Source organism: Gopherus flavomarginatus, chromosome 1 (assembly GCF_025201925.1).
Source record: "Gopherus flavomarginatus isolate rGopFla2 chromosome 1, rGopFla2.mat.asm, whole genome shotgun sequence".
NCBI lineage: Eukaryota > Metazoa > Chordata > Testudines > Testudinidae > Gopherus > Gopherus flavomarginatus.
The window spans coordinates 313,238,984-313,815,699 of NC_066617.1; the positions used below are offsets into that span (position 1 = coordinate 313,238,984).

The 576,716-nt window shown below is 43.3% G+C and overlaps 8 protein-coding genes, 1 long non-coding RNA gene, 1 other non-coding gene and 1 pseudogene across 27 annotated transcripts in view; 5 read left to right on the plus strand and 6 right to left on the minus strand.

Annotated features, from left to right (window-relative positions):
• Window positions 1–13,071: 13,071 nt before the first annotated feature.
• On the minus strand, window positions 13,072–59,109 carry SUCLA2 (succinate-CoA ligase ADP-forming subunit beta). 2 transcript variants are annotated; one of them, XM_050949585.1, is made up of 11 exons: window positions 58,922–59,109; window positions 55,610–55,793; window positions 38,355–38,454; window positions 37,969–38,131; window positions 33,651–33,779; window positions 33,010–33,148; window positions 24,145–24,306; window positions 23,915–24,057; window positions 16,428–16,548; window positions 15,880–15,968; window positions 13,072–13,881 (listed from the first exon to the last, which is right to left on the minus strand). In XM_050949585.1, the coding sequence occupies exons 1-11, from the start codon at window positions 59,006–59,008 to the stop codon at window positions 13,807–13,809; spliced, it is 1,392 nt and encodes a 463-aa protein (XP_050805542.1). In that variant the 5' UTR covers window positions 59,009–59,109; the 3' UTR covers window positions 13,072–13,806. The 2 variants fall into 2 exon arrangements, with proteins under 2 accessions (XP_050805542.1, XP_050805552.1); XM_050949595.1 differs by lacking the exon at window positions 58,922–59,109 and adding an exon at window positions 58,653–58,671.
• Window positions 59,110–88,183: 29,074 nt separating this feature from the next.
• LOC127050488 (uncharacterized) lies at window positions 88,184–93,025 on the plus strand. Its single transcript, XR_007774240.1, has 3 exons — window positions 88,184–88,504; window positions 89,897–90,158; window positions 92,256–93,025. It is a non-coding gene; the product is annotated as an uncharacterized LOC127050488 (long non-coding RNA).
• A 4,533-nt stretch (window positions 93,026–97,558) lies between these two features.
• Window positions 97,559–101,346, plus strand: NUDT15 (nudix hydrolase 15). The gene is made up of 3 exons (XM_050937782.1): window positions 97,559–97,863; window positions 98,015–98,211; window positions 98,981–101,346. The coding sequence occupies exons 1-3, from the start codon at window positions 97,559–97,561 to the stop codon at window positions 99,118–99,120; spliced, it is 642 nt and encodes a 213-aa protein (XP_050793739.1). The 3' UTR covers window positions 99,121–101,346.
• An 8,242-nt stretch (window positions 101,347–109,588) lies between these two features.
• MED4 (mediator complex subunit 4) lies at window positions 109,589–137,916 on the minus strand. Its single transcript, XM_050951437.1, has 7 exons — window positions 137,821–137,916; window positions 121,223–121,289; window positions 116,965–117,135; window positions 116,171–116,228; window positions 112,906–112,992; window positions 111,874–112,005; window positions 109,589–110,368 (listed from the first exon to the last, which is right to left on the minus strand). The coding sequence occupies exons 1-7, from the start codon at window positions 137,895–137,897 to the stop codon at window positions 110,196–110,198; spliced, it is 765 nt and encodes a 254-aa protein (XP_050807394.1). The 5' UTR covers window positions 137,898–137,916; the 3' UTR covers window positions 109,589–110,195.
• Window positions 137,917–173,059: 35,143 nt separating this feature from the next.
• On the plus strand, window positions 173,060–198,991 carry ITM2B (integral membrane protein 2B). The gene is made up of 6 exons (XM_050951339.1): window positions 173,060–173,354; window positions 184,491–184,619; window positions 188,746–188,952; window positions 191,433–191,543; window positions 194,949–195,099; window positions 196,455–198,991. The coding sequence occupies exons 1-6, from the start codon at window positions 173,256–173,258 to the stop codon at window positions 196,541–196,543; spliced, it is 786 nt and encodes a 261-aa protein (XP_050807296.1). The 5' UTR covers window positions 173,060–173,255; the 3' UTR covers window positions 196,544–198,991.
• A 4,999-nt stretch (window positions 198,992–203,990) lies between these two features.
• LOC127043422 (U6 spliceosomal RNA) lies at window positions 203,991–204,102 on the minus strand. The gene has a single exon (XR_007772267.1). It is a non-coding gene; the product is annotated as a U6 spliceosomal RNA (small nuclear RNA).
• Window positions 204,103–212,516: 8,414 nt separating this feature from the next.
• RB1 (RB transcriptional corepressor 1) lies at window positions 212,517–404,770 on the plus strand. Of its 3 annotated transcripts, none has more exons than XM_050948066.1 (27): window positions 212,524–212,788; window positions 215,052–215,169; window positions 223,383–223,498; window positions 238,528–238,662; window positions 241,068–241,106; window positions 241,822–241,889; window positions 243,279–243,389; window positions 263,544–263,692; window positions 267,521–267,598; window positions 271,475–271,584; window positions 272,556–272,633; window positions 276,698–276,785; window positions 285,309–285,425; window positions 286,134–286,190; window positions 286,278–286,309; window positions 286,394–286,470; window positions 286,686–286,888; window positions 378,956–379,074; window positions 383,406–383,551; window positions 384,446–384,591; window positions 385,323–385,427; window positions 392,540–392,653; window positions 392,762–392,928; window positions 394,172–394,208; window positions 394,550–394,692; window positions 395,361–395,410; window positions 402,772–404,770. In XM_050948066.1, exons 1-27 carry the CDS (start codon window positions 212,688–212,690, stop codon window positions 402,843–402,845), a joined length of 2,778 nt encoding a protein of 925 aa, XP_050804023.1. In that variant the 5' UTR covers window positions 212,524–212,687; the 3' UTR covers window positions 402,846–404,770. The 3 variants fall into 3 exon arrangements, with proteins under 3 accessions (XP_050804043.1, XP_050804023.1, XP_050804032.1); XM_050948075.1 differs by having other exon boundaries at window positions 212,525–212,788; window positions 394,172–394,202; XM_050948086.1 differs by lacking the exons at window positions 378,956–379,074; window positions 383,406–383,551; window positions 384,446–384,591; ... (5 more) ...; window positions 395,361–395,410; window positions 402,772–404,770 and adding an exon at window positions 329,446–329,733 and having other exon boundaries at window positions 212,517–212,788.
• On the minus strand, window positions 319,031–322,126 carry LPAR6 (lysophosphatidic acid receptor 6). The gene has a single exon (XM_050950737.1). The coding sequence runs from the start codon at window positions 320,894–320,896 to the stop codon at window positions 319,877–319,879; it is 1,020 nt and encodes a 339-aa protein (XP_050806694.1). The 5' UTR covers window positions 320,897–322,126; the 3' UTR covers window positions 319,031–319,876.
• LOC127043404 (uncharacterized) lies at window positions 371,783–371,830 on the minus strand (annotated as a pseudogene).
• LOC127048952 (RCC1 and BTB domain-containing protein 2) lies at window positions 403,551–480,537 on the minus strand. Of its 12 annotated transcripts, none has more exons than XM_050949132.1 (15): window positions 480,263–480,533; window positions 470,433–470,499; window positions 456,946–457,107; window positions 456,563–456,713; window positions 455,590–455,756; window positions 454,726–454,884; window positions 448,063–448,170; window positions 445,909–446,051; window positions 444,087–444,277; window positions 430,683–430,809; window positions 419,340–419,479; window positions 418,549–418,679; window positions 410,654–410,902; window positions 407,279–407,563; window positions 403,551–403,616 (listed from the first exon to the last, which is right to left on the minus strand). In XM_050949132.1, the coding sequence occupies exons 2-13, from the start codon at window positions 470,472–470,474 to the stop codon at window positions 410,762–410,764; spliced, it is 1,662 nt and encodes a 553-aa protein (XP_050805089.1). In that variant the 5' UTR covers window positions 470,475–470,499; window positions 480,263–480,533; the 3' UTR covers window positions 403,551–403,616; window positions 407,279–407,563; window positions 410,654–410,761. The 12 variants fall into 12 exon arrangements, with proteins under 12 accessions (XP_050805089.1, XP_050805069.1, XP_050805098.1 ...); XM_050949112.1 differs by lacking the exon at window positions 403,551–403,616 and adding an exon at window positions 473,488–473,581 and having other exon boundaries at window positions 406,795–407,563; XM_050949141.1 differs by lacking the exon at window positions 403,551–403,616 and having other exon boundaries at window positions 406,795–407,563; window positions 456,946–457,104.
• Window positions 480,538–571,574: 91,037 nt separating this feature from the next.
• The window catches only part of CYSLTR2 (cysteinyl leukotriene receptor 2), an 18,086-nt gene continuing 12,944 nt past the window's right edge, over window positions 571,575–576,716 (plus strand). For 2 of the 4 annotated variants that reach the window (XM_050950375.1, XM_050950414.1), the window contains exons 1-2: window positions 571,575–571,992; window positions 573,404–573,489. Coding sequence is in view for 1 of the 4 variants with exons in the window: in XM_050950404.1 (XP_050806361.1) it covers window positions 571,973–571,992 (20 nt within the window). In the remaining 3 variants the exon portion in view is untranslated. Of the gene's footprint in view, window positions 571,993–573,217; window positions 573,279–573,403; window positions 573,490–576,716 lie in introns of those variants that run through there. The other 2 variants (XM_050950384.1, XM_050950404.1) reach the window with 2 other exon arrangements.

Below are 576,716 nucleotides of genomic sequence, written 5' to 3' on the forward strand. Positions count from 1 at the left end.
CAGGCAAGCCACCGAAGGCAACCTGCCTGCCATGCTTAGGGCGGCAAAATGCCTGGAGCCACCCATGCTACTCAATGTGGGGATGGGGATTACCGTGTGGACCTAATCTTTAAATCACCACTGTGAGGCCAGCAAGATTATCCCCCTCTCACAGATGGGGAAATTGTAACAGTGACATTAAGTGAATTGCCAAAGGTCATACAGTAAAAGTTGGGATCAAAATCTGGGTCTTCTGCCTCCTGCCACTGAGCTCTATTCACCAGACCACACTTCATCCATGGTACATACAGTATACTGCATCTCTCCTAGACAAAAGAATAGGTACCTCAGAGGTGGAAGACGATCCTGAAAGCATTCACTGTATGTAATTTGAAATGTGTGTGAAGATCTCATATGGGGATAAAAGTTTCCCTCTCAGGGAAATTAATGCAATCTAGTGTACACCAAAGGGAAAACATTTGCTCCTCAGAAGTGTTTTGTGATACTCAGAGATTAACCAACCTTAATGGAGATTGTATAGCAGTGCTCACAACAGGTTCTGGCAATTCCCCTCCAGCAGTAACTCACATTAAAAAAAATTCACATTCCAATGACTGCATGTGTGGTTTGTCAGCTATGAGCAGCCAATCTCCAGCTCTCATTAATCCCTCCGCTGCTCTCATTTTTATTAATATTAATGACCCATTACAATGTTCAAGAGGAAACCTCTGACACTATGGGGATAAAAAGAGCTGACATTCAGTCCTAGACAAGGCTACTGGGGAAAAGATCAAAAGAAAGGTGTGATGAGAGCTAGGATTTTCTTCACTGTGCACTAGGCTGTGAGCACAGGAGAGGAACAAATCCCCATGGAACAAGGGCAAATTAAGTAGGGGAAAGAGGCAGATAGAGATTTGAGTCGTGATGATTCATGCTGTTCTAGCTTTCTTCTCCACTAACTTAAGTTATAGAGCATCATCGGTGTGTACACAGTACTATGTAATTAATAAACTGTGCAAAACAGGTAATAGGATCCCTACCCCAGGCATCAGTAGTTAGATCAAGCCCTAGTTTTAGGCACAAGTATGTATAATATGATATATGATGATGCAACACAAAGAGAGTAGTTTCCAGTGCCAACTAACTGAACCTGTGATGACCCTTGTATTAACAACTTCCAGATCCTGGGCTGACTGGACTTGTCGAATATGGATGAGTGTGCACACAGGGGGGCTATACACTTACAAACATTGGATCTGAATTAGCTTCACAAATTTCCATTCCCCCTGCCCTCCTTAGCCCCCAAGCCAATAGTTTTAGTTAGGCTGAAATATATTAATTGTGGTTGATATGACTTATGCTCTCCTAAGATGTTATGTACTTCAACTGACTCCTCTCTGAAGATTTATCCACCATGCTGTGTAGATTTGAAAGGTGGTGGTTGTCTTGTAGCTCAGATTTATCCCCTATAAACTCCCTGCAGTCTTTGAAAAGTATAGTTGAAATACATGAGCAAAGTGTGGAGGCTGAGTTTTACACTGCAACTGCACAATGTCAGCCTGACATTTTGATCCTATTGTTCTGGGGTTCTAGCAACTTGTGGCCTTTTCAAATCTTTTATTTTTTGTACAAATGTTTTTTTTAAACTACAGTTGCAACCAGGTGCTTTTAAAATGTCCTCATGCAGTTCAATTCAATGCCAGGCCTTTTGTAAAAAAGAAGGTGACCAGGTCATATGTTTCATGTTGGTATTTCCCAACAATTCATCTCAAGTGCAATCCTTTAGTCTGTTTTCTAAACACCAGGGCCCTTTCCCAGAAAACGTACATGCTGTTCTTTACTCATTACTACACCTTTTATGCAAGCAGTGGCAGCAGCTTTGAACACATGGCAACAGGACTTTAGATTTTCCAAGAAAAAGCTGACATCAGATGTCACTATGTTCACAGTATACAGTTTAGTTGTAGCTGTGTTAGTCCAGAGATACTAGGGAGAGAAGGTGGGTGAGGTAATATCTTTTATTGGACAATCTTCTGTTGGTTAAAGAAACAAGCTTTCGAGCCACACATAGCTCTTCTCTGGTCTGGGAAGGGTACTCCCAGTGTCCCAGCAAATTGCAGGCTGAAAAGAAGAGGATATACACCTTAACATACTCAAACCCGCCTTTACCAAACAAAGACACTCCACCATAGAAATAGATCACGTCATGGAACCGGTCACCCAAATACCCTAAGAAAACCTGCTCTAATACAGAAATAAAACCCCCTCTGACTGCACACCCTTAGTTATCACCTACCACCCCATACTGAAACACATACGGGGCATCAAACAACTACAACTCATACCCAGTGAGGACCCCATCCTGAAAAAAATTGTTCCTGAACCCCCAGCCTTCAAACACCACCCCAACTCATGGGCAGAAGGTGGAGCCCCACTTCAGGGAGGCTAGCCCCCAGCTCCACCCGTTCCACCCACCCCCTCCGCGGCCAGAGCCCCCCGCCTCCGCCTCCCATGGCCAGAGGAGTGCCAGGCCAGCCAGAGCCTTGAGCCTCCTCCCCCCCCCCCCCACCCACAACCTACTCAGAGGAGCTGTGGGCTGGCTGGAGCTGCCGCAGATGCACCTCCGCTCCACAGATCCCCAAGCCACCCCATGGGAAAATTCAAAAGTTTTGTCTTCCCTGTTCCAGAAGAAGAATCTGAGCTTTTGATATGCCATATGCAGGGTCCAGGGCAGCTGAGGAGGCAATATGTGCTACTCAACTTCCTGGGTTCATTACTAATCTCCCTGGAATTCAGGAAGCAACCTAGGAAGCTGAGTAGCAAATACCATCTCCTCAGCTGCCCTGGATCCTGCATGGGACATAATAAAAAGCAAAAATTCCCCCCACCAAACCCACAACTGGGATCCGGTGGCAGCAGCTGTACTAGGGGAGGCTGCGGACCTATTATACCCAACGCCCATGCCCCAATTTCTCCACACTCATCATCAGACGCAAGCTCCCCACAGACCAGGACACATGAATGCAAAGCAGCACTGATCAGCCAGAACAATAGATGCAAAACCTGCAGACATATCTCCTCTGCTACAATAGTCAGCACTCCCCACAATACACCTTTCAAGATCCATGGGTCTTACACATGCCTCTCACAATGTGTGGTGTACTTCACCCAGTGCACTAAATGCCCCAACAATTATGTAGGTGAAACCAGACGATCACTATGCTCTTGAATGAACTCACCCAGGAAAATGATAGAAGACAAAACAGCCTATCACCTGTGGGTGAACACTTCTCACAAAGCGATCACTCTGTATCTGAGGATGAGGACTGATGGGTCAAAGGAAACCTGCACAATACTTCTAAAAGATGAGCTGGGAGCTTAAATTCATTACTATTAGACACTAAAAATCATGGACTGAACAGATACACTAATTTATGGCTTATTACAAAAATCTGTAACCAACTATCCCCCCCCCCCCCTTTTTTGGTCTTATGATTGCAAAGGTGTTAATGGGCCACTCTACCTTGAATAATCTCTTACAACATGTGCTAACTACTTATGCTAATCAAACTGTTCCACCTTGTATTTGCTCTGACACTGGGAGAACCCTTCCTGGACCTGAAGAGAGTTGTGTGTGGCTTGAAAGCTTGTGTCTCTCACCAACAGAAGTTGGTCCAATAAATGACATTACTGCAATATGCTTCTTAATAAGGAACGAAGCTAAAGTGTGGAGGTTGCCACTGTGAACATAAGGATGTGTGTGAGGTAATGGTCCTAAATGCTGCAGGAATAGCCTTGCAAACTGTACTGTTTGGAATTAATGGAAGTGCTGTACTTTGGAGTTATTTTAATTAGGGTTACCTCTGGGATCACCGAGAAAGTCAATCTTTGACACAGACATGCCGTTTACCTGTGCATTTTAAATGTCATACAGCTACCCAAGGCTAGACACAGAGAGGAGAGGAAAGTAAGCTGGTTCTCTCTAGGAGCAGAGTGCCAGTCACAAACAAGGCTCCCAGAAAGCCTGTTGTGGATTTTTCCCAGGCAACCCAATTCCTGGCATGACTGCAGATGCCACTCCCTGCTCAGTGCTCTCTAGACCTTGTATTACACTGTATGGCCATGTTTTCCTGTGAATTAGAATGAGTTGTCTCCAGGTCACATACACTACGTTGTAGGACGCTGATGAATTTTGTATTGCCTGATCCAAATGCTCTAGATCAGGGTTTTCTGCATATAAAAGCCAGGGCTGGCATTACGGGGTAGCAAGCAGGGCATTGCCTAGGGCCCCACACCACAGGAGTCTCCGCAAAGCTACATTGCTCAGGCTTCGGCTTCAGCCTTGGCTGGCAGGGTTCAGGCCCAGGCTTCAACCCCATGTGGCAGGGCTTCAGCTTTCTGCCCTGGGCCCCAGTGAGTTTAATGCTGGCCCTGCTTGGTGGCCTCCCTGAAACCTGCTCGCAGCCCCACCTCCAGGGGGCCCCAGACCACTAGTTGAGAACCACTGCTCTAGATCAGCAGTTCTCAAACTTCATTGTCCTGCAATCCCCTTCTGACAACAATTGCTACATGAACCCAGTGCCCTGTATTACTCTACAGCCCCACACAGGGGGCTATAGCCTGGGGCCAAAGCCCTCGGGCTTCCGCTTCAGCCCCAGACAGTGGGACTCTGGCTTCAGCTTTCTGCCTGGGGCCCCAGCAAGTCCAACACTGGCCCTAGCAACCCACATTAAAAGGAACTCATGACCCACTTTGTGGTCATGTCCCACAGTTTGAGACCCGCTACTCTAGATCAAAAGAGAGAAGAAAAAAGATACAAGGAAAGGAAGGATTTTCTTGTGGACAACCCACAAGACTGGGAGTTGGGGTTCTTAGTCCTGGCTCTGTTACTGACTTACGTGCCCTGGCACCAGTCACCCAGCTTTCTAATTTTCAGAAGACCTGAACAGAGTCACCTCTAAATGAAGTCAGTGGCAGCTGAGCATACTCAGAACTTCTGGAAATTGAGCCCTAATCATGTACTGATGTGCATAATATTTTAAAGCCAGAAATGACCATTGTGGTCATCTTATCTGCCCTCCTACCCTCACAGCCCATAAGACTTCTCCCAATTAATTCCTGTTTGAACTAGAGCATCTTTTAGAAAAAACATCCAATCTTGATTTAAAAATTTCCAATGACTGAGAATTGACCACAACCCCTTGGTAAACTCTTCCAATGCTAATTATCCTCCCTGTTGAAAATTTGCCCCTTATTTCCAGTCTGAATTTTTCTACCTTCAACTTCCTGCCACTGGCTCTTGCTATATCTTTGTCTGCTAAATTAAAGAGCCCATTATTAAAGTTCTGTTCCCTATATAGATACTGTGAGTAAGTCTCCCCACAACCTTCTCTTTACCAAGCTAAACAGACACAAGGAGCTCAATCACTATAAGGCATGTTTTCCAGTCCTTTTATCACGGGCTTTTCTCTGACCCTTCTCCAATCAGCACCCTTAAATTGTTCACATCAGGGCCAATCAAAGAGGTAACATGAACTCTATACTCTTACTTGATAGTCTCCTGTTTATACATCCTAGGATCATATTAGTCCTTTAGGCCACAGCACTAGACAGAGAGCTCATGTTCAGCTGATTATCCACTATGACCTCCAAGTCTTTCAGAGTCACAGCTTCCCAAGAGAGAAACCCCAGTCCTGCACATATGGCCTATGTTCTTTATTCCAAGGTGCAACACTTCACTTTTAGTTGTATTCCAGGGCATATTGTTTGCTTGCACCCAGCTTACCAAGTGATCCAAGCTGCTCTGTATCAGGGACATCATTATTATTTACCACTTTTACCGTGGTAGGATTTTGTTTGCCATGCGTACATAGAACTAGAAAGATTTACTACTGAAAACATCATACATTATGCTCAATGCAATAAATGATATTCTCTGTATTTAATCATTTGCTTAACCCTAATTTGTTTGTCTATCTAGGTTCATATGCCACATTCACCTTCATAGTATCGGAGTAAGGGATAAAAAGATATCACAGCAACAGTAGTTTTGTGAAGAGTTACCCCCACAAACAGCTGCACTGAGGTAATCAGGGCGTCCCATGTTCAATGTCCATTCAGTCAGCTAACTTCCTCATTTTTCCCCTACCTGCCCATGTGAATTTGCAGAAAATAGCAGCTATTGGAATGGTGGACAGTGGAAGTGGAGCATGAATGGCTGGTGCCTGATAGAGACGTCCTGAAAGAGCAAAGGGAGGACCCACTCTGAGGTGTGCATGGGAGCAATTGACCCAACTGAGAAGGAAGTGGACTTCAACCCACAACCACCCCAAAGGCCCCGCTTTGAGGGGCACAATGAGCGCCTACACAAGATGACCAAGGACCCACAAACCCCAGAAGTGATCCAACAACTGCTAGTGCCATGTAAGTTCTGGCAGGACTTGCTGTGGCTGGCACACTCGGTGCCCTGGTCCAGACACCTGGGATAAGAGAAGACTCTACAGTGGGTGGCCCTTAAATTTTTCTGGGCCAGTATCCATAAGGAAGTAAGTGACTTCTGTGCTTCCTGCCCAAAGTGTCAACGCACTAGTCCCAAAGGAATACCCAAAGCATCCGTGATACCCCTCCCAGTGGTAGGAGTGCCATTTGAAAGGATAGGTATGGACTTAATTGGGCCCTTAGAAAAAAAAAGAGTAGTTCTGGGTTCTGCTACATATTGGTGGTGGTAAACTATGCCACCCAATACCCCGAGGCTGTCCCCTTGCATTCAACAATGGCAGCCGCCATAGCAAAGGAACTCTTAGAAGAAATGTTTGCTCGAGTTAGGATACCAAAAGAGATTCTGACAGACCAGAGCGCCAACTTTTCATCCCAACTAATAGCGGAGCTATGTAAGCTACTAAACACGCAGGTCTTGAAGACTTCAGTCTAACATATCCAGACTGACAGCTTAGTCAAGAGATTTAATAGGACCTTGAAATTGATGTTCCATAAAATCATAGAGGATGATCCACAGCATTGGGATAAACTGTTACCTGCCTTGCTGTTTGCAATATGAGAGATAACCCCATGGATGCTTGAGGTCTCCCTATTTGAACTGTTGTATGGAAGGCAACCCAGGGAGATCCTGGACCTTCTTCATAAGAGCTGCAAGGAATGAGAGTCCTGAGTTACCAGGTCCATCCCAGATATACTACAACTGCAAGAGCGCCTTAAGAGGCTTGGAGGATTTGCCCACAAGAACTGAATGAAAGCATAACAGACCCAGGAGCAGAGGTACAATCAGGGCACCTGTCTGCAAACCTTCAAACCCAGTGATCATGTCTTGTTGCTACTCCTGTCATCTGAGTCCAAACTGTTAGCCAAATGGCAGGGACCATTTGAAGTAGTCCAAAGGGTGGACCGGTAGATTACGAGGTCTGGTTGCCCAGATGGTGGCATGCAGTGAAATTGAAAGTGCTCTCCTTACCACTGCAGCAACATTCCCTAGTAATGCAAACAATCAATCTTCACTGGTCATAAATGAGCAGACAAAAAAATATTCAAACCAATTTGTTAATGAAAAACTTATGACGTATATGCACACAGGTCTATTCTCTCTCACTTTCATAGACGCCTCCAGAGACACTTAACATTGGGGAAAATGCACCATCAGACTGTAGTTTTAAATTATACTGATTTATAAAGTAAAATTAAAGAAACCTATGAAACATTTCTGTTGGACCCCCAAGTTGGGCCCTAGGGCCAGGCAGCTGGTGCTCCGGCCTCCACCCCCAACGGATTTTTCCCCCAGCCCCCATAGCTGCCACTGATCACGTAGCTGCTCGGAAAGCAGAACTTGTAACAGGAAAAGCAGCCTTGTGGTCGGCCGGCCTGAAGGGACGAAGTTCCCCTCACGACGGTTGCTTCCTGGGTAAGGATGTAGGGGCCCGACTGCCTCCCTTGTATGGGCATAAGCCACTCGCGACCCCACAATTGGCTTATCACAAATTATGACGAAAAATTTGCTATATATTCCTGACCCCCTCCCGGGGACGGGGGGAGAGAGAGAACTCGAATTCCCGTCGAACCGTATCCAGGATTGATCAACCTGGCTCTCTCCTGGCTCACGCATTCCCCAGAGCCTGACTGCTTGCCGGCCGTAATGAAACTTTTGTGGTTTGTATGTGTAAGTATAATTAGTTGTTAAGGATATCTGTATATCTGTGTTGCTAGATAAGAGGCAGAGACTGGTTCCAGCCGCCCCAAGGCTCCTGCTAGGGGAAACCCGTTGACCAGGAAACCTTGAACACAAGGGGGACCAGTTGAGCCTAGCAATTTGTGTCTACTAAGATTAGTTGCTGCATTTATGAGTACTAACAGCACCAATATCACTTTTATTAACCCCTGGGACGACCTGAATAATTACTGGGACTTAGAAAAATACCAGGGCCAACTTCTATTTGTAATTGTAGTGTTTGTGTTATTTGTTCTAGTATTATATTGTAAGCCCAAGCTGTAACTAATTGTGTTATCCCTTATCCTTATCTGTGACTCATTTAATAAATCCTTAATTTTTAACACTACGCCTGATTGCTTGCGTTATCCCCGTCACTGCCCTTGGGCACTCGTCACCCCCCCCCGGGGCATCCAGTGATCGAACCTCCGCCCTATTCCAACGCTCATTACCCGGTAGATAACGGGCACCTGGTGGCCATATCGGTGGAGCAAGGGGCGAGAGCAATCTGTAATCAACAATTTCAATTGACAGAAACAAGTTTTTCAGAATTTTGTTTTGTAGAAAACTGTTTTTTCTTATTTGGAATAAAATCTATGTCAAGCTGTCAGGCTACTACACACTATTCATCAGCCTGCAGCACTGATCAAAACTCAGAAACTGACTCAGCCATATTTGCCTGTTAAGATAAATAGTAATATCACCACATTGAGTCTAACATATCTGATTAAGAAGTTTTACCTGGAACTCCTGGATACTAAAAATACCCTCACCTGCTGCCCTCCCCCCAGCTCCTTGCTTTATTGCTGTTTGTACAACCTGCCATCCAACTTGCCTTATTGGGGGAAAAAGTGGGCCATTTGATTTCCTTGCCCCACTCATAGACTCAGACTCCAGGACTGGAAGGGACCTCGATAGGTCATCGAGTCCAGTCCCCTGCCCTCATGGCAGGACCAAATATTGTCTAGACCATCCCTAATAGACATTTATCTAACCTACTCTTAAATATCTCCAGAGATGGAGATTCTACAACTTCCCCCATTTGCCCAATCAATTCAGGTCTCCTCAGCTGGAAGAGGCTCACATCTTACTCTCTTCCCCTCCACCAAGACGGAAGAGAGGTTAGGCACAGATCTTTTGCTCCTTTTTCATCAGGAGGCAAGACCCTGCCACACATCTTCAAATGCTGGCAGATATGTAGGATGTACTATCTTAAGCTCTCATACCCTTTCCTCTTAACATGAAGAGTTGTTGAGGCACATAGTAATGATAGTCAGCCACTCAGGCAGGAGTAGTGGATGAGGTTGGATTTTCCTCTCAGTAGTGGGGCCTGGTTCATATGGTCATGTACCCACTCCATCCCCCTAAAACTTCTTGGAGAAACATGACCAAGTGTCTTTTATTTTGATCCATACTTTGATCAGGCAGCAGAGTAGAATTTTTTCCTCTGCTCTCTCAGTCCTACACATACCTTCCTTTAGAATCATAGAATATCAGGGTTGAGGGGTACCTCAGGAGCTCATCTAGTCCAACCCCCTGCTCAAAGCAGGACCAATCCCCAACTAAAAATAATAATAATAATAATAATAAAAAGAATTGACTGATGGGACTTAAAATTCTCCACTCATTACTTTGAAATGAACTCCCACTACATACACAACTGATCTTTCATCTACTAAACTACACTCAAATGTCTTGCTATTACTCTTCTGAAAGAGGAATTTTAATCATTCTCTAGCTCCAGGGACCATAACATCTGCTCTCCAAACAGTGCTTAAGTGAAAGTCTATATAGTATCTCCCCACATAAAAGTAATAAGCATATTTATAGTCTGACATTTAGCAAATGCTTCTGCTCCAGCTTTTTTCACAGTTTCTTCAGCATCTCATTTCATCCCCCTTTCCATGAGCAGTTCCAGGGATTTCCATAACATGAAAAGTAGTTTTGCCAAAGATTTAGTGATCTGTCTTAATCTGTATTTAAGTAATGCTCTTTGTACAAGTTCCTCTTATATAAAAGCACACTGGTCTGGCTGGTACTATTAAAAAAATTGATATATCCTGTATGAAGACATATTTTTGTACCGTTTGCAGGCAGTCAACAGCAGCCTTCTATCACCATAGATACTCCAGAGTCAGAATGGGAGGGTAAAATGTATTTCACACAATTCCGCAATTGGTATGGTAGATGCCAAATATTTTGGTCTTCATAAAACATCTGACCATTTTACTTAAAATCTACAGTGCACAAAATTCATCCCTTTCAAGTCATTGGCTTCCCAGTAGTACTACTTGCCAATAATAAATTAGCAGTATACTTAAATATGAGTTTTTAGTCAGTGCTAGATGCTTTGTGGGACATAACGCAACTGAGATTTTTCATTTTATTAATATTTGTCTAAGTTCCTAGGGTAGAATGCTTGCACAGCTCTTACAAAAGCCATTTGCTTTTAAGATGCATTTGGACAGCTGCAAAACTCAGCACATTGTGCAGATTTCATGAGAAGACATCCTACGCATGCTAGTATAAGCTTCTTTTACTTCCACGTAAGGAGCTTCTAATATTTAATCATGTTTATATGTTTCATATTCCTCTGTACTACATTTACAGATGGGCCTACACAAACTCCATCTGAACTTTTTTGAAGTCAATCATTTTGGTTATCTTTACATTTAAAGTTACAACTCCTTCTTACCCTCTTCTTTGTTGCAATATTGACCTCTCCTAGCCTCCCAGACTCATGTAGGCTATGTAATCTAGCAAACTGCGTATAAAACTACCAATTCTGTGTTTAGCATGGAGTAAAGAGGAAATACTTCTCTTGCAACAAAATTTAAAATCTCTGCAAAATAAGCTAAAGGATCACAACTCAATACACCAAACTGAAGTGTACAATGCAGTCCTAGTACCTTGTTAAATGAATCAAATACTATGTTCTCCATGTACTTAACATGCCATCGCATGCAGCTGGTGCTATTTGAATAGTAATTAGCATGCAGCCAAAAAAAATCTAAAGTTCACAATTTTTTACAAGACTAAATTACAACATATGATTATAAATCTGCAAGCTTGACAATACTGAAGTGACTTAAAGAACTGTCTGACCTTCTCAGGGCATATCACTATTTAAAATACATACATACATACACACACACACACACACACACACCACTGACATGGCTCTCACCTCTGTTTTTCAAGTGTGTGGTCAAATATTTGTATGCAGCTCTCCTCTAATAGCTTTGTCGCTTCCATGTCTCCACTGAAGTTTTCATGCAGATATTCCTGATTCAAGACTTCCACAGTATTTTAATGTTAAAGGGCCTTTATACTCCACCTGAAGTCAATCTACTTGTGAATCAAGATTACCAGCTAAAAATGTGTAATAAGTCACCTGGGTTTGTTAATATTTTAATGGCTATATAACTATCTTTTGACAAAGTGCCGACTTAAATTACTCTCCTCACTGATTTTAACTATGTTTAAATCTTTATAATTGCCATGAACAACTGAGATTAAGTTCTGGCTATCAGACAACCAGATTCATGCAGTGTTATAGTCATGTTAGTCCTAGAATATTAAAGAGACAAGATGGGTGAGGTAATACCTTATATTGGACCAACTTCTGTTAGTCAGAGAGAGAAGCTTTCAGGATGAAGAGCTGTGTGTAAGCTCAAAAGCGCTCTCTCTCCCACCAACAGAAGCTTGTCCAATAAAAATTAAAGATCATACTTCACCCATCTTGAAACTAATAAGATCCATGAGTTGTATTCCAAAGCATTTGCATGGTTTCCCAATTTTCATACAACATTTGACTACATCGAAGTATTTCTGCCCTCCACTTTCATCTCTTCATTTTAAAGTGAAGTTTTACTCTAAAAAACTCACTATACACAAGTGACATCTTAAACACATGGAACAGTTTTATTGGGTATTTAGTTGTATATGATTTTAGTGGCAGACATTTTGATTGCTTTTTAGTTCTGTTAGCTCTACAAGCTAATAGTGAGCTGGATTCTATGCGTTCTTATGCATCAACAGAAATGTAATAAACTCAAACCAGTTACCTGTGGAAATCCTTTGACAGCAGTGCGGCCGAACAGGTATTACCAAGGATCTAATTTGCCCTTAAAAACTTTGTTATTGCAATTTTGAGAGAAAGCACACAAACTAAACCTGAGTGTGCAAGGCTGGCTGGAAACACACATAGAATCATAGAATATTAGGGCTGGAAGAGACTTCAGGAGGTCATCTAGTCCAACCCCCTGCTCAAAGCAGGACCAATCCCCAGACAGATTTGTATCCCAGTTCCCTAAATGGCCCCCTGAGGGACTGAACTCTCAACCCTGGGTTTGGCAGGCCAATGCTCAACTTGACAAATTAAAACAAAAAAGTGAAAAGTAAATTAGATTTTTTTTTTAATTTAATGTGTGTGTTAGTACCAGAGGCAAGAGAAGTATTATATTATATTCCTTTAGTTTTGTCACTTAAAACTGAAAAATGCTGCAAGGGTAAGCAAAATAGCACACAACGAGATATACCATTGGTCAGTTTGTGTTGAATTTCTCACAACAGATGCTTTCCAGTGCCTTTCAATACAGAGAAGCCAGACTGGGAAGATCCATATGTTCACTTTTAGTATAATACTGTACACTAGATGATATGAAAGCATCATTGTATCACATATATCAAGTTCCCATAAGTTTATGTGCTGCAATGCAATTCATGAAGAAGTGCCAGAACAGACATGCTGTTTTACAGATTTATTTACAATACCTCTTCACCTGTTGGTTTAAACCCTACCATTTCCTTTATGGGCTCACTTACCCGTGCGACTTAGTCATCAAAGTGGACAAAATAAAAATGTAATACTGATATCTTGGGAGAGATTTTATTAACTTACAATTGACATTCTAATTCTCTGTATGTCAAGTCTGCCACACTTTAGGAAATATGCGTTATTGTTCATATACAAAGCTACACGATGCTTTTTAATAAGCACCAGAAACCATGAAGACTTAAGTGCTACAGTATATTTTGTAGTGATTGTTACATTGTCCCGATACTTAGCTGGTCAAATCCGCAAAGCACTTCTAGAAAGCTGCTGGGTTTGTTCAAATGCACTATTTATGCATTATGATTGGTATGCTCAAATCCATTCATTATACTGCAGATTAAAAGTCTCCAATAAAAAATACCATTTCAATACATTCCTCCATATGATGAGTGCTAGAACGTCTAGCTGTCATATTTATCTTTACATGAAGCTAATATGAATATACAATTAAAGTAACTTCAGATTTTATTCAGAAGAATCTATTTTCCAACAAAAACCTTGTTTTTGACAATAATGAATGAATATTGCAAGGGACATTCTGCAGCAGAAGCTAGAGTGTTGGGACAGCAACTAAAAGTCTACATATCAGCAATACAGACACTTTTACATGAACTCTGACCATTTTTAATATTAACATTAAGAATCAGGTGCTTTAAAGTTTGTGCACCTGTCAAGCAATTAAAACCTCCACACAGGAAAAAAAAGAGGAAAAAAAACCACAGAACACAGTATTTCAGAGAATATAACACTTTAGACACTTCCATGACAACTCAGATCAGATTGGCAACTGAAACTTAACATCCACCTGAGCTTGCTTCGCTAAGGTCACTATTTCTGAAAGTTTCACAACCTGTGGGGGGGAAGGAAATAAAGTTAAGGAGATAATTAAAGAAATATTAACAGTTTAACAAATGACACTACTACATTTTAGGAGTTCAACTAGACAGTCTATTTGAGAAAGTGATGTTAGAAAGAGCTTGCCATAAGATTCATAGATTTAAAGGCCAGAAGAGACCATTGTGATCATTTAGTATGCATGACACAGGCTACAGACTTTCCTGAATTTAATTTCTGCTTCAAGTCCAATACCTTTGGTTGAACTAGAGCACCTCTTTTAGAAAATGAGTTTTCCCCTACTGTTACTCACACCTTCTTGTCAACTGTTTGAAATGAGCCATCCTGATTATCACTACAAGTTTTTTTTCTCCTGTTGATAATAGCCCAACTTAATTGATTAGTTTCATTAGAGTTGGTATGGCAACACCCATTTTTTCATGTTCTCTGTGTATATACACATCTTCATATTGTATTTTCCACTGCATGCATCCAATAAAGTGGGTTTTATCCCACGAAAGCTTATGCCCAAATAAATTTGTTAGTCTATAAGGTGCCACAATGTACTCCTCATTCTTTTTGGATTTAAGAAGTTTCCTGTGATGAAGAATTCACCACAACTCTTAAGTTGTTCCAATTGTTAATTACTCTCACTGTTAAAAATATGCACCTTATTTCTAGCCCACATTTGTCTAGTTTAGATGACAAGTGGCCAGCATGGATTACTAACAGATGCTACTGATGTTGTTTGTTCATAACTTTATAAAATCAGCAAATTGTGCAAAAGTAATCTACACAAGCATGTGATCCTATTACTGTCACCCTCATTTTTACCTCTTCCTTTTGTTTGTTACACCTACTTTCTGCATTATCTTAAAACAAAGCTCTTCAGGGAGTTAAGACTTGTCTACAAAGAGTTAACTTGGAAGCTTGTTCCTCTTTAGTTTAAGCCATGTTGAAAGGGGGTTAAACTAAACAGGAACAAGCCACTCCCATTACAGAACAAGAAAATGCCCACACATTGCACTTTAAAATTAATCCATGTTAACTTTCAAGTGTAGTCAAACCCTTATATTTTAATATACATTTATATAGTGCTCAGAACAACAGGCCTCAATCCAACTGGGGCCTCAGGGTGCTTTTTTAACACAAGTAAATATTCTCTGGAGAAATTTGTGTTATTTTTAAACTACTAGTACCTTTTAAAGTGATTTACCTGTTGGCATATAGGATATAAATTTTAGATTAACAAAACAAATTAATTTGGGTCATGATAACCTTGACAAACTTATTTCTTTGTTTATAAAATGGTACCAGTAGCTTTGGATGGTGGGCACCTTATAAAAATGCAATATAGGTCTAAAACCCAAATTCACTGCTGCAGAAGCATTATAATGATCAACCAAGGGCTTGATCAGCTTAAGAAGATTTCCACTGTGCCTTTAAACTCAGTTTTGTGGATCAGGGTAAATAGGGTCTTCCACGCAACGCAGCTAGTTCTGGAGAGTTCAACCCCAGGAGCTAACATTACAAATGATTCAGATTACACACTGGTAGCACCCTTGCCTATTAAGGAGTTCAAATACTTACCTTGGCCTTAAACTACTACAAGTGTTGACCTAAAAGTACACTACCAAGGAGGGGTGCACCACTAGAAGTGCAGCCTTTCAGATGAGATTTTCACTTGAGGTCCCCCTGCCCATCTACAACATTAAAGATCTCTTGGCTCTTTTATAAAAATAGGTAATCTGGTCAATTCCTCTCTAGCAATATAGAGCAGGTTCCTAGTTTGGGGTAAAACAGATTCTGCCTATGAAGTCACCACCCAACCAGTTAGTTACTGCTCTGTAAAATACTTTGGATACATAGTGTCAGTGATCTTCAAGGCTTCAAATATTTTATCCTAGACTACTGTTTTAAGTTGACTGGGGGAAGATGCAACTTTATTAAGACTTCATATTAAAGCATAGCATCTGTTATGAAGAGTTATGCAAAAAAGCTCTTTCTTGCCCACCATTTTAGCAGCTTCATCCAAGTCATCACAAGCAAGGATTTTCAGGCCACTAGCGGTTATTAAAGCCTTGGCATCATCAACTCGTGTACCTGAAGAAAGAGAAGTAGTTTTAAACAAAAGAATTCAGTACTGAATGAAATGATCTACTACCTACCAGCTTCAGTCAGAGACTGTGTGAGCTGGTGAGGATCAAGTTTTCCAGGACAGATCTACCAAGACATCTCAAAATTGAGATAAGTACAGTATACACTAGAAGGCATTTACAGTAGCAAGTTAGATTTGCTGTTCTAAAATGTCAACTAAACAGTTATCAAAAACACAATATGGTAAGAAATATTTAATAGAGTCATCAAGAAACACACTGGATTTTAGATGTTAGTATATATTTCTCTTTACAAAATATTCTTCTGTATACAAGCAATTTTGCTACGCATTAAATGAACTGATAAACACGGTGATCACTATTAGTATTACTCCAGCACCTAAGAGCACTAATGATGAACATAAATCCAAAGACTGAGATTTACACAGTATTGAAGAGTGCTCACCTTGTAACCGTACAACAATAGGTATTTTTAGGTCCAAATCCTTTACTGCCATAATGATACCTTGTGCAATAACATCACATCGCATAATGCCTCCAAAAATATTCACCAGAATAGCCAGTACCTACATACAGAAAGTAGCACGTAGGGTTATACATTTAATGATAGAACACACATCAAGTCCACCATCCTACTAGACTATTATGAAGAATTTTAACAAGCAGCAAATAGCCCATCGAATCAGATAAAAGGGATTCAGCCCACTCAGATGGGCAAAAATCAGTTCTAAAAATTCAAGATCCAGAAATTCAATGCTAAGCACATGGTTTAAGAAATCCTTCACTCATATTCTAGAAGAATTCAGCAGAAAAAAGTTACTCGTCTCTAAAATAATGTACATCAGAATCCTGCTTATCCGATCTAACTGGGACTGGGAGAAAGATAATCAAAGATTCAGATAATCTGGAATATGGGACAGTGTGAGGCTGCAGCATCATCTAGTGACCAACATGAGAGATTGCCCACTTCTGGACCAGTGCGCACTGTTAGGTTTATATGGAGAGTCAGATAATGGATGATCGGATAAACAGGGTTCTACCGTACTGCACGACAATTATTGCAGGACTAAGTATTATCTAGATCATTCCTGACAGGTGTTTGTCTAACCTGTTCTTAAAAATCTCCACTGATGGAGATTCCACAACCTCCCTGGGCAATTTATTCCAGTGCTTAACCACCAGGCAGATTTTCCTAAAGTCCAACCTAAACTGCCCTTGCTGCAATTTAAGCTCATTGCTTCTTGTCCTACCCTCAGAGATTAAGTAGAGCAAATTTTCTCCCTCCCCCTTGTAATAACCTTTTATGTACTTGAAAATGGTTATGATGTCCCCTCAGTCTTTTCTTTTCCAGACTAAACAAAACCAGTTTTTCCAATCTTCCCTCATACGTCATGTTTTCTAGACCTTTAAATCATTTTTGTTACTGTCTTCTGGACTTTCTCCAATTTGTCCACATCTTTTCTTAAGTGTACCACCCAGAACTGTACACAATACTCCAGTAGAGGCCTAATCAGCATAGAGTAGAGTGGAAGAATTACTTCGAGTCTTGTTTACAACACTCCTGCTAATATATCCCAGAATGATGTTTGCCACTTAAACTTCAAAGATGCTCTGTGATTTATTTTTGTTTTTGAAAGGTTCTATATTTTCCCTTTAAGACACCAAGAGTCGCAGGCACTAATAACCATTCCTGATTTGTAACAAGTTAACTGAAATAAGATGCAAACCAAAGACAAACCTTTTGATCTCTAGTAAAAATGGCTGCACCATGACTTTTCCTGATAGTCTTGCTCAACCAATTTTCTGGAGAAAGCAATTACTTGTATTCAAAGAAACAAAAAAGAATTAAACCTCAGATATTAAAATCAATGTCATAACTGTTCCATTTGTCAACAGTTTGGCCTTCCAGTTTAAGATAATCCTGCTAGAAGTATTCCCCAAACTAATACTTAGGCCTGTCACCTGTAACATGAACTCTGTTGAAGGATCTACATTAGAAGAGAGAATGAGCATGCTTTTTTAGACTGAAGGTCATTAACTTTACCACCACGTCTTTGCAGATTACATTTAATGTTAGAAGTTAGATTATGAGTAAGAGGGCTGGGGCACAGGAAAATGACAATAATTCTTCTTGAGCAGTATTATACAGTCCGTATTAAGCTACTACAAATGACCAATTCAACAGGACAAAATACCCACTCAGTATAGTGTGTGTTAAAATAAGTTCTCTAAAATAAGTTCTTTAACATAAGAAATAGTCATTTTCAAATACTTCCGCACATTGCAATGTTCATTCTTTTACATTCCTAGATAAGAGATATAGCAGCTACCATACTGATGTCTTCAGCACCAGAAAAATATGCTTTAACACAATATATAGGTGGTAGGGAAAGCAACTAAACAGGCAAACAAACTCAGCTTAGAACAAAGAAAAACTACATTTTAAAAAGGTAGTTAGTTCTTCAGCATTTTAGTCCCCCTTAAACAAAGTCAAGTTTATTGAAACAGTCTTGAATTATTTTCGTCAAAAGGAAAAAGTTATGATCTTCTCTCCTCAAATAAGCCTAGATGGCAAAGAGCCCAAGGCTACAGGACTGAGGTTAAAAGTACTTTCAGAACTTGCCTGTCTCAGAAGACGACAAGGTGGGTGAGGTAACATCTGTTATTGGACCAACTTCTGTTGGGGAGAGAGAAGAAGCTTTCAAGCCATACAGATCTCTTCAGACGAGATCTGAAGGAAAGCCCTCTGTGGCTTCTCTCTCCAACAGAAGTTGGTACAACAACAGATACTACTTCATCCACCTCGTCTCTCTACTATTGTGGGACCAACACACCTACAACATGTCTGAGGGAGTGATTTGATCATTTCTGTAGCTGCCAGGTAGGCAATGCCTCTGTGTTGGTACACCATGGCATGAAAAAAGGTTTATGGAGGGAGGTGGAGAAAAATCAGAAAGAAAGTAGAAGGTTGAGGCTCTACAGAAGGGTGCAAGGAGCTTGGCTGGAAAGCAAGCAGATAGAAAGCATAGTTTTTTGGTTAGAGCATGTGGGCTGGGATTCAGGATCCTGGGTTCTATTCCTGACTGAGTCTCCACAACATTTCAGTGTGAATAAAAAAGATTTTTAATAAAGATTTACTTAAAACTTAAGTTTCCCACCAGCTGTCAAACACACAAACTGGTGAAAAGTTGTTAGGGGCCCTCACCTAGTTCGATACAACCTTCAGGGCACAGTACAAGGCTCATCTGCAGAAATTTGGTAAGGGTGGACGGGGAAGGGATTAACTAGATCACTGTCCTGCTCTCACCTCAGGCAACCAATACCAAAGAGATGGGAAAGATCATCAACAGTGCTTCAGAAGATTTCAACAATTGTTATGCTAAGATATTCAGTGCATAAGGCATCAGGGAAATCATTGTGAATGCCAGTACCTCATGAACCAAATGAGCCAAGTCAGAACACATGAGAGCATGATGCACAAGGAGGGCTTTGATTGCAATAAGTGCTCTGACATTTCTCAAGGCAAGGTCTGCAGCAAGCGCTAAAAGGAAATACTATGGCCTCCAAGATGAAAAGGAACAATCTGCATATGTCCTCAAACTCCACTTCAGATCAGTCTCCCAGTCCTGAATCTATAGGGAAAGGACACTAGAGGCTTTTATGTAGCTCCACCTCGAGTTCAGGCTTCAGAACGGCAGAATGCCAAGAAAGCAAATTGCTCTCTGCACTTTCTGCTGATACTTCCCCTGGAGAGGTAAAGTGTCATCCAGTGAGCTGGAACTCAGTACCACTGATATCAGGCACACGGCCTGCAGTGAAGCCCAAGGCTTTGTAGAATGACAATGTCTCAACACTGGGCCCAGAGGGAAGCACAGTCTTGCTATTCAGTAGCTGAACCCAACTCAGGCTACTACCAGAAGCTCTTCTTCACAGCATTTTGTGCTAGCTTTGTGCTGATCTTAAGGGGGTTTTCTACCTGCAGAAAAGACTGGAGGCATTCGCCAAATGCTTGAATGAGACAAATACAACAAACCCTTCATAGATGCCTGATCCCAGGCAAATGACACAGCAAGCATGCTTATCTGTGTACATGATTCATCAGGTGACATTTTCTGTACTTTTTCTAAATGCATTCAATCATTTTAAGATCTTAAACGCTGCTTTATACTGGAGAGAGGTGTTCACTGAGCTACCCCAATGACTCAGGGGAGTCATATATTCTGAGGATGCTACAAATTCAGAGCCATTGTTCACCCATCACCTTAAAATGTATCCAAGTCAAGTCATCTATCGTTGTGCTGTCAACCTCCTTTAAGGTGACGAACACAACCCAGTTTAAAACCCATCTGTTGCCAGAACTACCTTGATGGCATATCTGAGGACATCCCCATGCATGCATTTTTAAAATGTATTTACAGCCTGCTGTGAAGAGATTCCACAGAACACCATAATTTTAATCTGCATACATTTAAGTTAAATTTTAAAACCCTTGAAATGCTATGATCATAGAGAACAAAATTAACAAGGAAAAATGGTAACTGTGACCTTATATGCAGTTAAATGGCAATCATTTAACAATTATTTTAACACATGAAAATCTTTCTTCACAAAATTAAATGTACATTAAAGCCACTTTAAGCTATACATGCAAGCATAATTTCTCAGTCAACCAGCCAAATGACTAAAATTGGAATATTCTTTTGTTCTTAAAATTAATACCTGAAAAATATTTTGGTCTTTACATTAAATACTTGAAACTGGATTCCAAATAAATATCCTTCACAGGGACTATTATGTCATGATTTCTTGGTCCTTGACCAGACATTATGTCAACATGTGTAGAACATGCTCCATGGGGAGGTTATGCCAGGGGGTTACCAAATACTGTTGATGACATCACTCCATTGCTACTGGCCAACTTGTATCAAGACTGTAGTCTCAATAGTTTTCATCAGGCAAAGTGTTTTTAGGGTTTAAGAGGAGACGGGCTTCAGCCAAGTTTACTATAGTTCAGTATGGTTCCTATCAATTCCTGTTGTGGGGTGCTTGAACAAACATGAAATCTTGGGATCCCAGCACCCAGTGGTAACAAGCCACTCAGCTTCTTGCAAAAAGCTGTTTTGTCAGCAAGCCATCCAAGCATTCACTCTGTGTATTTACACAGCAGCAGATAAGCCAGCCTGAAAGAAAGTAGATGGTCCTAGCTCACCACACAGTGAACATGCATTCCTACTACTACCTAAGAGAGTTTACAGCTTTAAGCAGGCTCTCAATGCACTTTCATACCTAGAATGCTGACGGAAAACACTGAAGAATCTTTCACCTGAAGAGCTATGCAGAAGTAACATTACCTACTTTATCTTGATTTATAACCTCAAAAAGGAATAGAAGTGTTTTATCCTAATTCTTCATCTTAACATGACAGTGCACCAAGGTCACTATGTGAACTAGGAGTCAGTACTCCTATCATGCTGCAACCCTTTGGTTACACAAAGCTGATCAGCTCTCTCTCTCCACAGCTAACTTAGCATTTCCTCCCCTACTAACTCACAGCCACCTCAGACTTTTTTTGCAGCACGTATCGCTGTATTAGTCATCTGTTTCCTACCATCAGCCTCTGCACCTCTGCTTCCTGTCCACCTCACCTATTGCCCAGGGACACATCTACCTTTTTCCCAGCTCCCACCAACCTCCATCCCTCTGGAATCACTCACTTATCACCTACAACCCACATAACTGTCACTACCCACCTGATTTCTTCTTCACTCAGCATTCCATAAAAAATAATGGTATTGTTCTTAATTGTACTAATCTCTCCCCTCATCCGCTAAATGCCCCACTGTTATACAGAACCACAACTTACATCTATTGTATCTGCCAGCCTGCCCTTTTCACTGTAGCCTTAACTCTCAATGGAGGTGGAATACAAGCAAGCAGGGATGCCATGGATACCAAGTTCTATTTGACAGCGTGACTGATAATACAAAGTCAAAGGGGTACTTCATATGCAAATCCAGAATTGAACTAGTGACTCACTTCAAGCTCTTCTCCATTCTGCAGGAAGAGATGAAATACTCCAAAAAGATACTGATGAGTACTCATGGGCAATATTGCTTTGTGATGTGCTTTGAAATTGAATACACTGAAGGAATGATTTAATTCCAGAGGGAAAAAAACAGGATTGGGGGTTCATGGAAAGAAGTTTGGAAGGAGAGGGATGGGAAGAGGGAACAGTAACCTTTTTAAAACTGTCACTGGATGATGGTGGGTGAAGGCCTCAAACTTAAACTGAAACGTTGTTAGTGCAGAGTACCAAATAAACTCAGCTTTCCATCAGTAAATGTATGTCACTAGGGAAGCCCTAGAGTTCTTCCTTCTGTTGCCCAAAATTATACTCAGTTAATCTTTAATTAACATTCAAATAAAATTTATATATTATTCCAACATAGGTACAAAGATCCTGGAGCTCTTCAAAATAGTACTGGGACATTTGTATCCTTCCAGGCAAGTTATCAAAATAATTTTATCTTGCAATGTCACTATGTTACCAAACAGCACCTTAAAATCTTAAAGTTTATGCACAAATCAGACAATACTCGTTAAAATCTAAGTCTGGAATACTGCAGCTGGATCTGCATAAATATACATGTGCACCAGCATGAATCTAGTTGCAGGTTTGGTACTCAAGTCAGAGATGGACAAGAGAGTCTCTAACATGACACCAACATACATACAGTTTCAAATTCCTTTTCAAACTAGAAAAGGACATGCTTAGGATATTCTAGGAAACCCCATATTAGCCTATAGGGCCACTGATCTAAGGACAAATAATTTTGGTATTGCTAAAGAAATTCTGCTTTATCTAGTGTAAAATAAGACAGCCTGGTTTGAAATCACTGATTTATTCAGCAAGGACAGTTAAACAGATATAAGGATTTTTAAAAGGGTAATAACAGCACCTCTGTACTTGCTTACAGTACTACTGATTCGATTTTTGAAACTGGGGATCAAGTTACTGTGTTGTTCATTTGAGTCTGCTAAGTGTATTTGCGCTTTAAAAAAAAAAGTACACCAGAGCTGAAGCTGCGAAGATAATTAAAAGGTAAGTTGTTTACTATTTATTCTGAATATATGTAACAATGCATCTTCTCTATGTTTATACTGCATCTAAATGATTTTCATCAGCTCTTAGAGAATAACTGTTTCTATTTAATTTGCCGCTATCTTTAACCTCCCTTCAAATTACATAGGAAAGTGTTACTTTATTTATTCCCTTTTCTCATGCTAATTCTATTAGAAAATTCTAGTTTTATTTTTAAAAGGACTATTTTAAATTCCCACTAAAAAAATGACTTGCAAAGACGGGAGTTTGGTAGCCTCCTCCTTTTAATATTAAAAAAAAAAAAACTTTATACAAAAAAATTGAAAGTTTTCTTCAGAACAGCATTTACTACTTCTCCCCTCTTCCCCTCTCACATACATTACAAGTATTAGATACCCGCTACTAATTTTGCAAGTTAACTGCTTTGGAAAAAGTAGAGAACTACTGTGAATTACATCACAACTGTCTGAAATCTGTGCAATTGACAGACATTTTGAGAAAAGGCTCTGTGGGAGATTCAAATACTCATGTTTGTCCCTTCAACTGAGCGCTGAGAGACTTTCTACTTCAGTTCTCCTTTCCTGTTCTTTGCTGAAGGACTGAAGACTGATATTCCTGACAAGTAAGAAACATATAGAAAAAAACCTTAACATGTTTTTCAGGCACATCGTAAAGTAGCAAAGACAGCACAGTTCTCCCTTCTTTGTAGCTCACCTTTAAAATCCATGTCTACTAGTAGAAACATACAATACATACTATGCATCGCCATATGACGTTTTAAAATAATTATTCAACAGCACAGAACTTTGAAATACTAATCCTTGTTTTACCTTTTTATCTGAAGTAATAAGTTTAAAGGCTTCCGTTACTTGATGTACTGTAGCGCCACCGCCAACATCAAGGAAATTTGCTGGAGTGCCTCCGTGAAGTTTAATTATATCCATTGTGGCCATAGCCAAACCAGCACCATTCACTGTAACAAAAAAGTTACAATTAAGAACTCCATTAGCAGCAAGTACATCAAAGGATTCTAAACATCTATTATGTAGAACATACATACCTAGACACCCTATGTTTCCATCTAGTCCTATGTAGTTGAGGTCTGCTTTAGCGGCCTCCTTGTCTCTCTCGTCCTCCTGTGTCCAGTCCTGCAGATCAAAGATTTTCTGCTGACGATAGAACGCATTGCTATCAAAGTTTATCTTTGCGTCCATACACATCACTTGGGAAAAACAAAAAAATTGTTAATGCCTTTATCTTTAAAAAGGTCAAATACTTCTCTGAAATACTTAGTTTATTGTATATTAGGGCACCAAATAATTCTTTTTTGGGCTTACATCCTAACTCATGCAGCCTTCATTCCATAAATTCCAAGGCCAGAAGGGACCATTGCAATCATCTAGTCTGGCCTTCTGAATAATACAGGCCATAGAACTTCCCCAAAATAATTTCTAGAGCACATATTATAGAAAACATCCTATCTGGATTTTAAAATTGCCGGTAGCTAAGAATCCACATGACCCTTGGTAAATTGTTTCAATTATGCCTTACCATTATTACTACATTCTTCATTTCCAGTCTGAATTGTTTAGTTTCAACTTCCAGCCACTGGATCATATTACATCTCTGTCTGCTAGACTACAGAGCAGTTTATCATCAAATTTCTGTTCCTCACTTCGTTATTTATAGACTAATCAAGACACTCCTTAATCTTCTCTTTGTTAAGCTAAACCAGGGATTGGCAACCTTTGGCATGTGGCTCGCCAGGGTAAGCACCTTTGCGGGCCGGGCCTGCAGCGACTTGCAGCTGCAGGCCAATGGGGGCTGCGGGAAGCTGCGGCCAGCACATCCCTCAGCCTGCGCTGCTTCCTGCAGCCCCCATTGGCCTGGGACTGAACTGCAGCCAGTGGGAGCCACAATCGGCTGAACCTGCGGATGCAGCAGGTAAACAAACTGGCCTGGCCTGCCACGGTAAGCACCCTGACAAGCCATGTGCCAAAGGTTGCTGACCTCTGAGCTAAACTGACTGAGCTCCTTCAGTCTACTCACGATTGAGGCACATTTTCTAATCTTTCAATCATTCCCATGGTGCATCTCTGAACCCTCTCCAATTTATCAACACCTTTCCTGAACTGTAGGCACCAGAACTGGACACAGTATTCCAGCAGTGGTCCCACCAGTGCCAAATACAGAGGTAAAATAACCTCTCTACTCAGATTCTCTTATGTATGCAAGCAAGGATCATGATAGCCTGTTAGGAAACAGCATCGCACGGGAAGCTCATGTTCAATTGAATACTCATCACAAGCCCCAAATCTTTTCCAGAGGCCATGATTCCCACCACAGAGTTCCACATCTTGTAAGAATGGCTTATACAGTGGAGTCACATCTTACACGGGGGTTAGGTTCTAAAGTCAGCGCGTCAGGTGAAAATTGCATAGAGTCAAAATTACCCTTGAAAATCCCTCAAATTGCTCATGAAGTACAATATACTTGCATGGTTTTGTGTATACAACCCTGTACAGTACTATGTATAAAAGTATATATGCAAAATATAATTTTACACTACTGTATTTTTAATTACAGGGGTCGTCTGGGCTTGATGTTGATCCAGGAGACGGAGGTTACTGAGAGCTTGGGTGACGGGGGGTGAGTTGTAGATTAAGTGGTTGGCTCTGGTTCAGCTCAAAAAGTTGATTGCGCAAGCTCATCTGCTGCTGGTTGTTTTTCATGGAAAAACAGTGATCGGCAACCATCACTGTTGTCTCTTGAGCTGCTCAAACATTTCTTATACAGTCTCAAATCGTCCATAATACGATGTGTGATTTTGAGGCTTTGTTCCACAGAGGAATCATATTCAGAAATTAAATCATTCAAGTGTTTCACTGCTTAGAACACTTCAGAAAATTTATGAAAATTCCAACTTGCTGGCTCTTCCTGTTCGTAGTCATCTTCATCTTCTGTAGACGATTTTAATCAGTTCCTCTAAATCAGGGGTAGGCAACCTATGGCACACGTGCTGATGGCGGCACGCAAGCTGATTTTCAGTGGCACATTCACTACCTGGGTCCTAGCCACCAATCTGGGGGGCTTTGCATTTTAAATTTAAATTTTAAATGAAGCTTCTTAAACGTTTTAAAAAATTTACTTTACATACAATAGTTTAGTTATATATTATAGAATTATAGAAAGAGACCTTCTAAAAACATTAAAATGTATTACTGGCACGCGAAAGCTTAAATTAGAGTGAATAAATGAAGACTTGGCTCACTACTTCTGAAAGGCTGCCGACCCCTGCTCTAACTCTTCGTTAGTCAATGTTTATCTATGGCTCTCAATCTTCTTCCTCAAGGATGTTGATGAAGAATTATTGAAGCCATCACCACCTACTTGCCTGGCCACCTGAACAATTCATTTCACTTTTTTGGCAATGGTCGGGAAACCTTTAAAATCATTCACACATTCTTTCCATAGGTTTCACCAACATGCATTGACTGTTTCAGGCTTGATTGCATCCATTGCCTGTTTAATATAAGTGATGCAATTGGCAATGTTGAAGGAATTCCAACACTCAATCACATTAAGATTGGGATCAGCATCCACAGCGCTACATATCCGTGAGAACTTGTGTACATGGCCTTGAAACAGCAAATCACGCCTTGGTGAAGAGCATGGAGGTGGCATTGGGGGGGGAAAAGATGACTTCAACATTGTTATGTGCAAACTGGAGTGCCGCAGGGTGGCCAGGAGTGTTGTTTATGATCAGAAACACTTTAAAGTCAAGTCCTTTCTCTTCGAGGTACCGCTTGACCTCTGGAATGAAACACTTGTGGAACCAATCCAGAAATAAATGCTGCCATCACCCAAGCCTTTTTATTTGATTGCCAGAACACAGGCAGGAGATTTTTGTTCTTGCCTTTTAGGGCACAGGAATTTGCAGCCCCATAGAGCAAGCCCGGCTTTATTAAATGCCCAGCCGCATTGCCAAAAAACAATACAGTCACATGGTCTTTAGGTGCTTTGAAGTCAGAGGCTTGTCTTTCTGATTTCAAAATGTAAGTGCAGTTGGGCATTTTTTTCCAGAACCACCCAGCCTTGTCAGTATTAAAAACTCGTTCCCGAAGATAGCCCTTTTCTTCTATGATTTTCTTTAATTGTTCGGGGTAGGCTTTTGCTGCCTCTTCATTGGCAGATGTAGCTTCACCAGTAGTCTGCACATTTGAGGTTGAAGCGGTTCCTAAAACTGTTAAGCCAATCTTGGCTGCCTTTGAATTCCCTCTAATCAGAAGGCTATCCTTCCTCAGCAGGAGGTTTAAACAGTGTGTAGAAGCTAAAAGCCTTTTCTCGCAATGTGTTGCCATCAGTAGGCACACGTTTACGGTTCATGTCTTCCAGCTGTAAGTTTAATGGCTTTTCAGTCTTCATTAAAGTCTTATCACGCACCTGGTTCATCACCTTAGCAGTTACTGGAGCACTTGATGCCACGGCTTGATGAATTTCTCTCTCTCGAATCTTTACGGCACAAATGCTAGATTTGTTGCAACCATATTTACGTGCCATGTTGGAGACTGACATACCATTTCTCAATAAGTCCAACACAGCCAGTTTTTCCTCCAGTGTTGGAACAGATTGCTGTTACTTTGGCTGAGCACCAGATGAAGTAGTTGGCTTGGGTTTAGGGGCCATGTTGTATGAAAAATACGTATCTTTAAACACTAGAATCTTACTCAGCGCGGCGAGATGCTCACACTATGAGAGGCACACAGGAACTAAGACCGACTGAGAGAAGAGCAGATTCATGTCTCCCATCTCATGCTCACTCCAGGGCACATGCTCATTGAGTGGAATGGTGGGTGGAATCGCCCGCACTATTTAAAGGTATCTTGTTTTTCTTTTTTTTGCTGAGCACATATAGTTGAATTCACACAAGTTGAATGCACGTATGATGCGACTCACCCGTACTCTTTTCTCCTAGATGTATACATTTATCCATATTAAAATGCACGCAGTTTGCTTTTGCCCAATTTACCAAGTGATCCAGATTACTAGCAATAACCTGTCCTCTTTACCACTCCTCCAATTTGTGTGTCATCTGTGAACTTTATCAGCGATGATTTCGTGTTTTCATTCAGATCACTGATCGAGGTGTTAAAAAGCATCAGGCCAAAATCAATCAATCCCTGTGGGACCTTACTAGAAACAACTGCTTGCATATGGCTCCCCATATACAATTGTATTTTGAAATCCATCAGATAATCAGTTTTTAAACTATTTGATGTGCCATATTAATTTCGTAATGTTCTAATTTTTCAGTCAAAATGTCTTGTGGTACCAAGTCATATACCTTACAGAAGAGTTTTAAGTATATTACATCAACACTATTACATTTATCAAACTTATAATCTCATCAAAAAAATTACGTTAATTTGACAGGGTCTATTTTCCATAAAAATAAATATGTTGATTGTTAATCAACCCAATTAAGTTCCTTCAATTCTTGATTAATTGAGTCCTCTATCAGTTGCTCCATTATCTTGCCCAGGATCAATGTTATACTGACAAGCCTATAACTACCCAGATCATCCTGTTCACCCTTTTAAATATTAGCACAACACTAGTTTTCTTCCAGTCTTCTGGAATTTCCCAAATCTTACTGCAAATCAACATTAATGGTTGAACAAACTCCTCAGCATGCTCTTTTAAAACCCCAGGATTCAAAGTTCTGCTAAAAATACTTCAGATAAATATCACAGGACTAGCTAATACCAGATTACCACACATTAGAAGCATTACCTGATCTCTTGCCTCCTAACTTGCAAGTACCTTTACATATATAAATGTGTTTTTTGAAGAGTGATTTTTACAATGTTTGTTGCATTTTTAGTAGTAATGTGTCCAGAACAGTTAACACAAAACTCACCTAAATAAGGGCACGTCTACACTTACATCCGGAGCAATCGATCCAGCAAGGGTCGATTTATCACATCTAAAGAAGACACAATAAGTCGACCACCAAGCACTCTCCCGTCAACTCCGGTACTCCATTGGAGTGAGAGGTGCAGGCGGAGTCGACAGGGGAGCAGTCTATTAACCGCAGTTGAAGACACCATGGTAAGTAGATCTAAGTACATCAATTTCAGCTACGTTATTCATATAGCTGAACTGCCTAACTTAGACTGATCCACCACCCAAGGTAGACTAGGCCTAAGAAACTGTGCAGACTAATCCTTCCACCATGCCCTTTGTATATCTTTAAAAGCGCCACCCACTTAGGTTTCTGCTTTTAAATTAAACCTATGTGCTTCATAAAGCGAGCACATAACTAAGTCAAAAGAAATGCAGAAAGTCTCAGCAGAACACCAAGGAAGTTTTTCCCACAGATACTGGAGGGACATTGCTTAGGATTTTAATATCTTCCCCAGACTCCTCGCACTGATGAAATGCCATATTTAAAGGTTAAGATTTTGTCACAGTTATTTTTAGTAAAAGTCACGTACAGGTTACGGGCAAGAAACAAATTCATGAAGCCCACAGAATTATTGGGTGGGGAGCTCGCTGAGGGGGGACAACTGAAGCCCAGGCCCAAAGGGGGAAGAAGAGATCCCAAACCCCAGTCCGTGGGGGACGGTGAGGAGTCGTCCAGTTAGAAGCTCCGCCCTCCTTCTCTCCCCTCATAAAGCAGCTGGGACCTCCAGGCACCCTTTCCTCAACCTCCCGCAGCACGGAGAGAAGCTAAAAATGCCATGGAGGTCTCTGAAAGTTACAGAATCTGTTACTTCCTCGACCTCTGACAATCTTAACCATGTACTAAGGAAGCTGACAAAAAGGAGACCCAATTACACTAGGTCTAAGTTGAGACTATGAAGCATAGTTTCACTACAAAAAAAAAAAAAAAAAGTGTGACATTCTACAGTCTTTATCCTAACACTCTTGTATAAAAAGTGCACTGAACTTCCTGCACAAAGCTAGATGTGCAAATCTGATCAGCAAGGATCAAGCTGAGACTAATACTGAAAACGTTTAAAGAGGAACAGTAGAGATGTGCCGATTCCTACAACATTCCGGCAGATTTAAAAAGAAATACCTACTAACAACAAAATAAACCTGTGGCGGCTGAAAGATACTTCAAGCGCGTAGCTGTACTTTCACCCCACCATCACAGATACAAGGGAAGTTAAGACAAATGAGAAACAAGAGAAGGTGCAAGTACCCAATCTAACCATAGAACTCTACTGAAAGGACTATAGTTGCTTGTTATTTAAACTACATTTCCAAATTAAGATAGTGTTTTCGTTATAACTTAACTACACACCAAGAAACTGCATGAAATGCTGTAAGACACTTTGGGTGAAGGAAGTATAGCTTTAATTTAACCTTTCTTGTATCTGAATACAGGTTGTCTGAACAAGTCTTCCAAGGGTATGTCTATACTACCCACCGGATCAGCGGGTAGTAATCAATCTATCAGGGATCGATTTATCATGTCTCGTCTAGACACGATCAATCGATCTGTGAATTGACACTCGTACTCCGCCTTGGCAGGAGGGGTAAGCAGCATCAACGGGGGAGCCGCAGTAGTCGACTTGCCGCCGTGAGGACGGCCAGGTAAGTCAAACTAAGATATGCAGTAGCTGAAGTCAAAGTATCTTAGTTCGATCACCCCCCAGTGTAGACCAGCCCTAAGACTATCAGTTGCTTTTAAGGCAGCTATTCTTAATTGCTGCAAAGTCAAAACTGAAGAAAAGAAATATCCTCTAAAGAAGCAATACTTTTTATACACAGACTTTTGAGATAGTTTTATTTCAGAGAGGAGAATTTAAAATAATCCACATCTGATTAAAAACTGCATTTCTTGGGTATCCTGTAGTCATAGGCATAGTTTGAGTTCTATATTGGGGGGGGGGGGGGCGCACGCTCCAGTCAGGCCAACGCAGCTGCACATGGGGGAGAGGGGGCACAAATTCTACACCTGCCTGAGGCTTGCAGTTTCAGGGGCCAACACCCAGTGTTCCCCCAAACTACACTCATGTCTGTAGTCTCTTCAGAGTAGGACATCTAAATTAAGGAACAAACCCAACTCAGACAAGAAACAATCTTTTGGATTTAGTTATCTGCGTTTGGGCATCGAGAGAGTATCTACTGCTGGCAATGTAAGAGGTAGGCAACTAACCCTAAAGAGCAAAATGTCTGTCAAGCACTTACAGTACCTTTGGTAAGGAAGTAGGGTTAAGACATTACACTTCCTTCAGTGTCTAAGATGAAGAGTCAGAAGTCACTAATATTTTGGGTTGCTCAGTTTGGGTGCCAGCTTGAAAAAAAAATCAGACGGACCCAATTTTCAGAAAGGGCCTAATGTCTGAAAATTGCACTTTCAAAGTGCTTCAGGCTGGGCACACAAAAGTGCAGTCACTTCTTAAAACCTTATCTAAAGAGTTCAACATCAAAGCCAAAGAGAATAAGATAAATTTGTAGTTAAAAAATTACAAGAGCTTGGATTCTGTCCAAGAGGAAAAGCTATTATTGCACACAACTGAATGCAACTTCATTCTTGTTCTTCTCTCAGGAAAAAATACTTACTCTTATAGGACTACACTATCAAAGCTTGTTATACCACCAGTGTCAATCTCCATCTGAATATTAAACCTTAGCTGCCTTTATGGATTACCATGCATGCAGTATTAGGATGCATTCAGTAGTAGCAGCATGGTCCACTAGTTTTGTATGCTCTGAGCATATATGTTTACAGCACAAATATTTCACATAAACTAGTTTAAGTCCCACCTTAACTACTATTCAAAAACTGATTTGAACATCTAACTATATTCGGCATTAGCATGAATACTGCAGTCCACGTTTACAATGAAAGAAAACTCCAAAAAGCATTAGAGAAATTTGAAGCCAGCCCCCAGTAATTTGCATAGAATTCACACCATGTAGAGGGCTCCCAGATCCAGTGCTGAATATTAGGGCTGTCGATTAATCAGAGTTTTAATCGCATTGTTAAAGAACAAAATATCAATTGAAGTGTATTACATATTTTTTGATTTTTTTCTACATTTTCATATATATTATATTCTGCACTGTAACTCAAATCAGGAGACACTGTAAACAAGGAGCAGGCAGGATCTCCTGCAAACAAACAAATTTGTTTGTCTGAGCAATTGGCTGAACAAGAAGTAGGACTGAGTGGACTTGCAGTCTCTAAAATGTTACGTTGTTTTGTTTTTGAATGCTTTTTTTTGGTACATAGTTCTACATTTGTAAGTTCAACTTCCATGATAAAGAAAGTGCACTACAATACTTATATCAGGTGAACTGAAAAATACTTTTTTTTTTTTTTTTTTTTTTTTTTTTACAGTGTAGCTACTTGTAATAAAAAATAAATATGAAGTGAGCAGTGCACACTTTATATTGTGTTGTAACTGAAATCAATATATTTGAAAATGTAGAAAAAATCCTAAAATAATTAAATAAATGGTATTCTATCATTGTTTAAGCAGCAAAGACTCCTGTGGCACCTTACAGGCCAACAGACGTTTTGGAGCATGAGCTTTCGTGGGTGAATACCCACTTCGTCGGATGCATGCACCCACGAAAGCTCATGCTCCAAAACGTCTGTTAGTCTATAAGGTGCCACAGGATTCTTTGCTGCTTTTACAGATTCAGACTAACACGGCTACCCCTCTGATACTATTGTTTAATCACGATTAATCTTTTTCATCGCTTCACAGTCCTGCTGAATATGCTTGCAGATGTTTAGGTGCCACAGTCAGTTTTTACTACATTTTTCAACATACCATGTTAGTGCTAGATCCTCTTACTGTATACAGTTGGAGAAACTTTAGCAGAACCCCTAAAACAGACAACATGTTCTATGCAGATTCAAACTACCCATCTAAAAAAATCTGTAAAGAAGGTACTTTACCAACTCCTGATGCATCTTCTACCATAGGGTTTATTTCTACCATAGTGGCATCATATTTCATGAAGAGATTATATATCTTGATCATATTATCTGCTGCTTCATCCACCAGGTTAGGGGGAAATCCCATTTTCTGGGCCAACTGAAAGTAAAAAACAAAGTATTCTGGTACTCAGTTTATAACATTAGGCATTGCAATCTTTTATAAATAATTATATATTACTTATATATAATATTTTTATATATAAGTATTATTATATATATATATTACTTGATAGCTGTGTTTAAAATATATAAAAGTCTAGCCTGTAGCTACAGAACTTCACCTACCCTGCAAGGAGTGGCTCCTGACTTTTGTTTTTTTTAAAAAACAGTCAATTGCATTTATCCTACAAGGGACAGTGAAATTAAGGTTCTCAGGCTATACACTAGGCTAATTTAAAGTACCCACACCTGGAGCTAGATTTACATTCTTTATTGTAAACTAAACACTACATTAAAATATCTAGTAATAACTTACTAATAATGTTTGGAAGTATCAGTTTTCTTTAATCAGCCAAAAGGCTGTATAAAATTTACTAAGTATATTTACAAAACCAAAACTCCCTCTAAGTACGATTGTGTGGAAATGTACTCTTTAGTACCCTGACAGCTTGTTCCTTTTTGATGCCTTCCACAATATCAATGGGTTCCTTAATTATCGCATCAGGAGTCTCTGCAGCAACATCTTCAATGTTAACACCACCATGAGAGCTGCCTATAAGTACAGGACCCTAAAGACAGACAAAATTTCAATGTAAGACTTTTGTATCATTCACTATGTTAATTCTTTCTACAAATATTTTAAATAAACCACTTGTTCTCAGTATGAGATTCTTGGCTTTTGGCAATCCATTAAAGTTGTCTTTTATTCTCTTACTTTTGCTACCTTTTCATTCAAGATACTTATACAACACTTGATATACAATCAAAGAAGTTTTCCAACTCTAAACCCTTATATCAAAAGGAAGCTTTTCCTATCTTAATATCACTATTTATACTGTGGGAAGAACATACCATATTGGCTTAAAGTTAGGAGAAAAAGGCAGTTATACAATGGTACATCTTCTGGTTACGCTGTCAGTGAACCTGAGAACAACCTTCATTTTCTTCATAGTTTACCACACTCCAGCCTCTGAAAGTAATCGAGGTCTGCACAGCCATTTGCAATAGTTGTTGCACTCTATTCCTATTCACAGTGGATCATAAGCCTTGATAACTATAACCACCTCTGAAAACCTGTCACACAGTGCTTGACTGTTCAGTGACATGAGTTAAGTGATGTCAATACCATTTCACGATGCATAAAATGTGTCAAAAAAGCAGATTTCACAATTAATCCCAGAGGCACCAAAAACCCAATAGGCATGGAGACTGAACAATCCTATGACTCTGGAAATGATCCATCATCAAGTTCAGGGTTGAGGTATGTTTGCTCATATGAGTAAACCAACATTCGCTGTCTCTACACGTGCAGTACTTGTTGCATGCATAATGAGAGACTTCTACTAGCTAGACTATTAAGTCAGTATTTCCAATGAGCACCTAAGTAGGGTTAAAAAAAAAAAAACAACCAAAAAAAACAACATACTTCACAAGTGTAACTTCAATTACAGTTGTAGAGAGCATGGTTGTTGCTGCATTGGACAGGTTTGTTTCTTTTTTTTTTTTTTAAATAAAAAGAAAATCATGTTGGATGCCCTTCTCCCAAAAGGAAGTTTCTAGAACCATTTCTTAATATTTTCACAACTACATACCAAATGCAGCTGCAAGGAGAGCTACAAGTGCGTTTGAAAACTTTCTGGCATAATTACAACTCAGTATCATTAGAGCGTAGAAGTATTAGTTTTGCTTAAGACATGACAAGTACATTTCACTCCTTCAGCTGTTTCTGCCCGCAAGGGTTTTATTTTTTGAAGCAAGACTTGACACTATCAGAATGCATGATAGACACCACAGATTCTTCATATTAGGGGTGGATTTTTTAAAAAAACTGACAAGTCTAGGAAAATATGTATGGTATTAATTGGGTGCTGATAATCACCCATCACTAGGAGAATTCTTGTCCAAAAAAAACAAGAGGCCCCAAATTTATAAGCAATGAACTAATTACCAATACAACCCTGTGAACATAGTTCTGTTTTACAAAGTCAATCATGAAAAAGGCCATCTACTTTGGTTAAACTTATCATGGCTGAAACTTGCGAGATAAATATCCTTGCTTGAACAATGTGAAATTTTTAGAGCATAAAATATAGGTATGTGTGTTATTTTAATGCCACCTTGTGGCATAAATGAGGTAAACATTTTTAGCCACCCCTTGGTACTCTTATATAGAAGTCAGACAGCTCTGGATATCATGATAAACCAGTTTAGAGATTTTTAGGTGTTTAAGACTGAAATGTTGGACAGTTTCCTATGAAAAGGAAGAGGCCCCTGAACCTAAGAGGAAGAGTAGGGGGAAAAGGAGTAGAGAGAATACAAGTTAGACTTTTACCAGTTCACTGACTATGCCTGATTTGTGTACAAGTTCTAAATCAGAGAACAGGTATCGTTTCCAAAAGAGTTCTTATAACATTGTAAGTGAGAGTGATCTACAGAATTTACTGAACCGTTCGCTCTGCAGCCTTTCTAGCATTATTGCACCAACCAAGGAAGCTGGCAGGGGCCATCTGCTCCAGGTCTGAGCTTTAATGGTGTAGTTGTACTTTGTACTCTCAACAGAAATAAGCCTAGCAGAAAGGAGTAACCTGGTGAGAACGTAGTTCTGGTGTACACATCACCACCACCAACTGGACAGTTCCACAGTTTGTGCAGGACTCAGCTGCAACCCCACCCACACACACACTCACCTACCCCTGACATCTCCAGGAGGCATCAGTATCCGTAAGAAAAAAATAAGAAGCTTTGTTTGACATTAGAGTAAATAACTTCTTATAAATGCTGCAATGGATCACCACCACTGAATTACACATCACCCTCATTGGGCTAGTGTAATTTTAAGTTAAATGCTCATTCTGTATCTATGGTGCTTGTAAATTTGATTCAGCCCTCTATTGACCAGAAGGCATCTTCTTTCCCGGGGTGTTTCCTGGAGTGAAGCCATGATGATTTATTAATTTTGTTCATATATCAGGTAACTTACAAATTTTATTTCATGAAATGTGAGGTACTTAATAGACAAATCAACTAACTCAAAGAAAATCTGCTGCACACATTCCCTCTATAAAATTAAGAATTGGGTACCTATGCAACCAGAATCACACAGATGACTTCAAGGAATGCTTCTAAGTGTTCCTGTTTAATTCAGATCTGAACAGCCTAAACATCTGTTGTATAGTAAAGAAGAGGGAGAAAGGCAAGACAAAACATGCAATAATCTGTGCAAACATATTAAGTAAAAACTTACTGAACTAAGCTTGTGGGCTTGCAGGTGTCCATTGTATTAAAAATGGAAACATTTATACAGTGGTCACCAACCGGTAGATTACGATTGACTGGTTGATCCTGGAGCCTCTGCCAGTCGATCACGATCACCAGCTCCAGCGAGTCTAAGATAGGCTCCCTGACTGCCCTAGCCCCATTCCCCTCCCGGAGGCAGCCGGCATGTCTCTGCAGCCCTGGGTGGAGAGGGAGAGGCGGCTCCATTGCGCTACCACTGCCCGCACCCTCTCCATGAGCTGCCACTGTCCTCGCCCCCCGGCACGGACTCCACAGCTCCTACTGGCTGGGAACTGCAGCCCGGGGAGGAGGACAGCAGGTCTCCGCGCGCTGACCATGCCCACAAGCACCACCTCCACAGCTCCCATTGGCTGCAGTTCCTGGCCAATAGGTGCTGCAGAGTCGGAGGGCAGGGGCAGCGGTGGCTCACGGAGGGGCCGCACAGCCATGCCAGCCACTTCCGGGAGCAGCGTGGGGCCAGGGCAGGCAGGGAGCCTGCCTTAGCCCCACTGAGACGCTGATCAGGAGTCGCCAGTGGTAAAACGCCTCCCCGTCAGAGCCTGCATCTTGCATCCCATCCCACACCCCACCCTCTGCCCTAGTGCAGAGCACCCTCCTGCGTCTAAACTGCCTCCGACCCCACACCCCTGCCCTAGTCCTGGGCCTGCACCCAAACTCCTTCCTAGAGCTTGCACCCTTCACCACCTCCTGCACCCTAGCCCCCCTGCCCCAGGCTCAGCCCAGAGCCCTCTCCCACACTCTGAACCCCTGGGCCCCAGCCCAGAACCTGCTCCCCCCTCCTGCACCCCAACCCCAAGAAAGTGAGCAAGGGTGGGGGAGAGCAAGTGATGGAGGGAGGGGCGAAAATGGAGTGGGCAGATCTTAAATTCAAAAAGTGATCTTGTGCATAGAAAGATTGGAGACCACTGGTTTATATACTATTTTTGGATTGTATGTAACTTCTCTAGAAGGAGGAGACATGCTAATATAATTTCTTCTGTTATCAGCGGCTTAAGAGTCAGGTCACTTACATGTCTAAACAGACAGATACAACTTTGGACACCCATTTTTTAAAATCTTGGTCATCTTTTTGCTCTGCACCTCTTTAGACAGATATGGCTGCATGTTTAAAATTAATCCCCAGCACTTAATTTTAAGTGCGGTCAAGGAGATAAATTGGATCATTTCTCTATCCAACTGCAATCATCAACTCTGCAGTTCAGAAGTGTCAGTACTACAGATATCCAGTTATGTAGCATTCATTTAAATTGCACTGTGCCACAGCAAATTGCTTTGGTAGATGAAGTGTTTAAAAAGCACGCAATCCAAGGTCATGCTACCAAACAGAAGGTTAAGTTCACATACAACTCTATAAGTCAGTTTCAAATACAAATGTGACCCATATGAAGAACAGCAGTAATATTCTTTCAATTCCAGATATACCAAATTCATTTTAAAAGCACTATTTCTATAGTTACTCACTTGAAATGACCTTTCCATAGTTATTGCAAAATAGTATTCTCTCCTGGGATATCTGCGCTCACAGATAAATACTTGATTGCATATCCTGCCCTTTTCTCCTGTCTGCTTGGTAAACAACTTCTTTCCAATCATTTTGGAGGAAATCTCTTTTGCTTCTTCTGGACTAGAATAAGAGAGGCTCAGAATGTGACAAGGAAAATGCTGGAGTAAAGAGAGTAGAATGAATTAATTTAAGTTCTGTATATTAGTCTACAGTAAAAATATGTTCTTACCTAGTTTATATCTTCATAGTTCACAAGGCATTTTAATCAAATCAAAATTCCAAGCCATATAAATGGATTGACGATATTTTCAAATTTATCTGATAATTTAGAAATACAACTTACGAAAAAACTATTTTCACTCCGCCTTTGAGGCCACCTTCAAAGGTTCCTTTTCCTCTACCACCAGCTAAAACCTGAGCTTTTACCACAAGGTCCTTTGAACCTAGAATTAAAAAAAACAAAAACAAAACAAAAAATACATATGCCAGAATTTGTCAATCATGTCTCCTAAATTAGTCAGTAGCATATCCAAGGCTATTTTCAGTTTTTTTTCCCCTCTCACAAGATAGAGCACAGATTATTGAGATTAAGATGGCAGAACTCTCACTTATGTTACTCAGTGTTTTCCCTTGACAAAAAAATAAATCAGGCTGATGTGCAAACAAATCTAGGAGAGCTCCAGCTCAAGAAAGAATGCTGGATTTTGGAATCTAAGTCTGTACTTATAAAATGTATGACTTGACTTTTAGTTTAACTAGTCATTCAATTATTCATATACATAATCTAACTGATTAACATTCTCTCAGATCTCAGTACTATTTACATCCTTAAATGTCAACACAACTTTTCAAGCCATCATTAGCCAGTATTTTCTTCTATGTGCAAGAATCAGTAGCCGCACGCATCCACCCTATGCACTATCTTGCCCGTTCGTATACAACTGAGACACTTTCTCAAGTTAGCTTCTAAATGAGTAGCGTTCATACAATCAACTAAGGCCCCAATCCAGCAGACCACTTAAGCACATGCTGGAATGCTTGGCAGAAGTCAGAGCCTAAATGAATCTACCAGTTTGAGAAAAACTGGAGAACGAGTAGTATAACTCTTAGGCTGTCAGGCTTCTTAATTCAGCCTAAATCAATTACATGTCTACACTACAGACTTCTGTAGGCCAGGAGTGCAAAAAGAGGTGACTCCTGACTGACATACTTCTGCAAAAAGAAGCCATCGGTATAGATTAGGGGTCTCAAACACACAGCCCCAGCCCGTCAAGTTATTTTCTGCAGCCCGCAAGCTGCGCACAACTCCCTACCCTTCGCCCTCCCCCAGCATTTACCTAGAGCACCTAGAGCAGCTCCAGCCAGGTGCGCAGCGGAGGCAGGGCAGGCTCCCCGCGCTGCTCCGGGAAGTGGAAAGAACATGGGGGAAAAGAGGCGCAGGGGCGTGTATTGATGTTGCTTCAGGCACCGCCCCCAGCAGCTCCCATTGGCCAACGGGAGATGCTAAGGGTGGTGCCTGAAGCAACAGCAACACAAGCCCCTGTGCCCTTGCTCCCCCATGTTGCAGCCACTTCCCAGAGCAGCACGGGGGCAGGGTGGGCAGGGAGCCTGCCCTGCCCCCAGTGCGCGCCGGGCCAGAGCCTACCCCCCAAGCCCCTCCTGCAGTCGAACCCCCTGCCCCAAGTCCCTTGCTGCACCCTGCACCCCGACTCTGCCACACATCCCTCCTGTACCCCAACCCACTGCCCTGAGCCCCCTGCTGCACCCCAACCCCTTCCCTGAGCCGCCTGCCACACCCTGCACCCGACCCCCTGCCCTGAACCCCCTGCTGCACCTTGTACCCCTCCTGCACCCCCGTCCCCTGCCCTGAGCCCCCTGCCACATCCTGACCCCCTCCTGCACCCCAACCCCCTTCCCTGACCCCCTGCCGCACCCCTCATCCCTCCTGCACCCTCTGGGGACAGGGAGGGGACGGAGTTGGGGTGAGGATTTCGGGGAAGGGGTTGGAAGGGGGCAGGGAAGGGGTGAGGCAGGGCCTCATGGAAGGGTGGAGTGGGGGCAGGACTGAGGGCAGTGGGGGGGAGGAGGTGGTGTCAGTAATGCGGCCCTCGGGCCAATGTACTAATCCTCATGTGGCCCTCCTGGTCACTTGAGTTTGAGACCCCTGGTATAGATGCAGTTACTTGGGCAAAACTGTACTGGCAAATCCATGTTCTTACAATTCTAACTTGTTTTGTTCAGAGGGTGGACACACTAGAAAAAGCTATACAAGTACAGCTTTGCCAGTATAAGCAGCACCCATACTTGGAGCATTTTGCTAGTATGTTATATAAAGTATAGCATCCCTAGTGTAGACTCAGCCGTAACCTTTAGGAAGATACTTTAAGCAGTTTCCACCCTACCCCCAGAGATAACATAAAAGGCCTTATCTACACTACACATGCTTTGCTGGTATAGCTACACTGCAGACACCCCCAGTATAGATGCAATGTATACAGACAGAGCAACCTTTTCTGCTGGCATAGTAACACCATCTCCCAAATTACAAGCTATGTTGACAAGAGTGCCTCCACTGGGGCTTTTGCTGGCATAGCTATGTTGGCTAGGTTGTGTGTTTTTTCCCCACCCTCACAGCCCTCGCCAGCACAGCTAAGCCAACAGAACTTTGTAATATAAACCTGGCCTTCTGGGGTCCTGTTCCATGGTTCTTTGTGCTGCCATAAGTTAAGCTCATCTATGAATTTCCTCCCCTCTCCCCCCAGTGAATATTGGGAGAACCTGTCTACGCTTTCTGGGAACACAGGGTTGTGATGGGGGAAATTTTGGAAAGGCAGTGGAGGACTAGCAACACTCTAATTGAACTAGTCTACTATCATACATTAGCCATGGCAGCTGTTCAGTTGTGCTCACCTGACCTTTAGCCTATATCCAACAGGGCAGCCAACTCGAATTAAGTCATTATCAAGTTGAGTTTGTGCACGGTATGTGGACAGGACTCAAGTTAGGGGCAATACTCTAGTTATAATCTGAGTTAACTATGCAGTGAAAGAAGTATTAGTAGCCAATCCCCAGTACTTTAATCCCCATATAACGTGGTCCTTGTGAGACAAAAAATTCTCACCGCCTTATAGATGAGACCGTGTTATATTGGGTTTGGTCCAGTACAGCATACCAGCAAGAACCAGTACGCTGTGCCGGACTGGACCAGCTTCCCTGGCAGTGATTTAAAGGGCCTGGTGCTCCAGCCACTACGGGGAGCCTCGGGCCCTTTAAATCACCACCAGAGCTCTGGCAGCGGGGCTTGGGCGGGGATTTAAAGGGCCTAGGGATCCCTACAACGGCTGGAGACTCTAACCCTTTAAATCCATGCCAGGGCTCTGGCAGCCAGGCTTGGGTGGTGATTTAAAGGGCCCGAGGTTCCCTTCAGTGGCTGGAGCAGTGGGCTCTTTAAATCACCGCCAGAGCTCTGGCAGTGGGGCTCGGCTGGTGATTTATAGGGCCCAGGGCTCCACATGAATTCGGACATAACGTGGTAAAGCAGCGGGGCTCAGGCAGTGCTTTAAAGGGCCCAGGGCTCCCCACTGCTTTACCGTGTTATACCCGATTTGTGTAATATCGGGTCACGTTCTATTGGGGTAGAGGTGTATAAGTAGCTCTCTTTAAATTACCTGTCACTACCAATCTCTTTGGTATAAAATATTTGAAGACAGTTTGTGAGTTAAGATGTAAGTACACGTAGACTTACTATGACCTTTACATCCAAGATAATTATCTTCACAATCCTATTCCATTGTTCTACTGAATGTCATGTAGATTAGACCAGGGGTTCTCAAACTTCATTGCCGTGACCCCCTTCTGACAACAAAAATTACTACATGACCTCGGGAGGAGGGGGACCAAAGGCTGTGCCTGTTCGAGTCCCACCACCTGGGGGTGGGGAGCCAAAGCCCAAGGGCTTCAGCCTCGGGTGGGGGGCCGGTAATCTGAGCCTTGCTGTTCAGGGCTGAAGCCAAAGCTTGAGCCCTGCCACCCAGGGTTGAAAGCCTGGCTATGGGGCTCGGGCTTCAGCTTCCGCCCTGTGTAGTGGGGGTCAGGCTTCGGCTGCAGGCCCCAACAAGTCTAACATCAGCCCTGGTGATCCCATTAAAACAGGGTCACAACTCATTTTGGGGTCCCGACCCACAGTTTGAGAATCACTGGATTAGACTCATTTTCACAGAAGTCATGAAAGAAATATTTGGACCCATTATTCATGTTACTCTTCCATGAGACTATTCTGTCTTCATGTAGCTGTACAAGCCTTATGTTTAGCATCAAGCATAAGGACCAGCCACCAGATATAAACAAGATTAGTGTTCATTGGCCAATGATATTGCTGTAAACTCTGATCTGCAAACAAAACAGACCTATCCAGTGGCCGATTAGCTACTGGGCTAATGGGGCCCCAGCCAATTGGGGGGCCCACACAAAAATGGGCACCCTGCCCAGCACTTGTGCCAGGGAGCAGGGTCAGGGGCTTGCCCCGCTCTGCGTGCCTGGTGTTCCTGCCAGGGGACTGCAAACAGATGGCGGAGAAGCTCCCCCACCCCACCTGCTCTGGCCCAGGGCCCCACAAACTCTTAATCCACCTCTGGACTCAAACACTGCAACATATAATCTGTTACAAGGAACACATTAATGGAGAACTGACCAAACAAGTTAATATGCAACATGGGTAAAAGAAAAATAGAAACACATACAAAGGCAGGACAAAAAACAAAACAAAACAAAACACAGACATCCTTCCATGATGGATAGAATCCACTCGGATGGCTTTATGAAGATCAGAAGTTATACTTATTTCACTATGAATTTTTCACAATGATGTATATTTGCTATTTTGATAACAGAGAAATACTGCTATACATCAAAGCTCTTCAGATACTCAGTAACTAGAAGAGAGGATAATTTGTCAAACGTCACAGGGCAACCCAGTGGCAATGTTGGGAAGAGAATCCAGTTTTCTGGACTTCCAGTCCTGGGCTAAATCTGCAAAGCAATAGGTGCCTCCCTATAGATCAGGGATGGACAAATTTACTGACCCTCCAAGCCACATATGACAAATCTTCAGAAGTTCAAGAGCCGGGGGGCACCTGCCAGGGCTGGGGGCTTCAGCGCCAAACCTGCGTGAGGTGTGGCTGAAGCACCATGACACCCCTGCCCCGCAGGGTTGAAGCCCCGAGACACCCCTGCATCCCGCAAGGCAGAAGCCTCTGTCCCATCACCCTGCTGCAAGGCAGAGGTCCTGAGCTCCTCCGGTAGACTGATAGGTTAAGAATGGAGGTTAAGAATGGAGGTGAATGTGGGGGGCTCCATGAGCTGCACTTTAATGGTAAAGCCACACGAGCCACAGTTTTGCCACCCCTGCTATAGATGTTTTCAAGCATTGTTTTTGATTGACACCAATATTTATTAGCTTAATTTCTCTAAGCCACTACGTTTACCCAAAGATTTCTGCATATAAGCAGACAAATCCTGAATATCTAGAATTCTATTGTAACCCCTCTTTTTCTAGTCATCATCATACTTACTAGAACAAAAGCCAATATCCTACCACAGCAGAGCCTGGTGCCAGCCAGAGAAAGTAGGAGGAGCAGGTCCAGATAGAAACATGCAAACAATCTTTTTGTCCTCCCTTAAGAAGTTGAAAGGGACAGGTTTGGAGAACAAGAAATAGACACAGAAGAGTTTGTATGTTCCACTTTACAGGTATAAGCAGAAAAAGAACCGTTCAAACTTAAGCAACAGTGTTGTGGGCAGCTGCGGAGAGCACCAGAAGTATTTTCCCTTCTGAAATGCTGGCTAAAGGGGGATTCTTTATTAAAGCGGGTTTTGTAGTTTTGGATTTTTGTTATTGTTGTTGGGTTTTATTTAAGTCTCTCTCCACTTGAGTAGGATTAGACTCTGGAAAGCTGTCAGCCTTGGATTCAATACATTTCCAACAAATGAGCAGAGAATAAGTAGTGAGGAATCTGAGTTTATTTTTCATTAAAGTTTAAAGAAAACTGTAGACAGTGCAATTATAATACATATATAAATTGAGATGTGTGTTATTGGTACATACAACCGTTCTGTCCACTCCTTAAGTATAACGAGCCATTTCAAAATTCAACACACCACAGAGGAGATTTTCAAAGCAATTCAAAGGATTCAGTAGTGATGTGAAACTCAGGCCATGTCTACATCTAAAATTTTGCAGCGCTGGTTGTTACAGCTGTATTTGTACAGCTGTATAGGGCCAGCGCTGCAGAGTGGCCACACTTACAGCAACCAGCGCTGCAAGTGGTGGTAGATGTGGCCACACTGCAGCGCTGTTGGGCGGCTTCAAGGGGTTTCGGGGAACGCGAGAGCAAACCGGGAAAGGAGACCAGCTTCGCCGCGGTTTGCTCTCGCGTTCCGCGAACCACCGTGCAAACCGCAGGGAAGGAGACCTGCTTGTTCGGGGAACGCGAGAGCAAACCGCGGCGAAGCTGGTCTCCTTCCCCGCTTTGCTCTCGCGTTCCCGGAACCACCCTGCAAACCGCAGGGACGGAGACCTGCTTGCTCGGGGTTCGGGGAACGCGAGAGCAAGCCGGGGAAGGAGACCAGCTTCGCCGCGGTTTGCTCTCGCGTTCCGCGAACCACCCTGCAAACCGGAGGGAAGGAGACCTGCTTGCTCGGGTTCGGGGAACGCGAGAGCAAAACCGGGAAAGGAGACCAGCTTCGCCGCGGTTTGCTCTCGCGTTCCGCGAACCACCGTGCAAACCGCAGGGAAGGAGACCTGCTTGTTCGGGGAACGCGAGAGCAAACCGCGGCGAAGCTGGTCTCCTTCCCCGCTTTGCTCTCGCGTTCCCCGAACCGCCGAGCAAGCAGGTCTCCTTCCCTGCGGTTTGCAGGGTGGTTCGCGGAACGCGAGAGCAAACCGCGGCGAAGCTGGTCTCCTTTCCCGGTTTGCTCTCGCGTTCCCGGAACCACCCTGCAAACCGCAGGGACGGAGACCTGCTTGCTCGGGGTTCGGGGAACGCGAGAGCAAGCCGGGGAAGGAGACCAGCTTGATTACCGGAGGCTTCCTCAGGTATGCTGGGATACCTGCTTATTCCACGGAGGTCAAGAAAAGCGCTGGTAAGTGACTATACTTGATTACCAGCGCTGGATCACCAGCGCTGGATCCTCTACACCCGAGACAAAACGGGAGTACGGCCAGCGCTGCAAACAGGGAGTTGCAGCGCTGGTGGTGCCCTGCAGATGTGTACACCTCCTAAGTTGCAGCGCTGTAACTCCCTCACCAGCGCTGCAACTTTCTGATGTAGACAAGCCCTCAGCTACTACACAAAATGAGAAATATACAGCAGACTTTAGCTCTACCTTCTCTTGCCATGAAACATGAAATATCCTAATTCACTTAAACAACCAATCTGTTAGACTATTTCCAAGAAGCAGCAAGAAATCCAAAGTATGAGAATATAATTATAAGCTTCAACATTTTCTGTTCATCTAAGACGTGCAAACATCACTGCATGTAAAATGATGAGATTTTGCTATGTGATTGTTACTGAAATATGTTGCAGATTGTGTAAAACCCAAAAATTATTTTTTCAGGGCTTGTTTACACTGGCAAGTTTTGTCACCAAAAACTGCCTTTTGGCAACAAAACAGCAATGGAACTTTTGTCATGAAAAACACAGTTCTGGCAACAAAAAACTTCCACCCCAGGAGAAACTTTTGTCTTTTCCCCTCCCTTTACTGTCAACAAAGAGCCAGTGTAGATACTGCTAATTGTTTTGATGGCAGAACTGGCTTCTGCCAGTATCCCACAATGCCTGCCCCGATTGCTTTGCTCAGTATTTTAATCTCTGCTGCCCTGCAGGCATACACCCCTCTCCTTTCAAAGCTGCAGGAAGTATCTGTGTGCTGCTTTGTTTGAAGAACAAACAAAGAGCAAATGATTAGAAGGCTCCTGATCTGCCTTGCACTAGGAACACAGCAGCAAGCAGACTGCTGCTGCAGGAGGAGGGGGACAATCTGCTGTGCTGCTTTGCCATTCCCCAGCACAGAGAGCTCACAGAGCTACTTGTGATGCTGCTCTCGGCAGCTGGGGGGGCTGTGGGAGAACTGGGAGAGAATCCCAAGGTGCACAGCCATCAACTCTTCTTTCCCACAACACTGCACAGTGGGATACATACCCATGATGCATTGCTCACCCTGTCGATGATGGTGTCCCCAATGTGGACATGATCTGACAGAGGGAGCAAGTGTGAACACTCTCTGGGTATGGCTACACTTGAAATTTCAAAGCACTGCCGCAGCAGCGCTTTGAAGTGTGAGCGTAGTCACACCACATCCCTTACGGGTGTAGCTTGCAGCGCTGGGAGCCACGCTCCCAGCGCTGCAGCACTGATTACACTGAGGCTTTACAGCGCTGTATCTTGCAGCGCTCAGGGGGGTGTTTTTTCACTCCCCTGAGCGCGAAAGTGGCAGCGCTATAAAGTGCCAGTGTAGCCATGGCCTCTGGTGATTTTTGTTTTGTCCACTTTTGGGTGTCAACATGAAGACAAGCCCTCAGGCCAGGTCCACACTACAGCGTTAAATCGATTTAAACAGCGTTAAATCGATTTAATGCTGTACCCGTCCACACTACAAGGCACTTAAAATCGATTTTAAGGGGTCTTAAAATCGATTTCTGTACTCCAGCTAAACGAAAGGAGTAACCCTAAAATCGATATTACTAAATCGATTTAGGGTTAGTGTGGACGGAAATCGAAGTTATTGGTCCCATTCTTTTACTGAGCTACCCAGAGTGCACCGCTCCGGAAATCGATGGTAGCCTGGGACCATGGATGCACACCACTGAAGTAATGTGCCCTAGTGTGGACGCGTAAAATCGATTTTATAAAATCTGTTTTATAAAATCAATTTTATTAATTTCGATTTTACTCTGTAGTGTGGACGTGGCCTCAGAGACAAAGGCACATTAGCAAGGTGCTAAAGGGCCATTCCTTGTCCCTTAACTGGCCTACCATACTTCACTGGCCATCCACCAGCAATGGAGATGGTATAAACAAGAAATTTACAGTTCATCCCAGAGACTGAATCTCATGCACACAGATAACTGTTTGTCTACAACCAAAAGGGGGAGGGATAATCCTCAAAGAGAGGAGAAGAGTATAAAAAGAAGAGACAGTGACCTCCACATCACCCCTTTCCTCCTCTCATCCCTCTACTCAGGGCATCAACAAATACTTAAAGCACACTGAAGTGCGGGTCCCTGGTTGAAAGAAAATCCAGCCTGTTAACTGTTACAGCTCATGGTGAGAGAGATATTGGTCTTAAGTTCATTTAGGTAGTAGCTTGTGTTTCTCTTCTCATTTCTTTTGTAACCAGTTCTGACTTTTACACTTTATTACTAGGAATCTGAAAATCTATTTTTCTATACATGAAAAACTTGTTTTATTTAAACCATTGTGTTTAGGAACCTCTACTTAGAATGACAAGGCTGGTGCAGAATCATTACCCAGTGTTGGAATGACAGACTTACTATGAGCTTACACTGTCCAGAAGAATACAGAGCAGAGCAAGATTCAAATTTCTGGGGAACAAGAAGAGTGGGTTTTTGGGGGGCTGAGACCATGTCAGCATGCTGTCTTGTAAGTTCAAGCAGCAGCAGACCTGCCTTCCCCTGCCTCTCTTACACACAGCATTCAACAGTAACGGTTGCTTTGTCTCAGAGCTAACTGTCAGAAATGGAGCTTTCAAAGGCCATATCCGCATTCCTAGGTGAGTTCAAAACAATGACAAGAGTGGCCATTTGATTTAAGGGGATAATGGGACGTTTCCGGAGGCCAATCAGAGTACAGTAACACAACACCTCGTTCACACTGACGCCAGGGTGCTGTAGCCAAGGTGCAGCAAATGTTATTCTTCTCACTGAGGGCTTGTCTACATCAGAAAGTTGCAGCGCTGGTGAGGGAGTTACAGCGCTGCAACTTAGGAGGTGTACACATCTGCAGGGCACCACCAGCGCTGCAACTCCCTGTTTGCAGCGCTGGCCGTACTCCCGTTTTGTCTCGGGTGTAGAGGATCCAGCGCTGGTGATCCAGCGCTGGTAATCAAGTATAGACACTTACCAGCGCTTTTCTTGACCTCCGTGGAATAAGCAGATATCCCAGCATACCTGAGGAAGCCTCTGGTAATCAAGCTGGTCTCCTTCCCCGGCTTGCTCTCGCGTTCCCCAAACCCCGAGCAAGCAGGTCTCCTTCCCTGCGGTTTGCAGGGTGGTTCGGGGAACGCGAGAGCAAACCGCGGCGAAGCTGGTCTCCTTTCCCGGTTTGCTCTCTCGTTCCCCGAACCCCCCTTGAAGCCGCCCAACAGCCCTGCAGTGTGGCCACATCTAACACCACTTGCAGCGCTGGTTGCTGTAAGTGTGGCCACTCTGCAGCGCTGGCCCTATACAGCTGTACTAATACAGCTGTAACAACCAGCGCTGCAAAATTTTAGATGTAGACATGGCCTGAGATGGAGTACCAGCAGCGCTCTAGCCGCGGAGTCAGAGCGCTCTACGCGCCTTGCCAGTGTGGACAGGTAGGCAGCTAGTGCGGCCGGAGCTCCTTTATTGTGCTGTAACTTGCAAGCGTAGCCAAGCCCATAGTTCCATAACATTTTTGGGCTCTAAAGCAGGTAAACTCCATAACACCAAACTTTTGAAGAAATGTCAGAACCACCACTCAAGCCTACTAGTTTCAGCGTTCCAAGTGATTTTCAAGTTCGTGGAAAAATTATTTCAGCCAGAAGGGCCACAAGTGAGCCAGATGCTGGTTGTTAGTTCGGGCACCAGAATGAGGTGAGGTGTTTTAGGGAGCATAGTCCCAGTGATAAGTGCTCTGCAAGGCTTGGATGTATGATAATGTGATCGGTAAAGAGCAACAACAGTTAGCATCTACACAATAAGGAGTGCAACTGTACATATGCTAAAGTATTGCACCTCCACTCAAGGAAATTGTGAACCTGTAGCTCATATTACAGTGAACAGGAAATATCAGTGCAATGCCTCTCTACCCCGATATAACAGGACCCGATATAACATGAATTCGGATATAACGCAGTAAAGAAGTGCTCCGGGGGGGCAGGGCTGCGCACTCCGGCGAATCAAAGAAAGTTTGATATAATGCGGTTTCACCTGTAATGCAGTAAGATAGTTTGGCTCCTGAGGACAGTGTTATATTGGGGTAGAGGTGTATCAAGAAACCATTTGACACAGCCACTGCTTATATTAAGTTCTAATTTTATTATTACTTTGTCCTATTCCATTCCCCACTTATTTGCTGAATCCACCTGTCGTCTCCCATCAGATGCTAAGATTATGAATTTTCTGGGGCAGTTCTCGGCCTATTTACTATGAGTGTATATAACACCTAGAACAAGGCCTTGATAGGGGCCTTCAGGCACTAAATTATAAAATAAAGTGAGCATCTACTTTTACTACTAAAATTTTATGCCTCAAGTAGTAGTTCTCTTAGCGCTTGTCTACATGGGAAATTTTTTTCTAGTTATACAGGTATAGTTAAAGCATTGTAGTTGTAGCAGTGAAACTCCCAATGTGGACACACTTACAAAACAAAAAACACATTTACTCTAGGATCCCTTCCATTCATCTTATGCCATTTCCAAAGTGACATAAGTTAATATATGGAAAACACACTCATACTGGAATAATATCTATAAAACAGTCATATCTATACAACTACAGTGGTTTACATTTACACCCTACCTCATACTGGTATACCTTTCCATTTAAACAAGTACTCAAGCACAGGAAAAGCCACATATGCAACCTACAAATTTCAAAGTGAACAGACACTTTCATTAGTAGTTATAACATTTCTGTCCAAGAATCTCTCTAGAATTTTATCAACATTAAAAAAGATACTTAAATACAATGGACTTAAGATCAGAAATTGTTAAGACAGTTGGTACAATGAACACAGACGAAGAGTGGCTGCCTGAAAGTTAATTATACTTAGATGCAGCATCTGTTCAGGACATCAAAATCTATGAGGTGCCAGTACTGTTATATATGAATACCCACAGTTTATTAATGGGGAAAAGTATCAGAGGGGTAGCCGTGTTAGTCTGGATCTGTAAAAGCAGCAAAGAATCCTGTGGCACCTTATAGACTAACAGACGTTTTGGATCATGAGCTTTCGTGGGTGAATACCCACTTTGTCACATGCACGTAGTGAAAATTTCCAGGGGCAGGTATATATACGCAGGCATATATAACTCTAGCTCAGGAACCAATCCATGCAACAAACCTCGATGCCAACTCTGCCCAAATATCTACACCAGCGACACCATCACAGGACCTAACCAGATCAGCCACACCATCACTGGTTCATTCACCTGCACGTCCACCAATGTAATATATGCCATCATATGCCAGCATGCCTCTGCTATGTACATCGGCCAGACTGGACAGTCGCTATGGAAAAGGATAAACGGACACAAATCAGATACTAGGAATGGCAATATACAAAAACCTGTAGGAGAACACTTCAACCTCCCTGGCCACACTATAGCAGACCTTAAGGTGGCCATCCTGCAGCAAAAAAAACTTCAGGACCAGACTTCAAAGAGAAACTGCTGAGCTTCAGTTCATCTGCAAATTTGACACCATCAGCTCAGAATTAAACAAAGACTGTGAATGGCTTGCCAATTACAAAACCAGTTTCTCCTCCCTTCGTTTTCACACCTCAACTGCCAGAACAGGGCCTCATCCTCCCTGATTGAACTACCTCATTATCTTTAGCTTGCCTGCATATATATACCTGCCCCTGGAAATTTCCACTACATGCATCTGAGGAAGTGGGTATTCACCCACGAAAGTTCATGCTCCAAAACGTCTGTTAGTCTATAAGGTGCTACAGGATTCTTTGCTGCTTTAACGGGGAAAAAACCTCAGACAGGGACCAGCCCTGTCTTTATGTCTTAGAACGTTAATTTATTTGCTTATTTAGGAGGAATGAGGGAATTTCTAGAAAGACAAACATAATAAAATTACTGGAGAAATGTTTTTCAATGGAGATGTTTCACATATTGCCTCAATGATTCTGTATCAGGTTAGGTTAGTTTGAAAGTGAAGAGATTTTTTTTGTCTGAATTCAAGCTGAGTTCTTTTCTGTTCGAAACAATGCTAATAACAGATCCTGCAGGCCAAGTTCTGCCCTAAAATAAGCCTGGGCAACCCCATTGTCTTTACTGGAATTGCACTGGCTTGAGGGGGCGAATGGGTGGGGGGGGGGGAGAGAATTGGTCCTGCAAATCAAACTTAATTTTGTACACATATGAACCAAAGTAGAATTCAGCTTGTACTTCGCACATCAGTTGGTTTTGCATTGTTAGATGAAGTAAAGTCGCACTGCTATCTCTAGTAAATAGTAAGAAAATCTGACTCCCAATACACAGGGAGATCTTAAAAGTTACTTTAAATGAGAACTGATTTTTTAAATTAAAGTTTTCTCTAACACACCGCAAGATTTGGAAAGTGTGTTTATACATTCTTCCTAACCTGCAGTTCAGAAATTTGCTCTGATTGCAACATACCATATGCATAGCCCTGAGCACAATGATGTCCTGATTCCTGACTACGGCTTTTAGGTGCTACAATAATATAAATGACGACTCTTCATCCTTCCTTTGAAAAATTACACTGGATACAAAACGAGAGTATGCAGCATCATGCTCAAGGTACATGAACCTAGAAAAAAAGTTTATATTACATAGCTGTTAATCACATTATTGGATCAGGTTACCTGTCAACTGACAAAAGACAACTATTGCCCAAACAAACGTGGTGTAAGTGGGAAAGAGAAATACTGTATAACCTTAAAAAAAGGTCTCAACATAGTAAAACTGCTGGTAATGGAATAAATAAAATATTTTCCTAACTCTTAACTAAACTAATTCCTCTTCCATAACACTCCATTTTATTATACAGGTGAGCAATTGACTTATTGAATTCTGTGAAGTGCAAAAAAATCTTATTGTAACGATCAAATTTATCAGATGTACTAAACAGTTTCTCAAGTACTGTCAATTTAAAGGGCCTAAATTCCCAAAAATTCTACCACCACCACCCCCCCCCCTCTTGTCATGAGCTGATGTTTGTCGGCTTGATTCCCATAGAGCAGGGGTCAGCAACCTTTCAGAAGTGGTGTGCCAAGTCTTCATTTATTGACTCTAATTTAAGGTTTCACGTGCCAGTAATATATTTGAACGTTTTCAGAAGGTCTCTTTCTATTAGTCTATAATATATAACTAAACTATTGTTGTATGTTAAGTAAATAAGGTTTTTAAAATGTTTAAGAAGCTTCATTTAAAATTAAATTAAAATACAGAGCCCCCCAGACCGATGGCCAGGACCCAGGCAGTGTGAGTGCCACTGAAAAAATCAGCTCGCGTGCCTTTGGTTGCCTACCCCTGCCATAGAGGCTAATTTCGGGTTTAAAGATTATGTCCTATCTTCAGCTCCTTCACAGAATTCAATGAGCCTGTCAGTCAGTTTAAGGGAAGCAAACACATTAACACAATGTCAGCAGGACTGTTTGGAGTCAGATCTTGTGGGAGATCTATGTGCAGCAGCAGACAGGTGAACACAGAAAAACAGTGTTGTGATAAGGGAATGATCAGGTTGATGGAAGAGGAAAAAGTAACCTAGTGAGTGCAGAGATCCATGTTAGGCCCAGTCTTTCTTAAGATTTTCAGTAGTGTTATAAAAGAGGTACAGGCAGCTTGTTAATGAAATATGAACATTATATAACTGAAAGGCAGTGTGAACACCAGCCCAGAGGGAAATACAAAAGGCTTATCTACAATAAACCTCAAGCCATGGGAATGAATCTGGTTATATAACACTTATCCCTTACCCCAGGTAGAAACTGGGCTGTAAACAGGTTCTCCAACAGTTGTATGTGTAGCATAGACTAGGACTTTGAGATTTAAGGTGTGGGCAGAAAACATGTGACTCCGCTGGGGGGGGTGGGGGTGCTAATACATCTGAGGAATTCAGATAACTCAGAGAGAGAAGTGGTAATGATGAAATTCTTGAGTGATAATAGATAGCAAGTTAGACATAAATTTTCAATTTGATATAGCAGTAAGAGAAGCCCAGTCCTGGGCCTTGTAAAAAGTGACACATTCAGTATTAGTTTAATTATACCTCAAGCATCCTAGATTTTGCAGCACGTTTTGCATTTTGGGTAATGATGCCTTCCTGTTCCACAACACTAAGCTGAGCAATAGTCTATAAATGAGAAAACAGACTCCCCCCATTCTGCTTTTTGGCTAAAAAGGAAGGTGTATGAGTTCTAAGCTCCCTTCCCTGCCTCACATCCTTACCTGAGGAGGGATGCAAACATTCTCCTCATCTCTGAGAGGCTGAACAAAGTCACTTCTGGAAGAACTAAACCCAGGTCTACTATTAAAGACTCAAGTCTCATTTACACTGATTTAGACAAAAGGTTTCAGAACTACGTACTTGTAATCACTGCTATAACTAACTACTAGATCTCACACACCTCTCCCAGAGCCAGATATATAACCAAGAAATCCTGACCACCAATATTCTACTGCTATATAGCAAGCAGCTGTATAACCACCGGCAAAGTTTCACATCGCTAGTAGCAACTGGTCCACACAGAGATTAGCCCTTTAGTGCAAAAGTGAGAGATCTATACTTGGAATCTGATCATACAGGTGAGCTCTGACAGCCCTTAAATGGGGGCACTGCATTTTTAAATAAAATTTCTCGTCCAACTGTTTTGTAAGGCTTTGAATTATAATAGGTATTTACGGTGGGGGTTTCTTTTCATAGACTGTAAGGTCAGAAACGACCACCACGATCATCTAGTGTCTGACCTCCTGCACATTACAGTTAAGAGAATCTTACCCACCCACTCCTGTAATAGACCCCTAACCTCTGGCTCAGTGTGAGTTTACTTGACATTTGTCATCTTCCTACTAGTTCTCCAACCAGTCTCAGGAAAACAACAGGATAGAAAAGACCTGAATTTCCAGTATATCAGACCTACGGCGGCAGCGGCCAGAGGGAGAGAAGAGGAAGGGAGAGGCCTTTCAATACCTTCATACATCTTAACAACACACCACTTGCTCTGAAAAAACAAGTTCTTTGTAGATCTTATTGCCTGAAATAAACCTAAGCACCACAGCAGAGATCAGTGTCCAGACACAGGCAGTTATTTTTGTCACAGAAATATAGATTGAGGAACCATCTCTGCCGCAACAAGATATATCTAGGCCTCCTACATACGGTAATGGAATCAGCAAATCCTTTTCTGCATTCAACCCTGACTGATGCAAGTCTACAACATGATCTTTCAAATCAGAGAGCTTATTTCATGCAAATTTATAAAGAGTCATTGCTGAAACAATACAGAAGGGAGATCAAAATCAAATCAGAAATACACACACAAACACACACACACTTAACAAGAGACATGAGTAGATTAAAGTGGCAAGTCAATGTGACACGAACGTCAAATCAACTCAGAAAGAGCAAGCCTACAGAAAGTTACCTTTAGAACAATGTATTGGCATAGTTTTTTGACACCTAGTAGCCTAGAAAGAGCTTAACTTTTGACTACTCTCACATAATGAGTGACCATATTGTACTACGAGAAAGGTTGCAAACAGAAAAGTAACTGAGCTGTGGAGTTCAAATAAATTGGTTCTCTTCAAACCAGGGGAATTCAGCACACCCTCCACTACAACACTACATACAGAGGCCCCTTCTGCAACAAAAGCAGTTGAAGGGGACTTTTGCAAGGAAAACTGAGAAGAACTCAAGGAACCCATTGCCCCATTGGAAGGATAGGTTTTTGCCCTTACTCCCATCACAAAAATGTTGCATGCAAACCTAGTAATGCCTCATGATCAATGAGAGGCTTGGACCATCCATGTAAAGGCCAATTTCACCTTCAGTGGCTTTTGCCCCCAACAGCCACCCCCAGCCATTTCTTTCCCTGGATCTATTGGGGGGGGGAGAGGGGTGAGAGAAGAGTTATGACACATTAGCTCTCTCAAGAGAAATTATGAAGGGCGCAGGGGAAAATGACGGACAAACGTATTCCCTTGTTACCAACCCCACCCTAATCCATTCCAGCCACGGATGTTAAACTGTGTGAAGAGCCTTCCCAGAGAGTCGGGGGCAAGAAACAGGAGTGCCAATGAGCCCCCTTTCCATAAATAAGGACTAAGATCCTCCCCATGTGAGTCTCAGGCACATGATTTGATCCAGCAACGCATCTCTATCTCTAAGCCACCTGGCTGATGTCACCGTTTCCGCAGTTGCATTGTAGAATCTCAGGCTTTAGAAAGCTTCAATGAATAAAACAAGATTTCAGCTACAAAATAATATTCAAGCAAGTTTTTTCCGTGGGGAGGAAGCTCTCCTTAAGAGAAGATATGTAGAATTAAAGTGTCTTACTAGGAAAGTAAGAAACAAAAGTAGTTACACCTTGTATCAGAAATTCCATGTCTAAACTATGTATGTTCTCTTTAATATTATACCTATTTCTTTTGCAATTTTGTAAGCTTCTTCTGGTGTCTTTGCAACTAGTCCATGTGGAACAGAAATACCAGCCTCCTGCAACAGTTCCATGCTCAGGTATTCATGCAGTGACAGGCTCCTTTGTTGCTGCTGTTGCACCTGAAACCCATGGCTATTGAATAGTCCTGGACCTCCAGCAAGCACCTAAGAAAGTTAAAGAAAGTGATTGTTTTTCAAACAGGGTGCCCTCTATTTAACCACAAATTCTATGTTAAACACATAAGAACTATGGAATTTGAAGAATGGATTTATGTGAGATGGTACATTCTAGTACAATAAGATTGACAATGATAATGTCATAGCACTAGGAAATATAACATGAAAGTGGAAGAGTCACTTACAGTTTTCTTAAAACAAAATCCTGTGCACTCAGTTTAACACTTAGCATTTTACATAAAAAGTAAACATTGACAGATTAGATACAGACAACAAAATGTATGGTAAAAGCTAAACTATTTATCTTTAAAACACTTTTCTGTGTAACAGATATATAAATTGAGAGGCATAAGCAGTGGCTAAAAAGGGGCATTGTACACCAGTTCCAGTAATTAAACGAATGGGTTATACTGAGTTTAATCAATCTAGCAAAGTGACTGTTGACAGGATTTAGCATTGCTATCTTGGGCTCCAGACTGTCATAAAAGCAGAAAAATCCAGATTTAACTTTCTCTATCAATACTTGATGTAAAGTGCCAGCAATTAATCAGAGGGTTGCATAGATAGCAAGCCAGTATCAAAAATATTTAAGTAGAGAGAAAATATGCTCCAGACTGAAACCAGGACATTTCACTATCAACAGTCACTTCTTCATGGAAACTGACACACAGTGAGTGCTCCAGGAGTTTCTGGATAGACATTAGCCAGAAGTAAGAGGGTGAATGGAGCAAATGAGGGTAGAATTCTGATCTTACTATACAACCGTGTAATGTGAACAAGACTATGAAAAGCTATTACTGGCCACAATGCAGTAGTTTTCCCAGATTTTAAAGAAAACGCTACTAGGTAGCATAAGCCAAGAATTTGTGTTTATAACACAAAAGAGAATGATTGCCAACAATATTAGAAAAAGGCATTTTTGTTTTCTAAATGAAAGTGTAGAAGAGCACATTGCTTAACTTTTTGCACATAATTTGTTTTATTGAAGTCAATGGGTTTAATTTATATACACATTTGCAAGACTGGAACCAAAGGTATTTCACTGTTCAAGCTGACTGAAGTACAAGAAATGTTTAACTTCTACGATTCTCTTAGTTTAGGCAACGGTGTTATTAGCAAGAGTGACATATAAATACATTGATTTTCAACTGGACACTGATCTTTAAATATCCTGGGATTTGAGGAAATTCTTTTTATATTTCTGTGATGCATGGCGAGAAAGAGTTAAACATCCTTCAAAATAAATAACCTACAGAAGACAGTGTGGAGATAATGTTTGTGGTTTTGTGTATTTACATATGTATGAGTAGGGTGGACAATGTAATCAACAGTCCCTGTCTATGCTGTATTCGGATAATTCAGAGGTCAAAAGAACATCCTGTCATGTAAGTGAATTGTAAACACAGAGTATCTCCCTATTCATCTCTCTTTGAAATGTACTGCAAATGGTGGAGGAACAAGCAAATGGCCTTATGTTAATACATATAGCTAAGCACCAGTGATGGACCTCCTTCAAAGTCATCCTAATTACCTTTTGTTCCCTGAGGAATTTCAACTTGTCAAAAAAGACATGAAATTGTTTAAAAGATTCTTGGGTCCTGATTCTGTTATCTCAGATATGCTTATGTTTCAACAGGGAAAGTTTGAGTCAACAGGGAAAGACTGAGATCCCAGTTATGCTGGTACACCCTGAATATAATATTTGGACACTGGACTATGACCTATGAACTAAATTCTAAAGGAACTCTCTGCAATTACAAAGCTCAGCATCTCTGCTATGAATCTGAACCTCAAAGGACTGAACTCATGTCTGTATGTATAGTGATATTTCAACCATATTCCCTCTCTTTTGTTTTCTAATAAATTTTAGTTTAGTTAATAAGAATTGATTGTAACATGTATTTGGGTAAGATCTGAAACATTCATTAACCTGGGAGGTAATGTGTCCAATCCTTTGGGATTGGTAGAACCTTTTATTCCATATGATGAAATAAGATTTACAAAAATATTCATCATATTTGATGTGGGTACCTGGATGGAGGCTTGAGGCTGGATCACTTTAAGGGGACTGTATTGTTTGGACTTCTGAGTAACCAGTAAGGTAATAAAGAAGCTGTTTTATGCTGGCTTGGTGAATTTAAGTATTGGAATATCCACCAGCTTTTGGGGGTCTGTCTGCCCCATTCTTTGCAGTTCACCCTAATTGAGTGACATAGCCGGCCCCTAACTGGGACCCTGGTCACAATTTCAAATGCCCTAAAATAAGCAAACAAGAGTTTGACTGGGAAATTCAAACTTTACAATGGAGAGCAAAGCCTATTTAAATCTCAGGAGAATCACTACTGCAAAATGTACACTGATCAAACTCTACACTCTTTACTTTGCTTCCTGTTCAAATGAAAGGGGTTTGTTGCAGAAGCTGCTGTTTCTCAAACTGACCAGCAGTGCCCCTCAAAGACTCTGCAGCCTTCCACCATCTGTAGCAGGGAGAAGCGCAGCCACACCGAATCTGTTTGCCTCACTAGCCCGTGTTTTGGTTTATATTAAATTCCCTGTAGTTATGCTAACGGAAGCAAGGAGAACAGGCTGAAAACAAACGTTCATATGAGCCAGCACCCAGGGGAGGGGAGGGGAGGGGGCGGGAGGACGGCACTGGTACCTCTGAAGCAACCAGCCCGCCGGACCTCAGGTGGCCCGTGTTACTACAGGGCTTGGGGTCGGCGGGGGCTTTCCACTGCCACCACGATAGGGGCAGACAGAAGCCAGCAGTCACGGCGCGGTGGGAACGGCCAAAGGCCAGAAGTCAACATCCCCCTCCCCCACCGCCGCCCAGCCCGACACACGCACTTGGGCGCTCCCGGCCCGGGGTAACCGAAGGGCCGTTCTCGGCCGCCCGCCCCAGCCCAGCTGCTCCCGCCGCCTGCTGACCCGAACCAGACACTGAGAAGCCCGTCACGTTAACAGCCCCCCGGCCGGCCCGAGCGCTGCTCCCCCTCCCCAGGGGGCTGGCGGGCCCGGCCACAGGCGGGGCCGGAATGTCACAGCGGGTGACCCCGAGCCGGACCCAGAGCCGAGCCCTCACCCCAGCCAGGCCCCGCCCAAGCCGCGGGGGTCACCTTGGCGGCGGCGGCACCGAACGACGCCCGGCAGCCGTTGTGCCTCAGCCCGGCCGACACTCGGCTGCAAATCATGGACGCCGCCATGACCGAACCTCGTCGGCTTCCCACTCGCCCCTCGCGCACGCACGCGCCGCTGCTACCATAGCGCGCGGGAGGGTAGAAAAGGCCTCGGCTCCGCCTCTCCTGACGCGGCGGTCCCAGCGGGGGTCTCTGGGCTCTCGCGGTGCCTCGGGGCGCAGCGCTGCCCTCTAGCGAGGAGAACCAGCGAGGGCAGGAGCCCGGCCGGCAGCGAGACGCGCGGTCCTGGGAGGAGCCTCGCCCCAGGCCCGAGGCTCATTGAAGCGCGTGGAAAGCGCCCCAGTGACTGCAGGGAGCAGTGGTTCTTGGCACCCTTGAGGGCTGTGGGGCTGGGTCAGGCCCGCAGGTGACTCGGCGCTGCCTCCAGCCGCAGGGGCTGTGAACCAGCTCAGGCGCCAGACTCAGCCCCTGGCCCAGTCAGGCTGCCCTCCCACCGGTAACCCACCAGCCAGGAGTCCCCAGGGCTGAAACTGCTAAAGCCCCCCCGTGCTGAGTGTGCCCCAAACCCCTGTCCTCCCCTGCTGATCCCAGAGCAATCAGCCCAGGAGCTTGTGTTAATCAACCCCAGGGGTACAAGGGTTGGAGCCAGGGTGACCAGATGTCCCAATTTTATAGAGACAGGCCTGATTTTGGGGGCTTTTTCTTATATAGGCTCCTATTACCTCCCACCCCCATCCCAATTTTTTACACTTGCTATCTGGTCACCCTAGTTGGAGCAAGAAACCTGTGGCTTTGTGTAAGGGGCCTGTAGTTCTGGAACTGGACCCCACCATTGGCCTGTTACAGGACAGACTTCTGCTGCCATCACTACATCAATCAAGGGCGAGACAAAGTGTCCTCTTTGCACAACATAGCTCTGCTGGCTAATGTCCCTTGTGTAGATGTAGCTATACCTGAAAAACTGCTTTGACCAGTACAGCTTGTTTCACTCGGGTGGGGTGGAATAACCTACAGTAGTAAAAGCACAGCTTTGCTGGTCCTTTTGGCATCCACATTAGGAGCGCTTCGCCAGTGTAGTATACCAGTATCGCTATACTAATAAAGTGCTCCTTGTGTAGACATGGCCTATTATCATTATTTTATTATGATTCATTATTTATTAGATAACCTAAAGTGTGAGAGGATCTTTATTGAGGACTGTTTATGTACAAAAATTACACTGCTTTAACTATAGTGGAATAGTTAAAGCAGTGCAACACACACACACAGGGCTTGTCTACTCTTAGATTGGCATGGGCAGCTGCAGTGCTTAGTGAAACCACTGCCCATGCCAATGGGAGAGCTTTGCCCATCAGAATAGGTACTCCACCTCCTCAAGAGGCCGTGGCTATGTCAACAGGAAAAGCCTTCCTGTCAGTATCCCACCACTACCCCTAGTTATGCTAGGTCAGCATAACTACGTTGCTCAGGAGTGTGGAAAATAAGTTGCAAGTGTAAAGTAAAGAGTTATTTTATAACAGTATAGCTATTCCTGTAAGTGAAGGAGAAAAAGCAGTAGCAGTACTCTTTTATACCAGTATAACTGCATTCATACTAGGTGATGAACCAGTATAACTAATTTGGTAAAACATCACACCTCTTAACCTAAATATTATTGTTGTTGTTTATTATTTGTATTACCATAGTGCCTAGGAGCTCTAGGAATGGACTAGGCCACCATTATGCTACATGCCCTACAAACAGAGAACAAACAGATGGTGTGTCGTTATACTGGCACAGAAACAATGGGTTGACCAGGCCTAAATGACAAGATGTATTCAGTGTTCCTAGGAAATTACAGTCCCAACTTGTTTTTCTTTTTTTTTTCTCTTTTGTCCTCTGTGCAAGCTGTAAGGCCCATCTGTTTAAGCAGGCTTCAGCTTGAAATATTATTAGAGAAAATAACAGACATCCCTTTGTTTATATATTTTTCTTGTAGGGGAGTTGAAATGCTTTATGAATATTGAGCGAAAACGTAAAATTGGTGGGTTTAATTTTTAAATATTATGCATATGCTAAAAGACTGCTCTGATTAATGCATGTTGCAAATATTTTCATTCATTTGACTGATATCAAATGAAATAGCTGCAGCTATTATTATGTTTAATTACAGAGACAACTGCCTGATGTGGCACTAGGTCTCCACTGGCACTCAGATCAAGTTGTAACATCAATAATTATTTTTAGTCTTAGCATAATTTTTCCATTATTTCTAGATAGTCTTAATTCACTATATCACATATGTCAATAGCTAGATTTATACTGAAAGTCCCTTATTTCTATTTTTTAAAATGATTTGTTTAACACCACCAGATTACTCGACCATGAACTTTGTACGATACACAAAAATAAAGAAAATCTCTGATTCAAGTTTACGATCTAGGCACTTGATCCTGCAAACACTTGTGTGTTTAACTTTATGCCTATGAGTAGTTCCATTGACATAGCTATGCAAAAGACGGAATGCACTAGGAAATTCAGAACTGAAAATAGTGTGCAAGTCACTTGGGAGAAGTATTTTGCTTTTAAAGAAAATGTTAAAGAAAGGGAGGTGCCTTGGCAAATTGTGATGAGAAGGGCATTCTGCACATAGTGAGCACCAAGGAAAAATGCACATGGATCAACTTGTTTCCATAAATTATGTATGTAAACGGTAGATATAAACTGAAGGAAAGCAGTATTGGAGCTGTAACTATCTGATGTGGTTAACGCTTGAAAATGCACAATAGTAAAATAACAGGAGGAATTGCATTTTTTGCCAAAAACTAGTCTAATGTGGATTAAAGCAGCTTTTGCTACAGGAACTAGTTTAGGGGACACTGTGACTGTTGCTTAATTGCTTTGCAGCTGGCCATCTACTGTACCTGATGTGCTGTCATTATCCATTAACATTTTGTTGAAGTCAGTGGATGCTAGGATGCAGCTGGTACTTTCAGAAGCTCAAAGAATGGTCCTATATAGATGTACTTGTTCCTGTGACACTAATGTGTTGCCAAAATTTCAGCAAGGGACCATCAAAAATTTTCCACCTGATGAGGCCATGGCTACACTGGCGCTTTACAGCGCTGCAACTTTCGCGCTCAGGGGTGTGAAAAAAACACTCCCCCGAAGCGCTGCAAGATATAGCGCTGTAAAGCCTCAGTGTAAACAGTGCCGCAGCGCTGGAAGCGTGGCTCCCAGCGCTGCAAGCTACACTCGTAGAGGATGTGGAGTACGTGCAGCGCTGGGAGAGCTCTCTCCCAGCGCTGGCACTGCGACTACACTCGAAACTTCAAAGCACTGCCGTGGCAGCACTTTGAAGTGCAAGTGTAGCCATACCCTCATCAGTAATACATATGATATTTCTTTGGTAAAACACTCTTCATCCCTGCAAAAACCAATCAGTTCCATACTCTTTCCCTACCATAATCCATCAATCCTTCCAAAGCTCCTCCTTCCATATCTATCAACTCTTCCACCATCACCCCTCTCTATGCACCATGCTTCCCCATCACCAATCTCTTGTAAGTCACTCCCCATCTGGCATCTGTTCCTTACAGCTTCAAGAAGTCTTATCTCAGAATCTGTTGGTTATGGTAGCCTCTTATAAGGAGAGGCAAGGAATAAAAGAGGGCTGTCCAGTAATTAATCATGTGATTAATCGCACTGTTAAACAATAATAGAATAAAATTTAAATATTTTGGGATGTTTTCCACATTTTTAAATATATTGATTTCAATTATAACAAAGAATGAAAAGTGTACAGTGCTTACTTTATATCAGGGATTGGCAACCTTTGGAACATGGCTTGCCTGGCTAGCCAGGCCAGTTTGTTAACCTGCCACGTCTGCAGGTTCGGCCGATTGTGGCTCCCACTAGCCGTGGTTTGTTGCTCCAGGCCAATGAGGGTGGCGGGAAGCGGTGGCCAGCACATCCCTCAGCCCGTGCCACTTCCCACAGCCCCCATTAGCATTAGTGACAGTGATTAGTAACAGTGGTCAGCATGGATTTGTCGAGAACAAACTGTGTCAAGCCAACCTAATGGCTTTCTTCAACAGAGTAACAAGCCTTGTGGATGGAGGAAATTGGTAGATATGGTATATCTTGACTTTAGTAAAGTTTTTGATACTGTCTCGCATGACCTCATAACCAAACTAAGGAAGTACAACCTAGATAGAGTTATTATAACTGGTTGGAAAACCACTCACAGAGAGTAATCAGTGGTTCACAGTCAGGCTGGAAGGGCATAACAGGTGGAGACCTGCAGAGATCAGTTCTGGGTCCGATTTTGTTCAATATCTTTATGAATGATTTAGATAATGGTATGGAGAGTACACTTATAAAGTTTGCGGCCATTAAATGGGTATTAAATTAAGTTTTCAAATGATACCTCACAAGGTACACTTTGTACAAAATATAGGCATATAAAAGTGGCTAACATGGGGTACAGGATGTTAGATGGGGTACAGTGTGTCAGTGTCACATGAGGGCAGTACATGGAGAAAAGAAAAGAAGGAGTGAAAGAGCAGCCCTAAAACCAAGGAGGAGGAGGAAAAAACCAAGCCACAAGTCACACAGATGGAAAAAATAAAAGAAAATGGAGATATAGAGAAGACAGAAATACTGCACATTAATAGACAGCCAACTGGATATGAGATGGAATAAACCTCTTAACAGGCTCAGAGGTTCACATTTGCAAGAGAGAATAGCAATAGCTGAAGTGTGCAGCATTATATGACAGTGACATTCTGAAAATCCCAGTGTTCAGGCACCCACTTGAACTCAGATATTCAGGTATCTTGGGAAAGGAATACTAAAAACATATTTTCAAAGTCCAAGCACTGCCCACATTCTGCTTCAAAAATTCCCCTTCAGTGAGCACACAAAAATTCAGCAGTTCTGTCTCCCAGCCCAAGCTCATTCTGACCATACAATTACAGCACAGCATTCCTCTTTAACGCTGTACAGCTGCAGTGCTGCTATCAGTCAGTCTATGGGAGCTCTCCACTGTGTGTGCACATCATTATACTCAAGGAACAATCATCAGGTTTGACCACTTTGGGGGTCAGAGGACATTTTGCTGCAAGGCAGTCCTGAGAGTGTAACCAGAGGCAGAAATTCAAACAAATCCATACAAATGGATTATTCTGGTCCTTGGAAGAGGATTGGCGTTTGTGAGAGTCAATGAAGGTTATAAAAGTCAAACTTTTTGCTTAACTGGGCCCTTTGTAAATTACTGTATTAAAGGAAAGGATTTTCTATAATAAGTATGTGACGTAGGAATTCTCACAGCTTTCTGGTGTGAAAAGGATATGAACAACTATTGCCTGAACTCTTAATATAAAACTAGGATTGTAGAGAATTACATAGAACATAAAATTGTAATAAAGCTAAAGTCAGGGCATAAGGAAAGGTAAAATAACTAGGCTAACTTCTGTAAAGTTTCTTTTGCACTATATGGAGACTCTTCGGCATAAGTGATTCATACATTATTGGGATTCCCTCCAAGACCTTTTTCCATTCAGCTTATCCAGAACACCTTGTCCAGTTCTGGGAGTACACTTCATCAAGTTCTCTAGGATCCAAAACACTCAGTTTGACTCTGGATTTCATCATTCAGGTTCCCTTATTTGGCATACAGCCAAGCTACGGTAAGTTGATCACACTCGAGCATAGGGGGTGGTTATTGGGCATACCACATATCCAAAGTTAAACAGACCTCTTCCTTTAAATACATTTACATATTTCATTGCATTTGTTATGCATTACACCACACATTTTTTGATTGGATTGGTTATTTTGCAGGAACCAATCCCTGTACAGCATGCTCTATCCAGATGCTGTTTACATGGAACCTGATCTTTACATTCCAGGTTTTTCTTGTCCATAGTCTCTAGCATCAAGGTGTTGCTGCTTATCTTAACTAGTACACTGAAATAGGGACAGTTATATAGGCCTGGCTTGACATAAGCAACTTGCCTCATTTCTTAGTGGACATAACTGGGAAGGAGGATGGAAGGTTAAGTTGTAAACAGGGGCTTGACAAACAGTATGCTGGAGTCCAGATGTCTGTACTAGCTAAGTTAAGCAGCAACACCTTGATGCTAAAGATGGACAGTCTTTTCCTTATATTTTCTTGATGCCCTCCATAATCTGAGCATTGGTTTCTCTGTCAACACACCAAACTTCCAAAACATGGACAATTTTCAGACTGAAAGCTGCTTTATTATATACCATGATGTACAGACACTCTTTTCTCAACCTATGAATTGCATAATTTTTTAACATTAGCTTTAATAATTTTTTAAAAATCCATTTACTCTAGGGACCAGCAATTTTACCATGACCTGTCTCCTTGCTTTTCATCCATGAATCCCAAAGCACTTTACAAAGGACAGCACTCTGATTATCCCCATTTTAGAGATGGGGAAACTAAGGCATGGAACAGGAAAATGACTAAAACCTCTATCCGCTACTACCAAGCGACAGACACAGCAATATAATAAAGATTGAAATATTTAATTTTACTTTTGTGGTTTTTGAAAAAGTTGGGGCAAAATGTGTTTTCCCATTGTTTTTTCCTTTATTATTGCAAAAATTTATAAATGGCATAAACTCTAAAAAATGATAGCTGGTAGCCCAAATAGTTAATGTTTCCTTCTTGCCTTTTGTCATCCCATTCCATCCCAGCCCCCACCAGGTTGTGATAATTGATGTGTTCACTGTCTAAATTAGGGCCCACTCCTTTAAGGCCTGGCATAAGCACAAGGAGACCAAACTATAGGGCATAAGCAACCTTAAATATTGGCATTTTGTAAATACCGAGTTATGACTTTGTAAATTTAATGTTCTTTTAACCTATATTTTCAATGTAATTCTGTAGTTTTTTTAAAAAAGCAAACTGAAAAAAACAGAGATTCCTTAATGTGGAATCATATTGACGCGCATTAACAGAATGGGAAATTGCACCTTCCCAGCTTCCCCTTACTTTAAACATTGTCTTACCCTAAGCCAAAGGAGTAGCAGAGGCAACTTTACTGTTACTTTGTCTCCTCAATCTGGAATTCTAGCTCTGTGCCTGGGCACAGGCTGTGACTGGTGTATTATAGAGCTCTGTGCTACGGCGCAGTCTTTGCTGGAAATGGAATGCTCAGACATTTTAGTGAACAGTTTCTCAAAACCTCTAACGAACATGTGCATATAGTGAGTTTCAGAGTTTTATACAGCAAATCTGGGTGGATTTTCATTCAGGACTCCAGCACCACCTCCTTGCCCAATTTAAAGTTCCCACTCCAAACCCTGGAGTCACTAAAGCAAAATGATCTATCTTTCCTGAATTTTATTTTTGAAAACAGCTGAATTGTTTCCAAAACAATTCAGCCTGAGGCAGAGAGTAAACATGGAAAAATATTATACTCATAGAATATCAGGAACTCCACCAGAGAGGTCCTTTGGGGCCATCTGCCTGTCCCAAGTCAGGATAAAGGAGGAGGGTTGGGTGTGGGGCTAGCAACTCCACCTTGTAAAAAACCAACCTGCTACAGAAACGCCAACAATAGAGACAATAGAGAATTTTACCCTGGAAAAATAACGGTCTTCAACTCGAAGATGCATGACGCTGAGTGGTAAAAGCCATGAGGAAGCCACTAAGCCGATTACTCTTCTTGCAACCAGGAGGATTACCATAGGCACATGGAACGTGAGGACCATGTACGAGTCAGGAAAGACGGCGCAGGTTGCAGCAGAGATGAGGAGCAACAACTTGACCCTATTAGGCATTAGCGAGACAAGATGGACGCAAGCGGGACAGAGAAGACTGTTGACAGGAGAGCTTTTGCTGTATTCAGGACATGAAGAGAGCAACGCACCCCACACACAGGGAGTAGGCTTCATGTTGTCCAAGCAGGCACAGAGAGCACTGATTGGTTGGGAGGCACATGGTCCCAGGATCATCACAGCATCCTTCAGAACTAAAATGAAGAGGATTAAGATGAATGTTGTTCAGTGCTACGCTCCAACTAATGACAGCGAAGAAGAGGACAAAGATTATTTTTACAACAGACTCCAGAAAATATTAGAGATTCTCCCAGATAAAGAAATTATCGTCCTTATGGGAGACTTTAATGCCAAAATTGGACCTGACAACACAGGACACGAACAAGTCATGGGGACCCACGCTCTGGGAGAGATGAGTGAGAATGGAGAGAGATTTGTGGATCTGTGTGCACTTAACAACCTGGTCATAGGAGGTAGCATCTTTCCTCACAAGCGGATCCACAAGAGTACCTGGGTATCACCAGCAGGCATGACAGAAAATCAGATCGATCATGTCTGCATTAGCAAGAAGTTCAGAAGATCCTTGCAGGACGTTAGAGTTAGAAGAGGAGCAGACGCGGCGTCCGACCATCACTTAGTGGTGGCCAGATTGAAGCTGAAGCTGAAAAAGAACTGGATAGACGTGTCAGGCAGAAGAGTGAAGTACAACGTCAGCCTTCTGAAGGACCATAAGACCAAGGAAGATTTTGGACTGATGCTGAAGAATAAGTTTTCAGTACTACAGGAGCGGTCTGAGGAAGAAGAAGACAGTGTACTAAACAGATGGCAGAAAGTGAGAGACACACTTAAGTCAGTATGCCAGGAAGTGCTTGGAATTAAGAAACACCAACAGAAAGAGTGGATCACAGCAGAGACCTTGATCAAGATAGAAGACAGAAAGAAGAAGAAGGCAGCAGTCAATAACAGCAGGACTAGAACAGCAAAGGCCAAAGCTCAAAAAGAGTATGCTGAAGCCCATAGAGCAGTGAAGAGGAATATCAGGAAGGACAAGAGAGAGTATGTGGATGAACTGGCAGCAGAAGCGAAGCAGGCAGCATACAGCGGTAATATGAAACCGCTGTATGATACTACCAAGCGACTGTCTGGAAAGTTCAACTAGCCAGAACGTCCCGTTAAAGACAAGCAGGGAAAGTCTATAACAGGAATAGAACAACAGATGAACAGATGGGATGAGCACTTTGAGGAACTCCTGAACAGACCAGCACCACCAAATCCACCAGATATCAACCCAGCCAACGAGGACCTCCCAATTAATTGCGATAAACCAACCAGAGATGAGATCAGAAGAGCCATCACCATGATGAAGAATAGGAAGGCGGCTGGACCTGATGACATCCCAGCAGAGTCCCTGAAAGCAGACCTGGATGCTTCAGTGGAAATGCTGTACACCCTCTTTGAGAAGAAGAAGTGATTCCGGTAGACTGGAAAGAGGGATATCTCATCAAAATCCCCAAGAAAGGAGATCTTAGCAACTGTGCCAATTATAGAGGAATCACACTCCTGTCGGTGCCAGGGAAGGTCTTCAACCGAGTCCTCTTAGAGAGAATGAAGGATGCCGTCGATCCACAGCTACGAGATGAACAGGCAGGTTTCTGGCAGAATAGATCATGCACGGACCAGATAGCAACGCTTCGCATCATAGTCGAGCAGTCTATGGAGTGGAACTCCTCGTTGTACATCAACTTTGTTGATTATGAGAAAGCGTTCGATAGCGTGGATCGAGAGACCCTCTGGAAGCTCCTTCAGCACTATGGCATCCCAGCAAAGTTGGTCAACCTGATCAAGAACTCATATGACGGTATACACTGTAGAGTGATCCATGGAGGGCAGCTTACTAACAGCTTCCAGGTGCAAACTGGAGTCAGGCAAGGATGCTTGTTGTCACCACTTCTCTTTCTCCTCATCATTGATTGGATTATGAAGACATCCACTTACGAGCGTAGGAATGGAATCCAGTGGACGCTGTGGACCCAGCTTGATGACCTGGACTTTGTTGACGACCTTGCACTCCTTTTGCACAGTAAACAGCAGATGCAAGAGAAGACCAACATAGTGGCAGCCACGTCATCACAGGTTGGCCTCAACATTCACAAGGACAAGACCAAGATCTTTAGGATTAACTCCACTAGCAATGACCCAGTCACACTGAATGGAAGCCCCCTGGAAGAAGTGCAGTCCTTCACCTACCTAGGTAGCATCATCGACCAGCAGGGTGGCACAGAAGCAGACATCAAAGTAAGGATTGGTAAGGCAAGAGCAGCCTTCTTACAGATCAAGAACATCTGGAGCTCCAGAGAGCTGTCTTTGGCAATAAAAATTCGACTGTTCAACTCCAATGTGAAATCAGTCCTACTGTATGGAGCTGAAACCTGGAGGACAACCAAAACAACCATCAGGAAGATCCAGACCTTAATTAATAGCTGCCTCAGTAGGATTCTCCAGATCCGCTGGCCAGACACCATCAGTAACATCCACCTCTTGGAGAGGACCTGTCAACTCCCAGCAGAGGAAGAAATCAGAAGGAGAAGGTGGGGTTGGATAGGACATACACTACATAAGCAGCCAACTAACATCACCAGACAGGCACTGCGGTGGAACCCCCAAGGCAAGCAGAAAAGAGGCCGTCCAAGAAACACCTGGCGACGTGACCTTCAGGCTGATAGCAAAAAAATGGGCTATACCTGGAACCAGCTAGAGCGAATGGCCTAGGATAGAGGACTCTGGAGATCTGTGGTTGGCGGCCCATACCCCGATTGGGGTGACGGGCATGAGTGAGTAAGTGAGAATATCAGGGTTAGAAGGGACCTCAGGAGGTCAGCTAGTCCAACCCTCTACTCAAAGCCAGACCAATCCCCAGACAGATTTTTGCCCCAGATCCCTAAATGGCCCCTTCAAGGACTGAACTCTCAACTCTGGGTTTAGTAGGCCAATGCTCAAACCACTGAGCTTTGTGCAAATGGTTATAGTGTGCTAAAGTTATAAGCAACTCAAAACAGGGACTTATAATAGAAAGTAGTAGGCAACCTTAATTATATGGAAGACAGGATACTGGGCTAGATGGACCATTGGTCTGACCCAGTATGGCCAGTCTTATATTTTTATGTTCTTACTTTTCTCAAAGCTCTGTGCAAAACCCATAAAATAACTAGACAAAAAAACAGAAGAGAGCAGATTCAACCAATAAAATATTTTTTATTTTCATATGGTATCCTTCACACACACAATCACAAGACATTTTACAGACAGTAACTCGTAAAGAGAAAAAAAAGGTTTCATAGATAGATTTAATGTCTTGGAGGAGAGAAAGAGTTTTATATACCTATGTGCAATAGGAAACGGAGGTTTTCCTCTTGGTTGACATGCATGACACTCATATGGACATATCTGTTCAATATTAATAAATATTCCTACTGTGCAGAAGAGAAGGTCTGAAGCAATGTCTTTTTTGTGGTTTGCCTGGACTCTATATTTACCCTCTACTAGTTTATCCAGTTCACTTTCACAGTTGTACTGCTTGCAACCATGGAACCAGTAACATTCAAGGCTTCTAAACCATCAAAAGTATAGAGGTTTTAGAATCAGTCCTTAGGGCTTCAAAAATCTCCCAAAAGCTTGAGGTTAGGGAAGAAGAAGTTTTAAATGGAGAGAGCTACACAAGTGAACAGATCACAAAGAGGGGCTGAGGCCTTGGCTACACTGGAGAGTTGCAGCGCTGGTGGTGGCTTTACAGCGCTGCAACTTACTCACCGTCCACACTTGCAAGGCACATTCAGTGCTGTATCTCCCTGGCTACAGCGCTGCATGTACTCCACCTCTGCCTGGGGAATGACGACTGCAGCGCTGGTGATGCAGCGCTGCTCTGCCAGTTTGGCCACCAAAAGCGCTGTTATTGGCCTCCAGAGGTATTCGGAGGTATCCCAGAATGCCTGCTCAGCCACTCTGCTCATCAGTTCAAACTCTACTGCCCTGGCCTCAGGTGACCCGCCCTTTAAATGCCCCAGGAATTTTAAAAATCCCCTTCCTGTTTGCTCAGCCAGGTGTGGAGTGCAATCAGTGAATCTTTCCAGGTGACCATGCCTCCACGCCCCAAACGAGCCCCAGCATGGAGCAATGGCGAGTTGCTGTACCTCATCAGTGTTTGCGGGGAGGAAGCTGTGCAGTCACAGCTGAGCTCCAACCATAGGAATTACGATACCTATGGGCAGATATCAAGGGCCATGCTGGAAAGGGGCCATGACTGGGACGCGGTGCAGTGCAGGATTAAAGTGAAGGAGCTGCGGAGTGCCTATTGCAAAGCCCAGGAGGGAAACCTCCGCTCTGGTGCTGCACCCACGACCTGCCGTTTTTACAAAGAGCTGGACGCGATACTTGGGGGTGACCCCACAGCCAATCTGAGGACCATGATGGACACTTCGGGGGCGGGGACAGGTGGAGGCGGAGGAGGAGGGGGAGGAGAAAACCAAGAGTGAGGGTACTGGGGTGAGGGGCGACACCCCAGAGTCCCAGGAGGCATGCAGCCAGGAGCTCTTCTCAAGCCAGGAGGAAGGTAGCCAGTCGCAGCAGCCGGTACTTGGTGAAGGGCAAGCAGAGGAGTGAGTTCCCAGTAAGCGGCTTTTATTTTCAGGATGGAAATGTTTCGGGAGAGGAGGGAGGGATAGGGCTGCATGCATGCATGCCTGCCTAGATGTGGAATAGCGCATTGATGTGGTCTATCACGTCACGGTAATCGGCCTCGGTAATTTCTTCAAAAGTTTCAGCCAGAGCGTGGGCAATGTGCTTGCGCAAGTTTATAGGGAGAGCCACTGTGGTCCTTGTCCCAGTCAGGCTAAAGCGTCCACGCCACTGTGCTGCGAGGGGTGGGGGGACAATTGCTGCACACAGGCAAGCTACATAGGGGCCAGGTCAGAATCCGCATTGCTGTAGAAGACCCTCCCACTCTTCCCAGATGACCTGCAGCAGCGAGATATCTTCCAGGATTAACTCCTGTGGAAAATGTTGGGAGAGTGTTTAGTGTAGGTGCCCCCTGCAGCTGTTTGCTTTCCCCAATGCACAGAAACCCCAGCACAGCCCTGAAGCAATCATTCCCCCTTCCCAGGTGACCCGCAGCAGCAAGATAGCTTCCAGGATTAACTCCTGTGGAAAATGTTGGGAGAGTGTTCAGTGTAGGTGCCCCCTGCAGCTGTTTGCTTTCCCCAATGCACAGAAACCCCAGCACAGCCCTGAAGCAATCATTCCCCCTTCCCAGGTGACCCGCAGCAGCAAGATAGCTTCCAGGATTAACTCCTGTGGAAAATGTTGGGAGAGTGTTCAGTGTAGGTGCCCCCTGCAGCTGTTTGCTTTCCCCAATGCACAGAAACCCCAGCACAGCCCTGAAGCAATCATTCCCCCTTCCCAGGTGACCCACGGCAGCAAGATAGCTTCCAGGATTAACTCCTGCGGAAAATGTTGGGAAAGTGTTCAGTGTACATGCCCCCTGCAGCTGTTTGCTTTCCCCAGTGCACAGAAACCCCAGTACAGCCCTGAAGCAATCAGTCCCCCTTACTCACCATTTTGGGGCTCCTGTGGGTTATGTGCACTCCCTTTGGTATGGGAAAATTATGCTGAAGTGAAGACTATAAACTCCTTCACTGTGTGGGAATAACTGTCCAAGATATAAACAATGCTGCCTCTGTTAACTGTTGCCTTTTTTTCCTTTCCACAAGCGACCTTGAGTTCTCAGCTGCCCGTGTTAACAGCAGCTCAAAGAATCCAAAACCTGCGGAAGAAGCCACGAAAAAGCAAAGACGACCTGCTGCAAACAGTTATGGATCACTCTGCCAGAGAGAATAAAAAACTGCAGGACTGAAGGGTGTTAGTGTCACAGACCTAAGCAGCTTTTGCCCTGGCCTCCATGTTCAGGAAACGAGCCTGCACGTACTCTCAAGCGAGAAACATTTCCGAAAGTTACCGTTGGGGCTAGGCAAATTTTGTGGTCAGCCATTTCCAGGAAACGCCCCCCTCCCTGAGGGTGGTAACGAGGCACCTGTAAATCTCCTAATTAGGAGAAACCTGGCCAAAAAATTGGACACATCATTACCCTTATAAATTGCCCACCGTCCAAGAGTGGGCAGGGAGAGACGCAGAAAGCTGTACTCAAAACCGAGCCTGATCAACTCAAGGTCTCCCTCAGCTACGTGTTCTAAGAAGCCTACCCGTCTGCCGGTGATGATGAAACTTTTGTGGTTTGTGTGTGTGAGTATGCCTAACTGCTGATTTTGTTACTTCTGCTATTTTTGCTAGCTAACTGAGTCTGTAATCGTGTTGTAAGCTGGAGTCTCACGGCAAGCTTTAGTTGTCTTATTGCATTTTGCTTTTATTTAGATGAGTAATTGCATTTATGCTTAATAATAGCACCAATAGCACCCTTGCTAACCCTTGGAAGGACCTGAATAACTACTGGGACCTAGAGCGGTACCAGGGTCAGCTTCTGTTTGTAATTGCAGTATTTTTATTATTTGTTCTGGTATTATATTGTAAGCCCAAGTTCTAACTAGTATTAAGTTGTTCCTCATCCTCACCTGTGACCCATTCAATAAACCCTCAATTTTAACCCCACGACTGATTGTTTGCGTTATCCCCATTGCTACCTTCGGGGCACTTGTCACCCCTCCCGAGGGCATCCAGTGATCGAACCTCCGCCCTATCCCAACGCTCATTACCCGGTAGATAACGGGCACCTTGTGACCATATCGGTGGAGCGAGGGGCGAGAGTAATCAGTAATCAACAAAAGGAAAGGGAAAGCAGGATCCACCAGAGAAACGCCGCAGCCAGGAAGAAAAGCACAAAGCAGCTGATAAGCATCCTGGCGTGCCAAGCGGACTCTATCCAGGCGCTAGTAGCCATGCAGGCAGAGCACTACCGTGCCGGCCCCCCACCTCGTCCCAAAGCTCTTTCCCTCGTGCCCCAATGTCAGCTCCAAAACCTCTTCCCCAGCATCCAGGTTCTTACCTCCACCAGCTGCCTCCAACACCTGTACGTTCACCAACCATCCCTGAAAACTACGACCCTTACCCTCTGCACTCAGCCCCCATCACCATACAGTATAGGCATCCTGAAGTGCAGCAGTCATTGCACAGCACTCCAGACAGGACATATTCAAACCTGTGACTGTACAGTTCCCCACCGCACCCCCCTGCCCTTTTAGGTTCCCAAAATGTTGTGTGTCTGTCAATAAAGTTATTTTCTTTTCAATAAATGAATTCTTGGCTTTGAAAACAGTCTTTATTATTGCAGAAAGTCAAAGATACCTTAGCCCAGGAAAGAAACAGGCACTGCAAATCAGCTTAGGAAAAACAGATTCCTACTAACATTGTAACCACTGCACTTCACTCCCGTGCAAGGCACCAAACATTACTGTTGGTTTTCAGCCTCAAACTTCTCCCTCAAGGCATCCCTGATCCTTGAAGCCCTGTGCTGGGCCTCTCTAGTAGCCCTGCTCTCTGGCTGTGCAAATTCAGCCTCCAGGCGTTGAACCTCAGAGGTCCATGCCTGACTGAATGTTTCATCCTTCCCTTCACAAATATTATGGAGGGTACAGCACGCGGATATAACCGCAGGGATGCTACTTTCCCTCAAGTCTAGCTTCCCATACAGAGATTGCCAGCACCCTTTTAAACAGCCAAAAGCACACTCCACAGTCATTTGGCACCGGCTCAGCCTGCAGTTGAACCGGTCCTTGCTCCTGTCAAGCTTCCCTGTATACAGTTTCATGAGCCAAGGCATTAACGGGTAAGCGGGGTCTCCAAGGATCACAATGGGCATTTCAACGTCCCCTACTGTGATCTTCCAGTCTGGGAAAAAAGTCCCTGCCTGCAGTTTCCTGACCAGGCCAGTGTTCCGAAAGATGCGTGCATCATGCACCTTTCCAGGCCAGCCTGTGTTAATGTCAATGAAATGCCCACGGTGATCCACAAGCGCCTGGAGAACCATTGAGAAATACCCCTTCCGATTAACGTACTCGGATGCTAGGTGGGGTGGTGCCAGAATAGGAATATGCATCCCATCTATCGCCCCTCCACAGTTAGGGAAACCCATTTGTGCAAAGCCATCCACAATGTCCTGCACGTTCCCCAGAGTCATGGTTCTTCTTAGCAGGATGAAATTAATGGCCTTGCAAACTTGCATCAAAACGACTCCAACGGTCGACTTTCCCACTCCAGACTGGCTCCCGACCGATCGGTAGCTGTCTGGAGTTGCCAGCTTCCAGACTGCAATAGCCATCCACTTCTCCAACGGCAGGGCAGCTCTCAATCTCGTGTCCTTGCGCCGCAGGGTGGGGGCGAGCTCAGCACACAGTCCCATGAAAGTGGCTTTTCTCATCCGAAAGTTCTGCAACCACTGCTCGTCATCCCAGACTTCCATGATGATATGATCCCACTCAGTGCTTGTTTCCCGAGCCCAAAAGCGGCGTTCCACGGTGCTGAGCATTTCCGTGAAAGCCACAAACAATGTCGTGTCATACGCGTCAGGCGACTCGCAATCATCGTCGGACTCCTCATCACTTTGGAGCTTAATGAATAGCTCAACTGCCAAACGTGATGTGCTGGCGAGACTCGTCAGCATACTCCTCAGCAATTCAGGCTCCATTTCCCACAGAAATCGCGCTGCACAGAAACCGTTGGGAGAGTCACAATGGCGCCAAACGTGGACGGAAAAACAGGGACTGCTGAGATGTAAAGCGATGCATCACGGGGCGTTGGGACAGGAAGCAGAATGACCCGCACTCTTTCGTCCCCTTCCTACAACCCACAGCGCCAAAATGGGACAAGGTGCTCTGTGGGATAGCTGCCCAGAATGCACCACTCCCAACAGCGCTGCAAATGCTGCAAATGTAGCCACACTGCAGCGCTGGTAGCTGTCAGTGTGGCTACACTCCAGCGCTTTCCCTACACAGCTGTATGAAGACAACTGTAACTCCCAGCGCTGCAGACCTCCAAGTGTAGCCAAGGCCTAAGAGCAGGTCTAAATTAGTAGTGAAGAGGAGTAGATGGATGTATACATGGCTGAAATGATCCTACATAAAGTTTTGCAAAACAAAGAAAGAAAATGTTAATTGGATTCTGAGCAGCTCAGAAGCCAGTAAAAAAAGAACAGAGGATGGAGATTATATTTCCAAGAGCAAGAAAGCAGTGCTGAGACAGCATTCAGGATCCTTGTAGTGAGAACATAGAGATTTATGAAGTCTATAAAAGGTACTGCAACAGCAAAGATGGGAAATGACTAATGCAGGGATAAAGATTTTAGCAGAGACTGGGTCAAGGTACGGGCAAATTTTGGGAATATTCTCAAGAGGGTTACAGACAGACTTAAAAAACAGAAAGAATATGAAAGATAAAAATAAATTTGAGGCATATTTCCAAGAACTTCAACATGATCTACTTTAAAGGGAACAACTGAATACATTGTTAAACGAAATCTGTGTAAAAGTACATTTCAGAATCATCCTAACAAGATATTTTCTTACTTTCTTATTACTCCTCATTATGATCTATACCTTGGTGTGGGGAAAAATCCGAATCCACTTGCAATCATAGGTTTCCTGAAGAATAAGAAACTATCCTGTTACCATCCCAACTAACGGCCATCCTTTAAACTATAAAGAATAGTGGATTGGGAGTTCGGAATCCTCCTGCCAGGAATTCACTGTATTCCCTTGAACATGTCATTGGATGCCTGATTATTTTCTCGAGTGGCCTTTAACACTGGGTGCATTCACAGCTCCTGTTGACTTCAATTGGGCGTAGTTATATAAGGGTATGGCTACACTTACAGCTGTACAGTGCTGGGAGTTACAGCTGTCTTCATACAGGTGTGTAGGGAAAGCGCTGCAGTGTGGCCACACTGACAGCTACCAGCGCTGCAGTGTGGTCACATTTGCAGCATTTGCAGCGCTGTTGAGAGTGATGCATTATGGGCAGCTATCCCAGCATTCAAGTGGCTGCAACGTGCTTTTCAAAAGAGGGGGATGGGGTGGAGTGTGACAGAGAGCGTGGGGGAAACAGAGAGAGTGGATTTTTGGAGCTGACCCTCTGTCAGCTCCCTGCCGTGCAAGTTCTAAGGACTGGAAGATACACAGCACCAACCTTCAATCATTTTAAAAGTTTCAACCCCTTCCCCCACCCCTCTCTTATTCACTAAATGCAAATAGCCTTCAGACCAGATAAGCAGCTGCTCCAAAACAGACTCCCCCTCCCTCCGCGCCATGTTGCTTCTCTCCTCAAGCAAACTGTGAACATTCCAAGGAATCCCCCTGCCTGCCTCTGCTCGAGCAAATGAGCTGTGTTTGTTTTTTAGATAAGCAGCTCCGGGAGCCTGGAGTTCACAACAAAACAGCAGAGTGACTGAACAGGCATTCTGGGATACCTCTGAATACCTCGGAGGCCAATTACAGCGCTTTTGGTGGCCACACTTGCGGAGCAGTGCTGCATCACCAGCGCTGCAATCCTTATACCCCAGGCAGAGCAGGAGTACAGCCAGCGCTGCAGCCAGGGAGATGCAGCTCTGTGTGTGCCTTGCAAGTGTGGACGGTGAGAAAGTTGCAGCACTGTAAACCCACCACCAGCGCTGCAACTCTCCAGTGTAGCCAAGCCCAGAAGTGACCACCCAAATATCTAAGGCCATGGCTACACTGGCGCTTTACAGCGCTGCAACTTTCGCACTCAGGGGTGTGAAAAAACACCCCCCTGAGCGCTGCAAGATACAGCGCTGTAAAGCCTCAGTGTAATCAATGCCGCAGCACTGGGAGCGCGGCTCCCAGCGCTGCATGCTACACCCATAAGGGATGTGGTTTACGTGCAGCACTGGGAGAGCTCTCTCCCAGCGCTGGCGTTCCGACCACACTCACACTTCAAAGCGCTGCCACAGCCGCGCTTTGAAATGTCAAGTGTAGCCATACCCACAGGGTTTGGCTACACTTGCAGCTGTACAGGGCTGGGAGTTAAAGCTGTCTTCGTACAGCTGTGTACGGAAAGCACTGCAGTGTGGCCACACTGACAGCTACCAGCGCTGCAGTGTGGCCACATTTGCAGCCAGAGGTGTAGCGACCGCCCTCCGTACCCTCCGACCGGAGGGGGCCCCGCAAGGAAGGGGGCCCCTAAAAGTGGCAAAAAAAATGTAAGGTATAAATAGGTAAGTGACATTTATTGACGCTATTGCACAATCCATGTCTGTTTTACTGACAAAACCGTGAAGTCATTATGATACATCATAATGCTATTTGCTAAATCAGTTGTCTGTCGGTCAGTTTCGAATTTTAATTGGACCCATTCAAAGAACGTGTATTTGCGTTCATAATGGCGGTCGGCGGATAAATGTTATTAATTTAGTTGTTTAGTTTTTTATCGTTTCCAACGCAAAAGCTTGCTTTCTGATGTCTAAGAGAATGTATAAGAGCGGAGCTAGTAAACGAAAGGCAGCAAAAGATGCCGAGAAGGAACTTGAGAAAATTCCAAAGTTGTCAACATATTTTGCGCTGCAATCCAACGTACAGGTACAGGCACATGAAACGGACAGCGCTAGCAGCAACGAATCGTATCCAGAAGTGCTTCAAGTGAGGTCGAAGATGAAGCCAGTTGTTCTACCAAACAAACTGTGACAGATATTCCAGCTGCTGCCGGGAAAGAAGTATCTGAATCTGAACCACTGACTGATGATCCAGGAGATTGGCCGTCTATAATATCGGACAGGTAAGTGTGTGACATTGTTGCACGTGGCCCACCGCAGCAGAATGAAAGTTACGAATTTCCATTTAACGAGGAAAGACGGAGGTTCACAAGTACTCATTTCTATCAAACCATGGCAAATGGCGAGAAAATAAGACGTTCATGGTTAATGTACTCAGTTCAGAAAGATGCCATTTTTTGTTTTTGTTGTAAAGTATTTGGCACTGGCGACATACCGCTACGTCATGGAACCTCTACTTGGAAAGCACTGTCAAAAAGACTTCAGCAGCATGAAACAGGCAAAGGTCATCAAGTCTGTATGGTGAAAAGGTTTGACCTTCGGTCAGGCATAGTAAACTGTACATCTATTGACCAACTCGAATTGCAGGCTTTTCTGAAAGAAAGAGATTTCTGGAGAAATGTTGTCAAAATGCATGGCTGATGTCGTTATTTTCTTGTCCGAAAGAAACTTGGCATTTCGAGGAAGTAATGAAAAGCTCGGCGATCCTTTGAATGGCAACTTTTTGGGACTGTTTGAATTGCTTGCAAAGTATGATACTGTCCTCAGCAAACTTTTACAGAGGATTAAGAAGGCAGAGACACATGTTCAGTACCTCAGTCCACAGATCCAAAACGAGCTGATTCAACTTGTTGCCAGTAACATTCAAGAGACCAACATAGCACAGCTTAAAAAAGCAAAATATTATTCAGTTATTTTGGACTGTACTCCCGACGTGTCACATGAAGAACAGATGTCTGTGGTGTTATGCTTTGTTGAATGCAACGGTGAAGATGGTGTCAATATTCGTGAAGCGTTTGTTGGTTTTCTTAATGTTCATGATACAACTGGCAAGGGCTTATTGGAAGCATTTCTTGAAAAGGCAAACAACTTAGGAGTAGACATTGCTGACATGAGAGGCTAAGCTTATGATAACAGCGCAAATATGAGAGGAAAGAATAAAGGAGTTCAAGCCCGCATGCTAGAAATAAATGACCGTGCCTTGTATGTACCATGTGGAGCTCACACTTGGAATCTTGTGATCTCAGACGCGGCAAAGTCATCGAAATATGCCGTTGACTTTTTCGGTTTGATTAACAGAATATACGTTATCTTTTCTTCTTCACCTTCACGTTGGGATATACTTCAAGAACATATGCCAATATCTGTTAAAGGGTTATCGGACACTCGTTGGGAGTCGAGAATTAATGCTGTGAAGCCATTGCGTTATCACCTTGAAGAATTGCGCAATGCTTTGTCATCTTTGCGAGAATATGCGCTTGAAAAGGAAGATGGCAATACAGCAACAGAAGCCGGTGCGCTTTTAGACCATGTTACTACGTGGCCTTTTGTTCTGACTGTGTACACGTGGTACGGTATACTATTTCACGTCAATAAAACCAGCAAATTAATTCAGTCACCAGATGTGTCAATTGACATACTGCAGGCAGAAGTCGGTGCTACAATGAAGTTTTTGGAAGACTATCGAAATACAGGATATAACTCTGTGGTCACAAATGCACGTGAAATAGCAGAGCATATGGGTATTGAGCAGGTGTTTTCAGAAACCAGGGTGCGACGTAAGAAGAGAATGTTTGATTACGAATGTGCTGATGATTCGAGTCATCTTTCTGCCGAAGAAAAATTCAAATCGCAGTTCTTTCTTGTTCTCGCTGATCAGGCCATATCTTCTGTTTCGTCGCGATTTGACCAACTCGTGGAGTGGTATAAGTTGTTTGGATTTCTGTACAACGCTAACAGCCTGAAGCAGTGTCACAGAGAAAATGAACTGGAGAATCACAGCAAAAATTTTGAAAGAAAAATGGGAGACATTGATGCTAACGAACTCATAATGGAATTGAATCGTTTTATTTATGTCATCGAGAAAGAGAGAGGACTTGTCACGGCAAACAATTTTTTAACGTACATATACAAGAATAGCTTTCAGGAGATATATCCGAATCTTTGCATTTGCATCAGAATTCTTCTGACCACACCAGTTACTGTTGCTGGTGCTGAAAGGAGCTTCAGCAGAATGAAACTGATCAAGAATATCCTGCGCTCAACCATGACAGATGACAGGCTTTCTGCGCTTGCAGTTATCTCGATCAAAAACAAGATTGCCAGATCTCTGGACTATGACGCATTGATTAACCGATTTGCGGAGAACAAGGCTCGAAAGAAGCGCTTTGCGTAAATACGGAATACATGTACACTGTAGGCCTATGTATACATAATATGAACCCTGTATATTGTATAAAATAAATACCGCATTCCAGTTTCTGCATTGTAAGGGGCCCCGGACATATGTTCGGAGGGGGCCACGTTCTTTGTTGCTACGGCCCTGTTTGCAGCGGTGTTGGGAGTGGTGCATTATGGGCAGCTATCCCAGCGTTCAAGTGACTGCAACGTGCTTTTCAAAAGAAGGGGGTGGGGTGGAGTGTGACAGAGAGCGTGGGGGAGACAGAGAGAGTGGATTTTTGGAGCTGACACTGTGTCAGCTCCCTGCTTTGCAAGTTCTAAGGACTTGAAGACACACAGCAACAACCTTCAATCATTTTAAAAGTTTCAACCCCTTCCCCCACCCCTCACTCATTCACTAAATGCAAATAGCCTTCAGACCAGATAAGCAGCTGCTCCAAAACGGACCCCCCTGCCCCCAGCTGCTTCTCTCCTCAAGCAAACACTAGCTGTGGACATTCATCCCCCTGCCTGCCTCTACTCGAGCAAACAGTAGCTGTGTTTGTTTTTTAGATAAGCAGCTCTGGGAACCTCGAGTTCACAACTAAACAAAGAGAGGCATCACAACAAAACAAAGAGTGTTATCTTTACTTAAAAAGCATTATGGGAAGGTTCCGGAGGTCAGTTACAGGGTAGTAAGATTAATCGCTGTTTACACTGGCACCCTAGCGCTGCAAGAGCAGCATTGTTCTCTTTATTCCTCTTGTGGAGGTGGAGTACAGCCAGTGCTGTAGCCAGGGAGATACAGCGCTGTATGTGCCTTGCCAGTGTGGACGGGGAATAAGTTACAACTCTGTAAAGCCACCACCAGTGCTGTAACTCTCAAGTGTAGCCAAGCCTTAAGTATCCAAGGCTAGTGCCACAAAGAAATTTAGGCCTTGGCTACACTTGCAAGTTAAGAGTGCATTAAATCTACCCTGGGTGCCTTAACTCCTGAGGTGTCTACACTGGCAAGGCACGTAGAGTGCCTGGACTCTGCAGCTAGAGTGCTCTTGGTAATCCACCTCCATGAGTAGCATAAAGGTTGCTGCACCCCAGCTGAAACACCCAGGTGTTAGTGTGGATGATGTGTTGCATTACTGCACTGTGACTGGCCTTTGGAAACATCCCATAATCCCTTGAAGTCAAGTGGCCACACTCATCATTGTTTTGAACTCAGCTGCAGGCATGAGGATATCCCCTTTCAAAGCTCCATTTCTGACAGCTGGCATGCTTATCTGCTCCAGGATAAAGCAAACCATTTCTTTGGAATGTTCCTGCTGCAGAGGTAGAGACAGGGTCTGTGTGTGTGAGAGAGAGAGTGAGAGAGGTGGTGGTGGGGTGTCTGCTGCTGTCTGAACTTACAAGACAGCATGATGACACTCTCTGCCCCCCAAAACATAGTCTCTCCTCCCACATACACACAACACACTTCCTGTCACACTCCACCCCCAATCTGAAAAGCATACTGCAGCCACTTGCACACTGGGATAGCTACCACAATGCACTGCTCTCTGTGGCGTTGCAAGAGCTGCTAATGTGGCCATGCCACTGTGCTTGCAGCTGATAGTGTGCACATTGCAGCGTTTTCCCTGCTGTGGTCTCCGAGGGCTGGTCTAACTCCCGGCACTCTACATCTGCAAGTGTAGCCATCCCTTAGACTCCTAACAATTGCCACTTAAAAAGCCTAAGTCCAAAATTTAGACTCTCAAAACCCCTGCTCAGCTGCCACTTAAACCTGTAGGTGCCTAAATTTATGCCTGTGGGCAAGTGCAAAGCTACTTAAGTCCTGATGCTGCCAAGCAGCTCAGAACCTAAAGCTCTGTTGGAATTCTCCAAATAGGCATTCCCCTGCCTATCTTGCCTGTGGGCCCTGATCTCATAGGCATTCTCAGATGCCACCTAAGGGCATGCCTATCAAATTAGTCCCCCTACAAAACACAGCTGAGGAGCAGGTGGTGATGGATATTTTATACAAAGTGGAACAACTTCAATAGGAGAGTCTGTGAAAGACTTACCCCAAAATAATTAAAGGGATTGGAGTCAGTGACGCCAGCAGTAGGAGGGGAGCTGCTGCCATCTCCTCTTCCAATAATAAATACATATTCTCAAGGGCACTGGAACAATTTTTATAGTGGGGCTGCTGAAACCCTGTATATAATAGAAGCCATGCATTCAGCTACTATTATTACTTCAAGCCAGAGGGTGCTACTGCACCCCCAGGACTCCTAGTTCCAGTGACCTTACAAGTTCTGCAGTTTACTGAGCTTGTGCCTGTGTCATCATTGCAATTTGCAAGAACTCTCCCTGCCTGTTTGCTAACCAGGAGGAGGAGACCAAGAGGTCACACAATATTAGTAGCAGCTAGTGGGATCAGCAAGTAGCAGGCAAAAGAAGGAAAATGGCAGATGACAGCAGTGAAGTGAGTGATATGCAGCACAGAGCCTCCGGAATGGGAAGACACAGATCAAAATGCTTGTTTTTATGCCTGAACCATTTACAGAGGCTGAGGATAATTAGAACTCTAGATAGGACACTCTGAACAGGTTGGGAGGGTGAATCAGTGATCTGAGGCTGAGTGATCTGAGGCTGAGGTTTTTAAGGTCAGGCTTGACAAAGCCCTGGCTTGGATGATTTAGTTGGGGATTGGTCCTGCTTTGAGCAGGGGGTTGGACTAGATGACCTCCTGAGGTCCCTTCCAACCCTGATATTCTATGATTCTAAGGTAGATATTTTGGTATTGCTGTTGAAAGCACAGCAGCTTTGCATATACATTCTTTAGAAATATTTTTTATTCATATAGCACATTTTATCAGACTCTAATGTAGCGCTTTATCATTCCCTGAACAAAAAGTGACCCAGGAGATGCAATTTTTCAGACTAAAGTTGTTAAATAAGGACTTGTTAAACTGAGATTAGTTTTTATAATTTTCAGCAAAATGACTCTTTTTCTGCAGTCAATTAGATACTCACATCTTTTCAAAATCCAGTGCAAAACAAAAAACAAGTAAAGAATGCTTTGGGTCCATGCTGTATCTCAGGTACTGTGCAATGTAACAAAATTATTATGCAGTTATATTGGGTTCTTCTCTCATACTGCTTATCAAAATACTAGCACAGTAAGTAAAAAATAAATAAATAAAATAAAGCATCAATAAGACTAAACCAATGGATTTTTTGTTAACATAAAGTCTGTTTAAATTCCAAGATCGAAACAGAGGAACACCAGCTTCTTCAGTTTGTGCTCTGAAAGAGAATGCCTCCAACCAGAGAGAATAAGATTATAAAGCAAGTTGCTGCACTCAGCATCAGCTGTGTTTATTACAGCAATTATGTATCTGAAAGCGAATGTTTTCAAATTTGGAAGACAGTGGGCTGTTGATAACCAAAATATGGCAGTGTCAATTTCCCCTGACTGTAGAGTGCTCTGGATCACATTGGGTGCCACCTTCCCGGTATACAAAGCAGACTCCTCTGCTGAAATGTCACTGAAGTCAGGATTTGAAGCATAATCCTCCTTGTGACTGGTGCCTAGAATGGACCACACTGAGCATGCCACACTCAGGGCAGACTGCAAGAAACATGTCAGGCACACACCAAAAACTGGTGGTTTAGTCTATAAATAGATACATCAAACCAGTAACAAAAGAGCTTCTGTAGCACTACACTGGTTAACAAGAAGCCAAACTCATCCCCTTTTAGGCATTCCAGCCTTTGGTTCCCATCCAGACAAACTGATCTTATATGATGAGAGGTTACTGAAAACGCAATTCACCATACATGAGGTTCTACCAATCCCAGAGGATCAAACACTTACTCCTAACTCAATATATATTTCAGATCTTGCCCAAATATCATGCTGTCAGTCAATCCTTAGTAACTAACTAAAGATTTGTTAATAAAAGAAAATAAGATAGTTATTGAGTGGTTAAGAGACCATATACTTTACAAATGATTGCAAAGTCCTTAGATTAGATTCGTAGCATTGTTGGTGAGTTTGCTGGTTTGCACAAAAGTCTCTCTGGAATCATTCCAAAGGGTATAATCCAAATGGCAGCTTAGATGTAGAGTCTTTCCAATTCCATGCATTTTCCAGGCTATTCCAAGTAACTACTTGGAAGATCTCAGTCACAGGGCTTAAACTTTCCCTGTTTAAAGTTCAGCAGACTAGAGATGGCAGGATCAGGCCTGAGGTTTCTCTTTTACAGCTGAAACAAGCTGTCAAATGTTTTGAGCACAGCATATGACTGCATATGTTTCTTTGTTGAGTACACACTGACCCATCCTTTGAAGTTTACATTTCCTCCTATGCATACACAGGTAATCCAGTTGTACTGATTTACATAAGGGAACTGCTGATCATCCAGTATAACAGGGATAGATAAACTAAAGACAATATTGGTAATAGTACCATTTTTCTGCAATGTCTCACATCTTTGATCTTCAGGTTAACTGAAGACAGTCACATACATAATATAAAGGCAATTAAGACATGAATGAGACTTAGCATCTACAAACCAATTTGGATATATTGGTAAACATCTAACAGGATATAGGTACACAGTCAAACACATTTAGCATTTCCCTTGATTCCTATTACTACACATGAACGGGTTAGTGATTGCTGGTCTACATCTCTTTGAAATTCACACACGTGAATTGTCTGATTACAAATGCAGTGCCTTTAGTTAACTTGTTATGGGTCATACATAGTTTAGCTGGTTTGCCAGTGTAACACTCCTTGACATGAGACATTAAGGAACTCTTGTAGGATTGAAAATCCTTGTGCATTTCAGGAAATTAATGGCGGGCTGTGCACCCTCAGTATTACTGATGTGCTTCTTCAGCTTTTCCACTGAATTGTCAACAACCGAACAAAACCGGTGCACCAACTTGCTAATTTGATCTGTTACATTGTTGACATCTTCAGCCCTCAGAAACCTTTGACTGGTTTCCTCTGAAAACTGAGTACGAATCTCAAATAGCAGTCCTTCCATTTTCTTAAAAGCAAAGAGACTGCATGGTTTCTTGCTTTCAAATGTAGCCATTAGGTCAATGACTGGCTAGCACATTTCATTGACAAAATGCAACACCATCTTCAGTATTAAACATTGCATTTCATCTGACAGCTCTTTCAAGTTCCCACAATGAATGTGGTGCCAAGTTGCCACACACACACACACACACACACACACACACACAAACACACACACTTCGTCTTCAGCAAAACTGTGATAATCTTGAAAGTGCTTTTCATGGTACTTGTCATGGTACAATTCCCCACTCTGAACCTTAGCGTCCACAAGATGGGGTACCAGCATGAATTCCTCTAAGCTCAATTACCAGCTTAGAACCTGTAGCGCTGCCACCAACCAGGAATTCCAGTGCCTGGTACACTCTGGTCCCCCCAAAAACTTGCCCGGGGAACCCCAAGACCCAGACCCTCTGGATCTTAACACAAGGAAAGAAAACCCTTTCCCCTACCGTTGCCTCTCCCAGGCTTCCCCTCCCTGGGTTACCCTGGAAGATCACTGTGATTCAAACTCCTTGAATCTTTAAACAAAGAGGAAAATGCACCTTCACCCCTCCTTCTCTCTTCCCCTCCCAGCTTCTCCCAGAGAGACAGTAATCCTAACACAGAGAGAATTTAGCCTCTCTCTCCCCCTTCCCTCCTTTCTCCCCACCAATTCCCTGGTGAATCCGGACCCAGTCCCTTCGGGTCTCACCAGAATAAAAAAACAATCAGGTTCTTAAACAAGAAAAGTTTTTAATTAAAGAGAGAAAAACAGTAAAAATTAGCTTTGTAAATTTAAAATGGAATAGGTACAGGGTCTTTCAGCTATAGACACTGGGAATACCCTCCCAGTCTAAGCATACAAGTACAAATTCGAATCTTTTCAGCAAAATACCAGTTTGAACTCCTTCCAACCAAATACACATTTGCAAATAAAGAAAACAACCATAAGCCTAACTCGCTTTATCTACCTAGTACTCACTATTTTGAATCTATAAGAACCGATATCAGGGAGATTGGAGAGAAACCTGGTTGCACATCTGATCCCTCTGAGCCCCCAGAGTGAACAACCACCAAAACTAACAGCACAGCACACAAACTTCCCTCCCTCAAGATTTGAAAGTATCCTGTCCTCTGATTGGTCCTCTGGTCAGGTGACAGCCAGGCTCACTGTTCTTGTTAACCCTTTCCAGGCAAAGAGATATGAAGCACTTCTGTTCTATTAACTCTTACTTATCTGTTTATGACAGTACTGAACAGCAACCAACCAGCTGTTCCCTAGATGCTACTGGGTGTGGTGCCACTGTTGCACTGGGAACTTCTTGCCTGACATTTAAGTGCCTCATCTTCCTGCCCCTTGCCATACAGAACATTTGTGAGAATGACTTTACCAGTGCATTGACATCCTTGAATGGCTCATGAAAATTTCCCCCCACCAGATTGATTATGTGAGCAAGGCATGTTATGTGAATGCTATTGGGAAACAGTCCAGACAGTTTTGTAAGCTTTTTTCATGTACGCGATATTATTCACATCAAAACCATCCACATTGTTCTAAGCAATTTCATAATTTTGCACAGTCTGAACAACTGCTTGAGACAGATTTGTTTTCTGCATGAAGTGTATATCAGCAAGATAGGAGGACACCTTCCCATTCTCTCTCTTACTAGTGGTGCAAGTGTAATGTTAAGTACATAGTGCGGCCCTTGTCATCAGTCATTTAATCAAATATAACTGACACATAGTTATCCTTCACTTTGTACTTAAGTTTATCTCTCTCAGTGATGTAGACAACTTTAAGATTTAGAATTGCAGCACCATTCTTGACTCAGGTGTTTAGAAACTGACATATGAAATGATGGTTCGTTTCAGATAACCGTATATTTACAGCGGCACAAATTAAGACCAAATCACAGACAATAGCCAAGTGTTCACAATATGCTATTGTTGGTGTCACTAAGCATAACCCTACGTAACTCGGGAGGGTGGAAGGCCACAAGAGTATGGAGCCTTCCTGGTTTTAGGCCTCAGCAGACAAGAGTCCCTCCATGTTTGAACTTTAATCGACCTAAAAGGCCAGGTGTAACAGCCGTTATCAGTTGCAACAGTTCTAACTGGTCTAAAGCAGAAATAATGAGGCCTGTGCACCTTTAGCAGGACAAGATAACTTGCAGAAGGAAAACTTACTAACGAGCTGCCGCGGCCAAGATTACTTAATGCACCTGCGCTTACGTAATTGCTACAGGGGGAGGAAGGAGAAGGAGGGAGGGGGAAGACGAAGTGTGTGTGAGAAAAGAATGCTGCAGCCGGACAGAAGAGGGAGGGGAAACGGGGGATTGCTAGTCAGTGAGAAAAGTTCTCATGGATATAAAGGAACAGACTGCTTGTTTTAGGTGTGCTTGATCTGAGTCAATCTCCCTGCACCGCTTTGAGATCTCAAATAAACTTGGTTTGCTTCTCCACCCTGGTGTGTTTATTGGTGCGGCACACCAGGCGACGGACCCCCCCGCTGTTGCTTGGCCTCAGGCAGTTATCTGCCGGCAACAGTTCTTGGCGCCCAACGTGGGGCATTGAGGCTAAAATTAGCCTTGCCTGGATCCCTTCTGGTGGTCGACGGATTGCGGCGACGACCGACGCCCAGCGCGCACCGGTGACTTCACCGGGGGCCTCGGCGGAGACGCGGTATGAGCCACCCCAGAGGGCACAACGGTGCAACGCGCTCGAGTAGTGGAGAAGCAGTTGAGGGCGACGGTGAGGAACCGGTCCCTTGGATAAGGTAGGAACAGTCCAGTGGTCTGGATTTTTGCCTGTTATGACCTGGGGACGCCCAGTGTCACCCTAGGATATGGGGCAGGGACAGAGTACAGGCAGGGCACAGTGTACACCCTTAGAATGCATTCTAGCGAATTGGGAAGTGCTTGGATCAGATCCACTAACTAAAAGCAAACTAAAAAGTTCTGTATAGTAGACTGGCCTCAATATCAACTAGAGGACCAGAAAGGTGGCCACCGGAAGAATCACTTAATTATAACATGATCCTCCAATTACTCCTGTTTTGTCTGTAAATGGGTAGCTTCTGAAGCTGTTTGTATGGAGAGCTCTTGTAAAAATACCCCACTGTAGCTCCAGTTCTTCCCTCTGTCTGGCAGAGTGCAAGGATCCAAAAAGCAGGTTAGGGATAGTGCAGGGACAAAGGAAGGACCTGTCTAGAAAGGGGAGACCCTATGTCCTAGTGCACTCTCTCCCTGTTGTAGCTAAAAAGCAAGATCAGATGCAGAATGGTACTGGGGGCCAGTGTGAGTGACTGTTACCGGAAGATGCCCAGAGTACCCTGTGAAGCAAAAGCTCGTGACCAGGACTACTCTAACGCAAGCCCGGTAACTAGTGGATCTTTAGGAGGTCCGACCCATGGTGGGCTGACTTGGCCTGGCATCGTCCGGTGAGGAAGCTGCCTGGGTCTAGGAGTGTTTGTACCCATCTTCCCTTCCCCTTTCCTTTCCGTGTGGGCTACTGACAGTCTGATCATCTCACTGGATGCAATCAGAGTAAGCGGCACCGTCTCCCAGAGACTAGCCGACGCTCTTTGCTGAAGGGAGGTGTAGGAGGGTCATGGCTATCCTCGTTAGCCTCTCCTGAGTGAGTACCCTGTAGGGAAAAATCCTTAGTTTATGAGCCGCTAGCGCGGACAGGGCACCCTCCCTGTGTGTGTAAGTGGAAAATGGGGGGGGGGGGCAGTCTAAACATTCCACCTCACCCCCTAGGGTACCCCAGCATATTACATGTACGTACATTATGGTTCAACAACCTGCAGGTATTTAGAGAAATGGAATATTTACATGCATGAAAATCCATCTAAACAATGCCCACTAGAAGGTACTTCAATCTAGATAAGATCATACATCTAAGAGGAGCGTTTAATCACCAAAAAGCCCTGACACAGGGTGAGCAAATTTGTCTATTGAGGAAAGGAATGGGTTAATTTAAAAATCATCTTGGCCCAGGGATGGAAGGGGGGGATTGCTCTGCGTTCAAGGTCCAGAATCAAAGCAGACTATGCTAAGTACAAAGAAAAACTGCTTTCGGCCCCAGCTGGCTGTGAAGGAAAAAATATAGACAGAGGCGAACCAAAGGCAATACAAGTTACAGAACTAAGATTACATTTGAAGAGCTTAACTGTCCAGTAAGATCCAACAGTGTGCCTTTGTGACCCCGGAGCCGGTGTGGCTTGGTGACACTGAAGAAGCCGCAGGCAGCTGACCTGGACTGGAATCTCTGAAAGAGACGCTGCAGAAGATTCCAGGGTGCAAGAGAACAGCCCTCCAAAGAGCGGAAGCATGTTAGAAATTCTGGACAAGCTGTATACAGGATAATCTCCAGTCCACCTCTGCCCCCTTCTCTGAACATTATACACAGAAGTGGCCAGTCTGGACGTACGTGTGTGGGTATGAAAGGGGCTTGGGGCATTAATGTTTTCCTGAGTGATGAGGGAGCGTTCCCAACACTCTCCGTTGTTGTTTTATTATTTTATTAATGGAGCTTTAAAATACAGTTATATGGTGTGTTTTCTTTATCTTCCCCCAACGATCCTGTAGTGTCAGCCTGATCACCTGACACGAGGGATAGATTGGTAACAGAAATTTGTCACAGTTTGGTGAGCAATTAAGAAGGGGGGAGCCCTGCAGAATTTACACCATCTATTTGTTTTACCCTTGTTATTTTGTGTTTGCTTTGCTTGGTACTGTTGGTGTTATATGTTGAGAACTGCATGAGTAAAAGTGAGTCCTAATAGGATAAGAAAACACTATCTGGTTCTGGTTCTATTCTGTTTAACCGGTTACTGTTGTTTTCCTGCTCTGTTCATTTGGGCGTTAGGAGTGTGGGCGGAACTGAACCTCTCGTTCGTAATTCCTCGGAGTGGAAGCCATGCGTGCGAGGAAGCTCTGAGGTCGAATTGAGATCCTTCTGTCCCGTCCCCTGTAGCGGTCAGTGTATAGAAGTGGGAAAGTCTGGCTTAGACTGTAATTCCCTCTGCTCTCTGTGTAATTCTCTTTTCTGTTTAAGTGTCAAACAGATGAATGAGTCTCTGGGTAAACCCTCTAAGAATAGTCCTTTAAATTATATGTTAAGTAAATGGCCTTTGCCCAATAGGCCATGTGTTTTTGTCCAGGTGGCAAGCCTCATGAAGGAGGACTCGGGTAGTCTTGTGAGTAAAAATGTTTAAGGGAAGAGACCAGGAGGGGTGGGGGCTAGATTAGAAGCCCACCCTCCTAGCTAAACTGGTAGTGAAACAAGTTGGTGCCCATGGAAGGGATGGTTCAGCAAGAAAAGCAGGATCGGGCCCAGGCAGGCAGGCAACAGAGAGAGAGAGATTGGAAAGCAGGTTGGAAAACTTTAAGGGTGTAGTGGAAGGAAGGAATCAGTAAGTGTAAGCATGGAGATTTCAAATACCCAGGACTTACTTGGAATGGTGATTTAAGTTGATAAAAGTGGCTGTTGGGAGACAAGCAAGTGATTTAAGGGAGAGTGAGAAGTTAACTCTGTAGTTGCTGAACGAAACAGCAGTTGAACTTTGTAAAAATGCTAAAGAAAAAAAAGTTTTTGGTGTCTGTGAAATGTAAATAAATTCAGGCAAAGAAGTTATTGGATTGCAATCATTTGGTTTGGCTATGAACAATTTAGTTGAATTAGCTGAAGAATGTATACAGTGTTATGTAATTCAAAACCTGGGCTGCCTATGAAACAAATACAAGAAACTATGGGGTAATTCCTCTGTTTTGCCTGAAGCCAACAAGAGTATCTGTATATTTCAAGCAATGATTGTCTGCCCAGAAGGGGTGGGTAGACCTCTCTTTTTTTGTCTTTCAGATAATCAGAGAAAACTGATGCCAGCTGAACAGCATTCAATGTACCATGCATTTACTGGCACAATAGGAATCATGTTTTGTGTTCTATGTTCTGTCCTGTGGTGTTTGTCTTGTGGCCGGAATTTTTGTGTTTAATATTTTTATAAAATAGCCTAGTTTAAAATCAAACAAAAAGGTTAAATTAAAATACAGATATTTGTTTTGTTCAACTTGGAATACAAAGTGTTTGGATAAATCAGGAGAATGTGATATACTAAAGTCTAATGCATTTCCTCAAGAAAAAGAAATTTCATTGGCCAAACTGTTAATTGCAAAAATTGTTGTTAAAATTTGCATACCAACAGTCTTTGAAAGCAAAGACGTGAAAAGTTAACCCACTCCCCATATTGTACATGGGATTTTTCTGGCTACCTCAGATTTCTAGCCAGAGGGCTGGGGATGGTGGAAGGCTATTGGACTAGAGGTTGTATTGAGTGAACTCCTCAAAGTGGGTGTGCTTATCCTGGCTTGTTGCTCCAAAGCTCTGTAATAAGGTTATTTTAGTAAAAGGGTATGTGTGGCATATATTAAATAATAAGACTAATGTACTGTATAATGACAATGTTTATGTCTTCATTGTTGGGAAGAAGGTGTATAAGTAAAAAGTGAAAGTTTCCTTTGCAGGTTAAAAGAAGCCAAGAAGGGAAGAAGGACAAAGAACAGAATGAATTAACTGAAAAAATAAAATAAAATAGCAAGCTCAGGCTATAGATAAGACACTGACTCCATTCAAGGACACTGCTCACAGTTAAGACTTGGCTAACAACCAGGAAAAGGAGGGCTTGAATTTGCCCACGCAGCTATGAGATTTGCAAAACATTGCCAGGCACTAATGAAATGTGTTAAGTTTCTTTTCTCACAGGTAAAGAAGCGCTACCCAAAGACCCTAGCAGCCCTGCCACTCTTTGGAACCAGGAGAAGGGATTGATGTAAAGGTCCACCGACGAAAGTCTGCTCTGGCTCCACCCTGGAAAGGCCCTTAAGTCCCGGTGACTACCAACATCGCTGTAAAATGTCAAAGACTGACTGCATGGACCCAAGATTCTCACTGCAAAAAGACCCCTCCACATCGGGAGAATTCTCCTACTGACGATTAGCCTATTTCACCTTCTAGCTCCACTGTGCCTTCTGGACAGTAGGGAAAAAGTACAAGGATGCTGCACCACGACTGTTTTGGGAAAGAAGAAGGAACACTCGCTCCACTGAAATTGCCAAAGTCCAGGAATTCCTGACTAGAAAGGACATTAAGAACTGACCCTGGTGAAGAAACAAAGAATTATACATTGGTGGGAGGACATTTGTGGGACCCATGTTTGGGAATGTGGTATTAATTGGATTTTGGGGTTTATTCTACAGGCTGCGCCCTGTGTTTTGGATAAATCCTTCAGCATATATATGTCTCTCTAATTGGATTTTAAATAACAAGTACCCAAAGAGTTTGTTCTGCTACTAGAAATTTTACCCGTATTGAAACCATTCCAGTGACTAATAATGTATGCTATTAATGGAAATGCCTTTTGACAGTACCTGAAAATAGTTAAATAACAGGTGTATTATAGTACTACACCAAGAAAAGATGGTATTAAATATAACAGGCTGGGAAGGCATTGCAGTGGGATCTAGTATGTTTAGGAATTCGCGATTTCCTAAATGACCAGCTGATGGCCATTCGGAGTGATCTTGAGTACCAGACTTGGCCCACTGCCCTTACAGACGCATCAGGAATACCATCTGATCTGTGATCATGGAGACATACTTGGACACTTCCTGGGTGGAAGTGTGGCTTCCCAGGGCTGGGTGTGCGCCCTTATAGGGGATGAATGCTGTACTTATGTCCCAGAAAGCGCACAGGATATTAACAAGCACATCCTGTCAGCCAAACAGGCTTTTGAACAGTGGAAGGCCCAGGAAAGGAAACCTACTCTTTCTGATTCCCTCTGGGGCTGGTTACTCAACCTGGGAGAACTAGGGGAAGGTATTGTTCACCTCCTGCTCACTGGTGTGGTGTTGTGTATCGTTACTCTTCTCTTGCTTGCTTGCTGTAAAGCACTCCAGCTCCCTAGAGCTTAATCACATGTTATCCTTTAAATGTGAGAACACTCAACCAAAAGTTTGTTGAGTATTCTCAAAGGAGGGAGTTGTTGGTGTCACTAAGCATAACCCTACGTAACTCGGGAGGGTGGAAGGCCACAAGAGTATGGAGCCTTCCTGGTTTTAGGCCTCAGCAGACAAGAGTCCCTCCATGTTTGAACTTTAATCGACCTAAAAGGCCAGGTGTAACAGCCGTTATCAGTTGCAACAGTTCTAACTGGTCTAAAGCAGAAATAATGAGGCCTGTGCACCTTTAGCAGAAGGACAAGATAACTTGCAGAAGGAAAACTTACTAACGAGCTGCCGTGGCCAAGATTACTTAATGCACCTGCGCTTACGTAATTGCTACAGGGGGAGGAAGGAGAAGGAGGGAGGGGGAAGACGAAGTGTGTGTGAGAAAAGAATGCTGCAGCCGGACAGAAGAGGGAGGGGAAACGGGGGATTGCTAGTCAGTGAGAAAAGTTCTCATGGATATAAAGGAACAGACTGCTTGTTTTAGGTGTGCTTGATCTGAGTCAATCTCCCTGCACCGCTTTGAGATCTCAAATAAACTTGGTTTGCTTCTCCACCCTGGTGTGTTTATTGGCGCGGCACACCAGGCGACGGACCCCCCCGCTGTTGCTTGGCCTCAGGCAGTTATCTGCCGGCAACACTATTGTGGTTGTGTTGAAACACGTTGAAAGTGTACACTGCATTTTTTGTGACTCTCCCTGCAGTGCAGCTTTTCCATTTAAATACTTCTGTGCTTTGGTGAGGTGGTTTGCAATTGTCAATTTCCTCTGATGGTCCAGAACAACATTGCACATTTTGCAAGAGTTTTCCACCATCTTCAAACACCTGTCCAAGAAAATATTTTACTCTCTGTTTTGCTGGTGTATGTGGGACCTTTCTCTTGGCATTTTCTAACAAAATTGATGAATGCTCCCTTGAGCATTGATCCAACATTTTTCATGGTCTTTCTCTGTTAAGCGACATTATGCAATATTATGTGACAATACATTTTATGTGTAAAATTACATGCGTGCACAATTGCACAATTCAACAGGGTGTACCAGATGTTGACAATGCTGCATATGACCAGATGGGAGACACCTTGGAATCGAGCAGCTCACACCTAGGATTGACAGCAACTGTGGAGGCAATGGTGCCCAACCTGCACCGACTGTAGTACCAGAAAACTGATTGACTCCACTCTTGATTATGACAGGTGACATATTCTTTCAAAGCATAGCAATCGGGAAACCAGTTTGGTGTAAGGTTTTCATAGTTTGTTCTTTTGATTATTTTGTTTGATATGTATCCCAAAAGATGTGTCTTTTTCAAAAGGGGGAGAAGTGTAACCAAGTTACTGTGCTGACTGGGTCTATGACTGTTTGTGGCAGACATCCAGACAGACAGCAACCCTTTAAAGACAGTTCTTCCCAGAGGGGAAGAAGGACCCCTGACCCAGGAAGTAACGTGGAGAGGTAGGTCAGGGGACAGCAGAGAGGCACTTGGGTCCTGCTCAGGGTGAGCAAAAGCACTTGGGGTCAGCAGTGTCAAGAGTAGAGCTGCCTTATCCCTTTTTCCAGTAATAAATACATGTTCTGTTGTTACTGAACTCACATCTGTGTCATCAGTCCATGGACTCTGTCTGATTGGACCAACCTACCAAAAGGAGATTGTGAGGTCATGAAACAAGGACACTCAACTGAGAGGTGGGAGATCTGAGTTCAAGAGTCAATTGAGAGGTAGGAGACTTGGGTTCAAGTTAGGGTGGCCACTGACGTGTTCCTGCAGTACCAGACAGTCCAACACTTTCAAGAATGGCGTGGGCCTGCCCCTGCCAACATGACTTCCTATGAATGGTGCACACAAGCTCATGCCACTTGGGGGATGCTATTTTCATAAGTGCACTGTTGCCCCAACCACCAGCCTGACCTTGCATGCACCATGTGAATGAAGTCATGCTGGTGGGGGCAGAGTGGCGTGTTGTTCAAAATGGCTCCCACGCACACACACCCTACCATTTAGTGTGTTAACAATAGCTCATGATTTGAAGCCAACCTCATGACGTGGGGAGCCTGGTTTCCCCCTTGGGGCTGGCAGCCCTGCAGCAGGGGCCGGCAGCCCTGCAGCAGGGGCCGCCCTAGCACTCTCTTCTCCAGTTTGCACCATAAGACATCTAGTCACTGAGCAAGTAGGGCTGCCACCTTTCTAATAGCTGGTAACTGGATCCCAGAGGCCTCACTCCTTTCTCTTCTTCTTTCCCCAGTACCCAGCCTGTTGTCTGTCATTTTCCCTCAAGGCCCCTGCTCCTGCTCTGCCTGTTCCCCCCCCCAAGACCACACCCCTATCGCTGGCTCCTCTCCCTGTCTCTCACTGGATTTCCTCCACCTCCCTCGCCCGTCCCAGCTGGGCTCCCTCTGCTCCAGGGCTGGGACAGGAGCAGCTGACAAGAAGCCTCCTGCAGGTAGGAGGTGGCCCCAGATGAGCAGGGGCTGGTGTGGGTTAATGACCTGGGATCTTCCCTCACCCCGCAGCAACCAGACTTTTGGTGACTGGTCAGTACATCTGACTTTCCGGTTGAAAACCGGGCACCTGGCAATCCTATGAGCACTGGGCCGGCACCTGTACTCGCTCAATGGCAGAGGGGGACTGCATTGGGAGTGGCTGAGTGGAAGATTCTGACCTGGGCGCTAGTTGGGTCCTGCCCCACTGACCTCAGTAACAGTAGGCCTTGCACCACCTCCTACAGTTGCCAACTTTCTAATCGCACGAACTCAAACACACTTGCCCCTCTCCTTCCCCGAGGCCATGCCCCCGTCCTGCTCTTCTGTGAGACCCCACCCCCCACTCACTCCATCCCCCCTCCCTCCATCTCTTGCTCTTCCCCACCCTCACTCACTTTCACTTGGTTGGAGAAGGGGGTTGGGGGTGCAGGAGGGGGCGAGAGCTCCAGCAGGGAGTACAGGCTCCAGGGTGGGGGCCAGAAAAGAGGTTTTCTGGGTGTGGGAGGGGGGTTCTGGGCTGGGGCAGGGCTTGGGGTGCAGGTGTGGCTCCTGGAAGTGGCCAGCGTGTTCAGCTCCCAGACGGAGGCATGACCAGGGGTCTGCACACTGCCCCTACTTTCAGGCACCACCCTCACAGCTATAGGCGCTGACTCCATGGGTGTCCGGGGGTGGAGCACCCATGGGGAGAAATTAGTGGGTCCTCTGCACCCACCGGCAACCAACTCACCTCACCTCCTCCTCCCCGAGCGTACTGTGTCCCAGCTCCTCAGCCTATCTTCCAGTGCTTTCCGCCACGGATCAGCTGTTTGGCAGCACTTAGGACTTTCCAGGATGGAGCGGGGAGGAGCAGGGACATGGCACAGTCAAAGGAGGAGGCAGAGAAGAGGTGGTGCAGGGGTGGGGCCGAACACCCACCAGGAACAGTGGAAGTCGGTGCCTATGCCTGCAGCTCCCACTGACTGCGGTTCCTGGCCAATGGGAGCTGCAGACTTGGTGCTTGGGGCAGGAATGTGCATGCAGAGACCCACCTGGCCATGCCTCCACCTGGGAGCTGGACACGCCAGTCACCTCCTGTAGGCACAGGGAGCCTGCCTTATCCCCCCTGCGCCGCCCACCGGACTTTTACCGGACTATTAAAATCTCCCGGATTGGTTTGATTAGCCACCAGGAGATCGACACCGACACTGGGAGACTCCAGGCCAATCCGGGAGGCTTGGCAACCTTACCCTGTCCCGCACCCACACAGCCCTCGCCAGTGGCTTCACGCTGCCACTACTGCGCATGCACTAGGACACAGCCGCCACGAGCGCTTCAATAATTGACTGCCGAACTCGTTCTCCGCGCATGCGCACCTTCGAAGGTGCCGGCAAATTCCTACGGCGGCATCGGGGCCTTCTGGATTGGATGCGTCTCGCTGTAGGTCACTTCCTGACTGCTCGCCATAGGCTCCGAGTGGGGAACCGCCGGGGGGTGTGTCCCTCCGGTCACGTGGTCGTGACTCGCCGGCGACAGCATGGAGGGTGTCCCGGGGTCGGAGTGGGGGTGGTGATTACCAGCCCCGCCCACCCCGACTGCGTCCTCCTGGGCAAGAGGAAAGGCGCCGTCGGGGCCGGCACCTACCAGCTTCCCGGAGGACACCTGGAATTCGGGTAGGAGCCGCGCGCCGTCCCGCCCTTCGCGCTTCCCGGCGTCCCGCAGCGTCGGCGGTCGCGCGCCAGGCGAGCGGCGAAATGAGCGCGACGCTGCGGGGAGGGAGGGTCTGTTCAGTCCGCGCTCACCGCCCCTCCCCCCCGCCCGCAGGGAGAGCCTGGCGCAGTGCGCGCGGAGGGAGACCCTGGAGGAGGCCGCGCTGCACCTGAAGAACGTGCGCTTCGCCTCGGCGGTGAACGCGGTCAGCGCCCCGGACCGGTACCACTACGTCACCATCCTCATGAAGGGGGAGGTGGACACGGAGCGCGAGCCCGAGCCCAGGAACCGCGAGCCCGAGAAAAACGAGAGTAAGCGGGGCCAGGCCGGGAGCCGGGCAGCGCCACACACACCCCCGCCGCGCTCCCCACAGCAGTAGGGGAAACGCTCCGCGCACCCGCCGTTAGCATCCCCGGGGAGACCCTTACACCGCGTCCTTCCCGCGCAGCCTCCTCTGCTCCGTTTCCACCGCAGACACCAGAGCCAAGGCGCAGTCGCGTACATAAATAGATCCAGAAACGGATACTCCCAGGTGCCTGAGATCCTGAGCAGGAGGGAGCTCATCAGCTGAAAGGAAAATAAAGTCTCCTGCTGTGATCCAGCTCAGCAGCTTCCCTGCCACTGGAGAATGCGATTCTGTCAGCTGAAGTAGGAGCACTGCAGCCTGGCTGGGCAGGCTGCCTGCTGAGAGAGTCCCCATCTTCGTCCCAAGATCTGTGTACAAATCGCAGCTCTAGTTTTAGGAGATCTGCATTTAAGATCATATCCAAAGCAAGGCTTTGTGTTAAAGTATAAGCCCTAACAGAGAACTGTGCCAACATAGGCCCTGCAGGAGGGAGAGTGGGTAAATTATGTCCACCCTGAATCACTTTCTTTGAATAAAGGACTAGGTACACATCTCAGAAAATTTTGTGGATTTCTTGTGCCATTTTTTTCTGATTGTTATAGTGCAGGATGTTACATTTATGTTGCAGATGTAATTTCTGCTCTAGTACTGTCCTTGTAAATGTATTGGGACGGTATTGCCCCTCTCTAGTTGTTTTACAGGCTCTGACACTTTTTCCTCTTTCTTTTGTACAGGTTGGGAATGGGTTAAATGGGAAGAATTTCCTCCACTAGATCAACTATTCTGGTCTTTACGCTGTTTAAAGGAACAAGGTTACAGTCCTTTTACAGAAGACTTTAATCATCTCAGGGGATACACAGGAAATCACCACTAGATGGCATAGTAAATTCATTGTATAGTGTGTAAAAGACAGGGATATCTTGTGCCCTCCCCCAGCATTCTGTCAATGCCAAAGTCAGAAAGCTGTTGCAGTGCTTTACAGTCTTTAACATCTGGAGTCTCTGTCACAGTCACCATCCTTGTATCCCAGGAATAGATGGGACTCCTTTTGGAGCCATTCAATGTTAAACATGTTCTCAAAGTAAAAAGATTAAATGTGCTATCTTATTTTACAGGATCCTATGTATTTGTTAGCACTCTAGTGTCTTACCCCATAAACTTTTATATATGTCCCATTGATGTCTGTGGAACTACTCATATAAAACTATTCCTGAGGGAAGGGTTTGCAGGAGCAAGCCCAGGAGAAACTTAGTTTCCCTTTCATTCAGCTTCTTGTTTTTCGTTTTAAAGTAAAGAAGGCTTGTTTGCTGCCACTCTGCAGTCATAGTTGTGAGAACAACTTCTAGACCTTGACTGTAGCCTCACATCAGCCTGTATTATTTTAGTTGATGCCACTGGCTGCCACATGGAAGGTTTTTTTGTTGGCGGGGGGGAGAGTGTCATACTGAGTGTGTCTTGTACTGGCTGCAGAAGCATGCTAAGTGCTGAAGAGAAAAGCAGAAATAGAGTGGGTGGGGAAAAGATATCCTAGCTTACAGGAATGGGGAAAAGTTCTAGGACCCCACATGGTGGGAAGTCTTTTTGGTATGAAACCTGATTTGTTAGTAAGCATTCACTCTGCTATAAAATGTTAACACACAAACAAATCTTATATCCTGCTAATCTCCCTTTGATGCCCATGCATAATATCTTTCTCACAAAGGAAAGTTGTGTGTATAAAAAGGCAAATAGCATATGTTAATGTTGCGAAACACGTTGACCTCAAAATAGTTATCACGTTTAGCATGAGAATAAAATAAGCAAGGCGTAGTGGCAGCAGACATGACTTTCTTTTGAGTCTTAATTATGGTTCTAACATGGGAACTTTTCAGCACAGCGCGCTTAGTGTTTGTTGTGAATTATGTTGCTGTATATTTTAATTTTTTGAAGTGCTTGAATGCTATAGCCTACTGACACCGTAAAACTTCTAAATCTTGTTCATGATCACTCCTACTGGGCAGACTATTACTAATTCACTCTTCAGATAAGGAGTGCAGCCACCATTAAACTGGACAGAAAGCTGTGGTCCCTGTGATTACACAGTGGTCAGATAACTCCTAATCACCAAACCATTTGAGACTGAAAATTTAAATGAATTGGCAGCATGTAACACTGCAGAAGGCAAAGATTTCATATGCACTGAGTTAAAGATTTCCATTCTATTTTACTCATAAATAAGAATTCAGGCTGGGCCAAATCCTGATCCCACTGAAGTCAGTGGGAGTTTTTCCATTGACTGTGCATTTTTGAGAATTATGATTTTAAATATCTGTTGGATAAAACTTCATAGAACTAGTTCAGTTTTTCCTCTTCAAGCGTCGTCTTTAACAGTATATTTTGTAGCCACAAAATACATTCAGAAAGAGGGGTGGGGAAAGTGCGATAATATTGGTTGTACCACTTGCATAGAGAGGAAGAATGACAAATGCATTGATAATCATTTTCAGGTAAAACTCAATTTTAAAATGAACAGTATTAAAGTATGTGAATCACTTGCATACTTTATATGCAAAGCAAAGTCAGCTCCATTTACTTAGAAGATTCGTACTGCTTCTGCTACTAAGTTGATGGCATGTGATTGGAAGGTGTTAAGGCACAATGGATTATAACTAATCCCACTGGGAAATATTTTTTTTAATGTGCTGCTTAACTATATGTAACCTCTTGTAGAAAAAATGTTCATTTCATAAAGTGGTAAGATTATTTATTGCTAAAAATAGTTTTGCAATTTAAGACTCACTGAAACTTACCTTACTGTAGTGTATTTGTGTATGAGTTATTTTCCTTTGCAAAAAATTATTTAAGGTTATCTTCCTGACAGCAACACTTCATGTACACTGTGTAGGCAGTTTGAAATTATCTCATCTAGATGTTAAAAAACAAGGCTGTCAGAAGAGGTGACGGATCTCCTGTCCATCAATCTAAAGGGTAATAAAGGAAGAGATTAAATTAAATTATTCAGTACTAACTTAGTTTCTGGATGACACTGATCACTAATGTGAAGGGACAGGCCTAATTTAAAAATTATTTTATGTTGCAATAAATGTTTTATACCTCTGAATTAATTCATCATGGATTAATTTTTTGTCTGCATTGCTAATGAGCAGGAGAGCTACATGGTAAAATGTTGGGCACAAAATAACACATGTCCAGTTGAAATGTGTCAAAACTGTCCTATTGCATTCAGACTCACACAATATACAGAGTATGTAGACCAGGGGTCCCCAACGTGGTGCCCACGGAGGCATCTAAATGCACCTGTGTCTTGGCTGGCGGTGGAGCATCTGCCAAAATGCTGCCTATTTTCTGCGGTGTTTCTGCGGCGACATCTCTTGATGACATCACTTGTTAGTGACAAGTGACTTCATCGAGAGGCGTCACAGCCGAAATGCTGCAGAAATTCGTCAGCATTTCAGGGGATGCTCCACCGCCGCCATGGTCCTTTGTCTGAAGAGGTTGCGGACCACTGATGTAGACCATCTAGTTCAGGGACTCTCAGGACAAAATTTTGGTGGCCTAAGAGTGCGGCCCCCAATGCTTTCTGGTGGCTCCTTTCACACTTTTTCCTAAAATATTTCATTAGCTTTAGGAAAAACAAATAAATATGCACATATACATGTCCAAATCATTGTAATTTATTTATTGCTAGCTAGTAAGTCTGTTAAAAGTGATATAAACAAACGTACAACTCTCACTTTTCACAGCATACTTACTCAGTCCAAGGAAAGCTGGGGACAAGTTAAGCCCTGCATGGGTGGGTCAGGGGAGACAGTAGGAGCCAGGGATGATTGGGGTGGGGGGTCCAGGGAAGACAGTGAGGAGCTGGAGCCTGATGTCCAAAGCCTCATGGCCAGGAGATAGAGCCTGAAACTGCATGGCCAGATGCAGGGGCCTGCCGCTATGCAGCCAGACCCCAGGGCTGGAGCCTAAAGCCCAACAGCCAGAGCTTGCCACCTCAGGGGGGAAACCCAAAGCCTGAGACTCATCACCCCTCGAAGGTGAGGAACTCACCAGCTGCCTGCTCTTCCAGCGTTGTACCCCAGCTGTCTCCAGAGAGGTTAGGGTCTGACCCAGATCTTGGCAAACTATGGCCTGCAGGACCATCCTGCCCGGCCCCTGAGCTCCTGGCCAGGGAGGCTAGCCCCTGGCCCCTCCCTCACTGTTCCCTTTCCCCTGCAGAGTCACACTGCCGTGTGGGCAGAAGCACTCTGGGCAGCGGAGTTGTGCGCTCCTGCAAAGCAGAGCGGCAGCGTGTCTGGCTCCGGCCAGCACGGCAGCCAGACATGCTGCTCTGCATGCTCTGCTCGGCGTGGTTGGGGGGTTGTATAAAGGGTAGGGTGCCCTGGGGGGCAGTCAGGAGACAGGGAGCAGGGGACAGTTGGATGGGGTGGAAGTTTGTGGTGGGGGGGCGGTCAGGGGACAGGGAAGGTTTGGATAGGTGTGGGATCCCAGGGGGCTTATGAGGGGGTGGGGACAGTCAGGGGACTGGGAGTGGGGCAGGACAAGGAGCAGGGGGTGTTGGCTGGGTCAAGGGTTCTGAGGGGGGTGGCTGGGGGCCAGGCTGTTTTGGGAAGCACAGCCTTCCCTAGCCAGCCCTCCATCCAGTTCTGCAATGCCAATGTGGCCCTCGGGCCAAAAAGTTTGCCCACCCCTGGCCTGACCCCTGCTTGCAGCCCTAGTAGCCAACACCTCCAGGAGCATCAGGGAAGGGCTGCTGCTTTGCGCCCCCCCCGCCCCCATATCAGAGCCCAGGAGGCTGTGGCTGCAAGAAAAGCCCCTGGTGTATTTGAGGAATGCTGATCTAGTTCCTTCTTTGCCTAGTTTTACTCTACCTTTCGCTGGCTAAACAGGTGTCTATCTCCCACCTTAGTCTTGGAGCACGTGCAAATCTGTGGGTAAGTTAATGATAGAAAGGTAAGGCAATCGTTATTAGTTTAGTAAAAATCTACTGAATCATAACTTCAGTAGTATCACTCTCTGCAGCATGGCAGGGGGGAATCATTGCACCCCCTGGCTCCCAGCTCCATGTCATCTGGTTGGTGGAAATTTTGATAATAAAGTGTCATTGGAAGTGGGTCAAGGTGGATATAATTCAGAAGCCCTTTCTTCCACAAACACAGTGGTACGAACATGACAAACTTAGAACAATTATGTAAATATATATATTTGAGAATGTTTAAAAGTTGTTTTTAATTATATTCAACAAAGGCATGTCAAACATGCTGCCCTTACAAAGTTAAATTTAGCCCTCAACTGACAGTACTTTATCAGTTAGTGATCAGAGCGTGATACTGGATTAATTTTTTTAATGTTATACATTTCTATAAAGGGAAGGGGGTGCTTCAAGTTGATTTGCCATCACTGACAAAAAAAAAAAAGTAGCTGTTGAGTGGTATTATCACCTTTGTTTATTTAGCCAAAAGAGTTTTAATGAGGTGCTGGTTGAGACATTTTTCAGTTAGAAATTACTGGAATCCACCCCCAAATGGTAAGCCTATAGGTACACAATATACCTTACAGAACAATTAATTACATTCCCCAAGTAACTTATTACAACATCCTTATTCTACTCGGGGGACTTCTGCACCACTACGCAGTGCAGAATTTGCACAGAATTCCATGTTTCCCCTACAGAATTGGGGCTGCAGAACTTCATGGCCACTAGTAGGGGCCACTGGACTCTGCAGAGCCCAGCTTGCAGTGAGTGGAATGCTCAGCCCAGCTGAGATAGGGGCTCTGCACATTCTGGGCTGCTGGGCTTCATCATTTTCCCGGGGACAGGAGAGGGCTGGGGAGATCCTGCTCTGGCAAAGGTTGAGAAAGGGCATGGCCAGGCCGCACCACACCATGTTCCCCAACAGGACAGCAAGGAAGCTGGGTGAAGTAAAGGCTCTGGGGTTGCAGGTGTCTGGGCTGGGGGGATGGAGGCGTCCGGCAACTGGGCTCTGGGGGGGCTGCCCTGTAGCTGGGTTCTGGGAGGACAGGTGTGGGTGTCTGGGGTGTTCTGTGGCTGGTCTCTGGACATGCCCTGTGGCTGGGCCAGGGGATGCCTCACAGCTGGGCTGGGGGGGTCGAGGGGAGTGCAGGTGTCTGGGGGCCCCATGAAGCACCCCCCCCCCAACTGGAACTGGTTGCATAGAGGATACCCTAACTCTCTACTCCTGGAGGAATCTTTGTTGTTGTGTGTATTGTTTACATACTTGTTGACAGGTATTTTAAAATAAATTACTCAAAATGATTGAAACTGGTGTGATTATACTGTTATTTTGACAAAATATAAAGGATTTTAAAATATCGTGTGCAGAACTTTTAATTTTTTGGTGCAGAATTCCTCCACGAATATTATTTTTACTTTGGTCTTCATTTTTAAGCATCAACGGGGAATGAAGATACACACTAGCAGCAACTGAATCTTTGGAGAATACCACAGAGGACCGGCACCTTACATGCTCTAAGAAGTGCACCCATAAACTGAATTTGGCAAGGTTGGAGATATCAGTAAAAAACTGATGCTGGGACAAGTGCCAGCTGTGAGCAAGACCCCCACGTATACTACACTGTGTATCACATTGAATGCTACAGCAAGAATGTATGTAATGTGTCAAAATGTAAAAGCAATGGAAACAAATACTGATTTTACTCCTACAAGCTGTGCAAGTCAGCTGGAGTTCGTTCATAAATTGCCTTGCAGAGGCTCTAATGCAGGGGTCAGCAACCTTTCAGAAGTGGTGTGCCGAGTCTTCATTTACTCACTCTAATTTAAGGTTCCACGTGCTAGTAATACATTTTAATGTTTTTAGAAGGTCTCTTTCTATAAGTCTATAATATATAACTAAACTATTGTTGTATGTAAAGTGAATAAGGCTTTTAAAATGTTTAAGAAGCTTAATTTAAAATTAAATTAAAATGCAGAGCCCATTGGACCGATGGCCAGGACCCAGGCAGTGTGAGTGCCACTGAAAATCAACTTGCATGCCGCCTTCAGCACACGTGCCATATGTTGCCTACCCCTGCTCTAATGGATGGGAAAACAGTAGCAATGGCTGATGCAGAGGCTAAGTACAGAGAAATATGTGCTTTGGATTGGACTGAAGAACAACATATGCTTAGCAGAAAGGCTCTCAAAGCACATGATTACTACGGGATATGGATGTAGTTTTTAGCAATCCTAGCTGCAGAAAAATGGCAAAAGATGTGATGCTATCCAATGCTGAAGAAAGTGCTGACATCAACAGCAATATAAAGACCTTGCAGCTGCTACATTTTTAGGGTAAAACATTTTGTCCAGCAGTACATGAGTGTTTCAGGGATCCACAGCTGATGCCTAACCTGAAAAAACGTACCTCATAACTGTACTACTGCTTTAAGTAGTGCATTGGTGGTTGCAGTGACTTTAGCACCAGAAAGTGAGACAGTAAGCAAATGGTGCACAAGGCTGCCATTTTATCAGAAAGCCTCATGTACAAATATGTGAATGAAAGGCAGGTTTCCAACACATACGTGACAACTGTAGGGCATATACTTAATGTACCATTACCAGTAGCTGTTTAACAGTTCATTCCAAAACCTGCAGTAAATGCCTCATGCAGATTATGCATAGCATTGGCTTCTCCACAGATTACAACAAAGTACTCCCGCTGGAGACTGCAGTTGCCACTGTGGTTCTCCACCACATAGAACGGATTTCCCCCAATCCTCCTCAAGGGTAGGTTTATAGTTTGTGCTGCCAATATCTTAAAAGAGTTCTCTGAAGAAACAGCAGGCGGCAAAAGTACCTAAAGTTACAGCCTGCTATTATGACAAGGATTAGTGTGATATGTCTAGTAGTGGTGCCCAAGACAGAGACTACACTAATGGTGACGCTGATGAATAAATATTTTCAGTTCTACATGTCAAGGCTAGCTTTCCTAGGATTACTAAAGCTGTCTTTTATGTAAGCAATGCATTTGTGCAGGGGTGACTAGACATTTTGCCGCCCCAAGCACGGCGTCATGGTGCGGGGCACGCTCTGCCGCTCGCCGGTCCCGCGGCTCCGGTGGACCTCCCACAGGCATGCCTGCAGAGGGTCCTCTGGTCCCGCGGCTCCGGTGGACCTCCCACAGGCATGCCTGAGAAGGGTCCACTGGTCCCATGGCTTTGGTGGTCCTGGCGACCGGCAGAACACCCCCCGCGGCATGCCGCCCCAAGCACGCGCTTGCGTTCTGGGGCCTGGAGCCGCCCTTGCATCTGTGTTAAATTATAAAAAGTTAATTTTTAAACATTTTCTCAAATTTATATGTACGTAACTGTTCTAGGTTTGTCAAATTTGATACCACTGCAGTGATGGGAGAAAGTGGCTTTCAAATGATACATAACTTGACCCATTTCTGATGCCACTGCATTATTAAAAGACTGAGCTGGGAGCCAGTGAGTCCCTGCTTACAAGATAGTTCAGCTGGTCTTAGTTACGCTAGCAGCCCGCATAGAAACCAGCCCCTCAAATAGTCAGCTGTTCTACATTTTCCCTACTCTGTGTTACCCAGACAGTAACACAGTATATGCGGTAATTGTCCCGGGATGACCAAGGGAAGCTTTTGTTAACTGCATAAGTGATTGCCTACTTAAGTTCTTTACCCCATATTCACATTTTCTATTGAAACCTTCAGATTCTGGCCCAGACAGCCTACCATAGGTGAAGTTAGCTCTCTGGGAAGAAGTCTGAAAAGGTCAGCAATATTATTTCCAGAGACCTGTTATAGCCATTGTTTACTAGATGATTTGGAAGTAGTGGGTAGTGTAATTTCTGGGCATGTTCCCATCAATAAATTATTAGGATTTTCTGCTCAAGGAATGTGATACACTATCCAGGTTACATGCAACACTATATGACAAGTTTATGCTTCTATCCTCACTTAGAAGGCCTTTATTTAATAGTCCCCGGCTTATGTCTCTACTCTCATTTCCCCCTCCTATATGCCACCAAAGGGTATGTCTTCACTGCTAAGTTAGCTCAGGTGATCAGCACTCAGGTTAGCCTACCTCTGCTGTGAGCATTCCCCACTGCAAAACTGTACCTGGATAAATGCACTCACTGTTTCTGCATTCACTCGTGTGTCTGGGGACATATTCCCTGGTTCTCTGTGCTGAGATGCTCTAGGATTCTTTCCCAAAGGGTGGGAGAATTTGAGAGACAAGGTGGATCAGGTAATCTCTTTTATTGGACCAACTTGTGTTGGTGGGCGAGACAAGATTTCAAGCTACAGAGCTCTTCTTCAGGTCTGGGAAAAGTACTCACAGGTAAACACAAGATTAAACAGTTTAGTGCAGGGGTTCTCAAACTGGGGGTCATGAAGTTATTACATGGGGGGGTTGCAAGCTGTCAACCTCCACCCCAAACCCCGCTTTGCCTCCAGCATTTATAATGGTGTTAAATATATTTAAAAGTGTGTTTATTAGGGGGGTCGCACTCAAAAGCTTGCTGTGTGAAAGGGGTTGCCAGTAAAAAAGTTTGAGACCCACTGGTTTAGCATAAGGAGTTAGAATATGTGCTAAGGGACCATTCACCTTGCTAACTACTATTCTAAACTATCTGTTTGATCTTGTATTTAGCTGTGAGACTCTGAGGCTATGTCTACACTAGTACTTTTGTCAGTATAACTTGTCACTCAGCGGTGTGAAAAAAAACCACCCTCCCAAGCAACATAAGTTACACTGACAGAAGAACTGGTGTGGACAGCACTATGTTGGTGGGAGATGCTCTCTCACTGACACAGCTACTGCCAGTTATTGGAGGTGGTTTATGTCAACGGGAGAGCTCTCTCCCATCAGCATAGAGCGGCTACATTAGAGATCTTACAGCAGTGCAGCTGAATCGGTACAGTGGTGCCACTGTAAAATCTCTAGTGTAGACGTGGCCTGATTTTCCCAGACCTGAAGATGAGCTCTGTGTTGCCCATAAGCTTCTCTCTCACCAAGAGAAGTTGGTTCAATAAAAGATACTACTTTACCCACCTTGTCTAATATCTTGGGACAGACAGCTACAACAACATTGCAAATGGAGAACTTGTTTGTCCTTCAGGGAGAATTACAGGAAGGGCACTGGAGGACTGTCAGCACTCGAGTGATTTAGCCTGCATCTTCACTGAGAAGTGGGCAGATTCAGCCTGAGTTAAAGCGGAGCTGAGGCTCTAATCTACACTCCCAGCCAAGTCAGCTATCATTGGCTGAAATCACCTTTAAACAGGGGGTGGGGTAGGCTAAAACTCATGTTAAGAGCTCAGCCTAAATGTGCAGTGAAGATATATCCTAAGTATGTTTGTCCTGGTTGCTCCCTGCGTCTTTTTCCCATTCTCAGCTTCACACCTCTTCAAGCAAGCCTTTAAAGTCTTGTCTGTGCTATTTTCCCTGGAGAATGTTTTGGAAAACTAGAAAGGACTGACATAAGTATCAAGAAAATTAAACCTGGGCAGCTGAAGGCAGGGAAATTGTAGTCAGGATGTTGAAATAGAGAAATAGGTACCTCTTTCTGGGCAAGGAGTTGTTTGGGCTTCAAAGTCACTTCTACTTCCCTCCCACAATACATCAGCTGCTGAGAGCATTCTAAAAGCAAGATGTTCAGTCTCTGGAATACAAGCAGCAAATAACTTAATAATCAAGACATTAGAGCACCCTGCAGGCTCAGGTGGGAGGAATAAGTGAAAACCTCTACCAGGGCTGGCTTTCCTCATGAAATTAGTGATTTGAGTCTGAGAATCAGATGATGAAGTTATATTCGTGACAGAGAATGAAGAAGAGGAAACTTTTTTTAAATTGTACCTAAATACTTTAAGAATGACTTTCATTTAATACACTCATGCCAGTAAAAGAAAATTTTGTACTTCTTGGCTTATTTTTTGCACCTCTACCATTGCTTTACTTTACCTTCCTATTTCCCTAGTGCCTATTGTAAAATTGAATGAGGGAAGAGGAAAGTGGATTACAAATATGCTTAAAATGATCATTGTCAAAATTACATCATATTTCATAGTGAGTAGTCTAAGTCACTCAGACTAGGGTCTGGGGAGTATCAGTTTTCAGCCCTGAAATGTTTTGAGATGCCTAAATATTGGGGAGGAGTGACTGAGCAAAGGGGAATTCTAACAGGAATATGCAGAATAGGGCAGATTTAGTCAAAACTTTAGAAAACCATGAGTGAGGGTGAATGGAAACTGCAGAAACTACTTGGTCTGTGGTAACAACTGCACGGGGGTTTCCTACTGTGGAGACATGGTAGGCAGAGAAGTTAGTCAGTCCAAAATTAAATTCTGCAAATTGAAAAGTAAAAGTACATCAAAGTTGAGTTTTTTATTTGTAACAACAAATTCACTATATATTACAATAATTACAAAAATATTTTTATATAACAGCTTATGGTCACATCACATTTTTGTTCTCATAACACATAAGATGATCAAACACTTGAGCTTTGGCAGTAGCTAACAAAGCAGCCAACTTTTAAAATCTACACAGCTGTACACATTTTTTGTGCCTTAATAGAAAGGCTATTATCAAAAGAGTGAAGTTATTAACAAACATCCAAGGGGATTCCCCTTACAGTTTCTTTTCCAGAAACTTATTTTGTCTAATGCATAGTAAAAAAATATACAGTTTACAAAAAACAATCACTGGAAAGCTGGCAACGCTCTCCCCAGCAGAAACTTATCACTAATTTTTGCTTGTTTTAATTGAGCATCTTGTGGATAATAGCTAGAGCAACGAAGAGTTCACCATTTTAAAATCACCATTCTAGATCTAAACAGGCTGTGTCTTTTCACTGCACAGTGAGGCCAATGTATCGGGCTGTTATTGCAGCTTTTGATGAACAGTGTCCAACCTGCCTTCACCAGGGGAAATAAAAGTCTATTTGGTTGGGATGTTGTCCCTTTTCGGTACTTAATCTGAGTCACTACTGCTGCTTGAGGAGTCTGTTGACATAACTTCTACATCATCTTCATTTTCTTTATTGTGCCCTGGAGGCTCCAGCATAAAGTCATTGCTATGATTAGGAGGTAGCATGTTCATTGAGATATCACTTGATTGCCAGGGATATTGAGGAGCAAGCACATCTGAAAAATAAATACAATGCTTTGGTAGCATAATCATTAGCTGAATATCTGCCTTTTAAATGGAGAAGCCCATGCATCTGAAAACAGGCACAGCTGCATGTCCTGTTAAAAACATTTTCAAAAGTTTTGTTTTCAGCGCCAAACTATTCTCCCAATCCTCATTCTTGAATTTTTAAACAAGTTAGCTGAAACAGTTTAGTTGGCAGCTGAAGTCTCTTATAAATGAGCCATTCTAACACTGTAAGGCCTGTTCCATCAGAGGTATTACTTTGATAGAGAGAACAGAATCCACCCTTCTCTTCTGTGATCACACTAATTTAAAAATATCAAAATAATGTTTGTACAGTGCTTTATAGCTTCACAGCCTGTTCGAACATTAACTAACCTTCACAAGACTGCTGAGAAATGAGTGAATGTTATCACCTGCATTTCACCTTTCACAACACAGGCCAAGTGACTTGCCCAAGACTTCACAGCCAGAAGCAGAACTGAATTTCTGGTTTCCAGCCCAGTATTTATACAAACACAGTTTCTTTAGAACAGCTACAATAATACTATTGGTTTTAGATGTGTCCCACGGTAACAATCTTAACTTTTGAAAACAAACTATTCATAACTACAAATGGTTAGACAGACAGGAACCAAAAGATCTTTTTAACTTCAATATAGACATTTTGTTCTTTAGTCAATTCCTGGAAAAGTAAAAACCACCGATCACCTAGCATAACTACTCCACTGTATTCTTGGTTCACTAGTAGTATTTTTAAACCAGAATATAGTTTAGCAATCATGACCGAATCCAAGTAAGATCACTGTTACTGGCCATTTCAATAATCAAATATTAAGGAATTAATCCTTAATTCATACACTCAAAACACCACAGTATTTAAATTGGTTTTGTCAATAAGAATTTATCTTAAGTGGTAAATATTAGTTCACCAGTTCTAGATCTGGAACTTCTAAACACATTCGTTATTCTATTGATACAGACTACAAATTAAAGAAGGGGAAAAAGTCTTCTGACTTCATACATATCTGAACTTCCCTTCCATGACTCAAGACAATATATTTGTTTTATCTGCTAAGAAAGTAGTAATTTGCTCTGAAAGTTTTCCATATTTTAATGTGTGATTTTAAAATAATCAGTTTACTAGAAATGGATCGGAAGCTGAAAGCCTACATATTTTTCCTTTCATGAGTGAAATTTTTTCCACTGGTTTGCCAAAATGATCCAGTTATCTCAATTTGATTTAGCAGTGGGACAAATAGAATACATTTTCTCTTGCTCTTCTATATCACCGTGCCAGCTTTTCAAACTGCTTACTTTGTTAATAATCCCTTACTGCCAGGGAACTAATCCACTGCAGCGTCAGCCAGAATTTGTAGCTGTTTTAGTTCTGTCTTGCCAACACTGAGGGACACTTTGGAGGTGAATTAAATTCATAATTGCTATGATTATGGCATTTCTTTTATTCATTGCATAAACATCTGAGTAGTTCCATTACCTGGCAATCTGCCTGCTGCAAGTGCATCCCCTGGCAAGTGTCCATTAACTCCATTAGTGGATGGGTTGTTCATCTGACCCAAAAGGCCACTCCTCATCTCCAAATCTGTAGGATATGGCCTGCGTGGGTCCCCTTAAAAACAAATAGTTTTTTATATGATTAAAACAAAGCTAACATCTGCAAAATAACTACCAGCTATTTAGCGCTAGTCTTTTTCTTCAATGTTTTTTAACAGAAAACTGTGTTGACTGTTCATATCAGCAATGGGAAGCACACCTGTTCTGTGAGAAATTAAACCCAAATACATTCTCCATTTACAATCTTTGTTTATTCAAGCTTGGCAAAAAGAAGTATACAAAAAACTCACTGTAGCAGAAAATATATCTCTGTTCTCATTGCTACTATTAGCAAGACTTCATTACAGTTCTTCGCCTTGCTCTTTAGCTAAGTACACATTCTGATCTGCTGCAGGAGGGCAGGGAAAGGATCTGCTGCAGGGAGGCTAGGACCCATCACTGAACATTCCTTGTCCCTGGCTCCCAATAATTTCTATTCACATAGTTTCCAAATCCCTGATAAGTGCAGTGGTGTCAGAGGAATGTGAATGAAGAGACAGTCCTTAATATAACCTGGTTCTGACCCATTAATGGCTTTAATTAGGACCAAGACCTTGAATTGGACCCCACAGAAAACAAGGATTCAATGGAGGACATATAGTACCAACTTATTAATGGAGTCCAGGAGCTGTGAGTTGTGTAGCTATTTAAAGCCACGTATAAAATTTCCACAACATTTTACTCCAAGGTATTCAACTAGGAAAAAAATAAGATAAGTATCTTAAGAGGAAAAAAACTTTTTTAATATTGGAAAGCTTTATAAAATCCAAGCAAAATACCATTTGTCATGACACAAATACTAAATGGTGGTGTTTAATTATTGCACCTATATTAAAATGAAAGGACATTTCCATGTCATGCCATCAATGAAAGTACAACAAACTCATATAGTTTATTTGTCAAACATGAAATTTACCTGGTACCCATGTCAGAGGAGCACAAACAGCGTTGCTGGCACTAATCCTGTGGGCATATTTAATTATTTCTTCAGATGAAATAGCACCTGTGAAAGAGGAAAAGAAGTTAACAAAGGAAATGCACCCTGATTGGCATACTCTCAAGAGATTGCCTGATTTGATAGTTTTAGATTATTTAACACTTTGATATTCCAAATAGAGATCAACGATGTAACATTTTAACAGAACCTCAAGGGTATCCCCAATATGCAGGCACTGCAGAGGACAGTGTCACAGTTCAGGACAACTGCACCTGTATTTCCCCTCTATGGCCCAGCAAGGGCAACCAACTCAAGGCTTCATGCTCCTCTGGCCATCACCTCTTGAGTGGATCACCTCTTGAGTGGAGATACTCAACTCTCTCCCTTCTGACCAGGGTATGTCCAGGATGAACAGTTCCCTGCCTTTACTGTATTATTCCCAGCAGAGAGACAGGTTGCCTAAGCTGGCCTGCTGGCTTTCTTTTCAGATACTAACAGAGTAATTGCACACAGTTTTAAGGTATCACAGAGTTCTTCCTATGCAAGCCTATTGTATTCTTGTTAAAAGTACTACAGAGAAAACATTAACAACCATAAAAGAACCTACGCACATGGCTATAAGCTTACCAGATCACCCCAACCCTAACAAGGGCTCTGATAGGAGCAGTCCTTCAGTACCCAACCCAAGGGGTTTCCTTGTGGTTTCAAGTTCATCAGGGCTTCAGCTCAGAACAAGCACACTGTCTTATGGGGCCTCAGCAGCTAAGTCTTTTCAATCCATCCCTAAGGACTGGGACCCTCCATACAGCAGAGGTTATGTCCATCTGCTGGCTCAGGAAGAAGGCTATAAGCCTATTTTAAACGAGGCTCTTTATCCAAAAACCCTTTCTTTGTCTGTTGGTCCCCAGAGAATCCAGTTTGAGCTAGTATATGTGCACCTCTCCAAGGGGTGGCTTCATAGGGCTGATAAGCTGAAGAACTGCATTATCATCCCCCTCCTCCTCCTAGAGGAGCTACATACAATTCCACAATAACACACACAGTTGCGTTTTTAATACAATGGATCCCAAAGGTATTAAACCTAACTCAGTAAGGTTTAACCTAATTCAATAAAGTTTATCTTAATTCCAGGAAGTTTGTCCAGGACATTACAGGATACTGTCAGTCTGTCACAAACAGCTTAACAGAAGGACCTGGTTTGCAATATATTGACTCCAAAACTACAGATTCAAATATCACAAAAGTCAGCTAAGTTTTTCAGCCTTGTGAGGTAGACTGATTTCCATGCAGTCTACTCTGTAAAGTACACTGAGATCTTCTGATTAAAAAAGTCTGTATAAGAGCTAGGTGGATCTTTCATAGGAGACTTTTAGTACCCATACAGAAGCTGGTTGTAAGATGCCATAGCATTTTTTGTTATAGTAGGGACTTGCCCCCTAGTATACTTATTAAACTTCTCTCTCCTTTTCTCCTACTATCATGCAGTGTACACGTTCCAGATGGCAGTCACTCTCCACTCCATAAGTGACTACATTTCAAGCAATGTATAATTTGTGAAATGCCCTGAGATCATTTTAAATGAAAAAGTCACACATAACTATAAAGATATTATAAATAACTATAAAATACCTTCCCACCTATTTTGTAAAAATGACTAGCTTAGCTGTGCAAGTACTACAGTTTTACTGCAAGTACTATGCAAGTACTGAGGCAAGACACAGATTTTAGTAAGTAATATTGTTCACATTTATTTAAAAAAAAACAAAAAACGCCATGCTCTCCCCTCCCCCTCCAAAAAAAGACTGGATACAAACTGTAGACCAGCATATTAGGGGAAGTGCCTTGTGTGACAAACTAAGCTAATCATATGCATTACTACTAAAGCAAAACCAGCACAGAAATTTATACTACGTGGAAATGTATTTGGAGCTATACCTTAAAACTATGATATAATGTTTCCACCACACACACCCACCCCCTTCCAAAATAAAACCCCACTCAACTCCAGCCTTTCAAAGTCCTCTAAGGGCTTGTCTACATCAGAAAGTTGCAGCGCTGGTGAGGGAGTTACAGCGCTGCAACTTAGGAGGTGTACACATCTGCAGGGCACCACCAGCGCTGCAACTCCCTGTTTGCAGCGCTGGCCGTACTCCCGTTTTGTCTCGGGTGTAGAGGATCCAGCGCTGGTGATCCAGCGCTGGTAATCAAGTATAGACACTTACCAGCGCTTTTCTTGACCTCCGTGGAATAAGCAGGTATCCCAGCATACCTGAGGAAGCCTCTGGTAATCAAGCTGGTCTCCTTCCCCGGCTTGCTCTCGCGTTCCCCGAACCCCGAGCAAGCAGGTCTCCTTCCCTGCGGTTTGCAGGGTGGTTCCGGGAACGCGAGAGCAAACCGGGGAAGGAGACCAGCTTCGCCGCGGTTTGCTCTCGCGTTCCGCGAACCACCCTGCAAACCGCAGGGAAGGAGACCTGCTTGCTCGGCGGTTCGGGGAACGCGAGAGCAAACCGGGGAAGGAGACCAGCTTCGCCGCGGTTTGCTCTCGCGTTCCCCGAACAAGCAGGTCTCCTTCCCTGCGGTTTGCACGGTGGTTCGCAGAACGCGAGAGCAAACCGCGGCGAAGCTGGTCTCCTTTCCCGGTTTGCTCTCGCGTTCCCCGAACCCGAGCAAGCAGGTCTCCTTCCCTGCGGTTTGCAGGGTGGTTCGCGGAACGCGAGAGCAAACCGCGGCGAAGCTGGTCTCCTTCCCCGGTTTGCTCTCGCGTTCCCCGAACCCCCGAGCAAGCAGGTCTCCTTTCCTGCGGTTTGCAGGGTGGTTCGCGGAACGCGAGAGCAAACCGCGGCGAAGCTGGTCTCCTTTCCCGGTTTGCTCTCGCGTTCCCCGAAACCCCTTGAAGCCGCCCAACAGCGCTGCAGTGTGGCCACATCTAACACCACTTGCAGCGCTGGTTGCTGTAAGTGTGGCCACTCTGCAGCGCTGGCCCTATACAGCTGTACTAATACAGCTGTAACAACCAGCGCTGCAAAATTTTAGATGTAGACATGGCCTAAGATTTAAAGGTTCCAAACTGAATGGAAAACTCTTACACACATGCAACATTTTACACAGATTTTAAGTCTTAAACTATTATGTGATACAATTAAAAGAAATCAACCTACATGCTTACATAGAACTCTAGATAAATTACTTAAAGCTATATCGTTTTCAAAGCCTCAGAATATTGTAACAAACTATTGATACTCACCCTTTCTTGCTTTTTCTATTGATTTTAGTTTTTCCTTTGCTTGATAAACAGCTGTTGCCTAGTTATTAAAGAAAAAATGCTTCATTAATTTGTAACCTTAGGCTCAAAGGGGCCCTGTGAATTTGTCCACTTATCTTATTAAGAACCACCTCTAAAATAAAGATCAGATCAACATCTTATTATACAGTGAATGTTTTCAAAATATAACAGTGTCTTAAGGTTCTTCTTACTATGCGAGCAAATAGCACAGTAATGCCTCTAGAATGTCAGATAAATTAAATAACTACCCTCCTCTATCAGTTGTTATGCCCACAGATATCCAGGAAGGGCTCCTATTGCTTTCACTAGTCCAAGTTGCTCAAAGGGTTGCCTATTTTCTCAAGGGATTAGGCCAAAATGTGAAGTCCAAAATTCATCTGCTCCTTTTATTCTTTCCTCATTTAACCAGCACCCATCTTCAGTGGTTTGATTTTCCACACTTCACCTATTATTTACAATAGCTGTTATTTTCACTACAAATCTTTCAAATTGTGAAAACAGACTGAGTGGGGTGTAAAATTATTATGAAGGAAGAGCAATATAGGTTGAATGAAAATTACCATTACAGCCTTTCCAAAAAGCAGGTAACTTTAATTAACTCTGGCTACTGAAAGCATAATTTCCAAGCTTTCAAGAAGAATTCATATACTTAATCTTCTTAAACTAAAATTTTTGTTTTTTCCAGAACTGCGTGTTATGCACAACCACTCCCAACCAGCAACTCTCAAAAGAAAACACTTCACCTATAGACTTACCAGTATATGCTCTGCTTCTTTCAGTTGTTTTTGTAGCTGCTGAATATCACTGTCCCTCTTTTCGACTACTTTTTCTAATAGCTGCATTTCATGATGAATTTTCCCCTGATCAAGTGCCAGTTTCATTAATTCCTGAAACTCTCCATCTCTCTGAATGAGCAACTCCAGGATCTGTCCGATAAAAGTATTTATGTAACTTATTTAGCTTGATTAATTACAAAATCCACAACTGCACTATGAGGAGGAATCCAATAGTAGGAGGGACAGCAGAAGTCAGTTTTGGGGTATTCACACTGATTTTGTTGTATTCTCCAAAACAAAACATTTTTAAAATAAAATGAAGTTTCCAACTCTTCTACTTGGGAAGATAACCTACAATTCAGATAGCCCAAGTTGCAACTTGAGGGTAGGTCAAGTATGCCATGTGCTAACAAGTATCTAATAAGATATTTATTTGTACCAAAGCTGGTATGCTGGAGGATTTTATTGAGGAATGCAAACAAGAACTTTCCATTCATCTATCAAGGAAGATACAAGTTTCAATATTAAATCTGAACATGCAGATCTGAAAAGTATGTGTGTTTCTTGGATTCCAGAGAAGCTACCAATTTGGCTCTCAGTTTAGCAAAATTAGGGCACCACAACCCATGCAATTGATGGACTTATCTTGATGCGACTGCTGCCAAAAACATGGAAACAAGAGTACTAAGAAAGATGCCAATTTTCCTCATTCATCTAATAAATCATTAATTCTTAATACTGGTTATGAACATTTCAGCCCCAGCACTGTTAATTATGCCACTGCTGAATATATGAAACGCAGCCCTGGATGTACTAGCTCATCACCTATTAACTAGAACACCCTAAATGTACTACATTCCTTAGAAAAAATATTTTACCTCTAGCAAACTGACATGACAGGTACACTCCAGTCACAGTGAAGCTGATAATTCTAGACATTTAGATTTAAAAAGGTGTATTAAGTAGAAGTGCAGTCTGAAACAGTTTGTGCCAAGTGCATCACTTTTAAAAGTGGAGGAATCTGTGTTTTAAGCAGTAAAATCTCTGCAGATCTGGAACGTGCTCATTTCATCACTACTAGCACAACTGTTAGTAGGTTTCACACATATGTAGATTAGTGATTCCTAAACCAAAGCTAGCAAACTTAATACATTTATTTTTGGCCCAAAACCATAAGGTTTATTTTAGAAGTACAAGGAAATGCCAACTGAAAATAATGGTTCTTTTGGGTGGACTAGGGGAGTCCTTGACTTATGTTACATCAAGCCCACATCTCTTCCAGAGCTTATCAACAGTGTTCCTTCAGTCAGCGTGAGTACTGTGTCTATTCCCACGGAGAGCTTCCTGTGCTCTCTGTGGCACTCCAAATTCTGCTGATTCAGAAGCTGAGATCTAGACCTCTGATTCCTTGTGCCACTCTAGATTGACTAAGTCAGGGGTCTCAAACTCAAATGACCACGAGGGCAACATGAGGACTAGTACAATGGCCTGAGGGCCGCATCACTGACACCTCCCGCACGCATCGCCCTCAGCCTCACCCCCACCCCACCCCTTCCATGAGGCACCACCCCTGCCGCGCCTCTTCCCACCCCTTCCCTGCCCCATTCCAATCCCTTCCCCGAAATCTCCACCCCTTCCCTACCCCAGGTGGTGCAGGAGGGGTGTGGCAGGAGCTCAGGGCAGGGAGTTGGGGTGGGTGGTGCAGGAGGGATGAGGGGTGTGGCAGGGGGTCAGGGCAAGGGGTCGGGGTGGAGCAGGGGTGCAGCAGGGGGCTCAGGGCAGGAAGCTGGTGTGGGGTGCAGGAGGTGTGAGGGGTGTGGCAGGGGAGCAGGGGAACGAGGTGCAGGAAGAGTACGGCGGGGCTCAGGGTAGTGGGTTTGGGTTAAGGAGAGGTGCAGGGTGTGGCAGTGGGTTCAGGGCAGGGGGTCGGGTGCAGGGAAGGGGGTTGGGGTGCAGGAGGGGTGTGGGGTGCAGCGGGGGTTCAGGACGGGACTCAGGTGCAGGGTGCGGCAAGCAGCTAAGGGAAGGGGACTGGGGTGCAGGAGGGGTACGGGGTGCAGCAGAGGGCTCAGGGAAGGGGGTCAGGGTGTGGCATGGGGCTCAGGGCAGTGGGTTAGTGTGCAGGAGGGGTGTGGCAGGGGGCGGGGTGCAGGGTGCGGCGGGGGGTCAGGGCAGGGGGTTTGACTGCAGGAGGGACTCGGGGGGGCGGGCTCTGGCCCGGCGTGCACTGGGAGCAGGGCAGGTTCCCTGCCTGCCTGCCCGCCCTCCCCCTGTGCTGCTCTGGGAAGCAGCTGGAATGTGGAGGAGCAAGGGCACAGGGGCATGTGTTGCTGTTGCTTCAGGCACCGCCCCCAGCATCTCCCATTGGCCAGGAACGGGGAACCACAGCCAATGGGAGCTGCTGGGGGCGGTACCTGAAGCAACATCAACACATGCCCCTGCACCTCTCTTCCCCCAGGTTCTTTCCTCTTCCTGGAGCGGCGCGGGGGCAGGGCAGTCAGGAAGGGAGCCTGCCCTGCCCCTGATGCACGCTGGGCCAGAGCCACTCTAGGTAAATGCTGGAGGATGGGGGGGGGGGGCCTGTGAGGAGATCACGGGCCGCAGAAAATAACTTTGCGGGCTGCGTGTTTGAGACCTCTGGATTAAGTATTTCTGTTGCCAACAAAGAAAGTAGGAAGCTTCTGGTGAACGGTAAGAATGACCCACTGTGTTGTGTGATTATGAGTGGGAACCAAGCTCCCTTATACTATGGGCACTGACTGTCCAAAGCTAAATGCCCACCAATAGGCTGTTAACACAAGCAGCCCAAGCTTGCACCAACTCCAGCAGTGCACAGCCATCAACTCACTACTAAAAAAGATTTACAACCAAACTAGAAGTTACTATGCCCTCAAATGACTAGCCCTCTCACTAAATATGCTGGAACTCAGAGCCACCTTCCTTCGTTTTCAGAAGGGTTACTTTGCAAGACATAGTAGTGAGGGCAGTTCGCAGCAGGGCCATTGGTTCCATCTAAATCTTAGCTGTAATCCACAAACTATACAGAAGTATCCCTTTAGTCAAGGTATGTTCTTTGTGAGTCCTCTAGCTGTGTCTGTTTACTCTTTTGATAAAGTCTTTACTTCTGTTCAGCACCACAGAGCCAATGCAATGGAGTTTATTCTGCTTCATACATCTACACAATTTTCAGTTAAACTCTGCTTACAAAATCTTTATTACAACCAAGGATGTACAATCCTTAGAGAACACAGCTTGATTTTTCAAAGCACAAATTGGATTCATAGCATCTCCCATTACAAATACACCTTTGGATTTGTAAAAGTTTGATCTGGAAGCTATTGTGACAGAATAAATTACAGTAGATAATAAGGGAAAGATTAATTGTATGTAAATTACTGAAACTAGTACTGCATGTATTCACATATTTAATCTTTGCTGTTTTCAATCTCAATGTCCCCTTCGAGAAAAATCTTCTGATACTGTCAGCTACCTTAGGTGGCCTGTTTTAAGTGGCCAGGAAAGGTATAATTAAGTCTCCTTCCTCTATGTACCAGGGGTTTATTTCCATAAAGATATCAAATAATTGGACAGTCCATCACACACAAAAATCCACCCTCAAACTGCAGAGGGACAGAACTGGCTGAGATTTTGACGAAGTGCCAGACCAAGAGTGAATGAAGATCATCAGGACTAAGGATCACAAAAGGAAATAGTCTAGCTACAATTTTCTTCAGAACTCTACAGACCAGCACTTGACAAACCATCTAATAAGCTCCTTATCCAGAATATTTATGCTGCTTGCCGCCAGTGCTCAAGGCACATGCAGTGTTTATGGAGTGTACATGGACTGGGACAGGGGTTAGCAAGAAGCTGCTCTTCAGCCCTTGAAGTACTTACAAGCACAGCAGGAGACTGAATCAAACCCTGGAAACGCAACATACTGAACAGTCTGTTAAACCACTGCTCTCACATTTCATAGGATTTCAGTCCTATTGAACACAACTAGCATTTACAAACTCAGGGCAAAGTCCTTGGCTCACTGGGTGGGAGAGGGAAGGGGCACTGTCACTGACTTCCCTGGAAGCAGGATTGGGCCCTCACCACTAAACTTTTCAAATATTAGTGTTGCTAAAAATTTCATACCACACAGTTAGCCAGAATGCTAGGCCTCGTAGGGAGAAAAAGGCTGAATATGGAGGTTAACTACCTAGAGAAATATTTAAGAAAAGTTGTTTACCTGGCTCTCCTCTCCTGGTTGTGGGAGTTTCTGGTTTCTCGAAATTGCCAAAATTTCAATCAGTTCCCTGAAATGAAATTTGCATTGTAAACAATATTCTAAACTACTGTTTAGAAATTAGGTGAGATTGTCCCCAATGAGTTTCAAAAGTATACTAGTGACATTGTATTTTTATTAGGGCTGCCGATTAATTACAGTTAACTCAGGCAATTAACTAAAAAAAATTAATCTTGATTAAAAAAATTAATCACGATTAATCACACTTTTAATGGCACTGTTAAACAATAGAATACCAATTGTAATTTACTAAATATTTGTGGATGTTTTTCTACATTTTCAAATATATTGATTTGAATTACAACACAGAATAAAAATGTACAGTGCTCACTTTATATTATTTTTAATACAAATATTTGCACTATAAAAATGATAAACAGTATTTTTCAATTCATCTCATACAAGTACTGTAGTGCAATCTCTTTATGGTGAAAGTGCAACTTACAAATGTAGATTTTCCTACTTCTTGTTCAGCTAATTGCTCAGACAAACAAGTTTGTTCACATTTACGGGACATAATGCTGCCTGTTTCTTCACAGACTCAGAGAAGATTAGGGTTGGAAAAGACCTCAGGAGGTCACCTAGTCCAACCGCCTGCTTACAGGAGGACCAACCCCAATTAAATCATCCCAGCCAGGGATTTGTCAAGCCAGGACTTAAAAACCTCTAAGGACGGAGATTCCACCACCTTCCTAGGTAACCCATTCCAGTGCTTCACCACCCTCCCAGTGAAAGTTCTTCCTAATATCCAAGCTAGACTGCCCCCACTGCAACTTGAGACCATTACTCCTTGTTCTGTCATCTGATACCACTGAGAACAGCCTAGCTCCCTCTTCTTTGGAGTCCCCCTTAAGGTTGTTGAAGGCTGCTATCACATCCACCATCACTCTTCTTTTCTGAAGACTAAATAAGCCTAGTTCCCTCAGCCTCTCCTCATAAGTCATGTGCCCCAACCCCCTTATCATTTTCATTGCCCTCTGCTGGACTCTCTCCAATTTGTTCACATCCTTTCTGCAGCAGGAGGCCCAAAACTGGATGCAATACTCCAGATGTGGCCTCACTAGCACCGAATAGAGGGAAATAATCACTTCCGCGATCTGCTGGCAATGCTCACTAATGCAGCCCAATATTAGCCTTCCTGGCAACAAGGGCACACTGTTGACTCATATCCAGCTTCTCGTTCACTGTAATCCCAGGTCCTTTTCTGTAGGACTGTCACTTAGTCAGTCGGTCCCAGCTTGTAGCAGTGCATGGGATTCTTCCATCCTAAGTGCAGGACTCTGCACTTGTCCTTGTTGAACCTCAACAGATTTCTTTTGGCCCAATCTTCTAATTTGTCTAGATCCCTCTGTATCCTATCCCTACCCTCCAGCGTATCTACCACTCCTCCCAGTTTAGTGTCATCTGCAAACTTGCTGAGGGTGCAATCCATCTCATCATCCAGATCATGAGTGAAATTATTTACAATGTCACCTGAAAGTGAGAACAGGCATTCGCATGACACTTTTGAAGCTGGCATTGCAAGGTATTTACGTACAAAATATGCTAAATATTCGTATACCCCTTCATGCTTCGTCCACCATTCCAGAGAACATGCTTCCATGCTGATGATGCTCTTTAAAAAAAAAATGCGTTAATTAAATTTGTGACTGAACTCCTTGGGAGAGAACTGTATGTCTCCTGCTCTATTTAACCTGCATTCTGCCGTATATTTTATAGTATAGCAGTCTCAGATGATGACCGAGTACATCAGGGCCGGCTCCATGGTTTTTGCTGTCTCAAGCAGTGAAAAAAAAAAAAAAAAGCTGCAACTGCGATTGGCGGCACCTCCACCATGCCACTTTTTTCTTCTGCAGCAATTCGGCGGCAGGTCCTTCCCTCCGAGAGGGACCGAGGGACCTGCCGCCGAAGAGCCTGACTTGCCACCCCTTCCCCTTGGCAGCCCCAAGCACCTGCTTGCTGAGCTGGTGCCTGAAGCTGGCCCTGCAGTACATGTTATTTATTTTAAGAACACTTTCACTGCAGATTTGACAAAAAGCAGATGAGGTATCAATGTGAGATTTCCAAAGATAGCTACAGCACTTGACCCAAGGTTTGAGAATCTGAAGTGCCTTCCAAAGTCTGAGAGGGTCAAGGTGTGGAGCATGCTTTCAGAACTTAGTAATTAAGCTTAAAAGTGATCATGCAGGTCCCCACTTTTTGGACGCTAAAGTTCAAAGTGGGGAAAAAACCTTGACAAGCTGACATTGTAATCAAGATGCGGGCAGCATTATCTCCTGCAAATGTAAACAAACTTGTTTGTCTGACCGATTGGCTGAACAAGTAGAAGGAGTGAGGGGACTCCAGTTTTACATTGTTTTATTTTTTAGTGCAGTTATTATTTTGTACATAATTCCACATTTGTAAGTTCAACTTTCATGGTAAAGAGATTGTACTACAGTACTTGTATTAGGTGAACTGAAATATATTATTTCTTTTGTTTTTTACTGTGCAAATATTTGTAATCAAAAATAACAAATATAAAGTGAGCACTGTACACTTTGTATTCTGTGTGGTAACTGAAATCAATATATTTGAAAATGTAGAAAACATCCAAAAATATTTAAATAAATGGATTCCATTATTCTTTAAAAGTGTGATTAATCACGCGACAGCCCTAATTTTTATCTTAAGTATTTAAGACAACCCCTTGAAAAACCTAAAAGTATCAAAGTCTTTATTTTTGAGTAAAAAAACTAATTAGATTTTACAAACACATGAGGAAAGATCGATGTAAATTTGGACTTCAAAACTTTGGCACAGGGCTTTCAATTTAAGAATGTGAATAAGACAATTTCTAAAGTACTTTCTGTTATTTAAGTGACATTTGTATTTATGAAAGGTGCCAGGCTGACATCCTCTCGGCATAAGTATGACACCAGCAGAAAGAGTTCCAAGGGACATCATCAACCTTAAAAATCATAAATTGTAACACAGGTAAAGAAATGTGTTTACAAACACCATGTCAAATCCAAAGCCCAATTAAATCAATGAAAGACTTTTCATTGATTTCCATGGACTCTGGATAAGATTCTCAGTTCTTAGCATCTCCAAGTCTGCCAAGCCACATGCCAATTGTTATGGTGGTTTTCAAGACATGGGTATGAATTCAATAAGAACTGACCTGCCATCAATTAATTTCTCAGATCACTAAATAGCCAAAATGGCAGTTAATTCCAGTCTACCATCATGGGTTCAATTTGAGCCGGATTGAGTAATGGAGTCTCAGCTCTAAGAGTATGTCTACACTGGCAGAGTTACGTCACCACTCAGAGAGCGCAGAAGGGAAACTGCTGTTGTGTGTTCACACTGTCAGCTGCCTGCGAAATAGCATGTTCACACTTGCGTCACTTGCATTGGTATTGGGAGCAGTGCACTCTGGGCAGCTATCCCACAGAGCATCTCTTCCTCTTCTGCCATTAAGAGTTGTGGGAAGGTGGAGGAGGTCCCAATGCCCTGTGATGCAGTGCTTCGCATCCCAGCAATCCCTGTGCTTCTGTCTGCATTTGGCGCCATCTTTCAATGGTTTGTGTACAGTGTACTCTGCCTCTTCGATCTACAGGAATGGATCCCGCATTGCTGACCAATATGCTGCTCGCTCTTACTAACATATCACAAGTGGCAGTGGAGGTGCTCCTTAAACTACAAAGGCAAGAGGAGTGCAACACTGATCTCACCACATATAGTAGCTATGACAAGAGATTGCTTGTGGCATTCACAAACATGCTGACCACAGTGGAATGCTGCTTTTGGGCTCAGGTAACAAGCACTGACTAGTGGGATCACATTATCATGCACACCTAGGATGACAAGCAGCGGCTGCAGAACTTTCGGATGAGGAAAGCCACGTTCATGGGACTGTGTGATGAGCTTGCCCCAGCCCTGCAGCGCAAGAACACAAGAATGAGAGTTGCTGTGTTGTTTGAGAAGTGCATGGCGACTGCATTGTGGAAGCTGGCTACTCCAGACTGCTACCAATCGGTCGCTAACCAGTTCGGAGTGGGTAAGTCGACCATTGGATTCGTGTTGACAGAAGTGTGCAGAGCCATTAATCACATCCTGCTCCGAAAGACCATGATTCTGGGCAACATGTGTGACATTGTGGATGGCTGTGCACAAATGGGTTTCCCTAACTGTGGGCAGCCAGGAGGGGAAAGGGGGAGGATAGATGGCACACATATTCCAATTCTGGCACCAGTTCACCTAGCCACTGAGTACATTAATCGGAAAGGGTATTTCTCTATGGTTCTTCAAGCGCTTGTGGATCAACGTGGACATTTCATGGCCATTAATGGAGGTGGGTCCCGAAAGATGCATGACACATGCATCTTTCAGAACACTGGCCTGTTCAAGGAGCTACAAGCAGGGACTTTCTTCCCGGGCCAGAAGATCACTGTAGGGGAAGTCAAAATGCCCATTCTGATCCTGGGAGACCCTGCCTACCCTTTAATGCCGTAGCTTAAGAAGCCATACACGAGGAACCTCAACAGCAGCAAGGAGTGGTTCAACAACAGGCTGAGCAAGTGCAGAATGGCTGTTGAGTGTGCTTTTGACCATTTAAAGACCCACTGATGCTGCCTATATGGAAGGTTGGACCTGGCCGATGAAAATATTCCTATGCTTATAGCCACGTGCTGTATGCATCATAATATTTGTGAAGGGAAGGGTGAAAGCTTCACTCAGGGGCTGGACCACTGAGGCTCAGCGCCTGGAGGCTGAATTTGACCAGGGCTATTAGAAGGATGCAGCACTGGACCACAGGGATCTGGGATGCCTTCAGGCAGCAATCTGAAGCGGAAAGCCACTAATATTTGTTACTATGCTCGGGAGTGCAGTGCTTGTAATGCTAGGAGGTGACTGTGATTGCACAGTGAAGCTTTAAGAAAATTGCCTGTTGCTTTGCAGGGCTCTGTTTGCTTTCAGTTAATGGAATAAACGTTGCTTTCAAACCAAAGCAATTATTTTATTAAAAAACAACTGGAGGAGAGAGACAAACAAAAATTACACATCGGCACAGGGTGGGAGGGCAGTGTCCCCAGGAGGAGGTTGGATCCCGGGACAGTTAAAGATTTGTGTATGTTCAAGTATCATATGCAACCTTGTCCTTTCAAGTACAGTGCAGCAGGTACTGTACTTCAGCAGGGCTAAACTGCAGAAGGTTGAGTGTTGAGTGCAATAGGTACTGGGAGTCCACAGGGCTGGACTGTGATGAGGCAAGAGTGGAATGCGGCGGGTACAGACTGGAGCCAGGAGATTGATAAGAGTGTGTTGGCCGTGTCTGGCGGGCACATGGGAGAATTTTGCAACAGTGGCTGCAGGAGGGCGGGCGCAGAGCTGCTCAGTTTGAAGAGCTAGTATCGCCTGGATCATGTCTGCTTGGCGCTCCATAACATTTAAGAGCCACTCTGTGGCTTCATTCTGGCGTGCCACGTTCTCCTTTCAGTCCCTCTTCTCACTGTCCCGCCGCTCCTTCAATTCTTGTTTTTCAGCCACAGAGTGCATCATGGTATCACACAGAAAGTCCTCTTTAGTTCTTCATGGCTGCTTTCTAATTCTGCGCAGCTGTTCAGCTGGCAATAACTAAGAGGGAGGCTGGGCTCCCAAGGTCGTATTTGTGAAGCCAAAATGCAACAATTTACAGAAGCAGTACTGTCTGCAACACACAGACCACTGATTCAGTGATTTAAAACGCAGCCACTATTCACATACATGTCACTAACTGGCTGACCCCAGGCAAGTACATGTGAGCCACAAGATCCTCAAAATGGTGAGTAACCACAAGGGCAGGGGAAATCAGTGTTCTGGGACCATACTGTACACTAGACAGGTGGCTCTTGGGGAGAACCAGCACTGTATTGGTGGGGGGGAAGCTTATAATCATTACTGTCCCCACATTTTCCACAGGCTTTGTTCATTATGGAAGATATCTCACTGCTGAAGGTGAACAGGGAATCAAGGGAGGGTCTTCTCCAAGACTATGGTTTCTGTCTTGGGTCTTATGTGGCTCGCCTGTGTGCAGCAATGGTCTCCCCACACCCACCCCCAATGATGGCACCGTGGCATGGGAAAGTTACCCTTAATGGAGAAAGAAACAAAAAGTAGCTCTGCCAAAGAACTTGCAGCAGCGGATTGCCTAGTATCTCCATGAGAGTGTCATGGAGATTTCTGAGGCAGATTCCCGTGAAGTATGGGAGTCAGTCAACACCCTGTTCTGCCACTCAGACTAGGTATGTGGTGGTATGTGGTGGTATGTGCATCATACAGACACAAACCCGCTTTCTGCAACCCTCCTGCCCCCAACAACTCGCTTCAGCAATTCCCAAAATCAAAACCACTTATCTGGGGCCTCCTTTCCTGTTTGTACTTTGCGAAGCTCCAACAACTGAGACTGTCTGGCCTCCTCCGGGGTAGAGAAGAGCTCCTGGCTGTAAGCATCTCTGACCTCCGAGTAGTCCTCTGCCTCTGGATCCCCCTCCCTGTTCACATCCTCATCCAAGAATTCCTCCTCCTGGCTCCGTCCACTCTTGACTAGCACACGAGCCACCAAAGTATCCACAGTGGCCTTTGCAGTGGACGTGTGGTCACCACTGAGTACTGTGTCCAGCTCTTTGTAGAACCGGCAGATCGTGGGTGCAGCCCCAGAGCAGCGGTCTGCCTCCCACGCCTTGCGGTAAACATTCTGCAGATCCTTCACTTTGACCCTGCAATGCAGTGTGTCCTGATCATGGCCGCTTTCTGTCATGCATCATGAAATCTGTCCTTAGGTATCATAATTCCTATGGCTGGAGCGCAGGTGGGACTGGACAGCCTTCTCTCCACAAATGCTGATGAGGTCCAGCAGCCTGACATTGCTCCAACTGGGGGAACACCTGGTGCATGGAGCAGGAATGGTCATCTGGAAAAATGCGCTGAGACCACTGCACGTGTCACCGAGCAAACAGGAAGGAGACTTTCAAAATTCTCAAAGCATTTAAGGGGTGGGACTCACAGTTGGGTCACCTGAAGGCAGGACAGTAGAGTTCAAACCGATGACCAGAGAGGAGAGAACAGGCATTGTGAGACACCTCCCAGAGGCCAATTGCAGCACTGTAATCAACAAGGGATCTACACTGGTACTGGGGCACTGTAGCCCCGGCACAGAAAGCTGTACGCCTCTCATCAGGGTGGGTTTTATTTATTTATTTATTCTTTTAACAGTGCTGCAACTGCACAGTTTATATGCACTAAGTGGCTTGGCAGTGTGCACACCTTGGGAGTTACAGAGGAGAAAGCTGCTTTACTGCACAGAAACTTGCCAGAGTAGACAAGGCCTAAGTCTCCCAATCCAGACAGACCCCTTTCCAACCAAATCAGCTCTTCCATTACTGATCTGTAGCGCTTTCACATGGAGGGATTTTTTTGTTGTTTTCGGTTCATTTTGGCTCTCATCTAATATTCCAATACCAGACTTCACTGCTGCAAAGATGACCATTTAATTTCTCTTCCTTCACTGCTGCTGTTCCAAGTTTCATAGAAACCCAGCACAAATTGTGCAAGTCATAGGAGTTCAGCCCTTTTAACCAGGCAGCCACATGAACAATTTTACCTTGATTTTTTTTAATAAAGAATAGATGTATATGTATGTGTGTGTATCTATATCTATCTATACATAAACAAAATACTATCTGCAAATTCAAAATCTGCACTCATTCCTATGGTACATCTTTTCAAAGAGAAAAATCAGAAAAGACCAACATATTCAGCAACTCTAAAGTTGGATGGTAGCTGGATGTTTCTGGTAAAATAATCAGCAGCATGTTTAACAACGTTTGTATTTAAGGTGAAATCCATGTTTAATAGCTCTCTATTTTCATACCAAAGGTCCTCGGTCCGTGACTGAGACTACCAAGTCTACACAATCAACCTAAATTCAGGGTCAAACTGAGTGTCAGAAGAAAGGAACCCAGGTTCTGTCAGTCAAATCTGTGCAACCCCATTTCCTTCAATGAATTTACACAAGTGTGTTGATGGAACCTTTAAAAGCTTTGAAGTAACCTTGAAAGAAGGCCAAATTCTATACTATTTATACATCCTACCTCCAATGGATTTGCATAGGGTAAGTCAACAAAGAACTTGGCAATAAAGTTTCTCTTAAACAAACCGTACCAAAATCAAAAAGTTTAATAAACTGAACAAAAAATTGACTCCTCATCTCACAGATCTACGTAGAAAGTTTGTCAATCTATTCTGTGAATAAATCCCTTGAATAAATGTTGTCACCTTTACTTAACAAAAAGAAATGTGCAAGATGAAGAACTGGTAACATTACATTTCCAGTAAAAAAACGACTCTGGAGACTAACTCTCTTGATTATTTGAATTGAATTAAAAAATCAGAAATCAGCTTATTTATAAAAATAAAGGATTCTACATTCAAAGAACTAGTAGCTCTGAATGGCTAAAAGAACAAACATATTTTATACTTCAGCCCCCCCCAGACTGCAGCAGATCAACAGCAGTATATAAAAGGTAGGTAGGACGGACTTAAAAGCTGAGTAACTAGTTGGATGGCATATTAGCAGGAGATGTTATAGATCCATGTCTCACTTATTTGTAAGTGTTTTTTAACTCCAAGCCAAACTACATGGACTCCCTCTGTTCCTAGCTGGCAGAGAAGTGTCCTAATCTGATTTACTATGCCACTTGGAGAGATGAAAGACTTTCAGAAAATACATTAAGAGGCACATATGAATTCACTAAAAAAAAAAAAAAAAAGGTTAATTGAAGGAAAAATAAAGAACACCACAGTACCCAAAATCATAGCACAGGACCATCTCAACAGAGAAGAGTCCTATTACCAATTTGTTACCAAGCTCAGTGATGATGACAACATATTAAGGAGAAACAAACATTCTTGGTGTTCCTGGAAAAAGGACAGAGGAGAGTTAGAGCAGTCTAAATGTCACTAACAAATCCTGCTGAACAGAGAAAATGGGAGAGAGATTTTAAAGATTCTGAGCTTCTAAAGGAAAGCTTAAGTGAATTCTCTATTTGCATGGATAAATACTCGTCATCACATATGAAATGTTACCTTTTACATTTAGACTTGAAATTAACACAATACACAACATCTGAAGCTCTTCATGAAGCATATGCAGGCATATCAAGTTTGGGTACTAACAGAAATCCTGCAGGACCACAGACAAAGGCCAGAGACAGTCCAGTGTCCAAACAAACCGGAAGTGGGACCTCAAGAGATATGAGCAATAAAGCTATATTGATAAGTGGTGGCAGGCTCAGGAACAGAGAAGCAAGGGGAGTAATAAGACCAGAAACTATCATATGCAATGATTCTTGCACTAGCACTACCCTTAATTTTACACAAGATAGGGAAGTGCAAGAAAGAATTACATCTGTACAATTCCATAGGAATAGAACAATAAGTTACCCACTGAGGAGGGTAAGCAAGAGAGTAGCTATTCAAAGATTAAGATCCATTCAAAACTATTCACCATTACAGAGCCAGGAGAGTGCTATATCTGAAGGCCATAGTCACAAAGGTCATTACAACAGACCTATGGAAGGACCAGGGGAAAAACAAGGCATGGGCTCATATCTCAGCTTTCTTCAGAGAAAAGATGAACGAACAGCAACCAGGCTCCAAAATTTTCAAATTAGTCATCTTAAAGAACAACGGTGGAAGACAAGAAATCAAATGGACTCCACACTATTGTTCACAGAATATCAGGGTTGGAAGGGACCTCAGGAAGTCATCTAGTCCAACCCCCTGCTCAAAGCAGGACCAATCCCCAGATGGATTTTTGCCCCAAATCCCTAAATGCCCCCCTCAAGGACTGAACTCACAACCCTGGGTTTAGCAGGCCAATGCTCAAACCACTGAGCTATGAACAAGCTTAAACTGAGAAGAAATAATAGACTGGGACAGTATTTCTAGCACAACTAGTTTTAAACTAATAGTGACAGATAATATCAGTCCTTCTGAAAGTTATGGAGGCACTTCAGTTAACTATTTCATGTTCAGATACACATTTATTTCAAAACCATTTGGTAACACTTCTCGGGCTTTCAGAGACTGGGTTATTCTAAGGGTATGTCTACACTGCCCACATTACAGTGCAGCCGCGGGGGCAGTGTAGACACGCTTTATTTCTGGGGGAGAGCTCTCCTGGCAATAAAAAAAAAACACCCACCCCAAATAAGCAGTGCTAGCTTTATTGCCGGGAGCATGGCTCCCAGCAATAAACGCTGTCTATATTGGCACTTTTCAGTGCGAAAACTTTTGTCCCTCGGGGGGGCGTTTTTTCACAGCCCTAAATGACTAAAGTTTTAGTGCTGAAAGTGGCAGTGTAGACACAGCCTAAGTCAGTTCTTCAGCAGATCACTGAGAAGCAAGATTTTCAAGAGACACACAATTCTATTTGGAAATGATCTGGGGTTGCAGCTCACATTTATGAGATGTCAATTCAGATGTAAATAACTTGCACACAGGTAATGTTAGCAGTGAACTAACTGACCCTTCAATTAGAAATACATAGGATGAAAATTTCAGCAATGAAACAAATGAAGAAAGAACCCAGCCTTTCATCTACAGTAATAGAAATCAAGAGAGTAAATGTAACAATCAGTATCTCAAAATAGCACCCTGGAATCCCCGTATTCACCACTGTGATATGATTATAGTATGCTTTGTACAATGCACGGCTTTGTGAGGTATCATTTAAAAAGTCTTGATCTACTGAACATTAATATCCTGTTGAATTGCATGTTCTATCATTGTATGTGAAGTTATGCAGTATTGCTATATGCTTCTTACTGAAGTATGTGATGAGCTGAAAACGCTCACAGCTAGTCTTTCAGTGGCAACAAAAGAGCAATTAACACTGACAAGACAGATTTGCATGAGGCCAGCCTGATGTGTTGATGGCCCATCAAGAATCCACTCTCTCAGACACTCTTCAGAGAGGGTATGTACACAACAGGTGCTACTGAACCCCCACATCACAGTAAGTATCTTTCTAGCAGATGGGTGGGCAAACTTTCTGAGGGCCACATCTGGGTATAGAAATTGTATGGCAAGCCATGAAGGCTTACAAAATTGGGAGTTGGGGTGCGGAAGGGGGTTGAGAGCTCTGGTGTGGAGCCAGAAATGAGGAGTTCAAAGTGTGGGAGGAGGGCTCCAGCTGGTGGTGCAGGCTCTGGGGTGGGGTTGAGGATGAGGTGTTTGGGGTGTAGGAGGGTGCTCCGGGCTGGGATTGAGGGGTTTGGAGGGGGATCAGGGCTAGAGCAGGGGCACGGGGGGGTTGAGGGCTCCAGTTGGCGGTGCAGGCTCTGGGGTGGAGCTGAGGATGAGGTGTTTGGGGTGCAGGAGGGTGCTCTGGGCTGAGACCGAGACGTTCAGAGGGTGGGAGGGGGATCAGAGCTGGGGCAGAGGGTTGGGGTGCTGGCTCCAGGTGGCACTTTCTGGAAGCAGCAGCATGTCCTCCCTCTGGCTCCTACATGGAGGCATAGCCTGGTAGCTCTGTGTGCTGCCCTGTCCGCAGGCACCGTCCCTGGAGCTCCCATGGGCCACGGTTCCCAGCCAATGGGAGTTGTGGGGGGTGGGGTTTGGGGTGGAGGCTGCGTGCAGAGCTCCCTGACCCTGGCTGCCCCTATGCTTAGGAGCCAGAGGGGAAACATGCTGCTACTTCCAGGAGCCACGCAGAAAGCCCCCAACCCCCCGCTGGAGCACAGCAAACCCACGACCCTGCTCCCTGGCGGGAACTCAAGGGACAAATTAGAAGGTCTGATGGGCCGGACGTGGCTTGTGGGCTGTAGTTTGCCCACCCCTGTTCTAGCACCTGGCAAGAAAGTATAAATGAGGGTCAATGACATCACCATTTGGCCTTCCTCCTCCCCCATCTCAACACCTGGAAGAGCATTTAGAGGACAAAGACTTTGAACTGAGGAGATTGGTCCCAGGCTGAAAAGCAAATTCAGGCTGTGTATTAAGAACTGTAAACTGCCTGGAACACCCAATGGGCTGAGAAAAGCTGTTTAATTCAAATCTTGCTTAGTCTGTTACAGTTAGAATTTAGATTGTGATTCTATTTTTATTTCTTATTAACCAACCTTTGTGCCTAACACTTATAATCACTTACAATCTATCTTTCTGTAGTTAATAAACTTATTTTAATGTTTTATCCTTATCAGTGACTTTGTCTAAAGCACTTGGGGGAATCTGCTCGTATTACAAAGGCTGGTGCATGTCCACTATTCTTTGACGAAGAGGCAAATTAATTAAACAGCATGTCTTGAGCAGTGTAAGATGGGACATCACTGGGGTGCAAGGCTGGGGAGATTTACTGGTCTCTCTCTCTGTATAATTCATGAGTGGCTTATAAACCATTCATGCAAATTAGCTGGGTGTGTTCCTGCATGTTGCTGGCTCAGTGATCCCAGCACCTGGAGGGGTTTTGCTGCTTGTCACTAGCATAGCATTTTAAGAGACAGCCCAGGGAGGAGAATTAAGGGGGCACAGCAGTCCCACAGTTCCAAATTGCATCCCAGGGGTATGTCACAGTCAGTTTTAAAGATATACAAATTTTGACTGGAAATGTAATGTTGCCAGTTCTCCATCTTGCATGTTTCTTTATGTTAAGTGAAAGTGACAACATTTATTCAAAGAGTTTAACCACAGAACCGACAATCTTTCTATATGTATCTATGGGAAAACAAAGGTCAAGAATGTGTAGTATTTGCATCAATGCATATGAACCAAGGATCAGACTAAAGCGGTTATCTTGCATGTGAGCATTTCACATTCACTGTATCAATCATTGGCTGATTTAAAACTCCACTTTGACTATTTGCCATCAACCTGAATTTGAATTTCCACACAGTTCCCAACAGATAAATATTAGCTTATTCAGATTCTTTGTATTGGATAGTACTTTTTTTTTAAAAATAGCAACTTAAATTTGGTTTACATTTTAAGAGTGTGAATAATTACGCTGTAATTACATCTTTACAGAACCTACTCATTATCTGATCTTGGTAGGAATCATTTTTAAATGTTTAGTATAACTTTTCCATAAAGGGCATGAGGCAGTAGTTAAAGATAAGCAGGCTGGAAATTTCTGTATAATAGTTTCATGTAGACTCTGATCCTACAATCTGATCCATGTTGGCAGACCCTTATTCCCATAAAGTGTGCAGCTGATGGCATGTGTTTCACATGGTTGCTAGGATGTGTCCAGACAGATCACAGATTGCAGCATGGGGGCCTTGTTACTTCAAATAAATGTTTGCAGGAAGTGAACAAGTTCAGAATGGTCTGTCTTGATATAAAAAAAAGTATCTTTTGCTTGAAATGTTTGCTAAATTATTCTGAAACAATTATCTCAGGTCAAATTTTTGCCCAAAATTTAGGTTTGTAAAAGCAAGCAATTATAGAACCTGAGGCCAAAATAAGTGTTTAAATACAAAATGAAAAGCATAGTTTTATACAAGGACATTCCCTGTAATACTTTCAACCCAGATATTGTGACAGAATATGATAAACTGAAAAAGAAACTGACTAAAAACAAAAGTGAAACTGACCCGTGTATTTTCATACCCCTAGCAACTGAGAAATATGCAAAGATTAAATCATCCACATAAACAGGAAAATACATTAGGTTACCAATTTACTTTGAGGAGGCAATCTAGAGAAAGCCCCGGCTTCTCTGGAAGGAAAGAAACTAAATCAAAGGACACTACTTGCAACCCTTTGGCATCAGCAAACTTTCAATTAATAATTAATCTCTCAAGAAGTGGGAAAAATTTCTGTGGCATGGAAGAGGGATGTGGATAGAAGAAAAATAAAGAACTTCAAGAGTATATGGGTGAGTTAATGGAGGAAAGAGTTGCTGAGGGTTTGTTTCAAATTGTACTTCATTAAGTACATTAGGGAAACTTTAGTGCAGACCAGCAGGGTCTACATAGACCAATTAATGCGCACACTACTCCAAAGAATAGACAAGCCACAGGAAGGCAAAACAGAAAAGGAGACAGTTGTATTTTGAACACTAAAACAAACAAACAAAAAGGCTTTGGACAAGGATCAATAAAATAGACAAGATGTTAAAAAAAAGTTTGTTCTATCCCTTCCTCTCAGTCCTTAGTCTACATCTTGTCTATATATTGTAAGTGCTACAAATCAAAGAAATGTCTTAGGCCATGTCTACATCTAAAATTTTGCAGCGCTGGTTGTTACAGCTGTATTAGTACAGCTGTATAGGGCCAGCGCTGCAGAGTGGCCACACTTACAGCAACCAGCGCTGCAAGTGGTGTTAGATGTGGCCACACTGCAGCGCTGTTGGGCGGCTTCAAGGGGTTTCGGGGAACGCGAGAGCAAACCGGGGAAGGAGACCAGCTTCGCCGCGGTTTGCTCTCGCGTTCCGCGAACCACCCTGCAAACCGGAGGGACTGAGACCTGCTTGCTCGGGGGTTCGGGGAACGCGAGAGCAAACCGGGAAAGGAGACCAGCTTCGCCGCGGTTGCTCTCGCGTTCCGCGAACCACCCTGCAAACCGGAGGGAAGGAGACCTGCTTGCTCGGGGGTTCGGGGAACGCGAGAGCAAACCGGGAAAGGAGACCAGCTTCGCCGCGGTTGCTCTCGCGTTCCGCGAACCACCCTGCAAACCGCAGGGAAGGAGACCTGCTTGTTCGGGGAACGCGAGAGCAAACCGCGGCGAAGCTGGTCTCCTTCCCCGCTTTGCTCTCGCGTTCCCCGAACCGCCGAGCAAGCAGGTCTCCTTCCCTGCGGTTTGCAGGGTGGTTCGCGGAACGCGAGAGCAAACCGCGGCGAAGCTGGTCTCCTTCCCCGGTTTGCTCTCGCGTTCCCGGAACCACCCTGCAAACCGCAGGGAAGGAGACCTGCTTGCTCGGGGTTCGCGGAACGCGAGAGCAAACCGTGGCGAAGCTGGTCTCCTTCCCCGGTTTGCTCTCGCGTTCCCGCAACCACCCTGCAAACCGCAGGGACGGAGACCTTCTTGCTCGGGGTTCGGGGAACGCGAGAGCAAACCGGGGAAGGAGACCAGCTTCGCCGCGGTTTGCTCTCGCGTTCCGCGAACCACCCTTCAAACCGGAGGGAAGGAGACCTGCTTGCTCGGGTTCGGGGAACGCGAGAGCAAACCGGGGAAGGAGACCAGCTTCGCCGCGGTTTGCTCTCGCGTTCCGCGAACCACCCTGCAAACCGGAGGGAAGGAGACCTGCTTGCTCGGGTTCGGGGAACGCGAGAGCAAACCGGGAAAGGAGACCAGCTTCGCCGCGGTTTGCTCTCGCGTTCCGCGAACCACCGTGCAAACCGCAGGGAAGGAGACCTGCTTGTTCGGGGAACGCGAGAGCAAACCGCGGCGAAGCTGGTCTCCTTCCCCGGTTTGCTCTCGCGTTCCCGGAACCACCCTGCAAACCGCAGGGACTGAGACCTGCTTGCTCGGGGTTCGGGGAACGCGAGAGCAAGCCGGGGAAGGAGACCAGCTTGATTACCGGAGGCTTCCTCAGGTATGCTGGGATACCTGCTTATTCCACGGAGGTCAAGAAAAGCGCTGGTAAGTGTCTATACTTGATTACCAGCGCTGGATCACCAGCGCTGGATCCTCTACACCCGAGACAAAACGGGAGTACGGCCAGCGCTGCAAACAGGGAGTTGCAGCGCTGGTGGTGCCCTGCAGATGTGTACACCTCCTAAGTTGCAGCGCTGTAACTCCCTCACCAGCGCTGCAACTTTCTGATGTAGACAAGCCCTTAGATGCCTGTAAAGTGTCTAACATACTTTGGAGTATTATATGAGCAACACGTTTAAAATTTTCATTTTTAACTAGCTACCTTACTAGTAATTTGGGTAATAACATATCTGTATTCCAATCCCCCCCCCCCAAAAAAGTCATAGTTTAACATTTGTTTGCATACAGACGCTCATGTGACACTGACTTCATTCTATGTCAGGGGTTCTCAAACTGGGGATCGGGACCCCCTCAGGGGGGTAACGAAGTTATTACATGGGAGGTCACAAGCTGGCAGCCTCCACCCCAAACCCTGCTTTGCCTCCAGCATTTATAATGATGTTAAAAATATTTAAAAGTGTTTTTCATTGGGGGGGGGGGGTTGCACTCAGAGACTTGGTATGTGAAAGGGGTCACCAGTACAAAAGTTTGAGAACCCCTGTTGGAGGCAGACCTGACAGAGAATTCTGCATGTTAGTTTTAGGCACAGGAAGCAGATAAAGAAACATTTCAAGCCCATGCCCCGGGAAAGGGCTTTCAGTTACCCGCACCCTTCCTCTGGCTGATCTAGTTGGATTGCTGGCTCTGTGGGGCAGTGCCCCCCGCCCTCGGGACAGAGCCCCCATCCCTGGGGCTCCCCCCACCTCTATCTGCACCGGGGCCTATCGGCGCTGCCCTGCCGCACAGGAACCACCGGCCCCTGCACGCGGCGGCGCGAGTCCGACCCTAACGAGTCCGGCCGGCCCGGGGCGCGCGGGTACCTGGCCAGCAGCTCCAGATCCTCCAGCGCCGCCAGCAGCCTGTCCCGCGTGCTGCTCCGCTCCCCGCCCGCCGCCATCGCCGCGCCCGAGCAGCCACCCGCCCCGGCCAGCAGCAGCGAGAGGGCAGCAGGCCCCGCGCCGAACTGCAGAGGCGGGCGACAGCGCCGTCTGGCGGCGGAGGTCTGAACCGCAGCGCCTGCCCCGGGGCTTCCGCACCTCCCGCGGTGTCCCCGCTGTCCGGGCCCCTCGCTCCCCTCCCGGCTCCCAGCCTTGGGGTGGGGGCGCTGGGGCCGCCTGACAGGAGCGCGAGACAGCGAGGATGGGGGCGGGAGACGGCAGAGCAGGCGGGAAGAAGCGTTGAGCTGCCCAGTGTGAGGGGAGGTGGCAGAGCCACGGCCCCTTGGCTTGGGGGCAGGGGCGGCTTTAGGAAGTGGGGGGCCCAATGTGAACATTTTCAGGGGGACCCTGGCAGGGTTGACTTAAAAAAAAAAGTGTGAAAAAGGCCTTTCATTTTTTCCATGTATTATTTACTTTCCATAACTATATAAATAATAAAATTATGTATTATGTACAGTGCATCATATATGCTGTTGATTGCTTATTAATGACTGCCGGTTCATGTGTGGGTCCCCGCCACTCCCGGGGGTGTGCACATGTGTGGGTCCCCGCCACTCCCTGGGGGTGTGCACATGTGGGGTCCCAGCTGCTCCCTGCCCCCTCATTGAAGCAGGTGTGCAGGGTTACAGTGGACATGGGGCTGGTTGGTGGCAGGGCAGGGGCTGACTGAAGGTAGGGTCTGGCTGCAGGCAGGGCAAGGGGTTTGGGCCGGGACAGCGGTGCCGCGGGCTTGCCGTGCTCTGGCAGGAGCTGCAGCTGGGAGAGCGGGGCTGTGGGGCAGCTGCGCTCCCGCCAGCGCTTTGGTCAGGGGAGCAGGCCCACGGAAGACCCCGGAGTAGACCGCAGCAGGGGTAAGTAAAAAAAGTTAAAAAGGCACCTAAGGCGCGGGGCCCGATTCCCAGGAATCGGGCGAATTGGCCTGAAGCCGGCCCTGCTTGTAGGGCTGCTCCCCTGGGCTTTGCCGCTTTCACCCAGCGACTGGAGAGAGAAAAATGATTGTAGATGCGTGCTGTTGGCTTCGTGCCAGCCGCTGGATTTGCAGGACCCAGCCCTTGGGGTCTGCTGAGGAGATGCTCCGCTTCCATCTTTTCAAAAAGTGCCTTTCTAACCCTGGCAGTCGTACAGAAAAGCCTGAGAACATGGCTCAGCTGGCCCATGAAGACTTGTGCCAGGCCTGGGCTACGCCACAGAGTTACGGTGATGGAAGCTGCCTTGCATCAACCTGAGTGGGCAAGTGTCTGTGCCCAAATTTGTCTTCAGCGGTGTAAGCGCCCCGCTATGGCAGTGCAGTAAAAAATCTCCTTGGACAGCATAGAACCATGGTCAATCTATTGAGGTCGCTGCAGAATGAGTATAGACCTCATGAACTGTGTCAACCTAACCGTCATCCAGTAGCTGCAATAGTGTCCGCTCTGCTCACAACTTTAAATTTCACTGCACAGAAGTCACAGAGGTGGCAAGTCACCATCCCCCTACATGTATTTTTTAAATGCCTTTTCCTTATTGCACACCTAGCAGCACTCCCTTGTTATGTGCAGCTGCCCAACCAACCACGCTGATGTCACACATTAATCGCATTCTTACCTGAAGTAGACAGAAGATACTGGATCTCCTAAGCCTATGCAGAGAAGTAGCACAAACACAAATACAGACCATTTACAGACACATGGACAGCTATGAAAAAATTGCACAGGGAATACAGGTGAAGGGGAATTACAGGGATCAACAGCAGTGCCATGTGGAATCATAGTAACTGTGCCAGGAATCCCACAAGACCAGGGAAGCCTACAATTGATCTGGTGCTGAGCTGCAAAGCTATCACTTTGACAACAAGATGCATGCTATAGTTGGTGGCGACTCCTCAGACCACCATGGATACCACAGAGGAGCTAAGATAGAGATCAATGCTGTGAACAACAAAAAGGAAGGAGGGGACACGCAGCAAGGAGCTCCAGCCATTTCCCAAGCCAGGACCTATTGAGACTCCACCACTTTCTAGCCAGTTGCACCATCCAAGCACAGATGGACCTGATGAGGTAAAGGGACCTCAACTAAATGTGTGCACACATTTTTCCTTACAGTGCTCAAATTCAAGAATGGCACCTGGCTCTGTGTCAAGACACTGGTTTAGACTTTTCATTATTTTACTCAAACAAGGAGAAGCAGACCTGACATGTACTTTTCATTTCCCTGTTGGGTTAAGCAGAGGAGGAGGGCATGCAGAAGAGTTTGTTTATGGACATAGGATGCCCCTTTTATCCTCTATAAAACATTTGTGGAGATATGCTGCAATCCTTTCACAGAACGTTCTAGGAATGGCTGCCTTATTTCTTCCTCCGCAGTAGGACAGTTTCTCACGCCACTCTGCAATGAGTTCGGCTGGAACTATTGCAGTAAATAGGTTAGTGGTGTTTGTTCCGAGGCAGCTTCATGACACTAGTAGCAGCTGAGCTCTCTGTGCCTTTATTACCCTCAGGAATGAGATGTCAGCTACAGTCATAACCCCCATAGCATAATAGTGCTAATATTCAGTGCCATGCCCAATACCCATAGAAAATGGACCGAAATTTTATTGTTTCATGCAACTGAAATTCCTTCCCCCCCGCCCAGGCCATACTCACCAGGGCTAGGGCTGGAGATCGGTGCTGTGCTAAAGTATTCCAAAGTTGAAGTGTCAATAAGTATGTCTTGTTACAAGTTTTTAAGGGAATAAGAGAAGGGAGTTTTGAAACGTATCTTTCCCTTTGTGACTGTAAATCAATAATATATGCGTTTTTTAACAGCAGCTGCTGCCGTTGCAGCCTTGAGGGGTGCCCTATCCACACCTGGAGCCTGAGGAGGAGGAGAAAGAAGAGAACTATAGAGGACATGTTCACTGAGATCATGTAAGCCAATGCTGCATCAGACTATGAATAAAGGACCTGGAGGGCCAATATGGCAGATAGCATAGAGAAGAAAAAGGTGAGCAGGAGAAAGGCCCAGGAATCCCAGCAGGAAAACAAGAGGGAGATGCACCAGGACGTAATGGGTCTTCTCAGGCAACAAACCTAAATGTCACAGGCCTCGGTTGACTTTTCTATCCAGAAATCCCAGATTCACCACCTTTTGCAGTTCTTGGAGAACTCCGTGCTACTAGCTCCCTACACTGCTTCCCCATCCCCCAAAATTCCATGTGGTATCACAGGCCATATCCTCAGGGCCGGCGCTACCATTTAGGCAGCCTAGGCAATCGCCTAGGGAACCAGGATTATTTGGGGGGGCGGCATTTTGCCGGGGAGGGGGCGGCAGGCTGCTCCGATTGACCTGCCGCAGGCATTTCTGCGGAGGGTCCATTGGTCCACGGCTCCAGTGGAGCTGCCGCAGTCATGCCTGCAGACGGTCGGCTGCTCCTGCGGCTCCGGTGGACCTCCTGCAGGCATGCCTGCAGCAGCTCCACCAGAGCCACGGACCAACGGACCCTCCACAGGCATGCCTGCGGCAGCTCCACCGGAGCCGCAGGATCAGCGCGGGGGGCGGTGAAATGGCCGTGCGCCTAGGGCACGAGAAACCCTGGCGCTGGTCCTGCATATCCTTACCCCAGCCACTCCATGCCAGGGACAACAAGGACAACCACAGCTTTACGTACATTCACCGACATAAGCACTCGTGTGCTCAGCGCTGTGTTCGTGGGAGAGTTTCTCCCACTGACAGAGCTTATGCCACTTGCAGAGGTGGGTTTTTTTAAGCCGATGGGAGAGCTTTCCCCCATTGGCATAGAGTGTCTTCACCACAGGCAGTAACACAGTTGTATTGGTACAGCTGCCCTGCTGCAGCACTGTACACATGGACATACCCTTATTTTTATATCATCTTCCTCCTCCTCTCTTTGAGAATTACCCTTCGCCATGGTGTAGGCAAACAGGCGCCTGTGTATCTGAGGTTCCAACAGGATCTGGGATGCAGGGCCATCCTTAGGCATACGCGGCTGTGTAGGGCACCTGAAAATTTGGGGCACCCCTGGGTCTTAGTGTCCCCCCTTCCACTTCTTCCTATCCCTGTTCTGACCCTTCCTGCAGGCTCCCATCACAGCTGGCTGCTGCAGCCTGGTGAGTCTTCCTCTGGAGGGGATCTAGTACTTAAAAGTGAAAAAGCTTCCCAGCCTGTCAGACCTATTAGCGTAACATTGAAACTGTTAAAGAGCCATTCAAGTGGTAATGAAGCAATTTGACAGGCATTTGCCAACCCCGAGGTATATACTATCAATTTCTGAATTTACTGACAGAAACAGTTGTGCATTACTGTAATATTTACTCAGAACATGTTAGTCTACTGGACCTTAGTTTAAAATTTGCTTTAAAAATATTTAATTAGTGTGTTGCTGAAGATTATAAAATCACATCTCTAAAAAATCCTTGCACAGATTTTTAGATGCACAATCTGAGTATTAATCTTTAGCCTTAAATGTTTGGATTTTCAGATATATAGTTTTTTTAAATAAATCCTTCAAAAGACTATCCTTATCTAAAATACATATGTGAACCCCAGCTGCAGTAGGACATAGGGGCACTAGTTTAATAATACTGCATAAGGCCTCATAAATCCTAAGAAAGGCCCTGCTGGGATGAAATGTAAATTTCTTGTTTACATCTCCCCATTGCTGAAGAATGGCTGCTTAAGTAAGTGCCCACTTGACTTTGTCACTTGTCTGGGATTACCAGTGTGTCTTTGTCTCAAAAACTGGTTTGTTGGCTTTACCCAGACTTACAAAATATTTCAGTAACAGTTATCTAGAAGAATCTCATAACTTCACATATAATGTTGATACACCCATTTCAACAGGATAGTATTCAGCAGATTATGAGTTTTGCAAATGATACCTCTCAAGGCATACTTTGTACAAACTATATCAAAATCATATAAAAGTGGTGAACAGGGTGTCACACATAGCTACATTGATCGGGGGTGAAAAATTCATACCCCTGAGTGCCATAGCAACATAACCCCTAGGGTAGATGCAGTTATGGTCAATGGAAGAATGCTTCCATCAAACTAGCTACCACTTCTCAGGGAGGAGGATTACCTACAGTGACGGAAAAGATCATTCAGTAACATAGCTGTAGCATCCATAGTGCAGATATGGCCCAAGTTTTAAACCTAAAAGTAACGTATTTATTCAGGGTTCCAAACAAAAGTATCTTTCAAGGTTTATCACAGAAGGAAACTAAAACAACAGGCACTGCAAAGTTCTTTATAGATAAGGTTACCATATTTCAAGTTCCCAAATAGAGGTCCCTGCTGGGGGGAGGGGAAGCAGGAGAGGGAGATAAAGTGGGAGGGCTGCTGGAGGTGGTATTTGGGGAGTGTTGGAGGGATGTGTGTGTACTGGGAAGGCGTATTTGGTAGGGGTGCTGGTGGCGTATGTGCATACAGGGAGGGTTATTTGGGCAGGTGCTAAAGGGGGTATTTGCAGGGTGATGGAGGGGGTACCTGCAGCCTCACTCGAGGTCGGGGGCAATTTCATGTTCCCTGTCATAGTGGCAGGGTGAGTGGTGCAGGTACAGGATGCAGCACCAGCCCATCTGTCAGGGCATCCCTCCTCAGGGTGGGGAGCTGAGGCTTGGCCCTGTCACCTCTCCCAGCAAAGCTCTGAGGCCCCACAGGCAGGGCAGGCAGTCTGGCTAAGAGGTGGTTGGAGGCTCCACTTATCTGATGGGGTGGGCCGGACCAGCTGAGATCCAGTAGCTGTGGATGCAGGAACCAAGCAATGGAGAAGGCTCTTTTTGAGCTGCAATGTCTTCTTCACAAGGAAAATCCAGGACATCTCCTCTTATTTGAAAAATCTGCCCGGATGGAAATCAGGAGACCAAAAAAGAGGTCGTGTCCAGGGAAACCCGGATGTATGGTAACCCTATTTATAGACTGTCTAGAAACTCTGAATTTTCTCCTTCCACATAATAGTTTAGATGAAACTTGTATCTTGGAAAACATTTTTCTTAACAAAGGTATTTTAAAGAGTCTTGTTCCTCTCTCAGTGCAAAGTCCATCCCACTCTCTGCACTCCTGACACATTCCCAGCATCTGACTTCGTCTTCTCCTAGGACATCAGATGCCTGTTGAGAAAGTCCCATGTAGACATCCTCCCATACAAGTTTTTTCTCTCCTCCTTTGGTTCTGTCATCTTCCTGGTCAAGCAGCACTCCTCCTTCTGCCTCACTGACACCCATAATCCTCATTGCCTCGCACCTGTAAACTCTCTCCGCCCAGGATCTTGCCAACTTCTGTAAAGACAAAGTTAACAAGATCTGCTTTGACTTCTCTTCTCCTCCTTCCCCACATTCTTCTGACTTCAACACTGGTGTAAGTGAAGGCATGAAGTGGCCCGGAGTTATGGTGCAAAGGTGCTAAATTAAATGGTAGCATAATTCATCAAAAGAAATATGTTTTCTAAAAATATGAGGGGTAAGAAGGAAACCAGGAAAGGAGTTAAGCCTACTACAAAATAGGCAGAGTAGCTAAGTAATCTAATTGACATATTTAACCACCATTTTGCCTCAATGACTGAAACAAATTGAAGTTCACATACCAAGCTGACAATAGGGTTGCACTTATCAGCTTTAACTGTGCATCTCTAAAATATGAACAGCTATTCTACAATGTGGGCTGTAACACTGAACTGATTATTCTTCCATATTCCCAAACATGAGACTGGGGCAGCATGCAGGTAACCGAAAGCAGACTTTGGGGCTTATTGGCCCTAAATCTTGCTGATTCCCTGTTTTTTCTAAATAGCACTCCCTTTTAGTCTTTAGTACTTAGCGTACCTTTTTATATGGCTATGCTTGTTTCTTATTCCTCTTTGGCCATAGAAGAGCTATCCTTTGTGCATCAATTATGTCCCATAGTATCTGCCTGTGAGGAATTAGGGCTAGATCTGTACAATTTATGAATTCTGACTGATATTGTGAAGTTGATTGTGCAAACCTGCTGTATTATGAATGCCTTTCTATAAGTGACAGGTTTCAGAGTAGCAGCCGTGTTAGTCTGTATCCGCAAAAAGAACAGGATTACTTGTGGCACCTTTGAGACTAACAAATTTATTTTAGCATAAGCTTTCATGGGCTACAGCCCACTTCATCAGATGCATAGAATGGAAAATATAGTAAGAAGATATATATGCATACAGAGAACATGAGAAGGTGGAAGTTGCCATACCAACTCTAAGAGGCTAATTAATTAAGCTGAGCTATTATCAGCAAGAGAAAAAAATACTTTTGTAGTGATAATCAAGATGGCCCATTCCGGACAGTTGACACGAAGGTGTGAGGATACTTAACATGGGGAAATAGATTCTATTTGTGTAATGACCCAGCCAGTTCCAGTCTCTGTTCAAGCCCAAGTTAATGGTATCTAGTTTGTAAATTAATTCTAGTTCAGCAGTTTCTTGTTGCAGTCTGTTTTTGAAGCTTTACTGTTGCAAAATTGCCACCTTTAAGTTTGTTACTGAGTGACCAGAGAGGTTGTAGTGTTCTCTTACAGTTTTTTGAATGTTATGATTCCTGATGTCTATTTATTCTTTTGCATAGAGACTGTCCAGTTTGGCCATGGCAGAGGGCACAGCTATGGGTACCCACATGGCCCCAAAGTATGCCAACATCTTTATGGCTGACTTAGAACAACGCTTCCTTAGCTCTCATCCCTTAACTCCCCTAGTATACTTGCTACATTGATGACATCTTCATAGAATATCAGGGTTGGAAGGGACCTCAGGAGGTCATCTAGTCCAACTCCCTGCTCAAAGCAGGACAAATCCCCTCACAGATTTTTACCCCAGTCCCCTAAATGGCCCCCACAAGGATTGAACTCACAACCCTGGGTTTAGCAGGCCAATGCTCAAACCACTGAGCTATCCCGCCTATCATCATCTGGGCTTATGGAAAAGAAGCTCTTGAGGAATTCCACCATGATTTCAACAATTTCCATCCTACCATCAACCTCAGCCTGGACCAATCCACACAAGCGGTCCATTTCCTGGACACTACTGTGCTAATAAGCGATGGTCACATAAACACCACCCTATACCGGAAACCTACTGACCGCTATACTTACCTACATGCCTCCAGCTTCCATCCAGGACATACCACACGATCATTGTCTACAGACAAGCTCTAAGATACAACCGCATTTGCTCCAATCCCTCAGACAGAGAGAAACACCTACAAGATCTCTATCAAGCATTCTTAAAACTACAATACCCACCTGCTGAAGTGGAAAAAAAAACAAACAGATTGACAGAGCCAGAAGTCACCTACTACAGGACAGGCCCAACACAGAAAATAACAGAATGCCACTAGCCCAGAGAATGCCCTGAAGCACTGAAGAATATGAGTTTAGTATTCATGGTTTTGTATGATTTGCGCTCTCCTGTGCTCTACATGATTAAGAATAAAAGTGTATTAATGTGTTAGACTCCGAGGAAGGTGTCTCGTTCTTCACAACTTTTGCATGCCCCTGAGGGGTTAAATGTTAAAACTGAAGCATCACACCTTTTGGAGTTCTGGGAGAGAGGTGTGTTTAAATATCACAAAGTCAGAGGGGTCAGGGATGCAACCAGAGGGACTAGGTAGCTGTATAGCAGCTTCCAACATGCACCAAGGTCTGTGCCCTACGTGTGGGCCTAGGGATACCGAGACTGGGGCAGTGTCTAGATTCTGTTCAGGTCCCAGAAGCTTAACACATCCCATGGATAAAAAGCTCATAGGCTTGAATGCCCCTCACAGCAATCTTAGTGAGTGGCCAGCAGAGGGCACTTACAAGGATATGACACAGGTCCTTCATCATAGAACTTTGTACTCATGCTTCTCTCTGAGCATCTTGAAGCATTTCAGAAATATTACTGACGTAAGCTTCACAATACCACTGTGAGATGGTATTAATTCTCCCTGCCTGCTAATTCACTTGGCATGTTTCAAAACAGAATATATTTGCACAGCTGTTAATAATAATGTGGTATAACTGCACAGCATTACTGAGCAAGGAGATGGGAGGAAACCCCTGTAATTCTTAGAAAATACGTGTGTAATCATAACAAAGAAGGCTGCAAGCATTTATGTCTAAGTGTCAATTACTTCAATTTCACCAGCACAGGTATTCACATTGGTGGAGGTGCAGACTGTAACAGTCCTTTGTTCATAACTGGCTTAGTCAGATGATTTTATAGTTAAAGTTGCATTCAGAAGCTTTGTTTGACTAGAACCTGGGAAATTACTTTGATGAAATTGGTCATTCATGCAAATATGTGAAATTTCAGACTGGCAGGGACTTGTCCAAACCCTCCTCCAGTTAGGGCTAGTCTACACTGGCAATGTTAAAGCACTGCCACGGTCGCACTTTAACATGGCTTGTGTGGAATGCTCTAAAAATGGCTTGTGTGGAATGCGGTGGAATGCTCTAAAAAAGCACTTCCACTAGGGGCGCAGCTTCCAGCGCTGGTACGCTGTTTACTCAGACGCTTTAAAGTGCTGAAACTTGCTGCACTCGGGGTGTGTGTGTGTCTTTTTTCACACGCCTGAGTGAGAAAGTTGCAGCGCTGTAAAGTGCCAGTGTAGACAAGCCCTTAGTAAATGGGTAAATGTTTTACCCACCCGGGTAAAAGAAGCAATAGGACATAACTAAGGCGTACAGGATGAATAGCAAATATTTGAATTAATAGTTTCAACAAACAATCCATGAGCCAAGCTAGTCCTTAAAGATCTTTTACTTGTGGGGAAAATAAACTAAAAATGGAAGAAAGAACCTTGGCTTTCACTTTTGAAAAGGGAAGTCAGAATTTATCTTTGACTTACACCTTACATTACCCATACAAGTCAGATCAGAATTTCTAGGCCTTTTCCTTTCAAAAATAGCATTGAGAACATAAATCTACACAAACCAATTACTAGGGCTGAACAAAATGTGCTGCTTTACTCTCCCTTTGTTGCCAGCTTTTGCAGTCTTCTCATGAGTCTAGCAATTACTGGTGTTTTTCTTATTCTCTTGGAGCCAAGTGATTGGGTGAGAATCTCAGCTTTAATTTCTAGGAAAATGTTTAGGCATAGCAGCCAGGTACACAGGAAACAACTCCTCCCCTCTTAAAGCCCCAGGAAGTTTAGAATTCTCATTTCCTATTGGATCAGCAAGGGGAGCTCGCTAGCCCAGCTCATGGCAACTCTATGCCCCAAACGTGCTCCAGCCTGGAGTACGTGGGAGGTGGTGGACCTTATTGGTCTGTGGGGAGAAAAGCTGTCCAGGCATAACTCCAATGCAGCAGAAGAAATGTAGACATCTACGAGGAGATTGCACGGGAAATGGTGGAGAAGGGCTACAGCAGCAACTCGCAGCAGGGACACATGAAAATCAAAGAACTTCTACAGATGTACCAGAAGACAAGGGAGACAAACAGTCACTCTGGTTCTGCACCACAGATATGCCACTTCTGCAATGACCTGCATGCAGTTCTTGGTGGACACCCCACCACTACCCCCGAAACACAGTGTGGATATCTCCCAGGAGTCTCCCAGGGCCACCTCAGGCAACAACAAGGAGGACATTCTGGAGGAGGAGGAGGGGCAGGAGAATTGGAGCCAGGTGAACGGTGGATCCATTCTCCCTGAGAGCCAGGAGCTGTTTTTAAGCCCAGAGCCCAGCTGGTTGCAGAACAGCATGATTGCCAAGTGTGATGCCAGGGAAGGTAAGTATGCAATTCCAATCAAAGTGCTCTTATGAATAATTTGAAAAAAAAAAAGTGAGGTGCAGTGGGTGTTTGCTTTCCAGTGGGTGCTCCAGCTACACAGAGGGTGCCCCCTGGAAAAGACTGTTTATGTACACAAGGATATCTGGGAATCCTCCATGGAGATCTCTAGGAAACTTTCATGGAGATACCCTGCAATCTTTTGGGAAGGGCTGCCTTATTTCTTATACAGCATAAGGATCAGGTCTGTACCCAGACACCAGCATCTGCTCTCTTGCCACTTTTGTTGCCCTCAGGAGACTGATATCACATAGCGTCACCTAGGGGAAACGGGGGAAATTTTCATTACGAGCGCTCATATCACAAACAATAGAGCATGTGATCCACACCCCATGGTGACTTCCGGATCCCCCAACCAGGCTTTCCCTAACACGGAGGTGGTTTGGTTGGCAGGGATCACCATTGACTCCAGATTCTGCAAGTCTAAGGTGACTATTGCCAGCAGCATTAAGGGAAGACAGTGGGTGGGCTTCTTGTGTTCTCTCGTGGACCCAACCCCATGCTGGAGCTGCCTGGGACAAACACATCAAGTTGGGAGTCTTGACGCTGGTCCCTAGTCTCAAAGCAATGTCCATGTTGCTAGCGGGAGGGGGCATTGTCCTCCTGCCCGCCTGTGCTCCCAACATGGTTTTGCCATAATTTGTTGCACAGCCATACTCACCATGGCTGGAACAGCATACCAGTTCATTGAATAGCTAGGGATTCTGATTATGTTCTGGCTTGCACTTTAGTGTAATAAGGGGAGTGTTTTTCTAAATAGCAACATTTGCATTAGACTCAGGGTATGCTCTGACAATGGCTGCCTTGTGCTTTCATGCCTTACAGCAGAAAGCTTTTCCTTCTGCATATTCTCCACAACACCACAGAGGCTTTTACAGATTAGAAGACAGAAAAAGAGGACGCGTGATGACATGTTCAGTGAGATAATGAAGCCTCCAGAACAGTTGAAATGGGGCTAAGAGCTGGAGGATTTAATTGTCTGAAAAACTGGACACGGACATGGAGAGCAGGAGAGCATCCCAGGAGCATGAGCATGCCATGCAGGACGAGATGGTGCAGATTTTGAAGGATCAATCAGACATGTTGAGGCATCTGGTTGACCTTCAAGAAAAGCAGCTGGAGGCTAGACTTCCTCTACAGCCCCTCTGGAACTGCCTGCTGCAAGCATCACGTTGTTTCCAATCCTCTTCATCCAGACTTTCCAGAAGGCAAGGCAGAAAGTTCAGTATCCCTTCCACTCAACGCTCAGGAGAGGGTACCAAAAACAAAAGGCAGCCATTCGAAGACCTTTGATTGGCAAGACTACTGTGCTTTCACAGATAAGCTGACTTGGTTTCTCCTCTCCCAATTTTATCATACCGTTTGCCCAAGTTTAAATTATTTTACTGTTCTTCAAGTGTCTTCATAGGTGTGTAATAAAAGTAAAAGTTTTGAGAATGAAATGCTCTCTATTTTTTCCAAACATGAGGGCTTGGGGGGAAGATGGGTGGGGGGGTACAGGAAAACTGATGCAATGGAGGGGATGGAATGGGAAGGCACAAGGTAGATAAGCAACACACATTACTGTGGCTCGTTACTGAAATGGGTTTGAAATGGGTTTTCAAAGCCTCCCGGAGATGTATAGCTCCTCGCTGGATTACTCTTATTGGCCTGGTATCTGGCTGCTCAAAATTAGCTGCCAGTCTCTTTGTCTCCACACCCCACCCCTGCAGAAACTTCTCTCCCTTTGCCTCACAGATATTATGGTCCACACAGCAGGCAGTGATAACAGTGGAGATATTGCTTTCACTGAGGTCTAACTTAGTAGGCAAACTGTGCCAGTGACCCTTCAAACATCCAAAGGCGCATTCCACCACCATGCTGCACTTGCTCAGCCTATTGTTGAACTGCTGTCTAGGTGGCTGGTATACGGCTTCATAAACCATGGGGTCAAGGGGTAGGCTGGGTCTCCCAGGATCATGATTGGCATTTCAACATCACCAACAGTTATTTTGCAGTCTGGAAAGAAAGCCGCTGACTCCAGCTTTCTGAACAAACCTGTGTTCCTAAAGATATGAGCGTCATATTCCTTTCCTGACTATCCCATGTTATGTTGGTGAAATGTTCCCTGTGATCCACCAGCATTTGCAACACCATTAAGAAGTACCCTTTTTAGTTTATGTACTCTTTGGCAAGGTGATTTGGTGCCAAGATAGGGATATGTGTGCTATCTATCGCCCCACCATAGCTAGAGAACCCCATTGTGGCAAAACTATCCACTATGTCCTGCACATTGCTCAGAGTCACTACCCTTCTTAGCAGAAGTAAATTAATGGCCCTGCACACTTGGATCACAACAGCTGCCACAGTAGATCTTCCAATTCTGAATTGATTCCCTGCTGATTGGTAGCAATCTGGCATTGTAAGCTTCCACAGTGATAGCCACCTGCTTCTCTGCTGTCAGAACAGGTCTCATTTTACTGTTGCTGTACTTCAGGGCTGGGGAAAGCTCTGCACAACGTTCCTGGAAAATGGCCTTGTGCATTCAAAAGTTCTGCAGTCACTGCTCGTCATCCCATAGCTGCATAACAATGTTATCCCACCAGTCAGTACTTGTTTCCCAGGACCAGGTGTTCCACCATGTTCAGCTATTGCGCAACTGCCAGCAGCAAACAGGAATTGCTTTGTTCTGCAACTTGTAGCAGGGCTGCTTGCATGACATCTCAGTGTTCTGCTTGGCGACTCCTGTCTTGGCTCTCGAAATGCTGCAGGATAAAGCATGATATGATTGTAATGCTCACAACAAGAATGCACAGCTGAGAGGGATCCATGCTTCTCAGGCTATGGCATATATGTGGCTAAGCCAGGCTTTTGAAAAAAGGCATAAGAAAGTATGGGTTGTTTGCCGTTCATATCAGAGGAGAGAGGGAGGGAAGAAACTGCATCATGGGAGGATAAAGCCATGTTCCTATTCCACCTTGCGACAGTGTTTTGGTCCCACGAGACGTTGTAAACCCTACCCAAAACACCCAGTGGCTAGTTGCATTGTGGGATAGCTACCCACAGTGCACTGTTCTGTGCATTGATGCAAGTGCTGTTAGTGAGTATACACTCCACCAACTCAATAAGCATGCTGTAGAGACATGCATGACCAACTTAATTACTTAAGCAGCTGGATGTCGACTTGACTTAACTTTAGTGAGGACATGGCCCGGTCCTTATGGTTGCAGAAATGAGCTTGAAAGTGGGACTCAAGTGCACCTCAAAAGGCCAGATACCAGAAGGCAAAGAAAATGAACCCTGAATTAATTTTTTTAAATCTCATGATTTTTTGAGACCTGGATTCAGTTTTTGAATGCTTGAGGTTGGCTCTACTGCTCTCCTTCTGCTGCAGGAGGCTGAAGAAGAATCCTATCTCTACGACAAGCTGGAAAGGTGCTCTTTTCGTCTCAGCATGTAATGGGTTACAAGTAGAATCCAGGTTTCCTATCTATCTCATGATGGATCTGGTGATCGGGCTTAAAAACAAAGTAGCAGCTGCTAGGATGCTAATTACGTGGAAAGGTGTTTCTTTTCCCCTACTAAGGGCATGTCTATAGCATAAACGCTACAGAGGCTCAGCTGTAGCTACGCCACTGTAGCATAGACAGTGACAGAAACACCCAAATCCATCCCCTTGAAAGGCAGTAGGTAGGTCGATAGAAATTTTTTTCCATCCATCTAGCTACATCTATAGTGAGAGTTAGGTTGAGCTAACTATCTCTCGCAGGGCATGGCATTTTTCACAGCCCTGAGTAATATAACTAGGTCAACCTAAGTTTTAGGTCTAGATGAGGTCTAACTTTCTGAAAGCTGGAAAGGTCTCCGGTGGTTGTTACCGAGCATTCCTGACTTGTTTTAGATCTTCTTTGTATTTATAAAAACATGCCAGAGGAAAAGGAGTTGAACTGGGATTTTATCTGCCCACTGACTTGCACTCATTCCCACTTTATGTAAAATAAGTCTGTTTAAAGTTGTGGTATGTTCTAAACAATTTTCGCTAAGATCTCATCTACACTAGGGTTTTCATTGGTGTAAAAAACAGTAGTATAAACAGGGCATAACTATCCTAAGGCCATGTCTACAGTATGGGTGCTTCAGCAGCATAGCTATGGCACCATACCGATGCTGCTATAACAGCGGTACTCAAACTTTTTCAGTTGTACCACCCCTTACCAGTAACAGCATCTGTGCATGTCTCCCTCCATTACTGCCCAGCCAAGGCTTCCTCAGCAGGGGATCTTGGGCTGAAGGCAAAACTGGGAGTGGAACTGGGGATGGGGGAGGAGACGGGACTAGAGGGGGAGTTGGTCTGGGAGCAGAGAGGGAATGAGGGCAGAGCCAAGCAGGAGGCAGAGCTGGAGGTGAAGTAGAGCTGCAGTTGCGGTTGGAGCTGGTTTGGGGGCAGAGAAGGAGTGATGGTGGAGCAGGGCCTGGAGGCAGAACAGGGTTAGGAGGAGGAGTGAGGCTGGGGAGTGGAGCAGGGTCTGGAAGCATAGCACTCCCCTGAGCGTCATAGCTATGGCAACCTTGGCTTTTAGTGTAGACCAGGCCTAAGACATAGTTTTGTAAAACTGTCCCATCACAAATTACGTGTGATGTTATTGACAGAATCTGTTATATATTTGCCGCAAATATTGTACAAAGGTTGTCATGTGAGGTGTCTATGGGAAGGTTACAATTTGCTGCTTATGATTATGCTATCTGTAGATGTGTATCATTTTTGTGGTTGAAGTTATGAATATTGCAAGGCCAGCTCTAGCCATTTTCCGCCCCAAGCATGGCGGCACACCGCGGGGGGCACTCTGCTGCTTGCCGGTCCCGCGGCTCTGGTGGATCTCCCACCGACGTGGCTGCGGAGGGTCCTCTGGTCCCATGGCTCTGGTGGACCTCCCGCAGGCGTGCCTGCGGATGCTCCACCTGAGCCGCGGGACCAGCGAACCCTCCGCAGGGATGCCTGCGGGAGGTCCACCGGAGCCGCGGGACCCACGGACCATCCACAGGCACACCTGCGGGAGGTCCACCGGAGCCGCCTGCTGGCCTCCCGGCAACCGGCAGCGCATCCCCCGCAGCGCTTGGCGTGCTGGGGCCTGGAGCCGGCCCTGAATATTATCTCTGTACTGTCTGTATTTCAAACGTATGCTATGCTTCTGGGTGACACCCCGGGACAATTTGGTGTCAGCAATGCCTAGCCTGCTTGATGGCCCCTTAAGGACCATCAGCTATACAATTGGCCCATTGAGAGAAGGCAGACACACCTTGTGATTCAGCAAGATATGCAGGGACCTGCCTATGACAGAACTCTTAAGGCTTTTCTATGCCATGTGTTGGATAGCATGTCCTTGGGGCAAAGAAAGCAGAGACCATATGGCAAGAGACTATACAAGGTTAATGCCTCATCTCCATCTTGTCTTCAATCCTGCTTCTTACCCCTGGAGGGACTTTGCTACAAACTGAAGCTCTGAACAAAGGACTGAATGACCCATCGCAGCTGTGGATGTACTCCAGACACTTGATTTAAGCCTGCAGTTTCATCACTGCTACAAGCCTGAACCAAGAACGTTGCCATTACTGTATGTAATTTATTCCATTTAACCAATTCTAGCTCTCATCTATATCTTTTTCCTTTTCTGAATAAATCTTTAGATTTTAGATTCTAAAGGATTGGCAACAGTGTGATTTGTGAGTAAGATCTGATTTGTATATTGACCTGGTTCTGGGGCTTGGTCCTTTGGGATCGAGAGAACCTTTTTTCTTTTATTGGGATATTGGTTTTCATAAGCATTTGTCCCCATAACAAGTGGCACTAGTGGTGATACTGGGAAACTGGAGTGTCTGAGAGAATTGCTTGTATGACTTATAGTTAGCCAGTGGGGTAAAACCGAAGTCTTCTCTGTTCAGCTGGTTTGGTTTGCCTTGGTGTGCATAGGAACCTCAGCTTGGTGCTGTAACTGCCCTGCTTTAAGCAATTTGTCCTAAATTGGCAATCCCAGTTGGGTCCCACCAGAACCAGCATCGTTACAACATGTAACTCATGTGCTGAAGCCTCTGCTAATCAGTGATTATTGCACCAGCAGATTATGGGCCAAATTAATTCCTAACTTCATTAACCCATCTTCCCACACAAAGCATTAGAGACTACAACATTCTGTGATCTGAATATCTGAGAGATGAAAAGAATGTCATACAGCTGCTTTTAGCTCAGGGCTTGTCTACATCAGAAAGTTGCAGCGCTGGTGAGGGAGTTACAGCGCTGCAACTTAGGAGGTGTACACATCTGCAGGGCACCACCAGCGCTGCAACTCCCTGTTTGCAGCGCTGGCCGTACTCCCGTTTTGTCTCGGGTGTAGAGGATCCAGCGCTGGTGATCCAGCGCTGGTAATCAAGTATAGACACTTACCAGCGCTTTTCTTGACCTCCGTGGAATAAGCAGGTATCCCAGCATACCCGAGGAAGCCTCTGGTAATCAAGCTGGTCTCCTTCCCCGGCTTGCTCTTGCGTTCCCCGAACCCCGAGCAAGCAGGTCTCCTTCCCTGCGGTTTGCAGGGTGGTTCCGGGAACGCGAGAGCAAACCGGGGAAGGAGACCAGCTTCGCCGCGGTTTGCTCTCGCGTTCCGCGAACCACCCTGCAAACCGCAGGGAAGGAGACCTGCTTGCTCGGGTTCGGGGAACGCGAGAACAAACCGGGGAAGGAGACCAGCTTCGCCGCGGTTTGCTCTCGCGTTCCCCGAACAAGCAGGTCTCCTTCCCTGCGGTTTGCACGGTGGTTCGCGGAACGCGAGAGCAAACTGCAGCGAAGCTGGTCTCCTTTCCCGGTTTGCTCTCGCGTTCCCCGAAACCCCTTGAAGCCGCCCAACAGCGCTGCAGTGTGGCCACATCTAACACCACTTGCAGCGCTGGTTGCTGTAAGTGTGGCCACTCTGCAGCGCTGGCCCTATACAGCTGTACTAATACAGCTGTAACAACCAGCGCTGCAAAATTTTAGATGTAGACATGGCCTCAGGCATTTCTGAGAACATTTAAACCAGGGGACTATTAACGTAAGTGCCTCAGAATCTCTCAAATCCTGTGGTATAAAATATCACGGGGCAGTGAGAGCTCTCAGGTAGCCAGGACTCAACTCAATCAGGTCAAAGGCAAAGGCCCTGCAGAAAGAAATACCATTGTTCAAGCTGATGAGAGCCATTCACTGCTGATGACTCCTGGCCCCTGTCACACCTTTCCAGACAGGGTCTGTTCACTGCGTGCCAGGACACTGCTGACAATTGAATGATCTAATTCACAACTGTTACAATGATAAATGATATTTCACAAAACAAAAAGGAATTAATAAATTGCTACAGATAAATTTCTCAGACTGTCATAATTAGCACCCTCAGTTCCCACTGAAGTCAGTAGGGATTTTAAGATGATGAGCGCCTCCCAGGAGGCACTCAGCACTTTGCAAGGGTGGGCCCTGTGGGCCAGATGCTGCATCTATTGAAGCTGATGGCAAAGCTCCCATTGACATCAATGGTGTAGCATCAGGCCCAAAGTCATAAGGGCGGTCCATGGCAAAGATGGGCACAGAAGGCAGATACTCTGACTTCCAGTTCTGTGATTAACTACAAGAGCATTCTTTTTCACATTCCTGTTTATTCCTCATTCTATAGCAGAAAATACAATATATAGTATTAAGTATTCACTGTCTAACCACACTTAAAATTATATTCATAACGCCATTATCCTGAATTGAATTAAAGGAGCAAAGGCATTATAAAGAAGTGAAATTGTAAGAGGTGTCTAAGGAGGTATAATTATACAAATAAAATTACTTTTGAAGCTCTTGTAGCGTAAGTACATGAGAAAGAAATTGGTGTTAATAGGAGATGAGGCAGACAAACATATCAATTAATCTTGTCTTTGCAGATTATTTTGGATGATAATTTATGCTGTTAGATATACAGATGTCCAGCTAATTGCTCTTTTTGGTAAATTCCTCTTATTTTCTGTTAATTAAAGCCCTTTTTTGTAACCACATCTCTCTCTTCCTGTTATTGTTTCTACAGATCTTAGCTTGTTCAGTGTTTTTTCAAATGAAGTATTTGCATGTGGTATAATTTACATGAGTGAATTTATAGAAGCTAAATCAAGCATATTACAACAAAGTTCACAGATTCAGTATGTGCTACATACATGTTTTGTGTAATTGCATTTGCAGCTTGATCACCACCCCCCTTTTGTTTACCTATATCTCTCCTATTTGTGTACCCTTTGCATAAGTGGGAGTGGCCTACCACATATGGGATTTATGTAATGGGGAATTACATCAGGGGATGTAATAAAATGTGCATAGCTTTCCTGACATCCAAAGAAAAGGTAGTTTCCTCCCTGAGTGACTGGCAGTTACTGATGGAGAGAGTAAAACAGTTTCAGAGTTGACAAGCCTGAGCTTTCAGATGGGAAAAGAACTGTGGAACCAAATCGGCTGAGTTTTCCACCCAAAGTATTTAGGAGGGGAACCTCCAGTACCCACTTCCCAAAGTCAAAAACTGTGTTTTAGGTAAAGAACATAAGACCGGCCATACTGGGTCAGACCAAATGTCCATCTAGCCTAGTATCTTGTCTTCCAACAGTGGCCAATGCCAGGTGCCCCAGAGGGAACGAACAGAGCAGGCAATCATCAAATGATCCATCCCGTCGCTCATTCCCAGCTTCTGGTAAACAGAGGCTAGGGACACCATCCCTGTCCATCCTGGACAGGCCGGATTAACTTTTTGTGGGCTCGGCGCCAAACATATTTGTGGGGCCCCCTGGGGAATGATTGTAAAAGGGGCCAAGGGTAAAAGCACAGTGGGGCAGGAGCTGGGGTTGGTCTCTTTAGCAAGGGAGGGATCGGGGTAAACTGCAAGCGCAGCAGGGCTGGGGAAGGGGTAAACAGCCACTCCCTCCCCTACCCCTGCCCACATAGAGGGGGTTCTAGCCCATTCTCTTTGTCTCTCTCTGCACTAAGCTGCCCCTCCTCCCACAGCAGCAGGACAGGTTCTCTTCCAGCCCTCTGGGATGGGCGTTGGGCATGGGAGGAGCGGAGACTAATGTGGTTACTCCTATAACTGGACATTTAGTTTCCAGTCAGCACTGCTAACCAGACACTCAGGTCCCATTTTCTACTGGAGTTTCCAGTCTAAAACTGGATACCTAGCAATAGAGCTGCCGGAAAAGCCTGAGGGCGGGAGAGGGGCAAGCAATCATTTTTAAAAGTAAGAGGTCTAAGCCTTAAGGGGGGCAAGTGGTGTGGGCTAGGGAGTGGAGAGGAGCTAGTGGGCAGGGCCACATCTGCTGTACTGCCCAGGTAGGTTGGAGACTGTGGGGATCAGCTGACACAGTATCCAGGGCCGGTGCAAGGATATTTTACACCCTAGGTGAAACTTCCACCTTGTGCGCGCGCGCACGCACACACACACACACAAATGGAGCATTGCTTATTATAAATTTTCAAAAATGAATACAGGGGGTTAGGTTCTAACGTCAGCATGTAAAAGGAAAATCAAATATAGTGAAAATTACCATAAAGGGCAGTACACACAGTATACACTAGATCAGGGGTCCTCAACCTACGGCATGCTTGCCAAAGGTGGCATGCGAGCTGATTTTTTATTTAATGGCAGGCTGGGGGTCCCAGCCACCGCTGAACCTGCTGCCAGACTGGAGTTCCGTTGACGGAACGGAACCCCAGACCAGCAGGAGGCTGAGCAGGGCCGGGGGCCGGGACCCCAACTGGCAAGGGACCAGCAGCAGGAACCGCAGACCAGCAGTGGGCTGAGCGGGGCTGGCGGCTGGGACTTCAGCCCGCTGCCAGCCACGGTCCTAGCCACTGGCTCCGCTCAGCCTCCTGCCGGCCTGGGTGAACAGAACCCCAGGCCAGTGGACGGAACCCTGGGTGAACGGAACCCCAGACCATTCACCCAGGCCGGCAGGAGGCTGAGCAGAGCTGGCTGGGACCTGAGTGGGCCTGGCAGCTGGGACGCGGCTGGCAGGAACTGGCCCACTGCCAGCCCTGCTCAGCCCGCTGACAGTAAAGTGAACAGAACCCCAGTTTGGCAGCAGGTTCAGCGGTGGCCGGGACCCACAGCCTGCCATTAAAAAAAAATCGGCTTGCGTGCCACCTTTGGCATGCATACTGTAGGTTGAGGATCCCTGTTCTATTGTATACTGTACTTTATGGTAATTTTCACTATACGCGATTTTCCTATTACACAGTGGCTTTAGAACCTAACCCCTGTGTAAGATGTGACTCCACTGTAGCGTAAAAAAAAAATTTGGGGCACTGCTTTTTGGCACCCCTAAATCTTGGTGCCCTAGGCAGCTGCCTAGTTGGCCTAGTGGTTACACCAGCCCTGACAGTATCCCCAGCCCAGATGATGCGACACCCAGTGGTGGATTTAGAGTTAGTGGGGTCCCCCAGCCCTGTGCTCAACTTCAGTTTTGGGGCTTCTCCTTGGGACACAGCCAAGAAAAAGAACATTCTCTCTTATCTCCCCCTACCCCCATTTTTCATTCTTTTTTCCTTCATCCTCCTCCTATAAGTAATAGCAAGTAAATGTAAATAAAGTGAGGTACCTTTATTGTTCTTGTAATCTAACTTATTTTTCCACAGACCACTTGAAAATCACGGAGAGTCTTGACAGGCCACTTAATGATCTTTCCAAATATTGTAAAAAAATGTTCGGGTGTGGGGTCTGGCCAGGAACTAGGGTGAGAGAGGGAGCTCAGGGTTGGGGCAGGAGGTTGGGGTGTGGAGCACTTACCTGGGGCAGCTCCTGTTTGGTTCTCAGGATGGGGGTGGGGATGTGGGGGTGTGTGCAGGAGTCAGGACAGGAGGCTGAGAGTGTGAGGGGGGGTGCAGGTTTCAGGGCAGGAGCTAGGGGGGCGTGAGGGGGGATTCAGGAGTCAGGGCTGGGGAGGTGTGGGGGATGCAGGGGTCAGGGCTGGAGAGGTGTGAGGGAAGTGCAGGGGTCAGGACAGGGGGCTGGATGTGTGTGGGGGGGGTGCAGGAGTTAGGGCAGGGGGATCAGGGTATGTGAGGGGGTGCAGGGGGCTGGGGGTGTGTGATGGGGTGCAGCGGTCAGGGTGGGGAGAGGTCTATGGGTGTGGACTTGAGTCATGGGGTTGCTCATGCAGGGGGCTGGAGGGGGTATGCCCCAATTCCAGCCCCTTCCCCTAGGCCTCACCCCTGCCTCTTCTCCTCCTCCTCCCCGGAGCGGCATGCTGCAGCTCAGACCTCTTCCCACCTCCTGCTGGCAAGCAGCTGATCAGTGGCAGGGATGGAGGGGGAGGGAATGTAGCATGCTGGGGAAAGAGGCGGGGGAGGAGCCAGGCTGCCGGCAGAGGCTTCCATGGAGCCCCAGCAGCCGGCAGCATCAAGCGTCTGACCCCACAAGAGAGAACGTGGGGTGGAGAAGAGCAGGTCTGGGCCCCTTTCGACCATGGGCCCGGCACCAGTAGCACCAGTGGCGCCACTGTAAATCCGGTACTGATCCTGGAAAATAGAAATCTGAGCCATGTATATCTTTGCCTCCACTCCCATCATAGAATCATAGAATATCAGGGTTGGAAGGGACCTCAGGAAGTCATCTTGTCCAACCCCCTGCTCAAAGCAGGGCCAATCCCCAACTAAATCATCCCAGCCAGGGCTTTCTCAAGCCTGACCTTAAAAACCTTTAAGGAAGGAGATTCCACCACCTCCCTAGGTAACCCATTCCAGTGTTTCACCGCCTTCCTAGTGAAAAAGTTTTTCCTAATATCCAACCTAAACCTCCCACACTGCAACTTGAGACCATTACTCCTTGTTCTGTCATCTGCCACCACTGAGAGCAGTCTAGACCCATCCTCTTTGGAACCCCCTTTTAAGTAGTTGAAAGCAGCTATCATATCACCCCTCATTCTTCTCTTCTGCAGACTAAACAATCCCAGTTCCCTCAGCGTCTCCTCATAAGTCATGTGCAACAGCCCCCCATCTGGAATTGCACAGAGGTTCAGCTACCACAGAGCCACTCAATACCATGCTGGTGGGTGCAGTATGACAACTTGAATAGAATAATATGTCCTCAGCAGAGGAAGTTGGTTGTGATATGTAGGGCTGCTTTGGCATGGGGAGTGGAGAACTCATTGACATATGTTTTTCTTCCCAAAATCAGCTCCGCACCTCTGAATTACACAGTACAGCTTCTCTTCTTCCCTCTTTCCGCCATTGTGGGTAACAGATGGACCTCCTCTTGGATTCGAAGGCCCACTGTGGGGCAGTTCAATAAAGCTTTCTGGAGCTTATGCACCTGAGATCAATGTATAGGTTGAGGGGACTGGGACTTGTAATTTACTAGGGACGCCATCCCTGCCCATCCTGGATAATGGAAGTCTGGGCCATGTATGTCTTTGCCTCCACTCCCATCATAGAATCTCAGGGTTGGAAGGGACCTCAGGAGGTCATCTAGTCCAACCCCCTGCTCATTTTCATTGCTTTATGCCTAACTGTTCATTTTTTTAATGGATTATGTCATAGTTTGGAAGCTTTTAAAATTTTTTCTCAACTTTATAATAATTTCAGACAACAGATATTTGGGGAAAAAGACAAAATGAAATGTCATTCATCTGAATGGATGCTGTCAGTGCACCCCTCGTCACTATTTGTATGGGAAAGTCAGGGAAAAGTTATTCATTATGCATGATACCATCCTCCATCACCAACTTGTTACATTTTCAAACAAGCACCTTTGTACTTTCTCCCATGCTGCCTCTCACACTTGGGAGAAGCTCCCTATAAACATCCATAAATCTAACTTATTATTCTCCTTCAAAACACTCCTTAAAGCTCTCCTTTCCCATGATGCCTATAAAAAGCTTCACAACAGTTAGGCTTATGGTGTGTAGAGACCAGTGCCCACCAGGCTGACCAATATTGTCCCACAGTTTTCTTACCTATCTCACAGAAGTAGAAGGGACCCTGACAAGTCATCAAGCCAAGCCCCCTACCTTCACTAGCAGGACCAGCTACTGATTTTTGACCCACATCCCTAAGTGGCCCCCTCAAGGATTGAACTCACAACCCTGGGTTTAGTAGTCCAATGCTCAAACCACTGAGCTATTCCTTCCTTGTACTTCTTGCTTTCTCTGAATCTTTCTGTGTCTCTCACTTTACTTTTAAATGTTATCACTTTGGGACATAGAATGTCTTTTTGTTCTAGGTCTGTAGAGTGTCTAGCACAATGGGGTCCTGGTCCCAGCTTGAGGCCCCAGCATGCCAAGCACGTGCTTGGGGCGGCATGCCTCGGGGGGCACTCTGCCGGTTGCCAGGAGGGCGGCAGATGGCTCCGGTGGACCTCCCGCAGGCATCCCTGCAGAGGGTCCGCTGGTCCCGCGGCTCCTGTGGAGCATCCGCAGGCACACCTGCAGGAGGTCCACCGGAGCTGCGGGACCAGCGGACCCTCCACAGCCACAGTCTGCGGGAGATCCACAGGAGCCGAAGGACCAGAGAGCTTCAGGTGGCGAAATGGCTAGAGCCGGCCCTGCCTGGTTCATGACAGGTTTCTTAGGGTATATCTACACTGCACACTAAGTACAGGTCTCTGGGACTCAGGCTTGTGAAATCGGTGTCTCCAAGCCTGTGCTGGAGCATCCACACTGCATTGTAAACACAGGTTTAAAATTGCTGGACCCGGGTCTCACAGCCTTGCTAACACATCCATACTGCACTACAGAGAACTTCTGATTTGGGTCTGCGGCTTGCGCTGCATCCACACTGCCAGATGACAGGGCTCAGATCCAAGTCAAAGCAGGACTTCGGTTCTGATCCACCTCCCTAGCAGGATCCTAGGATTCAGCATAGGCACCGAGTTACTAATTTACCAGGGGGTGTTCCTTCCCCCTGGCTCTGCCTAGGCCCAGCCCCCACTCCATCCCATCCCCCCAGTGCTCCACCCCGACCTGTTTCTTCCCACTCCTGCTCCGCCCCCACCCCACCTCTTCCCTACCTGGTTCTGCCCCTTCCCCAGAGCACGCTGCACCCTTGCTCTTCCCATCCCTCCCATGTTTCACAGCAGGCGGGCGGGTGGTGCTGGGAGGGAGGTGGTGGTGCTGATCAATAGGGTCCACCGGGGGGGGGGGAGGCAGGTGGTGCTGGAGAGAGGGAGAGCCGTTGATAGGGGGTTGCTGGTGGGTGCTCAGTATCCACCATTTTTTTCCATGGGTGCTCCAGCCCCGGAGCACCCACAGAGTCGACGCCTATGCGATTCAGGTTCTGAGTGTGTACTGATCCAAGTCAGACTGATATGTGTGTGGATGATAGAGGAGCATGGGCTCAAACCTGAATCAGACTTAGGGTGTAGTGTAGCCATAACCTTAGGCACTATGGTAATACAAATAATAATGCAACAACACACAGCAACATTGCAGGGTTTAAGTGGTGTGGAGGACATAGCATAGCCCCTCAACTCCACGGTGAATTACACACTATGTTCTAAGATTCAGAGCCAAGCATAGACACCTCTGTCAGACAAATAGATAGATAAGGCAATGGAGATGTAACCACCATGAAAAAAAAGGATCGACATATTGCTGCATATTTGAAAAATTACTCAGTAGTCCAGTTAGAGCTGTCTGAAACCGTGCAGTTCAAGACATGTTTCAGTAACAAAGCAAATACAGACACAAGTTGGGCGTGTTACCATAGAAAAATCCAGGAAAAGATGTATATAGATAATATGGTAAAAGGAAAAGATGCAGTTGTTAATGTCTTCAGATAGGAACAGATGCAAAAAATAGTGTATTGATTCTGTTGTTCTGGAATTTGGAGGGATAATGCATATGTGAAGGAGTGATGATTTGTAAGGATACTCATAAACAGCAGCCTTTAAACTGTATTTAAATATCTGTTGTTGTAGTGTTAGTGAAAGGTGCTAGATTGAGTGCACTGGAAACTACCTTGACCCCTCCCATTGCCATGCCATGACCTAGAGAGAGCACCTCCAGAAGATGAGTACTTCTGTCTCTTAGCCCAGTTAATCCTTGGCTTCTCTGCAGAGCTTGCCATCAGGGAGGTAAATTAATGTCAATTGTGGTGGTGGTGGTAATAGAGTTTGGGGATGTGGGCATTTCCCTACTAGGGATGAGACTGGAACTAACTCATTTCACACAGGTCACTGAAGAGACATCAGATGGTAATAGCTTTCTGCTGTATCCCATCAATCAAATAATGGAAGCAGGGACTAATTAATGGTAAATCATATTGGAATATGTTGTAATGGGCTGAGCTGGCACTAAAACGGAAGTGTAAAACACTATTACACAGGGCATCACAGGTCAAGGTTCAGATTCAATATCTCGGCTTGCAGGAGCTGGAATGAAGCACCTTGCATGGTCTCCAACCCTTCCAATTACTCAAGAGCAGCACTGAGAGATTCCAAAGAACGTCACAGCCAGCCTTCATCAGCTGGAAAGGAGGATAGTATGGCATGATGTTGAGGGCAGCACTTAAGTGGGGACAATCATGGGGGCTGAGAGGAATCTCTTAATTAAGTTTCATATTTTTCTTTCTCCATAATACAAAATATTGAATTTTATTTTGTAAAACTGTTCCCCCTCAAGAACCAACCAAGTGAATCACAATGCAGACATAATTGAGTCAGTTTGCTTCTCAGACTTTGAGCTTCCATTGCCAAGTATGAAAAACTAGAGGGAGAAACAAACCAGCAGCCTAGCAAGTAAGAATGTGATTTATTCAGAGATGTTTTCACTTCACAGAGGGACTCTTTAGGCCACATTAGAGCAAAACCAGGCAATGTCATCCTGTGGGTGTTGATGAAAGTGCAAGATGACAAAACAGATCTGCCCATTTTACTTCTTATAAAACGGTTATTCATTTTATGCCTAATTTGGCTTTCAGAATAGCAAGGAACTTGACTTGATCTCTATTCTCACCATCTCATTAAGCTGTCTGCCTCCCTTGCTTGTTTTCTTTTAAACTATTTTTGGTGATGGCTCTTTTATTTCTGGTTCCCAATATTTATTTTCACAGTTTTGTTTTTTTAAATATGGGACCTACTTCTACAATTCTGAGTCAAAACTTCCACTGAAAGTAAATGGTTTTGCTTGAGAAAGGACTGCAGGATTGGGACCATCATTGTCATTTTAAAGCCTCAGTCCTGCAACTGGCCCCAGGGTGGTGTAGCAAACTGTCCAAACACAACACGATGCAAGATTTGGGCCTAAAAGACTGATTAAATAACTGTTTCCAGACATTTACAATCTTTATACTGTATTTGCTGTTTATATATACTAAGTTTTGCCTTTTTAGATTTTTTTTTTAAACGGCCTCCAATTTAATACTAGACACAACATTATTTAGATGTTTAAATGCCTTATACTCAGTTATTAGTGAATGTAAAGACTGAAGTAAGACAGAAAGGCTGGTTTTCAGGCCAGGCATGTACAGCAATAGTCTCTTGTCAATCAGCTTAGCGAGGCACACCCATTACCTTGGGATTAGTCATTTTATCTGACAAATTTGCATCATCCTGTACTTCCTCTAAGTAAAGCTGGGTGTTTCTTGGCATGCACGTTTTCCTGTTTTTTTTAGTGCAGACTGGGAACTGCTTTTTCAGCATAGTGGTGGTGAATGGTACAGAGATCACTTTCTGGTACAAAACAAGAGCTTATTGGCTTTGGGCCTAGCATGAGGTGAAGTATGTTTCCAGAGCATTTAAGGTCCATCCTGCACCACTGAAGTCAATGGGAGTTGCATCACTGACTAGAACAAATGCAGAACCAAGCCCACAGGCAGGAGGTGAGACTGCATCCTTTACCTTGCAGTCACCACTAGAGTATCTGGGATGTTGCTGAGACTGGCACTGATCCAGCTGTTTTCTCTCCAAGTCTTTGAGCTTCCTGACAGACATCTTTGTTTTTCCTTTCCTTAAATTTCTTTTTCCTTGGTGCAGTGTCCAAGCCTGTCTTGAAGGTGTTTGGCAGTCACTTTTCTACAGCATTGTTATTTTATCATTTGTTGGTACTGATGCCACAATGAGGTGTTCTGTTGGAGACATTCTCCAATCCTTGACTTTGGGAGCCAGCCATACCCTGCTCTGCTGTGAGAACCCCCACTCCTGAGCTGTTCACACACAGCCTCTGGCATGTAAGCTGCTCCCAACTACTTGCAAGCAAATAACACTAGACAGTATCTCTGATCCTGGACACAACCCTATGAACCTCCATCTTGCAGTGTTCAGTAATGCCTGCTGGACACTGCAAGTTTATTTGTTCATCAATTTAACAAAGAAATTGATATGTACCAGGCTTGTTATCCCAAGGGGAGTCTCTGACACACTTCAAACCAAATGCACTGCTTCAGGTAGAATAAACTAACAGATGTATTAACTGTAAAGATAGAATTTAAGTGATTATAAGTTAAAGCATAACAAGTCAGATTCGGTCAAATGAAATAAAAGCAAAATAAAAGTATTCTAAGCTGATCTAAACACTTTCAAAGTCCTTCAAAACTTAGATGCTTCTCACCACAGGCTGGCTGGTTACTTTTCAGTCAGGCTCTCCCGTTTGATCAGCATTTCAGTTGCTTGGTGGTGGTGGTGTCTGTAGATGTAGGCGGAAGAGAGAGAGCATGGCAAAACGTCTCTCCCCTGTATCGTGTCCTTTTTTTTCCTCTTGGCTTTGTCCCCCCCTCACCTCCCCTTCAGAGTCAGGTGAGCATTACCTCCCTCGAGGGTCTAACAGATTCATTTGTTGCTGCCTAAGCTGGTGTCCATTGTTCCTGTGAGGCTGGGCTGGGTTTGCCCCATCCATGCCCTGACGAGATGTGAACTGCCTCTCTGTTCTTGGAGAGTTTTTGCATGGTCTTGCTTTAAGCCATGAAAATACATTTTCAGCCTCATAACTATATACATGAAATTATAACCTATGACCTGACTATAACATTACTGTAACAATTACTATAACATCACTATAACAACTATGCTCAGTGAATTAGACTTCCGAAGACACCCAACATGACAAACTTTGTATTGGATACTACAGAATCATTTTATAAAGATGAACATGGGGGTGAAGGGTGTTTCCCTGAGGTGCAGAGCATCACAGATACAAAACTACTCAAGATAGTTAAGTCCCAAGCAGACTGCGAAGAGCTACAAAAGAATCTCACAAAACTGGGTGACTGGGCAACAAAATGGCAGATGAAAGTCAATGTTGATAAATGCAAAGTAATGCACATTGGAAAACATAATTCCAACTATATATATAAAACAATTGGTAAATTAGCTGTTACCACCCAAGAAAGAGATCTTGGAGTCATTGTGGATAGTTCTCTGAAAACATTCACTCAATATGCAGCAGCAGTCAAAAAAGCGAACAGAATGTTGGGAATCATTAAGAAAGGGATAGATAATAAGACAAAATATCAGATTGCATCTATATAAATCCATGGTATGCCAACATCTTGAATATTGTGTGCAGATATGGTCACCCCATCTCAAAAAAGTTATATTGGAATTGGAAAAGGTTCAGAAAAGGGCAACAAAAATGATTAGGGGTATGGAATGTTTTCCATATGAGGAAAGATTAGTAAGATTGGGACTTTTCAACTTGGAAAAGAGATGACTAAGGGGGATATGATAGAGGTCTATCAAATCATGACTGGTGTAGAGAAAGTAAATAAGGAAGTGTTATTTACTCATTCTCATAACACAAGAACCAAAGGTCACCAAATGAAATTAATAAGCAGCAAGTTTAAAACAAAAGGAAGTATTTTTTCCACACAACACAGTCAACCTGTGGAACTCCTTGCCAGAGGATGTGGTGAACACCAAGCCTATGACAGGGTTCAAAAAAGAACTAGATAAGTTAATTGAGGATAGGTCCATCAATGGCTATCAGCCAGGGTGGGCAGGGAAGATTTTCCTAGCCTCTGTTTGCAAGAAGCTGGGAATGGCCACTGTCAGAAGACAGAATACTGGGCTAGATGGACCTTTGGTCTGACACAGTCTGGCTGTCTTATGTTCTTACACTATCCAGGATGTGTGGTTTCTGGGGAATTCTGTCTTTGCTCATTTTTACAAAACCAGGCAAAGTCTATCAAACTTAATATTAAAGAAAAAAATCAAATCTGAGATGGCACTTTTTTTTTTGTAACCTGAGTATTAAATAAATGGTAATCAAATATCCAAATATCTTAAAATTTTATTTTATCCTGAAAGTCGGAGGCAAGGGAGCTCTCACTCCTGATTGTTAAGGAGAGCTGGCTGGGACGGTCTCAGACCTGATCATAGGCAATCGTCTCCAATCTCTAGTATTTTTACATGGTTTCTCCTTTACCTTCTCTCCAGATCCCTAATCTCTCCTCTGAGTTACCATTTGGCTTGGGATGAGAGAGGAAAACAGAGCCACCAGCCAAGGAGATTTTATGATTGGGCCACTAAGGCCCAGATCCTGAGATATATAGGTACCTACCTCTCAATAGGAGTTTAGCACCTAAATACATTTGAGGATCTGGGTCCAAGCCCCTTTAAAATTCTTCCCTGTCTGGCTGACAATCTGTTAGTCACTCCCACATGAGGCCCTCAGGTGATGCATAAACCAGGCATAGTGCATCTCCTAATAGCTGGGTGAGTCCCACTATCTGGGAAGGAGGTAGCCTTGGGCAGCCACATAGTGCTAATTTGGGTACTAAGCAGCTGCTAGCAGCGGAATTAACCCTCAAAACAGGGTTCTGTTGCTATGTAAGCAGTGTTGCATGGGCCAGCAGTTAAGGAGCCTATTTAAATAGGATAGAGTTCTTAATGCTTTCTATTGTGTAACGAATGCAGCTTTGCAAAGTTTATCCTGAAAAAACAATAGTTGCTAGGTAGAGTAGGATTTAAGGCTTCAAGCTAGAAAGGTCAGTTCACTGTCTCTCTGCCAAATACTGCTAAGCACAGAAGAACTCAGAGGAGTGTGGAACAAAGGCTTTAAAAAAGAATTGGACATTTAAAATTGAACAAATTTGCTACTTAGGAATTGTATTCCTGACATCATGGTGCCTTCTCAACTGGCCTAGAACTCTGGATTCTCTCACCCTGACTAGAATGCTATGTAAATGATATGCATAAGACGGTGCCTAGAGGCCTCTACTGTTACACATACAACAAAAAAGACAGGCTCTGCCCCAAAGAGCTTACAGTGTAAATATAAGATGAGAGAGAACAGATGGCTACAATGAACAGATGGGGGAGCACAAGGAAACAGTGAGGATATTCTGATTAGTAGCCATGGTCACAACACACCAGCTGCCTAGCCATTACTGAGTGTTGTGTAGGCATTACATCACAAGCATTTGAAGGAGGCTTTGTGGATTTTCACAGGGAGATCCTCCGATGGATAAGGGTCAGCACATCAGAAAGTGGGAAGATGTTTATAAGGAAGTTGGACTAGTGGATGATAAAGGCTGGAAGCACTAGCAGAGTAGAGGTCAAGGCCAACAGCTTTATACCATATAATGCCATGAAGTTACATCATTTGTATTCGATGTGGTGGAAAACGGAGAGCCAGTGGAAGATTGCAAAGAAATAGGCAGTTTCCAGGGTTGGTGCAAGGATCCTAGAAGATGACCTTTGCAGTAATTAAAGACAAGTTAAAAATGACATCCATATGGCAGGGATGATTATGGTGTTTTCCATAGTAACTGAAGAAGAAGAGTTTGAGGGAAAAGAGAAAAATCCCTCCAAGTTATTCCCTCTTCTGAGACTTCTCTTCCCTGAGAGTTCCCTTCCATTTGCCCTTGTTGTACTGAGAGTTGCGCAATCACAACCACGTCTTTCAAGCTGCTGGGCATCACAGCCATCTTCTGTGTGTGTCAGAGAGAAGTAGCAGAACACCAGGGATGGCAGATGGAAGCCAAGACACAGCTAGAGATGCAACTGTCCAGTAACCCTGAGAAAAGTTGAGAGAGAACTTTTGGGTACAGCTCTGGCTAGAAAGAGGCTTGGGACAGGACAAAGAAACTATTTCCTACATTTTGAGTCCTACTGAGTTTAGAGTTTAGAGAAACAGGACTTTGTGTACGTTCTTTGTAAATAAACAGGATTGCATCAAAGAAATACTTGACTCCATCATTAATTTCTTTTCCTAATGGAAACAACCAGCAAGACCCCAAAATTTGGCTAACCACTTGGCTCAAAAAGGGCAACACTATAAAAGTAAGAGTGAAAACATGTCTATGACAAGTCTATATAATTTATTTTTGTATGTGTTTTTTCAAGAGGTTGACAAGGAATACTTGACTTTGAAGGGTGTTAAATGTAGGGGAGCAAGATTTTCTTTGCTTTTGACTGTATTAAAATTGTCAGTGCCTTTTCATGACTACTCCTTAACTGCAAAAATGACCCATCAGTTGAGAAATACCGATCTAGAGCACCCAGTCTAAACGTTGAGACTCATAAAATCACTCACTGAGTCAGGAGAATTTTTGTCTAAAAAGAACTTTGGTCACAGAGGAGAACTGTAACCTTTGAAATGTTTTATTTTTGGACCCTGATTCTGTATTAAGAACTGCCTGGGCAGGCCCCTGCACCTGCGTTGAGCCCCAAAGGAGAAGGAACGTGGTCCACCAATGTGTAGGATTGGGGTTTTAGTTTTCCCTTATCGAAGCATACTCCAGTTATGGCCCTTCACACTGTAGCTTAGAATAGCCTTACTATAGTATTTCATGGTATTAATGTGGAATATTGTAATGATTTTTATGGCTATTGCCACTTGAGTGAAGCAACATTTTCATAATGAAATCAGGTAATATTTATCTGGTTCCATTACAGACTCAACTCAGGTTTTCTGAAACATCTGCAAATCGTTCAGTGAAAATTGGCTGAGTTTCAAATGGACCCAGATCACGTTTTGAGCAAGCCTGGGGCAAGTAATGGTTTTAGGTGTCTTCTTCTTAGCCTATGCACAACGTGCCTCAGGCGGCACATGCCCAAGATTCATCACCAAATTAGTGCGAAGCATGTGAACGGTTATTTTATCCTGAAATTACGAACAACTTGGTGGTTTTGAGCAGAGTTTTGCTTTGAGGTCTTTACTTCATTGGAAAAAAGAAACCATCTAGGCAAACCAAGTAAACTCCACTCACGTGAGTTGCCAAAATGAGATGCTGCTCACAGTAGATTATAGAAGATAAATTAAAAATGTAATGGCGTATGCCACTTAGTTCCACTGGGTTCCTTGAATTTCGCACTTCTTAGTAGGGTGTGAACATGCCCATGGGTTCTGCTAAGTTTCTTGGATTTGGCTACTTCTTGGTTGGGGGAAAAAAAGTGATGGTATCTCGTAAATATCACCTGCTTGTGGCATCAAAATGAGAACTTACTCACAGAAACCTGTGTACATCTATAACCTTTCCTCTCATTTCTTACAGGAGCAATGACACTTGTTAGCACTGTTGAATTTTAAATTATCATTATTTAGCATCTGAGTTATCACCTTAACAGTGATGTAACAAGATCCCAGAGTGCCCTGGTGCAAGAATAGGATAGAGGCCTCCTTCCTGATTCCGAAAACTAAAATTTTGCTTACCTTACAGAGTAAAGAGATTAATTCTGATCAGGGGCTGCCCAACAAAGTGCTCCTGTCCGACACATACCCCATCCCAAACAGACCCCAGAATGCCCCTCTCCTCCTCACATAGACCCCCTAGCAACTCTTGAACAGTCCCCACACACATCCCAGCAGCCCTGACATACATCCTGCTCACCTCAGCCCTACCAGCCACAGCCCCAATATCAACCACTCACTCACAACATCTTGGCTCCTAATCTCCCCACAACTCACTCCATTACTCCCCAACATCCTCCAACCGTCCCCAATCCCTCAGCTTCCAACACTCCCCATTCACTCTATAGCCCACCAATGATTCATCCCCAGCCCCTCAACTGCTGCTCTCAGGACTTTCCTGGCCATTCACTAGCGCCCTCTGGCTCAGCCCTCCACTGTCATCGGACTAGGGAAGCTCCTCCTGATTCCAGCCACTGAGTGACTTCATTTGCTCCCATTGCCCACCCCACACTCACACTGCACAAGCCAAATGTGAGTGATAAGTTACATTGCAACCTGGTTCATGGGTTCACAGTACCACTTTGGTTTTGACCCATGATCCTGCATGCCAAGTTGCAACACCATTCACTCAACTTTGGCCTATCTGCCATAATGGAGGGGTGACTGGGCCACACTTGAGTTATGCTGCAACCCCTCCACACATGGTCACAAGACAACTGAAATTTGGCCAAATGGATGGGCAGCAGGGCTAAATTTGAATGAGTGGTGTTGAGACCCCATATGCCACTTGAAGTGCTAGAGCACTGCTCCATCTGGTTGATCCTCCAGAAGCTCATGGGCCCTACCATGACAGCACCATAGCTCTGTAGCTATATCACCACACCTCAGTGAGATGAATGGGGCAGTTCACATCCCTCAGAGCTATTGTTGCAGGCTTCTGCAGACCCATTTCCACATGGTTTACAGTTTTACACTCACATTTTTGAGGTTTTCTTCCCATCCATGACACCTAGAGGCTTACCTTTACTCTTAAATCTTTTTCATGAGAGCTGAGATTCTGGAAACTAAAATAACAGTTTGAGATTGCTATTAATACAACGCACAGGCTGCTTAGCTCTTTGAAGTTCAGGGGCTCCAGACTGCTGGCCCCGGAGTAGCCAGGGGCAGCTCTGTCTGCCATTAGCGATTTCCCCCCGCCCCCCGAACCCCCTGTGAACGCCCAGGGGTTCACGCATCCCAGTTTGTGAACCACTGACCCATTAGTTATCTGTATCACAGTTGTGCCTAGAGACCTTGACCAACCCAGGCACTACACCTAGTAACTGAACAGTCTCTGCCCTAGAATCTAGGGCTGCAGCTTGTAAACACATCTCCGTCGTAGCCCCCCTGCCCGACTTAAACGGGCTTTGTGCAGACTCGGGCCCCCACCCCGCCCTGCAGGTCCATGGCCTGAAAGACGAGATTTAACAAGCGGATGGGGTGAGGGGGAGAGACAGCAATAAAGGGGCTGCCCGAAGCAGCAAGAAGCCTGGCGGTAGCAGGACTCCCACCCAGGGCCCCTGAAGCGGGATTTGCTCCCCTGAAGCGAGGTTCCCAGCCCCGTGCAGGGCTGCCAGATCTGGGGGAGCAGGACGGCGGCGCCCCGCTGACCGTGCCCGCACTTTGGGGCCGGCAGCAGAGGACGCCGCTGCGCCCCCACACAGGCAGCGCCCCCGCCCACCGCAGCGGCTGGGCCCAGCCTGTCCCGTCCCCCCGCCAGGCCCCGCCTCCTTTCTCCGCCCCCACGGGAGGCTCCGGCAGTGCCCCGCACCTCAGCGCTCGGACCGGACCGCGAGGGGAGCTGGTCCCAGCCTGAGGCGCAGCAGCCCCGAGCCTTGAACCCCTTTAACCCGCCGCCGCCGCCGCCCAGGCTCGCTTTCCCCTCCCCCCCGGTCCTGTCCCTCCAGCAGCTGGGGCCGCCGCCGCCAACATGGTGAAAGTGTCGTTTAACTCCGCCTTGGCGCAGAAGGAGGCAGCCAAGAAGGACGAGGAGAACAACCAGGTGCTCATCCTGGGCCCGGACCCCAAGGTGAGCCGCGGGGCGGGGGAGGCCGCGGCCTGCTCCAGCTGCACGCGGGGGTGTGTGTGTGGACGGGCTGGGGAGCGGGGGATCCCGCTTAGAGGGGGAGGCGAGTGATCAGTAATCACATTGGTCAGATCCGGGGGTGGGGGGCGAGGGGCTTTGTCCCGCGGGGGGTTAGCTAAAGCCCCGCTGAGAGCTGGAAGTGAAAACGGGGGGAGGAGAGGGAGTGTTGAACGGGAGCTTTGCAGCCTGGACACTTTGCAAACACATCCGCCTCTGATTTATTGATGGGAGACGCGAGGCCTCCTGGGGAAAGACAAATAAGGTGCCTGCTAACGATACATGTCCAAATGCAGGGCGAGGGGAACAGCAGGAGCTGCGATGCTGGGGCCAGCAAGCCCCTTGCCAGATCAGGCTTCTAAAATGGCTGACGTGAGAACAAGCTTTACAGCTCTGTTTCCCTGTACTTTGGGGTTTTTTTGTAGCCCGACAGCGCTTGGATTACGGCCAACTTGGCTTTTTTATGTTACGTTCTTCTCCTTTTGTGGTGGCCGGTCCGGATCCGTCGTTGAAGTTCGCTAGGGGGTAGGACAGCAAGGGGCTGCTGGTTTCTTGTTTAGGAACCGCGTAGTTAGTCGTAGGAAAAGATATATTAGATTGAGTCCGTCCCTCTGCAAATACAACATATACTAGCTCAAGGATAGAGAACGAATCCGATATTAAACTGTATTTGATCGTAGCCAAACGTCTCTTCTGCAGTAGGGCAAAAGTGACAAGGTTAGAGCGTCCTGTGTGTGTTTAATCAGTTACAAAATATTAACAAGTTGGATGGAAAAAACGCAAAGTGTCCAGCAAGACACAGGATGAGACATTAATCCACCTGATGACAATCAGATGAACAGTGTTGGAGTGCATTGATACATGTGGGAAATTGCTTTAGATATTTATTCCTTTTTTATGACAGTGGATCTGTTATTGGAAATCTGATTATATTTCTGCTGTATCTTAATTTCAGAGGTGGAGTTTGTGTCTGTCTGGGATGAAACTTTGCACATTAAAAAAACCACAATAACCAAAACTGACAGAGAGACTTTTAAAATTGCATAATGCACTTAATCATAAACATCTTTCAGTTTTCATATGCTTTTATAATCTTTTATGCATTGCACATCTGAATTGTGTAATTGGGTCTGTTGGAAATATACTGTTTGTCAGTTTTCTAAACCTATAGCTGTTTAAGAAAATATTTGTGGTACAAATTAAGGGCCAGTCTTTCTCAGGCAAAACTTCTGAGCTGAAACTCTACCTTATTGAAGTCAAGGGGAGTTTTCATGTTGACATGAATGGGACTAAGAGCTCATTCCTGTAGAGTTTAGTAGTTTCAGCTGAGTAAGGTACAGGATTAGAAATTAATTTTGCTCTGTTTATCACTGTTTTGCTTGTCTGGAAACAGAAATGTCAGACATTTACTAGACAGATTAAAAGGTTGTCTAGTTTCACTGTAGCTACTTATAAGTTCCTCTGCTTGTTACCAGATGTACTGGCCAAAACCTGTCTGACAAGAGCTTAAAAAACAGTTTTAAAAAAAGTGCTTGGAAAGGATGCTGTCCAGGCAATAATTCCAGCAGCAGATGAGCATTCTTCAGGGATGGTGGCACTTCGGCCACGTCCAGACTAGGGGAGGAAAATCGATCTTAGATACGCAACTTCAGCTACGTGAATAACATAGCTGAAGTCGAATTTCTAAGATAGAGTTACTCACCCGTCCAGACGGCGCGGGATCGATATCCGCGGCTCTCCGTGTCGATTCCGGAACTCCGTTCGGGTTGATGGAGTTCCGGAATCGATGTAAGCGCGCTCGGGGATCGATACATCGCGTCCAGACTAGACGCGATATATCGATCCCCGAGCAATCGATTTTAACCCGCCGATACAGCGGGTTAGTCTGGACGTGGGCTTTGAATCTGCCCTGGACCACACTTCTGTTAGTTGTCAGAACTGGTCCCCATTCTCAATGGCATGCCTCAAGGAATTTTCCTGAAATGGCCTCTTCAAGCATGTGTGAAAGCAGGAATAAAAGAAATTCTAAGTAAAGTATGTTTAATCTGAGGTTTTGGGAGAGGAAGTTGCCCAAGACCCACCTGTGGACTTGTCAGAATTGAGATAAATGCTGTTTTGTAATTGAACTCTCACAGGATCTAAGAACCACCAGAAATCTCCCTTCCACTTTCACTTCTTCAACCTTGTCATCTTTACTAGAAACACAGCAACATGCACATTAAAACATTACCAACCCAAACCATACCAAAACAAAAAACTATATTGCACACACAATTCTCTCTAGGGAGAGGATGAGAGAGAGAATAAACCACACATGACAGATGTTAGTCACATTGTTTAATGCAGTGCTGGAAGGTGCTTAGTTACTAAGGAGATGAAGGTGTTATGAGAACATGTATATTAAGCTAGTTTTTTGTAACATATTGAGCTTATATTGCAGGATAACAATAGGTCTAGAACCCAAGTACAGACCTAAAATATACACGGCTGTAATTTTTAAAATTTTATTTATTTATTTATTTGAAAAAGTCCTGGGAGACATTCTGGTCTCAGGTTTAAAAAAAAAAAAAAAAGGAAAGGGAAAGTGGAAGAAGATTGGCAGAGGTAAGCATATGTAATTGCATGGTGAGCATTTACCCCCAGACTCCAAGGAGAGAGGATAACAAACCAGATGGTCTTCAAGTACAAAGGTAGATCCTCTGGTATGACCAAAAGAGACAGAAGCTGAAGCCAGGAGGAGTGGTAGTACACAAAGGTGGCATAAAACTCCTTTTGCATTGCCTTGCTCTGCTGCATGCCATCTTCATTGCATTGTACTGGAGCAGCTCTCTACCTCAGCTGTATTTTATTGCAAGATCACCTGGGGGGTAATCCTCCCTGGGCTGGTTAAACAGGGTTTACAGCCAAAGTGTGCTGGCGATGTGGCACAGAACAGCCAAGGCACACCTGAGGACCTAGCCAATAACCTGTGAAGAAGGGAATGATGAAAAATGTAGTTGCAGGAGGTGGCAGAGGGGAGAGAGATATTTTAAATAGAAATTTATGCTAACGTTTTGTTGAACTTCTCTTACAGAAGAGATCCCACAGTGTAATACTTTTACAATAATGTGTTTGAACCAGTTACATCAATAAATAAATAATTTTTTTAACAAGTTAGAAGTCCTAATCTCTGTGTCTGCATAGTTAGCTATCAAGATATTATTTTGGAATTGCAAAATACTTACAGTTGCTGGAGGCATTCCATTCGGAACCTCTGATTTAAGTTTTATGGAGATGCCTGAAACCTTCTGATATTTGACAGAGCTTGCTCAGTGGAATAAGTCCCCACTAAAGTGTTCTGGATCCTCAGCAAACTTCAAAGTCTGTTGGTCAGTTCTTTCAGTACACCAGCCTGACTTATTCAAGGCTGTAGGTCTTCATAACTTCACCACATCAAGCCATATTTGATGAAGTCACACCTTGGTGGGTTATAGCCAGTCTTTGGTTACCTTAGATTTGGATAAGCGTGTCTTTGATCTTAGGCCACTGTACTTCTAAGATTACAGGTAAAGGTGCAGTGGCATTGTATACTATGTCATGGTGCTTGTTTTGGTGTCAGGAAAACTTAATTTACTCATTTTAAATATATAGGGCAGTTTACGTAGCTACTTTTTATTCCACAGATATTTCCTTCTTTTCCCTGGTAGCATCATTTTTTGGTGGAGGTCTGGCAACTCTATCCCTGTCGGCAGAAGTTTTCTCTGTAGGGACTCTTTTGACCTCTCTCCAAAGGGAGGGAGAAGCCTTTGATAGGCAATTCTGCCAGCCTTCCTCTGACAATGTAGATGGCTAAACTGGACAGTTTGTGCCTGCCTCGGGAGTATGATAGATTTGTCTGCTGTGTATTTTAGGGTGCCAGTACTAAAGAGACATAAGAGAGAGAATTGGAGCAGGCTGACTTCTCTCTTCCTCTCCCACTGTTTTGGTGGGGGTGTTACTGAATTTGTCCCAGACCTCAAAAGAAAATAACTAACCTTCCAGTTCAGGTCCAAAGGATGTGCAAATGTCTTGGTTCCTTGTTTGGCCGTCCGGTTCAGCCGTCCTGGAATGAGTGCAGGAGGGAGAGGGGCAAGGTTGTTGACTTTTACATTAGCAAAGTTTTTCTGCATGAGGAATCTTAGATTTATTTTAACTTTGAGATTCTTGGGAAAGGGAGTAAAGGGAAATGAGTGGCTGGTTTCCACCCTTTGAGGTAAATTCTTGCATGGTCATCTGTACTACTGATTAAATAATATACCTGCTTAAAAACATCATCATGATGGTCTTTGCACAATTGGCTTTAAAGCTCCTTTGAGGATGTTGCCAACAATTGAGTGAACAATATACACAAAGTAATTACAAATTAAAAAAGAACAAAAAAACAAAAAAAAACCTTGTTTCACTGGAACGCTACCAAAAACAATTGCTGTTAATGGTATAGCTTGGAAACTTCGGATTCATTTCTTGAACTTTCTGATCTTGAGCTGGGAACATTGGTTGCAAATCTTTCTTCAAGCAGTAGAAATGAACATATTGGAGCAGAGGAGCTCTTGGAAATGGTCCATATCTGACTTCCTTTTGTGTTTCTCTTGTTTTAAATCTCTTCCTGACTTGAATGATAAATATGAAACTTTGCGATGGTGAAATACAGTTTCCCTCATTTCCAGTACACTTATATTATATTTTAAACAAGATATTTGTACTACACTACCACAATAACTACCTTGGCAGTTGTTTGTCTTACCAGCCACAAAATGATGTTGATGTCCATGAATGCCATTTCAGGATAAATCAATTCAGTGCATGGAAGGGAGGATACATGGGCACACAGAAGATTGTTTTACATAAACTATTTCTAAGTATCTTCTCTGTTGTCAGATTAACAAACCTGATACTTGGGTAAGTTTTTTTTTTTTTCAAATGTATTTGGAGGACTGTCTTTTGCATAAAATTATGTTATATAAATAGTATTCCCATAAGTAGATATGCCCTTACAGTATGCAGTGCTTAGAAAAATAACATGCATTGTACTATAATGTGCCATTACAGGTGATGACATAAAATAATTTTGAAATGCATGTTTCTACAAACATTCACATATGTTCTATCACAGCGGTTTCAGCCTATGGTCCGCAGACCCCTGAGGGTCCGCTGACTGTTTTAAGATTATCAAAGGGGTCTGCACCTCCATTTGAAATTTTGTAGGGATCTGAAAATTAAAAAAAGGTTGAAAACCACCGATCTATCATATCCCTAAGTACACTTTTTGGTGTGTGTGTGTGTGTGTGTGTATATATATTTTCCTAATAAGCTTTAAAGAACTTCGCTTCAATGTAAACATTATACAACTATATAATGTACTCTGTAAATAGTAGAGCTGTTTAGAATCTGCAGTTGCTGTTCTGTGAGAAATTCTAACACTTGAAACTTTGTTTTTGTTTTGAATCAGAGTGAAAAGCTGAAATTTCCTGCAAAACAAAAGTTCCAGAAAACTTCAGTTTGAAACTATCAAATCATATCATTCTGATAAAGTCAAAAGTATAACATTATAAATTATAATTAATATGTATATGTAGAGTATAATAAAATTACTAGTTTAATATATAAAAGTTGAAACAAATAAAAATGAAATTGAAACTTTTACCATGTCATTATGAAACATTTTTTACTGTCTTGAAATTAGAGTGTCAAAATTATTTGTTTTGACTTTTCCTGTTGAAAAAATTCTTCAAAATTGACATGTTCCTGTGAAATGCTTTGATTTCAAAGAAACTTAATTTTCCAGTGGAAAACTGCTCTATAAAATTTTTTTTTCAACCAAATCTTATAAACAGGTAAATATTTCACTATTTTTATGATTTTTTTTTTCCCCCTTTCCAATAGCACATCATTTGTTTGATATATTCTGGTGGTGCTTACTTAGCATTTGGCTTTTCTGAGGAATGCTGTTGATATTTATTTTGGATCCAATAATGTTTTTGATTACTCTTTGGAAATTTAATAAAGTAGCATTAATGGTATACTTGCTGGCTCTGTATATAATTGAAATATAGTAGACAAACACTACAGACACTTAAATGTGTACAAAAACACTTTCTCTCCATATTTCTCCATTACTTGAGTATAAATTATAAAAGCAGTGTTACAGGAGGTTCTCGGGGGAAAAAATTTCCCAATGGTGGACAGAGCTGTCCCTAGGGACTCCAGGCAGCTCAGGGCCAGCAGCCTGGAGCCCCTGGACTTCCAAGAGCTAAGCAGATCAAAGCAAAGCAACCGTGAGGAGATTTAAACTTCAAGACTCCTTATAAGAAATGGAAAGGGAGGTGGATATTTTTTGCTGTTTTAAAAATTAAATAAGCAGCTAGTATTGTTTTTAAAATTATTATGAACAACAAGTTTAGGCTTTGTTATAACATGCGTTGTTTGTCTGGACTGCTCAAGACCTGAATGCCTGTTTAAGGAGGAACTCTTTGAGTTGGCTTTTTAAATACCTTCATGCTGTTTCAAATCTGATACTCCTTGATGAAACATAGGAGCCTTGTCTTATAACAGACTTATTCAAAGTGATACAAGCTTGAAAGTGAGATCTTGGAAGTGTTGCCATTTTCATAACGTAATAAAAATACCGCAGTGATTAATAATAATAAATACTATGTAATAATCATGTCAAAAAATTATATTTCCAAGATGACTGCTTTTATAATTTATACTCAAGTAAAGGAGAAAATCCCTGGAAATATTTATTTTTAGGAGGGGATTCATGAGACTTGACATTTTAGTGAAAGGGGTTCACAGGTTGTTAAAGTTTGGGAACCACTGCTCTAAATGAATGCTTTCCTTTCAAAGCAGGAACCACCCTAACAGAGGGTAGGCATCAACAACACCATTTCGTATTCAAGGTGTATTGATCCTGAGGTGCAGGGGTCTATTCCGGAATAGGGAGATGCAGTTTGCTCTTGGGTCATTCTAGTTTAGCATAAACGGTATTGTGTTCCAGGAAATTCACTTTGTCATAGGGCAGCAAGCAATTAGTAGTAATATAATCTAGCATTGTGGGATTAATGAAATTATACATAACCAAAACTATAAATATTAAGTGCTTCCATTTAATACCTAATTGATGTATGTAATTATTCACTTCAAAAAGGGAAATTAGATCAATATTATTCATTAATTTAACAGAGAGTGTTTTTCAGTGTTGCCTGATACTTGTGGTTTAGCTCTACTGAGATGTGATAATCTCATGTGCTATCCTAAATAATAAGCAAACTGTACTTGAAACTGTGCACTAAAATTGGCAACAGATTGTGAGCAAATTAGTGCTACAAATCAATTCATACATGTGAAATATCTCAGTACAGCATTGCTAGGCATGTATTCACAAATGATAATACTTACCGTATATACTCGTTCACATGCTGAATATTTTTGGTAAAAAAGTGATGCATCAAAGAGCGAGGGTCGGCTTATAAATGGGTCTACACCAAAATTTGATGATTTTAAACTCTATGGAGTCATTGAATTTAATATCTGATACACTGTTGTTTTGTTTACCTGGAGCATCTGCAGGCATGGAGCCCCTCAGCTCCCATTGGCAAACCGCGGCCACAGGGAGCTGAGGGGCACCATGCCTGCAAACGCTCCAAGTAAACAAAACGTTCCTACCCGCCAGCGGCTTACCCTGATGGCCAAGAGCCAAAGTTTGCCAACCCCTGAAATATAGGGTCGGCTTATGAAAAAGTCATACAGTTTCTGCTATTTTTACCTAACCATCTTGGGGGGTCGGCTTATAAACAAACAGGCTAATGAACGAGTGTATATGGTAGCGATTATACATTGAAGGATTATGGGAATGTATTGACTGTTAAGTTCACATCTATCATTCATACATCAAAGCAAAAATATTTAGGTTAGGAATATTAATAACTTCACACTATCTTGGAAGAAGTTTGAAAGTAATTTGAATCTATTTGGAGGTTCTTTTGGTGTATGAGAAATTAGTTTGTGGTGTAAGTCCAATTCCGAGGGGTTTCTTAGGTGTACATAATGGAAAATCCTCCACAGTTTTTTCATTGTTATGTCAATTGAATTGAATAGCTATTTTGGAATATTCTTTGTTTTCTATAAACAAGTGACTTTTCTCTCTCAGTGCTGTTTGGATTTCCCCCCTACTCTCTTTAAAACAAAGTTAAGTATCAGTTTGTTTTGAGATAACTTAAAAATCAGGATATGCTATATTTTTTATGTAATATCCCTCTCTCCTGAGTGTTGAAGCCTCATTTGCTGTCTATTTTCCTCATTAATCTACAGCAATTTCAATGGCAGCATTTAAAAAAAAAGTTGTGTATAGATGTCCTTCATAGTTTGAAAAGTCTTAGAATATGAAATTTACCTGCTAGTACAGGGACAATATAAAAATAATAAAAATCCTTGCTTTACCTGACTTAGAGTTATAATTGAACACACTTGACTGAAGAATCCACAGTGAATCAGAAACTGACCTGAAACTTAATACCCATGGTAATTCACTTGTATTAAACTTCATCCCCGGCCTTTCACTTGAAGGAACAATGTCCGTTTAAAAACCATGTAGCTAATGAAAAAATCCTTAGATAAGTAACAATTAAAACTGAGAGGATTTTTAAAATTGCTACCTACATTTCACTGTTTATGCTGTGGTGAGTCAGTTTCATTTTTAATACTGTTTTCTAGCCATTTTCACTTTCAGAATCTTCTGTATTAGCACAGAGGTTACACCTTGCAAATGCTGCAGGGGAATTTTTATCAGTTAAAAACTCTGCTTCAGTTAGAATTTGTTTATGCTTGCCATAGAAACATTTGTATTGGTCTAGAAGGTTTGATTATAGCTTATGTTTATAACACCTACATTTCAGGTCAAGAGAATGCATCTTCCAGGAGCTCACAGTGTTCTGTCTTTGGAACAGAAACCACTGAGATATCTAGCTGTAATAAATGGAAAACCTGCCAGAAGAAAGATACACTTAATTTGCTTCTTGCAGCACTCTGCAAGTTAATATAAAAAGCTTTTTTATTAATGAAGCATAAGCTGTGAATTTATTTTTGAAAAGTTTTGATCCTGTTAATGCTTCTAACCTGCTGTTGACAGCTGTCACCTTGCAGAAAAGTAGGTATGGAAGCTTGCTATATATTGCGAGTGACTGATTTGTACACTACTATTAAAGCAACATAGAGAATATTTTACAATTAGAATTTTGATATTTAAAAATTCAACATTTTATTTAGTTATTAAATGCTATAACAGCTTGTTATAATAATTGCCTGGGGTCCTCTGAAAACAAACCCAAAAGCCATGAAAAGTATCTGTTGAAATATGAGTATATATCCATCACTCTGAAACAAAACTTTTTCTTCCTCTTAGCAAACGGGGTGTCTAGAGTTTTTCCACTTTTATTTTGCACTACTATTTTTGGTCTTCCTGATTGTCATGATTTCTTGTTATCTCCAGTAGGAATGGTATAATGAATTGCATTCTGCTGGTGCAAACTCTAACATTTATCTGTCAGTGTTATGGATTGGAAGGGGTTAGACTCTGAGTACACCTACACTGCAGAAAACCCCACCTCCCCAGCAGAGTCTCTCGGGTCACACTGTGGTACTACAAATAGCTGTGTAGATGTTCCTGCTTAGCTGGAGCTTGGGCTCTAAAACCTGAGGAGGTGGATGTTTCAGAGCCCAAGCTCCAGACTGAGTGGGAACATCTACACAGCTATTTGTAGTGCCATAGTGCGAGCCCGAACCTGTAAACCCGAGTTCTGAGACTTGCTGCTACAGATGTTTTTTGGCAGTGTAGATGTACCCTAAGAAACCAAGGGCAAAATCCTGCTGTCATTTACTGAATTATGCAGAAATGAGAGAAGTGAAAGGTGTTAAAATAAAATAAGGTATATCTCCAATTTATTTATTTATCTCCTAGAACTGGAAGGGACCTGGAAAGGTCATTGAGTCCATCCCCCTGCCTTCACTAGCAGGACCAAGTACTGATTTTTGCCCTAGATCCTTAAGTGGCTCCCTCAAGGATTGAACTGTCAACCCTGGGTTTAGCAGGCCAACACTCAGACCACTGAGTTATTCCTCCCCCCAAATGCAAATGGCTGAATGTATAGCTTTTTCAGAAATTATTTTCAGTCCTCATCCTTTGATAGGTCATTTGGGAATTCATGACGAGTGATGTCTTTGGCAGTTTCACTTTGGGATAAAGTACTCTCCTCCACATATGACCAGATGTTGATCATGTGATATAGACATAGGCGTCCTCCTGCAAGCACCAGCTCCAGATGGCTTGAGGAGGAAATGCATGATATGGTACTCCTTACTACTGCTCCAAAGAGGAGCATTGTGCATCCCTCACATGTAGCACAGTATGTACAAAGTGGGGCCTAACAATGCTCAGTTGTGCTGGTAGTATAGGGAACTGGCTACTGCCTTAGTTGGCAATCTGTTGCTCAAAAGAGTTCTAGTATGCATTTCCCTCTTCTTCACCTATCACAGTCGTATATCACGGGGCCAGATTTTGCCCTAAGCTTCTTATTCCTCAAATCTCTTAAATTGTACCATACTGAAGTGTGTCCTAATGCTTCATCTGAATCCAGGTCTCTTACATGCTATTGTTTCACAAAAATTAACCTAAAAATGGATACTTTTCTGGACACAACCTGTGAAAAGCTCAGCTGTGAGAGAAATGATGCATCGAATGACTTCACCATTCCTGAACTCTCCCCATGACTCCTCAGCTTGTATGCTTTTGACGTTAGTAACCAGTTGATGGGTCAGCCCAAGAAGATGTCAGTAAGAGATTGCAGCATTTATGGTTGTTTTTATCTCATCATAACCTCACCATAGGTGGTGTTGCTGTAAACCTTAACATGGAATAAGTTTAAAGTATTTTTTTCCGAATATGAAATAAAATTACCCAAGATTTTCTAATGATGTTGGAAATGTTTACACTAAATAGACAGGTACAGCCGCAATCTTTTGTGTCTTTTGGAATATTATGTTGACAATTTCCCTTTGATACGTTTCTAGGACCCTGAAGCTGTGGTGCCTGTTGGACAGAGGAGGGCTTGGTGTTGGTGTATGTGCTTTGGAGTGGCTTTTATGCTTGCTGGTGTGATACTTGGTGGTGCCTATCTGTACAAATATTTTGCATTCCAGGTAAGCTACATACATTTTGTGTAGTAAAGGACTGTATGCACTGCGTTTAGTAGAGAGTGAGCGAGAGAGTGCTACTGGTTCTCTCTCTTCACATTTACTCTTCTCTAGGTTTAAGGGCTGGATGTATAGTTTTTTCAGAAATTATTTTCAATCCTCCTCCTTTGATAGGCCATTTGGGAATTCAAGAAGAGTGGTATCTTTGGCAGTTTCACTCTGGGATAAATTACTCTCCTCCACGTATGACCAGATTCAGAGGGAATGTGTAAGGTGGTATAAGACTCCTTGGGCCACATTATTGCTCCCACAGGAAACACTCAGAGAGACTTCTGGGGCAGGAAATTCCACAAAATTCTCCCCTATTGTTCAGTTGGGAAGAGCGGTTTGCCCGCATCCCCCTGTGAAGTAGGCTGTAGAGCAAGCCCCTGAACCTGGGATCTGCAGGACTCCAGAGCTATCTCTACAGAAGCCTTACACCCTGCATTGGCTCTGACTCCCTGGCAGTGCAGTTCCATTGGAGCTCTGCTACAAGGGACGCCCCTGTGACTTCATGGGGATTCTGTGAGAATTATGATAATACAGACCCTGAATTTCATGGGGCTGGTGGGGTAGCTAATATGTCTGTCTGCCTAACATCCAATCCCTCCCCACCCCCGAAACAGACTCCAGCCATGTGGAACACACTGTGTTTGGCCAAGGGTGGGAAACAGTGCCATGGCGGCAGCTGACACTCTTACTTTCTCTTTGTGGGAGGAGCAAGATCTGTGCATGGAGGGTTCCCAGGAAAATCCCATTCCCTAACAGCCTGATTTCCAGACACTTGATCCTTTTGGACCTATTTACGTCCATTTGCTAATGTCTACAGAAGTCTAAACTGATCAAACAGCACAGAGGAGCTGGAGGAGTCTAATTTAACTTGCATCTTCTTATATCTTTCTGTTCTGTTCTTACTGTTCTGTTCTGGATCCTGGCTTTCTCTGTGAATTGTACCAATTTAGACTTTATCAGATTCAGTAGATGAAATTCAGAGTGATGTAAGCTATATTGTGGTTACCAGGAGCAAGTCTAAGAGCTTGTCTGCACTACAGTGTTAGCCTGAGGCCTGGTCTACACTACACATTTAAACTGAATTTAGCAGCGTTAAACCGATTTAACCCTGCACCCGTCCACACAATGAGGCCCTTAAATCGATATAAAGGGCTCTTTAAACTGATTTCTGTACTCCTCCCCGACGAGAGGAGTAGCGCTGAAATCGGTATTGCCATGTCGGATTAGGGTTAGCATGGCCGCAAATCGACGGTATTGGCCTCTGAGCAGTATCCCACAGTGCACCATTGTGACCGCTCTGGAAAGCAATCTGAACTCGGATGCACTGGCCAGGTAGACAGGAAAAGCCCCGCAAACTTTTGAATTTCATTTCCTGTTTGCCCAGCGCGGAGCTCTGATCAGTACGGGTGGCCATGCAGTCTCAAATGCAAAAAGAGCTCCAGCATGGACCTACAGGAGATACTGGATCTGACCGCTGTATGGGGAGACACATCTGTTCTATTAGACCTTCGTTACAGAAGACGAAATGACAAAGCATTTGAAAAAATCTCCAGGCTATGATACAGAGTCCACAGCACGGTGCTGTGTGACAAGCGTAACGGAAAGCCAAAGAATCAAATGGACGCTCATGGAGGGAGGGAGGGGGTACTGAGGACTCCAGCTATCCCACAGTCCCCACAGTCTCCGAAAAGCATTTGCATTCTTGGCTGAGCTCCCAATGCCTGTAGGGTCAAAAACATTGTCCAGGGTGGTTCAGGGTGTATATCGTCATTTTAGCCCCCACCCCCCCCAATGAAAGAAAAGGGAAAAAAATAATTTCTTGTCATTTTTTAATGTCGCCGTATATCTACTGCATGCTGGTGGTCGCGATGCTGCGGCGCTGAACAGCAGCATCCCCTCCCCTTCCTTTCCTGATGTCAGACAGTACAAAATGGGGGAAAACCATCATCATCCTGTGAGTGCTCCTGGCTGGCCTTGGTGAGGTCGGCCAGGGGCGCCTGGGTAAAAATGGGAATGACTTCTTGGCAGACAGTACAAAATGCTTGGTAACCGTCCTCATCATAGCAGCTGGAGCCTGAGCTCCATCAGCTCCCCCCCCCCCCCCCCCCGCGTTCATGTCTAAAGAAAAGATTCTGTACCCCCTGGACGATCATAGCAGCGTGAGGCTGCGCTCCTCTCCCCCCCACCCTTTAATGTCTTGCCTGGACTATCACAGCAGCTGGAGGCTGCCTCCCCCTCATTTTATCTCGCTAAAAAGTCAATGTTTCTTATTCCTGCATTCTTTATTACTTCATCACACAAATGGGGGGACATTGCAATGGTAGCCCAGGAGGGTTGGGGGAGGAGGGAAGCAATGGGTGGGGTTGTTGCAGGGGCACCCTCTAGAATGGCATGCAGCTCATCATTTCTGTGGGATCTCTGGGACTCTGACCCGAAGCGGCTGTGCTCTCTGGCTCTCTAGTAGACTTGCCCCATATTCTAGGGAGGACTGACTCTATTTTTAGACAAAACATAAAGAAGGGAATGACCCGGGGAGTCATTCCCATTTTTGTCCATGCGCCCCCGGCCGACCTCAGCGAGGCCAGCCAGGAGCACCCATGACAGCAGCAGATGGTACAAAATGATTGATAACCATCATCGCCAATTTCTAATTACAGACGGTACAAAATGATTGATAACCGTCATCACCAATTTCCAGTTGTATATGGTACAGAATGATTGATAACCATCATCTCATCGCCAATTTACAATGGCAGATGGTGCAATAGGGATGGTAACCATCTTTGCTACCTTGCAAAGGCAAATGAATGCTGCTGTGTAGCACTGCAGTACTGCCTCCGTCAGCAGCATTGAGTACACATACAGTGACAAAAGGCAAAACAGGCTCCATGGTTGCCATTCTATGGCATCTGCCAGGGCAATCCAGGGGAAAAAGGGCGCGAAATGATTGTCTGCCACTGCTTTCACGGAGGAAGGATTGAGTGACGACATTTACCCAGAATCACCCGCGACACTGTTTTTGCACCATCATGCACTGGGATCTCAACCCAGAATTTCAGTGGGCAGGGGAGATTGCGGGAACTATGGGATAGCTACGGGATAGCTACCCACAGTGCAATGCTCCAGAAATCGACGCTAGCCTCAGTACATGGACGCACACCACCAAATTAATATGCTTAGTGTGATCACATGCACTCGACTTTATACAATCTGTTTTACAAAACCAGTTTATGTAAAATCGGAATAATCCCGTAGTGTAGACGTATCCTGAGTTATCTACACCCAAGTTAACTCCTCTGGAGTTAGTGTAGCTCAGGTGAGAGTGGTCCTGCTGCAAATAATGTATACAGCTGACAGGCTACAGCTTGTGAGTGAAGACAGCTGTAGTTTAAAACATCAGAAATGAATTCATTTATAAACAAACTTAAAAAGTCTTAAATTTAGGAAACTTTCAAGATTATAAAGGACTTCCTGAACATGTTTTGGATAGTCAGAATAAATGAATTAGAAAGGATTTAGGCTAGAACATAAAACGTAATCAAATATAATATTTAAGGACCTGATTATTTAATACTACAATTTTAGCACAAGTTTAGGCATGAAAACTTTTAAGTACCTTATTCTGCTCACAAATAATGTAATTAGAGGTATGCATGTCTTATTTGCACCTGTAGTAATTTGTTAGTGCAAATGTAAGGCCAGGTTAAAAACCAGGTATGAAATCCTGGCTTCCCTGAAGTCAATGGCAAAATTCTGATTGACTTCAGAGGGGCCAGGATTTCACTTTAGGCCCTTAATCTCTTACTCAAGCTATCTAGAAGACCTGTGCTGTCTAAAATTGATCCAGTGTAGGCTTATGAACTAAATAAATTGGCATAATGATGGCTTGATTGGCTTGATGATGGGCAGTGTCTGCTCAGGAGAAGTTTGAGAATGGAAGAGCCGTGTGAGTGTAGAGTAGTGTTTAAGGTGCAGTGACATCGCTATCTGAGGAAGTTTGCATAGCCGTTGATCACATTTACAATTTTTTATAAACCTGCTGAAATGTTGTTTGTTTTGGATTATTTTATTTATTTTTTAGCAAAGTGGTGTGTATTTCTGTGGAATAAAATATATTGAAGATGACTTAACTCTGACTGAGCCTGATGGACGTGCTCCAGCAGCTCTCTACCAGACAATTGAGCAAAACATTCAGATACTTGAAGAGGAGGATGTTGAATTCATCAGTGTGCCTGTCCCGGAATTTGCTGACAGTGATCCAGCAGACATTGTTCATGATTTCCACCGGGTAAGGAACGTCTGCCGAGAATCCTTGAAAGCATTTAAAAACGAAACAAAAAAAATTTCAAAATGCTTTTTTTTATCAACTTAATCTGTGTGGTTTCTAACTATTTCAGTTATTTTACTGGTGTGAAAGTGTGAGCTCTGCAATATTTTGGTATTCAGAAACTGGAAGTAATTATTAAACCTTGTGTACAGAGTGCACATTTTATGATCTTGCTGTTCTCCTGGTCTGTAAGCCACCATTTATAAAGTGTTCTTGTTCATGAAAAGAGAGGGGGAAAAAAACCAAACACATCCATTTCCTTGTCATAATACAAGAACGTGAAGAAAATTTTAATCTTATTGCTGAAAATAAATGAAGCCATATTGTGATCAGCAACAGTAGTGATGAATGTAGGGTAGAAGAAGCCTTCATTCCATGTGCAGGGGCTGGTCATATTCACAGTCGTATTCACCTAAGCTCAAACACTATCATCCAGTAGTGCTTTCAATGAAGCTAACTATTCCAAAGGGGACCGTGAAAAGCAAGGATACGGCTGATGGGCTGTGAAGGGCAGTACATTCTGTATTGACTTTAAGATGCATGGCAGCAGCCAGACCCCAGCCTGGGCATTTGGGAGCTCTCGGGAAGCACTCTGCTTCCACCACAGGCCACCCACTGCTTTTAAAGGCATGACTGAGCACTACTGAAGTACTTTTAGTCTATCTTTTGTCAATAAGTATCTTTGTTGCACATCGTAGGAGTAAAATTTTTGCAAGACATCTGTGTAATGCTACAGCTTTCTCTCAGTGATCATAGTTAGTTGGAAAAACCCATTTTCTTTCTTTCCGCTTTCTGAAAATTATCCCATTATGCTTAAATAGTCCACGCCTGGTTTCACTGAAATGTGACTCTTGCTGCTGCTGCTCAAGGCTTGAGGAAAAACTGTTGAGCTATTTTTGCGTTGTGCAAGGCTGAAAAAAAGAACACTTTCCTACTGTGTAAAATCATTGCCATGGTTTTTTTGTAGGAACTCAAACATGTCTAAACATGAATTTAATAGTTAGTGCTCATTTTGCCTAACATTTGTAAGTAAGTTTGGGAAAAACATTGGTTAAATAATCATGTGATTAGAAAAATTTATTTCTAAATATGTTCAGTAAATATTTAAGATTTGCAGCAGAGCTTCTTTCACATCACACTTCACACTTTCTCTACTTGGCATGACAGAAATAAAGGCTGGCACCTCATATACCAAAGTGAGATCTGACCTTCAACGCCCATTTCAATTCTGTATAATAGTAATGTTGCATAAGTAAAATAAAAATAGGAAAGACAAAGGTATTTCCCACAGCAATGATAACTTGGCATAATGCAAATCCTACACAGATATGCTACCATGGTGAGAGGAGCCGTAGAAATATATAATAGGTGATAAAATATATTTTGTAGTATGCATTTAAGGCCTAATCAAATGTGCACTGAAGATAATAGAAAGATTCCTATTGATTTCATTAGGCATTGGATCAGGCAATAAGAAATGTGAAGCTGTGTGAGGAAAAATAGCAATAGAAAATAAAATGTAATGTGACTGTAAGAACCTCACATTTTATACTTCATTATTCTTAAGCCTTAATGCTTTGTTAACTTAAAGTCCAATGCTACAAACTTTTGCTATAAGTACTTTGACAGATAGACTAGACATAGTAGTAATCCATTATGCTGAACAGTGTTTGCAGGATTGGGGCCCTTAGTTCTTTGTATTTAATACATGACTCACAAAAAATGTTGGATGTTGCAAGACTGAACTCTTGAACATAATATATTGCCCTTCCTTAGCAAAAACAATTTTAGTTAATGGTGCCTCAAGACCTTCTAGTTCAAGAATCTGTTAGCCTTATAGTTTAATAAACTATTGCAAATATTACCCTTTGGATAATCCAGAGACCATAAATTACTGGTTTAAAATGTAGATTCTGCAAGTTTGACACCTTTTTTTTTTTTTTGTATTTTTGAGGTTGCTAGTATTTCCCAAATATATCAGTAAACTAGCATTTTAACTACACAGTATTTTGGAAGAATAAAATATTTGTATGTATAGCATCTGGTATTTTCTATTGTGTGTTCTCTTCCAGTCATGTTTCACTGAACTCTGAAAGGGAGATTTGTACTTTAAGATTTCTCCCTCATATTTTAAAATACAAGCAACAAGACTAAATAAATACCGCACTTAACCTCGGACAGCTCAGATGCACTGAAAAGTCTGAACTACCTTGTACCTATTGACTTGCAGAAATTTGTATTCTAGCTAACCTGATATTGGGATTGCCTTTTTCTTTCTATCCCACCACCAAACTCAATAAATTAGAACACACTTTATAACTAACAGTACTGCAACTTACAGGAAGAACAAGTATATGACAGTAATTGAGCATATTAACACTGTGTTGCTAACCCTAGAATTATTTAAATGATTTTGATTAGAATATGCATTTCTTCACCAGAGACTGACAGCCTACCTCGACCTTAGCTTGGATAAGTGCTATGTGATTCCTCTGAACACTTCAGTTGTTATGCCACCAAAAAATTTCATGGAGTTGCTGATCAACATAAAGGTATGGTTGAACTGCAGGTGGTTTTGTTATATATAATAAAGAGAAACATGTTTATATTATTTTCACAAGCACTGGAGTTCACATATCAGAAGTGCTTTTGAAAAATTAACTCCCCATTAAAGAACTTAAATCTTCAGAGGAGTTCAGTTTAAAGGATTTACAGATTTGGGAATAGAGTGTCATTCTTTGAGATTACATATTTGGTTGATTAAAGGTAACTGCAGAGATGTAGTGTACTTAGACTTTTATGAGGCATTTGACTTAATACTGCATGACAGTCTGATTAAAAAAATAGCACTATACAGTATTGATAAAGCACATGTTAAATGGAGTAAGAGTAGGCTAACAGACAGATCTCAAAAAGTAGTTGTCAATGGGAAATCTTTGAATGAGGGTATTTCAAGGGGATTTCTGCAAAGATTGGTACTAGGTCTGATGCTAATCAACATTTTCATCCATGATCTGGAAATAAATATAAAGTCATCTCTAATAAAATCTGCGGATGACATAAAGATTGGCAGACTGGTAAATAACGATGAGGGCAAGGCAGTCATACAAAGCGATCTGGTCCGCTTGGTACGCTGGGCCCATTCAAACAAAAAGTGTTTATTTTAATACAGCTAAATGCAGTTATACATTTAGAACAAGGAATGCAATCTAGACCTACAGAATGGGGGACTGCATCCCTGGAAAGCAACTCAATATAAGATCCTAGTGTGAAGATGTGGGGTAAAAGGGCTAATGCAATCCTTGTATGTATAAACGGAGGAGTAGAAGCAGAGAGATGATTTTATTTCTGTACATGGCATTGGTGAGGCTCATACTGGGATACTCTATAGAGTTCTAGTCTTCACAAAAAAATTTCTTCAAGGGCTGGAGAAAAGTGCCCTCCATTGAAAGAAGTAAGGAACTCAATATGTTTAGTTTATCAGAAAGAAGACTGAGAGGTGACTTGATTACAGTTAAACTTGGGAGGATTAGATTTTTATCAGTAAACATCAATTTCAGCACGCACACAAACCAACAAAAATATTTCCATCAATGATAAAATTTTCAGATAGGCAACGTAAAAAAAATACTTCTTGAAAACATATTAGAATCTGATTTTAAGGATATTTACTTTGTATATTTTACATGTGATGTTGACAATTTGTGTTTTAACAGGTAAAAAGCTTTAAATATTTGAATCAACACTTATTGTCATTAAATAATTATTGTTGGACACTCCCATAATTTCCCAGGACTGTGAAAATTTAAATAGATAAAAATAAAAACTTAAAAAAAACCTTAGATACTGTCTGTTCAAATTATAAATAGAATTCTGCTAAGCCTTGGGTCTTTAACTTAATGGAGAAAACCTAATGAGAACCAATGGCTGGAAGTTAAAGCCAGAAAAAGTCAAAATAAGACACACACTTTTAACAGTGAGAGTGACTGACTATTGGAACAAAATACCAAGGGAGGGATTCTTCATCTTTTGATCTCTTCAAGGGAAGACTAGATGCCTTTCTGAAAGATCTACTTTAGCCAACTCCAAATTGGTGGGATCAGTACGGGGATAAAACTGCATGAAACTTAATGGCTTGTGATATACAGGAGGTCTAATTAAATGATCCAGTGGTCCCTTTTGGCATTAAACTCTGTACATCTATGTATATGGACAAATATGCTGCAGGAATAATTTATAGCTATGATATTCCCTGATCTGTAGTATGCAGTTAAAGCACTTAAGTGAGAATGTAGAATTTCCTTCAACTACAGTAGAGAGTAATCTGTTTTTCTTATGTTCTATATTATTTTAGATTGCAGTTTACGATATGGTGTACTTTTAATATGCAGTGTCTCTACTGTAACAATCTTTATTTTCTTTCTGTGGAAAACAAACTTTTTTTTTCACCTGAACTTATAAATTATTTGTTTAAATAACAAGGCTGTTCATTGTTTAATGAACTACAAGGTCAGCTAAAAAAAACAATTCACTTATGTTTGCCTCTTCAGATGGGGTCAGGAATATTTTTACATTTCAAAGTAAATATTATATAATCACTACCCTGGTGCTAAAAAGAACAGCTCTTAATCAGCTTGTTTAAACATGCTGCTTGGACTGAAAAAATATTGTTGTCCTTAATCTCTGGTTTGTAATAGAAACTCGTAAGTGGCTTATCGACAATAAAAATAAAAATCTTTAGCCAGCTACACTATATTCTATGCTAATGTAATTTTCTGGATGCAGTGCAGCTGTTTCTTCGGATTCCAAGGTGCTTTTTTAAAAGTAACTTAAGTGTTTGAACTCACAAGTGAAAAATAGATTAAAAACTCCCTCTTCATTAATGTCAGAAATAGGAATTATACTAAATGGAATCTCTTTCCACTCAGTCACATTTTAGAAAGACCGATTGATTTATTTGTGGATAACGTTTTAATAAAGTCAACTTTTAAAAGAGTTGCCAATTTTTGTTCCTGTGAATATTCTGCTCTGACAGAAACATGCAATAGAGCCTGATTGTACTCTCTCTTTTAAATCAATGGCAAAACTCTTTTGGACTCCAGATGGACGAGGAATGGGGCCCTAGTTCTGTTTTCTGAACCAGCTTTCTGAACTGTTGTCTGCAGAGTTTTTGCTGGTGGTCTCTGGAGAGCTCAATAGTCACATTATTTGGGCTTTCCTTACTTTCTGGTAATAGCTGACCTTAAAGCAAACATACAGGAAAAAATACTTTCGAATATATTTTTATTTAAACAATTGGTAAAGTTGCCACAAGGATGTTATGTGATTGTCTTATGGACCATCTATCCTCCCATTCACAGTCCATTAAGTTGTGGCCTGTGCTATGAAAATGTTTGGGATCCGCCTATTTTAAACTTAACAGAATGCAGAAGGATAGTAGTAAACTACTGATCCCTGGGGCCTCCGTCAGTCAGCAAGATAGTACTAACCTCATGCATGTTTCTGCAGTCTTTACTTGGACAAAGCTTGTATTGGAAACAGTTGACTCCCTAGTAAGTGATTGTGTGTGGTCAGTAAAGACTGCAAGATTTGACCCACAGTAATGAACCTTAATTGGAGATAATTTGCTTCTCTTGTGTGGAAAAAAATGATATAGATTTAATTATTGTAATGGAAGACACTATACGTCAATGTTTCCTGTTGTGAAAATGTTGTGATATTTTATATGATTATTTTATTCTCTCTTAAATATCTGCACTAAAATGCAGTCACATTCCTGATGTTTAAAAGAAAATTCTGTATGTACTACGTATTTTGAAAGTCTGCAAATCCTCGTTTGCATAGAACTGCTGCTGTTTGAGAGTATATAAAATTGATTTGAATTATCTTGTGTGTACTTAGCAGAAGAATGATGATTGCACTTCTAATAATGAACTGTTGCCTTTTTGTTAATGTAGGCTGGAACATACTTGCCTCAGTCCTATCTGATTCATGAACAGATGATTGTTACTGATCGCATTGAAAATGTGGATCAGTTGGGGTTCTTTATTTATCGTCTGTGCCGTGGCAAGGAAACCTATAAACTACAGCGCAAAGAAATCATGAAAGGTAAAGTCTCTTGAGAATGTTATCTTGTGTTGATGGAAAAGTTAATGTTTCTAGTCAATAAATAGCCAGATATGTTGAAGACAATACCTCTCAGATTAAAATTTAGAGTGGTCTTGCTGTCATTGACTCTTTGAAGTTCCTGTTTACACAGAGATTAGCATGATGGGGTATTAATCCTGAATCATAGAATATCAGGGTTGGAAGGGACCTCAGGAGGTCATCCAGTCCAACCCCCTGCTCAAAGCAGGACCAATTCCCAGCTAAATCATCCCAGCCAGGGCTTTGTCAAGCCTGACCTTAAAAAATTTGAAGACTTGAAACATGAATGCAATATAAAATGATCTTTTTCCCCATTAATTTTTCTTTACATTTTCCTTGAATCCTCCGCCCTCAAAGTTGAAAAGGATTTTTAAGAAAATGAAAATTTTCTCAGTTTGTTTAGTTGAAAAAACATTTTGTGTTGGAAAAAGTATTTTGGCAGAAGATTTTCAGTCAGCTGCAATATAAATAACACAAAGCTAATAATAGTGGCTTTTACCATCAGTAATTATAACTGTCAGAATAGTTAAACATGTACACACTTTATGGTTCAATTTTTCATGTATCGAAAGGATGGTCTTATGGTCTGATTAATTTGTCCTAGATGTTTTGTGTAAATTTGGCCATGTCACTTAACTGCTCTGTACCTCCTAATCTGCATCTGTGAAATAGGAATAATACTTGTCTACCTTACAGGGATCTTGTAAAACTTATATTATTTGTCTGTGGAAAGCTCTTTGAAAATCTCAGATTCAAGAGCCTAGAGAAATGAAGTATTATAATTGTTAGGTATCAGAGGGGTAGTCGTGTTAGTCTATAAGGTGCCACAGGACTCTGTCGCTTTTTACAGATCCAGACTAACAGACGTATTGGAGCATAAGCTTTTGTGGGTGAATACCCACTTTGTCAGACGCATAGTTGTTCAGCATTTGTTTAATGTGGAAGGAGAAGTTTACAAGCATACACTGAACTAAATTAATTGAGTAACTTAGTCAGATTGCTGACTGTGTTTGGGAAGGTGGCAGATGGGGAAAAATTAACTATTTTGTAAAAATGATTACAAACAATCCTTTTTAAAAAACATGAACACTTTAATTGATCCCATGATAAATAAGGGACACAAGTAAATAATAGATCCCTAAAGTGTTGATAAATTTGATATTCCTCTGTTTGCTTCTGATTTGAAAGTGAATTGAGAGGAACCTCTGGTACCTTCTTATTACAGTAAATGGACTAATACTTTAATTCTTCCTAATATGCATCACTCTATCTCATTTGTCATCCCTCCCTCCCCCTTTTCTCCAAACTCTAAACAGGAATTCAAAAGCGTGAAGCCACCAATTGCCGAAAGATTCGACACTTTGAGAATAGGTTTGCTATAGAAACACTCATTTGTGAACAGTAATGGAGAATATTACTGTAACAGAAGACTGAAAGATTACAGTATGATCCCACTTTGTATTGTGTGCAGTGATTATTTTTTAAAATCTTTGACGTAAGTAGTGGACAGGGCTTTATTGCTGAACATCTTAAACTTTTCATCTCATAAATTTTAAATATGTTTTAGGGTTTTTTCTTATTTTCAAGTGTGGTGCCCTTTTTATATTTGAATAGCAATTGCGTAATGTCTTAGTTACTAGTGCATTTCATGTGATGAATCTTGAATACTGCGAGGAAGATAAAGTCTCTGAAATATCTGCCAGTTTTAATTAAGTAAAATTGAAAAGAATTATTAATCTGGAGAAAAATATGTACAAACGGACTGAAAGAACTATTTCTAACTGTAATATTCTAAGCTATATAGTTTGTTACAGCATATAGATAAACATATATTTGAATTTCCCCTTACTAAAATGTGCAATTCGTTTTTTTTTTAAATATTGTCATATTTACCTTTTTCAAATTGATTTCTAACTTGATGTTTTAATATGGCAAGTGTCTGCTGTACCTATCTTTAGAAAATGTAAGGAAATTAAGCAGTAACTTGTTACTAACTTTTATATAATCCATGTATGTGCAATGGAAAATAAATCTTACAAACCTGTTTGTCTAAAAGTCTTCTTGGGTTCTCTTTTGCTATAATTAATTTAGGGAAAAATTAATGCTTGTTCCACATGAATGAAGCCATATATTCTCCAGAAATTTGACAGAATTAGATGATTTGTTCCACCAATAGCTTTCTTAAATGAGTGGTGAATTTAAATCAAAATACAGTACATTATTGTAATATGGAAGGTCAATAAGAAGCACACTGTTCATTTTGGCTGTTCATTTAAAATGAGTATTGTGCTACCCATTTAAATTGTGTTTTTTACACTGCACATACCATAATAAGAGAAGACCTAAGGTTGGCTTACTCATCATAGTTGGTTAATTTTTAATAAACTCTTGTTCTATCACCATAATTTACTGTCATTGTATATTTGTAAATCTGCATATTGCATTCAATAGCTGTATAATACAAAGCATTCATACTAACTTTGGAGATAGGATTGTGTCAGCCATGGCAAAGGTATGCAAATATATTAGCAAAGTTGTTGGTCATCAGTGTGAAACTGCTTTATATAATCAGTTTTTAATAAAGCACATTAAGCCTTGATATGTTTGCAGCTTTGATAAAATACAAATACAAAGATTCCCTGCAAAAGAAGCTCTGATGACATTTCCCTCATATAAAAACATCTTAGTATAAGATTACCTAAGATGTTAACATTTTCTAAAGCTGTTTTTTAAAAACTGTTTTTTATGTATGTATATATTATATTTATCACAGACAAACAAAACACTTGAATTCTAAAAACTAAGAATAAAACTTCTAACTTTAGGAGCCCAAAGTTAGACACCTAAGCCCACGTCCTCAACTGGTGTAAATTGGCTTAGCTCCATTAAGGTCATTGGAGATAGACTGATGTATGCCAGCTGAGGACTTGGTCCTTAAATTCATAATTAGTCACCTACAGTAAAAGTGGCCTAATTTTCTCTTCCCTTCTCCATGAGTGTTGCACTCACAATTCCCAGAGAAACTGATAGAAACTGTAGGTTCTCATAATCCTTAAAAATCAGGTCACTTTTATTTAGGTGCTCAAATATGAACTCTAAGCATGTAAGTTTCAAATTTCTGGCCCAAGACTTTTATTTGTTTTCCTTGCTGCTATTTCAAGGCTGGATTAAAGTTAAAAAAGTATGCGACCTCCCGTACAAAAGGTCATTAGGAGAACCTCCAGAGATCCATTTTTGAGGGCAAGGGAACTGGACCCTATTTACTATATTGATTTTTGGACATTGATATATTAGAAAGCAGGAATACTTAGGGAAAATATGCCAATGTTTAGCTGCTTGATGTATGCCTATTTTTAAAAATAATGTAATATTATCGGAGTCTGTATCTTACATTAATATAAAGTTTCTTAACTGAACTGAGTTCTCTCTTACTTTCTATCTCTTAAATGATCTTTTATTAATGCTGTGGGAGGATACATTATGTGGATTCAGAACAGCTTCCTGCTATTGTAAACACTCTGCAAGCAAGGTTCCTGCTATTGTGACTGCTTTGGGTCAGGGAAAAATATTTGCTGCAGAGGAAGGTTATCTTAAGTATACAATGTAATCTGTTCATTCTACAGTTGGTTTAATTGACAGTTTATTTTTAGAATGGATATGTTCATATGTGGTAGGAAATCTAAATAATAATGACATCTGAAAAGAAATTTTGCCTGTTTTTGATGTTATAAGGCAAACATGAAAATTAGTAAAAAACCCAGTAAGGATAATTTAACTTAAAATCTTTCAGGATGTTGTATTTTGTGCATTTACAAAAAAAAATTAAATAAATGCCAGGAAACGGCTAATGGTTCATTCTTGGAACTGTTTTTTTCATGAGTCATGTTGATGTGCTTGGAAGCATGTCTCGTGCTGATTCACGTGCATATTGTTTCCATTTTCCACAAAAGATAATGGTTAACCTTGTAAGAACATAAGAACAGACATACTGCATCAGATCTATGGTCCATCTTACCCAGTATCCTGTCTTCTAGCAGTGGCCAATGTCAGTTGCTTCAGAGCAAATAAACAGAACTGTTAATCATTGAGTGAGCCATCCCATCATTCGGCATCTGGAAGTCCGAGGTTTAGGGACACCGAGAGCATGATGTTGCGTCCCTTGACCACCTTGGCGAATAGTCATTGATGGATCTGTCCTCCATGAATTTATCTAATATTTTTTTTAACCTAGTTATAGTTTTGGCCATCACAACATCCCCTGGCAACAAGTCCCTCAGGTTGACTGTGCGTTGTGTGAAGAAATACTTCCTTTTGTTTGTTTTAAATCTGCTGCCTATTTATTTAATTGGGTGACCACTGGTTCTTGTGTTACGTGAAGGAGTAAATAACTTATTTCCTTATTAATTTTCTCCACCCTATTCATGATTTTATAGATTCATAGACTCTAGGACTGGAAGGGACCTCGAGAGGTCATCGAGTCCAGTCCCCTGCCCTCATGGCAGGACCAAATATTGTCTAGACCATCCCTAATAGACATTTATCTAACCTACTCTTAAATATCTCCAGAGATGGAGATTCCACAACTTCCCTAGGCAATCTATTCCAGTGTTTAACTACCCTGACAGTTAGAAACTTTTTCCTAATGTCCAACCTAAATCTCCCTTGCTGCAGTTTAAGCCCATTGCTTCTTGTTCTATCATTGGAGGCTAAGGTGAACAAGTTTTCTCCCTCCTCCTGATGACACCCGTTTAGATACCTGAAAACTGCTATCATGTCCCCTCTGTCTTCTCTTTTCCAAACTAAACAAACCCAATTCCTTCAGCCTTCCTTCATAGGTCATGTTCTCAAGACCTTTAATCATTCTTGTTGCTCTTCTCTGGACCCTCTCCAATTTCTCCACATCTTTCTTGAAATGCGGTGCCCAGAACTGGACACAATACTCCAGCTGAGGCCTGACCAGCGCAGAGTAAAGTGGAAGAATGACTTCTCGTGTCTTGTTTACAACACACCTGTTAATGCATCCCAGAATCACGTTGGCTTTTTTTGCAACAGTATCACACTGTTGACTCATATTAAGCTTGTGGTCTACTATGACCCCTAGATCTCTTTCTGCCATACTCCTTCCTAGACAGTCTCTTCCCATTCTGTATGTGTGAAACTGATTGTTCCTTCCTAAGCGGAGCACTTTGCATTTATCTTTATTGAACTTCATCCTGTTTACCTCAGACCATTTCTCCAATTTGTCCAGATCATTTTGAATTTTGACCCTGTCCTCCAAAGCAGTTGCAATCCCTCCCAGTTTGGTATCGTCCGCAAACTTAATAAGCGTACTTTCTATGCCAACATCTAAATCGTTGATGAAGATATTGAACAGAACCGGTCCCAAAACAGACCCCTGCGGAACCCCACTTGTTATACCTTTCTGGCAGGATTGGGAGCCATTAACAACTACTCTCTGAGTACGGTTATCCAGCCAGTTATGCACCCACCTTATAGTAGCCCCATCTAAATTGTACTTTCCTAGTTTATCTATAAGAATATCATGCAAGACCGTATCAAATGCCTTACTAAAGTCTAGGTATATCACATCCACCGCTTCTCCCTTATCCACAAGGCTCGTTATCCTATCAAAGAACGCTATCAGATTAGTTTGACACGATTTGTTCTTTACAAATCCATGCTGGCTATTCCCTATCACCTTATCACCTTCCAAGTGTTTGCAGATGATTTCTTTAATTACTTGCTCCATTATCTTCCCTGGCACAGAAGTTAAACTAACTGGTCTGTAGTTTCCTGGGTTGTTTTTATTTCCCTTTTTATAGATGGGCACTGTATTTGCCCCCTTCCAGTCTTCTGGAATATCCCCCGTCTCCCATGATTTCCCAAAAATAATAGCTAGAGGCTCAGATACCTCTTTTATTAACTCCTTGAGTATTCTGGGATGCATTTCATCAGGCCCTGGTGACTTGCAGGCATCTAGCTTTTCTAAGTGATTTTTTACTTGCTCTTTTTTTATTTTATCTTCTAAACCTACCCTCTTCCCGTAAGCATTCACTATATTAGACATTCCTTCAGACTTCTCAGTGAAGACCGAAACAAAGAAGTCATTAAGCATCTCTGCCATTTCCAAGTCTCCCGTTACTGTTTCCCCCTCCTCACTGAGCAGTGGGCCTACCCTGTCCTTGGTCTTCCTCTTGCTTTTAATGTATTGATAAAAAGTCTTCTTGTTTCCCTTTATTCCCATAGCTAGTTTGAGCTCATTTTGTGCCTTTGCCTTTCTAATCTTGCCTCTGCATTCCTATGTTATTTGCCTATATTCATCCTTTGTAACCTGACCTAGTTTCCATTTTTTATATGACGCCTTTTTATTTTGTAGGTCACGCAAGATCTCATGATTAAGCCAAGGTGGTCTTTTGCCACATTTTCTATCTTTCTTAACCATCGGAATAGCTTGCTTTTGGGCCCTTAATAGTGTTCCTTTGAAAAACTGCCAACTCTCCTCAGTTGTTTTTCCCCTTTATAGACTTCTATCATATTTCCCCTTAGTCATCTCTTTTCCAAACTGAAAAGACCCAGCCTTTTTAATCTCTCCTCATATGGAAGCTGTTCCATACCCTTAATCATTTTTGTTGCCCTTCTTGGTAACTTTTCCAATTCTTTTTTTGAAATGGGGTGACTAGAACTGCATGCAGTTTTCTAGGTGTTGGCATATCATGAATTTATATAGTAGAATTATGATATTTATTGTATTATTTATCCCTTTCCTAATGGTTCCTAACATTATTAGTCTGTTTGATTGCCACTGCACAGTGAGTGGATGTTTTCAGAGAACTAGCCACAATGACTTCAAGATCTCTATTGAGCGGTAACAGCTAATTTAGATCCCATCATGTATAGTTATCCCATTATATATAGTTGGAATTATGATTTCAATGTGCATTACTTTGCATTTATCAACATTGAATTTCATCTGCCATTTTGTTGTCCAGTCACCCAGTTTTGTGAAATCCCTTTGTAATGCCTTTCAGTGTGCTTTGGACATAATTTTGTGTCATCTGCAAATTTTGCCACTCCACTCTTTACGCCTTTTCCAGATGATTTATGATTATGTTGAACAGCACATGTCCCAGTACAGCTTCTTGGTTGTTATTCAATGTCTGGAGCTTTCTTTTGACTTCAGATTTTGGGGATGATATGTTATAAATTTTGATTCCTGATGTCACCTTGAATAGACCCATCGGTGCACAATGCCTCTAATCAAATATGTTTTGTTTTTGTTTTAACTAAGCAAAACTATAGCCAGAACAGTAGGAACCACAGTTGCTGTTTTCTAAGGATGAGCATGAATGCTGTGCTATACTGAGCAAAACACATTTATTTCAAAATTATTCCCAGGAAAATGAGAGTAAAACCGACCATTTTTACTGTAACTTCTAATTATATACCTGAAGCATGCAACACTTTCACTTATGTAATGTGTACATGTAATACTCTTAAGCGAATATCAGGTCTAGGTTTACCTGCACCCTGTGCCTCTAAGGGTTGAAGATCTGCTGAGGGGATCGAAAGGGTCAGCTTTGGTTGCAGCAGCAGAGTTTGCTTCACTCTGAAAGGACTGAGAAGCAATGGGGCTTGTGCAAGCTGTGCTTGGTTAGCTGGTTATGTATTTTTTTAATACTAAGTTTATTAAAACTCTAGTTTTTAAAACTGTCCCGAGACTGAACTCACCATTCTTGTCCACCAACCACCCCTCTCTGGCTTAACGTGGGTTTGATTTTCTTACTAAAAGTTGGAAACATACCTGAATATTTTGAAAGCTTCCGTTTTAACCAAAAATAATCCCATTGTCATGACATACTTTGAGATTAATATATTAGGACCACAGAAGTATTACCATGGCTAAGTGCTGTAGTGTTTATTTTGTGGTGAGGCCTGCATTACACTCTAGTATGTTCCATTCAACTTCCTGATGTCCAATAACTATTCACACCAGGTAATTTATTGGCAGCAATTAAATACCGCACTGGATTTGTAAATAGCTTCAAATCTTCCTCCAACCTATAATTCAAATTTTGCAACTTTGAAGAAAGCCATGAGATATCTTAAGTTTTGTCTATAGTTATACTAACATAGTTAAAGGAGTATATAAAGTGGTTCAACTCCCCCTAGTGTGGGTGATGATGTTTGTCCTTCGCATTCAAAGATGACCATGACATGGCTGGTTAGTTTGGTTTCTGTGAGCACGTGAATGGCTGATCAGGCCAATTTCAGCTTTGAACTGTCTGTAGCACACTGAACAAGAGATGCCGCCATGGATTACTTGATTAACAGCGGACATGCTGCTTTTGCGTGATTTACATTGCTGGCGCTTCTGCTCTGCCTCAGTAGTTCTCCTCAGAGACTGTAGCTCCAGCAATGATGAGGCTTTGCCAGGTAGAACAATCATGAGTGAGATCTCTCCAAAACTCTGTGTCAGTGTTGAAATGCCTCAAGGATAACTTGAGAGAATCCTTGAAACATTTCTTCTGGCCTCCTTAAGAGCCCTTTTCCTCACCATAAAAGATCATAGAATATCAAGGTTGGAAGGGACCTCAGGAGGTCAACTAGTCCAACCCCCTGCTCCCAGCAGGACCAATCCCCAGACAGTTTTTTACCCCAGTTCCCTAAATGGCCTCCTTGAGGATTGAGCTCACAACCCTGGGTTTAGCAGGCCAATGCTTAAACCACTGAGCTGTCTCTCCCACCCGCGAAGAGATCACTCTAATGTTTCCATAGTTGGCAGGATTCAAACCTGCGCAGGGAGACCCTAATCAATTGCTAGTCCCATCACCTTAACCACTTGGCCACAACTATTTAATATGGAACGCTTCACGAATTTGCGTGTCATCTTTGCACAAGGGCAATGCTCATCATCTCTGTATCATTTCAATTTTAGTATATGTCTCTGTCAGTTGTTCATTTGACATTCTGGTGTTATGGCCTGCCCATCTCATCTGTGATTTCATCAACAAAGTATGGATGCTTTGAATACCTGCCTATAGGAGAACCTCAGTATCTGGAACCTTGTCTTGCCATCTTATCAGGTTCCTCAGACAGTCCATGTGAAAACTTATACCCAATATAACTGCATCCTACTGAATCAATGGTATAGCTATTCCCATACAGGCAAGGGAGTAGGATACACTGGTATATGGCACCTTTATGCCAATATAACTCTCCATACCAAGGGGGTCTACTAGTATAACTATTTCAGTGTTTAAAAACAAAACAACCCCCACCTCCAATCAAAATAGTAATACTGGTACAAAAACTGTATAGATGAGGTCTGAGAGAAGAGACCTGGCTGTGGCAAAGTAATGGACTGGCTTGTGCATATGTGTACCACTGTTCCAGTGGATGGAGTATACATGTATGTGAGTTGCTTACTTGCAGAGCTAGTTGTGATGTTATTCCAGCTCTCTGGGTTGAATGATGATCAGTGCACATGAGAATGGTGAGTAAATGGCTAAGCTTTACTTCAGATGTGTCAATAATAGAGTTAAAAAAACAAAACCTATATTTCTTATCACCATAGCTGTTAGTCACTTAGAAGCTACAGACGCTATCATTTGCTTTTGTTCTCATACTTTCCCAAGGGGTAAAATGTACAGTACAGTATCTTGTTTTAGAATGTTTATAAATCTATAACAGTTAATATATAATGGCTATTGCTATGTGTTTGTTAGAGAAGACAAGTCTAAGAAATGCACCTTCTACCTGGAACGGAAAGTGGTGAGGTTTGTGATGGTCCTTAGTTCTTAAGGAAGTTCCTTCCACAGTCTTGGCCCAGCCCCCAAGAAATTCTGTCTCCTGCAGATTAGCTTTATTCTTACTCTAGAAAATTCCATTATTAGGACCTGTCCATATCCCACCTATTTTGAATAGCTATGTGGGAGACTTTAGCATAAAGGGCCAAATTTAGCTCTGGTGTAAGCAAGTGTAACTCTCAAAGTCAAGGCATCAGGGCTGAATCTGAACTATCCTGCTCTGCATCTTAGAAATACGTGCTGCTGCTACTTCCTTCTTCCCCCATCCCAAGATCTAGGATATCAGGGTACCATATGCAGCGTCATCACTAGCAATACAGAAATAACAAACAGCTTTATAACACAAATCAAAGTCGTCTCAGTGTATTATTATCAAAGCAATATGCTAGCAATCTTAAAATTAAGAATAGTACACTGGAGAGGTAAAACAGCATTACTTCACTGCTCCGGCATGAAACACACACTATGAGGGGAGCTTTGTCAAGAACTTCAGTGAGATCAGGATCAGGACCTTTATTTGTCAACAGCCAAACAAAACATTCATCTTTAGCTTGTTTCTGCTTCACCTAGATTCACCCCCAGTGAGATTTTATGATTGTCTGCTAATTCACAGCCTAACTACAGTGGGGGCTAGAAACTCCAAATCTGATTGGTCATTGTGCTTGGAGCTATACAGACACATGAAGTCATCATCCCTGGCTTAAGGAGCTGACAATCTAAGACCAAAGGCCAGAAAGCTGGTCTATGCAGATGGAACCTTACCGCTCACTGCACTGCTATAGTGCTTCTACAGAAGTTTTTTTTCAAATTCTCCGGTGTGGAATGTAAGGCACTGGGTTGCAGTGGCTCTGGTCAGCACTGCCGACCGGGCCATTAAAAGTCTCGTTACCTGTGCTGCCCAGCTACGGCAGGCTAGTCCCTACCTGTTCTGACACCATGCTGTGCCCCAGAAGCAGCCAGCAGCAGGTCCAGCTCCTGGGGGGTGGAAGCCCACAGGGCTCCGTGCGCTGCCCCTGCCCCAAACACTGGCCGGGGGGAAGGAGGGAGGGAGGGAAGGACAACAGTGATTGCAGTCAAAAGCCACACAGAGCCACGTGCACATTTCTGCCTAAGAGCTGGGCCTGCTGCTGGCTGCTTCTGAGTGTAGCACTGTCCATGGTGCCAGGACAGGGAGGAAGCTTGCCTTAGTACCCCCACTGCGCCACTGACCAGGAGACACCTGAGTTAAGCTCGTGCCACAATCCCCAGCCCTGAGCACCCCCCCAAACCCAGAGCCACCTCCTGCATCCCAAATCCCTCATCCCCAGAGCCTGCACTGAGCCCTGACCCTCTCCCACACCACAACTCCCTGTCCTAGCCCACAGCCCCCTCCCACACCCTGAACCCCTCATTCCCAACTCCAGTCTTCACCCCTGCACCCCAACCTCTCATTCCCAGCTCCATTGGTTAAAGGGTATCAACAATTTTCTTCAACGGGGTCACCAGAAAAAGTTTGCAAGGCATGTTTTCTAATCCTTTAATTGTTCTTGTGGCTCATCTGAACCTTCTCCAATTTATCAACATTTTTGAACTGTGGGCACCAGAACAGGACACCGTATTCCAGCAGTGGTCACACCAGTGCCAAATACAGAGGTAAAATAAACTCTCTACTCCTACTTGAGATTTCTCTCTTTATACATCTTTGGAGCAGGGACTTGAAATTTAGCACTGGGGCACTCTAGTGTCTAGTGCCTTTGGTGTCCCCATGAAACACTTCCCAAATCTGGCCAGATTTAAATTGTATTCATAGATGCGCAGTAGAGGCTTGTTAAAGTTTCAAGTATCAGAGGGGTAGCTGTGTTAGTCTGGATCTGTAAAAGCAGCGAAGAGTGCCGTGGCAGCTTATAGACTAAGACATATTGGAGCATGAGCTTTCGTGGGTGAATACCCCCTTCGTTGGATGCATGCATCTGACGAAGTGGATATTCACCCACGGAAGCTGATGCTCCAATATGTCTGTTAATCTATAAGGTGCCACAGGACTCTTTGCTGCTTTTGTTAAAGTTTGGCAGCTAAAATTCTGGAGCATGCTTAATACAAATATAATCAAGTCTCTGAGTATGTGAAAACTGCACTTTTTCTCACCGGGAATAGAACACAGGCCTTCTACATCACAATATTCTGCACTATGTAGCAAACAGCTGTGTATCACAGTAGCAAACTCCTCATCCCCCTCTGTGAACCAGTCACTATGGAGGCTAAGAGCCTACTTCTGCTGTCTTTTAGACCTGGTCTATACTACGAGTTTAGGTCGAATTTAGCAGTGCTAAACTGAATTAACCCTGCACTCATCCACACAACAAAGCCATTTACTTCGATAAAATCGATTTCTGTACTCCTATTACACAGTGCACCATTGTGACCTCTCTGGACAGCAATCTGAACTCGGATGCACTGGCCAGGTAGACAGGAAAAGCCCTGGAAACTTTTGAATTTCATTTCCTGTTTTCCCAGCCTGGACAGTTGATCAGCACAGGTAACTATGCAGTCCAATAATTGAAAAAGAGGTTCAGCGTGGACTGTACGGGAGATACTTGATCTGATCGCTGTATGGGGAGAGGATTCTATGCTAGCAGAACTATGTTCCAAAAGACGGAATGTCAAAACATTTGAAAAAGTCTCCAAGGGCATGATGGAGAGAGGACACAATAGAGACTCACTACAGTGCTGCATGAAAGTTAAGGAGCTCAGACAAGCATACCAGAAAACCAAAGAAGCATATGTCCAGTGCAGAGCCGCAGACATGCCGCTTCTACGCTGAGCTGCATGCAATTCTAGGGGGCACCACCACCACTACCCCACCCCTGACCATGGATTCCAAGGTGAGGGTAACCTCAGCCACGCCTGAGGATTTTGTGGACAGGGAAGATGAGGAGGAGGAGGACAAGCTTGCAGAGAGCACACAGCACATCATTCTCCCCAACAGCCAGACTCTTTTTCTCAGCCTGACTGAAGTAGCCTCCCAACCCTCTCAAGGCGGTATCCCGTACCATGGAGCCATAGAAGGGACCTTTGTAAATATAAAACATGGTTTAAAAGCAAATGTTTTTTAATGATTAATTTGCCCTGAGGACTTGGGATGCATTCGCAGCCAATACAGCTACTGGAAAAGTCTGTTAACGTGTCTGGGGATGGAGCGGAAATCCACCAGGGACATCTCCATGAAGCTCTCCTGGAGGTACTCCAAAAGCCTTTGCAGAAGGTTTCTGGGCAGGGCAGCCTTATTCCGTTCTCTGTGGTAGAACACTTTACCAAGTCATGCTAGTAGCAAGTAATCTGGTATCATTGCATGACAAAACCTGGCAGCGTATGGTCCCGTGTTTGCTGGCATTCAAGCAACATCTGTTCTTTATCTCGCTGTGTTATCCTCAGGAGAGTGATATAGTTCACGGTAACCTGGTTGAAATATGGGAATTTAATTAAGAGGACAGAGATAGCCGTTCCTACAGGGCTGTTTGCCTGTGGCTGAAAAGAAATCAGCCCCGCAGTTAGCCAAACAGTGTGTGGGTGTGTGATGTGATTGGCACTGAGCTGTTCGTGTTTGGCTAGCAGGGATCTTCCCTGATACCAGTCACGTGGTTGGGGAGGGGCAAAGTGATCATCTCAGATAATTGGAAGGAGGGGTTAGTTTGGTTTCTGCTGCTGCACGTTAACATGGAAACCGCAGCACTCAACAGGCTTTGCTTGGTCTGGCAAAGGAGGGCGCTGCTTTTATGAAGGTTGCAGAAGCCAAAAAACAATGGCTTACCATGGCCACATACAAGCCGAATTCTGTTGCTCGGCCTTGCATCTGTGATCTCTAAGACCAAAGCTGCAGGCACTCAATATTAAGATGCAAAATGCGACCTTGTACCGAAATCACATGTGCTATGTAATGTGAATAGTGTTGTTCACCGTGAAAGAGTATGATCATTGTTCTCTAAAATGTATCTTTTTAAAAATACTTCTCTCCCTTTTTTCCCTCCCGCAGCTGCAAATTTTTCAAGCCTCCCTCCTCCATTGGGAAGGTGATCTTAGATAAGGTGGCAAAAAAATGCAAGCAAGATGAAATGTTCTCTGAGATCATGCAGTCGACCCGCAGTGAAAGCTAATTTGAATGATTGGAAGGACACAGTATCACAGTACAGGAAAGCGGCCAAAGAATGTGAGGACAGGAGGGACGCTCGAGATGAGAAGTGGCGGCAGGAAGATCAGAGGAGGCAGGATGCAATGCTGCAGCTACTGCAGGATCAAATGGACATGCTCCGGCATCTGGTGGAGCTTCAGAATGGCAACAGGATCACAGAGTGCTGCTGAAGCCCCTGTATAACCGCCCTCCCCCTTGCCCACTCCCCCCTCCCCATGTTCCATAGCCTCCTCACCCAGATGACCAAGAACGTGAGGGGGAGGCTCCGTGCACCCTGCCACTCTACCCCAGTGGACAGCCCAAGCAAAAGGCTATCATTCAACAAGTTTTGAAGTGGCCTTTTCCTTCCCTCCCTCCTCCTACACCCCACCTGGGCTACCTTGTCAGTTCTCTCCCTCTTTTTATAATCAAATGATAAAGAATACATGGTTTTTAAACAATAGTGACTTTATTTCCTTTGAAAGCAAGCTGTGGTCAAAGGGGGGAGGGTGGGTGGCTTAAATGGAATGAGTCAATCAAGGGGCAGGTTTTCATCAAGGAGAAACAAACAGAACTCTCACACTGTAGCCTGGCCAGTCATGAAACTGGTTTTCAAAGCTTCTCTGATGCGCAGTGCTTCCTGGTATGCTCTTCTAATCACCCTGGTGTTTGGCTGCGTGTAATCAGTGGCCAGGCGATTTGCCTCAACCTCCCACCCCGCCATAAATGTCTCCCCCTTACTCTCACAGAGATTGTGGAGCACACAGCAAGCAGCAATAACAATGGGAATATTGGTTTGGCTGAGGTCTGAGTGAGTCAGTAAAGTGCACCAGTGTCCCTTTAAATGTTCAAATGCACATTCTACCACTATTGTGCACTTGCTTAGCCTATAGTTGAACAGCTCCTGACTACTGTCCAGACTGCCAGTGTATGGCTTCATGAAAAATGGCATTAAGGGGTTGGCTAGGTCCCCAAGGATAATTATAGGCATTTCAACACCCAACAGGTATATTCTGGTCTGGGAAGTAAATCCCTTGCTGCAGCCATTTAAACAGATTAATGTTCCTGAAGATGTGAGCGTCATGAACCCTTCCCCGCAATCCCATGTTGACGTTGGTGAAACGTCCCTTGTGATCCACCAGTGCTTGCAGAACCATTGAAAAGTACCCCTTGTGGTTTATGTACTGGCTGCCCTGGTGCTCCGGTGCCAAGATAGGGATATGGGTTCCATCTATCGCCCCACCACACTTAGGGAATCCCATTGCAGCAAAGCCATTCACTATGACCTCTACATGTCCCAGAGTCACTACCTTTGGTAGCAGCAGCTCAGTGACTGCTTTGGCTACTTGCATAACAGCAGCCCCCACAGTAGATTTGCCCACTCCAAATTGATTCCCAACTGACTGGTAGCTGTCTGGTGTTGCAAGCTTCCACAGGGCTATCACCACTCGCTTCTCAACTGTGAGGGCTGCTCTCATCTTGGTATTCTGGCGCTTCAGGGCAGGGGAAAGCAAGTCACAAAGTTCCATGAAAGTGGCCCTATGCATACGAAAGTTGCAGCCACTAGGAATCATCCCACACGTGCAACATTGTGTGGTCCCACCAATCTGTGCTTGTTTCCTGGGCCCAGAATTGGCATTCCACAGCATGAACCTGCCCCATTAACACCATGATCTCCAAAGCACCGGGACCCATGGTTTGAGAGAATTCTGTGTTCATTTCCTCATCACTCTTGTCGCCATGCTGCTACCTCCTCCTTGCCTGGTTTTGCAGGTTCTGGTTCAGCATAAACTGCACAATAATGCGCGAGGTGTTTATAATGTTCATGACTGCTGTGTTGAGCTGAGCGGGCTCCATGCTTGCCATGGTATGGCGTCTACACAGGTAACCCAGGAAAAAAGGTGCAAAACGGTTGTCTGCTGTTGCTTTCATGGAGGGAGGAAGAGGGGGGACTGACAACATGTACCCAGAACCACCCGCGACAATGTTTTTGGCCCCATCAGGCATTGAGATCTCAATCCAGAATTCCAATGGGCGGGAACTATGTGATAGCTATGGGATAGCTACCCACAGTGCAACACTCTGGAAGTTGACACTAGCCTCAGTACTATGGACGCACACCGCCGAATTAATGTGCTGAGTGTGGCCGCATGCACTTGATTTTATACAATCTGTTTCCAAAAATCAAATTCTGTAAAATTGGAGTAATCCCGTACTGTAGACATTCCCTTACTCAATTAGCTTTTAGGCAAAGATCTCCACAGCAGGAACATCTTAGCCATACCAAGGTTTTGTGGCCTCACTTCCTATTCTGGTGGCACTATGCCAACCGAGGATTCCTCTCTGCTAGGGACTCCTCCAATGGTCAGATCTTCTAGCTCTGAGGTATCAGTCTCTGTCACCAGAGCAGTGAAAGCAGCCACAGGCGCACACAGGTGAACGGAGGCTTATGTCGTTGATGCTATATTTACAGTCAATATAAGACATTGCTCTCATGAAGATCAGGGGCTGGGAGGGGAAATTCAATTATAATATATAATGAAGACCTGTACAAGTTTTTAAAATTTGTTGTTTTCCCGCTTGTTATTTACGTCCAAAATAGCATGAATATAAAGCCAGGTCTCCTTTGGGTCTGCTGGAGGACTTCTTGGCCTCTTAGTGGAGTGTATTGTGAGCACAATTCCCTTATTTGAAGAGCTGTCAGTGTCAAACCTTGGACAAAGATGTCACTTCTTCCACAGGGCCAGTAACCACTGGTGTCACATGACAATAAAAAACCCGTGTCTCACGAAATGGGTCTCCGCCCACGAACGCTCATGCTCCAATACGTCTGTTAGTCTATAAGGTGCCCCAGGACTCTCTGTTGCTTTTTACAGATCCAGACTAACACAGCTACCCCTCTGCCAACCGAACCCCAGACCCCTTCAGCGGTTTGACTCTGGTGCCCTTCTCCACGCCACCTCTCTGCTTTCTGTCTCATTTCGCCGTCGCCTGCCGCAGCAGATGAGATTTACATTTCTAATGCTCCAAACTGGCAGGAAAAACTAACTGACCAAAAGGACTAACGCCTGCTGCGCCTCGCCCGGGCGGCAGCAGCCAGGAGAGCCCCAGCCCACACAGGAGGAGGAGTCGCCGTTAAGGCGACAGTCAGGGCGAGGCCCAGCTCCTAGTTAGCAGCAGGGGGTCAGGCTCAAGCTCAGGCAGCCACTCCACCTGCTGGGACGCCCAGAAAACACAGAGACGGCGGCAGCTCCTCTATTGGCTAAGAAAAGCGGGTGAGCTTATTGGCTGAACGGCTCGCGCTGGAACTTCTGTTGCCAAGACTCTGAATTCCTCTTCCGGGTTCTCAGCCTCATTCTTGTACGCAGGCTCCGCCCCCTTTTGAATACGCTCTGGCTCTCCCTGCTCTGAAACGAGCGAGGGCTGGGAAGTGACGCGAGCGCTCCCCCCGCGAGCGGGTCGGACGTGACGTTTTTCCCGCGGTTTGAGCGGTTGCGGCTGGGACGGGGAACTGGTTTGTCCGTTTCCCTTCTCCCCGCCTCGGTGGACGTTTAAACTTCTGACCCAACAGTTGCGGTGGCTCCGCGCGCGGGCCCGACATGCCGCCCAAGCCCCCCCGGAAGGGGGGAGCCGCCGCCAAGGGCCAGCGAGCCAGCCCGGACCGCGGCACCGGCGGCACCTCACCACCTGCCGCCGCCAGGTGAGAGTCGCAGCGCCCCTCTCTCGGCCAGCCGCCTCCGCCGCCTCTTCCCAGCCCGGCACCTCGGCGCCCCGCTGCCTGCCCGGGGCTCTAGCACCGGCGGCGCTGCCACCTCCTCCTGCTGCTCCGGGCAGCTCCGCTCGGGCGGACGCGGAAGCGTGTCCTGTCCCGGGCGTGATGGCTCAGGCGGCGCTCCCGTGCCAGAGGTTTCCCTGGCTGTGTAAACGCAGCGGGCGCCGCTGTCCGCCAAACGTACAGTGTCATCCAGGTGGGAGGCTCCCTTAGCCTCGCTGGTGCTGCAGGTGTCAGCTGTGGGCAGCTAAACACCCACCTCACCGGAGTGAAACGTAACGGCTGCAGACCTGGCTCTGACTGGAGACACGTGCAGTGACGAGTGTCAAGCAATTAATGCTGATGTAACCTTAAGTGTTGACTTGTTAACAGCTCAAAGAGTCAGGCAGTGCAAACCCAGAATGTAGGGCTGGGGCCTACCTGGGTTCCTGATCACTTCCAGCTCTTTGGCCCCCATGCTTCCCAAGGACAGCTCCAGCCTGGATAGTCTGAAAAACTGCCATCTGTCTTAATTTGCTACCAGTAATACATAAGGTATTACAAACAACCCTGCTATCTAGTGTAATTTGCTTCCAGTAGCAAGTTATTGATATTGAACTATTATCTGATCAAATCTTCTAAGGGAACACGGATAGCAAATTGTTACAAGTAATAGTTACTGATGTGTAAGATTGTTCTTATTTGCAGACTTGTCCTAATTTGCTGCCTCTTGCCTTTCCCGTCTTCTGGTACAGAAGAAAAAGTGAGAATGAAAAATTCCAAATTAGAAATAATGGTAAAAGTCATTGCTAGTGCAGTACTAGAAACACAGATATTAATGCTAAAACTACTAGCAAGTACTTATACATATTTTCAATGAGTATTTGTTATTAAAATATAAATTTAATATCACAATTACATGCATCTGCACAATAGCAAAGGTAAATGATGAGGTGCTAAAAGTAACTTAGGGAATCCCAGCAGCAGATAAGACAAATTTGTGAACTGCTATGAGACTTTGTGGTCATATATACTGATAAGTGAATCTTAGTTTCTGAGGGGGTATAGGTAAAATACTTCACTGATTCAAGTCTCCTGCAGCACCTCAGTAGGTTACATCAGACAGAGGAGCTGCAATGACTAGGCATTGGGATGCCTGTGCCTTTAAGAACCCAGCCCTGGGAAGCCCATGCTGAGACATACTGTCCCATGGGAGAGGAAATAAAAAAGCCCTTCTGACTCCCCCATTCCCCCCCTGTATTTTTGCAAACACTTGTGTCTCAGTCCACCCGGGTAACTGTTACGCCCTCTGACTGTGCCAGGGTTTTGCCCTCTGTTACCTTCTGGCAGCACCTCATTGGTGGGCTTAACCCCTGGCTCCTATTACCCCTTCTCCCTGTCTCTGATTTTGCTCTTCAGCCCTTATCCTAACCCTGCCTCCAGCTGCTTGAACCCCCCACCCAGTCAATTTCTGACCCCTGCTCACACCCTGGCCACCCTCTCCTCCAGTTTGCCCCCTTTGCCCCTGTTTAACTCCTGCAAAAAGCAGTCCGCAGACTCTGATGCCAAGGAAGGGCAGTGACTTTAGCAGATGTTACTGAGCATTCTCAGTACTCCCTAAATAGCAAATTAAGACAGAGCAGTTTTTCACACTACAAAAGGATTTACCTCTATCTCTGCTACAGGTAGCTGATGTACATGTATCAAGAATTTCAGGATTAGATTAGAAGTTCTAATGTAAGGCTGGTTCCCGAGTCTTAATTCTGATTTTTGTTAGGGCTATTCCAATCCTGGTACTCTGTTAGTTACTAGTTTTAGGCTATGACCTTCCTTCAACCCATTCCTGGGCTTTTGGTGTTATAAGTAAAGCCCTGCAAATCTGCAGATATCAGCTTTATATCATGGACTGTGTTTGTGGGTCAGATGCGGATACAAATTCTATATCTGCACAGGGCTCTAATTATAAGTGACTTCCAGGTTTTAGTTATGTAAATATTGTACATTAAAATGGCTAAATATTATCTTCTGTATGTACAAGCTAACTTTTCCAGCTTTTTTGCAGGATGCTCAACAGAATGGGCTTTGTATCTAGTGAAGTGTCAGATGATATCTAATGTTTTATACTTTATAACCATGTCAGAGATACATTTTCATTTAAAATAACCTGTTACTTATAGACCAGACTAATAGTCTTTTTCACCCTCTCTCCTAGGCTTGAGTTTGGAGAAACTGACTTTGTTGCACTTTGTGACACTTTACGAGTGTCAGACACTGTAAGAGCAAATGCTTGGAAGACATATGAAAAAGTGTCATCTGCTGATGGAACTCTAGTGAGTACTCGGTATAGTTAATGCTTGCAGTTATATTTGATTCCAAATACTGAGCTCTGTAGCAGTGCTTAGCCTGACGTGTTGCCTTAGCCCATTCAAGAAGGAAATTGATAAAAATTGCACATTATTTTAAAATAAAATGCTATAGTGCCATCATTCTTATGCAGGTTTATATCAAGATCAAAAAGTACAAAGGTTGCTGTGTGTACATATCGGTATAAATTAACTTGCATAACCTCATCTTTGTTCTATATAGTTCAATAAATATACTGATTTAAAAAAAACAAATCTGATTTCACATTTACTGTGAATGATAGTAAAACCAGCACTATGTGAACAGTCAACTCTCCAGACCACCGATTACTACTTATAAGCATTATAATAGTCAGTTTTTTATGGCTTCTGTCTTGTGACCCTTTTTTATCAACCATAGTATGTGAGGGCATCGGTAGAGGATAAAAACAGTAAGAGTAGTCCTCATAAAAATAAAAACAGTAGGAATAGTACTAATAAAAACAAACTACTTTTTGTTGTTAAAACACAGCTTTTCAGATTTCATTATACATTAATGTTGGTTCTGTGTCTAGTCATGGCTGAGGCGGCACTTTCATTCCAAGTGCCTGCTGTCTTCCGGCTTTTCTAAGTAGGAGTTAAAAATCTTAGACCTCTGAGAGCCAGAATTAAATTCTGCTGGTCCAAGGTATTGAATTAGTGTCCTTTCTCAAATTACCAGGGCTATTTCCTATTTGCCACTGAAGATCTGGTAAATCCATTTTTCCAGAGAATAGCATGTAGTTTGAATAGATTGAGAGACTTAAAACTGAAGTCACAGACTTCTGTGAGTGGAGACGGGTATTGAAACCATTTATCAAAAAAGTTCTTTGGATAGAAGGATGGAATAGCAGAGACTGCTTCTAGTCTAGGTGGGCGGGGAGGAGGAGGAAGGGGCTCTCTAAAGTTCATACATGTCAGTAGCTTCTCTTTTCTAGGAGCTGCTATGTATGGTCCAGGGACAACATTCTGGTAGGAATGTTAGCACCTTTCTCTTCATAGTAGTGGGGAGTTCAGAAACTGGGTTGACTTTACACAGGGTGATGTTCCTGGGCCCTGCCGTTCTATATGACTAGTGTTTTTACTATTCATGTCAAATTTTAGAACCCTGACATAATTAAAAATCAATCTGTCTGTCTTTTTGTTAACATTTAGCAGCTTAAAATAAAAACCCCTCTCCCAGCAAAGCCCGAGACTGCCTTTTTTTTGTGTGTGTGGGGCCAGGATTGAAGTCTTAAGCAGTTCCTCTGCCTACACTTAAGAACCACAAATATCAAGTGGAAAGGATAAAAGTTTTCTGTCCTTGTTATATATTGTTAAGTGGAGATGGTTTAGTCTTTCAATATGACATCCAGCCTTTGTAGAAGACAAACGTCTAAAAACTAAGTTTCTGGTTATAAAATATTCCAATTATGAACCAGTGCAGTACTGTTCCTGAGTCTGTATACTGGATGAAACAATAGAATTGATATAAACACCTGTGCTGTAGCACAAGCTTGCCACCCAAGTACCATACCATCTGAGATTATAGATATGTATTGGGCCGCAAACTTGTGTCACCAGAATTGCACCATTTTTTAGCACTCTTGCTTGACTAAGGTTAGCATGTGTATATCTACCTGAGGTGGTAATTACACCTCCAGCTGCAGTGTAGATGTACCTTTACTGTGTCCAAGGTCATAATAGGATTAAAAATAGGACTAGACATTTATATGAATAATAATTCTATCTACAATTAAACTGGCTAGGATAAAAGCATTTAGGGAGTACAAGCCCTCATTCTCTAGGGCATAAACCAACCACTAACTCAGTGAGGTTAGGACAAAATTTCACCCATAGACATGGTACTGCATAATTATCCACTGTGGAGACTTTACATCTTCCTCTGAAACATGTGGTATAGCCCACTGTCAGAAATATAATGCTTGGCTAAATGGGCCAGTGGTCTGGTCCAGCGTGGACATTTTTACGCGCTAGATTATGCCTTCCTATTGGAAAGCCCATTGGATTGGCCCAGAGGGAGAAACAGTCTGTCAGGTTTCTCCTCTCATACTTTCCCCTGAATTCCTCCATCATGTTCTTGCTGTGACACAGATGAAGTTGGGGATTCAGAACCCAAACCCCTCAGACCTCAGGGAATCTGGCAGAGGCAAAGGGATATACATGTAGAGGCTGTGAGCCTCTACGCTGGCTCTAGGACCCTGCAGAGCCATCGTCTGCTCCCTGCCAGCATGGCTGGCCATGAAATCATATTGCCTGGTCCACTTTTGGGAGTGGTTGCTTTGGGATCCCCGTGATAGGGGTTCCATTGGTGCTGACGAGTACAGAAGGAAACTCTACAGATTCTGTAGGAATGGTGCTATGCAGGTGACCAACTTCAGCCCTCCACACATGGATATTCAAGGGATGATTCCCCAATGTTACTCCTTTGCTAATGTCTGCATTGCCTATACATGAATATCATAGCTAAAATTTCATTAATTTTCAGGGGCAGACCCTAGTCTCTTATTCCAACTGGTTTGCTCAAGCAAGATAAAGTCTGATTAAACAGCCAGTTGTGGACTCCCTTTCAAAAGAGGAATCTCAGCATGGCAGTATCAAAGAGGCAGCAGAAGTGCCTCATCTCTCTGATCCAGCATTAAGGGTGCATTAGAGAAAAGACAGTGTTCTGAGCACAGCTTATACCAGGTAGATTCCTAGCTGGTAGAATGGCCCCTTGGAAGACATTGCCAGCCAGTTCAACTGACTTTTTTCTGGTTTGCACCAGGGGCCTCATTCTCAACTGGAGCTAGGATCCAGGAGCATAAGAGGGAGTAATTCCCTGTCCCGTCCCCCCCCCCCCCCCCCAGCCCCTAACACAGCTGCAGAATTCAGCCTTCACTGTGGGTAAAACAGAACCAATCATAATAAATTTTATTAGATTCAAGCATTTAAGTAGCAATAGTTCTAAATAAGAATCCAAATGAAAAATGAATTTTTGTTTGCAATAGAAAATGCCAAAGAATTTCAGTATTATGTGAACCATCTTAGGACATCCCTTGTATTGCTAGTTTCCTATAAAATAGAAACATTTAAAAAAAAAAAAAGAGTAGAAAAAATATCCTGTGCCCTTGAAAGTTAAATATTAATTTGCCCCATGACAACCATAAACAGAGCGTGTTTGGTCTTACACTTTTGAATAACCTCTTCAGACTTTGTCACATTCATCTGACGAAGTGGGTATTCACCCATGAAAGCTTATGCTCCAATACGTCTGTTGGTCTATAAGGTGCCACAGGACTCTTTGTTGCTTTTTACAGATCCAGACTAACACGGCTACCTCTCTGATACTATAACCATAGTGAAAAATTCTTCAGAAGAATTCACCTTCATTATTTTAGTCTATTCCACAATTTTTTCCTACTACGTCCTTTTAATGGTAGTCACACTTAGACCATATCTACACTACCACTTATGTCAGCAAAATTTGTCACTCAAGTATGAAAACACCCCATCACCCCAAGTGACATAATTTTCATCGGCGTAAGTGGTAGTGTGCACAGAGCTATGTTGGCGGGAGAGCTTCTCTCGCTGACATAGCTCCTGCCACTCCTTGGGGTTGGCTTAATTATGCCAATGGGAGAGCTCACTCCTGTTAACAGAGTGGCTATATGAGAGATTTTGCACTGATGCAGCTGCATCTGTTTAGCTGTGCCGCTGTAAACTCTTGTAGACATAGCCTTAGACATAAATTCAAACACTGGTAATCGCTGAGCACTAATCATCCATTTGAAACATTGATCAGTAGCTTCCAAATTTCAACTAGTGAGAAACAGCCCATTAATAAAGCCTAATATGAAAACTGAAAAATAGAGAATCTATTTTATAGAGAATCTTAGATATTATATTCACTTTCCAGTTTCTGCATTCCAGCAAACCAAACCCCTTAACAGTTTCCAACCCCACCCACTCCCATGTTATCACCTCCTTATCCCCTTTCCTCAAATCACCAATAATTCTATCCAATTTCCTTTCTCTGCTAGAAAGCTTCATAGCTATGGTAGACACTAAAAATCATGGTCTTAATAAAGACACTGGATTTATGGGCACAATCTGTAACCCACTAGCCCCCTTTTTTGTCCTATGACTACAAGAGTGTTAATGAGCCATTTCACCTTGAATGGTTTCTTAGCTTAGAATATGTACTGTCTGTTCAATCTTATATTTAGCTGTGACACTCTTAGTACCTTTCCCAGACCTGAAGAAGAGTTGTGTAGCTCAGAAAGCTTGTCTCTTTCACCAACAGAAGTTGGACCAATAAAAGAGATTACCGCATCCACCTTGTCTCTCTAGGCTTCTAGACAGTTCTATAACTTGCTTATTACTAGGTAAGATGGTCCAAACAAGTTCCAAATCTTCCTTTAAATGTTGATGAGGTTACTTTAAAAGTATGGCAGCTAGTACCCCAGTTTTATTTCATTGCTAGTTTTAGTTTGTCTTCCCATCTGGGTTTGCCTTGAGACAGCTGGAAGCATGCACATTTTGATATAGATGTTTATTTTTAATAAAAACTTGGTTGCAGTCAAACTGCAAAGAAGTAATTGTATAAAGTTTGTGAGTAGATTTTAGTTTGATCTAAGTTTAGGCATTTTGCCATCTACCTACTAGAACTTGTTCATGTGTACTGGATCAGATATAGTTCTGGCCAGTTTCAAGGAGATTCCTCATCCTGGTTCAACTTCCTCCTTTGATGCCATGAGATCTTAAATTACTGCTTTTGGTTTACTTTTTTCCTGGTTTTACTCTGCTTGAAACTATTCTCCTTAACTCTAAATGACTAAGTAAATTTTCAGTATTACCCAAACCAAGGTTCAGATTGCTAGTTACTTTCTCATTGTCTTATCTGATTCACCATTCTGAAAACTCATGAGTAAGGCTAGGTTTATGTCACAGAGGTCATGGAAGTCACGGAATCTGTGACTTCCAGAGACCTCCTTGACATTCTCTTCTTCAGCCCCAGGGGCTGCAGGACTCTGGAGCTGACAGCCAGTGTGACTCTGGCAGGATTCCAGCAACAGGGCCCCCCATGCAAAGTTCCAGCGACAGGTGACAGACTCCTGAGGGGGCCCTTAAGGTTCCAGCAACAGGCAATAGCCCTGCCCTGCATGGGGAGAGGGGGACGCGTCAGGTGAGCGGCTGGGATGTCCCATTTTCTCTCTGGGAAATGTCACCCTGCAGCTCCCAGCCGCTGTGGGCAGAGGGGCAACCCCACAGCTCCCATGTGGTGGGGGAAACCATGCAGCTGCAGCAGCAAAAGTCACAGATCACGGCTTCCATGAATATTTTGTTTATTGCCCATGACCTGTCCATGACTCTTACTAAAAAATAACCATGACACAATCTTAGCCTTACTCATGAGGCAGAGTATCCAGGGCTTTTTGTCTGCTATTTAAGTGCCTTAATGGCCTGCAAAACTGTGTGGGGAGAACAGTGACAGTGATCCCACTTCATGATAGGTCCAGTTACTAGGTGCAGTAGCAAAGAACCAACAAGGAGAAAGATGTGCTATTTATTTATATTCTAAAACAGCCTGTTTTAGACTCCATGTGACTTTCTTTCTGGTACTCTAATTTAGTAAGGATTTTCTCCATATAGGGAGCCATCTTCGCTAAATAGCAATAAAACCTAAATAAGGGATATCAATTAAAATTTTCTGAGTTTCTCTCCTTAAAATGAGTTTACAGTAATGTGCTCTGAGAAAGTCTAAACGAGAAGCCGATGCTGAACAGAGTTTGTATGCTGAAGCCCCACTTAGTAAACAGGGACCCCATTCTGCTCCAGTCTGGCAACTTCCACCTTTTCATGTTCTCTGTATGTGTATATATATCTTCTTACTATATGTTCCATTATGTGCATCTGATGAAATGGGCTGTAGCCCACAAAAGCTTATGCTCAAATAAATTTGTTGGTCTCTAAGGTGTCACAAGTACTCCTGTTCTAATCCCAATAAAGTTGTTGAGTTGTGGCTTTTGTTTTTTTTTTTTTTTTTTTTTTTGAGAGTCTAGGGTGGTTTGTTCTCTTACAGAACAGGAACCTTAGTCTGTCAACTTCACTCTCAACTTTTGCTTAGATGCATAACTGATCTTGATTTGAAGGTACTAGTAGTGCTAACTGCATGCTGATTTGTTTTTTTAAATGCAGATCATGGAAACAGTGGGGATGAGAGGAAATAACTCCTTGAGAATGAGTATTTGATATGTTAAATGAAATAAATTAAGAACCTCTTCATTAACAGTCATCTTTGCACATCTTTTATGCTGCCCCTTGTGCAAGGACCACTTGCCTCCTTCCCCTCCCCCCCATAAAAACTCTTTCTATACTTCAACTTTCTTCTTAAGAATCTCTTGCCATGATGTCTACAGTACACTGCCAGCTAATGATGGCTAGTCAGGGGTTGAGTGGAAGACTACTGCTATTGAGCTGCTTATTTATCTCCATTAACCAATCAAGAGTCTGTGCTTACAAATTGTACAACTGGCTAATGTATGTAAAACATGCTTATTACTTTTATCCCTTTTCCCTTTAGTTCTTCCCTCTTGCTTCACCCAACTGTTATGTCGTGTCTTAAATGAAGACCTGTCCCCCTCCAGTTACTTGCAGCTCTCTTCTTCTGTATCTGTAAAGTACATAACACAACCTGGCTATGACTCGGTTTCAGCTTACTTGATTTTAAAAATCAGTTATCTTCAATTTGTATTATAGACTTTGTTAAACTTCTTTTGGAAGGGGAAAAGAAAACTAAAACTTACCATTTTTATATTTAAAAGTTGTGACTCTTTTTAAGCTGTCACAGTGTAAATGTCTTGTAGGTCTTTTTCCTGACATCTAGGCCATATGATTTTCATGTTTTTTATTCGTTAAATTTGTATTTTGAAAGTAGACAAAGCAATGCAATAACAATTGTTTGGGATTAAAATTCTTGTTTGTAGGACTAAGATTTCTTATGGAAATGTTGATTTTTATGTAGAATTTCTTTTAAAAAGAATTAAAGTAAATTACTAACTCAAACTAACATGCATTTTGAGTAGTAACTTAAGGGTAGCTTCAGTAACACTGCTTCAGTGCTACATTAATTTTTAATATATGTGTAGAGTATCATGTGCTAAAGTATCTTTAGGTTGGCAGTTGATGTTCAATTACTAGTTGAAGTCAGTTTTTGAGTTGACTAACAGCCACGAATTGAAATGTCAAGCCCTCATCCTTCAGATTTCCCAGATGCTATCATCGAACAGCTTAGGTCAGACTGGCCAACGTGTAGAAAACTTTTTTAAACTCAGTTTTCTGTGGGAAGTTTAACACTAAATTTGAGGTTCCGGGAATGGTATATATTGGGATTTTTTGGCTTTAACACTACATGAACCTTTAGTTGCATGCTGGTTGCAAAAGGACTAGCTCCACTGACAAAATGACACTTAACAAACATTGAATTTAGATGGCACTGCTTCTTCAGGTTTGCTTGTCACTGGGAGTTATGTTGCATAGGGAATGACATGAGAATTTGTCAATAGGCCTAATAAAAAGTACAATGGGAAGAATATTCGGGAACGTCCAATGGACAGTAGGCAGATCCCAAGAAACTGTATTGAGTATCAGCATTGCCAAAAACAATTTTAAGGTTTTAAACATCCAACTACTAAGCAGAATTGGCTGTATAACAACATTGTGAACCCTCTTTTCACACAAGTCTAATTGTACATTTCCTTCCTTTGTGAATTTGTGCCAACCTTTAAGACTTTTTTTTTTAAAAAAGCTGAAAGGTGTGATCTGTCTTGTCTGCAAAGTTTGATGCACTTACAGTATTAATGTACCTTCATGAAAATGTATTGCTTATGCATGACCGAAGCACATCACTGTGTTTTTCAGTGGAAAGAAACATCATTCCCATTCTAAGGCTATTTTGACATTTACAGGGAAAATTAAGCTTGCACTGCAGGAATGAGTATTGGAGTGTCTTTGCACTTTCATCTAAAAGATGTAAATATTTGGAACTCTTGACTTGTCCAGTAATTAGAAATCATAGCTTTGGGTGTTTGCTGGCATTTGTTTAACAGAGTAGTGTTCTATATATAATACTCAGGTGATAACTCAAAAGCAAGCTAAAACTGTGTTCTCTCTTCCACTAGGTGGGGTACAGTGAAAAGAAAAAGGACATGTGGGGGATCTGTATCTTTATTGCAGCAGTTGACTTGGATGAGATGACATTCACTTTTACGGAGCTTCTGAAAAGTATAGGTATGAGGTAGGTTTTGTGTGAATTGAAACGCCTGCAATAAGCTGGGGGCAGGTAAGATTACCAAGATTCTTGTTTTTATTCAACTCAAGCCTTTGTATATATGACTTACCAAACAAAGGCAGCCATTCAAAGGTTTATCATTTTGATCCAGGCATAAACTGCACTGAACCTCTAGCTCTCCCCTTTTCACCAACAAAGTGAAATTCAAATTTTAAATGCATAAATCTGAAATCTCATTTAAGCTTTTTAACAGCTTCCCAACACACTGCTCATTTTTAATGATCTAGCCTCAGTTTAAACTCTGCACCTTTCTACCTGCTTTACAGCAGAGGATAGGTGAACTGTAACATTGGTACTATGACTCCTCAACAAATCTTTAATTGTATTTGAAACCCCATGTCATAAACAGATAAGAAAAGTTAATAGCACAGGAGTACTTTATATCTCTTTGACTATAAAGGGTTAACAAGTTCAGTAAGCCTGGCTGTCACCTGACCAGAGGACCAATCAGGAGACAGGATACTTTCAAATCTTGAGGGAGGGAAGTTTCTGTGTGTGCTGTTAGAATTTGGTGGTTGTTCACTCTGGGGGCTCAGAGTGACCAGATGTGCAACCAGGTTTCTCTCCAATCTCTCTGATACAGGCTCTTATAAGTTCAAAATAGTGAGTACTAGGTAGATAAAGCGAGTTAGGCTTATGTTTGTTTTCTTTATTTGCAAATGTGCATTTGGCTGAAAGGAGTTTAATTGTGTATTTGGCTGGAAGGAGTTCAAATTTGTATTTTTGCTGAAAGGATTTTAATTTGTACTTGAATACTTAGGCTGGGAGGGTATTCCCAGTGCCTATAGCTAAAAAACCCTGTACCTATTCCATTTTTTTTAAATTTACAAAGATAATTTTTACTGTTTTTTTTTCTTTTTTTAATTAAGAAATTAAAAGCTTTTCTTGTTTAAGAACCTAATTGTTTTTTTATTCTAGTGAGACCCCAGGGAACTGGGTCTGGATTCACCAGGGAGTTGGTGGGGAGAAAGGAGGGAAGAGGGAGAGAGAGGCTGATTTCTCTCTGTTAGGATTACTGTCTCTCTCAGGGAGAATCTGGGAGGGGAAGAGAGAAGGAGGGGGGGAAGGTGCATTTTCCTCTCAGTTTCAGGATTCAAGGAGTTTGAATCACAGTGATCTTCCAGGGTAACCCATTGAGGGGAAGCCTGGGAGAGGCAACGGTGAGGGAAAGGGTTTACTTTCCCTGTGTTTAGATCCAGAGGGTCTGGGCCTTGGGGGTCCCCGGGCAAGGTTTTGGGGGGGACCAGAGCGTACCAGGCACTGGAATTCTTGGTTGGTGGCAGCGCTACAGGTTCTAAGCTGGTAATTGAGCTTAGAGAAATTCATGCTGGTACCCCATCTTTTGGACGCTAAGGTTCAGAGTGGGGAATTGTACCATGACACCCGCTTAACTTCTTTAGGGCCTGTGGCTTATGAAATTAAGATAAAAGCAAAAAATTATTTTAATCATCCAGATAATTGTAGAGTTTGCATGATTGTCGTCTTTTGGTGGATGAACTAGTTTTGTAGTAATTTTTGTCTAATCACTTTTCCATAGGTAGAGCATGCGTATGTATTACTAGACTAGTGGATTGTTCTTGCACTCTGGAGCATTGTATTTACCGTCGTTCTGCTCTCCTGAGATCTGCAGTCATCTTTTATAGACAAAGTGTATAATATGGCTAAAATCAAGGGGAAATATATTAACATTTTTCTTATAAATATTGTAACCATCCTGTGTCATTGTCTTTAGTTGAAATATTTTGGACCACATGAGAAATACTTGAAAAACAAACAACAAAAAATAAAACAACAAAAAAAAACAACTTAAACTTAAATTCTTCTCTGGGTAATTGTCCACACAAATTCCACTCATGATATGCACAAAATGAGATTGTTTTTTGGCTAGCAGTGTCTGTTGGGTCTATGCCTGTGCTCTTATGCCCTCAGGTGGAGGGCATAAAGAATGGAGTGGGGTCTCTCCTGCTCTTCAGTTTTTCTTACTGCCCAGGGGTGCAGGACAGAGCCCTTGGCAGTGTCTGCTTTTCTTGCTCATTGTGTGATTTAGCTTAACTTATAAGAATTAATATAATTAAGTTTGTTTAGGGTTCCTTATGTCCACTGGTTTATGTGGTGTTTTTTTTAAGTATCTTGTCTAGGCTAACAAAGAAAGCTTCTACTCTCCACTCCCCGCAGGGACTTAGGATCATAGCAGAAGCTAAATCATTTGGGTTTAATTCCTGTTCCTTATGTGGCCCTGCTATACCAATGAACATATGTCATGGGGGAAGGACATGGAGAGGGTCCAGAGAAGAGCAGCAAGAATGAGTAAAGGTCTTGAGAATGTGACCTATATAGGAAGGCTGAAATAATTGGGTTTGTTTAGTTTGGAAAAGAGAAGACTGAGAGGGGACATGATAGCCGTTTTCGGGTATCTAAAAGAGTGTCATAAGGAGGAGGAAGAAAACTTGTTCACTTTAGCCTCTAAGGATAGAACAAGAAGCAATGGGCTTAAACTGCAGCAAGGGAGTTTAGATTGGACATTAGGAAAAAGTTCTTAACTGTGTCAGGGTGGTTAAACACTGGAACAAATTGCCTAGGGCGGCTGTGGAATCTCCGTCTCTGGAGATATTTAAGAGTAGGTTAGATAAATGTCTATCTGGGATGGTCTAGACAGTATTTGGTCCTGCCATGAGGGCAGGGGACTGGACTCGATGATCGCTCAAGGTCCCTTCCAGTCCTAGAAGCTATGAATCTATTACAGGATGTTGTGTGTTTTCTCCAAGTGTGTCCAGACAGGGAGGGAGGCGATGCTGAAACTTTCCTGCTGCAGAAGTTGATGCAGGCCTCCTCAAATGGAGATCTTCAGCAAAACCTCAACCAGAAGGTCAGTCCCCTTGTTCAGCACCCTGGTACTGCAAGATACCTTGAAGTGATTCTAGTCTGTAACCTCACATAGTGCCAATATCTGACACAGACCACTTGTGGAGAAGACACTTCTAACCTTGCAGACAGCCGTCCTGAGCTTCGGCTGCTGAATATTGTATGTCAGTATGGGCAGGTAACATACATATGAAAATTGTTGATATGCAGTTGAACACTGCTATGAGAATTGTCACAGTAGTTCTGAAGTCAACCTATATGGACAGTCTGGTTTCCTATCTTTGTGCATATCTTGCCAACATTCTTCCAAAGAGATTCAGCCAGCAATAATATGAGAATATGACTGCACAATAAATGAACTCACTTGCAGAGTTATGAAGATCTCCATATCCCCCTGAGCTGCCACCTTAAGTCTGGGTCTGGTTAGCAGCCAAAACCCACAAAAACTCAAGACTGTCACCAAACAGCAGTGTGAAGGCTGTGAGAAAATAAGCAGGGTCAAGAATCAAGACATGGTCACCTGGCTAAACCGTGCATCATATGATATGGATCACAGCAAACCACATTAGAACATCAGACAGGTATTGCAGTCATTTACTGCACTAATGGAAAACTAAGGATGGTCTGATATACAAATCTGGCGAAGACATCCAAACCGTAGAATATCTAGTGAACTGCTTTAAGATCCTTCTCTCAAGGGACAGTTTTGATTGTTTCCATATCAGTGGAAGCCATTAACTTTTAATGCTGCTTTTCAAGTTGCCATCTGAAACAAGTGGCCTAGTGAGATACGAATCTGTTCAGAGCTACTTCCATTCAGAGACCTCACTCATCCACTGTCTGTGGTTCAGGTACCAAAGTCACTTTTACTGGAGAGAGGCTTAGGGAGGCCAATACAAACCCCCTTACTCTTAGAACAGTGGTTTTCAAACTGAGGTGTGAATATCACTAGGTTATGTGAGGCCTCATCGGGGGTATGTGAGAGAAATCCTGTAATGGCAGACAATGTATTTTATTTAGTAAGACTTGGTAATGTAATCATAGGCATATTATGTCCCTATCTCAGATCAGGGTACACAGAAGACTATATTATTTGGAAAGGGGTACTCACCCTAAATAATTTGAAAACCACTGCTTTAGAATATCCACATCTGGCCAAAGAGGTGTCATGTATCACAGTCCTTGGTTTGCAGGCAGGGTTCTCTTGATACAACTGTCTCTTTCCCTAGAGAGGGAACATTTCTTTTTCTTCTCTTCCTCTTAACTCAGCAGGGAATCATCTCCTAGTTGTCCTTCATCTCACCATGGGGTAGCTCAGTAGGAGTCAGGGAGAGATTTCAGGGACCAGTCAGTGAAGGGAGTTACAAAAAGATCAGGACCATACAGAGATACTCCATCTGCTATTCCCCAAGGCACCTTCCACAGCATTACCCATATATGCCCTGGCAATATTGGGCTCCCTGGCGCATTCAGCCCTACTCCAGGAAGCCAGCATCCTCTGTGTCCTAGGTCTCCTTCTCTGAAGAGGTAACAAGGTTAGTCTGCATAGAATATCTTTCATCCATGGCTGCTGGAGGGGCAAAAAGAGGAGAGTCAAGAGGAACAACATTCTCCAGAGTAGAAGCACCCTGTCCTGGCTTTAATAATCTTTTCTTTGTGGGAGGTGGTGAACCCACGTACATCAGCTTCTGCAGATGAATTTGCAGTTTTCTAAGACTTTATAAAACACATGGCAGAATCTTAGATATTCCCCTTGACACTGTACAAGAAACACACATTATTGGACATAGTTCAATCTGCAACTCCGGGGAGATTAATCATGCTGATAAATGACAGTCTGCTGGAACCTGTAATTTGACACACATCTGCATTGACTCTGCCTCTGAGAGTGGACAAAAGAAGTCCTTGCAAAGGGGTTTGAATATTTTTATCAGCATCTTTCCCCTGGCTTGCTCTGGTTGAGCAAGCTGTATAGTAGAGGACAAAGCAGCAAGGTCCTCTGGAATCCACCGCCGAAGAGGATCCTCAAACGGATCTCTTTTGCTGGAAGGTCTGTTTATCTGCTGTCCTCCAAATGTGGGTTGCAAATTACGAAGCTCTGCTGTCAGTGATTTCTTCAGCTGGGACAAACTAATTTTGTGGATAAGCTATTCAAGGAGCATCAAGAAGAATTGAAGCCCTCCTGGCTGAGGTCCAATTGACTGCTAGAATATCCTTGCAGGCTGCACTGGACACATCTGACAAGGCAGTGCACGCAATTGCCAGAAGAAGACTGTCATGGCTTCAGTCTGCAGGAATCTATTGGAAGGCCTACGCAACAACCAAGAACCTTACATTTCAGAGCTACAACCTCTTTAGCAGTGGCACTGGTGAGGCAGATCATAATCTGAAAAATTCCAGGGCAACTTTGCATTCCTTGGGGCTGTCTCCGAACTCCAAAAAAGAAAGCAGACAACACAACAGCTGTATTTCAAGTGGTGTTCCTTGTCTCAGTGTTATGGTCAGCCATCGAAGATCCTCTGAGCCACTGAGGAAGAGGCAGATATTTCACTGGAGACAACCCTCTGCCATCACTTGAGTCTGGAGCTTTGAATGGGCAGCACATTTGACACCAACATTGGGAACTTGGCTGGCACCTCACAGAATCTTTTTTTTTTTTTATTTTGTTCTACCATGGCAACTGTCTCCCATTTTCAAAAAGCTTGGGGTATGATTACCCTGAACCAGTGGGCCCTCGATCGTAAACAGGGACTATACATCCAGTTTTAGTCCCTTCCAATCACCTTCCCCTCTGCCCATATTCTTCTTCAGGAACCCTTTTCACAGGAGACTGTTGAAACAGGAGGTAGACTCTTTTTTCAGGTGGGAGTAGTGAAGAAAGTGCCACTGGGGTACAGGCCCAGGGTCCTTGTTGTTCCCACTCCCACTTTTTTCACAAAGTAAGAGAATGGGTCTCCAACCCCCTGTCTTCATCACCTCACCACCTTCAACCTCTGTTTCAAATTCAGAATGGCAGTCTCAGTTTCTACAGTCTGTTTACTAGATCCTGTGGACTGGTTTGTAGCTTTTGACCTGCCAGATGCCTGTTTTAACATTTCCTTACATCCAGCTCACAGAAAATACCTGAAATTCATGGTATGAACATCATGCTATCTGTATAGAGGCCTTCCTTTTGACCTCTTCATCCGAAAGTTTTCATCACCAAGAAGCTGAATGGCTAATTCAAGGAGAACAGCCACAACAGGTGAGTAACTTGGTACAATCAATCCTAAAACTTCTTATGTTACTGGGTTTCAATGTCAGAAACGAAAACTGAATCCAGCTCAGAGCATAGAATTCAGAGCTGCAGGATGAGACTTCAGATCAGTGAGGGCCTAACTTCCACAGTGATGGTGTCAGACTGTGACAGATCTCATCAGTCAACTTCATGCCTATCTAAGAACTGTCTTATACTTGTATGCTTTGCAGTATACACTTATATCACACAGCACGCCACACTTCACCTTTGATCCATGCAAAAGGGGTTGAGATCAGTATATCTACCTACCAGATGCTACATGCAGACATGTAATGCCCAGGGATCAAGTGAGTTAGAGTGGTCCAGATCAGTAGTCAGAGTTCATGCAAGATGTTGGAATTATTATTTATACAGGTATTACCACAACACTAATTTAAACATAAATTCCTTTATTAAAACTAAAGGCTGAATGGTATTTATACAATTGCTCTAAACATGCCACAAAAGCCTAAATAATAATCAATTTATTGTGTAATGACAGTAATAAAACATTTATAAGTATTTGATAAAGATAGATGCAAATAGACTACACCCAGGAGTGCTTAGACCCATATTAATTGGCTCCAACTTGGCCAGGCAAGGTATTAGCAATGAACCCTTTAAGAGTTTACTTTTTGAATCCTTTAACAAACAAGTGATGTCATTGCCAATTACTGACTTCAGCTAAAAACCAATTTGAGACAGATTACTCTTATTTCCAGTTTTAATCCAGATAAGATTTACCAAGGCTTTTCCTCCCTATTTCTTCCCCTTTCTTTGCTGACCAACGGTTCTTTGTTTGCATCTGGGTTCACATAGGCCCTAACTTTTGAGATAACAAGGAAGTATATGGGGTGCCAAGGTTCATGTTGGCTCATTCTAAAATAGATTATCTGTCTTATTTAAAACCATCTGCAATAACCTTTATCAGTCAGGGGCCTTCTTTTTAGAAACTTCTCGTTTTTTTTTTTTTTAATCAGGAATTCTTTCTACTGCATTCCTTCTGGCCTTAACTCATTATTTTCAAGTCTTTTCTTTATAACACACTACTTTAACCAAACTCAAGCAAAATTTAATTCTTTGATTTTTTTTTTATATTTATTCTACACACGGGATATGATAGCCAAGAAAGCTAATCTAAGGGGAAGGTACACTGAGGTATCTGGTGGGGTTGCGTGAGGCAGCAAGGCAGGATCAGGTGGGGTGTCAAGACAGGGTCCAAGTAGCAGGTAATGGCTTGTTGCTCAGACAAGGCCAGAAAGGAAGCAGGGAGTTTGTGTTGGTTACAAGCAAGTCAGGAAGCTGATCATGAAATCCTGGAAGCTGACCCACTGAAGTCTGTGAATACACTGATAATTTGAGTTGGTGTGGCATGACGGCCAAGGCTGCTTCTCAGGAACGCAGTGGGCCTGGGTTTGAGACTGGGGTTTCCTGACAACATGTTGGTCATAATCCCACTAGAAGCCCTCTTTGTTAAACTGGGTGGACAGAGCAACTTCAGATGTGGAGAGGAATTTCCCTAATCCATGTCTCTACTTCCAAAAACCTTGGTAACAGATTCCTCTGTGTGGGGGTGAGTGGGCTTATCTGGATCAACTGGCAATTCAGGGTTTGTGGTCTCCTTAAGAAGCCTGCTTGCGCATAAACACTTTAGACGTTAATACAATTGGCGTGGCATGAAAAGGCTTTGCTACACCTTCAGGAATCAGCAAGTTAAGTGCTGGCTGACAACACTACAGTAGTGCACTATATTTACAGGCAAGTGGGAGCTAGATCATTCCCATTCTGTCAGGAAGTCAGACATCTGTGTGGTGCATCCTGAACCAGAGCACATTGCTAACTGATACCTGCTGCAATGGAGACACAAGTCCAGGCTCCCTTTCAACACCTTCCTCATCCGCTGGACACTAGGACTCATGTATGCCCTTCCATAGATACTTATGACAGTGAGGGTAAACAATTAGTTTTGAGAGAGCTGGACAAATATATGAATGTGATTGTATGATAGGGTTGCTTGTGATTGTAAAGGGCAGGGCTCAGCAGCCTTGGGCCTTGCTTCTGGTTTGTGTTTGAAACATGCTTCTGGGGATACCCAGACCTGTGAGCCACTGTGTTCTCTCTGACTCAGCAAGAGTAAGTTTTGCTGGCGATTAAACTGTCAGTTTTCTTCCATACCAGTCTTTTCCTCAGCAGTGAACTCCTCAAGGCTCTCCAGAACCAGACCTTGCCTAGCAGGTGACCGTTGGTGAACTTCAGCTCCTCAGAGATGTTTCTGTGTAGTGCACAGTCCCTACCACTGTGCATTCACAGATGTTGAGTTTGCTGATCTATTAATAAACTGTCATGAACTTTAACTGGGGTAAATACACCCTTCCCTTCAAACACAGCACTGAATTGGTTTATGGTAAAATTAATATAAGTTTATTAACAAAATAGCATGGATTAAATAATACCCAGTAAAGGAGATAAAGGGTAGATGGTTACAAGCAACAGTGAAAACATGCATCTAAGCATGTAAAATGTTATTTAGCACAATAGTCTTTATTCAAGATGGTTTCCATGGTGGGGATGGGGGCACTCTGCATCTCCTTTCTAGCTTTTTCCTGGCCAGGAGCCATCGCAGAAATTAAATTATTTGGTTTCTTTGTCTCATTAATGTGAAGGATCAGGATGGATTCTCTCTCTGTGTTCATTATATTCCTAAGGGGCTGTCTTTGTCTTACAAGTCTGAAAGGCCTCCTGGGGATTAAATCTCCTTGGGAGTGCTGGAGCCATTTTAACTCTACATCTCTCAGTCTCTCATCAGACTCAGGATAACCCCTGCTGGTTTAGCTTGATAGCTTTGTTTATAGCTAATACGTAAATTGAGGTAAACCCACAGTCCTTGGCTAGGACAGACCTGTTTATCACTTTTTACCCAGGCTAGACTTTCTGATCTTAAACTTTGTTTTAGTAACATCATATAGAGAGAATCCACAGCTTCCTATATAACATTAACACACACATTTAACAATTATATCAATAACAAGCATGTTAGCTTCCATATACCTCATAAGGCCTATTTTATACAAATATTGCACTAGTGTGTATATGGGGGTGTATCTAGGGCAGGGATTGGCAACCTCTGGCACACGGCTCACCAGGGTAAGCACCCTGGCAGCCGGGCCAGTTTGTTTACCTGCTGTGCAAATAGGTCTGTCCGACCGTGGCTCCCACTAGCCGCAGTTCACCATCCCAGGCCTATGGGGGTGATGAGAAGTTGCAGCCAGCACATCCCTCGGCCTGCACCACTTTGTGCAGCCCCCATTGGCCTGGGACAGCAAACCTTGGCCAGTGGGAGTCATGGTTGGCCAAACATGCCGATGCGGCAGGTAAACAAACTGGCCCGGCCTGCCAGGGTGCTTTCCCTGGTGGGCCGCATGCCAGAGGTTGCTGACCCCTTGTCATAACATTTCTTCCCAGATCTGGACCTTAGCGTCCAAAATATGGGTGTTAGCATGAAAACCTCCAAGCTTAGTTACCAGCTTGGACCTGGTAATTGCTGCCGCCAGCTAAGAATTATATAGTGCCTAGCTCACTGTGATCTCCCCAAAACCTTCCCTGGGGGACCCCAAGACTCAGATTCCTTGAGTCTCACGACAAAGGGGAATAAACCATTTCCCTTCCCCCTCCTCCCCTCCAGGTGTTCCCTCCCTGGGTTCCTGGAGAGATATACAGAAGCAAGCTCCGTGAATCTAAACAAAGGGATTCTACCCTCCCTGTTTCAAGTCCTGGAAACACAAGTACCGAGAGAGCTAATCTCTCTTCCCCCGTCACCCAGAGGGTATGCAAAGTCAGGCTTAGTAAATCTAATACAAAGAGATTTCCCCCCCGACTTCTTCCTCCCACCAATTCCCTGGTGAACTGCAGACTCAATTCCCTGGAGTCCCCACTAAAGAAAAACTCCAACAGGTCTTAAAAAGAAAGAAAAATACATTAAAAATAGTCTCTTTATAAGGTGACAATATACAGGGTCAATTGCTTAAGAAAAAAAAAGTGAATAAACAGCCTTATTCAAAAAGAATACAATTTAACACATTCCAGCAACTACACACATGTAAATACAAAAGAAAACAATATAAACCTATTGTTTTACTATCCTTGTACTTACAACTTGGAAACAGAAGATTAGGAAGCCAGGAGATAGAAAAATCACTCTCAGAGCCGAAAGGGTCAGACCTAAGACAAAGAACAAAGAACTCACACCCAAAACTTCCTTCCACCCAGATTTGAAAAAGTCTTGTTTCCTGATTGGTCCTCTGGTCAGGTGTTTGGTTCCCTGTGTTAACCCTTTACAGGTAAAAGAACATTAACCCTTAGCTATCTGTTTATGACACCCCTGATCTAGGGTATCTGGGATGTCTTCCGTTCCTAAATGCTTATACTTCAGGGTTTCAGCGAGCCACATGCGGGGTTTAGAAAGGATTTCCATCCCTCTCTGTATTCTGTTTTTGAATATCCTTCCTTTTAGACTCATAGGTCAGAAGGGACCAATATGATCATCTAGTCTGACCTCCTGCACAAGGCAGGCCACAGAACCCTACCCATCCACTTTTATAACAACCCCTAACCCAGGACTGAGTTATTGAAATCCTCAAAATTGGTTTGAAGACCTCAAGCTGCAGAGAATCCACCAGCAAGCGACCCATGCCCCACGCTGCAGGGGAAAGCTAAAAACCTCCAGGGCCCCTGCCAATCCACCCTGGAGGAAAATTCCTTCCCGACCCCAAATATGGCGATCAGCTAAACCCTGAGCATGTGGGCAAGACTCACCAGCCAGCACCCAAGAAGGAATTCTCTGCAGTAACTCAGTTCCCATCCCATCCAACATCTCCCCGCAGACCATTGAGCAGACTTATCTGGTGATAATCCAAGCATCAGGGATGGCCCCAGCTAGAGATAGGACATGGAATGAGGAGGGCCAGTGTTCTGAGATTGTACTGAGCTTATTCTCTGTCTCAGGGACTTGGCTGGCTGGTTTTTGCTCATATGCTTAGTGTCTAACTGATGACAATATGTGGGGTTGGGAAGGAATTTTTGCAATGACTTTAGAGGTTTTTGCCTTCCTCTGCAGCTGATGCAGGTTGCTTGCAGGATCATCTGGATATATATAACTTAATTTCCCTGCTGTTATGGAGGCCTCACTTACTTACTGGTGCTCCTTGGCCCCTCCTGTTCTCTGCCTGTGGCAGATAATAGTTCAGTCTCCTGTGGGCTGTAATATTGTGTAATTTTGGTTGTTGGGTTTAGTGTGCAGGTGCTGAGTAGTGTTGGTAGCCTGTGGTATACAGGAGGTCAGATTAGATTAGTGGTTCTCAACTTTTCCAGACTACTGTCCCCCTTTCAGGAGTCTGCTATGTCTTGCATACCACAAGTTTCACATCACTTAAACTACTTGCTTAGAAAATCAGACATAAAAATACGAAGAGTCACAGCACACTATTACTGAAAAATTGCTAATTTTCTCATTTTTACCACATATTTGTATTCCAAATCGATTTATTTTATAATTAATATTTACATTTCAGTATGATACTTGAAATTGTTTTTCACTTGTGAGCCTTGTCTGAAGCCTGAACCCCAGATGGCAGGGCTGAAATATGTAACTTAGCTTTGCAGGGCTCCCTGAGGTCTGGGGGTCTGGGCAGTTGCCCTGCTTGCCACCCCTAATGCCAACCCTGTACTTAGAATCACCCTAAACCTGTCCCATGACCCCCTGAGGGCTGTGACCCACAAGTTAAGAAACACGGATCTAGATGAGCTGAGTCCCCGCCAGAAGACCTCTGTGTACCTCCATGGGTATGTGTACCCATTGTTGAGAGCCACTGGACTAGATGGGCTGGTGGTTCCTTCTAGCCTTACCCTCTGAGGGTCCTGATGCAGGGTGTATCATGATAGCCCCAGCATGAGCCAGGCAATTCTGGTATTAGATTTATCTGATCAACACAGACCCCCGTCACCTTACCCATTCCACCTGACAGTCTCTTAGAACAATGACCCAGCATCTTTACACCTGATAGCCTGGTTGCTGGCTGAATGAAGTATACTGAAAGACGCTGTACAGCTGAGGTTCAGAACATTCTACTCCAGAACAGGAAACCTTTTAATCAAATTGACTTACTGAACTAAACTGAGATTTTTTCCATCAAGATATCTCAGCAACAGCTTTCACCACTGACATCTCCAGTTTCAACAGTACTGGGCAACTTGCTTGAAAACAATCTGGACTCTTCTTCAACTGAAAATAAGAGTTCATTTTGCAGAACTATCTGTAAGCCATGCTGTCTTCACATCCTCCAGTAACAAAATTCCTGAGGGATTCATGCATGTATTTTCCCCCTGCCTCCTGGTTTGGGTACTGCCTCCCTTCTTTAATCTGAATATAGGACTAGCAGTGGTGATGGGTCCCTTCTTTGAGCCCTTAGTAACCTGCTCCCTTTACCACCTCTCAATGAAAACAGATTTTCTAGTGGATGTTACATCAGCTAGGAGGGTAGGAGAGATACAGGCTTGTATGTCAGGTCCCCTGTCTATGGTATTTCAGAATGATGAGGTTACCCTTAGACCTCACCCAAAGTTTCTGCTCAAGGTAGTCTCAAAATTCTATATAAACTGGTCTGTTCAGCAACTGACTTTCTTTCCAAAGCTTTGCATGCTAGACAGTGTCATTTTATTTAGATAAACTAAAATTGTTCAGGAACACACCTAGGCTATTAATGATATTTGACAGTCAATGGGCACCACCATTTGCTCAGAGGTTATCCAGGTGGTTTTTTGACTGCATAAGAACTTATCAATTAGTGAGGAAAAATTCCCTGCCATACTAGTGCTCGTTCCATTAAGGCTCAAGCTGCCTTGGCTGCCTGTTTGGGTAGTTTCCATGCTGTTCTACTCATCTCAGGCAATGTGGAGCTTGGTCCACACATTTACTACTCACTTCTTCTATTATCAGAGTACCAAGAAGCCCTAGCGCAGACCAGATGTTTGGATACCATTTCTGTGGAGCTGTCCTGCATCACTAGTTAAAAAAGACTGTCACAGGGTGACTGACCCCTTTAAGTGGAAGGGGGTGTCTAGTACATGTGTGACTCATCAGCTGCCTCCTATATGTGCTTAAAAGAGGGTACCTGGGCCTAGTAAGTGGGAGAGCAGCTAGCAGGGGTCACTCAGGAAAGGAGCAGGTGAGAGCTGCTTGGTTCAGGCAGGAAAAGGGCAAGTGTGAGGGTTCTCTGGGAGTCAGGAGACTGGAGGAGGTTGGGGAAAGTTGCAGAGAACAAAGCTTTCTGCTGGCCCTCCCTGGAAAGAGGGAGAAATTGCAAGAAATCACTGGATGAGCTAGCTTGCTGGCCTTCCTGAGCCAGAGAGCCATGGCTAAAGAAGGCAGGAGAGGGCTTGAAGGCTGAGAGCATCAGAGGGAGAGCCTGCTGGCTCTCTGAGCTGGAGAGCTGAAACCATAGGGCCAACGAAGGCTGAAGGCTTGGGTGAAACATGGTTAATGACCCCAGAACAATACCTGGGAGTGAGGCATGGTGTGGGATGCTGGAGATGTACTGAGATTCAGATTGTGGTGAGACACATTGGGACTGTTTGATGGAATGTTGGTGAGTTGGTTTATAGCATGGAGTTTGCTTTTGTAATAAATTAACCCTGTAAGGGAGCATATGTATACTTGGAATGCTTTTGTATATTTTTGGGAACCACTGAAAGGGAAATGGAGGCAGAAGCCTAGGTTGTGCTGTGACATGCCATAGGATAGCACTCCAGGCAGGGCTGCCTTCTGATAGACTTCTTATACCCACCTGCAGGTAAATAGACAACTGTTTGTTAATCACAAAGAGTTGAATCTGTGTGAGCAATCGTTCAGAGAGCAGATGCTTGCCCTATAGCAGGGGTCAGCAACCTTTCAGAAGTGGTGTGCCGAGTCATCATTTATTCACTCTAATTTAAGGTTTCGCATGCTGGTAATACATTTAAAACTTTTTAGAAGGTCTCTTTCTATAAGTCTATATATGGGGTGCGGGGGGGTTCAGGGCTGGGGGTATGGGGCTGCAGGGCAGAAGGCTGACTGTGTGTGAGGGGTCAGGGCTGAGGTGCTCGGCTTGTAGGGGTGAGCCTCTCATGACAGGGGGCTGGAAGGGATATGCCCTGTTCACCCCCCTCCCCAGGGCCCCCTCCCTACCTCTCTGTGTCCTCTACGAGCTGTGTGCCCACTGCTGCTCTTTCCCCTTCCCCTTACTAGGGCCATCAGCTGATTGGCGCAGGGAAGGAGAGGGGGCGGGGCAGGAAAGCACTACGCTGAGGGAAGAAGTGGGGAAGGGGAAGCTTGGCTGCCACAGAACCAAACTTCTGCCTCCTGCCCCCACGAGGAGAGCGGTGGGCGGGGGGCTGGGACTGCAGCAGGCAGCTGTGTGCCGCTTAAAATTGGCTTGTGTGCTGTAAGTTGCCGACCCCTGCCCTACAGTAACACTGGTTCTTCAAGATATGTTACCTACACTGATTCCACACCTGCTCTCCGTCTCTACTCTGAGAGTCTGTATTTGAAAAGAAACTGAGGCAAGGTTAGGCCCACTCTGTTCTTTATATTCTGGGGGAGAGGGAGATATGAGGTGCAATCCTGGTCCCATTAGACACTGCTAGCTAAAAAGAACTTCTTGAGCATATGAAAAGTATGTACACCAGAAGTGAAATGTGTGTACACAACATCTCTTAAAGAACCAGTAACTGTAAGGTAAATATTATTTTTTTCATTTTAAAGAAACAAGATCGCATAATCTCTGAACTGTCTTCTTCCTTGCAGGGTGTGCACATGTTTTCAGTTGCTGAGAGAGATGGATGTTAACATGGATACCATAAGCACTAAAGTTGATAGTAATGTATCACGACTGAATAAGAAGTATGATGTATTATCTGCACTATATCACAAATTTGAAAGGTAAAATGCACAATTTTTTTTGTTTGAATTGATGGATTCATTTTTAGCTGACAACATTTATTTTGATTTCTAAAATATATGTACTAGAAGTGCCCATCCTAAACTTTAGGCATTTTCCCCAGTATCTTAAAATTGGTTATACAGAAACACTACAATGTTTACACCATAACTATTATACTGTATTATAAGGCCATCCTGTTGTTGCTTCTGTTGCTACTATGGTAACACCAGGGGCCTCCAGCCTCCTATTTTAGGCATGGTACAGATAAACTGCCCCTGAAAACCTCACCACCCAAGTAATCCCATTCAGTTCACATCCCATCCTCTCCCCAAATGCCTGAGAAAAATGTTGAGATTTGAGGGTCTTGAGGCAAGGATGCAAGGTGTATCATGATAGCTCCAGCATGAGCCAGGCAATTCTGGTATTAGATTTACTGGTCAACGCAGACCCCAGTCACCTTACCCATTCCACCTGACAGTCTCTTAGAATAATGACCCAGCGTCTTTACACCTGATAGCCTGGTTGCTGGCTGAATGAAGTATAGGCAACTATTCCTTTCATATAAACAAATTATTTTCAGTGCTTAGCAACACTCCATCAGGTTTTGCTGCTGCATGTCCTAGTGATACTCCCCATTGCCTAAAGGGACATGATAGATTTGCTTTCCTAAATGGGTTTGTTCTTTAAATCTAATCCAGTTTATCATTGCATTGATGATCAGTATAGAAGATGGAAAGTCGTAAAAAATTTTTTTCTCAGACCTACTATAGGTAGGGTTGCCAACCATCCTGGTTTGGCCAGGAGTCACCAAGAATCGGGCTTGATCTCCTGGAGGCTACTGAAGCCAATCCGGGAGATTTTAAGCCACTAAAAGTCTGATGGTGCAGCGGGGTTAAGGCAGGCTCCCTACCTGCCCTGGCTCCACGCCACTCCCGGAAGTGGTGACGTGTCCGGCAGCGCCTCCTAGGAGGAGGCACTGCCTGTCATCTCTGCACGCTGAGCCTAGGAGCTGCTTGTCGGACATGCCGCCGCTTCTGGGAGCCGCCCGAGGTAAGCACTCCCGGCTGGAGCCTGCATCCCGAAGCCCCTTCTGCACCCTGAACCCCTTCTGCACCCCAACCTTCTCCCCCAACCCTAAGCCCCCTCCTGTACCCAAGCCCCCTCCCAGAGTCCATACCCCAAACCCCCTCCCACACCCAAACTCCCTCCTGGAGCCTGCACCCTGAATCCTCCCCCGTAGCTCAATGCTCTACCCTAGGCTCAGTCCAGAGGCCTCCCCCTCCAACAATCTGAACCCTTCAGCCCCAGCCCAGAGCCCGCACCCCGGCCCCAGTCCCATGAAAATGAATGAGGGTGGGGGAGAGTAAGCGACTGAAGGAGGGGGGCTGGAGTAAGTGGAGTGGTGGGGCAAGGGTGTGGCCTTGGGGAAGGGGCAAGACAGAGCAGGGTAAGGGTGCTTGCATTTGTGCAATTAAACAGTTGGCAACCCTAACCATAAGTCTTTTGTGAAGTATAAAAATGTCACTTTATCTGCATATTCCCTTTTTCCTTTTAAATCTTGCCCCTGTATATTTGTCAGATGTCTTTCCCCACCCATTCCCCATTTTTTCCTTTTTTTCCCCTCTGACCTTTTTTCTGTAAAATGTTCGTACAGTGATATTACAGAAGAAGAGACTGTGAGGCAAATTACAAAGATAAAATTTAAAACAGTACTGCCAACCTCAAGCATTCAAAAACTTGAGTCTGACGCAGTCATAAGGCTTTACAATTTTTTTTTTTTAAAGTTTTTGACTTCTGATTCCTGAGCCTTTAGGTTGCACATTGGGTCATGTTTTAGTGGTTTCTATTCTGTCCCTCAACCATGAGGGCTCGGGCAACTTATTTTTAAAATTAGAGTTGTGAGTCTCTTTCAATTGCTTAACTCCAAGAGCCTGTGGTTTTAAGAAGAAATTGATATGGTAAGACACTTTCAACAGATTCCTGAGATAACACTGATGCAATAAAGGCTGTGAAACAGTCTCATGACACATGTCATCCAATGGTTTGAGAGTGTATTACAGACTCTCAATTCTGTCTTATTTACAAGACATTGGAAAATAACGTGCATGTAAATCTTGGCTTTCTGGAAAATATGATTACTCAATAGATCACATTTTTAAATTGCTTTATTATGTGAGGTTTGATATACGCATTCCAACAAGAGCTGCTCCTTGTAGAGGTACTAGTTATAACCAGCCCATTGTATCTGTTTGTGACACTTGTAAAATGGATTGTTTAATTACGATAACTGACATTTTCTGAAGTGGCGTGTATTTCTGCTGTATTTAGCTGAAACAAAGAATGCTACACACTTGTTTTGCATTGAGAAAGGTATGTGAAGTAAGGAACTGAATTTTTTTTCTAGGACTTGTGCACTTATCTACATGATACAAGCCAGCAGTCAGTAAGTTGGACTTTTATATATATAAAATTTAGGAGGCGATCCAAAACATATGTTAGTATTTTACTTTTCTAACTACTTGTTTCTAAAGTGTATACACCCCTCCCCCCCATCTATTGATGGCACCAACATGTCATATGACTAGTTTAGATTTAGCAGGCACTTGGGGAGTTTCAGTGGGAAATGAAGAAAGTTGCAGAAGTGATATACTTGGTCAGTGTATTGATGGTGCCACTTGCACCATGAATATCTCCACCTGCTGGTTTATGAATCAGTGTGGAAGAAACTAACAGTGGCAGGATGAGCTTCATAAACATAGTATTAGATGAGAGGAAATATTGGGTGCTCTCAAAATTAGATTGAGTTAAGTAGGACTGGAGAATAGGACCTTTTTTGTCAAAGACATGAGCAAGAGAAAACTACTTACAATAATTTGAGTAAATTATCAATGTTCTCTTCCTTCACCCAGACATTAATGCTTAGAATTTCTTGAATGGAATAAGAACAATTAGCCTTTCCATTTCAAAATTTGTTTGTAGTTTTAATTCCATTCAGAATGTATTGTGATAACTAATAAACCTTAAAGTGTGTGGGGAAACTTTCTGCGTTGCCCTAAATTAATGAGTCCACAGACTCAAGTGATTCTCCAGAGACTATATTCAGAATTATTGTAGAACTGTTGCTGTGAAATTTTTACTACTTTGTTGTCTGTGTATAGGACTTCTGCTGAATTGAGTTTGCCATTAGTTCTGAAAACTTCCTGGATCACTTTTTTGTTGGCGAAAGGTAAATTATGTTTATAGTAGAATTATTTCCATTTCTTTTAATGGAGTGAATTTATAAACTTTTTGTTTCATATCTCCAATACAAGAAGCAAGACCTTGTTTAACTGTTCTCTCAGCTGGTATTATGGACTGGGAAGTTTGAATATGGTATGTGATATCTTTCCTGCCACTTAAGAGGCTGTTGCTGTTCTGGCCACTTGGATTTAAGGGTGGAATGTGTGGGGTTTTTGTTTTTTAAATAATGCCCCTATTTCATGGAAGTAGCTGCCTGAAAGTGACCAGTATTTTTTTTATTTTATATTTTTAATGGACCTGGAGAAGTTTGTAAGATTGTTTCTTCACTGTGGTAAGACTCACTCTGTGAAGGGCTTGGGCCTTAGTTAAGGATAGGAGGCCAACACCATATTGTTATAGCAGTATAATCAGCATCTAAAGCCTCTTCTACACTAAGGAATTTATTTAAAAAATCCTCATTGGTTCAGAATTAGTTCATTTGCACCAGTGGGAGCCCTAGTGTATACAAAGCTCCTGTGTTTACAACTGTCAATAAAACCTGCTTAGGAGCAGCTGAAACAATGGAGTTTTTGTTTCCTCCTAAAATTCTTGAGTATAGTCATAAAGTAAGGCTAGGGGAGGTTTTATGCTTGCCTTTTTGAGAGTCACGAGGAAGGGGTAAAATTCTACCAGGTATAGGAAGGTCAATAAAAAAGTTCTGTAAGAGGCTGGAAGTAGATGAACTCAGTCAAACTGAGGCTGGAAACGAGCCTAGGTGATAACCTAGTCCTAGTGGTAAGGATAACCGTTAAACTGTATGCACCATCTACTGTTAATTTTCAAGTGCTGATAATTCTTCTACTTCTATGACTTGTCAGTATATCATCTATCACAAAGACTGTTTGGACAGCCTGACTAACCTGAGCTTGGAATATAACAATTGTTGTGCTTTTTAACTGACTGTATAAATGAAGAGAAATTGTGTATTTTTTGTAAAACCAAGTTTTAGTAGTAATTGGAGAACAGAAAAGGGGGAAAAATTACATAAATAGAAAATAGTGATGCATGAAGGCAAAGTAGTTGTTTACGGTGTCGTTCTTGAGTAAAAAGTGTGTTGCGGGGGGGAAGTCATGTGCTGGAAAATAAGAACTTCATTCAGAGTTTAAGGAAAAAAATATGAATTAGTGATGTATGTTCTTTCCAGAGTGATAAATCCTTACAAATCATGCATGGCTAAATACATCAAACTTCAGACATGGTCACATCCTAGGTTATGTTTTCTAGAATCCATTAACTGTGGTTTTGAGGTGAAACATCCAAATATTCTTTCTGTCAGGAATAATTTTATTTTAAACTCCAAGTATTGACTCAGTCCTTCTTTTTTTTACATTTTCAGGAAAAGTATTGCAGATGGAAGATGACCTGGTGATCTCTTTCCAGTTACTGTTATGTGTCCTTGATTATTTTATCAAACTATCACCACCTTCAATGCTCAAAGAGCCATACAGTAAGGATTTTAATTTTGTGTTCAGAAGCTTTTAAGTTCATAAAGAAGTCAACTTCAGTCTCCTTAGGGCCTTCAACAGTGTCCACACTGAATGCAATAAATTCTCTGTTCTATCTTAACGTACTTCACAATTGTGTTTAGATTTTGGGTTATTGAATGAAACAGAACATGGCAATATATTTAATGTATTAAAAGTCTTTCATTATTACTATCCCTGCCCTCCTTTTACTGCCTCCCCACCCACACAGGAATATTGTAATGGCTTGGTAGTATATCAGCAATACTGCTACCGAATATACAAAGGACTTGAGAAAATGGATTGGAAAGCATTATTTAAATTTTGATTGGGATATTACATAAGTGAAAGAAAGGTGGACAGTGACATGAATTTACAGAGCTTTCTTGATGTATAGTAATGTGATGGCATCACCTCACCGCAGAATTTTCAACTACGGTCCAGTCTAAGAGCATAGGGGACAGAATATGCAGCCATGAAGAGGAGAAGGAAAGAGAGGTGGCTAGATGGAGTAAACGGTGGTTGGAATCGTAACTCAGAATGACAAGGTGTATACAGAATGTTGCTATATAGGTACCATTGTTGTTCTTCGAGTGATGGTCCCAATTGTAGTCCACTGAGGATTTACACATGTGCACCATGCATCTGTAGCTGGAGAATTTGAAAGTAGTAGTGTCCATTGGTCCGTGCATGTGCCCTTGGCTTTACCTCATGGTTTCGTCTGAGGTGATGGTGGGATGGACCAGCCGCATCTCCAATTCCTTTTCACCACATTGCATTCAGGTGCAGTCTTTCCCCAGCCTTACCCGAGAAGGCTGGGCTGTCCACTTCTGGAAGCACCTCATGGAAGTTGCCATGAGACCTCATTCTGACCTAGGCTGGGCAGCTCCCCGGTTCATTGGCCTGAGAGGGAGCTAGGAGTGTGTGTCCAGCTACAGAATCTGAGTCTGGCCCCCACAGACCACCCCTGTGGACCCTGTGCTGGGGCCTAGTCGGGAGGTAGGGAAGCATGCACATAAGGATGGCAGTAAGTTTTCCCCCAAACCTAAGAGGGGACAACTCCTTCCATGAATTCCAGTCACGGGGAGGGAGCGTGCTCTAAAACACAAGAAGAGACAGCACAAGCTGATGGATCTGCCAGTATCAGATACCAAACAGCATATCCTGTCAGTATCAGCGCCCCGTAGATTGCGAGAACTGTCGGCTCTGGGGAAACCCTCGGCTCTGGGGAAAACCACCGTTCTGGTTCCTGCTGAAGAAAGAGTACCCTTAATACCAGGGAGGTCAGGAAAAGTACCAGCACCCCCAGGAAGTATTTGTTCTAGGAAAGCTGAGGTCTCCACGCCGTCTGGAGCCTTCTACATTTAGGGAGACTATATCTCCCACTCATGACATGCCACAGCTGAGGCACCCCATGCTCCGATGGCCTATATGCTTCTACCAGCTCCAGTGGTACTGCTGATGGAACAGATGTCCAAGTCTTCATCTTCGGAAGAGTAAGATGGGGGCAGGGACTGTCCATCCATTACCAGCACTATGAATATCCGAAGAGCCTTCGATTTTGTGGCAATATCCCACTAGAGAACTTTGCTGCAAAATTGCCGCAGCAAGACGGGACCCTCTTCTAGGCAATAGAGGAAGGGAAACTGGTAGCAAGGACATCCCTTCAATCAGCTGTGGATGTGGTAGATACTTCATCGCACTCTGTGGCTTCAGGCATAGTCATGTGGAGGGAATTGTGGCTCCGTTCCTCTGGTTTCCTCAGGGAATTGCAAAATACCACTGAAAACCTGCCTTTCAATGAATCCCATCTTTTTAACCAGAAAATGGATGATTGCACGCCCTCAAAGATTAGAAGGCTACACTTCGTACCTTGGGTATTTCTACACCTGCTCCCAAGCATAAATTCTACTGTCCACCGCCCACACAATGTTACAGGACCTCCAGTTTTTCAATCAGAGGCTGTATGAATCACCACGGAAGTGTCAAAAGACTCAGATATTGTTCTCCAGGACCACCTTCCTACTAGATGCAATTCCTACGGAAAAGATCTTTCTGAGGAACTCTAGAGCAGGGGTTCTCAAACTTTTGCTTTCTTGTCCCCTCCAGCCCCATCTGCCTAACATGCTCTAAAAAATCCATGGCCTACTTGTGCTACAACAGCTGTTTTTCTGCATATAAAAGCCAGGTCCAGCGTTAAGGGGTAGCAAGCAGAGCAATTGCCAGGGGCCCCATGCCACAGGGAGCCCTGCAAAGTTAATTTGCTCAGGCTTCGGCTTCAGCCCCGGGTGGCAGGGCTTGGAGCCCTGGGCTTCAGCTCCAGGCGGTGCAGCTTAGGCTTTCTGCCCTGGACCCCAGCAAGTCTAATGGCGGCCCTGTATGGCTGACCCCCTGAAACCTGTTCATGGCCCCCTCAGTGGGCCCCAGACCTCTGGTTGAGAACCACTACTTTAGAGAGCCTCACTTACTGCCATATAACCATCCCACTCCTTTCAGGGGTCATCTAGCACTCTTTCTATCAGCTTGGAGTGCAATAACAATGGACAAATGGGTGCAAAATGTCATACACATGGCTCAACAATCTAGTTCATCATGCTATCTCATCCATAGCTTCTCCCCCATCCCTCCTCAGAGATCACTCTCAGGACAACATCCTCACCCTACAGCTGAATTCCTTACTACAAAGAGGAGCTACATACTGGGTTTCTCTGGAATACCAAGGGATGGGGTTCGTATTCAACTTCCTAATATCCAAAAAGAAAGGTGGATGGAGACCTGTTCTGTACCTGTACCTTTTCAGTCACTTCATCCTCATGTCCAAGTTTTGTATGATCAAGCTAGCAGCGATCATCCCATCATTAGAAAAAGGCATATAGTTAACAGCTCTCAGTATGCAAGATGCCCACTTTCACATAGACTTTCATGCAGCCCACAGACAGTACCTGAAGTTCAGCTCGCACCATTTTCAGTACAGAGTCCTTGCATGAGGCCTCACCACTGCTCTCAGGGTCTTCACCAAGGTTTTCTCAGTCATGGTGGCATACCTCAGGCATTATGGGGTCCTTGTGTTCCCTTATCTTGACAATTGGCTCCTGGCAGCACGATCCAGATGCTAAGCCCAAGTTTCATCCTCCATGTAGCTCAGCGTCCTTTCCTCCCTTGGAGTGAGCATCAGTGTTGAAAAATCAACCTGGGACCAAACAACCCCTAGACCAGTGGTCCTCAATCTTTTCCATCTGGTAGGCACCAGACGATGAGCCATGGAGGACTGTGGCAGCAGATGAGCATCTGCTGAAATGCCGCTGACAAGCGGCAACGTCAATAGGCGTCAATGCTTCCGACAAGCAGCGTCATCCAGAGGTATCGATGGCGTTTTGGCAGCGATACCTCTAGAAGACACTGCTTCTTGGTGGCATTTTGGCAGATGCTTGTTCACCAGCCAGTACATGGGTGCATTTAGATGCCCTGCAGGTGCCATGGTGCCTACGGGCACTGTTTTGGGGACCCCTGCCCTAGACTTTATGGGGCCTTTGTTAACTCAGTCACAGCATGAGTCTGCCTACCAGTGGACAGGTTCCAGACTCTGCACGAACTCACAGCCCATGTTGTCAACTATTCTGTCCCAGCCAGGACCTACCTATCCCTCCTTGGCCACATGGCTTTGTGCACATACATCACTGCCCTCACTTGCCTCTACCTTCACTGCTTTCAGATGTCGCTCCAGAAGATTTACTCATCCATGCATCATACCATCGACCTCATGTCCTATCCTGGGTACTCTCTTCCCTCCACTGGTGGACAGAACCATGATAGGTTTGCATAGGGGTTCCCTTTCTCCCCTGTTCCCTGGACAAGATGATCATTACCATCTCATCCCTTGTAGGTTGAGGAGCGCATATGGGCAGTGACATGATACAGGGAGCATGGACTCCATGGGAATCCAGGATGCACATCAACGTTCTGGAGCTCAAGGCTATAAGCAAGGCATGCCAAGTATTTCTCCCGTTCATCTGTTCCCATTTTGTTCTTATGTTGGACAACACTGCCAGTGTTTACTATGGCAACTGTGAACAGACACAGTCACCTCTGGAATTGGTGCATCACCCACTAGATTCTCTTATCTGCAGTCTATCTCCTGGGGACACAGTGTGATTGCAGACTTGCTCAGCAGACATTTTGTGATCGACCATGAGTGGGAACTCCATGACACGGTGGTATATGACATCTTTGACCAATGGGAGACTCTGACCAGAGACCTTTTTGCCTCCCCCCATCGTCAACAAATGTAAGCACATGCTATTGCGGGGACGGAGGATATCTTGATCTCCCTTTTCAGGGTGATGCTCTCATACTCCCCTGGTCAGACCAGATCAACTATGCCTTACCTCTTCCGCTCCTACCATAAGTACACCACAAGATCAGATGAGACAGAGTGACAGTCATCCTGATCGCCCCTTGATGGCCCAGACAATTCTGGCTTCCCAACCTCCTCTGCATGACTGCCCATCCCCCAGTTTCCATTCCTATTTTCCTAATCTACTGACGCAGCACAAGATCAGACATCCCAGTTCACAAGTGCTTCTCAGAGCATTGTATTTGTATGAACAGCTTCTCTAGAACTGGCATGTTCATCAGAGGTGCAAAACATCCTCTCTAGCAGCAAGAAAGAGTCCACTAGACATTGTTACCAGGCCAAGTGGAAACACTTTGCCTTCTGGGCCCAACAAAAGGGGCTTTCCCCATAAGTGATGGGAATTTCCCTTCTTCTGGACTACCTCCTGTCCTTGAGGATCTTGAGAGAGTTGAGAGTGAGACCCAAGATCCACTAAGCAGCAGATAGCACTGTCCACCCCCTGTGGAAGAAAATTCCATCTTTCCACTTCCGTTGACTGCTAGGTTTTGGAAAGGCCTCATGAGAATCTCCCCACTTGTCACTCTCCAGTGGGACCTCAGCCTAATGTAATCACCCTTCGAACTGCTGACATTGTGCTCTGTGTCCCTCCTTTTCATGAAAGTCATTTTCATTTTTGGAAACCCTGCCTGCCCTTTGGCAAGAAGGGTTGGTGAATTTGAGATCATGATGGCGGACCTTCCTTTCACGACTTTCCGTAAAGATTGTCTTCCTGCACCTGCATCCCAAATTTTGGCTTAAGGTTATCTCCTAGTTTTGTGTTTAATCAATCCATTTGCTTGCTTTCTTTCTTTCTGAAGCCTCACTCCTCGGAAAAGGAATGGCAACTCCACTCCCTCGATGTCCATTGGTCCTTGGTCTTGTCTTCTGCAGGTGGAAAGCCAAGCCGGAAATCCCCCCACCCCCAACTGTCATAATAGCTGAAAGAGTTAAAGGGCAGGCAATCTCCACGCAGAGAATCTCCAAGTGGATTTCGGGGTTCATTACACTCTCTGTTATCAGACCTGCTTTGGATGCAGGCCCATTTCACACGAGCCCAGGCTTTGACTCTAGCCTCCTTCCATGATGTGCCACTCTGGGACATATATAGAGCAGCCACTTGGAGTTCAGTCCACACCTTTTGCTATGCATTGCGCCTTGGTGCAGGACTCAGTGATGGACAAGAACGGCCATACCAGGTCAGACCAAAGGTCCATCTAGCCCAGTATCTATCTACCGACAGTGGCCAATGCCAGGTGCCCCCGAGGGAGTGAACCTAACAGGCAATGATCAAGTGATCACTCTCCTGCCATCCATCTCCATCCTCTGATGAACAGAGGCTAGGGGCACTATTCCTTACCCATCCTGGCTAATAGCCACGTATGGACTTAGCCACCATGAATTTATCCAGTTTCCTTTTAAACGCTGTTATAGTCCCTGCCTTCACAATCTCCTCAGGTAAAGGGTTCCACAGGTTGACTGTGCGCTGTGTGAAGAAGAACTTCCTTTTATTTGTTTTAAACCTGCTGCCTATTAATTTCATTTGATGACCCCTAGTTCTTGTATTATGGGAATAAGTAAATAACTTTTTTCCTTATCCACTTTCTCCACATCACTCATGATTTTATATATCTCTATCATACCCCCCCTTAGTCTCCTCTTTTCCAAGCTGAAGAGTCCTAGCCTCTTTAATCTTTCCTCATATGGGACCCTCTCCAAACCACTAATCATTTTAGTTTAGTCCTTTTCTGAACCTTTTCTAGTGCCAGTATATCTTTTTTGAGGTGAGGAGACCACATCTGTACACAGTATTCGAGATGTGGGCGTTCCATGGATTTATATAAGGGCAATAATATATTCTCAGTCTTATTCTCTGTCCCCTTTTTAATGATGCCTCCTTTGATGTGGCTGTCCTCTGTTCAACCATTCCATCTTCATCCTCGCAACCTCCTCTGACTTAGGTAGTGCTTGTTAATCACACTCAGTGAAATACAATAAGTAACATCACATGAAGAAGAACAGGATGTTATTTACCTGTAATTGGAGGTTCTTTGAGATGTGTGTTCCCTATCAGTATTCTACTCCCCTCCCCTCCTCCTCTGGTATGGATCTGTTGGATATGTGGTGGAGAAGTAACTGGAGATGCAGTCAGTCCTCCCCACCTTTTATTACCTCTGACAAAACCATGAGGCGAGCCAAGTGTGCATGTGTGGACCAACGGACACTACTGCTTTCAAATTCTTTGGCTCTGGACATGTGTGCATGCATAAACTCTCAGTGGAATACAGATAGAGACCGCACATCTCGAAGACCTTCCAGTTACAAGTAAGTAACCTCCTCTTTCCTTGCTTTGACTTTTAGCTGACTTACTCTTACATAAGTAAATGTTCATTTCTGTTTGAAAATCATAAACTTCTCTAAACAGTAACTTTTAGTATGTACTCCTTGTACATTTAAAACTTGGGATATGTTGCTAAGAACACTAAAAGTGGTGTCACAAATAAGTCTTGTGTAACTTTGGATAGTACTTCATTTTTATGTTGGGTATCTTCCACCAGGGGAATATATTTTAATGATATATTGAACAAAGAAAAAAGCTGGAGTTAATTGGGTTTTTCCTTTAACAGGATTGGGGAAGGATATCATCAGTAATGTCCTTGGCTTTTTTTTTTCTTCTTGATCCATAACTCATATGGATAACCTGAATTTATCTGATTATTCATTGATGAATAGCTTCAAATGGATAGATTATTGGTGGTCTTGTTGTTGATCCTACTCCATTTGAACTTTAATTGTCAAAAATACTATTTCTCTCCCTTTTTATTCTAAAATGAGGACAATTTTAACTTCCATGTAAATAACTACTGGAGAAAGAATAGCCTTGGGGTTAAGATATGGCTCCCCAAAACTGATAGGAGTTTAATTTAATCTTTTGTAAAGTGTACTGCTGTAGGATAGACACTATACATAGTACTGCCAAGCTCAAACATTCAGAAATCCTGAGTCTGGCCCCAAAAGTCGAGATTGAAAAAACAAACAAACAGTGCCACCTTTGAATCTTAAGAGTTCACATTTTCTGTTTTTTGTAATGCAACTATGAGAACTAGAAACTTGTTTTAATATGAAAGGTGAGATTCTGATATCACCTGACTCCAGAAGCTGGACCTTTAAGAAAAATAGTGAGTTGACAATATGCAAGGTATTACATTAATATTCCAGATGAGTGCCAGCCACAGTTTGCACAGGCACAGCTTAAGCTCTCTCACAAATCTGGCAGAGCTTCTCAATTCTGATCAGTAACACACTGTAGTATTCAAGTCCTGATGACAGTGGAAAGACTTTAAATTGTGCTAAATTATTATGTGAATAAAACAAAAGAGGACTAAGATGAGACTTCCAAAGTAGAACAGCTGGGCAAAAACTTTGAACAGTTACCAATCACCAAACTGACAATTACCAATCTACCAATTTGAAAATGTAAAATTTTATATTTTATTTTTTAATTTATAGTATAATACTTTATATATTGCATTATATCAATATATAAACTATAAAAGAGAATTCAGTAAAGATTAAATTAAACTACTTTGACCTTTATTAGAAAAAACATGGTTTTGACCTATATGAAACAAAAATCTAATTTTCCTCTGTGGAAAATTTCATGTCAGGTTTTTTGTTCCAAATTGTGTAAAATAAATAAAATTAAATAAATTTTAAATTGTCCTTTGAATGGAAATTCCAGGTTCTTCTTTGAGCATCTTCTGCATATTCCCACTCTTAGGGTGCGCCGAAGGCTTCAGTATGTCGTCTACAATTGGAGGTTAAACTGGGTCCTATGATTGTCAAAGGCCATGTCCACACTACAGAATAAAATCGAAATTATTAAAATCGATTTTATAAAACAGGTTTTATAAAATCGATTTTACGTGTCCACACTAGGCCCACGTCCAGACTAACCCGCGGCATCGGCGGGTTAAAATCGATTGCTCGGGGATCGATATATTGCGTCTAGTCTGGACGCGGTGTATCGATCCCCGAGCGCGCTTACATCGATTCCGGAACTCCATCAATCCGAACGGAGTTCCGGAATCGACACGGAGAGCCGCGGACATCGATGCCGCACCGTCCAGACTGGTGAGTACCTCGATTTTAGAAATTCGACTTCAGCTATGTTATTCCCGTAGCTGAAGTTGCGTATCTAAAATCGATTTTAATACCTAGTCTGGACGTGGCCTGAGGCACATTACTTCGGTGGTGTGTGTCCATGGTCCCAGGCTACCATCGATTTCCGGAGCGTTGCACTGTGGGTACCTATCCCATAGTTCCTGCAGTCTTCCCTGACCCTTGGAATTATGGGTTACTACCCCAATGCCTGATGGGGCAAAAATCACTGTCGTGGGTGGTTCTGGGTACAGCCTCACCCCCTCCCTTCCTGAAAGCAGCAGACAGCCATTTCGCGCCTTTTTTACTGGGTGAACTGAGAGCAAACGCCATAGCACAGCAAGCATGGACCCTGCTCTGATCAGTAGCGCGATCGTGGACGTTGTAAACAGCTCACACATTCTCGTGCTGTCTATGGTGAACCATGAACTGCAAACGCAGGAGAGGAGGAGGCAGCTACGGCAGCGCGGCGACGAGAGTGATGAGGACCTGGAGACTGATTTCTCCCTAACCGCAGGCCCCCGCGCTTCGGAGCTCCTGATGGTAATGGGGGAGGTTCTACCCATTGCTCGCCGATTTTGGGCCCGGGAAACAAGCACAGACTGGTGGGACCGCATAGTTTTGCAGGTGTGGGACGATTCGCAGTGGCTGCGGAACTTTCGCATGTGTAAGAGCACTTTGAACTTTGTGACTTGCTTTCCCCTGTCCTGAAACGCCATAATACCAAGATGAGAGCAGCACTCACAGTGGAGAAGCGAGTGGCAATAGCCCTCTGGAAGCTTGCAATGCCAGACAGCTACTGGTCAGTCGGGAATCAATTTGGAGTGGGAAAATCTACTGTGGGGGCTGCTGTGTTGCAAGTAGCCAAAGCAATCATTAAGCTGCTGCTACGAAAGGTTGTGACTCTGGGAAACGTGCAGGTCATAGTGGATGGCTTTGCTGCAATGGGATTCCCTAACTGTGGGGGGGCCATAGATGGAACCCATATCCCTATCTTGGCACCAGAGCACCCAGTACATAAACCGCAAGGGGTACTTTTCAATGGTGCTGCAGGCACTGGTGGATCACAAGGGACGTTTCACCAACATCCACGTGGGATGGCCAGGAAAGGTTCATGACGCTCGTGTCTTCAGAAGCACTACTCTGTTTAAACGGCTGCAGCAAGGGACTTACTTCCCAGACCAGAAAATAACAGTTGGGGATGTTGAAATGCCTGTAGTTATCCTGGGGGACCTAGCTTACCCCTTGATGCCATGGCTCATGAAGCCATACACAGGCAGCCTGGACAGTGGTCAGGAGCTGTTTAACTACAGGCTGAGCAAGTGCAGAATGGTGGTAGAATGTGCATTTGGCCATCTAAAAGGGCGCTGGAGAACTTTACTTACTCGCTCAGACCTCAGCCAAACCAATGTCCCCTTTGTTATTGCTGCTTGCTGTGTGCTCCACAATCTCTGTGAGAGTAAGGGGGAGACCTTTATGGCGGGGTGGGAGGCTGAGGCAAATCACCTGGCCACTGATTACGCGCAGCCAGACACCAGGGCGATTAGAAGATCACACCAGGAAGCGGTGCGCATCAGAGAAGCCTTGAAAACGAGTTTCATCATGGGCCAGGGTACGGTGTGACTGCTGTGTTTGTTTCCCCTTCATGAACCTCCCCCCTGTATTGACTCCTTCTGCAAGCAACCTACCCCCGCCCCCTTCCATTACAGCTTGCTTATGGAAATAAAGTTACTATCGTTTAAAAACCATGTATTCTTTATTAAAAGTCATTCCCTGTAAGCAACCCACCCTCCCACTTGCTTTAAAAAGCATGTACTTATAAAAAGAGTAAAGAGAAATAACAAGGTACCCCGGGAGTGGTTTGGGAGGAGGATAGGAGGGAAGAAAAAGGCCATTAAGGAATCCTTGAAAACGAGTTTCATCATGGGCCAGGGTACGGTGTGACTGCTGTGTTTGTTTCCCCTTCATGAACCTCCCCCCTGTATTGACTCCTGCTGCAAGCAACCTACCCTCCCCCCTTCCATTACAGCTTGCTTATGGGAATAGTCATTCCCTCTAACCAACCCACCCTCCTACTTGCTTTGAAAAGCATGTAATTATAAGAAGAGTAAGAGAAATAAAAAGGTACCCCGGGAGTGGTTTGGGAGGAGGATAGGAGGGAAGAAAAAGGCCATTAAGGACATTTCAATGTAATGACAGCCTTTTGGTTGGACTGTCCACGGGGGTGGAGTGGGTGGGTGCAGAAAGGCTTCCCCCACGCGTTCTTACACGTCTGGGTGTGGAAGATATGGAACATGGTGAGTACTGAGGGAGGTTAAACATGGGCTGGAGTGGCACTCTGTGACCCCGCAGCTCTTCCACCAGACTTCGGAGGATGTCAGTTTGATCGCTCAGCAGCTGCAGCATTGCATCCCGCCACCGCTGATCTTCCTGCCTACACCTCCAATCTTCCTGCCACCACATCTCATCTCGAGCGTCCCTCCTGTCCTCACGTTCACTGGCATCTTTCCTGTAGTTTGCTACCACGTCCTTCCACTCCCCCAGATGAGCTCTTTCATTGTGGGTTACTGCCATGATTTCTGTGAACATTTCATCCCGTGTCCTCGTCTTCCTCCTCCTTATCTGAGCTAGCCTTCGGGCTGGAGTAGGGAGGCTTGAAAAATTTGCAGCTGCATGTGTGGGGGAAAAGAGTGATAGAAGGATCATAAGAGAGACATTTCACAGAACAATGGTTATACTCTTTCACAGTGAACTACACTATTCACCGTACGTAGCACATGTCACTTCACTACAAGGTCGCCTTTGGATTCTTTTAGTATTTAGTGCCTGCGGCTGTGGTGTAACAGATCAACACAGACGCAGGTCCGGGGATTACAATTCAGCTCGCAGGCGGTCATGGTAGGGCCTACATCTAAAATGGCAGATCACCCTCTCCCTTCTCCCTGCACCACCCCCCCGTGTGGCTATTAGCAGGTAAGATTCGTGCTGGCCAGCCAACTGCTAAAAAGCACATCTTTTGCTTTTTTTCTTATGCCTTCAGAAGGAGCAGCAGAGGAAATACTGTGAATTGTGTTCCTCCCCACTCCGCATGTCTGCTATAATGGCAGATCAATGAAACCCTATCCCCTCCCCCGCCCCCCCCCCCCCCTTTGTGGCTATTAGCAGGGAAAATTCCTGCTGGCCAAATGCTAAAAAGCTCAGCGCCATTAAAGACACCTCCCCATAGGAATGGGCAGCTTTTTCCCTTCCCCCCACATGGCTAACTGCAAGGGAAGGATTTCTTTTAAGCCGCAGGAAAGCATCACCGTAGGAATGGTCATCTCTGTCCCCTTAATAAAATACATTAATTTTTACCAGGTGACCATGAACGATATCACTCTCCTGAGGATTACAGATAGAGAAAAAGAAATTATGCTTCTTGAATGCCAGCAATCCCCGGGACCATACGCAGCTAGGCTTTGTCATGCAATGATACCCGATTACGTGCTCCAGGCATGGCATGGTAAAGTTTCGTACCATGGTGGACGGAATAAGGCTGCCCTGCCCAGAAACCTTCTGAAAAGGCTTTTGGGGTACCTCCAGGAGTGCTTCATAGAGATGTCCCTGGAGGATTTCCGCTCCATCCCCAGACATGTTAACAGACTTTTCCAGTAACTTTAATGTCAGCTAATGCATGCAAACCCTCATGGCAAATCAATCATTAAAAAACGCTTGCTTTTAAACTATGTTTTATATTTACAAAGGTACACTCACCAGAGGTCGCTTCCATGGCTTCAGTGTCTGGGCTAGTGGCTTGGGAGGGCTGGGAGTTTAATTCTGTCTGGGTCACGAAAAGCTCCTGGCTGTTGGGGAGAATGGAGTGCTGTGTGCTTTCAGCAAGGTCGTCGTCCTCTTCCTCCTCGTAATCTTCCCCCTCTGCTGAATCCTCAGCCATGGGTGAGATTATTACCTCCACCTCGGAATCCACAGACAAGGGGGGGCTTGTCATGGCGCAGCCCCCTAAAATTGTATGCAGCTCAGCGTAGAAGCGGCATGTTTTTGGCCCAGATCCGGATCTGCCATTTGCTGCTTTGGTTTTCTGGTAGGCTTGTCTGAGCTCCTGCACTTTAACTCTGCACTGCACTGAGTCCCTGGTATGGCCTCTCTGCCTCATGGCATTAGAAATTTTTTCAAAAGTTTTTTCATTTCGTCTTCTGGAACGCAGTTCTGATAGCACAGAATCTTCTCCCCATACAGCGATCAGATCCAATAACTCCTGTGTGGTCCACGCTGGAGCTCTTTTCCTATTCTCAGGAGACTGCATTGTTATCTGTGCTGCTGAGAGCTCCACGCTGGCCAAACAGGAAATGCAATTCAAAAGTTTGCGGGGCTTTTCCTGTATACCTGGCCAGTGCAGTAGAGTTCATTTACCTGTCCAGAGCGGCCACTGGTGCACTGTGGGATACCTCCTGGAGGCCAATAACTTCGATTTCCGTCCACACTAACCCTAAATCGATTTAGTAATATCGATTTTAGGGTTACTCCTCTCGTTGGGCAGGAGTACAGAAATCGATTTTAAGAGCCCTTAAAATCGATTTAAAGTGCCTTGTAGTGTGGACAGGTACAGCGTTAAATCGATTTAACGCTGTAGTGTGGACCAGGCCAAAGAGAGCCTTCTCCCAGCAAAGTTGTTATGCATGAGGTAATGCCAGATTCCTGCTCTATCCTTCAGGAGAATATGATACCAGCTTGGAGAACTTGGCAGGACTGGTCTGTGCCTCTTTGGATGTTTTCTTCTCCTTCCCCTTACCAATCTAGAATGTTGAATTCTCTGGTGCCAGAGCATCTTCCAACACAATCTGTGGATATGAGTTACAGAATGCCTCCTCTCCCCACCCGCATTAGAACAGGACATATTCTTAGAAGAGGATGGCTTTCATCAATATGTCACAGAGATACAGAGTGGCTCATCTTCTGATGACATCAGGGTAGCAACAGCATCTTCTCCCTCTGAGGATTCAGTTCAGTTTCATGAATCGGTTGATAGGATGGCATCAGCTTAAAAATTGTCATCAGTAGGTTTAGAGAAGAACTCACATCCATTTTTTTCATATTCTGGGGTCTACTGCCAATGCTAAATTCTCCTTGCCTGTATTAGAATGGCTGTGGCAACTGCAAAATCCGTTGTTCCAAATCATCTTTGTGTCATCCAGTCTCTAAAAAGGCAGACAAATTATGTCTGATACCACAGGATGGATTTTACTGTTTTCATGTGTACCCTCAGCCAAACTCATTATAGCAGCAACACAGCAAAATTCTGGACCAGCTTTTCAACTTTCCACCCACATGGATAAAGAAGGGGAAAAATGGATTCTCTGGCAGAAAATAAGTTTTCTTCCTTCTTCTTTAAACACGTGCATAGCTAGCTACTAAGCAGTTATGGATAGATATCAGTTTGCTATGGGAGACAATGTCTGTCTTTACTAAACATTTTATCAGAAGAGCAAAAGAAATTAATATCAGACCTTGATAAAGAGGGCCAAAACGTGGCCAAGCACGCTCTTAAGGCATCATCAGATGTTCCTGCTACTGCCTCAAGATCATGGGCATCTGCAATAGCTCTGCAGAGACATATTTGGTTATGTTTACCTTCTCTCCCATTGAATACCGGATTTAAAATAGAAGACGTACACTTTGAAGGGGATGATTTACTTAATGCAAAAATGGAGCAGACACTGGGAAAACTGAAAGATGTGATCCACAGCAAGATCTTTGAGGCAGAATTCCTATAGGAGGAGGATGTAAACACCTGTGTTCAGGAATCAGAGGCAATATCCCATCTTCATCTTTCTCTTATTATAATCAGAGAAGATAACCTTACATCACATGAAGGCAGACCATTTTAAATATAAAAATTTTTGTAAGAACTTGTATAAAAATGCAAGAAGTCAAAATACTGATATCTGGGAAGTTGAGTGCCTGGTATAAAATTAAGATATTGATATAATAGGCATCACAGAAACCTGGTGCTATGTTGATAATCCATGAGACATAGTAATACCAGGGTACAGAATATGTAGGAATGACAGAGTAGGTCTCACTGGTCAGGGAGTGGCACTATATGTGAAAGAGAGCCTAGTCGAATATAAATAAAATCTTAAATGAATCAAACAGTATTATAGAATCTCCATGGGTAGAAATTCCATGTTTCATTAATAAGAGTATAGCAGTAGGATTATGCTACCGACCACCTGACCAGGATGGTGATAGCAATTGTGAAATTCTCAGGGCAAAGTGAAATGTTCCCAGTCAACATGAGGATAGTTTAAATAACATAAGAACGACCATACTGGGTCAGACCAAAGGTCCATTTAGCCTAGTATCCTGTCTTCCATCAGTGGCCAATGCCAGGTGCCCCAGAGGGAATGAACAGAACTGTGATGGTACTACTAATCAGGAATTCTATTGCCTGATACACTCTGGTCCCCCCAAAACCTTCCCTGGGGACCCCCAAGACCCAGACCCCGTGGATCTCAACACAAGGAAAGTAAACTCTTTCCTTCACCAGTGCCTTTCCTAGGCTTCCCTCCCTGGGTTACCCTGGAAGATTACTGTGATTCAAACCCCTTGAATCTTAAAACAGGGAGGGATGTTCCTTCCCCCCTCCCCTTCTCCGTCACCCAGAGGCAATACAGATTCAAGCTCCGTGAACCTAAAACAAAGGGATTCCACCCCTCTCCCCTCCCTTCTCTTTCTTCCCTGTTAAGTACAGACTCAATTCCCTTGAGCCTCAACAGGAAAAAAAAATCATACAGGTCTTAAAAACAAAACTTTTAATAAAAAGAAAAGAGAATTAAAAAAATCACTGTAAATTCAAGATGGAATATTACAGGGTCTTTCAGCTTAAACTGGAGAAAAAAGCCTCTCCAACAGAAATACAATTTAAAATACTTTCAGCCAAATACACGTTAAAACTCTACCAGCCAGATACACATTTGCAAATAAAGGAAAAAACAATCAAAAGACTAAAGCCGCCTTCCTTACTAAATACTTACTATTCTGAATATATAAGAGACTGTAGCAGGGAGATTGGCAAGAAACCTGGTTGCATGTCTAGTCTGTTCCAGGACTCAGAGAGAACAACACCAAACCCAAAAACACAAACAAAGGTTTCCCTCCACCAAGGTTTGAAAGTATCTTGTCTCCTTATTGGTCCTCTGGTCAGGTGTTGCAGGTCACTGTTTGTTAACCCTTTACAGGTGAAAGAGACATTAACCCTTAGCTATCTGTTTATGACAAGAACAGGTAATCATCAAGTGATCCATCCCCTGTGCCCATTCCCAGCTTCTGGCAAACAGAGGCTAGGGACACCATCCCTGCCCATCCTGGCTAATGGCCATTGATGGACCTATCCTCCATGAATTTATCTAGTTTTTTTGAACCCTATTAGTGTCTTGGCCTTCACAATGTCCTCTGGCAAGGAGTTCCACAGTTTGACTGTGCATTGTGTGAAGAAATACTTCCTTTTGTTTGTTTTAAATTTGTTTGGTGACCCCTATTTCTTGTTTTATGAGAAGGAGTAAATAACACTTTTCCCACACCGGTCATGATTTTATAGACCTCAGTTATATCCCCCTTAGTCATCTGTTTTCCAAGCTGAAAAGTCCCAATCGTATTAATCTCTCCTCATACGGATGCTGTTCCATACCTCTAATTTTGTTTCCCTTTTCTAAATCTTTTCCAATTCCAATATCTTTTTTGAGATGGGTTGACCATATCTGCCTGCAGTATTCAAGTTGTGGGTGTACCATGGATTTATAGAGAGACAATCTGATATTTTCTGTCTTCTTATCTATTCCTTTCTTAATGATTCCCAATATTCTCTTAGCTTTTTTTGACTGCCGCTGCACATTGAGTGGATGTTTTCAGAGACTATCCACAATGACTCCCAAGATCTTTCTTGAATGGTAACAGCCAATTTAGACCCCATCATTTTGTATGCATAGTTGGGATTATGTTTTCCAATGTGCATTAGTTGGCATTTATCAACACTGAATTTCATCTCCCATTTTATTACCCAGTCACCCAGTTTTGTGAGATTCTTTTGTAGCTCTTCTCAGTCTGCTTTGGACTTAACCATCTTGATTAGTTTTGTATCATCTGCAAATTTTGCCACCTCACTGTTTTCTCCTTTTTCCAGATGATTTACGAATATACTGAATAGGACTGGTCCCAGAACAGACCCCTGGGGAACACCACTATTTACCTCTCCCCCTTCTGACCATTTATTCCTATCCTTGGTTTTGTATATTCTAACCGTAATCTCAAATTTTTATTGTGTTTTCTGTGTTTGTAGCCAGGATTGGATGCCGAGATGAAATTTTTAGACACCACTAATGACTCCTTCATGGATCAGATAGCCCTGGAACCCTCAAGGGGAGAGGCAATTCTTGACTTAGTCCTTAGTGGCACACAGAATCTGGTCCAAGAGGTGAATATAGCTGAACCTCTTGGTAATAGTGATCATAATGTTAAATACTAAAGAAACCCAGTACAGTAGTATTTAACTTAAAAAAGGTGAATTACACAAAAATGAGGAGGCTAGTTAAATGGAAATTAAAAGGAACAGCGAAATGCCTACAGACTACATGGAAACTATTTAAAAACACCATAATAGAGTATCTAACTAAATGTATATCCCTAATAATAATTAATAAAAAAAACAGCACCAGGGCCAAAAAAATGCCACCATGGCTAACTAGAGTGAAAGAGGTGGTTAGAGACAAAAGACATCTTTTTAAAACTGGACCTCAAATCCTAGTGAGGAAAATAAAAAGGAGCATAAACTATGGCAAATTAAGTGTAAATATCTTTAGGTAGGCCTATATATAAATCTAAGGTACACCCCCACCTTGAATACTGTGTGCCATTCTGGTTGCTCCCTCTCAGAAAAGGTATATTAGCATTGAAAAAGGTACAGAGAAGGGCAACAAAAATGATTAAGGGTATGGAACAGCTTCCATATGGGGAGAAATTAAAAAGACTGGGTCGTTTCAGCTTGGAAAAGAGATGAGTAAGTGGGAATATAATAGAGGTCTATAAAATGATTAATAGGGTGGAGAAAATGAATAAGGAAATGTTATTTACTACTTCATATAACACAAAAACCAAGGGTCACCCACTGAAATGAATAGGCAGCATGTTTAAAACAACCAAAAGAAAGTACTGCTTCACACAACACATAGTCAACATGTGGAACTTGTTGCCAGGGGCTGTTGTGAAGGCTAAAACTATAATTGGGCTCAAAAAAGAATGAGGTAAGTTCATGGAAGATAGGTCCATCAGTGGTTATTAGCCAAGATGGTCATGGACGCAAAGCCATGCTGTGGGTGTCCCTAAACCTTTGATTGCTAGAAGCTGGGACTGGATAACAGGGAATGGATCTCTTAATAATTGCCCTGTTCTGTTAATTCCTTCTGAAGCATCTGGCATTGGCCACTGGTGGAAGATAGGATACTGAGCTAGATGGACCATTGATCTCACCCTGTATGGCTGTTCTTAACAGTATTCTAAACAGCAAATATCTTTGCAGACACAAGACAGGTCAAAGAATTCCTCAGTCACATCTTCCTAACTGAATGTCAGGCCACAGGTTTGACATGTTAGTCAACAGCTTCAAACCAATCTTGGAAGATCCTATCTGTGGTTTTGGAGACTGTCCAAGTTTTACAGTGCATGGAAACTAATAGGGTATTACAGATGGGTTTTAGATACAGTAAAGAGAGGCTATACATCAAAGTTAAAGTCCTTCCTCCATGCAACTCCCATGTCCCCCTCCCTTTTCAGGAGGTGCTATTAACAAAGGGAGTACAGGCTCATCTGAGTGCTATAGAACAAGTACCTCTGAACTCCGGAAACAAAGAGTTGTAATCCTGTTAATTTCTAATCCCCAACGGCTTCAGAGCTCTAAACAGATGAATCAACCAACTTCAGAAGGCAGTCTTTGGTGTTAATCATTTTATCTCTGTCTGCTCTAGATAAGTTTGCTGCTCTTGACCTCAAAGGGGCATATTTCCATATCTCTATAAGGATATCCCACTGCAAATATCTACCTTTTGGCCTTGATTCAGACCACTTCAATACAGCGTCTTACCTTTTGGCCTCTCTGCTGTGTCCTGAGTTTTTACCATATGTTTGGCTCTGCTAGCATCTCATCTGAGGAAGCAAGGGTTTTATCTTCTCTTACTTAGACAATTGACTACTGAAGGGCCCGTCCAAAGAAGGATTAGAAGAAGCCATTGAGGTGACTTGCTCTCATTTCAAAATCTTGTGTCTTTATAAACCAGAAGTCCCTTTTTCAGTCAGTCTTCAACTCTGTGAAAGAAAAGCTTTTTTTCTTGAGAGGTTTTTGAAAATAACCATTTCCATACAGATGCTGGGGCTACAGCCCATTCAAATGTATTTTCTGAAGTTATTGGGTCTCATGGCCTCTGCAACATAACGTAATTCTATGTACCAGGCTCAGAATGAGGCAGCAGCAAAAGTGGCTTAAAATAGAGTTCTGAACGACATTCGGCTTTCTGTAATGTGGTGGTTACATCCACAGAATGTCCTCGGAGAATTGAGGGTGATCCATCTGGCTCTCAAGGTATTTCTTTCGCACATAAGTAATACCGTTAATCGGGTGGCCTTGGCAAGCCCTGGCACAAATTAAGTACTGGATCTTGATCCAGATCTGAAGTTCATTTTGACAGAGTTCTTCGATCATTATTCAATTAAGACTCTGCTTTCTCCTGCCTTTATTGATGTACTGCTTGTCAAACTATCCCAAGAGTAGAAATATGCAGAGGACACTGAAAGAACAAATGAAGGTTGGTTACTTGTAGCTGGAGTTCTCTGAGATGCATTCTGCATATTCACACACCCTGCCTGTCTTTTCTGCTCCTGTTGAGTCCTAATTCTGTATTTACTTGGTATTGCACTTTAGAAGTTGGAAGGAACTGAGGTGGCCATGCAATGCCCCTTAAGTCTACACGAGTGTTGCTGGTGGGAGGAGACAGGGAGGGGTGAGCCACTCCCTAACAGGCACCACAACTAAAAGGTACCACTGTCTTGCTACACTCAGTGGGTACATTCCAGGAGTGTGAATATGCAAAGTCCATCTCGAAGAACTCTGGTTACAAATAAGTTACCTTCTTTGTGGAGCTTTGAGGAAGTGTAGTCTTCACTTGTAGCCTAACTCTGGATGTTACAGGAAACTAATGCTTACTCCTCATTTGCAAAATGATTTGGAAGTTGTGGATGAAAAGTGCTGAGTAGTGTTAAATTCCATACATAAGTAGCTTTAAACACATAATGTCCAAAGACTTATACAGACAGTCTCATTAGTTTTCTGTTCATGTGGATTTTGTATGATGCATTTCCCCTTTCTTGGCATATAAATCATAAATATGCTTCCTGTTCTACTGTATAGCATATGTAGACTCTCTTCTTAAAACCACATCATCCTCTTTTGTGGCTTAAATGTAAAGGTCAGAAGTATTCTTTGCTTTTTAGTTACTTGTTCGTGTGTTTTAAATCCTGTGGTAATGCTGACTGTCTTTTACAGAATCTCATGTGAGTGCAATGTCTGTTAATGGCTCAACTCGAGCTCCAAGGCGAGGTCAGAGCAGGAGTACACGTACATCAAAACAAACTGACACAGATACAAAAGTTATTGAAGTCCTTTGTAAAGAATATGGTTGTAACTTAGATGAGGTAAGATTTGTGCTTTTTGAAAAACTCACTATATTGGGTCTTGGTGTAATGTCCATCAAGCAAGGCGATATCCAAAAGTATGATTAAAACCTGATCTTATTCGTTGAGGCAGTAGTAAACAATTTTTTTTAATTTTTTTTTTACCTGATCATCAGTCTGCTTAAATGGTCGGTAGTGTTATCCCTTTCTCAATATTTCAGCCTCTGTTTAAACATCTCACTTTTGATATGGGAGACTAAACTGGGAAATAAAGCATCGAACTTAGTTTTTCTTCGAGTATTTGACATGTGGATTCTACTCATGGTGTGCCCCAGTGCAGCCGCTTGCAATGTTTTTTCATTAGTAGATTCCAGTAAGGGTTGTGTTCTCCTTCCCTAGGGTATAACAAGCTCAACAACCCCAACTGCCATTCAATTCCTTCAGACCACCCTAAGTCTAGCAAATGGAACAACGTTGATGTCCTATTTATAGTTACTTGTTAGGATAGTTTAATACTGAGTTACTGTGGCTTTAGTGTTTACTAGTGTGTGTTGCCTCTAATAAAAAAAATATTTTTTTTTGTTCCCAGTCAATTAGTAGGTGTTTAGTCACATGAACAGTTGAACCCTCAGGCTTCTAAATTATGTGGGGGTGGGGGAGGGGCTATTCCCCCAACAGATGCTCATGACAGGTCTCTTTACATCCCAGGAGAAGAGCATGTTGTTAAGTATATGATCTTCAAATTTACTGAGAAGCTTATGCTCAGATAAATATATTAGTCTTTAAGGTGCCACCAGACTCCTCCTTTTTGTGGATACAGACTAACACGGTTACCCCTCAGAGATTACACATTTTCCTTCATCTGGGTATGAGGAAAATCTCAGGAACAGGTGACCTTGGAAGTGAAGAAGATCCTTTTTTCATCCCTAGGTTTGAAAATCAATTAAAAAAGATAGAATCTGGTTCAGGTCTAGCTGATGGAATTTGTAGGGGCTCCACTAGATTCAATAGCAACAGGTGCATTTCTTCCACAGATTTCAGACCATAAGGCACTTTATCCTCTATTTTCACAATCACACTCAGGCATCAGTGAAGATATTTCTCAAACTTCTAGACTGTATGGTGTCATGTAGCTTTGACTACTTTGCCCATCTGTGATTGACCTTTTAAAGCTTGAATCAAGTCACATACAAACCAAAAATGCACAACATGATTTGGACTCCTCACTTTCAGTGACCAGTTTTAAACTCTTTGAAGTGATGGGACAACAAAAGAAAATGTACACGTGGGAATACCATGTGCTGTTCCAATACCATCCACAATTCTGGTGTATCCGAGAAGCACTGGGGAGTGCATATTGGTCTGGTGCCAACTCAGCATCTGACCTCATGAGGAGTAGTACATACACATAAATGTTTGAGTCTAGCTAGCAAGGCATTTTTACCACTGATCAAAAATTTTCTCATCCAAATTCTCATTAACAACTGCCCAACAGCCCACTACGTAAACAGAGAGGTGCCAGATCAGATCTATGTCAAGAAGTCACAGATCTGCAAGAATGGTGTATCCAGAATTCTATCAATCTGATAACTCTCCACCTTGCAGGGGAGAACAGTGGCTTGGCTTAGACTCACTAAGCAGAAAAGTGACTGTCTCGTGAGTGGAGTTAAATTATTCATTATTTGCCAAATCATCTAAAGGTGAGAGGTTTTCTCCAGATAGACCTGTTGCTTCAAAGCATCTGTTTTGTTCTCAAGCAGGAGAAAGTCTGGGATCTGTAGTGGAAGCTTTCGTGATTTGCCAGTCACTCCATTTGATGTATGCCTTTCCTCCATTTTCTCTAACTGCAGGCGTGTTAAGAAAGATAAGGCAAGGAAGCTTGAGCTTATACTGATAGCTCCCACTTGTCCTAGCCAGTTCTGGTTTTTGTAACTTCTGATTTTGTCCGATCATCAGTTTACCATGCTTCTGTTTCAGTACATCATCATATTGCAGAACCACAACTTAGTTTTCACCCAAATCCAGCATTACTACATCTCATGTCTTGGGTGGTTTCTGGATGTCTTCATTAGGTAGAGAATATTCTTCAGAAGTACAGAATAACTTACTTCAGAGCAGGAAATAGTCTGCAAGAATTACATATGCTTCAGAATGGAAGCATATCTCCTTATGGGTATTATTGAAGGGTCACATTATTTCTCAGTGTTCTAGTCCAAAAATCTTAGGTGTTATGTTATATTTAAAACATTCCAGTTTGATTCTTCAATTAAGGTAGGTTTGGCAGTGCTAGCAACTTTTCATCTGCTTAGAGAAGGTTTTGGTTTTCTCTCATCAATGAGCAGATTTCTGAGAGGCCCTTTTTTTTTATAGAAGGGGAAAAAAAAAAAGATTGCTCCAACATGAGATTTAAATCTAGTGCTTCCTCCCTCTAATGGAACTCCCTTTTGAATATTTATCAATCTGTCCAATTCACTTTTAATCAATGAAGGTGGCATTATTAGCGGCAATTACCATAGCACGTAGGATAAATGAATTACAGGCATTAATGATTAACCTTCCTTACACATTTTCATATGGACAGGGTAACTGAGATGTCATCCATCTTTTATTCCAAAAATATTGTTGGACTGTCATATCAATTTCTTCTTTTACCAATTTTCTTTCCAAGACTTCGTTAGTCTCCAGCTGAAGCTAAATTACATACCTTGGCTGTGAAAAGATTCATTGTTCTACTCTCTGGATAGAACTAAATCTTCTTGTAAAACTTCAAGATTTTTTATTGCTTATGGTAGTAAATCCCAGGGAATGGCTGCTTCATCTCAAAGACTTCATCTCAAAATGAGTATCTGATTGTATTTGATGTCTAAATATTAAGTCCCCTTTCAAACATTTGAACTCATTCTACCAGAGCAGAAGAGACCTCAATAGCATGTCTAAGTCAGGTACCAATACTGGAGACTTGCAGAGCAGTTATCTGAACTTTTTAGCTCAGATGTTTACAAAACATTATTTATTAGTGAATGCTTCTACTACAGGTGCCCATTTTGGAAGGATGATTCTGTAATCTTTTCCCCCCTCCTCCCCAAATAACTCTGAGCTCCCACCTCCATTTGAGGTTACTTCTAGCTGATCACCAACATTGGGATCCACATGTGAAGTACAAAGGAGGAACATCACTTTTATCTAATAGTAACTGATTCTTCAAGACGTCTGCATGTGTGGATCCCAAATCGTTCCCCTCCCTTTCCTGGAGCTTGGAGTCTTGGATTCTGAGCGATGAAGAAACTGGGTGGCAGTTGGGGTCGTTGTTCATTTTATGCCCTCAGGAGAGGGAGTGCAAGGACTTGAAGTGTGAGCATGACTCTTACAAGATGCTGATAGTGGAAATACCAAGCTACTCTGCTGGGGCACTCACACGCTGTGAATAGGATGTACATGTGAAGACATCTTAAAGAGCCACAGACACTATAAGGTAATTGCTCTTTTAATCAGCATATAAGCATGTAAGAGAGAGAGAGGATAAATATCTGCAGTCTAGTGTGAGCAGAAACTGAAGAGACTGGAGCTTGAAAGAGTACCTTTTATTTTATTTTATTTCCCAGTTTGACCCTTCAATTTTTTTAGCAGTGGATGTAGATGTTCACACACAGTTTAGTAATTTAACTTAAATCTTCAGCTGTGTGGATAGTTCTTTATTTCTGACTGAATGTTTGAAAGTATGTACTATCTGAGGTAATTTAAGAATAGTTTATAATAAGCTTAACAGAGTCAATTTGTTTTGCTGTCTTGTTTGTAAAAATAATGTATGTTTAGTACTTTGGTAATGTTATGTCATTTTACTTTTTCCAGGTCAAAAATGTATATTTCACAAGCTTTATTCCATTCTTGAATTCTGTTGGTATTGTAACTTCAAATGGACTTCCAGAGGTAATTAGAGTAATTAATTAAAAATATTTGTTAAATATACTGTGGTTCATTCTAAAATGTTTAAGATCACTTAAGTGTCCTTTCACTGTACTGCAGTTCCAGTGACAACTTTAGAAGAAGCCTATAATGGATTAAGGTGTGTTTCACAAGGAGTGACTTAATGGGATTTGCAAGATTCACAACATACCTTTTGTTTAAAAGTGTTTTCTTAATATAGGATATACAGTTGTTTCTTAAAGTTTAAATAAAATTTAAAAAATGAACTTCCTGGGGATGAACTTATTACTCTTCTCAAAATGAAGTAGAATTTTAAACCGTGCTTCATCCCTCTGATTTCAATAGGTTATTTACTTGTATTAATGCTGCAGCAATATAAAGGCTGCAAAATCAAGCAAATCTTAAAATTAGTACTACACCTTCTCAATTTTAAATTTAATTCAGCTTGGTTAATCTGCTCTTGGATATATAAATATCCTCAAGATTTAGGCTGTACTCTTGCAATTGACTAAACAGTGGACTGTTGTACCTCTCAGAGAGCCCTCTTCACTTCACTGGAGCTCAGTGTGGGTGTAGCAGTCTATCTACATGTATTACAGTTGCTGGACTAGCAGCAAAGAATCCTGTGGCACTTTATAGACTAACAGATGTTTTGGAGCATGAGCTTTCGTGGGTGAATACCCACTTCCTCAGATGCATATAATGGAAATATCCAGGGGCAGGTATATATATGTGTGCTAGCAAGCAAGCTAGAGATAAGGAGGTCAGTTCAATCAGGGAGGATGAGGCCCTGTTCTAGCAGCTGAGGTGTGAAAACCAAGAGAGGAGAAACTGGTTTTGTAATTGGCAAGCCATTCACAGTCTTTGTTCAATCCTGAGCTGATGGTGTCCCTGGATATTTCCATTACATGCATCTGAGGAAGTGGGTATTCACCCACGAAAGCTCATGCTCCAAAACATCTGTTAGTCTGTAAGGTGCCACAGGATTCTTTGCTGCTTTTACAGATCCAGACTAACACGGCTACCCTCTGATAGTTGCTGGACTGAGGCCTTAAGCAGTAAGCATTTATGAAGCATAAAATGGATTAACTTTTTTTTTTAAATTGGATTAAAAATGGCCTTTATGCAATTAAACCTACTGTGAATCAATCTGTATTCATGGAAAAGCTGGTAACTGGAAAAATTTTTATTGAAGCTGTTGTGTAAATCAGAATCTCCACACTTCCTGGAGAGCTAAATTTTATTCAGGTTCTTAACAAGAATAAACAAAGCAAAAACATAAGACCCACTACAGACCTTTTCTGTCTTGAGTTTCAAGCCCACTATTACTTTGATAGTCTTTACCAACAGTAAACTTACAAGAAAAACAGTCCCTGAGTATAGGAGACTCATGCCTTCCAGGTCTGGCTGAACTTCCAGTCACACTCAGGCAAAGTTAGCACACTACATAGTTCCTAACTGACAGATTAATGCAGCCTACCTACAAAACAAATCCAGTTGTTAACTATTGCTAGTTCTATATAAACCTCTCTCACACAGAATTTTAACATTGAAACCACCTGAAAAACATATCTCCCAAACTATGTGGATGGGAATCATATGAGATGGTACCTTCAAATTACTGCAAGATTATAAATTCTGCCTTCTTTAAAAATACCATCGTCACTGGATTCTCTCTTCCAGAGTGAGAAACTTCAGAGAGACCCCAAAATAAAGGACTATACACAGTGCAATAGGCAGTGATCAAATGAAGGCCTGTACAAAACTCGCAACAAATATTTCTCTCAGAATTTTCAGCCTTAGTTGTGATCAGTGGTCTAGGACCTAGTAGCCTGTGTCATTTGCACAAATAGCCATTAGCACTGTATATAAATATATTTAGACTAAAATTCTTGTTTCAGAAGAAAGCAAAACTGCCTGGGCTGCTTAACGTTAATGTTTAAATCCCCCTATAGGTGTGCATGTGACATTCATACTTGTGGTAAATATCGGCGTTGGAGGTGAATTCACACTTACAGCTGCTGGTTTTGGTAAAGATTTGTGCTAGGTGAACAAGGTGACAGCAGTAGCAGCAGCTGACTGGTTTATGTTGCAAGGCTGATTTCTGAAATGGAAAAGAAATCTATTTTAAAAAACCTTAATTTTCAGAAAATTGTGGGGTAGAAAATGCTTTCCTGCCAAAAGACACATGTTGAACAAGTTATTAACATACTGTATGAAAAGAGGGGGTTATAATGGGACTTTGAAGATAATCTGACTAGAGTAAAACGTATAATTATATAATCATGGGGATAAATGATGTGTTACAGCTGAGATTTGCATGGAGCAGCTAAGAGTGGAGAATTTAAAAGTGGCTCTAAGCATCCCAATCTTGGGACTGGCTGGGCGTATCTCAGCCTTATGTGCAGCTTAAGTTTGGTCTCCACTCAAATTATATTGCTATAGCTACATTGGTCAGAGGTGTGCAAAAAACACACCTTTGACTGACATAGCTATGCTGATAAAACCCCCAGCATACAAGCCACTATGTTGATGAAAGAATGCTTCTATGGACATAGCTGTGTTACTCAGGGAGATGGTGTCCCTACAGCAACAGGAAAAGCTACTGATGTAAGCTCTGTCTACACTAGGAGGCTATGTTGTCATTGACATTGTCTACACTATGGAGCCTTAGCCTTAGAGTGGTCCATCTTCTATGCTACCTTGGGATTGGTAGAGCATGGCAGCAGTCTGGGCACACATCCTGCCTCCAGCATGCTGAAGCATATGATGGGGGTAGGTGGCATAGAGCCAGTTGAGCTGACTGTATGCCACCTGGGAGCATCCTCTGATAGCTGCCTAAGCTGTGTTTATAGCTATATAGGAGCAGTGCAAAAACAGGAGTGGGGGCTAGTATCTGGCCAGTAAGTTTAATCCCTCCTCCCCCAACTCCTATGTTCATGTTCGGTTAAAAAAAATGCAAAAAAACCCCTCTGCAGTCTTTGGAACTTCATAAACATACTGCATATAATTGCCTAGGGATTTTTTAACAGAAATAAGACAAGGTCATGCAGTGGAGAGATCTAATAGCTGCCAGAAAACTTGCTTTTGGGTCATGGATTTCAAACTTCCTGACCTCTGAGGCACCAGTGTATTTTGGAGCTCCAAACCTAAGTGCTTTGGAGATTTGAATTGAATCTGTGATTGCCTCTTTCTCTATCCAGCCAGACCCTGCTCTCACAGCACAAAGCGCCGTATAAGTAGAAAAGTCTTCCCAGGAGTCAATGTATTTAAAAAATTCCACACCACTCTTGCTCTCTAAAAGACTTGGCCCATTTTAATGAAATTTCAGCTATTTTCAGGGCTCCAGGAGAAATTTCTGAGGAAATGTGAGCACCAAACTTGAATATTTCCATCTCGTAATAGGCTGCTGTGGGGGCTAGGGCCAATAACATCAGCTGCCAAAGCCCAGCTGCCTGGGGACCCGCCGCCGGAGCAGCGGCTGCTCCAGATGCCCCGGGGGCTGCTGCTCAGGCAGTCCCTGGGACCAACTGCACCAGCCGCTGCTCTGGCAGTCCCTGGGGCCAGCTGCCCAGGGCGGCCTGAATAGTGGCCGGTGTTGTGGTTCCTGGGGCCAACTGAGCAGCTGACCCCGAGTCAGCCACACTGGCCGCTGCACAAGTCACGGAATCCGTGACTTCTGCGACTTCCATGACAGACACGGAGCCCTAATTATATGTATGGTGAAATGACTTTGGGAATTGAGAGATTTGTGTCAAAATAAATTAAATATCTATATTAAAATACAGAATGAAACCTTCCTCTCCCTAGTTCATGAATACAATATTCAATACATTGTCAGAATTGATCCTGTAAGAATACAACTTTCACATTTTTTAGGTTGAGGATCTCTCGAAACAATATGAAGAGCTTTACCTGAAAAATAAAGATATAGATGCACGATTATTTCTGGATAATGATGAAACTTTACAGCGTAATCACATAGAATGGTAACACTCTCTTCTTAATTATTTTTACTTCTATATGATATATAAAGGTAGCCTAAAAGTTTTTACTGTTCTGTCTGGTCACTTTTTACACTGGAAATTCAGATCCTGTCTAATCTGAAAGCCTTTTTTTAAGGTTTGTTAGTCTGGTAACACATTTTTAATCACTGTTCTGGCCGGTCTAAACTAGGTGCTAACTGATATTTAAAAACATGTTAACATATTCACTAACATATTTTAACATTTTCCAATTCTACACAAGTCCCTGGAGTCATGAGTGCAAGTTGAGCAATTGAGAGAGGAATGGGTTCTCAGGGCTTGTCTACATTGCCCCACAGTTTTGGCCTGCGGGACTGAGTGCACACCAAAGTGCTGCCCTGTCTCCTCCATGTGGACTCTGAAGGCATGAGTTTTAGTTCATGCTCACAGTGCCCACAACCGGGAGTTATAGTGCAGCACTTGGGTGTGCCCTGTTATTTACACCCCCCCAAGCTGAACTGCATGACTGTGTATACAAAACCTTTAGTTACACTGTCTCAGACTTTGTTAGTTAACTCCTGTCGAACTTCTATGGTTAATGTTTTGAAGAAAGGACGTCTTTACGAGTTCAGCACTCTTCCTTCAATGAAGGTGTGAGAGCTTGCAATATGCATCCTCTAAAGCAGTGGGTGTGCCTAAAGAATGCCTTGGTTTAACTAAATGGACTAAATTGACATAGTTAAACCAGGGAAAACCCTTAATACAGCTGCACATAAATAGATTAAAAAACAGGTTTAAACTATTTAGCTTAAATCAGTAATTTACAGACAATGAAAAATGGGAGCTGCGCAGTACTGAGCTCTCCTGAAAATCTGGCGCACACATTTTTTTTTTCCAGCAGCTTAAAGTTATTTTAGAAAACCTCTTTTTAATTGAGACTTGCTATATTCAAAGATCAGTACTCCATAAAGTTTTTGCTTTTTCCCCTTCTACAGCTTGCAGTTGGAACGAACACCAAGGAAAAACAACCCAGATGAGGAGCTTAATCTTATACTTCCACAGACTCCAGTTAGGTATGAAGCATTTAAAAAAAGTTGCATCCATTTGTTTTTACTTGAATTGGAATTTTCTAAAAATTGTTGAACTGAAGAATTTAGCAATTCTGATTTTAAGATCACTTTAAAATAAGGATTGGCAACCTTTGGTTTGCCAGGGTAAATCCTCTGGCAGGCCAGGCCGGTTTGTTTACCTGCTGTGTCCGCAGGTTTGGCCGATTGTGGCTCCCACTGGCCGCAGTTCGCTGCTCCAGGCCAATGGGGGCGGTGGGAAGTGGCAGCCAGCATATCCCTCGACCTGGGCCACTTCCCGCAGCAGATAAACAAACTGGCCCGGCCCACCTGGGGGCTTATGCTGGCAAGCCGTGTGCCAAAGGTTGCCGATCCCTGCTTTAAAACAAAGGTCCCATTCCTGTAAGGTGCTGACAGCCTCCTGAGAAGTGCCGAGTGCCTTCAACTTCCATTTCCCTTGAAATCCATGGGAGTAGAGAGCACTTGGGCAGCTCTGAGTACATTGCAGATTTGATACCCTAAATATAAAGGGAGCATGAGTTGTGTGTAAAACAGATCAGTGTGCCTGAAAGTATGAAAATGAACTTCCTTAAATGTGCTGCTCATTATCTCATTCTGTGCATCACTGAAGTGCATTTTAATTAAACATTTTCTTCCATGCTTGCTGTGTAAAGATTTATGATTCTTTAGTATTCTGTGGGGAGAGAATTTAAAGTATCATACACTACTTCATACTTACTAGTTTCATTTTCACATGCTAGTAAAGATACAACACTGACAAGAAATAAATTCTTGCTACTCTTTACTGTTGCAGAAGCTATATAGTTGTGGGAGAGAAACTGGAGGCTCTAGATTTGCACATCTGGAATAAAATGCAACTAAAAGCAAATTGAAGAATCTTTATTACTTGTTATGATTTTCTAACCAGAAAGAACTCAGCTTGACTTTCAGTTCCCAGGTCTAGTTTTGCAGTTTTGTGAGTTAGACTGTCTCTTAATTTATAAACTCAGCATATTTTGTAAAGAAGTCGTTGACAGACACTCTTCATGGTGCCATTTGTGTCATCACTTTTCAAATTACAACAGCATTTTAAAACAAAGTACAGGGCTTGTGAAAGGTTAAGATTCACATCCATGAAGCCTGGAACCTTTTTATCCCCAGAAACAGATAGAAGATAGGCAGCAGTAGCAGTCCAAGCTTGCACAAAGCTTTGCTGGTGTGCCTGTACTCTGACCTGCTAAGAGCCATTCTAGGAGCAAAGGGGGAAGTTGAGACTTTATGCCTGTTCAGTCCTTTGCCTCTCTTCTCCAACTACCAGATGGGTGCCAGCTGACAGTTACACAAACCTAGGCACCTGTCCACTAGGAACTGGACTGGGACCAGCAACTCATTTTGCATAGACTACCAAACTGCCAGCAGATGGCAGTAAACTTTTGGTCCCTTATGACCCAGAGGTGATTGTATGCAACTAGCTGATGGCTCATAAGGTTTATTATGAAAACTTGGTGTTTACTTTTAAGCTTACCATAGATTCTCCCTATTTGACAGTTTGTGTTTGAGCCAAAGCCCATTAAGGTCAGGGGGAGTCTTTCCATTAACTTTAATGGCTTTTGGATCAGGCCCTTTGGGTAGTGTTTTGAAAAATAGCTTTACAACAAATGATAATGGGAAAAAAAATACCAGAGATGGGAACTGTAGCCTAGGGCTAGTGCTCTAACTTCTTAGCCACTCTGATGCCTATATAAATGTAATAGCTGGGCATACCCAATCCTCTTTCAGTCCCTGTTTTATAAACAATGAGACTACAAACTTTCAATTAAAGAACCGTAAGACTGTCTGGCAGGTTTAAAAAGGCTTTGATAAATAAAGGTAAATTATTAACCAAATATTCCACTTATTAATAGGTATTTTATATATGGCTAGTTTTATTTAGCATACTTTAAGTCATGAACAAGCTTCAGTTCTGATTACTAATCTTACCTTAGCACATATATGGCATAACATCTGTACAAATTATCTATACATTATTGGATTATAATTTGACTACACTAGTCTGTCATTCATCAGAAGGTTGCACATACCCAGATGCCTATTTATACCATTCTGAGTGAGTGTGCTTATCTTAGATCTCTAATGTGCTTTTTACAGCATAATCGTTTTTTACTCAGTGCCCGAACACCTACCACAGTGATTGTTAGTACTGGCAACAATTTGATGATGCTGTATGTTTAATATATTTACATTTAAACACTGAGGAGAAAACAAACTTTACAATTCATTCACTTCAGAACCTAATCATTTCTCAGGAACATAGTGAGGTGGAAATATAAACTACTGACACTTGTCAAGCTGCTCAATAGAGCTTGAGGATAAATAGCTAAATCAATCATACATTTGTTCTCTTTAAAAGTTTTTTTTAATACATCACCTGTAAAACCATAAATAGAAAATACAAGCTACATAAAGACATTTTCCTGAAATATGGCATGATGTAGAAGGTTTGCATGTCAGTGCTCTTAGGTTTAATTCATGTTGGCTATGTGCCCAGATCTATATGTATATTCATATGTTATCAGGCAGGAGGATGTATGTAACAGCTCAATAATCTGGAAATGTGAAATGGTCAGGCATTGACGCACAGAAACAAGCACCTGTCTTGATTTTACAGGATAATTTTTTAATAATTAAAAAAAAAAAGGCAGTTCCATCACCATCCCTGCAACTACACGTTATCTGAGAGGAGTCCTTCTTCTCGCATTAGGGCTGGGCTTCCCGAAGGGAAATTTTTTTTAGTTTAGTGTAACAAGAAGTAGCCTCTTGGGCTGCTTTTAATTTCATCATTTTTCTGGGAGGAGCAGGACCCAGGTATTTTCACTGCCTTTTAAACATTATCAGTCTTCAAAGAAAAAAGGCCTCGTAGTTACAGGGGATACCTTTTTTGACAGCTTTCTAAGTTACGGCATTGGACTTAAACCTACACAGATGCTGTCCATTGGTTCAAAATCCATTTTTGGCAAGAAACCTGTAGGCTTGAGTATAAGAACCTAAATAGATGGTGGAGTTATTGCTTTCACATTTTGTGTCTGTAGAAACAGTTCTAACAAGACAGTTCCTGGAGAATTTTTTATTATGTAAAGTGTCTGAAAAGGAGGAAAATGTGTGAACTTGTAAATAACTCGGATAGTATTTTAAACATTTTAATCAAAATAGTGAGTGACAAGGGATTCTGCTCACTTTGCCTAATAAGAAAACAAACTTAAATATCAGTAGAGCTGTACATCCCAATATTTAGTATCTTCATGTAATTTAATCAGCTCTTCTTCATGACCCATTTTATGTAATAGTACAAATCCTAACTTGTGAATTATCTTAAAATGCATCTGGTCTAGCTAGAGCGATGGAAGGTGGGAGTGGGACTTCCAGACACATACAGCCTTCTCAATAAAACAGGAAGGGGGAGTGGTTTCAGGTTTAACATGGCCACTTTCTGATTTTGAGTCTGTAGAATGAAAAGACATGTATTTAATGCACTTTACTGGCTATTGGCAGACCTAGGGGAGTGGTGGTGGTGGTCATAATATGGAAACAAATATTCTCCTTCAAAATATCTGCATCAAAATTCTGTAATTTCTTATGACACTGCAAGCCTGACAGTACAGTGCAGAATTAATTTTAGTTCCTGGATCTATAGATGATGCGACAGCATCTACTTTTGTAGATAAGAGTAAAGAGAAAAATGTTTTAATTTACAGAACCTCAGTTTTAATTATAATATGGTGCTATTTGCACATCTTGTTTGTCAGATACTAATGTTAACTTGTTACCGTTCTGTTGTTACTTCACTTTGTTGATGTTGAATATTCATAACTTAAGTCAAAGAAGTATAGTTAATTTCTCCACCAGTTTGTTTTATTACGCAGTTAGTTATGTGTTGATTTGTTAATCTGTTTATAGATTTGCTGTGTGCCCGTCAGGAAATTGAGTCGGGGAACAATTAGAAAATTCTTGCCTGATATTGAAGGTATACAAAATAAATGTTTTAACATATATCTTTTTGCATTTTTTTTCAGGGCTGCAATGAATACTATCCAGCAGTTAATGATGATTTTAAATTCAGCAAGTGATAAACCATCAGATAATCTCCTCTCATATTTTAATGTAAGTGACTAGGGTTTTTTTAAACTAGAGTAAGCATTTATGAGGAAGTACCTATGAAATTATATCCTTCGGATTATCAACCAAATAAATAGCATGTATCCTTTACTAAAAGAGACCTAGAAAGGACTTCTTAAAAATAGTGGGGATTGTGCCCTCTTTTTCTTTATGGTTTATAAAGGTGTGAAAGAAATTTCTTTTCTGCTTATTTTTTACCTTAGAAATATCAAGAATGTCAACTCTGATCTTCATAGTTTTTGATGGAGGATCAGTTCAAGATTTATGTTTAAAATATCCTGACGTTCAGTGCATTGTAAAACCAACAAAGACACAGGAATGCAACAGCACTTGTACCTACCATAAGTTTTATAAAAATAAGATTTTTAGTACACACCTTGTGAAGGACTCATGACAGTTTAAACATGATTAGTACTGTTCTTTGAAAGAGCACTTGTCTGTGTGTGAATTTTACAAGCATTTAACAAATGGTTGATATTTTGCTGGAAATCTTAAGGTCCTTCAACTCTACTAAGATTACTTTGTTTAGGAGGAAAAAGCCAAATGTATTGCTAGAGGCTGTATTATGAATCAGGACCTAACTGTCTCCTGTTCAGCAAGATATTTAGGGTTCGTGTACATGGGAGGGAAGGCGAAGCCAGGAATAGCTAATGGTAAATAGCTACTATTCACTAACTCCCCATGTGGACACACTTATTCTGCGGTAAGAGGGCCTTTGTGCAATTTAAATGAGGAAGTAGATTAAGCTAAAGCACACAAAGGCATGCTTTTTGTGGAATAAGTGTCCACATGAGGAGTTACTGCAGAATGGCTCTTGTGCTTTTAAATTCATACCCTAGTTACTTTGCACTAATTTCACCTTGAATTCCCCTTATGGACAAGCTGTTAAGCATGTACCTATCTTAAAGCACTTAAGTAGTCGCATTAACTTTGTGTGAGTAGTTCCAATGTTTAGAATTAAGTGCGTGCTAAGAGGCTGTCAGAGCGCACTCACCTTCAGACTGGCATCTCCTTGTTGTTCTGGGAATTGGGAAGAGGCTGATGTCCCAGTCCGTGGTCTGCACACTGTCACTCCTTCTTGGCAATCTGCCTGCAACCCCTCTCACAGCATCAGGAACCACAGCATCCTCTTCATGGCTCGGCTCTCCAGCTGTGTTACTATCCATGTTCCCCCCCATCTGTTCTAGGGGAGTTTCGGCTCCTAGTACAGCCAGTTCCCCAGCAGTCACTGCAGTCAGTTGTCCCGCCAGTGTGTGGCAGATGCCCTATCACAGATGCTTTTTGCTGAATCAGGCTTTAGCTAGTGGATATTGCTGAGCATAAGAATATGACCACCTCCTAATCTCTCTCTTAAAGACTCAGAACTAATTCTTTGTGTAGTGACCCTACGGATTCTCCACTGTAGGCGTGCTTACATCACTGCACTGCTGATCAGAGAACTTCAATAGCAGTGTCCATTATGCCTGCACATGTGCTCTCTCTCTCTGTGCCGTTCCACGAGGCTAGTCAGTGTGCGTGGGCTAACCCCACTCAGTTCCTTCTCAACCATCCCTGGCTAGAGATGGAGCTATTAGCATTCTGTTAGCGACTATTACCTTGTGCTTTCTTTGTAGCCTAGAGCCTAGTTTTTAGTAGTAGTTAGTCTAGCGTCTTTTATTTTTGATATTATGTCCCCCCCCAAAATAGTTTTTTCTTCCTGCCCTTTCCATTGGGGGCCCATCCCCCACAAGGGGTATGCCTGATCCTCTGGGATTCAAGAAGTGCCTTCCTTGCAACAAGGCTATCCCTGTTGCAGACATGCACTCACAGTACATTCGTTGCCTCGGGAAAGGACACATTCCTCAAAAGTGCACTCTGTCACCAGCTTAGACCTCAGTCTTGTAAGGACAGAGAGCTAGAGCAGAAAATCATATTTATGAAGGCAGCTCTCAAACGATCTCCGGACCTGCACCAAGACTCTCCATGCAGATGTAAGTCTTCCCCAGAGCCCTCAACATCCAAGAGCCATTGGGTGAAGAAATCAGCTGCTGACCCTGCTCTCTTTTTCAACTTATGAGAGGGAAGTCCCCACAGAGTGCTGCAAGCTAGCCACAAACAATCCCCAGCATGCTTAATATCCTGGGTACCGTCGGCACTGAGATAGACCAAGCCCGGTACCCACGGCCCAAGGAAGACTATAGTGGCAGGTACTGTTGACGCACCTACAGACCCATTGGGCACAGACACCAAGTCAACGGCACGTAAGAAGAGGAGGAGCAAACATTCAACGACACACTGGTATGTGATGTCCCATCAGTACAGATGCTTCCTCCAGTACCTGAATGGCCAGTGCAGACAAGAGTGTCCTCTCCTGGGCCCTGGGACCTCTGCACTGAGTCCCTGCCCAGCACAGGAGTCTTCCCTTCTGCCTTGCCACATCCCCGCACTCTCCAGTGCAGATTCAAATAGTGAATTGGAGGAGGGAATATCTCAGTATTCCACCCAAGCCCCTAACAGTGTCTGATACCAGCAGGGCCCCAGACATAACCCCAGATGGCCCCACCGCTGCCATTCTTGTATGACCATCCCCTGGGCTGCCGGCCATCCCTAGGACTCTCGGACTTCTTGTCCCACCCATGAGCTCCCAAGACACACTTCCTCGACCATGGCATCCAGGGCTTTGTAGCTCCCAGAAGTAGTCTTGGAGTGTGAGAATGATGTCAAGGAGGAGGTGACCCCAAAAACCATATCAGCCTCGTCTGGGGAGGAGGAAGTCTTGCCTCCCTACCATCCCTGTTCCAGGACTTCACAAGGAGAGTGGTTGACTTTCTCCAGATACCTCTGGAGGAAGTCAAGGACATGCACCATAAGTTCCTGGACATCCTGCAGTCATCTTCTTCCTCCAAAGTGGCCCTCCCTATCAATGAAGCCCTTCTCGGTCTCGCAAGAACCATATGGCAGACCCCAGCATCGGTCGCACTGACTTGCAAGTGAGCAGACAAAAAGTACTGTGTCCTGGCAAGTGAAACAGAGTCTCTTTTCTTCAGCCCTCCACCTAACTCTGTTGTGGTGGATGCTGTCAGTTCTCATGGCCATCAACACCACATGAAGTCCACGTCCTATGATAGGGACTGGAAGCGTCTGGACCTATTTGGGAGGAAGGCATACTCCTCTGTCATGGATCAGTTTTGAATTGCCAGTTACCAAGTGCTTGTAGTGAAATATGAGTATGGGAATTACTCAAAACTGAACAATTTTGTTGAGCAGCTGCCCAAGTCTCATCACAAACAATTTAAGTCCATCATCCAAGAAGAGAAACTAGTAGCAAAGACATCGCTACAATCTACCATTGATGCAGCCAGCTCCATTTTCATGGTGGTGGTGATGAAATATGCCTCTTGAGTTTCCTGAAGGAGGTGCAGGTAACCATGAAAGATCTTCCCTTTGAGGGCACTAAGCTCTTCGTGGAGAAAACTGATAGGTAAGGTAATAATTGGAGATATGTCAATCTCCTAGAACTGGAAGGGATCTCGAAAGGTCATCAAGTCCAGCCCCCTGCCTTCACTAGCAGGATCAATTTTTGCCCCAGATCCCTAAGTAGCCCCCTCAAGGATTGAACTCACAACCCTGGGTTTAGCAGGCCAATGCTTAAGCCACTGAGCTATGCCTCACTTCACCCTCTGAAGGATTCGCAAGCACTCTCCATTTGCTGGGCATCTACACACTGGGACAAAAGAGAAAATTTAGTCCACAGCCGCAGCATAAGCCATGCACTTCCCAATACCCAGCTCAACAATACTAAGAGCCACAGAGGAAAAAGACTAAATTCTCCAGATGTAAACATCCAGCCAGCAATCTTTCTTGTCCTAGCCTTCCACATCCAAATATCAATTTTGTCATGTTGGTTAAGGTTCCAATAGACCATACCCTACAATTGCTACATCTGTCCATTGCTAATCCACCTATTTTGCCACCGTCTAGCAGCATTGTGCAGTACCTGGGGTGCATAACATTGGACCAATGAGTCCTAGAGATTGTTTGTTTGCCTGGCCCCCTCCACAACACCCCTTATTTTACTCGCTGCCCCCTCCACAGCACTGTTCCATGTCCCTCTTCAGGGATCCTTCTCATGAGGTTCCAGTTAGGAGCCATAGAACCAGTATCTCAGCATCTATGAGGCAAAGCGTTCTACCCTTGGTATTTCCTGAGACCCATATTAGACCGCAGCGCTCTCAAAATGTTTGTCAAAGCTCAGAAATTCAAGATGGTCATTTTAGCAATGATCATTCTGGTGTTGGAACAGGGAGACTTGTTTTTGGCCCTTGACCTCTAGGGCATGTATTTTCACATCTCAATCTTACCAACTCACAGATGACTTCTCAGATTTATCCTGGGACAAGATCATGACCAGGACAGGTTACTCCCCTTCACGTCGTCTTCAGAATGTTTTCCAATGTTCTCTCAGTAGTGGCCACCCACTTATGCTCTCAAGGAATCATGATTTACCTTTGCCTGGATGGGCAGAACCTGATCTCTCCAAGAGGCTCAACTAGTCATCAAAATCGTGTTGTACTTGTTTACAGAGCTTGTTTACACATCAACCCTTACTCCTATACCTTGCCTGGAGTTTATGGGCACCAGCCTTGACTCTGTGTCAGGGCCCTCGTACTTCAGCACAAATTTCTCTCTGGCCTCACTAACAGAGACCATCGAAAACAGCCCACAAATATCAGCCAGATATTGCTTACAAACGCTTGAGACATATGGCAGTGGGCACAACGGTAATATCACACACCGGACTTCTCATGCGGTGCCTTCATATGTGATTCAGCTCAATTTACAGACCAAACAGGGACAAACTAGACAAATCCCTGTCACTGCTCACCAGGATAGAAACCTCCCTAGACTGGTAGAAAGACTCAGCCAACATTTGCAAAGGGATCCCCTTTGCGCATAATCCTCCATTGTTGCTTCTCACCACTGTTGCATTACTTAGGGGGTGGGATGCGCATCTAAATGGCCTTTATGATACATGGGAAATGGTCACCCACAGAGAGTTCCCTCTACATCAACCTCTTTGAGCTAAGGGCAGTCTGGAATGCCTGTACCCATTTCTTCCCACTGATCAAAGGGTCAAACATGAAAGTTCTAACAGACAACGTTGCCTGTATGTTCTACATAAACCAACAAGGGGGAGCCTGATTTCCTTTCCTTGGTGGGAAAGTGATGAGACTATGGAACTGGTATATCTTCCACGTCGTCAGTGGCCTAACTCCCAGGTACACAGAACTTGATGGAGGACAGTCTGTTGCAAATTCCCTCATGACTACGAGTGAGAGCTAGAACCAGCAGTACTTCATAATCTATTCAGGTGGTGGGGGACACTGACCACAGACTTATTTGTCACTTACCTGAACAAGAAATGTCCATGCTGCTGCTCCAGAGTGGGGATATAGCATCACTCCTTAAGTGATGCTCTTCTCCCCCCCAGGACAAGTATGCCTTCCTTTACGCCTTCCCTTCCTTTCAACTAATATCAAAGGTCCTACCGAAGATAGAGCTGGAGTACATGTCCTTCTGATTGCCCCAGCGTGACCAAGACAGACATAGCATCCCTATCTGTCACAGCTCACAATGTGCCCACCAATCTCTCACCTCCACATCTCCTCTCACAGAACAGAGGACACAGCCTACATCCCAACCTGGCAAGTCTTCACCTCAAGGTATGGCTCCTTCTTGGTTCCAGTCCCTAGAGAGCTCCTGTTCAATGGTGATGCAAGAGGTGGTATTATACAACAGCAAATTCTTGATATTTTTGTAGGTAAGTACATCATGGTCCAGATTTTGGATTTGGTGTATGTCCCAACAAATCTCCATGACTCTTCTGTTACACACACAAAATTCTCTGTTACACACACCCTAAGGCACCCAACTTTACCCTCAATTTGTTGCCAGTACACTCTTGGACAGCTCACCTCTACCTAGTTCCTAGGGTTCCAGGGTTCCAACTCTACCTAGTTCCTAGGGCTCAAGGCGTAGCCCAGTTGATTTCGGCACCCCCAATCTTTCCCAGTTCCTAGAGCTCCAGGCAAAAGGCACCTAACTTTACCCTTCCGTGGGCTCCAGGCTCTACTTCTCTGTGGACTCACTGCAAACATCCATTCCCTGTGGACTCAGGGCTTGATCCTTTGCAAGTTTATGGGGCCTGACCAGTAATATCTTATTTAACCTCTATTTATTAACAATCACCAAAACAGAATGCACACACTAAGCATACAGTGCTCACCACTCTCAGTCAGTCAGATGAACTTTTCCTAATGGCCAGTCAGGATCAGGTCATCTGGGGATTCCACCTTCTGCACGATTATGATTGGCAAAGTGTTGACGTCTGCAGCTCTGATCTTGGGGCTGTGTCCTGGAGTTGGTTCCAAATAACTTCCTTTTGGAACCCAGTTTATATAGTGAAACTTGAGTCTTGCTTAGCTGTACCTTAGCCAATCATTTTACTGAAATATTGCTAAACAATTTTCTAACCAATCCTAACACATTGTAAAACAATTCTTTAACCAATTATACCCTGCCCCCTTCCTTGATTTACACCTAGCAAAATTAGTTAAGTAACAGACAGAAACAATCCAAGAACCAGACAGAGACCATATAGATGAACAGTAGAAAAGTGGGGACCATAAAGACAAAACAATAAGTAGAGATCTCACAACCACAACTGTTGATAAGTGATTTCTTGCCAGACAGAATGCTATCAAAGTTTTCTTTAATCATCTTAAGATCTGTTTCTTTATCCGGTGATGATGGGTATCATTAGGATAAGATTGCCTTCTTAACAGCCCGATATTACATTGTTTTAATGTAATTTAGATGGAATGTGAGGGTGTGACTTTCTGCTTCTGGGCTCATGGCTGCTGCTTTCCTAATATGGCTGCAGAAAAAGGCCTCAGACCTTACAATATGGCCGCAGAAAAAGGCCTCAGCCTTATACTTCCACACATCCTCGACTATGCACTGGCACTGAAAAGATCGTGGCAGTCCATAAACCCTTTTAGAGTCTACCTAGTGGCAATAACAGCCTTCCATCATCCAGTGGAGGGGTACTCGGTGCTGTCACACCTGACCACCAAAAGTTTCCTCCAGGGTATTGTAAACCTCTTCCCACAGGCTCGGCCTCCTACTCCCACTTAAACCTAGTACTGAAAGGGCTGACTGGGCTCCCTTTGAACCCAGACCAACTCTTTGCTTACTTACCTCTTCATGAAAATGGCCTTCCTGATAATGATTACTTTGGCCGGTAGAATAGGGGAAATAGTGGCTCTGAATGTACATTCCCCATATTCAGTATTCTTTGGGACAAAGTTACCCTCGGACAAAATCCAAAGTTCGTTCCCAAGGTAACCTCCCCGTTTCACATGAATCAATTGATTCACCTTCCAGTCTGACGAAGTGGGTATTCACCCATGAAAGCTCATGCTCCAAAACGTCTGTCTATAAGGTGCCACAGGATTCTTTGCTGCTTTTACAGATCCAGACTAACACGGCTACCCCTCTGATACTCCCTTCCAACCTTCTATCCCAAGCCTCACCGAGACAACAGACACTATATTACCCTAGATGTCAAAAGAGCCCTAGTCTTCTACCTGGACAGGACAAAGGCCTTCAGGAAGTCCCCCAAACTTTTACCTTCCATTGCAGAATGATCCAAGGGTTTGGCAATATCAGTCAAAAGACTTCCCGTGCAGTCTCGTAACATTGTCTGATACATTTCAATGTTTGCAGTATGACCCCTTTGGATACATTCCACAAGGTCAAACTTCTCATCCATCGCCGCCTTCAAGAGTGTCCCTATCTTAGAGGTCTGTAGAGCAGCAACATGAGCGTCAGTCCACACTTTTGCAGAACATTATGCGATTGCTGGGGATGCCGCCTGCAGCTCCACAATGCTGTCATCTGTAACTGACCCAGCTTTGACGTCCCAGCCCTCCAGAGGGAAGATGTGGAATGTATGCTGCTTGGTAGTCGGCTGTAGTGGAGCACGCATAGGGACACTACTTGAAGTAGTAGTTACCTTCTGCAGTAACAATGTTTCTTCAAAATGTGTGTGTCTATGGGTGCTCCACAACCCACCCTCGTCTCCTCTACTTCAGAGTTTCTGTCAATCTCTCTATGGGAGAGAAGGAACTGAGGGGGGTTAGCCCACACCCGCTGGCTAGCCTTGTGGTAGGGCATGAGGAGAGAGAGCACATGCGCAGGCTTAACAGACACTGCTACCAAAGTTCTCCAGTCAGCAGCACAGGGACACAAGCACACCTACACTGGAGCACATCTAGGGATACACATCTTCAGGAACCACCGTTACCGGGCAAGGTGAGTAACTTCTTCCGTAACCATACTGATGACCTAATTAATATAATGGTGTGCTACAAAGCTGAAGTGGAAAAATATTCTTGGTTAACTTGTAAAAACATGTTTCAATATACCTAGTTAAACAAAATATCCTTTTTGTCTAATATGTTTTAGAACTGTACAGTGAACCCTAAAGAAGGTATCCTGGCAAGAGTGGAAAATCTTGGGAACATCTTCAAAGAGAAATTTGCTGAAGCAGTTGGACAGGGATGTGCTGAAATTGGCTCACAGGCAACTAATATTTTGATTTCATATTATTCATTTGAATGCTATCAACATTAGCTAATGTGAGACAAAATGTACTTACCAGCCTTTTACTGTGGAGATTGGGAGTGATAAAGTAATATTTTCTCAACCTGGGAAACTGGGCATGTAACTCTGGCAAGGCTCTAAGATGCTATTTGACAAACAATTTAGCATACATAGGAAGGTCTAGAAAGAAAAAAAAAATACACTTAAATATTTTAAAATAACATTTTTTAATGAAGCATAGGAAAATTACCACAAAGTATTTTAATATAGTTGAAATTGTACTTGTATAGTTACCCATTAATCTGCCCTCATGAATAGGATTACTGAACCTTTAAATGGAGCTGGTGGCCTGTTTTCTCATCCAGTCATGAGGCCACTTGTATTTCCCTACAGTGACTTGCATAGCAAGTTCACCCAACTTAGAAGCTCAATATCTTCCAGCTGTCAGCTCTGCTATCTCATCTTGGCAACTTCAGTCAGTCACAGTCCCCAGTAATCCTCGGAGACCACCGTAGCACCACTGGCCAACTTCGCTGGGACAAATCAGATTTTTTTTAAGTGGTCCCAGCATGCAGTTTCTTTCCAAAGGATGAAAGTGTATTTTGGCTTTGTCATTGAAATCTTACACATCTTTTATTTTGACTTGCATTAACTTTGTGTAATGTTCTTGACTTTCTTCATTTTTAGAGATATAAGCTTGGTGTAAGGCTATACTACAGAGTAATGGAATCCATGTTAAAGTCGGTAAGTTTAATGAGGATGCATTACTCTTAATATTTTGCTTCTTTTTGAGCAGTATTTCATAACCTTGTGTTTGTTCATCTATTTCAGGAGGAAGAGCGCCTGTCAGTTCACAATTTTAGGTATATGTTCCTAACTCATAATAGAAAACCATTATTCGTGTGCTAAGACTAGAATTAAAGTCTGCATTTTTTTTCCCCCCCCAGCAAACTTCTGAACAATAATATCTTCCACACATCTCTTCTGGCCTGTGCTGTTGAGGTTGTCATGGCTACATATGGCAGTAAGTTGAATCTAGAAGTGCAAGATACCATTGCTGCTGTTTATTAGTAGTAATAGCTATACAGAATTCATTTCATTAGTAATTATGTATGCACTTTAAATTTAAATATCTGAAACTGACAAGCAGCAGTAAATCAGTAAATACAGAAGGAAAAATTGACAGGAGATCATATCACTTTAGTATTGAATAACTAGCTCTGGTCTTTTTTACTTCAGGGAATGCTTCACAAAGTGATGGCACCAGTACTGAAACAGATTTGTCTTTTCCATGGATTCTCAATGTACTTGATTTAAAAGCCTTTGACTTCTACAAGGTGATTGAAAGCTTTATTAAAGCAGAACCAAGCTTGACAAGAGAGATGATAAAACATCTAGAACGCTGTGAACATCGAATTATGGAATCCCTTGCATGGCAATCAGTAAGTAATGTTTTAAAATAAGTAAAAATGTGTTTGTCCACTTAGTGTGCCTGTATAGAGAAAAATAATTATACCCAACTCCATTAGATTATATATAAAATTGTATTATTTAGAGTTATTAGTAATAAAATAAATCACAAAACCAAAATCATCTTGATTTATACATGTCATAAATGATAAACAGAGGGCCAAATTCTCACTGGTATAAATCAGTTTAGCTTAATTGACTTCAATGAACATATGCTGGTTTACAAATATCTGAGGAGCTGGCTCAGAATATTTTAAATGCACTACTCAAAAACTATACATAATATTTTGGTGCCAATAGAAACAGACAAAAAATAAAAGCATAACATCTATTAATTCCTGTTTTTCTTTCTTGACACTGGTTGCTCCTATTCAGAGCAAGAGTGTTAGTACAGTACTTGGATATTAGTGTTGCTGAATACTGAGTTTCCTTGTCCCCGCACTTGGATCAGTTTAGATTTCTTGGTAGCTCTGTGCTGACCTGATCCTGAGCAAACTGGTCAGTGGTAATAAACTTGTGATATTTGGTACATGTTTCAGGCTTGTAATGAAGAGTCAGCTTAATATGTCAAGGGATGAGGACCACTATGGAGGAGTCTGTTCACTGAAAGTTAATGTCTGATGAACAACTTTGTGTAGCTTGTTTTAAATGAATCATAAACCTGCAGCTCTTTCCTTTACAGTGTTGCAGAATTTGCCCCTTACAATGAATATTATCCTTGGATGTGTAACTGAAGGAGTATAGAGTAGAAGTAGGGAGGTGTTACTTCCACTGTATAAGAAATCAGTGAGAACTGTACTGAAATATTGCATTAAATTCTGATAACACTTTAAAAGGATGTTGAGAAACTGGGAGGGATTCAGAAAAGAGTGAGGCGAATGCTTTGAAGTCTTGAAAACCTGCTTTACAGTGAGAGACTAAAGAAACTTAATTTATTTAAGAGAAAGTTTAAAAGGCGATGACTTAGAGGGCTCTTCAGTCTATTAGACAAAAGCATGACAATGGCTAGAAGCTGAAGTCAGATAAATTCAAATTAGAAATAAGGAGCAGATTTGTAAATGATGGTGATTCGCCATTGGAACAGACTACCAAGGGAAATGTTGGATTCTCCACCTCCTAGTGTCTTCAGATCAAGACTGGATACTTTTCTAGAAGATATGCTTTAACAGACTAGATACCTTTTAGTTTGTGCTAGCAGGGTTTACATGGGGCAGTTAGAGCGCAACGCATTAGAACGATCTACAATCAAATCCCTGCAGTCTGGGCTGCAGTGCCATGTGACAAGCTATGAGTGAAATGTAATGGCCTGTGATGTACAGATGGTCAAACTAGATGATCCACTGGTCAATCCTTTCTGGCGTTAAACTCCTTTGAGTTTTTGAACTTCCAAAGTCTGAAAGATGAAGCTAGATAAATTCAGAGTAGGAGTATGATGCAGGTTTTTAGCAAATTAACAGTTGGAACAATTTATCTAGAGGGATGTTGTGGATTCTCATTTGAAGTCTTTAAATCAAGGTTGGATGTTTTTCTAGAAGATATGCTCTAGCTCAGGGGTAGGCAACCTGTGGCATGCGTGCCGAAGGCGGTAGCGAGCTGATTTTCAGCGGCCCTCTCACTGCCCGGGTCCTGGCCACTGGTCTGGGGGCTCTGCATTTTAATTTAATTTTAAATGAAGCTTTTTAAACATTTTAAAAATCTTATTTACTTTACATATAACAATAGTTTAGTTATATATTATTGACTTATAGAAAGAGACCTTCTGAAAACATTAAAATATATTACTGGCACGCAAAACCTTAAATTAGAGTGAATAAATGAAGACTCGGCACGCCACTTCTGAAAGGTTGCCGACCCCTGCTCTAATTCAACCAGAAGTTACTGCTTTGATACAGGAATCACTTGGTGACATTCTGTGAGCAGTATTATGCAGGAGGTGGTATATTAGTTTAGATGGAATAAAGTGGCTCAAAGAATTAAAGGTGTTAACATGACCCAGTCACTGTCCAACATTAAACTAGTTTTTAACAAGGTTTTGATATACAAAGAGCTCAGCCTGCTTAGTATCATGGCGCAAACACCATTAAAAATCCTTTTAACTTTTTATGAAAGAAAGAACAGTTAAAGCATTATTATTAAATAAGGCTTTCATTTTAACTACATCCCTTGTTCTTTTTCTCTGCATCTGGAGAGAGTTTTGTGAATGAAAAATTATCTTGCTTTGACAGTCTTTTAGATGATATCAAAGATGGTAATAACTGTCCTCTTGAGGAATAGATAAAAAGATAGTTGAGGTGGACTGGAACTACTGCTGTTAAAATCCAAGGTTATTTCAAAGAAGACAAACACAGACACAAAAGGGAAGAGAGAAGAATGGCAAAGACAGAAAATGCAGCTTCTGTCTCTGTTTACTCACTTGCAACCTTGCTGCTAAAAAACACGGGCATGCACATGGTGTTATCAGCCACTCTGAGATCTGGCAAACGTGTACCTGTATTTGGCAGTTCAGGGCATTGCTTTTAGCTGCCTCTTTCTGGTCACAGGTTTACAGCCATGTTGCAAAATATGCAGTCTTGGCTGGCTAAGCCAGACTCTTATTAGACAGAAGGAAAAAAAGAGAAGGATAGGAAAGAGAATAATTAAGGTGAGGAAGAAAGAGAACATACAAAGGGGAGGAGGAGGAGACAGTCTCACATCCAGGTGATATTTGGCATTTAGCCAAAGCTGATGGAGGTGGCGATGTCATCTGGCTTCTTTGCTCTGGTCGGGTCAGGTCAGTACATTTTTCAGGATTAGAATGAAGAAGGTCCAGGGTCCCGGGAGACAGTGGGGATGGCAGCCATGATGATAAAGCTTGTTCTTCTTCGAGTGATTGCTCATATCCATTCCAGTTAGGTGTGCGCGTGCCGCGTGCACGTTCGTCAGAGAAACTTTTACCCTAGCAACCCAGGCGGGTCAGCTGGGCGCCCCCTGGAGTGGCGCCGCTATGGCGCCCAATATATATCCCAGCCGACCCGGCCACCCTTCAGTTCCTTCTTACCGCCCGTGTCGGTCGTTGGAACTGTGGAGCGCGGCTTCGCTGGCCTCCACACTCCCTACCAGCTCATTTCGCTATCGTTGTATATAGTAGTTATAGTTTATTGTTGTATATATATAATTATTAGTCAGTCAGTTATCTAGTGTTATTAGTGTAGTTATTAGTTGTAGTTTGAGGGGATCGGGGACCCCCCCCTCCCCGCACCGGGAGCCGGAGCTCATGCCCGGCTCATCGGGTTTCAAGCAGTGCTCGGCTTGTCACAAGCCCATGCCAGTTGGAGACCCCCATGACTCCTGCTTGAAGTGCCTCGGGGAGTCGCACTTATCGGCCAAGTGCTCAATCTGCAAGTCTTTCAAGCCGAGAACCAAGAAGCAGCGTGACATTAGATTAAGACAGCTCCTTATGGAAGCGGCCCTGACATCTCCGCCCTCGGCATGGAGCACAAGTCAGCTGGTAAGCAAGGGCACCGCCACGGCACCGAGCGCTGCCACCAAGAAGCCGCCACCGAAACCGACTCCGAGCCGCTCCCTCTCCCCGAGGCCGAAGGCGGCGAAGGCGCAGATCATCCCACCACCAGCTGCCTCGCAGTCAGAGCCTGCGCCAAAGACGGATCGCCCGGCACCGATACCTGCTGCGGCACCGTCTAAGCCGGTACCGTTGACTCCGACCCCACGAGGGCCGTCGAGTCCGGCACCTGGCGGCTGCCCAGTGCACACCGTGGTAGAGCCTGCTTCGCCTTCTACCCCGGAGACGTTTGCCGCAGCGAGGGATCTGATCGCGATCACCGAGGCACCGTTGCCCTTACCCCTGGCACCGCCGGTGTGGGTACTACACTCCATGGGCAAACCGACCCTGACCAGACCAGCTTCGGTCAGCGTAGCAGACCAGCACCGCTCCAGATCGCGGTCCCGCGGACGCTCTGCATCGAGGCGTCGCTCATGCTCTCGACGTCGATCTCGGTCCCGGCACTGGTCAGACTCCTGGCACTGATCACTTCGGCACCGGTCAGGCTCCCGGCACCGATCACCTCGGTACCGCTCACGCTCCCGGCACTGGTCAAGCTCCTGGCACCGGTCGACGTCCCGAGCGTCAACCCGGTACTCCCGGTACCGCTCCAGCTCATGGCACCGTGGTGGGCGCCGCTCCTCCAGGAGCAGATCGAGACAGAGGCACTCGGGATCCCGGTCGACCTCCCAGCACCAAACCGGTCGCAGGTCCCGGTCTCGCTCTCAACACCGTCACCAATACCGACACCGGTCACCACTACCCAGAGGTGTAAGGTCTGTCGGTACCTCGGCGCCAACTTTCGCCGCTCCACCTTAGCCATCTAGAGGCACTTCGGCATCCTCCCAGGCGGGTAGCTACTACGAATGGGACCAGGATCCCGAAGTACCGCTGGGAGTGTTCCAGGACCCCCGCCCCCAGGACGCGGGTGCCCAACAGTGGGGTTTTTGGACACCCTGGGCATATCATCAGACCCAGGGTGCCCCCGTGCCCCAGACACGTTCTACCGCCTCAGAGCATCGGGTGCCAGAGGCCACTGTTTCCCGCTCCCCCGTGGTTGAGTCGGATAAACAGCCGCCACCAGACTCCCTGGGTCAACTCGAGCAGGAACCAGTCCAGGAGCAGGAGACCGCACAGGATGCCCTCATCCCCGGAGTATCCTCCTCCTCCTCCTCGCCAGATGAGGCCGTGGCTGGGTCTTCAGTGTCAGGACCCCCCACCGATAGACCTCAGAGCCCACCAGGACCTCCTCCGTAGAGTGGCCCTTAATATCAACCTACCTGTAGAGGAGGTCCCAGAGGTTGAGGACCCGGTAGTGAGCATCCTCTCGGCTGATGCACCTACCCGGGTAGCCCTCCCATTCATAAAGACTATCCAGTCTACCGCCAATAACCTGTGGCAGTCACCAGCCTCCATCCCGCCGACAGCTAAGGGAGTGGAAAGGAAGTACATGGTACCCTCTCGGGGGTACGAGTACCTATATGTCCACCCTCCTCCTTCCTCCCTAGTTGTCCAGTCTGTCAACGAAAGGGAACGGCACGGCCAACAGGCTCCGACCCCCAAGGCCAAGGAAGCTAGGTGAATGGACCTCATGGGGCGCAAGGTGTATTCAGCTGGGGCCTTGCAACTCCGTGTGGCCAACCAACAGGCCCTACTGGGCCGTTATAACTATAATATATGGGCGGAGGTGGGTAAGTTCTCCGAACTTCTACCCCGGGACTCACGCCCGGAATTTAATGCGTTCCTGGAGGAGGGTAAGAAGGTGGCCAGGACCTCTCTCCAGGCCTCCCTCGACGCGGCTGACTCAGCAGCCAGAACCCTGGCCTCGGGAATAACCATGAGGCGCATTTCATGGCTTCAGGCCTCCACACTACCTCCGGAACTCCAATATACCATCCAGGACTTACCCTTTGACGGGAAAGGGTTGTTCTCGGACAAGACGGACTCCAAATTGCAAAACCTGAAGGACAATCGAGTCATCATACGCTCGCTGGGGATGCATACACCTTCTACCCAGCGTAGACCCTTCAGGCCCCAAGCATGATGCCCATACTTCCCACCTCGTCAGAGGCAGGACCTCAGTAGACGGCGTGGCCGGGGGGGGGCCGCAGATGCCAATCCGGCTCCTAGGGAGGCCAAAGCCAAGGGCCCTCCAAGGCACCACCGGGCTCCAAGTCCGGCTTTTGAAGGTGCGCCCGGGGACGGCGTACCAGACGCAAGACAGGATCCTTCCCCTACCTTCTCCAACCGCCTCTCCCACTTCCTCCCGGCGTGGTCCCGGTTAACTTCAGACCGTTGGGTGCTACGCACAGTGAAGCACGGATACCACCTGCAATTTGCTTCCTCACCCTCCTCCTGCCCCCCTTTCCGGTCCCTCTTCAGGGACCCCTCTCACGAGCAAACCCTTCTGCAGGAGGTTCGTTCTCTCCTCGCAGCGGGAGCTATAGAAGAGGTACCTCTAGGCGAGAGAGGCAAGGGGTTCTACTCCCGATATTTTCTGATCCCCAAGTCCAAGGGAGGTCTCAGACCCATCCTAGACCTGCGGGGCCTCAACAAATGGATGCTCAAGTTGAAGTTCCGCATGATCTCCCTGGGAAGACTGGTATGCCGCCCTCAACATGAAGGACGCATACTTCCATATCGCCATCTTTCCACCGCACAGGAAGTACCTTCGCTTCACGGTCAGACATCAGCACTTCCAGTTCGCAGTCCTACCCTTCGGCCTCTCCACGGCCCCGAGGGTGTTTACCAAGTGCATGGCCATTGTGGCCGCCCACCTCCGTCGGCGGAAAATCCACGTCTTTCCGTACCTCGACGACTGGCTCCTAAAGGGGTCCTCCCAGTCGCAGGTGCGGCGACATGTCGAGGCCGTTACGGACCTCTTCTCCCAGCTAGGCCTGCTTCTGAATGCCGAGAAATCCAGCCTGGTCCCCACACAGAGGTTGGACTTCATAGGCCGCGACCCTGGACTCTACTCAAGCCAGGGCTTACTTACCTCAGCCCCGCTTCCAGACTATCGTCTTGATCATACGGAGCTTGCAGGCCTCCCCAATCACCTCGGCTCGCACCTGCCTCACACTACTAGGGCATATGGCCGCATGTACTTACGTGACGAAGTACGCCAGGCTCCCAATGAGGCCTTTCCAAACGTGGCTTCATTCCGTATTCCGCCCGGGCAGGGACTACCTAGATGTATTGGTGACGGTCCCCCCCGACCCTCTCCGCTCCCTCGACTGGTGCTGACCCCATTCCTAGTATGCGCGGGGATGCCGTTCCATCCACAGCAACCGTTGATGACTCTAACAACCGATGCATCATCCCTGGGGTGGGGGGCCCACCTAGGGCACCTGCGTACCCAGGGCCTCTGGTCGTCCCAAGAGCTGTCACTCCACATAAATGTCCGGGAGTTGAGGGCAGTCCGCCTCGCCTGCCAGGCGTTTCAATGACGCCTACACGGCCGTTGTGTTTCCATACTCACGGACAACACAACGGCCATGTACTATATCAATAAACAGGGGGGAACCCGTTCGTCTCCCCTATGTCAGGAAGCCATTCGACTCTGGGACTTCTGCATAGCCCAGTCGATAGATCTGGTGGCATCCTTCCTCCCAGGGGTCAAGAACACACTGGCGGACAGACTCAGCCGATCCTTCCTATGCCACGAATGGTCGATCAGACCGGATGTCATCCATTCCATCTTCCATAGGTGGGGATTTCCCCGCATAGACCTCTTCGCGACCAAGTCCAACAGGAAGTGCCAGGAATTTTGCTCCTTTCAGGGTCTCTCTCCCGGGTCGATCACGGACGCATTCCTCCTGCCATGGACCCACCACCTCCTGTATGCCTTCCCTCCGTTCCCTCTGGTGCACAAAGTCCTGTTGAAGCTACGCAGGGACAAAGCGCATCTAATCCTGATCGCACCTGCGTGGCCCAGACAGCACTGGTTCACCGCCTTGCTGGACCTGTCTGTGGACCCTCCAATCCCCCTTCCTCTCCACCCAGACCTGATTACGCAGGATCACGGCAGGCTCTGTCACCGGGACCTACGAGCCCTGCACCTCACGGTGTGGATCCTGCGTGGCTGAACGCGGCGGAGCTCAGCTGCTCCGCACCGGTCCAGCATATCCTCCTTAACAGCAGGAAGCCTTCCACTCGCTCAACGTACAGGGCAAGTGGAAGCGCTTCTCTTGCTGGTGCGCTTGTCAGGGGGTGAACCCTACGCAGGCCCCGATTCCCATGGTCCTAGACTACCTCTGGTACCTTAAGCAGCAGGGTCTGGCGACATCCTCCTTAAAGGTGCACTTCGCGGCCATATCCGCCTTTCAATCAGGAGAGGGTGGCCGCTCCGTATTCTCCCACCCCTTAGTCGCCAGATTTGTTAAAGGCCTGGAGCGTCTCTACCCCCCCCGCACGCCGCCCTGCTCCTATCTGGGACCTTAACTTGGTCCTGAACAGGCTCACGCTCCCGCCATTTGAGCCACTGGCGACTTGCTCGCTCACGTACCTGTCATGGAAGACGGCCTTCTTGGTGGTCATTACATCGGCCAGACGGGTCTCCGAGCTGAGAGCTCTCACAGTGGATCCACCCTACACCGTCTTCCATAAGGACAAAGTGCACCTGCGACCCCACCCGCCGTTCCTCCCTAAGGTTGTGTCTGCCTTCCATACCAACCAGGACATCTTCCTCCCCGTCTTCTTCCCGAAGCCACACTCTTCTTGGAGAGAACAGCAGCTACACTCCTTAGATGTACGCAGAGCGCTCGCTTTCTACGTGGAGCAAACAAAGCCATTCTGGAAGTCCCCTCAGCTGTTTGTGGCGGTCGCAGAACGGATGAGGGGTCAACCAATCTCCTCTCAGAGGATTTCCTCCTGGGTGACTGCATGCATTCGCGCATGCTATGACCTAGCTCGTGTCCCCTCTAGCCACCTCACGCACATTCCACGAGAGCTCAGGCGTCGTCGGCAGCCTTCCTGGCGCACGTGCCTATCCAGGAGATATGCTGTGCAGCGACCTGGTCATCGGTCCACACATTCACCACACACTATGCGCTAGTCAGACAATCAAGAGATGATGCGGCCTTTGGCGTAGCAGTTCTAAATACCGCCACATCTCACTCCGACCCCAACGCCTAGGTAAGGCTTGGGAATCACCTAACTGGAATGGATATGAGCAATCACTCGAAGAAGAAAAGACGGTTACTCACCTTTGTAACTGTTGTTCTTCGAGATGTGTTGCTCATATCCATTCCAAACCCACCCTCCTTCCCCACTGTCGGAGTAACCGGCAAGAAGGAACTGAAGGGTGGCCGGGTCGGCTGGGATATATATTGGGCACCATAGTGGCGCCACTCCAGAGGGCGCCCAGCCGACCCGCCTGGGTTGGTAGGGTAAAAGTTTCTCCGACGAACGTGCACGCGGCGCGCGCACACCTAACTGGAATGGATATGAGCAACACATCTCGAAGAACAACAGTTACAAAGGTGAGTAACCGTCTTTTCCCTCCCCTTCTTTTAGTTAACTGGCGTAGTGGTGGCCTCTGTCCATTCATCCATATTTTCCTATCAAAGTTTGTCTGTCTGTCTCTCTCTTTTATGGACCCAACAGGGAGTTATGGGCAGGTTATTCCATCCTCTTATTATTTTGTGCATTAATAGGCCTAATTTCCAACACTAGTTTTGGTTCTTTGTTTTTTTTGGTTTTAAACTGTCTTGTTTACCAGGCATACTCTTAACACAGTCCTTGAATTACATTAATTAACCCTTTTGTTTGTACCAATTTAGTCTTTTTCTTTGCACCTTTTCCCATTGGCATTTGTTGTTGTAGGTTGTGACATTTTATGAACTTTTATTCGCTTTTTACAGTTGAGCTCACAATTAGGGTAAATTGTAGACCCAGTTATGACAGCAGACCTTAAAGTGAGTAATCTATGAACCTTGTATATTTTAAAGAAAAAAAAAAGACATGTCAGTTGAGATGAGGAACAAAGAAATGGCTGACCTTTGAAGATGCTATTTGGGGCTGAGGTTACCGAACACTGAGAAGAGTAGTAATTTCATTAGTTATGTGGTAAAGATAGAAAATTCAGAAGTGCTGATCATTGGCTTAACTGTTTACATTGGAGATGATTACTATTAACTTCAATTGTAGCAAAGATAGGCAAGTATTGAGATACCACACTTCCTTTTGTAATGAAAACTTTAGATCCAGTAGTTTACATTTTATACAATACCAACCCGTGTTGTCAATTTTATAGCAAATCCAAATCATTGTCTTCCATTTTGTGTAATTTTTCCTTTAACTCTCTCAAATTTGTCTCTTGCCCCAAACTGACTAGAGTAGTCCAGGTGCAATTGCAGTGTCTGGAAAAGAGAACACTAGTCCACAATGCTGTACATACAAATCTGAATTTAGTTGCAATATGCTAAAATTGAGTATGCAGCAAGTGTATATTCTAACTATATATAGTACCTTGACAGTTCTGTTCTTCATAGGGATGTAAATATAGTTTAAAAAGTTAACCTTTTAAATGATTAAAATTATATTGTTTAAATGGCTAACTGATTAAAGGGAGAGGGGCTGGGGTTGCTCTGGCTGGGCGAGGTGGGGGCCGGGGCCTGGTGGGCCCAGTGGGGCCAGGGCTGGCCGGTGGGAGTTAACTGTTAAGGTTGGTTAACCTGTAAGCCTAATGTTCACAAGTTAACCCAGTAGTGGGCAGGGTAGTCCGCTGGCTGGCTGCCAGACAGCTTGTTTATATTTGCACAGCCCCCCACAGCTTGCAGGGGGCGTGGTTCACTGTTCCTGGCCTAGCAGCCAGACCTGCTGGCCACTTCTGAGACACAAACTGTTTGAAGATAATTTTGGAAACCATTGTTATGGCTTCTTAACTCCTTATTAAGACAAAGGGATCACTGATATGCCCCATGATACTCTTTTTCTAAGATTTGTTCATGCTACACTTCACTGACATATTTTTGATGTATGTATAGACTGATTTCAATCTGATAAATGTGTTCAGATTGAATGGCATGAAGATTTAATTTTAATTTGTATTTAGATTTGATCTAAGAAATACACCTATCCAAGAATCTAGGAGCCCTAACGTGATTACATTAAATCTCAACGGCATTGAAATCAGTTCCATAGGAACCTGGCTGGCCAGCTGGGCCCTGTTCCCTTCTTCACCTCAGAAGCACACTTAGTATTCTTCAGAGACCCTTTCAATTGCATCTTTTGCATTGTGCCTGGAAAATCACCAAATTTGGGCTATTTCAGATCCAGGGTAGGGGAATAAGTTCCAGAGTCTCAGAGCCCTGGCAAAGAGCATCCTGCCTGCTGCCCCCTTTCTGGTAATGAGGGGGATCTAGTTTGAGTGCCTCTGCTTACCACAGCTGTGGCAGTATGGCACTCAGAGAGGCATTCTTACCACACCGTTAAACGCTTGAAAGTTTGATAAAACCTACATGTGATCTGGCATAAAAATTACATGTATTTCTATTTTTCTCACTTCCTAATAACTGAAAATGCATTTCCTTCTGGATACAAGGGTTACCAGGTGATTTAGAGCAAGGGTTACTTTGAGTGATTCTACAGAAAGAAACCGAAGGCACTTGGATTCTCTGCAGGTATGTGCAAGCACACACAGTAGCATTTCCTGTCTCTTAACCTGCACTTTGTGCCTGCTTACTTAGTGCTTATGATCAGACAGGTTATTGAAATCTGCATGATTCCTGTTTACAGGAACCCTACAGAGTAGGGTGATCTAAACCACTTTCAGCAGATTTTTAATCCATCTGACATGACAGAACTTTTTTGGGGAGAGAAAGCGGGTAGTTTGTGGATAGCTTGTGACTAATTCTGTATAGTGTTTAATTACTAACTTCTTTTAAATATGTTGTGTTTTTATTTTGACACTTGCTATTCTGATTGATTTAAGAAAGTTTAAAAAAAAAGTTGTATTTTGACAAGTGTCATGAGTAAGGCTACGATTTAATCATGGGTATTTTTAGTAGAAGTCATGAACAGGTCTCATGGTCAATAAATAAAAATTCATGGCCCTTGACCTGTCCATGACTTGTATTATAAATACACCCTGACTAAATCTTAGCTTGGGGCTCGCTACCTAAAGAGGGGTTCTGGGTGTGTGTGTGTGTGCGCGTGCGCGTGCCCCTGGGACCGCTGCCAAGGGCCGACGACCTGCGGCTACTCCTGCTGCCCCCAGGACTGCTGCTTAGCCGATCTGAGGAGCCAGTCATGCTGGCTGCTGCTTGGGCAGTCGCCGATCCCGGGAGCCAACTGCACCGGTCACTGCTTGGGCAGTCCGTGGGCCCAGCTGCGTAGGGCTGCCTGAGCAGCGGCCAGTGCGGCTGGCTCTGGGGCTGCCTGAGCAGCGGCCGGCTGTGGAGCTGCTCCAGCAGTGGCCAGTGTGTCTGTCGAGACCAGCTGCTTGGGTGGCCCTGGGGTCAGCCACATTGGCTGCTGCAGATGTCACAGAGGTTAGAATGGAAATACTTATATATAATCTTAATTGTAGTGTAGTGATTGCATCCACTCCTGCTATCAGATAATTCATTGAAAGGAATGTTTTTAACAATTAAAAATAGTATAACTGTATGTAAAGCTTAGTTACAATCATCATGTTTCCAGAAATCGGTCTTTAGTACTTAGTTGTTAAATATATTGCTAATATTCAAAATCCAGGCTGTGGAAACAGGCTGTCAAGTTCAAGTGAAACCGCATTGTTTCCCCAGGAAGTTTGACATGTATTAAGCCAAAGGTGTTAAGCTTTGTCTAGAATTGTTCACATGCCAAAAACAAAATTGAGGAAAGCCTTCCAAACTGAAAAATTGCCTGCTCATGAAAATGAATCATTAGGGTCCTGATTCAACAAGGTACTTAAGCAAGTTCCTAACTTCAAGCATGTGAGTAGACCCACTGGCCTCAGTGGGGCCAGACAGAGGGTTAAAGTTAAGTACTTTGTGAACTGGAGTCTAAGGGGCAGATTGTAAATCTCTTGTTCACAATGGAATTACTCATGTAACTGTTCACGATTGTGAATAAGGGGTACATGATGTGGGACTTAACGCTTTGATACCGGTCACATTGAGCCTGATCCAACTCCCGGAGAAATCAGCACAGTGCCCCAGGACAGGTAGGGACTAGTCTGCCTTAGCTCCGCAGCACTGCTGACCGGACCTTTAACAGCCCAGTAGGCAGTGCTGGCCGAAGCCACCAGGGTCCCTTTTCTACTAGGTGTTCCGGTCGAAAACCGGACACCTGGTCATCCTATTCTTGGGGCACAGCAATCCTCCCACACAATATTGATTGCAGAATCAGACTTTAGTTACTTTGAGTCCAACTGTGCAGGCCTCCAAGAGAGGAAAAAACTAATGTTAAACACCTCCTAAAAATGACCTAATACAGCTTTTTTTTTCCATGTTCCAAATTTCAAGTCTGATATGTTGGGCTTTTCAAGGGCTAGGAAGTGAGTGGTGGGTTCCATTGGGAACTTGGGAGTCTCCTCTTTCTAGTACTGTAAAGCTCCTATTTCTGATTTTGTAGGGCAACAGAATTTAAAGCTATGGCATTTTTAGATACCGAAAACTTGTCACAAGCTTAAATCTAAATCTTGCTTGTCCTGGGCTCTGAGCAAGTGTAATTTGTGGGGCGAAGGAAACATTTCTGTATCATACGGATTTAAAATAAGAAATGGGTTCAAAGTTGTTGAGGTGTTTAAATATTTCAGTAGTAGTGGGGAAACTGATTTGTGATCAAGGGTAGGTAATGAGGTCAAAGGTGAGTGATAAATATCACGCTCCTGTGCAGTTCATTACCTGGGTAGCGCCTCCACACAAGAGTCCTGTGTATGTATACAGATTTCAGAGTGATAGCCATGTTAGTCTGTATCAGCCAAAACAACGAGGAGCCCTTGTGGCTATAATATATATACTGCTTACTATATTTTTCACTCCATGCATCTGATGAAGTGAGTTTTAGCCCACGAAAGCTTATGCCCAAATAAATTTGTTAGTCTCTAAGGTGCCAAAAGGACTCCTAGTTGTTTTTGCTGTGTATGTATGAGATAGATAAATTATGCACATCACTAGAAGGTCTCTTCAGAAAGGGTGGATAACGTGAAAGATCTAGTTCAGACCTGTAAATATTTTTTAAGTTTTAAATACTTTGCAAAAGCAGTACAAAGCCATTTGACTTGTGGTTTGTCATAAAGAGCACACCATGTTAAATGCTAGGTTACTCTTAATTTTAACAAACCACTTGATTTGCCTTTTGATTCCACATCAGCCACACAGGAAATAGTTCGATTTCCTTACTCTCATCTTAAAGACTCTCTTAAACAAAATGTATGAAGTGTTAGAATGTACTGATTATTCAGAACTTGGTGTGGTGGAAAATTTGAGCCAACCATCATTATTAAATCATTATGCATGTGTAGCTACCATAAATGTTAATGGAAGTTTCACAGGGGGCATTACATGATGGAGGAATAGATTCCATGAACTAGAGAGAAGGACATTAGGGAGTACTGATGTTGGTTTACATAAGCATTCTTTTCTTTAAGTTTACCTATTTCATTCATAATCCTTTAAGCTGTGCATTAGCTAACCTCAGTAACCACATGGGTTTTATTACTGTTACCTTGGTCCTTTCCCTCCACTGAAGTCGGTGGAGTTTCACTAGTGTAAAACTGGTGTAAGGATAATTGAGCACAAGTGTGACCATGCTTTTCTGGAAGTCAGTGTAATGGCTAGCAAGAAAGCAATCTTCTCTTAAACACCTCTTCATACTGGTTAATTTTTTTTTTAATCCATAGAAAATGGAATCTCGGGACACTGAAATATTTCTTTGTGCTAAAAGCAAAAATTTCTTTATTAGCGGTACAATGTACTCTGCTACTATGAAAGAAACTTGAGTGAAAGTAAACTATTACAGATTAGGTTTTAAAAATAATAGAAAAAGTTTTTTACAAATCCTTACATCATCTTTTATATTCGGTAATTTGGAGTGAAACTCTGCTTAGTTTCTACTTCACTGAATGGCCAAACCTAGTCAGTAGTTGGCTTTCTTTAGCTATTTATAGTAAATAGTCTTACTTTATCCTGGCTTTTCTTTTTGGTTCAGGCTTTTTACTCATCCCATTGTCTACTTTTGAAAATTGATTCATAAGGGTCAATTTCAAAGAGGAGTCTGGTAAAATTTATTTTTTGGTGACAAACTGGGTACAGAATAACTAAATAGCTTCATTGTCTGAAGTTAGTTAACTTCCCGAGATGCACAATTAAAGGCATCTTGCAGAATTTTACAGAGGGAAAAATATGAAGTGTGTATCTGATCTCTCTCATATTTTTCATGCAGTGTAAAAATGTTTAAATTAGAGTTTTGTTTCTATCTTATTGGGAGATAATATATATATCCTGTTATACACCAGTCTCATGATTAGTCCTAGTAAAAGTGTTTATCACTTTCACAGTTATCTAATTTAGCCATCTGTACTTAGGAAGGACATGTAGGTCATCTCCTGTTTGAACATCAGAGGGTTGTCTGCCAGAAGAGAGGAGTGAAAAGCTTGCAGGGTTGCTTTCAGAACTAAGTTTTGAAAAGGTGTCCTGCTCTACATTTGATTCATTCATGATGAGAATATTTTCCCTCCTCTGTGTTATATCCTTACCAAAGTGCTAAAGGATACCCTTGTTTTACTTACTTGAAACCCCTCCTATGTTGAGACCAGGATCCTTCTAGATGCAAACTGTTTGGAAATAATTTTGGAAACCATTAATGTGGCTTCTTAATTCCTTATTAAGACAATGGGATCACTGATGTGGCCCACAATACTCTTTTTATAAGGTTTGTTCGTGCTACATCAAAAATGCCAGTGAAGTGTATGTATAGACTGATTTCAATTTGATAAATGTGTTCAGACTGAATGGCATGAAGATCTAATTTTAATTTTTTATTTTGATTTAAACTAAGAAATACACCTATCCAAGATTCTAGGAGTCCTAACATAAAATTAAATTAAATCTCAACAGCATTAAAATCAGCTCTATAGGAACCTGGCTGGCCAGCTGGGCCCTGTTCCCTTCTTCATCTCGGAAGCACACTCTTAGCATTCTTCAGAGACCCTTTCAAATGCATCTTTTGCATTGTACCTGGAAAATCACCAAATTTGGGCTATTTCAGATCCAGGGTAGGGGAGTAAGTTCCAGAGTCTCAGAGCCCTGGCAAAGAGCATCCTGTCTGCTGCCCCCTTTCTGGTAATGAGGGGGATCTAGTTTGAGTGCCTCTGCTTACCACAGCTGTGGCAGTATGGCACTCAGAGAGGCATTCTTACCACACTGTTAAACGCTTGAAAGTTTGATAAAACCCGTATTTGAGCTGGCATAAAAATTACATGTATTTCTTTTTTTCTCACTTCCTAATAACTGAAAATGTATTTCCTTCTGGATACAAGGGTTACCAGGTGATTTAGAGCAAGGGTTACTTTGAGTGAGTGATTCTACAAAAAAGCTACGTCTACACTACAGCATAAAATCAAAATTACTAAAACCGGTTTTATAAAACCGATATTATAAAATCGATTTTATGCGTCCACACTAGGGCACATTAAATCGGTGGTGTGCGTCCATGGTCCTAGGCTACCATTGATTTCCGGAGCGGTGCACTCTGGGTAGCTACATTAAAGGAATGAGACCAATAACTTTGATTTCCGTCCACACTAACCCTAAATCGATATAGTAATATCGATTTTAGGGTTACTCCTCTCGTTGGGGAGGAGTAGAGAAATCGATTTTAAGAGCCCTTAAAATCGATTTAAAGTGCCTTGTAGTGTGAACGGGTACAGAGTTAAATTGATTTAACGCTGTTTAAATCGATTTAACTGTGTAGTGTGGACCAGGCCAAAGAAACTGAAGGCACTGGGATTCTCTGCAGGTATGCGCAAGCACACACAGTAGCATTTCCTGTCTCTTAACCTGCACTTTGTGCCTGCTTACTTAGTGCTTATGATCAGATAGGTTATTGAAATCTGCGTGATTTATTTGCTACAGAATAGGGTTTCTGTAAATGCTAGTGCTCTGCTTGAGTACAGCAGGAGACGAGCGTGGCATGCACATGTGATCTAAACCACTTTCATCAGATTTTTAATCCATCTGACATGACAGACCTTTTTTGGGGGGAGAGAGTGGATAGTTTGTGGATCGCTTGTGACTAAAGGAAGTCAGTAATTAAACACTGTACAGAATTAAATATGTTGCTTTTTAGTTTGACACTCTACCCTGATTTATTTAGGAATGTGAAAAATTGTTGTATTTTGACAAGTGTCATGAGTAAGGCTACGATTTAATCATGGGTATTTAAGTCATGGACAGGTCTCACGGTCAGTAAACAAAAATTCATGGCCCTTGACCTGTCCATGACTTGTACTGTAAATACCCCCTGACTAAATCTTAGTTGGGGGCTCGCTGCCTTAGGAAGGGTTTGGGGAGCACCCTGGGACCGCTGCCGGAGGCCAGTGAGCTACAGCAGCTCTCGCCACCCCCCCGGGACTGCTGCTTAGCCAATCCTGGGAACCAGGCACACTGGCAGCTGGTTGGGCAGTCCCCAGCCCATCTGTGTGGGGTTGTCTGAGCAGCGGTTGGTGCAGCTGGCCCTGGGGCCACCTTGGCAGCTGTCTGTAGAGCCACTCCAGCAGAGGCCAGTGTGGCTGTCTGGACCAGCTGCTTGGGTGGCCTTGGGGTCAGCCACACTGGCTGCTGCAGATGTCACGGTGGTTGCGGAAAGTCACGGAATCCATGATTTCTGAGACAGACACGGAGCCCTAGTCAAGAGTAAGGTAAAATGTCCATAAGATAGAGTTGGTTTACTAGAATATTGTTCTTATGGGGATGAGTACCCTTACCAGGTCTCTAACTTCTTTCATGCAGCTATGCCTAGAACCCCTTATGCAATGTCTTCTCTTCTCCTCCTTCAAATCTCACGCTTCTTTCCATAACTTCTGATTAACATATAGTGATTGCAGTCTGTGTGTATACCAGATATTCCATTAAAGCCATTTAATTGAAGTGTATTCCTCTTTTTACACAGCATACTACAGATTAATGTACTAGTGAATATTTGCTGGCACATTACATGTATATTTAGCTGTCTTAAAACTAGTTTAGTAGTTAACTGCCGCACCCTTTAAAAGAAGGCTGTACTGTGGGTAAAATGTAATTGCATAGTAAATTGCTGCTGAATACATTATTAAAATACCCCGAGAGAAAAGGATTTCTTCACTGAGCATAGACTTGACCAGTATGTCAGTGAAACCAATTTAAGCACAGACGCGTATATCAATATTTTTGGATTATAGGAAGGTTGAAGTAAAAAAACTATATGAAATAGTATGTAATTTTAAAGACCATGGTAATGCATGAGGGAGCAGACTTAAAGTTGTTTTTGCAATCTTAACATTATTGCTTTCAGACTTTACTATGTGCTAAGTATACAACTGAAACATTCTCAATATTGTTTTTCTTAAACTAGGATGGGGTGGTAGTAATTCCATGATGTTGCACTATTGGGCTAAATGCTGCCAGAATATATTGTTCCACACACCTTAGATGCTTCTCTCTCCTGGAGACCTCAGGAGCTGTACAACTTTAACCGTACAAAAGAAACACTGAGTAAAGGCTGCTGTCATTGTATGCACTTAGTACGTGTTTAATTATACGGTTAGGCAGCCATACGCTTTTGGAGCAATGGAAGGCAGTGCTGCATAAGTCGCTACAAATATTATACCAGTTATACTGCACATGCTCAGTTTTCAGAGGTTCAGAACTAAGCTGATCAATATCAATTTTTACTGGTACACTCAGGGACGGCTCTAGGCATTTTGCCGCCCCAAGCACGGCAGGCAGGCTGCCTTCAGTGGCTTGCCTGCGGAGGGTCCGCTGGTCCCGCGGCTTCGGTGGACCTCCCGCAGGTGTGCGGGCGGAGGGTCTGCTGGTCCCGCGGCTTCGGTGGACCTCCCACAGGTGTGCCTGCGGAGGGTCTGCTGGTCCCGTGGCTTCGGCAGAAGCCGCAGGACCAGCGGACCCGCCGCAGGCACACCTGCGGGAGGACCGCCGAAGCCGCGGGACCAGTGGACCCTCCACAGGCAAACCACCGAAGGCAGCCTACCTGCCACCCTCATGGAACCGGCAGAGCGCCCCCCACAGTTTGCTGCCCCAAGCACGTGCTTGGCGTGCTGGGGCCTGGAGCCGCCTCTGGGTACACTGAAAAGCTCTGTCAAATTACAAGTATTTCCATGCCAAATTTCAGCTTTCTGTCCTCAGCAATTGTGGTCCCACAGAAGAGTCTGGAAGATATTTTTATTATGGAAAGAGATTTTTTTCACCTGCTTAGTACTCCAAAACAGCCACATTTTTCTCTGTTTGACCCCCAAATGCTCTCTTCCCCCCTGGCATCCTTCCCCCCAAAAGAGGCACAGACTGAGCCTAGAAAACTTGAACCCCATAGCTGAAAGTTTTGGAAGGTTATTAGCAACTGAATACATAGTTAGAATGGAAATAATTATATATTATAATGTTGTGATTGCATTCACTTCTGCTATTACATAATTCATTGAAAGATATCAGATAATTAATTAATTGAATTAAAATAGTATAACTATGTGTCAAACTTAGTTAAAATCATCATGTTTCCAGAAATTAGTCTTTGGAACTTAGTTGTTAAATATATTTCTAACTTTCAAAATCCAGTCTATGGAAAGAAGCTGTCAAGTGCAAATGAAACCCTATTGTTTCCCCAGGAAGTTTGACATGCATTAAGCCAGAAGTGGAATTGGTCATGTTAACATTAACACAACATTCATATATTGCAGTAATAATGAATCATCTCAGCCCAACCCTGTTAAAAGGTGCAGCCATCATGATATAATTTTGATTCAAGTACAAACACAACCAGAAATGAGTACTGAATAGCCATCAGCAACTGTACAGTGCAGCACTTCATAATGTATGATGATTGTTCAGTTTTTTACCTAATTGTACTGCTTTTTGTATGCACAAGTTCAGAATTCGTTTGCCTCTGAGTAAAAGAATTTCAGCTAGTCATGAAAAGACAAATTAAGGGGTTTGTTAGCATGATAAAATTAATCAATAAGTGTTGTCAGATTTCCTTTACGCTACTTCTTGGAAGCAATTCTCACTGGACTCGCTTCTGATTTTTAACCTAACTCTTCCCCTTAAAGAGAGATTATCTGCAATGCAAACATTAAAACAGAATTTTAAGAATTTATTGTGTTCTGTGTATTTACTATTTTGTGTTTCTTGCAGCTTGTAAAATGGACATGAAAAAGCTTAACTTTAATTTCTGGTCTGTTTCTGGTCAGTTTCAGCTTTTTATATACTACCACAGATTTTGAAATATGTTCTGCAGATGCTTTAGGGGAATGTTTTTAAAGTTGCTACTGGAATTCTTTTTTAAATTTCATGGAAACAAATTTGTTGCCCTTAAGTCTTGTAAAAGTTTGGTTTTGCAAATCCTCAATTTTGACTAAGGGCTTGTCTACACTGGCAAGTTTATGCACAGTAAAGCAGCTGTTTGTGCTCAACCTGCAGATGTGTACACACTGCCAAGCCACTTTGTGTGCAGAAACTCTTCAGTTGCAGTGCTGCAAAAAAACCCACCTCAATGAGAGTTGTAAAGCTATTTGTGCAGAGGTTCCAGTGCTCCATTGCCAGTGTGAACACTTGATTGCTTTCTGCACTGTAATTGGCCTCCGGAGCTGGACCATAATGCCTCAAGTGACTGCTCTGCTCATTGTTTTGAAGTCAGCTGCCCTGGAGACATGCAGCCCACCCCTTTCAAAGCACCTTTTCTAACAGCTATTGTGTGCTGTGCTGATCTGCTCCGGGACACACAGCAAACCATTAATGTGGAATGCTTGTGCTGTTGAACACAGGAGAGAGAGAGAGAGATTGCTGTGCAAAGAGCCCCAGGGAGGGAGGCGGGGGCTGATGTCCGGGTTCCTCTCCCTGCCTCAGAACTGGTTGCTTCCTGACGCTGCCTGAAATTGCAAGACAGCATGCAGACACACTCTCTGTCCCCCAAAACACACTCTCTCCTCTCCCACACACACACACACACACTCTTTTCAGTTGAAAAAGTAGCTGGCAAGGTAGTAGGATGCCCATGGAACAATGAGATTGGGAAACCTGCATTATGTGACACTGTGCCTGCCCCATGAGGTATTGCAAACCCTTCCAAAAGCACCCTGTAGCCAGTTGCATAGTAGGATAGCTACCACAATGCACTGCTGTCTTTGCCATTGCAAGAGCTGCTAATGTGGATGCACTCCAGTGTCACAAGCAGCACAGTGTGGATGCGCAACAGCGGTTTAATCCAGCATTTTAATAAAAGTGGTATAATTTATGGCACATAAACTTGCCAGTGTAGACATATCTTAAGTTTGATGTGACTGTCTCTTTAAATATGAAAGTTAAATAACACCTGGACCAAATTCTATTAGTGCAGCTCCACTAGGTGAAATTATGCTCAGTTACACAGCTTATCTAATAAAAGCAGCAAATCAGGGAGGATGAGGCCCTCTTCTACTCCCTTGGTTTTCACACCTCAGCTGCTAGAACTAACCTCGTTATCTCTAGCCTGCTTATTGCTTGCATATATATACCTGCCCCTGGCAATTTCCACTACATGCACCCATGAAAGCTCATGCTCCAAAATGTCTGTTAGTCTATAAGGTGCCACAGGATTCTTTGCTGCTTTTACAGATCCAGACTAATACGGCTACCCCTCTGATACAGGTTATCTATAGATCTGAACCACAGCCCCAAATAACTGTCTCAGAAGTTGACACTATTTATTGCTGCATTGTGATCTGAGCCATTTTGTGCTTTACTTTCCTATGGAAGTCAAAAAGAAATTCCCACTAGTCAGCAAGGCAGGAGTCCAAATTAACTTTTTTTAGTATGCTTTTTATTCAGCCATATTCATTCTTTTCTAGCACTCAAGGTGTAAGCGGGTCAGAATTTCCAGTGGAAATTTCACCATTTTGAATTTTGGTTCTGTTCTGATTCAGAATGGAAATAAATATTTTCAGAATTTCCTGCAAATGGAACTTTTGTAAACTTTTTTCATTTTGAAAACACTGCAACATGTTCTCTAAAACTGTGTGTTCCCCAGGTTCCCTAGCAGCTCCTGACTTGAATAGCAGCAGTGAAACTGACAATTATTTGCATTGTTGTTGTTGCCATGTTGGTCGCAGGATATCAGAGACACAAGGTCTGAAATAGACCTGCTCTGTGTAGCTCAAAAGCTTGGCTCTTACATCAGCAGGAGCTGATCCAATAAAAGATATTACCTCACCCACTTTGTCTCTGAGAAGAATAATATCAGTTTCAGTCAGCAACTGCCAGGGTTTCCTGGGCCCTTGGCTTCAGGACAGCCCAGTGACCCTAGATCTTCCATATTCCTGGGCCAGCTGGCTTACTGAACTGCTTAACTCACAGGCCAGCTGGCTCTCTAGGCTGCAGGAGTTGCCCCAGGAATCTGATGGCCTGGGCTCCCAACTCCACATCAGTCCTTTTGGTGGGCCGCTGAGGAGTTGGGCAGGTGAGCTTGCAGGCAAGTTTTGAACCTGGCCTGTGTTCCATTGGAGGGTTAGTCAAAATTGGCATTTCCACAAAATGGTTAGTTTTCAGCAAATTCGCAGTTCCTAATGGAAAACCATTCAGTTGGAAAATTTCTGACAAGCTCTATTCAGTGGGAATGCAGTACCTGATTGTCCAACTGAAATGTTACCACTTGTTGCTTGAATTTGGGTTTCCTTCTTGATGGGTATTTTCTTTCTTTCCCTGGGTACCCAGACATGTAATGCCGTAGTCATAAAGTGCACGTGTTTCAAAATTTGTGGCATTGCTGTGTTTACCCTATTAAGTGCATTACTAATAATATTTCATGTATAGGTGGTATTGTTTCAATGTATGTTGTGGTAACCTTTGGATAATTGTTTTGAAATTGCTTATATTTTTTCGTTCTCCGTTATATGAATTACTTATCCTTTTTGTACCAATTAAGCTGATAATTATAAATTAAAAATATCAAATGTTTTACTATTTTAAAATACTGTGGTAGTGTCCAGAGGCCCCCAGTTAGGAATCAGGACCCCATTATGGTAGGCTCTTTATATACATTGTTTCTAATAATGTATTACACATGGAAAGTAATCATAACCACACTGTGTTTATTTCAGCTATTCATTTTTTTTCTCCCTTCCTCCATCCCCCACTCTGAATAGCCCGAACACCACTCGGTGTTTCCTGTATCTTCCCTCACATGTCTGATCCAAACAAAGTGAGACCACGATTTCTACCCCGCCCATGTAAATATCAGCAGTGTTAATAGCATGTGAAACTTTGCCTGTGTGTCGGGGGGAAAAAGCTTACAAGAGACATGTCTATGGGCTGATGCAAAAGGAAAATTCAGTACTGCGGTTGCTCACAATACTCTGACAACTGTTTCGTTTCATCATAATATAATTCCTATGTACAGTACCATGGAAGCTTTAAAGGAACTCTTAAATTATTCTTATTAGAGGAAGACAAAAATCCTATTGTGTTGAACAAACGTTTATTCAGCTGCTTTAGGAGGACATTATATTTAGAACCAGCATTTATTGATACCCATAATATACATTAAATATAAAGTATTATGGGCTAAATTGAGCCTTTAGATTCCTCCCTGAATATAGGGCAGTGTATAGTTGGGTTCCCCAGTCTAGAAAATAGTTCTGGACTAGGACACCTTCCACGGAGAATTTGCTGCATCATAATTTTAAACGATGCAGCATAATAAGATGCAGCATATTTCTTCCTTTTGTGTCCAGCCAACTCCATTGTTTGCTACTTTAACTATTTCAGCTAACAGAATTCTTAAATTCCCTTTTATTTTTATAACGTTAAGAAATGAAAATCTGAACAATTTGCATTAGATTTACATGGAAGTATAAATATTTCTAAACAAAAACCCCTGTGTAAGATGGTAGGTCTGTCATTACCTACCTTTCAATGGAGGAGAGTCAGAGTGCAAAATTTTATTTGCAAAAATCCACTTGTCGTCATCCCACACCGGTAATAGTTATATTATTAAACTAAATCTTGCATTTCTAAATGTTGCAAAATGAAAAGTAGTTTAAAAAAAAACACAAAAAATCCTTCTGACCACAATAAATAGAAATTCTGAAGGGCTTTGAGCCACATAGTCAAAGCTGTTCCTCATCTTCGGATGTGGGAGTGCAAAGGCTTCCACACTCGGTCTTTGCCACCATTACTCTCATTTTATTGCCAAGCCCCGCTACACTGAAATAACAAGGTCTGCAACATACTGCTGTTACAGCTAGCAGATATCTGCACTGCAATCACTGTTTTCTTTATTTTTAGAAAAGTAAAGCATCACAACTGCAGCATTTGTTATAGCTAAAGGTACTTACAATTTAAGGCTAACGAAATTCATTGTTAACTACAGGATCACAGGAGCTGTTGCTCTTCATATTTCAGTAGCTCTCGACTCACTCACTGGCCTGGATTTGCTTACTCTTTGCTGCGCTTTTTGTGTAAATCTAGAGCAGTGGTTCTCAGTCTGCAGCCCTATCAGCACACAGCTGCGGTCCATGTGACATCCGCAGGGCCAGGCAGATAGTATTGGATGCAGCCCACAATGGCCAATAGGTTGAGAACCACTGATCTAGAGTAATAGATGCTGTGTGTTAGAGTCCCTGCCAAAAACAAACAAAAGACTGTAAGGTATGGAACCAGTAGGCTCAATGTTGCATTTTTTCACTGGAGGATAGCAACTGCTGCATATGAAATGGAGTTAGCATTGTATTCCCAATGGATGTGGTCTCCTCATCTCAAAAAAGATATACTGACATTAGAAAAAGTTCAGAAAAGGGCAACTAAAATGATTAGGGGTTTGGAATGGGTCCCATATGAGGAGAGATTAAAGAGGCTAGGACTTCTCAGCTTGGAAAAGAGGAGACTAAAGGGGGATATGATAGAGGTCTATAAAATCATGAGTGGTGTGGAGAAGGTGAATAAGGAAAAGTTATTTACTTGTTCCCATAATCAGAGGGGTAGCTGTGTTTAGTCTGGATCTGTAAAAAGTGGGACAGAGAGTCCTGTGGCGCCTTATAGACTAACAGATGGATTGGAGCATAAGCTTTCATGGGTGAATACCCACTTCGTCAGATATATGCATCTGATGAAGTGGGTATTTACCCACGAAAGCTTATGCTCCAATCCGTCTGTTAGTCAATAAAATGCCACAGGACTCTTTATCGCTTGTTCCCATAATGTAAGAACTAGGGGCCACCAAATGAAATTAACGGGCAGAAGGTTTAAAACAAATAAAAGGAAGTTCTTCACGTAGTGCACAGTCAACTTGTGGAACTTCTTGCCTGAGGAGGTTGTGAAGGCTAGGACTGTAACAGGGTTTAAAAGAAAACTAGATAAATTCATGGAGGTTAAGTCTATTAATGGCTATTAGCCAGGATGGGTAAGGAATGGTGTCCCTAGCCTCTGTTTGTCAGAGGGTGGAGGTGGATGGCAGGAGAGAGATCACTTGATCATTGCCTGTTAGCTTCACTCCCTCTGGGGCACCTGGCATTGGCCACTGTCAGTAGACAGGATACTGGGCTGGATGGACCTTTGGTCTGACCCAAACTGGCTGTTCTTATGTAACCCAGGCTTGCTCTCTACTCCACATTCTGCCTCATGGACCTATAGCCAGCAGTCAAGGTCTGTTCCCGTCTAGACCTTACTGCTTTTCCCTGAGTCCTATCCTACCTACCTGGCCTCCTCCCTCTCTGGATTGGTGAGCCCAAATGCACCTCCCCTTCTCCCAGGGAGTGACTGTAGACTTTCCCAGCAGTCCCTTTCGCTCTCAGCTTCTGGGCTTTCTGCAGGCCTCTCCACCTGAACCTGCTTCCAATGAATTCCCTGCTCCCTGGCTTCTCCTCCAGGTGCAGCCTATGGAGTTAATTGGTTCACCTGGCCATCTTAACCCCTTCCAGTCCTGTATGAGGTGGACACACTATGACACAGAGATTTTCATGTTCAAAGTACTTAACATATCTAATCCAACTCACAGCTGTGTGAGGTGCATAGATGCATATCAGAGCTAGCCAGAAAATGTTTTTTGTTTTCCCCTATGTAAAATTAAAAACCATTCAGGTTTTGGCTTTTCAGTTTTCCAACAACAACAAAAAAATCTAATCTGAGTAAAGCAGATTTTTTTCTGCAAAATATTTCTTTTAGGCAAAAACTCAATTTTCAGTCACAGTTCTGATGGAATTTTTTTGACCAGTTCTATCTGTAATCCCCATTATAGAAGGGGAACTGCAAAAAAAGAGGTGAAATTACTAGTTTGAGGCCACAGAAGGTTTCAGTGTCAAAGCATGGATTAGAATTCTGAACTTCCTCATTCTTTGTTATTTGTGACTAAGGTCATATGTCTGAAATGGAAGGAAGACTGTCCAGTCTCTCCCAAAAATGTCCTTTTACAGACAAGGCTCTGTTCTCAAAGTTTCATCCATGTTTGATGTACTACATTGAACATATTACAAAAGTTTACTGATCCTACAGAGAAAGAGGTAAGGGAAGGTGTGGTTCAAATTGAAGCAGCCTTCATACCACTCACATATGCATTGTCTTGTCTTCAGCTGAGAAGCATTTTAAATCCCCCATACATACAATTTGAAATATTAAATGGTTATTGTCAAGATAAAAATCAAACTCAAAACAAATCATTGTACTGATCCTTGCTTCTGACCAAACCTTAGACTGCGAAAGCAAAATTAAAAAAAAGTTTAATTGATTTTCAAGCAAAGTTAATTTACTTTCAAATTTGTCATTTTTACTTCAGATTCTCAATGCTGCAATGTTTGGGGGTAGCAAACTCAGCACAGCTGTGCTAATAATTTCTAAACAGTTTCCATTTCATTCTAAATCAACTACAGAAACATTTCTATTGATCTTGGCTTTTTAAATGTGGGGAGAGTGTTGTCCTTAGATTTCCATTCCAACACTCAAATGCTAGTACCCTAAGGTACAAATTATTAGATCTAACAAAATTAGAACTTGTCTAATTTTTCAGATCTATAGAGGTGTATAGACCTTAAGATATATTGACCATTGGGAATTCAATGAACAAATTAAATTTCAGCTGTAAAATTACTATAGAAAATAATTTTGATGACAAGATGGTAGATTGGGTTAATACAATATGGTGCGATTTTCAAAAGCAACATAGGCTCAAATGTCGTATTGACTTTTTTGTTGGAGTTTTGCTCCAAAATCACTTTGGGATTTTTGAAAGCACCTAAGTAATCAATATGCAGGTTTGGGTCACAAGTGAAAAATATTTTTTTAATTCTAAAGGCTTTGCACATTGCAGAACCACTATATATTCTTACCTGAATGGGGAAGGGGGGTGGAGGGGAAGAGATAAAACAGGCCAAGAGTATAAACCTTGCTTTAACTTTCAAAATGCTTTTTGAGCATTGAAAAATAACTCTTAAAATGCCCTTGTGAGCTTCTATATTTATTGCCTTTTAATTGGTCCGTATAAGCTTATTCGTTTACAAATAAAAATGTTTTTCTAACTCCTTGTCCTGCAAATTCAGCCTGGAATCTGAAACTCAAGTTGATTTATCTCTGGATCACAATTAATCACTCAAAAACATTCTTCATTCAATGAATGTTTGATGTATGAGCCAGAATAGTGTCTAGTACTGTCTCTTAGCTTTTTGGCTGTGCGGTACTCCTAGGAGGAAAGTAATTTAAAACTTACTTTTGTCATTAAAGAAAGCATCTGACTCTGAATTAGCCCAGGAAGAAGTTGTCTTAGCTAACTATTGTTTTTATTCACAAATCTGACCATAAGGACACCACTTTTACATGTTAAGACTGCATTTGAGCAACTTCCTCTGTTCTTTTCTGCTGTATTTTAGCCGCTGTGAGTTTTGGCATTCATTAAACTATAAAAGTGATCATGCAGATCCTTGAAAAGCAATGGCAACATTTTCCAAAATAGGAACTTTTGGCAACCCCCCTCATAGGTGACTAAATATGGACTTAAGAGCTCAAGTTAGGCTCTTATTTTGGAAAACTTTGGCCAATGTACCTATAAATCTGCACTTATTCTAGCTGTGTTTGAGATGTGATAACTCTGCTGACGGTAGATTTCGCCTCATCTGAGATCTAAATAATAGACACTTTATCTATATCTATACACACACAATACTTTCTTTATTACTATTCTAATTCTTACAATACCTAGAAAGCTAAAGTCTCTTCCTTGTGAAATGACTGTGGCATCTAATATTCATATTTTCTAAAAGTTTAAATTATGGCCAGAGCTAAAGATTTTCTTGCCATTGTGAAGCACAGGTAACAAAAATGAATATTTTCTTGTTTTTAGTCCCATGTGCAAATTTTTAAGACAATCAAGTAAAGGTATTGATATGAAGTTAAAATGACTGTAAGCTTGCTAGGGTAGATATGGCCTAAATCTGTGCTTAGGTGTCTAAATTTTAAAAATTGCTGAGCACTCACAAATGGGAGCAGCAGATGAACAGCACTTCTAAAAATCAGGTAACTTTATTTAGGTGGCTAAGTACGATTTTAGTAAGCTAACTTTTTTTGCACACTGGTTTAAAACTTTTGGCCTAAGAATCTTGCCTCGGGGACACAGTGAGGAGTTGGTGCCAAGGTCAGGATTGGAATTCAAGAGCTCCTAGTCCTGTGCTTAGGCGTACGGTTCTTGCAACAAATTTTTTAGTGGCCTCAGAGTGTGGCCAGCAATTCTTGCTGGTGGCTGTTCTGACCAATTTTTCTAAAATAATTAACTTTTAGAAAAAAACAAACATGCACATATACATGTCCCAATTGTAATTTATTTATGTAGGGTTTCTTTGCAGACTCAATAATAAAAATAATATACAGTTGTCTTTTAGTCTTTACTGGACCTAAACACAACAGAAACATCCCCTATGGCCCCTGCTGCCTCCCCCATTCCTCACTGCCTCACTGGGCTTCCCACCCCCCTATTGCGGCCAGGCCCTGCTTTATTGTCCCCCAACCCCCCATTGCCCTGAGCTGCCTTCCATGGCCTCACACCCTGGGCCCACCACACTCCTTGCCTCTTGACCACATCTCACCTATAAGGCTGGTCCTGCTGAAGCTCCTTTGTCCTGGGATTGAAGCCCAGAGCCAGAGCCCTGTGGCTGAAGCCCCAAAGGTGGGTTGGGAAATCACCAGCTGCCTGTGGAGTCCAAGTTTCTTCCTGTCTTGTGCACACCAGCCCCATGTGTATGCAGAGGCACTGCCCAGAGCCCACAGGGGGCTGTGCAGTGCAGGGCACCGATCCCCTGCTGGTGACACCAGCAAACACCAAGGCAATGCATCTAGGAGCAACAGCTGGTTACTGCAGGGAGGGGCTGCTGTTCCTTTCCAGCCATTTCCACCCAGGACTCCTGGGCCAGGAGGCTGTTGTGGCTTCAGAAAAATCTGCTGGTGGCTACATTTGGGAAACACTGGCTTAGACCATGCTGCAATGAAAATCCTGAGAGTACAATGTGGGAGAATGTACAGTTAGGGTATGTGTACATGCAGTCAGAGATGTGACTGCAGTACTCTTAGATCCAGCTAACTTGGATAACAATAGCAGTGAAGCCTCAGTTATTAGCTGCTCCTGTGTCTACTCAAGAGTCCTGGGTGGAGCTGTACAGCTCATGGTACCTGGAGTACACAGACCTTGGGTCCTAGGCAGGGTTGTGCAACTAGTGCTGCCATTGCTTCACAGCTATTGTTGTTTGAGCTAGCTAGATCAAAGCTAGCTTGGCTATGTCCACAGTTGCTGCAGTCACACTTCTGATTGCAATGTAGCTACTCCCTTAGTGTTTGGCTTTGTTTTTTAAATGATGCCTTGGAAAGCCTGTTTTAAAGGGCAGTACCCTTTGTGCAATTTTATCTCCTCAGCCTGTTCTGGCCTCTGGGCCAGTGATTCTGTATTTATGTAATCTTTGAAAAAGCTACCCCACTTCACCCTACCAAATTCTGGGAGGAATTGGGAGTGGGTTCATTGTGCTTAACTTCTATGATGTAGGGGTGTCGTACCACAGTTCACCTTCCAGTGAATTGAATAGCTTTGCCTAGCTGAGAACCTCAGCCATCATTTTCTTTTCGTGGAAGGATGGTGGCTGATGACAGGCTGGTAAGTGTGTGCACATATGCAAACACCAAGAATGAGACTCTCAGAACATCATTTTAAGCATCTTGTGAGGAGAGCAAGAAAAAAACAAAATTAAAGGTCTTTCAATTAAAAAAGTAACAAAGCTACTGCACTAACAAGTAATTTTAAATTTTACTCCTCTAGCCTTGTTCTTTTTTTGTGTGCTTGTGCAGTGAGGAACTAACTTTGAAAGTTATCTGTGCATCTGCTAGTAGGCAGACAGTTATGTAAAATAACTTAGAACAACTAAAAAAAATCTGAGTTTACAAGCTAAAGTGAAATAAGTGATTTAGATTATTCATCATAAGTATAATTGATTATAAATTTCAGTTAAATTATATTTTAAATGCTATTTTATAGTTGCCATTATTATATCATTAAGTTAAAAAGCTCTTTGAATAGCTGCAGTGAAACAAGATGTATAACTAGTTTTAACTGCACAGATTTGCCAGTGACTTTATTAATCTGAATAGCATATGTAAAACTGTTGAGTGCATTTCTAAAACAAGGTCGGTAAAGCAATATCTTTTACTGGACCAGCTTCTGTTGGTGAATATAAGTTGGCCGAGTAAAAGTTACTGTTTCACCCACCTTGTGTGTGTCATATCCTGGGACCATCACGGCTACAACACTGCAAACAGATATATTCCAATAACTTTCTGGGTTTTATCTTTTTCTAAAGTCTGGTATGAACCAAAGAAATATTTCAAGGTTGCCCGCTGAGATCTTTTATAGCACTTGATGTAAGCCGTGCCTGTACTGTAAGGCACAAGTTTTAAAATTTTGTTTTGCAGAGTCAAACTCTGCTGTAAATAAGAATTTACTATGAAACTGTATGTTATACGGTGCTTTTTAGGAGTTCGAGTTAATGTCAAGGGTGACATACAAGTTCTGATTGTATTTGTTACAGTATTTGTATTTCGCTTTTATTTTTCTCTGGATCCCCCATTTCATTTTATAAACTCACCCTTAGCATTTATGTTTATGGCAAACTTTTCTTGTGAGAATGCATTCAAGCTTTCCTCTCATCATGGAGGATTACCCAGGCCATTATCCACTGAATTCTATCCCACATTTGTAGTATTTCAGTTTGTGATACTTTTGAGTTTTCCTTTCTATATGACTGTGGGATAGAATCATAGAATATCAGGGTTGGAAGGGATCTCAGGAGACCATCTAGTCCAAGCCCTGCTCAAAGCAGGACAAATCCCCAGACTTTTTTTTTTAAAACCCCAGTTCTCTAAATGGCCCCCTCAAGGATTGAACTCACAACACTGGGTTTAGCAGGCTAAACCACTGAGCTATCCTCCCCCAGGAGACTTTTGAGCGCATCGTTGTAATATGGGCTTCCACCAGCCCTTAACATTCCCAGCCAGTCCAGCCCTTTCCCCGCTGGCTGGGAATGTTATGTTAGTAATATTGCAGTATGGTTAGGCTGCCAAAGTCGTTCAGAATCAAATTCTGATAAGGTAAGCTCTTTAAGTAGCACAAATGTACATTTTCAATAACAGTAACCAATATGCATTTCTATCCTAAAGTGAAATTTGAATAACACTTACATAGTGATAGACACAATTGGACGATATAGTTGAACATCAAACTGCAAGTGTAGTACATGCTTTCTGTAACATGAACTCGGCCTTCCTCAGATTGCCCAGAAGTAAGAGTGCTTGAATTGCTAGTCACATATCTACATATTATAACTGAACAGAGAAATCCAGAACACAAGTATACTTTAGTTCAATTTTTATTCCAGACTTTATCATCTTTGGGAGAACCACCACTTGACACTTCCTTAACTTTCTAAATATTTATTATTTTACAGTAAAGGTAAATTCTGAGCAAAATATGCACAATACTCCAGCTTCTGAAGAATGTATGAAACACATGGCACTTTTAAACAAAGTTGCATCTTGCTTCATATAAACTCTTAATTCTTAAAAATTCCTGGATTTATTGCAGCAGTTTTCAGGCATCTCAAATAAATAAATATTTTTAGTATCTCTAAATGTGTAAGGCACTCACATTTAAAAATCTGGACAACAAAATTATGGCGCTTATGTGACGTACAGAACATCTAGGAGAGGGTACTTTACAATAAACAGATAACTGCCATTTCTTGTCTTCTTGGAAAAGAATATGTAATATGTCACCCAGGATATCTTTGACATGCATCTGAGGAAGTGGGTATTGACCCACGAAAGCTCATGCTCCAAAACCTCTGTTAGTCTATAAGGTGCCACAGGATTCTTTGCTGCTTTTACAGGATATCTTTGTTCATGTGAGGAATACTTGATGTTTTTTCAATAGCAAAGCAGCACTTTTGAAGTTAAATTACACAACCCAAACAGAACACTTATTTTAAGATTTTAGTCTTTGTTTTAGTCTTATTTGCTATAGTTTCTTAGGAACAGCTTTGAGTTTGTTTTGTCAGCAATATTCTTATCAAATAACTGACAAATCTTGTTTCAGTAACTTTACAGATGGATTAAAAAGTATGTAAATTTGTTTTTACAAAGGAATAGCTTAACTTTTGTCAACAAATCCTACAAAAAATGATGGGTGTGGAATCTGTGGAACTGACACCAGAGTTGCAATAACTTGATCAATGCTTTGAAGAATCCAGACATTAAGAAATCAGCATGTAAACAAAATAGTTGCAGCCTAAAATAATGTCTTCACAATTTAATTTTTTAATTTAAAGTGTTTTAACCTGTTAACACAAACAATGTGAAGACTTGCTCTTCTAACTTCATAATATGTTGAATTGTAAAACACTTTTGGGCTGTGTTAGTATCAACTTCAGTTTCCAAATATCAGGTTTTTTTGTGTGGTTCAAAATTGTAAGGAGACACAGGAGGGACTCTGTAATAAGTCCATGGAATCTGTGACATAAAGGCAGAAGAGAGAAAACTTCGACAACTATAAAAATATTTGTAATTCTTGCAGGAACTACATTTTTCTATAAAGTATGTTTAGAAGTGACATTTAACTTTTTCCCATTTTTAATCATTATGTAAACAGTTTTCTAAGTGAAGAAAGTTTATTCAGTGTACAAGAAAACATTTTCACAGCTGAAGAAAGATGCATTTCAGTCCCAGTATTTTCTCTCTATTTATATTGTAGATTCATTGTCAAATATTTTAGCTTTTAAAGTCTGGAGGCTGTGTTGAATAAAATTTTCAGTAACTTGAATTTCAGAGAATCGGGAATTGTGTGTTCTAGCTGATCTGTTCCTTATTGAGTTTTGAATAGTGTCTGATGTAAAATAGTATATTATAGGGTCAAAACAACAATTTGAAACTGCAATGCATAGTGTGATAGGATACATAGTCCTCACAGCAGTTACTAATGAACAATTAATCCATATTTGTGTTCTCATAAGAGAATAAAGTATTAGGGTAACGTTATATGGCACAAAACAGAAACAGAATATCACCAAATGGACAAAAATCATTTTGAGTACCTTCTTTTTGCTTAACTTGTTCCGACTTAAAGTAACTGGTTTATTCAAAGTCCTTAAAACCATTGTAGAACAGGTCACATTTAAGATTAGTGGAATAAAAAATCCCACAATTTCAATGAAGATAACAATCCTTGATATATAGGTTTTCCATGTGGTATCAGGAAAGTTTTCAAAACATGTGTTTTGTCCAGTGTCATTTCGAGTGCCAGTAGAGGGAAAAAAGCTTGCTGGCATGCTTCCTGCTAGTACAGTTATCCATACTGCAACACAGACAATTTTTGCATTTCTTTTGGTTCTAAGAGTCTTAGACCAAAAAGGGTGCACTATGGCTAAAAAGCGATCTATGCTTATACAAGTTAAGAATAAAATGCTTCCATACATGTTTGTATAAAACATGGTGACAGAAATCTTGCAAAGTATATCTCCAAATGGCCAGTTTCTTATTGCAAAGTAATAAATCCTGAATGGTAATGTAAGTACAAAAAGCAGATCAGATATTGCTAAATTAAGCATGTAAGTTGTTGTTTCATTTCGCATTTTTAATGTGAATGTAAAAATGTATATAGCAACGCAATTTGATATTAGACCAAGGACAAACACCATGCTAAACGTACATCCGTATAAAATATACTTAAAGGAGTCCTCAGTGGAACAATTAGCGCTTACCATTATAATAGCAATTTAAATTTACAATGTTGAATTCCTTTCGTTGTTAGCAGCCCTTCTGCAGTAACTGCTTTAAAATCTCTGGGTAGCTTGCAGATGAATTTGGTCTATGAATGATTTCATAGGTTTTCCATTTTACTTTAAAACTTCCAAGTTGAAACATGAATGTTGCAGTAGGAAGATACTGCTCTGGGAATCACCCGGAGATCATTCTTTTCTTCCAAATGCCACAATAGTCACACATCCAGTCCTGGGCGATAATAAACACAGGCTTACAGGCAACGGATGAGGTCATCCTTATATTTAATTCCACGCTCTTGTTTTCCCAGTTGTTAATGAAGCTGATACAGAACTTGCTGCTTTATGTTCAACTACAAGTCAAAAAGCAGAGAAGTACTTTAAATGCACACTTTCCAAAGTTGTTTAACTGGGAATGTGTAACTGAGGTTCCTTAGGAAGAGATTTCCTGGGCTCTGTAAGATGTAGGAGTTTCCACCTCTTTCACTGCCGCCTTGCTGTGAAACAAGCTTTTCAACTTGTCTGCATGCTAACCCCACAGGGCGGAGTGCAGGCTGCTTAGAAATTCAGACATACAATTCCAAAGCGTGTTTGTTCTTGCTGAATTTAGATCTCCCCCTCAGATGCTGAGTGTGTAGTATGCCTTGAATATCTGAAGAGAGAGGGGGGAAAAAAAAGCTCGATCAATTTGTAATATGACATCATAGGAAGAAGAGGCTGGACTTAAAGACAGAATGGTTTCAATTCAGTTTGTTTGCCTTTCTTTAATCAGATAATGTGTCTGCAGGAAATATACCTCTGAGGCATGCAAATGCTCAGAATGGTGGAGCAGTCTGCCATTAACTCTTTATGTAGCAGGAAAAAGGCCCTTGTCATCAAAAGTGCTTTTAATTTTTTTTAATTATTTGACAAATTCAGTACAAAATCTTTTTTTTTCTCAATTTTAGTTGTGAAAGACATTTGGGCTGGCAGAATAACTCCCACCTCTTAAACGTTTCATTTTCTTAGTAAAATTATTATTTATATTTTGAAATTCTTAATGGCTACCTCTGAAATTTTCTTAAAGATGTATTTTTGTAAAAAGTATCCTTCCTTGTGATGGTACATAATGCTCATCAAGAAACAGAGACTAGCTGATCTTAATTCTCTAACCACTTCAGCAGATGTGTGACTTTCCTCATGTGAGCAGCCCTTTTTGAAGTCAGAGAAAGTCAATGGGGCATATTTTATTTATTTTTCCCATGAGAACTGTTAATTTATGTGAAGGGAAGATTATAAACACAGTGGAATTGAATCTGGGGATTACTGGGAGGAAAAGGGGGAAGCAAAGGGGAGAATAAAGCAATATGTTGTGGGATTGGGAAGGAGAATTTAGTGAGCCTAACAATCAAAATCACAGACTGCTAAATTTCTAACTAATAAGACATGCCTATTATCACCTCGATCACTGTGCATGTATATTATATTCCTTTTCACTTGCCTTTGTCTTTTTAAATTGTACATTCTGTGGGGCAGGGAAATCATTTTCCTCTGTTGGTAAAGCACCTAATACATTTTCGGTTGTACCGCAATATAAGTAATATACCTGTTCTGATAATTTTATGAAGTGAATCACTTATTTGTACTTTCTGTAATTATTCCTACTAGTCACCGCCTAATACAATAAATAAATTTCTGCTTATTAAAATACTTTGTAAATTTTAAAGAGAACTCCTTTACAGGATCGCATGAGGAGACCCTCAGTTTAGATAGGCTAGTCTCTTCCTAGTGCCAAAAATGTGTATTTCACAGTCTTAAAAGAGGAAATCCTTGTGCATATGTATGACTGATGCAGTTCTTTCAAGCTAAATGTTAAGCAATCACACCTAAGACATGGCTTGGTTAGCAAATAGTGTATAGTCTATTCCCATTGTAAATGATGGTAGGTATTAGAGAACTTTATTCACAGGGGTGTGGCCTGGTTTTGCAATGTGAAGCTTAGCAAGCAGAAGTCAGAAATGCATCGGATAAGGCTTATTGGCAAATTTCTCTTTCCCTCCAAACAGTTTTACCCTGATTTCATGATGGAAGTGAAGCAGTTGAGCTCTACTTCCTCACATTTATGACCTGCTAAATGTCCACACTTGGAGACTCCTGTTAAACCAAGAAACACACTCAGTTTTCAATTTCTAAATATATTGGAGCTGAAAAGGTGAACTGAGCAGAGTGTGGCTATGTGTGCGCTGTTAACTTTCAGTCACAGCATAGATTTTACTTCATATTGTTGCTAAAAGCAACCACTTGTCTTGCTTACTGTAAGCACTACTATATATAGTTATATTTGTGTTGTCACTTTCTTATGCCTTAGGGGACTGATCCACAGCCCACTGAAGTAAATGGAAGTCTTTGCATTGGCTTCAACGGTTCAGGCCCTAGGAGTCCTGAGCTCACTTCTCTACTAAGGGGTTAGGTCCTCTTCTTAGTATGGACTGTGATTAAGTCACTTTCTTAGTAAAAGAAAACTATGGCACAAATATGTAACCCAAAACTTACAAACTTGGGTGTCTTAAGTTAAGCCCCTAGATCAGGGACGGGAAAACCATTTAGCCTGAGGGCCAGGGTGGGAAATTGCATGCAGGGCCATGAATGTAGGGCTGGGGCAGGGGGTTGGGTGTGGGAGGGAGTGTGATGTGAGGGAGGGGATGTGATGTGCAGGAAGGGGCTCAGGGCAAGGAGTTGGGGTGCAGGGTGCACGAGGGGGCTCAGGGAAGGGGGTTGAGGTGCAGGAGGCATGGGGCAGGGGGCTCGGGGCAGGGGTTTGAGGTGCAGCAGGGGGCTTAGGGCAGAGGATTGGAGTGCAAGATGGTTGCGGGATGTGGCAGGAGGCTCAAGGCAGGGGGTTGGGGCCTTAGGGCAGGGAGCTGAGGTGCAGGAGGGGTGCGGCAGGGGGCATAGGGCAGGGAGTTGGGGTGCAGGATAGGGACAGGGTGCAGCAGGTGGCTCAAGGTAGGGGGTTGGGGTGTGGGCTCCGGCCCAGCATCGCTTATATTGAGTGGCTCTAGGGTGGCAGCAGCATGTAGCAGGGCTAAGGCAGGCTTCCTGCCTGGCCCTGTGCCATTCCTGGAAGTGGCCGGCACCACATCCCTGCAGCCCCAGGAGGCAGAGGGCTCCACACACTGCCCTTGCCTGTGGGTACCTCCTCTGAAGCTCCTGTTGGCCACGGTTCCCTGTTCCCAGCCTATGGGAGCTGCAGGGGAGGGGGTGCCTGCAAGCAAGGGCAGTGCACAGAGCCCTCTGCCCCCGCCTCCCCCAGGGACCTCAGGGATATGGTGCTGGGAGCGACGTGGGGTCAGGGCAGGCAGGGAGCCCACGGGCCGTAGTTTGCCCACCCCTGCTCTAGATCCACATTTTAAGCACCTAAATAAATTTACTAACGGAAACCAACTCATCTATGAGATTAAGCACCAATGATGTAAATGCGTAACTGTGGATTTAGATGCATCACAAAGGCACGTAAGTCTGACAGTTTTTGCATAAATGACTTGTCAAAGATCACTCAGGAAGTAACAGATCTCTGGTCACCTGATTTCTAGACCTGTGTTTTATTCAGCTAGGATGTCAGTGTATAGGCAGTAAGACCTAGTGCATAGAGCACTGGACTGGGGTTTGGAAGGCCTAGGTTCTGTTCCTGGCTCGGCCAGTGACCTGCTGGGTGACCTTGGGCAAATCATGTCACCTCTCTGTGCCTCAATTTCTCCATCTTGTAAAGCAGTTTCAGATCTGTGGCTGAAAAGGCATGATCCAAAGCCCACTGAAGACCAAGATAAATCTTACACTTACTTCACTGGGCTTTGAAGCAGACCCCAAATCAGCATAGTCACTAACTCTCTGCACTTCACTTTACCGACAGAAAAGTGCTAAAAATTGTCCTGTTGCAGAAAGCACTGACTACACTGTGGTCCTATCTTGTGCTCCCTAGTTAGTGTATGAAATTAACACATTGGTGATAGCAGTGTTGAATTTGGAGAGGTTCAACTGTCTGACTACAAAGAGTTTGTGTTCAAATATTCTAGTCTCTCTTTATTTTGGAATGTTTTTAATTTTTCCATTCCCAAGTGCATCTTGTAATGAACAGTTGCAATCTGCTTTATATTTACTTCCAGAAAGGTTATGTTACTTACATGGACTTTTGTACTTTCTGGTTATGAAAGCTCTTGATTAGAAAACCCAAACATCTTTCTCCTTCAACTCACATTTTGTTTTGTTGATCTGAGTTTCTTTGTAGAGTTTAATAGCCAAATTGGAATTCAATTAGCAACTGTTGGCACCAATTTGATGTTCATGTTTAGATGATTTAAATTTGCATTTTAGAAGTGTTTAAAAATGGACTGCAGAATATTCTATTTGTAGAATAATAAATGCTGAGTAAGTTAAGTAACAAGCTTCTGTTAATTCTGGATGCCTTTTGATTAACTTATTTTCTGCTTCTCATCAGACACTAATTATAGATTTTAGGCCTGGTCTACACTACAAGTTTATCTCGATTTTAGCAGCATCAAACCGAATTAACTCTGCATCTGTCCACACAACGAAGCCTTTTATTTTGATATAAAGGGCTCTTAATATCGATATCTGTACTCCACCCCGACGAGGGGAGTAGTGCTGAAATTGGTATTGCCATTTCGAATTAGGGTTAGTGTGGCCGCAATTCGATGGTATTGGCCTCCGGGAGCTATCCCACAGTGCACCATCATGACCGCTCTGGACAGCAATCTGAACCCAGATGCACTGGCCGGGTAGACAGGAAAAGCCCTGCGAACTTTTGAATTTCATTTCCTGTTTGCCCAGCATAGAGTGCTGATCAGCACCGGAGACCATGCAGTCCCGGAATCAAAAAAGAGCTCCATTATGGACTGTGTGGGAGATACTGAATCTGATCTCTGTATGGGGAGATGAATCTGTTCTATCAGAACTCCATTCCAATAGACGAAATGCCAAAACATTTGAAAAAATCTCCAAGGCTATGATGGACAGAGGCCACAACAGGGACTCAACACAGTGCTGAAACTTAAGGAGCTGAGACAAGTGTACCAGAAAGCCAAAGAATGAAATGGATGCTCATGGAGGGAGGGGCGACTGATGACTGTAGCTATCCCACAGTTCTCGCACTCTCTGAAAACCATTTGAATTCGTGGCTCGGCTCCCAAAGCCTGAAGGGTCAAAAACATTGTCGCGAGTGGTTCAGGGTATATGTCGTGTGAAAGCAAAGGGAAAAAAATCGTTTCTCGCCTTTTTTCAGTGTCACCCTGTGTCTACTGGATGCTGCTGGCAGACACAGTGCTGCAGCGCTATACAGCAGCATCCCTTTCCCATGCCTTGTGGATTGCAGACAGTACAGTAGGATTGACAGCCATCATCATCGTCCTGTGAGTGCTCCTGGCTGGCCTCGGTGAGGGCGGCTTGGGGCACCTGGGCAAAAATGGGAATGACTTCCAGGTCATTCTCTTCTTTAAACTTTGTCTAATGGAGATTCACTCCTGCCTGGAATATTATAGCAGCTGGAAGCTGCCCTCCTCTCCTCTCTTTGATCTCTGCTTGCAGAGGCAATAAAGTCAGTGTTGTTTCTTATTCATGCATTCTTTATTACTTCATCACACAAATGGGGAATAAGTGCCATGGTAGCCTGGTGGGCGGGGGGGAGGAGGGAATCAACGGATGGCACTGTTGCAGGGGTACCCCCTAGAATGGCATGCAGCTCATCATTTCTGCAGGATGTCTGGGGCTCTGACCTGGAGTGGCTGTTTGCCTCTCTGGTTCTTTAGTAGGCTTGTCTGATATTCTAGGCAGGACTGACTCTCCATTCGACAAAACTTAAAGAAGAGAATGACCTGGGGCGTCATTCCTATTTTTGTCCAGGCGCCCCCGGCCAACCTCACCGAGGTCGGCCAGGAGCACCCAGGACTGCAGCAAACGGTACAGTGTGACTGGTAACCATCATTGTCAACTTGCAAAGCAGCAGTCGGTACAGTAGGGCTGGTAACCGTCTTTGCTAACTTGCAAAAGGCAAAGGGATGCCGCTGTGTAGCACTGCAGTACCGTATCTGTTAGCAACATCCAGTAGACATAGGGTGACATTGAAAAAAGGCTGAATGGGCTCCATGATTGCCGTGCCTGGGCAATCCAGGGAAAATGGCGCAAAATGATTGTCTGCCGTTGCTTTCACGGAGGGAGGATTGACTGACAACATTTACCCAGAATCACCTGTTTTTGCCCCATCATGCATTGGGTTCTCAACCTAGAATTCCAATGGGCGGGGGAGACTGCGGGAACTATGGGATAGCTACCCACAGTGCAACACTCCGGAAATCGACACTAGCCTCGGTACATGGACGCACATCGCTGAATTAATGTGCTTAGTATGGCCGCGTGCACTTGACTTCATACTTTCTGTGTCCAAAAACTGGTTTCTGTAAAATCGGAATAATCTTGTAGTGTAGACATACTGTTAGTGTGGTGTTTTCTCTGAGGCATTTCTTAGTGACACAAAGGGTTCCGAGTGCCAGAAAACAAGTACTGGAAGTGCCGCATGATTCCATTCCAGCGCCCCCAAAAAGTTGCGGAACAGTGTTCTGGACTGTTCCAGCAGTACTTGAGCACTGCAATCACCTATTTTTATGATTGCATCCTTATAAAATGTGTCCAAGAGACACACATCATCCACCAAAAGTCTCTCTTGAATGTGATTTTTCAAACCTTAAAAACCATTGAAACATTTTTCTCTTAGACACTGGCTCGCAAAACGTAGTTGTGGTACAAATGCAATTCTATTGCATAACTGCTTCTGTAAAAGACCAGTGTGAATCCATAGGTTTTTAGGCCAGAAGTGACCCACCCTTTGAACATCTAGTCCAGAGGTGGGCAAACTACGGTCCATGAGCCGTTTTAAGCTGGCCCACAAGCTCCCACTGGGGAGCAGAGTCTGGAGCTTGCCCCGCTCCGGCGCTCCTGCTGGGGCAGTGGGTCAAGGGCCGCACCATGTGGCTCAGCCCTGTTTCTGTACTCCAGCCATTGCACTGAATCAGGGAGGGGCCGCACCACACAACTCAACCCTGCTCCTGTGCTCCAGCTGGGGCACTGGGTTGAGGGGGGCGCACCATGCGGCTCCCGGAAGCCACGGCATGGCCCCGTTCCAGCTCCTACATGCTCCAATGGCCTCCTCCGGCGCTCCAATGGGAGCTGCAGGGGCAGTGCCTGCGGCCGGGGCAGCATGCAGAGCCACCTGGCTGTGCCTCCATGTAGGAGATGGAGAAGGGACATGCCACTGCTTCCGGGAGATGCTTGAGGTAAACGCTGCTTGGAGCCTGCACCCCTGAGCCTCTCCCCATGCCCCCAACCCCCTGCCCCAGCCCTGATCCCCCTCCCACTCTTCAAACACCCTCGATCCCAGCCCAGAGCACCTTCCTGCACCCCAAAGTCCTCATCCCCAGCTCCACCCCAGAGCCCGCACCCCCAACCAAAACCCTCATCCCCTCCTGGACCCCAACCCCAATTTTGTGAGCATTTATGGCCTGCCATACAATTTATATTCCCCAATGTGGCCCTCAGGCCAAAGAGTTTGCCCACCCCTGATCTAGTCTGATCTCTTGATATCATTGTATACTTCTGATATCCCAGGCATTTAAATTTCACGCAGTTAGCCAAACACAAGCTATTAGGCTTGATACAGGACTAAGTCATATATTCCAGAAAGGATTCAGTCTTGATCTGAAGACACTGAAAGATAGAGAATCCACCACTTCCCTTGGTAGTTTATTCCAACAGTTAATCACCCTTGTTAAAAATGTGTGCCTAATTTCTAATCTGAATTTGTCTAGCTTCAGCTTCCAGCTGTTGGTTCTTGTTATGCCTTTTTCTTCTAGATTAAAGCGCCATTGAGCACCTAGTGTTTTTTTCCCACATGAAAATACTTATACACTGTAAACAATCACCTCTCAGTCTTCTTTCTGATAAACTAAACAGATGAGCTCCTTAAATCTCTCACCGTAAGGCATTTTCTCCAACCTCAGATATTTTTTTAACTCTTTTTCTGCGTGCTCTCCCATTTTTCAACATTCCTTTTTTGAATGTGGACTCCAGAACTGGAGGTGGTATTCCAGTATCTGTCTCATCCACACTGTATACAGAAGTAAAATCATTTCTCTACTCCTACTTTAATACTCCTTTCTTCATACGCCCAAGAATGGCATTAGTCCTTTTGGCGATACCATTGCAGTGGAAGCTCATATTGAATTGTTTGTCCACTATGACCACTAAATAGTCTTCACTCTCTGCTTTTCAGGGTACAGTCCCCCAGTCTGTAAGTATGGCCTGCATTCCTTGTTCCTAGATAACTTTCCATCTGGCTGTATTTAAACACATACTGTTTGAATGGATGTAGTTTACCAAGTGATCCAGTTTGTTCTGTATGACAGCCCTGTCCTCATCACTGTTTACCATTCTGCCAGTCTTTGTGTCATCCTCAGATTTTTTAGCAGTAATTTGATATTTACTTCCAGATCACTGATGAAATCAAGCCCAGAACTGATCTCTGTGCAATCCCACTGGAAACACCCTCATTGGATGATGATTGAGAACTAGATTGGTCAGTTAGCAAGTTCTTAATGTGTATTTAGTTGGTATTGTATATGCTAATTTTTAAATCAGAATGTTGAGTGGTACTGAGTCAAATGTCTTACAAAAATCAAAATATATTATATCTAGTTACATTTATCAACAAATCTTGTAATCTCATCAAAGAATGATCTCAGGTATTTATTTTTTATAAAACCATGTTGACAATAATATTCCTATTCTTTAATCCTTTATTAAATGAATCCTGTATCAGCTCTTCCATTATTTTGCTTGGAATTGATGTCAGACTAACAGACCTATAGTTCCCCAAGTCATCTCTCTTGCCTTTTTGAACAGTGGCACAACATTACCACTCTTTCAGTCTTCTGGAATTTCACTGGTATTCCAAGTTCTATTAAAAATTAACATCAGCTGTCCAAAGATATCCTCAGCCAACTCTTTTAGGACTCTTGTGTACAAGTTATTTGGGCATGCCTATTTAAAAATGTTTATCTCTGGAAGATGATGTTTAAAGTAGTGCTTCTCAAAGCTGGTCCGCCGCTTGTGCAGGAAAAGCCCCTGGCGTCCAGGCCGGTTTGTTTACCTGCCACGTCCACAGGTTTCGCCGATCGCAGCTCCCACTGGCTGTGGTTCGCTGTTTCAGGCCAATGGGGGCTGTGAGAAGCGGCATGGATCGAGGGATGTACTGGCTGCCCTTCCCACAGCCCCCATTGGCCTGGAACAGCGAACCATGGCCAGTGGGAGCAGCAATCGCCTGAACCCACAGATGCGGCAGGTAAACAAACCGGCCTGGACCGCCAGAGGCTTTCCCTGCATGAGCGGCAGACTGGCTTTGAGAAGCATTGGTTTAAAGTAATCTATCATCATGTAATACAAGCACATCTTTGTTTCTTTCCAAATACAGAACAGAAATATTTATTGACAACTTCTATCTTTTCTGCATCATTAACAGTTTTGCCCTCTCCATCTAGTAATGGGCATATACCATTGACAGAATTTCTTCTGTTCCTAATAGACTTTAAAAAAAATCCTTTGTATTATCCCTAGTCCCGCTGTCCATCCATTTTTCCCAATGTCTTAAGTTTCTCTTAAATTTTCTATACTTCTTAACTTCTAATGTATATTGTTTGCTATTTCCCTCTTTTTCCATTTTTTATATATTGCTTTTTAAAATTTTTAATTGCTATCTTCACTACTAAACCAGGATGGGTTTCTTGCCAAAGTTGTCCTCTGTCTTGATTCTGGCTTTTTGGCCATCTAATAAATTCCTCTTAAAGAACTCCCAAATTTCATTCTCCTTTTTTATCCAAATTTTACCTCCTAATATTTTTTCTCATAATTTTCCTAATCTTTGGGAAACTAGCCTTTTTGAATCACTGTTTTCTCAGATTGAATGTAATCAGGTCATGATCATTGGTCCCTGGGCAGCCACCACCAACTTCCAGTCCAGTGATTGATTCATTTGCATCCACAAAGAGGTTCAAAATAGTTACCTTGTATTTGGTTCAATACCTTTTTGTGTTAGAAAATCGTCATCTATAATTATTGGAAACTAATGATGTTTTACTACTGGCTGAATGAGACTTCCAGCATATGTCTCCCAAACTGAAGTACCCAAAACACTTTTCTTTCCTCACAGAGACAGTTGCTTAATGAATATTTCATCCTGTGTCTGACTTAATTCAGTGGTCTGTAATAGACTTCCACTGATATCTCCTCCTGGACTTCGTTAGCGAGCATATTGATCCATATGCAGTCAGGATCCTGTGGTTCTGAGTTATCAGTAACTCTGAAATAGGTAATAGAGGCTTTAGCATAGAGTACCCTCCCCCACCTCTTTTTCACACACTATCCTTCCTAAACAAGTTATAACTACCAATTTTAACATGGCAATCATGCCAGTTACAGTAATACCAATTATATCAAATTTCTTTTAATCAATCAGCATTTCCAATTCCTCTGCATTGATACCCTGACTCCTAGCATTGGTATATAAGCAGCTGAAAAAATTCTCTTCACGTCTGTCACATTGGTTCAATTCCTTTGTGACATACTGTGTTTGCATTTGTACTGCATTTTCCACTTTAGCTTAAGTGATATACTTTGGTAAAGCACAGAGTTGGCAGCCTTTCAGAAGTGGTGTGCCGAGTCTTCATTTATTCACTCTAATTTAAGGTTCCACGTGCCAGTAATACATTTTAACGTTTTTAGAAGGTCTCTTTTTATAAATCTATAATATACAACTAAACTATTGTTGTATGCAAAGTAAATAAGGTTTTTAAAATTAAGACACTGCATTTTAAATTAAATTAAAATGCAGAGACCCTGGACCAGTGGCCAGGACCTGAGCAGTGTGAGTGCCACTGAAAATCAGCTTATGTGCCGCCTTTGGCACGCTTGCCATAAGTTGCCTACCCCGGCATAGCATTTTGCTTCTCATTTTTGAAAAATAAATCGTGTAATAGATTTGCCTCAACTGTCATAGCTAGACTAATTTCTCTAAACTTAAATAGACGGTAAATGTTGATTTAAGGCAGTCAGGACCCTAGCCATACCCTACTGTGGTCCTCACACCTGCTTGAAAGGTACTGATGGCTACCCACATGAGTTGTCCTCTGGTGGGTTGGGATGGATGCTACTGTTGCTGTTGGGGCAAGCTAAGGGTCTCTGTCTGGCCTCATCCACTGCTCCTTCTCTTTACATGGCTTTGAGGCCCATCCAGGATTGTATGTAGAGGACAAACTGGAGGACTTCCAGAAGAAGATACTCCAGTGTATAAGGTATCAAGTGAGGATAGTGTTTGATGCATATGAGTCATGTTGCTATCTTTGATGGTGAGAGGACTCATCCAGCAGCTCGGGTATCTGATCTATAGCAAGACATCTAAGACCTCTGGTTTCTTTTTGTATGTTTCATAAGTGGGAGATAAACAGCAATGTGGCATGAATTTTCCTTTCCTTACCTCCATGAAACTTTTTATTTCCCACTGGGATCACTGCTCTACTGGTTGTGCCTGACCCCAAGTAGACCCTGCAGACAGACAACTAATAAGTTTCTCCTGTCTGGCAGTGCAAGAAGTCCTTACACAATTGGGCTGAGCAGATAAACAATTTTTAGGGTCCCCTGAACTTCAGAACTGAAACAAATTTCTTAGCCACTTCCATCTACACAGTCACCGGAAAGCCCTCACTTTTAACCCAGGCAATTCACATAGTTGAAATGGGGCATTTCGTACCACACTAGAAGCAGTGTCTTTATCTTACGCTGCAGAAGGTGACTTCCTGTAGAAACAATAGTTGGAAAGCCCCAATTTTAAATGTGCTGTCAAGTTTTCAGTTTATATATAAACTTCACTGACTTGCTATGTGAATATCTCCATCCTGTTCAGGCAGACTGACATGATCTTGGATCTTAAGGGAGAAATAATGAACATTTTTCTTCCTTATATTTAACACAATTTCTTTTAGCCCTTGTCATTTTCATAGTGTTATTTATATTTCCTCAGCTAGGGCATCCAGACTAGACCAGTGGTTTTCAAACTTTTTTTCTGGTGACCCAGTTGAAGAAAATTGTTGATGCCCACAACCCAATGGAGCTGAGGATGAGGGGTTTATGGTGTGGAAGGGGCTCAGGGCTGCGTCAGAGGGTTGGGGTGTGAGGGTGAGGGCTGTGAGGGCCTGGGGATGATGGGTTTGGGTGCAGGAGGGGGCTCTGGGTTTGGGGGGGAGTCAGGTCTGGGGCAGGGGGTTGGGGTGTGGGAGGAGGTGCAGGCTCTGGGGTGGGGCTGGGGATGAGGGGTTTGGGGTGTGGGGGAGGGCTCAGGGCTGTGGCAGAGAGTTAGGGTGTGGGAGGGGGTAGGGCTCTGGGCTGGGGATGCAGACTCTGGGATGGGGCTGGGGATAAGGGGGGTTTGGGGTGCAGGAAGGGGCTTCAGGTTGGGGGGGCTCAGGGCTAGGGCAGGGGATTGGGGCACGGGGTTGGGGCACGGGCTTACTTCAGGTGGCTCCCAGGCAGCAGTGCAGTGAGAGTGCTAAGGCAGGCTTCCTTCCTGTCCTGGCACTGCGGACCGTGCTGCACCCTGGAAGCAGCCAGCAGCAGGTCCAGCTCCTAGTCGGAAGTGTGCAAGTGGCTCCACACAGTTCTTGCCTGCACACACGGTCCTCTCATGGTTCCCGGCCAATGGGAGTGTGGAGCCGATGCTTGGGGCAGGGGCCAGCATATGGAGCCCCTAGGCTCCTCTGCCTAGAAGCCAGACCTTCTGCTGGCTGCTTCCAGAGAGCAGCTCAGTGTCAGAACAGTTAGGGACTAGCCTGCCTTAGCCAAGCAGCACCACCAATGGGACTTTTAACGGCCCGGTCAGGGGTGCTGACCAAAGCCGCTGCGACCCAGTGCCTTACATTCTGCAACTCAGTACTGGGTTGCGACTGCAGTTTGAAAACCACAGAACTAGAATGTCAGTTATTCTTGGAGTCCTCATGATTCAGCACTTTGCCAATCTTCCAGTGTTTTCCTCTTTCCTTTTTTATTGTATTAAGTTTCAAAAAGTGTTGGTCCAAACAGCTTTTCAAATGTGGAAAGCCATTAAATAAGCCCCATTTTAAAAAAATGTTTCTTTACCAGTTAATTTGTGGAAAGAGTTTGTCTTTTAATGACCTTGCCTCCACTTCCTTAGTGAGGGCAAGTTTTTCTTGGGCATACTTTGATGTCTGGGGCAGGAGGAAACAGCTGCTGGGAGGCTGATATAGTTATAAGAGATTTTTCTCTCAATCTGTATCCTGGCTTCAAGACTGAAGGTAGGCTGGAGCATACATGTGTAACCTAGTCTTCTGCTAGAGTGAGGGTTGAGTTTGGGCCCTTGAGCAACTGCCAGTACTAGCAAAGATTAAACTTCCATCAGCAAGCCTCTTGATGTCTCCAGATGGGGAGGAGGCAGAGGGGAGGAATTAGGGGGAGCCCATCCCTGCTTTTACCAACATCAGATTAAAGACTATGAATCATCCCATGGTTTAGCAGAGAATGGATTTGCACATCTCTTTAGCTGGCTTCTACCTTAGTGGCAGCACTGCTTCTGTCAGTCTCACTTGTACTTAATGTACACTGACCTGTTGATAGCCACTTGTGGGTGGAACATGTATGCCAGCTACAGTAATGGAGCAGGGAGACAGGTGGGAAATTTCTATCTGTAACAGGCTCCCAGTATCACAGCTGGGAGACTGCCTGCCAGCCACAGCTGCTACAGCTTCTGCTTCCTCCTACCCCAGAGGGCACCTTGCCCTCTATAAGGAAATGAATAGGGTCATTAAATCCTAATGTCCACCTAAAAGTGAATGGGTAATTAAACATTTTATTGAAATAAAACAATGTAGGGCTTTCATTACTTGAAAGCTTTCCAAATTTTCGAAGTTGTTTTGGCCATAAGAGCAACAGCATAAATATGTGTAATAGTCTTTGTTGTGGTAAGTAGCAAACCAGTTGCCAGAAAGCCCTGGTTTACACTGAGGAGGGGAATCGACCTATGATATGCAACTTCAGCTACGAGAATAGTGTAGCTTAAGTTGATGTATTTAGGTCTACTTACCGCAGCGCATGCATGGTGCTGAGTCGACTGCTGCTGCTCCCCCATTGACTCCGCTTGCACCTCTTGCGGCGGTGGAGTACCGGAGTTGACGGGAGAGCACTCGGGGATCGATTGTATTGCATCTACACTAGATGCGATAAATCGATCCCCGATAAAGTGATCATTACCTGCTGATAGCAGATAGTGTAGATGTACACTTAGTATCAAATATAAATAAATTGAATCCTAGACATGTTTTTTTAATCTTATTTATTCTGATAGTGACAACACTACTGTAACGCTCTCTGTCCTTTAAGACTATTTAAGCCAATAGAATTCAACATGCTGTTATAACAAACTTAATTTGCTGATAGGTGACTCACCGCCATGGGAATCTGTGTACCCTAGGTGCCTTAAACTGTGTCATTAAAATTTCATGTAGTGTTTTATGTATTTGCTACTTAGCTGGTCATCAACCATGGCTGCCACAGACTCAGAATGAGATGCTTTTATAGACGTTTAAATCTTTACTATTAAGTTGATGTCTTTGGTGATGAATAGTGATTTCAGCTGTATTCTGGCTACTCTACTAAATAGTTTTATTGTGAAATTAATTTATTTCAAAGTTTAATAGCCCTTTGAAACTATGCTCAAGAACTTTGATTAGTTAGAGCAATGATGTGGTTTTGTACTGAAGTTTTCTTTATATCAAAATACATTGCCATCATGCGATATGATTTGGCATGTTTGAAGTAATTCCTGTTTCCTGTATTATGAAATTTCCCAAATATTGGAGGAGAGAAAGGAAGATGAATATGTTACTGCTGAGAAATAATTATTAAACCATGATTCTGGAATATACCTGTTTGCATGTAGACTTGTTTGAAAAAACTAATAGTCCACCAGGTTCTTCACATAGGAATTTCTTGCAAGCATTTATCGTCTAGTTATTTTCCACAGATGAGATGGCAGTAGGAAGTATTGTATCTATAGTTAAACACAAATTATATAAATGTTTCTTTTTAATATATAGATATGTAAAAAGAGGAAGGCATTTGTTATGGTTAAGACATGAGACTGTGAGTCACTAGAACTATTCCTGTGCCATAAACTTCCTATAATAACCTTGAACAATCTGCGTACACTTTCTTTGCCTTAGTTTCTCTGAATGAAATGGGGATTATATGGTTATCACAAAGATATATTAGGCAACCTTAATAATTGTTGTAAAGTGCTTTGAGATGCCTGGATGGAGGCCACTAAATAATTGCTAATTAGTATGATCATTAAAATGCAGAGTGAGCAGGAAAATGTTTTTAAGGAAAATTCGAAGTTTGCACATTTGGAAGCATAGATTATTGACAAGAGGAGAGGAATTGTTAAAGGATTTCAGTTAATTTAGCTAAATAAAATGGACAATTCTAAAGGTCAAAGTATGTAGTTAAATAAATTGCTAGGTAAACGTGTTTTACGAATAGATTTTTATATAAAATAGCAAAAAAAAAATCTTCATGGAATTGTACCAGTTTATATTTGTGTGCTGTATTTAGTACAGAAAAAATCTTAATTAGCTGTGCGCATTGTTCACCACTGAGTTATGATCTTTGATTCATAGAGATGGACGTGGAATCAAACTGAGTGACTGGCAATCATCAGGAATTATCGCCAATCTCTGAAAGCCTCCAAAACATTCTATTTTGAAAACCAGGATGTTAGAATAACTTTTTAGATCTCTAGTTCAGATAAATTTCAGACAGCTTTGGGTATGTTCCTTTATTTCCTAATATCCTCTGGTTTCCGCCCCACTCCTCCCCACCCCTTGGGGTGAACTGCTTAATTGCAAAGATAAAAAGTGCTTTTCCCATAGCTAAACCACACAGTGGAACAACTTTCAGCAGAGCTTTAAAGATTGAAGAGAAAGGGCTTCGGCAAAAGGGCAACACTATAAAATGTTGCTCTTTGATTTAAAAAAACAATAGGCAGTGTTAAGAACTAGATAAGTTCCTGGAGGATAGGTCCATCAATGGCTGTTAGCCAGGATGGGCAGGGATGGCTTCTGTTTGCCAGACGCTGGGAATGGGAGACAGGGGATGAATCACTTGATGATTGCCCTTCTGTTCATTCCCTCTGGGGCATCTGGCATTGGCCACTGTCGGAAGACAGGATACTGGGCTAGATGAACTTTTGGTCTGACCCAGTATGGCCTTTCTTATGTTATGTTCATATCTAAAGTTTGGGATATTTTTAGAGTTTACAGATGAATAGTTTCCTTTATTAATTTGAAAGATTTGCTAGAAGTTGCAGAGCAAGTGGAGATAACTAATAAAGCTACAGAGAACAGTGCTGCACATCAAAAACTAATGATGAAAATGGTTATCCACCAGTTCCATGCAGGGTTTTAGTCTGCCATCGTTTTTTAAGTAGCACTCGTCACTGATTTAGAGTTCTGCTTAAAAATTGATTTTACAATGTGGTTGTCATGGTATAAACCCCCACTCTGAACCTTAGCGTCCAAAAGATGGACTACCAGCATGAATTCCTCTAAGCTCAATTACCAGCTTAGTACTTGTAGCGCTGCCACCAACCAGGAATTCTAGTGCCTGGTACACTCTGGTCCCCCCAAAACCTTGCCCGGGGACCCCCAGGACCCAGTCCCTCTGGATCTTAACACAAGGAAAGTAAATCCTTTCCCTCACCGTTGCCTCTCCCAGGCTTTCCCTCCCTGAGTTACCCTGGAAGATTACTGTGATTCAAACTCCTTGAATCTTAAAGCAGAGAGGAAAATTCACCTTCCCCCCTCCTTCTCTCTCCCCCTCCCAGACTCTCCCTGAGAGAGAAAGTAATCTTAACACAGAGAGAAAATTAACCTCTCTCTCCCCCTTCCCTCCTTTCTCCCTACCAATTTCCTGGTGGATCCAGACCCAGGCCCCCTGGGGTCTCACCAGAATAAAAAAACAATCAGGTTCTTAAACAAGAAAAGCTTTTAATTAAAGAAAGAGAAAACAGTAAAAATTATCTTTGTAAATTTAAGATGGAATATGTTACAGGGTCTTTCAGCTATAGACACTGGGAATACCCTCCCAGCCTAAGTATACAAGTACAAATAAAAATCCTTTCAGCAAAGTACAAATTTGAACTCCTTCCAGCCAAATACACATTTGCAAATAAAGAAAACAAACATAAGCCTAACTCGCTTTATCTACCTAGTACTTACTATTCTGGACGTATAAGAGACTGTATCAGAGAGATTGGAGAGAAACCTGGTTGCACATCTGGTCCCTCTGAGAACCCAGAGAGAACAACAACCAAACACTGACAGCACACACAAAAACTTCCCTCCCTCAAGATTTGAAAGTATTCTGTCCCCTGATTGGTCCTCTGGTCAGGTGACAGCCAGGCTCACTGAACTTGTTAACCCTTTACAGTCAAAAGAGACATGAAGTACTCCTGTTTTATTAACCCTTAACTATCTGTTTATGACAGGGGTCTACTTGTAGTGACATTTTAAAGTGAATAACTGTTAAAGAAGTCATTATTGTTAGTAGGAAAATGGAAGCATGAAGGATCCTTCAGAACCTGCAAGATTGTAAGATATTGATGGTATGCTAACAAAAGAGCATCTAAAAATATTAAATTAATTAGTAGGTTGGGAATAGCAAAGGCAAGAACTCAGCATAAACAAAGTAGTTTTTACTCATGGTCAAATAGAAAAAGGGAGAGAAGAAAAATCCAAATATTGCAAAAAATTATAAAGAATATCTTTTATTCAAAGGAGTTCTGAAAGAAGGAGAGATGCAGAATCCGGAAAAATAGATGGAATCTCTAGATTTGTTTGGCACAGTGGTGAAAAGAGTGATTAAAATAATAGATTTAGAACTATAGGAAGAAAAAGTTAAAATCTGCATGTGACTGTTTCCTCATATCTTCAGACAAGGACATAGTGGCACCATTAATTCAGTTTTAGGAATACATAATCACAGATTAATGAGAAAAATCCATTAATACTTGCATACCCAATCAGCAGTTTGAGGTTTTAGAAACTTCAGAATTCATTGTATGGATCTGTTTGCAAAACAAGCAAAAAAACCTAACTCCATTATTACTTTACAAAATTCATCACTTTTGTAGCTTTTGGGAACTAAACAGTTCCCACTGACAGTAATCTAACAATAAAACAAATATAGCACCGAGGAAAAGTAAAGCAAAGGGTGCTCTTTTATAAGTATTTGCATCAGCTGCTACTTCTCAAAGGGACTGGAGAAGGGAAAATATAGTACCTATCTTTAAAAAGGGAAACAAAGAGGAACCAGAGAATTATAGACTAGTCAATGTAACTTTGATATCTGGAAAGTTACTGGAACAAATTGTTAAACTATCAATATGTAAGCACGTAGAGCAGGCCTGCACAACTCAAAGTGGCGAGGGCCATATTATTCCAAAGAAAACAGCTGAGGGCCAATGCCCCCCCCCCGTGCTGTCAAAACACCAGCACCCCCCGAACACAACACTGCCCTGCTCAGCGCCGCCCGCCCGCTTGGTTCATCATCCCCCCATGAAATAAGGGGAGGGGAAAAGGGGGACACTTTGAAGGGATTTTCTGGGGCTATGAACTAATGAGGGGAAGGGAGTGGGGGGCAGTGTGAAGGGATTGGATGTGACTGTCCAACACACAAACACAGGGGCCACAGGGAGCCCTGGGAGAGGGAGGTCCCTGGACCAGGGAAGGGGGCAGCAGTTGGGACAGGGCGTGTGCAACACACACACACACGTCTCTCCCTCGGGGATTTCCTGGCTGCCCACAGACAGTTCAGCCCCGCCCCCTGCACCCATCATTATGGAAGCCACCCTGGGAGCAACCAGCGCAGCAGCTGCCCTGCCCCCCACAAAGAGGGGTCTTGGCCCAGCCCTCCCACTCCCCCGAGCTGCAGCTCGAGCTCAGGCCAGGTGCCCCTCTCCTCTCTTGGCACTTACCGGCTCTGCTCCTTGTCCCTTGACTGCTCTGATGCCTGTCCACACCCCTGCCCCCTGACAGCCCATCCAGAACTCCCAACTCATCCAACCCTCCCACTTCCCCCTAACAGCCCCCCTCAGAACTTCCGACCCATCCAACCCTCTCCCTGCTCCCTATCCTCTGACTGCTCAGATCTGTCTCCATACCCTCGCCCCCTGACATCTCCCCCAGAACTCCTGACCCATCCAACCCTTCCTCTGCTCCCTATCCCCTGACTGCTCTGATCTGTCTCCACACCCTTGCCCCCTGACAGTCCCCCCAGAACTCCCGACCCATCCAACCCTCCTCCTGCTCCCTGACTGCCCCCCGGGACTCCCCTTACCACCACGCCGCTCCAGCTGCTGGCTCCACGTGGAGCCAACCAAACAAGCTGCCGAGCACACAACCCCTCCCTTGCAGAGTGCTGCGACGCAATGCTGAGGCAGGGGGAGAGGAGTAGGGGAGGGACTCTGCCTGCTGGAGGCCAATGGGAGCAGCTAAATCAGGACCAGGCACCCAATCAGCCGCGCTGCACTCCATGTGAGGGGAAGGGAGAGGAGGGAGGAAAAATCCCGGACGGTTGCAGCGGCCCTGGGTGAACCCAACAGTCCCACGCCGCCGCTTGCCTGCGGGCTGCACATTGTGCGGGCTTGACCTAAGGTTAATAGTGAAGCACCTGGAAATTAATAGCGTGATAAGTAATAGGTACTGTGGGTTTGTCAAGAACAAGTAACTAACCGAATTTCCTTCTTCGACAAGGTTACTTGCCTAGTGGCTGGCCAGAAGCAGTAGATGTGATGTATCCTGATTTTAGTGAGGCTTTTGACACAAGCGTGCATGACATTCTCATAAGCAACTAGGGAACTAGTTGTCTAGGGAACTGTGGTCTATGAAATTACTATAAGGTGGGTGCACAACTGGTTGAAAAACCATACTCAAAGAATAGAGATCAATGATTCTTCTTTCAGTTGTGTCCCTGTGTTGGTTCCACTTCAGGTGCACATGCACCTCTTGATCCTTTGATCAGAGATTTCCATTCTCAGCGTCCATTTGGCCTGTGCCATACACTCTGTACAATCTCATGCTGTACATACAGGGTATATAGAGGTGCATGGGAGATCCATGAGAGGATCTTCCCTCTTATCCCATCACTGCTTACTTTGTGACCCTTTTGTGAGGCTTTATCAGTCTTTATCAAGTCAAAGGCTTTATCAAAGTCCAAGTACACTCTATCAATTGAATCACCCATGTTCACATACTTGTTGAGAACCTCACGGAATTCCAAAGTTCCTTCTCTGTGGTCTCGGCCTGAGACAGCACTCTAGTATTGTCCGCCTGGTTGAATTGAAGCTTCTGATGATGGCGCATTCCCTTCGAGCCATTTCCAAGTCAGGTAAGGAGACTGCCCCTTGTACATGTATCTCTAGACAGATCCAGTGCTCCTTGAGCCTCAACTGAGGTCTCCGCTAAAAGATGGAAGACTTCAGAGTACTCAGGAAAGGCTCCAAAGAAGATGGGCTTTGTCTCCCACCACAAGAAGATTGTTCCCAGAAGGCCCCAATCTCCCACTAAGTCTATGGTGTCAGATACCTTGATGTCTAGACTCAGTACCATGGAAGTGACAGACTCTTCCTTTGGTACTGGCAGGGCTGGGAGATCCCAGAGCACTTCAGAGAAGTTTGGCTCCAGCAGGGCCCTGGTACCATTGGTGAAGGACAGGGAGACCCAGGACAGATGCTCCTCTAAAAAAGTACCAGCTACTTCAGACTTGGTGCCTTCATATTTGGCTCCATTGGTACTTGCAAAATTGAAGTGCCAGACAGACACCTTTGGGCCCACCACCTGCATGCTCAAATCAATAGTACCATCCACTTCAACTGTTGCATTGGTACTGACACCTCAGTACCAGAGGAATTCTGTTCCTCCAGGGACTTGTCAGTGTTAGAAAAGTGGGAGTTCCTACTGCTTATGGTTACTGAATAACTCTCAATACCGAGACCCTGGTCTTTGGTTTACTATTGCTTCCTGGTACCACAGGATTCTCTAGCCTTTTCTACTCTCCTCTCCCCCCACCCCATTGGAGGACATTGAGGAGGATGAAGGAGACGTTCAGTCAGTCTCCTGCTTATCAGTGTGGTGTTCCCCTTCACATCATTAAAGAAACCCATACTTTGATTCTTATTCACATCAGGGATGGTGGGATCAGTTCTGGATACCAACCCTTTTCCCATATGAGCCCTCCCAATGGCCATGCTGGGATCTTTGGGCACTGTAGTGGAAGCAGTTTGCCAGACCTCCAGCTCCATTGTACCAGGAGACTAGGGTTACATAGTCTCCTTCACCAAACTCTCAACATGTGGAGAACTTTGAGGAACAGGAGGCTAGGGGAGACAAAGAGGTCACCCCTCAAACTTCTATTTCATTCTCATATCTGGATGAGGCAGTCATGCCTCCACCACTATCTACAGTTTCCACCAATTCTTGGAACTTGTGAAGAGGATGGCTGACACCCTCCAGATACCTCTTGATGAGGTTGAAGACTCACAACACAAGCTCCTGGAAGTTCTGCCATTGGCAACATCCATCAGGATTGCACTCCTGGATCAAGCAAAGACTGTGTGGCAAACTCCTGCCACCAGCCTGCCAATTTGTAAAAAGTGTTCCCCAGCAATTCAGAATTTTTGTTTCCTCACCCTGCACTTAATTCCTTGGTGATGGATGCCATAAATAAGCATTGTAAACAGCATTACTTACCAGAAGAGGTTAGATCTTTTTGGCCGAAAGGCATACTCATCCACAACCCTACAATTTCAGATTGCAAATTCATCAGGCAATCATGGCCAAGTCTGATTTCACAAATTGCAACAAGTTTGTAACTCTTATAGACCATCTTTCACAGGAGCAAGAGAGCATTTCCAGGCCATCATTAAGGAGGGTTGATGATTAGCTAGAATCCCTCTCCAAGCATCCTCAGATGTCCTGGACATGGCTGCTAATCCATCTCCACAGCAGTTAGCATTATGGCTCCAGCTGTTATGGTTCCTAGAGAGGTTCAGAATACTTTTGAAGACCTCCTATTTGATGGTCAGAAGCTCTTCTTGGGGACTACAGATGAGTCCCAGCACACGCTGAAGGACTCTGGGACCACATTGTGGTCTCTGGGTATATACAATTCTATGAATAAGAGAAGATTTATCAGGTCTCAAACTGCCCAGAGATCACTCCCAGCCCAGTTCTCTGAATTTCACAGACCCATTGAACCCACTATAAAGAGACAAAAATTCCAGAGGAAAAGAGCTTCTCACCCTCCTTCAGCGACACCCAGTCATCATCAAAACAACAATTTTGATGGATTAGTCAAGGGCTTGACACCTTTCTCACTTCTAGTTTGCAAGTTGCAACCTTTTGCACACCTTCTCTCTTTTGGAAACCACCTTTCCCATTTCCAGCAGGTCTGGTGGTATATTACAGCAGACAGGTGGGTTATGGAAGTTATAATATTGGACTACACTAGCCACTTTACATCCCTGCCTCCCTCTCTCCCACCTGTATTCTCCATCTCTCTTCAGGGACCCCATCTCATGAGACTATGCTGAGTCAAGAGATACACTCTCTCCTTCATTTAGGAGTGACAGGACTGGTCCCATTCCTTCACAGGTGGAAAGGGTTTTACTCAAAGTATTTTCTCATGCCAAAGAAGGATGGAGGGTGGAGACTGATTTTAAGTCTAAGACAACTGAATGAATTTTTTAGAGTCTCAGAAGTTTAGGATGGTGACTTTGGCAGCTATATTCCCTTCCCTAGAGGCAGGAGATTGTTTTTTGGTCCTTGACCTATAGGAGGACTATTTCTATTGTAGCAATATGTATCCTCCCTTGCACATTCCCCATCCCACGAAATACTCATGTTTCACTTTGGGCTAGAATCATTTTCAATATCCCATTGTGCCACCTAGTAACTGAAACTGGCTTGGAGATTAATCAGGCTTGTTGTACAAAACATAATGCATGGTGCCTGTGTGAATGTTATGCTACAGTCGATACCAACAACACAAAAAGAGGCTGGCCCTAATTGATACAAAAATAATTAGTCAATGAGATGGTATGAATACAAGATGTGGTATGCGCCCTAGGATATTCCAATTTTTCTATACATGGAACAGCTTGCCCTAGAAACAATACAGGATTTTTTGTGAAAGTCACTGGCACAGTCCAAACTGGAACTCAGGCCTTTTGGCAAACAAGTAGTGTCAGCACTGCCACTCAAATTATTACTGCTCCTGGAAACCCCTTACTGGAGCAATTATAATTGGACATACACGATTTGATGGCAGGAAGCAGGGAAGTCTTAATATCCATAGCTCATCTTATCCAACAACAAATAGAAGAAGTAGAATGCGCACAAAGAGAGGTGGAAACACTTTGGTGGGCAATCCCAGAGGCTGTTACTCTGCACCCAATAGTCACATTACTTAGTGTAATATTGATGGGAATACAACCTATAACAGTAATTGCTGTGATGGTAGTGTGTTGCTACATGCAACGTCAAACCAAAAAAGCCACAGTACAACACCGGGTTGAGAAAGGAACGGAACTAGCTATCAACACTGCTGTAGTTATGAATAATCATTATAAGGAATAATCAAATGCTTATCAGTGTTTTAAATGTAAATGTTGGTACATATATCGTTCATGAGGGTGGCTGGATATCTGTATACTTTGATACTTTGTGAGGTGTGTTGAACCAAATGTGTCCTATAAGGAATGTTTAAGGTACAAGCATATATATATACACATATACAATGATATACATATATGTATATTATCTACATATGTATACCAACTATTCACATTTCTCATATATTATCATTGATCGCAAGTTATATTGGGAATGTATATGGTATTCATCTATTCAAGGAAGTGATCATGTAATCCCTCATATATATAGCCCTATATTACTCTATAAAATATAAGCATAATACATTTATAATCCTGACCAAAGCCCTTCTCATCGATGACCAACTAAGTATAAAGGCCTCAGGCCGCCCAAAAAGTTATCAGAGAACAACTCTAGACCCCACATATCAGTCATGGTCATGGACCTAACATTCCCAGGCTCACCATAAGGGACTAGACAATACTGGAAAATAAAATCTGTCCATCAGTAGTATGAGGGAATGTGCAGACTAAGAGACAGATGGAGCATGAATGTGTGGATGGTAAAGTGACCACATACGTGTTTAGCCCACTGGGTCATCTTGAGTCCATGCATTATGCTTTTCCGGGACAACGGGTAAACATCCTCCCCATAAAAAGACAAAAACTGGGAGAATGTAGTAGAAAGAGAACCTGAAACATAAGGCCTTGTATCAGAGGCTTGGTATGAGGCCTGAGGCCTGGACTAGAAGTAGTGGTCAAAGCTTTGTTCATATAAAACAAAGTTAAGTTATGAGCAAGAGGCAGGCCCTGCTCACAGAATCTGGCAAGAACAGGGCTGATATTGGAGAAATATACATTCCTAAGTAGTGCTAGTCACTCACACAAAGACATTCCAGAAGGGTGGTACCAGAACACCTTGAGACCAAACACATTCCCCAAAGATAACAGTAACACATTGACCTTTCCTAAAGATGAAGTCAGGATGACAATATGATGGATAAAGATATTTTGACTGAACCAACAAGTACAAGGTAATGGATGGTGGTTTGCTATGTAAGACGGTGGCACCTAGCTATGTCAGTGGGGCAATGTATAAGTTGTTTGCATTGGGGTATAAAGAGGTTTCTTAGAGGGAGTGTCTCTGTCCGGCCTAGGGAGGAACTAAAAGTCCCGCCTTTCACTGAGCTGGTCCATTGTTACGGGCATACATGTATTAGTGATCTGGTAGAGTCTATGGGATACTAGTACCATGCTTTGTCGACACTAAACTTTGCTGGGTGCCTTCGTATTGTAACGGATCTTGTGGTCATTGGGCGCTTCACTCAAGGTCTGCTGGACCAGTTACCTGTGCAGAGCTGGGACAGCATACAGAGGGAACACACGCAGCCAAACCTCTGTCTACACCGAGTACTTCCCTTCTGCCTCTCCTTAGCCCCAAGGATGTTCACAAAGGTTCTAGGAATAGTAGCTGCTTACTTTCAATGAGAAGCAATTTTTGTCTTTCTATATCTTGATGACTACTCAAGGGCCAGTCTTAGGAAGCAGTACTAACTTCCACCTAGACATAATCTCTCTTTCAGGAATTGGATCTCCAGCTAAATGATATTAGGAAAAACTTTCTAACTATAAGGCTAGTTAAGCACTGCAATAGGTTACTAAGCGGGGCTGTGGAATCCCTTTCATTCATGGCTTTTAGAACAAGTTAGACAGACACCTGTCAGGGATGTTCTAGGTATATTTGGCCCAGACTTAGTGCAAAGGAATGGACTAGATAACCTTTTATGGACCCTTTCAGTCCTACATTTCTGTGACTCTATGGCTCTCCAATATCATTGTTGCCTGGACCAATGAGCTAAATTACTTTATAAAGCAAAGATTGCTTCAATTAGGAGCCCTCACATACAAGATGTCATTGGCCTTATCCTTTTATGCTGACACCTCAGTAGACCTACAACCTGTGGTTTTCAGATTGACCTCTAATGTAGTGGCATGCAGATATTTATGGAAAAGTAGTGGAAGAAGGACCCTCTAGCCAACCACATGCTAGTTATGGCAAAATATTCCTGAGGCAAGTTGTTTGACAGTCTAGAAAGGTTTAGCAGATAAGGAAAAGCAATCTTTGCCATCAGACAGTTAGAAAGAGGAGGAGATAGGAGAAGACATTCTTTTATCCCTTCTCTCATAACAAACCCTATAGGAACGGTCAGTTTTATAGGGCTTTCTGTCCTAGGGTAACTTGGGGAAAAAGTAGTTCTTTCCCATAAATGACATCTAAAGATTCAGCGGAAGTGTATGATCACTTGTTTTGACTTTGTGGTAGGGTAGCCTTGGTCTGAGGAAAGACTATACTAGTAATCCTAGAGTATTGTCAGGTAACTAAATACATAGAAAGATTAGGTCTAGGTAGAAACTAAACATTCATTATTTCAAGAGGAAGCCTGTCCAAGAGAACTTGTAGAATAGGATGGAAATTAATTTTTATGGAGCGGCAACCGAAATCAAATTAGGACAGATGAGTCTTGAAATGATCAAAGAATAGGATATGCATCTGACAAAGTGGGTATTCACCCATGAAAGCTCATGCTCCAATGCATCTGTTAGTATTTAAGGTGCCACAGGACTCATTGTTGCTTTTTAAAGAATAGGATGTGCAGCAAGCTGGTAAAATAATGAAAACCAACATATATTCAGTTGCCATTCCCACCAGCTATAGAAAAGCAGGTGGCAGTGAAGCCATACTCTCCAGTACTTACTATTGTGACAGGTTCCCCCCAGGGTGCCACCTGGAACTGGGGTACCAGTGAGACCTGTGGCTCACCACCCAAGGCTCCCTGTCACACTACGCTGCTGTGGCAAGCTGCAGACCCGCTCCTGATCCTATACATCCTCTGGCAGTCACACAGTTAGGGACACACCCAGCTGCAGTTACTTTCAGGCTCTCTGACCAACCACTGCATGAACCAACAACAGAGAGGTTACACAGACAAAATAACCACCAGTTCCCCAACCTAGGACCCTGAGCTGTACCATCCTGCCCTGGTCAAAACACCGACCAGTATGAATGTATTACCCGGTTCACCCCTCCCTCAATGTGCAGAGAAATATGCAACAAGCCTGTGTTAAACCAAGCTGAGATTTTTCCCCAGACACTTCACTTAACTGCACACTTGGTTTAGACTGAAACATAAAACAAGTTTATTAACTACAAAAGATAGATTTTAAGTGATTATAAGGAATAGCAAACAGATCAAAGCAGATTACCTAGCAAATAAACAAAAATGCAAACTAATCTTAGCATACTCGATTGATTGGATATGAATTAGCAGTCTCTCACCCTGAGTTATGGTATAAGCAGACTTGCAGATTCTTAAGGTACAAGCTGCACTTGCTTTGCAGCTTGGGTTTCCCAGGTTTTAATACACAGGATAGAAATCCCTTTAGCCTGGGTCCAGCACTTTCCCCAGTTTAGTCTTTGTTCCTCATGTGTTTCCAGGAGTCCTCTTGTGTGGGGAGTGAAGAAACACTCTCTGCCTTATATAACTTTAGCATTTGTTTCAAAACTTTGTGGAAAAATAGTTTATCTCAAGATGGAGTCCAGAGTCATGTGCCCTGGTCACATTCCCTTGCAAACCTTACTGAGTCATAGCAGCCATTACTTACAGGCTATCTGGAATGTTTATAGGAAGGTTAAGTTCTTCCAGGGTCCGTTGTCTTTGCTAACGGGTTATCAGCACTGTTTAGCTTCTTCATTGTTGTACCAGAAAGGCTAGTTGTGGGTGTCACATAGAGTAAGCACATTTGAGATACAGATACATAGTCAATATTCATAGCTTTAGATAAAAAAATGATACATGCATACAAATAGGATAATCATATTCAGCAAATCATAACTTTTCCAGTGACACCTCACATGATCCATCTTGTGCAAAATGCATAATTATGCAATACTCATGTCATAATATCACTGTGAAGAATATGAGGTGCAGTGTCACAACTACTATATATGATTTTGGATAAAATGGGACCAGAGTTATGCAAATCTAAAGGCCCTGAACAAGTATGCATGTTCAGAATGGAGACTGATGTCTGCACAAGCACAGTATTTAGTCATCTCTGGGCTTGAAGAACTCACTCACATCAGTAGACTTGATGGCAGCATATCTTTACTTTCTGATCTCTAATCAGTACAGGAATAATAGCTGCTACCAGTGCAGATTTCTCGTATGATTTACAAGGATATCCAGAGTGTTTGCAGAAGTGCTAACTGCAACTCTGAGAATAGAAAAATGTCAGTCTTTTTCCTCTCTTCATTGTCATCCCAGTAAGTTCAAGAAACTGCTGTTGACAGCCACAAGTCCCATTACAGACAAATTTGTATTGAAGTTGGACACAGTAACTTAGTTTACACACAGGACCATGTAAAACTCAGGCTAATCATAGATTTCAAAGTGGCCTTATTGTTTTTTATAATGGAAAGTTTGACTTAATACAGTTCTGTAGTATAATCTGTTGTTCTTTGTTTATATGTGGGGAAGAGGAAATTTGGATGATTAGGATCTGTTGAACCAGCCAGTATTTCATTAATTATGCCTAGAAATGCTGAGTCCCCAGATTCCCATCCATTGTACAGCATTACCATTGCCAACCCCTAACATTTTAAATAGTCAGGGTTCCTCTCTTAACCCTCTGCGAAAATCATGATGATTGCCTTAAAAGTCATGAGACTTTAAAAATAATATTTTTAGGTTCCTTGTATTTGCCTTCTGGTTTTTTGATCCCTTAAAATTTTCAAGCTTTTTTCTGAAACCATGAGAGCTAGAAACTTTTTAAACAAAAATGAGAGAGCACTTGATTCTCTCAAGCTGGGCTTTAAGAAAAACACCAAATCACAAACCTTGTGATAAAATTGTGAGAGTTGGCAACGCTGATCATTTCTGAGTGATTGTAGCCTCTATTACTTCCTTTGACATCCTGTTCCATAGCTCAAAACTTGGATTAAAAGTCTTGTGTGTAGAACTTGTAAGATTCTAAATATTTCCTATAGAATACTTACCTCCGTGGGCTATAATCACATCTTACTAGCTATGTTCTAATACGTATATTCCCCAAAATATTTCAAATGTAAAACATTGACGTTGGAAGCACAAGTACTTGGGCTGGGAATCTTTTAGTGCCAGTAAATTTAATAGAAGTTTAAGCAAAGTTATTTAAAAATAAAAAGGAAGTTTAGATTGAAATTAGAGTGTTTCAGCCCTCTGTTTGGTGCTTATAGTTGTGTGACTTTGATGCTACTTCTCTTTTGTCCTTTCTGGAATGACTTGAATCGTCATAAAAAAACCACAATTATTTCTCAACTTCTCATGGAAAGAGGAACCGATTTCTCTTTTCTCTTGCCTAACTATAGAGTGATATAACGTTTTTGCTAACAGGATCCTCATGTTTTTGATCCAGGGATATACAAATAAAGGTCTTCTAGCACTGTAGCAAATATGTGTTAAGCCAGGGGTTGGCAAACTTTTTGGCCCAAAGACCACATCTGGGTATGGAAATTGTATGGTAGGCCTTGAATGCCTACCATACAATGAAAATCATGAAATCAGAGTTGGGATGCTAGAGGGAGTGAGGGCTCTGGCTAGGGGTGCGGGCTCTGGGGTGGGGCTCAAGATGACGGGTTTGGGGTGTAGGAGGGTGCTCCAGGCTGGGACTGAGGGGTTTGGAATGTGGGAGGGGGCTCAGGGCTAGGACAGGGGATTAGGGTACGGGGGGAAGGGGAGATGAGGTCTCTGGCTGGGGGTGAAGGCTCTGGGCTGGACTGGGGATGAGGGACTTGGGGTACAGGAGGATGCTTTGGCCTGGGGCCAGGGGTTTCGGAGGGTGGGAGAGGGATTAGGGCAGGGGCGCAGGAGGTTGGGCCTGGGAAGGGGTCAGGGGTGCAGACTCCAGGTGTCGCTTACCTCAGGCAGCTCCCAGAAGCAGCAGCATGTCCCTCCTTCAGCTCCTAAGCAGAGGTGTGGCCAGCCGGCTCTGTGTGCTGTCCCTTCAGCAGACGCTGCCCCTGCAGTCCCATTGGCGTGGGGGAAGCGCTTGGGGTAGGGGCAGCACGCGAAGCCCCCTGACTACCCCTACACATAGGAGCCAGAGGGGGGACATGCTGCTGCTTCCGGGAACCACGCGGAGCGGTGGCATGTGTACACGGAGCGGCCTCTGACCCTGCTCCCCTGTGGAAGCTCGAGGACTGGATTAAATTGGAGGGTGGGCCGGATGTGGCCCATGGGCCGTAGTTTGCCCACCCTTGTGTTATGCCGTATTTGGACTGCTATGCCTAATTTTGGACAATTTACCCTAAACAACTAAAGCAGAGTCGTGTTTGTGGGTTTTTAAAAAGTTTTAATTCAAAAGACTTTTACAAGGGACTCAATCAACTGGAAATCTGGTCATTTAAGAAAAAAATTAGGACCACAAATGCTGTGTACAGGTGACATTTTAGGAATTTTAAGAAGGAAGTGGAAGAGACTTAATTAAGTAATTGGGAGGCTATTCCAAACATAGTTGGTGAGAGGGAAAAAAACACTGTATAGAAAAAAGGAGCTGTCAGAAGAGGGGCTTGGGTAGAAGAAATAGTGTTAGAAAGATATCAGATGAATTGTAGGTAGAGGTGGAGTTGTGTAGACTTTTAAATATCAGGGTGTGGGAAGTTTAGACCTGGATGAAGGGTGACTGAGATTAGGACAGACAATGCAATTAACTAGGAAAGGAGAAGGTGTTCTTACAACTACAAATGCTCCTAGGTGCTATGGTAACACGATAAAAAAATGTAGAAAATATGAAGTTGATTGTCACCTAATGCTGTGCTCAGGCAGCATTTCATTTTAGAGATTAGGTAGCTGTGGAGAAGAGGAAATAAAATCTGTTTCCCAAATGCCATCTTTCCAGAGTGCTTGAGGCATAGTGCACAACAAAGTAAGTACAATCACAATTAAAACCATATAATTGAAAATTCCTTCAAATACCAGAGTTTCTGATGGGCAGGGTCAGCCCCAAGCATCAGCGTAGCAAGCAGGTGCCTGGGGTGGCCAATGAAGAGGCGGGTGGCGCATCCGGCTTTTTGGCGGCAATTTGGCAGTAGGGCTGTCACTCCCTCTCGGAGCAAAGGACCTGCCGTCAAATTGCTGCCGATCCCGATCGCAGCTATTTTTTCTTTTTTTTTGTGCTTGGGGGCGGCAAAAACGCTAGAGCCGGCCCTGCTGTTGGGAATGGGAAAGTAATTTAAATAAGGAGTCAAGAATAAGTTTGCAGTATCCAAAGGTTTTAATACTAGTTAGCATGGCTTCCTTGCCAATGTAAAGTGTTTTGTGATAGTCTTGCAAATGCGGTGGTGGCTAAAACAGGGATGCTGCTGTACCTGGGTTTGAAGTGTAGTTTATTCCAATACAGGATATGGAGCAAAAGAGTTTCCTGCAGCAGAAACTGAAATATACTGGGGAAAGCTTCCGGTAGCCATAGTCAAAAGGACAAGGGTGCCAAGGTAATTGCTTGCTGGTTCTCAAATCTTCATTCTGCCTAAGCTTCTTTTCAGCATCTGTTTCAACTCTTGTGAGGACTAGCTACTTGCTGGCTGCTTGTTAGCATCATTGATATTCTTCCATATAGTTCTTACTAAGCTATTAGGTCTTCCTACCTGGTTACTTGCAGTCACTGAATTAAGTGCTTGCAGCCTCTTGCAATCCTGACAGCACTTGCAGGAGCCTCTGATTTAACATTAGAGGGTTTTAACTCCTGCTTACCAGTTATAGTATAAAGTGCACACAGTCATATTCCTATACTGTGTTTTTCTTAAAATACAGTATTATGAAATTGTTCTACAACTTCATCACTGCTGCATTTTAGTTCTCCATCTATTGTCCCTTTTCCAAGATACAGCCACTTTGTCTTCTTGGCATTTATTAAAATCTTGTGTGTACACAGGAAGCTGGATCGGTGCAAAAGAATGAGGTTAAAAGACGTGCTTCAACTATAAGTGCTGCAAAGAAGTTGATGGAATCAGGGACTGATGAAAAGATTGTGTTTGGTACCAAAGTGCAAACTGTATCAAACTAGTGTACTTACAGTATTACTGTATGGTCTGGAAGCAGATGCACTAAATGAAACAGACATCAGGCTAGAGGCACTAGAGAGGAGAGTTGCTCTTTGGAAGAGGACAGGTATAAAGTGGAATGAAAGCAGAACTTGACTTTCACTTTCATAAAAAAAAAAAAGCTATGCAACATTACTTTCTAAAATGTAAAAAAAAACAGTTAAATTCTACATTACAAGGTAAGTGTCCAGCTACATGATGAACAGCTGCAGTCAAATTAATTGTTGTTATTAGTAAAAGTAAAAACAAAGGAAGAACGTATACTGCACTCAGGGCTGGCTCTAGGTTTTTTACTGCCCCAAGCAAAAAAAAAACCAAAAACTTCTGAGAGCGCAAAAACCCCCCCATCCAAATGCCGCCCCTGGAATTGTGCCATCCCAAGCATGTGCTTGGTTTGCTGGTGCCTAGAGCCAGCCCTGACAGCCCTAAAAGCACAGCAGCTGATTTTTTTTTTCCCCTACCCATATTCTGAACATTTTTGGGAGCACATTTTTTGGTGTATCCAGGTTTTGTTGCTGACTGTAGCTTACATCAGAAGTTATGTTTCCAGTGTCTGGCAATCATCTGCCTAACAGCAGGCAAAAAAAAAAAAAGGCTGGGGGGAGGTGGGAGGACTAGGATGATGCTTTCCCAACTCTCACATTTTTCCCTCATAGAATCCTGGATTCTTGACTAGAGCAGGCATACTTCTGGAGGGGGGGTAGGGGAGAAAGGGGTCAAAACAGGGAAATGGGAGAATGTGTAGTACTGATCAGGCTAATACCAAAGACAGCCTACTACATACAATTGTTTTGTAAGGTACTTATGAAAAGCATTATTACAGGAAACATCAATTTTATTCCTGTCCCAGGACCTTCAGGGCTGCACAGCACAGGGACTGTCAGGCCTGTACAACACCTCAATCTTAGAAGGGCTGAAACCAAGCTTCTGCAGTGCAACTCTGCAAAAGGACCTCTGTTCTTGAAAGACCTTAGCTCAGCCATGTGGTGTTTAGTAGCTTTTGTGGAGCTGCGAAGCTCAGCCTGATATACATTTCAGCCAGTGCAATCCTGAAGGAAACCCATTCCGGCAGATGGAGCTCTCATTAATTTACCCATAAATGAGGATGAAAATGAGCAGAGTAGTGATAAATTATGCACTGGCGCTGCTTTTCTGTGGGAAAGGTTTGGATGACAGAAGCTGGGAAAATGAGCACTAAGGTGAAATCTTGGCCTTAGTGAAGTCAATGGAAATTTTACCATTGACTTCAATTTTAGATATCCACCCTGTTCTCTGTTCCTGTTTCATGTGTTGTGCTGTGGCCTGCCAGTGAGACCTTTTACGTGTTAAGGACAAATATGAAATCTCCACAAGATCTCTGTAGCCTGGAGCTGACCAACTCAACTGGAGGAACTGAAAGAGTGCTATCAGGAAGATAAAATATACTGTAAATCAAGAAAGTTCTGAAGTCCCATAGATAGTAGCTGATATGAAATCTCCTAGCTCAGATTTTTCTCATTGGTGTTAATGGCAAAACATCCATTGACTTCATTGTGAACAGAACAGGGCATATCGTTGGTTTGTGTGCTTTATGGTGACTATGGAAAATCGAGATTGAAGGACAGAGGACGAAGTCTTCACTATTTAAACTTAAAAACCAATCAGACTGCCAGATTTACAACTAGAAAATTGTCTCATCTGAATTGCTATGAATAGTATAAGTGTATTTTCTAGAAAGGATACAGCGCACTAGGGATCCCAGTTTCTCCTGGCTGTCGGCACTGAGCATGTACATATACACATCCTCCTTCAGAGCCCACAAAGAGTGCTCTGGGTTCTGAAAAATACAGAAATAATAGATTTACAGTAACTTAATATTCCGCCCCAATTATGATTTTGTATCAGTTTTACACTGGTATTTCCATTGACTTCAATATGGTTACTCATGATGTATACCGGCATAACTGAAGAACACAACTGGAATAAAAAGAACACAACTCCACTTGGAACCTAAAGTCATTTCTCTGCTACTTCATTTCAAAGGAATGGTATCTTGTGGCTTTTTTGGCCTATTTTGCTTTGAGATGGTGAGGTGTTAGAATATGCAGAAGTGAAGAATATTTTTATTCCATATACCTGAAATTGAGTCAATTTGGAAATGGTCTGTTTTTCCTTACCACTTACCAGTGGCATTGCATGTTGAAATTTGAAGGTCATCTTGGGTTTCATTTGCTGCTTGTCCAGTTATTTAAAATTCTTGGAGTATCTGAAGAAAATATAAATATTTAAATATTCTCCACACAGTATTAGGGTATCTATGTATTTTAGATTTATTTAGGTTTCACTTTTAACTTTAAGGTTTTTGAGAGATTCTTTTTGAATATAGAATTAGTAGTAACTTTGGTAATAGGATCTTTAGATCCTGGAAACAAATGGTAAAAGTTTCATGTATACAGGAAAGATGTGAAGTTACTTTTGCCAAACTTACTTTCTATGAGACAAGAGTTTTACCTGTTACTCCATGTGGATGTTATCTCTGGATGTTGATCATCAGTATTGGACACCACATTTATGGCAGGAAAATATCAAAATAGAACACAACTGAAAAATAGGATTAAGAGAAATATATAATTTACAACTTATCTAAAATGTATTGGCCCATTTCAAATACTAAGGGATATACTCTCTATATTTCTTACATTCACAGAGCTCTTTACACAGTATTCCCTACTCATTTTGAGAATTTTATACTCTGGGTTTTGGCATACTACAGTGAGAGATTAAAAAGAGTGTACTCCAGTGTTAAAGATCTTTTACTAAGTGAGATAAACACTTTCAACATATGCAAGTCTTAAAGCCCACACCCATGACCTACTTATTCAGTGGAATGTAAACAGTACTGACCGAGTTTGACATAATTGCATGTAAAAACATCATAATTACAACATATATATTGTACTATATAGTACAGTGTTGATGGGATTTTATCAAAATCATGGCTTTTTAAAAACACTAATCAGTATCCTTTTAATTAAAAAGGACAGTATTAAAAAGGACATTGTAAACTTGAAAACTAGAGTTGGTTGAAAAATTTCTGACAGAAAGCTTTTCCATCAGAAAATGCCATTTCATCGAAATCTAAACCTTCCGTGGGATGAAATTTTGTTAAGAAAAAAATTGAAGAAAAGCATTTTCATATGGTCAAACAGAATGTTTTGATTTTTTTATTTTGAAACCACTTTTCATTTTGAAATGTTTTATTATAAAATAAAATACAAAAAGTCAAGAATGAAACATTTCCGTGGATCCCAAACAATTTTTATTACATTTGTTCATAGACAATTTTTGGTTTTGTTCCTATTTGGAATGAAAATTAATTTTGAAATATCAGTATTTCCTGTGGAACATAAATTCCTAGTTTCAGTCAGCTCTATTGAAAATTACATTGCCAGTTGCAAATGATGTATTTTTTTTACAACCAGAACCTACACTAACTGAAAGAGATTAGAAGAAAAAAGATATATTCTGTTCTTCTTCGAGTGATTGCTCATATGCATTCCAGTTAGGTGTGTGTGCGCCGCGTGCACGTTCGTCGGAGAAACTTTTACCCTAGCAACCCAGGCGGGTCGGCTGGGCGCCCCCTGGAGTGGCGCCGCTATGGCGCCCAATATATATCCCAGCCGACCCGGCCACCCTTCAGTTCCTTCTTACCGCCCGTGTCCGTCGTTGGAACTGTGGAGAGCGGCTTCGCTGACCTCCACACTCCCTAGCAGCTCGTTTCGCTATCATTGTATATAGTAGTTATAGATGTTATTGTACATATATAGATATATAGTTGTTAGTTAGTCAGTTATCTAGTGTTGTTAGTGTAGTTATTAGTTGTAGTGAGGGGATCGGGGGTACCCCCCCCCCTTCCCCGCACCGGGAGCCGGAGCTCATGCCCGGCTCATCGGGCTTCAAGCAGTGCTCGGCTTGTCACAAGCCCATGCCAGTTGGAGACCCCCATGACTCCTGCTTGAAGTGCCTCGGGGAATCGCACTTATCTGCCAAGTGCCCGATCTGTAAGTCCTTCAAGCCGAGGACCAAGAAGGAGCGGGACATTAGATTGAGACAGCTCCTGATGGAAGCGGCCCTGACACCTTCGCCCTCGGCACCGAGCGCAAGCCAACCGGTGAGCAAGGGCACCGCGGCACTGAGTGCTACCACCAAGAAGCCGGCACCGAAACCGGCCCAGAGCCACTCCCTCTCCCCGAGGCCGAAGGCGGCGAAGGCACAGATCATCTCGCCACCAGCCACCCCACAATCAGATCCTGAGCAAAAGGCGGATCGCCCGGCACCGATACCTGCCGCGGCACCGTCTAAGCCAGTACCGTTAACTCCGACCCCGCGGGGGCCGTCGAGTCCAGCACCTGGCAGCTCCCCGGTACGCACCGTGGTAGAGCTCGCTTCACCCTCTACCCCGGAGACGTTCGCCGCAGCGAGAGAGCTAATCGCCATCACCGAGGCACCGATGCCCTTGCCCCCGGCACCGCCGGTGCGGGTACTATGCTCTATGGGCAAACCGACCCTGAGCAGACCAGCTTCGGTCAGTGTAGCAGACCGGCACCGCTCCAGATCGCGGTCCCACGGACGCTCGGCATCGAGGCGCCACTCAGACTCGCGACGTCAATCCCGATCCCGGCACCGGTCGGACTCCCGGCACCGATCGCCTCGGCACCGCTCAGGCTCCCGGCACCACTCAGGCTCCCGGCACCGATCACCACGGTTCCGATCGCGCTCTCGGCACCGGTCGGGCTCCTGGCACCGGTCGATGTCCCGAGCGTCAACTAGGTACTCCCAGCACCGCTCCAGCTCACGGCACCGCGGTGGGCACCGCACCTCCAGGAGCAGATCTAGACAACGACACTCGCGATACCCGTCGACCTCCCGGCACCGAGCCGGCCGCAGGTCCTGGTCTCGCTCTCAACACCGATACAGACACCGGTCACTGCTATCCAGAGGTGTGAGGTCGGTCGGTACCGCGACACCAGCTTTCGCCGCTCCACCGTGGCCATCCAGGGGCACGTCGGCATCCTCCCAGGCGGGTAGCTATTATGAACGGGACCAGGACACCGAAGCACCGCTGGGAGTGTTCCAAGACCCCCACCCGCAGGACACAGGGGCCCAACAGTGGGGATTTTGGACACCCTGGGCTTACCATCAGGCCCAGGGTGCCCCCATGCCTCAGGCACGTTCCACCGCCTCAGAGCATCGGGGGCCAGAAGCTACTGTTTCCCGCCCCCCCCGTGGTCGAGTCGGACAAACAGCCGCCAGACTCCCCGGGGCAACACGAACAGGAACCAGGCCAAGAACAAGAGACCGCGCAGGATACCCTCATCCCCGGAGTATCCTCCTCCTCCTCCTCGCCGGATGAGGCAGTAGCTGGGTCGTCAGCGTCGGGACCCCCACCTATAGACCTCAGGGCCCACCAGGACCTCCTCCGTAGAGTGGCCCTTAATATCAACCTCCCGGTGGAGGAGGTCTCAGAGGTTGAGGACCCGGTAGTGAGCATCCTCTCGGCCGATGCTCCTACCCGGGTAGCCCTCCCATTCATAAAGACTATCCAGTCTACCGCCGACAACCTCTGGCAGTCACCAGCCTCCATCCCGCCGACAGCTAAGGGAGTGGAAAGGAAGTACATGGTACCCTCTCGGGGGTACGAGTACCTGTATGTCCACCCTCCTCCTTCCTCCCTAGTGGTGCAGTCGGTCAACGACAGGGAGCGGCATGGTCAGCAGGCACCGGCCCCCAAATCCAAGGAGGCTAAGCGGATGGACCTCATGGGTCGCAAGGTGTACTCAGCTGAGGCCTTGCAACTCCGTGTGGCCAACCAGCAGGCCCTACTGGGGCGCTATAACTACAACATATGGGCGGAGGTGGGTAAGTTCGCCGAACTGCTACCCCAGGACTCGCGCACGGAATTTAATGCGTTCACGGAGGAGGGTAAGAAGGTGGCCAGGACCTCCCTCCAGGCCTCGCTCGACGCTGCAGACTCGGCAGCCAGAACCCTGGCGTCCGGCATTACCATGAGGCGCATTTCATGGCCTCAAGCCTCTACACTACCCCCGGAACTACAATATACAGTCCAGGACCTACCCTTTGACGGGAAAGGGTTGTTCTCGGACAAGACGGACTCCAAATTACAAAACCTGAAGGACAATCGAGTCATCATTCGCTCGCTGGGGATGCATACACCTTCCACCCAGCGTAGACCCTTCAGGCCCCAAGCACGGCGCCCATACTTCCCACCCCGTCAGAGGCAGGATCTCAACAGACGGCGTGGCCGGAGGGGACGCAGACGCCAACCCAGCTCCAAGGGAGGCCAAAACCAAGGGCCTTCCAAGGCACAGCCGGGCCCAAAGTCTGGCTTTTGAAGGTGCGCCCGGGGACGACATACCAGACTCAAGACAGGATCCTTCCCCTTCCTTCTCCAACCGCCTCTCCCACTTCCTCCCGCCGTGGTCCCGGTTAACATCAGACCGTTGGGTGCTACGCACAGTGAAGCACGGATACCATCTACAATTTGCTTCCTCACCCCCTTCCCGCCCCCCTTCCCGGTCCCTCTTCAGGGACCCCTCTCACGAGCAAACCCTCCTGCAGGAGGTTCGTTCCCTTCTGGCGGCGGGAGCTATAGAGGAAGTACCTCTAGGCGAGAGAGGCAAGGGATTCTACTCCCAATATTTTCTGACCCCCAAATCCAAGGGAGGTCTCAGACCCATCGTAGACCTGCGGGGCCTCAACAAGTGGATGCTAAAGTTAAAGTTCCGCATGATCTACCTGGGAACCATTATCCCATCCCTGGATCCTGGAGACTGGTATGCTGCCCTCGACATGAAGGACGCGTACTTCCATATTGCCATCTTTCCACCACACAGGAAGTACCTCCGCTTCACGGTCAGACATCAGCACTTCCAGTTTGCAGTTCTGCCCTTCGGCCTCTCTACAGCCGTGAGGGTGTTCACCAAGTGCATGGCCGTCGTGGCTGCCCACCTCCGTCGGCGGAAAATCCACGTCTTCCCGTACCTCGACGACTGGCTCCTGAAAAGGTCCTCCCAGTCGCAGGTGCGACGACATGTCGAGGCCGTCATGGACCTCTTCTCCCGGCTAGGCCTGCTTATCAATGCCGAGAAATCCAGCCTGGTCCCCACACAGAGGTTAGACTTCATAGGCGCGACCCTGGACTCTACTCATGCCAGGGCCTACTTACCTCAACCTCGCTTCCAGACGATCGGTGTGATCATTCGGAGCTTGCAGGCATCCCCAATCACCTCGGCTCGCACCTGCCTCACACTTCTAGGGCATATGGCCGCATGCACTTACGTGACAAAGCATGCCAGACTCCGAATGAGGCCCTTCCAGACGTGGCTTCATTCCGTATTCCGCCCGAGCAGGGACCACCTAGATGTATTGGTGATGGTCCCCCCCGACCCTCTCCGCTCCCTCGACTGGTGGCTGACCCCATCCCTAGTATGTGCGGGGATGCCCTTCCATTCTCAGCAACCATTGGTGACTCTAACAACCGATGCATCATTCCTGGGGTGGGGGGCCCACTTAGGGGACCTGCGCACCCAGGGTCTCTGGTCGTCCCAAGAGCTGTCCCTCCACATAAATGTCCGGGAGCTGAGGGCAGTCCGCCTCGCCTGCCAGGTATTTCAACGACACCTACAAGGCCGTTGTGTTTCCGTACGCACGGACAACACAACTGCCATGTATTATATCAACAAGCAGGGGGGAACCCGTTCGTCTCCCCTATGTCAGGAAGCCATTCGACTCTGGGACTTCTGCATAGCCCAGTCGATAGACCTGGTGGCATCCTTCCTCCCAGGGGTCAAGAACACGCTGGCGGACAGACTCAGCCGATCCTTCCTCTGCCACGAATGGTTGATCAGACCGGATGTCATCCATTCCAGCTTCCAGAGGTGGGGAATTCCCCGCATAGACCTCTTCGCAACCAAGTCCAACAGGAAGTGTCAGGAGTTTTGCTCCTTTCGGGGTCTCTCTCCCGGGTCGATCACGGACGCATTTCTCCTGCCATGGACCCACCACCTCCTGTATGCCTTCCCTCCGTTCCCTCTGGTGCACAAGGTCCTGTTAAAGCTGCGCAGGGACAAAGCGCGTCTAATCCTGATCGCACCTGTGTGGCCCAGACAGCACTGGTTCACCGCCTTGCTGGACCTGTCTGTGGACCCCCCAATTCCCCTTCCTTTCCACCTGGACCTGATTACGCAGGATCACGGCACGCTTCGTCACCCGGACCTACGAGCCCTGCACCTCACGGCGTGGCTCCTGCATGGCTGAACACGGCAGAGCTCAGCTGCTCCGCACCGGTCCAACATATACTCCTTAACAGCAGGAAGCCTTCCACTCGCTCAACATACAGAGCAAAGTGGACACGTTTCTCTTGCTGGTGCGCTTCTCAAGGGGTGAACCCTACGCAGGCCCCAATTCCCACGGTCCTAGACTACCTCTGGTACCTTAAGCAGCAGGGCATGGCGACATCCTACTTAAAGGTACACTTAGCGGCCATATCCGCTTTTCGGCCAGGAGAGGGTGGCCGATCCGTATTCTCCCACCCCTTAGTCGCCAGGTTTGTTAAAGGCCTGGAGCGTCTCTACCCCCCCGTACGCCGCCCTGCTCCTACCTGGAACCTTAACCTGGTCCTGAACAGGCTCACGCTCCCGCCATTCGAACCACTGGCGACTTGCTCGCTCACGTACCTGTCGTGGAAGACGGCCTTCGTGGTGGCCATTACATCGGCCAGACGGGTCTCAGAGCTGAGAGCTCTCACAGTGGATCCACCCTACACCGTCTTCCATAAGGACAAAGTGCACCTGCGACCCCACCCGGCGTTCCTCCCTAAGGTTGTTTCTGCCTTCCATACCAACCAGGACATCTTCCTCCCCGTCTTCTTCCCGAAGCCACACTCTTCTTGGCGGGAACAGCAACTGCATTCCTTAGATGTACGTAGAGCACTCGCTTTCTACATCGAGCGAACAAAGCCATTTCGGAAATCCCCTCAGCTGTTTGTGGCGATCGCAGAACGGATGAGAGGTCAACCAATCTCCTCTCAGAGGATTTCCTCCTGGGTAACCGCATGCATTCGCGCATGCTACGACTTAGCTCGTGCCCCCTCTAGCCACTTCACGGCACACTCCACGAGAGCTCAGGCGACGTCGGCAGCCTTCCTGGCGCACGTGCCTATCCAGGAGATATGCCGTGCAGCGACCTGGTCATCGGTCCACACATTCACCGCACACTATGCGCTAGTCAGGCAATCAAGAGATGATGTGGCCTTTGGCGTAGCAGTTTTAAATACCGCCACATCTCACTCCGACCCCAACGCCTAGGTAAGGCTTGGGAATCACCTAACTGGAATGGATATGAGCAATCACTCGAAGAAGAAAAGACGGTTACTTACCTTTGTAACTGTTGTTCTTCGAGATGTGTTGCTCATATCCATTCCAAACCCACCCTCCTTCCCCACTGTCGGAGTAGCCGGCAAGAAGGAACTGAAGGGTGGCCGGGTCGGCTGGGATATATATTGGGCGCCAATGCGGCGCCACTCCAGGGGGCGCCCAGCCGACCCACCTGGGTTGCTAGGGTAAAAGTTTCTCCGACGAACGTGCACGCGGCGCGCACACACCTAACTGGAATGGATATGAGCAACACATCTCGAAGAACAACAGTTACAAAGGTAAGTAACCGTCTTTTTTTTCAGTTTCATATCACTTATTCGTTGCTTTCAGGGAAGCTCACATGGTCTTTTCGAGGTGCTGCTATATTTGATTGTTAGTAGCAGCATTACTGAAGCTGAACATTTGCTGGGTAGCAGGCACGTGTTTGCACAGAGGAAGGAGTGAAGGGAGGAGGCCCAAGTATGGTGGTTTTACATTCAGGTCTGTGCCTTCCCCCCACCCCATTTAAAAACAACAAAGAACAAAAAAGCCTGTAAAAGTATTAACTTTTTTTAGGAAATGCTGTTTAAAAGGTGCTCCATCCAGAAATTCACTTGTTTAATTAGTCAATTAAAATAAAAAATCAAGTTGACAGTGTCTATGGGGACACTGACAACTCAATTTAGGCCAAAAAAGGAGGAGGATTTGTAAAAACCATTTAAAAAAAATTCATTGGAAATATTTCTGTGATGTCTTCAGACTGACCAATTACAAACAAATTTTTGTGTGGATGTGAGCATTTCCCTTTAGTTTTTAAACCCAAATGCAGGGGTCGGCAACTTCTGGCACGCAGCTCACCAGGGTAAGCACCCTGGTGGGCCGGACCAGTTTGTTTACCTGCTGCCTCCACAGGTTCAGTCGATTACGGCTCCCACTGGCCACTGTTCGCCGCTCCAGGCCAATGGGGGCAGCAGGAAGTGGCTTGGGCCGAAGGATGTGCTGACCGTCGCTTCCCGCAGCCCCCATTGGCCCGGAGCAGCGAACTGCGGCCAGTGGGAGCCGCAATTGGCTGAACCAGCGGAGGCGGCAGGTAACCAAACTGATCTAGCCCGCCAGGGTGCTTACCCTAGCGAGCCGTGTGCCAGAGGTTGCCGACCCCTGTACTAGTGCATGACAACTGGAGAGAAACAAAACTGAAACTGACTAGTCTATTTTCATTGTCCAAATTGAATGAAATGCCAAAAGTAAACAACATAAATAGCAAAAAGCATATTAGCACAGATTTTTAAAAATGCAATTTTGATAATTAGAAGATGGTGCTAGTAACATAATAAGGAATATCTGCAAAACATTTTGGACTTGAATCAGTATTTCATTGGGAAATTCTGACCAGCCTACTCAGGAGGATAAATGCAAAAGTGGGAAATCTCATGTGATATCTTCAGAAACCATAGTTACAATAACTCTGTTTTCTCTCTTCCTTATGGCCAAAATTTACAAACTTGGGTAAGCTAAAATCAGATTCCAAAATCCATATTTGGGCACCTGAATAGAAGTGGCCAAACTTCGAAAAATAGTAAGCACCTGCAGCTTCAGTGGGATTCACAAGTACTTGGCACTTCCAGAAATCAGGCTATTTTCATTTAGGAGTTTAACTTCAGGCATTCTGTATTTGAACATTTTTTACCTTTAAATTCAGCATCATAGACATCCTAATTTTCAGGCAACTAGCGAAATTTACTAATAGCCGGATCAAATCTTTAAGAAGCTAAGAGGAGACTAAAATGGGATAAAGTTCAGCTATAAACAATAAGGATCAGTTATGGCATAGTTGTGCAGCAACATTCCACAGCTTTGGAATCACTATTCTCTCCTCTTCATTTATCAGATAATTCAGAATGACAATGCTTAATTATTTGCAGGCATTTTTTCTAATGTCTTCCTGAAAGTTGAAGCTAACTAGAATTATATGAGCAAATATCCCATTTAAATAGGTCATTACTTCTAAGATAACATTTAATAATTGTTCTTTGTGCCTTCAAGGTAACCAATATTTGTGTATTAGTTTAGTTCATTCACTCACTTAAGAAGGTATATACACTCACTGCTGTTTTAAAGAAAAATCAGCGAAGAATCCTGTGGCACCTTATAGACTAACAGACGTTTTGGAGCATGAGCTTTCGTGGGTGAATACCCACTTCACCCATGAAAGCTTATGCTCCAAAACGTCTGTTAGTCTATAAGGTGCCACAGGATTCTTTGCTGCTTTTACAGATCCAGACTAACACCACTACCCCTCTGATACTTAAAGAAAAATGTTATATGCAGTGTTGTAGCCATGTCAGTCCCAGGATATTAGAGAAACAGGGTGGGTGAGGTAATATCCTTTATTGGACCAACTTCTGTGGGTGAGAGAGACAAGCTTTCAGGCTTATGCAGAGCTCTTTTTCACCAAGAGAAGTTATTAGCTCACCCACCTTGTCCCTTTAAAGAAAAATAGCATTTTTAAAGGTACCTGCCAATTGGACGTTCTCAAACTTCTGTGGATAAAGAGAAATATCCTCCCATAGAACTACCTCTTGTTCCAGTACTACTGCTCTATTGTTTGCTTCTCAAAAGACGTATTTGTGTGGACTACCAAGAAGGGCTTTGCAGATGTAATTTAAGAACCACTATTTTAAATCTTTTTCTGAAAAATATTCAAGATTGCTGGAGGAAATATTGCATGAAGCCTGTTGCCGGTGGTATGGAGGTTCAGATAAAGATTAGGGTTGCCAACCTTCCCAAATTGGCAGGAAATCTCCTGGGATCATGCTGATCTCCTGGAGGCTACTGAAGCCAATCTGGGAGATTTTAGGCTGCCAAAAATCCAGTGGCACAGTGGGGCTAAGGCAGGCTCCCTGCCTGCCCTGGCTCCACATGGCTTCCGGAAGTGGCTGGTATGTCCGGCTTTTAGGCGCAGGGATGGCCAGGGGTCTCTGCATGCTGCCCCCCCAAGCACTGACTCCAAAGCTCCCATTGGCCAGGATCCGTGGCTGCTTCTGGGAGCTGCCCGAGGTAAGTGCTTCCTGGCTGGAGACTGCACCTTCTCTTGCATCCATTGCAGCCCCCTACCCCAGCCCTGAGTCCCCTCCTGCACCCAAACTCCTTCCTGGAGCCTGCACTGCTCACCCCCTCCCAAACCCCACCTCCCTGCCTCAGGCTCAGCCCGAAGCCCGCTCCGGCATTCCATATCCCTCGGCCCCACCTCCCAGCCCAGAGCCTGCACCCCCACCCTCTGCCTCAGCCTGGTAAAAGTGAGTGAGGGTGGGGGGGAGTGAGCAACAGAGGGAGAGGGGATGGAGTGAATGGGGCCATGTTCTCAGGGAAGGGTTGGGTTGGGGAGCAGGGCAAGGGTGTTTGGGTTTGTGCGATTAGACAGTTGGCAACCCTAATAAAGATGTGTACTGCTAGGTTACAACTTCATCATAATTCAGGTTATATAGATAAATTATGATGATCGGGTGGACTTCTTGACCTTGCTTGTAGCTGAATATCTTAATTCTATCATCAAAAAGTAACACGTAAGCATTGCACAGCATGCTTCAGTAATTAACAAGATTCCTTTAGCCTCTTTGAGAATCCAGGATGCCCTAACTCATATTTCAATATATCATATTTTTTGACTCCATCACTTACTTGGGCAAATCCATACTATATAAAGAATGAAGATTAGTATGTTCCTTCCGTTCTGTGGTATTTCTCAAATCTCTGTAAGATATAAACAGTTAATGCAGATTCATGATGAAACACTAATTCTAGCATGACTCTAGGGTTGCGTTACAGAATTACAGTTTGTGTTTGACCCAGCAGATTAAAAGAGTAGATTGGTTGTTAGTGAGTTTGCCTTCAAGAGTTGGAGGGAGTGAAGTTGTAGCTGGGAGAAAGGTTGACAGATCAGCTTTTTGCAGCATTGTGTAAAGAGTAGCAACAGTAACATCCCCGAGAAAATGATAAATTGGGAGTACAATGGAGAAAAATATATTTAGTAGATGTTAGAAAATGTTAACTAAAATATATTTTAATATAAATCAAATTGGTATGAAATGAGAAAATATTAAGAAATTAATTTCAGTATGTCAAGATAAAGTGTATTTATTGTTTTCCAATTCTTTGAGCTTTACTCTGTAATTTTAAGAATACACAGTTCTGTGTATAGAATCTCTCTGCCTGTATCTTGAAATGTCTTGTTCTTCTTCAGAGAAAACAGACTAACATTGTCACCGGCCAAAACATTTTTTTCATGCCTTTTTGGTTAACCTAATTCTGACTGAATTACCACCTCCAGCTCTCATGGAGTATTTTATCTTGATTGTTGAATAACTGCTTGTAAAATAAAATTGATTAGCTGTAGACATCTTGTTAAACTCTGTCAGCAAACTGCTCAGAAGCCACACAGATGTTTCTGTTTTGAAAGCTAGTCAGAATATGATTATCAGATTTTTGCCTGCCATAAGCGAATATTAGGTGGAAATAAGTAAGCTTGACACACTCAATAATATGTCAGACACAAAAGTGTCAAAATCAGAACCCAGGCCTTGCAGAAAGAATGAAGTAGAGGTATAAAATGTATTACTACACTGGAAACGTTGCCAGTATCTTTAATTTTTCTTGTTTCTCTCAATTCCACACAATTTTTAGACTCAAATACTTTTTTAAAGCAAATAACCATAATAAAGATTTGCATAAAACGCTTTGTGCATTTTTCCTTCCAAGCCTTGATATAATACCATGCCAACAACGTATTTCCTATAGGCCGAACTTCACTCTAATATTTTTTTGTTTTAGAAAATATGACGCATTTTTAGGATGTATTTATATTCTGGGCTCTAGAGTCAGGAAGTGTTGGAGGAGTTAGATAATGCTAGTATTTAAATAGTGTAATTTTTGACATCCTTGCTTATGTTAGGAAATCAGATCGCTTTCTTGTCTCTAGAATTGAGCCCTCCCTCTGCCTCCCATATGTGCAATGCAGCCTGGAAATTCATGTTGGCACCTTGTTCCTTTGTAGGCGTACTGGGTATGTGTTTTTGGGTTTTGCGTGTTTCCAGAATAATCAAGGCTTTTCAGAGAACTTAGAAACAGACTGTGACTGCCTTGTTTCTAAAAACTGCTGACTGCAAAGTTTCCAAGAATAACAATTTCCTTACATATGCAATATGTACAGGGTGACCAGATGTCCCAATTTTATAGGGACAGTCCCAATTTTTGGGTCTTTTACTTATATAGGCTCCTACTACCCTCTCCCTCCCCCCCGTCCCAATTTTTCACACTTGCTGTCTGGTCACCCTAAATGTGTAGGCTTGCTCTTCCAAGAAATTAAAAACACCTGAGACTTGAAATGGCGTTACACAGCAGGAAGCTTTAACCAAAAATCTAAACAGAAAGAGGTGTCATATCTAGCCAACAGCTGAAGAAAAAGACTATCCTAAGTGCTTTTTAATTTGAAGGATACACACAGTCTCAATTTTTTAAACAGTCAAAATTAGAATTTTCTAGTATAATAGCAGTGTTCTTTGGGTATGTGTGTGGTTCAAAAAATGAGCTCAAGTTTTGTTATTTATCTCCCAACTTAGGCTGCAGAGAAATATACTTGAAAATAGGGTTGCCAATTTTCTACTTACACAAAACTGAACAACCATGCCCCATCCCTGCCCCACTGCTTCTCTGAAGCCCTACCCCTGCTCACTCCATTCCCCCCTTCCTCTGTCACTTGCTCTGCCCATCCTCACTCACTCGCTCATGTTCACTGGGCTGGCTCAGGTGGTTAGGGTGCAGGAGGGGGTGAGGGCTCTGTCTGGGGATGTGGGCTCTGGGGTGGGGCCTGGGGATTGGGTTGCAGGAGTGGGCTCCAGGATGGGGGTGAAGCCGAGGGGTTTGGAGTATGGGAGAGGGCTCCGGGCTGAGGCAGAGGGTTGGGGTGTGGGAGGAGGTATGGGCTCTGGGTTGGGAATGCGGGTTCTTGGGTGGGGCCAGAAATGAGGCGTTCAGGGTGTGGGAGGGGACTCCAGGCAGGGGGGGAGGGTTGGGGAGTGAGGTGTGTGCGAGGGCTCTAGCTGGGGTGCAGACTGGGGTGGGGCTGGGGATGAGGGGTTTGGGGTGTAGGATAGTGCTCCGGGCTGGGACTGAGGGGCTCAGAGGGTGGGAAGGGGATCAGGGCTGGGGCAGGGGGTTGGGGCATGGGAGGGGGTGAGAGCTACGTCTGGGGATGTGGGCTCTGATATGGGGCTGGGAATGAGGGGTTTAAGGTGTAGGGAGGGCTCTGGGCTGGGACCGAGGGGTTTGGAGCATGGGGAGGGGCTTCAGGGGTACAGGATCTGGGTGGCGCTTACCTCAAGCAACTCCAGAAGCAGTGGTATGTTCCCCCTCTGGCTCCTATGTGGAGGCACAGCCAGGCAGCTATGTGTGCTGCCCCATCCACAGGCATTGCCCCCGCAGCTCACATTGGCCGCAGTTCCCAGCCAATGGGAGCTGTGGGGGTGGCACTTGGGGCTGAGGCAGAATGCGGAGCCTCCTGGCTACCCCTATGTGTAGGAGCCAGAGGGGGGATATGCTGGCTCCAGGAGCTGTGTGGCGTGGAGACTAGCAGAGAGCCTGCCAGTCTTGCTGCATGGCACCGCCAAATGGACAGTCAATGGCCACCAGGACCCCTTTTTGACTTGGTGTTCCAGTTGAAAACCAGACACCTGGTCACCCTATTTGAAAATAGAGGAACATACTGAATCTTTAAGAATTTATTTTCTCCTGTAACTTAATTGGTTCATTCTTTAAAAACTATAATTGTTACTGTATGTTGCTTTTTTAAAATCTATTTTAAAGTCTGTTTCATTATTATCATTTCCAAGAGGCATGGTTCAGACTGGGTAAGGCACAGTGTACTTACTGAGCTGGATTTTTCACTTTGAGAAATTACTGATAGGAAATCAGGTTGTTTCTTCTGAAGTCTGGGGCCTCTTGCCTTTAATTTAAAAAAGAAAGTAATACTGCATGAGACTTGCACAAATACTGTACAGTCACACTGAAATATAAATACTGTGGAGATCCAGATGACAAATCTTAATTATTTCAGGTACAAACGTTTCTCTCTGATGATAGTAGGAACACATCTATTTTTTTCTGAATTTCATTTACTCGTAGGCACTGAATATTAACCCTTTAGTTCCTGGGAATGATTTTTCTTTGTGCTGTAAAGACTCTTATAAAATGTGTTGAGTCCTACACAGAAAAACTTCTGCATAACTGCTATGGGGACATTCTGAGCCATTTATTAGAACATGTACAGAAGTAATCTTGAATGGCTTTTAAAAACGGGTTTAACACAGTTAGGTTAAATACACAATTGATGCAACTATGTTAGCTTGAAATTGTTTTTTAAAAAGATGTTTGGGGCTTGGATTTTAGTCAGGGCAAACTAGTCTAGAAAGAGCTACAACTGACCATTGCTATTCTTTTAATTATTCATGTGGAAGGTTGGCTTACATGTCGAGAGCTACAGGGCAGCTGAATCATTATCTAAATTGTTTGCAGAATGCTATCACCGGTTTGCTTAATATCTTTGAGCTAGCCCCATTAGTGCTTACCACTTAGAACTAAGGTCACTATCCTTTAGGTAAAGGTCTACAACATACCTTTGTGGTTAAACTTTAAATGTGCAAAAAAATGGTTTGCAAGGTGGCTAGTGAAATGAGTTTGGATTCCCTATTCCATGAATGTCAGGAAAAGCACATAGTATTTTATAGATCCCCTTTTTTTAGTTGTAGCAACTATGACTTTTCTCATCAATTGCTGCCTACAAATGTTTGCCTTCATTGTGCTAATGCTGCTAGCCTTTTGTCTCGTTTCTCAGATGTCTTCAGGCTAGATACATGCAAGGTGCACCTTGCACATTCCCTTGTTCAGGAGCTGCTGGTGTCCCCAGCGTAGGCGAGGGCAGCTTGGTGGTAGCACTAACTTGCACCCTGTTGCAGTGGCCCCTATTTATGGGTGCAGAACAGCTGAGACATACCAGCCCGGCTATACCACCTCTCATTTCCAAACTGCATTCCCCTCCTCTGGCCCACCCCCAGTTCTAGGGCTATTCCTAAGAAATGGTGAGGTGATTATTAGACCTGCCTACAGCCCCTTTGCATCAGTCTAGCTGCTAAAAATCACATAGGGCAACTATGAATTTGAGCATCTTGCTTCTGTAGTTCCCATTATACTTGGAATGCCTTCTCCAGAGCTCTTCATCAATCTTCCTTTCTTTATATCCACCCTAAAAATCACTCTGTTATCTCACCTACAAGACATGAATATGAAGAAAAGAAAACAAGTGAAACAAGAACAATTTCTGTATTACAACATTCTCTGATAGGTATTGTCTCCTTCCTTTGTTGTTTGACCTTTACTTCTAGTGCCATATTGAATTTAGACTGTAAGCTTTTTGGGACGTTGATCATATTTTATTGGGAGATGTCTAGTACAGTTTTTGATACTTGAAAATAACTGAAAAATAAATTGTATTTAGTGCTTACATACGTACCAAATAGATAGATAGCACTTACTGTGGTGTCATTGGTTTAACATGTCTGCTGATCTTCAAGTGTAGTTTAGCAACTCTGTATTCACATTTGAGAAAAGTAAGGAGGTTAATGAAAAGTTATGGGCAGCCAAATTCAGCACTGGTAAAAGCAGGTATTGCTATGCTGGAGTTAAACTGGGGATGTAGCGCAAATTAGCCATTTTTCACTTTTGCATAACAAATATGTGATACTGGTATTTGGAATAAAATCTCATCAAAAAGACTTCTCTCATCTAGTCTGAGCTGATGAGCAATCATAATTATTATATTCTTCTGCTTCTTTGTCTCCTGTTTTTATTTTTTAACCCATCTGCCATGGTCTTAGCTTCTAGCCGAAGGGATTAAAATTCTTTACAGGACAGGCTCCCACACAGCTTTATAGTGGTGTTCTGTTTTTGAAATTAATGTTGTGTTAATGTTAAACAGAGGAAATCAAGTTATAGTATTATTCCAACACATCAGTAAAGTACAAAAAAACTTGTCCTGTTAAATAAATAAGCAATATGCACATTTTGAGTTAAAGAATTAAAACAAATCAGACTGTATTAACATCTGAATGAAATCCTCAGCATTGCTTTTGTTATTGTTCCTTTGCCTGAAACCATACAGAAAGCAAGCCCAAATTGGGTCATATTTTGCATGCATCCAACTTCTATTCACTCTGTTCACTCCCAGTTGTGTGTAGAGTCACTAAACTAGAGTTGAAGATAGGCAGACATTTAAATCAATGAAACCATGATAAGGTCTATCCAATCGGTTGGAAATTATGATCTGTAATCTTCAATTCTTTTATGGAATATGTGGTTTGGAGAATTAAGTTATCATTGAGTTAGTCAGGATTTTGTTTTAGCAGGCCTAAATTGTTTCATTGTTCTGAATGCTAGTGATTTTTTTCTTTATTTAATATACAGTCCTCAAATAAAGGACATATCAGATATTAAACTGATAAGAACAGATAATGTTTTGACTTCAAGGTCCCAGAGACACAGACAAGGTTTTCATCTTGAGGCTAAAAGACCAAAAACATCAAGACACTTAATCACGGCCTTGGAGAAGCCAAAAGACTATTCACGCTTGATCTTAGCTCACAGAGAGCCGAGAAGGGTGTTAGGCTTTTCGAAGCGCCTTTGCAAATGAAAGTGAAGCTTCCACCAGTGCTGGGCAACCTACGGGCCTCATGTGACCTGTCAAGGTAATCTGCTGGTGGCCGCAAGACAATTTGTTTACATTGGCTGCCCACAGCTCCCAGTGGCTGTGGTTCACCGTTCCTGGCCAATGGGAGCTCCAGCAAGCAGCAGCTGGCCTTCACTGCTTCACGCAGCTCCCATTGTTTGGGAATGGCGAACCGCGGCCACTGAGAGCTGCAGGTGGCCGTGCCTGTGGACGGTCGATGTAAACAGACTCTCTCGTGGCCTGCCAGCAGACTACCCTGATGGGCCGCAGGTTGCCCATCTCTGTTCTAAACCCTTACAACTGCCTCAGGGATTTCCACCTCTGGCAGAGTGAATACAAAATGGTAGCTAGAAGCAAGTTCTTGCAGCTTCTTTTTAAAGCTGTTAATTTCAGATCTATTCTTGCTTTGGATGAAAGGAACACATCCAATTATTGAATATTTTCTAAAGATTTCATAGCTTCTTAATATTAAAATATCTGATTTAATTTATCAATTTCATAATTATTTTTTGGTGCTTAAAAGTTTGGTTACACTATGTATTTCAGATAGTTTAGCAACAGCCATAGTACTAAGGTGCATTATGGAGTCAAACCTTGAAAGTGTGTTAGGAAATCATTTAAATGTTAAGAAATCTAAAACAAAGATAAAAGTAGTACCTAAAGAATTGGAAACTTTTTTTTAAGGTGAAAGATCTCACAGATTTACTTGTTCTTACTCTGAGCCTCACAGAGACTCAAAAATATTTGATTTCTTTGTCAAATTACCTAAAAGAAGATTAAGCATTGTTGTTGTAATTGGTGGACTCTGAAACCAAAACAAGATGATACCAAACTGGGAGGGATTGCAACTGCTTTGGAGGATAGGGTCAAAATTCAAAATGATCTGGACAAATTGGAGAAATAGTCTGAGGTAAACAGGATGAAATTTAATAAAGACAAATGCAAAGTGCTCCACTTAGGAAGGAACAATCAGTTTCACACATACAGAATGGGAAGAGACTGTCAAGGAAGGAGTACGGCAGAACGGGATCGAGGGATCATAGTGGACCACAAGCCAAATATGAGTCAACAGTGTGATACTGTTGTAAAAAAAGCAAACGTGATTCTGGGATGCATTAACAAGTATGTTGTAAACAAGACACGAGAAGTCATTCTTCCACTTTACTCTGCGCTGGTCAGGCCTCAGCTGGAGTATTGTGTCCAGTTCTGGGCACCGCATTTCAAGAAAGATGTGGAGAAATTGGAGAGGGTCCAGAGAAGAGCAACAAGAATGATTAAAGGTCTTGAGAACATGATCTATGAAGGAAGGCTGAAAGAATTGGGTTTGTTTAGTTTGGAAAAGAGAAGACTGAGAGGGGACATGATAGCAGTTTTCAGGTATCTAAAAGGGTGTCATAAGGAGGTGGGAGAAAACTTGTTCATCTTAACCTCTAAGGATAGAACAAGACGCAATGGGCTTAAACTGCAGCAAGGGAGTTTTAGGTTGGACATTAGGAAAAAGTTCCTAACTGTCAGGGTGGTTAAACACTGGAATAAATTGCCTAGGGAGGTTGTGGAATCTCCATCTCTGGAGATATTTAAGAGTAAGTTAGATAAATGTCTATCAGGGATGGTCTAGACAGTATTTGGTCCTGCCATGAGGGCAGGGGACTGGACTCGATGACCTCTCGAAGTCCCTTCCAGTCCTAGAGTCTATGAATCTATGAAAACCCAGTCCTCATGAATGCAATTCTAAGTTGTGTACATCTGGTTCAGAAAGCTACTGATACTTAAAGGCTATTTGAATTTTGGCTGGGTGCATATGTTAAACTTTTTTTCTTAAAACTCAGTTTCTGAACTCAGTAAAGTGGTATTACCATGACAGCATGGTCTAATGGTTAGAGTCAGGGGAGGACAACTGAGAATCAAACTTCGGCTCTATTCCTGACTCTGTCGTGGATTGCTGTGTCTTCTTGGACAAGTTAGTGGTACTAGATCATGTCTCCATTTCCAGCTTAATAAAATGGGGCGGTATTATCTATCTTAGTTAGCACTTTAAGATCCCCAAAAGAAAGGCAATGTTATTATTTTGTTATTTGAATTTGTACTATGTATCCAGTGACATCACTCAGATTCTTGAGCAATAAATTTATGTGGGCATTTTAAAAAATGTGTGCACTAAAACTGTTCCTGTGAAGAGTATTCATGGGTGGAGAGGCTACTGATCTGAAATACTGTTTAAAAGATTTGAGAAGCAATATAACATCTCAGATAATGTGAGTAAAGTTACTTTACAAACGAAAGTCACTTAGATAAACCTTATCAATAGATAAAACTGAGTTTTGGGTACAAAGTTCTTTTTTTAAGCATTGATTACTCCAACTGGAACTCGTGGATAATGACCTCAGTTTTTGCACATTCAAGAAAAGTCCCTAGTTTTAGAATATTATTGTACTCTAAGTCTCAGTGCTTGCACTATTAACCCCTGTATTCAGTGGCTCATATCTTGTCTCAAAAAATTAGCGTTCAAGAGATCAGGTTCCCCAAAGAAATAATTTGATAAATATTTCATTTTTTGAAAATAGAGAAAAACATAGGCAAATACATAACTTGAGTCTTTCTATAACCAAAGTCAATTCAAATACATTTAAAGGGATGGAAAACTAGTAGAGAAGCAGCCTACTTGGAAAGAACCCAGAACTCCTGTTTTCATGTGCTTAACCACTAGAAAGGAGTACTTGTGGTACCTAAGGCCTGGTCTACACTACGCGTTCAAACCAATTTTAGCCATGTTAAACCAATTTAACGCTGTACTCGTCCACACAATGAGGCCCTTTATATCGATATAAAGGGCTCTTTAAATCGGTTTCTGTACTCCTTCCCAACGAGAGGAGTAGCGCTAAAATCGGTATTACCATATCGGATTAGGGTTAGTGTGGCTGCAAATCGACGGTATTGGCCTCCGGGCAGTATCCCACAGTGCACCATTGTGACCGCTCTGGACAGCAATCTGAACTCGGATGCAGTGGCCAGGTAGACAGGAAAAGCCCCACGAACTTGTGAATTTCATTTCCTGTTTGCCCAGCGTGGAGCTCTGATCAGCACGGGTGGCGATGCAGTCCCAAATCCAAAAAGAGCTCCAGCATGGACCGTACAGGAGATACTGGATCTGATCGCTGTATGGGGAGACAAATCTGTTCTATCAGAGCTCCGTTACAGAAGACGAAATGCCAAAGCATTTGAAAAAAATCTCCAGGCTATGCGTGACAAGCATAACGGAAAGCCAAAGAATCAAATGGACGCTCATGGAGGGAGGGAGGGGGTACTGAGGATTCCAGCTATCCCACAGTCCCCAGCAGTCTCCGAAAAGCATTTGCATTCTTGGCTGAGCTCCCAATGCCTGTAGGGTCAAACACTTTGTCCGGGGTGGTTCAGGGTATAGCTCGTCAATTTACCCCCTCCCCCCCCCCGTGAAAGAAAAGGGAAAAAAATTGTTTCTTAACTTTTTTCAATGTCAGCCTATGTCTACTGAATGCTGCTGGTAGACGCAATGCTGCGGCAGTGAAGAGCAGTATCCGCTCCCCTCCTCTCCCCGGTGGCAGACGGTACAATATGACTGCTATCTGTAGTCATCATCAGCCTGTGAGTGCTCCTGGCTGGCCTCAGGTGAGGCTGGCCGGGGGCGCCTGGGTAAAAATAGGAATGATTCCTGGTCATTCCCAGTAGATGGTACAGAACGGTTGGTAACCGTCTTCATCATAGCAACTGGGGGCTGAGCTCCATCAGCCCCCTCCCTTTCATGTGAAAAGAAAAGATTCTGTACTGCCTGGACTATCATAGCAGCAGGATGCTGGGCTCCTCTCTCCCGCACCGTTTAATGTCCTGCCTGGACTAATAGCAGCTGGAGGCTGCCTCCCCCTCATTTTATCTCACTAACAAGTCAGTGTTTCTTATTGCATTCTTTATTATTTCATCACACAAATGGGGGGACACTGCAACGGTAGCCCAGGAGGGTTGGGGGAGCAGGGAAGCAATGGGTGCGGTTGTTGCAGGGACACCCCCTAGAATGGCATGTAGCTCATCATTTCTGCGGGATCTGACACGGAGCGGCTGTGCTCTCTGGTTCTCTAGTACGCTTGCCCCATATTCTAGGCAGGACTGACTCTATTTTTAGATACACCATAAAGGAGGGAATGACCCGGTGAGTCATTCCCATTTTTGTCTTTGCACCCCCGGCCGACCTCAGCCAGGGGCACCCATGACAGCAGCAGACAGTACAGAACGACAGATAACCGTCATCTCATTGCCAATTTACAATGGCACAGCAGACGGTACAGAACGACCGATAACCATCTCTGCTATCATGCAAAGGCAAATGAATGCTGCTGTGTAGCGCTGCAGTACCGCCTCTGTCAGCGGCATCCAGTACACATACGGTGACAGTGACAAAAGGCAAAACAGCCTCCATGGTTGCCATGCTATGGCATCTGTCAGGGCAATCCAGAGAAAAAGGGCGCGAAATGATTGTCTGCCGTTGCTTTCCCGGAGGAAGGAATGACTGACGACATTTACCCAGAACCACCAGCGACAATGATTTTTGCCCCATCAGCCACTGGGATCTCGACCCAGAATTCCAAGGGGTGGAGGAGACTGCGGGAACTATGGGATAGCTATAGAATAGCTACCAACAGTGCAACGCTCCGGAAATCGACGCTAGCCTCGGACCATGGACGCACACCGCTGAATTAATGTGCTTAGTGTAGCCGCGTGCACTCGACTTTATACAATCTGTTTTACAAAACTGGTTTATGTAAAATCAGAATAATCCCGTAGTGTAGATTTACCGTTAGAGACTAACAAATTTATTTGAGCATAAGCTTTCGTGAGCTACAGCCCACTTCTTCGGATGCACAGCACTAGACACTCTCATTATGCTGAAATTTGGTCTTCTGTTTTTCTGTTTTCCTTCCATCTCTCACACCTCTCCACCCCCAGACTAGCTATTTGCATTAATACATTTTTCTTACTTCTTTTTCATCAGGAAGAGTATTTTCCTCATCATAGATATTTAAAATCTGAATTGAATGGGTACAGTAATCTCTCATCCCCCTTGCTAGTGGAGCTGTTACTCATGTCAAGGGAAGAGGGGCTTGAAAAATGAGTGATTTAGCCTTCTTTAGGAGACAGGAGCAGCATTGACAGCAGGAGCGGCTGTTGAGAGGAAGTGAGGCGTGATGTAGATGGGAGAGTGAGAAGCTGAGGTAACAGTTGTCTGTTTGGACGTGTGGGAGTTCTGAAGGTGTAATAGGCAAGCAAATCATACATTCATGTACATACTTGTAGTTACTGAGAAAAGTCATGCAAACCAGCCCCTGTCACCTGGTTGGCCTGCAGGTACTTGTATAACTGAGAAATAACTGCGGTCGTGAGCCAGTAACTGTACATCATTTCTCTGCTGTGGCTTAGATAGTGCCGGTACTGCCAAAAATCATGGCTTGGAAATTATGAGATTGTAAGAAAAATATATGCTTGGTTCTTTTTGTCTTCTGGTTTTTGAACCTGCAGGATTCATGTTTTCAATCTCCTCTCCACAATGATGAGGACTAGAATTTTTTGTTTGTTTGTTTAATGAAAATTGAGATTCCATTGGGGTCACCTCATTCCAGATGCTAGGGTTTGAGAAAATCCCCCAACTATCCTGAGATTTACAATACAATCTCAAGAGTTTGCAACGCTGCAATTCCATTCAGAATAATAGAGCTGTAGGGAAAAAACTGAATACCAGTGTTTGACGTTTTTTGCCTTTATGCGAGACTGGTGCAGCTGGGATGACCAGTTTACTTTACATTTGCTTGTGAACTTACAATTCAGTGCTGTGTTCATGTTACAGACTCCTTTGTCAATTTTGCTATTATAAATATGTTTACAGTCTTTTCATGTATATTTGTAAGTAACACATTCATCCACAGAATCTGATGGACCTTGAACAGACAAACACCACATTCATTATATGTAAAATGTTCGGTCCAACAGTGTTGATGCTCTCTGCTTCAGATTGGGGTAGGAAAATGCCGACTTTCCACTTTTTGCTCATCCATATCTGCCCCTGTTTACTATCTGACTAATAATGCCTTTTTACTCCCAATACAAAGCTTAACACCACATAAATAGATACATCTCTCTTCTCCCCATTATTCCTGACTTAATATTGGTGGCTAGGTTTTGGTGTCACATTACTGAAAGAGTATTATTGCTAAGCAGGAGCCCCCTGCTGAAGTAGACATAAACAAAAAATCCAGCAATTCTGTATTTTCAAGACTAGTTTAGTGCTATGGTGTGAAGCAAGAATATGTTTTTCATGCATTTCTATATAGTTCTACCAACAACTTCACAGATGAGCTGCAAGGAACCTGAGGTTCTGCTATTGATGATGACAATGTGAGATCCTTGCTTCATCCATCTTCTCCACTCCACTTGTAACCGTCTCCCACTGCCCTTCCCCATCACTTCTCTGTTATCTTTGATCTTAGCAGGATTCCGTAGCCAAAAGTTCCAGTAATCAACCTACAATCCAAAAGGAGATCTTAAGTGCCTGTGAACTGCAACTTGATGCTCTTGAGTCTTCCTGTATTTAACACATAGCAGCTGAAGTAAGCCAGGAAGCACTTGAACTGGAACAGGATTAGTCAAAAAAGGAGGAGGAGCACAGGTCCATCACACTGGCCTTTTCAAATTCCAACTGAGGGTTATGGAGGAGGCAGAATGTCCTTGAACTGGCTAACTGAAGCCATTGCCAGAAGAAGTGCAGAGTGAACACTAGAAATAAACAGAAACACAGAGCACTTGAGCAGTGCCCCAATTGTTGATGTGACTCTTGTCAGATAGTCAGTTTCCTTTGCTAATGTTCTGTTACTATGATTTTCTCTTTTAGGATTCATCCCTATTTGATCTTATAAAGCAATCCAAGGAACGAGAAGGCCAAGTTGATCAACCTGAGCCCACCTGCACTCTTAACTTTCCTCTCCAGCATAATCACACTGCAGCAGATCTGTAAGTAAAGTGCATGCATGGAGATAAGTGCTGTGTGGAGTTAATTCCTTCCGCAATGTTTTTTAACTATTTATTTATATAGTGCATTTTTCCTTGTTGGACTTGGTACTAAAGATATGCTGAATTGTGCATTACATTTGCTGGGACTCATACTAAAAACAGGCTATCCTCAACCAAATTTTAAAATATCTTTTCTCAAAGTCCATCAACTTATACTTCTAATGTCATTTTTGTTTACCAGGATTTCCCTGCAAATTGCTGTGTTACATGGCATGACTTCATCTGTGTAGGGACAGATATACTCTTTTTACTTAAATACATTGACAAAACTTCTTAGTATGCCCATATTTTCAAAAAGGTTTGTGATGCCATAAGCCAGCATGTGTGATTACAGCTGCTACTCAATGCCACAACCAGCATTTCTTCCCAACTCCCTTGATCTGGTCTGCCAGCAGCAGCTCCTCATTGGCCCCACCAGACATGGGCAAGTAGGGTAATCTCCACACCCAGTAGTGCCAGAGGGGGAAAAAAATGCCTGCAGCCAACAATGTGGCAGAGCAGAGAGAAGCTTTGTTTCTTCCTTGAGTGATGGTCTCTATTGTATTCCACTGAGGGTTATGCGCATGTATTATGCTCCCAACGCCAGAGTTTTTCAAAGTAGTATTGCTTGGTGGTCCATGCATGCACCTTTTTATTGCCTTGTAGTTTTGCCCGAGGCAATAAAAGGCGGCTCAGACAGACCAGGTCCCCAGTTCTTCTCACCACCACCTGCTCTTGTGTCTGGTGACTGGATTATGCAGATGATGCTGGGATTCCTACCCTTGCTCATTCTCCACCAGCGATGAACACCAACACTGTTTGTACTGTTTGGGGACAGCCCACATCACCTCCAGGTGCAGCATCTGCCTCTCCTTCCCTGCCCATACACGGGAAGGCTGAGCTCTCCACCTCAAGAAGCAGCTCTTTGAGGTAGTCATGGGCTTAAAATGGATCCTGGCTGGGGAACCCCCCTGCACGTTGGCCTGAGCAATCCAAGAGCACTCCTCCTATTGCAGAGCCTCTATCTGGACCCATCAGTACCAGTGCTGTGGACCCTGCGTTCATTCCTAGCCATGAACCATGGAAACATGTGCATTAGCATGGCAGTACATTTTCCTCCAAATCCAAGAAGGACACTGAACTGTCCATGAGTTCTGGCCATACATGAGCTATGCACTACAAGGCACATGAGCAGTCAGAGGCCGCACTGCATGCCGGATCCGCATATCCCTCCTGCTTCAACTCTGCTGGCATCCCTTGAATTGTTGGTCCTGAAACAGATGCCTTTACGGGTTCTGGTCCCATTAATAGACTGGATACCGTTGACTCCGTGGAGACTTGGAAGTGCTTCTAGACCTCACAAACTGTCCTGATAGGACAAAGTTCTCTGCAAGTTCCGGTGCACTTACTAGGGGAGGACTCGTGCCCACTCACTGGGCAATGCTCTGGTCAACAATTGGTCAGACTGGATGAACTATGCCTTCCTCCTCCTACTGCTTCAACCTCATGTCCTCTGCAAACTCCAGAGGGAGATAGTGATGGCCATTCTGATTGCTTCATTATGGCCTTGCCAATTCTGGTTCCCTCTTCTTCTCCGCATGTCAAAACTACCTCCACTCCTGCTCCATACATTTCCAGAACTGCTGACACAAAACAACGGCAGATTCAGGCATCAAGATCCATGGACATTACACCTGACAGCATGGTTTTTGCATGGACACCTCCATTAGCATGAGAATGCTCATTGGCAGTACAAGACATCCTGTCCAGTAGCAAAAAGGATTCCCCAAGGTGATCCTGTCAGGCCAAATGGGCTCTTTTTACCTCCTGGACCCAACAGCAAGGTCTTACTCCTGAAGCTGTGGGCATCCCCGTGCTCTTAGACTATTTCCTCCACCTGAAAACCTGGGAACTTGCTTTCAGCTCTATCAGAGTGCATGCAGTTGCCACCAGTGCTTTCCATCCTCCAGTGGAAGGGCATTCAATTTTTGATAGAATTGTAGGACTGCAAGGGGCTTACATGGCAGGACTGAGTATTATCTAGACCTGTGAACTTTAACAACCTGTGAACCCCTTTTACTAAAACGTCAAGTCTCGCGAACTCCTACTAAAAATTAATATTTCCAGGGATTTTCTCCTTTACCTGAGTATAAATGATAATCTTGGAAATGTAAAATTTGTTTTATGACATGCTTATTACACACTATTTATTATTATTATTTAATTACAGTATTTTTATTACATTATGAAAACGGCACTTTTACAGGATCTCACTTTCATAGCTTGTATCACTTTGAATAAGCCTGTTATAAGACAAGGCTCCTATGTTTCATCAAGGAGTATCAGATGTGAAACAGCATGAAGGTATTTAAGAAGCCAACTCAAGTGTTCTTCCTATACAAGCATTCTGGTCTTGAGCAGTCCAGGCAAACAACACACATTACCACAAAGCTTAAACTTGTTCTTCATAATAATTTAAAAAACAATACTAGCTGCCTATTTAATTTTAAAAACAGCAAAAAATATCCACCTCCCTTTCCATTTCTTATAAGGAGTCTTGAAGTTTAAATCTCTTCACGATAACAGATATGCTTGTTTTGATCTGCTTAGCTCTTGGAAGTCCAGGGACTCCAGGCTGCTGGCCCCAGGCTGCTCAGAGTGCCTAGGGACAGCTCTGTCCGCCATTAGGGAATTTTTTCCTGAGAACCCCTTGTAACATTTTGTGAACCCCCAGGGGTTCACGAACCCCAGTTTGGAAACCACTAACCTAGTCGTTAATGAACTCTCCCTTCAAACTGCTGTCCTCCTGCCCTCTCTCTCTTCTCTGCTTTCCTTCTTGCTATTTCCTCAGTGAGGAGGATTGGGGAGCTGGCAAACACCCCTCCCCACCCCCCGCCCGCTCAATAGGTTCCATAAGCACAAGGTCTCGCTGCGACAGCATCCCAAGTTTCTGCCAAAGATGGATTCCCAATTTCACTTCAACCAACGTATACATCTGCCTACCTTTTTTTTTCAAAACTGTATGTCTCAAATGAGGAAGGGTGGCTTTATTCCTTCAACATGTGTAGGCCTTTGTTCTTTTACCTACAAAGGAGAAAGCCGTTCCAGTAGTCTTCTAGGCTATTTATCACCATAGTGGCGAGAATAAAAGGAAAGGTCATTTCTACGCAGAGAATCTCCAAGTGGGTCTCAGAGTGCATTATGTGTTGCTATCAATTGTCAGGGCACTGTCCACCAGATGGGACAGAAGCCCATTCCCAGGGCCGCCGAGAGCAGGTTTGGGCCCTGGTAAAAAAAATTTTTCGGGCCCCCCCAGCAAGGGCGGACCAGCTAAACAGGGCGGAGGAAGCTGGGCCCGGGACCCCTTCCGGACCGCCAGGCTCCGGTAATTTGTACCAGCTTCCCCCCCCCTCTTGTTGGCCCTGCCTGTTCCACAAGAAGGCAAGCATCAATCCTAGCCGCACTTCATGACATGCCTCTCATGGTCATATGTAAGGCGGCCACATGGAGTTCCGTACACACCTTTTCCTCTGACTGTGGTCTAGTACATGATTCTGCAACAAATGCCTCATTTGGCATAGTGATCCTCTGTTATATGGTTTTGCCATCTTCCTCGCACCCTCCTCCTATCTAGGTACTGCTTGTCAATCACCCTCAGTGAAATACAATAGGGACCATCACTCGAAGAAGAAGAGGTTACTCACCTGTAACTGGAAGTTCTTCAAGATGTGTGGTCCCTATCTGTATTCCAATACAACCTTCCTTCCCCTCTGCCGCAGCTCTGTAGGTCGGCAGTGAAGAATGTAGTGGAGATGCAGTCGGTCTGCTGTACCCTTTATCACCTCAGGTGAAACCACAAGGCAATACAAGGGCACCTGCATGGACTGCCGAGCAATACTACTTTGAAAAGCTCTGGCTCTGGGCGCATAGTGAATGCACATAACCCTCAGTGAAATACAGATAGGGACTACACATATTGAAGAACCTTCCATTACAGGTAAGTAACCTCCTCTTATATGCTGTGATTGTCTAGACTTTTGGGAAAGATGCTAGTTTCACCAGTCCCTGGTCCTGAGGTGGAGAAGAGGAGAAATATGGATGAGCTTCAATACCTCTGATTTTCAGTTCTCAATTTTAGGAATGACTTGTTTCAATGAAGGCTCTTCCCGTCTAGCAAGGGGAATGGAAAAGTATGCATGTGTATTGTATATTTACCTTTGTTCACTTTTTTTTTATTTTGAAGTGTCATTTTTGTTTTTATTTTAATATTTTTGTTTATGCTGTATATGCAGGTATCTTTCTCCTGTGAGATCTCCTAAGAAGAAAGGCTCCATAGCTTCTTTAAACCCCACTCCTATAATAGATGCTCAGCCTGTTTTGGCACCCCAAACTCAGAAACCACAGAAATCTACCTCCCTTTCACTATTTTACAAAAAAGGTTTGTAGATCATGTTAACAAGAGAGAGCATTTATATGTAGAACACATATATGTAGAAACTGCAAAGTAACCTATCATCATCTATCCCTTGTTTTAATGGAGGTCATAAAAATATATCAGGAAACTGTAATAAACACACTGTACGAACTGTCAGCTGTCATTCTTTCATTAGGGAAAGCATTAAAGCACTCTGAGCAAGTTAGTATTAGGAAAGTCTTAGTACAATACCAGTAGATTAATACGTGTGCTCTACACATATTGTAGCCTAAAGGTAAAAACTAATTTACAAGCAGGCGGACTTGTGCAGTCTCACATTGATTTAGGCTTTGAGCTATTGTAATATGATGCTTGCAAAATTTAGTCTAATTAAGTGTAGTTGCCAGAATGTTAATTTGGATTGAAAATTCCTATAAACCAACCAACAGGAAATATTGGTGCATATACCACATGTTCTATACAGACACATACTAATCTCATCAGACATAATATGCAAGCAAATACAAGGAAAATCCCAACCCCCTCAATGAAATAACCTTGTCTACCAAATCGGTTTTGTTCTTAATGTGTGATGGTCATGAATAATGCCAGTGTATTGAAACCTTCAGTGTAGCAGCAATACAATGACAGATCATGTGCTTTGCAAATGGAAATCATCTCCACCATGTGTCTTCTTCTGGCATATGCTTCTGACATCATGGCTCATTACTGGAGATTAAATCTGCACCTCCTTTGCTAAAAGCATGAGCCATCCCTACTTGAGCTAAAAGAGAAACTCTACCTGCTAGAGAAGTCACTCATCCTCTGATACAGCAATTAAAGGCAGGCATTCTGAACAGTGGCCAGTACAAGTTTCTCTATTACTAATGTGATTAATTTTTCTTCTCTTCTCTCAAGTGTATCGGCTGGCATATCTTCGATTAAATACCCTCTGCTTACGGCTTCTGTTTGACCACCCTGAACTAGAACACTTGATCTGGACCCTTTTTCAGCACACATTGCAAAATGAATATGAACTTATGAAAGACAGGCACTTAGACCAGGTACTATAAATCAATGAGATTTATGTTTGCTTTTCGGCAAAACGTTGCTTTTCAGTTTTTCAACTGTTAAATTCTGGTATGAGATTTTTATTTCCCACAGGAGGCAGATTATTCAAAGCAGAAATTAGTTTAAGACAATGAACTGGTGTATTTAAGAAGGCCTCAATTTACTTTTAACTACTGAAAGTTATTTATGCTGTAACATCAAAGGCATAGCATATGTCATTAAAAAATCTTTGAAAAGTAGTTTGTAACGCCTGAAGCTTACTGTGAATACATTAATTTTGCCTAGGGCAGTCAATAGTAACTAATCCACATTTTGTCTTTCTACCCTAACATTTCAGCTTTATACTGTATCTAAATATGAACTTGAAAAATATTACCATTTTTGTTTAGTGAACTTTTTTGCAAAAAGAAGGGGACATTGGTTTGCCATTTTGGTTTTTGTTGTCTCCTCCAAGGATTGGTATGGGTTGGAATGGCATGTAGATAATTGATTTAGCTCAGTATAGGAATCCTAGAGCTACTGATCTTCACCTTCATTTCCTAGTAACCAATCCTGACTTCACTGAAGTCAATTGCAAAACTCTCATTGACCTCCATGCAGCTGGACTGCACCCCATGTAAATAGAAAAACATGTTAGAATATAGGGGAGGAGGGATAGGTGCTTTCTCAATCTGAAGTATAACAATTGCTGCATTTCTGATTCTTCTTCTTGTTTCTTTAATAGATCATGATGTGTTCCATGTATGGCATATGCAAAGTAAAGAATGTAGATCTTAGGTTTAAAATCATTGTTACAGCATACAAGGAGCTAACCAATACAAATCAAGAGGTATGTAAAATCTTTAAGTATTAGTCATCCATGAATATTGTAACAACGGCGTTTTTAAAGTCAGGTGGAATTTCTTCGCAGGTCCAGGTTTTGTTGAGGAGTGGGCAAAGTTTGTCCTGGAGCATTGTTCCACCAGCTTTAAAAACCTCAGCTGGGATGCTGTCTGGGCCTGGTGCCTTGTGATTTTTTTTCTGGGTGATGGCACGCCAGACTTCCTCAGAAGATGAGGGATCAGCAAGGTGTTCCATTGCTGAGCATTGTGGAATATAGACTATGGCAGTGGTGGGCAATCTATGGCCCAGCAGGGTAAGCTGATTGCGGGCCACAAGACATTTTGCAGCTCCCAGTGGCCGTGGTTTGCTGTTCCTGGCCAATGGGAGCTGCAGTAAGTGGCAGCCAGAACGTCCCTGCGGCCTGCCGCTTCCTGCAGCTCCCACTGGCTGGGAACAGCAAACTGTGGCCACTGGTTGCCGCAGGGGGGCCATGCCTGCAGACAGTCCATGTCCGCAAAATGTCTCGCAGGCCGCAATCAATTTACCCTGATGGGCCACAGGTTGCCCACCACTGCTCTGTGGTGTCTTCAGATACCATGGATTCACGGTTTAGTAGGCTCTCAAAGTGCTCCTTCCAGTGTTGTTTAATGGCTGCATAGTCCTTGAGGAGGGTGAAGCCATACTGGGAACGTAAAGGGGCTGGGCCTTTGGATCCTGGCCTTTGTTGCTTGGAAGAAGCTTTTCATGTCATCCTGGTCTACGAAATCCTGAATCTCAGAGGTCTTCTCTTGCCACCACTTATTTTTGATGTCACATAGCTTGGACTTCAGCTTCAAGCAGGTGATAAGCCTCATGTTTTCATTGTTTAGAGGAATTATTTTCCAGTTACAAAATGCAGTTCTTTTCTGTTGAATTAATGCTAGGATTTTCTCATTGTTTTCATCAAACTAGTCTTGGTGCTGATGAGTAGAATATCCTATAGTTTCAGCACATGCACTGTGAATGGTATTTTTAAGTTGATTCCAGTGCTCTTGAATGTCAATGATGTTACCAGGCAAGTTAGAGAGTTTCTCAGACAGGTGTTGCTAGAACATCTCACAACTGGCTTGGTCTTGAAGTGCTTTGACGTTGTACCACTTTTGCTTAGTCTTTGGGTGTTTGCGGTGTGGTGGAGTGAGCTGCAGGTAAATGATTGATCTTACTAATCGATGGTCTGTCCAACAGTCATCTGTACCTCTCATGGCTTGTGTGATATAGATATTGGCATAATTTCGGGTTCTGACTATAACATAGTCAAGGAAGTGCCAATGTTTGGACCGAGGATGTTTCCAGGTGGTATATTTGTTACTCTGCCTAAAGATTGTATTTACGATGAGCAGGTCATGTTCCACGCATTTGCTGGGGGAGGAAAATACCATTGGGGTTTACATTTGCCAGCCCTTCTTTGCCTATTGTGCTGCTCCAGAGTTGGGAGTCCTGTCTGACTCGGGCATTGAAATCTTCCAGGAGGATGAGTTTGTCTGACTTAGGTGTGGCTGTGAGGATTGCATTGAGAGCACTATAAAACTGCTCCTTGTTGTCTTCCTCATCATCAAGTGTTGGGACATATGCACTGATGACTGTGGCATATTGATGTTGCTGAGCTTAAGCCAAGTCATGAGATGCTCGTTGATCCCCATGTGAAGCTCCAAAAGCTGACTGGTGATCTTATTTTTGATGACAAAGCCAATCCCATGAACGTGTCTCTCTTCAGGTGGCTTTTCTTTCCAAAAAAAGGTGTAGCGACGACCATCCTCTTTAAATTGGTTCTCATCACCCCAGCAAGTCTCACTAAGAGTTGCAATGTCAATGTTGAGTCTTGCCAGTTCTCTAGCAATTATGGAAGTTCTTCTTTCTGGCATTCACTGGGCTGAGATCTTTGTGCAGGAACTACAGAGATATTGTCCTCCTCTCCGTTGCACAGAAGATCCTTGTCTGGATCCTATTAAACCACTTTCTCCTCCTTGCTTAGGAATTCCTCCCTGAATCACAGTATGGCTTCAGGCCATCCTGAGGCACAATTGACATGATCTTCGTGGTATGACAGATTCAGGAGAAATGTAGAGAGCAACACCAGGAACTGTTCATGGCATTCGTTTATCTAACCGCGGCCTTTGACTCTACCAATTGTAATGCCCTATGGAAGGTGCTGTGTAGGTTTTCGTGTCCACAGAAATTAATTTCCATCATCAGACTACTCCATGATGGGATGATTGCCACCATTCTGTGCAACGGCTCAGAGACCGAACCATTCATCATTCACACTGGTGTCAAGCAAGGCTGTGTCATTGCACCAACACTCTCCATTTACCTTGCTGTGATCCTGATTCTCATCTGTGATTGCTTTCCTGGTGGAATTGGGATTGAGTATCATATGGATGGTCAACTCCTTAATCTCTGACATCTCCAAACAAACTCTAAGATCACAAGAATCAGCATCACTGACCTTCAGTGTGCAGATGACTGTGTCATTCTCACACACACAGAGGCCGACCTGCAAAGTACCCTAAATCTTTTTGCAGATGCCTATCTGGATCTCCCTCTCTCTCTCTCTCTCTCAACGTTGGGAAAACCAAGGTACTCTACCAGCCCTCATCTGCACAAACTACTATTCGTACTACACAAATCACCATCAGCGGAGAACCCCTGGAAAATGTGGACCATCTTCCATACCTTGGCAGCCACATCTCCCAAACAGCCAGCATTGACATAGAAATTGTATACCTAATTCGCTGTGCCAGTACATCCTTTGGAAGACTACTCAAACAAGTTTTCAGTGATAGGGATCTCTAAACAGGCACCAAGATCTTGGTTTACAAAGCATTTGTCATCCCCACTCTTCTCTATATGTGTGAGACCTGGGTAACCTATAGATGACATCTTAAGTGGCTGAATTGGTTCCAGCAGCGCTGCCTCAGGAGGATTTCCAGGATCAGCTGGGAAGACCGATGCACTAACATCAGCGTTCTCTCTGCAGTCAATGTCAGCAGTGTAGAAGGGCAGGTCATGAAACACCAGCTCTGCTGGGCTGATCACTGTGTACGTAGGCTTGACACTCACCTCCTGAAGCAAGTACTCTTCTCTCAGTTAAGTTAGGGAAGAAGGGCTTGCAGAGGGCAGCAGAAGCATTTCAAAGACATACTGAAAGTACACCTAAAAAAGGGTGGCATCAACCCAACAAACTGGAAGGACTCAACACAGAACAGAACACAGTGGCACCACTGCTCACTTAGAGGAGAACAGATGTGCTTATGAGACAGAGAAGTGACAAAGGAGGCGAAAAAAGGGCACAACTGTCCAGCCAACAACTGTTGTCTTCAAGATTACATCTGTCACTTCTGTGGGAAAATCTGCAGGGCACGAATTGGGCTCTTCAGCCACTTAAAAACCCATCAATGAACCCCCTTGGCAGACATCATCCTCGCATCAAGGGATAGCTGAAGAAGAGTCATCCATAAAAATTTTGTTACAATGTTGTGCATGTTCCTCCAAGGATCTCCAAGTCCAGCGTGTCATCTTCATTTTACCTGTGAGGGAACTGACACTCGGAGATTAAATGACTTGTAACCCTTCTGCCCCTCTAAGTTGGCAGCAACAAGGGCCGGGTTCAGTATCCAGAGGTTCCGTTTCAATAACCCAATGCCAAACCAGCTCGAGCCCCCACCCAGTGACCTGGGAAAATCTTACACACACCCCTAGGCGCCTCAAAGAGGCAATGCTTCCCCTCTCGCAAGCACAGAGTCTCGGTGTAGCAGAAAAGATTTAATACATGAGATAAACAACAAACACTAAATTGGGAAAAACACCTCTACTAGAGTTCATAGACCAAACCGTGAGCAAAGACCCACCCCAGGAAATTGGGCTGTGTCCTCTTTCCTGGGCTCTTGAGACCAGCAACCCCCAAATCACCCACAGTCCCAAAAGTCTCTATCCTGGGTCAGTGCAGCCCAAAGTTCGAGAGTCTATCTGCAGGTCTCCCCCCCCAGCCTGGTAGAAAGGGGCACCTTACGTGGTCCGGGGCCAACTGCCCTGCCTCTCCGTGGATTCTGCTCCCGCCTTCTCCACGAACTGCTCCGCTTTACCAGCCACTCCACTCTGCTCCTCCAGCCGTTCTCAGAAACTGCTCCGCTCCGCCAGCTGCTCTGCTCCACCAGCTGTCCTGTGAGCTGCTCCAGTTGTCCCTGCAAACTGCTCAGCTCTGCGGGCCGCTCACAGCTACTCCGCTCTGCCAGTCGCTCCGCTGCCACCAGCTGTCCCGTGATCCGCTCCAGCCGTCCCCACAAACTGCTCCACTCCGCCAGCAGCTCTGTTCCACAGTATAGCTTTGGGCTCCCCACTAGTTAGCACAGTACTCAGTGCTCTCAGCTCTTAGTGATTTTCAGCTCTTAGTGATTCCAGCTCATAGTAGGGGAGCCCCAGTGCTAGTGCACCATTAGCCCAAAGTGATTTCAGCTCAGTAACCTGTAATTAAATTCTTAAGAGAATAAAAAAAACAACTCTGACATTCCACAGTGGAGAGAGGAGGGGGTGCAACTGGTGCTTCTGGCTCCACAAGGAGACTGCACCACCAGGCACAGATACCTGTCCCCAGCCTCTCTCAGTTCTCTGGGTTTTGGAACCCATGTCCCATGTCTAGCCAGTACCACCCAACTGAGGGTGAGCAATTTGTCACCAAGCAGTCCCACAGCTTGGCAGTCTGGGATAGGGTGGGCGTGCCTATGCAAATACACTCTCTCACATTCTTTCCACCAGATGTCAGGGTAGAGCTTATTCTGACTCTGCTTACAGACTTACCAGGGTCACACAAAGTATGTGGCAAACACATTTATTTTGATAACTCTCCTCAAAGAAGCAAACCATAATTTTTATTAAAGATACTCCTCCCGTGGAAAAAATAGAAGATTAGCACCTAGCATGTTGAAGTGCTTTTGAAAATCTCATTAGGTGTCTATATGTAACTTTAGATAGATACTAAGTATATTTGTAAATCTGGTCCTGTGTTCACAATACACATGCACATGAGGGCCTAAATAAGGATGCTTGGGCAAACTTAATTCTAACATTTCCTACCTTTTGAATTCAATCTTGACAGTGCTTTAGTGTAGTTTTAGGCTGTAATCATAAGTACTTATGCAGTGCTTTACATCTTCAAAGTGTTGAAACAAACAGGTGAAGAGGCTTGTCCACATTAACAGTCAGTGGTGAAACTGTGATTAGAACTCAGAGGATCCTGCAGCTTTCTCCTGTGCTCTAGCCACTAGATTACATTGCATCTCAAAGAGCAAATGTTTGCCTAAATTAGCTGATGCTATCAGCTGTCATTTGATAGCACAAATCCAAGTATGGTGACTGTTATATTTTTTCTTACAAAAGAGTGAACTATTTTTGCAATATTTTCAGTTTTAAAATCTTTGTTTTCTGTACGTACTCTGTTCTGTTTAGTGGCCACATCTTGCTCTTCTTACTTCTGGAAAAAATTCCATCGAGGTCCATGGGACTACTGCTGTGAACAGAGCAGCATTTGGCCCCAAATAAACAATATTGCTCAAAATGTGTCTGTGTCTTCTTTAACAAAACAGCAGTATGGTTAAACCTGTCTAAATGACTACTTGAGTAACCAACAAAGGGGTGTTTTAGGGGAGGTGATTCTTTCACTAAAATGTGATTGAGAACCTTACTTGAACAGCCAAAGAGAATCCAATACATTAAATCATACTTACCTGATAGCAAAGATTATTTCATTGGTTCAAAGAGTTTAAAATATAAATGTTTAAAGATTTTTTTATTTATGAAAAGTCATTTATAGCCAAGGCAGTTGTCCACTAATTGCCTTCGATGTAGATGAAGTAAAAATGTAAGGTTTGTTATATTAAGCTGCTGGATGTTTCAGTGGAAAACTTAAAAGAATGCACAGAACTATGCAAGGCATACTGTTTCCTGTTCATGAACTGGGTGTATGCATCATGTGGCCTTATAAGCACTGATGTTAAGAGCAGATAAATTGGTCTTTTAGAATAGGGTGTTGCTGTAGGTGAGAACCAGTTGGTGAGGTTGGGAAGATGATTATTTAAGTTCTGATTATTCTAATAGTTTATGCATGTGCTTAAGTCCCATTGATTTCAGTCAGAATTATAGCAAGTGGGATGTGAGCACATATGTTTTGCTGAATTGGGGCTGTAACACGCTAAGGGTTACCTTTGGGTAGTTGCTGTGGCCAAGTGGGCTATCGCACGGGTTTCACTGTAAATTTATTTTAAAAACCTGATTGTCTAAAAAAAGTCTTTATATTTTAAAATACAGATGAAAAGTTCTTTAACAATATCATACAGAGAAGATTCTCATACTTGGGTTTCATGGTTCCAGCATCAGACATAAAGGAATTCCCTTTGCCTTCATGGGGTAGTCTGCGCTGAGGGTACTTGGAGCTAGATGTGTGATTCACAGCTCACATACACATTTTCACACTACCTGTCATCAAGATAGTATGCTTAAAATAATAGTGTCACCACAGTAGCACAGGCAGTGGCAAGCCGCAGTACGGGCTAGCCATCCTGAGTACAAACTGTGGGTATATACTCTGGGTGGCTATCCTGTGCCGCCACTGCTCGCCGCTGCCTGTGCTACCATGACTGCACTACTATTTTTAGCATGCTGACTTGACCAGAGCTAGTGTATGTGTTCATGAGTTGGGAATAGCACCTCTTGCTCCAAGTAAAGACAAAGCCTAAAATGTTGCACTGACGTAACTAAATTGGTAGAAAAGCCAATTCAGTTAAATTGGTACAGCTTGTGACTGTGAATGCAGTTCTTCTGATACAAACACATTAATATTGGTATAGCTGTGTCTGATTAGGGGGTTGCACCAAGGTAACTAAGTCAGTTTTTCAACCGATTTACTTAAATCTGCAAAAACTGAGTGTAGAAAAGCCCTGAGCGGCAGTGCTGACAGCTAGCACACAAGACACAAACACCCTTAAATATTGGCCAGTGCTGATTTAAATAAATGCTGCATGCTGTGGGAACTGGACTGAAATTCAAATTTAAGATTACTTTTAATATATAATTTTTAACCCTTTGTAGACTTTCAAACGAGTGCTGATCAGGGAAGGACAATACGACTCCATTATAGTCTTCTACAACTTAGTGTTTATGCAGAAACTGAAAACTAACATTTTGCAGTATGCCTCCAATAGGGTGAGTTGTTGATTTCCTATATATTTGTTGTGCTGAAAGTTAATCAGTTAACTGACTTCAAATATTATATTGTAATTATTAAATATCCTACTTACTCTTTTGTCATAGCCTCCCACCTTGTCACCCATCCCCCACATTCCTCGAAGTCCGTACAAGTTTTCTAATTCTCCCTTACGTGTCCCTGCTGGAAATAACATCTACATCTCACCCTTGAAGAGTCCATACAAATTCTCTGAAGGGATGTTGTCACCCACAAAGATGACTCCAAGATCCAGGTTGGTAATAAACAATTCTCTGAACTGGTGACAGTAACAAATAAGTATTTAATTCAAGCAAGTTAGGAAATTATACACTGTGATTGTGTTAGATATCAATGGCTATAGCTCTTTCTTTTGGTCCAAAGTCTGAGCTCTATTTTGCAACCTTTACTTAGAATGAGGCCTTTTACTTTGTAACCATCCACTGGAAGATGGATTTGGTATGAAATAGAAACATCGCTTCTTAGATGTGCCTTATTTGATGTTATATTTTCGCTGTCTATGTATATCATATTCATGTAAAATGTGAACTACTTGAGTGCAAGCAGCATGTGCACTGATGGCTCAGAGGACTTGTAATGGGTCAGCAGTCTAGCTTTATGCTACTACACCTCTACCCCGATATAATGCGACCTGATATAACACAAATTCGGATATAACACGGTAAAGCAGCACTCTGGGGTGGTGGGGCTGCACATGCCAGCAGATCAAAGCAAGTTTGATATAACACGGTTTCACCTATAACACAGTAAGATTTTTTGGCTCCCAAGGACAGCGTTATATCGGGGTAGAGGTGTAGGTTTTGATTCCGCCAAGGATGGTAGCAATTGAACATCATTCGTTGCCACACTCTGGCTGTTTGGCCTATGCAAAATAAGTTTGTTGTCTTAGTCTAGTGCCTAGTGAACACCATCACAACAGGCCTCCTTGAGGGCAGGCTCAGCACAGCGGCCAAGGATTGCATGGGCATGGACATCGAAAAAGTTACAAATATCATTGTATGTTTTAGGTTAAACTCCTGCTATGATTTTGGTTAGCAAACATCTAAAGGTAACGCTCAAAGGAAGGGCATGTCGGGGCTATCCACCTACTGAAAAGGTGGGTGTTCCTGTCAAAAAGCATGGGAGTGACTAAGCGGGCCTCTAATTCTCTCCAATTCCACAATTTCTCTTCCATGTTCACTTCAAGGTGATTCTAATTTGGTGATTCAGCACTTCCTCATTCTGTCTAGAATTGTAAATATTTCAGAAGAAATTGTTAAGGCTGTGGTGAATGTTTTGCCCTTATTGAATGCTTAGCATATTTTTATGCTAAGAGATAAGGGAGATATTTCTTTAGTTGAATATGCCAATGTCTTAGAAAGCATATGTTCTCTTCACTAGTCTTCATGCCAAATTGTGCAAGTTTGTGAGTGTTTCTGTCTTTTCACTGATAAATAAGGCTTTATCTTTAAAGGTCGTCTTCTTGTTTGTCTTGACAGAATCCTGGTGTCAATTGGTGAATCATTTGGGGTGAGCGTAAGTTTTTGAATGTCAATTCTTGTATATGTAAAAAAAACATTTGGAAGGAAAGTGCAGTTTTCTGTTATGTAGAACTGGTCAGTGTCACTGCTTTAGTTGAGTGTGTTGTGGAATTTGTAAACACAAAGATTGCTGGGGCACTTGCTAGCATCTCTGAAATAGCCTGAATTTATAAAAAAAATCTTCCATGTTATTATTAGAGTAGTTTGGGAAAGTTTTAAAGAGCTCTTAAAAGACAGCAGATATATAGAACACTGAAAAATTGATTTTTGCCTAGTAGTCTGGAAAATGTACATAGGTAACTGGGAATGTTTTTTATGATCTTCTTGTAACCCCAGACTTCTGAGAAGTTTCAGAAAATAAACCAAATGGTTGGTAGCAGTGATCATCAGCTGAAACGCAGTGCTGAAGTAAGCACTGCCCCTAAACCGCTGAAGAGACTTCGCTTTGATATAGAAGGACAGGATGAGGCAGATGGAAGGTAGGCTATAGTCCTTAACTTGTCATGAAGCTACATGTACTTTATTTCTGGAGGCCTATAACATAAGGTTTAGCAAAATAATAACAAAGGAATCAAGCTACTATCATAGAGAGGTACTATGTCTTAGCTAATGTAAGTATGCAGTGTTGTTGTCGCTGTGTTGTCAAAATTCAGTATTTTCCACTGTTTTGTTTCTCAGACCTGAAGTAGAGCTCTGCGTAAGCATGAAAGTGTGTCTCTCTCACTAACAGAAGTTGGTCCAATAAAATATATTACCTCTGTTACCTAATATATGGAATAATATAACATCTTTAGTGACAGATTTTAGCCTAGTGCTTCTTGAACCTGAACCTCTCTAGTGTCAGGAGCAAGTCTCTCCTGCTGACAGCAAGTACAGTACTGGGTGGTAGACCAGAACTGGACATTAAACTACTGTCTCATACTTAGCAAAATTGAAGATAAAATTGAATATCAGAAAGCTAATAACTCTTGAATCAGCTTTAGTATGCAGAAAAAAATACTAGGGCTAGGTTTGCATTTTTTACAAGAAACCAGAAAGAGGTGGTGACGGTGCTGACGTGAACTAACCACAGTTAGTAACTTGCTTTATTTAGACAAAAATAAAAAGAACATGCTACTTGCTTCAATGAAATGTTTTCTGTCCGCAGCAAACACCTACCTGGGGAGTCCAAATTCCAGCAGAAGCTTGCAGAAATGAGTAAGTATTGTCTACTGTAGTAAATGAGTAGAAATGATAGTCTTGGATAAAAAAGGTCATTTCCCTGCATGCCAACTTCTCTGAATAAAAACCTTGGTAAACAAATACATAATTTCAGTAACAGCAGAAATTACTGGGTACATTTATTATGTTACTCAGTTTTACAGAGTTTCCATCCGATCTTGAAAATGTAGTTTAAAACAGAAATACTGGGCCATCATTTCAAGTGTGCTAACTGACATAGATGTCATGTAAGATAGACATTTCCCATAGATAAGTGTATGAACATGACACATTTTTCTTAAAATTGGAATTCTTAGACTGAAGCTTTCTGAATAAATACTGGTCTTAATACAGTTTCAAGTAATATGCAAAAGCTTTGTTGTAGTAAATTTATCATTTGCTTCTGGATAGAAAGGGGATCTTAAGAGATGTATAGTATGTGCTCAGTCTGTAGTTGGGATCTAGCATATGGAGTTGTATGGTACATTTTTGAAGAGGATAGGCGGAATCATACCATATACTGCCCTGGACGTACAACAGAACTCTCATGGTAGATGTCTGGGGGATTTGGTGAGGCTTGAGGGCAAGACATAACTGTGTTACAGCCGAATTAGTGCTAACTTTCTTTTCAGACCTTCAGATGTTGTTTGTGACAACTTGTGTGAGTCTGACCTATAAAAGAGTATTAAACTGAAAGCTTTATACTGAATATGAAAATGGATGTTTAGCCTCTCCTCTTAAATTATTTAACTGTAAGCATGGTTTACCGGTTATAAAAATTGCACTTAACCTCAAAAGAGTTGCATTTAAATTGATTTGGTAACTGATCTAATCTTTCTAAGTTAGTTACAGAAATAAACTGCCCAGTACAGTGAATGTTAAACAGTGGTGTTTGTAGTGCTTAAGCAGTTTTTGTAGTCTGGTAAATAAGTGTTGCTGTGCTAGTTTCTTTTGGAACTGTTGGTTTTGCCGATAAATGCTGTAATACACAAAAATAAAAATAAAATACATGTACAAAACCCAAAATACAATCCACCAGAGGTGCTCTGGTAAACAAGTGTTTCCAGCTGCCTGATGGTTCAGTAGCAATGCTGTCTCAGAAACAACTGCAGTTACCATGCTAGGGTGGAAAAAGTTTTAGTATGGAGGCAGATTTGGGGGAAATTCTTGAGTACCACTGCTCCCTACTACTGCCTCCCTTCCAGGCCCCCTACAACACACACAAAAAAGCCTAAGACCATCCATGACATCATTTTTGTGTAAGGAAAGCTGCCACTCCTACCCCCCACTCCTCTAAAAATTACTACAGTTTACATAGGATATGTCCAGTGATCCCTATACGTGGTCTGGCTCCCCTTTCATTTGGTCAGTGGAGGCAGGGAGACCCTTTCATTTGAGAGCTACCCCCATCTATGTTCCTTCAAGTGTCTGGATCCATTGTAGAGACTGGAGCTCAAAACATCTTTCCATCTGCTAAATTCTATCTTGGAATTTCACCAGCAGTAGCTCTACTTTAATTCGTCTTCTGTCCCCCCTTGCTTCCCAGTACAGACTTGCATGTTTTCTAGCTGGAGTATTGGAGCAAATGTTTGCAGAAAGTATGGAGACAATCTGCAGTTCGGGGCCCTCCTCTTCTACAGGACCATGATGCCTCTTCTGCTCACAGATTTCTCAATTGGACTGGGAACTGAATGAGCTAAATGAAGAAAGAGCAGAAGTTTAGGAAGTGACTGGGCCCCTTGAGAGACCAGAAGCAGCAGGAGACCCACCAAAATATTAAAAAACCCACTGCCCAGCAGTGCTGTCACATCAGAGAGAGACAGAGCTACTGTAGTGGTAGTCCACTAATCACAGAAATACCTTCCAAGGGAAAGTTGGGGGGGAGGAGGCTCCCTTGCCTAAGATAAACTCAGTCCTCCTTTCACTAGCTGAATTTTGCCCATATTCAGTTTCTCATTGATCATCTTCTCTCAGACATGCCCACTGAAGTTCTCTGCTGGATATTTGAAGACGAGTTGGAATCATCCCTTAATACCCTTCTGAAAATAATTAAAAAAAAGAAAAAAAAAGAAAGCTGGGGTCAGTCCAAAGAGAACTGGACCCAGAATTATACAGATCTTGTGACTGAAGCTCCTTGCAACCACGAAAATACAAGATAGCCAAAAAACCCAAGTGGGGACCCTGGAAATTCCATCTCTCAAAGGGTCACAGTAAGGACTATACTACTATGGTTCAAAGAGACCTACTGTCACTGAGTTTAGAAACAGCCCCATTAAAAGACCAAGCCAGAACCATCCTTGCTGATATATAAGTGTTTCTGAACCACTAACAAAAGAAATTCTAAATTCACAATCAACATAGCCATAAGAAATTTAATCAACTCAGCATTGGGCCAACTTTCCAAGGGCAGATATCAAAACAGGTAGATCACGAAACTTTACAACTAATAGCCAAGCTACCAACAGATGGTACAAATACCTAAAAAAAAATCAGGCAGCAGTGGCAGCTGAGACAAAGAAATCTGTCATCCCAACAGAGGGGGATTCACCTTCCCAGAATTGGGTGGAAAGTAAAAGGCTGTTAGATGCTGAAATTATAAACTTCGATAGAAAGCAGCCTGAGGATCCATCTCAACAATTCACTTCAACAAAGCCAACCTTGACAAAATACTTAAGAAACTCCACTCCACAAGTGACCTGTGAGCACAAGCACTGTTGAACAAGATCTTGATATCATCTTTCTTCATGCTACCATGGAGATCATCATATTCTCAATAAAGGTCCACGGTAGTTATCAGTATAGCAGAAAGATAGTGTGCATGCAAAACTAAGCACCAACCCATGCTCTTGGTAGCCTCAGCTCGCTTCCAAGAGAGAGATCCTTCGGAGGATTTTTTTAGTAATGTGGCTGCCAAGCACATAACTGTATGCTACTCATTCACCATTTCAAGCAAGTAGGCATACACACACTTAAAGTTGCCCCTCCTTTTAGGCTTTTAGTTACAACAGGTTTAAAGGAACATCCAGAGGTTCATTTGGAAACAGAACCTTCAGAAGATGAGGACCTGAAACACCCACCTTTGAAATTCACAAATTGAACTGCATAAAATACGCTCTTGAGCAAGAGGTATACTCTCTATGTAGTGGGCATATAACGTTTTTTTTTTTCCCACATACAAAAGTTCTCAGATCAATAAGTCTTTAAAAATTACTAAAATTTTAGTTGGAGGAATCCCTACATTTGCTTCATACAACTAAGGACAGCAAAGAACCCTGAGAAACTGACAATGCAGGCAGCATCAGACAGTGTCCTCTTGATAAGGCCAGCCAAACCAATGCTCTTTAAAGAGAGATTCTCTGGAACATAATCCATCCTTATCCTGGGCCTAAAGAGACTTAGAAAAAATCAGAATTGTTTTGAATCTCATGGCACTCAACAAATGCACAAAATATGGAAATCTAAAAAGAGAGACTGATTTTGGCATCATCCCCGTCTATGAAGAGACATTCTCTCATCATTAGTTCATACAGGGGCAGACAGTGAAGCGTCTTCAGTTTGACTCAGGATCTGTGGAGACCAGAGATCCCAAGAAATGGAGTCTGCACCCTGAGTTTTCAAACTAATAACATCCTAGATAACCTTTCACCTTTGCAGAAAACCAGCATACCACTGTAGTGCCAGATTTTTCACCCTTTACTCAATCAAATGGTACTTACTTACACAAATCGTCCCTTTTGGTTTAGTAAATAGTATTCAGTGTCAGCAAAGGTTGCAAAACCTCTCCAGAGAAAGGACCTCCAGAAAGTGGCAACAGTGGATCTCTGTCCTTGGACTGGTCATCCCAATTCCCTATTATACCTTCTGTCCAATTCCACTACTGTCCAGAGTGGTATAGAAGATCAAACAGGACAGTATGATGTCGATTGCTCTCCACTGGATCATGAGTCAGAAGTTGTCAGAGCTGATGTATCTGACATCCCAGGCTATATTGCATTTGTCATCAAGGACGAATAACCTACTCTCTCAACGTTCTTGCAGAAGCTGAACACAAAGTCCATGATGCTTCTGAATAGGAAGAGCTAAAGAAAACAGGCTGTGCAGGAAAAGAGAACACTCCTATTGGCCAGGAAGGAATCATCCTTTAAGGCTTACATTTTTATTTGGAACCTTTTTCAGTTTTTGGTGGAGAGAGAGGTTGCAGGTATAAAACAATTCACATCCCATTAGTTCTTTCATCTCATAGTCACGGAAACTGGTGCATAGTTCTTAAAGTGCAGATTTCATTAGTATTCAGTCCTTTGTTCCCAGAGGGCCTCTTTGGCAGATCATATTCACATACCTGTTGAAAGCATTAGACCTAAAATGAGATGTCTGACGGGATTTGAGTGGGATTTTCAAAAGTGCTTAGAGTTGGCCTAACTCTGTTCCCATTGAAGTGAATGGTACAATTCCTCAAGTTCAAGAGGAACAGTTAGGCCAATGTGGGACACTTTTGAAGATCCTACCCTTATTTTAGTGCTGCAGGCACTCAACGGTATTACCTTCTGTGACAAAGTTCCTCTTCTTCTCTGCTGGGTCCTGCACTTATTGGCAGATTTGCTCACCTCAGTGATCTTCCCCACAGTCTGGGTCAACTCCTCCTGTGTCTGATCAGGAGTTGAGAGGTTTAGGGAGAACCCGGGCCCGCCCTCTACTCCAGGTACCAGCCCAGAGCCCTGTAGATTGCAGCTGTCTATAGTGCCTCTTGTAACAGCTGCATGACAGCTACAACTCCCTGGGCTACTTCCCCATGGCCTCCTCCAAACACCTTCTTTATTCTCACCGCAGGACCTTCCTCCTGGTGTCTGATAACACTTGTACTCCTTAGTCCTCCAGCAGCTCACTCTCAGCGCCTTGTGCCTCTTGCTCCCAGCTCCTCACACACACTTCCTCTCCTCTGACTCCCTCCAGCCTGACTGGAGTGAGCTCCTTTTTAACCCAGGTGCCTTGATTAGCCTGCCTTGATTGGCTGCAGGTGTTCTAATCAGCCTATCTGCCTTAACTGATTCTAGCAGGTTCCTGATTACTCTAGTGCAGCCCCTGCTCTGGTCACTCAGGGAACAGAAAACTAATCATCCAGTGACCAGTATATTTGCCCTCTACCAGACTCCTGTATCCCACTGGTCTGGGTCTGTCACACTTCTTAACCATCAGTGACCTGTTATCTTGGCAGGATTGGGGCTGTATAGCATGCTCCAGCAAGCCACTATACTGCATATTCCACAGGGACAAAATAATACAGAGGAAGAATTCATCCTAGAAAGTAGCTGTTTTTTTTAAATATGACTTCAAGTATGAAAAGAAAAAATCAGCTATGCACACTGGATTTCAAGAGAAGATTCATGATACCCAAGAACAGTTGATAAAATGCTTGTGTCTCATCCTGTTTCAATCCCAGACTCAGCAGCAAAAAAGCCTATAAAGACTCCATTTCCAAATGGCTTTAACTACATTAAAAATGCATACGGAGGACTCACACCTCAGAAGATAAAGGAGGACACTCAAGATCAGAAGGCTTCCTGGGCTGAGAAGTTATGTGGCTACATATGACATTCGATGGCGGGTCTCAGATGCAGTTGTTGGTAGAGTGGTACTCTTTAGGCTACACCTTAATGTGCTTTATCTTTTCACCGTCTTCTATCTCTGCTTGTTTCATATAGCCATGCGGTGAAATCTGTATTAAAGTCCACCTTTTAAAGCAGTCACACCGAGGTATATTTCTAAACATTTTCCAGTGGAAAGTCACCTGTACTAAATTACTATGAATTAAAAGAGACCAGGTGAACTGCTTTGGATTTCAGTACAAGGAAGGCATGTGCTCCATTAACTGTATATGCACAGAAGACTGCATTTTGCATAGTTTTGTACATTGCCTTGTTTTAATACTGAAACACCACAGATCATCTATAATAAACATTTTATGTTCCCTTGGATGTGGTTACAGGCAGTCAGATCAACATTTCTTTCTTCTTTTACAGGGTTCCCTTCAGCTTTTCAAGTAAAATTTTCACCTACCAAAATTAAAAAAACCTCCCTCTTGAGACCACATCTTGTCAGTCCTCTAAGCCAGTCATTCTCAGCCAGTACCTCTGGTTATACAGAGGTCTTCCAGGGGGTACATTTACTCATCTACATCAGGCGCTCTCAAACTTCATTACACCCATGATCCCTTTCTGACAACAAAAATTACTACATGACCCCAGGAGGGGAGGAGGTGGTCAAAGCCTGAGTGCTGCCACCCTGGGTAGGGGGATTAAAGCCCAAGCACTGCCACCCTGGGTGGGGATCCCGAAGCCCAAGCCCCACCGCCCCAGGTAGTGGAACTGTAACCTGAGCCCCGCCACCCAGGCTTCGGCTTCAGCCCTGAGCCCTGGCAACCCCATTAAAATGGGATTGTGACCCACTTTGAGGTCCCAACCCACAGTTTGAGAGCTGCTGATCTAGATCAGTGTTTCTGGGGGGCGCAAGTGCAGGGCCAGCATTAAGAGGTGGCAAGCAGGGAAATTGCCTGGGGCCCCGTGAAGCTAAGTTACATGCTTCGGCCCCAGGCAGTGGGACTTGGGCTTCAGACTCCAGAAAGAGGTAAAGTAACCGGGAAAGGTTGAGAACACTGCTCTCAGCATTGGTTTAACTGTATAGTTTTTCACTGCTTGTCACATCTTGTGTATAAATCAGTGGCTACGCCCACCCCTATCCCCACCAAAAACAGTTGTGTTCTTCTCTAAGACAGGCATGTCTGCTGAAACAAACACCTCTACATATCTCTTTGTTAAATTAGGGTAGGGAACTAAAATTTGGTTCAGTCCTGTTTGTAGTTTACTAGTTGCAAAGTTTAAGAGTTGATGTTCTAGTATTATATCTAGTTACTTTTTATTACTGTGTGGTTATTTAGCTACTGATGTTTTCGAAAAATTCCTTTTAGAGGAAGTTGGTGAGTCAGGCTTCCGATAATGAGCTCTTTTCTGATCGAGGTATTAGCTATCTCTGAGCAACAAAAGGATTTAACCCACATATAGGGCTCAGTTGACCTGCCTTATCTCAGGAAAGAGATAGATAAAGAGTTTGAATATTACAGTAATGGGAGCCAATGTAAGTACAGTTCTTCAAGGCTGTAAAATAAACTGGCAAGTCAGAATTATCCAAGTAATTCAGAAGTAAATATTTGAGTACTTGTGGTTCAAATTAGGGTTTAACTTTTTTAGAAAAGTTGTTAGGCTAAAAGTTAAATTCTTTGTATCATGAATAAATACACCCTTAAATTGTTTTGCACAAGTTGATTTACTATAAAAGGTGGTAAAGTTACTGTAACTTTTCTCTAGCGTCTACTCGAACAAGAATGCAAAAGCAAAAACTAAATGATGGAACTGATACATCAGCCACTGAAGAAAAGTGAACATCTTCTCAGGACCATGCGTTGCCATGCATGCTTCTCTGCATTTGTCTTTCTTTTTCAGCCACCATGTTAATTACTTTTTTATGATCAATTGCTAGTTTAAAATGTTTGGCCTTTTTTTTTTTTTACTTCAGTGTTTTTCATTATATTATGCCATATGATGTAGCATGTACACAGTGTAAGCCACTGAGTTTATTAATTTATATATTTTTGAGGATTTGGAAGAGTTTTTCAGTTTCCTATTGCAACATTGTTCATTTAATGCCAATTCATTCGACTTATTTTGAACTTTTCTATCAAAAATAAAGTTAGATAGAATGATTTGAAATGCACTAATTCTTTTGTTCATTAGATTTCATTTTAATGTTGGAATTTTATGCACTATTTGCATATTTTGTGAATTAGGGGCCAGATACTGCAACGACTTCAGACTACAGAATTACCATGCTAAGGCCCATTAACTTTACTATACATGCAGTCATCACTGTTGCAGGATTAGGCCTGGCCATTGTAAGTACAACATGCAAACAAAGTGTAAAGTAAACTCACATAGCCATACTACTGAAACAAATAACAGATACCTCAGATTCTTAACATCTTCTAGTACTTTTTCCCCCTCACACAGTTTGAGTGGACAGTTACACCGCTGGTCATCTGTTAGCCAGTTTGAACCTGAGTATGAATTAGTCAGAGAGTAAGTGTGTTCCAGGGACATCGTTTTTTCCCCCAGATACAAAACACTCAAAGTGCACTTTCTGATATTTCTGGATCCTGAAAAATAAGAAAAATGCACATGAAATGGAATCATACTGTTACCAATCTGGAGTTTCTTGCAATGACCTCTGCAACTACTGATTTGCTTGAAGTCAATGATTTAGCTTACTCAGTTTTGCCAAGAAATGGGAACAGAACCCTACTTTTAGTAACTTAAACCTGTGTGCCTCAAGTTGGCCTCCTAAGAATGAATAGCCTGACTTCCAAAGTACATCCAAATTCATATTTAGATCAAGTTTAACATGTGAAGCATCCAGATCTGAAAATTTGGTCAAAGTCCTCCCTCTCTCCATAAAAAGGCACAACTTTTAAGGCTACTTGAATTATTGCTAAACAAATACATTTTTAAATTAGGTACTCAGTTGTGGATGTTTTGCTAGTATAAAGGTATAAACATTTTTTTACTTCTAGCAGTCTAAAAAGCAGCTCTAGCAGAGCTTTCTGATGACTGCTGCCTTTAGAATTATCCATTCATTTTTATGAAGATTTAGTTTTGTGCAACTGCTTAAATTAAAGTAGATACAGTAGAAAAAAAGCACCTGGGTTTTATTACACAGAAACATGTTTTTTTAAAAAAAATCTTGTGTGGGTAACTTATTTAGAAATCTCTTAGTTGAAAATAGAAAAGACTTTTGGTAGTGTCATCTGATTTTTTTAAAGATCAGTTTTTGTCAGTCAAAATCTAATCATAGAGCAATTTTTAAAAACTGTACAACAGTATATTGATTTGGAAATATTTTGATGAACTTTGAAGCAAAACAGTTACCTTAAGTTTTAAGTCTGAATATGGTTTCAACTTCCTGAAGGATGTACAGAAGTGTTAGTATCTTAGGTTTCTTTGCTTATTATTATTATTATTATTTTTTGCAGAGTTTACAGATGAAATATCCTACAAATAATGAGATACACTGACTTTAAGCTCCACAGTTGCAGTTCGAATAGTACCCAGATATTAACTTTGCTGCCTAGAGAACTGCAAGGAGTAGTATGCTGCAGAGTTCAGTACTTAGACAGGCTATCCTTTCTCTACTGTGACAATGTACTTTTTTTGTTCAGGTAGACTGAAGACTACATTTAAAAGTGTATGGTTGCATATTGTACAACTAATGGATTTCATTCCTTTCAAGATAAATAAAACAGCTTTAAAAAGATTTATTGGTGATCATTGTAACTTCCTTTTTTATTAGCTATAAAGTTAATAAGAAAGTATTATGTCGAAATAACATGCTTCTGTTTATGCTTAGCCTGCAATCCTACAACTGGTGTGAGCAGAGCCCCATCGATTTCAGTGAAGCTCTGTACATGTGCAGGATCTAGATCTAAATACACAATTGGGCCCTTAGCCATCTACAAAATTTCCATTAGTTCCCTCAGTCTGAGTTCATTTTAGATTTTTCTAACTATATTTTCTACCAGCATTATCATTATTTGTATTACAGTAGCACACAAGGCCCCAGTGAAGATCAGGACTCCCTTGTATTAAACACTGTACAAACATATACAGTTGCTGCTTTGAGGAACTTACAATCTAAATAGACAATGGGCAGGAGGGGACCATCAGGCACAGGGGTGAAATAAAATTGGTTACTGGCAGGGACAGAGATGGGAAGAGAACTCAAGTCTCCAGCTACTCAGTCTAGGCCTACCCGAGAGGTTTTACTGGATACAAAGTTTGTTGCTATGTTAGCTTTGCAGTGCTGACCAGAATGTTTGTAAAATCAGTACATATGACTTTAAATTGCACCTGGGTGCTATAAACAAAATTTGTCCCTTTTCTTCTTACTGCTTTAACCCAAACCTTCACCTAACAACATAAACGTTTTCAGCAAAATATCTTATCTCCAGTTTACAGAAACGAGCATATTAACTGTCAGAATACAATTTCCAAGCAGTACATTTGATATTTCCGGTGAGTTACAGTAAACGCTGCAATTGCCATTAGAGGATTTTGAAAGTTTGACATTTGAGATTAGTACTTTTGTTACTGCCTCACACACAGCTCTTCAAAATGATCTAGTGTTTTTGAAATTTTATTCCAGAAAAGGGAAATCCAGCTGCCTTAAGGATCCAAAGTTGGACAAACAATAGTACTAGAGACCTTTTCTCCCTGCAGTTTTAACCATGTCTGGGTCCCTTCCTTATGTCCTCTTATTTCCTGATATGATGTATTTTAAAGGTCAGAGTAAACTTCTCTGATTAACGATTACTGAAACAGAATATAAAAAAACCTGTATTCAGTTATTTATGCTCCTCTTCAACAGTGCAACTTCAGCTCTTTCATGTAGATGTATACATGAAGAATTTTGTATTTCCAAAGCACTGGTACTCTAGACAAGTCTAAGTAAACAGCATGTGCACCCGCTAGAGGATGTGAGAGTTACTGCAGTTATTTGCAGGGCAAGAAAGAAGCCAATTATAAAAGTGCACGAAACGATGTGAAATCTGTAGAAGGTTGTGTTGTTGTAAGAAACCAGCACACGATACAATTTGAATAGTTTAAAATGTAACAAGTTTAGTTTATACAGTTTTGAAAAAAACAAACAAACCGTCTTTACCAAGTAGAAGTGGTATGTCAAAAACACAGAAGGCATTTCATCTAGTTGCAATCACTCTTTTTCACTACTGCATTAACTTCTTTGAAAGGCTTGAAATCTGTTTTCATATCAAATTCCCCCCATTTTTGTGCAGACATTGGTTTTATTGCTGCTTATGAGTCTAACAGTCATTTCTTTAAAGGCTTGTCTATACAAACACTTAGTCATTTCCCTCCCTCCTGCCCCCCTGGAAGCTGGGCTATAAATCTACCCCTCCCTAGCCTGCTGCTGGGCACTAAAGTTCTGTAGTACTCAGTGATCCTACCCTGCTTTGAAAGAGGAGTCGTTCAAAGGGCACTATGGAACTTCTAGTGCATAACAGCAGGGTCTGCACCGATACCTAGTGTGCAGCAGGCTAGTGCACGGGTAGATTTTCACCCAGCTTGCCGCATGTAAATGAGCCCTTAGAAAAAGACTGTGGTCTTTAAACTATAATCTTTATCCTGTAGGTTACCTATTTCTCTCCCCTCATCCCCACAACGTGCTGATAAAGAAGTAATAAACAGCTGTTTAAGAATGGTCGAAGCAATTCAATGTAGGCTTTAGATTGTAATAAAAAGTAAATAGGTCAAAAGCGAAGATCCTAAATATAACCGTTTTATTAGTTGTCTATTAAGCCATATGAGTTTTTACAAAAATCTGAAGTTGGCTGGATATATTATGATAGGGCTACAAATATTATACATCCTTAGGGGTCAAGCAAAATTTGTCATGCTAATGGATAAAGGTTTTATTTTACAAAGTAATCCCAAGGAAACAATTATCTTCAGTTTATATAAAAAGCATTTATATACTACAGCAATTTACACAGTGAACAAGCTTTGTAATAAAGCTCCATCATTCCAAAGGTGGGTCACAGAAAACACCATGAGGCTGAACCTACTAACATCAATCACTGTGATAGCCCCTTTATTGTAGTAGTTTATTTTTATTCCTTTTATGTTCCATTTAATTCAAGAAATATTTATTTGCCTGTTTTCCCCAGTGATTAGTTGGAGGAGTCTCTTGTTTAGCTCTCCAAGGATATTTTAGGCCATCAGTCAAGTTTTTGAATGAATACCTCACCTGTGTAGGATTACAGTCCAAAATGTCTACAAATATTTTTTCATTGCTGTCTGAACTGGAGTCTCCGGAAACAAATTTAATACTGGCTAACAATGGATCCCATTCCAAGGTCAAGAGGAGTGGTGGTGGCAGCATCCTCAATCATCAAAAACAAAAAAATATAAAACCGTTACCGCCCAGGCTCGATTCAGTGTCCTCACATTGCTGTTGAAGCACACACCTGTATAAACACACATGCATTTTGATTTCCAAGCATCAGGTCAGTACACTTCTGAACGCTGGACCCTTAAGTGCAAAGGAAAGTAACTTGTTTAATGAGTAATGTGAATGAAAGCTAAATAAATATATTTTTACTACATGTGCATATAGCAGTGTATAAAAAATACTATTAAATTGTCCAGGTCAAGAATTAAATGCATAAAATCCTCATTGAATGAACAAAACAAAATGTCTGCATTTTATCCTCAAAACAGACCTCATTGCAGAGAAGTTCTCTCCAAGAGTTAGTCCCCCAGGGTCACTACTACAAAAATAAAAAGCTGCCTGAAAGAAAACAGCCCAATCTTTGGTGTGCATAGTATGACCTGAAATAATGCTCATGGCAAAGAGACTAAAGGGTGATAAACACTGCTCAGAATTGGTTTTCCTGTCAGACTCATCTACAAACGCATCCTTGTTTCCTTAGTCATTCCATGCAGACTATTTAGTAGAATACAGATGCTTAAATTTTCATTTCACAGGAAATTGTAATTTTGAAGTTTCTTGCAAACTGAGCTTTATGAAAACCTGTTTTATCTCAGCTGAAAATGTTTCATTTACTGTTTCAAAATTTCGTACGAACCAGTGGTCCGAAAACCAAAAGTTGAAATATTTTGTTCCAAACGTGTCAAAATAATGTTTTGGCCTCATCAAAATGCGTTTTCAACAATTTCTAAATGAAACTGGTGTGTTTGTTTTTACAAAAGGGCATTTTCCATTCCATTAAAAAGTCCCATCAGAAAAACTTTTGACCAGCTCTACTAGTTAGACAATAGTAATACAGCAGATTAAAGAATATTTCTAGTGGTGGGTTGAATCTGGTCTATCTACCATCATTTCTAAGCACCTCACAAGTTAATAGACTTACCCTCACAAACCCCCTGGAAGGTAGGGAAGTGCTATTATCCCCTCCTAACAGAGGCAGAACTGAGACATAGGCTAAAGGTACCTGTACCCAGCAGCTGGGAGATGTTATTTCCAGCTTGGGTAACTGTACATGCACTAGCTCTGCGCGAGCTAGTGCCTAAAAATAACTGTGGCCACAGCAGCTCAGGCTAGCTATCCAAGCATACCCAGGGGCATGGGCAGGCTTATTCTCAGATGACTAGCCCAAGCCACTGCTCAGTCCAGTGATACTAGAGATTTTGGAGCAGCTCACTTCTGTTTCCTAAGCACAGCACTAAAAACATCACTTTGCCACCATTAGCTAAAAATTGGGCAAGAATTAAAATAAAAGTAAGGTAGGGAAGTGCTCTTATCCCCTCCTAACAGAGGCAGAACTGAGACATAGGCTAAAGGTACCTGTACCCAGCAGCTGGGAGATGTTATTTCCAGCTTGGGTAGCTGTACATGCACTAGCTCTGCGCAATTTTGCAGGGCACGAGTTTGCAGGGTGCAACACTTAATACTGTTCTAATTGTATAACATTGCAGTTGGGATATTTTTAAATCTGTATTAAGAAATTGTGTTAAGGGATTTATTTCCAGAGCTTTATGCTTAGATTACATTGTAGCAGGGATCATCAGTGTGCTACTGTAATAAAAGATACTTTCTTTTGGAAAAGTACTGCCCATGTATCTTCCAATTCTATTGGAAGGCTGTATCCGAGTCCTCCCAAGGGTAACTGGTCTAAGATATTCTGGGGAGTTTTTCTAAAAAGAAACTTCTAGTAAACCTGAATAATTCCTCTAGAACGGGTCCCCTTTCACTCTGCAGAAACAAAGTAATAAGTTAGGAGGCTACCTGGAAGGGAACCTCTGCTAAACCCAGGAGGGGGCAATAGATAAGCTATTCTGGTGGTACCATAGGTCTGGTTTTGGGGTAACACCAGGATGGTCACGCTGCAGTTTTTAGGTGCTAACTGGAACAGAGCTAGCAGATGTATGGAACCAGAACTAGGAATTACATCTCCCAGCTGCTGTGTAGACGTGCCCAAGGGTACAAAGGATGTCTATGACAGAGCAAGGCTAGTGTGGTGTCCTAACCACTAGCCCATCAGTTTTTGAAGCCAGTTCACCTATTCTTTTAACAGAAATTAGATTAAGTAATTTACATGCAAATTAGTCTTCTGTATCATAACAGAAACCAAAACTGATAAATATTTTATAATCTCAACATCCTGTGTCACAGTGCAAAAGTCTTTCCATGCAAGCATAGCATACTGAAACCTCCTCCACCTATTGCTTTAGCAAGTGTTTGAATGGCACGTGGTTACCACTTGAAAAGACTGATTTTAACTGCCATGATTTAATCATTGAATTGATTTATAACTTCCCCTATCCCTCCTCCCACACACATAATTCATGTCAAGCACCTGTCTTATCTGTAAACACTGGCAGAAAAGTCAACGGATAATTCCTTTTTGTTGAGTTTCTTTTTCATGGCAGGTGAAGAGGTGCATTTCTGAGCAGCAAAACTAACCGTGAAATAACTCATTACGTGACAAAACCAATTAGAAGTTACTGTCCACTGGAAAGGTGAGGTAAAGTCCTTGGAAAAAAGAACCAAGTGTTTTTTGTCTGAGAAAATGACTTTAAGAGCCAAGAACTAAAAACTGGCCCTTTAAAATAAGTCCTTCATATTTATATAAATTCAGCATGGTCTTCTCTTGAGCCTTTGCTGCTCCTAATTTACGAAGTATCCATTCTGTGGCTTTTCCTTTATATTACTAGTTCTTTTAAGAGGGATTTTTATGATGTATTCCTTTATCCTATATTTAGCAAAACAAGCTTCTATCTCAACACTTCTCTAGAGGGTGTGATAAATTAACCAGAAAGGAACCTTCCTTTAGTACATTTACTTTCATTGACCTTAAAGATGCATAATGAAGCTTTAGCAACAGCCAGCTTCATGTTATCCAGTAAACTCAGATGAAGATGTTAAAGAGCTGTTTTTGAAAATATTTCATGGAAAAAAAAACAAGGACTACAAATGGAAAACAGTGACCATTCCACTTGATTTTAACAGAAAACAATTATTCCATTAGGATTTTTTTTTAAACCTAAGTTGTTGGCAGATTGTTTATATCTATTGTTTATTCTATATTATACCCATCTTCACAAAGCTTGTGCATTACTTGGAAGCTTACTAAATCTGCCCATTGACAGTGATACTGACTTTAATGGATGTTGTCCTCTTTTCTTTCAGGCATTCTGAGTGCTGATAAGTTTTTCAAAGGGGAACTGTTCCCATGATGAAAGAATCTTCCTTTGCAGCAAGCATTCTTCAGTTTTTAAATGCTCCTACTTTGCTTGCTTTGCTAATGAAGTTCTTCAAGAGGTCATGGTCCATTTCTGCAAAGCCTGTAGTTTGTGTAACTACAGTCAAGTGGTTTATACAAAACCTGAAGCAAAATTCTTCTAAGTCCTAGGAACAAAATAAGGTTATGAGTTATTCAATAAGATATTACAAATTTAAGTGAGCATTCACATCTTGGCTGTCTTTCATCCCAACAATATCCACATGGATGTTTACAAATGCTAAATAATACCTAGAACACAACATTACAATAGCAAGGCCAGAAACTTGTCAAGGCAGCTGCCACTGTTTTGAGTGGTTACGGAGCTGACATCCGGCTATCTTTCTTCTTAAAACTCAACTCAAGGCCATGCTTCCTGAAAACCTCAGTTAACTATCAAAAGAGGAGGCTGCCCATATCAACCCTAATCTACTGAAAACAGCAAGATGATTGAAGCAATAGTAGCACAGTAAAAGTATGTTGGAGAAGGGGTAGAGTGAAGGGGTGCCCGACCTAGGACACAAGATGGATGGGAAGGGAAGAGTTGGTGAAGGGAAGGAAGGCACTCCTACTCTTAGATTTCAAAGTAGAAAGACAAATATGAAAATATTTGCAAATGATGTCATGCTTAAACTTGGAGTTCTTCTTAGAGTAGCTGCAGTGATGTATCCCACTTAGGTGTGAGTGTGCCAAGGCCACTGGAACTGGAGATTTTTGCCTAGCAGGAGCCGTACAGGGGCACCACTTGCGCCTTGCAGCCATAGTCCCTTATCTGGTTATGTGTGGCGGCACCATTCCAACCCGCCTTAGAGCCTTCTTACTACCAATGGCTGGAGTTAGAGCTGTGTGTGCTCTTAACCTCACATTCTGCCACTAATTTAGTGTTTTTTCTGGTTATACATAATTAGTCATACCATTAGTTTAATGTTAGTTGTATGTAGTTAAGTATTTCCCTGTGATGCCTTCACCAGGGTTTACACATTGCCTGTTGTGTAGGGGAGCAATTCCTAATAATGATCCCCACATACAGTCTTTGCTGTGCTTGGGTGAGGCCCATGTCAAGGAGCAGTGTTCAGTCTGTAAATTTTTCATGAAATGGACTAAGGTGGACAGGGAACTGCGAACATGTGCTGTTTTAAGCAAACAGGCCATGCGGCCTGCTTCAGCACTGGGGCCTTGTCAGATCAGAGGTTGTTGCTCTTGGTTCCAAGAGTGCTACTGCCTCGTGCTCTGAAGTACAGGGTGGAGGGAGGAAGGAGCCTCGTGCTCTGAAGTACAGGGTGTTGAGTGTGCTGAGGAAAAAGTTCACATAAGACCAACTGAGACTGTTCCAGGTCTTGTGGACTCTCCTGCCTCCCCCAGGAAGAGCGTGGATTGGCATGGAGTTAGTGCTGGCGCATGGGATGGTGTGGGTGCCTCTAACTGCTCCCTGGCACTGAGCAGGGGCATTAGAGACCTGTATTGTCAACTCTAGTTCTGGCCCCAAGGTATCTATTGAGTTCGGTACTGATGACGGAGATACCAGCACGGACTGTTTTCATGTTAGCATCGTACCAAGTGGTTACCGTCCTCCCCTGACTTTCCATCCTGACCTCTTCTTTGGTCCAGGACTTGGCGAGGACTGCATTGTTTATAGCTCCATTGACTGGATGGGCCACTGAACCCTTGGGGCTATTGGCACTGCAGCCTGAAATTTCCCCTTCCACAGTCTGTGGAAACAGGGCCAGTACCGGGCTTATTGCAAGAGTCCTGGGTACCAGGAAACTTCTCAGCACCATTGCAGCTGGCACTGCAGATGTTACCAGGGTGACTTTCACCATCTTCCACCTCAGCACCATCAGCTGTTTTGGTACTGCTGTAGACTTTGGGGTCCACACCACTTCTGGCACTGGCATACTTGGTGCCCGGAATGTATATGTGAGCAGGCAAAGGGTAGCACACTCCAGGGTACTCTGCCAAGAGGCAATCAGCTTGTGGCAGTTCTGCATTGACAGGAGTAGAACTCCAATAGCCGATCACTTGCCTGGGGTCCAGAATCATCTTGCAGACCATCTCAGCAGGAACTTTTCCCTCAACAAGTGGACTTTGAAGCCCAGTGTTCTGTGAGTCATATTTTCAGGGTGGTGCTTCCCATCGAGCGACCTGTTTGCTACAAGGGTCAACAGGAAATGCTAGCTGTTCTGCTCTCAAGGGAGCCTCAGTCCAGGCTTTGCGACCAATGCCTTCCACCTCAGCTGCAGTCGGCTCTTCTATGAGCTTTTCCTCCAACTCCAACCATTCCATAGGTCATCTTCAAGCTGAAAGCAGAAGGATCCAAGCTCATCCTCATTGCCTCGGCATGGCCAAAGCAGTGCTGATTTTCCAACCTCCTCATACTGTTGATTCAGCCTCCCATATCCTTTCCTGTCCATTCTGACCTGCTCATGCAGAATCACAGTCACACTGCATCCCACGCTCAGCTCTCTACATCTCATGGTGTGGCTGCTCTGTGGTTGAATAAGGAAGAGAAATGCTCAGTGGTTGGTTGACAGGGTCCTACTCAGTAGTGGAAAACCCTTTACTAGGATAGCCTATTTGACAAAGTGGCAATGTTTCTCAATATAGTCATCTTGGAGTATTTGCTGCATCTTCAGTGGTTGGGCCTTTTGCTTAGCTCATTGAGGGAGCATCTATCGGCACTCTCAGTCTTTCATCCATCCATTCATGTGTCTAAAGTGGTTTCCCCATTTAACCGAAACGAGGTGGTATATTTACTTGTATATTTTCCTAAGCTGCATTCATCGCCAGAGAAGGAACAGTGTCTTCACACACTGGACATTAGACAATTCTGGCCTTCTATCTGATAGGATTAAACCCCTTCTGGTTTCACCTCATCTGTTTATGTCACATGCAAATGGTATGAAGGGACAGGCAGTCTCCTCCCAGAGGATTTCTAAGTGGATAACTTCCTGCATCGAGACTGCATATGAATAGCTTTGGCTACACACCCACTCCGGGAGTGAGAACATTCTAGAAGAGCACAAGCTATGTCAATAGTGTTTTTAAGTGACATCTTGCTGTTGGATATTTGCAGGACTGATCCATGGTTGTCGATACATATGTTAACAAACCATGACGGCATTACCGTGGCATCCAGAGCAGATGCAAACTTTGGGAAGGCGGTCCTTTGGTCCTTGTTTACCTAGACTCTGAGCCCAATGCTGTGGGAGTACTGCTTGTGAGTCACCTAAAGGGAATACGTGGCTGCATCTATTTGAAGAAGCTGTTACTTACTGTAACTGTGGTTCTTCAAGATTTGATGCAGCTGTTATTCCACGACCCACCCTCTGTCTCCTCTGTATCAGAGTCTACTCTCTGGCTGTTCAGTGTGAACGAACTGAGGAGGGTCGGATGGTGCTGCCTCATATAGCCAGGGGAGGGCTCCTCCCCTGGCTATATGAGGCAGCACCATCCGACCCTCCTCAGTTAGAAGGTAACTGAGATAAGATAGAAGCTTAAGAAGCTGCTTGGCAAAATTCTCCAGCTCTGGTGCACAGAATGTGCACATGCCTAAGTGGAATATACATCTGCATCACATCTCAAAAAATCACAATTAAAGTAAGTAACTTTCTCTTCACTCCACTGTTGTTCATGGGGTTGCTTTTAGAATATGTGGAAGACTGCAAAAATGTTTATGAATTTGGAAAGTTTCTGAATTTTAGTAGAAATGATTGATACTGAAAATGTCATTCATTATTCTCCTGTTTAAAAAGTTTCAGTCATCCAACCAGATAGCATACCCTGTGGCTCACTAGTCTGCATGGGTTTGGTAATCTAAGTGACCCCCTCAAAAACAACAGGATGAAATTTATTCATATGAACTATATGATGAATCCTTATGCATGACCAGAAATCAGGATCACGTCACAAACGTGAACAGGAGACAGCTAACATAATTTGATCAGCTCTGTATTTCAACTTGAAGGTAGACACAATATAAAAATGCAAAAGGTGAAACCATATGCAATTACTCTTAAAATTATTTGTACAGTCAAAAATAAATAAATGCATCATATAACAATAGAGCCTTCAATTTTCCTAGTGTATGCCTGGAAAAAGGCTAATGATTCCTTCCCTTCTTTACCCACATTAACTTCAAAAGTGGCCATCTGCAAAATTTGTCAAAAATACAATTTATTTTCTAGCCATTGTGGAACCCCAAATTAACTGCCTCCACTACCCTGAATATTTAACTTAATTAAAGGACATGTTCGCCTCACAAGGATGTAGATATACATGTTGACATCTGAATGTGTGTTTTGCAACATGTGCAGCAGCTAGATTAGACATGATGGTAAAAATAACTGTCTTGTTCTAGACTTTCTAGTACAAGCGTTAGATCAATAGTGAGATTTTCTGAAAATTCTCAGCATAGGTCCGGTGTGGATGACTGTCATATGTTCTGTAGACCATGCAATCAGTCTTGCCCAGTCAACCTTCTAGCAGCATTCCCTTTCTTTATGCACTGAGACCTGTCCCTTTTGCAGCTTGTTCCTGTGTAAACAACTTCTGCAGAAGGAAAAGGAATTAGCCTGTCCTTTGCAGCAAGCACATTACAGACAGAGTTAGCTGCAAGGCAATATTTTGACATCATGATTCACAATCTGAAACCTCTTTGAAGCTTGCTGCAAAAAGAAATGTACTAATCCTAGTCAGTTTCCCTCTGTGTGAAGTATACAAGTATTGCACACTGGGCAGGAGGGAAGAGGGGAACTTCAGAAGATGCTAGTTCATTTCCCTTTGTAGTCCCTTCCATGGTTAAAGGCTTCTAGCCTGCTGCCTCTGCAGAGATGCAATTAAAGCCAAAAAAGGAAACCAACAGCTATAAAAATGGCCTTAACAAGAAAAAGGGAATAAAATGAAAAAAATGCCCAGAGGGAAAAGGCATGGAACCACAAAAAAGTATGTGTGTGGTGGGGGACACAACAACTAAAAAGGAAATGCCAAAAATACAGAAGAAAGTGGCACAGATAGGGGGTAAAAGTGCATGGGAAATGTAATGACATCTTAATTTTCATTCCAGATTCCAGGAATCCTAGGAGTACTACAATCTTTGTCTAAAAGAAAATTAAGGGAGGTTGCTTCTCTGCTATACTGAAAAAAAATTCTCTTCACTGGCCAGTCGGGGAACGATGTTTAATAATTTTGCTAGTAAGGAAATCGTAAGTTTTAATTTGTAGTATAAATAACAGCTAATTAATCTTCAATCCAGCCCACAGTACATTAGAAATGTGCTATAAAAATAGCAATTGCATAGAACTACTCCTACAAACAGACAATACCTCAGCAAGCATTTCCACAGAATTTTCGAAGGTGTGCTATTTGTGACTATTACTTCTGGATGAATTTATCTTTGGTAAAGTCAATTGAGTCAATTTATTTTTCATATTAGGGCTGAGAACTGCAGCATATTCACATCTTTTACTTGTGTTGATTACATAAAGTGAAAATAAATTAGAAACTGAACATTGGTACCTTTTCCAACTGCTACATATAGACTTATTTTATGAAGTGATGATTTCTAGAGAGAAATTTCATGTTTTACATTTCTGCACCTTGTAGTCTTACAAAGCGTTTGCAGCTAAGGTGCTGACACACTATCCTATACTTTCACTATTTCTGCAGTTTTAACAGTGCTTTCCTCCTTCAGTTTATAATCAATGGCTGTGCTAAAGGACAATACAAAATTTCTGAAAGAATATTACAGTTGCTAATTAAAACTGAATCATAGAAGGTAGAGCTGGAAAACATGCATGAGGTTATCCAGTCCATCCCCATCACCAACTGTTTCCTACAATATATTCACAGGCGCTTTGTCCAGGCTAGTTTTACGTGTTGCATGACACATAATTTCACTTGTAATAGTTCCAAGTGAAACAGGTTGATCAAAGCCTTTTCTGGTGTTGACAAGTAGAATTAAAGGTGTAGAATATTTTTAAGGTGAGGCAATCTATTTTGAAGTTTCTATAACAAACTTCAAATGAAAACCTATCCTATTAAGAGTAAAAGTTGCTGCGCTTCCCCACACCACAGTATCTTTCACTTCAGTGTCCACAACACTAAAAATCTGACCTTTCTTTTCTGTCCCTAATGTTACAATTATTAACGCCCTGGTCATCTTCTGCTTTTATTACTTAGTGAGGTTGGTGGAGATGCCATTATCTCCCCACATTGCTCAGCCTCTAGCCAAAATTATCTTTTTGTCAATCCGACCATGTCACCCCCACCCGCATCTTCCAACCCCTCCATATTGAATGTACACTTCTTGTCTCCTCATCTTCAAGCTCTGCACAAATGCATCCCAATTTATAGCTCATTTTTTATCCTGTCATACTTATATCATCAATGATGACAGTTTCAACACTCCCTTCTTCTACTTCCATTTTTGCCCCTTCTCTCTCACTGCCCTCTATGCATGGAACATACTACCAGTCCAGCCTTGCCAGACATGTTCATTCTTCTCATTTAAATCCCTCCCTTCAGGCTTCTTTAGAAAGGCAAAACGAAACAAAAGAAATAATAAACATTTTAAAAAGTTCTCAGTTCAGTGCCATCCTTTGGGTCTCCCAGTGTGACTTGATTTCTTAATAAGGGGGAAGCTGTACATTACAAAAACCTGCCAAGCTGACAGATTTAACTGGTTTTGCAAGTAATTAATAAACCAAGATATTAGCACTACTGAATATTTTTGCTGTTCAGTCAGCACACCCATTTACTCACATATGTGGTTCCCTACCAACCAGATGGGTTAAATTCACCACTGGATTACACAGACTGCTATTATACTGGAATCAATGAATTGGCAATGTTTTGGCCCGTAACAAATTTAGTCTCAATGCACATATTTAACTTGTGTTAGTATCTGTGGGAGTTTGATGTATTCATGAAGGGACCTTCCTTAACTAGGTTGAAATGATATATTAAATCTAAAATTAATATTCAAATCTCTTGTAAATACCAAACTACAGATATTTTGCAGACCGAATAGTACTGAAAAATTAAGAAAAGGCAAACTTCTTTCACAAAATAAAATGTTAGCATAACTGCAAATAAAATGTTTTTTTAAAGTAGAGCCCATTACACTATTGGTGCTTTCCAGACATTCTAGAATGACGTTCCCTGCTCGCAATCCAAGAATAGACAGATGAGAAGACACAGGCTGGGGAAAAGGAACAACGGGCAATTGGTTTACATGTAAACATGATTGACTGTAAGCAGCATAGGAAAAGTCAATCTTTGAGAGAGGAACAAATGCATACAGAGAAGGGCCTTACAAGACAGCCCAAGGAGGTCATATCCTGTGTAGGGGACCATGTGGAAGGTAGACAGAGGATTGTGCAAAAAAGCTGACAAATGGACAGTGAAGGTACATTGGAAGAACATGGTCAGAAGGTGATGCAAAACTCAAAGGTGAATAAGTGGCATTGGCAGAGTTATGTACTAAGTGGTGATGAGAAGCTTAAATGTCATGTCAGAGCGGATGAGACAATGAAAGAATTCAAAAGAGGAGACTGACACAATCGAGTCAGCGGGGAAGGAGGATGACATTAGCATCCTGATTTTGTAGGGACCGAAAGGGGAAATGTCCATGCTTAGGGAAGCCAGAGAAGCTGATTACAATATTCATGTGTGATGGTTCATTAATTGCAAAAAATAGTTACCATAAATAGTTCCATGTCCTGAAAAATAATTCTCTCACTAAAGAACTTCTAGTACAAATAAAAGTTTTCCATACCTCAGCTTTATATTTGACTGCAGCTGAAAGAAGAGCAATTGCATTCTCCTCACAAATGCTTTGTTTGATAGTTTGCTGGCAAAGCTTTTTCAATCTATTTTCTCTATAGAATGTTGCCAAATCTAGCAGCCCTGTTGAGAATTAGGTAGAAAATTCACAGATATTTGGTTGTCTTTATGCAAGCCATATAAACTTGTATTTCAGATTTATCCGTTTGTTTCTCTATGATTCCATGATCCACTTATACATAAAGCCTCCAAAAAGGCTTTATGCGGATTGAAGATTTCACACTTATTAAGACACAAGTTCTCCACCTTTTTTGCAGTTTGCATCACATTTTAACAGAGATTATTTAGTGAACCATCTCCCCTCTCTTCAGTGATGATCTGGGCCAGCTCCCTTCCCATTTGTGGTCAAATAATGTCTGTGGCAACTACATCAAATGGAAAGATAATATTAGGAAGGTATCAGGGTCTTTTTAAAACTGTTTTAAATATGAGAAATGATGGTCCTTTTTGAATACAGTGTACATTTGCTATTCATTTCATCCTCCCCTCCCATTCATTCTGTCCCTTTCTTCCACTGCATCTTTGTCATCCTCCTTCTCCTGCACGATTCTCTGCTGCATGGGCCACCTCATTCATGTACATGCGATGGAGCATAAAAGAAGGTTTAAAGAATAGTAAAATAACGATGAACATGATCAACTTTATCTTTCTAGAACCCGTTAAAACAAACTTTAAGTTCTCTCCTAACAGTAACTTGACATTATTTGAATTTATGCCAATTACCTATTGCATCCTCAGGAGGGAGACTGATGCTGTCTGTGTACAGATATTCCAAGAAGGCTCGGTAAACTTGATAAGAGAATTCACTCATTTCTATAACATCATCATCATTGTTATTTAATATGGAACGAAAATGCTCACACCTAATGAACAAAAATAAGACACACGGTGAATAGTTAAGTTTGGTAAATTAACACAAGTAAAGTGTCTATATCAATCATAAAGATGGAGAATAAAATATATAGTGATATGATAACATCAAATTTTTTTTGATGAGGTAGGGAGGAGTCCATTAAACTCATTGTAATTCTTTTAGGTGATTTATATATTAAATATTATACTGATTCTATTCCCTGCCTCCTTTTGCAAATACGTTTTAGGATTAAGACAATTCTTATTTCTGAAGATCTGTTTTTCCATAACTTCTGTACCCTCTAGCTACATCATATTATCAGTACTGTAGATTACATTTATTCTGATGTCATCATCTAGCCCTTGCTTCTAAATTTAATTTAAACCCCTCATTCTCCATGTTTAAAATATTAAAACCAGTCTTAGACAGATCCTTAATCATCTTTTCGTTACAATAACCAGCCTTAATACTTACATTTAAAAATCCAGATCAGAGGTGGGCCACCTATGGCACGCTTGCCAAAGATGGCACATGAGCCAATTTTTAATGGCACGCTGCTGCCTGCCGGGACTTCAGCGTGCCATTAAAAATCCTGCCCAGCCCAGCCCGCTCTCCTCTGCCCTCCGCTCCCCCCATAGGGGCAGGGAGCAGAAGCATAGGCGTGCGCATGGGGTGGGCAAATGGCCCCACTCTCCTGACACGGCAAGTCACGGGGTCCGCACTCCCGGGCCGGAGCACCCAGCCAAGCGGAGCAAGCCACTGGCCCCTCCCCTGAAGCCCTGCCGCTGCATGCGCAGCGCTCTGGGGGCCGGGGCTGCGCAGTCCTGCGGGGCAGTGTTTGGCTCTGCGGGGAGGCAGACATGCTCCCTGGTCAACTGGAGCCCTGTCGCCGTGCGCACAGTGCTCTGAGGGGCGAGGCTGCGCTCTCCCACAGGACAGCATATCTGGCTCTGCTTGGAGCTTCATGATAAGGGGTCTGGGGTTGGATAAAGGGTGGGGGCAGTCAGGGGACAGGGAGCAGGGTGAGTTGGATGGGGGTGGGATCCCAGGCGGGGTGGTTAGGGGCAGGGGGTCTCTGGAGGGGGCAGTCAGGGAGCAGGGAGGTGTTGGATGAGGCATGAGAGTCCCGGGGTCTGTCAGGGGGTGGGGGGTGGATAGGGGTCAGAGGGGCAGGGAGCAAGGAGGGTCCTGGGGGAGGCAGTTAGGGTGTGTGGGGGGTCTCTGGAGGGGGTGGTCAGGAGACAAGAAGCTGGGGGGGTTGGATGAGTCGGGAGTTCTGGGGGTCCTGTCAGGAGGCAGGGGTGTGGAGAGGCATTGGGGCAGGCAGGGAGCAGGGGGAGTTGTATGGGTCGGGAGTTCTGGGGTTCCTGTCAGGAGGCGGGGAATGGTTGGATAGGCATGGGAGTCCCAGGGGTCTGGCTGGGGGCAGGGGTATGGATAAGGGTCAGGGCAGTCAAGGGACAGGTAGGGGGTAGAGTCCTGGGGGGGCAGTCAGGGGACAAGGATCAGGGAGGCTTAGATAGGGGGTTGGGTCTTGGGGGGCAGTTAGGGGCAGGGATCCCAGGAGGAGGTAGTCAGGGGACAATGAGCGGGGGGGGGGGCTTGAGGGCTCTGAGGGGGGCAGTCACCCAGCCCTCTGCCCTTAGCCATGATCCAAGCCCCACACACACCCAGCCCTCTGCCCTGAGCCCTGTACCTCCCTCATACATACCCAGACCTCTGCTTGACTCCTTCACCCCCACCCCATTACCCCAGCCCTGACTCCGGCACCCCCACACATACCCAGCCCCCACTCTGCCCTGACACCTGCACCCCCTCATGTGCCCCCAGCCATCTGCCCTCACTCTTGCACCCCCTCACATACCCAGCCCCTCCCACACCCCATACACTCCCCATCCCAACCCCCACTCTGAGCACCAAACAAGAGCTCCTTCATGCCCCCCCCCACATTCCCACCTGCACCCCTCCCATCAAATGGGAGTAGCTCAGGTAAGTGCCCCACACCCAAATCTCCTGTCCCAACCCTGAGCCCCCTCCCTCATTCTAGTTCCTGGCCAGATCCTTCACCTCCAGCCCTGTGCTCAGTGCACTCCCACTTCAGCTCAGTACAGAGAGAGGAAGAGAATGGGCCAGAACCAGGGAGAAGGTAGGTACCCACTGTATGTGGGCAGGATCGGGAACCCAGACCGGCAGCGGGCTGAGCGAATCCAGCAGCCGGGATCCCAGCTGGCAGGAGCTGACAGATGGAACCCGTGAGTGGCAGTGGGCTGAGCCCACTGCTGGTCTGGGGTCCTGGCCGCCGGCCCTGCACAGTCTGCTGCCTGTCTGGGGTTCTGGCTGCCGGATCCTTGCCAACTGGGGTCCCAGCCGTAGGCCCTGCTCAGGCTGCTGCCGGCCTAGTGAACAGAACCCCAGACTAGCAGCGGGCTGAGCGGGCCGGTGGCGTAAGATCAGCATTTTAATTTAATTTTAAATGAAGCTTCTTAAACATTTTGAAAACCTTGTTTATTTTACAATACTACACTAGTTTAGTTATATAATATAAAGACTTATAGAGAGAGACCTTCTAAAAAATGTTAAAATGTATTACCGGCATGCGAAACCTTAAATTAGAGTGAATAAATGAAGACTCGGCACATCACTTCTGAAAGGTTGCCGACCATTGACCCAGATTATGCCTGTAATATCTGTATTATACATTTTAACTGAATTATAATCCCCAATTCTGCCATACAACAGTATCAACATATTTGGAAAGCAGGTTCTTTTTCCAATTTCTAAAAGTATGTTATTACAATACTGCAGTCAAATACTCAACCACTGAGCCATGGCTCCAACAATACTGGAAAGACAGTGCCCAAATGAATCAGTTGTTAAATCTGTTGGACTGTATTGAAGATTCTTGAGTAACCAAGCATTTTATCCATCCCTCGTTAAAAACTTGTCCTAGAATAAACACAATTTAATTTGACTTTTTTCCTCCATCATCTTGTCTATATGCCCCATCTTAGAATTTGCTTTTCTTTTAGTCAGAAGATTTTACAAGTAAGCCTGCTATACTTGTTATATCTTCAGAGGTAGGCACATTATCTGGTCATAAGTCTACATGGTACAGAGAGCACTACTACCATATAAATGAAAAACAAAAATCTACTTATTTATCAATGATTTTACCTTCCTTTTATATTGGTCTAAATTGTTGTCTATATATATTTTGCTTTGTATGTTATGCATTTTTCATGTCATAAAATAAATAAACATAAAATCACAAATCAATAAAATACTCAGGAGTTATAATTTGGTTTCTCTCGTGCTGTTGTGCAGGGATGTGGGACTTGAAGGGGCAGCCAAAATCCTGTACCTTTGTTTTCGGAGCACAAGGTAAGGGGGTCATAGCAATGGTAGTAACCTTCGATAGAGCAGAATACAGATAGAGCCCATTAGCTCTTCTGCATTTGTGGTCAGGAATTTGAAAAGGGGGGAGTGTACGCTGCATCTTTTAAAGGGAATAGCAGTTGCTTCTCATCCACACAATCCCCAAGTGCCCATGGATACTTTTTCTGTAGGCAGAATGCCTCTGGCCTCTCCCACTTGAACAGGGCCTGCCCACCATTCCACCACTACCACCACATGCTAGTAGCCATCAATCTCACAATTTAGTTTTAGGAGTACTTACAGAACAAGGCAAAAAAAAATCCCACTGAGTTATAAAAATTCAGCAATAAAAAGGATCTCTTAAAAGTAAGGCAAAGGGAAGCATTCAGCAATGGTGTGTTTAATGCATATTATCCTCTTAGCCAAGTGTGATAATAGTTATACCTTGAGTTAATATGGCTTAATGAAGCTACTAATCTGATGTTCCATTGTCTTGTAGCCAAATGTATGGATCTGTGGATTACTTACCTGTAAAGAAGTTGATGTTTATTTTATGAACAAGCAATAATTAGTAGGAGGAAAATATTTAACTTAGGAAGGAAGACACCACTTTCAGCAGAAAGGCCGGATGGGGTTACAGTTGGATTTTGTCCTTGTAGTACACCATATATGTACTACATAACTGATGTCAAGCTTTAATCTCCGACACTTGTCTCGCCAATGTTATCGCCACAAGGAAAGCGACATCCCATGACAGGTGAGAAAGGGAGCAGGAGCCCATAGGCTCAAAGGGTTAGCCCATGAGTCTAGAAAGAACCAGCAGAATTATTACAGCTCTGTCTCTGAGGATTTTCAGCAGTACTCTGTGCACGAGTGGGAATGGTGGAAAGGCATACATGAGATGGTCTTCCCAAGGGAGCAGGAACACATCTGAGATCGAACCCGGGTTGTGTTTCTGAAAGGAGCAGAAGATTGGGCACCTCCCATTGTTCCTGGTGGCAAACTGATTGACCTGGGGAAATCTCCACTTTTGGAAGATGGAATATATGACATCCAGATGCATGGCCCACTCTGACTGTGAAACAATCTGCTGAGATGGTCCACTAGTTCATTCTGCACACCTGGGAGATAGAATGCCTCCAGGTGAATGGAATGGAATGCAGAACTCCCATAGCTGAAGGCCTCTCGACATAGGGTGGAGGAGCAGGCTCCACCATACTTGTTGATGTAAAACATGGCCATGGTGTTGTCTGTTATTACCTGCACACACTGGCCTTGGAGCCGGGATAGGAAGGTTTGGCATGTTAGCCATACTGCTCTGGGCTCTCTGATGTTGATATGCAGGGAGAGCTCATCTTGCGACCATAATCCTTGTGTCTGGAGCTCTCCCAGATGTGCCCCCCAACCCAGAGCTGACATGTCCGTTACTAGAGACAAGAAGAGCTGGGGGCTGTTGAAGGGGACTCCCTTGTAGACTGTGAGCCACCATTGGAGGGGCTCAAATACTTGTTCTGGCACCATGACCACTGATTCCAGGCTGTTGCGCCCCAGGTGGTATATAGACACGAGCCATGCTTGAAGTGGTCTGAGCCTCACTCTGGCATGCCTCAGTCTGGCATGCCGTGCCACATAAGTGCAGGCTGCCATGTGACCAAGGAGACTTAGGCATCCCCTCGTGGTAGTGGTCAGGTACCTCTTGAGGTTTTGGATAATGTCTGTCATAGCCTGAAATCAGGTCTCTGGCAGGAGCGCCCTGGTGTGCACCGAGTCCAGCACCACACAATTCTATTCTTTGAGTCAGTGACAACTTGTTCATGTTGACTTGTTCATGTTGAGCAGGAGACCCAGCCTCTCGAAAGTCGCTCTGACTAGTCAGACTTGAGACTCCACCTGCTCCTGGTGTGTCCCCTAAGCAGCCAGTCATCGAGGTAAGGGTATACCTGCACCTGCCTCCTGCAGAGGAAGGCTGCTATGAATGACATACACTTGGTGAATGCTCAGGGGGCTGTTGACCATGAACTGATTGTATTTGTGGCTGGCGCAGAAATCGTCTGGGCGCGGGCTGAATAGCTTTGTGAAAGTAAGCGTCTTTCATGTCAAGGGCGGCATACCAGTCTTCCGGATCCAGGGAAGGAATAATCGTGCTCAGGGAAACGATGCGGAACTTCAACTTCACCATGAATCTGTTGAGGATGCGCAGGTCTAGAATGTGTCTGAGACCCCCCTTTGCCTTGGGTATTAGGAAATAGCGGGAGTAGAATCCCTTCCCCTTTAGCTCCTGAGGAACTTCCTCCACTGCTTCTATGGTGAGGAGTAATTGCACTTCCTGGATAAGGAGCTGCTCGTGAGAAAGGTCCCTGAAGAAGGATGGGAAAGTGGAATGGGAGGGAGGGGAAGAGCAGAACTGGAGAGAATATCCCACTTGTACCATGCAGAGAACCCAGTGATCCGATGTTATTTGGGACCATGCACAGTAGAAGTGGGATAGACAATTCTGAAAGCAGGGTTGAGGTTCAGGTATACAGTCTGGCACATCAGTCCCGGGCACACCTTGAAAATGTCCACTTGGAGGCCAACGAGGTGCTTGCCTGGCCCTGTGATGGTGAGGGCTGGGACGGCTTATGCCTCCCGTTCCAACCTTGTCTTCTAGAATAGTCTTGCCTAGGGTGAGGTTGAGGTTTAAAGTGTTTTCACTGAATAGCTGGGGTATGCATTTCCAGTGACTTCATCATTACCCTCGAATCCTTTAGGTTGTGTAGCCTGGAGTCTGTTTGCTCCGCAAATAATCCTGTCCCATCAAAGGGCAGGTCCTGCAGGATCTGTTGGACCTCAGGACGCAGACCCGAAACTTGAAGCCATGAGGTCTCCTCATGGCTATGCCAGAGGCCAAGGCACTCACCGCTGAGTCAGCAGCTTCCAGTGAGGCCTGTAAAGAGGTCCGTTCCACTGTCCTGCCCTCCTCCACAATGGCCCCAAACTCATCCCTGGATTCTGATGGTATTAGCTCCTTAAATTTGAGCATGGAGTTCCATGAGTTAAAATTATATCTGCTCAGGACTGCCAGCTGATTAGCAATCCTGAGCTGTAGGCCCCCCCAAGGAGTAGACCTTTTTACCAAAAAGGTCAAGTTTTTTAGAGTCCTTGGACTTAGTCATGGGTCCCTGCTGTCCCTGCCTTTCACATTCATTAACCGCAAACACAACCAAGGAGCAGGGCTGTGGGTGGGTGTATAGATACTTGTAACTCTTAGAGGGAATGAAGTATTTGCGTTGTACTCCCTTGACCACTGGGGGGATGGAGGCCTGGGTCTGCCACATAAGTTTTGGTGTTGTTTTGAATGGTCCTAATGAGTTGCAGCGCCACTCGAGATGGACCTTGTGGGGCCAAAATGTCGACCATTGGGTCCTTGTGTTCCACCACCTCCTCAGCTTGCAAGCCCATGTTGCGCGCCACCTTGCACAGTAGGTCCTGGTGGGCGCGATTATCTATGGATGGTCATCCTGAGACTGAAGTTTCTGCTACTGCCTCATCCGGGGAAGAGGATGAGGATTCAGGCAGGGGAACTGGGTCATCCTGGGCCTGTTGATCCATGGGGACCTCCTGCTCGACCTGCTGTTCTGGGTCAATGATCCCCTGTTCCACTGTAGGGGCAGGGGTCTATGCTGGTGAAGGTGCTGTAACCAGAATCCCTTCAGCACTTCTGGGTGTGGGGCAGTGGCTATGGCCATTGGCAGCTTGGGCTTGGATGCCAACTACCAGGAGCCCTTGGACAAGGTACCTTGGGACTGGTGATATGCCCAGGAGGTCCAAAAAGACCATTGTGCCAGTCCTTGCCATTGAGGTGACCATGGCATCGTACCCGTGTTGGGCTGTCAATGTGTTGAATGGTGCTGGCTCTGGCGTGAGTACCTAGACTCCGCGTTCTGAGGACAGGGACCGGGATCTAGAGGACCAGGTGGTGCCAACTGGAGTTAAGCAGGTGAGTGGTGCTGTGAGGAAGGGGAGCGGTGCTGAGACCTCAGTCTGTATCGACAGGATCAGAGACATGATGATGATCAGCGCCGGGAGCGGGACCTCCAACGATCATGGGACCAGTGCCGCGAGTTTGATTGGTGCTGGGGATCGGTGGCTTGGAGATACAGGTGGGCGCACCATTGTTGCTTGTCGCGGGACAGTAGCACCCTCGGCAGCGCAGGGGACTTATCACGGAGACTCGGAGACCACAGTGCTGTCATGGCAATGAGGTCCTGCGGGGCCTCGAAGGTGTCCGGAGTGGCCCCACCTCCTCTACCATATGGACTGAGGAATCCAACTGTCCCGAGCACAATGGTACACCTTGCGTGTCTGAAGTCCCCAAAGCCAACTTCACAGGTCTTGGGGCCAGGTGTTCCTCTCTGGGACGTGCCCCATTGACCGAGACTGCAGGGGAGGGTCTCTCAGGAGATCCGCCTCTACCCTGCTTGGCATGCTTCTTATGCAGTGCCAGAGAGTGGGACAAGTGCCAGGCAGTTCCCACAGTCTTAGGTACAAGGGTTGACAGTGCTGTGAGTCTCTGTGCTCAGTGTCGGGTTTTGTTGCGCTGAGGTTGGCTGTGGTTTAAGAGCCGCCTCCATAGGGAGCTGTTTCAACCTGATATCCTGCTCCGTTCTGGTCCTTGGTCGAAAAACCTTGCAAATCCTGCACCTAATGGCTTGGTGAGCCTCCCCTGGACACTTTACACAAGCATTGTGGGGGTCGCCCATTGGCATGGGCTTATTGCAGGACTTGCAGGCCTTGAACCCCAGGGATCAAGGCATGCCTCGAGGTCCCCAAGGGGAAAGGTCGGGGTGGAAGGGAAATCCTCCACTCCTAACAGAACTACTGCTAACTAATAAAAACCAGAACAACTATAAATTACTAACATACCCTACACTAGAAAGCTAGGGGAAGCGAGTAGAACTTGTAAGCAAGCCACTCGCGGTTCCAACAACCGTCACAGGTGGTAAGAAGGAACTGAGGAGACGCTGGGTCAGCAGGGTCATATATTGAGTGCCATGAAGGCGCCACTCCAGGAGGCTCCACAGCTGACCTGATAGGAGCTGCTGGGGGAAAAATTTCCGGCAACTGTGCACGTGGTGTGCGCACATCTGACTGGAATCAACATGAACAAGCACTCGAAAAAGAACCACAGTTACTGCAGGTTAACTGTTCTTTCTCATTTAAGTGATTGTCCACACAGATTCCACTCTAGGCGATTAACAAGCAGTTATCTTGAGCCTGAAGGTGAGAAAGAAAAGGCAATTATTTACAAAAATCTACAAAGAATTCAGAAAGGTTCTAACACTTTTATCTTTGACAAAACTCTAAACTCTTAACCAACTACTTTTCATGAAAACACTTCCTAAAGCAAGGTGCATCAAATAGTCAAGAGGCATGGGCACCAAAGGCTTTCCATCTCACAGTCACAGGTGGTAAGATGGAAGTGAATGGCGGCTGAGCACATACCCTTGGCTTTGGTGGATGCAAGGGCATGCTGGGATGCAGCCCCAGCAGACATGGCTTTCAAAAGAATCTGATCCCACATGCATACCTAGAGTGGAATCTGTGTGGACAACATTCCTCCAAGAAGAACAAGTCATTTCAAGCAAAGATGGCAGAATGAAGGTGTGTATCAGAGTGCAGGAGATGAAGGGAGTACATGGAGAAAAGATAACAACGTACGGAAGTAGTGGAGTACTAGGAAATGAGAGCAGAGACGTAAATTGAGGCAAGATTAATTAAGGTGAAGCCAAGGAGCTTGAATCTGATGCAGTAACATCCAGGAAATCAGTGAAAGGATTCAAGATGAGGAAAAGGAAGATGGAGAAGCGATGATGGCAATCAAGGCAAGAAGCAGGTTTTGGCCTAGGAGGTACATTAGTCGGGAAGGGGCAAATTATTGTAAAATTAAAGAGGATGAAGCAAAAAAGAGTTAGCAAGAGAGTGGAGATGGGATGAGAAATAGTATGGTTATGGGAGAGGGATAGCTCTGTGGTTTGAGCATTGGCCTGCTAAACCCAGGGTTGTGAGCTCAATCCTTGAGGGGGCCATTTAGGGATCTGGGGCAAAAATATGTCTGGGGATTGGTCCTGCTTTGAGCAGGGGGTTGGACTAGATGACCTCCTGAGATCCCTTCCAACCCTGGTGTCAAGGTTTCTTCCTCACTCTGAACTTTAGGGTACAGATGTGGGGACCTGCATGGACACTTCTAAGCTTAATTACCAGCTTAGATCTGGTATCGCTGCCACCATCCCCCAAGCACTACTTTTTTCCCTGGGTAGTTTTGAGGGACTTCACCAATTCCCTGGTGAACACAGATCCAAACCCCTTGGATCTTAAAACAAGGAGAAATTAACCATCCCCCTTCCCTTCCCCCACCAATCCCTGGTGAGTCCAGATCCAATCCCCTTGGATCTAAAAAACAAGGAAAAAATCAATCAAGTATTAAGAAAAAGGCTTTTAATTAAAGAAAAGAAAGGTAAAAGAAAACCCTCTGGGAGAGATTAGCATACCAGCTACTCTCACAGACAACAGATTCAAAACACAGAGGAGGTTCCCCTGGGCACAAATTTAGTTACACAAAAAAAAATACCCAAATACCCAATTCAATTCTACCTCTAATTGCATAAGACAGGTTACAAAGAAATAAACATAAACCTACTTATTCCTTTCTAAAACTTACTACTCTGATAAGAGGCTGGTTCCTTGATCTTTTTCACTCTGGCTGAAACTGAAACTCTAAACAAAGGAAAAACTTCCCCCCTTCCTTTTGAAATATCTTGTTCTCCCATTGATTCCTCTGGTCAGGTGTTAGCTAGGCCAGGTGAACTTTTTAACCCTTTACAGGTAAAAGAGGCATTAATCCTTAACCATCTGTTTATGACACTTGGTATTCTAAGTGAACCGGACACTGGGGTGGGAGTCAGGAGACCTGGATTTTATTTCCAGTTTTGCCACTAACTTACTGTGTGACCAGTTTTGGAGATATTCTGAAAATTTGCTATGCTTTTTGCTTCCACAAATAACATCATATGAAAATCTGTTCTAACAATAACATGCAGACTCATTTAATGGAATTTACACAACTTAATAACAACATCTGCATATCAATCAGTTAGCTTGGAACCTGCAGATAGTTGTGAACACAAAAAGGGAGGTCAGTTTGAAATTCAGGCCCACCAAGTTAGTCAAAGAAATAACTAACATATACAGGATGTGAGATTGGACAGAAGGGGATAGGTTGGAAGTAGAAATGTACATTTGGGAAGCATCCAGAGAAGAAGCACTTGAAACAATTGGAGGTGATGATGTTGCCAGGTGGAAATAGAGGATAGAAGGGACCAAGGACAGAAACCTGAAAAACATGAACTCTTGGGTGAGAAGGGAGGATGCAGAGCTACCAATGAAGGTGGCAAAGAAGAGATAAAGGAAGACAGAATCAGAGGGCCCCAAGTGCCGAAGCCAAGAAAGGAAAGAGGAGAAAGTGATCAACTAAGGAGAAGGCAGCAGAGAAAGAAGACAGATAAGTGCTCCTTTTTCCTAGCAAGGAAAAGGTCTTAACAAGCTTGATCAGGACAGTTTAGATGCGGTGAAGAGAGTGGAAGCCAGACTGGAGGAGAGCAAGTAAAGAATATAGGCAACAGGATTAGGCAGTGTGCTATGAAATTTTTGGATCTAAAGGAACAGGAGGAGGAAATTAGGCTAATACTTAGAAAAGCAGGTGGTTTTCAGCATAAGGCCTGCTCACAATCAGACAGGAAAGAACAACAGCATTAAACAGTATTACTCAGCATGAGTAAAGTGTTGATGTTATTCCTTACCTAATTTTGAGAAGGACTTTATGAACATGAATATATTTTCCATCCACTAGAAACTTTAAGTCTGCAGTGTCAGGGTTGTCAAATTCCTTCTTCAGTGATTGGGCTACTGTTAGGTGGTCATCAGGTTCTAAGATAACAATGGTATTTAAGAGTTATTGATGAATAAATAACTACGTTCCATATCTCATGATTCCTGGCTTTAAGGCAGCATATCAATGAAACCAATTCTGTTCATAAACACAACCTTCCACTCAAGACTGGTAACACAACAATAATGTTAGAGCAGGGGTTGGCAACCTTTCAGAAGTGGTGTGCCAAATTCACTGTAATTTAAGGTTTTCCGTGCCTTAACATTTGTAGAAGGTCTCACTCTGTCTATATTATATCAATAAACTATTGTTGTGTTTAAAGTAAATAAGGTTATAAAAATATTTAACAAGCTTCATTTAAAATAAAATTAAAATGATCTTATCAATTTAGTGTGATCCTTCCCTGGGATCCTTGTCTGGGGTTCCAGCCACCAACCCCGCTGCCAGTCTGGGGTTCCATTTACTCAGCCAGCAGCGGGCTGAGCGGGCTGGTGGCAGACTGAGCAGGGCCGCTAGGGGGGCTGAGTGGCTCAGTCTGCTGCCAGTCTGGGATGCCAGTAGCATTCAGCCTGCTGCCAGCCTGGGGTTCTGGCTGCCGGCCCCTTGCCAGTTGGGGTCCCAGCATCTGGTCCCGCTCAGCCTCCTGCCAGCCTCGGTGAGCAGAACCTCAGGCCGGTAGCGGGCTGAGGGGGGCTGGCAGCCGGGACCCCGGCTGGCAACGGGCCAGCAGCCAGAACCCCAGAGCAGCACGTACCATCAAAAATCGGCTTGCGTGCCACCTTTGGCACGTATGCCGTAGGTTGCCGACCCCTGTGTTAGATTATGGACCTCTAGAACAGGGAGTAAAGGCTATGTCACTACAATTCCTACATGACTATCCACTCCAAATAAATACGTATCTCAACCTAAAAAGAGGTTCACCTAGTATCTCTCAGATAAGTTTCACCATACCATAGGAATATTTCCTACCATCCAGAAAAACACTCAACAGTCTTAGAAGTTTAATGTTACAATCGGTAGTACATATTACCAGTTACTTTTACTTGTTTAAAATATTATTTTATCAGAAAAATGTTTATTTTTCAAATTATTTATTATTTTTATGTACCAGCTACATAAAATCATATTGGGATCTGCTAAAAAAGAAAAAAAATCACTGTTTTAAATACTTCCACTATGAGAGATGCCATTTCACATCAAGAGTAGCAAAACAAGTGAATACATCCATAAGTGCAGGTAAAGTGTCCTCAATATAACAGCCTTACAGATAAACGTTAACAATTCTATACAGCTATTGGAACAATGAGCTTGCTTCTGTGATTGTATTTAAAGCATTGCATATATTAAATTCTGTATGTCTATGCATGTGTGTGTGTGTACACACACACACACACACACACACACACACACACACACACACACTACAGTCCTCTGTGATACCTCTGTGACAAGTCTATCATATAGCCTTGATATCCTCATCTGCTGTCTGTCCACAAACCTATTTCTCATGGACTAACTCTAATACTTCAGCCCTTCAGCAGCCTCAAATAGCCATTTAAAAAAAAAAACCCAAACAAACCTGTCATAAAAATATTTCCTCCTCTTCCCAGGGATAGTAACAGCTTTTCTCTACATAAATGTCACAGATTTAAAGTCTGATATCTTGCAGCCTACAAGGCAAGTAGGAATTTTATATTTTTGGAAATGGGAGATACCCAGTTTCCCCAATGGGACCTAAAGACTTAATATTAGCTCTGGAAGGGCCTGAGACACAGGATTTGATATTATGATATTATTAGGACATTTTGATATCTAGAAGTAGTATTCTAGGTTATTTTTAAAGGATGTTATGGCAACCTCTGGATTTATACAGTTGGACTTCAAGGTAACTAAGGCACCTGGATTTACAAGTAGAAAAATAAATAAAAAATTCCAAATGATGTTTTTAAAATAAAACATTTCTAAAATAGTTTTTCTGTAATGTGGCATATATATTATATGACAGTGTGATTAAAAGTTTTACTGGCTCTCATTTAGGATGGCCTGCATAGTTCACTCAGGTCTCTACTACTTGTGAGCAAATACCATCAGCTAAAACTCATACAAATAAAAACTTTACACTTCCTCACCTTTTCCTAGAATATATGCCAGTAATATATGAAAAAATACAGTGTATACTTTCTTTGCAAGATTAAAATAAAATAATTGCTCAACTTTTTACAGCTGGTATCTGCATATGTTTATTTTTGAAAAGAACTGACAAGCTGAAAGTAGATGTTTATTGGTAAAGGAAAACTCAAATGGTTTTAGAAGATTGAGTTTAAAATTCATATAACTTAGTGCATTAAGCAGATTTATCACAACATTTAAAAATACCACACACTTTGCCTGCTTTGCTATTTCCTCATCAACTTAGTGAATAGGACAAAACACACCTTCACTGTTGTCTGATGTAACAAGTACATCCCCTTGGAAGGGCTGATGTTCAACTGATATGTTACAGATCAAAACAATGCCTGCAGCATTCAGTTGTGGAAGCCAGAATAACAGAGTTATTTGCAAATATAAATGTGTGTCATTAAAATATTACCTGCTGACCTCTATAGAATTGGTCAGCCAGAGGAAGCAACGGTAGGGTTAAGTTATGAAGCATTTTAAAGATAAAGACAAGAATCTTGTATTTGATGCACAGGTGAAGAGGGAGTCAGTGGAAGGACACAAAGAGGGGGATGACGTGGTCACAGAAATGAGCCAGAAAAATTATTTTAGCAGCAGCATTTTGAAAAAGAGTTGAAGGGAGCAAGTTTGCAGCATTCAAAAGAGGAGGCTGCAATAGTCAAGATGTGAAATGATGAGGGCTCGGACAAGAGTTTAGTTGTGTGAGCAGAGGAAAAGCCATGAAATGTCATGAAAGAAAAAGCAGCAAGCTTTAGAGATGATCTGAATATGTGGATCTAGGTGAGAGGGCTAAGCCAAAATTGACACTCAAGGTACATGCCCAAGTGAAAAGGACTGTGGTGTTGTCCACAATGATGGCAAAAGTGCAGATAGAAGAGAGATTGAAAAAAGATTAATAACTCAGTTTTGGACACGTTTCACTTAAGAGAATGACTGAACATCCAAAAAGATGTCAGAAAGACAGGCTAGGGAGATAATTCATCAGTAGAACTGAAGATCTGCATGTCATCACACAAAGATGGTAGTTAAGAACAGATAAAGATGGGAAGAAGAGAAAGAGACTAAGGACAGAGCTTTGAGGGTCACCCACAGATAGAGCACGGGGAAGGGTAGGAGAATGACTCATCAAATGAGACTCTGAAAGAGTAATCAGAGAGGTAAAAGGAGAACTATGAGAGGACAGAACCACAAAAGTCAATAGAGGACAACATTTCAAGACGTAGGGAGCAGTCGATGGTGTCAAAAGCCACGGAGAGGTCAAGGAAGATAAAGGGCTGGTCTACACTAATGCTGTAAGTAGACCTAAGTCACACTACTTCAGTTATGTAAGTTACCTAACTGAAGTCAATGTAACTTAGGTTGACGTACAGCGGTGTCTACACTACACTATGTCAACGGAAGACGCTCTCCCACTGACTTACCTTCTGCCTCTTGGGGAGGTGGAGTACAGACGTTGACAGGAGAGTGCACTGCCATTGACTTAGCTTGACTTCACGAGACCCACTAAATCAACACTACTGCATCAATCGCAACAGTGCCAATTTAGCCGGAATTGTAGACAAACCCAAAGACAGAACACAATCCATGAGATTTGACCAGAAAGAGGTCATGAGAGACTTTAGTGAGAGTTTCAGTGGAGTATAGAGGATAGAAGGCAGACTATAGATGGTCAAGATGGAAATTAAAAAACTCCAGACAGTGGTTGCAGAAAGCATGTTCAATTAGTGTGATGATGAATAGGAGAAGAGACACTGAGTATTAGCAGGGGAAGAGTCCAGAGTGGTTGTTTTTGTTTTTTTAAAATAGGGAAGACCAAAGTATGTTTGTACTGGGAGAAAAAGGAACTGGATGAGAAAGAGAAGATGAGGACAACACCAAAAGAGGGAGTGAGAGCAGAGCTGGGAAAGTTACAAGAGGAGAAGAGATGGGGTCACCTGGGCAGAAAGAGGGGTTGGAGGAGCAGGGCAACAGTGACAGAGGTGAGTGAATTATGGATATAGTGGAAAAAGTGGAGTGGAGAGATTCCTCTGTATCTTACTGATTTTTTTCTTTGAAGATATCCCCAAGATTTTTTCCTAAAAGTGAGCAGGAAACAGAAGGGTGGAGGTTTAAAGAAGGAGTCAAATGTGGTGAAAAAGTATTTGGGATTGTAAGTGCAAGACTCAATAAGAGGAGAAAGAAAGCTGTTTGGCTAAGAAGGTGGCAGAACTAGAAGAGGAAAAAGAGTGAATCTGTAGTGAAGAAAGTCAGTGTGACTGCAGGACTTTTGTCAGAGATACTCAGCAACAGGAGAACAAGAGTATAGAAAATAGCTATTTAGATATAAGGCAGGGCTGAGGGATGGCTGTGTTGTGTGTGCTATACTTCTGATATGAGTAAATTAAGGAGCCAAGCAAGATATTCTGGTAATTTCCATAATGAAGACTATGATACACATGCTTTAAAAAGTCAGAGATTTTATATATAGACACAAAAACCTATTTTACACATATCTTAAAATATGGCCTCTCTCAAAAGAACTGCGGCATCTGTATTTAATAGTAATGTGGACACATGAGGTATTACAGCATAATGCAGTTTTCAAGTATAAACTAATTTTACATTTAAACTTGGCCTTGATACTTCAAGGTAGAGGGCATGAGCATAAAAATTTAAAGCTAGCACATTAGGGAGAGTTTGTTTTCCTCTGAATTGTGATTGTGTAAAGACAAGTATCTTCTATAGTTCTGCAGACTAAAAGACTACACAGTTACGCTTTTTAAAAAAGGAAGTAATGCATACAAATATACTAAAATGTAATGTTCTCAATTAAAAAATAAGGTGTTTTCACTGTCAATAAGTGCTTACCCTGATCCATGTCAAATGTGCGCTAACTACTTATGCTAAACAATCTGTTTCACCTTGCATTTAGCTGTGATGCTCAGAGTATCTTTACCAGACCTGAAGAAGAGCCCTGTGCGGTTCGAAAGCTTGTCTCTCTCACCAGCGGAGGTTGGTCTAACAAAAGATGTTACCTCACCCATCTGGCCTCTCTAAATTCATTGTTTAGGCAATGCTCTAATGAACACCTAAGGTTGCCCCCTTACGGTACAGGCTGTAAGACAAAGGTTATACACCTAGATCTGTGCTTGATCAGCTCTGCTAGCAGGAATTAGATGCATCTTTCTGTATCATATCTATTCTCTCTAGGGCCACATCCCAGTGCTGAGAGGATGTACCCTTAAGTATGATACAGTCAGAATTTAATATTTGTTCATAATTTATAAACACAAAAATCACAGAGCAAAGGATTCATTTTATGGTTTCTACCTTCTTGCATGCTTAAGAGCAATCAAATGCACTGATATTCCCAGCAAATAAATTAAGACCTATTCAGAACACCCTCTCTGTGGTCAAACCCACTGTGGAGGTATTATGAAACCATTAAGTGTACTTAAATCATTGACTCCTGGGCATCATGTAGACTCCATACAACTAAGTTCTTGTCTACATTACAGATGCTACAGCAGCACAGCTATGGCACTGCAGCTGTGCCACTGCATTGCTGTAGTGTAGATGCTTGCTACAGAGACGGAAAGGGTATTTCCGCCGCTGTAGTCAATCAACCCCCTTGACAGGCAATAGCTAGGTTGACAGTGAGATTTTTTATCTGTACCTTGATTTCCTCAAGATGTTTTGTCCCTGTGGGTGCTCCACCATGGGATGAGCATGCTCCCATGTACTCTCGAATGGAGACTGTAAAAAAATGTCCGTGGGCCCATGCCTGGGCAGAGCAGTTCTTCATGCTCCCATACAAGGGCATATAGGGAGGTGCAGACCTGCCATCACTCAGTTCCTTCTCAATTGCGAAACTAGAGGCTCCTCAGCAGAGAGGAAAGAGGGCAGGAGGTGGAGCACCCATAAGGACAAAACATCTTGAAAAACAGAAATTACTGTATAGGTAAGTAACCTCTCCCTTTCCCTCAAGTATATGTCCCTATGGATGCTACACTGTAGGAGAATCCCAAACAGAAACTTAACGTGAAGGTGGGTGCCGATGAGGCAGATCCAAGACCATTCAGAGGACCACATCATGTCAGCTCTGGAAGCAGGTAAGAAAGTGTAGTTCTTGGTAAGCGTATGGACGGAGGACCAAATTGAAGTCCTGCAGATTTCAGCTATGGGAACATCTTTTAAGAGAGCTATAGATGTGGAGTGTGCTGTCACTCAATAAGGGGGATTCCAGCAATCTCACAGCATATTAGGATGCAAACCCAAGACCCACTTCGACAGTCTTTGCGTGGAAATGGGCTGTCCCTTCATCCTTTCTGCAAAAGATAAAGTGAGAGCCCTCCTGACAACTAGTGTCTGTAGGCTGGTTTCCTCCCTGGAGGTATGAGGCTTTGGACAGAACACTGGTAGATGGATCTCCTGATTAATATGTTATTCCAAAGAGACTATACGGAGAAAGCAAGGATGGGGATGTAGTAAACCTTATATCTGTAGAAGATGGTGGGTTTGCAATGAGAGCACCCAGTTTTCCCATTCACCTAGCCGAACAATGGCTATAGGGAATGAAGTATTGAGGAAGAGGTGAAGGAGAGAGCAGGTAGCCATTGGTTTGGAGGGGGATTTCCTCAGAACACTGAGAAACAAATTAAGGTCCCACTGGAGGGCTGGGTTCCATACAGGAAGAAATATGTTGTGTAAGCCTTCAAGGAATCTGGTCATAGTAGGGTAAGCAAAAACTGAGACACTTTTGATGAATGAGTGGAAGGCTGTGATACAGGCAAAATGTAGTCTGACTGAGCCCACTGAGAGACCTTGTGTCTTTAAATCCAACAGATAGTCTAGGATCTTGGAAAACAAAGCTTATGATGCCTGAGAAGAGTGAAGAGAACACCAGGAATGGAAGTGATTCCAATTTTGAAGGTAAGATCTGTGAGTAGTGGGTTTCCTATTAGATAGGAGAACTGACTGGACACTATCTGAACAGGTTAACTCCACACTTGCGAACCATGCTCTTGGGTTCAAAGATGAGGGACTGGGATGGATGCAGGTCCCTGGTTTCCCCTCAGGAGGGATCTCCTGTCAAAGTAAAGAGGTGCTGCCACAGAGCGGTGAAGGAGGTCTGAGTGGCACACTTGTTTTGGCCAAGTGTTAAGAGGATAACCCTTATACTTTCTTGTCACAGTTGAGCAAGGTCTTAAGAATTAGAGGAAGAGGCAGGTAAGCACATAGCAGGGTATGGGGCTAATGTGTTATCAGGGCATATCCCAGTGAGTTGAGGCCATATCGTTTTTTGGAGCAGAAAAGGTAACATTTCATGTTGATTAGGGTAGCAAAGAGGTCTGCTTCTGGGAGACCCCATGTCAGATGACATGAAGACAGAATCGTTGAGCTCCCATTCATTGCCCTGACAGAAATTCCTGCTCAAGGAGTCTGCAGCTGTACTCTGGAGGCCTGGTAGACAGACTGCTGAGATTTCTGTCTGATGGAAAATGCATCAGTTCCAGAGTTATAGCAATTCTACACATAAGGACTGGGATCTTGGTCCACCCTGGTGGTTGATATAATACATTGTTGCCCTTTTGTCCAGCATTACCATGAAGGAAGTGTTGACAAGCATATCGAACTGCTCATAGCTCTAAGATGTTGATGTGGAATGTGGCCTCTTGTGTGGACCATCTGTCCTGGGCTGTGGCGCCTTGGAGGTGAGCCCCCAATCCCAAAAAGGGAGTATTTATTGTGCGGATATTTGAGTGGGTAATGTGAAAATGGAGTTCCCACACAGACTTTCCATCACCTGAGAGAGGCCAGAAGTACTGTGATGCATTTTGAGAGACTCTCTGTTTGGGGTGCACACAGTCCTTAGTCACATCTGAAGACACTGGAGGTGCAGTTTCACATAAGAAGTGACAAACAGCCAACATATGGCCCAGGAGTTGTAAGCAGGCCCTTGCGGTTATCCGCTGGCTCCACTGTATTGTGGAGATTAGGTTGGACATACTATGGAATCTCTTCATGGGCAGGTAGGCTCTGGCAGTTAGGGAGTCCACAGTAGCTCTGATGAAGTCTATCCTCTTTTTTGCAGTGCAAATATTTGTAATAAAAATAATAATATAAAGTGAGCACTGTACACTTTGTATTCTGTGTTGAAATATGTATCTGAAAATGTAAAAAAAAAATCCAAAATATTTATAATAAAATTAAACTCGTATTCTATTATTGGTTTCAGAGTAGCAGCTGTGTTAGTCTGTATCTGCAAAAAGCACAGGAGTACTTGTGGCACCTTAGAGACTAACAAATTTATTTGAGCATAAGCATAAGCCCATTTCATTGGATGCATACCATTATTGTTTAACAGTGAGATTAAAACTGCAATTAACCACAGCTATTTTTTTAAATCTCACAACTGTAATTATCTTTTTAATAGTTTGACAACCTATAAATAATGGCTTGGCATACTACTGTGCAGAGGTAACAAATTCTTTATTTCCCACACCTCAGGGTCCTTGTATGTGTCCCTTGTATGAGGAACACTCCTCATTCCTTTAAGCTCTAAAGGGTATGTGGATGGAGTATAACCTACACATGGACCACTTAGGCTGAAAGATCCAGGAAAAGGGAATGCAGTAGATATGTAGAGAGAGCTCCTGATTGATCCTCAACCTGCTCCTGCAATGCTGCCCTCTGCTAGTCCAGTGGAAGGCGGTGAGGGAGAGAGAAGGCAAACAGAGTCGTGTAAAGAACAAACTTTTTTCACTGGGAGCAAGCTTGCCAATGTGGAGAGTCCTATCAGCCTAGGTCCATCCAAAGAGACAGAGAGAAGCTTCTTTCTGACCTGGCTTCTGACAAGGCTAAATTCATGAGCCTGACAAGAAGTTCGGGTAGGGCTGGATGGGGGAACTATCTCCTAGCCCCTCTTATTATACCTCCATGTCGCTACCTCCAGCCCTCAGGATCAGATGGAGCTCAGCAGTACCCTCCGGTAAACCCCACTGCCTACTCAGGAGATTTTTCAATGAATCGCTCTTTTCCCAAAAGAGAGAAGGGCCCAGATAGTAGTAGTAGTAGTACGCGGGATTTGCTACCCCTGGGATCATTCCTGCTTCACATGGCAAGCATCTAACTCCAGAGGGCATCTTGTAGCCAATCCTTTTGAAGGCAGAAAAGACATTGGAGAGCGAGAGAAGACAGTTTACTAACTGGAAATCTGAGCACCAAAAATCTTTTTGAAGCTAATTGGTGGAGCTATCTGTTTATGCAGAAGGGGAGGACAACCCACTGTCTAGATTATTGGAGCTCCTCAAGCAGAAAATAGTTACAAAAGGTTGTTACATTTCTAATGCTGAAGCACTCTCAGAGTGCTTCAGCACTATGAAAAATGTAGCCAGTGCTCCAAGTATACTTCAAAGCCCGAGACTCTGCTTGGGCTAGCTATTTTTTTCCTGAAAAAAGACTGATTGAAAAAAAGCAGCAGAGAAAAAACTTAGTAGATATGATTGCCTGAGCCAAGGTGATTCCATACCCTGCACCAAAAACCCTTGGACAAAATGCTATGGTTGATCAACAGACTCATTTCCAAATGAAGGAAAATACTGAGATTGTAGGTTTAAAAGTAGAACATCAAGAAATCCCTTCAATCAAAGGGAGGTTCTGAACTGCCATACTGAAGTACATGACCCTAGAGGATGTTCAAGATACAATGGGGGGCATTTTTAGCATCCAACCAGGTGCTCAAGGCACTGAAAACTTCTGGGATGGACTATCAATTATATTGCTTATTGCCAACAGTAGCACCTGTAAGGCCTTTTTACCAGCCTTAGCATCACTAAGGCAAAGCCAAGAGGGAGGGGCGATCATGAGGAGTAGGCCTGACTGTGTCCTCTCTGATATGCTGGGGTATGTGTCTCTGAAAAACAGGAAGTCTATCTATATTTCACTTCTGGTGTGTGTGTGTCAAAGTCCATGAGACTGCGGACTCTGCAAAATCACGTTTGTATAACTAACTGCTTAAAAAGTACTTGCTTAATGTATTTTCTTCTATTGACATGTTGTTGAGGTAACTGTAGCAGTTACTAACATAAAAGAAGCAGTGGAGGTGGGTCCTCCAGGCCTGCCTAGAAAGGCTGCACTGAAGGGCAGAAGGCTGCCAGAGGGCTGAGCCCTGAAGACCTACTAGGCAAGGTCAACAACCAAAGAGGGCAGCAGGAGAAAAAAGATAGCAGTACCACGAGAGGTGAGCGTCTCCCATCACAATTACTAGAAGTGGGGTCTTTTCAAACCCCTAAAACAAGGGGACAATAGAGGAATTAATAAGCGTTCTAGCCCAGCAGCAGCACAGCTCTGCTGAAACTCAACTCCTGACTGAAGGGCAACAAGAGAACTCACAGCCACAGCAGTGCCCAAATAAGACTGGCCATCGTAGATGCTGAAGGGAAAAGGGTCAGATGGTCCCACTAAGGCAGAGGTCCACAAACTATGGGGCGCACCTTTGGGGGGGGGGCAGGCCAGCCCCCATGGGGGGTGGGAAGGGAGCACCACCTAGCTTTGTCCTTCCCCTAGCTTTGCTCCCGGTCTCGCCCTGCCCCCAACTATGGCCCCAGCCTCAATCTCTTTACATCTGTCCATGTCCTCCTCATCCCCTGGAGCCATACCCTGCTCCCAGCTCTTGGGAGGTGGGGAGTGCAGACAGGGTAAGGGGGGGCATGAACTTCAAAAGTTTGGGGACCACTGCACTAAGAGGATGCAGATACTGTGGAAAAGAGGGGCATGCACGTTCAGTTTGCCCCTAGAGTAACAGAGACAAGGGGGATTACTGGCAGGTCCTGAGTATTGAGACATCCAGGGTGGTCTGGGTTACACAGGACTTCTGCATTCAGATGCCACAGACTCCAATGGTAGTTAAAAAGACTGATAAAACACAGCCTGAGGCCAAGAAGAGTGAAGTCCCAGGGGTAGGGTGTTTGAAGTGTGGGGAGCTGGGGAACATAAAGAGGCATTGCCTGGGAAGATCTTTGACCTGTAAACAGAGGAAACCACACCATGGGGATGTGAGAGGTGGAAAACAGCAAACTTGGAGTATAGTAACCAGGGCCGGAGGTGGATACAGGGTTCACCCTCCTCTCAATTTAGCAGGGATTTGGTGATCCCTCCTTTAGCCATGGGGCAGGAGAGTTTCAAAAGTGTGAAGTGCAGGAGGCAGCAGCCAAAAAAGTCTCATGTAGAAAGAGAGCCCAACACTTGGGGGGAAAGGAAGCAAGGGCCTCAGAGTGAAGAAACGTAGGGTCCTAAGGATCTCAGGGTATATGTAGGGCAAGGAGATTTTATTAAGGAGATTGTGGAGCAGACATTCATTTTGCAGGAACAGCGGGAACTGCAACAGCAGCTAGCTAGGCGATAGTAGCAGCAACAGAACCTGTTACAAATCCTGCACGAAAGAAGTGGCAACACTTAGAGGTACTGGGCAGACAAGAGGGATCTAGTGGGCTGGAGGCCTGGCTGAGAAGATGTTATGGTTCTGTACAGATGGGATATTTAAGACGTTGTGCCCTTGGGTAACTGGGGGAAAAGACAGAGTTGCTGGGGCTAATTGCAGGAAGAGCCACAGAAACCCTTCCAGGCAAAGGATGGAAAAGGCTTAATTGATTTTGTTGTGGAGAGGTGGGCCATGTAGCAGGGCGGTTACCCCACTCCAGCCCTGAAAGGGTTAAAAGCCAGCTCTTGGAGAGGGCTAGGGCTGGGAGACAATCAGAAAAGGCTGAGAGGCAGTCAATCAGGGCCAGGCTGGATCTTTCTCCAGAAGGTCTTTCTCCAGCCTTAGAGAGGGATGGACTTGGCTGCCTGAAAGAGGAAACGGGTACCTTGGACAGTGCAGTGCTGGGGTAGGGCAGGAGGAGCTGGGCGAGCTCCCACCTGGAAAATCCCCAGGCTGAGGCCTTGCTGTCCGGGCCGGAGGAGGTACTAGTGCTGTGGGGAGGCAGCCAAGGGAGGAAGAGGCAACAGGTCCAACCCCCTGGCCAATGATGAGTGACCACTTCAGACTGCAGTTTGCCTCTGAGGGAAGGGGCTAGATCAGAGATCGGCAACCTTTTGCACACAGCTTGCCAGGGTAAGCACCCTGGCGGGCCGGGCCGGTTTGTTTACCTGCCACATCTGCAGGTTTGGCCGATCGCAGCTCCCACTGGCTGCGGTTCATCATCTCAGGCCAGCGGTAGCCGCGATCGGCCGAACCTGCGGACTCGGCAGGTAAACAAACTGGCCCAGCCCACCAGGGTGCTTACCCTGGAGAGCCACATGCCAAAGGTCGCCAATCCCTGGGCTAGATGAAGACTGACAGTGGGTCACTAAGTCAAGGTGGGATTAGGGACTTGGGGTTCACTGGGGAGGGGAGGATCCCGAGTGTGGGAGTACTGCTGCGGGGAGTACCCAGAAGGGGCACCATGGGCCGGGAGGGACACGAGGCCTGAAATATAGTGGTGGAGATTGATAATGAAAGACAAGTAATGACAGCAGGAGAGACACCGGTCAGCTGGAGGTGCTCTGGGGCTGGAATGAGCTAATTCCCGGCCTGACCAGCAGGAGTGCTCGACCTGTTACAGGCAATATAAAAAGATTTTGCCCTTGGATTAGGTGGACACACTGCAGGAAGAAATGCAGGAGTCCCAAGAATGGGCAGGAGAAGAAGTTGTCTGATAGCACAAATGTATAGGAGGTGCATGCACCAGCGCTGGCACTAGAGACAGTGAATGAAATAACTGTGATCGTAGACACAAATCTTGCTGAGATGTCAGTGCACACGGACATTCCCACAAAAGCCACAAGCTGACAGTAAAGAACCCACAAGGAGAACAGGTGAAGACTGTGAAATCTTTCTATGCAGAGAGGCCTGAGAGAGAGACCGTGATCAGCCAAGGCTGAGACTGCTACATGCACTCTAAGTAGATAGACCTGGGGAGAGAGACAATGAGAAACCAGGGCAAAGCCAACTAAAAGCTCCACAGGCTGTAGGTTAATTTTAAATTTTTAAACTTGAAAATACAACTAAAGTGTATTTTTCAAATGCATTTATCCTTTCTTATGCATCAAATTTAAAAAAAAAAAGAAAAAAAAAAAGATTAGGATGCAACAACAACAACAAACATGGTAAGCTCACCTACTGATAGGAGACGCCATGTCACAGCAGGAGTAGCAAAACAAGCAAACACATCATCTGTGCAGGCAAAGTGCGTAAGGTGTGGAAGAATCACAGACTGGCCACGGCACTGACCCCACATATACACATGGCCACCCTGGGTTTTAGCAGCAGAAGTGTGAACAGAATGGCAGGCTGCAATTTCTATAACTCTAAATTCACAAGCAAACAAAAACATGGGCATAAGGACAAAGTGCAGTGAGAAAGTTTAATCCCACATATCTACTTCTGTAGGCTTGCATGCATTTCAAGTTTTATGGGAATATATTCCCACCCTCCATCCATTCTCCTCCCCCCTTAGATGACAAAATATTTCCATAGCACGCAAGACAACTGAAAACAAGGTTGTTCATTATTTGTACATATACGACATCTAGTTACTCCTCTCAATTTTCACCCTGAAAACAGCAAATCAGATTTATCATAGAATATTTTACTATTTAATTAAAATCACATCAAAGTGCAACCATTACAATATTACACCTATTCTTAGTGTTACTTCTAACTAATATGTATGCACATGTAGTAAATTATTCTGTAGGCCATTTTTTAGAACATGTTCTAAATGAAGGACCTAGACCCAAGGAAAGCACTAATTAAAGAACATTACCCCCCTCACTTTAGCTATGTTAAGATGCTTCACTAATCCTAGAGGTTGATTTTTAGGTTTTGAAAACCCCATCACATTAATTGTTACACAATCCACTGTTTTGCAGTCTGAAGTACAACTTGTTTGATTAGTGGTGAAGTTGTGTATATATATATTTAAGATAAAATCTTGCAGCCCTTAGTGTGAGGTAACACTCCCATTGTCATAAAGAACACAGGATCTGGCCAACAACCAATGAAGGCAATATAATACATTTTTATTAAAAGGTACTAAATATATTTGGACTGCATCAAAAATATTTTAAGCAAAAAATAAATACTGATGTTTGAAAAAAGCAACACATTAAGAGGAAATAACACCACACAAAAGTATACAGCAATTACCTCTTCTTTCTAGCAGTTGGAGACAGAAACAACTGCAAGAGTAGCACTACACTTTTTTAAAGTCTTTAACAGCAGAAAAACCAAAATGGTTTATTCAACAAGACCCTAATATAGTCTAGTAAGGAACACATACACATTTCCACTGATAGCCATAGCAATTATTCTATTACTGATTATCAGGAACTAAGACTGAGAAATCTGTAAAAGCTAAATTTTCAGGCAGAAATTTAATTTTATTCCCTCCAGCCTTCGCCTTACTAATCTAGGACTATAAAAACATATAAGCATTATTTAATGCAAGAGCTACAGGCAAATTGTAAATATCCACTCTTATGACTTTTTCCACATTTTTTGTCTGATCAATTTTAACGGTAGACTATTATTAACATAGCAAGTAAATTATAAAAAGATAAGCCTTGTTTTTGGTTGACTCAGTATAGTGAAGTGGCAGCATAGCACCAATGACAGCATACAATTAAAACTCATAAAATACTCTGAGAAGTAGGATGCAGCTGAAGGAGAGAGAGAGGCAGGAAACGGCCAGCCCCAGAATTTGTAGTCTCCCTTTCACATCTATTTATCTTGGCAATGCACATAATTCTAGTGAGGTCAAATTTTAACTTACAGACGTAAATGTCAGCTAGCATTAGAATCTCTTCAGGTTTAGGTCTGTGAAATAACCATAGCTAGCAATTACAAGTGATTTCTACCAAAAAAAGTCACTGTGATTTTGCACAGCACTTCCATGATTATTTTGATTAATACCTGAATATTATAGTGTAAATATTACCTGTCCTTATCAACAGTAACTGGTGCAGGGTAAGACTGGTTACTTTTATTGCCAGTGCCTAACTGACCATACGAATTGGCTCCCCATGCATACAGCTGACCTTCATCTGTTAGAACTAATGTATGTGCATAGCCACAGGCAACCTACAGTGAATAAAAAAAAAAAAAAATCTCATCTTACTTACCAGCAAATTAATTCAGACAAATAAATATATTTCCATATTGTTGATTCTATATCCAAGAGGATAAACACATGGGTAGGGCCCTACCAAATTCAGGGTCCATTTTGGTCAATTTCATGGTCATAGGATTTTAAAAATTGCAAATTTCATGATTTCAGCTATTTAAATCTGAAACTTCATAATTGTTGTAACAGTAGGAGTCCTCACCCAAAAAGGAGTGGGGGGGGGCGGCGGGGGTTTTCAAGGTTATTGTAGGGGAGATTGCGGTACTGCTACTTGTGCACTGCTGCTGGCGGTGGCACTGCTTTCAGAGCTGGGCAGCTGGAGAGTGGCGGCTGCTGGCTGGGAGTCCAGCTTTGAAGACAGAGCCACCACCACCACCAGCAGCACAGAAGTAAGGATGACATGGTACGATATTGTCACCCTTACTTCTGTGCTGCTGCCTGAAGAGCTGGCCTTCAGTCAGCAGCTGCCACTCTCCGGCTGCCCAGGTCTGAAGGCAGCACAGAAGTAAGCGTGGCAATACTGCAACCCCTCTAAAATTACTTTGCAACCCCCCTGCAACTCTCTTTTCGGTCAGGACCCCCAATTTGAGAAACGCTGGTCTCCCTGTGAAATCTGTATCGGATAGTGTAAAAGCACAAAAAAACCCATATTTTACAGTCCGTGATGCGTTTTTCATGACCGTGAACTTGGTAGGGCTCTACACACAGGCAATACAACTGACAAAAATAACAAACACAGATCACACCATAATCGGGAACAGAAAGAGGGTGAGAGAAATGCATCTGAGAAAACCTGCTTATATTTTTAAAAAATTCACACGCCAATAACCTTTTAAGAGCACAGTAAGAGTTAATGAAAAATGTACAAAAGAAGAAATAACAGAGGCACATTGAAACACAAGTGGACCTCAGATGCAGGTGAAGTGAGAGAGAACTAGGAGAACTTTACAAATTTTGCAGTAAAACTCATATCATGGCATAAATTAAAGTTTGAAACGATGGGCCTGATGCTGTAAGCGCTTGCTACAAGTATAGTGCTAACTACTATAAATAGTCCAATTTAATTATAGTATTAAACGCTATGGCTTCCATCCAGCTAAGAGCTTAAGACTTAAGTGTTTAAAGCATGTGAGTAGTCCCACTGACTTCTACAGGACTAGTTATGTGCTTACAGTTAAACATATACTTAAGTATACTTAAGTCCTTTGTTGAATCAAGGCCTATATCTAACTGTAAATACTTGGGACTAAATCAGTACTTGTTATTAAAGCAACACTTTCTTAAAAGGAGAAAAAGATAATGGAGAGTAGGAAATAATATTTTTTCTTAATTATGCTAGGGACCTCTTTCTCCATTAGCATCCCCTCCCAGCTAAGCTATCTCTTGTGAGAGATCTTACCTGTGAATGAGAATTGGATAGAAAGCTGTTTATTTATTTCAATTGATAAAAAATATCCATCCATTGTTACAATTAGGAACCAATCTTCAAAAGACTGCTTTCCTAAATCTATCATAACCCTCCACTGACCGATTTCTCCAGCACTATCTCTTGTAAATTCATTTTCTTCTTCCTAGGAGGAGCCTTGGAGTGTGGCCTGGTAGTCAACAAACTTTAGCTTTGACAAACAAAAATAGATGTCAATGAAAGAGGAGAGTGCCAATTACCTTTCAAGAGGAACTAAATATAGATTATAAAGATCCCTAAAATTCCTCAGATGAAATCCTGGCTCCACTGAAGTCAACAGCAAAACTCCGATTGACTTCAATTGGGCTACATTTTCACCCTTCTGTCTAGTGGAGGGGAAAGTTCATTTTTCAGATGTATATTTTCATTATTACGTTTAGGGCTTTAACCGAACCACTAACACCGTGCCTTCATTGAGTGCAGAATATTCCCTTCAGAATCTGCATTTGCCACATGCTATTTCTTCTGTTCATAAAGGGCTTGACGTGACATAATAAACATACCCGCTGCACACGAATGCCTTGCAAAGCAGCTATTCTACAAGGTGTTGGCTGATTACCACTGCTGCCCAATCCAAGCTGGCCATTACCATTGTAACCCCAGACATAGACCTACAAAAGGAAGATTGAGATTTTAAATTAGTTTACTATGTATTTTCTCCACTTCTCTTGAAAAAAAATATGTATTTTATAGTGCTATAATGTGCAATTCTCTGCAATGACACCTCCAAAGAAACTCTCTTCGTCTAGTGATTTATAAAAACATTTTTGCACATTATATGGCAGGTCGCACCCAGAGCTCCTGTTGATAATATCACTATAAAGTGCACTAAAATTCTACTCCTATGTATTCTGTTTGCCCAGTCCAAGTCTTCAAGGAATATATCGTTCAATACTTAGAATTTTTATTACATAGTGGACTACCAATAACTGTTCTGTTCCCTGGTATGCAAAGTAAGTTCTGCTTCTAGTTTCCTTTGTCATAGAGCTCATCTCTCGATTAAAAAGTGATCCCAAAAGAAAACAAACAAAAATATCTTGAAATGGAAGAAGCAGGTCTTAAACACATGTGATATAGTTTGAGTAAACTATTAAGGATATTATTCTGAATACCTCAAAAAAGCATTTGGGAAACCATATTTCCCTACTCTGCCACCTCTTTAGTGGAAAGTGTTCCATTCATGTTTTATACACCAAACTGCAGGTTTGATGAGTTTTAGAACATTAATAAACATAACCTATTTTAAATGGCAACCAATTATGGAGAAAGAAAAAAGCATTGTCCCTACAGCATCTGTTTTGAAAAGCCTTTTAGATATTTCCAGGCAAAGTGGAAAAAATCAAACATGTGAATTAGAAACAAGAGTAAATCCTGGATAAATGGATGTGTAAGATTTTTTCAGTCTCTTTTACTGAGATCTAAACAAAAATTCCATAGGGGAAAATGACAGTTGCTCACTTGTAACTAGAGGTCTCAAAGATGGACTCTATGCATTTACGATCTTGGGTAGAATGCTTCATAGCCGTGCCTATTGCACTTGCACTTGTCTCTTGCACCCCCTCCTTCCCCTCCTCTCATTTTTGTTCCTGAACTTTCTGAGGACAAGAGAGTGTGGTTTTTCAGCCAGCTCAGTTCCTGCCCTGCCTCCTCAGATTCAATAATATAATTAAGACTTCAAGGAAGACGTAAAGGGGAACATGGAGTGAGAATGTGTAGAGTCCAGTTCTATGCACTGTACAATTCTCAAAGAACTCCACTTAAAGGTGAGCAGCCTTCATTTCTTCTTCAAGTACTCTGTATATCCTCCCACTCTTGGGATAGTTTGATAAGCAATACCATTTACTGAGGACACAGCTGGGACACATAGTCTTAATTAAACAGTGTCTTGGGTACTGCCCTAACAATCTGTGCATCAGATCTGGATGCTAAATCAAGAGAAAGCAATGTTTAGTAAATGTGTGTGTGTAGAACTCCCTGTTTCAGCTCTGCAGATTTCAATAACAGAAATATGTCTAAGTCATGCCAAAGAACCTGCCTTAGCCCTAGCGGAATGTGTACTAAACTTTACAGGAAGAGGGACAGAGGCTTTGTGGCTCTCCTTAATATACAGTCTAAACCATTAGGCAAGCATTGAGATGAAATAGCCTAGCCTTAACTATTCTCTCTGTAAAATATAAAGAGCTGTAGGGACTACCTAAAGAGAATGCCTCTGACCTTTTAGCATCTAGGATATAGAGTTCTGACTCACTTAAATGCACAAGGTCTGGAAGGATATTGGTAGACTAATTATTCACTTAAGATTGAAATCAGTTATTACGCTGGGAAGGAATTTAGAATGTGTGTGGAGGATCACTCTGTCCTTGTGGAACACTGTGAATGGCGGAGACACCATCAAGGTTTGCAGTTTGCTTATACTTCTGGCAGCTATTGTTGCTATAACAAATACTGGCTTGATTGACAGGTGAAACAGTGAACACTCATTCATTGGTTCAAAGGATGGTCTCATAAAGTTGAATAAGGACTAGACTAAAATCCCATGATGGTGGGGGAGTTTGTCATCTGGTGGACAGATGTTCACTGTACCCTTCATAAATCTCTTAACTGAGTCATGGATAAATTCAGTCTGCTGTCCACTGGAAGGCTGAAAGACTTTCAGCAAGGATACCAATAGGTCAAACAGCTTCTAGTGTAGCAAGTATTCAAGTATGGACTGAATTAATGCTGATGATGGAGATATGATTTTATCTGATGCCCAAAAGACAATTCTTATTCACTGGAGGTCACAGCACTTATGAATAGATTGCTTTCTGGAGTTCAGTAGCATGCATTGCATGCCTGATGAACAAGCATTTCTCGACCATACTGTTAAAGTATAGTGCTGCAAACTAATCTTAGGTGGAAAGGAAAGGAGACATGGATATAAGCATCACCATGTGGAACCTGAACTTCCTGATGAATGAATTGAGTTGTCTCAAATCCAGGATGGGCTGCAAGTCCCCAATCCTTCTTCAGTATCAGAAAGTAGCTGGAATAAAATCCCTTGCCTTTGACTTCCTTTGGTAGCTTCTCAGTGGCCTGCGAACCTCTGATTTTAGTAGGCTCTCATAAGCGGGGCGGGGGGGTCCTTGAATTGAGAGAGACGAGGAGGGTTGGGTGGAGGGATGGAACCAAAACATATTGAGTAATCTTCTTACACTATTTTGAGGATCCACTTGTCCACAGTGATGGTTTCCTAGTAGTTAAACGAGTGGAAGAGTCAGTCTCCAGAAGGCAGGCAGGGGTAGAAGGCCACACACCGCCTCCTCCACCTAAGCCCCTGCAGCGTTCCTGGAACCCCCCCTCTAGAGCACTGGGAGTGACGTTTAATACCTTTGTGATCTATTGTATTCAAATTCAATTGTTTGTGTGTTATCGTGAGCCAGGTATAGTACATATTTCCATGGGAAGAGTTAATCTATCTCCTCCAGGAACTGAGACCAGTGGGGAGTGATCAGTCAATGCCACTCAGGTTGTAACATCTCCAGAGAAGCACTCCCCCTCCCTGCCAGAGAGGTTTGCATAAACCAGTTGTGACGTTATCTGATTAAAGTATGACCATGCAAACCATTGTTGCTACCACTGTTGTATAATGGCAGCGAATCTTATACAAAGTGTGACACATGGCCAGAAAGGGTTAAGCAGTTTGCAGGCTAAATAACCCAAAGCCAACCTTTAGAGTCACATTAGAAGAGTATGTGAATGGCAATTAGGGCTGTTCCATGGTAGATACCCTAGAACTTCGAAATGCAAACCTATATTGTTAGAAATTAGAGGTGATACTAATTGTATGTGTGTACTCATATTATGTTAAATGATAGGAACTGTCTGTTTACATGATTATCTGTCACTATAGCTGTTGATTCAGAAATCAAAAGGGAATATTAACATTTAAATGAATCTTGGGTGAAATAATGTCATTGTCTATATGTCTCTTTAAAGTTTATCATAAACTGCTTAATAGATTAATTACTTTATGTTAATCCATGTAGTTAATTACCGGTGAGGTTTGGGAAACAGAAGGTTACATCGAAAGCCTATTGTTCACCCAGGACCGTATGGTCAAGCAGCTGCTAGAAAAAGTATAAAGACCCTTGGGTCCTGATCCTTCTTATCTCAGATCTGCTTGACGCTTCATGCAGGGGAAGCTTAAGCCCAAGATTGAGATTTCCAGTCCTAACCTGGAATCATCCTGAATATAAACATTAGACTATAACCTATGAACTAATTATGAAAGAACTCTTTGCAACTACAAAGCTCACCATCTCTGCTATGAATCTGAATCTCAAGAATTGTACTCATGTCTGTATGTATACTGATCTTCTAACCAACACTCTCTCTCTTTTCTTTAATAAATTTTGGTTTAGTTAATAAGAATTGGCTGTAAGCGTGTAGTTGGGTAAAATCTGGAATAGTCATTAACCTGGGAAGTAATGTGTCCGATCCTTTGGGATTGGTAGGACTTTTTTATATGATGAATAAGATTATCAGTAATTCTCATCATATCTGACCTGGTGTGATGAAATGGGACTGTCCTTAATGCTTCCTCTGAATAATGTGTGGGTGCCTCAGTTTCCCCTATGCATTTCTTAAGTCTCCAGTGTGCATAAATGGCCAACACTCTGTACCCTGGCAACAAATGGCTGGGGCCCTTCCCCCCTGCAAGGCAATAGTTAAAGGTGAACAAAGAGATCAGGTGACCTCCTGGCCCGGGAAAGAGACAAAGGCCAGAAAGGAGGGGCTGGACGGGGTGGCAATTGGGAGCTGGCTGGGGACAGGAAGTGAGGGCAGACGGGGTTGTCTGCCTCGCTGGGCCCCAGAATGGACCCAGCTCAGGGGTCTTGTTCTCTGTACCTACAAGCTCTGTTTTAGACTGCGTTCCTGTCATCTAATAAACTTCTGTTTTACTGGCTGGCTAAGAGTCATGTCTGTGAAGTTGGGGTGCGTGCAGGACCCTCTGACTTCCCCAGGACCCCACCTGGATGGACTCACTGTGGGAAGCGCCCGGAGGGGCATATGCTGAATGGTCCAATGAGAGACCCAGGAAGGTGAAGCCGTATGAGATTCTTGCCCTGAAGACAGTCTGCTCCAAGGGAGAGGAGGCTCCCCAAAGTCCTGACTAGCTTTGTGTGGAGCAGTTCCAGAGCATCGCCTGGGGACTCCGTGACACTTGGGTGGTATAAAAGCCTTCACTCTACATGCAGATTTCTGTACAGACCCAGGAAGGACCTGAGATGCTGGTTGCAGGTATATTGTAACATATTCCATATTGTTTGCTTTTGGGGGAATGATATTGTGGTTTCAAAGCAGAAAGAACAAATCAGGTCTCCTCTCTTAGTCCCAAAGTGGCAAGAGATTGTTTTAGAATGGTAGCCATGTTAGTCTGTATCAGCAAAAAGAATGAGGAGTAACACAAGAGATTGTGTTAGCCAAAATGCTAATAGGATAGCTGACAGGGATGGATCTTCCCTATCAGTATTCAAGAGGAAACAAGTTACTTTCTCAGTGTATGCAAACAAATACCTGAGCAGCAGGATTGATAAGACCTACTGATTTGAAGTGGAATTCTCTTGGTCATAAAGCCTAGATCTGGGAAATAAGCTCTCTGCCTACCCTTACCAGGCACTTGGGGGAAGTACAGAGCATGGTGAATGCAGTATTTCCATCCAAAAATAGGGACACTGCAGTAACTCTGGTATACTGCAAAAACTATGACATCCATCCTAGAATGGGAAATACCCAAGTAGGGTGTAAAGACATCTGCTTGGGAGATGACAAAGGTAACTGTTCCCAGGAAGGAGGGGAGACTTTTTCCTGCAATCATTGATTAACTGATGGTCTGTAAAAGTGTAATAGATCCTGAGCAAGGTGGGAGAGGGAACTATCTGTTCACTTTGACTCAGCTTGTGGGGAACATTAGGCCTCTCCTATAGGGTGGGGGGAACAATGCTCCTCCCCTTTCCTCCAGAGAAGCAGAGGTTAGGCTACTGAAGTCCCCAAGGGGGGGAGGGGAGGTAACCTATGGGGAGGTGGGGCAGAGAAAAGAATCTGGCAATGACAGAGGTTTGAAAAAAATCTCCCTCGCCTGACTCTTCTGCTGTGAAAAGCAGCACATGGTTGAGAGTTGCTTCAGAAAGAGCCAGGCCTGATATATTTCTCCCTATGGCCCAAAGAATTGCTTCTTGTAACACCTCCAGGTGAGGAAGCAATGAACCACTTGAATGACAAAGGGACACTACACATACTCTCTAGTAATCGAATGGAAGGTATAACTGGGAGAACTAGGTCTAGTACAAGCAACAGAAGTAACAGGGGAAAAAAGAGCCATATGAAAGCTCAGCCGCACAAGTTCTTAAGATAGAAAATATGCTGGATGGTTATCAGATGACTCTGTATGGATTTCTGAATGGTGTATGCTGATTTACTAGCAGAATGTTCATTATCTGAATAGCTGAAATGGGAAATTATGAAAGGTAACAGCAGAAATGCCTCCAGGAAATAAACCTGTCCAGGCAATAAGTCTATCAGTTTTTTTAAATAGCTCCAAGGATTACACCCTAGCACACAGTTTGCAATGTCACTCACTCAAATTAGGCCAAGCCACCCCTCTGTCATGATGGATAGGTGGCCAGACCAAACCTGAGTGGTGCTGAGACCCCATGTTTCAGGATTGAGGAGTCATGCCCAGTGGGACAGGAGCCACCACTGCAAGCTTACTTTCCAACTCCCATATCCCTGCGGCTTCTCCTGCACAAAATTAATGTTGGGTTCAAATATTTATTCTTAAAAGAATGTAATTAATTAATTTTAAATGAATTCTTTTCCATTTACTGCAGAGATTTGTTCTGAAAGGGGTAAATTTAGCTAATTTGGGTAAAGTATCTCTCAGATGATATGTTTCTGTGTGTGGTGGGGACAGTGGGAACAAGTACGACAATTTGATGAAAACGTTCTTATAACAGTACAGATTACCAGATTTTGGAAGTTACAGATTAATATTACTTTTCTCAGCAGTTTTAACTGTAATAGTGCTTGCAAAGGTAGATACTATCAACAATTTGTAGCCAATAATGCTGAATAAAATAAAATTCAGTCAGAAAAATTAACTTTAACTTTAAGAACATTCTTACCTCTCCATTTTCTACAACAGCCATTGAACACATCTGTCCACAAGCTATATTAACAGCTATCTTATTTTGTAGGCAGCTGGTAACTCTTCGAGGAATTGGCTGATTAGCTGTTGAACCAGATCCAACCTGTCCTGAATTATTATAACCCCATGCATACACCTGTTATAGAAGAGTCATTAACAGAATAAGACTGTAACATATTACTTTAACCAAATGTCCAAGTTATATAAACTGCACATATTAAAAAAAATACTTTCTAAACATATGTGGATTACAGGACTGCAGCAATTATTTTCTGTGCATCTAGGAAAGACACAGAAATGTTTGTTTCCTTTTTTAATTTTCTTCCAGAAATCTGTCACTCCTTTCAACTCTGATTTCTAATGCTCGACTAGCTAAAAAAAACACAAGAAGAAATCCTTCCCTACTATCAAAGATAATGTATCCTGTGGGGTATACTTGTGATTCTTTGTCTACAGAGTTACTGGAAGAAAACAAAATAGGACAAGTAATTGGACACCAACAATATCTCAGAGTGTAACAGGACAATACTTTATACCTCAATGGATTTAGATATTTAACTGTGGTGATCCTTCCACATATGCACGGAGCTTAATTTACTGCCAAATTTAATGATGTGAACAAATTTTCACAGCAGTAACTTCCTGCAATTGTAGGTGGACGAACATTGATAGATCTTCCAATTATTATTATTAAATATTTATATCACAGCAGCACCTAGAGCACAGCCAGGCCAGGTCCCATTGTGCTAGGCATTGTATGTTTTTCTATTTCTGGCGTCCTATAAAAATTCAATACAAAGGAAAAATGCGGTTTATGCAGATTTATGCTAAGTATTCTCACCTCTCCATCAGATGTTAACACCATGGAATGGTGAGAGCCACAGGCGACTTCAATTACTTTCTTGTTTACCAAGTTAGTAGAGACTTGACAGGGAACTAAACCATGATTTGTTGTACCATTGCCCAGCTGACTATAAGCATTATGGCCCCATGTGTACACTTCTCCTTCTATAATAAAAGTGTGAAAAATCAACTTTAAAACATCTACTTATCTAATGACGATTCATCACAAGATGACAGAAAATGAAAAAGTCAAGTTCAACAATGATGCACACTTCCTATCTAAGTATTTATATGTCCCCTAGGCTATTAGTCCTGTGTACACAAGAATGCTATTATTCTCCCAGTGTTCAATAAATGTCTAAAAGGGCAATACCAAGAGAATCACTTTAAAAGAAAGTGATAGGAAGTAGTGTGGTCCAGAAGAGAGGACATAGGAATGGGAGTCAGATGAGACCTGAATTCAATTCCTAGCTCTGCCACTTCTGGCCCTGGTCAAGTAATTTGTCTCTGTGCCTTGATTTTCTCATCAAAAGCAGAATAATGATACTTTGCATTCTTTGAAAAGTACTCTGGAGTTCCTCAGATGACACTGTCATTATTTATTAATAAATAATACTATTAAGAACATATTATTAATTATTAGTAATAGTAGTAGTATTCTTGAAATATGCATTTCCACTTTGTATCCTTGAAAAGTATATTTTGAAGTGTTTTAGGAGCCATAGCATCCTATCAGGAAGGTTAAACAAATGTTTGATGTACCACTTCATCAGATATCTATTTAGATATGAACTATAGAATAATTATTAATCCTTCCACAGAATCTATACCCTTGCATTTTCATTAATACTATATCAGTCTAAGAAGCAGGATTGTCCATTTCACTCTCACAACTCAGGTCTCTGACAAATTATGAAGCCAACTGAAGAAGGCACACATTTTAAAAATACCATATTCTCATCACACATTACCTGCAGTAGTAATAACAACATGAGGACCACTTCCATAGCTCAGACAGGCTATCTTTTTGCCACATAAAGTATCTAATCTCTGTGGTTCAATTGTGCTCTGAATGTCGCCTGTTCCCAAACAGCCACTGCAGTTGGTGCCAAGCACAAACACCTGTTATAAAATCTTATTGTTAATGTAGCAAGTTATTTATTACACTGTGCATTTACCATTTAAATGAAAAATAATCCATCCTATACTTTCTTTATTCAATAATTAATGTATGATACTTCTCTAGGGTCTATTATCATAATTCTGGCTTCACTGCTAATCTATCCTGAATTAATAATGAATCAAATAGTTATCAAATAATATTCCACTAATATACGCTTTCTCTGATAATTACCTCATCATTTTCAGTTGCATACAACACTTCATTACCAGCACTGCCAAATACACAGGCTTGACGAATTAACTTCAGTTCTTCTTGAGAGCAGAGTGCAAAAATTGGCCATTTTCCAACATCCAACATCTTTAGGGCTGAAAAGAAAGCAGCATGTATCACCTGCTGAGATTAAAAAATGATATCAGATATTTAGAAAAAAGGAAAATGTTCAACCTTATACAATGAAAGGGCTAAATCTAAAGAAAAATTAAACAGTAGATAAGAAAGGGTATTACTTTCTTGCCCAAGCACAAAACAATGTCTTATTTCAAAAGTAGGTTTTGGACGGACAATGATTAAAAAAGAATCCATACACACCATGATGAAGACCAAAAGAAAAAAATAGAGAAAAGCACCAAATAATGTGTAGACATACTGAGACAACCAGTTCTGTCTCTAGTTTTCCAAAATTTATATTTCTGAAATTAAATTCCCTGGCTTCCAAGAGAGAACAAGAAGTTATTTTTATGGACGTAGCTTGTGCAGCTCAAGTTCAATGTTCTGTTTCTTGGACTAGGATAAACATTAATAGTTTTCCCTTTCAATATGTTATGCATGGTTGAACTGTATTACCTATGACTAATTTAGGCCCTTATTCCACAAAATTTAGATTCTGATCCAAACTCCACTGAAGTCAATGGAAAGACATTCATTGATTTCAATGGGCTTTGGAGTCTAAGTCTTACTTCAGTGGGACTACACCTGGTTGTAAGAGTTTGCAGGATCTAGCTTTCTTTCCAATGTCTGTACAGCACTAAGAACAATGTTCGTTAGCAGCCACTATTCAGTAAGACACTTAAGAACATGTCTAACTAGAGGCATGACAATAGGCCAACTGTAGTCAATGTAGCTATTCATCATGAAAGCTAAGCACATGCTTAAGTGCCTTGCTAAATAAAGGTCTAAATAATGATCATAAGTGCTTGAAAAACTCCATTAAAGGTGAGACTATATGCAGTATATGCTACTGAATAGGACAATTCACCCATGGCTTGTGGCCCCTTTGTGCCAGCTAGTGCATAGGACCCATAAAGGATTTCCCCTGCCCCTCTCCATGGGGAATACATGTGCACAGTAGGCCCAGCGCAGGAGCCAGAGAGCAAACTTTATACCCCTCACACACATAGGACACTGTATCACCTGCTGAGGCTCTGGGGGTATTCTGCAAGGATGAGGGAGTGACTGCAATGACCCTACACCCTGGCAATTCTATACCAGTGCAATGGCCCCTACATGCCACTGCAACAAGGGCAGAAATTAGTCTTTTGGGCTGCCCTATCCTGTGATGGTGGATGAACCAGCCCCCAAATAGATCTCTAAAGAAAACCAGGGTGGATAAAAATCAATGATTTAAAAAAAAATAAAAACAACAATCTGATTTTTTTTATTTAAATCGGATTTTTTTGATAAAATGCTTTTTGAGGAAAAAACCTATCTGAAGATCGTTTTAATTAAGATACATTATAGCTCAAAGATATCTCATCATGGAATAGGGATTATAAATTCTAATTCTGTAGTATGACACAATATATTCATATAATGTTTAAGAAAAGTTTTGTAAATGAGTTCTAATAGTTCATGGATTAGGGACCCAATCTTACAGGCTTTCCAAGGCTTCTGTACATATTATTTAGGTTAATCTTTCTATCTACCTAATGGGACTCAGTGCTCAGTCTAGAACAGGGGCAGGAAAACATTTTGGCCTGGGGGCCACATTGGGTTTCAGAAATTGTATGAAGGGCTGGTTAGGGGAAGGGGTCGTGGCCTGGCCTCCACCCCTATTTGCCCCCTCCCAGGACTCCTGCCCCATCCAACCCCCCCATTCCCCGATTGTCCCCCAGGGACTCCTGCCCCATCCACCACCACCACACCCCTGCACCCTGTCCCCTGACCGCCCCCGGAACCCCTGCCCCTGCCTGCCCCTTGCTGGCCCATCCAACCCCCCCTCTCATTCCTGACTGCCCCCCCAGAAGCCCTTCCCCATCCACCCCCCTCCCCGCACCCTGTCCCCTGACTGCCCCTGGAACCCCTGCCCCTGATTGCACCCCACTGCCCCATTCAACCCCTACTCTCATTTCTGACTGCCCCTGCAGGAACCCTGCCCCCATTCGAACCCCCTGTTCCCCACCCTCTGATTGCCCTGACCCCTATCTATACCCCTGCCCCCTGACCACCCTCCCAAACTCCCCTGCCCTCTATCCAACCCCCTCGCTTCCTGCCCCCTTACTGCGCTGCCTGGAGCACTAGTAGCTGGCGGTGCTACAGCCGTGCCACCCGGCAGGAGCCAGCCACGCCATCGCCACTGCACAGCACTGAGTCAGGCTGGGCTCTGCAGCTGCACTGCCTCAGAAGTTCGCAGCTCTACCACCCAGAGCATTGTGCCAGCCGTGGAGTTAGCTGAGGCTGCGGGGGAGGGAGAATAGCAGAGGAGGTGCCGGGGGTAGCCTCCCAAGCCAGGAGCTCAGGGACTAGGCAGGAGGGTCCCACGGGCCGGATGTGGCCCGCGGGACGTAGTGTGACCACCTCTGGTCTAGAAGATACCATCAGAAATGCTTAGTTTTGCAGCTCTTAAACTCTGGATTTGTGTCTCCAGAGATAACATCGCATCGAGCATTGTAAAATCGAAACGGATATTGTAAAATCAAAACTCGATGACAATGTATAAACATCATAAGTGTCATAAGCAGTGTAGGTGAGGGATGTGCTGGCTGTGGCTTCTCGCAGCCCCCATTGGCCTGGGATGGTGAACCGTGGCCAGAGGGAGCCGTGATTGGCCGAACCTGCAGACGCGGCAGGTAAACAAACTGACCTGGCCCGCCAGGGTGCTTACTCTTGCGAGCCGCATGCCAGAGGTTGCCAACACCAGTATTAAGGTTATAACAACCAACAAGAATGCACTTGTATGTAAAAATCCATGATTAAATCGAATTTTCCTGACTAGTGATTTAAATCAATTTTAATCATGATTTAAATCAATTTGATTTAAATCAAATCAACCCTGATGAAAAGAATTAATTTCAAATTCTTAGCTATGACATCTCTGCAATATTTGTAAAGACCTAGTGTTTCAGTTTAGTCTAATCTGGATGTTAGTTACAATTTGTGGCAAACAATAAAACCTTAAGTAATAGCCTAGCTCCACTAAAGTAAATGGCAAAAAAGAGTGAGATTTTCACCTCGTTTCTTATTTTTTTATGTATTAGTTTTTAAAGGAGAGAACTTAAATAGATTTCATTTTAAGCCAACAATTCTAAAATAGTCAAATAAAATGTTTTAAAGTTAAATGTAATTCATACAAATTAGTCCATCAGAGAGATTAAAATAGAATTCAGTTCTTTATTAAGGGGAGGTAGGAAAGGGAAAGAATTTTATAATAGATATTTTTAAAAACCCACATTTATTACTAAATATTCATTTTTAAACAAGCATTTCAAACCTATTCATCATATAACTCCCCGATTATATACTACAAGATATTAAAAACTTTTTAAAAATTCATAATCCCCATTATGTTACCAAATCTACTGATGAAAAAAGAAAAACTCCTTTAAAAGTCTACCCAAGAACATTCGTGCGCTTGAAAAATATCCAAATGTATTTTCAGGCATCTGAAATAACAAAGGCTTCATTATAATCCTCCTTTGTGGTTTCAGATGTATCTGTTTCAACACTGCTTCAGATCACTAAATATATAATCTATATGAATTTAGTTATCATTTAGACTTCCACATGTAAGTATAAAAAAGTCTTTCGAATAAGGATAAAATCCTGCCATTCAGCACAAGCCAATGACCTCATAACAAATTTGTTGTATAAACCTGCAAACACAAACAACTCTCCAGCAAGACTTCCTACTGAAATAGTGTCTGAACCGCAATCAAATGTCGGGACTGAAAGGCAGAGGAAGTCCACTGGAGCCTGTTACGCCAACATTACTGACACTGTCGCTACCGGCATTCTTCTCATTGGTACCAGACTCAACGGACATTCAGAGGCCAGAACCAGAGTCAACAGTTCAAGGTATCTGCCCTCCATACCGTCTACCTAGGAAGGGTCGGAGGCACCCATGCCATCCCGTGCACCAGAGATGGCACCAGAAGAGTCACCTCAAGAGTTGGAGCACTCACAATCCATCATATGCGATCTCTTCTTTAGTGCTCGAGGCAGAGAACAATTCCTGCACTTCTTCAGAAAGGCCTGTGCCCCAGAACGGGAAGCAGCAGTACTTTCCAAGCCGGAGGGCAATCTGCAGCCTAAGGAAGTCTTCAGTACTCGAATTTCCCATAGGAACAATGTAGCATCGAGCATTGTAAAGTCAAAACCGACATTGTAAAATCAAAACACGATGACAATTTATAAACAACATAAGTGCCATTTGTCGTAACTCGAATGTCGTAAAGTCGAGGAAGGCCTGTATCTGCCATTAAAGCCCTTGACTCTTCAGAGGGGAAGAGATGGCCACCAAAAAGGTCATATTCATGGATAGGTGAAGAAGAGAACAAGTGGCCATTGGTTCAGAGAGGGTTTCATAAGACAATTAATTATCCAGGTTAGATCCTATACAGGACTGGCCTACCTAACGTAAGAAAAACAGTTTCTCAGTCCCTTGGATGAGCATACACTGAGAATCCCTCAACAAAGGAACGAAAGGCCTTTACAGCACCCACTGGCCGCAGTTCCTGATGGAACTCATAGAGAATCCTGACTTTTATCGTTCCAACAGACAGTCAAGATTAGCAGAGAGGGAAGAATTAATGGATGAAAATTGTTGTCGGACACTCCAGTGTTGAATTCTCTTCCATTCTGAAGGTAAGTACTTTGGGTAGACATTTTCCTGTTGTTTAATAACACCTGTGATACCTCTGCAGAACAGGAAGAGTCTATTCCTGAGAACTATTGAGCAGCCAAGCCTTGAAATGAAGAACTCCCAGACTGGAATGGAGAGTCTGACCGGAGATCTGAGAGAGCAGGTGAGGAATGGACAGAAGAGTCAACAGTGGAGAGACAGCAAAGTGAATCAGGCAAGGGTACCAGACCTCTCTGGGCTATGTTGAAACCACTAATGTGGTCTTGGCTTTATCTTTCTTGATCTTGTTTACCAATTTGAGAATGAAATATGTTGGAGGAAACGCATACAAAAGACCTTTAATTAATGGAACAAAGAAGGCATCTCAAGTGAATGGAGGTTCAACCTTCTGGTCAAGCAGAATTGTTTGCACTTCCTGTTGGTGATGCTGACAAAGAAACCCACAGAAAATACCCTCTGATTCGTATGTTATCAGTGACTATTTATCAGTAAAGATTGTAGAATTCAAAGTTTTCATAAAATTTTGCATAAAACAGAGTACAACTTGTTTCTCCAAAGTTACACTGACCTAAAACAAAAACAATAAACTTTCTGATTATGGGGCCTGACTATTGCCCACAAAAATTTCCTCACTAAAATCAAAAGGAACTTTGGATGTGCAAGAAACACAGGATATAGTCCATGTTTTTTAAGACAATAAGGAAAAATTTTATCCATGCAGTTTTTTCCATCCAACCATTCCATGGGCTTCCTACTTCATTTCGCACCATTTTTCAACTACCATTGTAAACTGTGTGTCTGACAGCATGGATCCTGAGCTGCTGACCAATCTGGTGATGAGTGCTATGAACACAATGCACTGGTCCAGCATTATTTCATGAGCTGCGAAACAGAGAATGATTCAGAGATGCCTGCCCTATTGTCTGCCACGGAAACAAATAATTAAAGATTGCTGCTGGCACTCACGGGACAGCTTGTCACGGTGGACCACTGGTACTGAGCTAGGGAAACAAGCACTGAGGGGTGGGTATGATGTTGCAGTCTATATGGTTTTTTAAAAATATGCTAATGAGTGAATATAACATAACTGGAATATGCTTCATGCAAAAGGTCTCTTGTAAGGTACCATTACAAAGCTTATAATCTACTGATTGTGATCATCCTATTTGTATAAATGTACCACTCTTGTATCTGAAACTAGAAATATGAAATAGAACTCTGAGGGCCTACTGTAATTATGCAAAGTGAGGGCCATTAATGATGGTTTGGAATCTTGATGACTCCCATTAACCAGGACAATTGTCTGCAGATGGCTGTGTTTTACCCGTAAGTCTTCCTGTATAGGTGTGTGCTGGCAAGTGGGCAATGAAATCTTGCAATGACATGTGATCATGTCACCTGAACTGGAATCCATCTTTAACCTGGTGTCTTTCCATGGAGAAAGAGGGGTGGAAACCCAGAGAGGGACAAAGGATTCCCGCCTTATGCAAAAGATATATAAAGGGGTGGAACAGAACAAAGAAAAAGGAGCCATCATGAAGAATTCCCTAGCTACCACCTGAGCTGGAACAAGAGCTGTACCAGGGGAAAGAATTGTGCCTAGGCCTGGAAGGTGTCCAGTCTGAGGAAAAACCTTACTGAAGCATCTCTGAGGGTGAGATTATCTGTATTCAGTTTGATTAGATATAGATTTGCGCATTTTATTTTATTTTGCTTGGTGACTTACTTTGTTCTGTCTGTTAGTACTCGGAACCACTTAAATCCTACTTTCGGTATTTAATAAAATCACTTTTCACTTTCCCAAAAGATCCAAGCACTTCAAGTCTTTGAGGAAGAACTTGAATCTGCCCTGATGGGCTCTGTCATTCAACACCATGACCATCAGGGAATTCAGGGCTGGGTGGGAATAGAACCCCTCGAATCTCTGTAGAGGCACAGTATAACACTTCAAGTGCTTGGCCACCGGTGGTGCTGAGACCAGCAAAGCTCAAAGAGCCCTCAGAGGCTCAAGGAGCGTCTCATTAACTGGAAAGCCACTCTCTCAGGGTCAGAGGGCTGGAGAATGACCACAAATTTATGAGTATTCTCCTGCAGAAACTCCACCTGAATTTCAAGGGACAAGGTCACATGACATAAAAGGTCTTGTTAGGCCTTGAAGTCCTCCACGATGGAAGGGGAGGATGAACCAGGTAACACTGCATTGTCTGGGGACAAGGCAAAGTCTCTGGATGGGAAAACTCCAGCAGTTCTGCAGAAAGGGGAACTGCGGGCATCTGGACTTGCAGCTTATCTGCAACCATCAACACCACACAAGCTGGTGATCTTGTTTTTGATTTGGATGACAAGCAAGTCCTGAGCTTCCCACTGAGCCCAAGGGGGCCACTGGTATAGGTAAGGCATTGGTGGCCAGTAGGTGCCACACCAGGGGCCTCCATCCTGGCTTCAGGGGTGCATGCCATCCTTGGTAGCTGTATTGGTCTACTGGTGGCCTTCAGACTTCCTCCAGTGATGTGGAATGGGAGGACGAGGATCCTGACTCTGAAGCAGAGGTGTCCCAGGATCTCGCAGAAATAGGAGGAGCAACTCTAGAGGGAACCAACAGGCAGTTCGACTCATCCATGGCCCAGAATGAGGTTGAAATTGGCCCTCCCATTGTAGTCGGCACCACTGATGCCGAAGGCAAGGTCAGTCCCAATGCAAACAACTGTACCAGAGCACCCACGTGCCTTGACGTTGAGGGTGGTGACAACCTCCATGGAACCATCTGCAGCATCGACTGCATTGGTGCCAAGGGAGGGCCCAGTAATAAAGTCTTGTACTGCAAGGGGGGCTTCCTGGTGCTGTGCCAGAGGGCTGAAGAGTTCAACAGCATGCTCTGACTGGGGGGCCATTGCAGACACCAACCTCACAAAGACTTGGACTAGCAGTGAGGACAGGACTGAAAGGCAAAGGAAGTCAACCACAGCATGTTACGCCAACATTACTGACACTGTTGCTATCAGCATTTTTCCCATTGGCACCAGACTCAATGGATGCTCAGAGGCCGGAAGCACAGTCAACAGCACAAGGTGTCTGCCCTCCCTAACCTTTACCTAAGGAGGGTCGGAGGCACCCATGCCATCCTGTATGCCAGAAGAATGACCCTGGGAGTTGCAGCACTCACAATCCATCATATGCGATCTCTTCTTTAGTGCTCATGGCAGAGAACTTCTTCAGAAAGGCCTGTGCCCCAGAACGGGAAGCAGCAGCACTTTCGAAGCCTGAGGTTAATCTGCAGCCTAAGGAAGTCCTCAGTACTGGGTCAGGCCTCATGGCCTGTTCAAGCAGGTGCTGCTTCAGGCAAAGGTCCTTTGTCACCTGAGTCCTCTTTTTAAAATGACCTACAGATTGAATACCACTCTTTAAACTTGCCTTTGCCAAGGCAGAGCAAGCACCGCATGTGGGGGTCACTGTTGGGAATCGCTAATTCACACAAAGTGCAATGCCTGCATCCCAGAGGAGAACTACCATTACCACTATGCTATAGTCTATAACTTTTACTCTAACACTACTGACTATTAACTATGTTCAATAATACTAGGTGTCATAAACAGATAGTTAAGGGTTAATGCCTCTTTTACCTGTAAAAGGTTAAGAAGTTCACCTAGCCTAGCTGACACCTGACCACAGGAACCAATGGGGGAACAAAATGTTTCAAAAGGAAGGAGGGAAGTTTTCCTTTATTTTAGTCAGTTTCAGTTTCAGCCGGAGTGAAAAAGATCAAGGAACCAGCCTCTTATCAGAGCGGTAAGTTTTAGAAAGGGATAAATAGGTTTATGTTTAGTTTCTTTGTAACTTGCCTTGATACCATTAAGGGAATTATCAAATTTGGGTATTCTTGTGTGTATTAAGATTTTTGCCCAGGGGAACATCCTCTGTGTTTTGAATCTGTTGTCTGTGAGAGTAGCTGGTATGCTAATCTCTCCCAGAGGGTTTTCTTTTACCTTTCTTTTCTTTAATTAAAAGCCTTCTTCTTAATATCCTGATTGATTTTTTCCTTGTTTTTAGATCCAAGGGGTTTGGATCTGGACTCACCAGGAATTGGTGGGGGAAAGGAGGGGGGATGGTTAAATTCTCCTTGTGTTAAGATCCAAGGGGGTGGATCGGTGTTCACCAGGGACTTAGTGAGAAAGTCTCTCAAGGCTACCTAGGGAGGGAAAGGTTTTGGGGGGAAAGAGGGTGTTCCAGACACTGAGAAATCTGGATGGTGGCAGCAAGACCAGATCTAAGCTGGTAGTTAAGCTTAGAGCTTCTCATGCAGGCCCCCCCCCATCTCTACCCTAAAGTTTAGAGTGGGGAAGGAACCTTGACACTAGGCTTAGAAGATAAATTGCAAGATTGCGACGCAACATCCACAGAGAGCTCCAACTACAGCCAACAGCTAGTGAGAAGGAACGGAGGGGACTCGGGGCAGCACCACCTTATATAGCTGGAGAGAGGCTACAAGCATGAGGCACAAGCACTGCCGTCTATGGGTATGCTAGGCAAAGGTATCTACCTCTGGCACACGCACACACCTACTTGGAGTACAGGTCTGCATCTACTCAAAGAAGAACTGATTAAAAGACTTATTTTTCAATGCACCTCACCTAAAGACATTCACTGACCAGTAAGTCAAAATAATATTGAATGCATCCATAAATAAATACATTGGCCAAATGCCTTCCTCAGTGGTCTACATTCCTTGTTTGGTACTGTTTAGCATTTGTTTATGGACACAAAACCAATGAAATGTTTGTCCAATTTGGTCAGAATGGTAATACTTCAATGTCAATATTTGGTTGATGTGCAGTTTTTTAGTTTTGTTTGTTTCTTTTTTTAAAATATCACAGACTCTTAAAGTAACTGCTTTTCACAGTGTCACCAACTGTTCTCCAAGCTGATGTGATGTAGTCTGAAGTTCTAAAGGACAGCAAAGGTTTATCTCCATCTGCACAAATTTCCTAGCTTTCTTGAAAACAGACACTGGTTTCTTAAAGATTTAGATTCTGTGTTTCAGTTCTCTCCTATCTGCCCAACTGATGGGTCAGAATGAATAACAGTGTGGTTTTCTCTTCAATAACATCCCTAGTCTAGAGACACTCAAAGATATCCTTATATAAAAAGTAATGAAAATTACAGCATTTCTTTAACATTACTTACAAAACTAAAAATCATACATTATAGGAAACAATGGGGGAAAAAAAGCATTACCAAAACTGCCCAATAAAAATATTGTTATATTAAAATCCTTTTAAAATATAAAAATAAAGATGCTTTAATACAATTTATTAACACTCATGAATTAATTAGAAATCTGTCTTAGGAATTAACAGATAAGTTTGACCCACTAAGGGACTGAGATGATATTTGTGGCTCCCTTATTCTCAATTTTTTTATCTCCTTACCTTCCATACTCCCCATCAGAGCTGAGTCTAATATTGAAGACAATACTGATCTAGAAAAATGAACCACCACATAATGTTTGGAAAAGCTATGTATCGAAGTCCAGGTCGTAGCCTTGCAATCTCCACATGAACATGTTTAAATAACACCACAGATGTAGACAGAGATCTCGTAGAATGAACTAATGCCCTAGAAGGAGGTTAAATATGAGGATACATTCTGAAAGCCACCTCCAGAGCCTCTGGGTGGAGACTGTGGACCCCTTGTATCTGTTCACAATCCAAACAAATAGCTTGGGAGACTTTCCACATGGTTTGATTCTGTCCAGATAAAACCCTCCTAATGTCCAAAGTGTAGAAGGCAGCATCTTCCTTAAACTGGTATGGGTTCGGGAAATTAACTTGGGAAATGGATGACTTGGTGGATGTGAAATGCAGAAATCACGGTAGAAAGGAACTTAAGATGTAGTCATAGTCAAACTTTGTCCTTGAGGAATAGTGTTAAAGGAGTACTGGCAATCCTCAGACTTATGACACAATTGGTTCCTGAATATCGCATCGTAAGTCAAAAAAGTCATAACTCAAATTTCCCATAGGAACAATGTTGCATCAAGCATCGTAAAGTCAAAGCCAACATCATATAAATCAAAACACGATGACAATTTATAAACATCATAAGTGCCATTCGTCGTAACTCAAATGTCGTAAGTCAAGGGCTCCCTGTATCTGCCATTAAAGCCCCTGACTCTTCTGGGTGGAAGAGATGGCCACCAAAAAGATCATTTTCATGGATAGGTGAAGAAGGGTACAAGTGGCCATTGGCTCAGAGGGGGTTTCATAAGACAATTAATTATCAAGTTTAGATCCTACAAAGGACTGGCCTACCTAACGTAAGAAAAAAGGTTTCTCAGTCCCTTGAATAAGCATACACTGAGAATCCCTCAGAGGAACAGAAGGCCTTTATAGCCACCAGTGAACCCTGATGGAACTCATAGATAATCCTGAAATTTATCATTCCAACAGATAGTCAAGATTAGCAGAGAGGGAAGAATTAATGGATGAAAATTGTTGTCGGACACACCAGTGTTGAATTCTCTTCCATTCTGAAGGTAAGTACTTTGGGTAGACATTTTCCTGTTGTTTAATAACATCTGTGATACCTCTGCAGAACAGGAAGAGTCTATTCCTGAGAACTATTGAGCAGCCAAGCCTTGAAATGAAGAACTCCCAGATTGGAATGGAGAGTCTGACTGGAGATCTGAGAGAGCAGGTGGGAAATGGACGGAAGAGTCAACAGTGGAGAGACAGTAAAGTGAATTTAGTAAGGGTTCCAGACGTGTCTGGGTCACATTGGAACCACTAATGTGGTCTTGGCTTTATCTTGCTTAATCTTGTTTACCAGTTTGAGGACAAAATATGTTGGAGGAAACACATACAAGAGACTCTTAATTCACAGAGCAAAGAAGGCATCTCAAGTGAATGGAGGCTCAACCCTCTGCTCAAGCAGAATTGTTTGCACTTCCTGTTGGTAATGGTGACAAGAAACCCACAGAAACCCTGAGGTCAGTAATCTGTGACTAAGAATCTGAGAGTCCAACCCCTATTTGTAATCTTGGAAGAAGTGTTTGTTGAGATTGTCATCCATGGTGTTTTGTACACCTGAAAAGTAAGTGGCTGAAATGAGGGTATGATTGGCTATACACCTGTTCCACAGCTTTATTGTTTTGTTACAAAAGAGAAAAGGATCTTCCCCCCTTCCCTGACAGGTGATGGAGAACATGCAGACTATGTTGTCTGTCATGACCTTCTCAGATTTTCCCCTTGATTAATGGCAGAAAGTGAACACAAGCATTCCTGACTGCCCACAGCTCCAAAAGATTGACGTGTAAAAGCGCTTCATGGGCAGACCATTTGCCCTGAATAGTGTGTCCCCCTAAATGCAACCCCTTCTCCGGTCCAAAAGAGATACATCCGATGTTATGGTGATGATTGGGTAAGGTTAGATGATCAGAAGCATAAAACAAGCCCCTCACACAAAATGAAACAGATAAAAAGTATAAAAGTAAATAACTGCACTAACTAAACTTAAAGGCAGAAGCTAAATTTTGAACAATAAAAGCAGGCGTGCTAAATGTTCCATCCCAGGCCAAAGTGTTGAGAAGGAACTGGGGGATGGGGAGGTTGCCTGAGCAGCTCTATACATCCTGGATACAGGGCATGCGGTTGCGTAGGGCACATGTGCAGGCCATATGAGCATTGCTACCAAAAATCTCCAATCAAAGATGCATGGGTCACATGACAGCTGATGTTGAGAGCCAATAGGTACACTACTTGAAGACGATGATATTAGCAGGACTCTGACTGGAGGAGTCTAAAGACCAACATTGCAAGCAAGTTCAAACGCTAAGGGAAATTTTATCTTTGTGAACATAGTTTTCATATTCACTGCTCCACAATCAGTGCAGGCTTGGATCATTCAATACTTCTTCAAACCATCTGATCTTAACAATTTATATAGAAACTGGCTAGCCCAGTTTTCTTTCTAGGATAGTTAATTAAAAAAATTCACTATTATGCTCCCAAACTTGAATTAAGTGTTTTATTCAGTTTTACACTCCTAGGATGAAAAAATGGCTGAGGGGGAAGTTATCAGATCACTATAGAATAATTAAATTCCTACAGATGCGCGTTGCCAAAACACTAGGCCGGAATCAATTATTGTGGAGCTTCATGATAAATTAAGTATCAGAAGGGTAGCCGTGTTAGTCTGGATCTGTAAAAGCAGCAAAGAGTCCTGTGGCACCTTATAGACTAACAGAAGTTCTGGAGCATGAGCTTTCGTGAGTGAATGCATCCAACGAAGTGGGTATTCACCCACGAAAGCTCATGCTCCAAAACTTCTGTTAGTCTATAAGGTGCCAGAGGACTCTTTGCTGCTTTTACATGATAAATTAAAGTGATTCTGTAGACCAGCGGAACAAGTCAAAACTACTTAATGAAAATATACTGCTTCTCTGTTTAACGTTCTCTTGAATTAGATAAGAACATTAACACTTGTGAGAGAAATGCTGCTTATCTAAATTCTTGGTCTTGTGATACTCTCATAACCTTTAGTAAAGCACTACTATAATGCAGCCAACTAAACTTCTTTATCTACAAGTAATGTAGATGACGTGCACAAAACAAACTCATATTCTGTTGTGATGCTCAACTCTGACCTTGCCGGTGACTCCATAAGAAACAGGAGATTCAGCCTCCATATGGACCTGATCCCGTACCACCGGCCTGCAGAGAAATAATTTTGGTTAAAATCAAGATACCATATTCCTTGTGACTATATGTTATGGAATTATCTACATTTTAAGTGGTTTAGTTCAATTAAAATGTGTGTGTTAAGAAGGAGATCAAGGACAGGACAAACTTCTTGGCATTTGGTTTCTAAAATTACAAAGAGGGACCGTGGCCTGCTGCTCTCCCACTGAAAAGTTTTTCAAAACTGCCTGAAATTGGCTTAAGGTAACTTTCCAATAAGTTGAGTTGAATATTCTCAGGCTAGTTTTTAGCCCAATGGTGCTTTGTGGGGGAGGGCGGGAAGGAAATAGTAAAATTTTAATCTGTTTTTCAGGTATCTGACTCGGAATAGGAAGGAAAAAGTGTATTTAATGCTTACAGTAATTTTCTAGGTCCTTTATGCACTCTAATAGAAATAATGAATTTAAAACTTGGCTAATACAAATGCTTAAAGTGATAGTTATGTGCTATTCTAAAGCTGAATAAAGCTGACCAGGAAACAAAAATATGATGATGTAAAAAAGATAGTTTATTGCACATATTATGCCCTGTTTAGCATAACCCCCTCAGATACTGATCCCTACAGCTCTCCTCTGAAAAGTGACTTTACGGATATAAAATGGCTTTTTGGGTTTCCGATTTTATTGTTCAATGATTCCCTTAACATTTTCTCAGTTTACAAGGAAAATCAACAGCTCTGTAACTCAACCTGGTATCCGAATGTCAAGATACGCGCTTTCCAACTCTTGCATCAACAATAAGAACAGATTGTACAGATCGAATGCCACCTTCAGATAAACTAGTACAACACTCCTATCCTAAAATTTTTCCCTTAACTACAATATATGCAACCCTCTTGCCCTTAGTGAGGTTGTACAGATGGCCATGCTACTGAAACTGTTTTAAAAATTATTTACTGAACAAACCAAAAAATAATCTATTTCATTTTCTCAAAGGCGTGCTGATTCTGCAGGTTAGACAGTAATAACAATTTTACTGTTTCCACTACAGAAAGTCAATAGAATTCTGAAATAAATAGGGAGTAGATCTGCTGAGTAATAAGGTTCCACTTTTACATAAATCACTTTTTAGGCGAGTACTACACCTTAAAGGCGGCATCAAAAGACGTTCTAGAGAGCTAGCTACCTTTCTGCTAAACATACATACTTCTAATTTCAAAATCTGTAAACTAATACTCAAGCCAAAGATATACATTTGAAGTATGTATGGAATCGAATTATAGAGAGGTAAAAAATTCTATTCTCTCCAGAACAAATCCCAAATAAAATTAAAATGGCACAATAACTATTGCTTAGGTATATTACATTTAAGGTATACATTTAACAGCAAATATAAATGCTGTATATGTAAAATGAATGAATTACATCTATTTTGGAAACTATCATTTTGAATTTCTTGATTTTATGCATTTAACATCTCAAACATAATAAGATTAAACATATGTTAAGAGCTTATCTTCATTTGCCCAATGTGACTTTCATCCTATGTTTCATAGGATAGCCTATTATTTCCACTTTAGCCTAGTCTCATCTCCCCCCATCTCCTTTTTCCATTCATAATAGGGTAAAACAGAAGCAGTTAACTTTATGCTTGTCTGTTGAATTTTCCACTGTTTGTATATCATCACTTAACACAACAGGGCATCTATCCTGATTAAAACTGTGTGTGCTGCCAATGCACAAACAAACAGTAGTACATTATGTTTGTGAAGGATGCCACATATGTGAACATTTAACTTAAGAATGTGCCTAACCTCAAGCATGCAGGTAGTCACACTGAATCCAATGGGACTACTCAGATGCTTAGAGTAACTTGCTAATTCTGGACCTTATTAGCATTTAGCCTTCCGATCTTCCAACTCTCCTTAGCAACCCTGGCATATGTGCCACAGAAGACATTTAGGGCTTCCCTAGAATACAGTACATTTATTCTACTGACAGGTTTCCTAAGAGTACAATCATGAATTATGGATTGGATTTTCCAATTTAAGTGTGAAAATGGAACTCTACATTTTGGAAAGGTTAAGAACATAGGACTGGAAGAGATCTCCTGGGTCATCAAGTCCAGACCTTTGCTATCACAGGTAATCCTGTCACATAATCTTACAAACTCAATCTTAAAACTACGTGGGTTGTTTACCCTCATTATTTCTATTGAAAGGCTGTTTCAGAACCTTACTTCTTTAATGGTTAGAAACCTTCTTCTAATTTCCATGCTAAATTTATTCATGGACAGCTTATACCCATTTGTTCCTGTGTCAACATTGCCCCGTAATTTAAACAGCTCTTCTCCCTCCCTGGTGTTTGCCATCCTGATGTATTTATACAGAGCAATAATATCCTCTCAGCCTTTGTTCTGATTGAACTGAAACCTATAAATCAATGCTATTCATCAACTGGATTGGAATATTGTAATTTGATTATGTTTAGAACAAAGCATTGTGCTTTTGTCTTCAAGTTCATTTCTATTCATTAGTGAAGGTCCACATACGTTAGGATGATCCATTTCAATTACCATTATTCTAATTCAGCGGAGGAAAGAGATTCTCCACTCCCCCGTCTTCTTCATCTTTAAGAGAAGATCAGTGAGGTAGAAAACCTTTCAACTCATTTCCGGAAAAAGGAGTACACGAACTCCTCCTCACCATGCAGAAATTTTTTTTTACCCTAAATATCTGTGAGGAAGTTTTACTCTGGGGACAAATTCTGCAAGCTGTTCTGCAAGCCCCTGCACAGAGCCCTCCTGGAGTGCCGTAGGTTCCCCCAACTACAAGGGGGTTGTTCCTTTATCAGAATCCCTTTAGAAAAGTTTAGAGAAAAAAAATACACCCTGGTCTCTAGATATTTGTATGAAAGGTGTTCTTTGTAAAATATTATATTTCAGTGTAACTGTTTCACTTGAGTCCTTTAAAAAAAAAAAAGTGTAACATGGAGCCATCACTTTGGTCAAAAATTATTTTACCTGTATATTTTTAAAGTACTACTGATGATCCATGTGTAACCACATGTCTTGTGTGTTCTTAGGAAGTCAGATTACCAGAGCAAGATTACTGTTGCTGAAAAATAAATACTAAATACTCAAAATAAGACAGAGAAGAAAAAAAATACTTTAATCAAGAATATTCAAGAACCACAGTTACAGCAGAAAAATACAATTTTAGCTGTTGCTGAGATGTTATCAGAGATCCTCACCTATCAAATCTTAAAGTATGCATAAAATAATTGAGATCTCTTTCTTTAAAACAAGTATCCAGAAGACATTTGTTTGCATACTAGTTTTTGTTATGTTAAAAGTAACCAACATAAGAGAATGCCTAAAGATGCAGGGAAAAATGATCTATGGTTTAAGATCTAGTCACAATTTAACTTTCAGTTTTCCCAATAAATTACGTAGAACATGGGGGCTGGGAGCAGGAAACAGCAAGCTTTATTCTAAAGACTCAGTTCTTAAGCGAACACACGAGCATTTTATTTTAACAGAAACACATATACAAAAAGATGTATTTATATATTTTAGTCTCTCACATAAACAAACACAACTACAATGTATAATTCCAGAGCCAGCATGTTCTTGTGGACTGATCTTAGGGCTGGGAATTCCTACGTTCTAATCTTGGGTCTGTCCTTGACTCACCATGTGGCCTTAGACAAGTTACTTATGGGCCTTCTACACACCAGATAAGATTGAGTTTGGGGACCCAAGTACAAGGTAGTTCCAATTGGGAGCATAAAACACCACTTTACTATACATATTTGATCAGGTCTATTGAGCTAATTTCTATTTGTAATGCAATTTTTATAAATTATCCCTCTGTGCATGTTTCCTGTGAGCAGAATTTTTTGATATACAGTTTAGTCTTTCCTCTCACTTGTTTGAAGTGTTTGTGAATCCCACTGATCACACCCAGGTGTCTCTATAGATGGTTCCTAAAACATACAAGATTGCAGCTTATTTATATAGAGCCTATAACCACTGGATGAGAGTTGGGAGAGAGAGAAGTATGAGGAAAAAGCCATAATTAATAGCCTACTGATGTCCTTAAAGAGGGGCCAAACCTCTATTCCAATACTTCTTGATTTCTATGCATCCTTTGATCATGAAGTGCTGCTGGCTTATATAAAGGACATGTCAGGAGCAGACAGAATAGTACTCGGGTGGCTTCATTCATTCATTCCTATTGAACATATCATAGAGAATGAGGGGCTCCTTTCCTAGACAACTCATTTTGGGGTTCCCTTTTCAATATTATCTTGCTTCTTTAACATACAACATGATAACACTTGAGGAGATAGTGAAATGTCATGAATCCAATGTCAACAATAAGCTGACAATACACAGCTCTTCATTTGCTTTTCCACTAACATGACATTTCCATTACCAAGATATTTCAGAGCCTGGAAGAAATAAACAATTGGTTGAAGAGCAAGCAGCTAGCTCAAACTGAATCTTGAAAAGATGAAGTGATGCTACTAGAAAGAGGGGGAAAACGTGACAAACTTACTGGAACAGTGATCTCACCCTTGATTGAGATCATCCAAACATCATCCGTCAAGAAAGTACGAAGTCATGGGGTCTTTTTGAATTCCTTACTGTTCCTGGACACAGACTGGATCAGTGGCAAGAAGCCACTAATTCACAATCTCCACTGGCTAGTTGTAGCCTGTAAACTGTCTTTAAAATGAATCTGGAAAGGGACATCTAAGATACTTCAAATACAACATATCCATCCTTTACCTTGCAAGACAGCTACACACTACAAGGATGCTAAAATTAGGATGGCCCAGGATGACAGGTTTAGGGGCACAATCTATTTTTTCCAGAAGCAAGACCTCAGCTGCAGAATATCTTGTCAGAGATCAGATGGAGCCCAATCCTGACTGTATTCAAATGTAAGGCCCTGATCTTACTATTGATTATGGGGGCTGATTCCTGTGAACAGATCCACGGAAGTCAATGTGGGTATAGGCCATGAACCAGCAACTTATTGCAAGACTCACCTATCTGAAAACACCTTTTCCAAGGATGAACCAGTAGCTAGGGAAACTGAAGTGGGGCAAGGGGAGAGAAAGAGAGAGACACAGTGAAAAGAACAAACAAACAAAAATACATATGCACACCAGGAACAAGGAATACTGTCAAAATATTGCCCTTTAAGGCATGCTCAGTGCTATCTTTGTTTTACCATATGGGCTACATCTACACTTGGAGCTAGGGGTGAGATTCCCAGCTTATGTAGACATGCTAGCACACTAAAAATAGTAGCATAGCTGCAGTAGAGCAGTCAGCAGAGAGTGGTGGCACGGGTTAGCTGACCTGAGTGCAATCCACCCGCACCCCAGGACCCTGTGGTCACATATCCAGGGAGCTAGCCTATTTTTAGCACGCTAGCTTGATGAGAGCTAGTGCACATATGTCTGTGCAAGCAAAGAACCACAATCCTAGCTAGCTCCATGCGTAGACATACCCTTAGATACTGCTCTGAAAGGCATGTTAGAAATATCACAAACATATTAGAAATGGTTTGAAGATGTTAGAGGCTACTAATATTTTGAACCCAAGAAACAACAGGACAGGAAGAGAGCTAAGAATAAGATTTTAAAACTCAATGTTGTGAACAATCCTTTTCCCCTCCCCCCTTCTTTTCTTTTACAGTTTACAAAGAAATATCATTTTGTGGTGCTACATTTAAGACCAGAAGAAATACTGTTGCTTTAAAAAAAAAAAAAAAAAAAAAAAAAAAAAAGAGAAAAAGCTCTTAAAAGAAAGAGTAAGAGTCAGAGAGGTGATTTATATAAACTGATTTTCATTACTTGACTTACATGTATGGGTAGCAGAAACTGAGATGAGGCAAGTTATTTATATTCAGAGTGTAGAATTTTTTTGAATTCTTCAACCACCTCTAGTCAAATGGGGAGGGATAGCTCAGTGGTTTGAACATTGGCCTGCTAAACCCAGGGTTGTGAGTTCAGTCCTCAAGGGTGCCGTTTAGGGATCTGGGGCAAATATTGGTCTGGGGACTGGTCCTGCTTTGAGCAAGGGATTGGACTAGATGACCTCCTGAGGTCCATTCCAACCCTGATATTCTATGATTAAGTAATAGATTTCCGCCTACTTGACTGTGGCAAAAATTAAAGATACATTTGGTAATAAATATGAAGATTTAGAAGAAAATGATAATCAATTAATCACTACCAAGGAGAAGATGAATAATGTAAAAAGGGCAATATAAATGTACAGAGGCTATTGAAAATAGTAACAAAGCTTGTATAGAAATTGTGGGTCTGTCTGAGGAAGCAGATCCACAGACAATTCCTGGTAAATATCTGAAGGTCTGGAAAATTACAATTAGACAAATCTCATATTGCTAAAAGTTACAAAATTAAAATTAAAATATCACAACCTCTTTCTACAAGAGTAAACATTATTTCTGAAGGCAGAGTTTCAGATGGTGAGAGTTGAATGCAAGAATGATTTTAATATGTAAGAGAATATTTGGGGGTTACAATAGGGCCATTTTCAGATAATTAGTGAGTGACCCCAGCAGTGAGAAAAAGGGTTATGATGATTAGTCCAGGAACCTTATTTATCCAGATCTTTCTTAAATGTCACGGAATAAAAATAAATCTTTTATTAATGTAAGATCTGCCTTTTGGGAAAATAATGTAACAATATTGTTCCTGTACTCAGCTCTAATACATCTGATCTTAAGGGAAATACTGTTTATTTTTATGTGGCTGATGCTATAAAATGTTTAGAGGCCTAACTTGAGAAGACAGTTCCGACTCCACTGTTCGTCAATTTCAAAACAGCCTCTTCCTCATCACCTGTAATCTACTCTGCAATGAAACAGAACTATAATAATACTGATCTTTGGGGCAGATATTCTGTTTTTGCTTTAGTACACCTTGCCTATTGCTAAGCACTGTGTAAACTTGCAGCACAATATAAAGGATTTGACTTGTTGGAATTTAACTGTATATTGACTCTCTCGCTCTATTTCATGGCTTTTAATTAATTTAGGTCTGGTTTCCCCCCCACTGGCAATTTTTCCCCCCAGTTGGCAGCTGTTTTATGCTGCTTCATTTTTTTCTTCTTTTTTTTTAAAATATGTTTATCTTTCTGTTTCTACTACTTGAAAATGCAAACAACTATATTGTTTTTACCCTTTAATCTTAGTGGCGAGCTTAGTTAAACTTTTATTTAATTAATTATAAAGTATCAATTCAATATTAATATTTGCTCCTATTTGAAAATTAAAAAGAAATATTTAGTCCTCTTTTGCTTTAATGTTATTTCAGATTAATATAAACAGAAGTACTCTCCAGGCTTTCAATCTTTAGAAGCATTCAGGGAGGCTCTGCATGGTCCTAAATGTCTGCTAACGTGCAGCTCCCTGAACTATCGGGATCTTTGTTTTCAAGAACATGACTGCTTTAACTCCAGATGCCATGCTTCAAACTTCACATTTAAATTGCCAGTGGTCCAAAAGAAAATAATTTTTAGGAATATCAGTATTTCAGTAGAAGTAAAAATATCAGTATTTCAGGTCTATGCAATGTTCTGAAGATTGCATTTACTAAACCCTTTGTATCAGGGCGTGTCAGTTCTCATATGATCTGTCAATACTTTAATTCCAAACATCTGAGCCCTGCAAAATCTAGACTCAATGGGTGGATCACCTCAAATATGAATTCTTTTTTGTTTAATCATATGATTAAAGTTGTCTTACTAGATATTTATTGGACAAATCTATATTAGCACAGGTCCTGATCCTGATGCCTTTATGCATGCAAAACTCACAATGACTTCAGTGGGAGCTAGGCAAGCGTAAGAGCCATAGGACTGGGTAGGGCATTTGAGGTGCTAACAATACTATTTATTTACTACAGTTCCTATGTGACCAACAAGTAACTGAAGTACTACCTAAATTCTGTGTGCTATACTACTACAACACCATTGAAGTCAACAGCAGTGTCTGTGCTTACTCCCTTCAATGGACGGCATTTACTCTACTCCTCTTTATCAAGATGTGAAATGTCAGAATCTAGCTGGAGCCTCCGATGCCAAGAGCTTAGAAGGATTGGACATTTTTAGAAATAAAAGAATTTTGTTTGTGTGAAACAGCTGACATTCTTATGCTTCAGGACACAGGCCAGAATCTAAGCTAGGGGATAAGAAGCACTTCCCATGTGTAAATTATTCTATAATTGCCCATTTGAGGATTTTGTTAATATTATCCTGAAGTATCTAGTACTGGCCAGTGTCAGAGGCTAATGGACTGCATGGACCAATGGATCTGATGCAGTATGGCAATTCCTGTTTTCCCCATCTCTGATCCTGGACTCTGAGATAGCAGTAATGTCACAAAATGTGTTCCCATATGACTGTCAAGAAAGCTTCACCCTCTTCTGGTGGACTGAGCCCAAGCTATTGTAATCTAGCCCTTTGTGAGGTTCAGGCTGGATAACACGACTACCACAACTAGGGCCAACTGTGAAGGCCTCCCACACATTACAGCTGTGTAACGCAAAACATTGCCAATGGGGGAAAAACATGCCTAAATTAACTAAAAGCCATGAAATAGAGGAGAGTCAATATACAGTTAAATTCCAACACGCCAAAATCCTTTGTATTGTGCTGCAAGTTTACACAGTGCTTAGCAATGGACCAGGTGTACGAAAGCTAAAACAGAATAACTGCTCCAAAGATCAGTATTATTATAGTTCTGTTTCATTGCAGACTGGATTACAGGTGATGAGAAAGAGGCTTTTTTGAAACTGACAAACAGTGGAGTTGGAACTGGCTTCTCAAGCTGGACCTCTAAAAAAGTTGCAGCATCAGCCACATAAAAATAAACAGTAGTCCCCCTTAGAAATCACATGTATTAGAGCTGCACAGGAACAATATTGTTACATTACTGGCTGTCTGCCACTCTACAACATCCCAAATGGGCAGAGGCCAAGCAGCCTCCTCCACACACACCCTGAAAGGCAGAAGTATTCAGTGAGGTGCTGCAACGGCCCAGAGCCCCTCACTGGGCTCCCCACCTTCCTGTGCAGAGGCAGAGAATTAGCTTGAGCCACAGTAACCATAGTGCGTCCCAGTCCCTCCCTAGCACAGTGCAGGGGCTTCCTGGCCTCCACTTCACACCGCACCTTCGAACTGGGAAGCGGTTGGTTTGGAGGAGCGAAATCCTGCTGCCAGGGAGGAGCCCTGCACGCGACGCCCTTTTTGGCGGTGCGCCCCGCCAGGGCAGGGCCCGGCACCGCGGAAACACGGCCCGAGGGCTGCCCGCAGATCCGCTCACTGACCGCACGGCCCAGCCACCGCGACTCTCCCCTCGCTGAAGGGGAGGGGGGGGGCTCCCTAAGACGCTCTCTGCTGTAGCAGGCCGAGACCAGGCCCGAGCGAGACAGGCTGAGATGATCGCCTCAGCTGCAGCCCCCGCCCCGCCTTCCAGCAATGGCGCAGCCACCCACGCCCATGTGTCGCGACCGTTGCTCCCCCACCCCCTCGGGTGGCGCTGGCGCAGCAGCGGGCGGCTCGAGAGGGGGCGGGGAAACGTTCCTGTCAAACTGAACGTTCTGCGCTGCTGCTCTCAAAACGCTAACGGTCGCGACGCCGCGGCCTCAGCGCCTGTCCCCAGAGCAAGGCGCGCGCAGGCTTCTCTCGCCGCAGCCCAAGTCGGGGCGTGAGGCGCTTCCAGGACCCCGCCCTCCCCTTCCCCATAGTTTACCTTCCTCCCAGGCCGCTGCTCCTCCTCCCCCCGTCAGTGAGACCAGGGTAGGTGCCGCTCTGCTTAGGCGCTTCCTCAGCCCGCGGGGGAGGCGGGAGGGAGCGTTTTGGCGCCTCCCACCGTTCACAGGCTGGCTGCGGCAGAGCCTTTAAACCCCACTAGCCGGGGAGGGTATCGGCCTCAGCAGACCGGCCCAGCTCTGCCAGTGCCTGCGTGCGAGGAGCCTGCCCCTCTGCCCGGGGCACGCCCGCCCAACCGCCCCCGGTGCGCCAATGGGGAGAGAGCAAGGCGGGCGAGAACGAGCCCCGGCTCCCCCAGCCGTCTGGCCCTGTTAGGTGGGTACCAGCTCTTGGCTGCAGGCTCAGGGATGGTTGTTGCCAGGGCTCACCCTGTGCCATGGGGGATGGGGAGGGCATCCCCTGGGCTCTGGGGTACAGTCAGCGCCTCTCAACACTTTCCCAGCTCCCAGGGTCGAAGTGGTGGGTGAAGCCCAAGTCAGAGAGGCTCCAAATGTGGGTGGGGACTACAGTGTATCCCCCCCCAAGAAACAAAATGCTGTGGGGGGCCAAGGAAACAGCTTTGGCAACAAGAAATGGGAGGGGCACTACTTAGGGGTGGGATGTAGGACCCAGCCCCAGATGATCCACAAGGTGTTTAGGCACCTAGCCCCCCCGATTTAGGTGCCAGCAGCCCAGTTTTAGGAGCCACTGTGATCCATAATCCCCCCATTCGGCTGCTGCCCAACCCTGTAGACACGTAAACTCACTCAGCAACTAATTTTTTCTGTAAAAGTTCCTAAAGTGCCTACGCGTCAACCTCTGGACATAGAATCAAAGAGTCCTAGCATTGGAGGGGACCTTGAGAGGTCATCTAGTCCATTCCCCTTCATACGTGGCAGAATTAAATATTATCTAAACCAGGGGTAGGCAACCTATGGCACGCAAGCTGATTTTCAGTTGCAGTTACACCGCCTGGATCCTGGCCTCCAGTCCAGGGGCCTCCACATTTAAATTAAATTTTAAATGAAGCTTCTTAAACATTTTTAAAACCTTATTTATTTTACATATAATAATCTTTTAGTTATATATTATAGAGTTATAGAAAGAGACCTTCTAAAAACGTTAAAATGTATTACTGGCATGCAAAACCTTAAATCAGAGTGAATAAATGAAAACTCGGCACACCACTTCTGAAAGGTTTCCGACCCTGATCTAAACCATCCCTGACAGGTGTTTGTCTAACCCACTCTTAAAAATCTACAATGATGGAGATTCCACAACCCTCCGAGGCAATTTATTCCAGTGTTTAACCATCCTAACAGGAAGTTTTTCCTAATATACAATTTAAAACTACACCGCCTTTGCTGATGTTGCTTCTCAAAGATTAACAAGAACAATTTTTCTTCTTTCCTCTCTCCCTTGTAACAGTTTTTAAGTACATAAAAGGCTATGTCCCCTTTCAGTCGCCTCTTCTCCAGACTAAACAAACCCAGTTTTTCCCATCTCCCGTCATAGGTCATGTTTTTTAGACCTTTAATAATTTTGATTGCTCTTCTCTGGACTGTCTCCAGTTTAGAGAAATGTGGTGCCCAGAAATGGACACAATACTCCAGTTGAGGCCAAATCAGCAAGGAGTAGAGTAAGAATTATTTCTTGTCTTGCTTACAACACTCCTGCAAATACATCCCAGAATGATGTTTGCTTTTTTTTGCAACAGTGTTACAAAAATGTTGGATGTTCACGGATACTTAGGGCTTGACTACACTCGAAACTCCAAAGTGCTGCCGCGGGAGCGCTTCCGCAGCAGCGCTTTGAAGTGCGAGTGTGATCGTGGGGACAGCGCTGGGAGAGAGCTCTCCCAGTGCTGCAAGTATTCCACCTCCCCGAGGGGATTAGCTTACAGCGCTGGGAGCCTGGCTCCCAGCGCTGGGGCACTGTTTACACTGGCACTTTACAGCGCTGTAACTTGCTGCTCTCAGGGGGGTGTTTTTTTACATCCCTGAGTGAGAAAGTTGCAGTGCTGTAAAGCGTCAGTGTAGCCAAGGCCCCTGTTGTGATCCACTATGACCCTCCAGATCCCTCTCTGCAGTATTTCTTCCTAGGTATAGGCACTGCTACTGCCCTATAGCCACCTGGATGTATACCCAGAGCCCTTTAAATCCCCGCCACGGCTTTGGCGGCCGAGTTGGGGCCGGGATTTAAAGGGCTCAGAGCTCCCCGCCCCTGCGGGCAGCCCAGAGCCCTTTGAATCCCAGCCGCGACTCTGGCGGCCGGGCTGGGGCCGGGATTTAAAGGGCTCAGAGTTCCCCGCCACTATGGGCAGCCCAGGGCTCTTTAAATCCCTGCCACGGCTCCGGCGGCCAGGCTGGGGCTGGGATTTAAAGGGCTCAGAGCTCCCGCAGCTGCAGGCAGTCCTGAGCCCTTTAAATCCCGCCCACGGCTCCGGCGGCTGGGCTGGGGTCAGGATTTAAAGGGCTTGAGGGTTCTCCGAAGTGGCAGGAGCTCCAGGCCCTTTAAATCCTGGCCCCAGCCTGGCACAGCTCGGGGTTCCCTGTGGCAGCTGGAGCCCCAGGCCCTTTAATTTTCCCTTGAGCCCCGGGTGGCTCCCAGTCACCTCTTCAGCTGGGAGCCCGTGGTTGATTTAAAGGCCCTGGGGCTCCCAGCCACAGCTGGTGCTCCAGGGCCTTTAAATCTTGAGAGGCTCCGCCTCTTCTGCTTGAGGCCACGCCTCTTCTGGATGAGGCCACACCCCCTCAGGACTCCGGCAGTACTGGTGAGTCCTGTAAATTACTTTCACCCGTGCCTGTGGGGCCCAATTTGGTAGGCATGCTTTGAGGCTGCACACCAGATTAGGTCCAATTCAAAATCAGGCCACCACAGGAGGTGGTGCCGGTTCCCATGCTCACCCTATAAGTTTTAGCACCCTAGTTAGACCACTCACTTGGGATGTGTGGAGTCGGGATTCAGTTCCCTCCTATCTGCTTGGTGGGAAGAAACAATTTGAACAGGATGTTTCCCACCTCTCAGGAAAATGCTCTAATCACTGAGCTATGGGATGTTTTGATGTGAGGTTCCCTCAGTCTATTCTATTGAAACAGTTCCACTAATTATGTATAAATAATTAAAGTAATTGGATCAGGGGAGTGGTCCCTGAGTCTCCTACTTCCTGTGTAACCACCAGACTATAAAGTCGTTCACTCGCTAACCCTCTTATTCTGTGACCCAATGACTTTAAGCAATCTGCTCACTCACATTGCTTCCTACTAGAGAAATTGAGAGAGAGTGATGTATGGGTATAAAAAGTTGCTTGCTTTTAAGAACTGCTCACATGGCTTGTACAAGGTAAAGCTGCAAGATAAAAACCATAAAATTTTGTGGGCACTCTAATCAGGAAAACACTATGGCATTCCCCACAAGGTTCTGCTTCCTCTTTGTTTATTAAAAAAATAGCACTATACAAAATGAAGCCCACATAAAATAGACTAAGAACAGGCTACTTAGTAGATCTCACAAAGTAGTAAATGGGGAATCATCACTGAATGAGGGTGTTTTTAGTGGGGTTCCAAAAGGATTGGTTCTTCAAGTATCTGTACATGTGCATCCTGGTCTTTCTGCACATGTGCCCCACTCATAGGAGTTCCAATTTTTTTTGCCTAGCAGTGTCTCTTGGGGTTGTTACATACCCCCATATGCTTTCACGCTTCTCTACTGATGGCATAAAGGGCAGCATGGCCCCAACCTCCACCCAATTCCTTCTTACCTTCCGTGGAAGCGAGGAGCACACCCTCAGCATCCTCTTAGCTACTGTAGTCTTTATAGTTACATAGTTAAGGTAGTCACTGAATTCAGATGTAGATTTTTCTTTTATACTTTATTTTAGCCTGTTTTAAATAGATATATCTATGTAGTTAGATTTAGTCAGTCCCAATACCAGAGCTGAATCAAAATCATGCAATTTAAATACCTGCCCATCGTGCAATACTGCCATGCCTTTAAAAGGGGGGTATGTTAAATGTCTTTTTTGTTTAGGGGACCCTCACACTACCTCAAGATATGTAGTTTGCAAATCAAAACACACCCAAAAATCCAGAGAGAGATGCATTTGATCCTATTTGTAATGGAGAAATCCAGGAGAGGAGCATCTGGCTCTGAAGTTTTTCCAAGAGAAGAGTCTCATGTTTCGTTATCAAAACCCCACTCATTGAGTGCTCCCTCAATGAGAAATGTCACTCTAGGTTCCTGGGGAATGAAGAGCTCTTATTCCTCTTCCAAATCTTCTAAGACTTCAGATGCCCTCCGAGCAGTCAATTACTCGCACTGCCCATGGAAGGAAGGAGCACAGCACCAAGTCTGACAACTGCCGCTGATCATAGTTTCCAATACCAAAAAAAAAAAGAGAACAGAGTCATAATTCATTTTCCTAAGTGAGCAGAGGTGAAGCTGGTACCATCACCACCAGACTCCTTGGTGCTGACCTGTACCATTCAAAATGGTTTAATGTTGACCAGCCATCAGTATCGATGCCTTCGATACTGTCTTTTTTGTCATCCTTGGTGCTGATGCCAGGGTAGTTCTACAGCACCATTCTTCCTCACTTCACACTTAGGCTTGGGATAGGCATCTGTACCTTTAAAAATCTGGGCCTAGATGCCTATATCTGGGGTTTATATGCCTTTGTCCCTTTGTGGATCTCACTCTGGCTCCCTCTATAGCATCAGGCAACTGACTTCTTTGTTTCAGTTTCTACATCTCTAAAATGCGATAAATAAAGACAAGACAAACACTACCACTAATAAAAAAGTTTATACACCTAGGAACCCTGGCTCTTGTGGAAAATGGTTATCACAGACCAACTGAACCTGACAGATCACAGGTATTCTTTCTAGATTGGATGTTTTTCTAAAAGATATGATCTTGGAATTATTTTGAGAAAGATCTATGGCCTGTGTTATTCAGGAAGTCAGACTAGATGATCACCATGAGACTTTCTGGCCTTGGAATCCATGAAAAATCCATCCTATTTTTTGAGAGGTACATTATGAAAACAGAACACCTGGTTATGATTTATTTAGTATGATTTATATAGCAATATGTATGGACAAGAACCATATGTTCTACTGTCTGGTTCAGAGATGTCTCATAATTTTAGTCTTTAACAAGGTCTTTGTCTCGTTAACTGCTTTTGTAGTGGAACAGCCTGCAACTGTGTAATATTACCCATTATATTTAGACCTAACGAAACTTTTCCTGTTATTGTTTTGAAATTACAATTATAATTCAAAGAAATAAAATTCTTTAATATTTTAGTTTGGGAAAAATGTCACAATGGAAAATTTCCTGATTTCTCCCCTTCTTTGAATATATATATTTTGATACTTTTACTGATTTTTAAGTCTTTAGTCTGACTCTATCCTTTTTGAACTTTTGCACCAATATATGTTTCAGCGATGGGTTGATCTTGCATCATTAAAGTTAATGAAAGTTTTACTATTGACTTCAGTGGAAGCAGGGGCTAATTTCATGCATCGTTGCATAGGTTGAATAAATTGGTTAATATAAAGGAAAAACCCAGGACTTCCTTAAAATTCTGATTTTAACATTCGTACAGCAAACTTCAAGGAATACTATGGTAAATTTTGCAAACGTCTTTTGTTTATTAAAGGAACTAGACCTCAAAATGTATACAAAGAGCATAGTTCAAGAAACAGGTAAGTGGAGGGAAAATTTACTGAGAAAATAACCATTCTGTAAATGTCCTGTTATCTCAATCTTTGCAAAATGCTATTCCTATCCCTACAGGTAATAGTTTGTCCACACAAAAAATTTACAGTCAGGAAATATTTTGAATAGCTTAACAACATTTCCTGATTAAAAAGATTATCATTGTGTGATAAACATTTCCTGTTGTTGAGTTTTGTTGTAACTACTGTCGTTTTGTTGTCTTCATTGCTATACTTAACACATGTCTGTGCTGACTGAGTGTGTCCATCCTGTCCAACAAAGCTTCAAGTATGACTTACATCTGGTTGTGACATGATGTTATTTCATAATATTCATTTTCTTTATATCTTGATTTTTGTCTGCAATGAGAAATGAAATATTAAATCCATTTGGAGTTGTGATATAGGGGGAGAGCGGAGGAGAGTAGCTCCCTTTGATGGACACTCAGCCAGCCGGTTAGCTGTAAAATCCCTCTTGGTCTGTTCTCTGCTCGCTTTACCTGTAAAGGGTTAACAAGCCCATAGGTAAAAGAAAAGGAGTGGGCACCGGACCAGAAAAGCCAATGGGAAGGTAGAACTTTTGAAAATGGGAAAGAAACTTTCCCTTTCTCTCTTGTTCTCCAGAGAAGCAGGGGCAGAGCAGCAATGCTATAAGCAAGAATGCTGCGTAGGTTTTAAACTAAGTATAAAAAATTATCTTCCATACCTAGAAGGAATCATTTGGTTAGGGAATGTTTAGATAAATATGATCAGGTTTATTCTTTATTTTGGCTTGTGGATCTCCTCTGTATTAACCCCAGATGCTTTTGTTTGCTTGTAACATTTAAGCTGAACCCCCGAGAAAGCTATTTTGGGTGCTTAATTTTTGGAATTGCTCTTTTAAAATCTGGCAAAAGCCTAAGTTCCAGATGAATTTTCTTTTTGTTTTTAATAAAATTTACCTTTTTTTAAGAACAGGATTGGATTTTTGGTGTCCTAAGAGGCTTCTGCATAAGTTGTTTAATTAGCTGGTGGTCACAGCTAATTTCCTTTGTTTTCTTTCTCAGCTCTTCCTGGGACTGAGGTGAAAGGGCTTCAGGGTACCCCACAGGGAGGAATTCCCAAGTGCTCCTTCCTGAGTTCAAAGGGGATTTTCTGCATTTGAGTGGTGGCAGCATTTATCAAGCCAAGGTCAGAGAAAAGCTGTAGCCTTGGGAGTTTAATACAAGTCTGGAGTGGCAAGTATTAATTTTTAGAATTCTTGCGAGCCCCCGACTTTCTGCAGTGGGAGTGACAGAGCAGCCTTGACAGGAGTGTTGTGAGAGTTAGAGAACTAAATATGAAGGCTCCTCAGTGTTTCTTCTGAGGTATTACCATAAGTGAACTCAGTGATTTCAGTAAAACCTCCATAGTAGCTTTAACCAAGAAGGTAGGACTTCATGTAGATCTTAATTAGCCAAGGCTAAGTTGTATTGAAAAGTGCTTTGGAAGGTGATCAAAAGAAATAATATCAAAAGGTTATTATTAGTGCTTAACAAATAAATAAATAATAAATTTGGCTATGACTGGAAATTTAGCTATGTAAAATGACATCTTTTTATTCAACAGAATTTGTTATGCATATTTGCAGTTATATCTGATTGGAATTAATTGATAAACTCAACATTAACAAGTCACCGGGGCCAGATGGCATACACCCAAGAGTTCTGAAAGAACTCAAATGTGAAGTTGCAGACCTATTAACTAGGGTTTGTAACCTGTCCTTTAAATTGGCCTATGTACCCAATGACGGTAAGATAGCTACTCTAATGCCAATATTTAAAAAGGGCTCTAGAGGTGACCCCGGCAATTACAGACCGGTAAGTCTAACATCGGTACCAGGCAAATTAGTCAAAACAATAGTAAAGAATAAAATTGTCAAACACCTAGAAGAACATAAATTGTTTGGCAAAAGTCAACATGGTTTCTGTAAAGGGAAATCGTGTCTTACTAATCTATTAGAGTTCTTTGAAGGGATCAGACATATGGACAAGGGGGATCCGGTGGACATAGTGTACTTAGATTTCCAGAAAGCCTTTGACACGGTCCCTCACCAAAGGCTCTTACGTAAATTAAATTGTCATAGGGTAAGAAGGAAGGTCTTTTCATGGATTGAGAACTGGTTAAAAGACCGAGAACAAAGGGTAGGAATTAATGGTAAATTCTCAAACTGGAGAGGGATATCTAGTGGTGTTCCCCAAGAGTCAGTCCTAGGACCAATCCTATTCAACTTATTCATAAATGATCTGGAGAAAGGGGCAAACAGTGAGGTGGTAAAGTTTGCAGATGATACTAAACAGCTCAAGATAGTTAAGACCAAAGCAGACTGTGAAGAACTTCAGAAAGATCTCACAAAACTAAGTGATTGGGCAACAAAATGGCAAATGAAATTTAATGTGGATAAATGTAAAATAATGCACATTGGAAAAAATAACCCCAACTATACATACAATATGATGGGGGCTAATTTAGCCACAACGAATCAGGAAAAATCTTGGAGTCATCGTGGATAGTTCTCTGAAGATGTCCATGCAGTGTGCAGAGGCGGTCAAAAAAGCAAACAGAATGTTAGGAATCATTAAAAAGGGGATAGAGAATAAGAAGGAGAATATATTATTGCTCTTGTATAAATCGATGGTATGCCCACATCTCGAATACTGTGTACAGATGTGTTCTCCTCATCTCAAAAAAGATATACTGGCACTAGAAAAGGTTCAGAAAAGGACAACTAAAATGATTAGGGGTTTGGAACGGGTCCCATATGAGGAGAGATTAAAGAGACTAGGACTTTTCAGCTTGGAAAAGGGGCGACTAAGGAGGGATATGATAGAGGTATATAAAATCATGAATGATGTGGAGAAAGTAGATAAGGAAAAGTTATTTACTTATTCCCATAATACAAGAATTAGGGCTCACCAAATGAAATTAATGGGCAGCAGGTTTAAAACAAAAGGAAGTTCTTCACACAGTGCAGTCAACTTGTGGAACTCCTTGCCTGAAGAGGTTGTGAAGGCTAGGACTATAATAGCGTGTAAAAGAGAACTGGATAAATTCATGGAGGTTAAGTCCATTAATGGCTATTAGCCAGAATGGGTAAGGAATGGTGTCCCTGTCCTCTGTTTGTCAGAGGGTGGAGATGGATGACAGAAGAGAGATCACTTGATCATTACTTGTTAGTTTCACTCCCTCTGCGACACCTAGCATTGACCACTGTCAGTAGACAGGATACTGGGCTAGATGGACTTTTGGTCTGACCCAGTACGGCCATTCTTATGATTACTTTAGTGATAAATGTGACATAAATTATGTGATGGGTCGGGTCACAGAATCTCCCTCAAGACTGTCACCAGATCTGCTGGGATACCACTGAGAACAACCCACCCTGCCAGAAGAGGCTTCTCTCCACTCCCCTCTTGCTGAGCTAGACACACCAGTCAGCTCCAGCACACACCAAGAGGTTGGGCCACACCCACCTGCAGTTCACAGAAATTAAGATTCACTTAGCCCAGGGGCTTCTCAGTTAATAGGGACTTTCCCCAGCACCCGGTAGTCAGTCTTTTTGGGAGACTAAACCCTCAATAAATCCGTTTTAATCTATAAAGCTTATACAGCTCATAAATTGTCCGCCTTCTATAATACTGATAGAGAGAGATGCACAGCTGTTTGCTCCACCAGGTATTAATTACTTACTCTGGATTAATTAATAAACAAAAGTGATTTTATTAAGTATAAAAAGTAGGATTTAAGTGGTTTCAAGTAATAACAGAGAGAACAAGGTAAGTCACTAAGTAAAATCAAAATACGTAAGACTAACTTAATACACTAAGGATCTAGTTACAGATACTAAGTTTTCACTCTAGATGTCATCTCAGGTACAATCTTTTTCAGACCAACATTGTAATTTATGGTCTGGGTCCAGCAATTACTCACACCCTTGCAGTTACAGTCCTTTGTCCCAGTTCCTTTCAGGCATCTCTTTGGGGTGAAGAGGGCATCTCTTGAGCCAGCTGAAGACCATATGGAGAGGCTTCCAGGGACTTTTATATTCTCTCTCTTGTGGGTGGAAACCTCTTCTTCTATGCAAAATCAGAGCACCAAGATAGAGTTTGTAGCCACCTGGGCAAGTCACATGTCCATGAATGATTCAGCTTTTTGTAGGCCAGCACCATTGTTTACATGTTAGTTTGAACTGTTCCCAGGAAAGCTCAAATGTGGATTGGCGTCTCCCAAAGTCCATTGTTAGTTAAGTAATCCCAATTACTTGAATAGCCTTTTCACAATATATTGGCCAAATCTCCCTTATGGATTTCCTACAGCAAACGCTTCAAATACAGGCATAGAGCCAATGCTCATAATGGTAGATATAAAAATGATACATGCATACAAATAGGATGAATATATTCAGTAGATCACAACCTTTGCAAAGATATGTTACATGGCATATCTAGCACAAAGCATATTCCAGTTATATTTACACTTATAAGCATATTTGCATAAACATAGAGTGCAATGTCACAAGTTACATCTGATGGTCATTTACACTAAGGCCTGGAATGATGAATTTCAAGAGTACTTATCTGGATGTCTCGTTATGGCAACCTACCTTAATGTAAGGATATGTTTACACTTAAAACCCTACAGCGGCATAGCTGCAGGTGCACCGCTATAGTGCTGCAGTGTAGATACTACAGTGATGCAGGGGTGGGACACAGTTCTTGTTGCTGTAATTAATCCACCTCCCCAAGGGGCAGTAGCTAGGTCAACAGAAGACTTTTTCCATCGCCCTAGCACTATCTACACCAAGGTTTAGGTTGGCAAAGCTATGTATCTCAGAGACATAGCACAAATAGGACTCCATATTTCTAGTTTTAGATACAATAGGACCTCAGAGTTAACTTCATATTTCTAATTTTAGATACAAGAATGATACATACATACAAATAGGATGAACACATTCAGTAGATTATAAGCTTTGTAATGATACCTTACAAGAGACCTTTTGCATAAAGCATATTCCAGTTACATTATATTCACATTACAAGCATATTTTCATAAAGCGTATGGAGCACAATGTCACATCCTGGTATTACCGTGTCCCGTTGCTTATCATCATTCCACCCAGTTTTTCTGATCCCTATTATATCAATATCCTCATTTAATACCAGGCATTCAAGTTCACTCATTTTAATATTTACACTTGCATTTGTATACAAACACTTACAAAATTTGTCAATATTTAGTTGTTGCCTTCATGTGATGTAACCGAATGTAATTCATTTTCATTTGACTGTTTCTCTTCAGTTCTTACCTGTACTTTATCGGTGTCTATTCTCTCCTCTTTACTAAGATATAGAGAATCCCCATTAAAAGATCCTCCCCAAAGGATGTCATTGACCAAACCACATACTTCTCCACACCTGTTGGCTTTCCCCCAGCCCTTACTTTAAAAATTCTTCTACAACCTTTTAAATTTTATTTACCTGCATTCTGGTTCCATTTAGGTTTAGGTGCAATCCATCCTTCCTATATAGGCTCCTCCTTTCTCACAAGGTTCTCCAGTTCCTAATAAACCTAAATTCCTCCTCCCTATACCATAATTTCATCCATGCATTGAAAGCCTGCAGTTCTTCCTGACTAATTGGCCCTCCACATGGAACTGCAGCCATTTCAGAGAATGCTACTGTCGTGGTACAATTCCCCACTCTGAACCTTAGCATCCAAAAAATGGGGTACCAGCATGAATTCTTCTAAGCTCGATTATCAGCTTAGAACCTGTAGTGCTGCCACCAACCAGGAATTCCAGTGCCTGGTACACTCTGGTCCCCACAAAACCTTGCCTGGGGTCCCCCAAGACCCAGACCCTCTGGATCTTAACACAAGGAAAGTAAACCCTTTCCCTCACCGTTGCCTCTCCCAGGCTTCCCCTCCCTGGGTTACCCTGGAAGATCACTGTGATTCAAACTCCTTGAATCACAAAACAGAGAGGAAAATTCACCTTCCTCCCTCCTTCTCTTTCCCCCTCCCAGACTCTTCCTGAGAGAAAGTAATCCTGGCACAGAGAGAAATCAGCCTCTCTCTCCCTCTTCCCTCCTTTCTCCCCACCAATTCCCTGGTGAATCCAGACCTAGTCCCCTGGGGTCTCACCAGAATAAAAAAACAATTAGGTTCTTAAACAAGAAAAGCTTTTAATTAAAGAAAGAAAAAACAGTAAAAATTATCTTTGTAAATTTTAAAAAAATGGAATAGGTACAGGGTCTTTCAGCTATAGACACTGTGAACACCCTCCCAGCCTAAGTATACAAGTACAAATTAAAATCTTTTCAGCAAAATACCAATTTGAATTCCTTTCAGCCAAATACACATTTGCAAATAAAGAAAACAACCATACGCCTAACTTGCTTTATCTACCTAGTACTCACTAGTCTGAACTTATAAGAGCCTGGATTGGAGAGAAACCTGGTTGCACATCTGATCCCTCTGAGCCCCCAGAGTGAATAACAACCAAACACTAACAGCACACACAAAAACTTCCCTCCCTCAAGATTTGAAAGTATCCTGTCCTCTGATTGGTCCTCTGGTCAGGTGACAGCCAGGCTCACTGTTCTTGTTAACCCTTTCCAGGCAAAGAGATATGAAGCACTTCTGTTCTATTAACTCTAATGGACTTTAATCACTTACCTAGCAACCTCTATTTGGCCTCCAGGACCTCTCTCTTACTTTTTCCTGTGTCATTGGTACGTACATGTACCACAACCACTGGCTCCCTCCCAGCACTTCAGATAAGTCTGTCTAGATGTCTCAAGAGATCCTCAATCTTTGCACCTGGCAGACAATTCATCATGCAGTTGTCTTGTTCATCAAGGACCCAACTGTCTGTATTCCTAATAATCAAATCCCCATTACTACTATCTGTCTCTTCCTAACAGCCGGGGTCCCCTCCTCCGGAGGGGTAGCCTCAGTGTGGAGGATACCATGATATCATCCAAAAGGAGGGTCTAACTGTGGGATTGTTTCCCTCTGCTCTAGTTTGCTGTTTTCCTTTCCCAAGACTTTCACGCTCCTCAGCAGCACAGAGGCTGCCAGACGCGGGGTGGGACCCTTCTACTGTGTCCCAGAAAGTCTTATCAATGTACCTCTCTGTCTCTCATAGCTCCTCCAGTTCAGCTACTTTGGCCTCACAAATGCATACTCTGTCTCTGAGGGCCATGAGTTGCTTGAACTGATTGCACACATATGCCCCAGGCTCTGTCCGCTAGGTACGTAATCATGCATGTTGCATTCAATTAAATAAACTGGATAGTCTCCATTCTGCTGCTGGACTCCTGCCTGCATTATTGTTACTCTTGCAGCTTTTTGTTTTTATTTTTTGTTGGGGAGAGGGTTATTGGCTCGAGGTTAGCAAATGTTAGGTGTATCTGGCTCTCACACTCCCTTTCTACACTCCCTTGCAAAACCCCCTGTTCCTGCTCAAGTTTACTAGCTGCTCTGGTTGCTTAGGAGCTGGCTTTTTAAACCCTTGTTCTCCCTGAGTAGGCCTGCACCCTTTTTAAGGGACCCTAAAGGGATTAGGGACCCTAAAGGGGTACCTAAAAGGCTTTCCTGTTGTTGGAGACCAGCATTTCACACTAATTGTCTCCCTGCTGTCTGATGATTTATACAGTTACAAAGGCTTTCAATGCAAATGTTCAAATATTTCCGTATAATATGGGATACTTCTACATGAGATTAATGCATGCACCAAGTCACAAGCATTCAATAAAGTCTAAATACTAAACACATTCTTATAATTTTAATACATATTTTAATAATACTAAAAGGTGAGACATACAGGTGAGCCAGACTGATTTCAGCTATGTATTTGTCTGTATTCAACTGAGGCATGGGGACCTTGGCCTGAGCTGGCACTTGGTCTGCTAGCATCACAGTAGCAATAAACTGTAGGTAATCCAATACGAAACCTATCTGTAGTTGCAGCCATTATTATCATTTCCAGGTGTTCTCTAGACCAGGCGATTCAGAGACATCTCCTTTGACCTTAATAAATGAATCAGTGATAAATTCTGTACTACAAATAGAAAAGCTGTGGTACTGTGTATACATTCAACTGTAAATTGTTCAATAACTTCAGCTTGGTAATATACATATATGCTATGGCAAGATTAGTCAGTTGTTAAAGTTACATTATGGCTAGTTTGTTTTTATTATATGACACTGTTTAGCATTAGTTTTAAAATAGGTGTCTGATGAGAAGCTTACAGAATAGTTAGTGTGCCAGATAACAACACTGAGATCTAGTGGTTGCAGAGTTTGTACTTATTTGGCAAATGTTTTTGTGAAAAGTCTATTTTTTTTTCTGTACAATAAACCTCCCTTACCTCTCTCAACAATTCATGAGATACTCAATAGGTTGTAGAAAAAAATAATAAAGCCAAGCAACAAACTTTAGAATACTTTTATATTAAAGAACAAGATACGTATGGGTAAAAAAATAAGAAACTTCCTTATCTTTTATCAAAAGCTTTATTTTTTTAAATTATCACTAGAAAGCAAACTTGCATGACAAATTGACAGAACCAAGTAATACATATTATTCTTATTCCCAGAAATTAGAGGACGCCTGATCTTTCTTCTCACTTTCATGACAACACTATTATGTTTTACTCTTCCTCTGAGAAAATTTTCACTTCTTTAAAGAAAGAAAAATGTCTGTGTTGTGGTCAAGCAGCACTTTAACATAAATTGTTCTTTATTGGTTTATAGTGCATCTGTCATGTGTATCAAGGTGCTATAGAATATAACACCACAAAACAGATAGCAATAAATGCCTAAAAATAATAAGCGGAAAGGAATATTTATGATGCACTTTAAAAATACAAAATGCACTGGTTTGATGAATTCCACCCAGCTACATATGGAGGTCTTTTTAGAAGCAGATGGCCATAATTTGTAATAGACTATGCAGAAAAATCAGTTAAATGATGAGTTAGAATGAGGGCGAATCTATTAGGCAACAAATTAATTACACAATGTATCAGCTATGGAACATATCAGTTATGCAGAGAATTGCATCTATAAGAAATGAATCAATATGTAGATAAGCAATAGCACAAAGAATCAAATCTAGAGCAGGCCGTTTAAACCCAGAATGGAAATAATAGGCAAGCAATAAGGCCAGGCGCCACAAAGGGACTTAGGCATTGCAATGCCAAACTTTTAGGTGCCTAGAGGGTTGCCAACGCTGACTGAAGCTATTCCATGAGATTCGCGCCCCCCCCCCCCGCAACATAACGTAATGTCATTTTCTTAAAATATTCTCTTAAAATCGCCTGGATTGCCTTCAATAGTCACTGGGAGATCAATGCTGATTCCAGGAGACTCCAGGCCAATCCTGGAGGGTTGGCAACCGAAGCATATATAGAGAATCACTGGAACAACAATGGGATCTGCAAAGCCTGGGCTAGACACATAGACCCAGCTCCTCAAAGATCCTAACCTCCATTGATTTCAGTGGAACTTCAGAACCTTGTAACAGGGTGGCTTGGCCTATAAGAGCTGGAGGGCCTGGAGCCAGCTAACCCTGACTGCTGAAAAAGGCATACCTTAGAGGGATCAGGTGCTTTGCATATAAAGAGAAGCTGGAGGGAGGGGGAATGCTCGTGGATCAGAGACTGCTAGGAGTGAGTGAGCTCTAGTAAAGGGTTCTGGGAGTTAGATGTGAGACTCCAGCCAGATAGGACTTGAGTTTGGGAATGCCCTGCCAACACAGGGAAGTTCCCAGGCAGGAAAGTCTGGGAGGAGGAAAAGAAATGTTTGTTTGTTGGACTTTAATTTGGGACTTTGGGTTTTATTTTGAGCTTCTTATGTGAATAAATCCAGACCCCTAGGAGGGGTATTCTGACCACAGAAAAAGAGTGTGGAGTCTGTGTAAGGGGTTCTTAAGAGGCAAAACAGTGTGGATGCCGCAGAGGGACTTCTGGCAATAAGGAGATGCACAGAATCAGTCAATCCTGTTACAAGCATAAATACCTTTTGAGGATCTGGGCTATAGGCTCCCTATGCAATGAATGGGGAGAGATTGAATGGGATAGGCAAAACTCAATCCACTAGATGTGAAGCTGCATAAGCTAGCCAATGAGAAATGCTGATCAGAGGGTCAAGCCCTTCTCTTCCTAGGGAGATAGGTGCCTTCCTGCAGCCTGGACGTAGGCATCTATCTTGCTTAGGAGCTACAACCAGGAACCTCTTTCCTGGAGTCAGGTAGCTTAGGTGACTAAGCCATTTCTTGTAAGAACCAGAGGAGATGGTCATGGTACTGACACCCGCTGCATTATAATCTTTAGCCCAGTGGTTAGAGCATACACTTTGGAAGTGGAAGACCTAGTGGTGATTTCCCCCCTCTGCCTGATGGGGAGAAAGGATTTGAACAGAGGAGTCTCCTACTTCTCAGGATAAATATGTATTTAATCGTTGGACCACAGAGAGAGAGAGAGAGAGAGAGAGAGAGAGAGATCCTGTAGCGGGGTAAGCCCCCGTTCTGATCCTGGAGGGGTTGGAAAAGCCCTGCAGAGGGCTGGGGCTGGGCAAGGTATAACCCTGGCTGATTAGGGGAAGTGGCTGCAGCTGGGGCCATGCCCCAAACTAACTGGGCCTTATAAGGAGGATGGGGAAGCCAGAAGGACCAGTTTCCCTCTGCCTGTAGAGGGAGAAGGGCCTGACTGCAGGGCACTAGAGATAGGGTAGCTGAGTGAAGCAGGGCTGGGGAAAGGCAAAGGCGCTGGGGATCTCCAGCCTGGAAAGCCCCAGGCTGTGGCCTAGCATAAGGCCAATGAGTACTGGGGGTTGCAGAGGGCAGCCCAGGGGTAGGCTAAGGCAGCAGGTCCAAACCCAACCTTGCCAGTGATGAGTAGGGTGATACTGCAGTCTGCCCCAGTGTGTGTGGGCTAGATGATGACTGGCAGTAGCCTGATACTGAAGCAAGGGGGGGACAGTGGGTGGGGCTTCCCCTGGGAGGAGGATACCCTGAGAGAAAGTTACTGCCAAGGAGTAGCACTCCAGGTAAAAGGGCACCGGGTCCAGGGAGGGACATGGGGCCAGAAGACAGGTAGATCACCAGGCTGCAGAGGGTGCTCCAGAGCTGGAAATTGAGCTAATTCCCGGAGAAGACCAGCAGGAGGTCCCACAGGGGTGAGTCTGCTCCACTACAGATCCTATAGCCAGATCCAGTTGCCCTGTTCCAGTGCCTATTTGTCCAAAGTGGAACAGCTTCAACAGGAGAGATTGAGGGAGCTCTATATCAGCATATGCCATAGCCCAGTGGTTAGGGCATTCTTCTGTGGTGTAGGAGACCCTCCATTCAAATCCTTTCTTCCCATCTCTGATGAGTACTCTAAATACTGAAATAAAAGTTGTAAGTTGGGGTACTACCATCATCAGTCTGAGCACACGTGCCAGATAGGGCCCCATGAGCAAGATAGGCTCTTCTCTGCCTATCTTCTCCTGGTTTGTGGATTGCATTGGGACTAAGGTGGGCAATAGTCATCTGGGCATTTTGAGCAAGGCAGTAGCATACATGTAACAGAGGCAGAAACGTAGGCACTTAAGGAACTTTTATAGCAAAAATTTAAGCACCAAGTGAATGTAGGTATTTACGGAATTAAGCAGCAGCTTAGTGAGGGTTTTGTGGATTGTAGTGGCACCTAAAACTAGAACTTGGGTGTCTAAATCTAGAGTTTAGGTGCCTATAATACCTTTGTGGATCTGGACCTAAGACAACAGCAAGTTACTAGTTCCTCAGTAACGAGATCAGCGGGTGAGTGACATCAGCTGTAGATAATGTGAGTTGTAAAGTTATGCCTTCTTACAGTCCTACTACTGCTTGGTTGCTATGGCCATCTCCTACACAAAGCAGAGAGAAAAGGAAAGAGGATCCACAAAGGTTTTGGCCAGAAGGCTGGGGATGCTTGAGATATTGAGTTCCACAGGTTAAATATGTATTCTAGAGAAAATTTTTCTCTTGTCAATTTTAAATTTGCTGCCTTTCAATTTTATCGATGGTCCCATTGATCTTGTATTATAGTTTACCTACTCTATACCTGTCATAATTTTGTATACTTTCATGTCCCCTCTTATTCATCTTTTCTCCAAACTAAACAGTCTTAATATTGTCAATTTCTTCTTCAAATGATGTCCCTGTAGGTGTTCCTCTTCAGGTGTTTGTGCCCTCCCTGTGTCTTTGATCTGAGAATTTCAGCAGCAGTGCCTGTTCAGATCATACATGTGCTGTAACCATCTTGCAGTGCCATTGGTGCCTCATCCAGAGTGCACATCTCGACCCCTCTCAGTTCCTTCTCAACTGTCCTCCACCTGAGACGGAGCTCCCAGCAGTGTCACAACAATTAGCTCATTTAGAGCTTAAAATAGCTAGTTCAGAGTAGCTTTAGCTTAGTAGTTAGATTACTTACTTTTTTTCTTCCCCATTTACTCTAATGTTAAAAAATGTTTTTTTCTTCCTTCTTTTTTCTATTCCCTCATCCATAGATTAGTTAGAGTGAACCACTGCTGTTCGAAGCCATGCTTCAAACACCGCCTTTCATGTCAGGAGGTTATTCCAGTATTGGACAGGCACTCTCAATGTGTCTGCTGCCTCGGTGAGTCGCACATTCCTCAAAAATGCGCTCTTTACAGCAACTTAAAAGCTTGAGTCAGGAGAGACAGACACCTGCATTTTAAACTCATACTCATGGCAAAGTCCCTGAGACCAGCATCAGATCTTGGCCAGCAGACCCCCTCTGGACAAGGAAGGTGACGAGGAAAAAAGCAGCAACTTCTCCCAAAGAGCTGACAAAAAAGAAATGGTCCCCAGCTCATTCTTTCCTCAGTACTGACCGCACCATGGCCTCTGCTGATCCCAAGTGCACAGGTTCGGAGTTAGGTTTGTTCTTGCCTCTTATCTCCTCTGCTGTGGCACCTCTGGAACTGCCTAAAGAGGCAGCAGCGATACCTTCACCACAGACTATGCCACCTCCACCTACTCCGACCTCCATATTGGCACTGATGGCTGCAACTGTAATGGCTCCATCGGCACTGACTACTTTGCTGCTGAAACCATTGGCACTGACTTCCGTGGCACTGAAAATATCGGCACTGACCACTTCCTTCACCATAAAGACTTATTGGAATCGTCACCAACAGGTATCTAATGTGTACAGTATCAGACCCACCTGTTTCACCACTGAGCCCTCCATTTTCCAGCAATGAGGAAGATAATGAGGAGAAGGGTGTTTTCTCATTATACCACCCCGACCGACTGACAGCAACGGTAGAGGTCTCATTACAGACAGGACATTCAGCCATGATATGGTCATTCATAGATGGACCCACCTATGCCTTTCCCCACACAGTAACTTTATTGGGACCCTTATAGAAGGTGATACAGCAGGCCCCTCAGGCCCTATAGGGAAGGGATTAGATCTCTACTACCATCCTCGGTGCTGCACCAACAGAGCCCTTTGAGGAGACATATGAAGAACGGGAGGAGACCCTGGATCAGGACAGTACACCACATACCAACAATTCCTACTCTTCCCTAGACGAAGCCATAATGCCTCCACCACTGACAGCACGGATGATTTTAAACAGCTTCAGGAACTTTTTTAATGAGTGGCAGAATGACTGGAGATTCCTCTCGAGGAAGGTCCCAGAGTCCAACATAAACTGTTGGACATCCTGCAGACCTCTTCGACTTCAAAGATAGCACTTCCAATTAATGATGTGCTCATGGAACCAGCCAAAAACATTTGACAGACCATGGCTACAATACCACCCACCTGCAAGAGGGCTGATAAAAAGTATTATGCCCCTTCAAAAGGCATGGACTTCCTTTTTTCTCAGCCCGCACCAACCTCTGATTATTGATGCCACCAACCAGCGCAGCAGGCGACATCAATTTAGAGCCACTCAAAATGACAAGGAGAGGAAATGACTAGACCTTTTGGGCTAAAGGGTCTACTCATCAATAGCTTTTCAATTTAGGGTTGCCAACTATGCGGTACTAATGGCAAAATACAGCCATGTCAATTACTCTAAACTTGCAGACTTTATTAATGACATCCCGGAAGAAAAAAGGGACCATATTTAAATCAATTTTGACCAAAGGACAGCTTGTAGCCAGAACCACACTACAGGCATCCTTAGATGTGTTATCCACGGCCACTGCAGTTCTCATGCGCCGAGCATCCTGGTTCCACTCCTCTGGTTTCCCCAGAGAAATACAATCTATGGTGGAGGATCTCCCCGCTGATGACCAGAAACTGTTCACTTCGAAGACAGATGAAGTCCTCCACACCATGAAGGACTCCCAAGTGACTTTCCACACATTGGGAATATACACGCTTTCAACCAAGTGAAGACCCTATCAGCACACCAGGTACATCCCTTATGCCCAATAACAGCGATAATATGAGAGAGAGACCACAGACAGATCAGCCTCCTCCACCGCAATCATCAGCGTCTCAATCATTCTCTGGGAAACAATAGATTTTAGTTTGGGCAAGGGTCTGAATGACCTCCGCCATCCACCAGAGCTGACAACATTGACCATCTCCCACTTTGAATAATGTTTGACCCCCTTCTAGTTTGCGTGGGCTTCCATCACCACAGACATATGAACCCTAGGAAATAATGCACACAGGCTACTTGATCCCATTTACCTTTATCCTCCCCTACCCAACCTGCCTTCACTTCCCTCTTCAGGGACCCTTCTCACAAGCACCTTCTATGGCAAGAAGTAAATACCTTCTACATCTCAATGCAGTGGAACAAATACCTTCACAACTCAGGGGAAAGGGCTTCTACTCCCATTACCTCTTAACTCAGGCTCCATCTTCCATTCTTCTTCTAACTTAGATCTCGGAAAGCTCAACAAATTCACAAGGGTCCAACAATTCAGGATGGTCACACTAGCAATGATAATACCAGCACTAGAATGAGGGGACTGATTCTCAGCTCTCGACCTTCAAGATGCATATTTCTACATAACAATACATTCTGCTCATGGAAGGTTTCTCAGATTTACTCTGGGAACTGATAATCACTAATACGAAGTCTTGCCTTTTGGTCTTTCAACAGCACCATGTGTATTCTCCAAAATCCTACTTGGACATACACCGTCGACATTACTTATGGGATGCTTGTCCTGTTCCCGAGTATGGGGACAGTACATGTGTGACCCGAACAGGCACTGCTGAAATTCTCTGATCAAAGGTGCAGGGATGCACTAACACCTAAAGTGGAACACCCACAGAGACACATCTCTGAGAACTTCAGTTACTGAACAAGGTGAGTAACCTCTTCTATTTATATGGCCATCTTTTCATGCCTTTAATCAACCAACTTGAGAATTAACTAGTTTGAGTCTTCGTATGTTAGGGTGTTAAATTTTAATCAATTAATCTTTTTATACAGTACTTTACGATTGTCAGATGAAAGTTGCTATAGAAGTCCAATTTATTATCAAGTACAATAAGAACACTTTAAATTGTTTCAAATCACTGTACAAACATTAATTACTTCTCACAACAGACTCGGGAGGAATATAAATACTATTATCTCTCTTCTACAGATGTAGAAACAGACCCAAAGAGGTTAAGTTAAGTCACACCCCCAGTGGCTCCGTTCCTTACGGGGTCCCCTGCGGAAGCAGATCAGCATTGTATGTTGCTAACGTGGTCAGGGCTGGCTTTAGGAAGTGCGGGACCCAATTCAAACATTTTCAGCGGGGCCCTGGCAGGGATGACTTAAAAAAAAAAAAAAGTAGGAAAAAAAAGCCTTTCATTTCTTTCATATATTATTTACTTTCCATAACTATATAAATAAAATTATATATTCTGTACATTGCATCATATATGCTGTTGATTGGTTATTAATGACTGCCGTTTCACATGTGTGGGTCCCAGCTGCTTCCTGCCCCCCTCATTGAAGCAGGTGTGCAGGGTTACTGCCCTGGGAACTGCAGGGCACAAGTGGAGATGGGGATGGCTGGAGGCAGGGAAGGGGCTGACTGGAGGTAGGGTCTGGCTGCAGGCAGGGCAAGGGGTGTGGTACTGGTTGGAGATAGGAGTGTGTAGGGCGGGCTGGCTTCAGGCAGGGCCACGGGGGGATGCAGCAGGGGTTGGCAGGGCTGGAGACAGAGGAGTGTGAGACTGGCTGGCTTCAGGCAGGGGGGTGCAGCAGGGGTTGGCTGGAGACAGGGCAGGGTGTGCAGGGCTGGTGCGGGCAGCAGTGTGTGTGGGGCTGGCTGGCTTTGGGCAAGGCCACAGGGGTGTGTGGCAGGGGTTGACTGGAGACATGGCAGGGGGTTTGTCAGGGACTGGCTGTGGGCACGGGGTGCAGAGCTGGCTGCAGGCAGGGGGGAGCGGGGCTGGTATGGGCAGGGCAGGGGGTGCAGCAGAGGCAGCTGGAGCCCCAGCCCTTTAAATAGCCCCCAAACTCCCTGCTATCCCAGGCCCCGCCCCGGACCTTCTAAATAGCCGCGGGAGCCCTGGGGAATGCATGGGGGTGGTGATTATTTAAAGGACCGGGGTGGCAGAGGCAGCTGGAGCCCTGGCCCTTTAAATAGCCCCCAGAGCCCCTCACTACCCCAGGACTCTAGAGGCTATTTAAAGGCCCAGAGCTCCAGCCAGGAGAGCAGGGCCACGGGGCTTGCCGTGCTCCAGCCAGGAGAGCGGGGCCTCAGGGCTTGCAGCACTCTGGCCGGGGCTCTAGCCAGGAGAGCGGGGCCTCGGGGCTTGCCGTGCTCCGGCCGGGGCTCCAGTCGGGAGAGCGGGGCTTGCTGCGCTCCGGCCAGAGCTCCAACCGGGAGAGCGGAGCCTCGGGGCTTGCCGCGCTCTGGCCGGGGCTCCAGCCGGGAGAGCGGGGCTTGCCGCGCTCTGGCCGGGGCTCCAGCCGGGAGAGCGGGGCTTGCCGCGCTCTGGCCGGGGCTCCAGCCGGCTCCGGCCGAGGCTCCAGCCGGGAGAGCGGGGCCGCGGGGCTTTCCGCACTCCCGCCTGCGCTTCGCTCAAGGGAGTGGGACCACGGAAGACCCCTGAGCAGATTGCAGCCAGGGACCCGGGGTAAGTTTTTAAAAAAATAAAAAATGTCTAAGGTGCAGGGCCTGATTCCTGGGAATCGGGCAAATCGGCCTAAAGCTGGCCCTGAACGTGGTTGCAAGCATCGCAAGACATTTTGTGGGAGGGTCAAAAGTGTGAGTGCAGAATGGAGGATTTCTTTGCAGGTTGCAAGATGCCAAAAGAGGGAGGGAGGAAGAAAGCAGAGAATGGGTTAACTTGACACTTTAGCTAGCTCTGTCTGAAGATAAGATGCTGGCCCTGGTCCAAAGTTATGGGCTGGAGGAGAAGTCTGCAGCTGCCCAGCCATGGGAAGAGGAGAACTAAGTGGTGCAGGGCTGCAGAGATTGCAGTGAGAACAGTGAGAGCGAATGAGATGGTGACGGCCAACTGGGGGAAAAACAAAGTCTTTGGAGCCGATGTGTTTTTGGAATGCTGAGGAGGCCACAGGGAGCCGGTTTGGACTGGTACAAAGAGCACCAGGAACAGAGGGCCCTAAATGAAAACACCTCCCAAAGAACCCAGGACTTAAAAACCCTCCCAAGTGCCAGAGCAGGTCAGAGATCACAGCGGACCCTGGACGACCCATGCACAGGACAAGAACTCCCGTTCACCCCTCCCCTCCCCCTTTTTTTTAAACGTTACACCCAGGCTTGGCCAGCCTCATGTTGTGTGTGTGTATGAAAGTGGGTTAGGGCTGGGGTACTAATGCATTTTTGCTTTCTTTGTGTGACATGGGAGCAGTACCAAAATTACTGCTGTTACATTTTTGGTGGAGAATGCGGGCATTGATTCTGCTACTTCTCAGGACTTCCTTAGGATCACCCAACCAGTTGGTGGAAGAGCTATGATTAGAATTCAAGAGTAATCTGATCCCATCTTTGTGCTGAATCCATCAGACTGCTCTGGCTATCTGCATATGGTTATAATTCATCTGTTCGTGAAACCCTCAATCTTTACAAATGAAAACGGCCTCAAGTCCGCCACAGTCTTTTTGGTCAATCTTGTTACAGATTGGGAAATAGGTTGCACTATATTTTCCAGCTTTTCTGTATGTTTCTTTCACATATAATAAAACCCTGTCACACTGCTTCTTTTAATGTAAGTGTGAGTGGCCAGATCCACAAAGATATTTAGACTAGGGCTGTAAAACGATTAAAAAAAATTAATCGCTATTAATCATGTGATTAAAAAATCGTGATTAATCATGTGATTAACTACAATGTTAAACAATAATAGAATACTATTTATATAAATATTTTTTGATGTTTTCCACATTTTCAAATATATTGATTTCAATTACAACATAGAATACAAGGTGTACGGTGCTCACTTTATATTTTTTATTACAAATATTTGCCCTGTAAAAATAAAAGTATTTTTCAATTCACTTAATACAAGTATTGTCGTGCAATCTCTTTATCGTGAAAGTTGAATCTACAAATGTAGAATTATGTACAAAAATAACTGCATTCAAAAATAAACAATGTAAAACTTTAGAACTTACAAGTCCACTCAGTCCTACTTCTTGTTCAGTCAATCGCTCAGACAAACAAGTTTGTTTACATTTGCAGGAGATAATGCTACTGGTTTCTTGTTTACAGTGTCACCTGATTGTGAGAACAGGCATACGCATGGCACTGTTGTAGCTGGTGTTGCAAGATATTTACGTGCCAGATGCGCTAAACATTTATATGTCTCTTCATGCCTCAACCACCATTCCATAGGCCATGCATCCATGCTGATGATGGGTCTGCTTGATAATAATCCAAAGCTGTGCAGACCAACTCATGTTCATTTTCATCATCTGAGTCAGATGTCACCAGCAGAAGGTTGATTTTCTCTTTTGGTGGTTCGGGTTCTGTAGCTTCTGCATCAGAGCGTTGCTCTTTTAAGACTTCTGACAGCATGCTCCACACCCCATTCCAATCAGATTTTGGAAGGCACTTCAGATTCTTAAATCTAGGGTTGAGTGCTGTAGCTATCTTTAGACATCTCACATTGGTACCCTCTTTGCGTTTTGTCAAATCTGCAGTGAAAATGTTCTTAAAACGAACAACATGCTGGGTCATCATCTGAGACTGCTGTACCATGAAGTATATGGCAGAATGTGGGTAAAAAACAGAGCAGGCAACATACAATTCTCCCTAAAGGAGTTCAGTCACAAATGCATTATTTTTTTAATGAGCGTCATCAGCATGGAAGTATGTCCTCTGGAATGGTGGCCAAAGCATGAAGGGTGCTGTTATGTAACAAAAAATCTACATTTGTAAGTTGCACTTTCACAATAAAGAGGTTGCACTATGGTACTTGTATGAGGTGAATTGAAAAATACTATTTCTTTTGTTTATCATATTTAAAGTGCAAATATTTGTAGTAAAAATAATTTAAAGCGAGTACTTTACACTTTGTTTTCTGTGTTGCAACTGAAAGAAATATATTTGAAAATGTAGAAAAACATCCAAACTAGTTAATAAATTTCAATTGGTATTCTATTGTTTAACAGTGCTATTAACTGCGATTAATTTTTTAAATCACAATTACTTTTTTTGAGTTAATCGCATGAGTTAACTCCGATTAATCGACAGCCCTAATTTAGACTCCAACTTCCACTGATTTCAGTGGAAGTTAGGAACCTAAATACTCTTTGCACCCACACCAGTGTGACTAAGAAAGATAATGGAAGTTATGTAATTCAAAGTAGTACTACTTGTCCCTTTTGTGTTCTCTTTCTCCTCTTCTGTCTTCCTCTCTTCACTGTGCTATTTATAGAGCGTGCTATGAGATTTCCTCACTGTGCTACTACATAGTTATTTTTCAAAGGACTTTTTAGGGAAAAAAAAAAAACAGTCTCCCAAGAGAAATGGTGGTAATTGCATGACTTTTGAGTCAATTAAAACTAGAGTGGACATTAGTTTCCATCTAAGTGCTATGACAAAGGGGCCTTAAAAAGAAAAAAATCAGGATTATAGAGTTAGTCTTTCAGTAACTAGAATAAATGGCATTTGTTTGGTTCTGTGACTGAATATTGAACAGTTAGTATTTGGAATGATCGGATTTTTGACCCAAAATACAGTGAAAGCTCTAATAAAACCAGATTAAAATTGACTAGCCTGGGCATGCAGGAAAATTTGGGGCCCAGATCTCTTCTCAATGTAAGGGGGCTGTTGGCCCCGTATTGAAACTCAGTGGGTTTTTTGGCTGGCCTTCTCCCAATAGCAGAAGAATGGGGAGATGGCAGTGGTTCAAGTCAGCCAGACTGACAGGGCAGGCAGGCCGGCCAATGAGGGCCCATCCTCCACGTGAGCTGGAGTAGGGCAGAGCTGAGGAGAAAGCAGCAACCGGAGCTGGGTTGGAGGCAGAGCTACAGCAGCCAGAACCCGAGGGGTCAGAGAAGCAGTCCAGAAAGCAGAGCTGTATATGGAGCCAAAACAGCAGCAGCACTGAGCAGAGCTGGAGCTGCATGAGCTGAGGTGAGCCAGGGCTGAGTTACATCAAGGAGCTGCAGGGCCATGCCACAAGTAATATTGGAGCTGAGAGCAGTGAGCAGCTGGCAAGAGCGAGGTGGGGATCTTGGGAATCAAGGGCCCAGCAGAGGGAGATGCCACCCGGCAAGAGGGCCTTGAAGGCCAAATTCAGAAGGAGGACATCAGCCCAACGGGAGATTTGATACTGGGAAAAGGGTCCTGCCACCTAGAGCCTGAGGGAGTGTAGCTGCCACCATGGCAGGTGTCTTAGCCATGGTATCACGGCAGTGTGTCCAGATCCTGGAAGGGGGGACCTGGGATATGTGAGGAACAGACTCTAAAATTTTCTTAAATTCCAGAGACTATGCTTTGTCATGTTCTCCATGCCCCTGGGTCAGGTCCTCTTGTTCCTTTAACATTTTCAATTTTTCCTTTATTTTTCTTAGTTGCTGTTTAGTAAGTTGTTTGGTTTAAACTTAATGTAGTGGTTGGTGGGTCAAGAAAGTGGCCGATATGGGGAGAATACCCTGGAGTGGGGAACCCTAGCCCTAGTCCTAAGTGTCCATGACAAGACTGAGGGGTAAGCCCCCCAGGAATCCTAATATGGATTTAGGAGCCTAAAGTTAGGCTATTAAAAAAAACAAACACAAAACCTAGGGCAAATATAATCTTTACCAAAGTCCGAAATATCTAAGTGCAATCATTTTAATTAATTCAGAATTATATGAATTGTGCCTTTAAGTAAGTTAATAATCAAATAGATCACCTAGAATTCTTCACTATGTATATAGAAAAATGAATTCCACAATTATTTCTTAATTTTCATTTTTGTCTCCTAGTTACATTTTCTCCTTTATAACACACAGTGCCATTACAGTATATTTCTGATTTTGTGTTATTACTGCATCTAAATAGCTTCAGGCACAGTACTATAGAAGCTTATAAGTGGCACATAATTACAAGATTATGAATTGTTTAATAACAGGAACGTAAAAAAACATAAAACTGTCTTTTTTTTTAATATAAAAGCAAGTTTAGTGTCCTTGATATATTCTGGGCTGAGATCCCTAGAAAACTGCCATATTGATCCAAAGAATGGGTAAAAAGAATGAGGAGTACTTGTAGCACCTTAGAAACTAACACATTTATTTGAGCATGAGCTTTTGTGGGCCAAAACCCACTTCATCATTTTAGCCCACAAAAGCTTATGCTCAAATGTTAGTCTCTAAGGTGCCACAAGTACTCCTCATTCTTTTTGCTGATACAGACTAACACGGCTACCACTCTGAGAATAGGTAAGCAGATCAATGGTTATGCAGACTTCCACCCTGCTGCCCTCTCTATTCTTCAATACTAACCTTGAGGGACTACCATTATTGCGGACAGTTCAGTCCTCAGGTTCTTTCTACTGAGACTGCTAACAAGAGCACCAGTTATGGGGTGATCTGTTGTGGTGTGGGCATGTCCAGAAGAAATGGGACAGTGATTACTGTTTCATATCAGATAATAAACGAGCAACCATCAAATACTAGTAGAAACCACCATTGCCCTGTACCAGATTTAAAAACAATGTATCTTTAACACAACAATTATTTTAAAACACTGTCCTATATTTCCTTCCCAATATTAAAAATGAGGAAACAAAGTGGACGGATGGAGTAAACAGTAGCAGGAATGGCTACTTCACAATTATAGAATGAGTTCATCTTTGTTTCTTCTCTATTGTGAAATAAAGTGGTAAGGAGAAGAGGTAAATATTCACTAAACAGCCTTCTAAGTTGGCCTTCGTGCTTGATTTGGATGAGTCAACCATTCTTTAAGTGTATCCATCTCTTTTAATGAAAGGGATGAAGTTTTACAGAAGGAAATTCATAACAACTCCTGAATAAACAAACATGTGTTCTAAGACCTTCAGGCTTTTCTGTTATTAACTGATGGGCCTGGACAAAAATCCCAGGTCTGAAACTCACTGAATCTTTTTATGAAGTTCAAATTGTCATTTGGGTTCAGTTTCTGGTTATTCCCATCTCAACCATTTATAGATTCATAGGGACAAATTCAGAAGTCTTTAATTATTGCTCAGTTTTATTTAGTCTCTACTCATGCAAACTCTCTCTGAGTTAAGACTGAATAAAAGCTGAATAAGAATATCAAGATTTGTCCCACAGGAGCTACAGATGAAAAACTAAATCTATTCAATCTACTCCCCTACCAGTATTATGAGGACTGTTGCAAACAGAACATTCCCAAAACCAGATAACTCCAGCAAAGGGGATTTGGATTTTTCCCTAACTCCCAACCTTTAAGTTTTCAGTTGCTCAGTTTCATACATATGAGAGAAAATGAGGTGGAGAAAATTTAAAGCTGTCGTTTTCAAAAGTTCATGCTACTTTGGGTCCCTCAGTTTTTGGCTGCACAAGTTAAGATATTTAAGGCCTGTTCACTTTCTAAAGTTCAAATAATGTTGTGAGTGTTATGCATCTTTGAAAATTGTTCCACTTAATTAAGTGCCTTATTATGAATTTTGGTGCCTAACTTTAGACACCAAGATTGAAAATTTTGCCAAACTTTGCAACTCAAAAACTGAGGCACCCAAATGTAGTGAACACTTCCAAAAAGAACTACTCACTACTACTCCAATGGCATATCCATCAATCCATGCTCTCATGATAAGAAATAACTGTTCTATCATTCATATATTCTCATAAATTTGCTTATTCTCCTTATTGATTAGCGAGATCTTTTTTTCTCTAGGAGCCCAATCCTGCTGTTCTTTATCAAGAACGTTCCCTGACTGAAGTCAAAGGAGGTTTTGTCTGCATAAGGCCTGCAGAATTTGGCCGTATATTAGCAGAGGGAGATCAATGGTAGCCTCTCTTTCTGCTGCTGAATGTGGAGCATTGCCTCTCCTTCCCAATAGCTGACAATAGGGAAGAGAAAGAGAGATTGAGCCCCACCAGAGACTGTTCAACTACTGGGCTCCTTTACCTTCTCAGTTCTTCTTTTCTCTGACCCCTGAACAGTGGGCTGAAAGTTGAAGTGAAAAAGAGGAACTGGTCTCCCTCCTTACCCCAAAGCTGTGAGAGAAGCATCCTGTCAAACCTTTCCCACCCTTCAAAAATTAGCAGTATGCATTTATAAAGTTTTTCTTATAACTATTTAAGTAGCCATAACTTACTGTACTGTTCATCTCTTATCCTTTTCCCGCAAGCCTTAGCTGACTACACTGTAAATTCTCATTTCATTTGGTCCTCCATTTTCATAGAATCATAGAAAATCAGGGTTGGAAGGGACCTCAGAAGGCCATCTAGTCCAACCCCCTGCTCAAAGCAGGGCCAATTCCCAACTAAATCATCCCAGCCAGGGCTTTGTCAAGCCTGACCTTAAAAACCTCTAAGGAAGGAGAGTCCACCACCTCCCTAGGGAACCCATTCCAGTGCTTCACCACCCTCTTAGTGAAAAAGTTTTTCCTAATATCCAACCTAACCCTCCCACACTGCAACTTGAGATCATTATTCCTTGTTCTGACATCAGGTACCACTGAGAACAGTCTAGATCCATCCTCTTTGGAACCCCCTTTCAGGTAGTTGAAAGCAGCTATCAAATCCCCCCTCATTCTTCTCTTCTGCAGACTAAACATTCCCAGTTCCCTCAGCCTCTCCTCATAAGTCATGTGCTCCAGACCCCTAATCATTTTAGTTGCCCTCCACTGGACTCTTTCCAATTTTTCTACATCCTTCTTGTAGTGTGGGGCCCAAAACTGGACACAGTACTCCAGATGAGGCCTCACCAATGTCGAATAGAGGGGAATGATCATGTCCCTCGACCTGCTGGCAATGCCCCTACTTATACAGCCCAAAATGCTGTTAGCCTTCTTGGCAACAAGGGCACGCTCTTGACTCATATCCAGCTTCTCGTCCACTGTAACCCCTAGGTCCTTTTCTGCAGAACTGCTGCCTAGCCATTCAGTCCCTAGTCTGTAACAGTTAATGGGATTCTTTCGTTCTAAGTGCAGGACTCTGCACTTGTCCTTGTTGAACCTTATTGTAGTAAGTGAAGGCCCTGATAAAGGCCCAGTATGAGGCCTGAGGCCTGAACTAAAATAATGGCCAAGACTTTGCTCACATAAAGCAAAGTGAAGCTGTGAGCCAGAGACAGGCCCTGCTCACAGAAGCTGGCAAGGAAAGGGCTGATGCTGCAAGAAGATACGTACCTAAAAGGAACTGAACACTAGAGATCAGAATATTCACATACTTGCACATTCCACACAGATAACAAGGAACAGGCAGACCCATCCCAATGACAGGGGCAAAAGGATAATATGATGGATAGAGTTGTTTTGATTGAACCAACATGTACAAGGTAAGAGGTGGCACTTTACTACGTAGAGGGGTTGTACCTTACTGCGTAGAGGGGCTGCACCTCAGTACGTCAGGAGTGATGTGTAACTTGTTTGTACCTGTGTATAAAAATGTATCCCTGGGGCGATGTCTTTGTTCGGCCGAGGGGCCAGTGGAAAGTCTCGCCACTGACTGAGCCGAGTCCATTGCCAAGAGGCACTTTCCCGTAACATGCCCTGAATTAGGCTAAGATACCTACAGGGAACTGCAACTGTGTCCGAGATCGCAATAAACTTGGCCGACGTGCCTTCGTACCTTACTAGACTCTGTGATCATTGGGGATTCTCATCGGGTCTGCTGTGTCAGCTATCTGCGCAGAGCTGGGGCAGCACACAGAGGGAACACACGCACGCAGCCGAGTGATACCAACAAGCAGAGAGCAGAGCAGAGCACCACACCGGTAGCATCTGACAACAACACACCTCTGACAACACTTATCATTGGTCCAATCCTCTAATTTGTCTAGGTCCCTCTGTATCCCATCCCCACCCTCCAGCGTATCTACCACTCCTCCCAGTTTAATGTCATCTGCAATCTTGCTGAGAGTGCAGTCTGTGCCATCCTCCAGATCATTAATGAAGATATTAAACAAAACCGGCCCCAGGACCAACCCTTGGGGCACTCCACTTGAAACCGGCTGCCAACTAGACATGGAGCTGTTGATCACTACCTATTGAGCCCGACTATCTAGCCAGCTTTCTATCCACCTTATAGTACATTCATCCAGCCCATACTTCTTTAACTTGCCAGCAAGAATACTGTGGGAGACTGTATCAAAAACTTTGCTAAAGTCAAGGAATAACACATCCACTGCTTTCCCCTCATCCACAGACCCAGTTGTCTCCTCATAGAAGGCAATTAGGTTAGTCAGGCATGACTTGCCCTTGGTGAATCCATGCTGACTGTTCCTGATCACTTTCCTTTCTTCTAAGTGCTTCAGAATTGATTCCTTGAGGACCTGCTCCATGATTTTTCCAGTAACGTAGGACCTCCCCTGATCATGAGTTTTCAAAGATAATGGCCAATGGCTCTGCAGTCACATCCACCAATTCCTTTAGCACCCTCAGATGCAGCGCATCTGGCCCTGTGGACTTGTGCTCGTCCAGTTTTTCTAAATAGTCCCAAACGACTTCTTTCTCCATGGAGGGCTGGTCACCTTCTCCTCCTGTTGTGCTACCCAGTACAGCAGTCTGGGAGCTGACCTTGTTTGTGAAGACAGAGGCAAAAAATCATTGAGTATATTAGCTTTTTCCACATCCTCCGTCACTAGGTTGCCTCCCTCATTCAGTAAGGGGCCCACACTTTCCTTGACTTTCTTCTTGTTGCTAACATACCTGAAGAAACCCTTCTTTACTCAACATCTCTTGCTAGCTGCAATTCCAAGTGTGATTTGGCCTTCCTGATTTCACTCCTGCATGCCTGAGCAATATTTTTATACTCTTCCCTGGGCATTTGTCCAATCTTCCACTTCTTGTAGGCTTCCTTTTTTTGCATTTAAGATCAGCAAGGATTTCACTGTTAAGCCAAGATGATCTCCTGCCATATTTACTATTCTTGCTACATATTGGGATGATTTTTTCCTGCAACCTCAATAAGGATTCTTTAAAATACAGCCAGCTCTATTGTTCTATTTTTCTTTGATTTAATTTCCCTGAGCTGTCATTTATAAAACCATTACTGGCTTTAGTCCTTTATTAGCTGCTTCTTATTTTCTTCTTCAATACATTTGAAAAATGCATTTTAATCATAATGGGCCAAATTCATTCTTGATGTAATTCCACTGAAGCCAATTTAGTTAAATTAAGGATGAGTTTGTCCTGGTGCTTTTAAAATACTCCAGCCTCCAATACCCTTTATTTTTAATGTTGTAGTTCCACCCACTTGATCTTGCCCACTGGTTGCCAGAAAATGGAGTCTGGATTGTGTGTTTTTTTCCTACCTAAGAACTTAGATACTATAGTAATGGGGCAGAGGGGAGAGTGTCACATGAGTGCTTCCCAAATATTTATGGAATTATCCTCACAATCCTCCTGTGAGACAGTAAAGTACTGTCCTCATTTTTTTACAGATAAGATGAACCACAATGTGAGTTGCCCAAGCCAGAAAATAATTCTCCGGCACAGCCAAGAATTTAATTGAAATCTCCTGGGTTCCAGATCAGGGACTTAACCACCAGATCATTCTATCTCTCCCTTGTTTACTGACTTGGGAAAAGAGTTCACAAACATATGAGCTAATGCTTAGATATATGAATGTAAAAATGAGTGTATAGTATCAACATTTTTAAGGGACTCAGTGAGGAGAATACCTTTTGGGGAACTAATACAATCTATTAAGCAGTCTGACTACAGATACACTCTACTTTGCAAGGCCCAGTAAAATTATTTGGTTTTACACAAAACTAAAATTAATATCTTAGTTATACTCAATTGCCCTAATTTCAAAAGAGCATATCTGTGTCAACGCACCACACCCAAGAATGTATGCATGCAAATCAGGTGTACAATTACCACACACATTTTGCATAAATAAAACAGGATCTTTGGAATGTGTTCCCTTCTAAACTAAGGATACAATATTTCAATAATATTGGTGCAGGGCATGTGTCTGCACAAAAGATGATGTGGCAGGTTAAGTCTACATAGTCTAAAACCCTGGTAGTTCATGCAAACCTAAAAAACTGGAGATTTTTAGTGTAGTTCATTTGACAATGGGTATTGTTGGTTGTCCTTCAAGTTTGAAGATGATCATGACATCACTGATTGGTTTGGTTTCTGTGACCACGTGAGTGGCTGATCAGGCCAATTTGAGCATTGAACTGTTTGTGGCACACTGAACAAGACGTGCCACTGTGGGTTACTTGATTAATAGCAGGCATGCTGTGGTTGTGAGATTTACACTGCTGGCACTCCTGCTCTGCCTCAGTAGTTCTCCTCTGCTCATAGACTGCAGCCAGTATGGATGAGACTTCACCAGGTTAGAACAATCATGAGTGAGATTTTCCCAAAACAGTGTTGACACACCTCAAAGATAACTTGAGGGAGTCTTTGCTGCATTTATTCTGTCCTCCCTGAGAGTGCTTTCCCTATTTTAGCTCACCATAAAAGATCTTCTTTGGCAGTCACTCATCTGACATACTGGTGACATGACCTACCCATCTCATCTGTGATTTCTTCAACATAGTATGGATGCTTGGAATACCTGCCCATATGAGAACCTCAGTTTCTGGAACTTTGTCTTGCCATCTTATCTTCGTCAGTTTCCTTAGACAGCCCATGTGAAAGTGATTCAGCTTCATAACATGTCGTCTGTACACTGTCCAGGTTTTGCATGCATACATGAAAGTTGGCAACATGATGGCTCTGTAGACTTTCAATTTTGTTTGTTGACTAATGCCTCTGTGCTCCCACACATTTACATATAGTCTGGTTTCATCATCGATGTGAACTGCACATGACAGTGTACTGCCAAAGTAGGTGAACTTGTCCACTGCCTGGAGGGTTTGGCCATTCACTGTGATAGCTGGCTTTCCTGATGCAGACTGGTACATCACTTCTGTCTTCTTGATGTGGATTACGAAACCAAAAGTGTCACAAGCTGAAGAGAAATAGTCCATACTCTTCTGCATGTCAGACTTAGAGCTGGCATTCAAGGAACAGTCATCAGCAAACAGAAGACCACAGTCACTTCCTGTACTTTCGTCTTTGCCTGTAGTTTCAGGTTGAAAAGCTTGCCATCAATCCAGTATCTTATGCCAATCCCGGTGTCACAGTCACAAAAGGCATTTGTAAGCATGTCAGAAAACATCATTCTAAAGAGGGTTGGGCCAACACACAGCCCTGCTTGACTCCACTGATGATGGGGAATGGTTAAGAGGATTCACCGTCATCCATAATGCAAGCAAGCCTGCCATCATGGAATTGCCGAGCCATTGCAATGGATTTCTCCAGGCAACCACATTTTGCCATGATCTTCCAAAGGCCCTCCCAACTGACTATCAAATGCTCTTTTCAAGTCAATGAAAGTCATATAAAGGTTGGAGTTCTGTTCCTGGCATTTCTCCTCAAGTTGACAAGCTGCAAAATACCATGTCTAAGGTCCCGTGTCCTTTCCTGAAGCCATACTGACTCAGACAGGAGCCCTTGTTCAATGTGTTGCAGAATTCTGGCATAAATGTTGCCGGATATTGACAACAAGGAGATGTCCCAATAGTTGTTGCAGGATTGAAAAGAAATAACAAGAGCAAGGGAAGAGATTTGGAACCGTAACCCTCATTTCCCCCATAACTGTTTGTTTAGAGAAACTTAAATAATTTTTAGTTCTTCTCAAAGGAGAAGGGAGAGGCTTTTGTGTGGACGCTTGGGAAAGATGGTTCAGACAACATTCCTGTAATCCAGCCAAACTCCAACTGAAAGTCCTTGTTACTAGAGCTGAAATCACTGGAGAGCAGGTCTAGGGACCGAGCCTTAGCTATGATGTAGGCACAGTGGTGCAGTGAAAGACACCACAGAGTCTGCAGTTGCAGTGATCTTCCCCATTATCCAGTGAAATCACTGAGAACTGGGGCTAAATGTCAGCACCTGGCATTGCAGAGGTAGTAGCAAGCAGTAGCACTTATAACAGACTTATAACAGAGCATGCATCCAATGAAGTGGGTTTTAGCTCATGAAAACTTATGCCCAAATAAATTTGTTAGTCCCTAAGGTGCCACAGGTACTTCTTGTTCTTTTACAGACTAACACGGCTACCACTCTGAAACTTATAACAGAGGTAGAGATAGCAACACCAAGTGGCAACAGAGAGCAGTAGATGTGGCAGAGGTGGCAGCAACAGCAGAGGCATTACTCAATTGCTCCTCCTTTTCAGGGGTGGGAGGTGAACTCACATGAATGCACCCCTGAATTTAGAGACTTTGCTGACCCTGGACAATCAGCTGTGAGTGAGGTGCACCCTGTGCTTAATCTGTGCCAGGGCTGAGTCCCAACACTTCTAGGCTTGGCAGCTCCTAACATCAGCACTTCTGGGTTTGCTGCATCAGTTATGAATGTAAAATAATTACTTGAACCCCCAGCACCTAATTGCTTGAGCTCCGGCACCTCTTTCATTACCTCAATTAAGCTGAGTACAGGGAATGCAGAGTAGGGTGTTCAAGGGACATTCATCCATCAGACTTTGACACTGTAAGGTGGGAAACAGACAAAGGACACTGCCCAACATACTGTTGAGTAGATGTTTGCCTATAATTTATATGCTTTTGAATCATTGCTGTGGTGTCCTCCCAAACTAATGCTGGATTCCTCTCTATTTTTAATAAAAGTTTTCTTTTGCTATACACTAACTCATTGCTTTCAAGTGGGGAAGTACTGCCTCATAGAGGCACCCTGGATGGTGTTTAGTTTTCCCAGATTACTGGGTGGGGATTTGAGACAGTTCTGTTTTGCAATGTTCAGAGGAACACCTAGCTGTTGAACCTAGCCTTTCTTGTTTCTGACACCACCTAGCAGAAAGGTTACATATGTAAGCTGATGGTGTGACTCAGCAGAAATAAAACAGTAATAATCAGCAGGAGCAAAAACATATTGCCATAAGCAAAAACATACAGAACAAATAGCCCCCCAAACCTGGACTTTACCCAGAATATGAGTGTAAACCTTTGCCTTCCTGAGGCTCTCTCCTGGTATCTCTCCAGCAGCCCCTTTCTTCTGTTGCTTTGCAACGGGAGCAGAAAGTGAAGTTATTTCTTTGTGTGCTTGGTAACTGGTAGAGTCTCCACATCCTATCCTGTGAAAACAGAAGACAAGATGAAATGGCATCCAGGTGACATCAAGGCCAGCTCTGCTATCACAGGAAATCAATCATATGGGATACTCCCACTGTCTCAGTCTCTGGTGCTCTTCCTTGGTAACAAAGATCTAGTGTGCTGTGTTGCTGTCCCTTTTTGTTCCCTACCTGCAAAAAAAGTTTTGATGATTAAAAGAAAATAGAAACCTTTCTGTCTTCAGTGTTGCCGTTACAATAAGGCAACACAAATCTATGAAAACTAGTGTTGAGGTTTTTAAGGCTAAGAAGTAATTCTCCATTTCCCTGGTGACAAGTTAGTTGACTTGCTGCTAGGGAACTAAATAAAGCAAGATTTGCAATTTCTAGGCATCTTGCAAGTGACAGAACTGATAGTGTGCCACACAGTGGCGGTTAGAGGAGTGATAAACAGTCAACAAAGTGACAGAAAAACAAGCAACATGATATCCATCCTAGATCAGTTTGAAATGAATTACCCAAGTCCCTTTTGCTTTTGTGCACTTGTAATTCCAGTTGTTTTACATAAGCATCATTCAGTTGCTGTAGACATGATTGTTCTTGCAAGTAACAAGACTGTATCCCTGTGGCTCTATATTAATGTAATTTCAACTTCCTATTACTAGAGACAAAGGTGTATACCCAAAATAATTCATGAATTTTTTGCACATAAAATACTCCCTTGAAACCTTTGTTCTACTGTGTTACTCAAAGCATAATCCAACTCCAAAAGCAGAAGATCTGATGGAAAACACATAGGATATTTCCCTAAATATGCAAATAACATACTTTTTAAAAGATTGGCCAAAAGCTAACCTTATGCAAGATGGGCTATCTACCATTCATAAGCCTGCAGCAGAACAGCTACCTAAGTTCCACAGAAGACAAAACTAATAGCTAGGTTGTTGGGCCTAATTGCATGGTGTAATAACAGATAATTAATTCATCTGTTAAGGCTGTTAAGACTCTGTATACAATCATAAAAGCCTCACTTTTGGGAGCTCAGGGACTGAAATAGCTAATGGGAATTTTGAGAGAAGCATTCACCAGAAGCATATTACAAGAAGTATTTTCCTTGTAGGTATTTTCTCTTGCAAGGGTTTTGACTAGAGATAAATTGTCTGAATTCTTCTTCAAGTAGCAACCCTATGGGTGCTCTGCTTCAGGTGTGAATGTGTCTTTGATGGGAGATTTTAGGTAGCAATACCCATTTGGCCTACATATGCGGTCTTCTCTTCCTCATGCTCTGCACTGTGGCTATGTAGAGCTGCACAGGAAAATCGCTCTCAGTTTCTTCTCAACAATCTCAGCCTGAGATGGAGTCTCAGCAGTATTCGAGTTGAGCGTACCGCAACTGTAGGGTTTTTCCCCTCATAGCTTTACTTAGTTAGTTGTAATAATAGTAGTTAGTAATAGTAAAACAATAAATACATACTTTTTGGGTTTTTTGTAAGGACTATTGTACTTTCATTTTTTTTTCCCTGTAGGAACTATAGATTGCTAGGAAGGTATGCTCATATTGCTGGGTTTTAAACATTGCCTTTCATGCTGGAAGGCTATCCTGGTGAGTAATGGGCACTCAGGGTGCATCTGTTGCCTTGGGGAGTCACACATCCCCCCTAAAGTGTAATTTTTGCCTGGCATTAAAACTGAGATCCAGAAATAACTAGATTAAATTGCACCTTCTCATCAGGGAGAGCTCCCTCCATCCAGCTTCTGACCCATGCCAGGGCCCCCTACCATACACTGATCTCTGATCAAGTCAAGTACCTCAACCACTTTCATGCAATACTCCTCTAGAGCTTCTAAGATGAAAACTCAAGAAACCTTAAAAAAGACTCTAGGAAATGAAGCTTGTGTTGCCCAGGTAGGGAATCTACCTCAAAGAAACCCTAGTTGCCAATTGAAACAACTACTTCAGCACTGACTGGTTCTCAATTCAGTACTTTTCAGGCTGCAAGTTTCTCAGGTACTGCAGAATCTAAGGGTTCTGATACTATCTGGGGATTGAGACAACAAGGAGAAGAAGACTACCTCTTCTAAGTCAGTAATGGTACAATCAGCCAGGCTCTCATTACCTACCATTTTGGTACTGCAGAAGACCAGACTATCATCTCGCAATCACTCCTCGGTGTTGAAAATGTCTTTGGTACTGTCTGCTCCCTCTGCCACAATCACCTCTGCTCAGGCTGCCACCTTGGTACCAACTACTATGTCAGTACTGCAGCAGTTTAGATTTTTACAAGATCTCATGATGACAGATTCCTGACTCCTCTTTGTACGGTACCAATCTGTTCTCGGTACTGAGGATCTCTAGATTACAAGAAATTCATCAGTTCCAATGGAATCACTACCTTTTTCTCCCAGTGTTCCACTTCTACAAAGTGCATTGAAGATGATGGTGGGGATTTCTCAAATTTCAGTTCAGAGCTCCCCTCCTCACTATCAGAGGGGTATTTTTCTGGAGACTTCTTGGAAGATAGAACATATTAAAGAAAGACACCTTCAGACTCTATCCTGGTGGTATGAGCACTCTTGGATGCCCCCACCTATATTGTATGAGCCCCCTCAGTGGCCATACTAGGATACATGGGCAGCATACTGCCATAATTTATTTAGGACCTCTAGCATTACTCATCACCAAAATAAGGGTAAGCAGTCCTCCCTCGCACCATTCAGGAGGCCTGAACCACAAGAAGAGACTTGCAAGGAGCTGAAGGCAAGAGTAGACAAAGAGGTCACCCTATTAACCAAAATGTCTTCTTCATCCCTAGATGAAACAGTCATGCCTCCTCCACCATCCCTGGCTGACAACTTCAAACAGTTCCAGGACCTTGTTAAAAAGATAGCAGACTCCATAAAAGTACCACTTGAGGAAGTTAAGGAGTCACTACATAAACTGCTAGTTACTCTGAAAACAGCATCTCTGCCCAAATTATGCTACCTATTAATGAAGTTCAGCTGGATTCTGCAAAAGTAATCCAGCATACTCCAGTGACAATACCACCCACCTGTAAAAGGGCTGATAAGAAATACTATATTTCATCAAAAGATTCTGTTTTCTCATCCCTCTCCCAAACTCCCTAGTTGTTGAGGTTGCAAATGAACGTTGAAGGTAGCACCATACTAAATCAATGCCGTACGATAAAGATCAGAATCATCTTGAAGTATTTGGTCTGAGACTCTGCAGTTTAGATTTGCCAGCTTTCAGACATTAATGGTGAAATGCAATGACACCAACTACTCAAAGTTCAGTAAGTTTATTGAGCATTTACCATCAGAGATATGCATCTGAGGAAGTGGGTATTCACCCACGAAAGCTCATGCTCCAAAACATCTGTTAGTCTATAAGGTGCCACAGGATTCTTTGCTGCTTTTACAGATCCAGACTAACACGGCTACCCCTCTGATACTTGACATCAGAGTCTAGGAACCAATTGCAGGCAGTTATTACAGAGGGTCAGCTTCTTGCCAAAACATCCCTGAAGACCTCTCTGCATGTCCTTGACATGACTGTTTGCTCTATTTCTACAGTAGAGTCATGAGAACGCCTCCTCCTGGCTTTAGTTTGCTGGATTTCTGAGGCATGTCAGACCAAAGGGGAATTGAGGACCTTTCAACAGGTTAAAATGTTTGCAGAGACTACCAATGAGTCTCTGCATACATTCAAAGATTCTAGGGCAGGGATCGGCAACCTTTGGCCTGCGTCCCTTTGGTGGGCCAGGCCGGTTTGTTTACCTGCCGCATCCGCAGGTTTGGCTGATCGCAGCTCCCACTGGCCATGGTTTGCCGCTCCAGGGAAGCGGTGCAGGCTGAGAGATGTGCTGCCTCCATTGGTCTGGAGAGGCAAATAGTGGCAAGTGGAAGCCATGATTGGCTGAACACGGCAGGTAAACAAATTGGCCTGTACCAGGCTGCTGATCCCTGTTCTAGTGCAACTCTTCATTCTCTGGGAATTTACACACTTGTGCATAAAAAGAAATTAGTAAGTCCCAGATACCACAGAGGTCTCATTCTGTTCAATTCTTCAGCTTCCAGAAACTTTATAAACCCCAGAGAAAGAGGCAGAGGTTCCAGAAAAAAGAGACCATCTGCACAGACATCAACCTCAATTTTGATTGTGTAGTCAAAGTTGAGTTACCTCCTCCTTTCTCGTTACCAGCTACAACAGTTCATGTACCTTCTTTGCTTCAGGAGTTGCCTTCTCACTTCTGGCAAGTGTGGGAGCATATCGCTAAGGACAAGTGGATTTTGGAAACCATGTCAGCAGGATACTCCTTTCCCTTTACTTCTCTCCCTGCATCCCACCTCCCTCTTCCCTGTCCCGCTTCAAGGACCCTTCTTACAAGCATATTCTACAACAGGAAATAGACTTTCTCCTGAACTTAGGTGCTATACAACCAAATTTTTAAAAAGGCTCCAGAGGTGATCCCGGCAATCACAGGCCGGTAAGCCTGACTTCAGTACTGGGCAAACTAGTTGAAACAATAGTAAAGAACAAAACTGTAAGACACATGGATGAACAAAATTTGTTGGGGAAGAGTCAACATGTTTTTTGTAAAGGGAAATCATGCAATCAACTAGAATTCTTTGAGGGGGTCAACAAGTATGTGGACAAAGGGAATCCAGTGGATATAGTGTACTTAGATTTTCTGAAAGCCTTTGACAAGGTCCCTCACCAAAGGCTCTTAAGCAAAGTAAACTGTCATGGGATAAGAGGGAAGGTCCTCTCTGGATTGGTAACTGGTAAAAAGATAGGAAACAAAGGATAGGAATAAATAGTCAGTTTTCAAAATGGAGAGAGGTAAATAGGGTTGTCCCCCAGGAGTTTGTACTGGGCCAAGTCCTATTCAATATATTCATAAATGATCTGGAAAAGGGGTAAACCAGTGGCAAAATCTGCAGATGATACAAAATTCCTGAAGATAGTTGAGTCCCAGGAAGACCATGAAGAGCTACAAAAGGATCTCAAAACTGGTTGACTGAGCAACAAAATGGCAGATGAAATTCAATGTTGATAAATGCAAAGTAATGCACATTGGAAAGAATAATCCCAACTATACATACAAAATGATGGGTCAAAATTGGCTCTTACCACTCAAGAAAGAGATTTTGGAGTCATTGGGGATAGTCTCTGAAAACATCCACTCAATGTGCAGCAGCAGTCAAAAAAACAAACAGAATGTTAGGAATCATTAAGAAAGGGATAGATAATAAGACAGAAAATATCATATTGCCTCTATATAAATTCAGAGTACGTCCACATCTTGAATACTGCATGCAAATATGGTTGCCCCATCTCAAAAAAAGATGTACAGATGCTCCCTGGGTTATGCAAACCCAATTTACACAAACCCGCAACTGTAAGTTCCGACTTACGCAAAATTTGACTTACGCAAGGCGTTCCGGAATAGAACGCTTGTGTAAGTCATGGAGCATCTATATTGGAATTGGAAAAGGTTCAGAATAGGGGAACAAAAATGATTAGGTGTATGGAACAGCAGCCACCTGGAGAGATTAATAAGACTGGGACTTTCCAGCTTGGAAAAGAGACGACTAAGGGGGGATATGATAGAGGTCTATAAAATCATGACTGACATGGAGAAAGTAAATAAGAAAGTGTTATTTACTCTACATAACACAAGAACTAGGAGTCACCAAATGAAATTAATAGGCAACAGGTTTAAAACAAACAGAAAGAAGTATTTTTTCACACCGTGAACAGTCAACCTGTGGAACGCCTTGCCAGAGGATGTTGTGAAGGCTAAGTCTGTAACAGGATTCAAAAAGAACTAGATACGTTCATGGAGGACAGATCAATCAATGGCTATTAGCCAGGATTGGCTGGGATGGTGTCCCTAGCCTCTGTTTGCCAGGAGATGGGAATGGGCAACAGGGGATGGATCACTTGGTCATTACTTGTTCTGCTCATTCCCTCTGGCGCATCTGGCATTGGCCACTGTTGGAAGACAGGATACTGGGCTAGATGGACCTTTGGTCTGAAGCAGTCCATTCTTGTATTCTTATGTTCTTATGTCTTACCTAAGGGAAGGGGTTTTATTCCAGGTTTTTCCTGGTTCCAAAAAGAATGGTATGTGGGGACCCATTTTAGATCTAAGGCTCCTCAACAGGTTTGTGAAGATACAGAAATTCAAACTGGTAACACTTGCAGCAATACTACCATCAGTGGCCTAAAGGATTGGTTCTTGGCCCTTGACCTACAAGATGGGGTCTGGGAGGGAGTTTGGGTGTGGACTCAGGGCTGGGGCATGGGATTGGGGTGCAGGAGGAGGTGTGGGAGCTGCGCTTACCTCAGGTGGCTCCTGAAAGCGACCAGCACATCCCTCTAGCAGCGGCTCCAAGACAGAGGTCCAGGGTCTCCATGCACTGCCCCTACCTGCAGGCACCACCCCCGCAGCTCCCAATGGCCAAGGAACTGCGGAGTCAGTGCACATCCCTGCAGCCCCTAGGGTGGCAGGAGGTCTCCATGCACTATCCCTGCCTGCAGGCTCTGCCCCTGCAGCTCCCATTGGCTGCAGTTCCCAGCCAATGGGAGCTGTGGAGTCAGCACTGGAGGCAGGGGCAGCTTGTGGAGACCCCTTGGCCCTCCTCCCTCAGGGGCCACAAGTAAGTGTCGTTCGCTTCTGGGAGTGGTGTGGGGCTAGGGTACACAAGGAGCCTGCCTTAGCCCCACTGTGCCTTCAGACTTTTAGCACCTAAAATCTCCTGGTTTGGCATCAGTAGCCTCCAGGAGACAGAGTCAATTCCAGGAGATTCCCAGCAAAACCGGGAGGGTTGGCAACCCTATTCACAGTATTCTTCAAGAACAAGGTTACAGTACAAATACATCCCAGATTCTTATCAAAGATGTGGGGAGGGATAGCTCAGTGGTTTGTGCATCGGCCTCCTAAACCTAGAGCTGTGAGCTCAATCCTCAAGGGGGCAGTTTGGGGACTGGTCCTGCTTTGTTCAGGTGTTGGGCTAGATGATCTCTTAAGGTCCCTTCCAACTCTAGTAATCTATATCATCTGACTTCCACATTAACTAGTCTATTCATCTTCCAATTTTCTTTCCTAAACCACACCTGAATAAGAAGGATGCAATCTTACATACACTTTATGTTTGGAGGGCTTTAGCCTTTTATTTGGACAGGACTAAGGCATTGAGTCCTGGTTGTTTGTGTCTATTGTGGACAGATCTCAGGGATTTCCAATTTCCAAGCAAAGGCTCTTTAGGTGGATATCTGTCTGCATTACCTTTTGTTATCAGTCTAAAGATCTCCCACCTCCTTCTAAAGTACTAAACCATTCAACAAGATCTCGTTCTACTTCAGTAGTCTTTCCTAAGAACGTTTCCATTGCTGATATATGTAGAGACGCAACTTGGATCTCCATACACACATTTTCTGAGCATTACGCAGGAATTCATGACTCAGCTTCTGATGCTATTTGGCTCTACTGTACTCTTTGTTCTTGGACTCAGCTCGGAAGCCTCCCCTCCTTAGAGGGTACTGCTCAGTAGTCACCTGAAGTGAGGCACCCATAGGGACACTCTATGAAGACTGAGAGGCTACTCACCCTTTGCACTTACTGTAGTTCTCAGAGATATATGTCCCTATGGGAGCTCACTACCTGACCTCTATTTCCTTTGCTTCGGAGTTATCTGTTATGAAGCTTTGTGGTAGAGAAGGAACCGAGGGAAGTTTGCCTGCACAGCTCTATATAGCCACAGTGCAGAGAATGAGGTGGGCACACACAGGCCAAACGAGCACACCTACCTAAAATTTCCTATCAAAGGCACATGGGCATATGCACATCTGAAGTAGAGCACCCATAGGGACATACATCTCAAAGAACTTTAGTTATTGCACAAGGTGGGTAACCTCTCCATCTTTTTCCTTTGCACGAGTTTTGCCTTGAGAGACATTCCCCGGAAGAATTTCACTCTGCAGGATTTTGTATAGAGGGGCATTCCCCAGAGACTTTTTCCTTAGTAGAGGGATTGATTTAAGGTATAATATTTGTGATGAGTTATGGTTACTGTTTGGCTATATGGAGATTTAGTGCATAGCAAGCGAGAGTATACACTACAGAACTTTTATTGTGTGGCATAGGGATCCTACACGGTGACTTAATGCATAGTAGGTTAGTGTGCTATAGGTTGATACTATAGTTTGCCACACTGTGTCTCCATATAGACAAACCTTAAACATGGGCGGAGATTGGCCAGGGGCATACAGGGGCATTCCCCCCTCCCCCTGCCAAAAAACTATATACTGGTCCTGGTATGGGCAACAAGAGGCCCATGCTGGCCACACAGTGTCCTTTCTGCCGGGGGCGGGGAGGGGAGTTGGGGGACATGGTTTGCAGAGAAAAGGGGAGGGAAGGAGGGAAGTTGGCAGCCATGGGAGCTTTTATTGCAGCACTTCAGAGCCTGTCAGAGTCACACACACCATCGTAGCAATGCACATGGGATCCTCCCACCGCAGCTGAGTTCCCTCAGTGCACACTGGGAGGGAAGGGCAGCCAGATCTCCAGGGGCTCCCTCCCTCAGCTAGGCATTCTGGCTCCCCCACATTCCCACGTGCCACTTGGAGTGCAGGTGGGCAAACTCCTTGGGAACTGGGTGAGATTAGGGGGCATCCAAAGGCAGGTGAAACTTCCCCAGGCATGTAACAATCAGGTAAGTACAATGACCATTGCGGCCACATGATGAGGACTTCCCCCACCCAATCGCTGCCTGTCTGATAAGGGAAAAAAGGTATAAATAATGGGACACCCTCACCCTGGGTGCAATTGTCCCCACCCCTAAGGTTGTTGTTTTGGTGGGTTTTGCCTCTTGTGAAATCTGAAGAGTTTCATCTGAATTTATGTACATGTAACATACCAAAATGTGGTTTTTTTTTTTGCATTAGCAGTTTATCACTTCTGTGAACATTGTGTTTCTTCTTGCAGTATATACAGCATTGCCTGTGCTCTGAAGTTTGGGAGGAACCAACATGCAATGAAAGAAAGACTGATGTATAAATGAAGCATAGCTGGAGTTTGGGGAGGAAAAAAAAAAAGAATCACATCAGAGTGACACTCCAGCAAAAGTTGCATGTAAAAGGCACTACTCAAACACTGAATTTTCTGTTAAGTGCTTCCGGTCTCATGTAGCACACCACACCACATGACATGACAATATGCAGACAACAATCATGAATCATAAAAGGAGCAATCACTTTTGAGTGAGAGTTGAACATCCAACTTACTCCTGCTTTTGTTGGTCCTTCATGGTATATGTGTGTGAGAAGCACCTCAGACTTTATTCTGTACCCCATTATTGTTTATATTTGTATTACAGTAGCATTTAGAGCCTCACTGAGATTGGAGCCCCAATCTGTGGGGCATTGTACAAAGCCATGTCAAGTCATAGTTCTTGCTCCAAAGGACTAACAATCTAAACAAACAAGATAGATAAAGTACATATTACACCCATCTCAGATGTAAAACTGAGGGAGACTTTCTGAAACATCCAAAGAAGAAAGGAAGGCCTAATTGAATCCACCTTTACTGTGTCCCAGTATAGCGCATCAGCCACAAACCAATCCTTTGCCTCATGAGAAAGGCCCCCTACATTTGCACAAATGACAATCTTTTCACTGAGACAAGGCAGGTGAGGTAATATCTTCTAATGGATCAACTTCTGCTGGTAAGAAGACAAGCTTTTGAGCTACAAAGAGCTTGTCTTCTTCAGGTCTGGGAAAGGTACTTTTCCTAGGTACTTTTCAGACCTGAAGAACAGCTCTCTGTAAGCTCAGAAGCTTGTTTCATTCACCAACAGAAGATGGTCCAATAAAAGATATTTACCTCACCTACATTTTCTCTCTAATATCCTGGGACTAACATGGCTATAACAACACTGCAAACAGTCTTTCTATGTGAGTAAAAGGAAATTTCTCCTATCACCCATGTTTTTTAAGCTGAAATATCACTGAATACTTCGTGAAATCCTTCAATGGCCATGTCAGATATCAAGATGCCAGTAGTAAGTTTTGTTTTTTGTCATTCTTACTAAAACTGTCATTGTCACATTCATATTGGGGATTTTGATTCTCATTCTCAGCATTCAGGATATTTTCACACTCATGTTTGAGTTTCACATTCATTATAGATTCCTAAGAAAAACTAGAACTGAACACACTTCCACCACACATCTACTTTCACAGCACTTTTTAGTTTGTAGGCACTGCTTGCATCAGCCGTTTCATAGGGAAAATATATTTGGGTTTTTGACTCCCCCCCAAAGTTTCATGGTTTACCTCACACTTTGAGTGTTGTTTATACTACAGAAACTGACCACTACTGACATCAAGGCCCTAGTCCTGCACCACTAAAATCAATGAAGTCCATGGGATTTTTCTCATAGATTTCAATAGGCACCACGTGTCAAACATGGAACTCGTTCTCTGCTGCTGACCTTAGTTAGTGTTGAAACAGTGATGTTAAACATGGCAGTTCCTGCAGTGTAAATAGGACCTTACACATATATCATTGATGTAGTCAACGCTACAGCACAACTGTTGTAAACTATTCAGATAATAATGAAACTGCAATTCACAAAACAAAGTCACACCATTCCCTTGTGCTCAGCTCCAGACTATGGAATGAAAGGAAATTGAGTGTGCAGAAAGAAATGCCCAAACACTTGCACTCCTGCATTATTGTCAATCACAGTTTAGCAGTTCACAACCTCAATCACAGGCAGTGCTAAATATCCATGAGCCTTTCCTGAAGAAGTCCTGTCATAGTTTCTTTACTAAGAGCACAGAACGTGAATAGACATTTAGGGCAGGATTTTCAAAGTGCTCAGCACTAAACTTCAATGAGAACAGAGGAAAGCCAATGCTGAACACTTTTGCCCATTGACTTGAAAAGGAGCCAAGCTAGGCCAGTGCTGAGGAGGGTCGAGTTGATAGGTTTGTTTTTTTTCCTGAAGAAACAGTTGTTGGAAAATGCCTATTCATCAAAACCAAAGTTTTTTGCAGGAAAGGGTCAGTTTCAATGAGTTTTCTGTTTAGAAAAAGATACAAAAAACTATTGAAATATCCTGTTTTGAAAGGTTTAGGGTCTTTTTGTTGCTGTTCAAAATTATTTTTTGTTTCTTGATTAAAGTTAGTTTATAGTAAAAATATAAAAAGAAGAAAAAAGATTGAAATCTAAACAAAGATTTTTGAAATGATCAAAATTAAGCATTTTGAGTTTTTTCAGATTTTTGGTTTACTTTTTTTTTTTTTTAGATTTCAAGTTTTTGGTCCAAGTTGGAGTGGGAAAATTGTTTCCCATTCATCTCTAATGCTCAGTACTGTTGAAAATTCTGCTCTTATTATTAGATATAATATCTTATCAAAACAACCAATCATTTAAATATTTCAATAATAGCCTAAACATTTGGGAGCCTGTAGCGAGGTGGCCTGGTTCTCAACCTCCCTCAAGGCGGACAAGCCCCTCCAGACGCCAAAGTGGGCAGAGCCAGTGGAGCTTGTGCCCGCCCCGCAGAGGTCAGAGCGCAGAACAGGAAGTACAAAAGTCCAACCCCAGAGTTCACTAGAGCCCCGGCCACCAGAGAAGCCAAATGCCTGTGGCCTAGTCCTGGTGGACAGACTCCTGCAGTCTGCAATCGACCCGGGGACTGGCCAGACCAGCTGAAGCCTGATGCCAACCAGATCCCCGGAGAAGCTGTTAAGCCTGCCAGTAGCAAGCTACCCAGAGGAGCTGCCAAGCTTACCACTAGCCGAATACCCCAAGGAGCCCATGGTGCTTGATTCCGTTGAGGACACCATCATGACACAGGTACCTCTAGAAGGGGAGGTAGGAAGTAGCCTGGGGGCAGCCGACCCTAATCTGGCTGCAGCACACCCAGAGCCGATGTAAGTGTGTTGCAGTCAGGATCCCCACTCTCAAGGTCTGCTGCTGCTGCTGCTGCTGCTAGGGCCCAGGGCTGGGATGCTGACATAAACAGATAGTTAAGGGTTAATGTCTCTTTTACCTGTAAAGGGTTAAGAAGCTCAGTAAACCTGGCTGACACCTGACCAGAGGACCAATAGGGGAACAAGATACTTTTGTTTGTGCTCTTTGTGTTGTTGTTCGCTCTTGGGACTAAGAGGGACCAGACATACATCCCGGCTCTCCAAATCTTTCTGAATCAGTCTCTCATGTTTCAAACTTGTAAGTAATTAGCCAGGCAAGGCGTGTTAGTCTTAATTTTATTTCCTCAACTTGTAAATGTTTCTTTTTGCTGGAAGGATTTTACCTCTGTTTGCTGTAACTTTGAACCTAAGGCTAGGGGGGGGCCCCTCTGGTCTATAGGAATCTGATTACCCTGTAAAGCATTTTCCATCCTGATTTTACAGAGATAATTTTACCTTTTCTTTCTTTAATTAAAAGCTTTCTTTTTAAGAACCTGATTAATTTTCCCTTGTTTTAAGATCCAAGGGGATTGGATCTGGACTCACCAGGGATTGGTGGGGGGAAAGGAGGGGGGATAGTTAAATTCTGCTTGTTTTAAGATCCAAGGGGTTTGGATCTGTGTTCGCCAGGGAATTGGTGAAGTCCCTCAAGGCAACCCGGGGGGGAAGTTTTGGGGGAAACAGAGAGTGCCCCAGACACTAAAATTCTGGGTGGTGGCAGGGTTACCAGATCTAAGCTAGTAATTAAGCTTAGAAGTGTCCATGCAAGTCCCCACATCTGTACCCTAAAGCTCAGGTGCGGAAAGAAACTTTGAGAGATGCAGTGGAGTGGATGGACAGGTGTCCCCCTGCCACCCAATGTGCGGGTGGCAGTCTCCCCATCTCCCTGGTCCTTCGGAGTTGTTTGTTTGCTCAGCCCCTGCTTGAGGGCCTGAGTTCCTGACTGTTTGCTGCCCTGCCAGGCTAATTCCACAATTCACCGGACTTAAGTAGTGATGCAGCCATCAGGAGTCTGGCTCAGCTGCTCACACTATTCCTACAGCACTGGAAATTACTTTGTAATCAAAGTGATTTGTAGAGAACAATCTATTTCTATATGAAGACAATATTTCCATATCTGTAAAACTAGGGAGACATGATTCATAGTCATATGAAAGTGCTCAGTTCTGTTTAGGGGTAGCTGGTAAGCATGTCAATGATTAAATTAAAATGAAGGATAATTAAATAATAAACAAACTATATTTGTGATTTCAAGTACATTGTAATTTAAGTACCACTTGTGATGGGGTATCCTCATCACACAGGACTGGAAGGAGTATTGCCAGGTAGCCTATTAACACCACAGACTGCACCTGGAGGAAGACCCAGGGAGCAGGGAATTAATTATAAGCAGGTTCAGCTGTGCAGGAATAGGCAGGGCCTATACAGCCTGGAAACTCGCAACAGCCAGGACTGCTTCTGGGTAAGGTCAGTCACCCCTTGGGAAGAGGGAGGAGTGTTTGGCAACTGCTGTGATGTGTAGGCTGTAGTCATTCCCTGGGAGATGAGTTTGGAGCAGTTACACCCAGAGAAAGGTGGGGAACCAGAAGAGTAGGAAGCAGTCCAGGGAAAGAGCAGTTAGGGCTGGGAGAAGAGAGCCCAGAAGTATATGGTCCCTGAACTGAAACCCAGAGTAGAGAGTGGACCTGAGTTTCCCTGCCTGCAACTGAAGGAGTGGCACCAAAGGCAATGAATGAGAAGACTGCCTGGGACTGCTGCAGGAAAGACTTTGATATAGCCCAGAATGGGAAAAAGCTGAGTCTTCTATGTGGAGGGCTGAGTCAAGAAGAGGATGCTGTGGTTCCTGGGATGAGAGAGGAGCAACAAATGTGTGTGAGAGAGAGAGAGAGACTGTGTGATAGTGTGGGACCATGGGAATGGATGTTGACCTGATTAGCTAATTCACAGCATGACCAGGAGAAGGAACCAGACTAGTGGTGAGTGGCACACCCTGTGACACTGTTAATAATCAGTAAATTGAAAATTCAGAGCTCTACTTATTAAAGCCATCTGCCCCCCTGGCCCAATTCAGAAGTCAAACTTCGCCTGTGGCCCTAACTTAGATGAAAAGGTGTTTAACTCCTGTGTTCATTTACTATGTGATTTTATCCTTGGGTCATTTTCTCACTCACTGTAAAGGAACCTTAGTCACTTGTTTCACAAGAATCTTTTGTTAATCCTTCAAGTACACGTGTCCCATAGGTTTGTTGAAAAAGGCAAGAGGTGTGATAGAGGAATGGAAAGAGACCAATATATTGAATGTTGGCTTTTGGAAGAAATGTTTTAGGGCAATAGGTCAATTTATGTTATCACAATTTAAATTACACTGAATTTAATGATATCAGAAGGCTTTATTATATTAAAACCTCAAATATCTCATCCTGTTAAATAATAACAACCTTTGAAGTTTGTGGATCCATTAAACTAAAACTGATAAAAATTAAACCAAAACAAAAGTGTTCTGTTCAATTAAATACCTGTTCATTTTCACGTTCCACCATCTGTGTTGAAGAAAAATAAATATTGTAGCTTTATGGATGATTCTGAATAGACAGCTAAATATGGATAAACACAATCTGTATAAATATATAGCCAGATGGTGAGTCTTAAGCCACAGTCTCTGGTTGGAAGTGGGAAGAGAACTGAGGTGCGATGCATCAGCAGGAGTCTCAGGAGGAATTCCGGTTGACTGGGCCCTAATTCTTTAAGGGAAATCTGGGGGAATAAGGCTTGTTTCCTTTTAAATGGATTTTGAGTGTGCTTCCCCTCAATGATGGGCTGGGCTTGTTGTCTGCTGTATGGGCAAGGAAAGGCCAGAGCCCTGACCTAATGGGAGACTGGAGCTGCTAGTGGTGATGTCTGGGAGTAGTATCTGTGTTCCCCAATTAGATGTGGTCCAGTCACTGCACATGTGAAAAGGCTCTGTGTACCCTTTCTGCTCTCTGGAATATCTATAGATTTAGCTCTGACAGTGAATAGCTTTGCAGACTAAAGTTATTCTTGGGCAGATGATCACCTTGGAAGTTACAGCACAATGATCTTATGAACTTAATAAGCACGTTTAATGATTTCATTGGAACTACAAGTTATGGTTGTACATATAGAGGTGTGTATGAATACAGCTAAACAACTATCAGTGTAATGTGACCCTGAGGTAGGGGGTGTAGATATGTACAGAGAGAGAGGATTTCTTTCCTCCACTCTGCTGTGTTTCAGTAGGTTTTTTGATCAGCAAAGCCTTTTTACTTGGACTTTACTCCCATTTACTAGTTTATGCCCAATGTTAGGAAAATCTATTCTGATTCCTTCAGGAAAAAGTTTAACACAACCTCTCACTACATGATTTTTATCAGTACCCAAACATTTTAATCAAATATTTAGGACATTTTTCCTCTCTGGTAACTTTCCTATTTAAACAAAAGTTTCCCAACCTTTCTTTGGTATAGCACCACATGAGAGCCATCTTAAGGAACCTCTTCTGGATAAAATCAGTACTAAATGTAGTGAATTGCGGAAGCTGCCATTTCCCCCCTGGGAATTCCTAAATCGTAGGCCTAATTCTTGCTGTCTGTTGCTACAGGCTTCCTGACTTTACATACCCTCCTTGAATTTACTGTTAAGAGATCCCCAAGACTTGTCCTATTATTCAACAGGCTGCAAACAGAAGCCATTTGGCCTTAGCTCAGTCTCAGAACAGACTTTTCAGGGCCTTTTTCAAGAGCAATTAATAAAATTGAGAGATTTTAGATTTTCTAGGACAGTTTTTAATTTGGTCTTCCTGCTTTTTGGAAACAGGGCTGTTGCTCCTATAACATACATTTTTCATGCATCATCATTATAGTTTTTATTTACACTGCAGTAGCATGTAGAGGCCACAATCAAGACTGGGGCCGCGTTGTGCTAGGAACTGTATAAATATGTAAGAGACAGTATGAACTGAAAAACCAAAGGACCATCGAATTTAACAAAGATTTCAATGAAGAATGACTTGTTATGCTAATTAGGGGAAAATTCAGCACATAAAACAGTGGGTCCCCAACCTTTTTGTGGCCAGTAGCACATTCATGTTTTCAGAAGAGTGTGGTGGGCGCCAACAATTTTTCAAGGCTTATTTTGTATTTGTACATTAAATTATATGAAAACATCATATTTAATATTACATAATATATGAATCCGTAAGATCAAAAAGGTAATTTTACATGTAAAAGGTATTAATTAAATTATTTGGCAATTACTCTTTCACCTTACCATGTGAATTTGCTCTTTTTTATCTACTTGTAAGAAAAATTATGGCGTTTTTATAAAATAAACATCATAAACAGTTTTCATCTTATTTATTTTAAAAAAGTAAAACATTGTTGAACTGCTGGTCCAAATATATTTATTATTCTTACTTTAACATACCCAGTTATGGTTAATTAAAAATATTCTTTGTATTGTTACTTGTATCTGGATTTCAATAAACAAATATGAAAAAAGTTAAACACAAGTTAATCATATGCACTCATCAGCACTTAATGGAAAATAGTTATCATTAATTCACATGGTTTTTCTGATAAAGTCAGTGTGATTTTTGGCACTGCATTTCTTCAGCCAATTTTTCCTAGTTGGGAGAGTAGGATGATATTCCCATTCGTAAGCAATCATCAGGATGGGCATCTGTCATGGTATAATCCCCCACTCTGAACCTTAGCGTCCAAAAGATGGGGTACCAGCATGAATTCCTCTAAGCTCAGTTACCAGCTTAGAACCTGTAGCACTTCTACCAACCAGGAATTCCAGTGCCTGGTACACTCTGGTCCCCCCAAAACCTTGCCTGGGGACCCCCTAGACCCAGACCCTCTGGATCTTAACACAAGGAAAGTAAACCCATTCCCTCACCGTTGCCTCTCCCAGGCTTCCCCTCCCTGGGTTACCCTGGAAGATCACTGTGATTCAAACTCCTTGAATCTTAAAACAGAGAGGAAAATGCACCTTCCCCCCTCCTTCTCTCTTCCCCTCCCAGATTCTCCCTGAGAGAGACAGTAATCCTAACACAGAGAGAAATTAGCCTCTCTCTCCCCCTTCCCTCCTTTCTCCCCACCAATTCCCTGGTGAATCCAGACCCAGTCCCCAGGGGTCTCACCAGAATAAAAAAATAATCAGGTTCTTAAACAAGAAACTTTTAATTAAAGAGAGAAAAACAGTAAAAATTATCTTTGTAAATTTAAATAAATGGAATAGGTACAGGGTCTTTCAGCTATAGACACTGGGAATACCCTCCCAGCCTAAGTATTCAAGTAGAAATTAAAATCCTTTCAGCAAAATATAAATTTGAACTCCTTCCAGCCAAATACACACTTGAACTCCTTCCAACCAAATACACATTTGCAAATAAAGAAAACAAGCATAAGCCTAACTCGCCTTATCACCTAGTACTCACTATTTTGAATCTATAAGAACCTGTATCAGGGAGATTGGAGAGAAACCTGGTTGCACATTTGGTCCCTCTGAGCCCCCAGAGTGAAAAACAACCAAAAACTAACAGCACACACACAAACTTCCCTCCATCAAGATTTGAAAGTATCCTGTCCCCTGATTGGTTCTCTGGTCAGGTGGCTCCCAATCCTGCTGGAAAGGTATAACAAGTGGGGTTCCGCAGGGATCTGTTTTGGGACCGGTTCTGTTCAATATCTTCATCAACGATTTAGATGTTGGCATAGAAAGTACGCTTATTAAGTTTGTGGACGATACCAAACTGGGAGGGATTGCAACTGCTTTGGAGGACAGGGTCAAAATTCAAAATGATCTGGACAAATTGGAGAAATGGTCTGAGATAAACAGGATGAAGTTCAATAAAGATAAATGCAGAGTGCTCCACCTAGGAAGGAACAATCAGTTTCACACATACAGAATGGGAAGAGACTGTCTAGGAAGGAGTATGGCAGAAAGAGATCTAGGGGTCATAGTAGACCACAAGCTTAATATGAGTCAACAGTGTGATACTGTTGCAAAAAAAAGCAAACATGATTCTGGGATGCATTAACAAGTGTGTTGTAAACAAGACACGAGAAGTCATTCTTCCGCTTTACTCTGCGCTGGTTAGGCCTCAACTGGAGTATTGTGTCCAGTTCTGGGCACCGCATTTCAAGAAAGATGTGAAGAAATTGGAGAGGGTCCAGAGAAGAGCAACAAGAATGATTAAAGGTCTTGAGAACATGACCTATGAAGGAAGGCTGAAGGAATTGGGTTTGTTTAGTTTGGAAAAGAGAAGACTGAGAGGGGACATGATAGCAGTTTTCAGGTATCTAAAAGGGTGTCATCAGGAGGAGGGAGAAAACTTATTCACCTTAGCCTCCAATGATAGAACAAGAAGCAATGGGCTTAAACTGCAGCAAGGGAGATTTAGGTTGGACATTAAGAAAAGGTTCCTAACTGTCAGGGTAGTTAAACACTGGAATAGATTGCCTAGGGAAGTTGTGGAATCTCCATCTCTGGAGATATTTAATAGTAGGTTAGATAAATGTCTATTAGGGATGGTCTAGACAGTATTTGGTCCTGCCATGAGGGCAGGGGACTAGGCTCGATGACCTCTCGAGGTCCCTTCCAGTCCTAGAGTCTATGAGTCTATGATAGCCTGGCTCACTGATCTTGTTAACCTTTTACAGGCAAAAGAGATATGAAGTACTTCTGTTCCATTAACTCTTAACTATCCGTTTATGACAGCATCTGTAAGCCGAGATCTGTATTTTGATTTTATGATGTTCATTGTTGAAAACAGAACTTCACATAGATAAGTGGAACTGAAATAAGATTTTATTTTGTATGCTACATTTTTTAAGGCAGGAAACTTTTTTCGGTCAACCAGATTCCAAAAGTTTTCATCTGTTGCACAGGATTTTAGAACAATATCATTTTGAAGGTCCAAAATCTCAAGTTCCACATCATCTGTTCTTACTTGAATGAGACTCGCAATTGATGTAGCCATTTTTGTTACCTCTATTTGGCAAGTAAAAGGATTCACAAGAAAGCTCAATGATGGCCAACTGTTGAAATCTCTTTTCAAATTGTTCCAGAAGTGTCTGAATGTGGATAACAAATGGTGATGGGTTAAAATCACTGTCACGTACCATTTTCTTCAAACTTGGGAAATGTACGAGAGACTTCATCTTCATATGTGACATCCACAAGATCAGTTTTGTTTTGAATGATTTTACATTTGAGCCACATGTTTGTCTTTTCCCTGGAGCTCAAGATTTAAAATGTTTGATTTGTCAGTGATGTTGGCAAGGAAAGCCAAGTCCATTAACCAGCTGGAGTCTTCTAGTTGCTCGAAGTTCTGATTTGTGGACTTCAGAAATTCTTTGATCTCTTAAATTAGACTTAAAAAATGTGCAAGAACTTTGCTTTTGCTCAGCCATTGTACTTCTGTGTGCAAGATAAGATCAGATTGTTTATCATTAATATCTTCCAACAGGCCCTTAAAAAGTTGGTGTTGCAAAGGTTTCGCTCGAATAGAGTTAATTATTTTAATAACATTCATGACATGTTGAAAAGCAAGAACTTTGACGCACAAAGCTTCTTGGTGGATAATGCAATGATAAGACAAAGTTCAGAAAGGATTCATTCTTCTTACGAAGTGCAATGAATCCGTTGGCACTGCCCATCATTGCTGGTGCCCCATCAGTGGTGATCACAGACAGCTTGTGTAGTGGCTTACTAATTGATGTTGCGTATGATTTGAATAAATTATAGATGTCCTCACCCTTTGTTCGCCCTTTCATAGGCAATACTTTTAGTAACTCTTCTTTTACAGTGAAGTCACTAAATACCATCCTCACCATAACTGCCAATTGTGCTGTATCCGATATATCTGTCGACTCACTGAATTGCAGTGAAAACCAGTCACATATTTCCAAGTCATCCTTTAGCTGAGTTTGCATGTCTCTTGAAATTGCATGTATCCTCCTTGTAACTGTGTTGTCTGATAACTGCAAGTCTTGTATTGCCAACAAACTCTCACCCTTGTAAGGAAGTCCTTGAAACAGGCAATCAGCACCAGTCAAAAATGCTTCCTTCAGCAATTCACCATCTTGAAAGGGTTTTTTCTTCTTTACAGGCAGATGAGCAATTGTAAAGGAAGCAATACTAGCACCTTTACACTTTACCACTTGTCTAGTGAAAATAGATTGCTAGGCAGATAGGTTTGATTTGAGTTGATTGATTTTCTTCTTTCTCAACTCAGAATTAAGTGGATGGCTAATGTCAAAAGAGCTGTGATTAGTTTGGAAATGGCTTTCGACATTGCACTGCACTGCAACGGCACCCCTGCACAATAAGCAAACACATTTCCCTTTATTTTCAGTAAAACAGTAGGTTTCTTCCCATTCTGCATTGAAATAATATGTATGTTGTCTTTTATTTGAACCACTCATTTTGGGGCAAAATGTTAAAAAAATAATAAATCACAAAGCACAAGAGAACAACAGTATACAGGGCATACAGGGCTGGCTCCAGGCACCAGTGGAGCAAGCACGTGCCTGGGGCAGCACATGCTGTGATATGACGGAGTCGGAGGGTGTTTTTGGTGACAGTTCTGGGCAGTGCAGAGATAAGCCAGAGAGAAGCCGCTAGGACAGAGAACTCTGGCACCCGCTGCCTGCAGTCCCGGAGTACTCTGTCCCCAGCAGGTGCGGGCCCGGCTTCTCTCACCTGCTGGGCACTAGGTGGGCCTCGTGCCTGCTGGGGACAGAGAACACCGGTGCCCGCAGCCTGCATCCCCAGAGCTCTCTGTCCCCAGCAAGCACAGGGCCGCGGCTTCTCTCCAGCTTAAGCCGCAGCCCCGTGCCTGCTAGGGACCGAGAACACCAGCACCTGCAGCCCTGGAGTTCACTCACCGGCAGGCATGGGGTCACAGCTTCTTTCCCCCGTTGGGCACTAGTCGGGCTCCGCGCCTGCCAGGAACAGAGAACACCACGCCCACAGCCTAAGTTCTCTGTCCCCGTTAGGCGCAGGGCAGTGGCTTCTCTCCCCTGCTGGGTACTAGGCAGGTGCACATAAATGTCCCGGTGGGCGCCATGGCGCCCACGGGCACTGCATTGGGGACCACTGAATAAGATATCCCACCATGTAACATCATAACCCATGAAATCTATGGTATGTGCGATGTCATAGCATGATGTAGTCTGTAATATTTTCAGTGGAAGAGGAAGTACTTAGAAGATTTTGGAGGGAGAACCAACATTCAAAATCTATTCCTAAATCAAGTTTAATTCTTACTGTTCAGGTCCCTTCTAAATCTGACTACACTATCAATCCAAAAATAGGTTGCTATCCTCTTTGTTGGCCAGGCATTATTATGGGCCATTATTAGTTCCAACAATCCTAATTCTCTCTCATCTCACAGCTCTTGTCTGCTGAGGAAGGAATTTCCACTTACATTATCTAGATGTACTTCGAAAAGGGAAAGCAGCATATTTTGCCATTTGAGGCAATATAGAGTTGCATTCTCACAACAGAATGACTGAGCTTTCTTCATGTTAGATACTTTTACTTTTTCAGTTACTGATGATACTCCTATGTGGCAAGCCAGATATTTTGAGAACACCGTTCTACTAAATCTTCAAATCCACTTTGAGGCAATTAGAACAATTGTTCAGAGGGATTATTACTTAATCCTCACCAATTTTACAATAATCAGATCTAGTATTTTGTGAATTTACAACCTAGAACTGCACTGGATTGGTTTACTAACTGAACTCTGTCAACACAGTGTTTGGCAGTGTCTGCTGAACTTTGGCAATTTGATCTATATTATTTCTGTAGATCTTAGGATCTATGTTGTTTTTACGGAAAATAGTAGTTTTTCCCTGAATGGAACTGACCTAATTTTTTAACAGCATCAGATGTTGTAACTTGACTGAAGCAGTTAGTCTTTAAAAAAAATTTTAAAAACCCACAATCTGCCAGACAGCTAGCTCAGTTTATACTGAGGGAAAGTGAAGCTGGCAGTGAACCCAAGGAAATGCCTCATTGGCTCCCTCTTGCTTGATAATTTTCAAACCTTCAAATTCAACCTTTTTTTCCACTGGGTATAAGGAATTTGAGGCAAATCTCTTGTTAACCACAGCCTAGAATTGACTGTATAGTGCTGCAGTACCCATAATTTAATAAATATTAGATTTAACTAAAAGTTAGATGAAAGATGGCTCTGCCAGGTTTCACCAGCTTCAACTGCTTACAAATATGGAAAGACAGTGGAGCATATTTTTAGCTTGATCCTCTCCTTTGTGCTGGAAATTGGGTTTTAGGCAATGGCTGGAGGGATACGCTCCAGATATACATAGCTGTCATATAATCCAGCATATATCCTACAGGACCACACTCTGATAGTGCAAGTTAGAGAAGCCTTGTCATGGGGTCCACTCACTACTAGGGCACCTCCTCCTGGTTGTTCTGGGGATTAGCTATTTGCATGTCCGACACCCCTGTCTGTTCCTCTCCCTGTTGTCTCTCTCTTTTTCTGGAACTGAGTGTGTCTTGCATGAATCAGCCCTCTAGCCAGGTCACTAAAGTTTTCCCCTTCCAGAGTATCAAAGTCCCTTTATACCAAATGGAAGTCTTCCTTCACTGCCCTGACTGTGCCATGCCTCCAGTGGCTGGTAGGGGAGCCCACACCCACCCACTACTCTGGGTTCCAGTCTTCCAGTCCAGAGACCCAATCTCTAGCAATGGAAGCCTGCTTATTCCCAGACCATGTTGCACTTCCTCTGGACTCCTTCCTACACATTCCTATTTCTTAGCTCTACCTTCTGGCTCTCCCACTCTCTGGGTTACCAGTCCAAATTCCCTTCTCCCATGGAATATCTGCAGACTACTTCCCCTACAGCCTCCTTTCTGCTGACAACTTCCTGTCTTTATACCAGCCTTGCCCATTCCTTCTCAACTGGTCTCCATCTCCAGGCAGCTTTTCCATCCATGGTTCTTTCTGAGATGCAGCCTTTCAATTTAATTGGCTCCTTCTTCACCTCATTAACACTTTCAAGGCTGGTATAAGGTGAACACGCTGTCCCAAGCCTCCATGCTCATCCAACCTGCACTGGTCTGAGGCAGTGAACCAGGGAATTGTAACTCCCCACACTGCTGTGGGGCCTTTTGGATTGTGTCCAGTGGTAGCTTTATGCAGCAGAGGATCTCCCCCAGTATATTCACTTATTAGGTAACTCAACATACTTTGTTCAGCCTGCCTGTTGAACTGCTATGCAGCAACGGTATTGGTGGTGATACTGTCTCAGGTACTACATTATGATACAAAATCAAATTCCTCCTGATGCTTTCAAAAGGATTGTAGAGATCACGTATGATGGGATTTACTAAGTACGCCCAAGTAGAGCCACTCTAGACCACAACCATAAAACATGGCATACAAGCTGAAAATACTCAAGTCTGGATTTACCAGTATGCTCTGTCTGCTTTGCATTGTTCTGGTGACAAAGTGGCCTTGCATTGTTGGAGCTATGCAAAGCAACTGATAAGTATTTGTGAATCTGGCCTAGGCCAGGCATCACTCTGCCTCTACAGTACCGTTTTGTCAACATACTCTAGTTCAAAATTCCCACACAAAGTCAAATGAGACGATGAGTTAAAGTATGCAGCTGAACAGAGCCAGCAATAATATTTTCAGGGTAGATTTAGTGTAATCAAGTCCACTCAGTCTCTGTCTGTGAGATGTAATCATTAAGCTGTATGCACCAGAATGAAATAGAAATGTGTATTGTTGTGTACACACTTATCCAGTGGATAACTACAGTAGTACCTTAACCTCTGAAATGTAATTAGAAACAAACATTGGCTAGTGACAGAGGGTAGTTACATATGAAAGATATTAGCAACTACAGGGAACTCTTGTTTCCAAGTGTTCAGATTATTAATTTGTATTAAAAATAGGATCCACTTTCTTTATGAAAGCTTATTGAGCTGATGAAGATAGCTTGTTTGAATTTCTCAATACAGAGAACAAAAATGTGGAACACACTGTTTGTTTGAAATCCTCCAAATACATGGGGCCAGATCAGAACCTAGTTTACGTGGACTTGGCAGGGACATAAGGTGGCATAAGACCATAGACATACTATCCTGCATGGCCTTCCTGGACTTTGTCTTCTGGCATGTGTGGGTGAACAAATTCTGTGTGCCTACTACTCACCTTTTAGCAAGTGAGTCAGAGTGGTGGAAAAGAACATTGGCTCAACCTCTGTATTGCAGTGGCCACTGTATCTGAGCTAGTGCAGGGTTATCTTAATCTGGAACTAGTCAGTAAGAGGAACAGAGGAATATCCCAGGGGTGATGGGAAAGAATTGTCTTTCTTTCTGTGGGCAACAGAGCTATGCACCACTCCTTATGCAGGGCAGATTGTATAAGTACAGTCCCAGCCTCTATTTTTATTAAGATGAGTATAAGTTTTAAACTGGACATTTTGCCTATCGTATTTAGACATGCAAATACTTTTGAGTGAACATTGCTTCTATATTGCTATTCCATGTCAGAAAAGAAATCCATTAAATCCTACATCAATAAATCATTAATTTAACTGTAAGTAAAATCACACAGTACAGAATAATAATATAAGAACTAGCCACCAAATGAAATTAATGGGCCACCAAATGAAATTAATGGGCAGCAGGTTTAAAACAAATAAAAGGAAGGTCTTCACACAGCACACAGTCAACCTGTGGAACTCCTTGCCTGAGGAAGTTGTAAAGGCTAGGACTATAACAGGGTTTACAAGAGAACTAGATGAATTCATGGAGGTAAAATCCATTAATGGCTATTAGCCAGGATGGGAAAGGAATGGTGTCCCTAGCCTCTGTTTGTCAGAGGGTGGAGATGGATGGCAGGAGAGAGATCACTTGATCATTACCTGTTAGGTTCATTCCCTCTGGGGCACCTGGCATTAGCCACTGTCAGTAGACCGGATACTGGGCTGGATGGACCTTTGGCCCACTATGGCCGTTCTTATGTTAGAAGTGACACAAAATGTCACACTAATTGTAGCGATGTTTCAGCAATGCTGCCACCTGCAGGATGAAATTCTAGTGTCTTAATATTATCTCTCAGGTTTATAGAAACCCAATACTAAATATTGTTTAGATGGTATAGCACCCCAGACCGGCTTTACCAGTTAGACTAGACACTAAGCTTTTTTGTTAGACATAGTGAACTAAAAGGCACACTGGAACATATACAGAGCTGTGTAACTGGAACCTGATTACACTTGTGACTGGGTCCCTGAAGTGCAACCTGGAATGTGGGACTGCTGAGCCCTCCAAACCCACCAACCTGGGCTGCCTCTAACACTGTGGTGCTGGTATCAAGCTACAAACCTCTGACAGGTCTTGCACTTACAGATATCCATAGGCAGGGACACACCCAACTCAGTTATATGGATTATCTCCCAGCCACTCATGAACCATCAATAGGGAGGCTTCAGCCAGTTTCCCCCACTCCAGATTCCCAGTCTTACAACCAAGAACTGTACTGTCTTGCACTGGTCAGAAGTCTGGCCAGTGTAAGCTCATTACTTAGTTTGCCACTTCTTCATAGGAAAATGGACATGCACCAGCCTTTGAAACCTGTGTTGAGATTTTCCCAAGCACTTCAAGCAAAACACATGGTTTTAGGGTAAAACATAAACCATATTAATTACAGAAAGATAGATTTTAAGTGATTATAAGTAACAGACATAAAGATCAAAGCTGATTACACAAGAAATAAAAATAGAATTTAAACTGTGTTTCTAACTTTAACAGACTAAGCAAGATTTGAATGTCTCACCCTAACAGATGGTAGAGACTGGACCACTTTCCAGCCTGAGACCAAACTTCCCCAGTTCATAGTCTGTGTCCTCCAGACATTTTTCTGGATGTTGTGATGTGAGAGGGAGGTGTCTGTCTCCTTCCCTGGCTCCCCTCCAACAGAGTCAGAGACCCTGCCTCTTATACTTCCTGTCCCACCTCTCAAATTCTGGCATGAGAGTTAGACCTCCCTCCCCAACAAAACTTACAGGGTTATTCAAAAGGATTATATAGAACTTTTAGAGAATCAAGGGGGAAGAATAGCTGAAACCAGCAACTATCTCTTTGTCTTCGCTGGACTGATCTCCACTTCAGCCTGATGATTGCAAAATGTTTCAGGAATGCCTGTGTCAGCAGATAGTGCATAAAAAATGTCACAAGATACTAGCAGCAAAGAATCCTGTGGCACCTTATAGACTAACAGACGTTTTGGAGCATGAGCTTTCGTGGGTGAATACCCACTTCCTCAGATGCATGTCTATAAGGTGCCACAGGATTCTTTGCTGCTTTTACAGATCCAGACTAACACGGCTACCCTCTGATACAAGATACTAGGTATCTTAAAGTCCTCCATGCCTGGAAGATTGGCTATGCCAACTAATAGTTGGTGTTAGAGCCAGCAAGATGTCTCTGGTAGATAGTGGCATGAGCAGTGCCTACCTCTAACAAGGCAGAGAGACAGTTTCAGGTCGTTTCAGTTGGGTTTGAATTTCTCTACCCACACCCAATACCTGTATCCTTGGTGGTAGCTACAGTGCATGAGCCATCCAGGCTGCAAGGGCCTCAGAAAATGATTTCAAAAGAAAAGGATCCCAAAAAATTAGATTTGGCAGAAAGATCTATTTGTGGTCAAGTTTACAAATGCACATTGCTAATTACCAAGCACTCCTGGCCAAATACAGTTATCTTATCTGGGACATGGTATCTCAATTTGTTGGAAAACTGCCTCAAGACAACAGGGAAGAATGTAAGTCAGTTATTGGTGATTAACAACTGGTGACATTTATGTTGCTGCTGGCTGATGTTAGATATACCATACACAGTGGCATGAACAATTGCCATCTTTAGAGATACTGAAGGAGGTCCAGACAGCAGCTGAGGAGCTCATATTCAAAGGTTGCGATCTCTTCAGTGCAAAAAACAATTAAGCCCTGCACTCCCTGAAATGCAGCAGTGCGGGAACTGACTATTAGTCAGAGCAACTTGGTGACAGATTGCTGTAGTACCAGCTTCTCATTATTGTCCTGTTAACATAGTTTTTAAAAACCAAACTGAAAAAAACAAATTTCATCATGTAACCTTATAATGACACCCACATGGTTCATCAGTAGGGTTGAAATCTTTACACTCATAGACTTTTAAGGCAAGAATGGACCATTGTGATTATCTAGTCTGACAACCTGCACATCATCCCTCACTGTTTTTTCTACAGGACCCCTGTATCCTTCAGTGCACAGAATGTTGACCTGTCTAGGGATGAGTAGGGGTTGTGAAGGGAAGGGTTGCCTGTAAGATCTCTGTTTTATCTATCCACTCCTGTAATAGACTCCTAACTTCTGGCTGAGTTACTGAAGTCTTCAAATTATGATTTTAATACTTCAAATTACAGAGAATGCATCATTTACTGTAGTTGAAACCAGTTAGTGATCTGTGGCTTATGCTGCAGAGAAAGGTGAACCACCCCCAGGGTCTCTGCCAATCTGACCTGCAGAAAAATTCCTTTCCAACCCCAAATATGGTGATCAGGTAGACCATGAGCATGTTGGCAACACCCACCAGCCAGATGCCTGGGAAAGAATTCACTGTAGTTACTCAGAGCCCTCCCCATCTAGTGTCCCATCTCCAGTGATTGGGGATATTTGCTACTAGCTGTCTCGGACCTCTGTGATTTGAGATGATAGAGTAAATCTATTGTAATAGCAGGTTGTCATCTTATATGTAGATCAGCACTAGAGGGGGATGATATACTTTACCAGTAGGTTTCAGATATTTGATCATAATGGAATGGTGAAACTCAAGAATCTCTTTGGCTCTGGAGGGCAGTGTACTCTAAGTGATCACAGACCCTTCTGCATGTTCCCCTTAGCTTGACCCTTTGTGTACCCTCCCATCCAGTCCCAGTCTCTTTTCTTCCCCATCTCTAGCTCCTTATCTCAGTCCCATTCTTGTCACGTACTTAGATCCAGTCTCCACTCCTCAGGCTTCTCATCCTAGTCCATCTCCTTGCACACCCAGTCTAGTTCCCCTTCCTGGCTCCTTTCTTGATATCTCTCATCTTCTCCTGGGCTCCAGTTGTCCCTAAGGCCCTGTTTCCTGCCCTCCATCTGGTTCCCAGTCTCAGTTTCAATCATCCTTGGGTTTATCATAAAATCTCAGTCATTCTGCCACCCATGCTCTGGTTCCTTCTCAATCTCCACTGCTTCCCTGTTTCTTCTCCTTGGCTCCTTGTTCTAATCTTTTTTACCAGACAGACCCAGTTCTCCCCATCCAAACAAGTGCCTTGTCAGATGTATCTCCTCTGTCCCCATTCCTCCACTGAGTGCATTCCAGTATGTCTCTTTGTACAGACAGTCCTAGTCTCCTCCTCTTCCCACAGCTTTTCATCTGATCTCAGTGTTCTCCCAACTGGCTCTGAGTTCTCTTGCTCCCCCTCCATTCCCCTCACCGTCTCACAGTTCCTGTCTCCCCCAGCTCTCAGTCAGTCTCCTTGCTCAGCAACTCCCAGTCTCCCTCTACTGCTCCATCCTCCCAGACCCACTTTTTCTCCCCACAATCCCACTCTCAACAGGGTCCTTGTCCAAATCTTTTTCCTTTTCTTCCTCCACCCAGTTCATCTCTTGTCCCCTCTGTGTTTGAGTCAGATGGCTTCTTCCTTCATGCTTCTCAGGGCTAGTAGGGTGTCACTGAGAGCACAGGAGAGAAGCTCCCTGTTCTCAGTTATGGTGCCTGGCCCCACCATATTATGGTAGTCTTTAATTACATCATCATTCACTATTTTTTCCACAGAACCCCTTCTTCCTTCCATGCACAGAATGTGGACCTGCTCTAGGGATGAACAAGGATTGTGTAGTGAAGGATTGTCTGTCAGACCCCTGCTCCATTTATTTTGGATGTTGGAAGCTGTGCGCCTTTTGCGAACTGGGATAATGGCAGGCCTTTGCCTGCTCATAGCTGAAAGCCCCCCTACTCAACTGAGGGAGGGAGGCCAGTGTAATTGCAGAGGACAACAAATGAAAAAACATGGATGGGAGTGAAGGTCAGAGGATGAAAATGAGGTAACCGGAAGGGGACATTGAGTAGACACCCAACACTGCCCATTGCGACTCAAAAATGTCTAAGGAGTCAGTGGACACTAACCAAGGGAACTCTGCTTGGAGGTGTGACTGAACAAGGGAACAGAAATAGGACCAACAGTTGCAGAGTACTCCCCATCCAACTTCCTCCTCCAGGTATGATGGATGGCCATTTGGCCAGCACCAGGAGGAGGCTGACGATGTGGTCTTGCAACTTTTGTGGGGCCATGGCTAGGATGTACATAAATCAGGTGTGTGACGGGTTGGATCACAGAAAACTCCTTGGGAACTACCAACTGATGTACCAAGACTACTTCTGCCCCTGCTTTCTCTGGCAGCTTGGGACTCCAGCACTCTGTCTTGTTGAGCCAGACATGCCAGTCTGCTCCAGCACAGACCCAGGATCTGAACCACATGCCCTAAAGTTGCAGACTTAACTGAAAGCAGGTTAAGAAGTGTTCCTGTCTTTAACAATCAGATACGCAACTCCCAATGGAGTCTAAACCCCAAATCAATCTTTTTTACCCTGTATAAAGCTTATACAGGGTAAACTCATAAATTGTTCGCCCTCTATAACACTGATAGAGAGATGCACAGCTGCTTGTCCCCCCCCCAAGTATTAATACATACTCTGGGTCAGGGGTCAGCAACCCTCTGGCATGTGGCTTGCCAGGGTAAGCACCCTGGTGGGCTGGGCCAGTTTGTTTACCTGCCGCATTGGCAAGTTCGGCCAACCGCAGCTCCCACTGGCCGCGGTTCACCGTCCCAGGCCAATGGAGGCAGGGGGAAGTGACGCAGGCAAGGGATGTGCTGGCCACAGCTTCCCACCACCCCCATTGGCCTGGGATGGCGAGCCGTGTGCCAGAGGTTGCCGACCCCTGCTCTGGGTTAGTTAATAAGTGAAAAGTGATTTTATTAAATACAGAAAGTAGGATTTAAGTGGTTCCAAGTAGTGACAGACAGAACAAATTGAATTACCAAGTAAAATAAAACAAAACATGCAAGTCTGTGCCTAATACAGTAATATAATCAAACTGAATACAGATAATATCTCACCCTCAGAAGTTCCAGAAAGCTTCCTTTTACAGACTAGTCTCCTTCTAGTCTGGGTCCAGCAATCACTCACACCCCCTGTAGTTACTGTCCTTTGTTCCAGTCTCTTAAGGTATCCTTGGGAGTAGAGAGGCTATCTCTTTAGCCAGAGGAAGACAAAATGAAGGGGGTCTCCCAGGGGTTTAAATAGACTTTCTCTTGTGGGTGAAGACCCCCTCCTCTCTCCTATGCAAAGTCCAGCTTGAAGATGGAGTTTTTGGAGTCACATGGGCAAGTCACATGACTCAGTTTTTACAAGAAGCAAAGAGTCCCGTGGCACCTTATAGACTAACAGACGTATTGGAGCATGAGCTTTCGTGGGTGAATACCCACGTCAGTTTTTACAGGCAGCAACCATTGTTTACATGCTACCCTGAACTTCCTCAGGTGGACTTCTTATGTGAATTGGAGCCTTCCAAGATTCATTGTCCTTTAAGTGTTTCTTGACTGGGCATTTAATTTGCACATTCATTTCTCAAGAAGCTAATCAAATGCTTTAATAAGGATACTTAGAAATCAAGCAAGTACACAGCTAATATTCATAACTTTGAATACAAAAATGATGCATGCATACAAATAGGATAAATAGATTCAGTAGATCATAACCTTTACAGAGATATGTCACATGGCATATGAAGCATAAAACATATTCCAATTAAGTCATATATACATTCCTAAGTATATTTCCATAAGCCTTATGGGGTGCACCATCACAATGTGATGTAGATTAAAGTGCAGCCTCTGGAGGAATCAGAAGAGGGGCAACAACCTGATCTACATAGATGTGCACCACGCTGTCCCTGTCACTGCAACAAGGACAGGTGTCTGATTTTTTCCAGACTAAGACTCAAGACAAGATGACCGAGCTATAGGCTAAAATATCCTTGCACCATGTATCTGCCTGATTTTAAAGCAGAGACTTTTTGCATGTGAAGCAACTGTGATAACCATTACACTACAGAAACTCACCTTGGAATGTGTGTGGTGAATGAGGCAGATGATTGCAGGGGGAAAAAGGACAGTTTCATGGTTAAGTCAGTTGAGTACTGGCCTGGAGAACTGGAGTCTATCCCTGCCTCTACCACAGAGTTCCTATGTGATGCTAGGCAAGTTGCTTGAACCAGACTTTTCCCAGGGGGTCACTAGTTATGAATGCCTTACTTTTTGGGGTGCTCAGCTTGAAATCCTGATACCTGATTTGCAGAAGAACAGAGCTCTCTCAGCTGAAACTGAAGTCAATAGGAACTGTATCTTGAGCATATCATGTTCTATATAGTGCTAAGTAGTCTGAAAAATCAGGTCCTAAATGTCTCATATTGGGCAGTCAACATTTTTTATCTTAATCTGTTCCCCATCTGTAAAATAGGGAAAACAATACCCAGTTGTATCACAGGGATGTTGTGAAGGTTGATTAACATTTGTTAAGCACTCAGATCCTACAGAGATGAGCTCCATAAAAAAGCACATGTTGAAATTAATGTTCAAGGCAGGGTTTGGCTAGTGTGTAGTAAATCAGGCCTAGGGCCACATAATGAATATTTAAAATAATTAAAAATATTGAATAGCTGTTCATTAAATGAGTTCCATCCCTCCTGTGCATTGAATCAGGCAGGATCTTGTGTTAAAAATAGTATTGAATAATGTAAATAAAGACTGTATAATAAGGCATGTGTACCAGGGAGCCAAAGTAAGGTTTTACAGGCAGATTTTTAATTACTATATACATTGTTGGAAGGCATGTCTGTGCTACAAATATAAGCAATGTGTTACACAATATATGCTGGTCCTGTAGTCATTATTTAAATAAAGCCCAAGTATCCACTTCCTAATATGTACATGTGTATATAAATGTTTTAACTGCACCAAATATACATTAGTATGCATTAAGCACAAATTTTATAGCAGTTGTATAGCCTAAATTTGCCTACACCTTTACTATAATCCTATTCTTATTCTAAATATCCCATAATACCTGGTATTTAACTGAAGTAAGTTTTCACTTAAGTTGTCAAGATCTGTCATATGACTATTTTATCATAGCAACAAGAAGAGAGTCTTTCTCACAGGCCAGTACTGGAGTGTCCCAAAGGAGGATAAGACATATGATTGTTCTACCCTATTACAGACCTGGGGAGGTTCCTTAATGCCCTTTGGTACCTGGAATGTATGTGTTCACAACATGGGGGTACAGCATGCTATCAGAAAAATAAGGTAGAAAGCTGATTAGTTAAATCTAGTTTCAGATGACTTACACAATACCTTTTGCTGGTAAAAAGTAAGGTGTAAAAGGGTGTAAATTTGGGAGCACACATACTTAAAGTGAATGTAACAATGCTGCATGAGACAGCTTCCCAGACAGGTTCTACATGATACCAGATTATCCTATGCTATAGTTAAATTGTCTTATAGCAATAAACCTAACTGACATTGGTTCTTTGGTCTCAAATACATTTCATAACAAACCAAAGTGTGGTCATGCAACTGACTAAATGTTTTACCAACAAATGAGATTGCTGTCCTGGATGGTACTACTGATTACTAATTTTATCTTTCTCTTTCCCAGTAAACTCGCACTAGAGTATTTAGGCAGAACCACAGGCTGCAGAACTTTTGATTCTTCGGAAACAGTATACAATTTGAATTTTCATATATACTTGAGGCTAGCCAGGTTTTTGATAATTTTTTTTCCAAAGTATTTAACTTGAATTGTGATTTTTCTGATTTTAAACATGCTTTATAAAGTACTGCAGTGCCAAATGATCAATTTAGATAATGTGTTGAGTGTCCTTTGCAAATATTCACATAATGGAATAGCAGATTCCTCCTCTTCAAAGATGTCGAGCTTCAGGGAGACAGAAGTACTTAAATGCTATAGTTGGCAATATGTATTTATAGTGATGTGTGCTCTAATCTAAACAGTTTAAATCTTGAGCTGTGATGGAGTGACATGGTTCTTGAGTCCTGTTGGCTAAAGAGTATGGCCTTTTGAGAGTCAAGCCAGTAAAAACATTTCTTAATCTACTGTTTCTGTGGTTCTTTGTGTTGCCCCCCATGTGCATGAGATCAGATTCTTTTGGTTAGCAGTGTTTGCTGAGGCCACATGTGTTGCCTAGATGTCCTCATCCTTCCCCTTGCCACCCAATGGTATAAAGGACAGAGTAGGACTAACTGTGCCTCAATTCCTTTGCCAACACAGAATCTGTTATAGGATGCCACAGTAGCATGGAAGGAGGGGATCATGGAATAGATATGGACAACACTTCTCAAAGAACCAGAATTACCATAGGGTAAGCGACCTTTCTTTCTTCTTTGAGTGATTGTCCGCATATATTCTACTTCTGGTAACACAAGAAGTAAGCTCATAGACAGGAAGTGGATACTTGGACTTTATTTAAGTAATGACTATAGGACCAAAGTGGGCATCAGATCTTGATGCGTTGACAAGGTAACAGTGCTGTTTGAGAGTGTTGAATGTTCCTCCTGTCAGTGCACTGCAAATTTCTGAAATTGGTATACTTCTCAGGGAAGCTGCAGAAGCTATCTGAGCCCTGGTGGAGTGGGCTTTAACCTACCTAAGCAGATCCAGTCTAGATCACTCATAGCATGATTTACTGGAACTAGACACTCATATAGATAGCTTTTGAGTAGATATTGCCTGGCCTTTCATCTCATCCGTACATGCTACAAACAGTCTAGGGGAATTCCTGAATGACTTCATTCTGTAATGGTAGTATGAAACAGCCCTAACATCCTGAACTGTATAGTTTGGCTTACCCATGGCTGGGATAGGGCTTGGAAAACAGAACTGGCAGATGAATCATCTGATCCAAATAGAAGTCTGAAACAATCTTGGGTAGAAACCTAGGTGGAAGCCTAAGGGTCACCTTATCGTTACTAAGGTGGATCATCCATAAGTGCTTGTTTTCCTCCTACCCTTTGGGCTGGTGTTAAAGCTACTAAAAATATTATTTTCATAGATGTAGTATGAGACCCCAATAGCCTGACTAAAACTATATTAAGATCCTAGGAAGGATGGGGCTCCCAGTCTGTGGGAAACACATAAATGAGGCCCTTGAGGAATGTATCAACTATAGGATGGGAAAATATGTTGTAATCCTGAACCCTGGTGAGGAGATATTGCTGCTGAGGGTAGACTTGTGGAGCTGACAGATTTCTCTGAATTTTTTTAGGGATAGCAGATAGTCCAGAACAATGAGACTCTTCCATTTGGCTGCATAGGTCAGCCTAGCAAAGTCCTTCCTGCAGTGAACTAATATATGCTGGACTTCAGCAGAGCAGGTTTTTCAATGGTAGTTAACTAGCAAGCATCCATGATGTCAGATGCAATGATGCAAGGTCAGGAAATAGGAACTGACCTTCATTCTGGGAGATTCTCTCTCGCCTGATGTGATGTTATCAAGAGTTAGACATAATGAAACTTTCAACTTGAGAATTGTGTGGGCCAAGCTAGTGCCAGCATAATCGCTACTGCTGAGTCTTGCCTGAGTTTCCTCAGGACCCTTGGTATTAACAGAATTGGTGGATAGGCATACATTATTCCAGGGGTCCATGTGATGAGGAAAGCATCTGACAGAGCCTGGGCTCAGACACCCTGTGATGGGGTGTTTGCCCCAAACAGGACTGGAAGGTGGCCAGGTAGGCCTGTTAATGTCACAGGCTGCACTTGGAGGAAGAGCAGGAAGTTGAATGCAAGCAGATTCAGCTGTGCAGGAATAGGCAGGGCCTATAAGACCAGGAAGCTGGCCAGAGACAAGGGCTGTTCCTGGGAAAAGGCACTCACTCCCTAGGAAGAGGTAGGAAGGTTTGGAGCTGGTACACTCAGGTCAAGGAGGGAAACCAGGAGTTGTAGGAAGCAGTCCAGGGAAGAAGCAGTGAGGACTCGGAGAGGAAAGCACAGAGCTTCTTGACTGAAATCTGGAGGAGAAGCCTGGCCCAGGTTCCCCTCCCTGCCACTGGGGAAGTGGCACCAGCAGGGGAGTGAACTGGAAGACTGCCTGCTTCACTGTGGGAGTGACAGAATTTGGAGGGCTGTACCCAGGAAAGGGGGGAATGCTGAGTGACCTAGCTGTAGGGCTGAATCAGTTCCTGAGACAAGAGAGAAGCTGCAGAGCTGAGAGAGAGACATGGTGTGATGGGGACCACAAGGAGGCACCAGACCAGTGGTAAGTGAAGCACACCATCACACATCCCCTTAAACAGAACATTTAACACTTACTGTTCCTGCCTGTAGTGAACAGATCAACTCTGGGGTAACCCCACCCAGGGGAACATGCTCTGCAGGATTGTGTCCTTAACAGGCCATTCATGGTTGCTTGTGAATTGCCTGCTGAGTTGGTCTGTAAGGACATTCTGTAAGCCTGGCAGGTAGGGAGCTAGTGGTATAATCTGGTGACAAATGCATCAGTTCCAGAGAAGAGCTTCTTGGCAAAGGGAGAGAGTATGAGCATGCTCCTCTGTCTGACATAAAACATTACTATTCTGTTGTCCATCGTGACCTAGACTATATAGCAGATGAAGAAGTGCTACACAGCCTAGACAAACATTCTGCAAATCAGAACTGTTTATGCGAAGGTGAGTATCCTTGTGAGTCCAGAGGCTTGGGGTCTGAATGTGGTCCAGGCAACTCTCCATCTGAGCACTGAGGCATCTATCATGAATTCTATCATCAACTCAACAGTACACCTTTAAATGAGGGTCCCCATTGCAGAGGAGGATCGGTGAGAAAGATAATCTCCCCAAAGCTCAGCCTGCCCCATCTGTAACTCCCACATCCTCTGCAGAGATACCTATTCCCATCCTCAGCATCAAACCTCCTTAAATAGTCAGTTTTCAGACTGGAGAGAGGTAAATAACAGCCCATCCCCAGGATCCATACTGGGACATACACTATTCAGCATATTCATAAATGATCTGGAAAAAGAGAAAAACAGTGAGGTGGCAATGTTTGCAGCCAATACAAAATTACTCAAGATAGTTAAGTACAAAGCTGACTGTGAAAAGTTACAGAGGGATTTCACAAAACTGGGTGACTGTGTGACAAAATGGCAGATGAAATTTCATGTTCATAAATGCAAAGAAATGAACATTGGAAAACATAATCCCAACTATACATACAAAATGATGGGCTCTAAATTAGCAGTTTCCCAGATCTTTCTTGAGTGGTGTTGTGGATAATTGTCTGAAAACGTCTGCCCAATATGCAGTAGCAGTCACAGAAGTTTACATAATGTTAGGCTCCATTAGGAAATGGATGGATAATAAAACCGTAAATATGTCACTATATAAATCTATGGTATGGTTATACCTTGAATACTGTGTGCAGTTCTGTTGCATCATCTGTAAAAAGAGAGAGGCAACAAAAATGATTAAGGATACGGAACAGCTTCTATATGAGAAGAGATTAAAAAGATTGGGACTGTTCAGCTTGGAAAAGAGATGACTAAAGGGGGATGTGGTAGAGGTCTATAAAATCATGAATGGTGTGGAGAAAGTGAATAAAGAAGTGTTGGTTTTCCCAATGAAGTTAATAGGCAGCGGGTTTAAAACAAACATAAGAAAGTACTTCTTCACAGAACACATAGTCAACCTGTGGACCTCATTGCCAGGGATGTTGTGAGGGCCAAGAGTCTAACTGGGTTAAAAAAAGAACTAGATAAGTTCATGGAGGATAGGTCCATGAATGGCTTTTAGCCAAGGTGGTCAGGGATGCAGCCCATGCTCTGGGGGTCCCTAAGCCTCTGGCTGCCGGATACTGGGCCTGAGTGACTCAATAATTGCCCTATTCTGTTCACACCTTCTGAAGCCCCAGGCATTGGCCACTGTTAGAAGACAGGATACTAGGTTATATGGACCACTGATCTGACCTGGTATGGCTGTTGTTATGTCTCTAATTCAGCAGAGTGCCCTCCACACAGTCCTAGACTGGGTAGAGGGAGACCTCTGCATAGGTAGCTGATAGCCATATGCATAAGAAGGATGTTCCCTTCACTAGTGAATCTGGGATGTCTGATCTGACCCTTTGTTTGTTATTAACAATTATTTAACGCACACACACAAAACAGAATTGAGTAAAAGACTGTACCTGCAAAGTAAAACTGGAAAACTTTAGATTTTCTTCCCATTTGCAAAGCAGCAAAAGGGGAGCACAGAAAATTACTTTGTGTCCTGTTTTTTGTTGTGTGGGTTGTTTTTTTTTGTTTCCAATTTTAAGCAAAAAGTGACATTTGCCAGTTGAGCTGAGTCAGTCATTGTGCAGTTACTAAGATCATGATGATATTGGGCCAATTTTTCTTCTTGTGTATGTCAGGCAATCCCATTGGCTACAATGAAGTCTCATTGTTTTGGCTCAGTGGAGAATCTGGTTCTTCATTTTATTGTGGCAATGATGCTGAGTATTATAATATATAACCAGGGTTAGAAAAATTACATATTCACTGTCATTCTTTTAAATAAGAAAAGAAGTAAAATAGGAGTTGATGCTGGGCAGCCAGAGCAGGAGGAAGCCTTGCTATGAATAAAATCCTTTTCTTCTGTCATGTGAAGAATGAGTCATATTTTTTTTTTACAATATTGCATGAAAATGGTGTGACTGAGGGACTGAGACAAAAAAGAAGCAGATGGATAAGAGTTGGAACCTGCTGGACAAACAGCGTATTTCATTTTGTTTATTTGTTTCTAATGTACTCAATTTCTGGGCATTAGGAAAGCTACGCAAAATTATAAGGAGAGGCTTAATTCATCTCTGGTCGAACAACCCTGACTTCTTTGGAGTTACACCGAGGAATGAATTTGGCCTAATAACAAAACCAAATTGACCTAATGTCCCAGAAAAATCTGCTGCTCTAACAAACAGAACTAAACAAAAAACAAACAAACAAAAAAACCCACTCCAAAATATGCACTTGTTTAAAATCCCCCCAGAAACAAGCCAGTTAACCATTGCACAGCTTGTCTTCACTGCATCAAAAGCTCAATGCTTCCCTACTTAGGAATAAATGGTAACTCTCCACCTTTGTATCTGTAGAGTTTGCACCTAAATCTTTTGGCAGGGGACAGGTTTTGCCTACAGTAGATTTGGCTCCCTAGACCTGAGGAGCTTGACGTGCTGTAGGTCTACAGAATAGATTTTGTGAAGGCACTGTGAACCCCTCGCCCTTGCCTGCCTCCTTTCCACTTCCAGCATATACTTGTTCCTTTGACCTGTGTTGCTAAGGTTACCCTCAACCACTGCTGCCTCCTAGATCGCTCTTGATTGGGTTTGATGACAGCATAGTAATCAATAATTTTCACTGGTTTGCCCCATTGCTTTTTGGGAGGAGGATTCTGTCCAGTATGATCAGCACTACTCATCCTGTTCTCAGCCTGCCACTTCTCCACAAGCAATGTATGAATTCTGCAGAGCATTCACAAAAGGGTTTCTACAGAGGGAGAGGTGGAGCATGCTGCAGAGCTGGTACTATCCCCTTCAGTGCCCCCAGGCCAGGATCTGTGGGTGCAGACTCTCCTGTTACCTGCACACATGAGGGGGTACCCCATCTTTTCCCAGTTCATAGGATTCCAGGCAAAAAGCACCTACCCTTACCCAATTCGTAGGGCTCAGGGCCACCCGGACCCAATTCATAGGTCCGAGGGTGTAACTAACCTGGTCAATTTAATTACCCACGCCTTTTCCCAATATGTAGGGCTCCAGGTGTACACTACTTCTACGGGTTTGCAGGACCTTCTACCAGTGAAAGAGCCTTACACAGTAATATCCTTAACCTTTATTTATTAATGATCACCAAAACCAGAATGCACACACTACACATACAGTTCTCACCACTCCCAATATGACAGATGAACTTTTCTTGATGGCCAGTCAGGATCAGGTCCATCTGGGGGACTCCAGTTTCTGCACGGTGTCATTGGAAGAGTGTTGAGGTCTGGCAGCTCTGATCTTTGGGGCTGTGTCCTGGAGTTGATTCCCAAAGAACTTCCTTTTGGACCCCAGTTTATATAGTGAAACTTGAGTCCTGCTTAGCTGTACCTTAACCAATCATTATACTAAAATTTTACTAACCAATCCTAACATAGTGTAACAAAATTCTCTAACCAATCCTACCCCGACACCTTAATTAATTTACATCTAGCAAAATGAATTATGTAACAGACAGAAACAATTAAAAAACCAGACAGAGACCATACAAATAAACAATAGGAAAGTGGGGACCATAATGACAAAACAATAAAGAAATGAGGATTTCACCACTACAACTATTGATAAGTCATTTCTTGCTAGACAGAATGCTATCAAACCAAGTATTCTTTAACCATCTAAAGATCTGTTTCTTTATCAGGTGATAGTGGGTGCCATTTGGACAGGGTCCTTCTTAACAGCCTGATATTATGTAGTTTGAGTGTAGTTTAGAAGGAATGTGAGGATTTGACTTCCTGCTTCTCACCTAATGGCTGCTGCTTGGCTGCTCTTTTAATCTGGCTGCAGAGGAAGGCCTTAGGTTTTAGTAGGGTGACCAGATGTCCTGTTTTTAAAGGGACAGTCTCATTTTTGGGACTTTGGGACTTATATAGGCACCTATTACCCCCCCATCCCCTGTCCTGTTTTTTCACTGTTGCTATCATCTAACCCTAGACTTCAGGCCTTACAATATGGCTGCAGACAAAGACCTTATCCTTACACTCCCTTGCTAATGAAAATGAAGGAAACATTTGGCTCTGTAATAGCAGTTTTCTGTGGGGGAGATGGCTGTAAGATGAGGGACCCTTATCTACCTTGGGCAAGAATTTATTACAGGAATCTTGTGTTTTAGTTAGTTGTATTAGTTGAAGAAAGCACTTGACTGCAGACAGAACGCTGGGTTCACAGTGAAGAAAAGCCCTAGTGTGGTAATACTGAGGTCTGTTTACAGTAAATCATGGGCAGTAAAACCCAAATGTTTGTTTTGACCTTAATTCTTTTCAATTTTATTTATTTATTTATTACATTGCCTGTTGGGTGTAATGTTTAAGTTTAAATCCCATTTTATAACAATACTCATTCATTTCTCATCCTATATATCTTGTTATCATAGAAAATTAGTACTGGCTTTAGAATAGTATAAGTATAAAGTTTATAAGTAGAGCTGAGTGAATAATTGATTTTTTGTTTGTTTGTTGGGTGGCTGTTCTGGAAAAAAATTCCATTCATAACCTAATTTGAAATTGTTCAGAATTTTTGATGAATTGAAAAAGTCCATTTTGTGTCTGTTCTAGAGCAATAATTTAAACCTGGGTCCCCCCCCACCTCAGCTGAGGGCCCTTACCACAGGGCTAAAGGTTATAAAGGCATGGAGCTGTGAATGGTACTACCAACGCCAACAACTCCTCTTCGTTCTCTGGCAGTTTTGTGAATGGCCAAAATTGGTGTCAAATTCCCAAATAGTTTGGGTCAACCGAAACTGCATTTTTCATTGAATAAACTCTTTGTCTGAAAAATGTCACCCAAATGTAGTTATGTGTGATAATGATGCTATGCAACCTACACACTAACAACAGAAGCAGAGGCAAATTCAGCCTTGACTATTGAGGCACAATTCTGACTTCAGAGCTGAGTTCGGACTATAATCATTTAGTCTTAAAAATGAGGAATTCTGAAAAGATGTGTTTGTCTTTTAAACCAGACAAATTTTGTCAAGTGCACCTCTGCTGCTAGCTAAAATACACCAAGAGAGGGAGATAGTCAGGGTTTCATTGTTATGCACTTAGAAGCAGCTGTGACAGGTTATATTGGGGAAATCCAGATTCAGTTCTAAGAATGGTGCTGTAAAACAGATTGTTTAGGGATGTAAGAGCAAGGAGTGGCCATTAAACTTTCACTTTTATTACTCTGGTGACATCATTAAATTTTGCAGTAATTTACATGAAGAGGGCAGAGTAGGAGAAGAATTTTGTTACTGTGAAGTCCACTGTGAACAATCACCATGCAGATCTAATTTACCTGTTCAGTGTTTAGATAGCACTTTGGTGACAGGCAGTATAGAAAAATCTAAGAGAAAAGAGAGAGCAAGAAACTGCTGACTAAAAGGAAAAATGAAACAGATTCCATTCTGACCCTAGAAAGAAGGACATAATACGATAAAAATAAAAGCTGCAAAAATTGTAACTTTTTTTATAATTGGAGATATACCTATCTCCTAGAACTGAAAGAGACCTTGAAAGGTTATTGAGTCCAGCCCCCTGCCTTCACTAACAGGACCAACTTTTTTTGCCCCAGATCCCTAAGTGGCTCCCTCAAGGATTTAATTCCTAACCCTGGGTTTAGCAGGCCAATGCTTAAACCACTGAGCTATCCCTCCCCCCTTTGTATGTAAAGATGCTTCCATGCCCTTTTGATATGAGCCAGATCAGAATTTTTGCAAAGTTTAGAAGTGTTCACATCTGCGATTTTGATTCAGCCCATGTAGAGAGGGGATAGCTATGATGTTCAAATCCAGATACAAACTTTTAATTTTTGGAGTTTTGGTTGAGGGTAATTTCTAATTATATTTAGTACAATGAAAACTCTTCAGCAAGAACAGCCCCCTGTTAAGAATTGGGGGAGGGAAGGAGCAATCAGCTGACATCCTGAGCAATAAACTCCACTCTGTTCCTTAAATAGGAAAGATACTCTCTGTATTTAAAGGAAAGCTTTTGTGTCAACTTCCATTGTGTGCACACAGTTATGCTGTTCCATATATGCTTGTAAAATATGACTGGGTTACTTAAAATCAGCATTTGTCTTTGAAGCATACCATTGCTATAGTAATGTTACCCCTTTTTGACCCGAGTGACTAGTCAAAGTTTGGGGCCCTGAAGATGTTCCAGGTGGGAGTGGAAATTGCCACAGTCTGGTATTTCCTTTGATGCAATCTTGTTTATTAGCAAGAAGTTAGCAAAATCCTGGGTTTCCAAATGCAGGAGGAACCAAAAAGAGAGTTTCTTTGCTTACAGTCCCAAAGTCTCTTTGGCTCATGTTGGGATTCCGAGACCTTTTCCACTCTGTTATCCAGAACACCTTGTCTGTTTCTGGGAGGGTACCTCATCCAGTTCTCTGGGATCCAAAAAGTTTAGTTCAACTCTGGATTTCATCGTTCAGGTACTTTAGTTGGCATACAGAAAAGCTACTCTGAGTTGAACTTAAGTGTAAGGGGTGGTTATAGGGCACACATCTAAAGTTACACAGCAAAACTTCACCCTCTATGCATTTTTACTAACACTAATAGCACATGCATTCTTAACCATACATTGCATCATATGCTTCGTGATTGGCTTGGTTACATTTCAGGAACCAATCCCTGTACAATATGCTCTCTGTCCTTGCATTGTCCATACTTTACCTCATCTCTACATTCCTAGTTTATCTTGTCCATTCTTATCTTCTTTGTAGTAAGTGGTTCCCCGGGGTGCTCTCCCTCTTACGTTAGCTGGCTCAGACATCCTGACTCCAGCATACTGTTTGTTAAGCCCTTATTTGCAACTTAACCTTCCATTCACTTTCCCAATCATGGCCATTAAAAAATGAGGCAAGTTACTTATGTCAAGCCAGGCCTACGACCCGCACCAGATCCCAGAATCTGTATCTCTAGCTTCTTGCAGGGTCACACCCCGTTTGTCCAGACTGTCTCTCAGGGCTTGTCGACAATGTTGCAAAAGACAAACGTTTTGCCAATGCAAGTGGCAGTGTGAACACGGCTTTGTCGGCAGAAGTGCTCTCCTACAGATAAAGCAACTGCCGCTCGCAGGGCTGGAAGTATTTTGTCAGCAAAAGTGCCGACAAAATACCAATAGAGAGCATTCACACACGCTGACTTCTAGCAACAAGGCTGTGTCAGTCTTGTTACTAAAAGCTACATAATGTAGACAAGCCCTCAGTTTCTCCCAGTCTGCCTTGCTTCATTTTGTCTTGTGCTTCTTTCAGGCAACACATACAAAATATTTGCACTAATCAAAGCCTTAGCCCCTGTGTTTGAAAACACGTGGGCAACACGATTCAGCTTCTTCTCGGTGTTTCTATGTGCCTGTGTTTTTAAGTGCTACTGCTATTGTTTCAGCACCTGGTTACAATGGCTTCTTTACATGTATTCTGAATGGAAGGTGGCAGCTAGGCCTGACCTATAACAAAGTTTAGCCCAATCCATAACACTATCGCTGTAAAATAAGTAAATATGCAAAATATTATGGACTGGTTTGAGCAAATCTAAGGCCAACTAGAAAGTCAATCAGCTGCGTCCTCCTGGCTTCAAGTCCCAAAATTCAGCATGCAACCTTGTCCCCGCAATCCTATCATAACTACCATGCCAAGCTACTTGTGCTAGTAGTGGTGTGCATGTAGATTCACTCCCATGAAGGGACCAGTGGGGATATGTGAAATATACCCAGGAATAGGGCAGCCAATGCTGTAAAAGCTGTAATTATGTAGAGTCTGATGGGAATTTGATTTACCTCTCTTACTCCAGAGAATCTGGCCTTGCAATAGAGTTTCACAGGCATAAAACTGGGGTAACAGTAAAGTAGAGGTAAAAGAGAGCCAATGTGTCCGGAAGTATTGTGTGTGTTTGTGGGGGAGTTAGGAAAATGTATTTATAGCCCTGTGGACCCTTGTGGCTGCAGGTGTGACAGTACTGGATGATCTTGCACAGGACATACTTCAAATATTCCCACAGAATTCAGAGGTGATGTGTAAGGAGGTGTATTGTAAGTTACACTTTGGCCAGTAGATATGAATCCAAATGAGTCTAAGGGACTTGTTCACACGGGCTCTAAGGGCTTGTCTACATGGACACTAGCCTGCTGTGCACCAACTGTGTGTGTGGACCCTTGTAATGGGGTCTAGAGGCCCCACACTGAACCAGAACTGGGAGTAGAGCAATACTGGGCTAGGAAGGCCCTGCCCCTTCTCAGGTACAAAGTGTGGTGTTGTCCGAGTGCTTGCACATGTCCATTCTGATTTTAGGTGGGTGCATGCCCCAAGCACAGCTGTCGGAGATTTTTCACCTAGTGGTTTCTGTGGGCTAGGCTTTGGCACTCCCTGGTGCTGTGCACTCATAGCACAGGTATAAGAGGGCCCCTCCGATCCTGAACTCCTCAGTTTCTTCTTACAGCCCATGCAGCTGTTGGAACTTTCCTTCTTTGCCTTGAGCAAAGCATCTTAATGGTTTTCAGTTGTTTTTTTTATTGTAAACATTTCATAGTCTATAGTTGTAGTAATTTTAGTAGTTTTAGTATATTTAGAGTTGTAGGTTAGGATTCCTCTCTGCACTCGGCGAGGCAGTCCCTCCCTCCGCCAGTACCGGGGCATGCCTCAGGTGCCGCTATTCAAGAAGTGTTTTTCATGTGGCAAGCCTACTGCCACTTAGTGATCCACACTTCAGTTGCCTCAAGAGTTTGGGAGAGGGTCATAGAAAACAATGCTGCCACATTTGTCGGGAATTCAGGCCCCAAACGCAGAAGGACAGAGTAGCAAGACTGAAAGTTCTCCTCATGGAGGTAGCATGAAGATCCGCCTCAGAGCCGAGATCAGATTTGGTGCTGAGTACTTTGGCATCAGTGCATAGTGAGCCACCGGCCACTAAGAGCTCTCAGCACCATTCCTCCTCACCAGTGCTGAAGAAGGAAACATTGAGGCCACTGGGAGAAGACCCGTTCTCCAGCATCGAAGGGAGACGAGTGGGCAGAATGGGATAGAGCAAGACACATGCTGGGCTGCTCTCCCTCCCTCTCTAGTACCGCCGCAACTGTCAGCAGTGTCAGCAGCATTGGCACCGCAGACTCCAGATGTTCAGCTGGCTTCCTGGCACTGGACAGACTAGTTTATGGTGCCATTGACCTTTGAGGCCTACATGGCAGCGAAGAACATAATGACTTTGCTGGTACTGAGCTTGGCTGGGAGGCAGGATGCAGCACCGCTGGTGCCACCTAGCGGCACCAAGGCATCAACCAGTTTTAGGCCAGTCTCAAGGCCAGCCTATATGGGAAAGCCCACTTTCATTGCCTCTCCAGAGATGTCTCCACGGCACCAATCACTGGCACCAGGAGGACTTGGGGTCTGACTTCTTGAGATGCCAGCACTGTCGGGAAGTTCCACATCAATCCCCACACTCAGCTCTGCCTTCAGGGGTGCTGGGAAGAGTGATGCCACAGAGTACATGGCCCATAGGTCCATGGGGTCCAGCACCACTGCAATGGCCCTTTTGGAACCTATAGGGCTTTCACCCGGGCCAGGGCACTAGCTCGATGTGCTCCTACTTGGTGTGCTTGGAGACTACAGTGGCACCAGGGGCATACTGAGAGACCCTGGGACCAATGCCAGAGCAAGAACCAGTACTAAACCCAGCACTGACCTGGGTCTGCTCCACAGTACCGAAACCAGTACCGGGATTGGTGCTGGTCAATGAGAACAGGCTCCTCAGGAGGAGGTTGCATTGGATGCTATGGCAGCACATGCCTCCTCCTCATCTTCTCCAGAGGATGAGCTGATGCTTAAGGGTCCTCCCTGCCAGAGGATGACCTTGGAGCCACCAGGAACTTACTAAAGCGGGTGGCCTGTAATCCAGGGTTGCAGGCAGAGGTCGTCAAGGAACCATCAGATGGATTCTTGGACATTTTGTCGGACGCAGCCCCTGCACAATGCCATCATGGGACTGATCAAGGCCCACTGGCAGAATCCTGCCTCCATCCTGCCTACGGCCAAGAGAATAGAAAGGAAGTACTTTGTGCCTTCTAAAGGCTGCGAGTTTCTGTTCTCGCATCTCCCATCAGGGTTTCTTTTTGTAGAGGCTGCCAACAAGAAGGACCACCAAGGCCAGATGGGGTCTACCCCCAAACATAAGGAGCCCAGAAAGATGGACCTTCTGGGGAAAAAGGCCTGTTCAAGTGGGGAAGGGTGGACATCATTTACGGATAGGGAACCAGCAGGCGTTGCTCAGTCACTATGACTTTAACATGTGGAGGCTATGAACAAATTTAAGGACAGACTTCCAGATGACAGCCAGCAGGAGTTCTCGACCCTCATAGACAAGGGCAAGACAGTGGCTAGAACCTCCTTGCAGGTGGTCTTGATGCTGCGGACTCAGCAGACAGATCTGTGGCCACAGCTGTGACCATGCATAGGAGTTTGTGGTTGCAGGAATCAGGGTTCCCTCAATAAGTACAAGATCTGCCATTTGAGGGACCCTTGCTCTTTTCGGAGCAAACAGATGCCAGGATTCATGGGTTCAAAGACACTAAGGCAACACTGAAGTCGCTGGGTCTGCAGTCACAGTCACAGCCTAGGAGACAATATAGGCCACAACAAAATGGTCATTTCTACTCCCACCAGACCAGTTACTACCACAGGATACGTAGGGACAAGGTGTCATAAACAGATGGTTAAGGGTTAATGTCTCTCTTACCTGTAAAGGGTTAAGAAGCTCAGTAAACCTGGCTGACACCTGACCAGAGGACCAACAAGGGGACAAGATACTTTCAAATCTTGGTGGCAGGAAGTCTTTGTTTGTTTTGTTTGTTGTTCGCTCTTGGGACTAAGAGGGACCTGATGTGCACCCCAGGTTTCCCCAATCTTTCTGAAACAGGCTCTCATGTTCAAAATAGTAAGTACTAGCTAGAAAAGGCGGATTAGTCTTATGTTTGTTTTCTTAACTTGTGAATGTGTATTTTGCTGGAAGCATTTTTACCTCTGTTTGCTGTAACTTGAATTTCAGACTGGGGTGGGGGAAGTCCCTCTAGTCTATATGAGCTGAATACCCTGTAAACATTTTCCATCCTAATTTTACAGAGATAATTTTTACTTTTTCTTTCTTTAATTAAAAGCTTTCTTTTTTAAGAACCTGATTGATTTTTTTCCCCTTGTTTAAGACCCAAGGGGATTGGGTCTGAACTCACCAGGGATTGGTGGGGGGAAAGGAGGAGGGCGGAAAGGTTAATTCCTCTCTGTTTTAAGATCCAAGGAGTTTGGATCAGTGTAGTCTCTCAGGGTAGCCCAGGGAGGGGAAAGTCTGGGAGGGGGAAAGGAGGGGGGATGGTTTATTTCTCCTGGTTTTAAGACCCAAGAGATTTGGGTCTTGAGTTCCCCTGGGAAGGTTTTGAGGGAACAGAAAGTGTACCAAACACCATATTTTGGCTGGTGGCAGCGTTATTAGATCTAAGCTAGGAATTAAGCTTAGAAGTATCCATGCAGGTCCCCACTTTTGGACACTAAAGTTCAAACTGGGGGAAAAATACCATGACACAAGGACTCGGGATGTAGGCCTCCCCCACCTTCTTCCTCCTCCTTGGGTCCGACGCAAATTGGCTCCATGTCACTTGGGCACCTCAAAACACCTGCTTTGAGCGGTTTGTTGAGGGCAGCATACTGATTCCTCACAATCCAGATTCAGTTATTCCTATTTTTTCCGACAATGTTTCCCACTTGCCATAGACCTGGAAACTGGTTACCTCCGACCACTGAGTTCTAAACATAGTGGAATTTGGTAATACCCAATTTATTTCAACCCCACCTTCCCACCCACCTTCTCTGTCCCTTGTAAGGGACCCTCCTCACGAGCTTCTGCTAAAGCGAGAAGTTCAATCCCTCGTCAGAATGGAAGCAATGGAGGAGGTTCCACTATATCTAAGGGGGAAAAGGTTTTATTCCTATTATTTTTTGGGAGGTCTAAGATCCATCTTGGACCTGTATTGATGCAGCCATTCTCTGAAGAGGCTGACATTCTGTATGGTATCCTTGAGGTCGATCATTCCATCAATGGATCCAGGGGATTGGTATGCTGCCCTCAACTTAAAAGGTGCATACTTCCACATATCAATCTTTCAAGGTCACAGAAGACTCCTGAGGTCTGTGGCAAAACAAGGACATTACCAGTTTGTGGCCCTGCCGTTTGGCCTCTTGGCAGCCCCAAGAGTCTTCACCAAATGTATGGCAGTGGTAGCAGCCTCTCTCAGGAGAAAAGGAGTTCATATATTTCCTTTTCTCAATGACTGGCTCATCAAGGGCAGGTCTCAAGTACAAATGCAGTTGGACATCTTCCAATCAACCTTCCGGGCATTGGGCCTTCTGATCTATGTTCAGAAATTGACCCTGATACTCATTTAGAGAATAGAATTAATCAGGACGGTCCTTGACTCCGAGCTGGTGAATGCCCTTCTCCCAGAGAATCATTTTCAAGTGATTATAGAGTCCAATATATCACATTCAGTATCAAGTGATCACCACATGGCAACTATTGAGCCTTCTTGGCCACATGGCTTTGGGCACATATGTCATTCGTCACACGAGGCTGAGACTCAGACCTCTCCAAGCCTGCAAGTGCACTTGGACTCCCCTGCAAGGCACCACTTGGACAAGGCAGTCACAGTGTATCCTCATATCCATGGTTCCCTGTCATGGTGGTTGGATCACCAAGTGGTCTGTGAAGGGATTCCCTTCACAAAATCTCAGCCAGTGTCACACCTGGTGTCCAATGCCTCAGAACTGGACTGGAGAGTCCACCTAGGGATGCTTAAGACCCAGGGTCGTTGGTCCACAGAGGACTTACCACCAGTGTTCGCTCTAATTTTTCCCATGCATGTGCGGAATGAATTTTGTACTGTGCACCAATACAGAGGTGATGTATGCCATAGACAGATGCAGAGACAGATGAATCCTGAAGCTGAATGCCTGGCTGTGAGGATGGTGTCACCAGGAGGGCTTCAGCTTCCTTGACCACGGGACGCTGTTGCAGGAACAAGGACTGCTAAAAAGAGATGGGGTCCACCTATCAAGGAAGAGGAAGAGCATATTTGGCTACAGACTGGCTAACCTAGTGAGGAGTGCTTTAAAGTAGGTTCAACGGGTGCAGGTGACCAAAGCCCACAAGTAAGTCAGAAACAAGGACACCTGGGAGACGGGTCAGAATCTGGGGGGAGCATGGGCTGTTATAGCAGAAATAAGGGAGAGACAAGACAGAACTTGAGTAGGGGGGGGAAATCAAATCAGTATCTTAGATGTCTATATACTAATGCAAGAAGTGGGCAATAAGCAGGAAGAACTTGAAATGCTAGTAAATAAACACAATTATGACATAGCTGGCATCATGGAGACTTGGTGGGATAATACACAAGACTGGAATACTGGTATAGAAGGATACAGCTTGCTCAGGAAGGGCAGGCAGGGAAAAAGAGACGAAGTGTTACCTAATATATTAAAAATGTATACACTTGGACTGAAGTTGAGATACAAATAAGAGACAGACATGTTGAAAATCTTTGGGTAAGGATAAAAGGGGTAAAAAACAAAGGTGATGTCATGGGGGTCTACTACAGACCACCTAACCAGGAAGAAGAGGTGGATGAGGCTTTTTTTTTTTAAACAACTAACAATCATCCAAAGCGCAGGACTTGGTGGTGATGGGGGACTTCAACCAACCAGACATCCGTTGGGAAAATAACACAGCAGAGCACAGATTATCCAACAAGTTACTGGAACTTATTGGAGACAATTTTTTATTTCAGAAGGTGGAGAAAGCTACTTAGGGGGAGGCTGTTCTAGATTTGATTTTGACAAATAGGGAGGAATTGGTTGAGAATTTGTAAGTGGAAGGCAACTTGGGTGAAAGTGATCATGAAATGGTAGAGTTCATGATTCTAAGGAATGTTAGGAGGAAGAACAGCAAAATAAAGACAATGGATTTCAAGAAGGCAGACATTAGCAAACTCAGGGAGTTGGTAGGTAAAATCCCATGGGAAACAAGTCTAAGGGGGAAAAACATTTGAAGAGAATTGGCAGTTTTTCAGAGACATTATTAAGGGCAGAAAAGCAAACTATCCCACTGCGTAGGAATGATAGGAAGTGTGGCAAGAGATCACCCTGGCTTAACCAGAAGATCTTCAATGATCTAAAAATAAAAAAGAGTCCTACAAAAAGTGGAAACTCAGTCAAATTACAAAGGATGAATATAAACAAATAACACAAAAAAAATGTAGAGACAAAATTGGAAAAGCCAAGGCACAAAACAAGATCAAATTAGCTAGGGACATAAAAGGAAACAAGAAAACATTCTCCAGGTACATTATAAGCAAGAGGAAGACAAGGACAGTGTAGGCCCATTACTCAATAAGGTGGGAAAGACAATAATAGAAAATGTGGAAATGGCAGAGGTGCTTAATGACTTCTTTGTTTTGGTTTTCACCAAGAAGGTTGGTGGCGATTGGACATCTAATATAGTGAATGCCAGTGAAAATGTGGTAGGATCAGAGTCTAATATAGGGAAAGACAAATAAAAAATTACTTAGACAAGTTAGATGTCTTCAAATCACCAGGGCCTGATGAAATGCACCCTAGAATACTCAAGGAGCTGACTGAGGAGATATCTGAGCCATTAGTGATTATCTCTGAAAAGTCATGGAAGATGGGAGACATTCCCGAAGGCTGGAAAAGAGCAAATATAGTGTGCATCTATAAAAAGGGAAATAAGGACAACCCGGGGAATTACAGATCAGTCAGCTTAACTTCTGTATCTGGAAAGATAATGGAGCAAATAATTAAGCAATCAGTCTGCAAACACTTAGATGATGATAAGGTGATAAATAACAGTCATCATGGATTTGTCAAGAACAAATTATATCAAACCAACCTGAGAGCTTTCTTTGACAGGGTAACAAGCCTTGCGGATAGGGGGGAAGCGGTAGATGTGGTGTATCTTGACTTTAGTAAGGCTTTTGATACTGTCTCGCATGACTGTCTCATAAACAAACTAAGTAAATACAACCCAGATGGAGCTACTATAAGGTGGGTGCATAACTGATTGGAAAATCATTCCCAGAGAGTAGTTATCAGTGGTTCACAGTCATGCTGGAAGGGTATAATGAGTGGGGTCCCACAGGGATCAGTTCTAGGTCCGGTTCTGTTCAATATCTTCATCAATGATTTAGATAATGGCACAGAGAGTACACTTACAAACTTTGCGGACGATACCAAGTGCTTTGGAGGATAGGATTAAAATTCAAAATGATCTGGACAAATTGGAGAAATGGTCTGAAGTAAATAGGATGAAATTCAATAAAGACAAATGCAAAGTACTCCACTTAGGAAAGAACAATCAGTTGCATATATACAAAATAGGAAATGACTGCCTAGGAAGGAGTACTGTGGAAAGGGATCTGGGGTCATAGTATATCACAAGCTAAATATGAGTCAACAGTGTAACGCTATTACAAAAAAAGCAAACATCATTCTGAGATGGATTAGCAGGAGTATTGTAAGCAAGATACGAGAAGTAATTCTTCTGCTCTACTCCACGCTGATTAGGCCTCAGCTGGAGCATTGTGTCTAGTTCTGGGAGCCACATTTCAGGAAAGATGTGGACAAATTGGAGAAAGTCCAGAGAAGAGCAATAAAAATGATTAAAGGTCTAGAAAACAGGACCTATGAGGGAAGATTGAAAAAAATGGGTTTGTTTAGTCTGGAGAAGAGAAAACTGACAGGGGACATGATAACAGTTTTCAAGTACAGAAAAGATTGTTACAATGAGGAGGGAGAATTGTTCTTCTTAACCTCTGAGCATAGGACAAGAAGCAATGGGCTTAAATTGCAGCAAGGGTGGTTTAGGTTGGACATTAGGAAAAGTTTTCTAACTGTCAGACTGGTTAAGCACTGGAATAACTTGCCTAGGGAGGTTGTGGAATCTCCATCATTAGGGATTTTTAAGAGCAGGTTGGACAAACACCTGTCAGGGATGGTCTAGATAATACTTAGTCCTGACTTGAGTGCAGAGGACTGGACTAGATGAATTTGGTTCTACAAAGGGATCTTTGTATGAGGAGGCTCAGACGCCATGTTTCAGTTATACTGTGTGGCCATTGAATAGGGGATTGTGGCTGCAAAGTAGTTGTTGGTATTTCTGATAAAAATGTTGTTAGGGATTCTGGCCTGATCTGGTACGCTGTAAAAGGCAGCAAAGGAGGATAAAGGTGGAAAGTTGGCTGTTTGACTAATGGCTTAAAGATTTATTTGGAGAACCAGACCAGCAGGATATTATCAAAGTTCAGGCTGAACCTTTGAAATACGGTAAGCACAAACCACAAAACTTTGTGGGTGGGTGAATTACTGAGAATCCACATACAAGTGTCAATATGTACAAGCATATGAGGATCCCACCCTGTTGCTCTAATATCCTGGAATCTACAGGGCTACAACTTCACTGCATACAATACACACAAGAAGCAGAGCTGGCTTACTAGTTTTCAGTGTCTACAAATGCACTGCCTCTAGGAAATAGCTTAGATTTCCTGTTAGATCTTAACAGATTCTGTGTATTAGTCAACTTCATGATTTGCAGTTGTTACTATAGCCCTAACCAGAATTGAAAGGATAAATTCCAAACCCGCTCAATGAACATAAGAAGGGGAAAACATACAATATATTAAACCTCTTATTGCCCATCTTGTGAAGACAAACTTTTATCTTTACATATAGGTGACTGCAGCTATTACTCTATTTACAGTGCATAATAGTTACCCATGCAGCATTGTGCTAATATTAGCTTTGCCAGTGCAAGAATGTAGGAGAAAATAACTACTAAAACCAAACAGCAGGAATGACTGCTTATCTACCTAAGTTTATCTGCGTAAAAGCACAGTATTATACAAACAATATGTCACAGGTGATAGTGTGAGTGTGTAACAGTAATAATAAACTTGATAAAATATCTGTCATTCAAATATGTCATAGACTTAATAGTGGTTGCAGTGTTAGATAATACAATTATTTAAAATAAATGATGCAGATACAAAGGCAAGTTGACACTAAGATGTTAGGTGCCTTAGAAATAGATAGGTAGAAGAAAAAAATTAAAAGGATAAGCAAGAAAAATATAGAATTTTAATAAAAATGCCTGTCATACTGCCATGCTTGCTGGTGTTACAGACTGATATGCTTTCAGTTAGTTAAAAACATTCTTTTTTTTATAAGGATCAGTTCTTGAGACAATCTTATTTAAGCTGTGATCTAAAGCCCACTGAAGTTAATGGGAATCTTTCCATGGACTTCAGGGAGCTTTAGATGAGGGCCTTAAAGAGTGTTTGAAATATAAAAAGACAAATAGTCAATCTGTTCAGTGTTAAGGATCTGATCATACTATAGAAAGTACAAAAAACTTTCTGTTGACTTTAATGGCTTTTAAGGGTTACCAATACCATGGAGGGTCAATGTTGCAAAACAGTTGTACTTCTAAAGTTGTATTTCCACTCACTCATAACTTCCTGTAAAATTTTCCTTTTGGTTTGAATTTATGCTATATTTGGGCTCATCAGAAGGTGATGAATTTTGTTGACAGTTTGAGGAAAATCATCTCCAACGCTTTCTGCGTTCTGCAAAGCTGATAAAAAAAAGGCATGCTTTCCTCTGTATATTTTTGTAATACTTTCCAGCACCACTTAGTTAACTCAAATTAGAAACAGCTGAACTTTGAAATTTGTCATTTAAACTGGTTATTTTTGGAGTACATCCACAACTAAATTTAATAAACAACTGGAAGGATAATGAAATTATGATTTATCAGTTGGTTATAATGCTTCAGAGCATGCTCAGTAGGCATCCACTAAGATTTATTTATTTCTAAGCACAGCTGAAGAAGCCACTTTCCCATCTTTGTGACTGCACAATGCATTTATTCTCTCTGCCTGGCGTAACAGGGCTGATGCTCACATGTGCTGCTCACACAATCTAATTGAGGGCGATTCTAAGGCTTGGTCTACACAAGTTTTTGTAGCAGTATGACTATTGTGGGTGGGGGTGTGATTTTTTTAAACTTAATATTTATATTAATACATCCCCACTGTGCGTGAAGGTATTCTGGTATAAACATGCTTTATACCAGTATAACTATTCCCGTTCAGGAAGGGGAATAAATTATACTGATAAAAAGCACCTTTATACTGGTATAACTGCATCTTTACTAGGGATTTACTAATATAACTATTCTGGTTTAAAAGAAAAGTCACAAAGGGGCGATTTGTATCACCTTCAATAGCATGAAAGCTATTGAGGCGGTATAAAGAAAGTGGACACAGATAAACAATGTAAACTATCTAGGCAGCAAAGACATAGTGTAATGAAGACATCCCCAAAAATGCTCATTAAAATTAAATTTGATCAAATAAAAAAAATTTCAGTTTGCTGAGTTTGTGTATTTTACTGCAATTTTGTAGGTCAATTCCAGTGTTTTGACCATTATGGACCCAATTCACAGCTGCCCTGCACCTTGTATAGTTATTTACAAGGTGGAGTTGGTAACATTTTAACACACTTTGCACTGGTAATATGCACAACACACAAGAGGCCTGATTCTCACTTATTCCATTCCTGCACTTGTGGCTTAAACACATTGCATTCTCTGTATTCTGGGGCGTGGTAGACACCATCCTGCCACAGCCACTACAGAGTAAACAGATAGCCACCTCCTCTGCTGCTGCTAATTGCTGGGCTATTGAGTGCTGAGATAAGAAGGCTGCATGAAAAAACAGCTCTCAGGTAGGCTGAGAACTGGTGAAGGGAGTTTTCTCAGCAGCAGATTGGTAGGAAGCTGCACAAGAAGTACTGGAGGAAGTAGTCCTGGGAAAGGCACCTGTGGACAGGTGGAGATAGAAAGCAGCCCAGGGAAGCAAGAAGGAATTGTAAGGAGCAGGTTTTAGCTTCTTCAACACAGAATTCCTGGGATTCTGCCAGAAGGGAAGGCAGGTGTGTGTTCTCCTACCCTCCTGAGAGAAAGGGATATGAAAGCCTCTCTGAGGAAAAGGTGGCAAGGACTATAAAACTCAGCCTGGGACTGATGACCTGATACAGGGTAACTGGACTTTTGCCCTGTGTGATTACTCTTTATTGCTTGAGGAGGGGTGAGATTATAAATGACCTGTGAGAAGAAGCTGACTGTCACAGGGACAGACTGCTGTCTGGTGGGGGAAACTGAGTTGGAGCCACTGCAACACCATGCCTGGCCATGAGAGGCTATGTTGGCAGGTAAGTGACCTGTGACATGGGGCCATGAAGGAGCCCGCCCAAACCTGGAGTGACTAGGGTTACCAGTTTTGGTTGAACGTTAGCGTTGCCAACTCTGACTGAAGTTATTCTGGGAGATTTCTGCCCCTCCCCCCCAACATGACATAATGTCATTTTCTTAAAATATCCTATAAAAATCTCCCAAACTGCTTTCAACAGTCACTGGGAGATCAATTCCAATTCCAGGCCAGTCCTGGAGGGTTGGGAACCCGATTGGATGTATTCCTGGAGGTTTCCTTACATGACAACCTTTAATTAAAGATTAAGCTTTAATTCCTGTAGACTCTGGGACAATCCTGGAGAGTTGGCAACCCTAGGAGTGATTTGGAGCGTTTCAGAGCTGCTCCAACTTACATACTGCTTCCATGGGGCCTTGGAAGTAGAGAATTTCTAGTTATGTCCCCAAATCCCACCCTTACATGGAGATCTGTGAACTGTGTTCACAGGGCCACTGCACAGGCAGTTCTCCAAGGGCCACTCCTGTCCACTCTAAGGCCCACTTCTGGTGCCAGAGCGCTGTAAAGGAGCCTTAGTAAACGAGAATCAACAACTGTTGTACCAGGTAACAGTGGACTGGGCCACACCTAAGATTGCCAACGTTGTATTTCAAATATAAGGGACTGTTTGTTAGCACACAACCCCCGTCTTCCTGATCTTGTCATTGTTAATAATAATAAGCAGTACTCCTTTACATTCGCCAGAGGTATTTCTTGCTGCTTTTTGCGGCAGTCAGCAACCCCCAATCTCGTTGTACAGAGATGAAAAAATCAAGGATATCCCTTGTACTAAAGGACTTTTGGCAACCCTATATACAGCACTGAGATTTAAAAGGAGCCTAACAGAGTTAGGTGCCCATATCCCATTGAAATTCAATGGCAATTGGGCACCCCACTCCCTATGGCACCTTTGATAATGCTAGACTAGAACTGTAAGCCAAGTTAGATGACATGGTGCCAGTGGCAACAGACAGGCCATCTACATTAGGGCTCTCAGTATTGCTAACACTAGTAGAGGACATCCCGTTCTGTTAACAGTCAAAAGATTTGAAAACCGTCTCTAATACAGACTGCACTAAAATACTCATCTAAGTATTACATTTTCTGAAAACTGTTTACAATTACTGCCAATCTAATATTTCACACAAGTTGTTTACTGAAAGCCCATATTTAGAAATGTGAGTGGCTGTGAGTTGCTGAACAGCAGAGCCTTTTTTGGCAGTTTGTGCGGAAGATGAGATGGAATGCAATGTGAGAACAAATACCAATTCTTAAATTGACAAAATACCCTTAAGAAAATAAAAGCTGTGCTATTATGCTTACTTCCTCTTTCTTGCTATTGGTTTTGCGTAATATTTGTTTTTTACCCCCACTAGCAAGCTAGCAAGCTGCAAGTTTTGGATAGCTAAAAGCAGAAGAAGGAAGTGTCTTACTGAATTAACTGAAAGGAATAAGAACTGAGGTAGGACGAAGTTAAATATATTTTTATATATATATATATATATATATATATACACACTTTAGTCTTTTCCTTAAAAGTAGATTAAGACTATTCAAAATAAGAGTAGGAGGAATTTTAGTTATGACTTGTTTCTTGCATCAAGTTTTGTAGTTGCTAGAAAAATTAAGCATCTACTCAATTCATCTATGCTAAAGCTAGTCTAGGGTGTTTTTCTTGAGAAGGGATATCCATGTAAGATTTTGTAATTAAAAAATATTTTGGAAGATGAAAGATAATAAACTAATGGCAGAGTCGACAAAGTGAATTTCCTTTGCTTTGTACTAGCAGCCAACTGTAGATTTTTGTCAACTGTAATCTTTAGGAGGGTGGGGATTGTGTTTGTGTGCGTATATGCATGTGTATGGGAAGAGTGAATAAAATGTCAATCATGTCTTGACAAATGTCCAATTTAATTCAGTACAATGTTAATTACAAATGAAATATAAATGAGTAATGTTTTCATAGTTCTGATCCTGAAAAGATACGTAGTATTCCAGTGAATTGTGACTTGGTTGGCCATTTAATGTTATTACATTGGGTTTTCTGACAAGGCAATGGCTAATGCAAGTTATATAACATTAATTAGGCTATGTCCTCACTGCCCATCTTACAATTGTGCAGCTGTGCTGATATAGCCATGCCGTTGTAAGGTACACAGCATAGTCGCTCTTTGTCGCCAGGAGAGAGCTCTACTACTGATGAAGCACTGTCCACACCGGTACTTTTTGTTGTTAAAACTTTTGTCGTTCAAAGGGGTGGGTTTTTTTTCACACTCCCGAGTGATGACCTTGCCTAAGTACTTGGCATTGCTATTCTGATAGTTCTGAGAACTCACACTAGAGCAGATCTTATTCAGACAAAATATATTTTGACTAAACAGCAGAGCATCTGTACTTCATATTTCATGGCGAGAAATTCATTTAGCAATGTGCACACTGTACTTCTGAAAAATTGATCCTACTTTGTAAGCAGCTCCCATTGATTTGAGTTGGAACTGTTGGTGCTCTGCACCTCTGAAAATCAGACCAGAAAACTTTATATTTACACATGTAATATGCATACCACTGTAACATACCCTATCCAGGAGTGTTCATTTCTATTAAAACATGGTGTGAAGTTATTTTCTATAAAGTACAGAAGTCTTAATATTGATAGTTATTTTATCAGATGTTTTAAGATCTACTTACCTACTTGAATAGGGGCTTGTGAATAGCTGAAGTCTGAGAAAGAGTTGTTTTAGTTTCTTTGCCTAATTTGTGTGTGTGGTAAGTGGGATCTGCCATTGATTTGTGTTTTTGTTTACACTAATTCTGGTCTCATTAATATCAGTGTAAATAAGGAATAACCACTAAAGCTAGTTGAAAAGATTGTGGCAAAACATATTTTCACTTAAAAAAAATGCAATTTAGAGAACCCTGAAATTTTGCAAAATTGTGACTATTTTACCAAAATCTTTTGACAGAAAATCTTGGTTTGTTTTTATTTCAAATTTATGGTTTCATTCAGGGTTTTCCTGTAGCCTGTAACATGATGAATGGCTGAGAGCGCATCAGTACAGTTAGCCCAGGAATTGGCAACCTTTCAGAAGTGGTGTGCCAAGTCTTCATTTATTCACTCTAATTTAAGGTTTCACGTGCCAGTAATACATTTTAATGTTTTTAGAAGGTCTCTTTCTGTAAGTCTATAATATATAACTAAACTATTGTTGTATGTAAAGTAAATAAGGTTTTTAAAAAGTTTAAGAAGCTTCATTTAAAATTAAATTAAAATGCAGAGCCCTCCGGGCCACTGGCCAGGACCCGGGCAGTGTGAGTGCCACTGAAAATCAACTTGCATGCCGCCTTTGGCACATGTGCCATAGGTTCCATACCCCTGGTTTAGCCACTTACCCCTCATGACTGAGGAGTTTGTTCATGACTGTGTCTGCAAGCAGAGAGAGCAGACTAGTTCTCTTTGCATCAGTGGCTTTTTGGGAGGATTCCCCAGCACAGCAGGTTACAGGTACTCTTTTTTTTTTTCTCTGAGCCCTATATCTGTGGTGGCTCTACTGCTGCATGATGGAGTAATTATTGATTGCACATCACCCACAGAAAGCCTGGCTGCATTTCCCTGTCCCCTCTGTTTTGCAAGATGAAAAGAGGGACTATATGCAGTAATTGTCTGTCCCCAAAAAGAGAGAGGATTTTTTTCTGACGCTGCTGAGTAGTCTGAGAGCTGTGTTAGTGGATCTGGGAGATGTCTGCTTGAAGCTTGCAAAGTTGTGTCTTCCGTGGAGCACTTCAGGGTGTGAAAAAGAAAGCAATCTTCCAGAAATTGTATGCAGCATGAACAGCCACAAGTGATGGTAGGGGAATCAAAAAAACACAATTTGCCTGAGGTAGACAACTCTGAAGAGGACTATTTCTGTGGGGCACAGTCAACCACTCCGGGTGCAAGTGGAGGTGAGGAGGGGGAGAATGGTGCATTTCCAGTTAGTCCAGCACCACATGAGGCTAAGCCTCAGCAGCAGGGCACTGGCCAGAGACCATCAGCATCCTCTGAAACCTTGTTCCACTATGCTGCTTCTGGAATAGATGTGGTTGATGCTGGTACTCACACTCCCAGGTGGGAGGAAGGTCACTGCCTCCATCTCTGCTGCGCATGGTTTTGATGGGAACTCTAAGTGGAAGGCAGTGCTCCCATGCTGCATTTCTCTCAGCAGCAAAAGTCACTACTATCTACAGTCCCGCCCCCCAATCCCCTGACAGTACCAGTGTCATTTGCTAACTCCTGAAAATGGAGGATGAGTCTGGGCGTGACCCCGAAAGGATGGGGATATCAGGGATGGTTAAAATCCATCAAGCACAATCAAAGAGTGCACATGATGCAACCACTTAGCTCAGAGCTTACAGAAAAGCAAACAGCAGCAAACTCCAGAGCAGAGGCTGACTGTGACACCACCGATATTTTCTATGACTTTGTCAGCTAAGTCCAGCAGCATTCCTCAACAGTACTTAGTGGAGTGTATTCAGAGGGGGCTAAAACATGAATGCAACCACCCTGTGACTGTGAAACCTGACCACAGTAAGCAAGGATGCTGGCTGTGGACATTCTTCCTTTCACCCGTGTGGAGGGAGATGGCTTCAGACACTTTGTGGCTGCAGCTGCCCCCAGGTGGCAGATCCCTAGCTGCCCTTCCTGGCAAAAAA

Excerpts from the sequence above, each read along its gene's own strand:
- SUCLA2 (XM_050949585.1), bottom strand. The coding sequence starts at position 59,008 with ATGGCGGCGTCCATGATTTGCAGCCGAGTGTCGGCCGGGCTGAGGCAC. Across the intron at positions 16,549-23,914 it reads TTATTACTTCAGATAAAAAG|GTACTGGCTATTCTGGTGAA; the intron begins GTAAAACAAGGA and ends TTCTGTATGTAG. Across the intron at positions 13,882-15,879 it reads TGGATGAAGCTGCTAAAATG|GTTGTGAAACTTTCAGAAAT; the intron begins GTGGGCAAGAAA and ends TCCCCCCCACAG.
- NUDT15 (XM_050937782.1), top strand. The coding sequence starts at position 97,559 with ATGCGCACCTTCGAAGGTGCCGGCAAATTCCTACGGCGGCATCGGGGC. Across the intron at positions 97,864-98,014 it reads GGAGGACACCTGGAATTCGG|GGAGAGCCTGGCGCAGTGCG; the intron begins GTAGGAGCCGCG and ends CCCCGCCCGCAG. Across the intron at positions 98,212-98,980 it reads CGAGCCCGAGAAAAACGAGA|GTTGGGAATGGGTTAAATGG; the intron begins GTAAGCGGGGCC and ends TCTTTTGTACAG.
- MED4 (XM_050951437.1), bottom strand. The coding sequence starts at position 137,897 with ATGGCGGCGGGCGGGGAGCGGAGCAGCACGCGGGACAGGCTGCTGGCG. Across the intron at positions 117,136-121,222 it reads AACCAGGAGAGGAGAGCCAG|ATCCTGGAGTTGCTCATTCA; the intron begins GTAAACAACTTT and ends TTTATCGGACAG. Across the intron at positions 112,006-112,905 it reads TCCTCTGACATGGGTACCAG|GGGACCCACGCAGGCCATAT; the intron begins GTAAATTTCATG and ends TTTGTTTTTAAG.
- ITM2B (XM_050951339.1), top strand. The coding sequence starts at position 173,256 with ATGGTGAAAGTGTCGTTTAACTCCGCCTTGGCGCAGAAGGAGGCAGCC. Across the intron at positions 173,355-184,490 it reads TCCTGGGCCCGGACCCCAAG|GACCCTGAAGCTGTGGTGCC; the intron begins GTGAGCCGCGGG and ends ATACGTTTCTAG. Across the intron at positions 188,953-191,432 it reads TTGTTCATGATTTCCACCGG|AGACTGACAGCCTACCTCGA; the intron begins GTAAGGAACGTC and ends TTTCTTCACCAG.
- RB1 (XM_050948066.1), top strand. The coding sequence starts at position 212,688 with ATGCCGCCCAAGCCCCCCCGGAAGGGGGGAGCCGCCGCCAAGGGCCAG. Across the intron at positions 263,693-267,520 it reads ATGGTTGTAACTTAGATGAG|GTCAAAAATGTATATTTCAC; the intron begins GTAAGATTTGTG and ends TACTTTTTCCAG. Across the intron at positions 392,654-392,761 it reads TGCAGTATGCCTCCAATAGG|CCTCCCACCTTGTCACCCAT; the intron begins GTGAGTTGTTGA and ends CTTTTGTCATAG.
- LPAR6 (XM_050950737.1), bottom strand. The coding sequence starts at position 320,896 with ATGGTAAGCGCTAATTGTTCCACTGAGGACTCCTTTAAGTATATTTTA.
- LOC127048952 (XM_050949132.1), bottom strand. The coding sequence starts at position 470,474 with ATGGAGGCTGAATCTCCTGTTTCTTATGGAGTCACCGGCAAG. Across the intron at positions 444,278-445,908 it reads GTTACTGTTGATAAGGACAG|AGTTATAGAAATTGCAGCCT; the intron begins GTAATATTTACA and ends TTGTGAATTTAG. Across the intron at positions 419,480-430,682 it reads AAAGTCCTTCTCAAAATTAG|GTGTGAGCATTTTCGTTCCA; the intron begins GTAAGGAATAAC and ends TTTGTTCATTAG.